The sequence below is a fragment of the Pseudopipra pipra genome, chromosome 8, assembly GCF_036250125.1.
Source record: "Pseudopipra pipra isolate bDixPip1 chromosome 8, bDixPip1.hap1, whole genome shotgun sequence".
Classification (NCBI taxonomy): Eukaryota; Metazoa; Chordata; class Aves; order Passeriformes; family Pipridae; genus Pseudopipra; species Pseudopipra pipra.
The window spans coordinates 23,120,640-23,636,267 of NC_087556.1; the positions used below are offsets into that span (position 1 = coordinate 23,120,640).

General features: G+C 48.1%; 14 protein-coding genes and 1 long non-coding RNA gene across 28 annotated transcripts; 9 read left to right on the top strand and 6 right to left on the bottom strand.

Moving 5' to 3' along the window:
* Positions 1 to 4,449: 4,449 nt before the first annotated feature.
* LCOR (ligand dependent nuclear receptor corepressor) lies at positions 4,450 to 65,298 on the bottom strand. 2 transcript variants are annotated; one of them, XM_064663076.1, is made up of 7 exons: positions 65,167 to 65,298; positions 34,068 to 34,133; positions 33,573 to 33,652; positions 24,428 to 24,560; positions 19,720 to 20,007; positions 16,800 to 16,893; positions 4,450 to 13,989 (listed from the first exon to the last, which is right to left on the bottom strand). In XM_064663076.1, exons 5-7 carry the CDS (start codon positions 19,955 to 19,957, stop codon positions 13,020 to 13,022), a joined length of 1,302 nt encoding a protein of 433 aa, XP_064519146.1. In that variant the 5' UTR covers positions 19,958 to 20,007; positions 24,428 to 24,560; positions 33,573 to 33,652; positions 34,068 to 34,133; positions 65,167 to 65,298; the 3' UTR covers positions 4,450 to 13,019. The 2 variants fall into 2 exon arrangements, with proteins under 2 accessions (XP_064519146.1, XP_064519147.1); XM_064663077.1 differs by having other exon boundaries at positions 65,163 to 65,295.
* Positions 65,299 to 82,317: 17,019 nt separating this feature from the next.
* PPRC1 (PPARG related coactivator 1) lies at positions 82,318 to 95,569 on the bottom strand. The gene is made up of 14 exons (XM_064663100.1): positions 95,412 to 95,569; positions 91,608 to 91,748; positions 91,311 to 91,466; positions 90,762 to 90,878; positions 87,642 to 90,384; positions 87,173 to 87,226; positions 86,723 to 86,783; positions 86,283 to 86,368; positions 85,319 to 86,117; positions 83,816 to 83,989; positions 83,580 to 83,643; positions 83,254 to 83,375; positions 82,946 to 83,097; positions 82,318 to 82,664 (listed from the first exon to the last, which is right to left on the bottom strand). Exons 1-14 carry the CDS (start codon positions 95,550 to 95,552, stop codon positions 82,561 to 82,563), a joined length of 4,914 nt encoding a protein of 1,637 aa, XP_064519170.1. The 5' UTR covers positions 95,553 to 95,569; the 3' UTR covers positions 82,318 to 82,560.
* Positions 95,570 to 98,933: 3,364 nt separating this feature from the next.
* LDB1 (LIM domain binding 1) lies at positions 98,934 to 124,829 on the top strand. 2 transcript variants are annotated; one of them, XM_064663110.1, is made up of 11 exons: positions 98,934 to 99,161; positions 118,456 to 118,558; positions 119,156 to 119,200; positions 119,423 to 119,498; positions 119,825 to 119,927; positions 120,125 to 120,297; positions 120,536 to 120,658; positions 120,833 to 120,916; positions 121,166 to 121,289; positions 121,708 to 121,856; positions 122,216 to 124,829. In XM_064663110.1, exons 1-11 carry the CDS (start codon positions 99,137 to 99,139, stop codon positions 122,444 to 122,446), a joined length of 1,236 nt encoding a protein of 411 aa, XP_064519180.1. In that variant the 5' UTR covers positions 98,934 to 99,136; the 3' UTR covers positions 122,447 to 124,829. The 2 variants fall into 2 exon arrangements, with proteins under 2 accessions (XP_064519180.1, XP_064519181.1); XM_064663111.1 differs by having other exon boundaries at positions 121,708 to 121,850.
* Positions 124,830 to 127,045: 2,216 nt separating this feature from the next.
* Positions 127,046 to 137,964, top strand: LOC135418143 (prominin-1-A-like). Of its 3 annotated transcripts, none has more exons than XM_064663104.1 (25): positions 127,046 to 127,874; positions 128,055 to 128,265; positions 129,311 to 129,366; positions 129,598 to 129,803; positions 130,248 to 130,368; positions 130,527 to 130,590; positions 130,987 to 131,076; positions 131,334 to 131,524; positions 131,613 to 131,687; positions 131,987 to 132,050; positions 132,304 to 132,463; positions 132,735 to 132,887; positions 133,371 to 133,494; positions 133,652 to 133,743; positions 133,969 to 134,053; positions 134,159 to 134,302; positions 134,533 to 134,604; positions 134,808 to 134,897; positions 135,023 to 135,076; positions 135,427 to 135,507; positions 135,814 to 135,882; positions 135,971 to 136,060; positions 136,302 to 136,414; positions 137,355 to 137,372; positions 137,769 to 137,964. In XM_064663104.1, exons 2-25 carry the CDS (start codon positions 128,136 to 128,138, stop codon positions 137,818 to 137,820), a joined length of 2,394 nt encoding a protein of 797 aa, XP_064519174.1. In that variant the 5' UTR covers positions 127,046 to 127,874; positions 128,055 to 128,135; the 3' UTR covers positions 137,821 to 137,964. The 3 variants fall into 3 exon arrangements, with proteins under 3 accessions (XP_064519174.1, XP_064519176.1, XP_064519175.1); XM_064663106.1 differs by having other exon boundaries at positions 128,059 to 128,265; XM_064663105.1 differs by having other exon boundaries at positions 128,115 to 128,265.
* A 2,220-nt stretch (positions 137,965 to 140,184) lies between these two features.
* Positions 140,185 to 144,306, bottom strand: HPS6 (HPS6 biogenesis of lysosomal organelles complex 2 subunit 3). Of its 2 annotated transcripts, none has more exons than XM_064663102.1 (2): positions 144,084 to 144,306; positions 140,185 to 143,807 (listed from the first exon to the last, which is right to left on the bottom strand). In XM_064663102.1, exon 2 carries the CDS (start codon positions 143,790 to 143,792, stop codon positions 141,336 to 141,338), a length of 2,457 nt encoding a protein of 818 aa, XP_064519172.1. In that variant the 5' UTR covers positions 143,793 to 143,807; positions 144,084 to 144,306; the 3' UTR covers positions 140,185 to 141,335. The 2 variants fall into 2 exon arrangements, with proteins under 2 accessions (XP_064519172.1, XP_064519171.1); XM_064663101.1 differs by having other exon boundaries at positions 144,061 to 144,306.
* An 8-nt stretch (positions 144,307 to 144,314) lies between these two features.
* Positions 144,315 to 271,546, top strand: ARMH3 (armadillo like helical domain containing 3). 3 transcript variants are annotated; one of them, XM_064663107.1, is made up of 26 exons: positions 144,315 to 144,441; positions 151,365 to 151,476; positions 151,945 to 152,001; positions 152,119 to 152,265; positions 154,094 to 154,201; positions 155,299 to 155,391; positions 156,273 to 156,347; positions 156,996 to 157,082; positions 161,778 to 161,834; positions 162,858 to 162,901; positions 164,429 to 164,489; positions 165,439 to 165,485; positions 166,141 to 166,216; positions 168,765 to 168,858; positions 172,604 to 172,705; positions 177,212 to 177,270; positions 178,623 to 178,688; positions 179,779 to 179,848; positions 181,353 to 181,413; positions 184,252 to 184,340; positions 198,910 to 198,992; positions 199,514 to 199,640; positions 202,292 to 202,367; positions 237,553 to 237,631; positions 263,159 to 263,275; positions 269,204 to 271,546. In XM_064663107.1, exons 2-26 carry the CDS (start codon positions 151,375 to 151,377, stop codon positions 269,294 to 269,296), a joined length of 2,070 nt encoding a protein of 689 aa, XP_064519177.1. In that variant the 5' UTR covers positions 144,315 to 144,441; positions 151,365 to 151,374; the 3' UTR covers positions 269,297 to 271,546. The 3 variants fall into 3 exon arrangements, with proteins under 3 accessions (XP_064519177.1, XP_064519179.1, XP_064519178.1); XM_064663109.1 differs by lacking the exon at positions 144,315 to 144,441 and adding an exon at positions 144,807 to 145,104; XM_064663108.1 differs by lacking the exon at positions 144,315 to 144,441 and adding an exon at positions 145,635 to 147,341.
* Positions 271,547 to 279,677: 8,131 nt separating this feature from the next.
* KCNIP2 (potassium voltage-gated channel interacting protein 2) lies at positions 279,678 to 325,228 on the top strand. Of its 3 annotated transcripts, XM_064663113.1 has the most exons (9): positions 279,679 to 279,819; positions 319,353 to 319,452; positions 320,579 to 320,699; positions 321,114 to 321,183; positions 321,278 to 321,348; positions 321,874 to 321,981; positions 322,369 to 322,473; positions 322,706 to 322,768; positions 323,099 to 325,228. In XM_064663113.1, exons 1-9 carry the CDS (start codon positions 279,747 to 279,749, stop codon positions 323,144 to 323,146), a joined length of 759 nt encoding a protein of 252 aa, XP_064519183.1. In that variant the 5' UTR covers positions 279,679 to 279,746; the 3' UTR covers positions 323,147 to 325,228. The 3 variants fall into 3 exon arrangements, with proteins under 3 accessions (XP_064519184.1, XP_064519183.1, XP_064519185.1); XM_064663114.1 differs by lacking the exon at positions 319,353 to 319,452 and having other exon boundaries at positions 279,678 to 279,819; positions 320,575 to 320,699; XM_064663115.1 differs by lacking the exons at positions 279,679 to 279,819; positions 319,353 to 319,452 and adding an exon at positions 312,859 to 313,631 and having other exon boundaries at positions 320,565 to 320,699.
* A 2,465-nt stretch (positions 325,229 to 327,693) lies between these two features.
* On the top strand, positions 327,694 to 350,517 carry OGA (O-GlcNAcase). The gene is made up of 16 exons (XM_064663112.1): positions 327,694 to 328,222; positions 331,859 to 331,910; positions 332,233 to 332,330; positions 333,532 to 333,662; positions 334,342 to 334,513; positions 335,497 to 335,595; positions 335,746 to 336,030; positions 336,586 to 336,744; positions 338,006 to 338,616; positions 339,007 to 339,181; positions 342,714 to 342,799; positions 343,668 to 343,772; positions 345,366 to 345,451; positions 346,373 to 346,565; positions 347,321 to 347,480; positions 348,240 to 350,517. Exons 1-16 carry the CDS (start codon positions 328,036 to 328,038, stop codon positions 348,374 to 348,376), a joined length of 2,736 nt encoding a protein of 911 aa, XP_064519182.1. The 5' UTR covers positions 327,694 to 328,035; the 3' UTR covers positions 348,377 to 350,517.
* Positions 350,518 to 352,170: 1,653 nt separating this feature from the next.
* NPM3 (nucleophosmin/nucleoplasmin 3) lies at positions 352,171 to 356,536 on the top strand. The gene is given in 7 exon segments (XM_064663116.1): positions 352,171 to 352,260; positions 352,262 to 352,403; positions 354,067 to 354,152; positions 354,823 to 354,942; positions 355,181 to 355,274; positions 355,695 to 355,817; positions 355,934 to 356,536. Coding segments are annotated over 6 exon segments (609 nt in total). The 5' UTR covers positions 352,171 to 352,185; the 3' UTR covers positions 355,787 to 355,817; positions 355,934 to 356,536.
* A 10,611-nt stretch (positions 356,537 to 367,147) lies between these two features.
* On the top strand, positions 367,148 to 378,152 carry FGF8 (fibroblast growth factor 8). Its single transcript, XM_064663118.1, has 6 exons — positions 367,148 to 367,780; positions 368,445 to 368,586; positions 368,671 to 368,707; positions 370,760 to 370,940; positions 375,204 to 375,310; positions 376,358 to 378,152. The coding sequence occupies exons 2-6, from the start codon at positions 368,555 to 368,557 to the stop codon at positions 376,643 to 376,645; spliced, it is 645 nt and encodes a 214-aa protein (XP_064519188.1). The 5' UTR covers positions 367,148 to 367,780; positions 368,445 to 368,554; the 3' UTR covers positions 376,646 to 378,152.
* Positions 378,153 to 393,029: 14,877 nt separating this feature from the next.
* Positions 393,030 to 403,324, bottom strand: LOC135418154 (uncharacterized). Its single transcript, XR_010432325.1, has 2 exons — positions 403,236 to 403,324; positions 393,030 to 402,353 (listed from the first exon to the last, which is right to left on the bottom strand). It is a non-coding gene; the product is annotated as an uncharacterized LOC135418154 (long non-coding RNA).
* FBXW4 (F-box and WD repeat domain containing 4) lies at positions 403,020 to 463,510 on the top strand. Of its 2 annotated transcripts, XM_064663122.1 has the most exons (9): positions 403,020 to 403,369; positions 414,467 to 414,562; positions 416,763 to 416,948; positions 418,127 to 418,259; positions 420,431 to 420,525; positions 448,909 to 448,974; positions 462,061 to 462,201; positions 462,358 to 462,499; positions 462,747 to 463,510. In XM_064663122.1, exons 1-9 carry the CDS (start codon positions 403,119 to 403,121, stop codon positions 462,861 to 462,863), a joined length of 1,227 nt encoding a protein of 408 aa, XP_064519192.1. In that variant the 5' UTR covers positions 403,020 to 403,118; the 3' UTR covers positions 462,864 to 463,510. The 2 variants fall into 2 exon arrangements, with proteins under 2 accessions (XP_064519192.1, XP_064519193.1); XM_064663123.1 differs by lacking the exon at positions 448,909 to 448,974.
* Positions 463,511 to 465,145: 1,635 nt separating this feature from the next.
* On the bottom strand, positions 465,146 to 472,508 carry DPCD (deleted in primary ciliary dyskinesia homolog (mouse)). Of its 2 annotated transcripts, none has more exons than XM_064663125.1 (6): positions 472,379 to 472,508; positions 471,999 to 472,079; positions 471,215 to 471,339; positions 470,284 to 470,417; positions 466,435 to 466,537; positions 465,146 to 465,348 (listed from the first exon to the last, which is right to left on the bottom strand). In XM_064663125.1, the coding sequence occupies exons 1-6, from the start codon at positions 472,440 to 472,442 to the stop codon at positions 465,244 to 465,246; spliced, it is 612 nt and encodes a 203-aa protein (XP_064519195.1). In that variant the 5' UTR covers positions 472,443 to 472,508; the 3' UTR covers positions 465,146 to 465,243. The 2 variants fall into 2 exon arrangements, with proteins under 2 accessions (XP_064519195.1, XP_064519194.1); XM_064663124.1 differs by having other exon boundaries at positions 472,322 to 472,457.
* POLL (DNA polymerase lambda) lies at positions 472,495 to 483,772 on the top strand. 3 transcript variants are annotated; one of them, XM_064663120.1, is made up of 9 exons: positions 472,495 to 472,515; positions 473,934 to 474,077; positions 474,333 to 474,630; positions 475,239 to 475,398; positions 477,419 to 477,742; positions 478,252 to 478,425; positions 479,334 to 479,462; positions 481,440 to 481,608; positions 481,974 to 483,772. In XM_064663120.1, exons 2-9 carry the CDS (start codon positions 473,963 to 473,965, stop codon positions 482,336 to 482,338), a joined length of 1,734 nt encoding a protein of 577 aa, XP_064519190.1. In that variant the 5' UTR covers positions 472,495 to 472,515; positions 473,934 to 473,962; the 3' UTR covers positions 482,339 to 483,772. The 3 variants fall into 3 exon arrangements, with proteins under 3 accessions (XP_064519190.1, XP_064519189.1, XP_064519191.1); XM_064663119.1 differs by lacking the exon at positions 472,495 to 472,515 and adding an exon at positions 472,533 to 473,011; XM_064663121.1 differs by lacking the exon at positions 472,495 to 472,515 and adding an exon at positions 472,533 to 473,011 and having other exon boundaries at positions 474,336 to 474,630.
* A 16,586-nt stretch (positions 483,773 to 500,358) lies between these two features.
* On the bottom strand, positions 500,359 to 508,622 carry LOC135418155 (solute carrier family 2, facilitated glucose transporter member 9-like). Its single transcript, XM_064663127.1, has 12 exons — positions 507,940 to 508,622; positions 506,839 to 506,937; positions 506,215 to 506,375; positions 506,004 to 506,128; positions 505,615 to 505,760; positions 505,402 to 505,534; positions 504,859 to 505,046; positions 504,622 to 504,732; positions 503,368 to 503,469; positions 502,761 to 502,836; positions 501,132 to 501,259; positions 500,359 to 500,900 (listed from the first exon to the last, which is right to left on the bottom strand). Exons 1-12 carry the CDS (start codon positions 508,075 to 508,077, stop codon positions 500,664 to 500,666), a joined length of 1,644 nt encoding a protein of 547 aa, XP_064519197.1. The 5' UTR covers positions 508,078 to 508,622; the 3' UTR covers positions 500,359 to 500,663.
* Between the last annotated feature and the right edge of the window lie 7,006 nt (positions 508,623 to 515,628).

Below are 515,628 nucleotides of genomic sequence, written 5' to 3' on the forward strand. Positions count from 1 at the left end.
GGCAGATGCCACCACAGTTTGACCAGAACTTCACTATTAGCAAACACACTTCAGGTACCGAGTAAGCTTGTTTAGCTTTCACACCTTGAGCTGATGTTCAATAGCTACTAATCAGAAGGAAACATGTATTTCTGTACAAAGAGAGTAAATTTGCTATGACAGCTTCTTATGCAAACCCAGAATCCTATGGGGTCTTTTTTTACAGTCTCCTTTCCGAAGTCAAATCGTTTGTTTTAAACCACTGCTAACACCTCACACACAGCTATTTGCCTTAAAGGCCTGAAAGGAATCTGAGGGAGATGCCATGTGTGACTACAGCACATCTGAAAACATAAAAAACTATACCACCACCTTCACCTGAAAGGGGAATGTGGCAGAAACTAGTGGATCCTCTAAGCAAACACCTCAGGCTTAGATTACAGCACAGATATTGGCTGTGTGTATGAAAACCCCTTCACATGTGCAGGGAAGCTGTTCAGCTTCTCCTAGTGTCAGGTTTTCCCTGCAGACCCAGAGCAACTATTGACAATTAATGTCAGGGCCTTCCTCTAAAGCTCAGGGAGAAGAAAGCACAGTCAAAGGCTTGGCTTTAAGAAAGAAAACCATAAAAGCCCCTTTCAAAGTTAGGAATGTCATTCCAAAACGAGTTAAGCAAGCCCTGTGTTTTATTAGCTGGGCAGGAGGATCTGGGACACAGGACAATGGGATCTTGCTGCACATCAGAAAAAAAAAAATCCCAAACCTTAGCAGGTGTAACAAAACCATGTATTTAGCACTGTAATTTTTACAGGCAGTTTGCTGATAATCCTGTACAGAAAAACCACTCCTGTCAGCACACGGCTGGCTGATCTGCACCTGGAGCAGGAGCCTGGCAAAGGTAGGCAAGCGAGCTGTGACTGAGCCAGCCCCGCTAACCACAGCCAGGGAGACAGGGCAGGAGCCATGTGCAGCAGGACCCACCGCGGGCTCTGGCACAGGCGACAGCTGAAGCCTCTGCCCCATCCCTCATGGTGTTACTGTGGGTGCTGGGTAGGTTACAGCCCAGGACTCCGGTCAGCTCCTTAGGGAGATGCAGCTGTATTTTCATTCTGGCAATCTTTGCATTTTCAGGCATCAGTGCTTATATTACTGTGCTCTGAAGTATAGTTTAAGCGTTTCTAATTTTAGCCGAGTTTTTAAACAATTCCTGGAAATCTGAGCTGTAGCCATCTCAGACAAAAATCTGCCTTTTAGTCAAGTGTGTAGGGAACAGACCTCCTGCAGAGCTGTGAGACACCTGCAGAGGAGGGGGCGGCACAAGACTTTCAGAAGTTTTATTTCAAATGCGACCTGTAAATTTTGATACGTTCAAAGTGACCTGTAAAAACAAGATGTAACAGTTTTGTTCTCTCTCTTCATGATACCAAAAGAGAGCTTTTAAAGGTTGTGTTGTTTGAGGTTTTCAGGGAGGTGGGCAAGAAGGAACTTAATTAATTCATAAGTGTGAAGTAATTCAGACTTCTTCTGAATTTCCTACTAGGCAACTGAGAACATCCTGGATTTTAAGTTACAGAATCTGCATTAAATGCACCAGATCGGGGAAACAACACTCTCACAAATGATGTTATTTGGGGTCCTTCCAGCATTGTAACATTTATTAAAGTGTCTCAAGAATAACTACATTTAAAAGATCAACTTTCATTTTAATCTCTTTGCCATCTTCATTGTATCAAAGTCCATAATTCTAGATTTGCCCTGACACTTAAAGCTCGGTTTTTTGAAATTGCTTTTGGTTCTGTACCCCCGTTTCTCTGTACATGAATCACATTCCTAAACAGGTCCAAGAACCTGCTATTCACTTCCACTTAAAACCAGCATTCAGCCAGTACCCTTGGCTGGGCATCTGCCAGAGCAGGGTTTGCAGATTAAGAAAATAGCGATTTGCTGAAGTATTTTCCCAAATCAGGACTTAAATCCTCCCCCTCCCCCAGACCCACTTTTGTCATGCTGCTAGGAAATTAGAGAGCTCAGCTGGATCAGGCAGGAAAGCCACTGGTGATCCACCTTACTGCACTGCTGCAGTTTGACTCTGGGGAGACACAAGGTCTTGGCTTTGGTTGTACAGGAAGATGAAAGTGTGATGCTCAGGAACTTCCTTAACTAAACCAGCCTCACTCACAAAACTTAAGATGATTTTCAGCTTTCAGATTCTTCATGCTGAGCTCAGGGAGTTGCCTACTTTCAGATCTAGTTTTAATCCCAACATCTGAAGCTTCCTCCTCTTCCCTCTCCCAGCAGCTCATGCTTCCATAAGGGACCAATGAGCAGAGCCTCTCATTTCACATCTGCTGGAGTATCTGCATTGTAGCAAGTGACCCAGGCGTATGAGGGGTTACAGTCAACTGCTACTCCATAAAGAATCTGCTACTTCAGGTGACCAGATATGCTCCTGCAGGTTCGAAAGAAGCAGCTGCCTCTTCCAATAACATACTGAGTAGCTCCAAACCCTTCCTGAGTCCAAACAAGCTGAAGTAAATTAACAGGCAAGTTTTAAATCTGCCTAACAGGGTTAATTGTGTTTCTTTTCTACTTTTAAAACACAGCAGGTTGGATGCTTCTTACTGGGTCTGGGTGCAACATCTTGTGTACTCTCATCATGGTACAGGAAAAAGCTTTAAAAGAAGAAAATTCAGGCATTGGAATGGGCTGCCCAGGGAGGTGATAGATTCACTGTCCCTGGAGGTTTTTAAGATGAGACTGGATGTGGCACTTAGTGCCATGGTCTAGTAACCAGGGCGGTGTTGGATCAAGGGTTGGACTTGATGATCTCAGAGGTCTTTTCCAACCCGGTTGATTCTATGAAATCAAGACTGTATTCCTTTAAGTCTGAACAATTTCAGCTTAACAGTGTGAGACCATCAGCAAGTCCTTCAGGAAAAGCAGAAAAACTTGGTATTTGTGATAATCGCAGGACTAAAGTGTTGATTAAAAATGTTCTGGGACAAGCCTGCAGAGTGTAATGCATCCTAAAGTATGGCAGATGGGAATATGATGCATCACTTTCAAAGGCTATTTTCATAGATTTGACAGATGTATTCAGATATAGAGAAAAAAATACGATAAATGATAGTTTACTGCACAAGGCTTTCAAGCTATTTACTCATGAAGATTCACTATTCCTGAATAAGTGTAAGATGGAATTTCTAGTTAAACCAAGTTTTTTATTTAAAAGAGATTTGCCTGGTAAAGCTAAACCAATGACAACACCCAATTAGCATTTTGCTTTTTGTTTTCAATACCAGTATTAGTATACAAGGAATACAATAGTTAGTTTGTAGTGTAACAGTTATTTAAGGACCTTTAAAAAAAGGCACTGAAAATTGCAAACCCTAAATTAGCTACTTTTCAATAGCAAAAGCAAAGAAAGCCAATTTCTCATGAGAAAAGAAACCTGAGCTAGACATTGTAAAGCGTTATAAATTTTCCTAAAGCCGGGAAATCCCTATGCATCACTTTCAAAATCAAACTAGGACTGAACACAAAGGGCAGCAGATATGCCTAAACTCACATGGGTTCCATTATACACCACTTACTGTAACCTACTTTTTAGTATTCAGCATTTCGGTATCAATAATGCATAACATCAAAAGTAGTGCAACCCAAAGTACAGTCACAAGAAAGTAAACACAGGTCTGAGAGAAGGGCCAGCTGCAGCACGGTGTCACCGCTGGGCTGGCCTGGTGCCCCTGCGCAGGTGGACAGCAGGATGGAGTTGCTGGAGCTCTCCCTGTGCTAACTGGGAGCTGGGTGCCTGCCCCCTCTGTGGAGGGAGAGCAAAGAAAATAAAGCTGCAGAGAAAATATAAGCAACAGCAGTGCTTTAGCGAGCAGCTAAGCAACCTCCCCGAGCCTGGTTGTGTCTGCTCCAGCGTCTACAACCCAGCTGCCCAAACCAGAGCACTGCTCGCTGCCAACCCCACAGCCGAACCGACCCGCACGGGGCAGCACCCAGGGCTCCAGCCATGCTTTCATTACCACCCTGCCTACCTTGGCTCATTACTAAGCGCTCAGTGAACAAGCCTACATCACCTTTTATTTTCCCTCCTGAGAGACTGTTCCTTCTTCACTGAATAAATTATTTACCATTAAAGAAATTAAGGTGGCCAGCAGGGAAGCACAAATTAGAGTACAGGAGTTCATGAGACTGGGCTGCCATGAGACAAGAGTTTCAGTTTTCACATGTATTCCCTACCCAGCTGCTAAAGCAGCTTTATCGCCAATCTTATCTAGGACAAGAACCCAATGGAGGAGAGAGATTCCAAAGCTCGATCCTTCAGCCAGAAATTGCTTTACCTTCTATTTTCACTTCCTCCCCTGCTTCTCCCCAGTTGTGATAGTCTGCATTTCATACCCTTGGGTGATTAGTGCGAGCATTTACGAAGCACGCTAGAAACAACAGAATTGGAACCCCTTAAAGTTTTTCACAACAAAATTTATTAGAAGAATAGTGGTTTTGAAAAGTCTAGCATCCAGTGAAAACTACCATACACAACGTTACAGCTGGGAATGTGTTTCCAAAATGACATGGTCAAATAATACAATGGAGCCATTAAATCTTACACATGCACAACAAGAGAATTAGCGCTTTGACATACAATGCAAAAAATAAATTGGACCACATGAAATAAAAATTTAAAAGTACTTATCACATACATTAAGACACAGCTTATTTAGTCCAGTCAAAAAATCAGAACTGCATTAAAAAAATTAATGTAGTGCAATCAAACCAAAAACCTTAATTTGTGATCATAAGTGCTCTACTACATAAAACATTGATCATAGCAAGGAACAAAAAATTCAAATCACACAGTACAAAAAAAATCTGTAAATAAATATAAACTACAGTACAAGAGAAATATTAAATTATACAATTCCGTCAAACTGTAAACAGTATATTGAAATGAGGTCCATAAGAGTAAAGGGGGGGTTCCTGTTTTTTTTTCCCATGACACTTGAACTTCTAGAGGTCAGAGAGAAATGCCATTTTCCATACTCTTCAAAGACTATGGGTTACATAAATAGAAAGAGAAGACTTTTTAGCTGTAAAGTGTCAAATAATAAAGCAGAGGTGTTGCTGACTTGCGACTGCCAACAGATCACTGTGAGGGCAGACCAGCAGATTTAGTTCCAGTGTGGCCTCCAGGCGAGCGCAGCCCCGAGGCCTGGCACTACAGGTGTGAATCAGCGCTCAGTGATAGACAGGAGGCACCTGCTGAGGTCTGGCCCTACCGAGGAGGTGGAAGCGGTTACAGACACCGTGACTGACCTGGACCTCTGCTGATTATATGACAGGTTTACACGCTTGTCATACAAACACCAACTTTGGCAGAACAATTACTAATAAACTCAAAGCACTCCCGGCCCATTGGTTTCCATCACAGTGGCCAGTGCACAGAATTCTCTAAGGACATTGCATAACTAGAGTGTAGAGGTCAGACAGCCAAGGACCCGTGCTTGAGGTTAGAAGTAGTTATGGTGAGAGAGAAGCAAGAGCCACGTTAAGAAGCTGCCTCTGCTGTTCACAGAAGCAGCTGGGAATGTATTTCACTTTTAGCTGCGCTGGCTAGTAGTGGCATTTTAAAATATATAAGTTTAAGATAACATATATACTATATATGTATATAATATAATACATATTATATAATATACATAGGAATTTCTTACAATACATACCAGGAACCCCCACCGCGATCTGCTCAGTAGTAATAACTGAATATACAGAATGCCACTATAAGTGTCTGAGGCACTGTGTGCTGGAGAGTAAATATGCAGCTTTAAAATCTGTTTGGCTGAGTTATACCTGGATACCTGAACTGAGTTTTAAGTTGACATTCATCAAGGATGTGCTATCAGCACGTCAAAAGAAAAGCAAAACAAAATACAAGTCACTGCTAGGTTTAAGAAGAGAGTACAAGTACCTGAATTGAGTGAGGATAGTGTGTAAACTGTCCCTGAGGGTTTTTAAACAGTGTGTGTACAAGTTGGATTCCTAAGAACATTAGTTCAAACTTACATTGCGGACTGATAAAATACCAATGTCTGACAATTTAACAAGTGGAGGTTAAAAAGAGTTATGAGCAAACACTCAAAACATTTTATACATTTTAAAGCAGCAGTAAGCTGCTGTAAGCATACATCCCATCAGTACAAGCAACACATGGGACTCAGATAAAGGTTTCTATTTGCAAAAAGCCCATCATATATCGATAAGTAAAGAATATTCACCTGCTAAATTAGAATGCACCTAGTTACAGACTAGCAATTCAAGATTAATTTTTTTAATCAAATACTTTGCTATACTTTGCTATTACATACTAAAATTCCTTAAGCTCACTAATGCTGGTATTCTAATCTATTTTTTTAAATGTTCCCCCTTCATTTAAGAAATAAACCATTCCACAACTTAAACATTAAGATCCATTTTCAGTCCTCAGATGTAAAAAGCGTGTCAATGAGTTTATATTAAAAATTTACATGGTAAAAAGGCTTGAATTTCAGCCAGAGATTCTAAATACTACTCATTCCCTGAAGGCATAAGGGAGCAAGAATCCCTACCCATTTTCTTGTGATATAGTTTTCAAACTGAACATTAAACAATGGTCCAAAAGATTTTTCAGTTTGGGAAACTTCCCTTTCCCTACCCATCATCCCAGATTCCAAATGTCAAGCCCTGAAATGGCCTATTGAAATGATTAGTTAAAAATACCAGGCATGTATATATACATCCCCTGCCTGAACTCCAGAACATTTTGTTGTACTAGTCTTTAAAAGACAGATTAATATCCTAAGAGACCTTGTGATCTGACCTGAAAAGCCATTAATGATCCTAGATTGTACGTTTCAAATATCTCATAACCTGAAGACCAGATTTAATTAAGACTCTGGCATTGTAACAGAAAAAGTGCTGCAGTTATTTATCCCTTTTCTGGTACTTTAGAATAGGTCAGACAAGTGCTTTTTTATAGTGAGAGTAAAGTTTACATGCTTTCAGCGCAGGCATAAAAAAAATTACCTGCAAAAGTATTTATTTGAGAAATGTAGCACCAAGTAGCTGATAAACTGTATTAGTATCTGTAGTGGTGTCCTCATTATTTCCGTGTAGGAAAAAAATATTAAGTTAAACTGTACTAGGTGATGACTATAGAAATTTTTTCTGACAACTTTTTCTGCTCCAGTCAGAATGAAGGCTTTGTCCTAATCCCTGCTCCATAAGGTAGAGTTATCATCTTGAGTCCTTCTAAATTATACTTACCAATTCAGCAGAGACAAGAGGGGCAGGGATGTTTGTTTTCAAGAAGGTAAATGAAATGCCCTGGACAGACTGAAAAAAATCCTCCTTCCTAGTACGTCACCCAGGAAAATTGATTTTGTGACTGGGCTAAGAGATTTTTGTGAGGATTAAATAAAGCTCTCTGAATTTGAAGGGGTTTATGACAATACCTGAATATAAGCATAATTCAGTAGGACATGAGGTCCAAAACTGCTGCTGTAATACTGGTATAGAGACTTGGCCCCAGTCAAAGTAAGAACAGGAGAGAAGGAGAGGGATGGACAGTGGAATGCTGTAACTACCTAACAGTTTTTTCTGAGTATACTTGAAGTGGATCTACAGATCATTTTGAGTTTGTAATATCTCTCTGCCTAGTGATCATCACAGTGCATTGTGTTTATACACTGGATAATTTGAAATGAGTTACTGTAGTCGCTATTTTATTTGATGCATCCATTAGAACTGCATATAAGTAGCAGTGCAGCTTTTCAGGTTTCTGAAGGTTCCGATTACTGAGTTTTCAATATAATTCAAGATAAAGTAGAAACCTTTATAGTACTAAAACTAGTCTCAAAACTATTTTTCTTTTAGTACAGCTTTTAAAACCAATATTAGTCAACATTATCTACTGGTGCCTAGAAAAAAGCAACATTGACCTAGACTGAAATTATATTTAGTTTCTGAAACATTTGTGGGGAATACCTCGATGTTTCTGATCCTCATGAAAATGAGGGAAACAACACTTTCCATTCTACTTCTAACATTTGGCAGAGAATTTAAGCTATTTAAAATATTGTGACAAAGCTTTCAGTACAGGTTAATAATTTTGCCTTCATAAGAGTTTGGACTGCAACAAATGTACGCATTCTTACACTTAGGAGTTCAAATTTTGTCTTCACTGAAGAAAGAGGCCTTTACATTACAGATGCAGCCACACTGTTTTTGAGAAAAAGGGACCAGCAGAGTGCTCCCTTCACTCCTTGGACACTGTGTTCTTCTCCTAAGACTCAAGGACATTACTTGAAAGTAAACTGGAAAGAAACACATGGCAATTCTAGTTTTGCCTGTATAACAATCGTTGCAGATAATAAAAAAGCAATTCAATCAGAACTAAAAAGTTGTTCAACAAAGCTTACTCAACCCTAAAGCCCCTGAATCCCTTTGCCAGCTCCCGTGAATTTTCAGGGGAAGGCAATGTACTCCCAGATACTCATGAAAGAAATATTTATATGAAAATGTCGGCCTGCCACAAGACAAAGCACAGACTATTCCTTGTCTGCTCTTACCCAGTCTAAACACACATGCAGTTACCTCCCGTGTTTAGGAATATCCCCGAGCACTGGAAAGTTCTACAAAAAAGGTGGTATAGGAGTTGTGTGAGAACACAGAAGCTGAATGTGTTCTCTTACTAGAGGCACTATCCTACCGGTACCCCTGCATTGTTAAAAATTGTTTTTTCTCCAACAGCCATGAAAATTCAGAGTTCGACTTCAGATCTAGCAATAGGGTTGGTAATGCAAGCAGCAAGTTACGAGTTCTGCAACAAGAAGAAAGTAAAGGCATACCTGTATTGCTTATGCAGCAACTTCTCCTGTGCAACAGGGATAAAATGAGAAATTCTAAAGGAAACTGTCTTGAACCTTTAGAAAAAAAAATCAGGGAATGACTGGAAAATAAATTATCTTCAGACAGAAATAAAAACAAGTCCAGAAACGTGTCCCTACAATACCTAACTGCAGACGTTCAACTCTATAGCTGTACTCAAGCGTTACGGCCACAATAAATGCCTACAACACTGTGGAATGAGGATCCAGCTGGCTGAAAGTGAGGTAATAGTTTGTAATAGGTCAGAGTTCTAAAAAAGCACTTTTACATCTTACAAGTCCAAAGAAAAAAAAAAAAAAGGACACATTTCATACATGTTGGGCTTTCTCACCAGAACTGTACGATAATTAACTCCACACCAGGACCCCTACCACACTAAGCCTTACTCATCTTCAATTATATGCTGCAGCAAAGATTTACCAAGCGACACCTAAACTTCAGTACAATATGAAACTTCGATTCTTAAAACTTTATACACACAAAATATAAAATTACTTTTCTAGGATGGGGTAGGGGAGAGGGATTCTCCTTCATGGTACTTGGACTGAAAAACTAGTTTTCAGAGACTGCCACAAATATAATTCACAGTTTCTTGCTGTCAGGCTTTTTCAGCTACATCAACGTAGTACACAACAATACTGTTAAGTCCAATAACTACATCGGATGGACATTCTCGGGAATAAGAGAAAACTAGTGACAAAAAATACCCGAAAGGTCTCCTCCTAACAACGTCTCGATTTTTACAGGGTTGCAGTTTGTCTATGTTACACGTTAATGCGAGCTCAGAAGAGCAGCAGGCGAAAGATTTTAAACCTTTCTCCTGTCCAAGTGATCCAAGTAACATAAGCATCCACTTACCAGAAATAAGATGAGAAACAAGGCTTTTGTTACAAAGACCGCAGTGAACCACACCTTCCCACACCAAAATATGGTCAACCAGGGATTCTGGCCATGCAAACTGCTGGTCAGCAGAAAATTAAGCATGCTAATGGACAAACATTAATTCCAATCATATATTTAAAATGATCCCAAATACCACTAGTTAGCTACACTGAAAGCGCCTGCAAAAAATATGTAGTGAAAAATGAAACAAAATCTCAGTGATCACTGCAGCACTTAGAGTGATACTAGTCTTATGTGATGAATCACCTCAGAGAAAATACATTAGATGGGACTTTGAAACAAAAAGGTAACATTAAAAGGTGCACCTGAATATTACAGACTAAATTTACAAAACCTACAATAAGGTAAAATATATATCTTTTGAATATTCAGCAGCTTTTTTTTAAATTTGTTTTTATTTTTTGAGAGGCTCATGAAATTTTAAAAAGGGACCACTAACTAATCTCAACCATGCTTCACAAAACAATAATGGCTATTTCATATTGCAGTTACCAACGTAATGCAATTAGTGCTTAAAAATAATCTACACTTTTTCTTTTTTTTCCTTTTTAAACAGAGACCTTTGGAGGAAATATGGTTGTTCAAAAGCTTCTCGAAAAAGAAAGATTACCTGAATATTAAGTTATCACAGATCAAGTGTTGTGTTTGAAAGCTTTGCAGTCATGAGTATTACAATCTTCAGGTCTCAGGACATTTAAACTGAGAGTTACGCGTTTGGTTTGTTGTTGGTTTTTTTTTTTAAATCCACTTTCTAACCAAAGCAAATAAAGAGTACTCAACTTCTCACTATCTATTTACAATTCTTAGCCTACAGTCTGTAATGACAAGACAAATTCTCTTTTAAAACTGCAGCATTAAAGGGTAGGCACACCATTCTTCTGCTGCACGATTGTCACCCACTTAAACATACACATACAAAATATTTAGGTTAGTAAAATGAGCACTCCACGTACACTACAGTGACAAGTTTTATAAAACTCAACTCATGTTGCTTAAATAAAGACAACTGCAAAAGGTTAAACCTCTCTCAACAGTAAAACTGTGTTAACTTTTTTTTTTAAAAAAACTTGCAACAAACTTTCTACCATAACCTCCAACAGCAGATGAAACCACACCTTAAACTGCACCTTTATTGCAATCACCAGCTAAACTGGAACGTATTGCAGAGTTTATATACTGCTACTGAGCTTAAACTGCTTTAAATGCCAAGATGACAACTAGAGAGCTACAAGGAACCAGGATTTTGAGGACTAAAATATATTAAGTAAACAAAAACAAAGTATACTTGGGGCCAAATGCCCAGTCCGTTTGAAGAATGAGCAGTGCATATTTTAAACAACAGCAATGGTGTGCCTAACCTTTGAAAATATGAAGTTGCTGGGGAGGGGGAGAGGCTAATAGAATCAACTGTTTCAGAAGTCATTCAGCATCCCTAGGGCTACCTAGGCCACCCTCCCATGAACTTTGAGAAACCGTTTTCAGTCACTGACATCACTTAATGCTCTCACATAAAAACTCCAATGCTTCTTTTGGTTGTGCAAATCGGGGGAAAAAAATGGTAATTCTATCTACCTTTTGCACAGATTAAGACCAAATTGCTTCTACCTGAAGAACCAGAATTCCGATTTGGTCATGTTGTGGTAAGTCCAGTAAGCTCCACTTAGTTACTGACCACTCCCGCAGAAAGTATCAAAGATAAAAGTTCTGTACAAAACTTATCCTGGATCTCCAGATAATCAGAATGATATCACCATATCGAAAAAAAAAAAAACAAACCAAGAGATTTGTGGTTTACGGAGTGCTTTTACGGTGTTTAGATGCTCATTCTAGCATGTGCTAAACCACTATCAAAATAGATTAAATAAAAAAAACAACAAAAAAAGCAGGACTTCAATTAATTCCTGCTACTGGCAACTGTAATATTTAAAAAGGAAACACCCATTCATTGAGTGTTCGACCCTGACAGTATTACAGATAGATATGATGCAGAGCCTGAATTAGATCAGGCTACCAGTGTTTTACTTCTTCCCTGAACATTAACAAGCTCCTTCACTAATGTGGATATTTGGGCAGACTACTGAGGTTGTAACGTTTGAGATCACCATTTTGTGGGCTTTTTCTTTGTTTCTTTTTTTTTTTTTCCTTTTTTTGCAACATCACAGTAGTTTATTACACAAATCCCCCTTCCCTAGATTAGAGCCATTTAAACTACCGGTTGGAACCACAGAGTTTAGTAAACTCAGAATCAAGTCTGTAAAAAGCATGAAGGTCACAAAGAACCATAGTTCTGGTATAATGAGGCATACCCTAATACATCATTTAGTGTACCCTGACTGCTCCTGACTGTGAGAAGCTTGTCTTCCGTGAGATAAGGCTACATCCTCAAGCGGGTGAGTCTAAATATCACCCTTCAAAAATACCAAATAAAATTACAGTGAAGGTAGTGTTATAAATAATTAACTGACATATTCTGAAGGTAGTGTATGTAAGTTTTCCCTCCCCTCCCCTCCCCTCCGGGTGAGCACTAAGCAGACAGTGAATGGTAAGTACGGTTAATTTAGAAAGAAAACAGTGGAGAGCCTAATTAGACCCAATTGATTATCCATCTAATAAACAAATCTGAGTTCAAGAGAGGTACCATTCCTAAATAATTTGATTTAGCTTAAATCTTTCAATCAATTGGATCAAAAAAATAAGGGAGAAGAAAAATTTCTGAAACATTTTTGAAGAATGACAGTCTGATTCTCATTTGGAAAATGCCTGGTTTTAGGAGAGTATCAGTTTAACAAAGTGGACTTATTTCTATAAAGGCAGACATGAAAAATCCAACATCAGAAGTTCAGGCAGGCTCTACAGGCAAGAAGTCCACTTCCACAGATCTGCATTCTTTGTGAGGTAACTCAACTCTCTATTACAGAGAAACATGCAAAAGGCAAAAAAAAAAAAAAAAAAAAAGAACAAAGAAAAAAAGAACAAAAAGGGGAGTGGGCAGGTGAAGGAGGGAAACTGCACCATACCAGGCTAGAAAAATTTACAAATGTGACATTCAGAGCACATCTTTCACCTGTGTTCACACAAGTCTATGCTAAACTGCAAAGGAAAGAGCATTGCAGTAAACAGGAGACTCAGGTGCGCTCAGTGATGGTTGAACTATGCAGTAGTGCTCACCCAGTTTGCAAAGTAATTGGCACTCTACAACATCCCTACTCATCTTTCAATTCATTCGCACTTTGTGCTGCTTCTCCCTGGGGATCTAATTCAATCTTTACTGAAACATCCTGCCCCTCCGACCTCATTAATTTCATTTTTTTCTTTGGAGGGTTTTTCAAAGTGCCCAGCCTCTCTTTAACTTTGTACTCCAGTGTACTGTGGGGGATCCCATAAATACTCTGAGCTTTGGAAACACTCATTTTCCCGCTCATAACTACAGAGATTGCTTCCTCCAGTATTTCGCTGTTGTACTGTCTGTATCTCCCTCTTTTCTTCCTAGGTTGCTTGGAGCCAGGATCTCCCTCTTGATCTGAGGTGGGATATGGCTGTCCAGAGGTAGACTGCTCAGCATCTGAGCCCCAGGAATCTGGTCCAGCATCCAGCAAACTTCTCCTATTTTGTTTTGGAAGGATAGCCCTTAACTTTTTGCTAAGCGCGCTCTCCGTTTGTGAACCCATTACCAAAGAGCTATAGCTGTACTGGTCACCAGTGCGGGACTCCCATGAAAGGTCCATGCCTCGAACTTGTGGTATCTTTAAATCCACAGGAGAAGAATGGCTCACGTCCTTTTTCCCATCCTGTTTAGTTTGAAGTGCCATTTTTTGAAAGGCAGAGTTTTCTGTAAGAAAAGGAAGGTCACTGATGTTGCTGAGTGCACCATTTCCCCTGAATTTCATGCGGCTGAAATTGAATTCGTAGTGTGGTTTTGCCCAAGAAGCCTCCCTGGATAATATTAAGTGCTGTCCATGATTCTGTAGTCCAGATGGCCCATGGCTGGCAGCCGTAGAAAACTGGTTTCTGCTCAGCAGTTCTTCACTAATCTGGAGTGATCGAGCCAGCGGTACTTTAAGAGATGTGGAGTGGCCATAACCTTCCCTGGTTCCATCCTGCAAGCTTCTTGGAGGTACCCCATCACCACTCTGTAGTCCCTCTGGATGGTGCTGGCTGGGTCTCCCAGGTCGCCTAATTGGATGGAAGGAAACTGATGTGAGCAGGACTTGCACAGGTAGGGAGGGATGGGTGAGGGGGCCACTCCTTTATTAGAAGGCCTTGCTTGGGTAACATCACTTTTTGTGTTATTTATTTTTCTCTAAAATTTTTTTTATTATTTTAATTTTTTTTTTTTTTTTTTTTTAAGTCTCAGCATCAGTCAGTTTTAAAAGTTGTTCACAAAAAAAGAGAAGCTTTTTGGGCAAAGAAAAATGAAACCTGTTGGCTGGTCTCTGGTTGGGTTCACAAATTCTCGGAGTAGAAAAGACTTCGCGCAAGCGTCTGAAAATCGCACCTTAATTACAAAGTAGTAATCAATCGCCATAGATCTACACACAACTGTGTTACTGGTGTGACGTTACCACTAAACAAGCACAGTAATAAAAGAGTAAGCCAAAGTGCAACATATTCAACATGCAAATATAACTGCCACCTGCAGTATCTACACATAGGTGGAAACCCTGGATGGTGTTTGCTTACATCATATTGAAGAATTGCTGCTCAGGATAAAAGAAAAAGCTTAGGAGGCCTCAAAGGTATTGCCTGACTTTCATTAAGCACCAAATGTGAAAGCTGAGATACTGTGGATCACAAAGAAAAACGTTGCATTACATTAGACTTATCAAATTGCTCTCTTAACAACTAACGGCACATACACATCCCTGATTCTCATTTGATATAAAGAAAGATCTAACTTCCAACTGTCATACAGATCAAGGGTTAACAACACCCCAAAAAAAAAAAGTATTTTTACCATTTTCCTTTCATCACAAGAGTTTTTTCTATGAAACAAAGTACTACTGCTGAAGAGAATCACATCTTCTGTAATGCTTTGCTTGCTTAGCCCCCTGTAATAACTAAGGCTCAAAATCCACCTCCAAATTTCTCCATGTTCAACACACAGATTAACAAAGAATCTATTTTAATGCTCTGGGACACTATATTGGTGTAAAGCCGTCCGGCTAAGTCAGCGTTATTTAAGGATAGCATACGTACTACTGAAAAGCTACATTATTATTTTTAACATCACACTGGGATTAAAAAAAGTCTTTAGAGAAAATACATCCACTGAAAGGACCTGGCACGTAACATACACAGTGCTTGATACATATGCTGCTCGCTTCTCTCCAGGATGCAACAAGCCATAGGTGAAGTGCATAACAAGAGTCCACAAGGATTCAGAACAAAATCCGGAGAAATGAGTGAAAGTTTGCAATTCCAGAGAACCCTCTCAAGCAATGTGCATTCTTTGCCCCTTCTACAGCATGTATCAGCATCACAGCATGCACCAGTGATTCTACACCTAAATAATGGTCATACTGGCAGTTAATAGAGGGTTACACCTGACTTCATTGATGCTAAACAAACTGCAGCCAACCTCATGTACCACACACCTGCACAAGTAACCACAGGTGCCAGTATGCCACAACCTCTCTGGACCCATAGAACTGAGCAGGACAGTGCCAGATGCTGGCCCTGCTATCCCTGTGTGTTGGACTTTGGCCCTCACTTGATCCACAAACAAGGGAACAAACAGTACAGAGCCCCAGTGGCTTCTGCTGCCTTCCTAGGAAAATAAAGCTGGAAATAACCTGTCCAGAATTGAAAGTGAAGAGCTAGTGGAGAAGGCTTAGGCTAAAGACTTGTGAAAAAGTATCAAACACGGTTTGAAGTATTTTATTAATAGAAATATTAAATGGAAAAGTAATCTTGAAGGGAGAAATCTGAGACAGTAATATTTTTCCAAAGAGAAATGCAAAAATTCAGTCAGCTGTTATCAGTACATGGGATTGGTGGTGGTAGTGGGTAGTTAGATTTTCAAGTTTTTCAAAGGCTATATTATAAAGCTAAATCCAGCAATTAAATAGCACTTTAAACCATACACTGTTTCTGTACTTCGCTAAAAAATTACTTGTTCACAGGAGCTTCAAGATAAAATTCTCCCATCAAGACCCAAAATCCCTCATACTCCCAGTCAGCCTCTCCAGTACAATTAACTCAATCCTAACTAAGAATAAAGGGTTTCTAAATGTATGCAAATGGTGACCATTAGAAATATGAAACCTAAAGATTTTTTTTAATTTAACAGTTTCACACCTTGAACTGATTAGGCAAGAGTACGTGATTATTTAAAAAAAAAACAAAACAAAAACTTGTTCAGTGCTAGAGTACAATTGCAAATCCAAAGAGCCATATTTAAAGTCTTCTGAATTACCAGACTCCCTGCCCCAGACCCTTTCCTCTTTTTTAAGTTGTTGGTTTATGCTAGGAAATATTAACAAAAATCATGCAGTGATTTAAATCTAATTCAGCATGGTTCATCACCCAAATCATTGTTACCCTTAAATAAACTTTCTTGTTAGCTAACTTTCCCCTAAGTGAAATGAAGTCTAAATATATTGCAAAGACTCTAAGACTCTTCATGCATTTAACTGATCTTATATCTCCATGGAAATCACTTATCACTAAACCCAAGAAATAGGTAATAGAAAGGTCTGTGGCTAAGCACCAAATTGGCCAAAATAACAGATATTAGTGTTCTTAACTGCAAGTTAAACCTGTCTCAATTTGCAACAACTCTTATTTGGCAGGTGGGGTGAAGGTATTTGCCAAAGGTACAAGTCGAAAAACACATTACTCCAAAGGGTTAACACCTAAAGTAAGTTAAAATTAACAGGAGGTAAGCACACATTTTTAGTTAAAAAAAAACAAAACAAAAACCAAAAAACAAACAAAAAACCCACAACAGTTTTAAGAGGTCATAGTAAGTTGCTTTCTCTTACCCATTTCCCGAAGTACTGGAGCACCCTGGAGAGTGACTCAGAGAGGTGCTGCCAGCACAAGGACTCTTCTTAGTGGATAAATCAAGCACACCGTCTGTAGAGACAAAAGAATGACTTCAGTGTTTGAAGAAGCAGGATCAGCCATGCTGATCTTGTCTTTAGCTGAAAAGACAAAACAAGTCTTTTGAGCTAAAGTCATATTTAGCACACAGCATTTTTTGTTTTATTATATTTTTAAACAAAATAAGGGTCGGATTTGTTTGCAACTTGGTTTACATGTGACTTCAACATAGCCTTCAGAAATCACAACAAAAATTAACAAAATTAAAAGTGCATCTGTTACAAGAGACATAGCTTAAAAAATTACCTACAAATGACAGTTCAGGATACAACAGAGCCAATTGCATAACTAACTCTCAGTGGTCCAAAAATGAGACAATCTTCAAATTCCTGAGATATTTTACCCCTTGAAGGAGAGCTGTAAGCCATTATTTGAATTCTTTTTTTTCAATCCAAATCTCTTGTAGGAAAATTAACTGGGAATTTTGTATTGGAAACTCACTTTCAAGTGAACACACAGGTGTGAGATTCCTCCTCACCTGGCAGCCAGCTTCATCTTTTTTTCCCTGTGTCTCCAACAGATCCTTACTGGCAAAGCTGCTGTCTCTCCCCCTCTATTGCGTCATTTTATTCCCTCTCTTCCTTATACCAAATTCTCTTTCCTGCTAGACTCCTTCCTCCATTCTCTAATGGCACTTCCTCACATTCACCCATGTTCCTCTGCAAACCCTTACATAAACTCTGCATTTCTAGGCACCAGAAAAGGGAGTGCTTTTTGCCAGAAAAGCCTTTCTCCTACTGCACTGAAGCAGCTTGAAATTCTGGTCATTTTAATAAGGGCAACATTTTCATAAAAGCAGCCCAGCCATCTGAAGTTCCTGGAAACTTTGAAACAAGGAATTTGTGAGGCAAAAAGAAATGAAACCTGTTGGCAAGGTAAAGTCGAGACGTTTCAGAGCTCATTGCTCATTCCATCTAATCAAGTAAATACCACCCAACACAAGAACAATGTAAGACGGCTTTCAGATTGCTCAAAGTTCTCATCTGACATATGGAGAAAAAAACATGATAAACAGTGAACTAGAATTAACTTACGGAAAGCTGTTCCACCCACTGCATTTGGGAACACACCATAACCCAAACTTAAGCAAGCAGAAAATTCAATCTTCTTTTTGAACAACACTTATGCAGGCACAAGATACAGAGACTGGATCAAGTAGCACCTCCTTTTCAAGTGGCTACACTGAACAGCACAGGCTGCTGCCACAGGCACTTGCATCCACGCTTCCTCCATCAGAGGGGTCAGAATCACCTACAAGTCTTTGAGGCCAAGCAGGACCAGCCTCATACCCCACAGAGAAGTTTACAACTAGCTGGGTTCCTCTCAACCCACTAGAACAAAATGTAACACAAAGCATCACTAGCAGGCTTTCATGACAGCCTCTGAAATCTCTTATTAACAAGTTTGGCAAAATCTCTTTCCAATTACATTAAATGTAAATTGGAAACAAAAATTACATCAGAAAACAGATTACTGTATAAGTCAATATGCACATGTTCTAATTCCATAACAAGTGTTACAAGCATTATAAATTATCTTACAGCTTTTTCCATCGCATGGTAGCTAAAGAACAGTTCATGTACACGCTTTCTTCATCATACCATCCTCTAATTAAAAAGGAACAAAAGTAAAATTGATTCTCTCCCTCTCTTTCAGCACAAAGTTTCACAATGAGAACAGTTTAACATTTATGAACATATATGCAAAACACACTCATGAAATGCATTTATAATGAAGTTAGCTAGAAACAAATGCCTATCAGCTAACTGTACAGCTCCTCACTTCAAGAGACACAACATTTGACCCTCCACTGCAGTTTGTAACTGAAATGTCACGACAGCTTTCAGTAAGTGCTTTAAGTGCAATGTCCAGATGCCCAAGCTGCATATTGTTGGACACATAAAGTTAGCCCCCAAGTTCAAAGAATAAAGGGATAGAAAAAGGCTTTTTTTTTTTTCTTAAGGCACCATTTCCACTTCCAGATGGACAACCTACTGTGATAGAAGGACTTCAGGTGCTAACACATCTCTAAAGAAGGGTAAAGGGGCTAATATTAATCCTATCAGTAGGATACACTTAAGATAACCTCTGTTCAACAGTTTCAGAAAAAAAAGTTCACATACTACATCACTCACAGAATTTGCTAGCAAAAAAAAAAAAAATTCTGATGGAAAGCAAGGTTTTTGAATTAAAATAAGCTCTGAAACACTGTTACAAGTTATTCAATCTGTGCTCTGCAGAACAAGTCTATTTTTAAGGTAGGAAAGAGACATTTCTTCCAAGCACACAAACCTGGAAGTTTAGTGCAGTTCATGGGTATCATTTTTACAGCCTTCACAAAGCAATTTCTCACAGACTTTTAAGATACTCTTCTCACACCATGACCAGAAAGAAAATAAATCAGCCCTTCAGTTAGAGTATGTACTGATCTTCAGAGAAGAGACAACATTATAGTTTTCATGACCACATGAACTTGTCTTATCAGCAAGCATACAGTCTATTTTGGCAGACTGTTTTTTAGAGCTTCCAGTAGGAACAGCACATTTATCCTGAGTTTGGAGCATGTCCATCCCCTTTGCCCTTCTTCAGAAGAATCACTCATGTCTATGGGCCTACATTCTTTCAAAAAGTTTCTTCTCTTGCGCCACATCTACGCAGGCATTATTTTACTGCAAAAACGTCTACTGCTTTTCCACTTTACATTTTATGCAAAAGCACAGCCTTCTAATTGTCTGGATTTGCAACAAGAATGCCATTAATGGATTGCTGTAGGATGCAAGACACTGGTAAGAGTCCTACCTTGTTCACTAGGTTCTGACTGAGACTTTCTGACAGTAAGGTCCAGAGGTGAGTCTTGGTCAGCCATGAGCAGTTTGCTGAGCACAGGGTTCTGAGCAGTTGCAGCCGTGGGAGAGGAGGCGACCAGAGATGCTTTCAGCAGGCTTTGGTTCTTTGTGCTATTGGGCTGGCTGGAGTCCTGAGTAGAGCTATTTTTTGAGGTATATTCAGCAGCAAACTGTCGGATCATTCGCTGCATGATCTCACGGGCCACTAGGGGAATATTGGGGTCAGAGACCCTAGGACTGTCTGCAAATATTAGAGATTTCTTTTAAAGGAAGCACTTTAAGTAAAACAGCTTTTATATTAAGTCAGTTTATTTACCCCCAAAAAAAAAAAATAAAAAATCTAGGGGAAAAAAAATAAAAGCCAAAGAGAGTTTCTGTAGAAAACGTACTTAAGTCTTAGAATACCTGAACAAGAACCATTGCTAATTCTGGTATAGCCTTTCAAAAAGAAAGGTTTCAAAAAGTTTCCTGAAAGAAATATGCAATCTCATCTTTTGTTTTCACATACAGATATATTCAACCAGACCTTTAAGAGGTATAGAAATGGAAAGGAGAGCTAGACTCATGAACAAAAGTACCAAGTAATGAAGCCCATTCCAAAAATATTGAACAGGTTATTCAGTGCAAGAACTGAGCAACTTACCTGCAGTTACAGAAGGAGAAAATGTTGCAGCAGTCCCCTACAAGTCTACCGAGAATTAAAGCCCTACAGTTCTGATCATTCAAAATAATTCGCACGAAGATCAAATGTTCAAGTGTCTTCCATCTCATTCTATCTATTCCTTTTGACATTTCTACCATGGTAATCAATACACCATCAGGGGCTACCCAAGGAACTTGCAAATACACAAAAACTCAAGATGTGTCACATGAAAAGTAATTAGATTTCTAGAAGAGTTGCTAAATCTATTAGTAAGTAATGTGAAATGGAACAGGTAGACATTCCGATTTATTTATATGAAATAGTGTATAAATACAGAGGTATTTGGGAGTGTGGGCAACTAAAATTTATTGACAAAAATTAGTATTTTAGACTAGTATTAATCCCTGATGTGAAGGCAAGCGTCTAACTCCTAAATCACAGAAGCTAAGCCCTACCACTTCACTTCAAACATCGATTGTGTTCTCCGGCCAAATCTTTAAAAGCAGCTCTTAGAAGGGAACAATAGAGAAGTGTTTACTTCCTCTTTAAAAAGAAATTGCCCAGGTTGAAAGGCAATCTATTGAAATTGAACTATTAGATGCATTAGCAAAATCTTCTGTGGGACATTACAGTGCTAGATTTGCCTTTTGCCACCATTTTTTACAAAAGTGCATCAATCCAACAAACCAGGTTTAATGTATGTGTAAGAGATGACTGACATGAAGGTTGGAGCAGGGTTGCCCACAAAACAGAGAGCAGCAGTAAGCAGCCACGGTGTTTCTTGATGAAAAACCATATTGAGCTTTAAACATTCATCAAGCCCAAATTCCTTCCTGTTAAGCACAACTTTCTACACCTAAGACCTTATACAGTCACTATGTATACTCTCATAGCAGCATAGTAACTGTAAACTTTCAGGACATTTATGTAAATATGTAACCATTTTCTTGTAAAATCTACAGGATGTTTTATTTTTGCTAAATATGAGATACTACTATTTTAAGACGACACCAAGAAATGAGCCAAACTTAAATTTTGGTACATTTTTAGTCTCACTTCCTTCCCAAATGGCCCACAAGGACACTAGCCTGGAAAAGGGTGGAGGCTTTGTTCTGCTATGGTGACATTTCTACCACTTTCTAGCCTCTTCACTATAAACTGCTGAAGGACATAAAAAGGTTCTAGGGAGGCCCAGAGGGACACAAATTGATGGCATGATCACACTAATTTGTGTGACACCATTTGACATGTGCTTGTAGCATATACAAGTGGGGCTGGCAGGAATGCAGAGCTCCATGGCACCTGTGTTTTCTGAATGAACAATCAGGCCTTTACTGTGCACCATGTTTATATATTCAATTCAGTAATGCTTGCAGTTGAACATATTTACACACCCAGAAATAAAATATTACATATGTCTACAGCCATGCATCTTCGTAATCTGTACCTTCAAAGAATCAGCCCAGAATGACTACTTTCTAGTGCTGCTCAAGATAAACTCACTAGTTCAGGACACAAAACTGCATTTTCAAGCAGAAGAACAGTTACCGAGTTACATTAAAGACTTCTTGCTTAATAGAAAGCCTGAATGCTAAGGATTAAAGCTGTTAAAAAAAAATGAGTGGAAAATATGAGCTGGTGCCCCTGCAGCACCTCTTGAAATCAACCAGATGTTTATCTTGACTCCTGTCTAGGTTTTTGTTTTTGTTTTTTTTTTAAAACAAAACAAAACTAAAACTAACTAAAACATGGAAATTCTCAGAGAAGAAAAAATACAGCAAATATTTATCAGCTATAGTCTAAAGCAGTACCTCTGAGCTTTAAAGCCTTAGTAGCTTTTGTGTATTTTTATACTGAAATCTTAAAAGGGCAGTATCGAGCAAAAAAAGGTATGATTTCATTAAACCAGAAAAAGGTCCTATCCTGCTACAAAGTAAAGGTAACAGACAACTAAGTTCTACCACCCTGCTTTCATTAGAAAACATGAACATTTGAAGGAAGCACTACTGAGTCAGAGCGGCATGGACACGAATTTCAGAGAAAGGATGTAAGATTAATGGACGTTAAACCTGTTCAAAAAGTTCGCTGATCTTGCTAATTACTTATTTATGTTCAGTACATGAATGTGTGGCCTCGATATACAACAGGCACCTGTTCACAGAACATCTGCATTTTCCCTGATCTGCCTGGGCTACAAAACCCATGTCTCAAATGTTACTGGCAGTGAGGATGGAAAGAAGAAAAGAACTAATCGCTGGCACAAAGCCAGGAGAGCTCAGCATCTCTGAACAATGCAGGAACATCAGAGTTCTGCCATTCTTTGTGTCCTCTTTGGTATGACAGTGCCTGGGGATCTTATGGCAGTGGCATGAGTTAGATTTCAAGCAATCTAAATACAGACAAGCTTGACAACAATGCATTGAGGATTCAGAACTGACTTCCTGCCAGGCTTCTACCCCTTCCTTATTACTCTTGCACCAAGCATAGTTTTTTGCCAGAGGAAGGAAAACAAGAGTATATTAAAAAAAATTCTCAAACATTCCTTAGACATCTGACATGTTTTATTATCTTCATTCCATGTATCCGGCCATGGACAGAGTATTATACCCCTCATTAGCACACTGCAATATCTGCCACTAGTTTCCCAACAAATTAGAAAAGCATACACTTTCCTAGAAGACACACACACACACACATCATAAGTAAAAATTTAAGCTCAGTGTTAAAGGAATTAAGTCTTTCATAAACAATCTCGAAGTGATGGAAGTGCCCTTCCTTTTCCTCACCAGAAGTAGTAATATGGAAAAAACCTGTATTTTCTCTAGATTTTAGTTTTCTTAAATTCCTTCTGGAGTTAAAGAGAGATGGGATAAATTTAAAAGCAAAAGGAAACATTTACCTTAAAAGAAAAAAACCCCCAAACTTGAAAAGGAAGCCTTGGAATAAAGGCATTATCTGAACTATCAGTAGTAATGCAGTAACTATCCTTCCCTACCATCCTGCATGTATTGCAAAAAGTATAGAAGCATCATAATTTATAGCTTGTATTTATTCATTTGAGTCATAAAAGAAAGGCTAAGATACTGTTATCTACTTAAAACACCTTTAAATATTTTGGTCACTGGGAGGAAGGGCTGAGGACTGGCTACAGCAATTTCTAATTTGTTAAACTGAAGCCTTGCATTGTCCCCCAGCAGATAGGTTGGAATCACTGATTTGGCAGATTTTCTCACACATGGGTTAGACTGATAAGTATGATGTACTTTCATTCAAGATGCATTTGGAAGCAACCTCTGGATTCCCATTTCTCAGATTTGTAGAAAAGAGTGAAATGAGTTTTTGCCTTCCAAAGAGCACAGTTTAAGTGACAACTCTCCAGAATATATTTTGGGGATTTTCTAGCATTGAGCTGCTGTTATTGTTTTCAGCATATTCTACAGCACAGATTTTCCAATTCTTTTGCTGATCACATTTTGAATTCTTCATATATCCCCCTTAGCACTATTCCAACAATTTTTATACTGTACATTGATGGTGATAGGGTGGGTAATCACTACTCATAGTGAGAAGACTGATGACCTTTAAGAAAAACTGCATTAGTACACATTCCATTAATATAAAATAAATATTTTTTTAAAAAAAACATTACCCACCTACTACCACCACTGCCACTTGACCTTCTAAACAGCCCACTCACCTAAAACATTGGTTCAGGGGAACAGTTCTGCTGGGTAAGAACTGAGTCATCTCTCCAAAAGTGAAAACACCAGTGTTCTCATGGAGAGATCTGATTTAGGGTTAAATATGTTATACTCTCATCCTCAGTCCCAAGCCCACACTGTTGTATTGCTACATTACTTGAGAGTCAATTTTTACTCTTAATAAATACATTTAAAGAAGACAACTGAAAAATACCGAACATAACAGTGACAACTTGAACATCAGATCTTTGACAACTGCATTGCATGCAAAAAGACCACAAGAGACACTATTCCCTCCTCCCCCCATTAAAACTAACCTTTTCTGTAAAAGACTGCATTGAGGAACTCTTCCGCTTGCCTTTCAAAACGAATGATTTTTGCTTGCTCTTGTCTAAGCAGAGCTTCTTGTCCAGCTTCCGAGGCTGGCTCATCCAGACTGACTAAGTGTTCCTGCAAAGATATTTAATATTTGTAAGATCTTCCTGACTCCAAAATTAATAAAGTTCCTTAGGCGTTAAATATTTTACTAAATTCAAAACTTTTTTAGGTACTCAGCACAGAGTTGAATCTATTGAAACCACGACTTGTTTTTTGACTGCTTCAGAACATTGTACTTTGTCCTGTTTTCTTGTTGTAAATGCAGCAGAAGCCTGTAAGTTTTGATAACATTACGGGAAATAAGAGCCCAGTATAAAGAAGACGACTTAGATGTTTTACAACATTTGGCTGCAAATCTCATACCTAGCACTTGTTCTTTGGCTGTTACTTTTAGATCCAAGAAATAACTATTGAAGGCAAAACACAGGTAGTTCTCCTTACTCTACACAGCATTCATGCAACTGAGCAAAAAATGACCAAGCATTATCAACAAAAAGGTCCTTTTGTGAAGAGGCTCAGTAGTAGCCTCTTTTAAGTGAAATAAACTCAAGTTAGCTGTTACAACACCTACGATTAATTAAAATCCATTCTCTCTCTTACAATTAGAAACAATTATCTCCAATATTTTCAAACTAGGATAATTAAATGCGTGAGATGCCAGGATAAATCACTCATTTTAAATATGCTCAAGAAACTACAAGGAAAAGTTACAAAAATACAACATCTAAACACCTGGATTCCTCCCCCAAATACACACCCCTTTTCTCATTTCATTCAGTTTAATGCCTTGCTCCTACTCAGGAGAACAATCCCTTTTTTGTCCCTCTCCCTCCACTTTCATTTTAAGCTATATTAAAGTTACCTGTATTTACCTACTGCAGGAATGCATACACAACCACTCTTTGGGTTTAGGGAGTGTTTTGTTTTGTTAACCTTTACAAAGTATCAGTTACCATAATATCTAAGCTGCATCTGGTTTTTTGGCCTCTACTGTGTAAGTTTATTTCAGATTCATATCCTTGTGGGACTAGAAGGGAAGGAAAGAACTGGCAATTCATTTATAAATCACAATAAATGAAAAAATAAGTAATTCTTAAGTTTGTGCTGTCTCAACTTCAAGAGGTTTCATGAAGCAAGGTTGGATAGCCAGCCCATAGTAAATTAACAAACACAGCAGTCACGTGAACTACGCGCAAAGGGTAATAATATGAAACGATGTGGACTCTGGCCTGAACAACATGGGCTCTCACATCATATTTGTAATTCAACAGCTTCCAAAAGCTCTCTATCAAAAGTAAAGGGAGATACTATTCAGACAGGGTACAGAGACAAAGCAGCATTTTGTGCCAAATAAAAAGTTGAGGAGCATGTGATGAGGGAGGCGACAGGTGAGGGAAACCACATTTGATGTTATGAAGGTAAGAGCCTGTGGAAGAAAAGACCTCACAAAGTGGCTGATGCTTTGTTCCATACCAGAGAGATTCAAACTTGCTTGCTCCCATAGAAGAGAGACACTTCTTTTAAGATCGTATGAAAGAATTAAAGACTAATTTGAACTGATGGATTGGCCAGAAGTGTTCACCTCTGTGCCAGGCATCCCAGTGCTCCCACAGTTCACTGGCATTTTATGAACACCCTGAAAATGCAGCTGTACTTTTACAATACTAAAATATGTGAAATATCTGTACAGGATTTCACAATAAAAATATTTGTGGATAATAAGACAAATATTTTTTGAGAGTTACGATTCAGGTGAGACTTCACAGAACATACTTGTACGCTCTTTTTGAAACTGTGTTGCTGCATCTGGCAAAGCTTATTGCAGGATTTGTCCTATTTACCGACAGACAGTCCAAGATGAGCTATATTATCTTTTAAGCATTATCAGGATAACTGTAAACTCAGCTTATCAATTTGTATAAAAAGCAGATGTGTGTGCAAATTAACTAATAACAGAAGTAATCTAGGCATATAGAAGTGTTGTAGCAATCACTGAAATATCTAAGCCTTTACAGAAGTTTTGCTTTAAAAGGAAACTCTGCAAACTGATGCACAGAGATTCAGCTAGATAAGATCCATTAGAGTTAATTGGCATCCTCTAGCTAAAGTCCCATGAGCCATTGCAAAAAAACTTTCTTTTAATTCAAAGGACAAACAGAGAATTCAGAATTGAAGGAAACATTATGCCTTCAACCCGATCTGACACCCTGCCCTTTAACAGACTACAGCTCTGGAAGAAGCCTAAAATAAAAATAAGCCTCGGCCAACAAAATGCATTTCAAATCTTCCTAGTATGTTTTGCAACTAAGACATACACAGTAAATCCTGGCCTAGTAACTTGGTGGAAACAGAGTCCAGTGGCACCACAGCTCACCACAAACAAGTGTACTTTATATTACTCATATAAAGGCAATGTAAGAAGAGTACAATTTAATCTAACAAGGCTAACTAAAGCTGTACATTTTCTTCACAGAGAAGGAATGAAGAAAAAGGGATCAACCAAAAAAAAATTGTAAGTGGTTTACACTGGTGAACAGCTGAATAAAGGAACACTTCATCTGCATTCAGGAGAGGAGGGGAACAGCAAGAAAATGGCAGTGTTTAGTTACTACCCCTCAAACCACAGAGCATCTCCTTGCATATACTGGTTTTATAAGTGTCCATGCTAAAGAAACACAGTAATATAAAAGAGTCAGATTTAACCTTGCACATAGAAAAAAAATAATCTTTGGCATCTTCTGGCACCTGCAATACAGCACTGACTACATGAGACAAAATATACTGCAAATGTTTCTGCCGATTGGATTTTTTATTATTTTCTTATCCATTGTATCACAATTATTCCAGTAATCTTTGCAGTTTGTTCACCCTGGAAGGAAAATTCAAGTTTTCACACTAAGCATTTGATCGTGATTGCTATTCAAAGTCAAATTCCAAGAGTGGGGCTTTTTTTGTGTGATTTAGGGGTGTGTGGTTGGTTGGTTTGTGGTTGTGGTTTTTTTCTTTTTACATTTTCCAGCATTTCTTCCCAATAACCATTATTTGGAACAACATCTCAGGCTTACCCTCTCACTCTACAGTCTTGAATCACACCAAAGTTTTCAGCAGCAACAGTAGGAAGAAAAACCTATTAATATTCAGATAGCATTGTCATTTGGGTTTTTTTTCCAGGATATTTGTAACCAATCAGTTACTTTTACATATTATTTATAACACAGGATTCATTCTATTCTCTCTGTGCTTCCCTTCAGGTGGGAAGAATCCCACCAGCTAACGTGCAGTATCACTATACTGAACAATATACCCTCAGAGAAAGACACCTGGAGTGGTTTGCACATGCTCCCTAAGGGCTGAAGCTCTTTTTGTATGTTAAGGTAAACAGCATAACTATGTAATTAAGTCAAAGATCCTTTGAAATACAGAGCTCAGGTTTTCAAAGCACAAGGTCAGTGCGTGACCTTGAGAGACCACCTAATCCTGGGCAGCCCAGCCCTGTCAGCACTAGTGCTCCATGTTCACTGAGACCCTCCTTGTAGGAAATGTTGATACAGCAATTCCAAAAGCTGAACTGCTGACACAAGAGAAAGGTATGATACACACTGTTGTTGTGCAGATATGGATACAGCATTTCATGTTTAAGCCGCAGGACACACACAGATGAAGCGGGAAGAGTCCAGAAGCTAGAACAGTACGAGATAATTCCTATTCATCTTTGCAGAGAAAAAGGAGGGAGGCTTCCCACAGACAACCCATGGACCCTTGGGATACAATCCAGACTCCCACCATACTCTTACCCCCCGCCCCCAGAAGGCAAGATCAGGAAGAGTGAGTAAGAAAGGAATGTTTCAGCATCCCTAGGCTGTCTTCTCCAACACCTAACTTTTCTTGAGACTGTACAGCCTTTTTAATTCTTAACCTGTGAAAAAGAAAATGATTGACTATTTTCTGTAGACAAGCTTTAAGGGCACCAGAGACTCTTCTTTCCTTCTATCTGCAAGACCAAGTCATTCTTGCTGCTTTCATTTCAGTCCTACTTGGTTTGCTTACATCTCTCAAAAAGCTACAGTCAGGTGAGGCTTCACCAGCATTTAGGTTTTTTCTCTCTATTGAGAAAAATGCCTCTCTTGATATAGTCCCCAAAATAGTTTACCATTTTACCATCCTAGCACTTTTCAGACATGTGTAACTTGTGACTTGATAACACAAGTCTGTCTATCCTGTTTCTCAAATTTATCAAGATCATTTTCAATTCTGAGCATGTCCTTTAAAGCATCTACAACTGCTCCCAGCTCAGCATTAATAAAAATTCAGGTGGTTTAATTAGTTTTAAGACCTCCCTCGCTTACTTAACATACATATTTTTATATGAAGATGACTGATGTCAGATTTATCAAATTCAAAACAAATTTATCTTGACTACTGAATATCATTTATTATCTATATTAGAGGGAGAAAAAATAAATCAGTGAAAACACAACATGCTTACATTAACATTTATGCACCAATAAAACTGAAACCCCACATTACTACTAAACACAGCTGGAGATTATCACAAACAGCCTCTTCAGGTTTTAGCCTCCATATCAAATTATTTTAAAACCACATAGTACAAAATTGACAGTCTAAATGCTTGAGTTTTTTAAGTGATGAAATCCATTAAAAATGTTTTAGAGCATGTTCCAGCACACTGAGGATCTCCATACACAGTTTAAACACATTCTAAAGCCATCAAAAGTTCTAAGAGTTCTGAAACTTGAACTAATTTTCAGATATTTCCTTTGCCATCTTATTCTACAAGTTAATGCTTTAGATGATAATGGTAACTTCAGAATTATTCAGACACTTACCACAGTTCACATCTTATTGTTTATGCTCCTCTATAGTGAAAGGCCACCAGATTCAGAAACTTTTATTATGACTAATCATAATCAAATAATGACATATTACCTTTTAGATGTCTGTGTAAAGCAATGACTTATGAGCTTTTAAAAATATCCAAATCATATCAGAGTAACTTTGAATTTTAAAACAACTCCTTCACATGCTGCACCCTACCACACTTCTTCACAAATGAAAGAATTGTGAGAGGTCCTTACACTGAAGCCTGAGTATTTTACAGCACTTTGCAGACCAGATTCAGTCTTCTGTCAACAACAGCATAAGACTCCAGAATATGCTCCTAGAAATCATCTTCTCTCTTGCTATTTTTGTAGCTTAAATATATCCATAAAATAGTTAATGTGCTTAGGAGTATTATCCTTCTTGTTCTGCTCTCACCAACTAATGAGATTAGTTGTGTGTTCATGTGTGTGTGTTCCTTTTTTCTCTTAATACATACAAATTGCTTTATGTCGCTTTAGACAACAGTGTTTTATTTTCCACATACTCAACTGAATCCTCTTTAAGGATTCATTTTCCAATATTCCCTTTCTTCTGGCCTTTCTTAAACTAGGCTTGAGCTCCAACAGTAGAGACTACCTGATTTGATAGAAACATTCTACATGGAGCTACAGATTTCTTCTGTAATGATAGCTCTGTCAGATGTAACAAGCCACAAAGAAAATTAGGAATCACAATTAAAAAGAGGTAAGTCAAGTACACTTAAAGTGCAATCCAACTGAATTGATGAGTCTTTTCTGTACCACAACCTTTTAGAAGGAAAAGTGATAAAGACCACAAGTAATTGAGAATTACCACATTTGCAGATCATCCAAATGCAAATTCACCAAATTTGGTCCCATAGGACCTGATCCTCCTCTAACTACGTGTAGGCAGCTAGAGATGCTAATTGCCTTTTTTGACTTTCTTGTCCATCAATGTACCCATGCCTTACTGCACACAGGCACCCAGGCAGCAGCTCCTTAGGTTACCAGTTATTCTCTGATCATACCACACAGAAACAATTGTTGTATTCTGCATTCTGTGATGAAAGAAAAAAAATCCAGTTTCGAAAAGCTCTATGTTATTGCACATAATGCTTTGAATTTGAGCAAAAATATGACAGGGAAAATGTTAGCTCCCTACTTTGTCTGTAGTTTATTACCCCTTACACATGAAGACACTTAAGTCTATTTCTCTATCAAAACCTGTCTTGTATTTTGACTGCCAAAAAACGCATGCATTTGCTCAGTATTTGCAAGTAGAACTACTGCTACAAATAAATTAATCTTTTTAGAATACTTCAGCAGATGGTTCTCCATCCTTTGAAGAAGTTGTGTAATTGAATCTGACTGCTTGTAAAAGCAAGAACCAACATCACTGAAAGAGTGGGAGAGCAAATGTAGTTTTTTACCCCTTAAGCAGCTCTGCCAATAAACTAATACTGGCCTTCAATTCTCATCCTGCAGTCCAGAACTCAATTTTTCTTAAGCACAACTACTGGTCTCCTACGTTACAGGTAATTCTTAAGGGCAAATGAAATCCAGAAAAAAAACCTGAAGATTTTAATTGGTTTTGAACTTGTTGGACCAGGTACCTACATGTCAGTCAAAGGTGAAAGTCAAGGACATTGATTAATTATTCAACCAATCCTAGATGGGTATTGCTAAAGATGTACTCATTGGAAAAAAAGGCCAGCCACAACCACATGGTTTGTGGCTATCTTGCTCCCAGCTACAACATCAGTTACATACCTTTTAATTCTGTAACTCAGCAGTATATAAGCACAAACCCAAATCATCGCACCCTGCCTGGTTCTTTTCCTAAAAATTTAAGAGGATGCAGATGAACAATAAAAAAAAAGCAGAATAGAGGGTAAGGCAGAGAAAGCACAACTGCTATCACTTTATGTACAGGAACAGACAGTTTTAGCAGTTACAGAAGAATGAGCCTCCAACTCCCTAAAAAGAAGAGTTACAGATATTAGTACAGATGCTCAATGGAAGACATTTCAAATAAATTAGCACCATTTCTAATTTAGTTCATTAGCTGAAGGATGCCCATTATTTGGCTAAATACCAAATTAAGTTACAAACTTTTTTCTAAAAATTCTATGACATTTCAATTCAAATTAAGATGTTGTCAAACTCACACTATTTGAAGGCTCTCATGAAAGAATCCTATTTAGATCTGTATTGCAAGCTAATGACATCAGTGCCAGCAGTGCAGCAATCTGCTGCACCCACAGGAGAAAGGAAGCACTCCCACCCTGCCATCTCTCTCAGTTGACACACAAGAACTCCCTATATCTAAAAGGAGCCATATTTCTCCCTCAAAAACCAAACCAAAAAAAGATAAACCAAAAAGCCCAAAACCCCAAACCCAACAGAACTGAGAGAGGCTGGAGAGCAGTAAACAAACAAACAAACAAATAAACAAAAAAAAAAAAAAGGAAAAGAAAAAAACCCCTACATACTCTAAAGTCTTATCTCACAGTTCTCTCCAGCCTGGTCAGGACAAATCTCCTTCCTCTTCCCCTAGCAATGCTGCACACCCCTTCTGCATTCTGTATCAGTCTGTACACAATCCTAAAATCTCCTTCAACCCCTGATGACAAAACATCGTGGAGCACATCAGGTGTGACCACATCTGCATCTTTTCTTTCACCCATTTAAAAGCCACCACACAGTACAATAGGGAATCGTGTGAGGATCCTTACCATTAATGATAACTATCACTTGCATAAGGAATACATTGCCAGTTTCCCAGTAATACTCAGTTACGGGCTACCAGAAAGAAAAACCCAGCAAAGTAGAGGAAAATATAAACAGTGGTATCTCAGCTTCTGACTAAAGGTTGCATAGAAGCTTGAAAAGGACAAGGCACTGTACCTGATCAGCACACTGTACAGTAGACAGTCATGCTCTTCATTTTTGTCTTCACCTAACAATCACTGATTTTCAAAAGCTTTATTTTAGTTATTGTGGACTTATGAGGATGACTGAGATATAAACCATCTTTTTGAAGATCTACCCATACACTGTCAGATTCTCCCAGACTATGATCAGTCTCTGACCGTGCCACAAAATTATTTTCTGCGTTAATGCAATGGCTTAACAAGAACTGTGCTAAACACTGAATTTTGTCCTTTTATGAGACGAGGTAAGACAAAAGACAGAACTCCTTACACCACAAGCATACACACATCTTACCTGCTGTCAGCTTCAATGAAGGAATTATGCTTTGTATCTATTCTAAATGCAAGCATTCCTAAACCTCCTCCCATGCCTTAACAGAAACTGTAATACGGAAACAGGAATAAACTGGCAATATGGCAAGTATCACTGTCAACAAGGTACTTCCTTTATGGACAAGCCATGCAGCTACACATATTAGAGGAAAGAGTGCTTTTGTTTCATTCCTAAGTTGACAGAGATCCACTCTGGTGTTGTTTAACATTGTGCAGGAAAAAGTAATAGTTACGAGTTCCAGTAAATTAAGTTTTGCCAAGGCAGATGATCCTTCCTTCCTATGCTATGGAACAATCATTATTTCAACACATGGGCTGAGCAACGACCACGTATAGCATGATAGCTTTTGTTTCATATACACCTATAATCTCCTTAATAAAACAAACTGCAAGTTTATTAAGTTGGCAAAGCTGACTTGTCCATGTTTAGGCTCTGACTTGGTTATGAACAAGCACAGTACAGAATCTACCATACATGAGAGCCCTTTAATAAAAGGATATGGCCCACAGGGAAGGGGATTCCCAGACACAGAACAAGACTCTAGGTTGTTAAAATGAACCACATTTCCATATTGAAGATAAGCCCATCACCTGACTGTAGTAAACATGCACAAGTCACAGTTTGGCTCCCCGAGGAAGGGTTTCATGATTCCCAACAAGATCTCTGACAAAGAACTCAACCCCCCTCCCCAACAAATAAAAAACACTGAACAGAAAGGGCCAATACATAGGGGGGGAAAAAACATACCACCTGCATCACATACTACAAAGAAAAAGTTGCACAAAAGAGGCAGGTCTGTTCATTAACTTGCGTATTTTAATTCAGAAAACCTTCTTCCAAAGGAGGGGAAAGGGGCAGGAGGTTGCAGATTTTCCATATTCAGTTAACAGAGCAGCAAACTCCCTCCCTTTGTCCCTCCCCTACAACTACTAGCTTCACACATCTGCATTGTTACCTTCACTTTTTCTCTTCTCAGGCAGCAGAAAAGACAATTTTCATCAAAAGACCAATCAGAAACACCTTCAGGCTCACAGTCTGTAAATCAGAAGAATAGCAAATTACTTCATATTCATAAACCACGACACAACTGGAGCCAAAAGAGAAATGCTGAATTAAATACCTGTTTCACAACATTCTTGCCTGCATTCTGAGGATGCAGGCTTCATATCGGCCATTTTTCTAAGTCCCCAGATTACCAAACTGTATACATTTTATCATTGCACAACAAATCTGTTTTTCCCAGCACTGCCAAATACACTCCCAGCTACATAAAGATGAACGCACACTCATTAGTAATTTTAGCCAATATGAAACTAACTGTGAGCACTGCCTGGGGGAGGGGGAAAAAAAGCACAAATCACCACGGTAACACACATTTTCTAGAGGCAGAGCTGGGGCTGCTTCTGTCATTAGAAATGCAGAACAAGATACAAACATAGAGATTGAATACCTTTAAACAAACTGAGATCTTTTAATAATCCAGGTCCAAACAGGCCTTCTAGAATACTTTCAAACCCTAAAAGCAAATAAAAGAATTGTTAGCTTTCTAGATTAAGTACGTCACTACGATATTCACAATAGCAGTTCTATATTTATCTGTTCCAAGAACAGAGCTCAACGTGCTTTCTCTAAGTATTACAAGATACATGGGTCAATTGTGATGACTGAACTACTGACAAACCATAGCACAGAGTCCACCGACTCCTGTACTTCTGTAAATAGCTAGGTTAAAAACGAAGAACATTATGACATTGAAATAAACCATTTTGAAAAGAACACAAAAAACTATATGTTCTACAACATGACCAGTTAATCTCTACACAAAAATACTCTCATTTTAAGTCTCCAAACTGAAATAAGGTATGTTTTCCCAGTTAAAAAAAATACATTCTTCCATCTCAGTGGCATTCAGTTACTTTTCTGAATTTCAGCAAACATTAAAATCAGTGTTTCCTGAGGAGTCACAAGTTTGAGGAGAGAAAATTAAAAGGAAAGGGATTCAGCATTGCCATGTCACTAAGGAACGAAATTCCAATCACAGATCTGCATCTAAGACACGCACAGTCCAATTTACTTCAATGCCATGATTTATGCCTCACATAAAACACATGTAACCAATTCGAGTTTATTCCAAAAGAGGGAAAACCTTCACCAAAATTACTGCCATTATTGGGAAATGTTAAATCAATATTACACTAAACCCCTGCTGGCAGTAAAAAAAGCTACAGAGCTATTAACTACCCAATGCTGTGAGAACACAGGTTAGCAGAGTGAATATGAAAAGTACAAAGACTACTTCAAGGGGGACAGACAAATTTCACCTGCTTATAAAAATGTATTCACAATGTGACCAGTACAACTTACTATATTCCCCCCCCCTTAATAATTTTGCTTTGTAGGTTTAATAGAGGTTTGGGGGCTCCTAGCTTCTCCTACTTGTCTGGGTCTTTGAGGGGCAGAAGAAGCAGCAGGAAAAAAAACCTAAGAAACAAAAATATGATTTTAAATTTAGAGAAATTTGCATGGGTGAATTGGGGACAAACTATCTGAAATAGCTATTTTTAAGAAATCAGTCAAAATCTAGACGATCACGTACTACAAAGGAAATCAGTTATTACACTGTAGAAGAGCAGTAATTCTAAAATAATTCTGACTTCATCCAGATCTAATATCAAAGTTATGTTTTGCACAGCAGTCTTGAAAAATAAAGGACAAATAGCGTTGCACCCCTCTGGGTGTCAGCGAGTGTCAGTGCACCAACACCACCAGCTGTCAGATGCAGGGTCCTACAGAACCTGCAGTCTGCAACATGACTTAGATGGCCAAAGCATTGCTGGGGTACAAGACCATCCATGATCTAACACCTGTCAGAGCCTGACACTAAAAATCTAATCTCAGAGAGGACCGAGTGGAGAACAACAAAAAAAAAAAAAAAAAGGGGGGGGGAAAAAAGAAATGGATTTTAAAAAAAAAGAAAAAAAAGAGTGAGGGTGAAATAGCAGTTAAGAGTAAAGAGAAATAGGGAGAGATCAGAAAACAAGGTGGAAGAAGAAAAACTGGAAAAACATCCCATCCAACAGCACCTTGTCAGGCAGAGAAGTAGCACTGCCTCCAAAAAAAGCCAATTCAGGCTTCAGGAAGTGGCAGGAACAGTGGGAAAGGGCCGACCAACCTGACCTAGAAGAAAAATAGGAGAATCAGGGTATTGACCCATAGGTTTATAATGCTGACTCTTTTATGGGTAGTGACCCCTCAGAATTTGACTCTGAAATGAAACCTTAAGGAAAACAGCTAATCAACCTCATTCTTAATCTTTTTGTTTAAAAACTTACATTTATATATATATATAAATAAATCAAAAGATCTCAGAAATTTACTCAAACTCATCAATCTTAAAATAGTAACTGCCAGTGACTCATTGCCCCACAGTTTGCCATGCATGCAATTGCACACTGAAGTCCCTGCCAAGTTTTACAGCTTGGATATTGTATGATGGTAGTTTGCTAGCCCACTGTTCTGAGTGATGCTAATGCCACTCGGGTTTTATTAATATTAAATATTGGATTTAGCAGTTGCATAGCAACAGCAGAACATCTTATGTGCAATGTTTGACATTAAAAAAGGCAAATAAGGGAAGTATGAATGTATTCAAAAATTATACTAAAGACTGGTAAAACTGCCATGAAGCTGAGCCCTATTCCCCCCAAATGCAAAGAGAAATGCAGCAAAGGCAGTATAAGCCCTGTGATGTCGTGTTCAGTCATTCAGGGCTCCAAAAGAGCAACTGTGTACAGTTAATCATGCAGAATACATTGAAAACAAAATCTTGAAAAAGGAGCTGCCTACTTTTTATAGTATTTTTTCTCTCCATTGTCACTGCTCTTAGAAGCTTGAAAAGAACATTTCTTTTCCCACCGATTGTCCTTTTCCATTTGGCAGATGATATTTTCCTGCATTTCAAATGGAACAGAAATTAACATGGCTGCCTCTGCTAAATTCCAGTTTCTATATTTTCATCATCTGTATTTCAGTGTCTGAGAGTTCACAGCAGCTGAACAGCAGGGCCAGTGGAAAAGTTGCAGGAATAACAGAAGAGAGAAAAAGAATGAAGATCCCAGTATTTTAGAAATCAGTATTATTTATATGTCAGATTAGATTTTCAATATTGGTAGTATTTAGATTTCTCAGATATGTTCTTCACAGTTAAAGCAGCCACAAATTTAAGTCTTACAAATACTACCGGTGATCTTTACAATGAAAAACATCTTTTGGATGTTAGTGTAAGAATTTAGAAAAAAAAAAGGTTTAATGTTTTAAAACATACAACATTTATGAAGTGTAAAACAACTCTATGTCCCAGAAGTCTCTCTAGGAAGTGAAGAATTAGAAAAAAATAAATAAATCCCAGAACAAACAAAGAAAACCCTTAGTACTGAAGCAAGGGTGGAATAACTTTTTAAATGCAGAGGTTGTTACATACTTACTCCTATTTCACAATTGTTAGCTCTGCAAGTACAGCATTTCCTAAACCAACCTGTGACAAAAATCAGAATATGTATGTACCATTTTTATGCTAAGAGTAGCAAGCAAAGAAATTAAGACTAAAGAGAAGAGTTGACTATGCAGTTTTCAGCATGGTCAAATTTCACTACTTTTGTCTCTGCATCTAAGCGGTTTTATTTTCATCTTTTCTTGGCATTTTTACCCATCTGTAATCAAATATTTTGTCCTAAATTTAAACTGTACTGGTAGTTTGATGGCTAATGGTTTAAGATAAGAATTTAACACAACAGTTTAAGACAACAATTTAACACAACAGTTTAACTTAAGCTTTGCAAAAAAAAAAAAAAAATCCAGTTAGATCCTGAAGTCATCTTTTCCCTTAAAACTGAGAGCACTTGTAATGATTAAGTAGCTACCAGGCTCCTTGAGATAACAGTATTAGAGAAGTCAATAGTCCAGGAGAGGACTTTCCTGGCTGATCTCTAGCAATGTGGATTAGCCAAAGACACATTCTCCACTATAAAAAACAAGAATGCGAGATCTTCAGAAGAAGACAGGGATGCATTTCTGGAGTGCCATTGACACAGAGCCCAGCATGTCAAACCCTGCTTTTTTTCACCTCAAGACAGCACAGTTCAAACATATCTTTGAATAATCACTGCACAATTCAGTCCTACATATGTACCTGGTCAAAGCAGTAAAGCTTGCCTTTAAGTTTGTGACACAAATAATTTTGAGGGTAGTAAAAAAAGACAGGCAACAATTGGTCTGAATATATTATTACATAAATTGTTAATAAATAAAAAAAAAAATCAACATATCAAGGGTGCTGAAGGGAGAAAATAAAAACCAACATAATTAATTTTCAACTCCTCACCCCTTTTCTGTGCATATTAATTTAATCTGTGAATATCAATTTGTAAACTAAACCTCAGTCGACTAAATCAGTATCAGCCAGGGCAGCAGTTAAGTGAAGTAGGTCAGAGAATCAGAATATCCTGAGTTGAAAGGGACCCACATGGACCATCAACTCCAACTGCATTGGACCAATTGCAACAGAAAATAAGACAAGTGATTCATCAGCATTTATTTATAATTTATAATAAAAAGTCACCTTAATACATTGCGATTTGCACGTTAAAAGGACAACTTCAAAAAGTTGGAAATTGAGTCAAGTACCTTAAGGCATTAGTTGTCCAAATATTTTGTTTAAATTTCTTAACTATTTAAGAACTTATTAGGAACCATCAAAACCACAGGGAAAAAAATCTGACCTATTGAATGGAAAAAAAAAAATTAAAAAAAAAAACCAAAAAACCACAAAAAAACCACAACAAAACACCACCAAAAAAGCAAAACCCAAACCTGCAATGTGACTAAGGATAAAAGCACAAAGAAGAGACAAGAGGTTGGAAGATGCACAGGAAGATTCAGAGCAGAGGAGATAAACCAAATTTCAGAAATGTTACAAAGGTCAGAGAAGAGATGCACACAGCTTTAAAGTAAGCAAAGATAAGATCAAAAACAAGACACATGTAGATTGGGTTTTTTAGGTAATACAAATAAGAATATGGTAGTATATTAAGAAACATACAACAGAATGGCATACAATCATTCAACAAAATTTATCAAAGTAGTGTTAGTAACATTAACTTCTTAATATTCTATGGAGGTGTGTTGGTTTTTTTTCTGGGACTTATTCAAAGAGTAATTCCAGCAGTGTTTAATTCCAGAAAGTCCTGAAATATTGAGAAAGTCCCAATGGGCTTGAAAAAGAAAAAAATCATCCATTTGAAATGTCAAAACGTTAAACAAATAAGTACCAGAATCTCAACTCGGTAAAGGTTTTCAAAACCAAGAATGGTTCAGAGGACTACTCAGGAACTAACAGAAAAAATGGTTTTGATCAACATGGGCTTACAAAAATTCCTATTAGACGTGCAGGAAACTAAAATTTTTATTAATAATAAATATCATATAATATTTTACATTTTTTGGCTGGCACAACATATTTTGACTAAAACCAGACAGAAAAACACACCCCAAAAAACTAAAACAAACAAAACCAAAAAACCTCCAAAACAAAACTCAGTCAAATAAATATAAAACAGATTCAAAATCAATTAAGTGACAGCTCTTGAAATGTTTGTGTCAGTGGGAAACTACTGCTAGGGAGGTCCATCAGGTATTGGCTCTTGGCCCTGTGCCATTTACCATTTTAGTCCTAGCTGGTGACTTGGAAGAAAGCAGTCACTAAATTTGCAGGAGCTACGAAGACAGGAAGAGCAGTAAGTAACAAAAGGCCCAGGTCACAGAGGCTGCTTACCAAAGCAAATGCAATTAAACACTACTTCAAAAGGGGGGTGGGGGGGGAATGGAGAAAGCCACAAATCACACATCTAGGAACAGGAAAAACAGCTTCTCAAAGACATGGCCAGATCCAGCAGCTGATCAAATTCAGCCAGACATAAGACACTCTTTAATTTTACAAGGGTCCAACTAAAGACATAAGACATGCACTCCAGGACCAGATCAATGCTCTCCCTATCCTAGGATTCTGAAGGTGTTATTTAGGGAAGCACAGGCTGGCTGCTAAGATCTATTCCCCCTTCCCTCTCCCCCAGCACTTAGATTCATCATGTTAGGAGCCTCATTAACTAGTATGAAGCAAGAGCCACCATCATCACATCAGGTTTTTATTGGATTTCTCATGCCTAGATTTTCTGGTCAAGATTGGTTATATTTATCCACAGCTATGGGATTTGAAGCAGGAATTAATTCAGAAAAATCCTACAGTCTATATGTGACATGGGAATTCTGTCCCTTTCAGGACAAAAATCTATTAAACTTGAATGTTTCAGTCACAGGCATCTTAATAGAAAAGCAAGACCAAACAACAAGGGAGGGGAAAAAAAGTCACAGGACGGTTATTAATATACACTAAATCTCAGGACATGCATATAATTATAAGTTGTGAACATTCTTTTATTCATGCAACAAAACAGAAGATACTCCCATCCACCTATGACGAGAGATCTCATTATCTGAATGATGTCCAGTTAAGTACTCCAACTACAAGTTAAACCAACTTTGCTTTAGCTTCTGGGGGAACTAAGAAAAGGTTGTGCATCTCAAGCAATTTTTCAAATTTCACGCTTCCCCATTCTTGTTACTGAAACTGCACTGTTCAGGGATCTAATGCAGACATCCCTGCTCCAGAGGATTCTAGGGACCTTAAATATCAATAACCTGACACTGTAGTAGCAATAAAGAAACATGCAGAAGAAAAGAACTATGGATGTTAAGACAGGCACTGTTTAAAAGAACACGTATATCCAAGTTCTGTATAGCAACACACAGCTCTTCTGTACCTTTTTGCAACAAAACACCTTCTCTTCCAAAGACAAAACACAGAGCATTGCCTGCTGGGGTCCCTAAACAGGCCCTTGGAGCTCAAGAGAAAAAGAATTCTTCGGCCTTAGAGTAGTGCTTTATTCACTGTAGAACAGCATCTCCAGTAGAGAAGTTCCATTTGAACCAATCAAGAAGCCAACAAGGTACATGTTGTGTCAAACAGCCATTTCACTGCTACAGTAACTTACCACAGCAGTAAGCTCAGAAATCAAAAAAGCAGCAAAAAACTACAAGTACTGTTGATATAAGTGCTTCTGACTGACTATCCATTCTGCAGGACTTCATTAAAATTCCACTACTAGTCTGTAATTTAAAAAAAAAGGCGCAGCAGACCATCCTCACTCCTCTCCAAGCATCCCTCTTAACCAAGCTATTCCTTTTCCTCTGAGAACCAAGTCTAAGAACATTTTCTCTGATGCAATCCCAAACTCACAGCAATACATTTAAAATTTAATGAGCTAAGCATGACAGAAAAAGAGCTACACATCTGAATTACAGCACTCCAATGAACTTGCCTTCACAGCAGCAAAGTGCCCTGCCAAATACCCTAAAAGAGGGTAGATCTCTCCCCTCTACAAGGAAGAACAGAGAGGCAAAGCAATAAAGTTACCAGGCTGTGTCACAGTGCAAGAAATGGAAACAGGCCTCCCCATCCAATGTTAGCACTCTAATTGGCAGATTATCTCACTGATTACAACTGAAAATTCAACCCCAAAACACCAGAAGTGACAAGCTATAAAGCTTGTTGCCAGAGTGCAGAGTATAGCAAGGCAAAAGGCAAAATCCGGATCTTCTCCTGCTTCCCTCCCACAAGGAATATTTTTGTGTGTATGATCTGATATCAAGAAGAGAATAACATGAAGGCATGCAACCTTCTTATCTGGAATCAAAAGTCTTGGAAGCAGAATTCAAGAAAAGCCAAGGACCCTGTAATGGCTGTAAACATCACCTCAAGATACAGCAATTGCTCTGGCAGGCTAAGCTGTATTCATGTGGATTTGCAGGGGTGGAAAGATCCTCTAATTTGCAGATACTGCATCGCTGATCTGGCTAGTTGTTCAAGTTAGGGGTTGTGGGCTTGTTTTACATTTTAACTCAAGATTGGGAGGTTTATTGTATGACTGCCTCATTTTCTTCACAGCCAGTCACCATCAATGCAGGACTTGACTGGAATCTTCTCATGTAAATACTTGCATTTTATTACTTTAGAAAATAAACCAGAAAACACAGACATCATAAAATGGCAAAGAATGACAACAGAAGAGCTTGATTAACTACCAACTTTGCATGCATCCTTAAAAAGATAGTTTAAGAGTAGAATAAGATCTAAATTAAAAAAAAAAAAAAACCAAAACAAAATCAACTAAACTAAAATCCAAACAAACAAATTTTAACACTAAAAATTGAAGCAGGAGTTGCTTTTCAGTATTTCAATTCAAAGATGGTGCTCTTATTTGCTCAACCTCCAGGTATGGAGTTCCAGCAGGCAACCAGGTACAACTTTCACTGAGAAGCAATTGTAACAACTAGCTAGAAAATTTACAAACAGATTAAGAGAGTCAAACAGCTCAAGAATGGGAGTGCACAATAGCACAAAACAGCATGGACCAGAAGTTTTATACAGAGACCCAAATGTTTCTCAAACTTGAGGCAATTTTTTCCAGCTCCAACAGTGTTGCATTGCTTATTGCATCAAAATAAAAATCCTGAAACTTTTTTCCCATTGGAGACAATCTGTTAATGCTTCACTCCCAAGCAAAGGTGAGATGACATTCATCAACTGCTGGTTACCCCACACTCCTGAGACACAAGCTTAAGAACAGCCTTGCAGTAGATGGCATTGACCTGCGTGGAAAATGCCTCCCACAAAAGAGACAGGATGTCCAGCAGCATCAATTCACTGCTGCACTTTATTTCATGGCCACAGTAATGCTTATATCAGCCTGAGTCAGGTGTGCTGTCAGGAACAATTTGCCACAAGCAGATATAGCAGAGGCCCAAGCCAGTTTAAACCATGGAGGAACCCTCCCTTTCCCACAGAAGTTGTATATGTGGAAGCACAGGACACCAGTAACTTCCACCCCAGCCTCAAGAGATATGCATTGGCATGGGGCAAAAGTGTTAGAGGTGTGAGTTAAACTGGCTGAGGTACGAGCTACAGTTCATACTCCACAGCTGTCCTATTTGAAGAGGGTTGCCTTACCCCAGCAGCTGAGTCTTGCCCCACATTATTCCCTGTCTGCAACACAATCACCTAATGAAAACAGAATAGCTGAAACAATTTGCAAATAAAAATCAGCCCAGAAAGGGTAGGTACGAGCTGCCAAATCCACTTAAGCAAGGACTACTATCAGAAAAAGCATCTACCAAACCACAGTGTAATCTAGAAAACTCTTGGAGTGTGACTCAGTTTCACCTTCTTTATCACAGGAGGTCACATATATCATGATTCATTACTGAACTCAATACATTATTCTTTTCTTTTTGGCTCTCAAGTTCTAGATACCCCTTTCACCATCTCTACAGAGATTTTCAGATCTATGCAGCAGTCTGCAAATGGGAATGAAAATGTGATTCTACTTAGGAAACTAGTTATATCACCCATCATTGAAAATCTGATGATCTTCAACTAATAGACCTGTTAAAATAATTGAACATTTCTTAGTTGAGAAGTGAATATACTGAGCTTACCTGTAAGATAAAAACTGCCACAAGCACTTTTACTCTGCTATTTGTGATTGCAAGTCTGCCTGGTGTAAAACAAACCTCCATCATAAGTCATGACATAACTGCCCCCATGAAAGGGGGCACCTTGACTCCAGCTAGCTCACAGCATCCTGAAAAATCTTATGATATGCAAAGATACACCACTATAAGTCAAGCGATTATTTCACTACACCACTGGTGAGTTTACCTAAATTCTGATTACAAAGCTAACAGAAGCAAAGAAGGATCATGGAAAGAAAGCTGAATCATGATTACAGTGACTATGAAGCACACCTCCTGATGTTTTGAGAGGGCTTCCCAGAAACTAGAAAAGTATCTTTAGCGTTTTCAGATGGACAGGTCAGTTCTGCCTCAAAAGAAAGGATGGTCTAGGTGAAATCAGTGGGCGATACAGGCAGCTACACAAAAATTAAAGGGTAAATGAAAGCAGAGCAGGGGGCAAAAGTTATCCACCTCAAACAAAAACCCTGAAAACAAATCAGCACACAAAGAGGAGCATCTTAACACTGAAAAACACACAGCACAGAATTCATACTAGCTACAGTGTATATTAGAGTGACTAATTGCGATCCCTGAAGTCACATTTAAAAGTATACCTCAAGCAAGGCATTCCATGAGTCTACAACACAAGGTGCAAACCTAAAGGAAGCAGAGCTAAAGTTAACAGCCCTCTCCAGCTTTATGGCAGTTTGAACAGCAACAGTATCCAGAACAAAATGGTACAAAGTAAGCGCAGGACAACTCCTGCACATAGGGAAGATAAAGCTGTGTTACTATTGTTACTCTTGTGCCAACAGAACTAAATACTAGCAGAAATATTCTTACCTAACCTTCAGTCACACCTCGGGTTATGCCTATGTACTGAAGAAGCTGCAAGGTCTGGTATTCCTCTGGAAACAGAAAAGCATAAGCACACCTGCTGACAACTTTGTAACAAGATATTACAGCAGCAAAACAATTCGGTGCTGAAATTAACTATGGGAACTGAAATTGCCAGATGTTATAGAGTATTACTCAGTGTAGACTAGGAGCAGTGAACCTTCTTTAAAGAAGAAAAAAACCACACTCAGAAGCAAGAAGCTTGCAGCAAACAGCTGTAAGAAAGCCTCACCTTTGGGGATTAGTGGAAATTTTCCCAAAGAGCAAGTGACTGATAAATCTCTCTCACTTCTGAGATGTACGTAATGTCTGCCATCGTTTCATGTAGCAACTCTTGGAATCTTACTAACCTGTTAGCTTCAGCTACACACCACCAATTCTGTAAGCTATGCCTGCAGGTGTGCTTCTCAGGAGAAGCACTCCAGTTTCTTTAAGGCATTTTGTGTTAAACTACAATCAGTGTTACACCGAGCTTTTCTTTCCCCTCCTTGACAGCAACACGGGACAGGAGGAAGGCTGCTTAATATCAGCATTTCTATTCACACTTGTCACTGGCAATATAAACAACTGTACAATAGCATACAGAAGACAAAGAAAAAATAATCATTTTTGCTTGCCTTACTTCTAGACTGGAACTACTTCCTGGCCTAGTTCAGTTACATCAGCAGGAACAAGTGGCAAGACCAGTGACAGCTTAGACGACAACACTGTGGAAATCAAGACCTGTCTGACTTCTTCATTTGCTCACTCAGATTGCCCTTCCTGTATTCAGATTTGAGACAGGCACCTGAAGTAATTACTGCATCAGAACTGAAGACCATAGCCAGGAAAAATCCCTTGGGATTGGCTGACACAAAAGTAACATGATAAACAGATTTTATGATGGCCATTCAGGATTTCAAAGCTATGCCCAAGTATCTTTCCTGGGTAGCTACAGTGAATTTGGTGCCTACAGGTATATTCAACAACTTATACTGCACTTAACTGAGTTATATACACAGTAATTTCAGCTTCTACCATCATCTTTACGTCTTCCTTAAGTCAAGCAGTTCTGTGCAGCTTTTTGACACTCCCCAGCCTTCATCATCTCATTTATTCCAGACCTTCTAGAATTCCTGAAGCATAGCATATTATTGGCTTTCCTTAGTCAAATGTTTAATCCACTGTACTTTGGTTAAGGCCACCCTATTCCCCCACTACTTTCGTTTTTAGTCTACTTGAAGTTCTTTGCTTGAAAGCATCATTTGTGGTCTGAACTTGAGAGAAGACAGCAGTCCTACACTTTCTGAACACTAAAGTTCTCAATGTCATTGTGTTACAGCAGAATCTCAGGACATGCTCACAGTTAAACAAATTACAGGTTTCTAGTCAAGAACATCAAATTGTTACAAAGATAAAACATCCAGAGGTTAGACTTCTAGAACAGCCAGCCTTGGTCTAATTTTACAACTGGTATCTCAATAAAAAGGTCTTAGTAGACAAGAACAAACCTCGGGTTTGTTCAAAGAATGAAGTCCCTATCTAGGAAGATCAGCAGATCTAAAACCAATTCTTTAGTACCAAGTGAAGAAATACTGGTAGAACACTAGGCCTTCTAAGAAACTGCCAATCACAGATCCTGTGTTCCAAATCAGTTATATTTTCCAGGTAACCTACACACAAATCCTCTCAAGCTTGCACATTCCACACTACGTTGTATTGCTTAATTCATTGGAGACTGAAATATCTCTAACAACCTCTATATGAAGAAACAACAGAAACACTTCACAGTTTTGAGTGCTGCTTTGCTAGAAGCTTCAGCTTTTAAGGTGAGGGTCACTGTCCACTTACATCCAAAGCAGCTCTTTTTGTAACTTTGGAATACTTCTCTCAGAGCAAAATCTCAGAACTTAATTTCCTAATCCATGGCTAGGAGCTGCCAGCAGTGCAGCCATATTAACAGTGAAGGAATTTGATACAAACTGTGCTTCTGCAGGCTACACCCTAATCATCTGATCCTATGGGATTAAAAGACTACAGAAGCACTAACAGATATTCAAAAGTTACAAAATAGGTTGATGTCTACAACACTTCATAAACATCTTCCCCTACATTCTGTAGGGAAAAAATGACCTTTTCATATGAAAGTTTCTCTAAAAGAAAAAGAGCATCATGCACATGTAGGGAACAAAGTGTGGCATAAAGAGTGAACAATAATTTGCTGAAGACCATGTGTGCAAAAAGCATTCAAGCAAGTGCCTTGTTCCTCACCACTGTCAGTTTTAGACCTTAAATACTCTGAAGGTTATTTCAGATATAGCCAAATTTTTTTTAATTATTTTTCACTCCAGAAATATTTCCAGGTTCAAGGAATATTAGACTTCTAGAACATATTGTGCTTCAGTAGATTTGATAAACAATAATACTCAATGAGTCTCAAATTCCCTCCAAAAGCTTGTAAGCTACCATAATAAACTTATTTTTCTATCAAACCAGAGGAATAATATCAAAGGGGTGAGTGAAGGAAATCAGCCACTGAAACAAAATGCAGTGGGATACTAGGACAAGTGTCACAAAACACTGCACTTCCCTAGCACTAGTTCTTCTTTTGTCAAAGTAGCCAAGCTAAAGAACTGCAATTTTACCTAAATATATTGCCCATGTACAGAGCTGAACAGTACAAATTAAAATCCAAGCAGAGAAACTGTACCTAATTACTTAAAATGTTAGCCACGAAGGTAGGCAGCAGTTTTAACAAAAGAAATTCAAACCACATGAAGAGAAGGCTCCTTTCATTTACGAGGGGGAGAGAACACACTGGAAAAGTAAGGCTGCAGAGGAACCTGCAAAATCCACAGCTACACAAGGAACATTGCATTCAGCATCCTAGCTACTTCAGTACTTTAAGTACTTGCTTATACTGGTGTTGAATAAGTAATTCAGTTAAATATAGTGGTAGTTGAATACACTCCAAGAGGTGGCTGAGTCGGAAAACCAACATTTTTTAAAATAGCGTATTAGCTTAATGCTGACTTCTTTATCTTTGAACTGCTAATTACTGCCATACAATTACTTACATAACAGAAAACATGCAATACTTCATTTTGCAATACCTACAACACAGTCACAAAACATATTTTTAAGGAAGCTGCATTATCAAATCTGCAAAAATAGTTTAGCATAGGGTTTACTCTTCCTGACAACTGGCTCCTTACAAGTCCCAGAATAATATGACCTGTGATGCAGGGAATCAAAAAAAAACTTCAGTGTGCAATTTTGTTTTTTGTTAATACTTTTTTGATGCAAGTATTTCTATAGGTATTTGACTATTTCAAGTATTTAAAAATCTCTCTTCATGCATTCAGAAGTCTGAAGTGGTCTTTCATAAATATCTTGAACACAGTCTAAAGATTTTATATGTTCGTGGATTAACCTACAGTTAATCTTATTACACAAAGAGCCAACATTTTCAAGAATGAGTGTTAAAGCTGTAACAGCAAATAAGCTCATTTTAAAAGCAACCCTGAAATTCTTTTTACTCCTGCACCCATTTTAAAGTCACCAATAAGCACTAGTCAGACTGCAGAAAAACTGCTTCTACCAGCAGGCTTCTGAATATGCATAATGCCAATAAAGCTAATTACATTTTAAAAAAATAATAATCTATGTGCAATTAAGATACTGGCAACATTTTAATGCAAAAGAAAATGTTTAAATATACTAACATCCTAGTCTTGGGATATCCAGTCAAGCTACGCAAAGAGATGTGTTTGTCCCTTGCATACTCCCAAATGTGGAAGTAGGATCAGAAACTGGATCTGGAAGAAAGGGTAAACAGCACGTTAGTTAAATTCACAGAGGATACTATGTTCGGAGATGTTGCAAACATTAGTGAAGACAAATACATAAATGACCTAGAGAGAAAATAAAATTCATTTGGAAACAAAAAAGTCTCATGAAAAATAACTCCAAACACTCAATGTAGAGGAATGACAAGCATAGGGGAAGAAAATATAAAATGAACGAAACCTAGAAGCAGCAACAGTGGAAAGTCAGCTAAATATTTGCATTGAAAGACAGTTTGGAGTTGCAGAGGCATCAAACAAAGCAGGGAAATTAAAGTTCTTTCTACAGTCCTTGAGCCAATAACAATAGCCACCTCTTTGCACAATTGCCAAGGACTGAAAAATTCCCCTTCACTCCCAGCAAGTGGAAAGCTCCTCTCAATGGCAAATCAAGTTCTGCAGGAGGTAGGGTTTAATTTTTTTTAAGCTAAGTTAACATACGGTTAGCATAAGCCTACGCAGCAGGCTCTTCCAGTACTTCTGCTGCTCGTGGCTTTGTGCAGAACAGGAGGAAGCTAACAAAATGAATCCATTTTTACAGGTGCAACTCAACCTCATATTGTTCAGATTTATTCCTACGGTCCTTGAGAAAAGAAACTAAAACAGCTAGTTCAGGAATAAAAATCCTTCCTTCCCCATTTACTTTTTTGCCTTAAATTTACTTTCCCAAGAATGACATCCACTCATCCATCAACCTGCACTACCCAGCTTTAATGGCGAAGATAACAGGAGGAAAGAACAGACTCTACCTTTAGAAAGGCTACAAGAGGATCCCCACCCACAGCAGACACAAATATAAATGCAAAAGTTTAAGTAACCAGCATTCATCTTCAAGGATTGTCAAGCCTTTGTTTTTCAGAAATATTTCTAGGTGCAAACTAAGAACCATTTATCATGCTTCATTCCCAAATTAACAAAATAGGCTAATTTTGCAGGATTTGTTGTTACTCTCAGTAACAAGGCTTCTGCGAGGCAACCATGTAAATGCTTTACACTCATGGCAGTCCACAGACAAAAAACACACAAATGAACAAAAACCCCCAACATTTTAACAGAAGCCATATTTCTGCCTATCATGTTGCTGAATCTTAGGAGAAGTTCCAGCACGGAGGTTCATGCTCCAGTTTATGCATCTCATCATCATATGTAAACAGGAGGCTGAAGGTTTTCCCTCCTCTTGACAACTGCTAAACTATGTGATTTCTGAAATTAACCATCCTATGAGCGTCTACAGCTGCTGCTTGTGGTGCGATGGCAAGAAAAATGAAACAGCCCTTACGAGTTTGCCTCGTCTTTCACAGTAACTGGTTAGCCCTGCTTATTTCAACAGAGATTTAAACAAGAGATTCCCAGGCATTCCTCAAGCCAAAGGCACACGGAACACAGCTTTAAAGGGTACTGTAGTACCATTTTAAGGTAGTTCAGACTATAAAGACAGTACAGAACCAAGAACCACATCACCTCATTGAAGAACTCAATGCATCTTAGGAAGACGCAAGGCTTCGGATGTAACAAAAATTAATTTTTGCTTTTTGCATCAGGGGACACTGGCAAAGTATCTCTGTAATATTTTGCCCCTTTTGAAGGATCAGTGCTAGCCTGAGCCAAAATTCATGGAGGCAAACTCCAATCAAGCCTACAGATTCAAAGTAGAGCCTCCTGAGCAGAACTTTCAGTAGCAACAGCAGGTTTTGCAGCCCTTCCCTTCTCTGCTCCATCACTCATTCCTACCCCTACACTCCATCAGTTACACTGTACAAGTTCATGAGACTGCATAAGGGACAAGTGTTTTGTACACGCACATCTCACCTTTTTTTTTTTAAAGCAGTAACTCCTACAAGTTCACCCTGCATGAGAATGGCTGTTCAGGGTTTAAACAAAGGTTTAACTAGCCCAGAATCCCAAAAGTGTAAGTGGCCACACAAGGGGTTGCCTTAAACAATGTCATCATGAAAAGCATGGTCAGGAAATCCCAGAATACATCTGCTCAGGAACTAGATGTGTAGCTACTGCTTAAAAGTCTGTTCAAGAATGGAGCTTTCAACTGCTCTGATTTGTTAGATGTGTAACTGCCCTGGACTCCTCATAAGTGAAAAACACAGGAGATGCATGTTACAGAGAAGATGCTGGAGATTCAAGGCCTATTAGAACAGAAAGGAGACAGAGTCAACAATATCATGTGCTCCATAGGTTTTGGCAGTGTGCTGCAGAGAACAGATGAGACACACAGGAAGGAGCAAGACAGACTCCTGCTTCTGCAGGAGAGACCACCACACACATCACGCAGCTCCAGTGCAAGGCAATGGGACCTACTGCTGAATGAGCAGACAGATATTTTCTGGGAGTGGTTCTTATTCCAGTATTGTCTCCTGAATGCAAAGTTGGTCTGACACAGATATCCCTGTTCTGCTCCTTGGTCAACCATTAAGATTTACTGGCTGAGGAATCTCAGAAGATGAACTCAGCACAAGTGCTGAACTGCCCTCAGCTCTACCTGTTTTTTCCCCTGGTGACTCCTGTTCGGAAGCAAGCCCTATGACACCTTTTAACCTTGTCTTAACAGAAAAACCCTAAACCAGCAGTCATGCTGAATATGCATTGTGACTGCCTGACCACCTAGAAAGCCCAGCTCAAACCTGCTCAACTCACACATCTTGTGATCAACCTACATATCCTCTGTGGTAGAGATTGTTTCTTGGTGAAAAGGGAAGATACTGAACTAGACCAAGAATGCTTCACAAGGTCTGGTGTAATTAGGGGCTGACTACCCTCAGGAGGCTCCCGTGGCTAGAAACCCTACCGTTCCTGCCATTTGGGAGAACACTGCCTTCAAACAAGCTGTTTCAGCACTGGCCCATCTCTCCAACTGGCATCATAAACCTAAGGTGCATGGTACACTATCAGGGATTGCTGTTGTTTCCTTAAAGCCCAAATATGCAGATCACCCAGACGGGTAAACAGAATCCCTTCCTTTAGGCCAACATTCAAAAGTGTGTTGACTCTAACTCAGAAGGAGAAGAATTTAGATCACCACTATGCCAAAGGAACCAGGGCAAAGAAATACCTATGAGAACTACTACTAGGGGATATAAAGATAGATTCAGTTGTTTTGATCACTTTTTGCTGACAGTAACTTGTGATGACCCTAATGTCTCCATTACAGCATCAGTTTCTTTATAATTTTCTGTTAATTTTCTGAAAAACAAACATATTGGATATTTATCTACTCACTGGAGACATACTGCAACTTGAGACACATGCACTAGCAAGGCAGCATCAAGAGCAGAACCAGGCTTGCCTGACTCAAGTGCTTTAGAGGGGAAAAAATTCAGCAGCAGTAAAACACGTGTGCATGTAAAATGTATGACTGCAAAATATACTGTTTAAAAATGGTTAATTGCAAGAAGCGGAGTCAGAAGACTCAAAATGCCACAATTCCCTTATCCCAAGTCACTAGAAGACAGATTACTGCAAACTGAAGGTTACTGTCACAGGGAAGTTCATTTTGCAGCATGTCTTCAATGTTTTGAAGCTATGATTACTGATCACCTGGCACTTTAATCCATGATAAATCCACCTCTCCACTGAAAGAGCTGATCCCACTCATCCTCCCCACCCCCCCCAGAGGCTCACTCATCTTGCATTTGCACAGTAACACGACAAGATGGTTCAGGGATCAGTTCCCTGATCCAACCCAGCATGAATCTACATGAAGTGAGGGAAGTGTCACAAAGGGGGTGGTAGGATCACCCTTCTCTACAGCATTTTAAATCTATACTAGATTAAAAACTGCCGTGTAACCATGAACTGTGTTTTCACAAGAGAATTCACTTCTACTGCTATGCACCACTTGGACATGTATTCTATTTTCCTGTGGTGGAATCAAGATCTTTCTCAAAGAATCTTATATATTAAACATTAAACAATTATATTCTCCCATACTGCTCATTTAATTAAATGATGTATAAAATTGTGATTTCTCAGAAATTTCCACAAGAGTTACTCCCCAAACCTGCACCTACTATAAACGTAACACAAATTTGCACAATTCAGCAAGGACTGTAATGTGGACTTGCAGTTTCTTCAATATCAGGGTGAACTGCTTTAATACAGTTGCTCCAGCATAACCTCTTCTTTATTTTAAAATGGAAAAAAATCTACTGAATGTTTCCTATAGGATCTTCTACATACACTAAACATCACGTTTAGGACATATATAAACTCTAATCAATACATTTCATTATTTTTCACCAAAATAGTGATGTTGCACGGAGAACAATTTCATGCCTTTCCAGAAATCTGACCCTCTTACATTACATTACAGCAAGTTGCTTACATTACTGTGATAATACAGTTAAAAAATAGATAGCATCATGTTTAACTTTATTCTGGAAAAAGAATAACTCATGGCCCAAAAGCCAACAGTAGTTTTATTGAATATTCTTGAGGAGCATTTTCCAATTTTGATTTCCTTAAAAGAAAGATTCAGAGAACCCATCCAGGCAAATCTCTATGCTGTCCTAACCCTTAATTCTTTAACTGAAAACAATAAGCTTTTTTCCTAGTGAATTCTATTTAATTTTTTAAGCTTAAACCAACAACAAAACAACAACAAAAAGAAAAGCTCCCCCAAAACCCATCACAGAACCTGCCTGCCTTCTCCCACCAGCACCACCCCAAACACCAACCCTTAAGTTTCACGCTATAACTTCATACAGTTCTTTCTATCTGATGGGAAGATCAGGTACTTACCTGAAACTGTTTTTCCCCTAAAAAGGGAAATATTTTAGCCCATTTCCCAAAAATGCTTTAAGATGTATTTGGAAGATTATCAGAGTATAGTCTGTAGTTTCAGTACCTTAAAATTAAATAGACATGACTTCCCTTCACACAAGTCTCTTAGTTATGCTTACCTCACATTAAAAAAAAAAGCCAAAAACCACCTGCACCCCCAAAAAAACCCCAAACCAAAGTAAGCCCCAACCACCACACCATTAGAAACATCTATTTAAGGCGATATTTTTATGCAAAAGTTATTTCATTTCTCTGGTTGACCTTCCATTTTTCTTGTCTCTGAATTTCACAGAAACATCTCTAAATTAAACCGTCTATGCCATTTAGTATGGCACTCAGAGCCAACAATTTAGAAGCAGAAAAACAAAAACTTTATAGTTCTTTGTTTTAGATGCACCTTTACATTCCTTCAGTGGATATAAACACGGCAAGTAATTATACAGTTATTGAAGTTTATCATCTCCTTTTCCAAAAGCACTCTTTGTGAAGTTTGACCCCCCTTTACGTTAAATCTGGATTTTCAAAAGAGACCCAGTTTTAGAGAGATATTCATTTTCATCCACTGGTTTCAAGAGGAAAAACTCTTGGGATATTTCAAGGCTATGATGTCCTGCTATCTCATTTTTGTCTCCATCTTGCCTACCTCCCCTCAGGTTGAACTAAGAGGGAGGAGTCACCTGAGTTAAAGAATGCATTACCAAGGAAATGGAAAGCCCGCAGACAAGTATTTTACATGTCATTTTGAAAAGGAGAGTAAGCTTATGACCTTCTGTGAGGTCACCTGAAAGGAGAGATCCATTTCCCAGGACCATCTGACTCATGCTGCTTCAGACCCCAACCCTGTGCTGAGTGTGGACTGACAGCAGAGAGTGAGCTGGTTCCTGCACTAACAGCCAAAGCCCAATTGCACACTGGCTGCCATGCTGACAGAAAGCAGAAACATGTCCTCAGGAGAGCCTCACTTGTCACACGTAACCACAAGGTGCTCCAGCAGGCATCGGTGTCCTTCCACAGCCACTGGGAACAGATGGGTTGTAGCTCAGAGGCACAGGACACCACTTACAGAGATTCCTCTACATACCCACATCCAGGGCTCTCATTCTGGCCCACAGCCCCTGCTCAGACCTACCTTGGACATCTCAGTAAAGCCAAGGCTTATCAAACCTTGCCTTCAGGACCCAGCTTACAAACAGACCCCAATATAGCTGCATTGGCAAAACTATGGGGCAGCAAACCAGCATTCAGAGCATGATTTATTTATTAAAGAAATTTCTGCCACCACCAACAGAATGTCAAAACTATTCAATAAATTCAGCACTCTTAACCCTTCAAGTCTGCCAGTACAAATCAACTCAGAAACTAGCTCCGTTTGCTGCTTACAGGCAGATTCATGAACACCCTCCTAGGCAGCACCATTGCATGCTGAGAGCAAAGATCCATCTGCCTTAAAAATGAGATCAGAGGATTGCTTATCTCTTTACCCAAACTGAATATGAAAGAACTATTTTTCTTCCCTTACAGCAATGGAAAGCCCTCCAACTTTCAGACAATAGAAAGACAGACAGGAAAGAACATCAAGCAGGTTATAGGGTTGGGATGCTGAAATGCCCACAGACATGATAAGCAGAAGGTGCTGGTTCCCTGGGAAAAAGTGTTTTTGCATTGACTTTTTTTTTTAAGTAGGTTTAGTAGTTTTAGTCCTGAGGGGGAAAAAGTTTCCAAAAATAACTGCTTACTTTCTGAAGTTTGTGAGGTGTCATCACAAGCGCATTTAGCTGCTAAAGTTCATCACCATGCCAGTAAGTATAGACCAAAGCAGCTGTGATCGACTTCTTGATACATGCCTTCCTCTCAACCATCTCCCATTATATATATATCAAGCTGCGTAAGGCATTTCCTATCCTAGGGCCAGGAGCAGTCCTTGGGCTACGAGGGGTTGAGAAAATTTAAAGGCCTATCTGCTCTTCTTATTTGGAGCACAGAATTCAGTTCAAAGTACAAGCAGCAGGAAGATACAAATTCAAGATTAGTCACAGGGAAACAGATGATTTAGGAACAAGAACCAATCTGTCATAAGCAAGGAGCGCAGCCTCCATGGCCAAGTCGACTACTGTTCTACAACAACTTTAACTTACGAAGTCAAATTTTAATCTAATTTGAAACTGAGTAACTTGTGGAGCAGAGTAACCTCTGAACTCATTCAATTTTGTACTGTTAGTGTGCTCAGCCTGTGACCTCAGCTATGGTTCTAGCAAAACAGAGTGAGCTGGAAGAGTGGTCAGCATGGAGACTATTTGGGCTTTGATACCCAGAACAGCAGGGCATCCAGAGATTACCAACAGCTTGGTGCCCATCTCATACTTCAAATACCTTCTAGTCATTAAAATGAATAAATCCATGTCCTCTTGAGACCTGAAAGGCGTTTTACCTGTTGTTCCAGGGCATCTGCCAGTGCACTGCACAGAGACTACATCAGTTTACACTCAAGCCTGTGTCTTAAAAGTTCCCTTCACAACCATGTAAGGGAGGAATGCAGGGAAATCTTTAGATCTAACACAAACTAGCAGGAGTTTGGCCTTCACAGCAAGGTTCTTGGAAGGGAAAATACAGAAGCTCTGAGTATAGGGAGTGCAGCACTTTAAATAGACCTACTTAACACCACTCTAACCTTTTTCCAGAAGTCAGCTTTCAAGTTGAAGTTTTCCAGGCTCAGTATCCTCCATGATATCCATTTTTGGATAAAATATACTTTTAAATAGTGAAGTATGAGAAGAGGAAAGAAAGAAAAAAAAATCAATCCTAATCTAATAGATGACTAAATATCAGCTCATACTCCTTAACACCTACAGCCACTTTGGAAAGGAAAAACAGCCCTTGTTTACAAACCATTTAGAGCAGTAATTTTCAAACTGTGGGCTCCCGAAAAGCATAAAAGACCCCACACAATTTAAACTATTGGCAATAGCCTTGTTTTTCCACAGTTGCTTCTCGCCAACTCCAGATTGAAAAAACACTGATTTAAGAGAGCCCTGGCAAAACACAGTTCTTCTCTCCATGGTTCAGGCTTGTTCAAGAGATAAGTACAGCATCCGTGCTGAATTCAAAAGATCACATGCAAAATGGACCTCTGGATGGCCTGTCTCAACTAAGCACTGAAGCTCATTCCCAAATCACTGCACATCACTCGAGGAAAACTGCAGAGGCAAGACCAAGGGATTAGATTTTGTGAAGAGTCTACAAAAATACTCCTGTAAGATACAAGAACTGGGTTCTCATAGCATCTTACCATACAGTTCCAGATGATTACATTTTTCTTATTTTATATGAATTCACAGGATTGACAAGGAAGACAGAAAACCAAGAGAAATGTGCCAGCAGTCATTAAGCATTTAACCAGAAACACCAAAATTAGTGTTATACTTGCTACAGTTTTGTCCACCAAGTTAGAATACAGAAAACATTAATGAGAAGTATTTCGAGGGAAAAGTTACTTCTTCCCTCTCCAAGAGACTTTGACTCTTCATTTTTACAAAGCCATGGTACACAACACATTTTGAAGTATGGATACTCATCTAAACCTACACATAACTAACACTTCACACTTAGTTTTCCCCTCACACTTCTCCATCCTTCACTCAATCTTGTAATATTTTGATAGCTACTAGGCTACAGTATGCAGATAATGGATAACCACTAAAGTTACTGAAACGTTCTTCTAGTTGAATAGGAGCAGAACTTTGCCAAAGGACATTTCAAACTAGCAAGGGACACTCCTACCTAGCAGTGAGGACAATTAAATCAAGAAACAATCACTGAAACAAAAGTACAGAAGTTTTTTCTAAGAGACATTTTTTTCACTTCTCATTTTGGAAGTGAACACTATCAGATGGCTGTTTTTTCCATAAGATAAAAGTAAGACGCTTGAGAGAAATCCCAGAAGAGAGATTCTAGTATCATATAAACTGAAGTTTCACTAACGACTTCAAAACAGGAGAGAATGTTAGGGATAAAGTAGCAATGCTCCTCCTTTTCTAAAGAAAGATTGCTTTTAAGTTTTTTTAGGTCAGAAAGGGAAACTGTCTCCATGCTTTCCTATTCTCTTGCTTTTGCAGAGTGAAATGGAAGTTAAGTATCCACCTCTGCAAACATTTTGTTCATGCAAAGGATAGAACAGCATGTTTTCGGAAAAGCATCTAAAGATCATGATAAAGCATGACCTAGAAAGCAGCTCTCATCAAATATTAAGCCAGGAGATGACCAAACTTGAGACAAGGTCTGCTGTAACACTAGCTTATCTTCAACTTGTTCATGATGAGGACAAAATGACCACTAAAGAAGCCAACAGCCAAGCAGAAAGCTTGGTTGCTATGAGCATTTAAACCAAATTTTGTGCGTTCCAATGTATAAATATATTTCTTAAGAAGCCCAAGGCTGCAGGACACAAGGCACAGGCTGAGAGAACTCTTCTGGCCACACGACTCCTCAGCTGAAGTGCCCAAGCACAACACTCTGACTCATCTGTGATGCAGTTTCAAAACTGGCCCACGTGTTTGTCCGCACATTAAGAGCAGGCAGACCACTTAAGAGCATTATGCATACAAAGTGCTGTGGAGAGTTTAACAGGCAGACTAGCCTGCCTTTGCAAGGCTGGAGGCGGAGCTCAGAGGTCTTTTACACAGGTAACAGAGCAAGCAGCCTCCTGTTACATATGCATGTTAGCAAAGGGAGCCAAACAGCACATTGCTACAGTCTAAGTACAAAGGAGCACAAGGTGAGGAGCATCACCACTACGTACTGCCCTGGAAGTATTAGAGTGGGGAATTGCAGGCTGTGGGCTGAACCTTTCACATCCTTTTGTTAGCACAACCAACAAAAAAAGAAATGAAGAAATGAAGAACTCTATTGCTTGACTGACTACCTGTTCCTCTTCCTACTCAGGCACTTACTCCATTTTCAAAAGGACCACCATCCCAACCAAGGAGGTCAAAGGACCACATCAAGCACTCACCTATGCAATTCTCTCCAGTTAGACACTGAAACATTTGTACTATAAGCATACACAAAAAACATTAAAAGACAACCAGGAAAGTTCTCACAAGTAAACTCAGCTCAAGAGTTAAGATTGCCTGGTGGCCTCTGATGTCTTTCCACACTGCTGAATTCAGCTTCTGAAAGCTTCCTTTGTTAATGAATACTGAGCTCTTGTCCAGTCCTCTTTTCTCCCCCTCTTCTCCCTCCCATAAAATATCACAGTCCTCCGGGCATAAGGAGCATCCTTTGTCTTTCTGCAAGTCTTCCCTGTGCAGCCACTTTGCCACCACTTCTGGAAAATGCAACAGGAACACCATCTTTTCTCTTCTCTGTAAGAAGAGTGGAAAAAACGGATGGAGACATCATCTAATAGCAATTTTACTATGAAGGAAGTGGTGTCCTGCAGAAGTGTTGCAAAACCACAACCTCCACTTCATCTTTCATGTGCCAGCAGTATTCATGTGTAACTCAAATCTCCTACTCAGCTTTGACAGTCGAATTTTTTTGTTAACTCACCATAAAAGAACACATGATACTACACACAACATACGAGGCGAACCAAATCTGGGGTAAAAGGTAAGTGACTTAAAGATGTCCACAGAAATAATAGTAAGGCATTCTTTGACAGAAGAAGAAATAAGCTGAATCTGTCATTTCCCAAAAGAATCTGAGGCCACATGGATTTATGGGAGAGAACTGAGAAACCCCAGAGGCCTGCAGAGGTACTGGGGAGAAGTGCTGTAAAGCTGCAACTTAGTAATAGAGGAACTAGTTTGGAAAGCAAAGCCCACAGTTCATTATCATGGAGAGAGCACTACGAGGGAGACTGAAGCAATCTTCCTGCTACTGTAATGAACATGAAGCACACAGAAATAAGCACTTACTGAGCGACAGACAACTTGGATTTTTGCATGTGACAATACCAGTTGAATAGCCTCAACTCTTCATTTTCTGTCTCTCCATCCTCTGCAGATGTTGTAGCAAAAAAAAAAAAAAAAAAAAAAAAATTGTTCTCCAGTCAGGTCTAGTCATGGAACTGATTCACTAAGCTGCCACACATAGTTGTGCCAGCACAGAGGGGACCATTTAAGCCAGCTTAGACAGCACTACTGTCAAACATAACCACAGTCTGTAGCATGGTTACAAGAAACAAGATGCAAAATAGAAAACTCCCTGCCTTTTGAAGAGGCTATTCTATCCCCTTCCCTTCCCCCCACAGAGATGATCCCATCCAGTGTTTCAGATGAGCTCTCCTGCTCATCTCCATTCCTAGCTAGGATGACTCAGGTTACTAAGCATCAGCAGAAGATTAGCTACTTTTGCAGACTTCTGTCAGTTTAGTAAAAACAAGCGCTAATAACCCTCTTAACCAGAGGCAGAACTTATATTGGCTCAGCCCATCCCATCCAACCCTGTCCTCAGAAAATCCCAAAAGCTTTGTATTTCTCAGAGAGTTATAAATATCCATCCAAATAACCTTTGAGAACCAAAGCCTCATTCTCTTAAGAGTGAAAATAAATATACATAGAAGGTTGAGGAAGAGCATTGGAGAGTCCCCCCTACTGCAGCAGTGTTCTCTCTGCCCCTAATTTTCTTTAACCCTGTTAAATGCCTGTTTTTCCTCAAACCTTGCCTAAACTTACTTTTAGGAAGTACTTTCATTGTGATTTTACAATAGCCATGAAAGAACACAAGTTCCCGGACAAAACAAACAAACAACTAACCACATCAAAACACATGACAGTATTTGCCTGGATGTACCATGGCCTAAGATGGCAGAGCCTTGAGTCATGTAAGTACCATGCAGTAAGGATTTAGACAACTGAGCACAAAAATAGGGATTTTGTATCATCCATTCTTAATTAAAGTGCAGTTATTGGATTTCTGTGTATAACAGTATTTGGATTGTTATCAATATACAGCACAAACTGTCAAAAAATGTCTTAAAAACTGGGAACAGTCCTTCAAGTACTCTTTTAAAATGGTGCTGTACCACAAAGCTGTAAATCTTTACTATATATATCCCAACATAAACACTACAAAGATTTTATCTGGATGGATTTTGACTATTTCCTGCATCCATGGAATGGATTACTGTAATTAATTTTGAGAGGTTCTATTAAAAGTGGATGAATGTCATTATTCCTTAGTTAAAAATTAAGTCCAAAAACTCTGTACTTCCTGCAGGACAAAGATGTCCCGAGAAGGAAGCCTCCCACCTTGCAATGATCATTATTACCTCACACAAATTAAAATACATTTTTGCTGAAATGTGAAACAAACCAAATTATGCAGCCCAGTCCAAAATTTCATGTCGCAGGCATTGGAAGAAGAGTTCAAGATAGTATAATACAAAGTGATTATCAAGAATTTTTTTTAGTATGCTTCTGTTTGGTTGACATTGTCCCTGAAAGGGCAGAAGTTATTCTTCGTTTGTAAATAGGGAAACAAGGGCAAATCCGAAGTGATTTGTAGTGAATCCAAAGAGATATTTGGAACAGATCTAGACTTATCCCCCGCAGTTCAACTTCTACTGTTCTTCAGACACACACCATCGTTCCACGCACATTCAAAGTAAAGCTGAATATCAAGCTGTAAATTTCACTCCTTACAACTAAAGATTTTTAATTTTAAATGACAGTTGCCTCATTTTTTTTCTTGGCATAACTTTGTCATAAAAGGGTAATTCTCCCTTCCTCAAACTGGCAGAAATGTTTGTGTGTAGACCAGATCTTCTTCAACAAACCTTCAGCTACTATACTGTAAAATTGCTGTATAAATGGATTTATATTAATAAAAAAAAGCCACAAGCTGTATTTACATTGCATGCAGGTTCAGATAAGGCAAATAGTACCACTTGCACATTTTCTGGGGACAAGGCTGGGGACATATCTAAACCAGATATCAGTATAAAACAGCCCTACATTTAAACTTTAACTTGCTTCTTATTATTATTTTTCATCAGCATCATGGCTATAATAAGCTTTCATTTTGGAACAAATAAATACAATCTGACCTTTGAACCAGAACTACGTTGAACACTTGGAGACTCAAGCCTACTTCCAAAACAAGATAACACAGCTAACTGTTTGGAAGCAGCAGCTAATTCATATCACATATATGATAGGCTGGAGCTATACAGGAGCAATAATCAAAACAAGTAATAAAGATTTCAGAATTATTCAACTACTGTACACCTTCTCTTGATTAATATTAGCTTCTAACACTTCCTGATGTATCATATTTCTTTCACAGAATCCACACTTTAATCTTAAGTATCCAAGTGCACAGAAGACCATGACTATTCAACAAATTAGTACACAGAAACAGATCAGGAACTTAGGTTGCAGTATTTCATCAGCAACAGTCATTTTAAAAAAAAAGGAAATTGCTTCACTTATTTTGATAGTAAAAGAGTAAAATCAACAGCTAAGTAGCACCTCAATGAAACACTGGCAGAGACCAAGATGACTGGAAACCTTCTGACGTTACAGGTTTTGCTTTGAAGTCATCATTTTGCACCCAAAACTAGGATCGCTGCTGAAGAGCACTGAACCATTCCCTCCCTGCCCCCACACCCCCAACACAGACCATAATTTAGTCAGGGAGTTTCCAAGAGTACAGCTAATATTTAACAGAGGGCCAAGCATCACCAGCTAGTAGAAATACATGCGACCACCTCAAACTACCACTCCAGTGACCACACAGCACTGCAATGCTATTACTGCCCGTATAAAAGGTGTCAGGAGGGTTTCAGGGATCTGTGGGCTATTTCCTCCCTCAAACTCCCCATTCCTTTGCTGACCCGATCTCACCAACCATTTCAAATCTAGCAAGAATCTGAACAGCAGGTGATTGGAGGCTGGGAGAGGGAAAAAAAAAATAAAAATTAAAATCATCACATAGGTTTGTCTCAAGCTATCTGCTTTTAGCCACTCAAAAAGATGCTAACACTCAAGACTGGTACAGAGAAAAAAATATGTCAGCATCAAAGAGTTATCACCTGGCACGCTGTGTCCTTACAATCAAAGTCCTACCAGGGCATCAAGATCCCGGGTGCCACTCACTACTCCCTTACATGTGGTTCAACAGCCCAGTACATCTCCCTGCAAAGAGAGCTTCAACATCCCCTTCTCCACACTTCCCTCCACCTCCAGGCCATGGCATGCTGCTCCTTCAGTTACATCACTGATCAACAGAACTGCTCACAGACCTGTCCTCCGCCGGCCACACCACCTCCCTCTCCACAAAAAAAGGGGATAAAATGCATGACAAGGAAGTTTCAGCCAGATCAGTTCCCTGAGCTACCTCCCACAGAAAGCCGCCCTGGTACAACCAAAAAGCAACTCTGTGACAGTTCTAGCTGATCTGTATCTCTGCTGCCATTCTCATTCTTTTCCTTTCCACCAGCTATGCATTCTCACCCTCTTCCTTGCACTAGCGCTAGTATTTGCTTGACCCCACAGCCAGCCAGTTCAGGGAGCTATCCCAGCAGAAAATTACTCCACTCCCTCCAAAAGATGATGTTTTCTGCCAGGACAGCTACCCTGAATTGGCTCCTTGTGGACAGGTGGTCCTTCAGCTCCCCTGTGTTTTTGCTCCCTTGAGAGCACGAGCTTAGTTTGACAAACTGTCATGAACCCACAGTCCAAAGAAGAAGCCGATCACAGAAGCACGGAACGAGAGGTGAAAGTGAATTACTTAAGCAATTTTTATTGCCAAATGCACTAGTTCAAACCACGGGTATATTTTTTCTGAATGCCACACTGTGTGGTATTAGAGTGGCTTTTCAGGGAATGATGTTAACACAGCAAATCCCACACTCCTCATTTACTTTCAGAACGAAATATGAATGGGTATTTCTGAAGTAACAAGAAGGATTTTTCCATACTGATATTTAAACATTGGGAAGCAGAGTATTTATTACAGGAAAAAATTATTTAAGACTTCTACAAACAGCCAAGGCGAAACAGAATGTTATCTCATTTAACAAGTCTACTTCCAAACCTCAGGGAACATTGTCAAAATTCACTTAAGATGTCGGAGGTGTATTTTGGGCAAGGGGTTAAGATCACAACATAATTTCAGCTGGACATCCCGAGTTACTGCAATAAACCTTTTATAATTCTATAAAAAATATCAAAACAAAAAAAAATGTAACAATTTGCACATTTACATGACCCAACAATTTATAAAAGATTCATACTAGGAGCAGGGCAGGTCTCGAGACCTCATAAAGCTGATCAATTTGAAGCTGAAACTATTTACGACATAGTACTATCAAGATAAAAGTCACTGAGCACTGTTACACTTTGGACTTTATTTTTTTTTAAATGGTTTTGTACTTTACCTCCAAAAAATCCCAGTCAACTCTGTGCTTAACAGCATTCACAGTATCTTTTGTTAAACACACACAGAGGGACTTTCAGAGAGGGAAATCTTTCAGAGGAACAAAACATGTATCAAATTTAAGTATGAGGAAGAGATATGGAAGGGACAAAGGGAGAAAGCAACTTCACCAGGAGCTGGCAATTTAAATGGCTTTAGAGAAATAGAACAGGGTGTGTATAAATGGGGGTAGTGGTGTTTGTTTTAAGTTTTAGCACTTAGGGTTGCTAAGAACTTCAATAATGTAGCATTTTCCTTGAGTCTGTAGATGACACAAACTTCTCTAACTACCCAGGATTTTCCCAAAGAGCAGCCTAATGAATGGACACAATTCTTGCATTTCACCCTAACATAAGATCTTCAACAGCAGCTTTGAAACTGTCCTTTTGGGTTTGCTTTTTTTTTTTTTTTTCCCTGCTCCTAATTTGCTCCTCACAGCTATCTGGTTAAACTCTGAGCAGCAGGACAGCTCCACTGGAGGATTCAGGGACCTAACGCCAGAGCAGCAGGGACTGAGAGGAAGACAAGATGACATGCTGCAAGTAGGGAGTTTAGAAAGGACTAGGACAGGTGAACCCCAGCAGCCTGAGGTGAGATGAGAAAATGAGATAGGAGTAAAATAAATCTGGTTCAAGCAGAGGTGGAAGCCAATAAAATGTAGCAGAGATGGAATCAAAATAAAACACCACAAACTGGATCTAAAAACATCAATAATCCACTGGAAAGAAAACCCAGCACTTTTGTGTAGTGTGAGTTTCTCAGGAACATATTACTCTTCAATCACTTTATGCATAAAACAAGTTAATTGCTTGAATTAGTCTGAAGTTAACAAGCATCTAGCACACACTTTCACATTACAGAAATTTAAACATTTAGATGAAGCCAGAAATATACACAGCAGCAGTTAAACATCCTGGTGTAACCAAAAATGGTATTTTAAATCCCTGATAATGAACTGGGATGCTGAGCTAACTGACAATAAGAGGTTTAACTCTGCACACAAGGAACTAAAGTGAATCTGTGACTGTTTTCACAGATTACCTATGCTGAGCAGTCACTGGGAGATTATGACCATATTTGCATATTTAAAAATAAAATGAGGATTTGTGCTCAATTACAAACAGAAGGCCAAACAAAATGAGACATACCAATGTTTTAGATAGGGATTTTTAAGATTATCCTGGAAGCTCATAGTCTACTGTTGTCAAATCTATTTTCTTTGCAGACACCTACAGAATTACTGGCCTAGAGCTGGCATTTATGTGTATGTTGGGACCCGTAGAAAAGGTCTCGATTTCTTGCTAGGGAAAGAGAAAAGGGCAAAATCTGTATTTTGAATGGAAAAAGTTACTCGAGATGAAAGGGACTTCTTTTTCAAAACCCAAAATATTCGATTGCAAGGAGCCTGCACAACAAGAAGCGCGCACGGTGGGGGGGAAGGAGGAGGAGGAGGTGGGGGGGGACGAGAAAAGCAATCACACATCCTTTTAACCTCGCGGCCCCGCTCCGGATTCAGGGCGTCAATCCGGCACCGCGATCCACAACTTTCCGCTTCCCCCCGCCGCTCCTCCCGCCGGCTCCGCGGCCCCGCTCCCTCCCGCCCGGCCGGGCCGGTGGCAGGCGGGCCGGCCCGGGCTCGCCGCCGGGCAGTGACAGGCGGGGGCCACTCCGCGCCGCCGGGCGCGGCCCCGCCGTAAACAAGTTTGAAGGGGCCGCGGCCGGGCCGGGCCGTGCCGGGCGGGGAGGAGCGGGCGCGGCGCTGACAGGGGCCGCACAAAAGGGCAGGGTAGGACCCCCCTCCCGGCAACCCCCCCGGCGCAGGGCGGGGCCCGGCCCGGCGCGGCGCCTCACGGCGGCCGGCGGGGAGGGGGAGTGGGGCGGGCCCGCAGGCCGCGGCGCCGCTCGCCTCACGGCCCCCGCTCCGGCGGAGCCTCCCGCCGCCGAGGGGCCCGGCCCGGCCTCCCCGCCGCGCCGCCGTCCCTCACCTACACAGTGAATGAGCTTGTGTCGCCACGAATCGAGCTGGTGGCGGACGCCGCGTCTCTGGATGGAGCACTGCTGCCGCCCGCACGGGCTCGCCATCTTCTGGGCGGGGGCGGGGCGGGGGCGGTGGCAGCCGGCGGGGCGGGGGGAGGAGGGAGCGAGGGAGGGAGGGCCGCGCGCGCCGCGCCGCGCCACGCCCACTCGCGCGCGGCGCCCGCCCCGCCCCGCGCATGCGCTCCTTCCCCGCCATCGGCCCGCACGTGCGGCGCCGCCGCGCCCGCCCGCTGGGGGGCGCTGCAGCCCCCCCGGCCAGTCGTGAGGGAGCGGGGGCGGCCCCGCCCCGAGCGGGCACCGTGTCCCCAGGGGACACCCCAACCCCGAGGGGACATCCCACCCCTAGGCGGTCACCGTGTCCCCGGGGAACACCCCAGCCCCGAGGGGACATCCCACCCCTAGGCGGTCACCGTGTCCCCGGGGAACACCCCAACCCCGAGGGGACATCCCACCCCTGAAGGAACACCCCATTTCTGAGTGGTCACTGTGCCCTCAGCTGCCATCCCTCCCCCGAGGGGACATCCCACCCCTGATGGGACATTCCACCCCTGAGGCGTCACCATGGCCTGAACAGCCATCCCCCCCTGCCTTTGAGGCTGTCGCACCCCAGAGGGGTCAGCCCTGAAAAGGCCACATAGTTTTCCATCAGGAAGAGCTGATATCTCCTCATCTGCTCCACTGTATAGTTGTACACCCTCCAGGTCTGTTGGTGGCCGTGATGCAAAGGGAAGGCACATGGCTGCAGTGGCCGGGAGGTCCCACAGTGGCAGCTTCATGACTCAGCCACCTCCTGTACTTCAGCCTTGCACCACAAGCACAAAGCCCTCCCTCCTGGTGAGCTCAGATGTTGTAAGGTTCTGACAGAAAGCGGTCAGCACAAGGCTGAAGGGAAGGCAGGAGGAGAACATGAGCACCAGCTTCTTGCAAGCTCAGTGGATGGGCTTGGAAAGTGAAATGTCCTACTCCTAACCTTGCTGTAAGGCCAGAGATGAAGCCCATGGGTCTTGGCCTTTGTTCCCCCACTGTAACCACTGGATCCATTATCCTCACCTTGCCCAGCCACACAGAATGAGGGAGCTGGAAAGGCACAGAGCTCAAAGCTGGCTGTATGCATGTGTGGTAGCAGGATGTCCCAGACAAGGTATTTCCCGTGGAGCTGCTGCTCAGGTGCAGTTGCAGCTGCAGTAAGCCAGCTGTCCTATTCAAAGGAAACTCCAAGACCCACTTGATGCAGGCAGGTAGGAGAGCAATTAGCCTGCCCTACAAAATGAGCTCAGGACAGCTCAGTTTGGCTAGTCCAGCAAAAGGAATGCAAAACTGAGGTGTGATTGCTCTGCCAATCTATCAGGAAAGCTTCAGCAGGGAAACAGTGGACAGAGCTATCTGAAACCCAGTGGTACCATAGGGACAGATTATTAATTGACTCTTAATACTCTTATGGAGGAAATCAGAGGATGGTTTCTCACTGTAGGAGGTGGAACATCCCAGAGCAGACAGCATCCAGAGTAGCAAGAGGCAAAAGCCCATTTCAAGATGAAGCTTCCATGTGAAGAGGGCAATGTGAAGCTTGTTTTCATGAGCAGAGCAGACAGGTTTAGGGAATTCAGGTCCTAAACTGAAAACTCTTAGCAATGGAAAGAAGGAAAGCATGACCTATGGCGAATTTCTATGTCACAAAGAGTGGGAAAACCCTTTGGGCACCTCCGCTGAGGAATGATCCCCTAGCTGCAATTCATTCCAATTGTTGGCAGTGTCCTGGTCTTTGTTCCACCTCTTTTTCAGTGTGATGAGACATTGGAGACTATATGTCTTGATATCCAGAAGCGGGGAATCTTCCTTCCGTTCAAAGTCCAGGCATGTTTCTCGCTAGCACCTGAATTCATGTCTGTTAGGAACTGCACTAATCACAGAAGTACTTCTTTCCTGGGAGCTAAATAATCTAAACAAAGTGATGGCAGTGTGAATGCTTTAAACTCCAACGGAGAACTTCTGTCTGCAGTCTGCATGGCAGCAAGAACAATGAGTGGACATGCTGCTAGAGAGGCTCATGGGTGCTGACCTTGCATCTCATCAGTCCAGATGCACCAGGACTAGTGCATGCCCACTGTGATCTTCACAAGAGCCTTCTTGCAGATTATCCTTTGCAAGATTCTTCTCTTGCTCTGATGCCCACAAAATAAATTTGGGGATGGGGAGCTTGCTGGCAGCAGGGCTTTTTGCCATCAGGCTGTTACTATCTCCTTCTTTCCTCTGCTCTTGGTTTGCATCCCTGCTATGAGAGGCAATTGGGTCACATAATGTCAATCTTGAATTTATCAATCTCCATTTCAGAGCAAGTTTGGTTTCTTGCTACCATTAACTACTTTCTGGAGGCCTCTCCCAAATTTCCCTTCCCTATTGGCTGCAGACCCACTCCTAACATACCAGCAGCCCATGCTCCTCAATGCACTCACACCTAGGCAGCGCTGTAGTGGTCTTTTAAGCATCTTTAATCCTCAGCATTCCACTAACACAATTCTGTGCACAGCCTCCACGTGGCCCTCCTTTTTCTAGGATGGACAAGTTTCATAGTTTGTCCTTCTGTGGCAGTTTGGCTATTGCCCAGGCAGTATCAGCTGTCCTTCAGCACACCAGATCGGTTCTGAACATTCTTTTCCTGAGCAAGCCTGAACAGCGTTACATGTGCCTTTCCACTAAGCATGCCTGCCCTCTGGAGAAAGAACCTTGCCTGAAAGTCACCTCCTACAGCTTTGATTCATGAGCCTTGGTGACTTTAACTGTTCTGGTTGTGCCCTGCCACTCTCTCATCTGCCCTATGGCTGGAGCTGGCACTCCCACGCAGAGCCAGCAGGAAGGAAGCACGTGCTGTCTGGCACATCTCCCTCTGATTATACTGTCTCTAATCTTGACCCCCAGCACTAATTAATAGAGAGTTCCAGTTTTGTTTTTCTCTTTTTTTGCAATCCTCTGTTCCTAGATTTATATTTACATAGCAAACTCTTTGAGATAGCCCCACAGTTCTATCCTGTGCTGGTGCTGCACCTACCAAAAAGCTTCTAATTTCTGACTGGGACCCATATAAGAATTAATTCATTTTCCAAACCCTGCTGCCCACCCCTCTGGGCTAATCACAACAAATACAAACAATTTGGACTTCTTACCTTCTGCCAAAGCAGAGAGGAAGAAGATGAGGAAAGCATGAGCCAGAGGATCCAGTACATAAAGCAGCAGAAAGTTTAATTCCATGAACCTCCTGTGGGGAGGTGCAAATAGAGGGCCAAGGTCCACTTTATGAAAGGGTAGCAACATCTGGAATCACATGCTAAAACTTTTGTGTTCAGAGGAGTGGAGAAAAAGGGTATAATGAACAGTGGGACTGGCCTCAGGAGACACATCAAGAGTGACAGCTGAGTGAGCAATCACAAACCTACCAAGGCTATGGGCAGATCTGACTTGATCCCAGAGTTAGGCTAGATTGGGTCTGATACACCAGAGCTTGCACCATGCTGCCACCAACACCATCGGATAGTTTTGTTCAAGCCAAAGTGGATCCACCATTTTCCTGGCCAGCACCATCAGCAGGCCCCAGCAGCCATTCCTCTGCTCGCTCCCACAAACATCTCAGCACAAACCTTCTAGCTTTGGCTCCCCCCCTTCCCCACGAGCCATGAGACTTGCTGCAGTGGCAGTGTTGTTGTCTCCCTGTTTCACAGTGGCTCCCCTTTGATGTTAATTGTTTGCAGGCAAAGCTTAGTGGAGAGCATAGCTGTTCTCTGGTCCATCTGCTAGTTACCACCAAGCCGCCCAGACCAGTTGAGAAAACACTTTGATGTTAATGAGCTGCAGACAATTTCATTTTACACCGAGCAGGGCCTGACATCTCAGAGGTAAGACTTTCAAGGCAGATCCTACAGCAAGTCTCTCCCACATCCGTTTCACCATAAGAACAGAAAATACTCAGAAAGACATTAGAGCAGAAACCTGTCTTCTCACACGGTCTTGCATCACCAATATTATTACAGCCTCAGAGATGCCAGAGGCAGGGAAGTAGTGAGAGTTAAAAATGATCCCATAGAATCTCATGGCCTTTATGGGATTCAGTGGAAGCTTGATTTACCCCTTGCCCCATAAACTGCCTGTCTCTCTGGTTCTGCAGCAGGAATGGGAGAAGGGGATGAACTATAAATTGCTGATTTGCCAGAGACTGGTTCCTGTGTGGCTGCTTCTCCAGGCAACCCCATTCTGAACATGGTACCTCCTCCCTCAGCACGTGAAATGGACCAGTGCAGTGAAGTGAGACTTGCACAAGCAGCCTCAGACTATCCTCTGACTTAAGTGGATATGCCAGCAAAACCCTTTTCTGTTGATCTGCTCCAGGCAGCAGCATGCTGCCAAAGGGCATGCAAACCTACAGGTCAGCGAGGGACCCATCGGAGACAGGGTACAAAACAGCCCATGGACGTGTTGCAGCTTCCCCTGGCTTCAGTCAGCCTTTGTCATGGGCCCCAGACAGGGAGGTCAGGACTCCTCCCTGGGGTAACTAGTCAGGTACTAGAGGGAGAGCCCAGATTAGGCAGAGCTACTGCTGTGGAGAGGCGGTGTGGGAAGCGGGGAAAGTGGGAAAGAAGTCTGCCCAGTGGAAAATTGAGGTACCACAGCCTCAGGAAGAAAGCACCGAATCACAAGTAGGAACAAAGACAAGCGAGAAAAAGGCACAAATTCAATTTTGTAACCCTCTGCCCATCGTCAGCAAAGTGTATTTACCGTATTACACAAACTCTACCTTCTACCCATACACCGTGAGCTTTTCAATGAAGAAGTGAGTGACTTAGTCCTCTGGGGAGCCCCAGCCAAGCAGAACCAAAAGCAGACTATGTCCTGTCAAGTAGAGCAACAAATAAAACTTCACTGAAGGTTAAGGAGAAACATGCCTTCTTCTGAGGAATGTCTCAATTCCAATATATTGCCTTTGTTAAATGATTTATAGTAACGAGAGAGAGAGATACTATCGTCTCAGTTTTCTCGCCAGGACAGGATTGTTCCCTGCAGCAAACTGGATTACGAAGTTAAAATAATGCAAGCCAAGACCAAATTCTTGTGCCATGCCCATTGCAGGGAGGAGCTCATACAGATGTGTGTGAGCCTACACTGAAATAAAACCTAACAAGGTAGATTTTTTTTCTTTTTTGTAATGAAGAAAAGGAAAGCGACATCATAGAGAAGGCCGTGACTGATCACAGACCAAGGAGACAACACTGCAGTTTGGAAAGTCTACCTGAGTCAACGGGAAGAGACACAAAATTAACCTTCGACAAAATAAGCAGCACTTGCTGAGCAACAAAAGTCACTCCATCCAAGCAAAGTTTGTGGGCCATGTTTTGACACAGCGGATACAACTGTACATCCTGCAAGAGATGAGACTGACAGACAAGAGGCAGTTGAGGACAGCACGGAGTGACACACACCATGATTCACAGATAGTGGAAGGAACACATCATGATTTACACTGCTGGGCAAGAGCCTGAGAAGCACTGTGGAGTGAGTGCAGGACAGATGAAGAGGGGAGTAATTAGATCCCTTTTTCAGAGAGTTTAACTCTCACATGCAATAGCAGCTTCACTAGAGATGGACAGACTATCAGCCTGAAAGCACAGAGATATTCATTAAGTTTAGGATGGATTTCAGTCCACAAGACAATGTGTTGTCAGAAATTGTAATATTAATGTAAATAGAAAGCAGTAGACTTGTAAGGTGGACAGGAATAATCCAGGGCTTACAGGAGGGAGTTTATCCCCATTAAAGGAACAGGAAAGCTGAAGGGTTGAATAAATGTACTAGAAAAGATCATCTTTGTAATAAAAGGAAGGATGATGCAGCAAGGTGAACACTAGGTCAACTTGTAACTGTTTTGAGAGGATGAGGAAACGTTCACCTGAAACTGGGGTAGAGCTGGAACAGCCAAGCTGTCTGCAGCAAGTTCAGCTTGAGGTAGTTCTTTTGTCTTTATCGCAGGCTCAAAGTATATAATGCAATACCTTCAAAAGTCTCAGGATGGGTTTAAAAATAAAGAAAAAATCAAGAATGGAGATATTGTAGGCAGATAATAAAGCCCTTCATTTACACACAGATACCCTCCAAATCCAAATAAAAGCATCCAAAACCCTCAATATGAGAGTCAGTGATGAATACAACACTGAGTATTTTTCTACCCTGGATGTGTCCACGGGGCTTTGCAACTGCCCTTAGCAAAGCAAAACAAGTTTGTGAGATATCTTTATCTTAGGCTGTTGCTGGGGCTGCGTCTGGCACCCACGACGATCCAGAAAAAAGCAGATTTGATTCAGCTCTGTGTGCTTTACTCCAGTGCCACTGTCCCTGGCACACACGAAGCATATCTCCTCTGCGTGACACATGCACACAAGGCAGCACAATTGGTCACACATGTGTGTGATGGATGAGCCATTTTGCTGCTGAAGGAACAGGTAACTGCTGAGTTCCACTTTTCCTCCACTTGAGGGGAGAGGGTCAGGTGTGTTTTCTCTGTGCCACTGCTGACTGTCAGGAAATTCAGAGGAATTTAATCAGCTTCGGTCTGATTCTACAAAATTTGCAAGAATGGTGGTAAATCTCAATATAGTTCCAAAGCTCTTAGCAGAGTGATTAGCAGACAACAAGGTCTTCGTGGGTGTCATTAAGGAGCTTGGTCAAAACTAGGAATGCTATGGAAAGAGGAAACAACAACATGTTAACTCACCCAAGCATGCAGATAACTCATTGAAAGTTTGGTGCGTCCTCAGAGAGAAACAAGAGGAACAAGCAGTTGCACCTTACAAGCCTTCCAGCAACCTGACGTGTGCAGTGTCCACAAAATGAAGGGTGCAAAGAATTTGAAAACTCTGAGTTACTCACAAAAAAGCCCCAAACCTGATGTACTACAAGAATAAAGGCAGCTCTCAAGAATGGCTTCAGATGTTGGTGTCCCACACTCACAGCCATGCTCAAAACTCTGCTCAATGTTAAATGTGTTTGTGGTCCCTGTGAAGGTGTGAGAGAGGTGCTGGAGGCTCAGTGACAAGTGTCTAATCATGAAGGCACTTGCCAGAGAACTTTAAAGCCCTTTAGATATGAAACCACTGAATTATTTTATGCAGTGTACAATATTCTGCTTAAGCTGGCTCTGGTAATCAAGAAGTGAAAAGAGGGAAACACGCCAGTTTCTGAATGGAGATTGAGGAAATTAGGGAATGATTATCATACCCATCACCCTTGGGAGAACTCCCAGTATGGGTATAAAAAACTTACTGTCTTTATACACAGTAAGCTGACCTTAACCAGCAATGACTATAAAATGCTTCTTGCCATTATAGAAGATGGGAGGGAGCACATGCAGGTAGAAAAAATATCTGCCCTTCTCCAAGGTGACAAAAGTTTTCTTTCAGGTTACAACTGTACATTCAGCAAACTGAATAAGGAGCTGGTGAAGAAAGACATTTTCATAGAGCAAAGCCCAGAGTTAGACACATGTGAATTTTGTTTTAAAAAACAACAACAACAAAAACAGCAACAAACCCCAAGCCAATGTAAGATCTTGTCTCGTTTCAGTAGCAAGACGATTTCCAGAGAAGCAGTTCAAGATGTGAAGCCACAGAAGATGATTCAGTTTACTAGCACAGTATTTGTCCAGGTTCCAGAAAGAAAAGAAAAAAAGAAAAAAAAAAAAAAAGAGGAAAAAATAAAAGAAAAAAGGGGAGGTAAGTGCACCTGGGATGTTGTTTAAACTACTAGAGAACAGTTTTGCATTGACATGTGAGTGATACTGAACATGATTAGGACAGTGGAATGAAAAAAACAGCCGAAGGACTTTAAGAGGTTGTCAGGGGAGAAAACATAATGACAATGGGAGACATTAATTGCCCCCATATAGTCTGGGTAAATACCATGTCAAAGAATGATGCAGAGACTGTATTTTTAGCCCTCATAAATGGATTGTTCTTAGAATGACCACTCAGAGGAGCCAAGTGGAGGATGAACTCTTGATTTAGTCACAAGTAGTACACAGGAGGGAGTTTGAAATGTAATAGTGAACAGTCACCTTGTTGTTACAAACACAATGTACTCAAATATTACTGCAAGAGAGGAAAAAGCAACAAAAAAAGTACACTGCAGTGCAATGTAACTTAGAAGGGAGATGAGCATATTCTCCTTCCAAAGGGAATAATTATAAAAGTCAGGAGTGTAATTAAGAATTTTTAAGTAGCTAATGAAAGGACAAATTGCTTGCAATGACATTGAGACCCTGCATTTAAAGCTTTAAATATGCTATCACTCAAAGTATTCTAAAACCCAAAAATAATAAAAAAATGAAGTCTGGAACAGTTCAATTCTGCCAAGTTCAATAAATAAGTAATAAACCCCTACAACCCAACACATTTAATCCAGCCACATTTGGTTTTGAAGAGCAACTTTCTAAAAACATGAAGATTACTAATAAAAACATGTTTTACACAGTAGGGAGAAGCCCACAGGGACTCAGGGACCCAACAGCGAGCTTTAAGGGAAGCACAGTGCAGAAAAATGACCTTGACTAGAGGCTACTGTCATCAAACACAGCTGTGCACATCCAAACTTTTTTTGCTTGGCCCTGAGTATCCTGCACTACCTCCCAGGCAGCTGCATTTTTAAAGGAATAGGTACATGTAAAAGTTCTACTGAAGTTTGGGTCCAGCCTTGTAATTGCCTCACTCCATCATGTGGCTCCCAGCAGGCTGAAGGAAATATTGCTGAAATAATAAGGTGGTGACTGAGGGTTCCAGACCAGATTTCAGGCCCTGTTAACTTACAGACATTTTGTTAATAGATGGCTCTGAAGTGAATAGTCAAATGGGAAGCACTGAGGTCTGAGGAATTAGCCACTAGTCAAAGCACCAGGAGAGAGAGACAACAAAGACAAAACTGAGCCCAGCTTGTGGATCTGGGAGGGGTTACTGATTCACCAACCTTGCTCTCTTATGGAGATGTTTAGAGATGTTGATAGAGATGGGGATTAGGAGAACAGCTGTCCATAGCAGTGTGGTGTTGGCTGCTGTCCCCTCTTTCCCTGGTTGCTAATGGCACTCCAGAGATCCTGTCCTGCTCTGACCTATTCCTTTTATCCAGGCCATTAATAGCACTGCCTTCTCTGGAGTCTGCCTCCACCAGCATCCGGAGGAGTCTGACTTATTCATTTTCCTCCAGTGGCAGCTACAGTTCATGAGCAAATACATCCTGCAGGTCTCTTCACTCACGCGAGATTGTAGATAACACTCACTCTTGTCCACTGGTGAAAATGGACCGTAGTGGTGCCTAACTGTCCCTTAGCCAGGCTTCAAAGCCTATAAAACCACAAATTTAGCCTGAAATAGTTCCTCATGTGTTGTACCAGTTGTTTCCTCAAACATTATGATCATCTCGTATACACTTAATGTGCATTTTTGTAACAAATTAAGTGCTTTGACTATAAGCTAAGTGCAATCCTAGGTCTTGGAATTTCTGATACACAGACATTGTCCAGTCTGCACATTTTCATTGCACCACATTGTCAACGTCCCACGTGCACTTTGCAAGACTTTTGATGGGCTATAGACACAGTGCTCTTTAGCCTTATCAGGCTATTTTAATGACTCTGTCATGCACGTCCACCCCAGACTGCAAGGGTGGAGCTGGCAAAGCCCCGTTTCCTGAGCTTGTGCAGCATTGCTCTAGTGAGCAAGTGGTATTCAGGAATCCCTTTGCCCCCAGGTGCTTGAAGGAGAGCTGCTTTATTTAGGGACAAGCTCCAACTGTCTCTAGGTAACTGAGAAAGTGTATTTTCTGCTGCTCCTCTACATACTTCCTGGATCTAAAAATAAGCTATTTGAAGATGCAGTTTCTAATACTCACCAGTTCACCTGGGAACAGAGCTTGTACACAATATTGATATCGTACATGATTTCACAACCTTGTAACTCACCCATTGACTAAGCCTACCAGCCTCACTCAATTTACCTTGCTTAATGCTTTCACGTGGGCTTCTGGCTCTCCCTTGCATTAAGCTTGGGGTGTTAAATCCATTTGTCCTAGTAGTGTTATCTCCTAAGGCTCTGTCATCACCTAACCAGAATCTTTTGAGGTTAAACTAGAAATACTATGTCCTTTATCTCCCTCATCCATTCCTGGTACAAGTTCTTCTCCTTCTAAGATTTTATGACAGCCTGCGGCCACTGATTTTTTGGCCTTCTCCACAAGTTTTGCTATTTGCTGTGGTCACATCAGGCAAGCCAGAATCTTGGCATGCTGGAAAGGTGTTGAGCCAGAGGATGGTGCATTGCAGCTCTCGTGGGAATGCTTGGTGTAGGCAGAGCGTGCCGCCTGGAATGATGCCACAGAGATAAGCAAGAGCGGAAACTGACTGGGAGAACCTGGTCAGTAGGAGGAGAGCAGGAAGTTGTGAAGCACTGCTAGTAAATCAGGTCATTGTAAGGACATAAAAGGGGATGGCATGGTTAAGACATGTCCTGAGGAGGTGTGTGAAAGGGTGGTAGAAAGGGCCCTGAACAGATGTTCTCCGGGGCTGGCAGCAGACACACCTGATGTAGCCTTGAGAATAAACTGTGCTGTCTTCAAGGCTACAAGAAGAATGAAGAGTAGGAATCGTGCAGTTACAGGAATCTTTAATTTCACAGTGAATGACAGGCGGTAAACAGCACCATAATAGCAGCACTCAGGTATCATCTGACAAGACAGAAAGCAAACTTCCTTATCAATTCAGTGTAACATAAAACACAACATCATTTCAGACACAGGTTCGGTGGATGGTGAGCCTGCTCCATCAGTCAGGGATCAGACCTTCAGGGAAGAACAGACACCTAGCGCAGGCAGAGATATGAGGAGAGGTGTGGGAAGAGAGGAGACACAAGACAGCTGCAGCCAAATCCCAGAAGTGGGTTTAACTCTGTTTCAGTGAAGGTGATTAGGGGAACACAGGAAGCGATGAGATACCTAACAAAACAGGAAAAGCACAATAGAAATCATCCTTACATGAGGCTGCCAGTTTCTTAGACTAAGGCACTCAATTCAGAGTTAAGGATGATGCGCTACAAACCAAGAAAAAACAGCTGCTAAAAGTGAAGGTGAGCCCCAAGGTTGGTAAGGAGATACAGGAGATACTTCCCAGGCTGCATCAGACATGAGCATGACCAGGCTGTGGTACAGATATTAACCACGTATCCTGAGAATAAACTCAAGCTAGTATATCCATTGGTAATTTCAGAGGAGCCAAGTGCAAGCTTCCAAAATGCAGAGGCAGCACAGGGTTTAGAGTGATTGCAAGTGCTGAGAGTAGTAGTTCCTCATAGAGGAAGAAGGGGACCTTGACCTTGTCAAGGGATGAGAGAAGTAGGGTGAAATTTAATGGCAGAAAGGGCAAATTAAATACTTGGGGCCCAGCAGCAAGGACATTTGCTATAAACTGATGAAATGTAGGCTCTGAAGGAATAAAAAGATCTTACAGCGCTGAAGGATGAATATGAAGCAGCAGCATGATGCTTCTGTGAAAAAGGAATGGCATGATCCTAGGATGCATCAGACAAGTTATTTTTAGCAGAGACAGAAACATTATTGCCATTGCGCAAGGCGCTGTAAGACTTCCTCCAGAATATCCTTGCAGCTCTGCATCCAGGAAGGATAAATTTCCACTGCACAGAGAAAAACTATTTGGATACTCAGGCAAACAAGCACAAACTGATTAAGAATCTGCTAAAAGAGTTTGGCTTGTTCTGGACAGACAGAGGCTGAGAGGAGACAAATGTATTTCTGAAAAACCACTAGAAGAAAATTAAAAGTGTTAAGAAAATATGTAAGATGTACAATAATGAAAAAAAAATATATTAAGCTTAGATGGTGAATTTGAGAGTTTATACCCCTGCTAAGATTGATGTTCTGGAGCAGCCTTCCAAAAATGGTAATGAGGCAGAAGATCAATTTAACATACAGTTTGATAGAACTCCCTTCATTATTTTCTAAGTGAAGGAGGCCTGGAAATGGACAGTTCAGCCTGGGACAGAGCTGCTGTCTGGCAAAGGAGTCAGCAGTGCTAAGGTTATTTGGAACAGGTGCTGCTTCACTTCAGGCTTTCAGGTTTCTGCTGGTCACTGTGATCATGAAGAATAACCAGTTTTCTTCTTAACTTGCTTCTAAAGGTACTGAGGTTTTCCTTCTTCTGGAGCACTAAATACAAGCTCTGGGCCTGATGCATCGGTGCTCCCAGCATTACAGTCCCAGAGGTCTGCTCACACATTAGGCTTAATGCTATTGCCAGATTAGGGTCAGGATGGAATTTTCCTGGATTGACAGAAAAACTGTGGTTGCATTTTTTGTGTGGATTTGGTTGGGGCCTTTTTGTTTTCTTTTGTTTTGAGTTTTTATTTCTCCAAGTGCACATCTATTTTCTAGATCCTACATAATTTTTTTCATAAATTCTCTGCTGTCGCCAGGCTGAAGACTGATGGTCCCTTAATCTCCTTGCTTGCTTCCAGTGCCTTGTTACAGCTGCAGCTTTTTTTGCTGAGAGAAGTCTGGAAGCATTTGCAGCACCTGGTTTTGGGGTGAGTGAAGCAAGTGTCCAGTCTAGAGGCACCAGCAGGACCTTCATTGCATGTTTACTCACAGCTGGAGGACCCCGGACTACAGGGTGACCCTGGAGGACTGCCCCAGTGTGAACACAAGCACACATGGTAACAGCAACAGCAGCTGTGAGAGGGAACATAGGCATTAACACACGCTCTCAGCTGTACAAGCACAGATTTAAAGGACACACAACTGTCTGGCCTGTAGGGCTTGCTTTCAGGCAGGTGGGGATTTGGGATGAGGGGTGTGTAAGAGAGCAGAGAAGGTGTGGTGGGAGTGAGGGAGCTCCAAACCTGAAGGTGCTGTATGCCTTAGGGGGATGAGCACCTCTCCCGGCTCTGCGGGCTCCTCTGAGCCCAGCTTTTCAGCAATCCCAGCACCAAACTGCCATGGCCACTCTCAGCAGGCACCCTGAAGCTGGGTACCCCTGTGAGAGAATCCAGACTGGGGAGGCACAGACATGCCACAGCAGCAGCCTCTGCTTTGGGTCAGGAGCTCTGAGCTCTCAGGTGTGCTGAGTCAGTCTGAATCTCAAGGACTGCTGGCTCCAAGGAAGGGAATGGGTGCCAAGAACGAGGACCATTGCAGAGCCAGGTTCTTGCCTGGCACCTTTCCCCACAGGGGTCCCTGTCAGCTTTCAGGATGAGTATGCTGAACATCTTAAGGGTGAACACCATAAGTGTGGAAAAGCACACCCACCTCACGGCAATGTGGGTGATTCGCACCTGACAGCATCCAACTCCAAGGTCCCAGAATAACCTTTCCTTAGGATAAGGGACTCTGCTGTTGCTGGGGAAATGTTGAGTTCTGTGAAAAAATGGGGACAAGGGCCATGCAGCCTTCAGCCCCAGGCAGAGATGCACAAGGAGTGCTGCTGCCAGACTCTCCTGCTGCCCCACTGCCTCTTGCACATGGGGTCCAAACCAGCTTATGCACAGAACACAGGCCCCTCATCTTCCAGGTTTTACCCACTATGAAAGACCAATCTGGATGCCCTTTTAGCTGCTTTCTAGCCTGGACATCACATTCAGGACATACTAATGCAATAGGGAATGAAAAGGGAAAGGAAGAAGGAAGGTGTGAAATCGGCATCAATACGTCAGAATTTTGTTCCAGCAGAAAAGTGTAGATGGCAGGGAGGGACAACTGCAGGAGGTTGGAGTCTGCAGCAAGAACTGAAGGGGAAAGGCTGAGAGTGCCTTGAAGAGAAGCAGAGTGAAAATCCCAGCTCTTCTTAGTGACCTCTCAGAAAACACCCTCTGTGTAGTCTCCAGTCACAGGCTGCTGCAGCTCTGGGCAGAGCCTCGCATGTGGGCAACGAAGGATGCTGCTGCTTATAGAAGGAAGGTTGGCCTACACACACCATGTGCCTTGGGTGAAGTGGATTTGTTTTCAAGAGACTCCTCCCAGGAGCTGGAGTTCCTATGAAACCCCAGCTCTGCTCCTCATCTCTGGCTTGCCTCTGGCCTAGGAAACCCCCACAGGTACTGCTGCTACCAGCTGGGCAAAGGCTGTGCTTGAGCTGCACCAGTCTCTTCCAAAGGGCATTTGCAAGGTGAGTGGGACTATTCTGGGCCAGTGGTGTGGCCACCAGCAGGACTTACCTCTCAGTGTGCACAGAGGAGAGCTGAGACATGGCTGTGCCTTGGGACCTCCAGGTCCAAACTACCAAACTGGGCTGTCTGCAGTGCAGCAGGGTGCTCTGCCTGGCACCGGGAGGCACATGGAGCTGCCTGCCATCGAGCCAGGGGCCACCTGTGCAGGCAGCAACTCCAACAAGTGCCAAAGGCAAGCATGTCCCATCTCTCTTAGAACTCAGGGGGTGCTACCATGGCAGCTACGGTCTGCTGGCTGCTGGGGCAACCGAGAGATGTGCTCCAAGTGCTGCACCTTGCCATTGTCCCCAGTACTCTCCAGACAGCTCCCGCCAGCACCCATGTTTCCAGAGAGCTGGCTGTGCACCACTTCCTGCACTCCTGCCTCCTCTTTGCAACAGTGCCTTTGCTGCTGGCTGGGTAGCAGGAAAACACCTTTCTGCAACTCTCACACCCTCCACAACAGACCTTAAATCAATAACCCAGAACACACAGCCAGGTTATTGCTAACGGAAACCATTAAACTGTAACACGGAGGGATAAAGTCAGCCTCTAACACTTGAAGATTTATAGGGCACAACAGCAGGGTGTTAATTCTTTTGGCAACAAAAACGCTTTCACACCCCCTGCCTTTCCTCACTCTCAGAAGCAAAGAGAGAGGACCATGTGCAGCCCAGCCCCAGGAATGCAAGGACACAGCCTTGTTCATACCACAGCCAGTGACACACATATTTGGGGGGATGGCCTGCTCACGGGGCTGCCTGAGTGCACACACCTCAGGTCCATGGGGTAGCACATCCCGAGGGGTCAAGGGCGTGCTCTGAAAGCAGATACATCCTGTGCCCAACTCTGCCTTTGCTGTGATGCTCCTGCCTGCCTCCACAGCTACACCACAGGTTTGAGGAAAGGCTGTAAAGAAACTTTCAGACCCCCTAAAGCTGTTGTACAAACAAGCCCAGCTCTAGGGCACACAAGCCCTTCCTCGGGCTAGAATCAGCCTACAGCTTGAGGGTGTTTTTGCATTACAGGCTTCTCCCTGTAATGCTTGCTTGGATCCACATGCCTCAGCACTGCTGTGGCAGCTGTGAGACCAGGAAGATGCTGGTCAGCACCACCACTGGCCCAACTGCTCTGGGCAGGAGAGGGGCTACAGGTGTGCTGCAGCCACAGGGCTTTGCATGAACTCCCAGAAAGGGGGACACATGCTCCTCACAAGTCCACACTAGGCCCTGGCTGTCACCCCCTCCTCCCAAGCTGATGTCCCTGGGAAGAGCTGCATTATTCATTAACAGCCCCCTGCCCACCTCCCCACCATCCTGCTCATACCTTTGCCTGCAGCTGCCTCCTTGGACCCTCCCTTGTACAAAGTCCAGGGCCAAGCAGGAGAGGACAGGGTGGGAGCTCGCTCAGGGTCACCTGGAGACAGCCTCACTGCACCCCACATCCCTGGGTACTGCAGAGGCCTTCCTGGGCTGAGCTATGGAGCAGCATGAGTCACCCAGTGTGCAGGCAGGAGCACCTTCCTCCATCCAGGTAAGCAGCAAGGGCACAGATGTGCACCAACCCCTGTGCTAATCCCAGACCATAAGACTGGTGCAGCACACCCCAGGCACAACCCCAGGGGCCTCAGAGCCCTGAGCATAATCCAAGTGGTAGCATCAGCTTGGCTGAACCCCCCATCCTGCATCACACCACTGGACACCCCACCCTGGGTTTACTGCCCCCTTTCCCTTTCCTGCTCTCCCACTAGAGGAGTGGGCCTAGCCCCCTCCCACCCCAGGCACTGTGAGGAATCCTGGTGAAGGGTCCATCACCTGCCTATCCCTTCCCTCCACATACTCCCATCTCTGCAGAGCCCAGCTGGGCAGCTGCAAGCTCCCCTACCCCAGGTGTGTGAGAGGGGGCCCAAATGGGCACCACTGCACCCTGCCCAAGCCTGACCCAGTCCTGAATCCACAGTGCCATCTCAGGGCTCCCAGTTAGCACTGCCAGCTCAGCCCCACCTGCAGGGGATCCCGAGCTTATCCCAACCCAGGAGCAGCCCAAGGCATGGCTTTTCCCTCGTTGCCAGCACACGAGCAGGATGCAGGGCCTTGGTACTGCTGGCTCTGGGCAAGCTGCAGGGAAGATGCTTGACAGTAGGCCCAAGCACATGCCTTTGGGGGCTGCCTTCAATCACCCTTCTCCCTCCATGAGCTGCAGTGCACTGGGAGAGCCTGGACAGGTATCAGCTATCCATCCCTATCACTGTCCATTCCCTTCTGCCAAGCACCATCCCATTGCAGATGCCTGTAACCTCTCTGCAGTCACACCAACATCTCTCCCTCAGGAGAAACCCAGAGATGTCAGACATCCCTCTCCTGGCAAGCTGGAGCAAAGCCAAGGAGCGGGCTCGAAAGGGACAGGCAGACATGGCAGGGGGCGCACTGCCCTCGGAGAGAGCAGAGCCCTGCCCGAGCTCCGGCCAAGGGCTCCAGCCGCTGTTCCCGGCCCACGCCAGGGAGCGGCGGTGGAGGATCTTGCACTGCCCCCCCGTGGCCATGGCGGGAGGTGCAGGTGGACCCGAGACGCCCGGGAGGCACGGGGCGCCAAGGGCTCCAGCCAGCAGAGCCCAAGAGACGGTCGGAGGGTCCTCAAGAGGAGCTCACCCCGTGCCAGGCCATTGCAGGCTGTCACAGTGACAGTCGCAGGCTCGATGACCGCAGTCCTGCCCCACTCTCCACAGACACCCCACTCCTGTGCCCAGATCCCGACCTATTCTATGCCTTATGGGGCCAGACCACAGCAGAGTCCTTGGGGTCCTGAGGGGTCACAGCTGAGTCCATGCCTGGGAATGGCCCATGCAAAGGAGGAGACAAAGCGGTGCTGCTGTTTGGGTATCCACATTTATTATATGTCTGGGGCAAGCCCAGGACTACCACTCGCCTGGGCCCCTCCAATCGAAGGCCAGTGACCCATCCTCCTTAAATATTGGTTATAAAACAAATTTCTTTTTTTCCTTTTTATTTTTTTTAAAAACCCCGTATCTCTCTCTCTCTCTCTTTCCACTTTTTTTTGCCTTTTGTATTGGAGTATAAAAGCAGGGGCAGGTGCTCCACCTTGCCTGCTGCTACCTCCGCAGGCTGCGCTGTGCCTGCCGCAGCAGCGTGTCGAAGTCCAGGGAGTCAAACTTGCTCTTGACGGGAGCCGGGTCAAAATCCTCCTGGTTTGAATCTGGAAGAGACGGAGAGAGGCTGCCTTGAGCCACTGACACAATTCTGCCCATCCCCACAGCAAACTTCTTCTCATCTTGCTTCACGTGACAGCGTCTAGACCCAGAGTTGGGCCGGCCTCCATCACAGCGCTGGAGAGACAGGGAGCCCCCATTCAACTTCTCTTCAGTACAGGCCTGTATGTGGCCCTGCTGCCAAACCTGAATGACACCAAGGATGGGGACCCCCTATAACTCGGGGAAGGAGGTGCCAATCCTTCAACATGGAGGCTGCACGACTCACCCAAGTCGGCGTAGTTCCTCCTGCAGAACTGCCGGCGGCCGCCAAAGCACAGGTCAAAGGGCTGCTCATCTGGGCGCCGCAGCTTGTGCCCACTCTCGATGGCAGCAAAGGCTTCCTCGGCATAGCGATAGGTGACAAAGCCATAGTTATCCCTGACACCGGAGAAGAAGGAGGATGGAAATCAGCAGCAACACAGTTACAAACACATTTGTCTCCCCTTGGTCTGCACTGCCCCCTTGAGTAATGGGAAAAGGGCCAAGAGGAGCCATCCCTGGGAAGGGGCTGACCCACATCCCCATAGCTCTTACCCCTCAGACCGGAAGTGCAGGGTGCACTCCTCGATGTCCCCAAACACAGAGAAGCGGTGCTGCAGCTCTGACCGTGTCATCCTGCTGGGGATCTTGCCAATAAACACAACTCGACGCTCCTCCTGCGGGCAGGGATGGCCCATCCATGAGCAGGACCTCTCCCACAGAGCACCCTCCCTGCATAGCCACCCACCACACCATGCCCTGGCCAGGCAGGGCCTCCCAGCAATGCTGCCTGAATGCTGCATCACTGTGGCTTTCTGAATTGACAGAGAGTGTGGACCCCCAAATCTTTAGCCCCATTTTCCCAGCCCTCCAGCACTCACTATTGCACGTTCCTTCTGGAGGATCCTCTGCCTTTGGTAGTGGTCCTGTGCATCGCAACTGTATCTGGCAGGGCAGAAACCAAACACATGAGCTACCGGATCATGGGAGTGTCAGAAGAGAGTGATCCCAAACACAAGGGAGATACTGAAGGAATGGGTCCATTCCTGCCCAGGACACAGGAGGCTGGGAGAGGGGTTGGGAAGAACTCACAGCCCTGCAGGGTGGCCATGCTCACCTTCTCCGCCTGTTACTCCTCCTGCGGGGTGAGGGGGAGCGGGATTGGCTGTGGGATGTGGACCTGGACGAGTAGGAGGATGTTGATGATGAGGATGAGGACCTGTCACGGGACCTGCCACATGACCCACAGCTGGAGCGAGAGGAGGAGCTGCGGGAACATCTTGAGCGGTATCTGGGGGAAGGAGAGACACAGCTGAGCTCTCCCCATGGCCAGCACCACGAGGCTCCAGAGATGAAAAACACCTCCATCCTCCCCACAGTATCCAGCACCCCATTCAGACAGGACCCGTCCCCAGGATGAACTGGAAAACCAGAGGTTTCCCAGGATGTGGAAAGCACAGGATTGCAACCAGGATGGCCCAGGAGGGATTGGGACTGCTGTGCTGAGCCCTACACCATGCACAGGATGACACTGGAGCCATCACATCCGTGTCCCATGCAACAGCTAGGTGAATGGAGACTGCAAGAGCTTCCCTGGTAGGGTCAGGTACAGCTTAAGGGCAGCAGGACCAAAACCTCTCTGGGATCAAGCTGTGCTGCCTCCAGTCAGGAGCACAGTCCATCTCCAGCCATGCTGCCCAATGGTGGCCCCTGCCATAGGCAAACCCAGGCCTGGCGAGGCATGATGCCTGGTACTGCCACAAGTTCTCCTAGAGCACAGCAAGTCAGGATGGCACAGTCCACGGGGACATTTCTCAGCACTAGGCCAGCTGCATTTGCTGGAAAGCCAAACCAGATGTGTCACTTGACAGTCCCCAAGCTGCACAGCTCTGGGACATGGTACTATATACCTCTTTTCCAGCTCCAGCCTCTACGTTTACTGGTCATCAATGGAGGGGTCTTAGTTGTCTCTGGGCCCAGAGATGTCTCCAGAACTGGCTGAACACCCAGGAAAGGACAAGAGAATCCCTTTGCCAGCTCCAGTGCTTCCCAGCCCAGCTGGGACAGGCTATGCTTCACTCAGATGCACAAGGACTCCAAAACAAGTGCGTCCCACAGAGACCAAGCTGTCCCATTTCCCTACATAACCACCTCCATAAGGAGCGCAGGGAGCCCCTGAGGCAGCCAAGCCAGACGGGTTTTTCCCTGCTTGCCTCCAGCAGCTCCCTGGAGAGCTCTGCTGCAGCTCCTCTCATTTTTACACCTAGGACTACAGCAGCCTCATAGCACAAACACAAACACCTGCAGTAATACCCCAGAAAAAGCATCCAAGAGCCAAGATGCAGCCAAGAACCCATGTTCCAGGAGGAATAAGGAATCCTGGCTCAGTGGTAGCTTTGCAGGCGCACCTGCCCAGATATGGGATTCAGCCAGACACCCACAGGCAGGGTGTCACAGCAGCTCCCACAGTCTCTGTGAGCCAGGCACCCCTTCAGAAGGGCCACAATGACAAAAAGGTCACAGCCATCAAGTAGGACCATAAAGAGGTGCCTGGGCACCTGCAAAAGACCAGCCACCAGACAACTGCCCCAAGAGAAGCGACAAACAACGCGCAGTTTACCTTCGCCACCGCTTGGGGGGTGGGGAGAATGACCGTGACCGGGATCGGGAGGACGAGGATGAAGATGAAGACGAGGACTCACTAGCTCCATCCGAACTGGAGCTGAAGGAGCGGCTGGCACGGCTCCGGCCAGCCCTCCAGCTGTCAGTAGAGGGGCTGGGTGAGTCCTGGGGTCTCCGGTAGCAGCGCAGGGACCTCTTGGCAGCAGCATGGCTGGGCTGGGCACTGGGAGTCCGCACCTCCTGGTCCCGGCACGGGGATGCAGCTGGAGACAGGAGCACCGAGGTGGGGGGACTGCTGCACCTGGTGGCGGCCTTGTTGGGGATGGTAGTCCGATAATCCAGGGGGGCTGGGCAGGCCGTCCCCACCGGCTCCTGGATGGGCCTCACAGTGGTGGGGGGGGGCGGCGGGGTGGGCTCAGGTTGGTCCAGCGTCCGTTTGGTTAAGGAGGAGATGGGTTTGATAGTTATGTCCCGGTGGCGTTTGACATTCCAGCGGGAGCCACCCTTGGCAGGGGGCTGTGTGCCAGTGATACTGTTGCTCTCCGGCCGTGCCACAGCTGGGATGCAGTAGTCATGGTCTCCCGAGCACACGTGGTTGGGGGCTGGGCCAGTGGGGGCCAGCACCACACTCTTCCCCTGGATCTTGTTTGAGGGAAGTGGCTTGGCTTTCATCGGCTTGGCTGTCTTCTGGGACCCTTCCTGGGATGCGGACCCAGGCGACTTGGCCTTGGCCAGCAGCGAGACAGCAGGCAAAGGCTTCCAGAGCTGATGGGGGGGCGTTGCTGGGGGAGTGAGACCTGTGAGAGTACCAGAAGGCTTTCAAGAGCAGCCCCTTGATGCAACCTGCCCAGCTGGGCTCCCTCATGGCCAGGCCTCCCTCACTCCCCAGGCTGTCTCCCAGCCCCACAACAGCTCTGCCAAGACACCATGGGCTCCCCTGCTTTATCCCAGGTATTCATTACCTGCCACATTGGCCAGCTCAGAGGCATGCAAGCCATCCGGGGGCTTCCTGTCCTGCTGAGTCTGTCCATCTTGCTGGATCTCAGGCCTGAGAAAGGGAAAGGAGCTTTGTCAAATGCGGCAGGCAAAGCCCAACCCCAGTCCCCACACCTGGGGCACCCATTCAAGCTGCACCAATGGCCAGTCCAGAGGGACAGAGGATCCAAGAGAGCTGCAAGGACAGAATTTGCACAGCCTGGTCATGCTCATCATTGCTTCTCCCACTCAGTGCCAGCTCTGGCCCCAGTCCAGCGACGAGCTCATCCCCTCCTGGGCTGGTACACACAGCACAGTTCACACCCTGCCAGGACTTAGAGCTGTCCCATGCCCCCACCAAAGGCAAGACTCAGCACTCTGCCAGGCTCCACACTGGGGCACCAGCTGCCCACGTCTTGGTACTCACCCGGAGCTCCCTGTCGGCCTCCTGTCCTCGGGGGGCTGCACAGGAGTCTCCTCCTTCTTGGCTAAAAAGAGAGCAGGTAGGTGAGGATGGTGAGAGGCCAGGACTGGAGGACAGGGGACACACAGAACACCCCAGGCATAGACAGGGAAGAGTTTCACAGAATCCCAAACCCAGCTCCCTGCAGAGAGGAGCTGCACATCCCCTTTCATTCACAGACTCTTCACCACCCCCTTGGTCACCGTGGGGACCCCTGGCCACTTTCACAGGCCAAGAAAGAGGTGGAGGCAGAGACACTCCCAGGACAAGGCACCTGGCCAGAGTAATACGAGCCCACAGGCAGCAGCATCACAGCCCCTCCACTCCCACCCCACTACAGGGAGCATGGACAGCCCAGAAAGGCCAGCACGGCATAGAGGGAGCCCCACAAGGGACGGCACGCTGCATCCGCACCTTCAGACTTCTCAAACTGCTCCAGCAGGCTGGACAGGTCGGTGGCTTCAATCCCTGGGCCAGGGAGAAAGCACAGCAAGTCAGGTCAGCCAAAATCCTCCTGGCACTACAGGGGTGCATCCCAAACCCATCCTCCCCCAGCAGCAGCCTCCCTGGATGATGGGGCAAGTGCTTGGGAGGAGAAGCAGTGGCAGAGCCTGCAGCAGCTCTGTGCCTCCTGCAGCAAGGACAGGAACATGCAGTTCTGCAAACCCAGGAGGGTCCAGTTTGGGCACAGCCAGCCAGACCATCCGCTGGAGGCAACATCCTAGCAGAGCACTGGGAAGAGACTGCAAGTCCATGGGCATAGCTTTGCCACCCTCACCACCAGAAGTGGAAGGAATTGGTTCTGCTGCGCGGGCTGCCAGCAGCACTGCAGCCTCACTGGCTGGTGACACTCAACCCATGGCCCCACAACCTTGCCACTCACCGATCTCGCTGATGAAGGCTTGTACAATGTCCTTGCTGCTGTCACTGGGCTGTGCCGGGCTGAGGAGCGGCTGGTGCCTCCACGGCCGCACAGCGGGCGCCTTGTTGGGCAGGCTGCTCTCTCGACATGCTTTCGGTGGTGGTGCCACAGCCTGGGAGGTGGATGTTTGGCCAGGCAGCTCCTGCCCAGCAGCTGCCTTAGGCTCCAGCACAGCTTTCTCCACTGTCCCCTTGCCCGGCCCTACAGCCTTCTCTGTGGGGCAGGTGCCAGGGGACTCCTCAACAGGGCCAGCGGCAGGGGACACCTCCACAGGGCAGTGGATGGCAGCTGGGGGGGCCTTTGGGAGCTGGGTGGGGGTTACAGCCTGAAGCTCTTCTGGAGGCTGAGTAGGGGCAGCCTGGGGGGCTGGTGCTGCAGGAAGGACCCTGCTGGGCTGGGCAGTGGCAACCGAGGGGGCTGGCAGAGGCTGGGCTGAGGCAGGAGCCGGAGGGGCCTTGGGGAGAGAGCTCTCCCCTGCCAGCCGTGCCTGCCTCTTGGAGTCCGGTACCCTGCTGGTCGCTGGCCTGGCTGGGCCACCTGCAGCCCCCATCTCGCTGGCCAGGCCAAGTGGCTGGGCAGGGAAGGCCGGTGGCTCCGGGCAGCTGAGCGCAGGGGCGGTGGGAAGCTGCCCATGCAGGAGGGCTGTGCTGGGGTGGCTGCCAGCTGGGAAGGCAGTGGCAGCCTGCGCTGCTGTTCTGGGGTCCCTGTATGCCAGGGCAGGCACCGGAGGTGGCAGGGGGATTCCTGGCCAGTAGGATGGCGGTGCCCACCCCACTGGGGCATAGGGTCCACCAGGGCCAAATGGAGGTGGGGGTGGCACAGCCGGTGGGGGCCAGGCCATGGCTGGAGGTGGGAGGCCAGTCACCATGTGAAAAGCACTGGAGGAGTTGGCAACAGGAGGTGGGGGCAAACCATGGCAGCCCATGGGCTGGGGGCTGAAACAGGGCCAGGAAGGCACTGGTGGGTAAAGGGTGTAAGCACCGACAGAGGCTGGAGGCATCCCAGGAGGGGCCATCCCAGCGGCTGGGGGCACGTTTGGTGCAGCAGAAGGCATTGGTGTTGATGGGGGTGGTGGAGCCGTGGCAGGTGCCGTAGCTGAAGCCAGAGCAGTGGGAGCTTTGCTAGCAGAAGGGCCAGCAGTGGGGCTGGTGGGTTTCTCCAGGCCCTCTTGAGCACTGTCTGCATCGGTGGCAGAGCGCTTGGGTGACACCAGGCAGGGGATCTCTGCCAGCTCCGCTGGAGGCTCAGGGACGCTGGGCCACTTGCTGGCCACTTGCTTCTTGCCTTCCTGGCTGCTGCCCAGGCTGGACTGGCGGTGCAGCATGCGGATGCGGTATTCCCGCAGGCTCAGTGCCTTGGGTTTGGCTTCCTTGGGCAGGCCTTCACTCGGCTCTGCTGCTGGCAGGCTCTGGGGCGGCTCCAACTGCACACCTTGCTCCGGGAGCTGAGAGGCAGCCTCCGAGACCCCACTGCTCTGTCCAGCAGACGTCTGTGAATCTCCCTGGCCCTCAGCCTGGTCTGTTGGGCTGGGACATGCAGCTGCTGGCTGCCCCTCCATGCTTGGTGTGGTCTTCTCCAGAGGCACCATGGTCTTGTTCTTCTCTGGGGCCACACTCACCATTTCTGGTGATGGCACCTTCTGCAGCTCCTGCTGCACTTTCTTGGGCAGGAAGGTCCCTGATGTGCTCCGGGGCCTGCCCCGGGGTTGTGGTGCCCGCTCAGCATTCAGCTCCATCTGCCCCTCCTTCCGGGCTCGTTCCAGTTGCTGTGCCAGGAAGTCTGAGACCTGGACAGAAGGACATGCTGCCCGCTGACGGCTGGTGGCCAGCTGGCCCAGGGGCTGCCCAGAGCCAGCAGAGCGAAGCTGGTGGGCCACACAGTCCCTGCCAGGCCTGGCCTGCTTGCTTTGGTCCAGCTCTGCTTTCTTTTTCCGACTCTTCCTTGCTCTCTCACGGCCCCGTCCCTTCTCAGAGCACTCGCGTTTCCCACCCACTGTGGCTTCTGTGCTGTGCCAGGAGCTGCTGTTGGGACTCCAGGCTCCAGGTGCTGCTGCCTCTGGTGGGGAGGTGCCCTCTGGGGTAGTGCAAGAGGGCTCCTTCCCAGGCAGTTTTTCCTCCTTCTTCTCCTCCACCCCAGTTTCCTGGGTTGGAGCTCCTGGCAGCTCCTCTCTATCCTCTGGGATTGATGCCCTGGTACCCTCCTCTGCTCCCAGGAGCTGGAGCTCCAGATCGAGGGAGCTGGGAGCCAAGGACTGCAGGACCACAGGGATCTCCACGCTCTCTCCCTCGCCAGGCACAATTTCCAGCAAGACCGGACTGCTCAGAAGCTCCTTGGCCACAGGCTCAGTCTCAGGGTCCAGGCACACAGTGAAGGTGGGCAGGCAGTACGGGTGCATGGACTTCACCAGCTCACTCAGAGACACATCACCTGTGTTGATGATGCAGGGGTCTTCGTGTTCCTCCACTGCTGCCCCAGCCTCGTTCACACAGAAATCCACAGCCTTCATGCTGCTGTCTAGCTCCACACCCAAGGCAGCTTCCTCCTCTTCTTCCTCCCCATCACTGCGCTGTGGCAGGGGTTGCTCTCGGGCCCGGTGCCAGCCCACCTTCCTCTCCAGTCTCGGGGTGCTGCAGACTTGCTTCTTTGGCAGCACTGGGTCCTCAAGGCCGTGAGCAGCACAGTCCCAGGCCAGGTCTGCATCAGTCTGGGAAGGGGGACCACAGCAAGCATCAGCTCCTGGGCTTTCACCAGAGCTCTCCCAGGCACAGACAACTGTGGGTCTGCTGGAACTCTACAGCAAACCCCTGGGCAGACAAAAAGCTGGGATGCATTTGACCCTCCCAGTATGACACAATAGAGCTGGAAACCTGCCACCCCTATGGGAGCATCCCCAGTCCCCGGCACCCACCACCTGGGGCAGACCCTGCTCCTACTGCCACTGGTGCCTTGCAAAAGCATTGCTCCTGGGAAAAAGAATGCCTGTGCCAGGTGGGAAGGCTGGGGCTGGGGGCAGCAGCAGGGACAGTTATCCCAGCACCATCCCAACACTGCTTCTTCAGATTCCCCTGCTCAGGTGCTCACCTTTCCAATCACAGAGACACTGCTGCTGCTGCTGAGAGGCCTGAGAGCCTTGGGCTGCTCCAAGGCAGAGCTCTCACATTCCAGTAACGGACGGGACAAGGTGAGAAACTTCTGAAACTGGAGAGGAGATGGACAGATGATGAGACAATGGCAGGTTTATGCTGCTGGAAGGGACAGGCCACCCGCAGCCCCACAGTGACCACGCACTTCACCCCACAGAGCCTGGAAGCAAACTCAGCCCTGTTTCACCCTCAGCATGTGCAGCTCTGGTTGGGGATGTGCTGCTCCCCCAAAGCCTCTGGTACATCTCTGGCTCTACACCAAGACTCAAAGCGAAGGCATGGCCCCCCAGGAGTACCCTGGAGTCCTGGGGGTGTCCAGGCCTGGTTCAGCCCTTCTCTCATGTTACTAGTCAGAGGAACCATCCCAGGTTACTGGGGACAAGGGTCCTACCACCTCAGGACACCCTCATGCCAGGACCTAGCAGAGCCCTGCCTGAGCATCTTCCCACAGGTTCTGGGGTCAGGCTGGCTCTGCCCTGCAACTCACCGAGGGATTCTCCCGCTCACGAGGCGAGGTCAGCAGCTCTGCATCCATGATGGTGTCGAAGGGGGACAGGGTCTCATCATCTGTGCTGTCCAGGATCTCCGTGATGGCAGTCAGCAAGGACAGCTCGTTCTGCACATCCAGGCAGACCTTGCTCTGCTAAAGAGCAGGGGCAGTCTCAGAGGGTGATAGGGCACAGCCACAAGACCTGGCCCTGGGGGACATTGCTGCCACTGCCACCCACGTCACAGCCAGAGCCATCCCGGCCACCACATCCCGCACCCGTGTGTGAGCTCCCACCTCGCACAGAGAGAGATCCTCAATGATGGAGATCACAGAGGAGTCGAGATAGTTCTGCATTGTCCCGAGGATCTCTTCAGCCTCCAAGATGGTTTCTGCATCCAACGACGTTAAGTTCAAGTCATCCTCGAGGGAATAGCACTGTTGAGGAGCATGGGGAGCCAGGTAAACACTTTGCACAGCCCCACTACCATTGCTGATCTCCTCCACAGCACACACGGGCTCCTGACAGCCTGTGCTGCAAACCGTGGCTGAGCACCCCCAACCCCAAACATGCAGGGGAGGCAGGTGAGACACGGCTGCAGGTCAGAAGCTGGCACAGGGATTATTCCCTCTTGCTTTTGGGAGTATCCACCCCACTGCACAATGTAGTGTGCCACTTTCAGCCCGAGACCTGTCCGGTTACCAGGATGCCTCCAACCAAAAATTTCTGCCTGATTCACTCTGCAGCTGCGTGACTGGAAAAGATGAACTGATAAAACCGCAGCCTCTGCTCAACACCACACACTGCTCATGTGGGACAGGGAGGGGACAGGCAGGCTCCCGCCATCCCATGGACTGTCACACGCTCCCCCAGCTCCGGCTCTTGGCGCTTCAGATAAGCCCAAAACCATTACGAAATTCATAACAAATCGCAGGAGTCAGCAACAGGGATGTAGCCAGCTGCCACTGCTGGTGCCCTACCCCAACACCTCTGTTGCAGGCTACAAGAGGACATGCTCTGTGCTTGCAATTCAGGACCAAAACAGCTTTGTTATTCTTCTTCCTTCAAATTCCCCGCCCCACATCCTTTCTTGTCCCTCAGCCACCTCCAGGGATGTTTGGGTAATGCTAAGTAACTTCAGAAAGGTCTTTGCACTACACTTCATGGTACCATACAGTCCAGTGCTGCAGGAAGGCCAGGAAAAGGCATGAAAAGCCAGATGCCAGGTGAGGGCAGAAGCTGCAGCCCCTGGCTGAGCAGAGCTGCTGGACATACAGAGCAAAGCAGTAGCATAGGCATGTCACCAGCACCTCCCTCCCAAAGCTGGCTGGGATCAGGCAGCAAGCTGTCTTCCTCCCCTTGGAGCAGCACTGGGAGAATCCGGCCAGACCTTGGGGGATGCTCATCTGATGCAGCTCACCCACGTTTTATGCAGGTTCTGCTGCTCGCATGAGCCTGATCCCACATAGGACAAAATGTGCCCCGTCCCTGTATAGGACCTGCCTAGCAAGCAGGAAACTGCAATGGAGGGAGAGCAGGCATTTCACTAAATAGGTGATTCCTAGAATATGGCAGCACTAAAATCACATGCCCAAACCCCTGGTTCCTGGGGCTCTTCAGAGACTTGTTCCAATCAGACAGAGCAGGCACCTCTGGCTGCAGCACAGCCAGGAGCCCCGTGTGACCCCAGAACACAGGCATCCCAGGAACAGGCTGGGAATCAAAGCCCAAAAATCCACAGCAATGCCCCGCAGACACCCATCCCAGATCTTCCCAGCCTGTGACACGGCAGCCTTAAAGACCAGGAGCCTGCAGTGGTTTGGGGCTCCGCAGCCAGTTCGGCAGCCTGGGCCAGCCTGTCCCAGGACCCTCTGCCTGGAAGCGGAGTCCACCAGTGACACCAGGACACCACCCCACTGTGCAGATCAGGCTACAAAGCAGTTTTACCGCTCAGCATCTCCAGTCCCCTCCCTCAGCCAGTGCTGGCTGCCGGTCAGAGCCCGGCGCAGAACCCACCGGCAGCCCTCTAGGCGCAGCCTGGCTGTGATTCCTGGCCAATCCTTACGCAGATACTGGGAGGAGCGGGGAAGTACATCCAGGCTCTCACGCCCAGCTCTGAGTCAGCGGTGACCGGCAGGCAGAGGCACCCAGGCCACCGGAGGAGCCAGCAGGATGGAGCCCCAGCAGCCCAGGGACACGGGGGCCAGCTGACCCCTGCCTGCTGACTGCAAGGGGGTCTTGGGGATACCCCCAGGGTTGCATGGCCCTACCCATCCGGCCACAGGGCTGGCTCTCCCCAGAGGCAGCGTCTAATAAGAGGTTTCCAGCCATGACCAGCACTGGACATTTAGAGGGAGGGAAGCAAAATCCTCCCATTCAAATGGCCTCTTCCCGCAGCTCCTGCCCACAGCCTGGGAGGGGAGGGAAATCTCCCAAGCCTTCTTCCACTTCCTTGACTCAGCGCTTTGCAAGAAGGAGTCCCACAGCCATGAGTCACCAGCAAGCCAGGCTGTGTTCCCCCAGGACTCCCTTTGATCCACCTGGGGCCAGGCACCTCCTGCAGCTCTCGCTGCTTGAGCATCACTTGTGTGTCAGGGCGGGGGTATGAACCAGCCCAGCCTGCTCCTGTGCCCTTGCTCGCTCTCCTCCCTGCCAGACATCTCTGTGACCCCTAACTGAGGAGAGGCATCCCCCATGCTCCCTCTGTTTGCTTAACAGCAGGGAAGAGGGTCACAGGAACGTTCAAGGACGGGCTTCAGCTCTGGCCACACTCTGCCCAAGCAGCCAGCACTGCCAGGGAGAAGGGAGATACTCACAACTCCAGAGCAGATTTTGGACACGTGGGGCGCTGGGATTTCAGCCAACAGCTTGCAATGGACATGGCCTGAGCCCTGAGCATGGCCACCAGCTCCTGCGGCATCCACCCTGTGCAGGGGACACTGCGGCCCGCTGTTCTGGCCCCCGGGAGAGACAACCGAGGCTCCTGCTGGTGACACGTGTGCCCGGCGTGCGACGGCTACGCCCCGAGCATAGGGCGGCCATGCCCCGGGCCGGCTGCCAGCACCGCTCTCACCGGGCCCGAGCTGCCGGCAAGGGCGCGGGGGGAGCCCGGGAACTCGGGGGGCTCCGCCCGGCCGGCGCGGCACAGCCAGAGGTTGCTCCCTGGATTCCTCAGCTTCCTTCAGGAAGCATCAAGCGGGAACACACCTCCCTTCCCCACACGCCGACCACTTTGCCCGCGTCGGGGAGGGGCAAGACGGGCTCGGCATCCCGCTGTGAGGGGTCGGGATGGGGGGGGTGTCTCCCCCGCAGTCCACCGGCCACGTAGGAGCACCCTGGAGGGGGGCAGAGGCGCGGGGCTCCCTGAAATCCCAACAAATGCACAACGCAGGCACCCCCAGGTCCCGTCCAGGGATGCTGCATCCCCGTCCACACAGCAGCGCACCGGCACCCAGCGCCCAGTCCGGCGCCGCCAGGTCCCACCGAGGCCACTGACAGCGGTGGCGGCGACAGCGCCGCGCCCCAGACCTGCCCCGGCGCCAGAGCCACTTACCCCGGGATAAAGCCCCGCTGCCCGGGGATAACCCCCTGGTGCGGTTCGGGGAACCTTCCCCTTCCCGGAGCCCACCACGTCCTACACCTTCGGTTCCTCCACCGAAACCAGCAGGTATGGGTGTCCCAAACCGCCCCCTCCCCGCTCCCCGCAGCCGCAGGTGACACAGGGCGGCGCCGGGATGGGGGGACCGCGGGGGTATGGCTGGCCCGGCGTCCCCCCTCAAGGCCGAGGCGTCACCTCCCGCGGCCGGCACCGGGCCCCCCCGCCCCGTCGGGTCCCGGGGCCGCGGTGCTGCCCCCCCCTCCCCGGGATCTCCAGGTGCCGCCACCGCCCCACCCGGTGGGAGAGCCCCGGACGCCCCACTCCTCGGCCCACAGAAGGGGCGCCCCACTCCGGGTGCAGCGGAGGCGCCCCCGGCCCGCGCTGACCCCCCGCCCGCCACCAGCGCGCCGGGCCCGCTCCCGGCACACGTGGTGCTGCCGCCGCGGGAGCCGCCCCGGCCTCCACGTGTCACGGCGCGGCCCGGCGCGCGGCCGCCGCTTACCTGCAGGGGGCTGCCAGCGCGGAGAGGCGGCTCGCGCAGGGCTCCGCCGCCCGCCACACCGCGCGGAGCGGCCGCGGCGGCAGCGCCGCCGGCCCTGGCCCCGCTGGCTGCAGGCGCCGCTCCGCCCCGCCGCGCCGCCATCTTGGTGCCTCCGCTCCCAGCGCGGCCACTGCCGGGCGCGGCACGTGACCGCCGCCCGCCCCTCACTACAGCTCCCGGCGGCCTCCGCGTCGCCCCGCCCCGCGCGCGGCACGCCGGGAGCGCACCCCTTCGCCGCCGGCCGCGCGCTTAGCGGCGGACGCGGGCCTGAGGGGGCGCCGGACCGCGGTGGGGCGGGCGGCCATCTTGAGCGCGGGCAGGGCCTCGGGCTTCGCCGCCATCTCTGTGGCGGGCGGGGGAGAGGAGGGTTGGCCCCGCCACGCGGCGCGCGGTGGGCGGGGCGGCCGTCACTGGCGGGAGGCGCCCCCTGGGGGCGGGGCGGGCGCGCGTTTTCCCGCGGCGCCGCAGCACACGTGGGCACGGCCGGCGCGCGGGTCCCTGCTAATCCCGGGGGACTGCCGGGAACCAGCGACAGCGCTGTTCCCTTCCGCCGCTCGTCCCACGGCTGTGAGCCTGCCCCTTGCCGGAGGTGCCTGTGCGGCAGCACCAATGGTGCTCCGCTGTGTCCAGCCTCGCGCGGGACTGCTGGGGGTGACACGCACGCGTGCCGGGCACGGGGGAATGAAAAAGAACTATCGGGAGTGAAAGGCGGGATGGGCACCGTGAGCTGACCTGCAGCCTCCTGGCACGGCTGTGGAGCAGGACCGGATACTAAGTCACTGCCTCGGCTTGTGCTGCCGTGCAGAGGTGGCACAGAGAAAATCGCCTGGAGGACGTGAGGTATGGGAGGGAATCAAACTCGGCACGCTGGACACAGCTGCGGTCCAGCCCGGCTCCCCAGGAGGGGCAGGGGAGGACAGAGTGCACAGCGCTTGGCCTGCCTCTGTTCAGTACCCTCTGTTCAGTAAGCCCAGAGTCCCTTTGGGAATGTCATCTCCTGTGGCTTTTTCTCTGGCTTCCAGACGGCAGGATCATCTCGCGGAGCTGAGGGATGTGCTTACAGTAGCACAGGTGCAGCACGGACATGTGGCAGGAGCTCTGCGGTGCAGGGTTTGCCTGGCAGGAGCTAATTGTCTTGGCCTCTGGGGCACAGACCTGCCCAGGCCAGATTCCCTTGGGGATCCACAGGATAGAGCTCCTTTGTTCAGCCTTGTGTGCCTGGTCATTAAGCTGGCCTATGTCTGACACACAGAGCCTCATCCTGCTGCTCTACTTCCTTCCACCTGTGTCACAAGGGACTTTCACCTTGTCCCACCTCAACTCTTGCCTGGCAGAGGCTGCTCCTCCCTGCTTTCATCCAGGAGAGCTGCCTTCCTCCTCCTCCAACAAGCCCATAGCACCTTCAAGCCTCTCACTGGCACTCTTCTCTGGCCAAAATGCAGCAGCCAGGCAGCCATTGTCCTCCTCCAGGGCTGGGGTCCATGTGTGAGCTCTGGAGAACACAGGGCACAGGGGGACATGAGTGCACCCCTGGAGCACAGGGGACTGAGATAGTTATAACAGGCTCCTCAGGCCAGCGGAGGAATCATGGGAGCCTGGGCAAGCGCTCTAGGCTTACTGTGGCCCAGGAGGGGCTGCCCCTCTGGAAGACACTGCTGCTCCCTGAGCACAACACATCTAAAGCAAGGAACAAGTCACTTTGGAAATGCCTATGTCTCCACTGGCCTGAGGAGAGGCCATCCATGACCAAGCACCCAGGGACCTGCCAACAGGGATGTGGAACAACCTTCCCCTTTGGAGCCCCACAGCTTTCCTCCTCCTGCTCTGCACCTCCTCTCCCTCCCTGTCTGATCCCTGGGGCACATCCAGGGCATGCAGTGACCTGCCTAATCCCTCTGTCCCTGTGTGTGGCAGGACTCTGTGGCACAACAAGGCCAATTTCTCACAGAGCAAGCCTAGCCTAGCCTAGCCTGCCCATGGGACCATATTCCCTACACATGGGGTCCCTGGAGTGTGATCAGAGGGAGTCCCATGTGGAGGTACCTCCCTTACCTGGCACAAGCCCCAGCCCAGATGCTTTCCCAGCACAGGCCAACACCAGGCATTCCTGCTGGTTTATAAGGGAAAACAAACAACAGGCAGAAAGGAAAATGCGCATACTACATCCCTGGCTCCCCTCCCTGTGTTGTCACCACTCCCTGGCCAGGCACAGCTTGATGCTGCCTGGGGCCACCCAGGGTGCAGCACCCAGGGTGGGCAGCTTGCTTGGGGCTAATGGGCACAGCTTGCAAAAGAAAGCTCAAACCCTTGTGATGCTTGAAGGACACTCAGCAAACAGAAATGTGAGTCCCACCCAGGCAAGAGCAGATGGGCTGGTATTGGCTCTTCGGGGAGGAGGAGAGGGGGCTCAGGCTCCACTGGGCAGTTTGGTCAGCCAGGGCTGCTGCTCCCACCATGGGGTGGGGGCTGCATCTTTGCAGGCAGCAGAGGCACAGCACCTGCCCTCACTGGGGCCATGCCAGGCTCTGTCCCCACAGGCGTTGTGCAGGGTCCTGCAAGAACCACGTGGGGCTCCACGTTGGGGTGGCTGCACCCAGGGAGACCCTGTCCGGATGGCACTCTGCTCCTTCTGCCCTGGCATCTCTCCAGCCCCAGGCCTTTCTAGGGATGCCATCATGTCCCTGCCCGGCACAGAGTGTGGCACAGACCCGAGCAGCTCCAGGCCTCCTGCCTGGCAGCTCCTGCCACCCCTGCACAAGGTGCAGAAAATGCCAGCCACCATGTCCTGCACGTGCCAAGCACTGCTACGAACCCTCTTCCTTCCTGCCCCCTGGCCCTGCCTGGCCCCTTCCCTCCCACCCACAGCTGCCTCGGGGCTGTCTCCTCCCGGTGCCCCGGGCTGGGAGACTCACGAGGTAAAAAAAGCACCGGCCCCATGCAGGCTGTTCTATGCAGAACACCCGTGGTGTCCTCTCGTCCCCCGGCTGGAAATCCCCATGAGCACCCCCTCTGCGCTCACCCAAGGGCGAGGGGGGCAGGATGGCCGCCTCAGCTCCGCGCCGCTCCCCCCAGCCTTGAGGACCCTCACCCACCCATGGGGGTCTGGGGACAGCGCTCCCCGCTCCGAAGCTGCAAACCCCATGGGCAGCGCCCTCAGAGCTGAGAGGGGGCCCCTAACCCCTTTGCCCCTTCCTTCTCTCCCCCACCAGTGACCCCCTCACACACCGGTCCATCCCCCCTCCCGGCCCCTCACGGTGGCTCCTCGAGGGGGGGGGACGCAGGCGCGCGGGCAGCGGCGGCGAGCCCGCGGGGGGGGGCGCGCACGCACGCAGCACGCACGCGCTTGCGGGGGGTGGGGGGAAGCGGGGGGGAGAACGGGACGCCCCGCGCACGCGCAGAGGCGCCCCCGCCCGCCCGCCCGCCCGCCGCCGGCGCAGCCGCCCCCGCCACCGCCACCGCTCCCGCTCCGCCGCCGCGGCCCCCGCCCCGAGCGCCCCGGCCGCCCCCGCCGCTCCTGACGCCGCCGCTGCTGCTGCTCCGCCGGTTCGCGGCGCGCCCGCCCGCCCGCCGCTGGCCGCGGCGCTGCCCGCCGCCCGCCGCGCCGGAGCCCGCGGCGCGCCGCCCATGCGAGACCCCCGCGGCCCGGGCAGCGCGCAGCGACCCCCGGTCGGGCCAGGCATGTGAAGATGTCAGTGGGCTGTGCATGCCCTGGTGAGTGGCGCGGCGCGGGGGCTGTCCCCGGGGCTGGAGTCCCTGCGGCACTGGGGCTGGATGGGGGTCTGGGGCCACTTGTGGGGCGGGGGCCGCTATGGTGTCTGTGTTTGGGTCTGGCTCCACAAAGAATAGGGGCTGCGGTCCGGTTATGGGGCTGCGGTCCTCACTGCATTGATGCTGGTGTCCTGCTATGGAACTGGGGTCTCCATGGCATTGGTGCTGGGATCTGGCTGTGGGGCTGCGATCCCCGTGGCAGTGGTGCTGGGGTTCCCATGGTATTGCAGCTGGAATCTCGCTGTGGGGCTGGGATCTCCATGGCATTGGTGGTGGGATCTGGCTGTGGGGCTGGAGTTTGCATGGCACTGATTCTGGGACCTGGCAATGGGGCTGGGGTCTCTGGGGCATGGCTGCTGGGAGATGACTGTGAGTCAGGGAACACTTCCATGTGGGTGCTGAGCTTTGGCCATGGGGCTGGGGTCTCCACAGCACTGGTAGTGGGGACCAGCTATGGGAGTCAACAAAGTGTGGGCACTGGAGTCCCAGCACTATGGTGTGGCCATTGGGTCCGGCCATGGGAATGGATTCCCCATCGTATGGGCTGTTACAGTCTAGCTGTAGGCTGGAGTCCCTAGGGCATGGACACTGGGGTCTAGTTGTGAGGCTGGGACCCCATGGCATGAGTGCTGTGTATGGATGCTGAGGTCTGTTGGACCAAGAGGTCTGGGACCCAAGAGCACATGGGTGCTGGTACCAGCCCTGGGGCTGGGACCCCACAGGCAGGGTGCTGCAGGGGTGTTGGGTAGGCATGCAGATGGCACTGTGAGGGGTGACCTCGAAGCAGCCCCCTGTGGCTGGAGCTCTGTGGGGTGCCCCAGCTCCCCATGTGCACAGTATCCCTGGAGGAGCTTGGCCATGCTGCTGGTGGAAAGGGTGCTGCATGCCCTGCCACCATGGCCATTGTGGGGTGCCTGGTGAGGGACTTCTTCCCGATCCTGGCCCCTGTGGGCTGGTGAGGCTGCTGGAGTACATGGGAGGTGTGATGAGTTGGTGAGGTCTCAGCACCCAGCAGGGTGCTCCCACAGGGATGCTCGTCTGGACGCCTGGGCTCGGGGGCAGGTTTGGGGCAGCTGGCCCAGCTGCATCGCCTGCTGCTGCATGCAGGATGTCATTGTGCCAGGAACAAGGCAGGGCAGGGGTCCCAAGGGGGTGCCGGAGCCTTCTCCCGCACCAGGTCCCCTTGGCGCTGGGTGGTGGACAGGGGGAGCCAAGTCCGGGGGGCCCTGGGAAAGGGGCTCTGCCATTTCCCTAGGCATCTGGCACTTGGGGTCCCTGCGGGGGGACAGTGGGGATGCTCCTCACCCCAGCTTCTGTGACAGCATCCCTGTGGTCCCGAGAGAGCCTCCTGCCAGGTCAGGACCCCCGTGCTGGGGGGCTGCCGTGGGCAGTGGGACGCTGTGACAGCACACGGTCCCCATGCATCCCCTGGGGCCACCTCTGCTGAGGGGTTTGTGGCTGGATCCCCGGGGTGGGGAAGGGGGTGCCCCTGCGTGGCAGCCCCCCGCCCCTGTGCTGCCTGCGCCTTGCCGCCGTGTTTCCATGAAGGCAGGCGGCCCCTTCCCCCATCCTCCTCCTCCTCCATCTCCCACTGGAAGCTGCCAGAGCGCTGCTTCCTCAAGCAGAAAGTCACGTGAACCTCCCTGCGAGCCAGGCCGAGCAGCCACAGCACCCGCCCCGCAAGCACCCCGCACCGGGGGCACGACACCCCTCTTGACACCCCCAGCCTTGGCAGGGGTCCTGCCTCAGCGGGGTGAAGGCCATGCCACAGCTGACGGTGGGGCCCTGTCACGTCCCCCGGGAGCTGGCCCCGTGCCACCGGGAATGTCATCGCCATGTTGGTGGGCGCAAAGAGGGGGGGTCTTCCCTCAGTGCGGTGATGGGGGGCCATGGGGTCACCCCGCACCTGGCAGCATCACTGTGGATAGCTTCCTGTGCTGTGGTCCCCCCCACGCTGCTGCTGCTGCTGCCCACTCCCCCGCAGTGGGGAGGACACGCGGGTGCGTGCAACGTGCGTGTGCCCCCCGCCTTTCCCCCGCTCCCCCGCCAGGGCTGGGTGGCACATCCAGAGCCTGCGCCCCCTCCCCCTTCCCCTCCCCGGACTGTTTATCGGAATATAGAAAAAACAAGCTCTGCCGCTGGCCTCCCGCCAGCCAGAAACATTTAATGAACCGCTCTGCCCAGGCTGCTCTTCAGGGCTGCATTAACTTGGAGGAGTTTCCTGCTTGGGAACTGCTGCTGCGGGGGGGTTGGCTGCCCCCCTCCGAAGTTGTGCCTTCTCAGGGGGGCTGCGTATTCCTTGCCATCCCTGGGGGTGCATCCTGCCCCAGTGTACCTCCACTTGCACTCCTCTGGGGATGTTTCCTTTCTCCTTTCCTCCCTCTCCAAGAGCTTTGGGGCTGGGAGGCTGTGCAGCTGGAAACCTGACGCAGTCCTCGTGCCTGAGAATGGTGGGGAGCTGCTGGGGCCAGTGGAGGGCTAGGGGCATTTTGTCCCCCACCCCAGATGTGGAGAGGTGAACAGGGAGAGTGTGGCAGGCTCAAAGAGGAGGTGGCGGAGGCCGGGGCAGCAGCTGCTGGGTGCTGGTGCCGGTGGTGCTGTGCCCTGGGCTGCTCGGAGCAGGGCCATCAGTCTGACCGCTCTGCTCAGCCCTTCTCACAGGGGAGGGCTTGGCATCCAGACCTCAGCAGGGCCCTGACCCCTGGGGGCACCGCTCGCTCTCCCAGCATGCTCTGCACTTTCTTTCTTAATTATTTTTATTATTATCATTATTTTTCCCCCTGTAGTGATGGTGTCAGTGCAGAGAGGGAGGAGGGGAGCAGAGCGAAGCGGAGCTGTTCTCTCTCCCTGCAGGGCTGGCTCCAGCTTCATGGCAGGGAAGCAACTTTCCCAAGGTCAGCACCTTCCCTGGGATACCTTGCAAGGAGCCAGCCTGTGCACCCCTCGTCAGGAGGGAGAGCTTCCCAGCCCACATGCTTCGGGTCCCAGCATGGACGTGCCTGGCCGGGGCAGGGCCCATTGCTGTATCCCTCCCTTCTGCCAAACTGACGCCATGCGTCCCCCACCGTCACGAGGCCGAGCTGTGCCACATGCCTTCTGCGACAGATGCGCTGGGAGAGGGACAGCGGCGAGCGGGCTGAGTGCCGTGGCGGGGGGGTCAGGCAGCCCTGACCTGTGTTGGCTCTGCCTCCCCAACGCCCCTGGGACTACCTAGCACCTTGGGGTGCACCTGGGCCTGCTGGGGGCAGGAGCAGCGGGCGTTCCAAGGCTTCATTGTACACGTTTATGTGCTCTTGTCCAGGCTCTCTTCATGTTACCAGCGATGTTTGGATGGAACACGTCCTTAGCCCTGTCCCCCTCTGCAGCAAAATGCCCACACGGTAGATGCTGTCTGTGCCACGTTTCCTTCCCGCGCCTGGCACACTCCAGCAAAGTCAGGATGGGGTTGTGGCTATCTGGTGCTCAGCAAAGTGATTCCTCAGGGGTCTGGTTGCTGATGTGAGGTTGTGCCATCACAGCTTTCCTTAGGGCTGGTGCAAGCTCACCCAAGATTTGCCTGGACAAATGTGGATGGGTTAGCTCTGTACCAGTGGTCTCAGCACTGTGTGTCTGTGCAGGGCCCCGAGTTTATTCCAGAAATGTTATCTGCTCAGCCCAAACTGCTGTAAAAGCTATTCCCTGGGGAGTGAGTGCCTCAGCAGGGGATGGGACCCCCAGGGCAGGGAGGACTTGTGGCCAGGAATGCACTGACCAGGTGACTGCATGCCCCCAGGCAGGGCAGGAGCCACAGCACAGTGTCCCCTGTCCTTCTCTTGCCTATCAGCTCACTTGATTTGATGCCAGCCTCTCCTCCCCCGCTCAGCTATAGGGTTGCCCAGCCACATGCATGTTGATTGTACACGCGAGGCATGTGTCTGCATGGCGTGCCAGTAGCATGCTGGGAGCACTCTGGAGCGCGCATACCCGTGCACAACAACCATCGGTGCGTCCTGGGGCACGCGCTGCACCACCGGCACAGCCTGCGAGAGCCCCTGGCTCCGTGTGGGGTGACACTGGACCTGTGGGGCCGCCGTTGTGCATGGTGTGGGTGCACCCCTGGGTGTGGGAGCAGCGGGTATGGGGGCAGCTCCCCGGGCGGTGGGTGCAGACAGGATGGGGCTGGGTGACCGTTATCAGCCTGCCCGCAGGCTGCAGCTGTGGTTTCCTGCCGGTGCCTGGGGGAGGGTGCTGGGGAGCAGGCAGGGCTGCCAGGCCCCACCTGGAGAGGGGGTGGTGGCCACTGTCTGCCCCTCTCCTGGGGTCTCTGCTGGGCAGGGTTGAGGTAGCTGCAGCAGGGGTGATGCTGGCAGATTTTGGGACGATTCACTACAGCGTGCTCATAGGGGTGTGGGAGAATGGGCTGTGCAGCAGCATGGGGTGTCTCCCTTAAGCAGGGGTGCTGGTGAGGGAACAGGACCTCCCAAGAGCTGTCAGACTGTCCCCTTGTTGCAGCTTGCCCCCTTTCCTCCCAGGCAGGTCGCGGATCGGGGTGAACGTTAAACCCAGGGTGTAATCTCCCCTGTGGCAGGCACTGGCCCCTGCCCAGCCCTGCCCCACCCTGCCTCCAGGGTGGCCGATAACGGCCTGCCTGCACCCCTCTTCTGCTGCTTTCCTAGGGGGCCCTGTGGGGTGTAGCTCCTGTCCCCACTTTGCAGGGTCTTGCTCTGCCTCTGGCTTTGTGGAACCCACAATTAGGTCCCAGAGGTTCCCATACACTAAGGTGACAGCTCCTGTGACCAGGATGGCCCTGCGGTGAGGGGGTGGCAGGCAAGGGGTGAGTGGGGCCCGTGCTTTCTGCTGGAGCAGAAGCCTCGGCCCCCCTACTGCACACCAAGGGGCTGGTGTTGCGAACGCAGCCAGGTTTCTGCAGTGCAGCCCAGGTGCATATGGGACATAGTGCTTGCAGCCCAAGCCAGGCTGGGACACTGGCAGTGCTTGGATACTGCTTGACGAGCCTAAAGGGGTGGCATCTCCCACCACCCTTTTCTGCAGCAGCCGGTTGCTCCAACCTCTGCTCTGCTACTTGCATCCTCCTCCAGCTGGGGTCCTGTGCAGCCTGGGGGCCTCCCCTCTAGGGCAGGGCTTGCCTCTGCCTACTGTGGGCAGCTACAGGGTAGTGGGTGCCAGCTCTTGCCCACCCCAGCTCCTGTCTCCCCGTTGGTGGGAGCCCAAGGCAGCTCATGGCATTGCAGGCACGCAGCTCTGCCGGGCATGGGGCGGGTCCAGGCGCCCCGACCTGCCTGCTCCAACCGGCCCAGGATGAGCCTGGGGCAGCTGTGGGCAGGAGCAGGCAGGAGCATGGCAGCGGGAGCTCTCTCCCCACAGGGGACGGCAGTGCAGAGCTGCTGGAGGAGCCTGGCATGGGGCAACAGTGCATGGAGTCAGGAATGGGCGTGCCATTTGGGCATGGGGAGTGCCAGGCTGCCAAAAGTCCTTGCAGAGGGGCATTTCCCCACCGAGGCTGGGGAGATGTTGATGCTCCTCCCAACTCAGTGCCCCTGCCAAATCCTCTGGGCAGCCACGGCATGCCGAGGCGCCCTGCCTGCTGCCAGCACGTGCACAGCAGGAGGCTTGGACCATGGAAAAGTCTCCCCCTCAAAATCCCAGGCTGCCCCTGAGTGGAGTGGATGGGGCTGTATGTCAGTCTCGACAGGAATTGGACCTGGAGATGGGGGAGCTGCCATCCCCATCCCATGGTGGCCGTGTCCCTGCTTGGCCTAGCTCGTGGGGAGGAGGCAGCCACTAACAGGAAGGACATGCATGTTAGCAACGAAAACACAGCAGCGAGAGGAAGCAGAAGCGATGCATTATTGATGGAGCTATTTGATGCTGCTATATTCGGAGAGCTGCTCCAGAGCGTTCAGCAGCACCATGTTTGGGGTGGCAGGGGGGTGGGCTCTGCTGGTGGAGAGTTACCTGCTTCGAGTCAGCCATGTGCAGCCCTGGCCCCAGGAGATGTCCCCTACCTTCTCCCAGAGGGGCTTCCAACATGGGAGAGCACAGTGACGTGTAGGTACCAGGAGTCCTTGGAGTTGCAGTACTAGGTGTTGAGGACTGTGTTGTGATTTCCCTTGGAAGCAGCATTGCCTGCCCCTTGGAGGGGTGATGGTGTTTGCAGGACAGAGGGCAGGCGCAGGATGCTGGGGCTGTGCAGCCGTGCTGTGTGTCACCCCCTCCCCGCTGTGAGATCCCAGGCCAGGAAAGGGGCTGTAAAATGAACCATTCTTGTAACATGAGAGAATCCACCTGGAGCCTCCCGAGGAGCCTTAAAAACCCTGTGGCTCTGGCAGGCTGGCCCCAGGCTGCTGCCAGAGGGGCTGGGGCTCACTGCTGCAGGTGGCTGTGCCGGGGCCGAGCTCTTGCAGGACAGCATAGGAACACTGTGGGGCATTTTCTCTGGTGCTGGTGCCATGGGGAAACCTCTTGCTGGAAGGACCTGCCAGAGCTTACTGCACCTTCCCCTTGGAGCCTGTGGCCAGCCCAGTGGTGATGTGGCCAACCCACCACACCAGAACAAGGTGTGATGTGAGGGTGGACATCCCATATGCTTTGGACCCCATGTGCTTTGGTGTCCTGCACCCTGCTGTAATCTTTCTCTACCTCCTCTTGTTCTGGAGGGGGTGGGCAGTGATGCATACACTTGGTTGCTACTTGTCCAGGGCTCACATACTCAGGTTATTTTCCCCGTCCCCTGTGGGATGCTCAAGATGTGACCCTGTAACTTCCCCCCCTGCCCTGGCAGCCAACTTTCCGCCCAGCCCCTCGGCTTTCCTCCTGCCTCTGGGTGTCTGGAAGTGGTTCTGATTTTGAAGGGTTAATCCCAGGAGTCCCCAGGATCTGCTGCCTGCCCGACATGACTCACTGTGTGGTTTCCAACCTCCCCCAAACCTCCTCTCTGGAGAGATAGAGCTGTGCCTTCTCTAGCCAAAAAAGGGGGCCCCTCCTGCCCCAGAACTCCCCCTCGATCTGGGCATGCATAGCTTTAGGGGGGAGAGAAGCCCCTTCTTGAGAAACAGGGAAGCAAAGCGTATTTCTGCTTGAAAGGTGGTAGGATTTGGGGGGGATGGCTGTTGTGTTCCTGAAAGGGGGGGCTCTGGGGTGTGTGCCGTGCTGCACTGCTGCAGGCTGCATCTGCGTGCGTGCGGCGGCACCCAGGTCTGGCTGCTATTTGGGCAAGTCCGTGAGGTTTGGAAGTGCCAGGCCAGTCCGTCCCCCAGTACAAGCTGTGCTCTTTGCAGAGCTAGCAGATTTTTATTATTATTTTTTATGTAAGCGCGCGTCCGTATCCCTCTTCTACGCCTGCGCCTGCCAGGGCCCCGGCCAGGTGTTGGTGTGAGCATGCCCTGCCTCCTGCCCTGCTTGCCTGGGATCCCTCATGCATGCTCTGCAGGCATACCAAGCTGCAGCCACAGGGATCGGAGAGACCTGGGCATCCTGTGGCTACTGTAGTCCCTGCCAGGCTCTTCCCATCTGCCTGTCTGGGATGTATCCCTGTACTCACTCCTTCTCCTGAGCTGCTGCTGGTTCCCTGCCTGAGACCTGCACCAGGTGCTGGATCAGGGCTGGACTTTGGGGAGACAAGGCAGGCATGGGGCCCTTGCTAAGGGGAGAGGGGAAGCTGGGATCTGGAGGATGCAGTGCCCTGTTGCAAAAACCTGTGTCACCCTCTGCTCCCCCCGCACTGCGGGCGTGAGCACATCGTGAGGAAGGGGCTCCCCACACACAGTCACTGCCACACACACTTCCCAGCTGCATCCCAGGCCTTCTGCTCTCCATCCAGCATCTATTTAATTATTAACTCGGCTATAACCATAAACAGCTGGGGCTGCTGCAGCCACGTGGACCGGTCCAGCACTGTCGTCAGAGCCGAGCAGGGACACGTGAGCAGTCCCGAAGGGCTGCTGAGCCCCGGGATAAATTGCTCAGGGCATGTTTGCTGTGGATGCAACGGGACAGGCAGTGGGGGCTCTTCTCTGATCCCCCTGGCCATGAAACTGGTGCCAGGAATCTCTAGTACAGGGACAAAATGCCTGTTTTTTCACTGTTTTTCAGTATTTTGCAGTAGTGGTGTTGTGTGCTGGTGGCTGGCTGTGCCTTGTGCATCCTTGAGCGAGAACGGGGTGCAGGCAGACTGTATTTACTGACTTGTCTTGACCAGGAGGGATGTGCCATCCTGTACCTGTCGCTGGCATTGCAACCAGAGCAATTTTTTGGCCTAATGATGGCGGGGTCAGCGTGCAGCAGCCCCATCTCACCTGGTGCCACATAGATTTGGGCTGGCAGGGGGCCAGGCAGTGGAGAGGCAGCATGCTGGGGCACTTGCAGCATCCCCATGCCCAGTTCTCAGGGCACCGACAGCATGGGCACCTCCAGCTGCACATACCTTTCACAGAGCAGGGTGTCATAGAGGTTTTTGGGTTTAGGGTGAGCTTTTCTCTCTCTTTATTTGGGGTTTACAATGACTTTTGCTCTATTTAGCCACGTGCCCATGGAAAGTGGTGCTCACTGCAGGGTAGCCTGTGAGGGGAAATCACGGTGGTATGATGGGCACCAGCATGGGGATGGATCCTCACTTGGCTGAGGGGGCGTGGGGGTCAGGAGTTGGGGGATGTTGCCTGTCCATCTTCGGTGCTGGTCCCAGCCAGCAATGTGGTTGTGGGGCAGGGGGCTCCCCCCAGTCCTCAGGTGCAGGGCTCTGGGGGTAAACAAGCACAGAGGGGAGGACACCCCCAAAACTTCATGGCTGAGGTTTTGCACCCGCCACGTCTGCTCTGTCAGGGGGGCAAACATGCTTGGCAGGACCCGACCGGTTGTGCCTGCATTACCCCAAGGCTGCTGTTGGGGAGAAGATGAGGTGTGGGCCTGGCCCTGCAAGCAAGGGAGTGTGGGAAGGTGTGCGTGCCCCAGGCATGGGTGCACACCTGGCCAGGGCTGTGCCGGGAGGCATTTGGGAAGACGTGCAAGTGCATGCCAGCCCATTGGGGTGCACACCAGCCCACGTGTGCAGGGTGAGATGCACCGGCATGTGCGTGTGTGTGTGCTGAGCCTGCTCTATGGCCCGGAGCTGGGGGCTCTTGGAGCTTTGGGGGACGCAAGCTGGGCTTGAGGGTCCCAGTTCATGTTCCTGCTGCCCATCAGCTTGCCAGCTGGGGCTGGCAGCAGAAGTCTGTGGCAGTATGACTTGCCAGGGCAGGAGATGCAAGGGGCAGATGTGAGGCAGGAAGGAAATGGGAAAAATGGGATTTTTCATAATGGAGATTTTCATTAAGAAAATTTTTTACAAAAATGGAAATTTTTGTAAAAATTCCTAATTGGAAGAGCTTGGAGTTTTGTTAAGGAAAGGAGATCCGTGGAGTCTGAAGGCAATTGCAAACCGGCACATTTTATTTTTCACTCCCCCCCCCCCCCCAAATAAACCGGTTGTATTTTTTTTTCCTCTCCCGAAACTGGGGGAAAGGAGAACAAGTTTCGGAAAGAAGGAAAATCCCGATAAACTTCAGACACCCCCAAACTAAGCTAGGGAGAAGGTCTGTTTTTTTATTGAAACTTTCGCGGTGGGGAAGGAATCCTTGCCCCGGCTGGTACCGAGCTCCTCAGCGGGACGCGGCTCCCGCATCCCCTCGTTCCGGGGACCGCCAGAACCGGCGCTGGGCAGGCAGGGGGCAGCTCCCGGGGGACCCCCTTTCGGGCGTCACCCTCGGGCCCCGGGGCGGCGCGGCGCGGGGGGAGCGGGCCCCGCCGCCGCCGCAGCCATTGTGGTCCCGGCCGCGGCGCAGACAAAGGAAGCGCCCCCGCCCCGCCCCGCGCCCCGCCCGCCCCGCCCCGCGGCGGCCCCGCGCCGCCCGCCCGCCGCCGCCGCGCCGCCGCCGGACCCCCGCCCGCCGCCGCGCCGTGAGTCACCCCGCCCCCCCGCGCCCCCCTTCCCCCCCGCGGAAGTTTCCCGGTTCCCCCCCCCGGGTGGCGGCCCCGCTCGGGCGGCGGAGGTGAGGGCCGGGGTCCCGCCCGCGCCGCCCCCGCGCCTGCGAAGTTGTGCGCGGCCGCACCGCGCCGCCGCTCTCCGCCCGGCCCCCGTACGGCCCGGGGTCCCCGCGGCAGCCCCTTGCCCGCCCTCTGCTCCCCCCGCCTGGCTCTCCCTGTCCCCGGTTTCCCTCTCCCTCCCCGGCTCCCCTCTCCATCCTTACCCAGCTCTCCGGTCTCTCACCCCTCCCCAGCTGCTCTGTGCATCTTTGGCCGTCCCCAGCTCGTTCCCTCCCCACCAGCTCCCCTACCTGTGCCCCCCCTGCCTGCCTGTGTCCTCCCCACCCGGCTCCCCTCTCCATCCACCAGGTCTTGGCTTTCAGAGCAGCACCCCCAGCCCGGTGGGGTGCTGCTGGCAGCCCCCATGCCCCACCGTGCCCTGCTCCATCCCAGCCTGCAGCTCCCTTTGTTCTTCCCTCGGCTCCTTCCCCTGCCCGAGCCCCTTGACAGCTGCCCCACGTCCTCCCGCATCCCCCTGCGTGGGCTGTCACGGGGGCTGCGGGTACGGTGCCTGGCTCCACAGGCTGCTCACCCGCCGCACCTCGCTGCCTGCTGCAACTTCCATCCTTGCTCGCAGCTCAGAGGATCCCGCCAACCTCCCATGGGTGCCTCAAAGGGAATAAAAGGTCCAAGGGGTGCAAATGCCTGCGGGCCACACACCTTCTCACAGGAGCTGCCCTCCCAGGCAGTCCAGACTCAGGGGGCCATGGGCACAGGGGGCTCATCCTCCCTGGCAGACAAAGCATTGGCTCAGCCCCGGGCAGCCAGAGCTGGAGGCCAGGGGCCAGGCTAGGGGTGGGAGCAGCATCTTTGGGAATGGGGAAAACTCAGCAGCTCCAGCTTAGGAATCACCATGCATGCCAGTGCTGTGGAGGGGTGTCTTCACCAGCAGGGTGCTTCCCTGGAGCCCCCTCCGCAGAGTTGCTGTGGTAGGCTACCCTGATCTCTGGTGGCTGCCTAGGTGCTGACCTCCAGTGGTCCCTGCCAGCCTGCCTGGGATGAGTGATAAGTACCCAGGGGTGGCACTACTGGGTCTCCCTTGGCTCGGGCAGCCCCCGATCACCTCGCTGCAGCCCTGGCTGGCAGAGGCCAGGCACCGTGGCAGGAACCTGCCTCTTCCAAAGCCAGTGCTGCAGCAGGAGCCCAATCTGGAGGTGTCAGCTGGTCCTGGGGTGAGGTGTGAGCAAAAAGTTCCAAGGCAGTGGTGTCCCACTGGGAGTCACCTTCTGGGGCATGGAGCGTGCTCCCATCCCACGCTGCAAACCTTCAGCTGCTTCCTTCTCACCAGGAGAGTCTGAGCCTGCTTGAGGGTGCCCAGTGGGCCAGGTAGGTGTGGGAGCAAACACCCCTTCCCAGGGTCTTCCCAGTTTTTCTCTGCGTGCTTTCAGTAGCACCTTGTCCAAGCAGTTTTGCAGCAACTCCTCCAGTGCTGGTCAGGTATCGGCTCTTACTGCTTCTGTTTTAAGTACGAGTAAACGTCAGTGTCCTCGTTCCTTTAAAGCCTCAGGTTTTGGAGTGTTTTCGTTGTTGGGGGATTGTAGTTTTCACTGAAGTAGAACAGAACGTGGTCTTTCTGCTCCTGATTTTGTAGAAATCCCAGGTCTGTGATCTGAACAACCCTTAAAGACTGAGAAGTGCTGAGCAGAACAACATGCAGGTTTTGTTACTTCATAGAGAAAAAGTTGTGATCCAAGGGGGACAGGCTGGTGCTGGAAAGTTTGGTGATACAAAGGGTTTGGTATCTTTTGATGGGGACTTTTCCGCTCACCAGCAGCAGATCACAATCCATGTGAAATAGAAAAAAGACAGTGAAAAGCCCTGAAGTTCACTTGGAGCAAAGGTGCTCTGGGCTGGGAACCTGGAGCCTCTTTCGGCTTTTTTTCAGAGAGGAGTGATAGCTGGCATCCTCTAGCTTGCCCAGCCCTTTGACATGCAGCAACAGAGGGTGATGTGGACCAGCCCAGGCCCATGGCTCCTTCCCTGTCCCATGGCTGTCAGGGTGGCAGCAACCCTTGTGGTCTCTCTCAATGTGCCATTGGCACATTGCTGCATGCTTGTAGCTCTGCACTCGTGTGAGCTTGAGGTCTGCATAAACAATATGAACTCCAGGTCCTGTGTGGTGGCAGAGCAGAACAGCACTTCTCCTGGTCCTCTCTCTTGGAAACCTCCTGTCTTCTGAGTGACCTGGGGACAGAATGCTCCTGCTGTTGTTTGCTCCGTGTGCATGTGTGTTTGTGGGTTCTGATGCTTGCTGTGATGAGGTTTGCTGCCCCGTGGGTTGTTGTTTCGGGTGGGGTTGTAACCAGGTTGCTTGGGTGAGAGGGTTTCCCCGGGGCTGTGCTGCAGTGGTAAAGATTGTTTCTACAGCATTGTGGTGCTGGGACTGGGTTGCTCGTGCCTCAGGAGCACCAAGAAGGTGTGCTTGGCCAAACCCTGTCCTTTCGCTCCCTGGGGTTTTGGCCCCATCCTGCACTGGTTGTCCAAAGCCCTGATGCCAGTGGCAGCATGTGCTGCCAGTGCAGCGGCGCGGTGCAAGTCCAGCAACCACAGCATTTGCTCTGTCCCCAGCGCTGCCAGCAGCCGGCCAGTCCCTTTCTCAGCCGCTCCCACATTGCTCCTGAGGAGAGAGAAGTTCAGCCTCAGCAGGGGGCAGAGGCTTGCCCTGGCAGCTCGAAGAGGCAATGGAGGTGCCTTGGGAGCTGCACTGAGCAGGTTCCCACCGTACTCTCACTGTGCCTTCCCTCCCTGGGCATCTGTGAGTGATACAGACCTTGGGGCAGCCGCTGCAACCCCATCGTCGTGGTTTGCCCTCGGGCTCACGCCACCCCAGCATGGCCAGCTGGATCCTCGCGGCAGGAGTTATCCTGCTTTTTTACCCCCTCCGGAGCGGGCTCCTGGCCGGCTGCCAGGGCTGCGGGGCTCCACCTAGGAGGCAACATGGAGCAAGGCGGCTGTCGGCGGCGGGGCTGCTGTCTCCGGAGACTACTCGTCCCAGCGTGCAGCGTTCGGCGCCGATGGCAGCGGCTGAGAGAGAGGTGGAGTGTTGCATCCCGGGATCGCAAATCTCCATGTGCCACGTGGGGGCTGACAGCCTCCTGCGCTCCGAGGCAGCGGCACTTGGCAGTCTTGCCTGTCTGGGGGATCAGTATGGAGCCCCCTCTGTCAGCATAGGGCAGACCTCAGCCTCTTGCTGCCACTTCCCCACACGGTGGCTCTTGGCTCCAGCTCTCCTGGGCAGATTCTGTCCCTGTAGAGGGCTGCCCTGAGCAGCAAGCCCAGAATCCCATGTAGAGCTGTGTAGTTTTGCTCCACCGTGTGCATGGTGGGCAAGGAGCTGGGAGCAGAGATGTTCTGTGAGGCCATTGGCATGGTTACCTGTGACTCTGAATTTTTCTGTGCTGCTGCAGAGCCTAAAAAACCTTGGATGATGAAAACCCTAGTTTGTCTGGAGGCTTTTATTCATGGGATGCTAACAGGATTTTTTTCCAGCCCCATGGTTCCCACACCATGTTGTTCGTTTGTGTGCCGATGCTGTGCCGATGCACAGTGAGGGATGGGAGCCCCGTCACTGCTTGATGGCAGGGCCCCAGGGTGCAGGGGTCTGAGTGAGAGGGAAAGTGGCCGAAAATGTGAAAGGTGCGTTCCTGAGGCTGAAACTGGCAGCGTTTGATTATGGATCGTCTTTGAGACAGTGAACCGAAAGGAGTAATTAGGGACAGTGGGATATTTCCCTGAGAGTTGCAGGAAATGACTGCCTCGTGGTAAGTTGATAGTAGAGGAGCTGAAACTGGGTTATCTGTGGGATTGCATCTGGGGCTTGCAGCCTTGGACGTGATTCAATTTTCTGGCTGTTTTGCAATTGGCAGGGCGTGCTCTTCTCCCTTTTTCCCTCCTGGAGAATTCCCCGTCTACATGTCTGAATCATCTGAGGGACAAAATGGGAAAGGGGAGACTCCTGCCATCCCTAGTGTGCTGCAGGGCAGTGCGGTCCTCCGGGGCCCCGGCTGAATACCCAGCTCTGCAGGATGCCTTCCTAGGAGACCCTGGACTCCAGCAGAGCTGGGGCTGTGGGACTACTCTGAGCTTTGACCTATAAATCCACATCCTGGCCAGGTTCTTCTCAACTGGTGCTTTTCGGATAGTGCTGCCCCGCAGCCTGCATCAAGATTGCCACTTTGTAATAACTAATTGCAGGTAATTATCCCTTCTCTGGCTGTCCCCCCGAGTTTGTGAGGCAGCCTATAGAGAGGAACACTATTGAGTCCAGGTGCTTTGTGTGCTGCCGTGGGGGACTTTTGCACTAACACTGTAGGATGTGACCTGGAGCTAGGACACTGTGCACGGCCATGTGGTACGGGCGGGGAGGCAGCTTGTGGTCCAGATAAGCTCCATGGCTGACTCAGATATGTAGCTTGGGAAAAGTGAGAGGGTAATCCCTGCACACAGCAGGGCAGGTGGCGATGCAGGTTTTGCCTCTGTACGGGTCAGGGCCAGGCGATGTGCTGGCTGGGTTCAAACTCTGGATGCCACTGAGTCCATGGCACATGATCTTCTCCAAAAGTGGCATCTCCTCTTCCCTACGCAGCCCGGCCTCCTGGGAGCTTCAGCTGCATCAGTTCTGCATTTCAAAGCAAATGGGGTTGCTGCAAGTTGAGATTGTCGCTGATAATGTCTCAGGTCATGCCTCTGTGTGTGCTGCCTGGGTTCCTGTGTGTTTAATAACAACTTTGGGATTTGCAATCGGCTTTGCTCCATTCCCTCTGCTCCAGAGAAGAGGAGAAAAAAGAGATGAAGGCAGGGTTGTGGAGGCAGACCAGGGACTGCTCCATGTGCCTCTGCCTGTCCCAGTCACTCTGAATACTTCTCCGTGTTTGCCTCCCAGCCTTGCCAACTTCCTGGACACCAGGCACTGTCACCAGGTGAACCATGTGATTTGAGTTGCTGCCCTGCACCCAGCCCCAGATAGCAGCTTCCTGGATAGCACCCTCCCACCAGCCATGCCAGCGGGACTAGGCTGGGAAGATGTTTCTTGCCACTATCACAGCTCCCACACCCCAGCGAGGCAGCCCTGTGAAACAATGCCGCTATTTACACTTTAAAGCCTCGTTAGGCAGCCAGGAAGCAGGCACAGAGCATGCTGGGAAGCACTGGCTGCCTTTAGCGAAGGCTGGCCTCTCTTCTTCCCGGACTGCTGGGAGGAGCAGGATGCTTCCTGGCTGAGCTGTAACCCTGTGGCCCCTTTCAAGCCCTGCTTCTTCATTTATTTTTATCATTTACGTTTTTAGCCTCTGCCTTGTTGCTGAGCTTTGCTGCTTGCACAGAGCAGCACTGGCTGCCCGGCTGGGGATGGCTCCTCTCTGGGATGGGGCGCACTGATTCCTACCAATGGCCACAGGTGTAGGAGTGAGATGTTGATGCTGCTTTGCCTTTGTCCTCAGCAGTTCTTTGCTCTTTACAGGTGAGCTGAAGTGAGGAGAGTCCAAGCAGGGGCTTTTCTTCCTGCTCTGCATGTCCCCTGCCCAGGCAGGCAGCTGGCGCTGGTATCGGCTTATCGTGTCCTACTGTCTCCTGTCTATGTTGGCTCTGCAAGGTGCCCACTGTGCTTCTGGTGCCCTGATGTTCCCCAGCTCTGGGAGCTTGGTTAGGGTTTCAGTCATTCCTGCTCCAGCAAACCCACCAGACAGTGCACTAGAAGAGCTTTCCCCGTGGGGCTGATAGCTCACAGGCAGGGAACACAGAGGAGAAGGCATGTGGAGGGTTGGGCAGTGCTGGGCTGTATGTGAGTCATGGGTAGAGCACCTGCCTTCCCTTCCCTGGGCGCCCGCCTGCCTGGAGCTGTTTACTTGCCCGAGCTTTTGTGGCAGGTTCATCCTGCCCATGGCCGTGGACCTGGCCTTATCAGAGGATGCTGAGGCGGGACATCCCTTCACGGAGTTCTCTTCTCCTGCACCTCCACGCTGAGGAGGAGCCGTGAGGCCACCCAACTGGCCACAGGCACTGTGCTGTTTGCCCAGACCTGCCTGGGCCAGTAGCTCACCAGCTGCAGCATTAGCGTGATTCTTCCCCTTGCTGAATGTTTTTGCAGTGCTGGGCTAGCACTGAGGGATAGCCACGGGAAGCATCTCCTGTTGGTTCAGAGTCCACAGGGGCATCGCATGCTCAGCCACCGGGCAGCATCCCTGTTTGCATCAAGCCTGCCCAAATCCTCTGTGCTCAAAGTAGGAGGCAGAGCAGGGTCATGAAAAAAGCCAGCTGGGGTCAAACACTGGGCTTGACTTGGGAAGGGCCACATCGTGGAGCTCTGGGTCATTTCATCCAGCTGGACAGGGCTTACAGGCAGCTGGAGCAGCATAAAGGGGAGAGGTGGTGATGGAGGGATCTCCCAGACCAGGTGGCATGACCCTTGTGTGAGTAAAAGTTGTTTTGCTGCTGCTTTAAAGTAATTATGTTATTTCATGTAAAGTGTATAGTGTGTCTACAGTAAATGTAGAATTTGGACAGCCTGTATCAAATCCTAAGGCTATTGTTAGCATTGTTTTAAACCACCGAATCCAGTGACATATTTTACACTGCATTAAAAATAACACTTGATCAAGATGCCAGTGGTGCTGAGGTCACAGACTCCATTCCTCTAGATCCTGAGATAGGTCACTCAGAGGAGCTCCAAAAGCAGGTCATGTCCATATTAACGTGCTGGGGAAGGCCCAGGATGGAAATGGATGCTTGAGTAGGAGTGGTGGCCTGGCTTATCTACTGTCCCACTCCAGGAGCAGGGAGCTAGGGAAGAGCAGGAGAAGCAGAACGAATGGAAATGTGTCTCCCTAGTCTCCCCACCCCAGGAGACCTTCCTGCACCCTGAGAAAAAAGGTGGGGACTGAGGACAGCAAGAAGCCTCAGGGACTTAATCCTCCCATCTCTCATCGGTGAATAAAAACAAAGAATTGAAGGATGAGACCTGCTGGGTCCAATTTTTTTCTCCTCCCCAAGGACAGGGCGACCAGAAACAAACAGTTCTCCAGCCACTGCTGTCCCTGCCTAATGAATTGGTTCGTTTTCAACAGAAGACACACTTTTGGGTAGTTTCCCAAGCATCAAGTAACTTTGATGTTGCGTTGTTTAACAAAAATGTGGAGGAAATGGAAATGTTCTGTTTCTAGTGCAGTTTGGGTTGAATTATCATTTCCATTAGGTACAAGGTGATGTGGATAAAGCAGAAAGTAAAAATTTTCTCACAGCACCGACCAACCAGCACTGACCTCCCTTTGAAAAATTTTCATATCTATGAAAACATTAGGTAAGAGCAAGGGGCTGACATTGTTAGCAGCTGTATGAGAAATTGTGCCGTGCCCCACTTATCTTCACTGCAGGCGGGCAGGAGCTGGAGCTGTGAGCCGTGTCTGAGCGGCTGGGCTAGCTCCAGCCCCATGGGACTGGTGCATCCTGGTGGGTGCTGGAGAGAGGCTGGATTCAGCTGCTATGGGGAAACATGGTGAAAAGGCCCCAAGAAAACAAGAATCAAGGAGTAAAACGCAGCTTTCCCCTGTTGCAAGTTGGATTTAATGCCGAGGAGGTGACTCCCTCTATTTTTGACCAGCCCTTGCTTGCTCAGCAGTGTGTGCAATCCCTGTGACTGCTGACTTGGGGTCCCAGGAGGCTTTACAAGGGTGAAGGTGATGCCCTGGTCATTCTTCTGTGTTGGCTAATGGATTGCAACAAGGTGGACATCTTGGGTTCTGGTGCTGATGGCATCGCTTTCCTTGACCTTGGTGCTTTTTGCTCCCCTCCTGTATCCATCACAATTGAACTGCTGCTCTGATCCTGTCCCTGCACTGTTCCTCACAGCCTAGCTGTGCGTCAGAGCCCAGATGGGCAGCAGTGTGCCTGGTGCCTCCAGGACACTTCCCTCCACTGCTGGGCTTGCTTTCTCCAGTACCGGCTGGCAATCCTGGCGGTTTGTGGGCGTTGGGAAGTGCCCGTCCCAGGGCTGTGTGCGGGCGGGCACCGATGGGGATCCCGCCTTGGCCCTGATGTGGCTGGCTTCGGGGCCCCTGCCTGCAGCGGGGCGGGGGGAGACGTGCCCGTGTGCAGCGGGGCCGGCTGAGCCGGTGGAGCCGGAGCTGCCTGGCAGCTCGCCCACTGCTGCGCCCCATCCAGGTCAGCCTGTCTGCCCGCCTGCCTGCCGGGAGGGAGCCGCGTGCCTCGGCAGCGCCTGGGCACAGCGTGCTGGGTCCTGCCAGCCGTGGGGTGTGCCGGGGCTCCCGCGGGCCTCGGGAGGGGTGCTGGCAGCTGCAGCTCCCAGGAACCTGCCCCTGCAGTGGGAGGGGGCTAGTGAGTGTGGGAGCCCCCTGCTGCCTCTTGGGAGCCTGGATGGGTCTGGCTGTGCCCAGCATGGCTGGATTCAACAGGCATCCCTGTCTCCCATTGGCAGGCTGGGGGAGAGGTGTCTCCAGGTTGCTTTCAGGGATGTGTGCTGCTTTGCACACGTTGTGTGCTCCATTGCAGACCCCATCACACCCCACGGCCCTCCACGGGCTCCTTGTCCTTCGCCCTGGTGTTGCAGTGGGCATGAGGCTTTGGGGTGTTTTGATCACAGCTGGGGGCTGGCGTGTGGAATCTCTGTCCGCCTGGAGCTGGGTGGCCACTGGTCTGCCTGAGCGGCAGATGGTGGTTGCCTGGGGACCTGCCATCCATGCCTCCGGGTGATTATTCACCCGTCACCATGACGATAGAAAGGTCAGCGAAAAGATCCCATGTGATTCCCGGGTCGGTTGGTGGGATTAGGAGCAGCGTGCAAGGGAGGGCTATGGGGAGGATAGGGTCCAGCTAGCCCCTCCTCTGGCTTACCAGCTGGATTGTCCCCCTTGGGCACATCCCCAGAGCCCGGCCAGCTGAGAACTGACAAACTCTGGGCACCAGTGGCGAACCCCTTGCATGGGGCCGGGCCCTTCTGGCTGCTGATCCTGAGTTCAGCCCTGACCCTGTGAGTCACATCCTGCACAGGGGAGGCCTGGAGCTGTGTGTGGAGTGAAAGTGCTTGGCTGACATTGGGGGGAGCAGTGGAGGGATGGGACTGTGGTAATGGGGTCTTGGCTGGTCCTGCATCCTTCTTCCTCCTCACAGCAGCAGCCTGGTGTCTCCTCACAGGGTGCTCCTGACTGACTGGTGTCCCCTCTCTTTACAGGCTGCTCCTCTAAGTCATTCAAGCTGTACTCGCCAAAGGAGCCCCCGAACGGCAACGCCTTTCCCCCTTTCCACCCGGGCACCATGCTGGATCGAGATGTGGGGTGAGCTGGGACCCTGGGAGGGGTCTGCAAGGTTAGGGATGCTCTGCAGTCTGCACTCCAGGATCTCTGTTATGCTTCCCAGCAGCATGCAGAAAGTGGGGTGCTGGAGTTCAGTTAGCACAGGGGCAGAGAAGGGGTCGGAGCAGGCACAGGTGGTACTGGGTTGTAAAAGAGTGATATTTGGAATGAAGGAAGCCCCTAGGTCCTGAGCTCTGGGCTCTCCAAGCCCTTTTCCAGGCCAAGCCCCTGGGGTGACTCTGGACAGGGAGCACTCCCAGCTCCTCCCACAGCAACCTCTTCTCCAATTTCTCCTGCCTGGCACCAGTCCCAGTTGCAGAGGAGTTGGGCACATCCCCAGGGAGCAGTGGGCCAGGTCCCAGGGGTGAAGCAGCCAATGATGTGAGATCAGAGCCCAGTTTTGGGGTACAGGATGCCCCATGGGGTTGTCACATGTGGGTAGCCAGAGTGCAGCCTGCACCGCGTGTGAGGTCTCACCTCCAGCGAGCCTGACCACCTGCTGCTGTAGCCAGGGAAGAGGGAGCTGTGGTGGGAGATCCCCACTAGGACTGACCTACCTGCATCTCTTTCCACCCCTAGACCTACTCCTATGTACCCACCGACGTACCTGGAGCCTGGAATCGGGTAAGCATGGGGAGCTGATGGGGAGGCAGCTGGGAGGGAAACTTGTGCCCATGGTGGGTGTGCCTGAGCAGGGCCAGCACACTGCTGACTGGGACTTGTGGGAGGATTGCTCAGACTCTTGCCAGCCCTGGAGAGGCTGTGCATACCCCCACCATGGCTCAGGACCCCTCCCCACCCTGTGGCTGCCTTCCCCTCTGATGGCTTTCTGTGCTCTCTGGGCAGGAGGCACACGCCGTACGGGAACCAGACCGACTACAGGATATTTGAGCTCAACAAGCGGCTGCAGAACTGGACAGAGGTAGAGAACTGGGGCAGCAAGGGGCAGACAGGGGTTGGAGGATGCTTCTAGGTGTGTTTTGAGGGTGGGGTCCTCTGTGCTGCCTGCCCTCATGAGCTGCCTTGGCAATAGGAGGAATCCCCTTGGCCGCAGGGTCCTGTCCCACTGTGGAGGTCCCCAAGCACCTTGTCCCATAAGGACTTATTAACCCCATCTCCAAGCACTCAGATCGGAGCACAGCCCTCCATGGGCTGAGTGCGTTGCTGCTGTGCCTGGCAGCCAATGGCTATCTGTCTGTCTGTCTATCTCTCCTCCCCATAAACTAAGTGTCTCTCCACTATCCTCAGGAATGTGACAATCTGTGGTGGGACGCCTTCACCACGGAGTTCTTTGAGGATGACGCCATGTTAACAATCACTTTCTGCTTGGAGGATGGACCAAAGAGATACAGTGAGTACCAGCTTGAGCCCTCCTTCCTCAGGGCATTGCCCTCTGGCAGGAGAGAGTTGTGTGCTCAGGGGGATGTGGGCAGGGTGTTGGAGGTTGGCGGTCTTCAGCCAGCAGGGACGAGAGGAACCTCTTCATGTATGTCCCAAGGCACATCTGGGTGAGCCAGGTTTACTGACCTTATTTTCTTTCTGCTCCAGCGATCGGCCGGACTTTGATTCCCCGTTACTTCCGCAGCATCTTTGAAGGGGGGGCCACAGAGCTCTACTACGTGCTCAAGCACCCCAAGGAGTCCTTCCACAACAACTTCGTTTCACTGGACTGTGATCAGTGCACCATGGTCACTCAGCACGGCAAGCCCATGTTCACCCAGGTACTGGCTGTGCCTACAGCTTCTGCTGCCCCTCACATCTTTCTTTTGTGTGCCCTCTTGGTGGCTGTGGTCCCACAGGGCCATGTGTTGTGGGCTCATGGGTTTGGCTTGGTGCTGAGTCTCCTGGGAGGCAGAGGCAAGCCACTGGGAGGGTGTCCAGTATGCAGCAATGGGCGCCCAGGGGATCTGGGCTGGGGGAGACTGGAGCAGCCTGTGCCTGACCCTGTGCCCTGCCCAGGTGTGTGTGGAGGGGCGGCTCTACCTGGAGTTCATGTTTGATGACATGATGAGGATAAAGACGTGGCATTTCAGCATCCGCCAGCATCGAGAGCTCATCCCCCGCAGCATCCTTGCCATGCATGTGAGTACAGCTCCAGGAGCTCCCCCAGGCACGAGTGACGCAGGGCTGCTGAGCTACTCAGGGTGCTGTGCAGGTTGGAGGGACCTCAACCCAGTCCCTCCACTGCAGATCAGGGCACATGAGGGCCCTTCCCAGTCTGGGTGCAGCTGAGCCATCTGTCTCTCTTGCTCCTAGGCACAGGATCCCCAGATGCTGGACCAGTTATCCAAGAACATCACACGCTGTGGGCTCTCAAACTCCACACTCAACTACCTCCGAGTAAGCATGCCAGAAGAGGAGGGGTTGCAGCTCTTGGCTGCCCCAGGCTATGGGGAGACAGCGAGGCAGACTTTGAAAAAGGGGTCTTGCAGGGGGGCTGCAGAGAATTGTGGGGCAGTGGGTCTGCCGGATCCCACAAGCTCACAGCGTGGCTTGGGTTGGTGCAGTGCAGATGGCTGCCTAACAGAGGGGTTTTTGCTGGGGCTTAGAGCATTGCGATCTAACCCCATGTCTGTCTGCTCCCTGCAGCTCTGTGTAATCCTAGAACCAATGCAGGAGCTCATGTCACGGCACAAGACCTACAGCCTCAGTCCCCGGGACTGCCTCAAGACTTGCCTCTTCCAGAAGTGGCAGCGGATGGTCGCTCCGCCTGGTGAGTCTCACACTGCCTGCTGTGCTGCCTTTGGGTCTCTGGGGCTTCCTTCTCAGGCCCTGCCCTTGGCACAGACTTCTCCCAGCCCCAGAGCTGTTCTTGGCCTCATTTTGTGAGGCTGGGGGTGGTAAGCCAGGCAGCTGGCTTCCTTCTTAGTTAGCCTACCTTCCCACTGGGGCAGAGCAGGGCTGCGGACAGCCAGTGCTTCCTGCCTGGGGGCTGCCAGCTGTTTGTGGAAAGCAAAACAGGGATGGTAATTTTCCTGTTACCTCTCCTGTCCCCTGCACCAGGGGGACAGCAGAGCTGTGGAGGCGAGTAGGGTGGTGATGCTGCCTGGGAGGGTAATGTGGTCCTTGCAGAGGTGGGGTTTGCAGAAAAGGGTTTAGTACTGACCATGTATGTCTCCATCCTCCACCAGCGGAGCCAGCACGGCAGCAGCCCAGCAAGCGCCGGAAAAGGAAGATGTCAGGGGGCAGCACCATGAGCTCCGGCGGGGGAAACACCAACAACAGCAACAGCAAAAAGAAGAGCCCAGCCAGCACCTTTGCCCTGTCCAGTCAGGTACCTGTAAGCATCCCGTTTCCATTCTCTCTTCCCCCCTGGGGATGGAGGGGAGGGTTCTCTGCCCCAGCCCCTGGGAGTTGCTAAGGGGAGACCCCCAGGGACTGCCTGTCCAAGCACCCCCGGCTCTTTCCATGTGATGGGAAGAAGAAGCAATGGGTGTCCCAGCAGCCTTCCTTAGCTCCTTTGTGCTCCTGCAAGGGAGTGAGGATGTGTTGTTCCACACAGTGCCCGAGCTTGGGACCTGTGGTGGAGACGAGGAAGTGGCCCTGCAGCTGGGGAAAGGGGCTGCAGTGTTGAGGGTGAGATTGGCGGCCCAGGCTCCCCCCACCTCGATTATGTTTCGGGACCGTCTCCCCTTTCAGGATGTGATGGTGGTAGGCGAGCCCACGCTGATGGGGGGGGAGTTTGGGGACGAGGACGAGCGGCTCATCACCCGGCTGGAGAACACACAGTTTGACGCCGCCAACGGCATCGACGACGAGGACAGCTTCAACAACTCACCGGCGCTGGGGGCCAACAGCCCCTGGAACAGCAAACCGCCCTCCAGCCAGGAGAGCAAGTCAGAGAACCCCACGTCACAGGCGTCGCAGTAACGGCTCCCCCACCGCCCCGTGGACTCAGTCCCAACCAATCTACCTGTACATTTGCAACGGAGAGTGACTGGGAAGTGGCAAGGTCCCGGGGGCACACCGGCGCCGCGCGGATGATGGGGTGCATGGCCTGGGACATGCCAGGCAGGCAGCCCCCAGCCCTCTCCCCCTGCCACCTCCCCGCACCCCCATGCCTGCCTCTGCAATGGACCCCAGGGCAGGGGTGGGATTCCGGGGCCATAGCTTCGTTATTCCCCCTTCTCTCTTCCTCCCTGCTTCTTGCCCAGAGAGCTTCTCATCCCCGCCCCGATGTGCCCAACCCCTCCCTGCTGAGTGGGGGGAATTAGGAGGGAGGTGTTGGCAGCAGCTGGCGTTACCAGATGCCACGTGTTGGGGTTTGGCACAGCCCCGAGACCCTCCTCCTCCCTGGGTCCTATGGCTGGTGTTTCCTGAGCAGCCACCTGCAGCAGGGTTGCATATCCCCAGTCCAAACTGGGGCTGGGTGGGGGAGACAGTGATGGAAATCTGTCCTCATACCTCAGGTTCTGCCACAGAGCCTCCTCCGGCTGGGGTCAGATCCTGCAGCGCTGGGGTGGTGTTGAGGATAGGGCCCCATCATATTTCCCCGCTCTCCTGCACCCTCCCCTTCCCCTCGCTCCCCGGAGCGAAAGCGCAGTGTGGCCATGGGGGGACTCTGTATATAGCAAATGTGTGGTGGGGGGCCTAGGGGGACACAGAGGACCTGCAGCTCTGCTGGAGCAGCCAGTGCCCTTGCTCCCTGCCTGCAGCCCCTGTGTTTCCCTCCACCCTGCGTGAGTCTGCCTGGGGCCCCTTTGCAAACTCTGGCTCCTGGTACCTCCTACTTTTGTCTTTTTTTAAGAAAAAAATAATATTATTAAAATTGTAAGTTTAAAAAAAAAGAAAAAAAATGGGAAAAGCCCCCCTCAGCCCCCTTGCCGGTTCCCCCCTCCCTGTCCTGAGCCCTCTCACCCTGTCCTGACTTTTGTACAGGCTTCTTCTCTTGGAAGTCTCATTTTATATCCAGTTCAGAGAGCTTCAAACCAAGGAGAGACTTTGCAGACTTCCTTTCTAATCCCTCCAGGGGTCGGGGGGATCAGCCCCCCGCCTCCCTCCTCAATGTAAATCTTGTGTGCTGTTGTTCCCACTCCCCCCCTCGGGTTCGTGTACCTCGTGCTTGTACATTTCCGCGCTGTAGACAGTGTGTACGATACTGTTCTTTCAATGTGTTATCACTAGAGCAGGTGCCTCCATTGATGTTAGGGGAAACGATGAGAAAAATAATAATTTTGGGGGTTTTTTTTGGTTTAAAAAAAAAAAAAAAAGAAAAAAATAAACCCTTCCAAGGCTTCTTCCAAGGAGAAGATGGGAGGTGCCGGGGGAGGGTGTTTGTGCTAACCAGTTCACCCCAGCAGCCTTGGAGGGAGGTTTTGGGGTGAGATGGGAGTCTGGGCTGCCCGTGGGGGCCCCCTGGCATGTCCCAAGGTGGGGTTGCAGCAAGTGCTGCCATGGGGGTGGCCAGGGTGGGGGGACTGCCCTAGTGGGGGGGGGTATGTGTGTGTGAGAGCGTGTGTGCGAGAGGTTTGTGTGTCTGTCTGCATGTGTAAGGAAGCCCAGGGCAGGCATAGCAGCCCTGAAGTTTGGGGGATAGGGTGGTGCACCTCATTGTCTCGACTGGCCCCCCCAGCTCCCTGCCAGGGATCCCACAGTCCATGTCCCACTGCCCCATGGGGCGGGGGGTTGGCAGGTGTCGCTGAGGGGCTGTCCCTGCCCGGGTGCTCTGGCTGCAGCAGGGGTGCTGCGGGACCCTGTACCTTGCCTGCTCACAGCTGAGAGTGCAGGGGGTTGCTGAGACAGGATGGGGGCCAACCTGTGTGCCCCCTCCTTCTGCTGTCCCTGGGGCTGGGCAGGGAGATGAGAGTCCTTTGAGTCAGCCCTGGTCAAGCTGAAAATATCTGGAGAGATGCCTGTGTCGGCTCCTGGGCCCTTCCATGGGCAGAGGGCTTGGCCGGTCAGACCCACGGCTGCAGGCACAGGGGTCCCCACAGCCCCTTTGCAGGTGGGGGTAGGATCCCAGGGTGGGAGCCTGGTGTGGCAGGAAGGGAGCGGGGCTCTGAATGAGTTGCAATTAAGGTACAATTCTCCGCGCCATGCCACAGGGCTGCCGTGGAGGGTGTGGAGCCCTCGCTGCCCCAGGCACACTGTAATGCCTTTTTGTTTCTTTTTTTTGTTTGTTTGTTTTTTTGGTTGGTTGGTTTTTGGGGGTTTTTTTTTGCTTTTGTTTTTTTGGTTTTTTTTTCTTCCTCCCCTCCATAGTTTGTGCCATTTATGAGTCATGTATGGTACCAATAAAATGACTTTTCGGTTTGAGGCTGTCCCGAGCACTTATTTCTGAGCATGGGACCTGGCCAATGTGGGCAAGACAGAGAGGGGTCTCCTCATGTCCCTGGTGCCCTGGCAGAGGGTGAATGCACAGGGCTTGCTGTGCTCCTGGGATGATGCTGGCTCGCCTCAGGCTGCTGGTTCCCAGCCAGAGCATGGCCAGCTCCTTGCCACACCATGGAAAGTAGAAATCTCAGCAAGCACAAGGTACAGGGCAACTGGGAAATGGCCCTGTCCCCAAGCCAGAGCAAACAGGCAGCTCAGGGCCTGTCTGGACACCAAGGTGATGGGCATATTCCCTGGGGAGCAATGGGGGCAGTGCAGTCCTGCTGTGGGAACAGGGCAGCAGCAGCTGAGCAGCATAGAGGTGTCCTGGAGGGACAAAAGGGGGACAAAGGAGGGACAAGGGCCCCCCAGAGTGCCAGCCTGTATGGGGACTACCCCAGTCTCCTTCCAGAAGCTGGGGTGCCCTATGCCAGCACTATGGGCAAGATGCAGGCCACCGGTTCCCCCAGACCAGGGCAGATAGCTGTCCCCAGAGATGGCATCTTGCTGTCCCCACTGGGGGAGATGTCTGGGGGTAGCTGGGTCCAGCCCCCAGCCATGTGGACACTAGGCTTAAACTGTGGGTGCCTCATCCAACGCACACACCCCACTGTGGCCAAAAGTGTAGGGCAAGGAGCCTGTGGCTGTGATTAGTGGTGGGATGAGGGCAGATCTGGCAGTAATGGGGAGGGAAAAAAGGGATGTGGGGGAAAACGGGCTCTTAAAACAGGGCTGATGCAGTGGAGGGTGAGGGCAGGATGGGCCCATGTCTTCAGAGCAGGGGCAGGGCTTGGATTTACACCTGCAGTGAGGGATACTACCTTGCCATCCTTACCCCTGAGGGACTGAGGTCAGTGGGGCTGCAGGATACAGGTGCTATGGTGGGAGCTTGTGGCCGGGCAGGTGTGTACAGAGTGGCCCCAATGAGCCCATGGTGCAGTGGCACCCAGAGCTGAGATGTCAACACCCTTGCTCCTGATGTGCATTGAGCTCTGGCAGCCTCAGTGGGATGCCCTGGGCTGGAAGGGAGCAATGCTCTACAGAAGCAGATCCTGCCATCTGTGAAGGATCCTGCAGATCTAACCTGGTTGGATCCTGCACGTGCACCTGGGAACTGGTGGAGGGCCCCAAGGCAACACTTGAAGTCTGAGTTGGAAAGCCCAAGTCTACTATGAAGCCTCCAAACCTCCCTCCCCACATCAGACCCTGTGAGAAACTTGCTAGCTCCTGCTTTTTATCTTCTTTGGCAGGATGCATCTGTGTCCTCTGCTGCCCTGCCCCTGTGCCAGTACTGAGCCAGAGGGTTCCGAATGGCACCCCAGCACCTGGTATGGGCCAGACCAGGAAGAAACCCTGAAGCAAGACTGCCCTCCTCCCCATGACACACCAGGAAGAAACCCTGAAGCAAGACTGCCCTCCTCCCCATGACACTTTTGCCTCAGGTCACAAAGTGCAGTGATGCCTGCTCGTGCCAAGGAAAGTTAAGCAGTAACTAGGAGATGACAGCGAGCAAGCCATGGGTGCTTGAGGGGACAGGAAGCCCACTATGTAAAGGACGTTTGGGCACAGTTCACCCTGACTCCTCACTGGTGCCTGTCCAAAAGCTCATGGTGCCCCATGCAGGGACACGGAGCAGGGGCCAAAGACCATGCTGGGGGCTCCAGCTGCTCGGGGGCGGGAGGTGAGGGGTACAAGCACAGCTGAGGGCTGGCATAGGAAAAAGCTGGGCAGCAGGAAGAGCAGTTCTGGTCAAGGGGGTTGTGGCAGGATGGGCTGCCAGAGGGGCCAGCACTGGGTCTGACAGTGTGGGGCGAGCGCTGGGTCTCTTGGGCAAGGAGGGAGCATCACCTGGGCACGGGCATAGGGCCTGGCGGTGGCGGGCTCTCCCAGATGGGACAGGGACAGGGGTCTCCAGGGCAGATGCAGGATGTCAGGGTGGAATGGGGCCAGGAGCGGGGTTCAGGAGGGGTGCCAAGGTGCGGCGCGACGGGGCGGGGCGAGGCGGGGCGGGGGGCCCCTCCCCGGCAGAGGTGGGGGCCGAGGCGGCCGCACGCCCCGGACAGACCCCGGGGGGTCGGGGCGGAAGGGGCGGCTCTGTCCAGCCCTGATCGCCCGTGCCGGGGCCGCCCGCGCTGCGGGCTCGGTGCGGAACTGTGCCGAGCTGTACCGAGCCGGGGACCTCCGCCCGCCGCCGCCCCCCGCCGGGACGCGACCTCCGGGGCACCTGCCCCGCGCCCGCCTGGTGCGTCCGCGGCACAACCGGGAGCGACCCCCGGCCCCTCCCCGCTCCTGCCCCCATTTGCGGCTCCCGGAGTCCCGGCGGCGGAGCGGGGGTTGAGAACCACGGGGCGGGAGCAGGGGTAGAGTCACCCGTGGCCCCCGCGGCGTGGGAAAGCTCTGCGGGGAGCATGGATGGAGCCAGGCAGGCTCCCAGCCTCGGAGGAAGAACCCCGTTAGGGGGCCTCTGAGACTTGTCCCCCGCTTAGGGGGACCGGGGCGCGTTTGGAAAACGCCAGGTTTGCCGCAGTGCCCCGCTTCGGAAGATTTTTAGATGCAAAACCTGATTCTGTGGCTAGTGCTGGTTTGTGCCGAAACTGTGGCCGGCTCAATGCACCCCATCCCGAAGGGATGCAGGTGGTGTGGGCATGGTATGGGATGGATCACCCCGGGCCACCTAGCTCATGGGTTGGGGCAGGAGGAAACCAGCAAGAGCACGGGAGCTCTGCGCAGGGTGAGGAGGTGGGCTCTCTCCGGTGCCTGGGTCGGGACGCGTCGGTGGTGACCCGCTACGGAGAGGCGCCCGAGGTGGCTGGGTGCCAAGAGGTATAGTGGGCAGGGTGGGGCGATCCCGGTATCGCCGCCTTTCCCGGCAAACACCTTGTCAGCAATCACCGCTGAAACTTAAACAAACCACAAACCTGGGCGCTGGCACTGTGTGGCTGGACCCTGCAGCAGCTGTGGACGCACAGTGGTGCCAGAGGACAGGGTGAGTGCTCCTCTTCATCCCCCACAGCCCCTCTGGTCCCTCGTGGGCACCTCCTGCCTGGCTTCCCACCCCCCTGTTCCCAGGACTCCCCATCACTACTTGGTGCTCTCCCACAGCTTATTCCTTCCGGGCAGGAGCTGGCAGGTGCCTGATTTTTCTCTCTGTATTTCCTGGTTGGAGGCAGGGCAGGCTGGGTGGTCCTCTGCTCCGACGACACCGACAGCTCCTCTCTGTGCCCAGGTGTCCACCGGAGCTGCTGCAATGGAGCTGGGGAACATCCCACAGCCTACTTACGGCCCTGGCCTTGAGGCACCAGGGAGCAACACACCGGGGCTGCTGGCAATGGCACACGGCTTCCTGAGGCTGGTGCAGCCCAATCCCCTGCCCGTAGGTGGGTACACGACAGTGGAGGGGCTGACAAGGGGGTGGGGGGGCTGCTTTGAGCTTCCCGGTCCCAGCTGATCCTGAGCCTTCCTGCACTGGTGACTGTCCATCCAGCATTTTAACACCGGGGTACTGGGTACGGAGGGGTATGGCTGGGGGAATCAGAGTGGGGTCCCCAAGGATTGCTATCTGCATCCTACCCATATCCCATCACAACTGTCACGGGGGCTTTCTCAGCTGGACCTCAAGACAGGCATTGGTGGTAGTCTCACCTTGCAGACTCCTGCCCTATCCTCACCCCACTCTGCCTGCAGAGTCCTTGTCTGACTTGCAGTTCTCTGTGCTTGCTGACCACCAAGAGCAGCGTGTCCCAGTGCCAGTGCCCGCACAGCAGCTCTGCGGGCACTCCCTGCTCACTGCCCAGCTTGCCAGAGCTTGCTCTTGCTCCTCCACATCTGAGGGGACAGGGATGTGTTGCTGGCACAGCTCTGCCCTGAACTTGCCACTATCAACTTGCAGGCAAAGGTGCGGCTAGCAAACTCCTCAATGGCCTTGTGGCCTTGTTCATGTCACACAGATACCGGGGTGCAATAAATGGCAGCCTGTGTCATCATGGCTTGTAATGAGTCCGTGGGCCATGGGCAGGGCAAGCCCTGGGGATGAAAGAGACAGCACGTCAGGGGGACTTTGCCCCTGCAGCCATCCCACGCAGGCAGTGCCCTCAGGCATTTCCCTGGGGCTGGGTTGCAGGAGAACAGCCCCAGGGCAGTGCCTCTGATGCCCAGTGGGCTGAGGACCCCCTTGTTCTGTGGAACCCTGAGAGTATGGGGGCTGGCAGCACTTTTCCCAGATGCAAAAATGCTGTGCAGCATGTGGGCTGGGGAGGGCAACTGGAAAGGAGAAACATGCCAGGCACTTACAGCTGGTCTGAGCCACAGGTGATGCCTGGGACTGGGAGTCCATCTCTGAAATGAGCAGAGTGTGGGGCCTGCCTGGAGAGCCCCCCAGGGCCTAGCACCTGCTCACAGCCCTCTCTGCTTCTTATTCCCCAGAAATGATTGATTTTGGGCAGTCCCAGATCGAATTCAACCAGGAGGATATCAAGGAGGTGAGCAGGCAGCCAGGGCAGAGATCTGGCAGCCCCAGACCACCATGGACTGGGGGATGCTAGCAGATGCTGCTCTGAGGCTGAGCCCTGGATGCCATACAGCAGCAAGGGGAGATATGCAGCCCCCTGAGGGGACCCATTCTGCCCTGTGTGGGTTTGGACAGGACCCTCAGAGCTGAGGAGTCTTCAGGGGCACCACTGTTATGCTGCCTCTCATTCTTCTTATCCCAGCTGCTGCTGTACGAGCTGGGTTTTCTGGTCTGTGTGGCCATTGGAGTCCTCTTCATCATATTCGTGCCGCTGGTGGGATGCTGCTTCTGCTGCTGCCGCTGCTGCGGGAACTGCGGGGGCCGCATGTACCAGAAGCAGAAGCCAGGGATGGGCTGCCGGCGCTGGGCGCTCTGGGTCTCCGTCCTGCTGGTCACCGCTCTCCTCCTGTGAGTACTCTGGCCGGGACGCTCCGGATGGGATCCAGGGGTGGGTGGAAACGCCGGCGCTAGGCGGCCGTGCCAGGAAACTGCCATTGTTCACATGAGTAGATCCCGGCACGGTGGGACAAAGGAGAGGAAGCGGCGGCGGTGGGAAGCTGGCCCCGGGGGGCTGCTCATTGGCAGGGCACAAACCTTTCCAGACAGCTTCGCCACGGGGAACTGGAGGTGCACTGGGTACTGGGCTCCCCCGTGCCTCAGTTTCCTGCGTCCCTCTTCTCTGGTCCCTTAGCTCTGTGCAGGGCACTTGCTGGGATGCACTGGAAGGGGGGGTTCACTGGCGTGCTCCAGACCCTGCAGGCTGGGCTCGGTGTGGGTGGATTTGGAAGGTACTGGGAGGAGAGCATCAGGATTAAGTTTCCTGTGCACTGACCCTGCCACCCTTCCCTTTAGGGCTGGTGGTGTCTGTGCCTTCATCAGCAACGCCCGCTTCTCCCAGGCCGTGAACAGCACCTTCCCTAATGTGAACAACACTCTGGACAACATCCGCACCTACCTGGCCTCCATTCCCCAGGCATGCCTGGTCCTCCCGCCACGGCTGGGGTGCCTGATGGGGGGCAAGGGGCCAGGTGTAGGGAGCAGCCTAAATAGCCCCCTGGGGAAGGGCAACAATAGGGCTGGAGTGAGGGAAGGGTTCCCACCCACACTGACACCAAATCTCTATCCCTACAGCAAGTTGATTTTATCATTGACAGCAGCGACGTGCCGCTGGGCCATGTCAACAGTAGCCTCCAGGGTGAGTGTGTGTGGTGGGCGGGGCTGGAGGTGCCCCTGTGGTGAGCTGATCCAGGGCTGGGGATGCTTGGGCAGTGGGGGTATTGTGTGGGTTTGCCTTGCTGCCCTATGGATGGTTGCTGACCCTGAGGGTCACTGGGCTGGTTCTTATGGGGGTGTCCAAAGGGATTAAATCTGGGGGCTCCTTCAGGCTTCAGCTCTGCTCGAGCAGCTGCTTTTCCCTGTTCGGGCTCCTCTCTGGGAAGGGTGATGCAGGTGGTGGCAGGGTGGGGGTGCCCCCTCTGACCCCCACCTGAGGGGTGGGTGAGGGCTGGGATGCTGGGAGGCATCAGTGTTTTCACCAGCTTTCCTGCAAGCGGAGGTTCTGTGAGTGACACCACCTCTCCCATCTCTGCAGACACTGGGCCCAACCTGGGCAGCATGATCACCTCACGCATCAGGAACAGCACGGACGGGGCTCTGGGATCTCTCCAGAGCCTCTTACAAGGTAATGGCCCCACCCCTGGGAGACTGACAGGGGACTCAGGGACGCTGGGGTGAGAGCTGGGGTAGGTGCATGTTTGGGTAAGGCTCCCAGGGAGCGGGATCCATCTGGCCTCCCAGTCGCACCCTGGGACAAGTGCTGGGATTTTGGGGGTGCCCCTATGTTGCATTTTTTTATGGGTCCCTGAGGTTCAGCTTGGTGAGAATAAGTCCCTGCCACACTGGCAGGATAAGGCCCTGAGCCCCCTGCTGTCTCCCCAGGGATGGAGAAGCTGGAGGCCACCTTCTACAACATCACCACCAGTCGCTCAGACCTTGAGGAGCTGCAGAGCAAGTTCGGGCAGCGGCTGGACAGCCTGCGGGACAGCCTCAACCAGACCCTGCAGCGCTGTGGCTCCCCCTGCAACAGCGTGTCTCTCAATGGCCTCGCCTTCACCGCCAACTTCAGCACGGTAAGGAGGGGCGAGGTGCGGGGTGAGGGGCCCCGCAGCCCCTTCTCCAGCCCCCTGTGGCCCTCTCACCCCAGGCTCTTCCCTGCAGATCCCCAGCGTGCAGCAGCAGCTGGAGGCACTGCGTGATGTCTCTCGCTCCAGCATAGTGACTGATTTAGAGAAGGTAAGAGGTGTCCCTTAGAGACAGGCTATGGACTGGGTGCTCGCAGCACTGCTGGGGCTGTGCTGACAGGGGTGGCTTGGGAAAAGCCCTGTGGGGAGTTCATTGCTGTGACATGGAGGGAAGGGCTAGCTAGAGGTCTGTTCACTGTCTCCACCACCCCTGTGCACTGGTGGGGTGGAGTGGGTGCTCTGGGGGTCCCGGCTATCCTGTGCACTGGGATCCGAGGCCAAGAGGATGTGCTGCTCAGCCCTGGGTTGAGGGCAAGTGTGTGAACTGTATGCTGTGCTCCCTTGCTGCAGGTTAACGGAACACTGGACATGATCTCTGAGAAGGTGCAAGAGCAGGCCCAGGATGTGGTGGCAAGTAAGCAGGGCTTTGTGTGCAGTGTGCCAACTTCTTCTCTCCCAAGACTCCCTCCTCCCTTTTCAACCCACCCCTGCCTGGTGGACTTTACCTGCTGCCAACCTACTGCTTGCAACCCTGGCTTTCCCCAGGTGCCATTGTGCCAATGCCATCTTTGGCCGTGATTGTCCCTATCCCATCCTCTCCTGGTCTCCGCTGCCCTGCAGGACCTGGGCAGCAGCTTGCAGTGCCAACCTGTCCCTGTCCCCTGCAGAAACACAGGACCAGCTGGGCTTCATCAGGCAGGAGATCAGAAGCTTGCAGGAACAGCTGCCATTCCCGGATGTGGAGGAGAAAGTCGGGGCCTTTGTGGGCAACACCACGTTGGTGCTGGAGGAGTACAGGGGGCCAATCATCGCCTGGGATGGGCTCAGGTAGGTGAGGGGCTGCTGCATCCCCAGCTCTGTTGTCCAGAGAGGCTCAGGTTCCTGATCCTGATCAGGACCTCCTGGAGGTGGGAGCTCACTGGGTGGTGGAGCTGAGGGTGCAGGGTAGTCAGAGCTGTACCTTGCAGCTGCCTGTGCCCCTTCACTGCTAGAGTGCCTGGGGCCTTTTTCATCCCCAGGAAAGCAGCCAGTGGACTGTTGGGTGCCGTTCAGGGTCCCCGATCCTTCTGTCTGACTCCTGCTCTTTGTCTTGCCCCAGGTTGATTGTATGTGCCCTCCTGTGCTGCACAGTGCTGCTGGTGGTCCTCTGCAACGTTTTTGGGCTGCTACTGGGGCCCCTGGGGCTGAAGGAAGGTGTGCTGCCCACAAAGCGCAGCGGCCTCTCCAATGCTGGCGGGAACTTCTTCATGGCGTGAGGCTCCCTTTGTTGCTGAGGATGTGTGGGAGCGGTGGGTTGGGTGGGCAGGGCTGGTCGGGGAATGCTCAAGCTCCTAAATCATCATGTTACTGCAGTCCCATTATATTAATGGCCCACCCCATGGCAACTCCCCATGCAGCAGTAAATGTGAAGGTAAAACATGGTGCTGGTGAGAGGTGTTCGAGGGGAGCCCGTTTGCCCTGTGCTGGTGGGGGCTGGCAGTGTGTGTGTGGTCCTGCGGCTCTGCAGGGGAGTGCTGGCTTGCAAAGCTGTGGGAAGCTATTCTGGAATCCAAGCTCCAGGTCGTACTCTGGGGGCTGAAGGTGGAATGGAGACGTGCATGGAGGAATGATGGCGTTCCTGGAATTGTGGAGGGCAAGGGTTGTGCAGCCCCTGGGCTTTGTGAGCTGGGGGCAATGCCAGCATCAGCACTGGGGCACAGGGCCACAGGTGCTGACAGCATTTCTGTCCCGGCAGAGGGGTCGGCTTCAGCTTCATCTTCTCCTGGCTGCTGATGCTGGTGGTGATGATCATCTTCGTGGTGGGGGGGAATGTCTACATGTTATTCTGCGAGTCCTGGCGCAACCAGCAGCTCTTCCAGGTGAGCTCCCTGTGGGGAGACACTCCTGCCCAGAGCCACTGCTGCTTTTCCGAGGGCTGCTGTTGGAGCTGTGGCAGCACTGGCCATTTGAGATATCCTTCTGAGGTGTTCTGCCCTGCACTGTGTCTAGTTTTTCCATCTCTTCTCTTGCTCTTAGCTCCTGGACACTCCCGGCCTGATCCCTGGCTTCAACCTCTCAGAGCTGCTGGGCCAGGAGGGTGACACGACAAACTTCTCAGAGATGTACAGGTGGGTCCCAGCCCTGGCACTGTGTCTTTGGGGAAGGGTACAGCTGCTCAATGCCCTCAGATGCTCTCCAGGAGGGGGGCAGCTTGCCCTACCTGCTGTGCCTGTGGGCAGGCACTGATGCCAGGGAAGGACCAAGGTGCGACCTACCTGCACAGGTGAGGACATACTCGTGGGAGGGTGTAGCCTTTGCCTGCCCTGTTTTCAGCCCACGCTCCCATCCTGCAGGCAATGCCAGCAAGATGCTTCTCTGTGGAAAACTCTGCACTTGGACCAGCGTGTGTCCCTGGATGAGCTCTTGAATATCAACCAGGTGAGCCTGGGGGTGCCAGGTCTGGAAGGCAGGGATGGGGGCACAGAGCTGAGGGGACAGTGAGGGGCCAGCACATGCTCCATATGGCCCCCTTTGCTCTGGCAGTACACAGGAGAGATCTCCATGGCTTTCGAGGAGATGAACATCACCCTGAGCCTCATCTCCCTGCTCAACCAGACACAGGAAGACATGCTGCTGCATGCCAGTCAGGCTGGGCAGCCCCCCGACTTCACCCTCACCCTGGAGCAGGTGGGCTGAAGGCAGCCTGGTGTTGGGATGGGGGGGTTTGGATGTGGGTTGAGGATGTCCACTGTCACCTACCCTTTCCTGCTGTGGTAATCCTACTGCAGGCTCTCATCCATGTCACCCCATTTGGCAACCAAGCTCATCCTCCACCCAGAAGGCCTTGACTCCACTCTGCCCCACAAGGATGGCATACAGGAGCCCCATTCTCATGGCTTTGTCTCTGCCTTTTCCAGCTGGATCAGAACATAACCCAGGGAAGCCTCCTGGATCTGGCCACAGAGTTGGAGCAGCTGGCAGAAAAAACGGTGAGAGACCATGGCACTCCAGGGCCATGGCCACCCTGTCCTCAAAGCCACTGGCTGCGGGGCTCCTCTGTCCCTGCCTGGGTGTTGAGAGGAGGCGATGCCCTTCACCCTTGTCCAGCTCTTTTCCCCAGCCAGGCCCATCAGCTGGCTATGGTGGGGCCTGGACCTTGTGCCTGGGGCACTGCTGACTGTAGCTTCTCCAGGACATGGATGTGAAAACGGACCTGGAAGATGAGGCTCGTAAACTGAGGGAGATGGACAAGGAGATGCAGGCGAACTTCTCTGGACCACTGGTGAGCGATGCTGAGGGAGGTCCTGGGGGTGCTGGCTTGGGCTTCCCTAGAGCTTGGAGCCTGCTGGCATGGTCTTGTCTGAGTTGTGAGGTCCACACCTCTGACCTCCCTCTCTTGGTCCCCAGCAAAGCCTGAAGAAGAACATCTACTCAGTGCAGAGCGGGGCTGCCCAGCTTGAGGTAAGCTGCACAAGGGGACTTCCTGAGTGCACCCCAGTCCAGGGCACCCTGCAAAGTGCCCTTGAGGTCCTGCAGCAGAGATGGTGGGGGTAACCTGCAGTCTAGGGGGCTGGTGGCTGCTGTGGGACTCCCCAGGCATGCGCTGCAGGGGCTGCTCATGGGGCAAAGGGAGGGGGCCCATGTCATGGACCCTGCCAGGCACGGGCTCCCTTCACCTGAAGTACTCGGGCACTACCAGTGTGTGACTGCTGGGAACACTACAGCTCAGAGAGGCTGTGCCCCAAGGAGTGCTGCTGTGCAGGGTAGGGACCCCACTTTCATCACACTGCTGAGAGAACCTTTCGCCCCAGGGACAGACAAGAACTGCGCTGGACAAAGCCAACAAAACCGAGAAGTTCCTGGAGAGGGAGACTCCTAACATCATCAAGAATGTGAGCTTGCCTTGTCCTGCTCCTGGGCCACACTGTGGGGATGTGATTGCACCCCCATATCAAGACTTCCCTCTGCACAGGGATGCCAAGCAATGTCTGGCTGCTTGTCCTGCCCTGTTGTCTTCCCTGGGGGTTTCCTGCACCCCTGGGTGCCCCTGCCCCTTATGGCACCCCCAGCAAGGGGCTGGGGTGGGGTGAAGCATGCAGTTGAGGTGGTCTGAGAGCCCTCATCCTGACACGGAGGGGACATGGGGCATGGAGAGGGCTGGTGGTGCAGCATCTCCACTCTGTGCTTCCCCCCACCAGGAGACGTGGGCCTACCTGGAGCAGCTGTTGCATTTCTTTGAGACCTACATCTCATGGGCCAAGAGCAGGGTGAGTTGAGCCTTCCTTGGTGGGGTGGAGGGAAGGGGAGGATGAGCTGCAGGGTGCTGACATGTCCTGTCCCCACCCATGTGTCCAGCTGACAGAAGATGTGGCACGCTGCAAACCCGTAGCTCAGACCCTGGATAATGTGGAGGTCATTGGCTGCGACTACATCATGGACTCTGTGGTGAGTGGGGCAGCAGTGTGTGGAGTGAAACATGTGTGTGCGGTGGCTGTGAGGTCCCCTTGTTTTCATCATGCACAGGATGAGAGATGCATAGGAAGCAGGGCTCAGCTTCTCCCCAGCGGATTGCTGTGGCTAAGAGCAAGCTGTGAGAAGGAGTGGGTGGTCATCGGGGAGCTCTGAGAGCAAAAGATATTCTCACAGCTGCTGTCTAGCCCTAATGGCTCTCCTCCCAACCCCCCAGAATGCCTTCTGGTTCAGCCTGGGCTGGTGCACATTGTTCCTGCTGCCCAGCATCATCCTGTCTGTCAGACTTGCCAAGTTTTACCGCCGCATGGACATTGCTGATGTGTACAGGTGAGGAGCAGCCCCACCCCTATGGCCACCCTGGGTCTGGGGTCCCCTCGTGCACTGCCAGCTGTCCCTTCATGTGCCTCATGGTAGCCTGTGGGGCTGATCCTAAAGTAACATGGGCTGACTTGGGACTCTCAGCCTCTGAGGGTGGAGATGTTCTGGAGAAGAGCCTGGCCCTGCCAGCTCTGAACCAGTTCTTTGGGCAGATGAAAGTGCATCCAGCTCCCCTCGGAGGAAGGAGCTGGTAGGGCTACAGCCCCAGCCTGGCTCGAGGGTCCATCACCTGCCTGGCTCTGTTTTGCACTGTTTTTGTGCTGGGGCCCCCAAACAGGAGCTCAGCTTCATGCTGTGCAGAATGCAATGTGCTGCATGGATGGTGTCCTTGCCACGAGGGTGCAGTGCTTGCTCACACACCTGTGGCCACCGGTGTCCCAGGGCTGCCCCCCAGCCCTCTGGGACCCTCTGATCAGCAGCTCCACTGCCACTCCACTGCTGACCCTGAAGGTAGTGAGCAGTTTCCAGTTGGCTTTCCAACTCCTGAGGGCTACATCTTGGCCCTGCAGTGCAGCCAGTGTGCTTGGGGCTCCCCAGCCCTGGTCCTGTACTGAGCTGGCTGGAGACACAGGCTCAGCTGCCTGGGAAACTTGGGGGAACTGAAATTCTGGCATAGTGGAACTGTGTGCTGCTGAACTGGTGAGTGTGGGCCCCACTCTGCCTGCCCAGGGAAGGAGTAGGGAGGCTCTGGGGGCAGCAACATTCAGGGGGGCTGTAGGAGCCCATGCTCTGTGTTCAGGTCAGGCATCCAGGATGGAGGGGACCAGAGCACCCTGAACTCTCCATGTTCTTCTGTGACCTGGGGGAGACCTTGTCCCACCAGGAGATGCTGGGTTGTCCCAAGAGTCTTGCTCCACTGACACTGTCCTCTCTTTTTTCTCCCCTCCAGGAATGAAGAATTTGAGATGTAAGCTATTTGCATTGCCAGGTCCCTGTGTGGGATGGGGGGCAGATCCTGTGGTATGAAGGGGGACAGGGCACAAAGAGAGGTGGGTGAGGTGGGGAACAGGGTGAGTGAGTGCAGGCCAAGGAGGGTGCTGGTACCAGGGGAAGGCTTTGAGGGTGGGACCTTTGCAGTGCACACAGTTCTGGGGTTCCCCCATCATCTTCCCACACTCCTAAGTTTGGAGGTGCTGCTGCTCCCAGTCTCCCAGGCTGGTGGGTTTGGGGAGGCTGTCCCCATAGCCTTTCCTGTGGGACTGGGTGATAGGAGTGGGATGATATTTGGCCATCCTAGTGCATCCTGGGCTGTCCCTTGCTCCCTTTGTGGCTGGGGGTGATGTAAGTGACCTTGGTTTTGCAGGCCACCTGCGTTCAACTACTACATAATCCCCAGGCCATCCACAAGGCATTAGCCCCCGTCGCCCACAGATGGAGGAAGAAATGGAAAGGCCCCCCTGACCTGAAAAATGTGACTATTTATTTTTACAGGGAGCCTGCTTCTTTTCAAGGCTGTGATTTTTGGTGTCAAACAATAAATGGGATGTTTGTGTGCACTGCAGGATGTGGCTGCACTCCTCAGGTCTGGCTGTGAAGGACACAGGGGTAGGGACAGGGAGGGTTCCCCACTGCTGGCACAAGCTGGGGCTGTGCCGGGGACCAGAGGCCTCTTTCTGGGGTTCCCAAGCACGCTCTGCCCACAGCCAGCCCATGGGTTGATACAGAACCACTGCTCAGCATCACCAGGGCTGGATGACATTCCCCTCACCGGGCAGCCCTTTTCACTTGTGGCTGGCTGGGTGTCAGGTCCTTTCCTGGGAAAAGCCACACCAAGAGCCTCCTGTCCATGAGGTGCCACCCCAAGCTGTCCCCAAGACATGAAGCACTTCCCTCTGGCAACCCTGGTATGTGTCATCTGTGCGTTTCCAGTTTATGGGGTACCTGCAGCCCACATGTCCTTCTGTTAGGTATGGTGGCATGGGGACTTCCCATGTCCACTCCTGCACGTCCCGAGCTGCATGCACAGATAAGCCAAGGGTGACTTGGTCTGCAGCCTTGGGGTGAGTGCAGGTGTTGCTTTGTGCTGCTCCTTCATGCAAGCACAGGGACCATCCCAAAAGCCATGTGAGGCACAGGGAATATGCATGAGCAGCTTGACTCATTTCCTTTGTTGTAAAGTCTAAGTCTCTCTGGAGCAGAGTGAGAGGGCCAGGCTGGCCAGCTCACCCTCTGCTACATGCATCTGCTTTATTGCTTTTTCTATTTGCCTTCAGATCTCCTAATCGCTGGTTTTTCCTTTGGGTGTTATCTGAAGCTGCACCGGCCTTACCTCCTGCTATCTCCCCTCAGCACCCATCTGACCGCAGAGAGAGCCCTGTGCTTGCCTATTACTCAGCTGAATCTTGTTCTTTGGAGTGGTTTGGTCACTGCTCCCCATAGGGATGTCTACTCTTTCTGGTCCTTGGGGATTTCCAGCATTTCTTGGAAAGCATTCAGCTCAGTTTTGTCTCTTGCTCTCCCCTACCCTGAACCCTCAGGCTCCCAAGTTCTGACTGCTTCCTGCCTGTCTAGGGCCTGCATGTGAAGGTCTCTTTCCCCAAGCCTCAGGGTGTCCCTACCACACAGCGTTCCCCGCTTCCTCTTCCCTTGCTGTGCCTTGGGGACATCAGCCCACACAGGATGGCTGCTGGCTTCAGTTTCCTCTTGCTGGCTTTACAGGCATTGCTCCTTCCCTGATCTGCCTTTTCTTCTCTGCAGAACTAGTGCCGGAAGGCAGGGAGCTTGACCCTCATTCGCTGTGCTACTGTGACCACCTGCATCCAAACCCAGCCTTGGCAATGAAGATCTCCCCCCCAGTTACTGCACAGCCTTTGCCAAGGTGTGGGCCTTGCTCTCAGCAGCTCTCCATTCAGTGCTGCCTCAGGGCAGCATCCTTGTCCTTGGAGCAATGGCTCTGAAAGGGCTCTGGGTCCGTCCATCACCCTCCTTCTGAGCAGCCCTGGGAGGTGGGTGAGAGCAGTGTCAGGCAGAGCCAGCAGCTGCTTGGAGAGGAGGCAGGGACAGCCCACAGTGGCTGCTGCCAGCTCTCCTTTCAGGCCCGGCTCCCTTGCTCATGTGAGCAGCAGCTGCCAGAATCAGGTGGCTTCCTTGTGTGGGAAGGAAACCGGCAGCATCCCACAGCCACAGCACCCCCTTCCCAACAAGGAAGGTCTCATCAATAGCCAGCCAGCCTCTAGGCAACCGTTGCAGCAGTTCCTCTTCCTCTTTGCCAGACCTTTTTCCACCACAGGGACTTTCTGCAGCCAAGCCCTTGTCTGGGGGAGGCCCTGCCGCATCTTTACAGTGGTTTCACAAAACAGGATCTCTCCAACAGCAGCTCTGACACTGAGTGCCTGGCAGCAGGCTCCTGCTGGGCCAGACAAGTACTTCCCACTGCTAGTTTTCCAAAAAATGTACAAGTTGCAGCTCTTGAGGAAAAAATCCCCCATCCTCAACTCTGTCTTGGGCCCAGCCACAGCTGTGCACTGCATGGATGGGCCTTCTCTGCAGCATACACACTTCTGCCTGCCTGTGCAGACTCCTGCCTCCATGGCTTCATAGTGGTAAGTAGCTGAGGGAATGGGCTGTCTGGGCACACTCTCTGAACGCGGCTGTACCAACAGTGAGCCATGCTGGGCAGTACCAGTGAGCTGAGGTTGTCCACTTTTCACCAGAAGCAAAACACAACTGCCTTCCTCCCGAGGGCGTGCACCCTCACAACATCCACCACCACCTCAGCATTGCTTTAGAAACCTTTATTTTTAAAAGGAGTCTGTCTTCCAAACTTCAGACCACTCTCAAGAGGACTAATGGGAGGTGAATCTCCCCCAGCCCAACAAGGCAAGAGACAGCTCCTTTACACCACAGCCCAGAACACAGGGGCAAAGCCATAGCTAGAGTCTCCCTCCTGGTGGAGGGGGCCAGGCAGAGGGTATCAGAGTGAGGCTGGAACCTGGATCTTCCTGCACAACTGCTCTCAAGTTACACCGACTTTGCAAACAGAGGCACAATATGAGCCAGACAACCCTGACAAAGCCCCTTTGTGTGCAAAGGGCAAAGGTAGAGGAGATGGGAACAGAGGGCCTGGGTGTCCTGCAGCATAATCTAAGCTTCCATAAAGGAAAGGGAGAGGCAGGGCCAGCCCCAAGCTCACACAGGCTGCTGCCAGCTTCTCAGCTCAGAAGAGAGTTTGGGTACTGTCTGGGATAGAGAGATAAGGGAATTAGGCTGCTCTCTTCAGCTAAGTAGCTGCAATCAGTCACAGCTACAGGATTGATCCCAGAGGAACTGTGGTGAGACAGTGTGCAGAGTGCTGCAGCTGCCAGCACGTGTGCTGGGACCTCCAGTGCCACACTGGCATTTAGCATCTGACTGAGCCCAAAGAAGCAGGACTTGGTGACTCCACTGCAAGAAACATGCCCCGTTTCTCACAGGCACAACTTAGAGGCACCACCCAACTCACTGAGCAGAGAATGGGGAGGGAAGACTGTGTGTGTCCCTGCCCATCACTCCACCACCAGTCCTACAGGATCAGGGAAGTAGAAGTGGATATATAAAGGAGCCAAGCAAACTGAAAACAAAGTGCTTTGGGCAGGGAGCAGTTCTGTAGTCCTGTAGTGCAACCAGCATTTTCATCTGCAAATGCACCTGGCATTTGCTCCTCCACTGGGCACACACAATTGCACTTGATAGGAATAGCCAGAAAGCCTGCCCTGGCTCAGAGGAGATCCCCCAACCCCAGCCACCCAACAGGCTCTTCGAGATGCTGCTACAGGGAGGCTTCAGAAAGGAGCAGGCTTCCATACTGCCACACAGGGTAGGATTTCCTGGGGTGCATGTGGTTTTCCCTTCCTCGTGCACCCAAGGCTTGGGATACGTTGTCCTTCCCCCATCACACACTGTCATCCTGTACCAGTGCTGAGGGTGAGGAAGTCCTTGCTATCGGTGGCTGAGGGACATCATTGGCTGCTGCTTTCGAGGGGACTTTGTGCTCTCGGGGTGGGGTAGGAGGGGGGAAGGTGGGACTCTGCAAGGCATCCGAGTACATCTCGTGGACACTGGGACGCTGCGCAACCCTTTGCAACAGTGGCTTAAGCAAGCCCACGGTCAGCTGGTTCCCCTCGCTGGAGAAAGGCACTGGGTCCTCCTGGGAGTGAGGGAGGTGCTGCAGGACCACGGTGAGGATGTCTGAGGCAGTGAGCTCAGCAGGGCACAGTGGCCACAGCCTGTCCAGATATGGGTCCAGCTCCCGGTGCTGGGCAAACTCAGCCAGCAGTGTGGTGAATATCTCCTTGTTAAGCAAGGGGCTGAGTTTGGAGAACTTCTCTGCCACCTCCACCACCCGCTGCCACCGCTTCAGACGGATAAGAAGGTGCAGAGCTTGCAGCACAGCCTTAGGCCTCTTGCTGCAGAGCAGCAGTTCCAGCTCCATCTCATTGTCTCCCTCGCTGTGTTTGTTCTTCCGGGCCAGTACTCCCAGTGCTCTCTTGTACAGTGGCACCCGGCCCTCTGGGCCCTCCTTGCTGCTGTATGCCCAAGACATGCTAACGTACTGCTGGGTCAGCTCCACAAAACTGGGCAACCACTTGGGTTTGAACCTCAGGAAGGAAGTGCAGATGAGCTCAAAGAGTGGGACCATCCCATTCTGCCCCATGTCGTCCAGCTGTGGCCCTCCCAGAACCTTCTTCCACACCTCTGGGGTGGCCCTGGCTACCAAGAGGCCGTCCCCATTCTGCTGCAGCTGCAGGCAGCTCCTTGTGGCCTTCCAGGCAGCCTTGGGGAAAGAGGCAAAGACAGAATTGAGGTAGGCCAAATTGTCCTTGTCCATGTCAGAGTGCAGAATGCGGCTGACCTCCTGCTCCACCAGTTCCTTGCAGTAGCTTTCCACCTCACTCTCTGGGGCACACACCACACAGGTCTTGAGGAGCTCCAGGCTCATGTAGCTCTGCAGCTCCAGGCTCATTGTGCTCAACAGCTTGGCATAAGTGTCTTGTAGGCCTTGGGCTGGCTTCTGTTTCTGGTGGAGGCTGTGCTGCAGGATGGCAGCCAGGGCCACAGGAGCCTGGAATGCACCACCTTTCTTCAACTTCTCCACTGTCAGCTTGGAGCTGCTGAGGCTTCTCCTCTGGTAGTATCTGCAGGCCTCCTCAAACACCATCTCCACCAGGCATGGTTCAGGTCTGCTGCTATCTTCAGGTTTGGAGAAACAAAAGCTATAGATGCCAGCTTGAGTGAGGAGCTGGACACCATCCTCCTCTCCTGAGGACTCCAGGAAATGCACCTCTTTCATGCTCAGTACTTCTTTTTCTATGAGCCTTCCACTGTTCTGGTCGACAAGGTAGAGGACTCCAGCCAGCACACAGGCCAGGATGCTGCCAAAGGTCTTTAGCCGGACAGGACTCCCCTGGGCCAGGGAGCCCACCTCCAGGTCAAAGACATGCCTCTGTGTCCCATCTGGCTCCACCATGTTCACGGCACCCTTCGTGCTCACCAGCAGCAGACCCCCACTGTTAGACACAGCAGATGTGTGAATGTCCAGGGGTGTAAAACCTGAGAGAAGGCCCACAGAACCCAGCAGGAGTTTTCTGAAGTCTGACTCGCTGCTGGAGTGCAGCACCTTGCTGTGGATGAAGCCTGCAGAGGGGGCTGTGATGGTGAGCTTTGCTGTCTCAGGATGCCAGATGAGGAGGAATTTGGAAGTGGTGGCAAAGCTGGCAGCAGCAGGCACCAGGAAGATGTGCTGAGGGGAGGCCAGGACCTGGTACTCAGGGCTGTTGTGCAGGACCATCCTCACGGTGCCCAGCCTCACACCTTGCTCCCCCACCTCCAGAGCACGGGCACAGACACAGAATCTGAAGGCACACTTGCTCATGTCCGAGTGGGCACCCAGGGGCGGCCTCTCCTCACACCACACCAGGCTGGCTCCCTGGCTGCACACGGAGACAATTCGTGCCCGGGCACCCTGGCAGAGCTCCAGTGTCTGCAGCAGCTGCCAGCCCACGGCCACCACAAAGTGCCAGACCTCGGTCCGGCCGTGTTCCCACACCATGGCCAGTACCCAGGAGTCCAGTACCACAGGGCTCTGCAGGAAGAGCAGTCCCACAAGGGCTGGCTGGGGCGGCTGCCAGTTCCTCTCCAGGTCGGTTCCAGCGATGCTGTGGCGCTGGAAGGCCACCACCCGGGGCGCGGGGGGCGGCCCGCTCTTCTGCAGGACCAGGAGGTGCTGCCCGTCGGGGCTGGGCTGGACATGGCAAGGCTCTTCTCCGCGGCACAGCAGCTCCCGCAGCCAGTGGCCTCGGCTGAAGTCGCTCAAGTCGGAGACCTGCCGCAGCGTCCCGGCGCGCTTCATCCTGGGGCGCCCGCCCTGTCACCGAGAGCGTACACCAGGGCGAGCCGGGGCACGGAGCCCCTGCTGCCGCCCGGTCCCCGCACGGAGCCCACCCGCAGCTCCACTCCCCAGGATCCCTGCAGGCCCCCAAGGACCCCTCGGGCACCTTCCCCCCGCGGCGAGCCGGTTCCGCGGGCGCCAACCCCCCGGGGACCGGCCGCGCCCCCAGCTCCCCGGACACCCACCGATCCCCCGGGCACCCGGGGGACCCCCTCCCGCCGGGACCCACCTGCCGCGGCGGCGGCTGCTTACCGGGGCCGGGGTGCCCCTGGCCGGGGCCGGGCTGGCGGCAGCTCCGCTCAGCGCTGCGCAGTCACGGGGCCGCGGGTTTCCGGGCGGGGCCGCGCCGCCCCGGGCCGCCCCTCGCCTACTTCCGCCGCCGGTACGGGGAGGGCGGCGGGGTCACGTTCTGGGGTTGTCCCGTGGGCTGAGGGGCCATTTGTTGCCGCGGGGCGGGCGCGCCAGTCCCCGCGGGGCGAGCGAGAGCCCCGGCCGGCCCGGGGAGGAGCCTCCCCCCGCCACCCCCGCCCACGGGAGCCGCGGCCGCGCGGCGGGACCGGCGGGCGCACGCGCGGCGCGTGCGCGGTGTGCGGGGAGCGGCTGCCCGCAGGTGAGTGCGGGAGCGGCGGGGGGGACGCGGGACTCCCCCACCCGCGGGGCCGGGCGCGCCCCCGCCCCGCCGCCCCTCCGGCACCGGGGGCTCCGCTGCGCCGGGGGCTCCGCGGGGCGGGCGCGCTCCCCGCCGCCAGGGGCCTCGCCGGGCACCGGCAGGCGGTGGCAGGGCCGCTGCTCTGCCGGCCCCGGGCGGCTCCGGGAGCGGCCGCGCGCAGCCCGTACAGCGGGAGGTGCCGCTCCGCTCCTGCCGGTGCCGCCGCGGTGCCCCGGTGCGTGCCTCGGGTGCCGGCCCCGAGGAGGCCGCGGGGCCTGCGGCAGCGCAGCCCTGGAGCTGCCTGCGTGCCGCGCTGTCCCCCGGCTGCGGGGGACTTTGGGCTCAGGATAACTCTTTCTAGGAAAACAATAAGCGTTCGCTGATCATTCCAGTTATCCGGTTTGCCTCACGGTCCTACAAGCACTTGCATGGGCAGAGCAAAAGGAAGTGGTAAACAGTGGCAAAGCAGTGGGAGCTTGCAATGTTTACTCTGCTGAAGGCAGAGGTACTTGCTACATGAGCAAGCTGCGGTCAAACCCTGTTGCATATATCACTGTAGGAAAGTTTGCTCTTTAGCAGAGACCGTAATCTGAATATATGATGAGAGCCAATTAGGGTGAGCAGGTGGGTGGAATATGCAAAGCAATGAGGTAATTTGGATCATTGCAACGATGCGCGGTGATTGCAGTTCACCAGCTGTTTGAGCTCTATCAGGAAGTGTGACAAAAATGTTTAAGAGGAATTTCGAGTGGGGAAAAGGGCATCAGTTTGGTTTTCCAGTAATAATAGCTGCTCCTCTGTGTCATTTGGGGTACTTTTTGCTGTGTGCAAAGGGAGGCTGTGGGTAGGGTAGTATATACAGCGTAAAAATGTTTAACAGTTATTGGCAGGCATGCACAAAAGCAGCAGCGAGGCTTTAATGAGCTACTAGGCTAAGCATTCATCTGCTCACCCCCCCTGCTAACACACCAGGCAGCCATCCCTCAGGAGGGGAAGGGTCAGCCTCTGCTGCTCAGAGTTGCTGAGTTGCTATATTCTGGCTTCCTTGTGTGTTTTTGTTGTTGTTGTTGTTTGGTTGGCTTTTTTGATTTTTTTTTTTTTTTTTTTTTTTAGAACTGAGACCTTATTATGTTTGTGTTTTAACTTCTGAGTACTTGTGCTGCTAATGGTCCATATCTCAAAGATGTTACCCACTCTTCAGCTCTAGCGTTCTTATCTTGGCATGACTTTACTGTGCAGCTTCTTAGAACATAGCAGCTACCTCAGAAGTTGGAGGCAAGGTCATGTAGCTGCACTGTGTTCAGCATGGGCCTTGGATCCACACCGCTGGCTGAATCCATGGAAAAGGGGCAGGGGAAGGTTACAGAGAGTGTTTTTCTTCAAAAGGAAGGCATCTAAAAAGGCCTGCAAGCAATGTGAGCATTTAGGTGGGAGTGTAAAGGCAGTGCGGAATATTTCAGGCTAAACTATGTGGGATGGATTCTAAAGGGCTCAAAAAGTGAAAACCCAAAGAGACTTTCTGACATGGGAAAGCTGGGTGTTGTAGCCAGGTATATAGAGAGAAAGAGTGGTGAAATGAGAAAATGAATTAGAAAAAATGGTGTGAATATATGCTGGTGGAAGCACGCGACACTTATCTGGATGGACTTGACAGGAAGAAGTGTAACTAGTTGGTGGTGTGAAGTTGATGGATTGGGTGTTATTTTAACTGGACAGATAGAAATGAGATGCAATTATGGATGAAATGTTATTCTTTTACATTACTGCTAAAGCAGATGTAATGGTAGGTAGTCTGTATCTGCATTAGGAAGCTGCTTTTCCTGTTTTTCAAGGGGGCAAAAATAGGTCAGTCGTGGTATAACTTTAGTGTGTCCTATGTAGAAGCACATACATCGCTCTGCTCTAAGTGGGATGGAAGGACTTTCCAGTAAAAATGTATGTGACTGTGCTGGAGGTTGTTGCTTGGCACTGCAGAAAAAGAAGTAGGATCTATGTGGGCTTTTGTCATCAGCACACCCTCAGAATATATTTCTCATTACATACTGCCTGAAGGCACCTGGGAATTTTGCCACATGGATCCAAGGCTTGTATCCTGTGAATGTTATTGTTTCCCTTGTTGGTGGGTTGAGCACCTTTCAGTTGTAAAGGAGAGCACAGTCAAAGCAGTTTTCATTGCAGTGAACAATATACAAATGAAGTTGTAAAGAATGGATGCAATACAAAAGCAGTGTGGATGTACTAGCACAAACTGTAACCGCCAACGCAAGAGTTGAAGAATTGGTGGAGAATAAGCTGCAGAACGGCTTATAGCAGAAATTTGGCCATGATGGTTGCTAAAGCCTTGACGAAATCTAATCCAATGTGTTCTTCTCTCTGTTTTCACTTGTGGTCTTCCAGGCTGCTGCTGGGTGATCCTGAGGGTTTTAATACAGGAGCTTGAACTGGGTCCAGGCACTCTCTGTGAATCAGGATTCATGAACTTTTGTGCTGGGTACAGGTCGTCTATTGCTTCCAGGGATGAACGAGTGCTGGAACCTGTGTTTTAACTGCCTATTGCTCATGTCTGGTATTTGCGCTGCAGATTCATCACGTGGATTAAGTGCAAGCTTTTCCTGGTACTTCAGTGAAGAATTTATTGAGTATATGGCTTATAACACATTGCTTTGAGAGCCGTATGTTAACTTTGAGACAGGGGTTTATCCCAGCCTCTTGCATGATTGAGATATTTTTGAACAACAACTTTATACTTGAGTGACGTACCTGCAGAACATCTTGAAAGGCAAAGCATCGTCACACTGAGTCCCAAGAGCATACACTCAGGGAGGGAGGAGGCAATTAATAGCCTTGAAATATTTGAAAAAGTGAGTCCAATCTTAGTAGCTCTGGCAAGTCAAGAGATATTGGATTCTAAAAGGACACGTATCTCAGTTCTTATTCAGAGTCTTTATAAATATTGATTGAGGTTTGGGGCTTTGACAGTGACAAACTAATACAGATCACATCATTTGCACAGCCTTTTTCAGATAGGATTTGCCAAGTAAGTCAGTGTGTGAAAATACCATTTTCTGTCATCTGTATTCTTTTTGCCTAGCCAAGAAGTGTTACAATATATTTTTTGAGGAGTCACACTGAAAAAAAAACTTATTCACATTTTATTGTATGTGGGTGTTGCGTATGTGCATCTCTAATCTTGAAAACTTATAGGTTTGTTAGCCGAGGCAATTAAATGCAAAGTGCTGTGCTTGATGGACTGCATGCAAGACTACACAAGTTACAAGTTTTGGATCCTGATGTCATTATGGTGTAGATGTGCGTTAGTGTTATCCTTTCTACGGCATTTTTTGCTATTAGAAGGTGGTCTATAGAATACTAATAAGTCTGTACAGGAGCTGAATGAAAAAAACTGTGGAGCATCCACAGCCTTCAATGTGCATAAGTCTGAGTAAATCTCAGACTCAAAATGTCAGCATCATTTTTCCTGTGGCTACTCTAATGAAAAGCTAACACAGTTGTGTTCATTGGAATGTCATATGTTTGGTTGGAATCTCCGTTACGAGTTCTGGAATGAAACAGAAAGGAGGTGGATGGTTGGATGTGCTCATCCCTTCCTGACTTCATCAGCTGATCTCAGGGTTGATGAGAGATAAAGCAAGAGTCTGCCTGAACTTCTGTCTGCCATGGCTTTTATCTTCCTGCCTTTTGAGCTGCCAAGACTTGTGCTTTGTTGAGTTTTCTTTTAGTTCAGATGAAGCATCTTGTATCTTCTGCTGCACAGCAAAGTACTTGTTGTTCTAAAAATCCCCATGTGTGTGCTTTTCTTGGCCCTGAGGGGTAGTTCTCCTATGTAGTCAGTGAATACAGCAGGATTCACTTAGCAGCATGTGTTAATGGGAATGACCTATTGACAGAATAAATTATGTTTGAACCTAAAATGTGGAAAACGCACTGATGCTTTTTAAATGTGATGTTTAAAGGAAAATTGTTAACTGTGTTCAGTGTCATAACGTTTTCATAAGCATCACAGCATCCGGATAATTTGACACCTCTACAACATATTTATAAATGTTTTGTGCATTTCGCTGTTGGTTTCTGCAGCTGCCTGGAAGGTCTCCATTAGCAAAATGCAGTTTTCTGTTTGTCTTTATGACATCTAGAAAATGTGATTGCATAAAGTGAAAAGAAAAAGCCATTTGTATGGCCTGATCATCATAGGTCATGAAACAAGCACAGCCTAATAAAGCATTGGCATGGAAGGCAACTTCTACTTTTCTCTCCTTGCTCCTTCATATACTCATTTGTAGAATAGCAAATTAAAAGCAAGAACATTATTTAATCCTTGCCTCTAGAATTGTCTTTATGTGTGCTCTGTGCAGCTTTGGTTGAGAGAATGTGAATCCCAAGTCCTGTGCTGACAGACTAGAATTTTCACATGATCATGCGATCCCTCTGATGCTCACCCAGCATCAAGCCTTTGTGTCCTGAGGGACTTAGATTTTTCTGTCTTTCTGGAAATGTAGGAGAAGGGTTAAAACACAGCTCTGAAAGTCCAGGGACTAAGCAGAGCATATTGATCCCCTCCCATTCACGTACACATTTCATGTGAGAACGCTGACCTAGAAGCACTGAGAGTTAGTTTATTAGTTTTGACATTGGGATTCGTTAGCTGTAATTCAATTAGAAGCACACTGATGGATGTGTTTGTATGCTGGGGCTGGCAGCTGCTCTAGGTTCAGAAACTTAGAATTCTAGTAGGAAAATTGTTTTGTGCAGTCTTGGGTAGGATTCGTATTGCTAGGCTAAAAGTGACATCGTACTTGATTTGGTTTTTAATAGGTTTCTCTCTGTTTCCAATTATGTTTCTAATTAGAATAATGTCTTATTTCCCATGACAGTTTAAAAATAATGCAAAGTCTGTAAAAGAGAAGCTATCAAGATGATTGAAAAATGTTTTCCTTTTCGTTTGTTGGTTGGAAACCTTTTTCCGTCTTAGTTGGATACACAGGCCTACCAGGCTACAGGAGTAATTTTGGTTGTTTACAGGATGTTATGGTGCAGTAGTTGCTTTCTTCTGTCAATGTGTCTCGGGGCTGTTTCCATTCTCACCCCAGCACACACACCAGCCCATAACCAGCCAGCTGTGCATATTCCCTTTCTAGTGGGAAGACAGAACACCTCTCCACCTTTCTGTGTAAATGTTGACTTTTCAGGTATGAGGTCTGCTGTTCTGTCTTACCCTTTCCCATCCAGGCAAAGCTCCTTCCCTTCACACCTGAGGTAGTGTCTTTTGCAGCAGCATTGTTTCTCCTAAAAATGTTTTTCTGCCACTTAGAGCCAAGATTTATGCCTCAAAGGATGGAATTTTGAATAACTGAGTCGGGGAGCCTGAGAGACCAAGTTGAGAACATACTTGTAGCTTAAGTCAAATAAAAGCTGTCTGCAGTGGAAAGAACATGAATGAGGTCTGGAACTTGGTCTTTGAGGGAAAGACAGATCTAAATCCACTGCAGTTGTGGAAGGGGTTCAGGCAGTCTGGGATTGAGGCTACATCCCAAGCTGTCTCCATGGCTGCCAGCTCTGGGGTCTTAGATTCGACAGCAGTGAACTTACCTCGCTATGCGTAATTTATCATGGCTGAGTGCAACTGCCACAAGACCCTGCCCATGTTTTTCAGGAGCATGACTGAAGTCAAGCCTCCGTGTGTGGTATGCTGCTGCCATGTGTGTAATTACCTTTGGAGGGATGGGAGAAAGGTTGGGAGCTCAGGGATATGAGAAGGGATGGCATTCCCTTTCTGCTAAGTACCTCTGACATCCTGCAGTGATAGAGGAGGTTAGGACTGTGCCAGAGGTGTGGTGCTTGCAAGGAAAATCTGTGATTGCAGATAAATATATATTTGCAAGGTCAGAGTGGTGCTGTGCTTCGTAACATCAGACACAAGGTTGAGAATACATGGCAAGTCGTGTTCTGACTCTCAGCCCCTGGAGAGGGTTGTCTGTCATAGAAGGCTCAGGACCACAGCTATGGATGTTACTTTGTGTAATGGCTCATTTTGTAATAATGGTACTTCCTTTTTTCTTTTTTTTTAATAGTAAAATCTGTAAGACACCAATTAATGACAGTAAAACCTCCTTCTGTTTTTAGAAAACCCTTTACTGTCAAATAAATAATGAAATTCATCTGGTTTAAAAAAAAAATAAATCCCTGCAAAGCTTCTCCCCAGTGTTCTTCCATTCTCTTCTGAAACCTGAACCACATGGGATGCTTTAGAGGCTGGGGTTCCTCTCTGGCTTGATTTGCAGAGCAGCTGCCACAGATAAGAGATGCCAAGATGCAGAGGTAGGGATGAATAAGGGTGGCAGGAGTGCTTTAGAGAGGCTTTCCTAGTGTTGGATGCCACCTCAGAGTGCAAAAGCCGAATTTGAAGTGCTTTGGTAGGAAGCAAATTAAACAGGTAAGAGAAGACTTTTTCAAAGTTTCAGGAGCTTTTAGTCACCAGATGCCCTTGAGGCTTGAACAGCATCAAAAAGGACTGGGTATCCATTTGATATCAAGTATCACAATTCCTCCAAAGATATTAAAAAATATGTAATTTTTTAGATGTAAACTGCATTGGTCTGGATCGTGAATCAGTTTCTAGCAGAGAAGAATTAAGAAAATTTATCCATAAGGAGCTTATTCTGTTTCTGCCTGTGTCTGGACTTTTGCATATGTCTTTGAAATGGGATATAGGACTAGGTGGGTCCTTTGATCTGATTTCTTATCTGGTATAGTTATAAAGCCCCTACTTGCAGCTTGTCAAAAAGTCTCATGGTTAAGGCAGGCCAGATATGCCTTGAAGAAAAGTTCAAGTTTTCTGAGCCCTTTTTGTCTGTTCTTACCTTCAGGGTATACAGCATGGCCCAAACAGAGAAGAAAGGTGGACTGCTCCGGAAATCTTCAGCCTCCAAGAAGCCATTGAAAGAGAAAGTTGTGTTGATGTATGATGAGATTTTTACGGTAAGGAGTTGAGCATCTCTTCTTTGAAAATGCTGTGTTAAGTTTTCTTGGTTTAGTTTGTGCTGAGGGTTCTTTATGTGAGATTTGTTTCCCAAGGTAAGGCCTGCACAGTGTAGGCACACGCTTCAGGCTCTTCTGCTGTCATGCAGAGCTCTGTATTATGCTCTCTTAATGTCACTTTGTCCTGTTGTTTACCAGAACCATTTGTGATCTGTGGGAAGCCATGGCTTTTCCAGTATTTCTCAAAAAACATCTCAGTAAATAAACAGAGGCATCCCAATTGAGAGCTACTTCCATTGGTCCTTCTGTTTCTGGGAATCCCTGTAGCCAGAATTCTGCACTGTGAGACTACTTGTTCATCCAGTAGGGTGATGTTGACTCTGAGCTACCCATGATAATGATTTTCTTTAAATTCTGTCTGAATGATTTTTTCTTATTTGCCTTCATGGCTGTTCCTTTTCCTTTCAGACAGAGGACCCCAGTAAATGCAACCCTCGGTTTTGGGAGGAGCTATTTCTCATGAAGGTAACCAAATTTGAACATCCTCTGATTTACTGCTGCTGTTCTGCCAGTGGCAAGGACTTGTGTTTCTAAGGTGTCAGTGAGGGTGTAACACGCATGAACTGCTTCTTAACCTGACAGGTCAACCTGGAGTATCTGGAAGGCAAGCTGGAGGCTTTGGATGGGGAAGAGTTAATGAAGATAAAAGATAACATCAACTGCTTGTTTCAGCACTGCATCCAGGCCCTGGGTGAGGAGCACCCAATCAGAGTGGTCAATGCATTACAGGTACTGCTGGGAGACAGGCAATGCTGTCTTTTCCTTCTGATGAGGCAATGTATTTGCTGCTCATTTCTTTGCTTCTGAGAAGTGATGTCTACAGAACAGTTGCTACTTACTGCCTGTGGAGGTTACAAACATTCATAGTCTCTTTACTCTTTGCAGAGCAATAGCTTGTTTCAGAATTCAGGAGGATCTGGTGATAGAGGATGAAGCTTATGGCAGTGAAGAGACAAGGGGGCTTGTGCACACTGCAGACTGTCAGTTTGACATCTCAAGAGTGTTTACTCTGTGTAGCTTTGTTATTCTACTTTCACCTGTTCTCACTCATTTCAGCTGCATTTTTGAATTTCCGTATGGGTCAAAAAATAAATAAACCTCTGGAGAAGTTAGTGTGAAATTTATACAGGAAACTGTCCCAGCTGGACACTTCCTAATTGGAAACTGTGAACAATTGTCACCCAGAATTAACAGCCATTTTCCTGCAGGTTTTTCCTTACCAAAGTTCTGCTGTCCCATGTCTCATATGGGAGACTCCCCTCCTCAGTCTTGATGTTTGATGTTATTAGTTCACAAGCTGATTCTTACAGTCTGATGAATGCATTTGCTTCTCTCAGCTATAGGAGTACAGGATATGAATGTCAGGTTTGAAGAAGTTATCTGTAGTAGACATTGGACTGACAGTGAGCTGGGAAAAGTTGGTTTAAAACAGAATATTTACACCTCTGACATACAATCTTGCACTGTTTTATTATTATTTTCAGAATTAGTTTGAAAGGATGCTGTTAAATATTGTAGTTATAGCTACACAGACAGCTTAGCCCAGCCTTGAATTCCCCAACTTTTATCCAGACTCTTGGAAAAAGTTAGGGCAGGGCTAAGTCTAGAATACTGCTGTGTGTGTGTAAACTGGAGTGAGGCAACATGTCCTGAGCTTGAGTTAGGAGACTTATCCTTTAATCAGACTTTGATGTGGAAAGTGATCCTGAAGCCAAAACTTATTTAAGCAATCATTTCTTGAGAATGATTTTGGTGACCAAGGGCTTGTTTAGCCCAATATCCTGTCTCTCACAGTAACAAAAAAAAAGGATGTCTACCTTATCCTTTTTCTTCTGTATAGTTCCAGACGTGTGCTAATTCCTTCAGGTCTGCTTGTCTCCGGCTTTACATCTTCTGAAACTAATTACTTCTCACAGGTGAATTTAAGCTGGGATCTATTGGCTATATTGCTGCTCATTCCCCTCTTTGCAGGCCTGAGAGGTGCCTGATGACAAAAGTCACCACAGACATTTCCCTCTCTTGGGGCAAATTAGTCATGTCCATAAATTTTCCAGGGGGTCTGTTGGAAGCATGGTGTGCTGATACCTTTGTGTTGCCAGTGATCTCCAAGAACTTGGTATGATGCAGTAATCCAGTGCCTGCAACAAGAAACGTGAAGGAGGGAGTTAGGAAAGCTTAAGCTGCCTAATAGCCTTGGAGACATTTCTTTTGGTGTGTTTGTTTGCTTTTTTGTTGCTGTTGACAAAGAGACAGTTTACTGGTCAGGCTTGGTTATAGCACTGTGGTAACCAAACAGAAATTTATACTCAAAGAGAAAAACTATGATCAAATGCATTCTTCTCCAATTTTTTTGAGTCTTCAGCATCCAAGATCTTCCTTAGAAGCAATAGAGGTGAAGGAGAGGTCAGACAAAATGTATGGCTTCCAGGCTGCTGGTATTAATTTCAATATCTGGGCTTTGCCAGTGCTAGGAGAGCATCATGCTGCAGGTGTAGCTACTGAGTTGGAGCTGTTGCCTTACATCTTACATCTTACCTTCTGTTTTTTCCCTTTGCAGACTTTGTGTGCATTAATTCGGGGTGTCCATCAGAAGAACAAATCCACTTCTGGCTTTGACATCATCAACATGCTTGTGGGTTTTGATAAGGCAGAGCTATGTATGAAGGTGAGGCCCTGGCAATGTAGAGGAACAGTTTGCACAGCAGCTGTGTTGCAGGGGCAGTGATTTGTAGACACATGTGCCTACCAAGGTGCAGCTTTGGGGGGAGATATTCCAGCCACTTACTAAAACCAGCTGTCCTGAAGTTCTTTACCTGCTGGTGGCACAAAGACACTTGGGCTCCCTCGGTTTGTTAGTAATATGATAGAATAAATACACTGTGCAGTCACACAGAAATTAAGAAATATTAAAACCAGAAAAGGCTGCCACAGGCCATTAGTACCTAGTATTGAACCTCATACCTTGCACTTAGTTTTTATCTGAGTCATATCCTGTGTTCTCACATTCCATCAGCACGTGTACTGCTTTAAAATTATTTGGTGCTCTTCACTGTAAAGATGTTGAGTTTGGGAACTGACGAAGTAATCAGTGATGAAGCTGAATCCTTTTTGTCTCTTTCATCTCTCTACAACAGTGGCAATTTTTCTGCTCTATACAAATTGCAGTACATTGCGGAAAATATTAAGTAATAATTTACCTATCAGAAATACATTTTTCCATTAAGAAAACTGTATTACCTGTAACTTAGTATTTGGAAAACAGTGTTGATGAATATCTGTAAAACAGTTATATAGGATCTATTTTTAATCATAACTTATATATGTACTGTTAACTGGAGGTGTGCTGCTTACAAAAAAAGTCTTTATTCCTATAAGTAAAATGGAATATAGAAAAAATAAAGCAGTGATATTACTGTCTTGCAAACAAAAAGGAAAATCATATTTTGTAGATCTCAGAATTACGTTGTGAATAAAGTAATTTGTTCTGTGTATACAAAAATCTCATGTATCTAGAGAAAACTCTTGGAAAATGATCATGATGTTATGCCTGTCATTAAAATGTAGTTAACACAAAACAGTGTTGAGAAACAATAGTGTGAATATGGCCTGTGTAGCAGTAATAATGGCTCAATTACTGATTGTGGAATAACATGGCTTTATATTGGTGCTCTTGTGTTTGAATCTTTCAAAAAGTTGTTTATAAAAAAATATTTCAGATAATTTAAAATACTGCTTTTAAATAATGCGACTGTTGTTCTTCAGAATCTGATGGAGAGCTTGGACTCACTCCTTTGTGCTGAAGGTTCTGAAAGTCTCAAAAGCTTGTGTCTGAAGCTACTTCTCTGCTTGGTGACTGTAAGTAAATACCGGCTGTATAATAACTTCAGGGATTATATGAGCCACATCTTGAGGGATGGAACTGTCTCAAAACTTGAGCAGAAGGCTGCAGTGTGAAGCTTAAGAAGGGCAAAGAAATTGTGAATGAGAACAAGGGTCAGTCCAGAATATGCATCATGGCTCTAACCACAATGCCAATGCGGACTAGAATCCTGTAAGAGAGGTGCCTGGGGCAAAAGGGGAGAGGCAGGAGGAAGTGTCAGTTGGATTCACAGGTGTGGGTTTTTTTTAGGGAAAAAGATATTTAAGAAGTCTCAGATAAATGGAAAGAATGGGAGAGGGCTTGAGGAAAGACAGAAAGTGTGGAGTAGACAAGAATGGTGAGAATGTGAAGAATGAGGAAGTTGTAGTAAATGGCCACTCATCAGCTCTTGGACATGGTCAAATGTGAACTATTTTGACTGTGATAAGAGATAATTGAGTGTGGAGGAGGTCTTCACTGCCCTCTTCATGAGGGGGAGAGTTCTCAGTGGAACATATGTGACCTGTTTTTCATTTTCTGCCTCCTGTGTAGAATGTGCAAGAGCTGATGGCTGTTGTCATGCAGCTGTGTAAGATACCAATGTGTGGAGGAAAGGGGGAGCTCTTAGAACGTGGGGAGCTCTTAGAACGTGGGTCGTGCTTCTTGCCAGAGGGAGGGGTGGGAGGCAGGACATATTTCTTTTATTTCTTGTCTAGCTCTACTGGTGGTCACACCTTGACTTGCTGACTAAGTGTGAGATTCTGGATAAATGTGTCCATCTGGGAGTAGAACTCTTGTGCTCCCAGTGTGTGCCAGAGGCAGCTGCAGCATCAGTGGAGGCTTCGTGTGGGATTTTAAACCTTTTGTTTGTTCTCAGGTGACGGATAACATTAGTCAGAACACCATCCTGGAGTATGTGATGATTAACAGCATATTTGAAGCTATTTTACAGGTAAGGGTTCTTCCTTCACTGCAGGAGCTCTTCTTCCATAGTGAGAGCTTTCAGTGATGTATTTGCTTTTCAGCTTTAAGCAACACAGCTCACTGGCACTGTTGTTACTTCCATTCATAAGTCAGTCATATATATTTCTTTTAATGCTGTCTCCTCTGTACTCTAGTCTGCTGTTTTTAGTCACTACTGAGTATTTATTTTCACTTGAGACATTTCTGCACAGATAGAAACCGAACAGATTTCTGGGCTAATTTAGCAGAGAATTTCTGTATCAGAGAAACTTTCTTTCAAAAGGCAGTGGGGATATATCAAGGTTTTTTCTGCTCTTTGATAAAATATAGTTTTTAGAAGTGGAACTGAGCTTGCACAAGTAATGTTGGTGATTCAGTGAGATACTATTCAGTGCTGTTGAGAAATATATTTGCCCTTTATGTCCTGAAAGCCTATGTTCATTCTTTCTGTGATAAATAAGCTTCTCTGTGTGCATAACTTCCTGGAGATGCTGACAATCCCTTGACCTTAAGTACCCTTTTCCAGATAGGACATAATTTGCTCTTACACATACATTTCATGGGTATGCACTTTCTGAGAGTCACTGCAAGCTCCCTGAAGCAGGCCTGAACAGACCAGTGTGATTGTTTATTCCAGATCCTGTCCAGCCCACTGAGTCGCAGGGAACATGGCTATGATGCTGTTGTCCTTCTGGCCTTGCTGGTCAACTACAGAAAGTATGAGGTAGGTGCCTTCTGGATAACAGAAACATTACTTCTCTCAACTTTATTAATTTAGGCTGGATTATTATTAAGGCAGCACACAGTACAGTTTTAGCACTGCACGCTGTAACATTTATCAGGACATCAGCACGGAGCTGCAGAAGCTTTGCAAGGCAGTCCTGTTATGCTGTATTTGTCTCTGAGGTACATCTATAATCAAATGTGTATGATATTCCTACAGCTCATTATGCACCAGCATGAAAGAAACTACCTAGGGAATTTGCATTTCCTTCGTAGAAACATTCTGAGGAAAGTTCTTTTGGAAGAGTTACTGTTGTGCCAAACCAGCGTGTTTGCCTCTGTGTGTGTGAGTGTGCAGTTATACATATTCTCCAAAGTTAAACGGGCTGTCAGTCATCTTGGGCTTCAGACTGAATTTGTGATTCAGAACCTGACTAGCAGACTGAAAGAGCACAGATTCCCAGAAGAGATGGTGAAGCTGTGACCAAAGAATGAACTGAAATATCACAGCTAGTATTTCCAAGAGAAGTCTCTCTCTGTCTCTTTGACAGATTCCTCTTTGAGGAACTTTATTCATCTTCCTTTTTCTAAACCAGTTGTACTGCTTTGTGGTGTATTCCCATTTTTTCCTGCTATTCATCACCTTGAAAAAGAAACATTTTGACTGTTGGAAAAACACCTGCTGTTGGCTTTTCTTTGCATGAGGCATGGTGCTTTAATGGTCAGTTGTTTTTTGTTTTCCCAAGCAGGAATACCTTAATATACAAATGGGAAAGTTCTGGAATGCCCCTTCTTGAACTGAATTACTAGGAGGGACAGGCTTCAAAACCTACCTGTTTTTATAATGGATCTTGTTTTGAATTATGAATAGATCTAGAGAATATGCAAAGACAGGAGCTATACTTGGTGTCAAAGTAATGCCTGCCAATTTCTCATTCCTGTCAATGTTGTCAGAATTGTGAATTACAGGTTCTGTTCAGCGCATGGAACAGGAGCATGGAGTTTGATTTCATTTTATGGCTATGAGGGAAAACTGTTGGCATTAACATGACTAAGGGTTCTGATGGGGGCAGACTGGAAAGACCAGAGGTCTCCTTGCAAAGTTCAGACCAAAAGGTGGAGAGCTGTGTAGTCCCATCCCTGAGGTATGGATCCCTGTGGAATACAGCTTATGTCCTTTGTAAGGTAGAATGCAGTGAGTACATGAGACTTGTCCTCTGCTCTTTGCCGTAGCTTTCTGTGGAGTATTGAGTTGGAGTTGAGTGCTTTGGAGAACACTGTCCTAGATGTCTTGAAATTTGGCACTCAAAGGAAATTGTGATCCTTAAAAAGTACAATTCAGCTGAAGCAGATGTGTGGCAAGGGAAACTTCAGCTTGAGCAGTTTATCTGGCAAGGTTGAAAGCAACTCCCAGAAAGGTTTTATGTGACAATTGCCCAACACTGCCCTTTGTAGCAGTGCTACAAGCAAAGCCTGTAGTAATGCAGTCAGACTCTTTCTCCTTAAGTACAGTAGCTGCTTTCATTTGCTGTTCTTTGGCCTTTAGAATCATTCTGGTGGTTGCCTGGTTGTCAATGTATTGTAGCACACTTTTATGCCTCAAATGCTTTGAAATTTTCTTTTTAGCTAACTGTGCTGCAGCTGATAGGTTCTCTTTTTGTCTGAACTCCATTGGTTGCTAATTAGCCAACTGATTTCGTGTGTGTTTTTAGTGTGAATACCAGTGTGTTTTGCATCAGAATGTTCTTTCATGTTTTTGGGATGTGAGTTTTGTAGTCTTCTCTCGAATTGTCTGGCAGCATGGAGTGTATCCAACAGCTCTTTGTGTCTGGTTATGTGCACTTGCCTCTCCTTGGTATAGACAACTGCGGGTGCTGAAGAGACACAACACTGGAGAGTTGGAAAGTTCATGGGTTTTTTTGTTTTTATTAAAAAAAAAGATCATGCATAACTGAAATTATTTTAAACAAATCTCTTTAACAAAAAGAGTAATTACTCAAGCTTCAGTTCCCTGCAGAATGACCTGCTGAATCATCTCTAATGAGTGTTCAGCGAAAGCTCTTGTGAGGAGTGATTGGGTGGACTCTGGCCTTCGTTTCTGTTACAGATGTGAAGATAAGTTAAGCACCCAAGTAGGGATTATACATAATTAGCTTGGGTTTTTTCGGCTTTCTTTACCTACCTAAAAAATTACTTCTCATAGATTTGTGTTAAAGGTCTCAGAGATGTGTTTGGGGGCATGGAGGAGATATCTCTCTCTCTGCCAGACTTGTGTACTTTCCCATACAATGCTCACTTTGTATGGCGTGTCTCACCTGAGGATTACTTTAAAAATGACCTGGTAATGATCCCTCTGCAGCTTTATTTCTTTGAGATTGTTGGCATCTAGTGATGGGTAGTTCAAGTATTCCCAGATTCCAGGAGTTTGTGTCTGTGTGTCATGACTGACAAGAAGATCTCTATGCTATTTTTTGTTTGTTACCTGATGGCAGTCCTGTGCTGTCTGAAGAGCTCAGAATCATATTTTTGAGTTCTTTCTGTCTGCAGGTAGAGGCAGAAACTGACAATTTGAAGCTTTCAAAATGCGTATTAACTGCTTTCCAAGGCTGTTGCATGTCTGTGCATGTTGTGGAGTGGCAGGTGTAATTTTGACTTTTCACATTTCTGCTATGATTCCTGGTGAGAGGGGAACTGAACTCTGAAACAGCAGGATTAGAACAGGAAAGCAGGCAGGGAGTATGGGGCGGGTTTGATTGTGGTGCTTGTACAACTTGCAGGTTGCTGACACTCATCATAGATGTGCAGACCAGTGCTCATGGACAGTACCTGGAGCTGTGGGCTCTCAAGGAGGAGCACGAGCAAACTGCATGTCCTGTGGGCAGCATGGGAAAGGTTCCCATCACACTGGTACAGACTTGCATACCAGTGCAGTAGAGACTGCCTTGTCCCACACACCCCATACGGTGTGTGAAATACACTGAAATCTGCCTGCTGCTTGAGGAGTTAGGAAAGCCTAGAAGGAGGCATGGAACGTGTCAGGGGAATGGAATACTTCAGAGAGGAATTGTTAAAAAGACTTCTGCAGGTGTGGAAGTGACAACTGAAAAGACAGAGGGCAGAGATCCGTAGCAAGCTGGGCCAGCTTCATGACCCTCTCAACCGTGCACTGCTGGCATCTTGCTGTCAAGAGGTGGGAGACATGGAGCATGCATCTTGGAAAATCAAGGACAGTGGGAGTGTGAAAAATTGTTCACAGGCTGGAGATGACAAGGAACAACCCACTCTCCCTCCCTCTCTGTTGATGGGACTGAGTGTATGAGTAGGTGTCAGGTCAGCCTGATGGTTTTGGTCAGTGTAGTATCTCCCAGTTCGCTTATTCCCACATCTGGGAATTTGGGTAACCCTGCAGCCTCTAATCCAGGGTAGCCAGGGGCCATTGCCTGGAAAAGCCCCATCACTTTTATTGGTCATGAGTCACAGGCTGGCCTCTTCTGTGCATGAGCTGTTGTGTGGGAAGTTTCTCCCTGTTGAATGACTGAAATCAGCAAAACTAAGGTATATTTACAAGGATGGATTTTAATCCATATTTAATTATGACTTTGTGATGTTTGCTTCTGCTCCACAGACATTGACTAAATTTAATTTCTGAAAGGGAGCATGGTTGTACAGAGAGGACCCCATATTGTTACTCCATAGGAGCCTTTACTCCAGCCTCAAGGAAATGTCTTTGCATGGTTCATGCACGGCTGGGTTCTGTGTGAGTTTTGTGTCTTTTTCTGAGACACTGGCAGGGCTGGATGCTGCTGGAGGCAGCTCAGAGGTTGGCTGAGCTTTGAACTGTTCTGATCGATTTCTTTTCTGATCCAAAGAGAAAGACTGATCCTCCCAAAGCACCAGAAAGCTGAGAGTGGTGTTTTCTGATCAGCCTTATTTTTACTTGCTGTCAAGCAACTGATGCGTGTTTTGTGTTTTATTCTTCCCATCACTTTGGGCTTATTACACAGACTGAGACTTTTCTTCCGTGTCTTGGTTTGAAATCAACTTTTTCTAGTTTTGCACTGACACATATAAACCAGGAAAAACAAATGTGCGTTGCTAATCTAAAATGCTTCCTAAATTATTAGCATTTATCTTTATAGATGGAGTCTGCATGCTTTGTTCAGCTAAGTTCAAGGAATTTATATTCTCCAGAGACTTCCAGCTCTCAGTGGTGTAAACAGTGTTGATCTCTAACCCAGCAGCAGATGAGTGTCTAACATTGCCTTCCTGGGTCCTCCTTCCTTTAAGCAATCTTTGCAAGGTGTTGCAGAAGGGAGATAGCAGAACGCTGATGTTCCATCGCAGCTTCACTGCCTGTTCCTGCTGCATAACAGTGTGTGTGTCACAGATAACAAGCTTGCAGGACAGCTGCTCCACTTTCAAGACTGACAGATGAGCTTGCAGAGGAGCAGAAACTCCCGTTCTCAATAAAATCGGGAGACTGCCTGGCTGAGCCAGTAGGAGAAGGTGTCCCAGGCACAGCAGCCTTAGCATGTGCCACGACTCCTGTTTCTTTGTGCGTGTTCTACTTTACGGGACAGGAGACAGATTCTTCCCAGGTGGTTGGGTAAACTTGAAAAGATAATAGTGGTTTTTTTCCTGAAGGCTGAACTTACAAGCAATTTTCTTTCTTCCTTCCCCCCCTCACGCTGAGCAGTCAGTGAATCCCTACATTGTGAAGCTCTCCATCGTGGATGATGAGGCCACGCTCAATGTGAGTACTTGCCTTGATTCCTCTGTGCTGCTGGGGATGCTCTTTCATGTGTGCTGTTAGTGGAATGAATGCAAGCACAGTGTATTGTAGAAATCAGATCTAGGAACAGTGCTGCTCTGAGAAACACCAGCACAGGAGTTGTTCAGCCCTAACTGTACTCTTGCAGTGGGTTAGGGCGCTCATGATTTGGACAGTTTGATCACCAGTAAATGGTGGGGGTGGTTAAAAAGCTAGGTAGCAAGAAACATGCTTAAAGTTGATCTGCTATACATTTATGAACTATCTATACACTGTTTGCTGTCACATGCCAAAGGCACACGATGGCGTATGCCAGAGATCTCATTTCCAGTGCTATGTCACGTGATTTTACCAGTCCACAAGTCAATTCTTGTAGCTCAGTGGAAGCTTGTATTTGAGTCAAAAGTCCTGCAACATATTTTGGGTTGTAGCCACAGTCTTAAGTTTTGTAGCCTGGCCTGGATAAAAAGTGACAGCACACTGAGCTATGGAGGTCTGGACTTGGAAGCTGTTCTTTAGGCATGAAGTAAAAAGCAAGTTCCGTGCTAACTAAAGGGTGATTCTGAGTTAATTAAATTGGCTTGACAGAAAGGATGTTCCGTAGTTGTGGAATGGTGGAGGCTGTTTGCAATAAGTTAAAGGTTACTAGTGTTTATGGCTCTTGTTTTGAATTTTTGGATGTCTTTCCTCTGACACCATCTTCCTTCTGAAGCACTTGGTGTTTTAATGAAGCTTCTTGAGTGAGTAAGCTGTCTGGAGATCCAAGGAGAGTAAATGGTCTCTGTTGAACTTAGTAATTAAATATATAACTTTAAATTTTGGTGTCTTGATTTTTGGTTTGTAATTTTGTTGTATCATAGCATGTCTTAATAGTTCAGACATCTACAAGGGAAATTCTTCATAGCATGCTAGGTTATCTGGGGGGGCAGCATTGCTACGTGTGTTCAGTGTGTGATTTCCTCCCTTTAGATTTGTAATGTGAAGTTTTTTTAACACTTTTTTCAGGGAATGGGACTTGTAATTGCCCAGGCTTTATCGGAATATAACAGGTAAAACCTAATTGTGTCTTATTTTTCAGTACAGGATAGTTGCTGTACATTTTCACAAACATTTTTTTGTGTGTTGAAGCACTTGTTTATCACTTAATAGGCTTGATGCACCCAGAGAGGCAGGGAATAGTCCTATGCTTTAGGATACTTTGGCTCAGTTGTTGCTGTCATTGCAAGAGTGAATCCATCTCTACCAGCTGGGCTGATGTGCTTCAGGAGAGATCTTGCTCCAGGGGAAGATATCTGTTGTATGTTTTTATTGTCATGGATTTTACCTCTCTATGAACCTTGTGTAAAATCTTAGTTCCAAAGGAAAAGATCAATGATTTGCTGAGAACTTCTCTGTTAGAAAATGGATTTAACTGAAACGCTATCTAAAACAAACAAACAAACAAACAAATGTATCCAGGCCTGTCCACATGCCAGATCAGAGGTGATTAGGGCATGCATGTGCTTCCAAATGGTGGAAAGCAGTAACTGCTGCTGAAGAAAGAGCCAGAAAGTCAGCAGCAGGGTGGCATGTTCTCAGCTTCATATGCAACAGCTCAAAATGTGTACATTTTCCCAAGAGGAAAGTGCTTCAGAAGAATTTAGAACTTACAGCAATTTTACCGGAGGAACACATGACATTTTTTTGTGCAGTAGGATTCTCAAAGTGTCCAGAAAAATGTTTTAATTCCTTTGGAAGTCTGCTGTTGCAGTTATGCAGGTGACTTGCAAGATCAGCAAATCATGTACGTAACAGAGTAAATTATCAGAGTAAAGCAGAAAAAGCTCACCCACCCAACTTCCTTCATTGTGACAAAAGCTGTCTCAGACCATGGCCTGTTTTGCTGAGCTCAGTGCTTTCTTTCCCCCTTTTCCAAATATTTAGAATTGCTTACTTTGCATATTACGTCGTGTATGATGAGATTCCTGTATGACAGACACCATAAATGGCCATGTGAGCTTTTCTAGTGCGTTTGAATGCCAAATGTAGCAACGTAGCTTAAATCTGAGGTACCCAACCTATACCTTGACTTCAGTTCCAGTCTCTTCACTTGCTCCAGGAATGTGGGATCAGGCAAGACCAGGCCATGAACTATAATGGTCTGCGTGGTTTCTGCTGGCCCTAGGGTGGCCAACTCTGATTTGGTCTGTAGCAGATAATTGAAATGAAACTGTTCTGTGGTTACTGACTCTGTTGCTTCATGTGGTTTATTACTGTTTTTCCAGTGCAGGACAAAATTTCCTAAGTCACTTGAGTCCTTTCCTTCAGTGTTAGCCCAGGCTGCCCATGTCCTCTGTAACAGCACAAGCATTGTTCAACTCTCACGTCTTTCAGCAACCCCACCTCAACTCTACACAATTTACAAATATTTTAATACCCTTTGCATCTTTTGTGAGTTCTTGAAAAAGGCTTGTGAATGTTGAAGCTTCTTCCATCCTGTATACTTATCAGATAAGACTATCTTACAGTGATTTAGGTAAAATAACCCTAGTTCCATGTATAACCCTGAAACTTCATCCTTATTTCTTTTTGTTCAGGCAATACAAAGATAAGGAAGAGGAGCATCAGACTGGTTTCTTCTCAGCCCTAACTAATATGGTAAGCAAGGAAGCAGTGTTTTTTCTACTCTTAAAATAGGTGTCTTCATGCAAGTTCAGCAGGAGGGCATTTCTGTAAACTGTGAGTTTGGGATGTGGGTTCTGCAGGCATGGGTTGAATGTATCCAAACCAAATACAACTGAAATGGCTGTATTCTGAGCACTGTGTTGTTATCTGGCTGGGAAAGCTCTTTCGAAGGACAAGATCTCTATTCTGGTGTTGATAATTGAAATTGTTTTCCTGCATCATTGTCATTCTAGTTGACTTTATTTTAAAAATCACTTGAAAAAACCTTTTAATCAGTTTGTTAAACTTCTTAATCACTTTTAAACGGCTACTTGTTTTTTAAAAAAAGTTGCTGCTCTGCTGATGTGGCCTAGAACAGAGTGGCACAGTCTGGGCTGTCACTAGCTTTAGAGGTTCTGTTTCTTTACTGTCTTGTTTCTCAAGTATGGGTGTACTGAGTGACCATGGGGTAAGCTTGGATTCCGCAGTGGGCACTGTCTGCATTTTTGGAGGGGTACCCTTCAAAGACAATTGTGAATTTCTTCCTTGTGAAGAGTATCCACTGTTACCCTTGTTCAGTTTGGCCTTGCTTTCATCTGACATTTAATTATAGTCTGAGATCTAACTGACAGGAAAATTTCCTTTAAGTAAGGATAATTCACTGTTAACAACTGTCTGTCAGGAGTGACTTGGGTGAAACTGCTACCACTCTGGGGCAAGCAGATAGGAAACAATCTCTGTTGTCCTCTTACAGAATGGCAGACTAATCCAGGCCGGGATCCAAGGTCCAGTCCTTTTTTTTTTCCTTTTTTTGTGATTTGACAGGTGAAGAATTGGTCAGTGACAGGACTGCAAAATCAAATCTGTTTGTATCCATGTATTCTCTCTTGTTGTCTAATAGCTTTCCCGAATTCCTGCTGTGCAATGCTCTCTCTTTCCATAGGTGGGCAGCATGTTCATAGCAGATGCTGATGAGAAGATCTCGGTCCAGTAAGTGCACAAATGTTAGTTACACAATGAGCTGGTCAGCGTGATCCACTCTGTCATGGAGCTGTTCTAATGTCCCACAGCAAACAACAGGGGCAGGTTCTCTTGTCACTAAAATAGTACCACACCACTGCAAACTGGATTCTCCCTTCAGTGGGCAGGGTGCAGCAGGAGGACCCACAGCTGAATTGCTTGTAATGAAGTCTATAAAAAAAAAAGCAGTGGTTTTTATGGGGCATTTATAACATATAATAGGCATGTTGGAGGTGGCACATGGAAAGTGATAATTCACGTACTCTTGCCCCCACCAAAATATTTTCTAAATCAAGGGGGCAGGTGATAAATATGAGGGGTTTTGGTGTCTGCAGGACCCTCTGCCCTTAAAACAAAGGACTTTTAAGGGAAAGCACTGTTTGAGCAACGAGGGACACCTTCAGCAGGAAGGGAACAAAGTCTGTAGTTGAGCTCTAAAAATAGCTATTGTTATGCATTGCTGAATACTACTAATAATCGGAATACAATACAACTGGATTGCAGAGGCAGAGTTTTCTGTAGTTAAAAAAAAATTTTCCTTTTTCAGATAGGCCTTGCTTCTGAACAACTTGGCTTCTGGTAATTTGATCACTAACTGTGCCTTTTGTCTGTATCCTTCCCACAGAACGAATGAAGCAATCCTTCTGGCCCTCTATGAAGCTGTTCACTTAAACCGGAATTTCATCACAGTTCTGGCACAGGTGAGTTTCAGTGGAATGTTTCCCCATTTCTTTGTAGTGCATGTGTTTGAAATTAGAGAGTCAGAAATGGAATCGGTGAAAAGATGTACGCCCCTGGATACTTGTCACAGGATCAGCATGAAAGATCAGACTCAGGCCAGGGCCTGAGAAGCATTTTAGGAAATGCTTCCTTCCTTGACAGAAAATCAGTAGAGTTTTGAGGTCACAGTTCATGCTGGAATTATTTGTTTTTCCCACTAAATGGGAAGGGCTGCATGGAGTCCCTTCTGTACTCTATTGAGTAGACTTAGGGGGAAGATGGAATGAGTGAACTAGTAGGGATAAAGTAGGGATAAGGTAACTGCAGCTCTTAGAGGAAATCACACTTTTGTTAAGTTAGTATTGAGAGAAAGAGACTGATTCAGCTCCAAGCTTGGATGAATTGTCCTGTATGGGTGTACACAGACTGTGTGATGTTGTCTGTTTTGCCCAACCCGTTTTGCTTGGGAAGCTGTTGCTGGAGCATAGCACTTGTCCTTGTGCTGTTTATGGTGGAGAAACAGCTGTGGCAGCCTTCTGAGCAGCAGTGGGCTGCTCCATACCTCTGATCACAAAGCTCTGGATGCTTTCCTAAACACTGTGTGAGTTTGCAAAGGTGGTTGTTGCTGGAAAGCAGAAAATGAGCCTGTCTGATCTGGTGATCGGGCTGTGGCTGGCTGCAAAAGTAGCGTGATGTGTTTAGGTAAACCTTCAGGTTTAGGCTTTTAATTTTGGTTTCTAGGTATTGGTATTAATCTGCGAGAAAAACATCAGCAAAACAGTTAGCACCTTTCCCCAGTTATTTCAGGTCCTCAGAGAGCAGCCATACATCACAGGCTAGACACTTGGCATGATGGAGGAGACCTTTGAGGACTCCTGACAGTAGTGGTGATGGAAGAGGTCTGATAAGCAGATCTGCAGCCTCTGAAGAAAGCTGCTGTTTCATGGACGGTTAATTTGCTGAGGTTCCCTGCCTGTCTTTTCCCAGGTTATTCATTCCTACCACTTGTGAGAGATTTCTGCTCTTTCAGTTCTGTGTAGTACCAACTCAGGCCTTTCTGTGGTCAAGATATTCCTGAGGGAAGAGAGACCTTTGATAGGGAAAAGAGTAGAAGCTCTACGAAGCTCTACATAGAGTAAAAGCTCTTAAAAATAAAAGGATAGACTAGTTATTTGTGAAAGTAATAGCTGAAGCAGCCACTGATCAGTGGGTTTAATTGATGTGGAGGCCTGATGATCTTGGGTGGATTGTCTGTAATCCTTCATTTAAGAGAGGGCAAGGCAGGTCATGTCATGTTGGAAAAAACTCATAAAAGCTGATGAATGCTCTTGCCTAAGTTGGTGCCCATTGCTTGGCACTGCATGAATGGCTCCCTGCTGCTGTGTGACACATGGGAAGAGCAGGGATTCAGTTGTGTGGATGTACGGAGCAATAAGGTTTCCATGTGCTCACCAGCCGTGGGTGCTCGGGTTTGCTGCTGGGTGGCACTCTTGTCTCTCAACTACCAGGTACTGTTCGGGATAAAGAAGGAAAACTCCCAAAATCTGTGGAAGCAAACCTGGCTTATGTAAGACTTACAGTGAAAAATTGTGTTTTAAAGTTTAAGTTAAGACCTATAGTGATGTAAAATTGTCTTTGAGTTGTAGTATGTGTGTCCGTGCTTCCCATAAATTACATGCATTTATAGTTGCTCATAAATGAGATATTCAGAGGCAGCGTGGAGGACATCCACTTGTGAAAAATCCTATGGAACGAATGTCAAATCAGCAGTTCTATATCTTTCTTTTATTTTGAAATTGTGATGATATATTAAAGCAGATGATACATTTATGTAAAACTTGCCCTATGAAATGGACACTTTGCTTGGCAGCCAAACTCAAAAATAGCAGATTGCCTATGCTCTCACCAGTGTGTGGATAGATCCGGAAGCTTGCAAAGAGTAAAGTCAAAGCAGCTGGGCAGGCAACTATTAGCAAAGATGAAATGGGGAGAGTAACTGACTGATGGAAGCTGAGAGCATTGATAATGATGGTGTTATTTATGTTATCCACTCCTGTCCTGCAGTGCCTGGGCTTTATAGTGAGACAGGAAAGTAATATATTGCCATCATCTTTGAATATGAACAGGTGAGGGGGGCAGGAGTGAGGAGAATTTGCTTTTAGAAAGAGAAATGACAGGATCTTGGAGGAAGACTTCAAATGCACATCCTTGGGTTGTTTTGGAGGAAATCAGAAGCTATAAGCAGTGTAGGCTTCTGGAAATCTTTTCCCATTCTACATGGGAGTATTTTCTGTCTGCTGGGGGGAGCCACCACTTTCTGATGTATTTTCGTGTTTTGGGGAATAAAGAAATTGATGTACTGTTTAACTGTTAGATGTCCAAGGTCAGGAAGCATGGCCTGGCATTTTGGAAGAGACACTGAAGTTTGTTGAGACTTCATTAGTCATGTCTGTGTGAGACTATGGAACAGTACAAGTGTTTCCAATGACTGGGGAAGCTACTGACTTATGCATGTGTGTTTCCTGTTAGAGCCATCCTGAAATGGGCCTGATGACAACACCAACAAGCCCAATTCCAATGACACCCGTCACTCCGCTTGGAACCACCCCGCCTTCTTCAGATGGTAAGAAATGTAATGATCTCCTGGGGAAAAATTATTGAAAACTGTAAAATAACTAGCAAAGTATTTTCTCAAGATGGCAACTAATGAGATCTGTCTGGAGCAGATGTAACGTGATGGTCTCCTCCTGAAGCGACTTGCCTTACTGAAAATGGGCAAGATTTTTGACTCAAATTTATTTCTGTTTCATTGTATATTGGCCAATGAAATTATGCTGATATTCCTTCTGAAAACAGTACTCTTCCAATATCTGCATGAAGATACAGCCAGCCCATTAGTTATTCTATGTGGGCTTTTACTTATGAATATTTCTAGTGTCAGGTCCTTTGCTTGGGATTATTTGTCATTGGAACAGATTTACAGAGAATTGCAGTGGATTCCTGCTTGTCATTAATGCAGTTATCCTCAGCTTTGAATTAATTGGGATTTGAATTCTGTTTGGGTGTGGAAGTATTCCTCCCTCTTACAGCCTTTTCTCTGATGGGCATTGTAAAAGACTGCTTACCCCAAGATCTTTCTTTGAAATGAGAGTTACAAGTCCACATAAATATGTATTGCAATCTCCTAAAATAAAACCCTTGCAATTTAAGGTACGGATAGATAGAGCCTAGTTTAAGAGAAGAAATTAAATGGCTGTTGTCATGTACTTTAATGGCACACTCTAGAGCTGAAGAAAGTGTTTAATGAAGGAACAGAGTCAATTTGAATAGAGCACAGCTTGGAAATATTTCTGGGGAAAAGCAGCCTGGGTTACTCAGTTACATCAGCTATTCAGGTCATTTGATACCCTAGTTAAGGATGATCCTCCTCGGGATGAATTCTGTCTGGTTACCATGGATAACAGAAGCTTCAGATAAAGAGTCCCCTATGTCTCAGGTCTCTGTGTGCATGTAACATGAAATGTGGAGGGACGGGCATTTTGTGGGCTTGTGTTCAACGTGTTCATTGCAAATGTATCCGCCCACACACCGTATTACACAACTGACAGAATTTGTGCTTACCTACATCTATGGCTTGCTTGCACTCCTTTTTTTTTTTTCTTTTTTTTTCATTTACCAAAAGACAAACCAAAATCAAAACAAAAACTCCATCCTGCTTTAAGCAGAGGCAGTGATCTTGTAAAGTTCAAGGCTTCTTGTGGCTTGCAAGGCTACTAAATTTAAGAAGAGGATCTGATCTTCATGTGCAGCAACTACATCGGGAGGCATTCTGTATTTCTATTTACTGTCACCTTGCTGATCCCTGCTCTCAGTAATAATTTTTTTTACGACTCTCAGCTTGGTTTAGTTTGGCGATGCTTCAGTATTGCTGTTATTTTAAAAATATGTCAGAATTTTCCTCATTTTCTAAGGTCTTGCAACGCAGATGTAAAATTTGCCCATGGCTGAAAGTTAGCAAGAGGCTTTTTGGCTTTGGAATGAAAAGACTGCTTTCTTTTTCCTGCGTTAAAAAAATGTGTAGCTGAACTGTTTTCAAGTTACAATAACATGTAGAAATCCCTCTATGGGTTTCAGGCACTTTTCTTTTATGCTGACTGGGATTAAAAATGGGTTCATATTCTGGTTTGAAATTTCTTTCGCTGTTAACCTGTAGTGTGAATTAAGACCTTATAAAGTTTCAAAATGTGTGTTTAAAAAAACCCACCAAGGTCTGTAGCATGAACCAGGATAAGCAGGGATGTGTTCTTCAGAGTGATTTCTTCTTTTTTTTTTTTTTTTTTTCCCAAAAATGAGACTTGCTAGAAACTGTTGATCCATAATATGTAAATCAAGTGTGGCTGTCACCATAGTTATCTAAATGTCAGTTTGCTTACTGTTGTTAAATATTCATTCACTATGTTCATTGTAACAGCTCAAGAAGGACCCACTGGGGATATAAATACATTTTTCAGACTTTTAGCTGAATCTTTGAGCTATTCATAATATTGGGAATGAAAAAGCTTCCAGTCTTATTACATAGACTTTGCCAACAGACCTGGCATGTTTGCAATGTGTCAGGAGCCCCAGGGCATCAAGCCTGAATGGACTAAGCCAGCTCACACTTGGGGATGTGCAACTTTTAGAAGTTCAAAGCCCCATTATGATTTTTTTTATGTGGTTCAAACAGTGAAGTTACATTGATCTATTTGACCTGTTGTTTCCAAGGGCTACAATTTTGTATTCAAGGTGATTGTATAATCCTAAGTTCCATGAGAACCTCTGCTGTGTTCTGGGCCTCTCTGTGCTCAGTTTAAAGAATACTGTATTTTACTGCTGGTTCGTCTCCTTCATCCTTCTGTGCCTGTCATTGCCCCAGTTCCAGGGGGGTAAATAAGCCTCACTTGCCTCATTACAGGGTTATGAGATACAAGCCTTGAATTGTGAAAGGCATTGCATGTTAAAGCTGACTTTTCTCTGAACCAGAACACAGTTGTGTACAGGATCAAAGTATTTCCCTTCAGTGTTCCCAACCTAGACATCCAACAATCATTTATAAGTAATTCCTCACTTCTTGCAAGGTTCAGTCTCATCATAAATACCTTTTTCTTTCCTCAAGAGTGAGAAAAGCCTTGGGTGTTCCTGAGGATAGATGGAAAAGAGATAATATAGTTCTTAAGATGTGTCCTAGTGGTCTGTAGATCTGTTTCCAGTGCAAAAGGAGCCCTATCTCAGGCTATCTCTATAGCTTGAGAAGAGAGAGAGCCTTCTGACAATTGTAATTCAAGCCACCTGTGACCTCCTGCATGTGAAAACCTGTGAGTTTGAGCTCCTAAGCAGCCAGAACAGCCATGTTATTGTCATGTACGTAGAGCTGGAAAAGATCCCCTAGACTATTAGTGCCCTGTGCTCGCAGGCATATCCATCCCTTAAATTTATTGAACTCTGACTTAATTTGTTTCCCAGTAATTTCTGTTGGGGGCAGTTTCAGTTTTGGTTAGAAATCTTCAACTTTGCAACCTGCATTTCTTGTCAATTCATACCCATTTCTCTTGCTGTTAACCTCCCTTTGAAACACAGCTCTTTTTCGTACATTGGGTAGTTTCTTCTCAGACTAATAATTTCTCCAATTGCTTCTCCTTTACCAGATCTTTGATGTACGTTAAATTTAAGTATTGCTTCCCACTTATCTGCTTCACTCTTAATTTTTCATACAGAACTGTATTAAGTACTTTACTGAAGTCTTCCTAGACTACCTCCATCAGTTCGGGGTTTCTTTTGTCTGAGCTAATTTACCTTAAATGGTATCAGACTGGCAGGATCTGCAGGTAAATGCATGCTGCATTTTTACCACTTACCTTTTTGCTCCTCCCTTTCAATATTTCTCATAAAGCTTTCTGAATGGGAAGGCTGAGAATGGCCCTTTAGGACAGCTCGGGCACAGTCATCAGGAAAAATGTGGCTCAGTCACGTGATAGGGGTTTGACAGCTCGTGAACTCTGTGCTTCAGATGGTGTGCATGGGGAGTGAGCAGGAGGCACATTGTGCAATTAGCTGAGGAATTGAGATGGCTTCTTGTGAAGTCTAAGGCAGATGATGTCCACTGTTAAGATGTCAAAAGTACAGCTGGTGTCCCAGAGAAATGCCAATGAACTGCTGCGGGTATGGAAAGTACATTTCTGCTCCCTGCTGGGTTGTGATGTATCTAGCACAAACTGTGACTGCTTTTGCTTCTTGATTTTTATAAAGCTGATCTTTCTGCATCCCTTTTCTACGGCTTTGGTCAATAATTGTTACATTATATCTTGTGTGTCCTATCTGCTTTGTTCCAGTTATAAGCTCTGCAGAGCTACCTTTGGATGCTGATGTGCAAACCAGCAACCTGCTGATAACCTTCTTGAAGTACAGCTCGATTGTGATGCAGGACACAAAAGGTAAATGAATTCTGTGGATGCAGCAAACAGTGCTTCTTGATGTGAGGAGGTCACAAGAACATGTCTAGTGACTCCAGAAATAGAAGTGAACTGGAGTCCCTTTAAAGGAATTCCACCTTTTGGGAAAATTAAGAGATTTCTTATTGCGAGATAAGAGTTATGAGACTAGGAGAGACCTAATGCTGGCAGGAAAGATGTCAAGTATGGAAAGAATCTAATAATAGATTATAGTACCTAATAACCAAGCCTGTCCAAATGCAGGAGGTGTGAGCATATGATTCCCAACTGTCAGAGAGGGGAAGTCTCAGGCACCAGAGAACTGTACTTTAAAGAACACTTAGAAACTGACACAGGAGGTAAAGCTCAGCATTGGGAGGAAATATTTCCTTTGTCCTTTAATATTTAGTGGTTAAACATGTAGCTATGTAATTGTAAAGAGAACAGCAGTAACTTACACTGCACTGGCAGTAATTTGCTTGAGAAGTATCTTTCCATCTTTCCATCTTTGTTTCTCCTGTAGTACTGTGGTGGTTAATTTCAGCTTGCTGGAGTTGAAGTATTGGCTCATCTCCTGCTCAGGGTACCCAAGGGTGCTGTTTTGCCCAGTGGTTCTATGGGCAGGACCATAGTGTGAACATAACAAGTGATCTTTGCACCGTGTTTCAGCCCATTACTGACTTTTGCTGTTAAGTTAGATGTAACAACTGAATGAAAATAGGATGACAGCTGCAGAGCTATGATACATCAATTATTGAACTTCGTGATTGCTTGGCATTGAATAAGAGAACAGGCAGGAGAGTTTCCTTTTACCTACTAGCTTACAGTGAAGTTACACTTGGCTGCCTTGTTCTGTAAGCAAGCTAGTTGGGGAAAAAGTGAATAAATTAAATTAGGACTGAAAGGGACTTTATGAAAATGTCTAGTACACCCTTGTCCTGATTTCGGCTGGGACACAGTTCATTTTCTTCTTAGTATCTGATACAGTGCTGTTATTTTGGATTCAGTATGTGAATGATATTGATACCACACTGATATTTTGACCCTGACTAAGAAGTGCTTACCCTAAATCAAGAAATTTTCAGTTCTCATGCTCTGCCAGTGAGGAAGTGCACAAAAAGCAAGGAGGGAGCATGGCTGGGATAGCTCACCTGAACTGTCCAAGGGGATATTCCACACCATAGAATGTCACACCTAATGGATAAACTGGGGGAGTTACCCAAAAGGGGCCATTTGCTGTTCAGGGATGGGCTGGGTATTGGTCAACAGGTGGTGAGCAATTGTATCGTGAATTGTATTGTGCATCACTTGTTTCTCTTGGGTTCTGTTACCTTCTCTCACTCTGCTGATGATTATTATGGTTATTATTATGACAATGTTTTAATTATTAAATTGTTCTTACCTCAACCCGCATGTTTACCTTTTCTTTCTGATTCTCCTTCACACTGGGGGAAGAGGAGAAGCATTGGAAGTGAGTAAGCAGGTGCATGGTATTTAGTTGCTGTCTGGGTTTAAACCTTGACAACTCCTCAAAATCAAGGCAGAATCAGATTTACCTGAATCTTTTCTCAGAGGTGTTGCTGACAGGTTGGATGAAGACGCTGTGATAGTGGAGCACCATTTCCAGACTGTCCATTCCAGTGTTTAACCATCCTTATTATGAGAAAGCTTCATGTGCTTCCTAAATTCTTTGCTATGATTTGAATTACTGTCTATCTTCTCCAAGATAGATATTGAGAATGGATTGTTTCTTTTTTCTTTGTGTCAGCCTTTATGTATTTGAAGTCTGCTTTCATGTTTCCTCTAGCTTTTGTCTTTTGAACTAAACCACATCAGTCTTTACTCAGTCATTTCCAATAGGTTGTACACATGAGGAGGGCTTACCAGCTGTCTAATCATTCTCATTTGCTTTTCTCAGGGTCTGTCTTGCTGATCCAGATCTCTGATGCAACAATTTTGTGTTTTTCAATTTAACTTCTGCACTTATTAGTCACCGTAACATGAAAAGTCTGCGCAGGGATTCGGGAACTGCCAAACTGGATTAGTTTCAGATGGAGTGAAATCTGATAGAGGGGATTCCTTACTAAACAAACCAGTAAGAGATGAGTTTATTATGTTATGAGACAGGAGTTGATGTTTCTCTCTTTGCTTTGGTTCTAGCTTGTGTAACGTTTGAAATTGGTCTGGCTGATAGACCTAATCTCCCTCCCACCACGGCAGTGTGTGGCAATGGGCTCCACTGATCGATCGTTTAAAGTGTGCCCTCCAAACCTGAACTTATTAGTTCTAGTGGGTATGTTCCTGTCCTTATATTTTGATTCTAGATGGAGCCCTGCCTAATTTTTTTTTGTATAAGATCAAGCATGGAGCAGACTGCGCAGGGAAGTGCTCGAGTCACAATCCCTGAAGGTATTTAGAGGACACGTAGGCACTTTGGGACATGGTTTACTGGTAGATTGGCAGTGCTGGGTTGACAATTGGACTCCATGATCTAAAAGGTCTTCTCTAACCTAAGCGATTCTATGATTCAATGTGACACCAATATAGCAAAAAAGATGAATAATTCCAATTTACTTCAGGTGTCTTGAGACAGCTGGGAACACTTAGAGGGGAGACTGGTTTGTTCCACATCCAGGACTAGACAGTTGTTTTGGTCCTGTCCTGGAGAGCATAATTTAATAGATTGTTTTTCCTAGATCCTCTTGTTTTCCTCTTTTGTGTCAGTCAGAGGCAGCCGCCTTGGGAGAAACAAAACCTCTGTGTCATTTTTTCCCATTGGTGAAGCAGGGTTTATAGTGGTACACCTCCCCTTAGAAAGTGGCTTGCTTTGTTCCTTTAGTGAAGGATGCTGTGAAATACAAAGTGTCTGTGCAAGTAACTGCTTGCATAGTTGCCCCATTGCTGCTGAAAATGGCGTGATGTTCACAGAGCGTCGGCGGAAGGCAGAGTACTTGGTGTGAAACGAGCCTTTACAGCATAATCCCCAGAGAGAGAAGTGGTAGCAGCACTTACAGAAATATACAGGGAGGCCTTACAATATGAATATAATAAGACTCTTGTGTATCAGTATTATTTGAGGCCATTTCTCCTGCTTTGCTGGAGTACAAGACTTTATAACATTTTAGCTGAGGTAAGAAAATAGGAGAGACATTTAACTTTTCCATTCCAAAATTCCTCTTCATCTTACTTAGTGCAGCAAGATGAAATCAGCATACTTCAGGGCATATCTTGTTATAAATATCTGTCCCTCAGCAGCATAGTAAAGAAAACGAGGCATCAAACTAGACAGAGCAGCTAGTTAAGCCCATTCTATCTATTTTTATAGATTACCATATACACACCAGCTAGCAAAGTGTTTGTAGAAGTCATCTGCAAAGATGCAAGGAGTTTGGCTGTCTCCTGGTTTATATGAAAGTGGGTCTCATGTTTCCATCTTCTCCAAGTTTAAGGCAGATGCCTGGGATGTTTAGTAGTCTTATGCTTTAGAAAAGCTGTTGGAGGTCTCAGGAATGTGCAATTTTAAGCTTCCTCAGGATTTGGTTATAGGTATGTTGTTGTTGTTGGGTTTTGTTTGTTTGTTTTTGTGGGTTTGGGGGTGTGTAGTGTGAGCGGTTTGTTTTTTAGAACAAAGATTTTTAAATGAGCTTGATTGGACAGTGCCTTCAGCAACCTGGTCTTACCTGACCCTGTTTTTATAAAAGATTGAACCAGAGGCTTGTTCCATCCTGTGGTCCTCTATGACTATATGTATCTTGAGGGTTTTTTATATTCAAGGTTAAAATTGAGAGAGGAGAGTTTTAAATAATCCAAGTAAAAATTGCATTCTTCTGCCTTAGTCCCTCTCTATTAGTGAGTCTTTCAGCCCTCCAATTGTCATTCAGGGCCAAAGCTGCTTGAAAGTGTAGGATGAATAAGAAGTTGTTGGAACATGATCAGTGTGAAACTCTTTTGGCTTAAAATGCTAAGTCTTTGCAGACTTCCTTCTTTCATAGTTTTGCACAGAGCAAAGTAGGTCGTGTCTCTCAGTATTGGGGTTAAAACTTGGAACTTTGAGCATAATGTCAGGAGTCATTCTGCTACACCGTGCTGTGCGTCTGACAAAGCTTTGCCGCTTGTTTCATAACCTACAGCAAAGGTGATGTTTTTCTTTCCATCCTGTCAAAGAGAGGGAACAATGTGTCTCTGCTGTGACAGAAAGACAGGGACTAACCCCAGTATTTAGAGTATCTGTGGAAGTAAAACTGAATGAGATTGGAAGCCCAGCGGATAGTTACAGTGCTGTTGGAGGTTCAAATCTGAAACTTTTGCTCTTGCTGCAGACTGTGGGGTGGGATTTAGTGGACAGGCTGGAGGGTGAATGCCTAAGGGGAATAGACTATTAAGTGTCACAGAGGAAGTAGGAGTATGAATTATCTCCAAGCTGGGCTTTTCTTTTGCTGCAACAGCTCTCTCTCTTCAGCCTTGCTAGGCTTGTGTGGCTCACAGAGGACTTGTTTTTCTTCTTTGCAGATGAGCACCGGCTGCACAGTGGCAAGCTGTGCCTGATCATCCTGACATGCATAGCAGAGGTAAGTTTCTTGTGTGAAGCTGCTCAGCAGATGGTGTGTTACAGGGCTCTATCTACCTGCCTCTGGTGGAGCAGGAGTTTAATATCCACAATGGAACTGAGTGGTTAGGACCTCAGGCACTTAATGTTTTGCTAATAAACCTGGTTAAAGTTGAATCAACTGTTAAAGTTGAATCGAAACTTGAACATTGGCTAACCCAAATAAGATTATCCAACTCCCAAGAATGAAGAGAAAAAAGAGTGAACCTAAGCCTTTTCTCTCTTAGTTGTCAAGTGACCTTGTGATGTGGCTTTTAGATGAGTAATGTGCTAATGGCTTTCAGCACTGTGCTGTTCATGGTAAACACAGGCTATGCCATATCCCTTCTGCTGAAGAAGGGTAGAAGTCTGAAAGAAAGTCACATGGCTGTAGGTCCCTACAAGGAAAACAAGTAGCAAATGTGATAGTAGGGTGAGAAAGCAGCATCACAGAGCTAGGTCAGCAGTCCTGGCAGAATGTGGTCCTGTCTCATGGGAAGTATATACTCATGGTCTGACTGATGTCCTGAATGGGGATTGTGTTTGCATGGCATTTGCATTTTGCTTGCTTGCAAATAAAGACCTTTCCTTCTTAACAAAGAATGAAAAGGTGTAATGTTGATAGCAGGGCAAGGATTCTGAAGTCATGTTTCTTCAGGGTACAGCCTGAAAGCTAATCATCTAGATTTTAAATTTTTCTAATTAAATGGGTTTGGCACTTTTTCTTCAGGTGGATGCATAGATAACACAAGATAAGAAATTCTGTTTCTCCATAACAAGGGCATGTTTTGGTTCTGGTATTAAGGCAGGTTATATTTATTACCCATCCTGGCCATGCATTATCTGGAGAAGTCTCTTTAATTTAGAGATGGTCTTGGAATGAGCTTTGCCTGAGGGGTGGAACATCTGCTAGTACTGCAGTAACTTCTGGCATGATGGGTCCATTAAAATGCCAATTTAAACCTTCATCCACATAGTCACAGAAACTGGTGTGCTGGAGAACCACCTTCATATATTATACATCTGGAGCACTTGTTGAACTCTTGACATAGTGATGTGTGCAGTCCAGAGTTTGAATGAGCAGAAGAGGAGAATGGAAAATAAATTGCTAACCAAACAAGCAGTAGTTCAGGCTTTAGTTAAAGTGGAATTGGGATCAGGAGGGGTTTACTTTTGTGTGACTGGAAACATAGGTGGGGGCAAGAAGTTACAGATGTCTTTTTAACTTTATAGTTATATGTTGGGAGTATTACACTGAAACACGTGTGATTTGAGAGGCAACTGTAAGATGCTGGGCTGTTCACATTTCCTCCCTCTTCTTGCCCTTTTCAATAGGATCAGTATGCTAATGCTTTTCTTCATGATGACAACATGAATTTTCGTGTAAACCTACATAGAATGGTGAGTCTTTTCTTCTAGATTGTTTTCTCTTTGGGATGCAAACTGAGAGGATTTGAGACCCTGTATGTTGAAAACTGTGTCACAGACATCTAACCTAGATTGCTAAGGCATGTAGAAATACTGTGAGAAATGCAGTAGTTGGGGAATGATTTTGAAATTGCTCTCAGAATGTCTCTTCAAAGAACAAAGAGCTGGTTGCCCTGTCAGTGAATTCAGAGGCCTGTGTAGCTGGGGAGGAGCTGCGTATTATGAGATCTCTGAGGAAATCAGTGGCAGAGGGAATGTTCTGCCTTAATCTTCAGCAAGCATGAGCCCTCATGTGATATATAATAGCCAGCTGGAATTACACTGAGTGCTCTCATTTGGCTTATGCTTCATCCTGAAGGTGATTTCTTTTCACCTTCAGGGAGGAAAGTATTTTTTCCAGAGCTTTTTCCTAGAGATATCTGTGGGGGGAGTGTCATTACCTGGCTCATGAAGCTCTGTAGTTACAAGTAGCTTGAATGGTTATGCTAACTTGATGCATTCTGTCTTTGTTATACTGGCAAATTCCACCTTATCTGACAGTGAAACAGCACTTAAAATTGTCACTAATCCAGGACAGAAACAAACATCTTACTTTATAGTGAGCATACTTCAAGGATGCCAGTCCTTACCACTTAACAACAAATTTGCCATCTAGTTAGCCTTTCTGGTCTATTACAATAAACACCAAAGCCACTGAATAATGCACACACTGTTAAGAATGCCAATCAGACTTCTGGGTCAGGAACAAATCAGTATGTTAACCAAGGGGGAGGAATTGCTGTGTGATTTGTTTTTGTCTTGTGGTGTTCACAAACCACCCCCCCCCCCCAGTATAACAGTGCCCTCCAGTTACACAGCTAGAGAAACAAAACCCCAGTATGGAAAAGCAGGCACAATTTTGCTCCAGCCACAGCCTTTAGGGTTAATATAGGTAAGACAGCAGTTGGAGAAAAGGACAAAGGGAAACCTGTGCTGATGATACTACTTGCTCGAAAAATACAGTAATACACAGACTGTCACTTCAGGCTTCTGCTGATTTCTTTTCATCTTTGTGTGTTTGAAGCCGATGAGACATCGTAAGAAAGCAGCAGACAAGAACCTGCCCTGCCGCCCGCTGGTGTGTGCGGTGCTCGGTGAGTATTGTCACAGTACCTGTGTGCTTGTGGTTCCCAAGGCACCTCTTGTTGTGCAGTAGAAATATGAGGTTTGTGGCTTAAGTGGAGGGGTGGTTGGACTTAAAAGGAGGACAGTTACATACTGAAGATGTTTCCAACAATGGAATGTCCATCTCCATACCATACATGGCTGCTTCACAGACAATTTAAATCCAAGATTGCAGCTCTGTAGCAAGAAATCCTATATATATTTACAGTAAGCTTTGCAGAAGCCAGTTGGTCCCTTTGATATGAGCTAGTAACAACAGGGAGGACAGCTGATTAATAAATTCAGTTTTAGGTGAGTGTGGTAACAATTAGCCCTAAGTACTTTGTAGGTGATATGAGGATGGCAAACCTATGGAAAGGACATATTTGTGAATGTGTTTGCTGGGTATTTAGCCTTTTCTGGGTAAAAAACCAATAGGAATGTCAGTAGCTAGGATTGGTTTTGCCTGTGGATATGGAGGCATCGCTAAAAGCTTTTCATACAACACATGATTAAATTGTGGCTCTCATTACTGTGGGGGCCAAAAGAATAAATGCGTTCAGAAATGGATGAAGCCTGGATCCCTGAATGACTCTTAAGCAGGATGGTATGGAAGCAGTCTTAGACTTCCAGCATTTTCAAACGTGGGCTTGTTGAAGCCAAGACACAACAGCTGCATGAAGAGCATTTCTAGACTTATCAGATCTTCTGCACTCTTTCTCTAGACTGTTTTTAGTCACTATTGAGTCATACTGCTGGGCTATAAGTGCCCTGGGAGGTTACAGCTCACAATTGTTACCACTGGCATGGGATAAGCATTTTTTGCTGAAGTTGTGTTGAGCAAACACACATTTGATTATCATTTATTAGCTGAACCATCATAATTTATCTCTTTCAATTGTATTTCTATATTCTTTGCCTCTTATCCTCACACTGGGAGCCCTTAAATGGGCAGCCCATTCTCCTTTTTTCTTTTTTTACCCCCCCTGAATTAATCTTAAGCAGAAGCCTAGTCTATGTTGAGATCAAACTAGCTTTACTTCAGAATTTGTTTTAGGGAAGAATAGGTGTTATCTACAATGTCTCTTTAAGTAAACTTCTAGGTTGTCCATTGCAAGAACAATTTTCTAAAATTTGCTTCTTAATGGAGTTTTCCATTAGTGACAAGGCTTGAAATACAAGAGCAATTCTAAACATCAGAATTCATTGTATAGTCTTTATTTGACTCTTAGTGGGGGAAAGTATATGGGGAAGCAGTGCCTCAAAGCAAAAGGATACAGTATGTACCATCAGTTTGCAGTAGTTTCTTTTCTAATTCTAGAGGATGTCCAATGCTCTTTAAAACAAACAAACAAAAAAGTGAAATTCCTCTCATATAAGCAGGACTGTTGTCTGGTAGAGGTAGGAAGGTGGGGCAGTTTGATTTCCTCATAGTCTACAAGATGTTACCAGTAGCCAGCTCAATACTTACTTAATCATTTTCTTTTTTGTCAGATTTGATGGTGGAATTCATTGTAACACACATGATGAAAGAATTTCCTATGGATCTCTACGTGTAAGTATTGTGGGGTAACTCACTGTGATTTCATTTGAAGTTTGAATTCGGGTGGAATTCTGCTCACAGAGCGATCTTCCTGCTGAAATAACGCTGTGGCTGGTGGGGAGCAGGATGGCGTTTCATGAACTCTTCCAGTAACTTTTTCTAAAATCCTCTGTGTGCCAGAAAATTGAAAGTGAAATGATTTTCTACCTTTCAGTCTGTTTTCCTAATCTACTTGATCTAACACAAAGAGCTTTTCAGTCTAAAAGAAGTTTCATAACACAAAGTCATTGCAAGAATCCCCACTTCCCAGAAGATGAATCTTGGTCTAGAAACAGAAAAGACAGTTTTAAGAACCCAAGGATGACTGATGTGAGGCCTGGAAGGCAATGTGGAGAGGACGAGAGGTTTAAGCCTGAAATAGCTTGCAAGGGGTAAAACTGAGCAATGGGCAAAAGGAGACAAGAGGACAGAGCTACTCATGAGCATTCCATGTGTCCCACGGGGGCCCCTCAAATGCTTTTGCGCTGCTTTAACCCGGAGGGCAGAAATAGGATTTAGGCAGATTGTTGGCTTTGCTCTGACTGTTTGTACAGTGCTGAATTTCCCCAAGGCGTGAACAGCACTATATTCTGTAGAAAAGATAAAGACACATAAGATGTTTTCCCTTAAGGTAACTTTTCACCATGTTCTGATTTTGCCCACATAACCCTGCAATTACAGTGCCTTTTCAAAGGTTGTATAGTTCAGTTGAGTTTGTTGTTTTTAATGACAGTTTCAGAATTAGTTGTAGATGGGTATAATGCACTGGAGTTTCACAAGAAAGACGTGAACTGCTTGGGCTCAGAAGTAATGTCACATCCAGAAACTCCATGAGACTAAAAACAATGAGTAGTAGCAACCACCAGTGGACATCTGTATCCATTCATTTTGGCATGTTTGTGCAGTCCTTTCACTATGCTCCTGTCTGAAACCATCCCATAGCAGACACAGTTATTGCAGACAAAGTGGGTGTTCTGAATGCACAAGTAGTGTCATACTTCTCTGCAGTACATTTAAAAGGTGACAACATAAAGCTGCTCAAGGGCGGGCATATTAATATTTAAAAAAGAAATCCAGATTGCTTAGAGTAAGGGTGCTTTTTGTCCATTGTATGTATTATGAATCCTCAGCATAAAACTAAAAACCAGAAATACCCCACCGGGATGGATGTCTTCATAACTAAAGCAGTTTCACAACTAAAGCAGTGTAGTTTGGGAGTCTAGGCAGGGGTACTAGGACTATTATGCCCCTTCTAATCCCTTTCTGTCTGTGCCTTGATTTCACAGTAGCTGTATGCTACTGTATACAATCACAAGGTTTCAGTGATGAGATGTGTATGCAGATTATTTTGCATTAACAGCTATTGTTATTATAAAGAAATGTTTTAGCCATTAGCAGATTCTCTCTGGTCAGCGTCTTAAATAGAGTTTGGCTTTTTTTTTTTTTTTGTAGAGGCCAATTTTAGACTTACAGCCAAGCAAATATGTAGGTGAAAAGGTGCTGGGCATTGTCTGGTACCAGTAACATCAGAAATAGGAGGTCTCTTCCCAGAGTGATTACTGTTCCTGATCTGAAGACAGCTGTCTATCCTAGCTGGTTTGCTTCCTTTTCTTGGTTGAATTTATGAGAATGCTATTTGAAATACAGCACTTACTGTGATGCTCAGCGATTATAGATGGGGTTACTTTTGTTCATTCAAAGTTAGTTTTAGTTCTTACCTCATTGTGGTATTTTTGGGATCATCTAAAGGTCTGAAAAGAATAAGATACACCTTCTGCATATTTTTTTCTACAGCCTTATTTTTAAAGCCTGCTGTTGAACTCTTCACACCATTTTGAATAAATTCCTTGCAAATTTCTAGGATTTGATTTCTCTATGTTTATCTGATGTGTAGTGTCTTTCATCAGTGTCTTTTCAGAAAGATGTTTACATTAATGAGATGTTTTTGACAAATAAGAATTTGGGGAAAAAGGAATTTTTCTTTTTAGAAGCCTTCCTTCTATTTTTTCTAAATGTTAATAACTAAAAATAACCTGACCTAAGAAATTGAAATTTGTATAAATTTTTTGTCTTGTCCGTAATGATAGCTAGTGAATTTACTCATTATACTGTATATTTGGTTCTGATATTATTTGTGAAGAATGTTTGTGCACCTGAAAGTTTGTATGAGTGCTAGATGCTATAGAGACCTACAGGATTATTTGGAGACTTGACAAGTACACTGGCTGTGTTGGGGGATTCCAGAGCTTGTATGTGTAGTGCTTGATCATTCCAAAGCTCCACCTAAATTACTTTTTAAGGAGACTGGAAAAATGAATACAAATATCTATCTTTTTTTAAAAAATGTAATTAAACCACACACCTCAGTCAAACTAAAAATCCTGTAGTTTTTTTTACACTCTTACTTCCTTTAGCCTCATCATTTGGGCCAAAGAAACTGAGAAACTCCACTGTGTCCAGATTTCACAATAACATGCAGTATCTCATACATATGGAGCCTACAAGTAACTCATTTTGTAGAGCTTATGAGACTCTCAGGTAAGGGTAGCAAAGAGTGGAAAGTGTTAATTAAACAATGAATATGCATTTGTGTTCAGTCCAATCCTGTTGAGCTTAAACTGACAGACAGGCCCCTTTCTTTCATTTTGTCTGATTCTTTTTTCATTCCCTTTAGGAGCTCAAAGCCACAAGTCCCATCCTCCTCTGATAGTCTTTGAGTTTCTCTGCTGCTGATTTCGGAGACATTTCCAGGTTCGATGTAGAATTCCTGGAAAATGCAATGTCATTAATCCTTTGCCCTCTCTTTTCCAGACGGTGCATTCAGATTGTGCACAAGCTGCTGTGCTACCAGAAGAAATGCAGAGTGAGACTTCATTACACCTGGAGGGAGCTCTGGTCAGGTACTTTGCATCTGCAGTGACAGTCAAATAGGAAAAGCCCAGAGCAGTGGCTGTTTGGTGGCTGTGACTGCTTGTTCCATTGCTACAGGGTTAAACAGCAAGCAGCAGTTCTGTTAAAGCATCTTTATTTTGCTTCTCAGTTGCTACATGCAAATTGCCTCTTTTGGAAAGCCAGTTCATTATCATAATGGTAGCTAATTTACTTTCTTGTCTGGCCATGATCACCATGGTATCCAAATGTCTTTGTTTTTCTGTTTCATTACCTGAGTCCCTGTTCACCTGATTAGAGAAAGGGAGTAATGTTTTATGGAGTAGTGTTTCTCTCAGGTATTTGTGAGTAGAAGGAAAACAGGCTCTTGGGTAAAGGGAGATGGACCTTACTTTTCCTTTTTACTGTCAGAGCTGCATACACACAGAGTAGTGCGTGCAGCCCCTTCTGAAGAGAGCAGCTTAGAAATGTCACTGTGAGGGAAGAGAGGCTTTTAACTCTGACCTTTGAGTTGATGGTAGGTAAGTCTGTTTCATGCCACTTGTATCCAGAGATAGATAAATATTACAGGGTTTGACATAATCTACTGGACATAGCTTTGTAGGACTCTGACATGATGCAGTTATTGCGTGGGAGGTCTGAGGAAGGGAGTAGCAGAATGGATGATGAGACCTAACAGACGTTTTTGGTGGTTAGGGTGTGTGCTTCTGTTCTTATCTAGCAAGCAGTGAAGTAGCTCAGCTAGGAAAGTACAGTTAATCCCCTTGCTGTTGTGGCTTAAACAAGAGCTTTATGAAAATTCAGGGGAACATGGCCCTAATTGTGTATTCCTGGAGCTGTGCTTGAGACCTAGGATCCGTGACTTGCCTGGTGTAATGCAACTCCCATCAGAAATTTGGGAGAGGAGGCTTTTGAAAAAGGCAGTGATGAGTGGTTTGTGAAGCTGTTCTAAGTTAACACTGAGTACTTGCCTTCAGTAGCCTTCCCCAGCTAGGTTGTAGGTACAGAGAAATGAACGGACAATCTGAGTCACTTTCAGTTATTAAATTTTCACTTTGTGTGACATGTGGCCCATTCAGACTGTCTAAATTATTCCTGCAGAAGGTGAAACGAGTGCCACTAATTAAGGGATTACTGATTTCTTTTCAGTTGTTTTCATCAGAGCAGAGCCCCTAGAGGCATGGCTGCAGTGTAGTGCCAGTAAGGAGAAGTGTGTGTACAATGTGGATGTCTTTTGTGAATAGAAACTGCATCTGATAGCATGTGTGATATCCTCTCTAGTTACCAGTTAACCAGAGCCATTTCTGTTTGGCCAGGCTGGGCTGGATTTTTCCTACACACTGGCAGTATGGAAGTTTCAAATATAACACCTTTTTGCTTGAAGGTATTGTTCCACAGTTCAGCACACTTTTAGGCATCTTTCAATCCTTAGTTTTACCTATTTATGGGGGGAAAAAATAAAAATCCTTGCTGCATGCTGAGATTCAGTATCTTGGGATATTCTTGTTAGCTGTCTCTAATTAAATGGTGTTTGTATAGTGCTTTGGAAACGTAAAGGGCCTCAGAAGTGTTGAGTACTGCACACGCTTTGAAAGCAAAGCAGTAATGTAAAAACCACTCAGGTTGATCAGGTTTCTGTGAAGGACCTGGAATGTCTGCACACCTGATGTAACTGAAGAGCTTCGTGTGTACTATGGATTTCTGTGTGTTTTAGGGAGATCCTCTCATGTGGGAGTAAACTACCATAAGAATATTTAAAAAAAAAATTTTATAGGGAGTTGAGGTGAACAGAAAGATTCTTTGGTAGCTGCCAGGTGATTTATACAGGCTGGAAGGCCCTGGACAGAATGGTACATACACCTGTAAAAGGGCACATCCTGGCTGCTCCAGATGTGCTTCTAGAGTGCTGTATGTTGCAGAGTAAACACTAATTGCCAGCCCTATCTTGAGATCTATTTCATAATTAACTCTTATCCTTGTCAGGGTTGCTCTTTGATTACCCAGAATGCTGCTGCCTTTGATGTGAAAGAATGGCTATTTCTATGGTCTTGATCTAAGTTACAGAAAATTTCAAACCAGAGCACAGGGACTTGCAAATTAATTTCTATCCTTCATATGACCATTGGGTTTTTATTTTGGATTGAGGAATTAGTTATAACTGGATGAACAACTAAAAGAGAACAGCTGTTCGCTCTAAGGTCTAAGATCTCATGTTGCCCCATCAGGTGTGCTTTACAGAAGGTCTTCAAGCCTACACTTGTCTTCTAGAATGACAAGGTGTGTGATGAGTGAAGCAATGCCCCTGTGGTGCAGTTTGGATAATAGCAATGGAGGCCCCTTGAACAGGACTGAGTGGAACAAAGAAGCTGGAGGGAATTGGTGTAAGGAAGTATTGAAAGAAAGGCAGGGAGTTCTACCTGGCACGTAAAAGAAGGAGAGTTTTTTCAAGCAGAAAATTGAGTGGGAGAAGAAGACAAAGAGACTAGTGTGGGGTAGGTAGTCAGTATAAGGTGCGGAGGAACTGAGATAAAGGTTGTAGGTGGAAGCAGTAGCAATGTATGGAGCCTTCTGTTCACTTGCCAATTCTAATGTTAGCTAGTCTCTAATTAAGGAAAGCCACTCGTGTGTCATCTGATTGATTGATGCTCTTCCTTTGTGAGTGCTTTGTCTTCAGTATGGAAGGCCAGCAGCACTTCGAGAAAGTTTCTGTATTTACTTTTCTGATATTAAGTTGCAGTGATGGCAGAGAAAAGCAGTAGAGCCAGGTGTTTGGCATCTCTCAGGACACATATAAGGCTTTTTATGTAGTCTGTAATACTTTATACTTTTTTGGATATGCCACTATGTGGCATATTGTTTACATATGATCTTATTTCTGTTGAACTTCCTTTTGCAGCATCTGAGCTTAAGAGGAACAATATTGTTAGTCTTTGGATGTGATCCAGCCTTAGCTCCTTTATTAGAATAATTTTTTCATATTAAGTCAAGGGGCCAGGACTATGGCACTTAAAGCAGTGTAAGTCTCTAGCCGTGCAGACCAGATGACCAAGAATGTTTAGCTGACAGAGAAAGATGCAGGAATTTGAGAGCTGGAAGCAGGACTGACAGAAAGGAAAATCTGTGGGTGGCAGAAGTTGTGTGTATAAGCTGACTTTAGCTATAAGTAGTGTGAAAATAAATACCAGATCACTAGTGGAGCTAAATTCCAGAATATCTAAAAAGGAATGCTGGAGAGTAAAAAGCAGTTGTACTTTGATTAGCCTATGAAACTGATTGGCAAGTGCATTTACTGATAGGTAACCAGACATTTAGATTCAGACATGTCTGTTGATTTGGATTCTTCTTTATTAGCCCTTTTCAGCAGACTATTCACTTCAGTTCCACCATCTGTGATTAGTGTGCAGCTGTATGAGCACTGTAGAAAACATTCGGGTTTTTCATCTGTGACAGTGCACCATTGCTGGTGACTAGCCTGGAAATTTGACCAAGGTCAGAAACTTTAAGGATGTATGTTTGTGTTGACCCATTCCCTTGCAGACATTTTGGCCAATTGGAAATCTCCTGGACAGTTATGCCAGGTACCTTATACTTTTTAAAATCTGATTTACTGCATGTCAGTGTAAGGTACTTTATATAGCTGATAAGGAAACTTGACTTGGTAACAGCCAGTTCCCTGCTCTCAGAAATAGCCCGTTATGCCCAATGTTTTTGGGCTAGTTTGTACAGCACTTGAGTGATGGATGGTGCTATATATATGTTGTTGTTGTTGTCAAGCATGTATAAGCTATGCCAAAAGAGTTTTCATGAGTCATTTAAGCTTTTTATATAAAAAGACCTCATTTCTACAACTCCTCCCACCTCAAAATTAGCAATGCTTGAGCAATTCACTCTGAGCTTAGGGGGTGCAGGTAACTTCTTTGCAGTTGCTATGGTTCACTTAAAGCAAAACCCATGTTTAAAGAAACAGAAAAGCAATTCTAATATAGACTTATAATAGCAAGACTAGAGCATAAAAAAAAAATCTTAAACATAATGATGAATAATAGTGAAATTGCATTCAATTGCCCTAATAAATAGCTAAGTAGGATTAAAAGTGGGCTTGCCATTAGTAAGTATTGAAGATGAATATCCAAATCATTTTAACATGTTATAGTTCCTTATCTTCTAGCTTAGTTAATTTGATGGATGCAGAATGCACTATTAGTAAAGGTGCTTCAAATATGTAGCACTATCAAGAAGCTAATTTTTCTTCTTTTTCAGTTTAGAATTATCAAAGTAGAGTTTTGCAATGCTACTATACAAAATTACTTTTTCCTTTTTGTAAACTCTTCAGATCTTTCTGTCAGGTTCTGTGTTTATAACATGAGGGTAATATTGCTTTCAAAATGTTTTTGGGTGAATACTAAAGAGGTAAAAGGTTCCTCTGTGAAACATTTTAAAATAGGCAATTTTTTGTGGGGAGTAGAACCTCACCCTCACACAACTTGAAGTATATATAACTCTCTTGCCCTTATGCAGTGCATATTTAAAGTGGTATTGCTTAGTCACTTTTCAGTCACAGAAATAATAAAGCAATATTGATTATTGATAGTAATTGTTATCTCTGCCATTTCTGGTTCTAAACGGTTGATCAGGTCTGCTTCATTTATGTTGCTGAACTGGAAATCAGGTGATGTGTCTCACGTTCATCTCTAATACCGCCGTCACTGTCACGTTCTGCAGCAGCTACCTGGCAAGGGAAGCTTGTCTTGCAGCTCTTGTGGAGGCAGGATTCATATACTGATGTACCAGACAGTCTAGTTCACTAGTAAAGTGCCTGATCACTAGATGCCATGAGAGTTTGCAAGATCATAGAGCTTGATCATTAGCAAATGACTTAAAAGATTTTAGGGAAAAGACTTAAAAATATAAAATTTGACCTTCTTACAAACTTGCAGAATGTCTTTCATGGCTTTAAATAATGCTGCCAAGGTTCAGGATTCAACAGTGCTGTCTTGTGCATGCTTGTGAAGTCTTTGAGGTTCAGAGGAAGCAGTCATGACTCAGCTGATGGTATAGATAAGGCTGCTGTGTTAATTTCCGTGCAATGAGGAATTCTCTAATGTTCTAACAAAGAAAGAAATGTCCTTAAGCTTTGAAGGATGTTGAAGCATAAGAGAATGGTCTCTTCAGCACAGCATCTTCAAAGGTAACTAATAAAGATCATGTGTAGGAATAGCGTAGAAGAAATAGGGTGCTTGTGTGTTAAGTGTAAAATGCTTTCATAAAATGAAGTCTAGGGTGAGTACAAAGGACATCTGTTTGTTAAATGGTTCTACTTGAAGAATAGAACTCTCTCTACTTTGGAAAGAGAAAGAAGTAAATATATGAGACTTGACCTTTCAAATACCTTCCAGCAGAAATGCATTCTGACTTCACTGCACTGCTTGTAAACTGTAAAGAGACCTATGGAACAAATGCTAGAGTTTGAATGTCTTTGTAGGTCAACACATTCTACCTAATTCAGGCTTTACCTGGTGCTCACCCTCTCATTTCTCCATGCCTTTTGAAGTGAGAGGCTGGCCCAACTTTTCAGAGTGCACATCAGAATCTCCATGTGACTGAGAGCTCCCAGCCATGTGCCATATGCCATGCTGGAGATTTGGGATCTCATGAGCCCTTTGAGTACAAGGTGATGCTGGCTTTTTAGAGTGCCACCTGACTGAGGGATGGGGCTGGAAGTGGGAAGGATGGGCTCTCTCTGCTTTTCCCAGTGGTAATGGCAGCACCAGGAACTGAGGAAGGAAGAAGCAAGAATAGTGTTCAGGCTGGTTAAAGATGCAAGGGGAATGGGAGTTCTGAGTTAATGGAAAGGGGAGGTCTTTAGAGGTGGAAAGGATCTTGACCTGGGAGGATGGAGAGTCTAAGGTGAAAGGGAGGTTATAGTGGCTTAGGAGGAATAGTCCCTCCCTCAATACAGGAGGGACTGGGTAGAGTGAGATCTGGGATTAGAGCATTAGGGAGGCTGGCAGGTGTTACTGGGTAGAAGCTCAGTGTTAGAAATCATTGCATGATACAAAGAGGGAGTTGTTCATCACTTTTAACTTTCAGGGATGGAACTAATATCCTTTTTCTATTCTCTTATTTGAATGACTTGCTAGGACCATTCCTTGGTTTAGGAAACTGAGGAATGAGAGCTAGCATCTAGCTTAGTTGTGTATCCTAGGTATCTATAATCTATGGTATGCTCGAAAGAGGAAAGAATCTTTTCTTCTCAGAATGATGTTTTGACAGTTTCAGATGTGCTTATGGCTTCTTTTTGTGTCAAGAAGGACTAGACACAACTTCACAGGTCTCATTAGCACCCTGAGGGCAGAGATGCTTACCTCTAGGATTGCAAAAAACAGCGAGCTCTTTTAGTATTCTGATGAACTGGATCATTAAGTTGAAGTTTTTGAATTAGTGTTTGTTTTTTAAGTGCCTCAGTAGATCAGTATAAAAATTGTGATTAAGTAGCATTTTATGCAATGTCCTTGCCTATGGCAACTTACCTCCCCTTTACTTGTAGATGAGTGACCAGCAAGCTTTATATCCTCTTCCTTGTCTTTGGAACTGAAAGAAAATAGATAATGTTGACCAGCTATTTAATAGGAAGCCCAACAGGTTTACAAACGCTTGCGCTTGTTGACTTTAGTGAAGTTTCTGAGGATGTGGATTAATTCTGAAAACCTGTTGGAAAGAATATAGTTTCTCACATAAACTAAAGACTGTAACTGTTATGTGCCATGGAATATGTAGTGGGAATTAGCAGTCCTTAGAGGGTCCTTTTTTCTTTACTCGTAGGAGTGCTGATGCTTGGAACATGTGGTACTGTGTTAGCACAAGGTTGGTGCAACTGTTATTCCTGTTACCTATTTCAATGAATTTAGGAAAGGAATGACACTGAAAGGTAGTTTTATAAAATAATTTTTGTTTGTAGTTGTGGTATGTGTTGTGGGTTGATATTCATCGATTTATTTAATTTGTGCTCCTGGCAGCACTCCCATGTTGCCCCAGAAAACCCCAGTCCCATCTTACAAAGCCCACTTGCAGGCAGAAGCATATGTGAAGGTCAGAAGGAAGACTGCAAACATCTGCTTGTAGTCTTCTGCTGCCATTCTCACCCGATGGGCCAATTTCATGTTAACCTTTCCACATTACCTTCTTCAGCCAAAGCTAGAATATTTCTGTGGTAAGAGCACACAGCCCTTTGGTGAAATGTCCCAGTATAAATCTCTTAAAGAAGATTGTGTAAGAAATGCAAAACCTCAGTGAATGTCTCGTAAAAGAGGATGTTCTAAATTCCCTGTATGTGTCATTTTTGGGAAGCATCTGTTTTTACTTAAATCTTAGTGTTCTGTTACTTAATTCTAGTTACCTTTAGTAATGTTAACATATTTTAATACTGATGATAAAGAGCTTTGCCCTGGTAGCTGGTGGACAGAAAAAGAATAATACAAGAATTTGTGGCTGTTATTGGTCACCTGGCAAGAGTGAGGATGGGAATTCATCCACAGAGGCTTGCTCAGATGAGCACAAAGGGAATTTAGTCGTTTGTGTGGACAGAAGTCTAGCAAGCTTTGGTCATCCTGCCTCAGCCTGGCAGGTCTCATCCAGATATATTGCTCTGTCCTGCAAATTACTTTTAAAATAAAGTTAGCAAACGCTGGAGAATTTGATTGTGAATCCCTAACAGTTTGCAGATCGTAGGAGATAGTGTGAAAATTTCTCCTGGGAAACGATCCCATTGATGATAAAGTGTTACAGTCAGCTGTTCGCAGCCCTTTCTTTGTATGCATGGAGGGGTTGCAGCATTCAGAATGCAGTGATTTATCCCTGCCCTCTTTTTGTGTTCAAACAGAAGCACTCCTGGCTTCCTTACCTTGCTATCTTTCCATGTTCTCACACAATGTTTCTGCTTTTTCTTCCGATTGTCCTCCTTTTTTGTTTTAAAACCCTGTGCAAAAATGTGCAACCTTAACTCCCAAGACTACTGTTTAACTAACAGTGTGAACCTACACTGTCAGGCAAAACAGAACTGAGCTCAATACTTCCCCTTTTCTCTAAAGAGGAATGAAGTTTGTGGGTGTTATTTTTTATTTTTAATAAAAAAGGCATATTGTTATCTGAGCTTTAGCTAAAGTTGGAAAATTTGCATTCTTTCTTATTGCTAGCTGGATTGCCATCAAGCAGCATTGCTCTGGCATCAGCAATCAGCATTTCCATTAAGCTTGCAATTTTCACACTGTTGGCTCCATTTAGGTGGGAACAGTGAGTACCAGGGATGGGGGCTATAGAAAGAAAGTAAAGGGTTGGAAGTGAAGTGGCCTGCTCGACTGATCCTGGGAGTGGTGGGTTATGCCAGCATGTGCTCCAGCCCTCTGGCAAGCTGTTGATTCTCATTTATAAAACAGGCTGCTTCCATGCTTGTACCCTGAGAGTCATGGGGAGAAGAGGGAACAGCTGCAGAGTGCTGGTGCTGTTGATGGGGAGCCTGCCAGTAGCCAGCTGCTTTCTGCCACAGAGCTGTGGTGGCCTGGAGGAGGAACCTGGGGCAGTGGCTGTGGCAGCAAGCAGGGGGGCAGCACGGCTGTGGTTAGAGGAGTGTCCAGCCAGGTAATTGTTACAGGGGGGTGCTGGGTGCTCCCTCCTGATCAGAGCAGAGGGAAGGAGCTGAAGCATGTTGACTGGTGATGTTGGCAGAGCTTTCATTGCTTCCTCTGCTCCCCTGAGTGGGGACTGCAGCATTGGTGCAACAGTCTTGTTTTCTAGTGCTTTGGCTGATTGACAGGAAGCTGCAAGTGCTGTCAGTGAGTAATTGGTTCAGTTGTCCAAGAATGCTGGGATAGTTTGTGCCTCAGGGAGTTCTGGTGCATTAGTTTGTAACAGCAATGTAACTATTTCTTGGACACGCTTCCTATTCCTACAGCTCTATCTGGAAATTACCTCTGTTGGTTCTTTCCTGTCAAACCCAATCTGTAGATACTCATCTCCTGCTGAATTTGTTTTGATCACTGTTCTGCTGAGTGCCTGCCAGTGCTGAATGTGGCCAGATCTGCACCTTTTAACACTCTGGTCATCTCACAATGTTGTATTTGAGCCTTTTGCTGCCCTAATTCTGAATTGCCTTTCAGTTACAGCATTTACTACAGGTGATTAGTCTGTGCTGGGGTTTCTTCTCACAGCTGCACATTGGGCTATATGGTTATCCTAGCTTAGCCCTTGTGACTTCCAGTGTGGAACAAGAGAGTGGACTGGTCTGTTTTGAGAATTTGTTATTTCCATATTCTGTGCTGTAGTCTCTCTCATGTAAGGAAGTCATGCTGTATTTTGGAATCTGGAAGAGCATTATGAGAAAGAATTGTTTGGCCTATTACTTCTCAACAGGCTTTTGATGTTGACCAGTTAGAGACAGAGCACTGTGCATAGGTGGGCCTTTCATCTGGCCAGGTACAACCAGGGCTCTTCTTGTTGGTCTATTGATGTTTCCAGTGCTGTTGCAGGCAAAGTAGTCCGGTTTTCTCTTTTATGTTGGAGGAATTGAAGTACAGAAAGACCAGTGCTGCTTCCTGAAGAATTGAATCCACTTTCTTCTCAGTTCCAGTCTAGTGCACTAAGCCTTAGCAGATCTGGCTTGCCATGTGCTACAATGAGTGGAATGGACCTTGCCTTCAGAGTATGTACGTGTGGACAGGCTGGCTATGGGAGGTCCAGGGTGGTTACTGTGCTGCTGGGGCACTCATAGGCAGATGATTTCTTTGTGGCATGGAAGTGTTGCCCAGATGTCATTATCAGCTGCCTTTTAGTGACATGTGGGTGGAGAGCCTCCTAAAGGTGTTGAGACACGTAGAGGAGGACACTGAATATACTATTGGTACAATGGTAATTTCCAGAGAGAATGGGAAAATCACTGTTCTTCCCAGTGTACCTTGCAAGTTGAAGGGTAGAAAACTGGAGGATTTTAGTAGAAACACAGGATCCTGCTAATGGATGTTATACTGCAGCTGAGGAACCCTCGCATCTTTCTTTCTCCCTTGCTCCTTTGTTGAGAGCCATTATATGCACCATTAGAAGATTTTTGACCTGTAAGCGCAGCAGATGCGGTGACAGAGGCCTCCATGCTGTGCTGAACCCATCCAGGCTCTCATTGATGTGTGTCTCAGGGCTGTTCTCTTCTGCTCTGTTGTGTAATAACACATCAGAACCTTCTGATGCTCCTGGCAGAATCTGTGCTACATTCTGACTTGCCCAAGGGATGGTACTACTATTTTTTTTTATTCTTAATCTACCTCCACAGTCCTGTTGCATTACACATGATCCAAAGAGTGAATACTGAGACACTAAATTAAACGAAAACTTTGCATGAATCCCAGTTTGGCTGGGGCTGAATATACTTCTGTTTGAAACAAGGTTTACAGGGCGAGAACCTAAATCTGCTATAGGAATAGGAATAGGGGAAGGAGTAAGTGAAGGGCATCTGTCCTTAACTGGAATTACCTCCTTTCTGGTAGAAGAGGAGATTCTGGCTACCCACAGTCTTCTCACAGAGGATTGGCTTGAAGAAGGGCAGCAAATAACTGAGTGGAAGTACTGCTGCTCCTTGGCAGACAGACTGGCCACAAGAGCTGATAAGGGAAAGTGTCTGTCTTCAAAAGCAGCTGTGCAGTGGAGGAGCTAAGAGCCTCTTTCTCTGCAGTCACTTCAATTTAAAAAGCAAGGAGAGTATCTGTAAAAGCTGGTGATGTTGCTTTTCATCCTTTGGCTATAATAATCCTCTGGAGAGAAAATTGCCTAAAAACCAACCTGTATGCTTTACACCACTTTCACAGACAGCCAGTCACATGACTCTGTGTCCACTCACCATGCTTTTCTACTTGGTTTTGAGGCTATAAATGTAGGTGTTCAAAGCTGTGTTCTCTTCTTATTGATTTAAGAAGCATAGTCAGTGTGCTCAAAATGAGGAGCTTGCATGAAAATACTGGTGGCTGCTTGTTTAGTTTAGATACAGCCTCCTGCTTTTGTTGCCAAAGAAGTTCTAGTGACAGTGTTGTATTGTGAAATTATGGATGTTTCGAGGCTCACCATAGTGGGTGTATTGGGTCCTGCCAAAGACAGGTATCTATAAGGGGAAAAAAAAAGACTCTAGAGGCTATTGCAAAAATGGTGCTGTTTTCCAGTTCATGTTGAAATAGATGTCATGCCCAAACTATCCATCACTGTTAATCTTGGATTTGGGATAAGGTGGCTGAGCCCAAGCAAGGGTCACAGTGCTGTCAGCTGCTGTGCAGCTGAGAGACTGAACGGCTCCTCTGTTGTGGAAAAAAAAAAGGGATAATTTCCTGGCTGGTGTGAGAGGGTAGCCTGCAGATGGGCTATAAGAGGCAAACAGTTGATTGCAGCAGAGAAAAAGTGACACATCTGGTTTGGCTTCAGGTTGCTCAGGAATAGTAGCATCAGTGCCCTGTTGGAGCTCAAGGGCAGAGGGGTTTTCAGCCAGTTGGACATTTTCTCTAATGGTTCATTTTATGTGTGTAATTGTTGCTGAAACGCACTGGGCACATGAAGCTGGATCTAAAAGTTGTTGATCCTGAAAACTCCAGGGCATAGCTGTCCTCATTTTCAGTATAGAGTCTGCCTTAGAAGCAAACTACAGAGACACAGGAAAGAGATTTAAGGGTTCATGTTCCACAGTGATCCTGTTCCTTAGAGCCACTTCAGCACAGGCTGCTGCAGAATGTGCTGGTGTGGAAACAGATTGGTTGCTCTTTTAGTATTGATATAGTGCATATCCTAATTAGGAACACTGCAACTTTTTTAGGAATGTGTGGTTTCCAAACAGTTGGATAAATTTATCTGTATAGTGCACACAGTGTCTGTAAACCTGGTGGGTTAGTTCTCACCAGGCTCTGAGTGCAGCACTGAGTTTCCTCTTCATGTGAAGGCACAGCCCTCTCCTTCCTAGTTCTTAGGGAAGGACCAGCACAGATCAGCTGTGAGTAGTGGGCTGTGATGCAGTGCAGTTCAGGTATAAAGATTTATTTCAAGCTGTGGTAATCACTTGTCTTCTTTCTAACTGGAGCAGGAAAATGAAACATAAGAGAATTCTTCACAACAGAAGAATTCTTCTCCTTTTATTGTTGTCGCCAATATAGAGCGGTGCAAGTACTTCAGAAATACTGCAATAGGCAGTTGTAGGGTGCTTTTCCTTGTCATTTGGTGAGTGCTTATCCTCTAGACAAATACACTTGTTCTTTTAAAAATAGTGTCTCCCTATCGGGGGCATCTTTCATGTTGACTGTGTTTGGATGTTCAGCGGCTTCTCGTCACGCTGTGCAATCACCTGCTACAAAGGCCGTTCAGCAGGGCTCTGTTGGGAGAGCAAGAGGCAAAGAAACGAACAAAAGACTTCACACCACTTGTTATAGGAAATCCAGAGCTCTGCTACTCTGCTTCCAGAAGCCCAAGGTGCTGTTTGTTAAACAGCCCCACCTGGTCACAAGCTGTGGCCGTGTGGACTTGCGGGGCCGGGAGAGAGGTAAAGTTATGCTTGTAACTGTGAAATGGGGAGACAGTCGATGAGCTGCTGTGACAGAGATGCAGGGCAGCTGTCTGCAGTCCAAGGCACTGACTGCAGGAGACTCTACTTTTTTGCTGTGGAGGCTTGGTTACCTTGGCAACCTGTTTTTAGCTGGATCTCTGCTCCGGTGGAGAGCCCATCTGTACCTGCTACTTCTTTGTTTTGAAATAGCTATTTTACAGAAAAATAACTGACAGGAGTTATTTCTAGAGCTAGTGTATTGTGGAATCTGGTTTCTGCTTTTGGTCTCAGGAGTTTGTCTGATGATGGGGTGATAATGGTGTGGGGAGTTCTGTGGCTGGATTGAATAGGTGTTAATATATCTGCTTCGTGGTGGGCCGCTGTTGTGGAAGGGAGAGATGTTATTGCTGATGGTTAAATCATAGAAGAGCTCTGAAAGATAAATCACTTGCATATCTGGAGTTTGCAGAGAACTTTGTTCATTCTGGTTTGCAGTTCAGCATCAGCCACCCGCTGGTAGATTAAACTGAGGTGATTCTGTCTGTGATGAGTAAATAGCCACCCTGGACCTGTAGGCTTCTGTTTTGGGGCATGTATAAGCTTTTGATACTCATGGTAAACTTCTAATATTGGAAAACAGAGGTTGCAGGACTGCATTCAGAATCTTACAATTTTGTTTGATTCAAGATCTGACCACTCCCTTCACATCTGTCTTTATACTGTAGGTTTTTTGGTTTTTCCTTTTGTGAATACTTTCTAATCCTAAAGGGGGCGGGTATCTAAAATTTGCCCTTATCTCATTCCTGTTCCTTGTGTGTGTTCTCCTTCTCTTACGCAGCCTGTACCTTTGGGCTGAAAGGAATGGTCTGTTCTGCATTTGCTGTAGAGTTCTCCCAAACCAGAAATGATTTTCTCACAAGTTACTAGGTAGTGTGTGACACTTATGTAGTGGTGGGGGAAAAACAGATTAACAAATTCTACTCATGCCTGTAAGAAATTGGAGTAATACCTGGTGTTGTTCTGCTAGATGCAGTTACCAATTAGTAGATAATAAAGAACTTCTTAAAAAAAGCGTGTATAGCACTCTATCTTGACTTTGCAGGACATCTAAAGTCAGATATTTCAAGTCTTGAAATCTGTTGACTTCAGAGCAGAGAGTACAGTAAGAACCTGTTCTAGGCAGGCATCAACTTTCAGTCCTGAGCAGCTATAATGCTGAAGAAGAGAAAATAGTTTTCTCTTCTAAAAATTTGAGCTAGAAAAAAGAAGATAAAGAACTTTGCATTTTATTCAAGCACATGGAATGCGATTGTTTATTGTGAAGTCGGCTTGATTAAAGCATTTTTAGTGAACCTTTTTGTTAATTATCACTCTTACTAACTGCTTTTGGGTGGTTACAGCAGGAGGTTTTGTTGTTTCATTATTTAAGATGAGTGTGAACCAGATCTGTAGTCTCTACCGCACAGCCCCAGATAACTGACACAGTAAAGTACTACATTCTTCCTTTACCGGTGCAGCAGCATTGACACAGAGCTACAGAAAAGCTGTGCTGTGGGGTTTTTGTTACTTTTTTTAAAAACTCTTATGTATCAACAAGAGTGACAGTTTGGGGCTGACTATGCATACATCATGGTGGCGATATATGAAACAGAAACGAGACAGTCAGATTCTCCAACCTGAAAACTCACTCCAGGATCTAGCAGACGGAAAAAGCTCCATGAACTAAGCTAACAAGAGACTTTGCTTGAGCCTGAGTGGATTTGATTGGGAAGTCAGTGAAATAGAATAAAGGTGGAGTGGTAAAATAGCTGTCACTTACCTGTCCAGCAGAGTATTTTAGCCACAAAAACCACTGCCAACCCCTACAAGTAAATTGATAATTTCCAATAAATTATGAGGATAATTTCTGCAGCTGGCATTTAGGCTAGTTTACACCCGATAATGTACATGCATCTGTATTTAAGTGACTTGTTGAAAATGGCTTTGTTTTTTATATTATTTTAAAACTACTTATTTTCTCCTAGCCTTGATCAACTTGTTAAAGTTCCTCATGTCTAATGAGACTGTGTTGCTGGCCAAGCACAACATCTTCACCCTTGCTCTTATGGTGAGTACACAAAAATCCTCTTATTTTTACAACTTAATAGTGAATGAATTTTAAGAAAGAATTATAATGCTGAAAGGATTCCAGAAAGGATTTCTGGCCTATTAAGGAGATATGAGAAGATGACCACAAAGCAGAGGGATATTATTGTGTTTGGTTTTGCTAGGTGTTTTGAAAGGGCAGTGCTTGGACTCACTGTAGGGTCTGCTCACTGAAATAAAGAAATCTATGTGAGGAAGGGCCTAATTTAATTTTCCAGATTTGACAATACTGTTTCTTCTTTTGTGTCCCTCTTATGCAAAATAGAAACATGTTTTTCTAGCCCCAGATAAAATAGTATTTAAGTGTCTTGTCTGTCTCTTCTGTACTACAAAGAAAATAATAGATAAAGCAATGAAGTAGTGTAATACTGTCTGCTGCAATTGTGAGCTATTTCTTTGAAGGTTTGGGACATAGTTTGTATTGTTTCTGTTGCAGAATAGATTTGGGCTAAATATTCTTGTAACTTCTTTTCACTTGTCTAGGTTGTGAACCTATTCAACATGTTCATCACTTACGGAGACACCTTCCTCCCCACTCCCAGCAGCTATGATGAGCTGTATTATGAAATCATTCGGATGCATCAGAATTTTGACAACCTTTATTCCATGGGTGAGTACCTCCTGACTTGTCAGGACTGCTGCTGACTGGAAGTGAGGGTGGTGGAGGAGGGACATTTGTGTCTGGTGTTTTCAGTCCACCTGCTTCTGATGTGTGCCTTACTGACTGGACATGTTTTGTGTAGTAGGACATGTTTAGTAAATTAAGAATTGAGGAACTGAGAGAAGGATAAACTAGTTAAAGGGATAAGGTATTTTTTTAAGTCAGAAAAAAATAGAAGCAGACTCCTTGCCTCTGTATCAGTCACTTACTGTGGTTGGAGATATAAATTTGTTGTCAAAACAGAGTATGTGGTATGTCATGCATTTTCATGTAGTTTGCCTCTACTATATTCAACAATTTCCAGTCATGCTGCCAAACCAGCCAATACAGAGAAACACTCAATGCAAATAAGAATTTGGAAAAGAATTGGAGAAACTTATAGCAAAAAGCTTGCAGTGCTAAGCAAATCACATCTACTGCACTCATTGCCAAAACAACCAAGAAAACAGCCCTCACAAACCTGCTTGCAGTGACAAGTGAATCAGTGGACTGAAGAATGTGCCCACTGGCAAAACAGGGAGAAACTGCCATCCTTCAAGGAGAGGCAGACATGCTGGAATGCTACCAAGTGACACCCAGCAGGGAAAAGACAAACAAAGAAGAGCAAGGGATGCATGGAGCTTAACCAGGCAGCATATACACAGGAGCCTGTGGCCCAGGGGAGCTGCAGCAGCACTGGTGTAGTGTCTGCATACTTGAAGCTATGAAGAAAAGGAATATAGCTGTGTTCTTTGTTTGCTTTATTCTAGAAAGACCTTTTTTCCATTCACCTCCTGCTTCCTTCTCAGTGCAATCACCCAATGAAAAACAGGAGTCAATTATAAGCAAAAAAAGGGGAGTTAAAGGACAGACAATTGGCCATAACACTCTTCTGACATGGGGGAGAACCATGCTCACCCATATAAAAGTAGCTGAATACCCCCTGTAACTGCAAGCAGAAATGAACTGTTCTTTTATATAAATTTCCTACAGTTTTCAGCCATTACATAAGAGATCACTTGGCCATTGTTATGCCCTCTGAGCGCATAAGATTTTTTGCTAACCCATTTCTTACTCTCAAGAATTGTAGCTATTAAGATTTTTTCAAACCCATCCCCTGTGGAAGCTGAAGGCAAGTGGATAGGAGAATAACATACTCATATAGTTCCTCAGTTGGGTTGCAGAAGGCACACCTAACTTGTCGAAACAGTTTGTCACATGAATGTTTTCATCCTGCTACGTAGAGCAAACCCTTTTGAATTACTGTTGGAGATACCTGAATGGAAACCCTCTCTGAATACATTACTTCAGATATTCAAAAACAGTACCTACTGTTTGACAACATCATGTTATTTGGAGCTGACATCTTTTTTCTGCAGATGACGTGTAATGGTAGACTAGGAAGTGAGAAGGTAGCACTGTCTCCAGCTGGTGAAAGCCACTAGGTGTCCTACAGCTTCCTTTTGCTTGTCGGCCTGTCTCTGAGACTACAGTGACCCTTCTGTCCCTTGACCTTGGGGCATTTGTTAGCACAGATGAGAAAGCTACTCTGTCCTTTAGTTTTCTGTTAATGTGGTTGAAACTTTCTATTTTGGGAGTGGAGGTAGAATCTAATTGACTTGGGTTTTTTTTCTTGTTTTGAAACTGAACTTTATGCAGATCTGCAGGACTGGAAGCTTCTGTACTGCAATTATAGGCATGAGTATGCAGCCACTGTGCTTATGGATTCACTTGTAGCATCCATGTTTCTAGATGATCCTAAATTCCGATGATGAGCTGTTCCTTCACTTCTGAGTTGATGGTGAACCATTCTTGTGGAATCTAATTTCCAGAAAACTCTGTATGTACAAATTCATAGAAAATTCCCTTTTATTCAGGCAATATGGAAATTAATCCGAACATCTGTTACAAGATCTGTTATTGTTTTGATGCATACCAAGAGATGTGCAGGTAACTACCACCGTAGAAACACTGCGTATTTTGACCTAAATAAATATTTTTTGTACTCTGGCAGAAAAGAATTGGATTCCCAGAAGTTCTTCCTGTTGCAGAATGTTTTCAGATCTGCTCTTAAGTCTGTCAGAGGCCATCTGTGCAACAGAACACCACCCTTGTTCCTACAGGGAGTGTTTTGTCCTAGGCTGGTGTTTAATTCCGCTTTGCAGTTCTGGATAAATTGAAATGTAAAGAATCCATCATTGCTGGAGAGAGTTCAATCTTCAGGATGTAGTCTAGCTCCAATGGAATCTTGCATAAATGGAAGCTGGAGGACAACAGAATGTGGAATAATAGTTATTCAGACATGGGTCACTGCCCTGTTTCTGGGGGAAATGAACTGTATATGTGGTGATGAAAGCAGGACCTGGGTTCTTCTGTCCCCTCTGCTTCCTATCTCGGAGTCATTATTTTGTTCTGTTCACCTCTTCTGTGTTCCTTATGTTTCTTAGATGGGCTTTGAAGGGAATATCTGCCCTGGATCACAGGTCATCTTGAAGAAGACCTTTGTTTTGATGTGATTCCTGGACTTCCATCTCGCCAAAGCAGATTTATTTTTTTTTCCTGTTTTAAATTAGAAAATTGCCAGTCCTGTGCCAGCACTGTTAACTGTCTTCTCCTTTCAGTTCTAAGGCTGTCTACCAATGCTGGTCAGTGGAAAGAGCCTGCAAGCAAGGTGACCCATGCATTAGTCAATATTAGGTAAGGAGTACAAGTTAGTAACCATTTTGAAGATTGTGTCCTGTGCAACTACATTTTTATCATGATTCTTTCACATTTGTTTTAATAAGTTTGGGGTTGAATTTATTCTCTTTGTTGGGCTAAATTGTTCCTCTAAACAGGGTCTACTGGGATAAAGAGAGTATCACCAGGGTTTGATTGTCCTCTCTAATTCTCGGCTCTTCTGTTGACTGAGTGCTTTCAATGCATGGCACAAACTGTAATGAATTAATCCTCACAGCATTTTTGTGAGAAATTTTACAGTAGGGAACAATGCTGTGCTGAAAGAGCAGTTGTGGACCTAATGGATTTCTGTAGCGTGATTCTATTGCAATTCCGTGAAGCTGCGGAGGGGACTATAAACCAGCTCTAACAAGCAGATTCGAGGCCTGTTAACATTGCAGGATTTTGTGTGTTTAAAAGTGATTATTTAAGGACATTTCAGTGTTCTCTTAAGCCTCTTTGTCCTGTTCAAGGGCAGAAGTTATGCTTTACTTGTAAGGCTAAAGAGTGTAAATCTAGATGTGTACTCTTTCACAATGGCAGTAATTTATTTTCCTGGCACCTGAAGCAGCTAGTACTGACCAAGCTGAGTATTGGGCAAGAGGATCATGGATCTGATTGATTGGAAAATGAAAGAATGTTGAGAGAGAGTATTTACTGCTTAACTCTGGCTTGTAAACAAATCATAAAAGATGTAAGTATTTATACTGAAAAAATATCTGTCCATCACTTCCCTGATCATCCCAGACACTTGGTGTCTGCAACACCAAGCCACTCAGTACTGTTGCATTGCTAGTGCTTGTCATTTCCCTCGGTACAAAAGACATTGTGTAGGACATCTTACACGTTTGTAAATCACCTTAAAGGTTCCCTTAGTAAGCCTGTAAGCTTGGTAACATCACGTATGATTCCAGATTTATTTTAGTCCTATCCTTGTTTTTGTTTGTTTGTTTGGTTTTTTTAAACAGATGTAAATGAACTCTTGTGGGTAGATAATGCACTTGAAGTGAAGCAGCAGAACAGGTAGCTGTTGGCAAATTAATGGCACTTAATGTGACACAAAATGTCTGCCCTGGGAATTCTCTGTATACCCAGGGAGAGAAGTCTAAACTGGGAAGAGATTAAAAAAACAAGTGATTACAGAGGGTTTGTGCTCACCCCTGGTTTGTGAAACTAAGATTTTGTGTGGGCTTATTTCCTTTTGGCTTAACAACTGCTTTTATGAAGATCAGCTTGCAACGGAGATAAGAATCAACCAAAAAATTGTCACTGTGATACCCCTCCCTGGACAGCCTGTGTCAGACATGTCCAGATTACAGTTTTGTCTGGAACCAGTGAAGTCTCTAACGTTTCCCTGATGGACTTTTGGTAGATTTCCCTTGCTCCACCCAACTGCTCATCTGTACTGAAATTTCGTGAATGACTGCTTTTCATTCACTGAAATTTGAAAGGTCTAAATTAGAGATGATTCAAGGCCTAGGGAAGGATTAGAATTCAGAGAAGTCGGTCTGTTTGATTTATCCCATTTCCTTGCTCTCAAAAAAAAGAAAAGGAGGGGGTGGGGGAGAATTTTGTCTTCTGATTTGTTTTCTTCTGATGGTAAAAATACTGCATTTGATGGGTTCTTTAACTAAATAGATTTCAGAGCAACCAGAAAAATCCAAAGGTACCATGCTTTTGTGAAGGTGATTGACAGTGTGATGTTTCAAAGGGACTAGAACCTGGTTTAGCTCCTTGTTATCTGGATTTTCTGTTTGTTCATGCCCCTTTGTTTCCCCTTAGAGTGGTCTTAGCACACTGTGTCTTATTTGGATGCCTTTACCATGAAGAGAATGAATTTAGAGAAATCCACTTCACATTGGATTTTTCCCTCACCTTGCTCTGTTGTTCTGGAAAGTTTTTATGAGCAATGAACACCTTCTTCTTGCTGTAACTCTACAGTGCAAAGTCATGCTTTGGTTTATATCTCCATCTCATTATACAAGCTATTTAAAAAGAAATAAACCTTGTCATTTCCTTATCCTAAGGCTTTTAGTAGGTTTTATAAATGTAAAAGCATCTGCCTATGCATGCATGTGGTGGGCTTTAACAAGTGCCTTAAATCCTAGTGTACAATTTTATGTGTGTTTCTGCCAGGAGAGGAGTGGTGAGTGGCTGCAATGCATTTGTGTTACAGGAGTAACTCTTGAGGAGACACATAAAACAGTCCTGCTTGCACCCACAGCGCTGAGCTGGTGAGCTGGGCTGATTAATTGCTGTAATAGAGAGTCAGGATGAGTAATACTTAGAGAATCTTTGACATGTTCTTGTTTAAACTCAGCCACAGAGAGAGATCTCTCTTTGTGTATCCTATTATGGTATGAGCACTACTTTTGACTTGGACCTTATTCTTCACTAGGCAGTCTGATTGAGTTTTGTTGTTGCTGATTATTTGATTTTTCTTGTCCTTATGTTCTTTGATTTCTCCAGTGAAAAGAGCAGTCACGAATATTCTTTTTTAGTATTGAGAGATGGGGAGGCTATTCCTGCCTTCTCTTTTTTATAGATAATTCATAATTTCTGTCCAACCTAAAGAAAATGAAATTTGAAGAAGACAGAATAATAATAACCTTATCTATCTGAAAATCTTACGTACCACACTGGAATGAGTGATTTCAATTGCTGTCCTATCTCATAATAGTCATTATAACTTCGGTCTGTGGATTTGTCTCTGGAGTTTTCATAGATAATTGAAATGTGATAGACTGCAAGATGTAGCTGCAGCACTGGTGGGGTTGAAATAGGAAGGTGCAGCAGTTGATGGTTTGAAAACTCACCTTCTCACCTATGAGGAAATAAACACATTTTGAGACAAGTTATTTTTTATTAAGCTAATGAGCCTCTTCAAGATAACATTGTGCAGGTTTGCATTTAATGAGAATTTTATTAACGCAAGGTTCAAAGGGGCATCTCGTGGTTGTCTATTCAGTGAGAAGGGTAGCAGCTGAATCCCTGTGTTCTCTTAATAGACTTTCTCCTGATCAGGATTTTTCCAAGGTGAATAAATAGATTAACTCAGTGATTACTTAACTGAATTTCTTCATTGTCTGAAATTCAATCCCATCATAATTTTTAAAGTAATTTTATTTTTCTCACTGAAACATTTTTAATAAGCAGAGAGTAAGTTTGTAGTATGGAACTAGATAGGGTTATTTTTTTTTCTAAGGTGTTTTATGTGCTGTTTTAGCATATGCTGCAATCCTTGCTTGAGTGTTTCATTCACTCTTCCATCTTGCAGCTACTTTTATTCCACTTGAGACACCGTGTGATGCTCTTTCTTTGAACAGGAGGTACTGCTTCTCCCAGGGCTGCTTTTGGGGTTGTAAAGGAGAGACTGGGAATTTGGGAGGAGCACTTAAAACATCACATGGATATGTATAAAATGGTTATGCTTGCTGCCAGTCTAGGCAGGAGCATTCTGAAGGAGCCCTTGCAATTTTACCTAGGTGAAAGAAAGCCAAATCAGGCTGTGGTTGTTTCTTGTAGGACAACAGACATCCTGGCCCTGAAGTTATGGCTCATGATAAATTACCAGCACTCCACAGAACTGCCTTTATTGAAAACCTTGACAGTGAAGGAGGCTCCATTGCAGATATTTGTTAGGAAGTGAGCAGCTGCAGGCAGTCCATGTAGTACCTTCAGCATTGTTCCACCAAACTGCAAGGAATTTAGCATCTATTTATGGGGAGAGAAGAACCAAATGCTGCTAACTTAGTCATGTTGCAATGGATGGCTCTAGCATTTATGCAGGATGTGTGAATGGGGACCTGCTGGTAGAGAAGGGCTTCAGTATGGAGTGATGACCTGTGGGTTACAGTGAGCTGAAACTGTATAAGATAAGTATTTATATATATATATATATAAATATATATATTTATATATTTATATAAATATATATTTATATATTTATATAAATATAAATATTTATATATTTATATATTTATATAAATATAAATATTTATATATTTATATTTATATACTCACACACACACTTTCTTCCTTCCCTCTCTGTATGGGTGTAATGGACACACACATTTCTTGCCAATATGAGTAAGAGAGTGAAAAAGGGAGGGCAAGCTTAAAGCCTGTTTATGAAAAGAAATGGTCAAGAAAATATATGTGCATATATATAAAATATGGATATCTATGTGTACATTATAGATATATGCACATATATGAATGTGTATATCCATATATGTATATATGGATATCTTTGTATATATAAAAACATATACTGACATACTCACATGTATGCACTTACAAATATATATGTATTTATATGTAGAACACATACAAAAACATGCTGCCTTTGGCAATGCGCTAATCTGAAGCCGTAATCTCCAAGTTGAAAATACCAAGCACCTGCTTGTTTACATATTCTCCAAGATGAACCACAAGTATGGGCTAAGGATGCTCAGGTGTTGCTCCTTCCAGCAGCACGATTGCACTGGGTGTGTACCGTGATCCCCCGGGACTTGGGGGACCGTGTGGAAGTGCTGGTTTGGGCCAGCCAGTGCTGAGCAGCAGAGGGTGCTCAGGCATGCAGGTTAGCCCAGAGTGATCTGGAGTTCATTCCCTGGGATTCTTAAACCCACTTGTGAGGGCTGCCACTGGTGGAATAACAACTCCATTGAATTGTTCACTGAGGTGTGCTTAATGATAATGACCTCTGACATGCTGTCACTGCTAATCAGCCTGATTGAGCTCAGATCACAGAATAGCACAAGATAGTCAACAATTACTTTTCTTAATAAGAAGAAAGCAACAAAACCCAAAGAAAAAGGCAGAAATGTATTTTATTGGTACTTTTAAAGTCTAAAATAAATTTGGTAAGCTAAGGATCAAATTGTTGCTAAAATGCTGTAAGAAAACTTCTGAGCTTTATGTATCCAAGCTATTTGAAGAATTAGTTCATTGCAGTTTTTGAATGGTAGGCTGAAAAAATGATAATGCTGAAAAACTGAAAGTGGATTCTAGATGAGGATTCTGGATTTGTTCTTTTTTAGTGATCTGTAATCAATCCTCATTGCACAAGCAGAACTAATAGACTCTTCTTGTCATTTCATGTGTTTCTTATTGCATGCTTTTCTGGTTGCACAGGGATTCTGGCACAGCAGAACAGTTCTGAAATGCCACAGTGGTTATAACAGAGCTGGGTTACTCAGAGTTCACCTGCTAACTCTGGTTGTTTTTCAGTTGACCTTGCAGTATTCTGGTAAGGAAAGTTCCTTTGCTAGGAGCAACAGATCTTGATGTGAACAGATTCTGGCATTAGCTGGCACCTAAACAGAGGAAGCAGGTGGACTGAAAGGGAAAAACCTAATGACCAGCAACATATTAACAGAAGAATCAAAAAGAATGAAAGAAGCACTCCTATCTCCGGTTGCAATGTTTTGTTTTTTCGTGGCAGTCTACCCGCGTTTCCATTATTTTTATTAGTATTTAGTCTAGTCCTGTAACTTCAGCATTTCATTTCTTGTACATTATCTGATTTCTTCTTGAGACAGTGTTGTTTTCAGTTATTGCTCTTTATTTACAAGCTGATTCATCTCGGTGTGTTTCTCTTACAGAGCCATAGCCGATTTCATTCTGCTATAATTTTCTTTCATTCTTTCTCATTCATGCAGTGGCTTAATTAAATGTTGTCTCTACCACTGGCCTAAATCCAAATAGCAGATCTGTTGGTTGAGTGGCATTGTATGGACTAGTTCCATGAACATAGCAGCATGGTTCAGCAAGTCAGGCACGTCCCTGGTCACCTTCCTTCTTTCTGCCATTTACTTTCATTTCAGTCATTACTGCCTGGGAAGGGACTCTGACAATGTCAAGCCTGTTTTCTTTTTAGTGAACTTTTTTTTTCCCAGTAGGTTTTTGGAAGGATTGATTTTTTTTTTTTTTTTTTTTTTTTGTGGTGACTTAAGATTTCTAGAGCTGATGCTGATTTTGAGCAAAGCTGTTTGTATGGCAAAGAAATGCCTCTATCTGAGATGCCATTGCCACAGCTTGCTTTCTTCAGTACACTTGAATGTCATTCTGCAGGGATCACTTTTGCTCTAAAATTTCATCCTCAAAGTAAGCAAGGCTTTTTTGGATTGGGGTAAGGACAATCTTGAAGTGATTTATTCCTGGGATGGCAGCCTCACTTAACTGACTTTCTTTGCTTCTTTTCAATGTCTACAATTTTATCAGCTACTTTGATTTCCTTTCCTTGAGTCACAAAGGCAACAGGCTGACCTCTAAGAGGGAACTGGCAGCAGGATCTCCCTGTGTATTTCAGGTGCTCTGTAAGGTTTGCTATGGAGGTGAGGTGTCTGTATAAGAGAGGATTGTTTGCTGGGCCAAAAGGAAACTTTTCTGCAGCACAGCCACTGCTTGGCAGTCTCTTCTGGAGTTCAGCAAGTATCTTAGTTCATGTGATTCCTGTAAGGTGAACATCGCACTGCAGTTTGCCCACTTGTGAAATTTTATCTTTCTGGATGTTTTGTTGGAAACATTTCTTCCTTGAGATCTGAAAGTTTTGGAAAGTTAGCTGGGATCTGTAGGCTACTTAATAAAGTTTGCTGAGAAATATTACTTCCATTACTGAGGTATGGCAACCCAGATTTCGTATGCTCTGTGTCAAATGCAACTGCCTTGTGAATAGGGAATTTGTGTCTGTGGGTCTTGTTTACTGGATTCATGGGTGCAGATTGTGGGCTTACAACATGGACTTAGTTAAACTGTAAGCAGTTTTTTTCTGAAAGCTGTGTATTCAGCTTTGGAAATGTAATGTTGGCACATCATTTCAGCTTTTGTGCTAGTGAATTTGGGGTCTGGAGCTTTGTGAGAAGAGACAGTAGAAAGGTGAGAGACTTGTTGGTGCAGTTGTGTTTGATTTATGTGAGTGACTGTGCACCGCCTGGTCTGAAGGAGTGTGGCACCGGGCAAGAAATTCTGTCTTGTTTTGCTTGCCAAATACTTTTCTCTGTAGAAACATAAAAATACTGGAGAATATATGTCTGCATGGGGAGTAGTTCTGGTTTGTTTCAGAAGGGGATAAAAAATTTATTGGTTAGAAGTTATTTTTCTATCTCATTTGCAGATATTTTGGTCTTGAGTCCTGTTGCTGGAAACAGGCAAGTTGTGGGTGAGCTCAGTAATACATTAAAGCATGTACTGCAAAGCTAGAATGCAGACTTGTAAACATCTTGGGTTTTTTGTTACAGCTCAAAATCCAGAGAGGTCTGCTGTTTCTGGATTTCAATGATTGTATTGTTTCGTCCTATTTACAAGAACAATCTTAATTATTCTGGTACTGTGGCTGGCATGAGTTCAGTTCCTAATTGATAGATTTCAACCTTACAGTCAGTGTCTTTGTTGGTAGCTCTAATGCAGCCAGGAAGCAACCAGATTCTCTTGGCCCCAAGAACTGGCTCTACTGGAACATGACTGAAGCACAGTTTGAAACAGCTGTTTGTAGCTTGTCAAAACTTTGCCCATGCTGGTTTTATTCTTTGGGTAAATATAAGGGACGCTGATCTCCACTGGTCTCAAATATAGCTTTCAAGATTTGCTTTAATGGAGAAAGAACATTAAGCAACTTTCTTCATAACCCAAACAATGTAAAAATCATTGTGAGCTTAAATAGCACCTTTTTCCCTTGAAAAATGATGTAATATAGAGCTGTTTTGCTCTTTCTGTTTAAAAGAAATCTGTTGCTCACAGCAGCAGCCAGAATTATTATTCCCTCAGAAAATCTGGGCTGTGGGATGTGTACTTGGAAAAAAAAGCTTTTCAAAAGTCAGTAAAATGTATATCTTATTATCTTATAATAGTGGGGGGCCTGAAATTTGGTTTTGCTCTAGAAATGTAAATGCCCTGTTCTCCTAATTCTTCCTTTAGGACTAAATTGACAAAGTACCCACTCATTAAGTACATCTGCTCATTAAGGTAATGAAGTACCTACCTTATTTTGAATTGAAAGCAAGGATAATACATTGTTAGCATGACTGCAGAACTGCAGTCTGAAGATTGCAGCAGAATCTGTAGCTCAGTTCCTAGGGAACTGTGAGAGGAAGACACTTGTTTGTAAGACTTTGTTCATTAAAAAAAACATGCATCCTAGCTTTTAAATTTAAGATGATTTTTCTTAGTGGCTCTACCCACCAAAGGCAGAGAAGGTTGTCTCACCCTACCAGCACAGCTACTGCAGCTGCCAGTAAATACCAGTTGGTATAGCCAAAGCTAAGGTGAAAGTAAAATGCTGCTTGGAGCTAGGGGGTGGGGGGAAGAGAGCTTAAGTGAGTGTGAATTTTTTTTTTCTTTCCCCCTTCCAAAATGCCAAAGTATTTTGGACTCTAATATCTCTGAGTCCAGACAGAGGCCATAAGATACATCAGTTTCAGGTGGCCTGAATTAGATTGACTGTTTCAGAATCCCAGAATGCAACCTTTTGTTGTTACCCTATTTAGTCTTTAAATTTTTTCTCTGACCCTTGTAGCTAGGTGAAAATTCGGAAAATGATGGCATAATACTCCAGAAGTAGCAATTTCTCCCTTACCTTTGAGGTCAGATTTCTGTTGCCTGTCCCAAGGGATGCTAGCTGTGAAGATTTGGCAGTTGCAGATGCCCATGTGCTTGCCTGCTTCTCAGCAATCAAAGCCAACCATGTTAAGGTAACAGTGATCTCATGAAGAATTCAAATCTGATGGGTACCAGGTTCTGATATCTCATGCTGGAAAGGGTTTAGTTAAAGGATGTTCCTCTGGCAAAACTGCCCCAGTGTGCTTCCTCAGCTTGTGCTGTGATCACTTGGAGCAGGTATAAACTGAGTGTGGCTGAGCAGGAGGGTTCACCATATTCCTGCTGTCTCCTCTGTGGGGAGCAGCCTGCATGTAAAGGAGGAGGCTGGGGACTTGACCCAGGATAAAACTCTCTAGGCAGGAAAAAAAAAAGAACAAATCAATGTGTTTTTAGTGTTGATCAGTTCTCAAGCCTTTGTTGCATACAGATATGTGACTGGTTGTGTCAGCCCGTAGAGGATGTGAGCACAAACAGCTCAGTCTTAGGGACAACAGGACAGTCTCTCTTAGCAGCACTGACTTGTTAAACCAGTTTTAAACTAAAATGCTGCAAAGTGTTTTCCTGGTTATGTCCAGCATCATCAGTGGTCACTAGTGTGACTCTTTGCAGGGGTCTAAGCACATGTTCTCTTTCCTGTGCTGATATATAGTGTAGGGTGGTTTATGGAAACTGTTCTTGCTGTTAGTATCAATATAACCATTGCCTAAAGCTTTGCCTTAGGTATTGGGCTTGAGACAATAAATACTACTATGAGCCCAAAAAATGAGAACTTGAGTGTTACTCAGCTGGGAGTCTGAAGTAGGAGACCTCTGACACATCAAAGGCATCTCACTGCAGTGGAGTCCTGTTTGATAGGATATAAAAGCATGGTCTCAAACGTGTCTTATTTTGAGGATGACCAAAACTGGAATGACCTTAAAAGCTCCCTGGCAATCTTTTTGCCTGACTTTTCTAGAAGACTTTGAAAGCCTAAAGCTTTTTCATGTTGCTGCTTTAGTGATTAATTAGGTCATCACTTTTTGTGTTAATTACAGTGACATTTTTCTTCTCATTAGTTGGATTATGGAAGGTTTTTGAGTGTGTGTGGGATGGGAAGTAATGCAACCTCTGTGGCCGAGGGAAGGATGATTTCAAACTTTATAACACTGAATTTCAAAGATGGCTTTGGGTACTGTAAAAAAGTTGCTTTTACCCAATATAGAAAATGTGGCTGGTAAGTGCTTTGAGGGCAGGATAAATGCCTTTTATTCTAAACAAACTTGGGATGTTTCCCACATTTTGGATGAGGAATTTTAAACTGGATCCTTCTTCCAGAAGGTTGTATGTTGTGTTAATTAATGTAAAGCTCTTGCTGCTGACAGCAGGGTATGAATATGATGTACTTTATATAATGTCCTTCATGGGGTATTTGAAAGGACTTTACAGGGAGATTGTTAAGCAGGGCAGTGTACGTGAACAAAGGCTGACTGCTTCTACTTATACTTTTTTCTAATCATTTAATGTCCTTCTTACAATTTTGCAATTCTGTTTGTTTGCTTTGGAATCTGAGTTAACTTTTTATGGACATTTGAGATGAGCTTGTCTGACACAGACGTCCCTTGTAAACTTAGAAAGCAATAGGTCTGCACTATGCTCTTGATTCTTTATTGAATTAGTCCATGTGTGATATCTTGAGCCATGCTGAAGGACCAGACTGCAATTTTCACTGAGTGGCATGTATTTTTCTTCCTTGTTTGGCGACTTTCACTCTAAGCATAAACTAATGTCAGAAATGAAGAGTCACAAAACAAGACTGTCCAGGATCTGAAGTTTGGCTGGGAAATAAAGTAAGTCAGATTGCAGTGAGGGAGGTTCTTCTCAACATAAGTGATCCCATACTGTAACAAATAGCTCAGTGCAATCTCCATCCTTGGAGTTATTCCTGGCTTGCCTGAAGACAGCTGTGAGTGAAACGGCCCAATGCTGAGTGCAGAGCTGGACCATGTAACCTCCCAAAGTCCTTTCCAACCTAACCCGTTTGATTTTAGGGAGCAGTCTCTTCACTACATGGTCAGATAGTAAAACAAGCAAGAAAGCTTGTTTTCCTGGAGTGTGTTGTGCTAAATGTTAACTCTGGGCCCATCTGCTAGAGATGCAGAGTAGAGCACTTATTTAAATGAGAAGAGCTTGTAGTGGTTGGCATCTAGTTTCTTTCCCTGGAAGATCAGTAAAGGATAAAATCTGAGGAACTCACAGTACATGTTGTTGCAGATGCCCAGTGTTGTCTGCTGTCTGTGATCTTACCATTAAATTGGATCCTGCCAGTGAGATCCAACTACGCAACTCAGTCATTTGTGAGGAGAAACTATTCTGAGTATGATTAATGCTGTGGTTGATGACAGGGATAGAAAGCACTGCTTTGAATAATGCCTATAATGGCATATTCCCCTGTGTGTGTGTTTAAAGGAAGAGTCTATGGTTATATGAGATTGAGGGCATTTAAGAGGCAGTTAATGACAAGTGAAAATGATAGCTAGGGTAGATTAATTGTTAAATGAATTGTGCCTGCACTTGCTGTCGTTTTAATGTGGTATCGGTCTAAGTATGATGTTATGTAGCAGGAAGGCATCAGGAAACAATACTGAGCACTTCAGGTCAGAGGAGTTTAAAGGCTTAGCCTTTAAACTAGAGTTCTTCTTTAGTGTAGCGATCTTTTTGCAGTGTGGGGTTTTTTTCTTCCCTTTTGAGAATACAAAAATCTTTATTTTGATTAATTTTATAAGGTTTTTTCCCCATGCTGCTTTGACAGTGCAGTAAAGGAGTATTTTCTCATAATCAGTTTAATATGAGCTTTGTTTTAACTGTTTCTGGAATTAGATGATACTAACTGAACTTGGTCTGAGCATAGCTTGGGGATTTTTATTTCATTTTTTTTTATTGTACTCTATCTCCAGTACTACTTATTTAACTTTGATTTGGCATGGGGCTACTTTATATTCATGCCTTCAGTCTGAGTGGAGCATAAGGGAAATTATCAGGCTGGAAGAGGACTGAAAGCAGCCAGGCATAGGTCTCATCCTGTCATTACTGTGAAGAAATCTGTCTTTTGAATTGATTTGGAGTGACAGTGGGGCAGGAAGGCACTGGCAGAAGCTGTATGTCTCTTGCAAGCTTTTGTTCTCACATGGCCAATAGCCTCATTTGAGTGAATTTTGTGTGCTTTCTGGATGAAATGTTGCCACATATTTTTCGGTAAAGTTTAGTGGTCCCTGTTAAGACGTAGCTTTACTGAATGGTTCTTAGGGCCCTTTTTTTTGTCTGCTAATATGTTTTTAATTTTTAAAGCATTTTCTGTGTTCCAAGTGGAATCAGTTTGGGCCCAAGGACACTTGGAGGACGTGAGCTTTGATTGCTTTCAGCCTACTAATCTTCATGATCCGAACTGTGCATTCAGGCAGAACTAAAATAATGCCATCTACAAAGCAAGATAGGAAAATAGTCAACAGAAAGTCTTTCCTAGGAGGAGAGGAGGCCTTCAAATTCATCTTGTAGAAGGATAAACTTGGATGGGGACAGGTTCAGACAAGCACCAAGAATCATGATTTCCTTCCCAAGGACACATGGCTCATGCGTTGCCCCATCCAGCAAAGTGAAAACCAGTGGATACTGCTAATGTGGTGGGAAACAGAAGTGATGTAGAGCAGCTTCTGAAGCTGAAGGGTAGTTTGTAATGGGAACAAATGGACAGGGAGTATCATAAATAAATAAAAGTTGGAAGTGAAAGGTTTTCTAACATTCAAAGCACTGAGAGTCTGGGGCAGTCTTGTAATCAGTTAAAATGATGCAATCTAAGCAGGGAAGGATTATTTTGTAGCTGAGAATATCAGAGGATGGGGAGAGCCAGAATGCCAGATGTGTCCCAGGAGGAGCCCAGGTGAAGGATGCCTACTGATGTTCTCAATGAGCAAGGAACGTGTGGGGTGTTTTTTGTGGGTTTGATTGTTTGGTTTGGGTGTTTTTGTTGGTTTTTTTTGTTTCCTCCTGCCTGCATCAGTAATGTTATCAGTTCCAGAGTGTTACAGACATGGGTCAGATCATGCTGGTCTGTGGCTTAGGACATAATTCAAATAGTGTGTAGTGTTTTCTACAATATAAGGCTTGTAGAAACTTGTAGCTGCTTTTTGTAAGTTATTTGCTTCCTGCATCAGTGATTGAGAACGTGTTAGTGCTAATAGGGTAGCCGGTTCAAAAAGACTGATGCCACTCCCTCCTGTCAGTCAGGAATCACTTTTCCACTAAAGGAAGACAGTAAATGTGTTCGGTAAAATTCAGAGGCTGGCTAACAAATTGCACTTTAGAATACATTACAGATGATGAATGTGATCTCCTTAAAGGGAAATCTGTTCGTTTGACTTAGTGCTCTTACGATTAATTGCTTGCCAGATTAAATTGCTCCATAAAACGCATGCTACTTTATTCGATCTCGTCGTGATGAGATTAGCTAGGCCATGCTGATTCTTTGTATGTTAATTACAGTGGTGTTTTCTTCTTCAATTTAATTATTAAATTGTTTAGCACAGCGTGCTTTCTCTAGCCTCAGGAAAGATGTCTGTATTTTTCTCTTGACCACTGTTTTATAATCATACTGTCCTTTTTCCGGAAGTATTCTGGGTTTCCTTTAGAGAAGTGTCACACACTGTAAAGGATGCATTCTGAGATTTTTCTGTGGGGTTTTTTTTGTTGTGCTGCTGAAACACAGAAGTGGTGCTAACCTTGCACAGGTTCATCATGTGACAGTCTAGGGTGAGGAGTGAGGAACATCTGAACTGAAGCTGTGGAGGCATATTTCCAGAATTGCCACCCAAACAGGAATTTGTCTGGGCACTGAAGTTTAGCTTTCTGCTTCTACTGAGAAGTGTAAAGGTCACTGAGTGATCAGGATGTTTGCTTTTTGTCTTACCTGGGAAATCATTGCCGGAGCAGTTCAGTATTCTCTATGCTGCTGATGTTTTGGGGCAAATTTGGAGGTGATGTCTCAGGGTTTTTTGATTCTTCTAAAATTTTTATAGATTGTATAGAAGAATAATATGTGCTTTCCTTGCTCTTGAAGGAGTTCTCTGTACTCAGTGACCATACCCAAGACACTTTTTTTTCTGAAAACCTGCAAAATGGAAACATAAGAAGCTGAACAGCATGGGATTGTGATAACAGCCTACAATTACTGAAGGAGGCCATCGGTAAAAAAATTAGGGAAAATTTAAGAAAAAACGATTTTAAGTTCTCAGTACAACACTTGCCCCAGCCTTTAGGATATTGGTTCATGCTCCCTTCATCAGTCAGGGTCCTGATTGCATGTGGAACTACCTGCCACACACACAGACACACAGAAAATAACCCCTATCCTTTTGCAATGCTAAGCCTGGGATTTGCACATAACCTCATGTTCCCACAGCAACGTACAGTGGCTCTGTTGAAAAGCTGTTGGTTTTCTTTATTTGTTTTATTTTGTTTACTGTTTATTTTGCTATACCACTCTAGATAAAATATTTAATATGCATTAACTAAACTGTTAGCTGTGGTGTTTAAAATCATTCAGATCTCTGGGTCTAAAATGGAGCTTCTCTCTTACCTGGCTATAATAACTTTTTTTTCAAATTTACTTCTCAATTTAACCCCTCTCCCTCAGAAAATAGTGTATCTTTTATTAGAATTGATTCCCAAAGGCAAGGCAAATTTTTGTATTGATTAGCCTAGTCTTTCATGTGTATCCAGAGCTTAGAAAATTCAAAAGAGTGTAGCAGAACTACGGAAATTTCAAAAGGGGCAGCAAGAATGACTGAAGGTATGGAACCAGATGTGTTGTGAGGAACATTTATATACATGACAAGTCCTCAGGCTGGAAGAGATGGCAGAGAATATGTAAAAGACTTAGTAAAAAATATCAAATGTCAGAGAATATGAAGAGGAACTATAAGAAGAGGGTGTATCAGAAGATCAGATAAGCTCAAACCAAAGAGATACTGCTTCATGCAATACTTTTTTAAGCTGTGGAATACCTAAAAGGTTATGTGAATTTAAAGCAAGGATTATACAAATTAATCGAAGAGAATTTCATCAGGGGTTACTGAATCATGCAGAAGTCACCTCTGCTTCTTGTATTATCTTGAACTGCATGTGGCTGGAATTAAGAGTTGTTTCTGGGGCAGTATCATTTTATTCTTGTCTACTTTTAAGCTGTAACCGGAGCTCCCATTTCTGGACAGTTTTGAAGTAGAGACATAGAGCTGGCCTTTGCTACCTGACTCAGTATGGCAGTTTTTAATGTTTACATAAATTTTATCTGTCAGCAGTTTCTCAGGAATAACTTATGTGCTACAAAGCCTTTACCCAAGGGTAAGGCAACATGCCAAGCATTCCCATCCCACTGCTTTTAGGGTGGAAGGATTGCAGTTTACTTACCCATCTAGGTTATACATGTGATTTGTTCAATCTGTCACTGCTTTCAAGTTGAGAAGGCTGAATTCCCATGTTGAGTGTTTGTAAGGGTTCATTGTTATATGAAGGAGTCTCAACTTCATTTTGACCCACACCCTCGTTGTATACAGAAGAGAGGGCCTCCAAGCCTTTCTGTGGCTTTCTGCTGCTGCTTGTGTGTGCACAGGAAATACTGCCTGTGGTAATTTAGAAGAGGGATGTCTGAGGAAGAATATGATGAGCTGGTCTCCTATCTAGCAACCTTTTGCTCTTTTCTAGGAGTAGTAGAGAAGTGTGTGATTTTCTGGAGCACTGGTGAAGAGAAGAGTAGAATGATTAACCATGGAAGATTTTTCTCCCCATGTGATTTTACTTGAGAATTTCAGTCATTATCTTCACTGTTCCTTTTTTCTCCAGAAGGACCTCATGGAGAGCTGTCAGGATCATGTACTCATAAATCTCATGAAAGTAAAACCCGTGCCAGCTGAGCAAGGCATGATTTTAATTAAGACTTAACAGGATTTTTTCAACCCCAACAAAAATATAAAACTCTTCATAAGTTCAGTAGCCTGTTGTTTTTCAGCTGAAGGTTGAGTTGCTGGGACCTTTTGAGACTTCTTTGATTTAAAAAAAAGAAAATTAAAGGCCCTAACGTTTTTAAATTCGGTTAAGGGGCCAAATCCCTTTACTGAGCATTTGTAGAGCAAGGAATTGAACAGGAACATAAATCAGTTTTTTTCTGTTGCAGGTTACTGTTATAAAGGAAGTTTGTGTTGGATAATTTATCATTCATTCCTTTTTCCTTCTGGCTACTGCAGATCCCAGTGCACTGCTCTATAAATAGATGGTTAAAAGGTTCTTTTGCCAAAATCTCTGAAGACAACTCTCAATTTCACTAAATCCAAAGAAAAAAACTCTTATGAATTTTCAGTGTACAAGTAGATGCATTAGGAAAACAGAAGGATCAGGGTGATCCGATCGCTGCGCTAAGTGCGTCAAATAACAATCTGTTCTTTGTGATGAGCATTTGTCAATGAAGACCAACCAAGGTGAATTAAAAGAACATTATCTGAAAAACAGGCACTTGTGAAGCCATATATATATTACTGTCATCTGCTGTCCCATGTTGGCCCAGCTGGCCATATCTGTATGGAGGTGGAGAGGGTTTTTCCCTCTCTGAGGAACTAAGGCTTTGTAGCTCCAGCTACAAAGTTCTCCTGCCCAGTGCTGATCTCTCAGGCCAGTTCTGCACCTCCACCTGTGCTGCCTACAAGCACCAACACAGTGGAAGCTGAGAAGGGTCTCCTTTGGAGCACACTGCTGACATGACTGAGTGCCAAACTGAATTTACCTCCTATCTGTTTCTTCCCCAGCCCATGGTACCTCTGACAGGGAAAGCCATCTGTGTTACAGCCTTTTTATCTTAGCTTGGGGAGGGAGATGAAACGGAGCCATCATGATGCTTGCAGACTGATGTTACGAAGCACTTCAAGCACTGCCTACTGCATGCAAACCTAACCCTGCCTGTTCAGGCTCTGAATGAGGCAGGTACAGTTCTGGAAAGGATGGGTGCTGAAGGTGTCTCTAATTCCTGACTTCCTAAGCAAACCTTTCTTCTGTGTTACCAGTTGCTCAGTTGAAAGAGTTTGCTCACTGTGGAACGATGCTGCCATAGAACCCTACTAAGGCCCCATCTGCTAAGAGCTTGTATTGATTTGTGTCTTCATTTATAAAAGCCTTCAATTCACCTTGTGTAAATGCCGTAAATAATGCAGATGTACTAGATGAAATGTGCTGTAGGAACATCCCAGAAACGATTTTGGTCTGGGTTGAACTGAGATAATCTAATCATGCTTAGGAGGTTCTCAACAGCTGTGAAGCAAAAACTGTATTGTCTTATTCTAGCTTAATGTATTAGTAAATACACAGGGGCAGGAAGATGGGTATTTGGAAGTGGAAATCAACTTTTATAAAAACAAGAGTTTTCAATGTTAAAATGTTACAAAACTTCATCTGAAAGTGTTTGTAGATCATATATATACACATACAGTGGAAGTATGGTAGAGTCCAGTCCTGCGCCTGTGATTTATCTGCATAATCCTCACATTTGTATGCCTCTTTGTCACAAGGATTGCAGTGCTTCATAGGCTATATGTATATATAACAAATAAATCATTTTGCTCACTCATAGCAAACAGCCATTTTGTGCTAGCAACATTGCAGAATGCATTTTAGTACGCAGAGGACACTGATGAATAATTTGTCCTTTTGAAATTCCATGGGCTTTAGGGCACCAAAATGTATTTCAGGTTGGACTAGGTCCAGATCTGTATGAGAACTCCTTGGCAATCTTGTAGAAAGTGTATGCGAGTTTGAGAGGTGACCTCATTTTAGAAATTTAATTGGATTTTTGTTCTGTGCAGTTCTGTGTAAAGAAAGCAAAAAGGTGGAGGGATGTGGTATTTGTTAGATTGTTCTGTTGGAAATATTCATCATATCAAGGCTGATTTTTCTTCAAAATGGTCTGTGGTAATGGCAGCTTGAGTTCTTCTCTGCATTGGAGAGATCAACTTATGGACAGGAGTTCCTGTGGAGGAAAGAGAATGTATTTGTATGCTAATAAATTCATTCTAATCAATGTTTCCCTGGCAGTTACCACAGTTGCAAGATGAAGAATGCCTCTATGTGCTGTTAGCATTGTTAATTGAGAGGAAACGTGGATGCAGCCTATTGTCAGAGCTGACACTTGTCTTCCTGTCACTTTTCTGCACTTGATGGCCCCAAAACTGCTGATGTGATCGAATAGCACGTTGCAGACAACGGAGATAAGACAAGATCAGGACTCACTAATTCGGCTTCAAATTGTTTGGCATCAAGCACTTTGTCTTGGCTAAAGCAGACAAACCATACAAATAGTTGTCCGTTGGCTGAGAGTTTTTAGGAATTTGGGTTTGAATGTCAGCATTCATCACCAAAGGAACACCACGTGCCTAAAGGAACTTGGAGAGCTCTTCAATGTCAGCACAGGGCAAGGCTTCAGAAGTCATTGAGATTGCTGCTGGTCAGACTTGGCTTGACATTGGCTCTCCAAGTATTGTTTGCTGACATGTGTACGTTGTACCTCATCTGCACAACAGAAAACTTGTGACAGAGAAGTATTTAAGAACCTTTGTACATCTGTGTTATAGCAGAGATTACTGAAGCTCTAGGGACAGGTGAAGCTTGGTGTTGCTTTTGGATTTAGTGGTGGGCATCAATAACAATGCTGGAGATTCTAAGAGTAAGTGATGTAACAAATCCCTTGTCATAGAGCATCCCCAGAAGGATGTTGAGGGTGCCTTTCTCAGGCATGATGAGCATGAAAATAGGGCTACATGATAAGTTTTTCAGTGATTGGAAAGGACATAAAGAATTTCTGATGGATGCTGCAAGTTACTGGAAGACTGGCAGAAGGTTAAATCCTGAAATACATGAGGCAGTGTGATCTGAGTTGCTTTTTTACCTCTCAGGCAGTGCATTTGATGAAAAAGCGAGTGCCAGTTTGCAAGAAAGGGCTGTATCTTGAAAAACAGTGACTCAAAAAGCATAGACTGGCAACTTTAGGTCTTTTGTGAAATGTTCAGCTAAAAAGGTTTATTTAACCCTTGAAATATTAGCAGGAGACGGAAAGTGATAGTATATATTTTGCAACTTTTTCTGATGTCTGTTTCAAAAACTATATTAAGAAGTTGGAGAAAGGACAGAGAAGTCTCAGTTATGAGAGACCAGTAAGAAGACTTTCAAGATTTTAACCTGTTTAAAACAAAACCCAAAGTATGCTCTTTAGAGTGTTCAAACATCTTTGAGAAGATGAAATACCAAAGCAGAAAACAAATGTAAGGCTAGACACTGAAACCAAATTGAAACTACAAATTAGTACCCATTTTTTAATAGGTAGTTAACCACTGTATTAAATGACTGAATGAATGGGTTTTCTTCTCCTGTTCCTATCTAAACAGAATACCTTGGTGAGATGTGCTTTAGCAAGGTACTGATGTGAGACTACATAGTGCAAGGGTAATATTGAAAAATGCAACAGCCTGTGATATGCTGAAGTTCAGATAAGCTGATCTACTGGCTTTTAGTGTCATGAATCAGGCAGACTGGATCAAAGATCTCACTTAGCAAATTCACTCTGGATTCCTGTGCTTTGGGCTTTTATTTTTGCATTGAGAGAATTCTCCTGTGCATCAGCCTTAGGTATACTGAAATTTATCCATGGAGCAATTAAACAGAAAGACTGACCTGAGAATTATTTTGAGGCATTGTTGCTCTTAAGACCTCAAGACAGGGGTTAGATTTAAGAAGATGTCAGTGGACCACAGGCTTTTTGTTCTTCTGCAGTTTGCAAGACACCGTGACTGCTGTGCTCAGTGAGTGTGAGTCAGGATGGAGGACTTGTGTTGCAAGGAAGTGTGGAGAAATTATTCACTAGCTTAACCTCTGGGTAAAAATATCATATCTGTAATTTATATTTTCAGCTATACGTTTTTCAGGTTTTTTATGGGAGCAGGGATTTTGCCCATTGTGTTTCAGAATAGCAAGAGTTTTGTACTCAGTCGTAAAAACAAAAGACAGCTAGAGTGCTTCAGAGATTACAGAGCCTGTTTCTTATTTTAAAAGTAAGATTTTACTGAATGAGTTTTACTCAATCTTCCATGTTTAGTTGCAGAATTAATGGACAGAACCAGTAAATCATGCTGGAAATTGGAAGGGTTAAGTTTGCTGATTATTCAGCAAAGTCTTTTTCTTTTTCTTTTTTTTTTTTTTTAAAGTGCATACATCTAGAGTAAGCTTTAGTGTAGTGTTGGTGTTCTTAGATGATCTGATCTTGAGGACGCTGGCGTCTTTAGGTCAGGATGTCAAGATAGCCTTTGACACAGGAGGACCCACTTATCAGCTTCAGGATCTGCAGCCTGGCACTCAGGCCTCCATCTCCATGCATCCAGACACTCTGATCTGAACACGACTGGCACTTCTTATAGCAATGCTTTATGTGTAAAGATAGGGCAGGAACTGAATCTTAATGATGCCCAACCATCAGGGGAAAGTCAGCTGTGCCAAACTGTGCTGCAGTGAATTGTGGTGAATCCCAACTCCTGTTAGAGCTGGAAGTGAACTCGATCTTTAGCAGCTGTCTGACTGTAATTTTTCTGGAATGGTTGAAAACACTTAAAAGTGATGATTTGATTGATAATATGTTAAAAACCATTTAAGAAAACAGGAAAGGCAGTCAATACTTGATGCAGATCTATTGCTGTGTCATGAAGAGCTGGTCTGAGGGAGAATCTTAAAAAGCCCCGGACAGCCTGTTTTGGAGCTTTCATTAGCTGCCCCAGCGTGTAACTGCAGAGAATCTGCAAGGTCTACTGGTCTGTCTTTTCATGCCATCTCCTAATTCTGCTTGCTGAATAATGGCAGAGGTGTTTTGGGGCACTAAGTCATTATGGTTTGTTGACACTCAGGTTTGCCATTGCAGGTCAGGAGGTTGAGCACTCTGCTTACTCTTGCTCTCCTGTGCCACCTGCATTGAAGCAGGTTCTTTGTTTCTCTGCTGTCTCTCCCTGTTCATCACTATGCAGAATGAAACATGAATATTAATTTTTCAGGCTTTCTGAGAATTGTGGGAAGTAGAGGTCGGGGAAAGTATACTGGCTCCTATTAACACAGAATAGTGAACGTGCTGAGCAATGAACAGGCATCCCAGCCCAGGATAATACTCCCCAAACTTGATCCTGCTGCCAGCACCTCTGTCCTCCTGCCAGGGGCCTTGAAGTGACTTGTACAGAGCAGTTGTACGTCTCCTCCAAATGTGGGATGTTGTATCTGAAGTATTGGAGATGCATAGATCTTGAGATGAGCTTCCTGCTCCATGGCAAGAGGAGCCCTGCCAGAAACAGGAGGCAAACCATTAGTCCTGATGGGTCTGTTGTGTGTATATGTGTACTGTGCGAGGAAATACTCTGTGCTGGACCCAGTGAGTTTATTTTAGAGATAGCTTGGAAAGAACTTGGATGTAATCATTTTCCAGTGGAAGGCTGAAATCAAAACATTTTTCAATATTTGCCAGTTCTTATTTTGAAATATCATTACCTCATTTTCTTTGGTAGCTGGATGCTTTCAACATGTAAGTTTGTAATGATTTTTATCACAAACCTTGTATCTCAAAGTTGAACGGAAATCTTGCATTTTCTCCAGACAAAGTTTTCGATCAACTCAAATTAAGAACAAATACGGGGGGGGAAAGACTTCTAAATTTTGGTCAATTTCTTGTTGTCACTGTGTGACTTGTCTGTGAATCCAAATACACTTCTGCCCTTTAGATAGTGTTCAGGTTTTTGTTTCATTTGTTTGGGTTTTTATCTTTTTTCACTTTTCACATTTTATTTTTTTTCCAGAAAGAGGTTTATGCAGTTTTAGCTTTCTCAAATAAGTATGCTGCCAAGCCTTGGCTCTTGCAAACTAGTTAGTGCTGGTGCTCATTAGCATCAAATGCCACAGTCTGAATAATTTTTGTTGTGTTGCTTAGCTAGCACGTGTTGGCTATTGTATTAGATTTGAGTGGCAAGTGTTTGGTAGTAGAGGTCTACAGGGGTGCCGTCTGTGAGAAGCTGCCAGAAGCTTCTCCTGTGTCCAACGGAGCCAATGCCAGCCAGCTCCAAGACAGATCTGCTGCTGGCCAAGGCTGAGCCCATCAGTGACAGTGGCAGCACCTCTGAGATAACTTATTTAAGAAGGGAAAAAGTTGCTGCACAACACCAGCAGCAGCTGGAGAGAGAAGAGAGAATGTGTGAGAGGAACAACTCTGCAGACACCCGAGCCAGAGGGGAAGGAGGTGCTCCAGGAGCCAGAGCAGAGATTCCCCTGCAGCCCATGAAGAGGCAGGCTGTGCTCCTTTAGCCTATGGAAGTCCACAGTGGAGCAGAGATCCACCTGCAGCCCATGGAGGACCCAACACCAGAGCAGGTGGAACCCCAAGGAAGGCTGTGACCCCATGGGAAACCTGCTGTGAAGCAGATTCCTGGCAGTACATATGGCCCCATGGAGAGAGTAGCCCATGCTGGAGAAGGTTTGCTGGCAGGAATCATGACCCTGTGAAAGGGACCCAAAGTGGAGCAGTCTGTTCCTGAAGGACTGAACCCTGTGGAAGGGAGCCATAGTGGTGCAGTTTGTGAAGAACTGCAGCCCATAGGAAGGACTCATGTTGGAGAAGTTTGTGGAGAACTGTCTCTCATGGAATGGACCCCATGCTGGAGCAGGGGAAGAGTATGAGGAGTCTCAGTACCATTCTCTAATTTGATTAGTAATGAATTAAACTAATTCCCCCAAGTTGAACCTGTTTTGCCAATGTTGGTAACTGTTGAGTGATCTCTCCCTGTCCTTATCTCAACCCACAAGCCTTTGATTATGTTTTCTCTTCCCTGTCCAGCTGAGAAGGGGGATGATAGAGCAGTTTTGGTGGGCACCTGGCAATCAGCCAGGGATAACCCACCCAAGCAGTTAAAGCAGCAATTAATCCCTTTGATACTGAATGGGTTCTTTAATCATCTGACCTATTACTTAGTATAATAATCAAAGTTCTGTAATGACTTGCATGATTTAATTCCTTTAGGAGTCTTGCAACAGATGAGAAAATTTTGCCATGCAAGCTAACTTACACAGTGCTGGAGAGCTGCTGGCAAAGAATGCTTTCTAAATGCACTCAGGAAAACGATGTCTTAAGCAAGAGCACTGTGGGTGAAGGGAAAGTGAACAGTGAGCAGCCTGATTGCTTTCTGTTGCACTAACACGTTTTTTGCTGCAAGTTTGAGTAGTGTTTTTGGAGCAAGATTTTTACACTGTTTTACCAGGCAGTAAATACTGTATCAGTCAGACTAGAGCGGTGTTGGATCTGGGTTAAGTTGTCAGAAAGTTCTAAGTGTGTGCCTATCAATAGTAAGTAATTATGCATATGCTCAGAAGGAATGCTAGTCAAGGGAAAAGAAGCCACGCAATTTTTTTTTTTTACTCTTTAGATGTGGTGGAATCTGCACTATCACAGAAACATGCAGTAACCACTGACGGTTTAAAACTTTGTAATAGTGACCTGTATATATGGTGAATACCTTTTTTATAAGATATGCCTGTTCCTCTATGTTTAAGTTGGGCAGCTTTCCCTTTGTAGCTTATGGCAGCACACTTACCTCAAATGTTTCTAGTGCTGAGCTGATATTGCTCATGCCAATTCACAAGCAACACCAGGAAAAAGATCCTGACCCCTTGTGTGTGGACGGAAGAGTGGTGAGGTGGTGCAGGAGTAGAAATCAACCTGCTACAGTGAGTGGACCAGGAAAGTATTGCCTTCAGTCTTTGAATGGAAGAGCTAGAAAGAACTGAGGAAAAATCAAATAGCTGAATACATGTGCAATTTTTGCCAATGCAAAATGACAAGTCAAGATTTCAACAGCCTTTTAATGCTTAGATTGTTTTGGTGTTCAATAGAGCAATTCTGAATGAAATAGTGCTTAGAGAAATGAATGCAACCAAGTGTGGTGACTGCCTTTTTGATATTAAATTATTTTGCAAATAACTACAACACATTTGTCTCTTTTCCTCAAGTTTGCTTTTTTCCTGTATTTTTATTTGATTATGGGTAACATTTATTAATGTGACTACAGTTGTGGCTGCTTAATTGGGAAGTTGTGTGGTCTTCCCCATCTGCTGAGTGTCTACAAACCTTGTCAACAACAACTGAATATGGTTACTTTGTGTTTCAAAAAGAAAAGGAAGGGAGGGGAAAAAACCACAGTCTTGTGTTGCACAACTCAGAGGTTGGCCCAAGGTCTGAAATGTTGAATTATAACTGTTGGTGTAAGAATTGTGCAGCTTAAGCTTTGCAAAGAAACTAGCTTGAGCTGTCTAAAGCTACTGCCCTGTTTAGAACTGGTGTATGTCTCTGATGTGTAGTTGTGTATTAGCTATTAAAAGGAAAAAGCAGAGGCAAACTTTTAGCTCTCTTTCCACAGAGAAAAGTGTGGGCTTCTTCTTTACTGCTTGCAGATCCTCTGCTGCCTGTGTTGTATTACATGTAACTGATTAAAAAACATGGCTTTTTTTGCATTATGTTTTAAGAGCCTTGAAAAACACTTCAAAAGCTTCTAAAGCATGAAAGACATATCAGTAGCAGAACACTGTAGGAGTTGGGCTTTTTGTTTGACTTGATAGGTAGGAAAATATCAGCAGTTGACTTTGAAATGTTTGGTGCAGTGCTGTTTCTAATACTGGAGAACTATACTTCACTTTTGAAATAGAAAATACACTTTACTGGCCTTGCTTTCACTGACATCCATACAAAGAACAGAGCAGAAAAAAGTGTATGTCTAAATTACAAAACCAAACCTTTGAGGGAGAGGTGAGTGTGGGCTTGTATGTCAGGGATGATGGGTGGGTGAGAGGCGAATGTGGGTATTTGAAAAGAAAATAAATTTCTCCTCTTCCATGGCATGAGAAAGTCTGTTCCCAGAGATTTGCGCTTCAGCAGCCGGTTCAGCTGAACGGGTTTTGTCAACATCTGCCTGAAATTTGGGGCAGGATAAGGATGTGCAAAATAAAAGCAAAACTCAAAAAACCCCAACACCATGGAAGGGATTCTGGAAGCCCTCAGTGAGGCAGATGATTGAAAAAAGTTACCACTTGTCAGTTGGGCTGCGATGAGTTGACCCCAATCCTCCTTCTGTCTGGTGAACTGCGAGTGTACGGGCACGGGCCAGCTTATGTATGGCATTTTACTCTGCAGTCACAATGCATTTACTCTGTGCTTGTTGTGGGTAACTCAGCTGATAACTTGATCAACTTCAGTAAATCACTTCCTTCTCATCATCGCCCCTTAGGTCATAAGAGCAGAGATCTCAATAGAGTAGATGTTTGTGAGATGTGCAGATATCGGGAGGGAGGGAGCTTGGCTTTCAGGGAGACAGGTCAGATTAAGGGAGTTAAATGGGGAAGATGGGTACACATGAAATACAGCAAAGGAGATGAGATGAAGCTCTCCACTGGTCCATAAACCAGGCACCCTGTCTCAGGAAAACAGAATCTTAATCAACTACAGATCCTCCTGCATTTCAGATGTGAAATAAATATAATGAAAAAGAACCATTCATTCAGCTGCAATGCTGTTTGGCTCTACCTCTCCTTGGCATTGAAAACCAACTTCACCTTGTCCCAAGTGATGTGTGATGACATCTGAACTGAGGATGTGGTATTCACTCAGGGTATGTGGGGGTAATCATCAGAGTCCATGCTTCAGTCTTGGTCCTGGGTTTTGGAAGGAGCTGACTTCCATCAGGCATTTTTCAACAAATGTGATTCTCATTTGCACCTGTCTGACAAGAAAATATTGTGAGGTTTGCAGCATCTTGTATTTTCAGAGGATTGGACTGTAAGTAATGGGCTTTGGTCAGTATGGTAGCTGGTAGTGTCTGAAAGGTTGATATTGTGAACTCTTTCAGATTTATGTGGCTGTGCAATTGAGCCATAGCTGAATTTGGTGTAAGTTAATTAAATATCATTGTGGGACTCGTCTTAATTTCCTTTGCAAAGTAAGTTTAACTGCAGCTGATTCTTGCTTAGACAGTTTTCCTTCCCCCCTCTCTCTGTGACATTTAATATCCAGCTACTTCATGACTAGATTGCATTATTCTAATCCTTTACTCACTCAGTACAGACAAATGCTGATGCTTCAGTGCCTTCCTTTCCCTCTGGGACTTCTGTTTGTGGTACAGGGTTTACTGTGGGTTGGTAGAATAAGGTTGTGTTACATGACCTAAAGAGAGAGGTTTCTATCTTGCTGCCACAGTCTACAAACAGGGTGTTCAGAGCCTCATGCAACACCTGCCAACTCACACCTGACAAAATGAGGTAGTAAGAGTCATTTCCAGTGCACTCTAGATAATATGGGGTTGATGGCAAGTTTTCACTAAGTTAATTAGACTAACAGCCTACTCATTGCCTTTCTCAGAGAGATTTAAAAGGTCCCAGGGGGATGGTTTATAAACTTTTCAAGTTTCACTCTTAGCTTGATATGTTTGGAAGCTGGTGTGCACAGTCCGTACGGTGTTCTGCACTAGATGTGGCATCCAGTAACCTCGGCTTTCTGCTTTCCTTAAACATCCTGTGATTAAATACTAATGAAGATACTAAAAGTAATTTAAAATACTTCTGGTTTTGATCCTCTTTGAAGTTTTGCAATGTGTCTTGTGTTTCAGGAAGCTTGGATAGCAGCCTGTAATGTGAATTATTAGTGAAGGGTAGATGCTGACCCACTTATAGCACTTGCAGAGAATAAATATTTCAAAAATTCTTTATTTCAGGGAGGGTGGTCATACAAACCTATATGGTAGACCACTGTCAAATGCACTTTCCCCCCTTTTTTTTCCCTTCTTAGTTTTTTTTTTTCCCCTCACCTTCTGGATTAGTTGTTTCTTCATACATTGCTGTTTGTTTTAGAGAGCAGGTTGCCTTGTACATGGAAGTTAAAAGCAGTTGTAGTGAAGGGCTGTAGTTGGTGTTAGACAGTGTTCTATAACCCATTTCACTGCTCTAAATCACCTGGCTACTAGAGAATATTGTGTGTTTGCATCACAGGGTGCTTAGATACTAAAAGAACTGTAGCCTATCTGGCCCCTGTGTTTTCTGCTTGCTCGATACATCTGAAGAACTTTGGACAAAGGAATGTATATGAGGTAAGAAGACTGGGAAATATGTGCTGCAGAAAAGGTTGGTAAGGCTCTGAAAAAGATACTTTCATATTAATATTATTTGTTATGGCTCTGTGCAGATATTGAGCTAGGACCACAACCCTAGGGCAGTACTTACTAAAAGTATATATTAAGGAACTTTCCAAGAAAGGCTTCTCATTCTAAAAGTTGTCTGAATCAAAACTGGTAATGTGGCTGTGGAAGAAGCGTAGACATTGTGCCTAAAATCCCATATGCTGGTATATCGTGATCAGCACTCACATCTTGAACATGCTAGACTGGGTTGCAGGTTTTGACACCTGACAGCCCAAGCCCAGAGGGCAGACTTCCTATCTGTGGTGTTTCTGTATTCTGTCACACAGCACCAGCTCTGTTTGTAGTTAGAGGTGAGCAGGTGTAGTTAACCTCTGCTCTCTGGAATCGAGGTGTAATGGAGGGCTGGCTTTTTAATGTTTTTACTTTGGTAAAAGTAAACTCTTGCCATGCTCTCACCAGTACTAACTGGCTGTTTCAGAGCAATGAAATGTGCCATAAAATGTCATTTGATGTCTCATAAATTACATGTTTGAGATGAGAAATGTATTTGTTATGAAGTGATAGGTTTGTTGTACAACAGTCAATTACAGATTGGCAGAAAGCTGAAACATAGATCAGGCTGGTGCCCTGTGCTTCAATAGGTATTTTCACTCCCAATGCCTAGGCAATATTTTCTACTTTGTCATTCATATCAGTTAAATTATCAGTGCCACTGGGACTTAAGAATTTTGATACCTACTTATTGAGAAAAGGGAGCAGAAATAGATCTAGTTTAGTTTCCAGTGATGCACTGGCTGCATGAAAATAGGTGAGTGGACAAATAGCCTGAGTTGTAGCCTCCAGTGAAGTGGTTGTACAGCTGTCTCAAAAGAGTTAACTGCTCACCCAGGAGGATTTCCCTAGTTAAGAAGCCAAATAGAAGTTGTATAAGTGTGAGGATGGAGGTATTTGGTTTGCTTGACTTAAATGTGTGGACATAATCTGTACGAAAAGAAAATCAGCGTATCCTGCAAGCTGTCATGATACCAGATTAGTATCCAGCAAATAGCAAGGTGGCAAGATGCACTGCAAAGCTTCGTGGTGGTTCAGAAAGCTCATCCTCCGCCTCTGCCCTTGCAGAGTGGGGCTTGGTAAGACCACACCGAGAATTGCGAGAAGCTCAGTTGCTGTCTGCGCACTCTTTTGTCCCCTCCTTATTAAATAAATAGACCATGTATCTCCCTCTGCCGTGGAGCCTGTCATCCCGATCAATAGGTTTCAGTATGGCAGAATTGAACAGGTGTAGCGGGTGAATTTCTTCTGTGAAATTGCTGCAGTGCTGACTCGGATATTTTCTGTGAGCTGTAAAGCAAGTGCTTTTGACTAAAATATCCTTTTGTCTTGGATTCTTCCCTGCAGTTTATTATTGTGTCTGGAAGATGCCTCCCGCTGTGAGTTGTGGACTTTCAGCTTAATGTCAGTACTCATTAAATCGTAGGAGCAGAAGAAATTTAACAGACTGGAGTTAAACCACAATAGAAGAAAGAATTTAGTGCACCATTTCAGGGAGTTTGCTTGCTTTTAATTGATGCACAGAGCTTAGGTATGGTAGGTATATATACTTTGTAGCAAAGCTACCTGGACGTGTGTTAAAATAACCTAAACTCTCTCACCTCCTGCCAGGCGGGGCTGTACATATGGAGTAACTCAATCTAATTGTTGCAGGCATGGAACAGATGGGATTTTATTGTCTGGAGTGCTGGGAGTGCCTATGAGAGCCATGTCAGCAGGTTCCTTGCCCCAAGCAGCACTTGCTGAGACACAGCATGCTGCAGGAAGGCTGGCTTGTGGCAGGAAGTTTTACACAGGCCTCCAGCAACCATGATTGTGATGGCTCGTACAAGGGAAGAGGACAGGGGATTTGTGTTCATTTGAGTCTCTGTGTTATGTATAATTTACTTGCTACCTTGTGCTTGAGCATTTTCCAACATACTACATAGTAAAACACTATGATCTCTTATCACCTTGTTGAGTTAAAACACTTTGTGGAGGTGATTGATCTTATTTTGATTTCATAGAGGGAGAAGCTAAGGTGTGTGACAGGAAGAGCGAACTGCTGTAGCAAATCAGGGAGAAATTGGTCACTTATTGATTCCCATTCCTGAACAGTAACCACTTTATCTCAGGTCTCCTTTTTGTAGTAAAGCAGCTTTATGGAGTGTGATGAAAGACAACTATGCCCTTTCCTGCTTGTCTGTTCTTAGCCTTCATCATGGTACTACAAGTTTAGTGTGTGCTGAAGTATTTGTCCATCTCAGATAGTGTCAGTTTTTATTGAAGAGGGAAAGTGAACTTGGCTGCCTTTGCCGTGCATTTGGCTTTGTTCAGTGAAAGCTGAGATGCATTCACTGATGCCCTGTGCACTGTGCTGGCATGAGCAGATGACAGCATGAATGTCTGTAGTAAGTATAAAGTCACCCTTGATTTCCTGTGAAGGGGTAAATACCAGCCAGGTTTTGCTGCTTCTCTGTTCCACTGTAACAGGATGTAGGAAGAAGTGAACTTGTGGTGCTGCTTGTATTGTACAAGAAATGTTTGAGTGTCCATAAGAATGTTTTATGCCAGGCACTGCGTACTGGACCTGTGAAGTAGGTGCAAAGGCCAGGTTCATGCAGAGAATGATGGCTCAGCATTACCATCTCTACAACAAACTTTGCAGCTTTTCTGTTCTTTCCTTAGCCTACTTTCAGCATCTCCACAGTGCTTCATTTCACTGCTCAGGACAAGAGGACAGTGTTGTCTTATGGGACTCTGGAAATGTAGCTGCTGTCAGGCAAGAGTGGGTATTAGACAGCTCATCTGCAATAACTTGATGGGGAGAGTCTGGAGGTCAGAGAAAACGTGCTGAAGAAGTGCTGCCTGCCTAAGCATAGTGATTTTGCTTTCCCTGCACATTGGACCCAGACCAGCTTATTGTGAGGTTAAGGAGGGCAAGGTGCATTCCTTGCCACAGTAGATACACCTGGGCTGAAAGATGCTAGGAATTAAGGGATGGGTATCTTCATGTTGCTGGTGCATTTCTCACATCTGATATTACAATTATTGGCAAATTAAATTGAGGAATTACTTAAATCTTTCCGTTCATGACATATTGATTTTCACAGGAGCCCTTCCCTGTCAGCAGACTCTGAGTCTTCAAAATTTCTTTTACTTGGGGCCTCTCTGCAGGGTAGCACTTGTTTCTGTTTATCAAGGAGGAACTCTAGGCAGTTCTTAAAGACTATAAAAACAAGTTTTTAAATGTTACTGTCTGCAGAGCTACTACAGCCACTGCAGAAGCAAGCCCTGTTGCAGGGAACACAGTGAGGAGAGCAGAATACAACTGACGTGGAGGTATTCCTTCTCTCACCTTAGCTCTAGGTGAGAGCCACAGTGGGATTGTACCCATTTGGGGAATAAAAAACACTAACAGGGCCCACATGGATATTCTTCTGCTTCTCACCTTCCAGTGTATGTGCATTTGAGGGACAAAGGGCTAGTAACAGTCACTTCAGGATTGGCCAGTTGTTGCGGCCTCAAGAACAGCCAAAGTAGAAACTTTCCACCAGTCACAGCTTTGCAGTTTGTAGAGGACAGACTGCCCTGGGATCGATTTGCTGTTTCTCTGATCTTCTCTGTTCTGCAGTTTTTCACCTCTGTTTTTCTTGATCCTGTCTGCCCTTCTGTCTCCTTTTTCCTTTCTCTCTACTTCTTCCTTCAGTGTTCTTTATCAGTGTTTTTTTCTATCCATGGTTTATCTCTAACTGAAGTCTTTCGTGATGCTTAGTAAGTAGCAGCACTGTTATGTTCTCTGTTGTTGATGCACTTTTCTGTGGTTTCCCTGTTCTCTTACATTTGAGATCCTTAGCCCCTGGGACAGAAGCTTTGCACCCTTCTGGATTGATACAATACCTGTTACAGTGGGACCCACTTTTACTGTCTGATAACATGATTAATAGAGCTTGTACAAATAAATGATTCATTGGCACTTTTAGGTTCTTAAATCAGGGTGACACACTTTTTTCCTGCAATCATTCCCTTCTTCACAAAGAATTAAATAAATGTAATAAATATGCAATAAATGCAAACTTACATAAAGGTTGTTCATCCTGAGGAATATGCAGGTTCATTTATATGTGTGTCTACATGGCTTCTGGCATCATGGTGTCTAGGTAGAAATTAGCTCAGTTGGTTAGAGCTTGGTGGTAGTAACACCAAGATTGTGGGTTTAATCCCTGCATGGGCCATTCACTTAAGAGTTTGACTCGATGATCCTGGTAGATCCCTTCCCACTCAGAATATTCTGTGATAATACTCATAAGAATAGGTAGCTTGCTTTCTGAAGAGCTGAGTGAAGAAGTAATGTGAGATGTGTGTTTTTCAGAGACCACTGGTATGGCTGGTGTGTATTTACTGGGAGATCAACATCTCTCACTGGGAGACTGAGGAATAAAGAATGTGGAGATGGCCTGTGATCTGCCTTAGAGGACGAAGCATTAACCTCAAAAAGAGAGATTTAAGGAGCCAATTTTTTAGTTCCTGAACCTTCTGCCTATTCAGCAGAATCCTTTCTTTGTCCAGTGACAGTCTCCTCTTGCCAGTTCACTGCTGAACTGTGGGTCTGTCAGAGAAGGCAGTGTTGCTGAAGTGACATGTCTCCAGACATCTCTCAGTCCCTGGAGAATTGTGTCCCAAAAGTGCTCTGAAATTTATATGACAAATGGCAGCCAGCCCCACCAAGGGACTTGGTAGTGTGGAAATGTCTAAACGCACACTATGGAAGGCTGAGGAAGGTGAGGAACTGCAGCGTTTAGTCTTTCAGTTGACACTTCACCATTTCCTTGCTTTACAAATGCATTGAAGATGCTCATGCTTCATGAATACCAAACACAAGGGTTTTATTGCCCCCCCATGATCGATATGAAGATCTCAGTAGAGAACAGTACATCACAAATCTTTTCTAAGCACTTTAACTGTTCTCTTCCCCCTCCCCAAAGATACTGGCCTATGAGGCAATCACAGTGTAAAGAGAAACCATTGCCAAGGCTCAGCTGTTACGTGCGGGTGTGTGAACAAATGGTAGCAAAAATGCTGGCCTGTTGTCCGTAGGGGGGAGACTGTGCTTAAAAGTGCTGGTCTCCTGTTGTCTCCAGGATCAAGTGCCAGTGAAGTGTCACCTTTGGTAAGGGAAATTCTGGCTGTTACTCAGCTGAGTAGCCCAGGAGGCCAGTTGCCTAAAAGTATGCCTCAGGGACAAGATAGATTTTGAGAGATGGAAGAATAGCAGAGGCATATCAGAGCAGATGATGCATAAAGGCACCGCTATCGCACAGCGGGTTGGACTGAGTAGCAGTGGAATTTTTCGTAGCAGATGTGTGAGGAAGAGCTGTACCATGTGCAAAGCCTGGCCTTGGTGGGTATGCTGGACAGTAAGAACCTGGCTACACAGAGCCAGGGTTGAATCCAACCTCTTCATGCTCCTCTGCCCCAGGCTGCCTGAGAGTTCAGGAAAACAGCTCTGCAGAAGATCAGGTTGGGAAGGAATTCTTTGTAGTTAAAACAAATTAAACAGCAAACTTCTTCCTCTAGTAACTGAGGAGCTCTCCGTTCACCTTTAGTGAAATGAGGAAGGAGACTTGAATTCTTTCCCTTCCTTAATGTCTGTTGATTCTTACTGCAGTGGCAGCTGGTTGGTGGTTTTGCTTTCTCTGGGTGAATCCCAGCTGTGATTGCAGGTGCCGCTCCACTAGCTCAGATCCAAGCAGGGACTTGTGAGCAGGCAGCCCATGTTGAAATGCTTCACAGCAGTGGGTACAAATGAATGCTAAATCTGTTCCCTGGTAAATGTTGGAACCATGTGAGTGCACTGAACCCCTCTGAGCTGCCAAACCTTCTGTCAAGCCAGAACTTAAGTTGTTGTAAGTCTGTGCTCCCTTTTCTTTCAATAACTTGTAGTATGTCCTGCAGGATTATAAGTATGACTCCAGCCAGGCATGAAACATGCGACTTGAAAGCCACAGTGTTGGAGAGGCTGGGTAATGGAGAGTGTGATCGTGACTCACAGGAGCTGCTTCTCTGATTGGATTGCAATGGGAAGAGTCTGGGCCTGTCTCTATCTGCCTGCTTGCCCTTCTCAGAGGGAAGAGTGTTATGGGAAGCCTGATAGGTGCCCTGCTGAATTTGTTTTATGGATGTAACTGTCAAGGTTGGTGTGACTGCAGAAGCCTCTCTGTGCTAAGTGTGTACTGATGCTACAGGAGAAGCTGCTGGAGTGACCCTGTGCAAGGACTGCACCTGGTGTGTTGGAAAGGTGTGTGGCTGGGAATGTTTAGTTAATCTAGGGTGGCCAACAGGTCGAGGAAGGTGATTCTGCCCCTCTTCTCTGCTCTCATGAGGCCCCACCTGGAATATTGTGTCCAGCCTGGGGTCCTCAGCACAAGAAAGACATGGACTTACTGGAGCAAGTGCAGGGGAAGCCATGAAAGTGATCAGAGGGATGAACACTTCTCCTCTGAAGACAGATTGGGAGAGTTGGAGTCATTTAGCTGAACAGTAGGCTCTGGGGAGACCTTAGTGTAGCCTTTCAATACTTAAAGGGGACTTATAAGAAAGCTGAGGGAAAACTTTTTAGCAGAGTTTGTTGTGACAGGACAAGGGATGATGGTTTTTAACTAACAGGGTTGATTTAGATTATATATATGAGGAAGAAATTTTAAACAATGAGGGTGGTGAGGCATTGCAATAGATTGCCTAGAGAGGTAGTGGATGCACCATCTCTGGAGACATTGAAGGTCGGGTTGGACAGGGCCCTGATCAGTCTGATCTTATTGAAGATGTCTCTGCTTGTTGCAGGGGGGTTGGACTAGGTGGCCTTTAAAGGTCCCTTTACAACTTAAACCATGCTATAATATGTCTACGATCTGCAAATTCTGTTTTGGGGGATGGGAGTTTAGTTGGTTTTTTTTTCTTTTTTTTTTTGCTCCCACTCCCTGCCCCTTCCACACTGTTTTTCTTTATCTGTATACTTAAAGAAGTAAGGATGCTTCCAGGCAGGTTTTCTATCCATGGGCTCTGATTGACACCTCTGAATACCACTTATTCCTAGACTGGTGCACAAGCTCTTAGCTGTGATGAGGTCTGGAGACAGCAGCTGAAAGCCCTTCTGCAGGGGGAGGTATGGGGAGGAGGGAATCCATTAGAGTATAAAAGAGAGAGCTGGAGTGAATTTTCATGCTGATGAATATGAGTGGAAGCCCTGACTGCTGCCGCAGTGTAATCTGTCTGAGCAAGTGTTCTCCAGGCACAGTCAGCACACATCTGTGCCGAGCACTGACATGGCCTGTTCCCATGATGAGCATTTACCTCAGCAGTGGGTCTCATGAGTAATATCCCAACTAGAGCAGTTGCAAACTCTATCCCAGGGAGTCTTTTCTGTCTTGCCATTTGTCTGCTCAGCTGCACCTGACGAGCAGAGGGGAGGCTGAGGATATAACCACCAAACTGCAGCTGGATTTTTTTCCCCAATTGTTATTTTACTTTCAGTTTTAGATTTCTTACGTCTGCCTCTAGATCTGCCTAGAAGGGAAGGGGAGTGTGTTGGTGCAGGTACTGAGAGAAATGAGGCAGAGAAGCAGAAGTGACCAGCATTTGCTGCCATGTTTGGGATACTGACATAAGTTATCTCTAACAATCTAAACTGGGGCTGAGCACTAAAGTCATTACAGTAAGAAGTCAAAGTGTAGTGGCTTTAGTGATGGATGACTCCAAGTAAGAGCCAGCTACAGCATTTTAAACGTAGTGGAAATCCAAAGCAATAAACCATCGGCTTCATCATATCAGGCAACAAAGTTCCACAGAGCAAAATGTCAAGCAATACTGATTTTGGAAGGGATGAGGAGCTGCAGTTCCTGAGCAGGATGGGGCAGTGATAGCCATGTTTCCCATGTTCCAGTGAAGAGACAGCACAATTTGCATCCTGTTCCCAGCAAGGCAGCAATTCCCTCTTTCAGAGCAGCAAGGACAGCCCAGCATCTGCCGGTACAGATGCATCCATGTGTAGGGCAGTGCCTGTGCTTGTGATTTCCAGCCAGCCTGTGTCTGAATCTGCACTGGCCTTGGCAGGGAGTGTGCCTTTAGCAGAGCAAGCAACACTGTGTAGTGAGGGAGGAACCACTTCTCGCAGGACCGTGGTTCCACGTGCACCTACTCAGACTGGCAGGGAATTTCTGCTGCATCCCTAAGCTGTTCCTGAGGCCTCTGAAAATTTCCCTCCTTTGTTTCAGAGCCATCATCAATCACTTCAACCCGAAGATCGAGTCTTATGCTGCAGTGAATCACATATCACAGCTCACCGAGGATCAGGTAAGCCAGGCGTGTGATGACCTTTGGTCATGTTGACCTCTGGAAGGAATATGGGTTTTTAGGACTACCTTGTGCTCGCTGGGATTGATGATGTGGCAGCAGTATGAGGGGTGGAAGTGGAACTCTCATGTTCCTTGTTCAGATGTGGGCGAAAGAAAAGCAAGGCTTGCTTTAGCCAGTTTTACCATCAGATGCAGAGATTTTGGTCCTGCAAATGCAGAAGGATGGGTATGAACAAGGAAAATATGCAGCATTTACAGCAAGTGTGGTTGGAGACTGAGGATGCTGGCATTTAGAGTGGGACAGGAAATTTTTAGCAGCAAATTTAGAAATTTAGTCATTGGGGAACTGTTGGGCATAGCTTGATTTTTTTTTTTTTTTTTTTTTTTTTTTTTTTTTTTTGGTGATATCAGGGAGTTCTGGCAACAGTCGGTGGAAATTTTCTAGGGTAATTGTGTTCAGTTGGTTTAGATTTTGAAAAGAGAAGGCTTTTCCTGAAAAGGGTGGTAGGGTTAGGTTTCCCTTCCTTAATTTGGCCTGGTTTGGTCTCTTAGTGTCCTGCTTGTATTGCATTAATGTATAAATGTGGCTTTTTGAAAATAGGTACTGTGTATGGTCTCAGGAAGGGAAGAGCTGGCCTATTTCCTAAAATAAAATATTGGGATTATGCATTAATCATTCTTGGAGAGGTAAATGACTCTGCAGGAGCAGGTGGTGGACAAAATGCAGAGCTGCCACGTGAGCTGGGGGAATCATTCCAGACGCAGCTGCGTCAACACCTCTGGACTTTCTGGAGAAGAAATTGTGTATGCAGTCTAGGACAGGCTTCATTGGAGTCACCTTGGATTGCTCCTTCTATTGGATCCCATACTTGTGCTTGTTAAAAGATCTTGACTGTAACCTGCTCTGCAATTAATTTCTCTTTCTGTCTGTGATATTTTTACTATTTCTTGATTACTCCCACTAACCTTTTCATTTATTAACCTACTTGATCTGTAGTATGCAACACCCCAAAAACTTGGGCTGAATACTGTCCTGGTGCAGTGGGGGAAAAAAGGTGGACCTTACTGCTTTGTATTCTCTTCCTTGTATAGCTGTATAGAAGAACACTGGTTTTAATTTACTCGATTTTCCTTATTGTTCTGCCTCTGAGAGTCACTGTATCCACAGCTATGCTTTGTGATGGTTCATGTTATCAATCCTCATTCATTGATGATACACTGATTGCATCAACCCAGGCCCCTTAAAAAAGAAAAGCCTTTGATAGCCCAGTTTAAAACTGGAGGCTTGGATAGAGGGGAATTTTGCATAGTCTTTGAGTTATTCTGAGAAAGGAAATGAGCTTTTCACTGTCAGCTCTGTGTAGTATTCATCCCCCAGCAGTTCAGGGAGGTCAGGTTAAATCCTTTCTTCCTTGTGTGTTATTCTTTAAATAAAATCTCTAGCAGCAGGCAGATAATGAAATCAGTGCTGATGTGTAGAGCATTTTGAGGAAGATGATTAGGAAGTTGAAAGACAGACAGATTTTTCTTTTTTCTTTTCTCCCTCCATGCTTTCTCTCAACATAGGGAGAACATCAAACAAAGTAAAGCAATAATAGGCCCTGGTGAACTGCAGAGAAATAAGGGAGATGTCACTGTGGTGAGGGACTGTGTGGTCTCAGTGAGAGTGTTTAATCAGTGCTCTGCAATTCACTGCACAAGGAAGAGAGGGATGGAGACTTCTTGCCTCCACTTTTAATTATGCCAGTGAGCTCAGATCTGTGTGCTGGACTGTGGTTTCCCCTCTGTCAGTAGCCATCCCACCTGCTATGTTAACGGTAGATGGCCCAGATCAAGCCCAGGGTCTGGATTTTGTGGAGTAACAGAGTTTGTTGTTTTCGTTGTGTTGGCTGTTCAGTGCATGTGGAGGGGGATTTGTGGGGATCAAGCTTGTCTTTTGGCTGCTGCAATCTCTTTACTTTTTTGTTTTTTCTTCCCGCTGTATCTTTTGCTTTTACTCGCGTATTCACTTAATTCACCATCTCTCTGCTGTCCATAAATATTTTCTGCACAGAATCCACCATCCTTTATAGCCCTGTTTTTTGAAGTGTACCACATTGAAATATTTAATGCTGACATTTAGCTTGTGTGTCCACACATAGATACTACATTTGTAACTGGTTATTCTTTCCTTTGAGTTATTCCAGTAGTTTCAGGAGACTGGTATTTCTTTATTGGAAACATTCATTGTTACAGTTTTCAAGATCAAACTTTTTTTTTAATGAGGATTTCCTTCTTAGATACTAGTCTTTGGCCAGATTCTCATATGGCTGCTTATACTCCTCTGAGGTGTCTGAGAATATCCTGTTAATTGGGAAGGTGTGGCTTTGACATAGCTCTCTCTGGAGGGGAATTTCCAACTGCTCTGATTTGTGTCCGATTCACTTGAACCCAAGTTCTGACACCCTGTTCATGTGAGTTAGATTATCTTTTTATTTATTTATTTTTGTATTTTTAATATCCTTAAAAAAAGCTGAGTAATTAGCTGAAAGAGATTTTGCTCTGTCTTTTTCTTTTCCTAATCCTACTGAAGCCTTTATTACCTTGTTAATCACTAATGTCCATTTATTACCATTCTAAGTCTGTCATTTCAGTCCTTTCTCCTTTTTTTTATTTACAGGCATTAATTTTAACAATATTACGTGCTGAGGGGATTTGTAGGTCCTTGAAAATGATGGACATGGGATTGTTTTAAGCATAGACTGTTAATACCACAGTACCTCCTCAGCACTAAAGATCTCCAGGAACCATAGTTTGAATATACAGATCTCTGTTCTAGACAGGTATATTTGTAAGACTTCATGGTACTGCTTTGCTGGCTGTTGTGGGGTTTATCCAATATTCAGATCAGAAATACTGGGAAGGGATGTTTTTTGTTTCATATTCTCTTGAACGAAGAGTAGGAGATTCCCAGAGGCAAGCAAATGCCAGGGATTTGATGATGAGCCACTTCAGTCTATCAACACCATGGCATCCTTGTCAGTGCAGTTCTGCAAAGCATCTACTTGTCAAGGCAAACTCAGAATCCTTCCTAGTCATTAGCAGTTTTACAGACCTTGCTGTAGTTCCTCACCATGAAACAGGGAATTATCTTAGCCAGTTATTGGCACTTTCCCTCACTTGCTCTTTGTTAAACCTGACTTTAGTGTTAATTTGCGGTTTTGTGGTATTCTCCCTCTCAACACATTTAGCTCCTGCCTGCTCATCTTTTAAGGGATCAAAGGATGCTGCATAGTTGAAAAGGTAGGCTTGGCCATTACATTTGCCAGTGTAGTTTTGGCTCTTCCATGAAAGTGATTATTACCATGTCTTCAAAGAGATTTTGGTCTCTTCTTGTGTCAAATGGCAAAATAGCCTTTTATGAAATGAATTCATGGGCTTATCTGTACTTTCTAGATGACTGGACTGCCTTCTACTTAATGCATTGGAGGCAGTAGACTTTCTCTGTGCCATATCTGATCTGAGAAGCTCCCAACGTGTTTTCTAGCAGAAACAGTTGCAGAGAACAGGGTCAAAGCAGGGAGGAAACAGCAACATGAGAGGGCAAGTGCAGACAAACAGAAAGGATAAAAACACAGCATGAATGATCTGGATGGGGTCTCACATCTGCCTTTTCTGGATGTGAAAGAGCAGCTGTTTGTAAGAAGGCAGCTCTCTGCCTGATGGCAATGTAGTACAATTTTCAAGAGAGGGTAAAGTAAGAGGAACCCAATAGTTTTGGTGAAATCTGCTCTGAGTAGGAATGTCTTGTGGTGCCTTGCATGCCAAGCAAGTGTTTTACCAGTTAGAAAATTGCTCACTAAGGTCTCATTTTCTTGTTGGCACTTTTTCTCTCAATGATTTCCTCTCTAAGGGTCTTAAAATTGAAATGGCAGACATGTGGGACTGATGATGCTTGCTAGTCAATAACATTTATGTGCTTTTTCTAATAGAAGCCCCTCTTTCTTCCCAGCTACAGTGGGGACATTATGCCACCTCCAAAACAGAGGTGAAGTTCACTGTGAGAGACAGCTGTGAACACCTGTTTTCTGTCTGATAACTGCAGATGGAAAATGCTGGGAGCCAGAACAGATTGTGATGGAAAAAACAGGACAACTGAATCACTTTTGAACTTGTGACAAATGAATGTAATACTTAGGTTGTTTCACACTGTGACACCTTTATAACTCAGGTAGAATCATAGAATTGTTTTAGGTCAGAAAAGACCTTTAAAATCATCAAGTCCAATCATTAACCCAGCATTGCCAGTAGCTGCAATCCAGTTTGGCCAGGCAATTTCACAAAGCCATTTCCCTTTCATTGGTCATACCTCAACTGTTGAATGGTCTCCATGCTGCCCCAGTCCTCATGGCCTTCTGTTACCTGGTGGGGCTTCAAGGGACTAACCTGAAGTGCAGCTCAGGGACTGTCCACAAGTGACTTGCACAGAAAGACACAAAAGGATGTAGTTGGTTTCGATGTCCTCAAGTGTTTTAATTCTGAGCCATTGATGTCACAGTTTATTCAACTTGTTCTAGTTTCCATAACTAGCAGCAAAACCCCTAGCAGATACCAAATGATGAGCCACCAAATGATTAGCACTGCTGGCAGTGGTGTTAAGAGTTAAAAGCCTCTTGGCATGTGCACGTTTGATATTTCTAAAATGCTGAGTACCATCAGTGCTAGGTACTACTACAGTAAATCCCCCTAATCTCTTACATTAGTATAATGTGTTGTGAGGGCTCCAGAAATACTTTAAAATGGTTTTGGCTACCTCACTTCTGAAATGCAGTGAGCTTTGGGGTAGAAAGTCTCAAGCCTGCTAGTGCCCTGTTGCACACAGTAGTGGGAATGTGAAACTCAAGCAAAGGGATCACCAAGGCAAGGCCTTAATTTAAACTCAGCACATCTTTGCAAATGAGGCAGGGATGTTGGCTTTCATGGTCTCATTACAGACACCTACTCATGACTAATGGCTTGAAACAGATTTTATTGCTTAAATAGAAAGAGCTGAGCTGCACCAGGTGAAACTGGAAAGGATCTATATAAAAAGTCTTCTGGAGTTGGCAAATTGCTGGTTTGCTTAGCTTATGGGGGTTTTCTCTGGTTTAGATATCTTCCTCTTTTTTTTTTTTTCTTTTTGTTTTATCAGAGAAATATCCCTGCAATTTACTAAATGCCTCAGACTGCGTTATGCAGTGTGCCAGACTGAATGGGTCTGAGCAGGCTTCAAGGTCTGATCAGCTTTGCAGCAAGGAGATTAGAAGCTGGAGGTGAGCTTTGGAGCAGTGACTTTGTGCTGTGTAGTGCCTTTTATTAACATGCAGAATACAATAAACTGTGCGTCACTGGAGGAGGGGGAACGACTGTGGCAGGCCCTTAGAGGGACAAAAGAAGGACTTTGATTTTAAAAACAGCTACTGCTGGAGAGATACAACCCTATTCCTGTTTCAATCCCAGAAACTCCAATAAGAAATGGGAGAAACCCTTCAGTTCCCTTCCTTCAGGCTTGACACAAAGGTTCCCCAGCATCCTGCCCATTACCCCGGGTTGCATTTAGCTGCTCTGTGCCACTTGGAGGCAAAGTTACCCTGAAACACCTCAGTTGCTCCCAGAGCAGAGGAGTCTTTCCACCCTTTGTGCAATGCAAATGCTGAGGCATGTCTTGCTTCCACCCCTTCTGTGAGCTGTCCTCTCGGGCAGATTAGGGACTGCCTCGAAGTACAAACTGGTTACAAAATAAGTCCATTAAACTTCAACTTTGGTTCCTACGGCTGTTTTCACATCCTTGCCTGGCTGTTGCCAGTATCACAGGGACTGATGAAGGCCTGAAGACTGCTGTAGTGCAGGTGACCACTGAATGCTGGGGACTTGTTTTGGAAGAGCTGCCTTCTAGAGCTGCTACTGCCTGCTGGCTGCAACTGGGTAAAGTCTCCTGGAGCAAGATAAGTTTCTATGCTGGGGCTGCAGAAGCAACACTCGGGGTGTGAGTTATGACCCTAGCCTGATTCACAGCTGGGAGTGTGCTGAGCAAGAGCCATAGGTTTAACTTTGTAATAAGTTCCCAGTCCATACTGTGGAAACGAGCTGATGTTTCTCTGGTTCCTAGTGTTTGTCCTCCTTCCCAGTGAGTGTGTTTCAGAAAACACTTCTGAGATGCCTCGCAGGTTTGCTTTTTATGTGGTACTTGACTAATCCTAGAAAAGAGGCTGTGGGTAGCTAGAGGAAGGGGCTAAAGGCTGGGATCTGAACTGGCTGTCACTGTGCTGCCTTGAGCAAACCTTGAGCCCTGTGTCCTCCTGAGTGAGAGGGCAGCCAGTGAGGAGCCCTTGGGGAGCCAGGCAGCATTTGAAGTGCTGTGTGATCTGCTGGAGAAGGCTCCTGTGGAAGTGCAAAGCAGTGTTACAGATTCCCATCACTGCTAAGCACTTGTATAGGGCAGGGAAAGCTCCACAGAGGATTGCAACAGGATGATCAAAACAGTCTGCATTTATAAAGATTAAATTGCAACTTTGCACATCTGCAATTAAAGCAGGAGCTGTCAACGGCTGGCTTGTGTGAACACACAAATCAATTTGCATTTTGTAAAACTTCAGATTGAGAAGGTTTTTTAATCCCTTGTGAAACAGGAACAGACGCTGGCTGTTGCCATAATGCATATAGATACCGTGCAAACTTCTTTGGTCATTCTCTGTAAAGCTGGATTTATAGCACTACACTTCGTTGCTCTAGGCTTGAACTCCACCCTAAGCTTCCTTACACTCAGGCATCTCTCTGCTCGGGAGTCCTAAAGGCAGACAGGCTGCAGCCTGCTGTGTCAGCTACAGACAGTGATGTGGCTGTGAGAAACCACTCCTGGAGTTACATTCTCCTATAACAAAAAGGGGACAGGCTTTGCAGTGACTGTCAGCCCTGCTCACTCTGGGGCTTCTTTAGGCTAAAACTTCTGCCTTCAGAGACTGCTACTCTTCCTTCTCTCTAGTAGTATCCTGCTGTAACAGATGATATTTTTCTGCCTTCCTTCTCTGGATCCTCTAACTGGAGCTGCAGCTGTTTCCCAAAAGTGACGAATTGGGTCATCGCTCTGATTTCTAAGTGGGAAACAAATGGAGCTTTGTGGTCTCCATCCCTCCCAGAGCAGGGGAGTAAATGCTGCTGAGCCAAAAGGTGCCGCACCTGAGCAGAGCTCCGCTCAGCTGGAAGATTAGTTTTTCTGGCTCTCTGACATTTGGCATTTGTGTGTTAAGACATTAAGTTCAAATTTATTGTCCACAGTAGGGACCTCAAAGGCAAACCTTTTAACAGTGGAGAAGGCAGCATCCCTGATGTTGTATCTTCTTGATCTTCTTTCTGTCTTCATGGGAGATCTGAGGCAGGCAGTGGGATTGCTCAGAGAGCTGTCACTCAAGGACAGCAAGCTTGGGGGATTGATGCCCAGAGAGATGGAACTGGGGAAGGTGGTTCTGCATCAGCCAAGTGCCAGAGGCTGTAAATCAATTCCACTGCCTCAGTCAGAGGGTGCCTGGATTCCCCCATGGCTCAGTTAAGGCACAAATAAGCTCCTGGGGAGCTAAGTATTGCTAGCAGCACACGCTGTTTGAGCAGCAGCATCTGCCTCATATCTGGCAGAAGTGTAGGCCTGCAGAAAGATATTAGTTCATAGCCCTGTGTTTGCTTTCACCTGAATACCTGTTTGGAGGAGTTCCTATTTCACTTTTTCCAATTCATGGATTTATGTTTTCCACTAATAAGTGCTTCACAGCAGGAATTTCTGACAGGGAAAGTGTTTTCTGGCCTCCCAGACAAGAAAAAGGTAAATTGTCCTGGAGCATTGTCTGACAGTACCTAGGGTTTCTGGAAAAAGCTGATGGGACCCAGAAACCATCACTTGCATCAGCGTTAAATAGTGTGTCACAGTCGTAACAGTGTTAAACTTAGAAGCTTTTGTTTTCCATGAAAACAGATGTTCGTTAGGATAACCTCTGGCAGTAAGAGGATGTATATGGAAAATCTGCTGGTATATCCTGAACATTTGGAGTACGGGGTGATTTCTTGCAGACTGTCACCTAATAACATTGTTTCCAGTGACCCCTGCCATATGCTTTAGCCTCCTAGTTGGAAACTTTGCCAATAAGTGTCACTGTGTGCAGAACCCTGCTAATGAAATATTGCGCCGAAGGCTTATTTGTGTACAAACCCCATCGTGGATTCCCAAGTGTATTTCCCTCAGCAGCTGTAATTCAGCAGATTGCATTTGGTTTTGAGTTGGATGTAAAAACACACACAGAATGCAATTAAAATCTTACTGTAAGGCTTCCTGACTTCCCAGAAAATACTGGTTTGGGGTCCTATGTAAAAGCTGTATAGAGGTGGAGAAGTTCTTAGGAGTGCTTCTCCCACTTGCAATGACATGACAAAGCTCCTGTCCCTTAATGGACTGATGACATTCTGATGTCACTCTGAGACAGTGACAGCTGCTTGCAGTGAAGTGTAATGATGGGGAGAGACAAGGCATCATTCTGGCAACAAGATGCTAACATCAGGCATCTGACTAGCTAACTCTTCTTGGGGTGCTTTGGCTTTAGGGAGGTCTCTGATATCTTTTGCAGAGCAAACTGAGCTGCCCTGGAGCTCCATGAGTGTGTTTAACACAATGGAAAACTGGAAATAACAGTATTATGGTGATACTGTGAAAATTTGTTTCTCTGGGCATTGCTATCAACTCCCCCCTGGTTATATTTCTTCAGCACATTGTGAATCAAACCATTGCTCTTCCTGCAAGTAAGACACCAATCTTTTCATTTAAGTATTGCATTGTCCTTTGCAGCCTTCTAGTTCAGTGATAATTAATGTTCCAAACCCAGGATGAATCAATCCATATGTGAATCCGGAGGTCAAACAGAGCCTGCCCTGAGACGTCTCTCATTCTGTCAGCAGTTCTCTTTCCAAATGTATAAAAGAAGAGTTTGCTTAGCTGGCTAATGACTGCATCTTCCTTTCCAGTACTCTTCTGCACTAGAAATACGTATACCCCTCTCCAAACCTAGATACTAGCCTTTGCTCAGCTGTGTCATATTGGTGATTTGCTGGAGTCGGGCATCTGTCCATCCATCTTGCAGGAAACATTAGCTGTTCCTGTCACCCCAAGGTTTATAAGTGATTTTGTACAACAGGATGTAATACAGAACAAGGATCTAGATGGAGCTTCACGTGACTGTATCTGCAGTTATTTTCGTCCCTTTCATTTCTTCAAAAAGGTAGCTGTGAGCTACAGTATAGACTTTTTAAGGCTGTGTTTTGTTGGCAATAAGTGCTCTCTTTGTTGAACATCTTGAAACACTAGAACAGGAACAATCTTCCAGCTGATGAAAACAGAAATGTGGATTTGTGAGGATAGGCATGCTGGAACCTAGACTTTCTGATTATCTCCTTTGTTTTTTTGCATCCAGTCTGTTTGCTGGGAATTTTCTACCCTGTCGTTAATGCTCCTGAAAGCCAGTGACTTGATGGATGCGTTTCACTACAGAGTCTTAATTCTCACCTCAGCTATAAAGATTTGATTTTCTATTTTAAGTGATGGACCTATTTAATTACAGTACCACCTACAAGTCGCTTTATAGGCATAGAAAGGAAAGTTAGATCTGTTGCTGGGCTAAACTCCTCAGAAGAATAAAAGGAAAGCTGCTGTAATGCCTCATCTCAGCCTCTTTGCAGACACCTGAGCATGACACACTTTTTGCAGGGGAGAATATTAACATGATCTGAACTTAATTTCTCTGGCTGATGACAGTTTCCCACATCATCCAGTTTTTGCTGAGCTTTCCACCCTCACTAGTGCCCAGAGGGATAATATTCCAGGACTGCTTGAGTTCTAAAGTGCTTCTGTTGCTTTTTAGTATGTTGATGCTTCTGAACTAGGACAAAGTGGTACTCGGGCTGGGCAATTAATGTCGTACCAAACGTTTTAGCATAAAGAAGTTGGTCACTGACCGCTCCTGTCCCAGTCACTCATCAGGAAGTCAGTTGTTAACTTGTGATCTTGTCAGCTGCATTATTAGCTTAAGGCATAGCCTGGTCCCTCATCCTCACCCAGCAACCCTTCAGTTGAGTGAAGCATAATTTGAAGATGGAGGTAACTGTTCTGTTGTTAGACATGGACTGAAGCTGCCATGCTTTTCATACATGAGATCATAACTCAATGTAACCTCAGCTTATGTACATCAGGGAGAGCTTTTTCTGAGATGAGCTTGGAAAAGGTTAGGTTAGGATGCTTGAAGAAAAATGGACAATTGGTTTGATCCTGATCTTTGTTTTAGAAAAGAATGATGCAAAAATCTCAGAAGTCAGATCTGGAGAGTAGGAGGTTTTTATTTTGATAGAATTCGTCTCTAAAAAGGGGGTGAAAAAATCCCCTACTGGCGCTCTCCCAAACCCCCTTACTTTCCAGTGCTCAATAGGGATGTGGTTTAAAAGGTGAATCCAGACTCTGGACTGTTAAACCTATTTCTGGTCATCTTACATAGTTGTACCTGGGTGCTCTCAGACCACTGCAGCATCTTCTGCCCTGCTGCTTGTTACTAAGTCAAGAACAGATGCTCAAGAAATATCTACAGAATATTTAAGACAGCTCTCCTCTGTCACGTGCTCTTGGAAGAGGCGATCAGATGGTTCTGATGCTGGGGTGCCCCTCCCTGGCAGAGGCTTTAATGCCTGCTAGGGTAGGGTCAAGTGGCATCTCAGATCACAGGCCTCTCTTGTTCTGTATGGCTCCTGCTGTGTGTTCCCTTCTCTCTGGATACTGAATTGTTGATCTGGCACAGTATTTGACTTGAGTTTTTTCCCTGCCCTTGTTTTTTTCTGGGGGTGGCTGTGTGCCATCATGCTGCTGACAGCGCACACATTCGAGAGGATTCCTTTACATGTGCCTCTTCTGGCATTTTACAATTCTGTCTCTTTCAACATGTGATAACAGAATATAAAGTAGGTCACTTTATTTCTTTTCTGCTTTTCTTAGTTCTGGAGTACTTGTGATATTTGAATTCTTTCTGGTATCAGTTTTGGAGACTCGTGACTGGGAGAGTTCAGTAGACTTCTAAAATCTTGGTAGTCATCTTGGGATTGGGCCTTAACAGGACACTAGGGACATCTTTCTTTGTAGCCTTTTTGTGCCTTGGGTAGCCTGTTAATTAGTGCCCTTGACATGTTTTAGAGAGGTGAGAAGGAAAAAAGATGAACCTTTCCTAATGCACAACCATTGCTTGCTGCTGTGATGCATCCTATGGCTGCTGCCCGCCCTTCCCTACTGTCCTTTCTGAGTTGATTATAGCTGGCAGTTGTTGTCTAGAAGCAGTAAACCAAGTGAACAGCTCTACTTATTGCAATTTGTGAAAATACACCAAATAAAAGCTCTAGGCACAGTCACAAGTCAGTCCTTAAAAAGGCATATGGAAGAAATTTAGTCTTTTCTGACTCAGGCCAGTTCAGGCTACAACAAACCTTTGAAGTACCTGAATTTTTCAATCTGCAGACTTGTTTCTGGATTTTATTCATACAGTCCAAAGTGGTAGAAGTGTTGGGGTTAAATTGTAGCACCATTTCACTGAAACTCCCTTATGTAAATGATTCTCAGAACTGTAAGATCAGAGTCTCTACAGAGTAAGCAGAAGTGTATCCCATTCTTCCCATGCTTCCACCCAAGCTGGCTTCTAGTGCTGTTGAATTCCTGAGGGGGCTGCTGAGCTGATATGCCTGGTTAGTTAGGAAAAGCCAAGTAGAAATTGAACTTGTGTGTATTAGTACAAGGTGCAGTTTCTTAAGAAATTAGCTAAGCAAGCATGAAATCCTCTTTAAAGATACTCAAAAATTCAGATGTGAGAGTAATACCAAGAGGGCAATGCAGCAGCATTTTGGGAAGAGTTTAAGGTTCCCATTTAAACAAAAATAGTTGTGCAAATAAAACTACCAGCCGATGCAGTACAAATTAGTTGTTTTAAAGTCTGGAGAAAAAGCTGCTGAGTTATTAATCCCTGAACTGAAGCCCTTAAGTCCTTTTAGTGAGTGATTTCTGCTTGTCATCTAATCCCTTTGAATCATAGAAAACAGACCTGGAGTTGTTCTCTGTGGTGCGGGAATAGGAAATTTAACCAGTGAGCTAAATAAATAAATTGATTAACTGGCACCCATAAGGAGCTGTGTATGCACTGTATCTAATTGTTTTCTTTATATTGTTGTCCTCAAACTTCTTGGAAGACACGGGTTTGTGGGTTGCACATGCAAAAATATGCTAAAACCCCCACCTCACCAAGGCTTTGAACCTTCAGCTTCAAAGATCATTTGTGGATCACCTCATATTGCTTTGGACAGTCTCTAATGGGGATGTTGCTCGGCCAAGCTGAATTTATGCAGTGAAAATTCAAGCTGAAATTGAACACATCTCAGAATCACGGAGTAAATCAAATCTCATTTCCTTGCTTGCAGACAGCGTGGGCTGTGTGGACTTTCTCCCTCCTCCTCGTCCTTTTCAGTAATTTTTATTCTACTGGGTCAGAACTACCTTTTTCTCATGAGAAATACTGAGTGACTTCACTGAGCTTATTCAAAAACCCATCAGAGCTAATAGTTTTGAAAACGTTTGATGTCCAAGAGGCACTTGGGAGCACTAAATCCTCACAGAGGGATTTTTAGGTTGTGGAACAATGGTGTCCTCCAAGCACTGCAGAAATTACCGTGGAGATGATATTTTCATTACAGATCCTGCAGGTACTGATCCAGGAATACGGCAAAAGAGAAATATAATGTGGAAGCCTTGATGATCAGCTTCATATCCCCAAGAGAGCGGCATCATCTTTGCCTGAGTCTTTAATATATCCCATCTCTATAGCCAGCAGGTTCTGTTTAGAGCTGTGACAGCAAAGGGTGCATGTTTGTAATTCAGAGGGCAGGCATTGTGGGCAAGTAGTTCTCCAGCTTGCTGTTCTGAGTGCTGATCAGCTCAACTTGAGGATTCAACAGCTAATGGTGCTTTGGAAGGGAAGCATAAGTTTTGTTCTTCTGTTCTCCTTATCTTTTGGAGACAACAGGGGCCAGCACAAGTCACCTTTTCCTTGATTGTCAGTGATGGGCATACAGCCAACACTGTAATCTTATCTGGCCTGTTAGCAATAAACCTCCCCTTTGTGTCACGTCCTTCCTGCCCATCCAGCATCTGAACCTCAGTGGACAGAAGTGTCACTGTCACAGATGCCTCTTCTCAGTCTCTCTCAGCCATATATTCTTAAGGAACTTCTCTCCTCTGGTGTTCTGTGGTTGTTGCTGGGAGCATCTGAATCATGAGAACACTGGTGCTGAAGAGGTGGTAGGTCTAATATTTTAAGGATGTAAGTGGAAGAAATATTGCAGGGATAAACGCTACATTCCAAGGCACACAAGCCCTTTTTGTTCTCCGAATTTGTTTTGATTGTAAGATACCATTTAACCATGCCAGGAATCCTTCTTTAGGGGCATAACTATTATCTTGGGCCCTGATAGTTTCTGTTATGTGTAAGAAGAAATTACTGAAAACAACTGAATGTCAGCAACCTTTGGTGTCTCTGTATTTATTTCAGAGAACGCACATGGACATCTTTCCCTGAGAAGGGCTGTAATAAGCAGCAGACAATTTGATTTCTCAGAAACATCTGAGCTGTTTTCTGTGTGTGGTCCATACCCAAGTCTCTGCTCCCACTCAGCTACAACTTGTTGGCTGTCTGCTGACCAGCTATCATGCACATCTCTATTTCAGTCAAAAAGTGTCTCAGCCCACAGTGTTTAGCATCTCGTCAGGCCTGCCCTTGTTAGTGATTATCTTGGATAGTAGCCTCTGTGTTTCCATCTGTCCTGATAGCCATTTAAATGTTCCTTTTAAATTAACTTAACAGTCAAGTTTAAGCAGTTCTGATTTTGCAGGGAGAAAATGTTTTCTATGCTGGCCATGAACGCTTCCAAGCATAAATGGTCTCGTCCTGTTTCAGTTCTGGTCATTGCCCAGATGAAGTTCCAAAAGAATGACACATCCCAACAGCACAAAAGGGGATAATTCAACAAATTAAAATGTTAACAAGCTTCACTCCTTCAGTATGTTGTATCAGAAATGATTTGGTTCCTTTATTTCTGCCCTCATTACAGACTTTGTCCTTTCCTTTTCTTCCAGCTGTGCCATGAAGATTACTGTAGGATCCAAAAGTGTGTCTGGGGTTTGTGAGGAGTCACTTAGTTTGGGGAGATTTGATTTGATCTCATTGTCTTGCAAGGAATTTCATCACTGTCATAATTCTTACCAACTTCATTCTCAGTATCTCAGTCATCTCTGCTCCTTCTTTACCTTCTCGGTCCCTCCTGATGTCAATACTGCCTGGTCATCAGCACCCTCAGTGCTTGTGTATAGAACAAAGAGACTTCACAGTTGCACAGTAGAGTGTCTTATTCTGCTGTAAGTACCTTTGAAGGAGGAACTCCAGACTTTGGATTGCAGTTTAGGTAACCTGCACTTAGATTGACTTAAACCACACTTGGCACTGCAGCCTTAGAGCAGATATTTTGCAGCTGAAGTTAGCTTTTCACTACAGGATTTTCTGTTTGTAAGATCATCCAGCAGCTTATAGCTGTCGTTTCCCACTCCAGATTTGCAAAAGCCTTAAGAGCTAGAACTTTTATATGGGTTGAGTCACATAAACTTATAAGCACTGCCCACCTTTCCTTATTAGCTACCTACCTTAGCATACTGCTACTACAGTCTTTCTAGCTATTTGTAGCTACAGCTATTTGTAGCTAACCAAGTGACTATAGATCTTCTATTTCTTTTGGGCTCTATCTTTAGAAAGCATTTTTGCAGATTGAATTTATAAGTCTCTTAGAATCATTAAGCTGTAGAAAAGTCTGCTAGATATTGCCATACAGGAAAGAACTCTCAGAGTCATTGTGATAAGCCTGGAAATGTTGTCTCAAGGCTCAACAGTGGTCATAAAAGCAAATAGAGAATTAGAAATTATTAGAGAGAACACAAAAATAAAGGAGGAGTACTGTGTTGTCTCTGTGTAAGTTCTCTGATAATCCATGTATTAAATCTTGTATATTGATTCCAATGCCCTTATTTCATAGAAGATACTGTAGAACTGCAAAATTGTGCAATAATCAAACAGCTATTTGCTCATTGTGTTTCTTGGCTATCCAGACTTCTTGCTTGTATTCAAAAGTTCTTGTTTTTCCTATCTTAGAACAGACTGGAGTTCATTTTCCACATGTGGTCAGTTAGTCAGATGGTCTCTGCATTTCCTCTTTCTTAGTTTCATTGCATTTCCTCAGGTCACTGAATTACTGCTTTTTATCACTTCCACTAATTGCTGAAATGTAAGTAGGAGTTATGGAACTGATCTTTCTAACCTTTGCCCCTCCAAACACGTACCTTCCTTCCTCAGTCCTAGCTGGTTGTTTCTCTAGCATGTCCTATATTGTTTTGACTTACTTTAAATACACAGCATCCACTTGGTTTGTAGCCAGTTTTTTGGAATCTTGGTATTTAGTTCTGCTGCTTCCTTTAATTAAATTTATTCATGCTGTGCAAACCAAGTTTAAAAAGACTTCTGATCATTAAAAAAAAAAAAAAGTCATGAGGTAGGTTGGCATCTACTTTTTCTCAGCAAGCATCAGACCCAGGGTTGTACATTCATAGAGGCCATTTGCTTGCTAGTTGCTGTAAAAGATCAAAAAATAAAATCAAAATGCATGGCGAGCTCTCTAGCTTTTTGGAGTGTCTGTGTTCTCCTTTCATTTTTCTTCATCTTCAAGTCAGAGTCCTGGTGAGTTCTGGTTTGGTTTTATTTCTGAGTCAGTCTGTAATCATTATGTCTTGTAGAAGTTCATGGTTGCTGTGTGGGGGGCACAAGCTCTTGGATCCTGTACTGATTTCTATGAACCTGACCAGGTGATGTAGTTCCAGAAGCTTCCTGTGACTGCAGGTGTTTGATTAGACCATAACCAGAATAAACCTCCCCATTGTTTTTCCCATGGGCACAATTAGGTTTTGGTTTCTTCGAACTGGAACAGTGCACTTCTGTCCAGGTTTGATTGAATAGAAAGGATTTTGTTGCATATCCTGTCTTAATCTGTTCTTTAGACAGCCTTATTCCTGAGCCAACTGTCTTCTGGGAAAATTTGAATTTCTTTACTAGGAATGAGTTTCCTCTGGTGTACATCAGGTATCCTGTTGTCACTTCATCCAGGCAATCTAAACTGAAAGCGGTGTATTTGAGTTCCAACATTTGTCAGGATGCTTTCTGACTACTGGCCCTGGAAGAATTTTATTTCAAACCTTTTCTTAAAATCTTCAGCTCCTTTTTTTAAGGTTCTTGTAGCTGTCTTTGATTTCTGTAATAGTTTTGTATGTCCTGGTTTCTCAGTTCATCTGGAGCAGCAGTTCATGACTTGAAACTCTTTTATCTTGTTTGTGGACATCAAGGTTACTGGTCTTGCTTTGGTCGGTTAAATGGTGCTAAAGAGCTGCTCCTGCTTATTTTTTTTCCTTTGTGTTCAGGAGGACAAGGTCTGCTGTAAATAGAGAACTGCACCAAAGGTTGCACACAAATCACAGCATTCATTTGCTGAATGCTGGTTTAGCCACTTAGGCTGAACGGGTGATATGAGTGATAACAGTGAGCATAAGGATGCTCTCGTCCTCTTGTCTGACACTTTGGTGACAGTGGTTGATTTACTGCTCTGCTAGAATGCAGCTGGTAGATAAAAAGCCTCTCCTGGAACAGCCCATCACATTTCAGCACTTAAGTTAATTGTAAGCACAATGGGGAAATAAAAAAATTAACAGTCCAGTCCGTAGCTATCTGCAGTGCATTTCAAGCCTTGGCAGAATTGCAAGTGCTCTTATGTACCTAGCGGTGAGAAATGTTTTCATAAATGCCACCAGCTGGAGATAAGGGTTCACAATTCCAAAATGGGCTGTAACTCCAAAATAGCATATCTATCTATCTCGGGGTTTTATGCTCCTGCCATCATCCAGGCCTTCCTTTTGCTGCCTGCCTTCCTCACAGAATTTCTAAAATCAGGCAAGCTTAGTGGGCCTCATTTAGTTTCTGGCATATATCCCCTTCCAGATCTAAATATCTGCTCTGGAGGCTGTTTATTTTATGAATTGGTAATTTTTATCATTCGTTTCAAGATCTTTGACTTCTTTTTCCCTGCCTGGGTTTTGAAAGTGCCAGTGTTGTGCAGTACATGGATGTTTGTTCCCTTGGCAGAAACCCAGTGAACCTGTTTTCCTACTTGAATGATGCAGAATTGCCCCCTGTATTTCCTCTGGAGAGCCTGTCCCTGCAGTCTGGGAAAGGGTGCCCAGGGTCCCACAGTGAGTGCCAGGTTCTTTGTGCCGAGTGGGATACGTAGATCAGTATAAACCCACTGACCGTCTTGGAAACTGGAAAAGTGAATTGGTCTTGAGAAAAACAGTGTGGGGCTACATGCATTTTTGCTCCTTGTGCTCCAAAACCCGAATGGGTTGAGTAAAGTGTATTTAATGTGTGTGGGAGCTGTCATGTGTCTGTAGATGTGACTTCTTGTAATTACTATGTAGCAAAAGTGTTCATGGCATAGGCGCTCGGTGAGGTGGGCAGGCTTTCACCTGCCTGAATGCTGGAGCTCAGAGGGTGTCATTGCACAAGACTCCTTAGCCCTAGTGATGGCTACAGAGTTGTCCAGGGTTATCAACCACATTCATCTCTTCTGTTTGTCTATATCTCTTACAAATTAAGTCCCCTGAAAGCTGTGCACAGAGACCATAAGTCTCTCTTAGTTTTTGCCTTTGTCCTTATTTGCAGCTTTTCTATTTCTTAAAGTAACTTTTGATTCTTGCAAATGCCTGTCCAATGAGAGCTTGGCATAGGCACTGTTTTTATGCATTTACAGCTTCTCAGTGGAGCTGGATAACACTTTTGGCTTTGGGATGTTCTGTAAGCTGTGTGAGTTCTAGATTGGTTGGATCAATGAGTCTTTTCCCAACATTAGAGTCGAACACCTGAGGCTTCTAATGGATTATGGGTTTAAAACATTTCTGGAGCAGATAACTCTTGTCTCAAAACAGGATGCCATCTCTGCTAGCAGAGTTCAGAGAACAACAGTCATTTTCTGAGTGAGCTCATAAATTATTTATTTTTAGAAGAGGCACCTGTGGGCAGAGTAGAAAGACTGTAACCAAACCCTCCCACTCCATGGATAGAAACTGTCGCCTTTGTAGGCTTGTTCCTTTAAAGATCACAGATCCCTGTGAGATCATTGAACAAACATCTGAGCTACTGTATATCATCTGAGCCTGACAGAATGGCTCTATGCTGAGCTGAGGAAAAGGGGGTGTGAAATGTCCCTCCTTGATGTTGCTAAGTAAAATAATAATAATGATAATCTTTCATGTACGATCAAAACCTTTTGCCTTGCGTAGAGAACTGGAAAGGCCTGGATTTCAATACCACTCAAGTGCAAATATATAAAAGCGGTCCTCAGGAAGGATTTGGGACATGGAGAGTTAGACTTACCTCATGTTTGGCTAGGCACAGAGTAATTCACTGAGCACAGCAGGACTGCCAGGAGTGACTGGCAGGGACAAAGGACGAACTAATGGGCAAAGACTGTTCACTCCCAGTCCTGGCTAAGGCACAGTGAGTTGAACAGAGGGAGATTGGCAAACACAAACTAGCAACTGTCAGAGTAAACCTGATGGGAACTCTGTGCAAGGAGGCCCTGCACCAATCTTAGCAGTGGAAAGCAAGATGGGGCACCTCCTCTCCCTATCTCCTGGCTAACTTGTCTTTGCTATATGCTGCTCAGCCTTGTCCATGTGTCCAACTCCAGGCACTGAACAAGACTCCCATGAGTCCCATCAGCTTTTGGTTCTCCACAGTCAGGACTGGAGCATGTACTCATGGTCCAATTCCGCCCTGGGGCTCGTGGGCAGCTGTGCCCACCTCTGCAGGCCATTCTGCCCCCCAGTGACCTGCAGACCTCCTGTGCCTTGCTGCCCAGCAGTGCTGGTACATCCTGCATCAGTGGTGTCCTGTTTCATACCTCAGAGGAGAAATCTGCCCTTGCTTACTTTCGTTTGATCCTTTGGGCTGGCTGAACTTTTTACTATTGGGAAAAAACCTTCCTGCCAGGATTTTTTCCTGTACTCAGGGCAGACGAGATGATGCTTCCTACTCTGGAAGTGACAGATGTGTGAGACGGTGGGGGCTGTCTGAGCAGCCAAATGCTCTCATCCAACACCAAGAGAGAGCCATAGGTCCTTCACTACATGTAGTGCAAGCTGCTGGATGCAGGAGATCTGGGGCACCAGAAGAGGAATGGCAATGTGCTGCATGTCTTGAAAGACACATATGTGGCCTGACTACATTTGCATCTCCAGCCCAGATCTTTGTCTTTCCCACCAGACCCACTACACATCCTCTGGATCCATAGATATGTGCAGTACATGAAGCATGTCTTGGGAATCTGAGTTGTTAAACTATCCTAGGGACATCCTCCTCCTTTTCCTCTTAGCATTCATGAACATGGAATTAATAGTCATGGCTTGATCACCATGGGGTGAGGAATGGTGTTAAAGCATCAGCACTGCATTAGCTCCGGAACAGCTGCAAAGGTAAGGTAGTGCTGGGTCAGACAAAAGCTCTGTGCTGCTGCTGGTCCTGGGTTGGGTCCTTTCCTGGAAGCCAGTATGAATGGCAGCTGCTTCCAGCACATGTGCGTAGCACTGGCAGCCTTAGTGTCTCTGAACTTGGCTCCTGCAGACTGTGAAGAGGAAAGGGAGAAGGAGACACATGCAGCTGGGGTTTGGGCAGAGTCTTTTGGAAAGTGTGGCAGCTGTGTGTGTGTGTTTTTATTTAACTTCTAATTATTTAGTTATGTTCTTTGTCTGTGGTGCTTCTGGGGATTAATTTCAGCAAAGACTCCAGCCTGCATCAGCAACTTTAAAGTTGCTCTGTGAGAAGTGTGATGGCACTTGGAAAAAAAAAGTCATTTTCCATATTAATTAGAAGATAGTACTGGAAAATTGATGTCAATTACCTGACACATTATTATGGAGAGGCAATAGCCTCTTCGTAGTCCAGATGTCAGCAGCCTTTTCATTACGATGAGAAATGTTGCTCTTCAGTTGAATTCATGAAGAGAAATGCTCAGGGACTAGGAGTTGTGGAGATTAGTGAGGGAGAAAAAGGGGAACATTTGTACTAAACCTGGAATAAACAAGCCAATTTGAGGACTGCAGTGTAAAATGTACATTGGGCATTCTACTGGAATGGGAAAACCATAATGTCCTACAGCCTCCATGGTCTGAACTGAGGGGACAGACTGCTGAGTTTGCTTGTGGTGTTTTGGGCTTTGCCTGGGTTTGGGAGGTGGAACTGCCAGAATTCCCTCTGTGTGTGATACACAGGCAGTGACAGGCACTCCAACACCTCTGCAGGGAGGATTGTTTGTCTGTCCCTGGCTGCCCTCTGCCCCTGTGCCATGTCTGTGCAGTAGCGCTGATGAGAGGTCAGCATTACGTGCCCCATAGACTGGCTGCTCCATCCTCTGGCATGGGACAGCTGGGATGGAGCACCTAACTTTTCTGTCCTGTGAGGGCTTGCTAGGCTTGATCTGGAGAGCCTCCCCCCATCCTAGCCATGTGAGTGGCACGGAGCTGGTGTGTGGGGCAAGTGCATTTTAACCTGGGGGTTGTTGGGATGTTTTTTTGCCTTTTACTTGACTTGAGATCATTCAATCAGTGCTGTTCCAACTGCTCTGTCATGGTAGCTAATTACTGTCTTAAGGGCATGGAGAGGCTTTAGCGAGGTACTGGTGATGCTGACTGATTGCATTCTTGTCCTTTCCTGTGCTGATTTAAAAGACAGTGTAGAGACCTTGATTTCTTCTTGCTTCTGTTTTTCCTTTTATTTTTCTGTCGTTACCTGTGCATGCTTCCCAGAATCTACCCAGCACCAGGTCCTTTGCTGGGTGCTGTGAATTGCTGGTGCTCTCTAATTTTATGTTCCAGTAAAGCAGAGAGACTGCAGTTGCAGATGATGAAAGATTCTGCAGGTTAAAAAGTTAAGTAATGAAGCAAATGGTGTCTTTCAGACAGATGGGCCCTAGTGTTGCATGTTGCCTGTTAGATTTCATTGCCAGTTCAGCTTCTTCTCTGGCTTTGCTGCTAACAGTGACCGTGTGCTGGGTAGGATAGGGATAGGAAACTGCCCCATGTTTCCCCAGGACAGGCTCTTCCAGAAGGTCTGGTCTCTCCTGGGAGAGTGTAGTATGTTGGCTCTTGTTGAGGATCGGTCGGAGGGAACAGCTCTGGTGCAGTAAGGAAGGAGCCTGTGTGTAGTGAGTGTTACAGCAAAATTGTGGTCTGTTTCGAATGCTGGAAATTGCAGGGCAGGGGCAATTGGTTCTGGGAGAACTGGTTTAAGAGCTTGTGTCCTCAAGAGCCCACTGACCCAAACAATGGAGGTTGTCCGTCCAGTTTGCAAGGTAGCGATAAGCTGGTGGATGGAGCAAAGTAAAGAGGCAAAAACTCTGCAAAATAATGTTGTTTCTCTAGGTGCAGTGGCATGGCAGGACAGGGCATGGCATGGGTGGGATGCTGTGGAGAGCTGAGCCCCACATCAGCCCTTCTGTCAGAAGCCAGCCCTCCTACTGTGTTGCTCAGGGGATGCCTCTGCTCACAAGTTGTTGATGTTACTGGGGAAGGAGAGTTTGGGGGCATGGGCAGTTGTAGCTGCAGGAGGAAGCTGAAATCTGAGTGCCACAGAAAACACTTGCTCAGAGAGCAGCTCCTGAAAGGTTGGTTTGGGGACACAAATGCAGGGACCTGAATAGCTAATGTTTCCCTGGAATTTCTGGAAAGCAGTCAGTGAGTGAGCGATGGGGCAGGGGGTTAATTTGATGGCAAATTATCTTTAAATTACAGTGGTGCAGCTCCATTGACTTCAGGTTGGTTGCAGTGGAGTAAATGAGCGAATGTAGCCTCTGGGTCTGATACAGGTAACTGCAGGAAGGGAATTTAGCAGCCTTCACTCTTCTTGTATTGACTGTCTGAGTTGCTCACTTCGTCATATTGCTTTTTTAAGACTCCAATCCCCCTAAGGTAACCAACAAAAAGAGGTTTAGATTGTGACTCCATTAGGGTTTTTTTCCACTGTAAAGATCCAGTAAAACATTTTAAAGAAAAATAGATTGCCCTGCGTATTCACCCTTGCAATCTGAGGAGTCACATCAAGCTCCTTTGAAATAATGTACAGTCCAAATTCCTCTATCCTTGCCTGACACTAGAACTGGTGTTTTTCCAGATGCCTGTGAGATTGTAAGAATCTGAATGACTATTTAAAATCTGTTTGAGAGAGTCCAACTAAAAGTCCCTTCTTTTAAGTCATTCATACTTCACTATCTTGGAATTCATGTTTTCTGGTTTAGAGACTTCTAGGAAGAACAGGTTGGACATGACCTTGAAGGAGAAATGCTTTAATCTCAAAATTAAATTCCTCTAGTTCTTTTTGTTTGATGGAAAGGTGCAGATAAAGATCTCGTGTGTTTAACGAAAAGCGCTGTTCTTCCTGCGTAGTTTTCCTGAGCAAAAGTCAAAGCAGCACGTAAGGAGAGCAAAGGATGCTAACACACAGTCTTCTGTTACACAGAGAATTTTAGTTCCTTGTCATCTGTGTTGAAAGCTTTTAAACCTTCATGTTAGATGCTCTTAGTATCTTCTGCTGCTCTTTAACCTGTCCTCTGTCTAGCAGCTGCATCTTAAAGAGCAGATGAAATTGTCTCAAGGATGGCAGATCCTAATCTCAGTAACAGTTTCTATCCATTACAAGGTATGAAGTGAAATTATCTGTGAGTGGGTTTATCTCAGATCCCACGTAGCATTTTTTCTCAGCAGCAGCAAGAAAGGGAAATTATCAGGCAGCGGGGAGAAGCTGTTTATTTTTAACTTACTCTTTCTTTTTAAGTTCTATCTCATTATTAAGGAGTTAAGGAGTGGAAGCCAATGAAATACGTAGCTAAAGGAATAAGCTGATCTCAAGTTCACTGCAGAGACTACGATAAGTAGTGGGTAACACAGTAGAGACTTCGGGGCCTCTTGTTCCTTTCCTGTCTTCCTCTTAAGGTATCAAACTGAGTTCTTAGCTGCCTTTCAAAGGGGATGCAGGAGGGCTGATTTAAAGGATACTGGTTACAGAGCTCACTGCTGCCCTCAGAGTTTATTTCTCTTTACCATGGGTTGAGGATACCTCTGAATATCTGAAGAGATTTCTGCTCAGAGCTAGCAAGGAGGAATCCTGATTCTTTTGTGGAGAAGCATGTCCATCCATTGTCTGGGCACACCTGTATGGCATTGTGTATGGCTCTGCATAAGGGAACACAAGGAGAGTGAAGAGGAGCTCAGGAGTTCCTGGGAAGTGGGGTAGCCCTGAGTAAAATGCCTTCAGCCTTAGTTACTGCTGGAGAAGCCTGTTTGGTTCCTCACCTTTCAAACAAGGTTTTTCCCCTGCAGCTTATTAATCTTAGTCAATTTGGCTTCCTCCAATTGACAGGAGCAAGATGCTGGATTCTTTATTGCTCAGAAGAAGGTGCATTATACTACCGTGCTCTATCCCTAGTGGATAGTTATTCCTGTACCCTGGTGGCTTTCTTTCATCACTGCTTTTGGCTCTGTGATACTTCTTGCAGCTTTGGCACACAGGGACAAGAAGGGCAGGCTGAATTTGGAGGTGGCTGTCATTGCAGAGGGTTCTTTCTCTCTGCCAGTGAAGCTGACAAACAGCATTAGGAAACGAGTCCTGGAGAGGAGGCTGTGTGCTTTCACAACAGCAGGACACTGTCAGGCTGTTCTTAAGTAACATTGCAGAATTAGAATCAGAATTAAAATCAATTAGGTTGGAAAAGACCTCTGAGACTGAGTCCAAATGCTTATTCCTACCCCACTTTGTCTGTGCAGTGCTGGAGGACAGCTGAGCTGCAAAGTGACTGCTGTATGACCATCTCACCTGGGAAACACTTTTGGGACCCGTTCTTTGCCCCTAATCCTTGATTAGGTGATGCCCTGTGGCTTCTATCACCTCAGGCTCTAGCATGAATGTCTCTGTGGACCACTGCCACATGCAGAGTTTGGAGGAAACAAGCTTTTGAAGGAACCCTAAGCAAGCCCAAGTTTCCTGGCATAAGGGGTGTAAGGACGTGATTCAGTCCTGTAAAGGGGCAGGAGCTGCCAGCTGCCTAAAGGGACAGTTAAGGGTAGTGTTTACATTGTTGAGAGGACAGAAGAAGAAGTACAAGGGCTCTTCATTGTTCTAGTCACTGTTGTCTTAAATCCTCTGCAATGCTTTTCTTAGGATCTATTCTGAGTTGTGATGCCTTGGAGCAGAGTCCTTTTCCTTTGCACCTTATCATATGTGTCCTGCTGGCTGAACCTTGTCATAAGTGGGGGCTACTGTAGTGCAAACCTCAGATGCTGATATTCTGTTTAGCTCTCAGAGCAAATAGTAACAGCCTAGAAAGAAGTTCATGTCTTTAAGAAAATTGTTTCAAGCATGTTTGCCCAGGAGTGCTGAGCTCTATGGTTCCTTCTAGGAACATTATTGTTACTAACCATCTCACAAATGCTTTGAGGAATATGTTAGTCCATGCAATGCTTTGAAGCTAAAAATCATCGTGGGAGTCCCTCTTGGTGTTCCCTAGCTAGGAAAATGAATAGTTCAATAGGATAGAGATGTGTAGCTATGAATTTGCAAGTATAGCCTAGTGCTGGGAGCAGAGTAGGGCAGTAATAAAAACTATAGTGCTTTTGTTGCAGTGAAGGCAGATAGTAAAGTATCTCCTGGGCAGGAAGACCTGGATTTGTGTCTTCATCTCTTTCTTAAACCAGAGTCTGTACCAGGGATGGTCTTCTCTTAGTGCCTATCAGAAGCTTGTTCCCAACAGGAGAGAAGTGCAGTGTTCTGTATGGAAGCTGACCTGAGCAGCTGTAGAAGCTGGTAGTTTAGCAGGTGGTGAATGGTGATTCCCAAACCAGGAGGGAGTTGTGCTGGCAAAACTAGCCCTGGAAGGACCATGGGGTCAGGCGAACCCGTGTGTGTATAGTGCCTACTGTCTTGTATTTGTGTGTTAACGGGGTAATTAGCTGCATAATTTACTGAGATCATGTTTACTTCTGGTGACAGAAAACTGCTGCTGTCATACATATAGGCTCCATGCACTATTCTCATGAATGAAGAAATTCCATAAATTTGAGGACTCTTCCTTACTGGCATTAGGAAACATTCAGTGCTCATCTCTGTGTTGTCAGTTACGAGCCAAATATTGGCTGTTAAAGCCATCTATGGTGCAAAAACAACATAGGTGCCAGAGCTGTGATCTGTGTCAGCCTTGCTCCTCCTGTGGTGAGGTATCTGTGGATGTTGACTCTTCTGTTGTATTTGGCTGTCTTTGGCAGGTTTTGGAAGTGGTGCGGTCCAACTATGACACACTGACCCTGAAACTGCAGGATGGACTGGACCAGTATGAGCGCTACTCAGAGCAGCATAAAGAGGCTGCCTTCTTCAAAGAGCTGGTAAGCTGACTTGACTCTGCAGAATCAACAACCTTCTTTCAGACCCTTTGCTTATGGCCTGGGCAGTGGCATTTGGGGTATAGCTGAGGAGCCTTGTCACTTCATTGGGCTGCCTCAACAGACAGGGCAGGAGTAGGATCTGGACAGACACTGCATGTCTCGACAGATCTGAGAGCTTCCTGGAGCTCCCTGTGTGGCTGAAGAGGAACCTCCAGGCTGCTTAGGCCAGCACTGGTTGGTCAGTGTCTGTCCCTTTTGCCATGGCAATCCTCTGTGTTTTGTAGTGGTAAATTTGCATGGGGAGAAGCTGAGTGCTCCCACTTTGGGTTTATCACACAGAGCAACTTCGCTTTTTTGCTGTTGTTAAGGGGAGCACAAAGTATGGGACTGGGCAGAGTATGTGATGCTGGTGAAACATGTTCCTACTCGTTGCTTTCCTCCACCACTCACAAAATAGGGTTCCCAAGCAAAGATAGTGAAGGCATTCCCTAAAAATATCTCTTTCTGCAAGAGGAGAACACTGATGGTAGGAAATCCCACAAAAGTAATAGAGCAAATACAAAACTGAGTCCAAATAATTTGGGTTTGTAGTTATATTCTTCAGCAAGCTGGCTTGCTTCCCCTGCTCCGGAGAGCCCTGATGCAACTTTTCTTGTCCAAGAGCCACATCAGCAGGGAGGCAAAGTTTTTGTAATGTCTGGTATCTGAGGGGAGCCTGTTTTTCCTCACTCTGGAATCATTACAGCTTCAGCGAAGGGAGAGATCTCTAACTGTGGCAGCTTTCTCCACCAGTTTGAGAACTGATTCTCTCTCCCAGTTCTGTCCTTCCTGATTCATGAGTAATTGATGCCTGCCCACTCCATCACGAGTCTGCATTAGTTTGGGAATGTTGTGCATCCCTCTGTCTACTCTGCTCCAGAGCAAGCACCTGAATTGGTTTTGTTTCCTTGTATGGAATGCTTTTGAGGCCATTCCAGACATTGGGTAGTATATGGGCAAAACCACTTGCAATCACTTCCATGCCGTTCTTCTGTGTTCTTTTGTGCCTGTTTTTGTCTCTCTGGCTTGCTGTTTAATACCTTTTCTGGAACACATGCAAAGAAATTTGGCCATAGCCTTATTGTGACACAGGCTTCCTCTATTACTGTACTGTGGAAATAAGGCACATTCCTGTTTCTGTTGTCATCTGTTCTGTCCCAAGGGCTCTCATCCTCAGCCAGCATCTCCTTCCCCAGCCTCTTGGCCACATGACTGCTCTGCTTCCTGCATGCCCCACTTTCCACTTGGCCTGGCAGAAGCTCAGGCTGATCATGCCAATTGATTAAAATGACATTCTCAGTCCTATGATCATCACAGCCACAAAACACTTCAGCTAAAATTATTTTCTTCCTAGACTGATTTTTTTTCTCAAAATCCCAATTTTGTATCATTTAAGAATAGGTTTAGCGTAACCAGCCTGTCAACTCCCTTCTGAAATTGCCCGTCCAGGTACCCCTGGGACCATCTCCTCAAGAGCATATTAAAGCCTGAATAATTACTGTATAAATGTGCTGATTTGACCCAGTTGTGAATCTGTTTAATCCACATCTCTAGATGCCCTGAGAATTGGGACCCTATTAAACGTTCTTTACTCACAGCTACAGAAAATCCCCTGCATTCCATTAAGCCATTCCCTCAACACAGCGGGAAATCAACCTGATATGTTATGATTTGTCTTCAGCAAACCCAGCTGGCCTCCTGGCCTTCTTGCTCTGTTTTTCTCTAGGTGCACAGTAACTGATTGCTTTATTAATTGTTCAAATAACTCATCAGAAAGGTCCTAATTTGCCATGTCCTCCCCATGGCCTCTTCAAACCAGGTACTTTGCTTCCTTTTTGTGAAGCTTTGGAGTCTTTACCTTGGCTTCTGTAGCTGGTCTGATGTTGGATAATGCCCTGCTATGCAATGCTTTGTGTCTAACTACTGAGGTTTGAGAGATTTCATGGAGGGGGCAGAGGGAAGTTGCTGCAGTTCTCTTTGAGGACTGTGCTAAATAAGCAGGGCTGATAGTGAACTAAAGATTTCCATTATGGTTTCCAAGGTCATGCTTGTCCCATCAGGTCTTCCTGAACAGAATCTGTTTGCAAATAATTCTTTCCAGATTCTACCTGGTTTTCTTATCACTATCTATGTGATTGCATTAAAGCAAACCCTTCTTGGGTGGGGAATGACATGCAGGAGTCATTTTTCTTTTCAGCCACCTTTTCATCTCTCTGTGCTCCCATTAAGTGAGTGAGCAGAAGCTTCCCCATGCCATTCTCTGGGCTCCTTTATGCTTAGAAATCTTGTTCTCACTCCTTTGACCTGCTTTGCTAATGCACTGCTTCGCTTCTCTGGCTTTGCCTCAGTGCTGCTCTCTCTTGCTAATCCCAAAGAAAAATCTGCTTTCTTCTCCCATTCCCTTTACAAAGAAGCTTTCAAAGGCTGCGATACTGCAGCCACATTGTGGTGGAAGGTGATGTGCAGATTGTTTTATCAACTGGGTTTTATGGCCTGTTGTGCTGCCTTTGAGGGGCTAAAGGAAGGAAGTTAGGAAGTTTTCTAACACTTTTTATATCTTTTCCTTTGAAGCCTCAGGGATGTCATTTGAGGTCTGTGATGCTTTGATAGAATGAATGGTTTGGATGTGAGCCTTTGGACCCTTGCATTGCAGCTGAAGAAATGTGTGGAAAGAGATTCAGCATCTTTCCCTGTCTTTGCAGTTCCCTGTCTTTGCAGTTGGATAGATTTCAGTAGAGTCTCATTGTCACTTCAGTATAGTCTGATTAGGGATTGATTTCTGCTGAGGAAATTACATTAATTTGACTTTTAATTAGATGTAGCAGTCAGTGTAAACCTTCCTCCCATTGTACAAATATCTTAAGAGCTGCTCGTTGATTAGAAACAGGTTTAATTGATGAGACTTGCTGCGAAGTAGGAGTGTCTGTGCAGCTTTGCACACATCCAGCTATAATGACACAAAACTAGAACTGAATCCTGTTTTCCTCACATGGTTAATGCCATCGCTTCATCCATTCCTTCATTCCCTCATCGTCTTCCAGATGATGTCAGCATTTCATGCATTTCCCATTTCTTCAAAGGTTGTGGGCTAATAGGGAGAAAACAATTTTAAAAGCTCTTCTGGCCCTAGTGCTCCATACAGAAGCAAGAGAGGACATGTAATCTGCTTTTACTTCCCTGCAGAATGAATGTTAAAGCTCTGACCTTACTTTCTGTGGTTTTGGGGCACTTGTGTAAGTTACCCTGGAGAGATCTGGTAGCTTCCAGTCTGGCAGCCAGGCTTGAACTGCCTGCTGCACCAGTGGGCTAGGAGTAGTCCTGGAGTGTAGCCTCGTGAATGAAACAGCTCAGCTAGACTACAGGAAGCTTCTAAAGTTTATCCTTGTTACAGGCTGATATCTCCCTGTGTCACTGTCTGGTCTTCCAACCCCAAAAGGGAAATGAACTCTGGCTCCCTGTGCTGAGTCCTGGTGGTGGAGATAACTTGATTTAACTCTGATCTGAGCTATTCTTACCATTTAAGTGGGTTGGCTCAGGGCTGCCTGATTTCTCACAGCAGAAGAAATGCTGGACAGAGACCGAAACATCGGTCTTGTGTGTTGTTATCATGGCCACTTTTCTTCCCAACTTGTGTAAAAGCAGATCTAAGTCCAGCTAGAATGCTCTTGACCAAAGTCTATGTCTAAAACTCCTCTTGAAACCCAAACCTGTCTTTAAGTGAAAACAGCTTCACAGTAGCCACAGGTGAGCTATTCCACTCCTTCACAAACTATAGGTTTGGAAGTATTTCCTCTTTTCCTGTGTAAATCTTCTTTGTCTTAAATTAGGCTAAGTATTTCTTGCCCCATCCCCGGGGAGCCAGATAAATATTACTCACTGTTCTCTTTCTGACCTCATTTTACATATTGGAGAGTGTTTGCTCTATTCCTCCTTCTCTTTGCAAACTAATCAGGCTAATTAATTTCTTGTGCTCCACTCCATAGCTACAATTTCTGCTAAGCCCTGTGTTCTCATCGTGCCACTCCAGCCTCCCTTCCTGGGCTTGCAGAGACACATCCTTCTTGGAGAACTTGATGTGTATACAAGCTGGGAATCTTCTGCTGCTGGTACCTGCCCCTGGCAGCAGTTCCTGAGGCCAGGGTCACATTCTTGCTTGTTCTTTATGTTGCTGGGACCCATAGAAATGCTTCTGGTCAGAATAAGGCTTACACTACATGTAGCACCTACCCTTTTTCTGCAGGCAGTCATGATCCCCAGGGCAGAGGACTCTGTGAATCTGGTTAGCCATGTTCTTTCCCTCTGGTGAGAACTGACTGAATCCCTGAGGTGGGAGCACTTGGTAGGACTGGGACCAAATCCTGTCGGTGAGACTCCTGTCTCCTGGCAGCAAGACAGCCCAGTGCAAAACAGTGTTCTGGAGACCACTTGCAATGGTTAACATAGGCTGTAACCTGTGGTAATCTTGAAAGACATGATTCCAAACTGTTTCAGGATGGAGTAAATCAAAAGGCACCTAGAAAAGAGAGATGAGAAGGGGGTGCTCCAAGGAACACATGGGGTCTGTGCCAAGCATCCTGATGAAGGAGAATTTGTGGCTTCTGCAGATGACATGAAACTTAAATACTCTGTCTTTAAGCATAGACATCTTTGCTAGCATGCTCAGGTTGTTAGGATCTATGCAATGGGGCTCACTGGCATTCATTTTATAGCTTTCCCTGTTAACCTTTCATGTTTTGATTTCCTTCCCTGTCTTACACATTTGCCTTTTGGGGAGCTTTCTGCCCTTCCCTTCTTTTTTTCTCACCAGGGCAGCAAGTGGGACCCTCAGCAGTATATATATATTTGTGTGTGTGTGTGTGTATATATATGTATATTTATGTGGTTTTCTGTCCCCAGTGTTGGATTCCTCATTCTGCTTCTCTATAATTCTTCCCCCAGTGCTTTTAAAAAGCACAAAACACTAACCAGGTCAGCAACAACCTTATTATCACAGGCTCCGAGTCTCTGGGAACTGTAATCCCGTTGTTTGGATGAGCTTGTGTCAGTTTTGTTTTCTGTCACTGCTGCACAGTCGCTGACACAGATGATGTTTGACTTTGTTTTCTCGTTGCCAAGTGCAGCTGAGACTGAGCCCAGTCTGGGGCCTGTGTGCTCGGCCAACGAGTCTGCAGGCACGAAGGGGGAAGGGAAGTGGCTGTGTAACAGGGCTGCCCAGCTCTTCTTTGTGCTCTGTGGGTGACCAGAAGTCTGGGTGTTATTGAGGGATAAAGGTGTCTCTTCTTCAGAGACAGTCATTGAGCCAGCTGCAAGTGTAAGGTACTCACTCAGAGTACACACAGCTGGCTCTGAACCCAGGGTTTTCTGCCAGCTTGGGTGATAATCTGTGTATTCAGCTTAGTGGCATGGCCTCTGAACTTTCCTTGAGTCTGTATCTTTGGCTCTGGGTTCTGGAGCAGGAAAGAGGCCATGGCACTGCATTAATCCAGGAAAATGCTGGCTGGCACTCCAGTGGGCACTATTACCAATATAATCTTCCAGATGCAACGTGGAAATGCTTACTTTCCTCATCTCTGCCCCAGACAAGGAAACACATCATAGCTCAAACATCCAAACAGAGCATCCTCTCCCACCTCTGTCTCACTGGGAATTTACTCTTCTTTCTGGGATGTCACTGTAGACATTCCTATTATTCCAGGAAACTGCTGAATCTCAGTGTTTTCTTGCTAACCTGGAGTCTCAGCGAGAGCTTACTGCAGCAAGTTCTGTGGAGCTGTAACTGTGCAGAACAGTTTCATGCTGAGCATGGAGGTCACTGGTATCAAAACTGCCAGGCTCATGAGGAGCCAGGAGGAGTCCCTTGGCTAAAACATCTTGTTTTGTTTCTGTCAGGTTCGGTCCATCAGCATCAACGTGAGGAAGAACCTTGCTTTCAACACGCTGAGCCAGGAACTGCTGCTGAAGGAATTCTCTACAATCTCCTGAGGCGGGGACGCTGCTGCTGCGCCGGGCAGAGATGGGCCTGTGTGGGCAGGGACACTACAGCTCTGCAGCCGGTCACCCCCTGCCTTCCGCCTGCAGAAGGGATTGTGTTTTTTTTAGGAGAAAGCCTTGCTGCTGTGTGTTTGATCCCAATGGAATGTGTTTCAACAGAACTTGGGCTGAGGAGTGGTGATTGGCGTGTTGAGGAGGAAGCAATTTTTTAAGGTGACATGGGAGTGGGGAGCCGTTCCTGTGACATAGCAATGGGAGATTCCCTCCACAGGCTCAGGGAAGATGCACTGGAAGAGCTGGGAAGAGCTCACAACCAAAATAATAAAACCAGCCTAGCTGTGTGAAACTGTTCTGGGTTGAGATCGCTCACCTGCTCTATGGGGAAAGCTCTCTGATCCCAGGTGTGGGCTGTTCTTTTCCATCAGCCTGTATGGAATCAACTGTAATGATATAATCAACTGCCCTCCTGTAATGTAAGTCAAATCCGCTGCCATCCCATTGGCAATGGCTTTGGAGTATAAAAATTTCCCCAAGGAGCAGGCCCTTCACTTCAACCAAGCCATCGGATTACTGGAACAGGAGAAAGTTTGCCTCCAAGGCTGTTGGCTTACACGGTCCAGGCTGAGCCAATATGCAAGAACATGGGTCATCAAACAGAGCACTTTGTTACTGGAACTAGCTCTGCTTGGGGTCACTGTTGCTTCCAGTAGTCCCAGCTCATCTGCTGTTTCCAAGGTTGAGGGACATTTTTAGATACTTGGTTTTCATGGGGCAGAGGACAGGCTGACTCCTTCTCCCCACTCACCTTGTTGCCCATCAGAGACCGCACTGCGACAATCCTCCTCTCCCTCACAGGAACGTCTGCCTTGCACATGTTTGCAGGTACCTGGTGACCTTCATGAACGAAGAAGTCCCCATTTTTTCCCTTGTGTGTAGCACACAGTTAAAATGCAGCTGGAGAAGTAGTAACTTCGCTTTCTCACTTGCCCTCCTGTCTTCACCAAGTGACTTACAGCCACAGTCTGCTGATGACTTCCTAAGGAAGAGCGCTGGGATGATCCTGTGGGGCACACCAGACCTTTCTGCTCCAGAGCCGGTGTTTCAGAGGTGCTTAGGCCTGGCAGAGCCTGTTTAGAGTGCTGTGTCAGGCTTCTAGCTCAGGAATACACAGCACATACACCCGTTCCTTGCTTGTGTGTTTTCTGCTCCCGGCAGTGCTGTTAGGATCTGGCCTGACTTGGTGGACTGAAGCAGAGAAGTTATTTATGTCCCAGATCCACTTTTTTTTTTTCTCCCTCTAGAAAACAGTTTTTTTTTAAAAAGTGCCTAGTCCTGCTCTTAGCCTTGTAGGTTAGTGTGAGTAATATGGATGTCATGCTCATTTACTACCATTTTTAGGCAAGGCTTATTCACACTAATGTGCGTTAATTGTGTTAATGTTTCATCTTTACCTGCTATGAGCATGGGTAACTGAAAGCTGTGTCCTTGGCCACCCACTGGGCATGACACCCTATGAAGTCCCTATATTTTCCTCGGGAGCACTGACTTCTCTCAGCAGAAGATACTATGCCTCAGCAGGGAATTGTCTGGCTTTTAACAGCTAAGCCAGACACTTATTTGCTTTCTGCCATGTGAGTGTGTGGAAATGTGTACATGTCAGAGGGACATTGCTTGGGAGAGCAAGCAGGCTCCATAAAATCACTGCTTGGGAACAGGCCAGGACATGTAGAGGAGGCAGCTTCTCCAGTGAAAAATGAGTAACAGTTGTTTGCAGCACATGATGCTTATCTGTCTGCGTGTGGGGGATCTCACCTCTGAGGGTGGGAGTTCCTTCTCAAGGGGACTGGAGGTGCAGCCCCAGCATCGCGACTGTCGGAGCATTGAGTCATCTAGCTGTCTACATGCCTCCTGTTCTCTGATCCCAGTTAGGCTGAGCCTAGTCAGATGCTTGAGAGAGTTTGGGATGAGTCTGCTTTTGCCTCGGCAACCTCTGGAATTTTTAGCTTCTCAGTCTGGGCTCAGCTATTAAGTCTTGTCTCCCTCAGGACGCTTCCTTGTTGGGATGATTATAGAAGCTCAGGCTGTGACTGAGATCTGCTCCTGAGCTCAGCCCTCATCCAAGTCTCTAAGCTGGGGAAGACTGTGACACACATCCTCTTGCCATGCTGTCACCAAACCAAGCACTGTAAATGGATGTACATACAAACCTAGAGCTCAATAAATAGCAGAGCCCTGACTGTCCAGAGTGTGCAATGTTTGTCCTTCCCAGGGGGGAGAGTGGGGTGGTTGTGGGGGTGGCCCTGTCACCATTTGGTGGCACACTGGCTGCAGCAGGGCTGTCACCTGCCTTTGGGCTCTTCCTGCCCGTGCAGGGGGAGGTTGTGGTGCTGCACAGCTGTGCTGCATCCTTGGTCCTGGCTGCAGGTACCAGCCAGTAGTCAGCATCCCTGTTCCTCTTACGTGTGCCTGGGGCTGTCAGTAAGGAAAACATGAGCCAGGCTGAGAGCCTGTGAGCGAGGGACGCAGGGACCTGTCTGTGCACAGTGTGGTGCTCTCTGCTGCTGGTGTCAGCAAACTCCTGCTCACAGATTCTGCTGCACATTTGCCTGCTTTGTTAAACACCCTGCTGCTACTTGTGTTTTGAGGCCAGCTTGAGCTGAGCAGAGAGTCATTTAACTCTAATGTTCAGCATCAGGATGTGGCTGATGGCCTCAAACTTTCCTGTATCTGATCTGAGCAGGTGAGTGTATTTTGTTACATTTAACTCATAACTCAATCTGTTATTGGAAGATCTGTGTGTGAGGCTTGAGAAGTGTTGGGAGATATCAGATTGCAGCCTTTAAATTAGGCAGCTGCTGCAGGGAGACAAATATTCTACAAAATAATGACCAAATTCTGGAAGAGAAGAATTGAATTTGAGCTAAATTTTGGAGGGAGTTACTAAAAATTGGTTTGTAAGTGCCACTGTGATTTTTGGTCTCTTCTTTCTTTGCTCTTACAGGTCCCACTTTTCATGCAGACTTGAGAGAGGCAGCTCCTCAGGAGCTGAGTCTTCCCTGAATGGGCTGTCGGCTTCATGTGATGTTTTGTCTGCTCCTTGGGAGTGCCAGGAGCAGGTAGTACCAAACCCATGATCGTGTACAGCAGCCAGAGGGTAGGGTGCAACTTCACCCACCTACTCTGTTTGGTTTGCAAACCTCTTTGTCTTCCTTTGCATGGCACAGGGACCATACCTCTGCAGGACTGAGCTGCCCTCCGTGTGTCCTGGTGCCTGTTGGGGTGCTTTTCTCTCCCTGTTTGAAGAATTGGACACTCCCTGCTCTGGGGTCCTGCCAGACTGTTGCATGGTCGGTATCAGGAGGAGAATTCCTGGAGAGAGCTATTGCCTAGACAGCACTTGCACAGGGGATCAGCCCCAGTGTGCTCCACTTGCTCCCCCACACTTCCCTCCCAGAGTGGAGCTGCTGTCTTTCCCAGTTCAGTACAGGGCAGGCAGGGGGAGTTGCTGTTATCCCTGCCAAGTTACAAGTGCCATCATGTGTGTTGGGACTGGTGTGTGGCCAGCAGTCTGTGGTAAGATTTACAGCTGGCTCTTGGCACTGGAAAGCAGCTCTCCATCTTGGTGTCAGCACCAATGCCAGTGCAGGGTTGTACTGGATGGGAGTGTGTCCCCATGGAGGTGATGGGTTTTTTTGGGAGATGAGCTATTGCAGTAACCTGAAAGGAAAGAAGTAAAGCCCAGCTTTGGGAGGGGTAGAAATCCGAAGGGACCAGGATAAGATGTGTTTTTCCCCTAGTGGGAACTTACTAATGCCTTTGCTGATGCTTTCAGGAGGAGGGCAGACAGAGAAGTAAGTGATGAATGGAAGTCTAGACCAGGAGTCTGGAGAAGGGCTGTTGCAAGGTCTGTGGGACCAGCAGGGCCCTGGGGCTGCTGAGAGTCCTTCTGCTGGTCAGAGACCTGGTTCTCCCCCATCAGAGTACAGTGTGGTTGAGCTCAGTGCAACACTGATCAAGCAGAGGGGTGATCCCAAATATATCTGACAGGCAGCACCCTCGGGGGAGCATCACTGAATGCTCCTGTTGTCTTTCTAAAGCTTCTTTAGACCACCCTGCCAGGTGCTCAGGGATGCAGACCTCAGATATGATCCAGAGTGGCTGTCACCTCTCTGGGTTTTGACTGACTGCAAAGGTAAATGCTCAGGACAGGGCTCCACCAGACTCTGCCCTGCAGCTGCTCACACATCACTCAGGACCAGCTTGTGCCCAGATGAGCCCCTGCCTCTCCTGGACAGAAGAGGGTTCCCCTGCAGCCCCCATCACCTCAGCACACCCCAGAGGGCCAGGACAAGTACAAGGTCCTGCTGCTGTGGCTCCACACTGCGCTGCCCTTTCCCAGCTCGGTAGCTGCTGGAGCACAGGCTGGGCCATGCTCTGCAGCTTCTGCTCTCCGTGCTGTCCCTCCAGGGCTAATTGAATCATGTGGCTGGAAATTGAATCCAATTGAATAGATTAAATGAGTCGGGCTTGCTGCTCACTGCAGGGCAGCTCAGAGGCTTGCCAGGCTGCTGCCAGAGGCTGGGAGCTCCCAGGAGTCCCGTGGGGGCAGGAAGGGGCTGGGGAGGTGGACACCCGCTGTGCTGGGCTGCTTCTACAGCTCTGCTGTGGGAGATGAACCCTCAGTCATTTCTCAGTGATGTGCAGCCTGGCTGTGTCCCAAGGCCCACAGGTCACTGCTACAGGCATACAGAGGTTAGGTTGGCTCGTTTCCCCTCTGAAGCAACTAATGACTAATTAGCTGGAGCTCCCCTGCTCCAGAGTTCAACCTGGGCCCTCCTGGCAGTGTCCAGGGGCAAGTATGCTTTTATGACCTGTGGCTGTTCAGCAGCTCCGATCTGGTTGTTCTCCCAGCCCTACAGCAAATGATGCTCCAGCAGAATCCATCTGTGGCACCCTGGCCCCATGCCCTGCTTTTGACCCCTCTGCTGCGACCATTGCCAGGCTGGTGGGATGGGATAGGATGGAATGGAATGGGATGGGCAGCAGAGTGCTGAGACCACAGTCACAGCAGGGACATCCCCTCACATGGAGGTGAGCTTGGGCACAGGGCCCTGGCAGAGCAGGACGTGTGTCTGTAGTGTGGGCTCACGACAGAGATGCACACCTGTTTTCATAGCAGACCTGAGATGCTGAAAGAGCCCCTGGTGTGGCATCCAGCACAGCACAAGTGAAGGTTGGAAATAGTATCTGGTTCCTCTTTAAATTAAAGCTGAGCCCACAGGCACTGAGCACACAAACATGACATGTTTTGTAATGCTGAGAGGGCTCATGAGACTAGAGGTACATCCTGAGCCGAGGAATGCTCCAATTCAGTCTCAGCTCCCTAAACCAAGGTTTTTCTTCGCACAGATTTTGCATCTGTTATGTAGAAGTGGCAAAGAAACATTCTGGGTGGGCACGGAGTCCCACACTGCCCACCCAGCAGTGGGGCTGTGCTGGGGAATCCCTCCTTGCTGGAGGCATTGGCAGAGGCAGGTGACTGGCTTTCGAGGATACAGAGTGCGATGCAAAGTTTTTTTCTCCCTCCTGCACAGCCAGATTTCTCACACCTGCTGGTTTGCATTTGACAGAGGAGGTTCCCTTCCTCCTGCAGCATTCCTGCTTGCAAGGCTCTCCCAGCAGCTTGCAGCATAATCTGTTCCTCCTCTGGCCTCACAAGATTTCCAGCACCTGAAATTCCCCATAGGTTTGAATCTCACAGTGGGTCCCATCTGCTCTTGTATCTCTGCAGGGTGGGTTAATGGAGATGGGAGAAGCTTTGCCCTGTGTATGTCCTGGGTGATGTCTCCCTCAGGCATCACCTCCCCAGGACCTGCTGCTCTGCCGTAGCTGTTCCCCCAGTCCCCAGGACACCAGAGACCCCAGACTTGTCTCTCTGCAGAGGCCAAGGGGCTTGTCTTGGTCTCGTGCCACCCAGATCCATTTCCTTTGCAGATGTAGTAAATACTGTGGTTTATTCCTGAGTGAGGCTGTTTGTCCTGCCTGGAGCCCTCCTCAGACACTTGCGTGGCCATGAATATCCCTGCTCCAGACTGGGGGGGCTGCGTGGGCCCTGGCAGGGGAGTAGCCCCTGGTGTCAAGTTGCTCATCTCCATCTAAGGTGGCTGTTTGCTAGCATGTTTGCAAGGGGTGGAACTGGTTTAAGGGGCTCCTGTTTCTGCCCTCTGCCCCTAGAACCAGTGCCTGGGTGCTGAGCCCCATGTCCCAGCCCAGAAGCTGCCTGGGAGCTCTCTCTGCTGGGGAAGCAGAGCTGTCCCTTGTCTCCGAGTGTAAATCTGAGCCCAGAGGCACCAGGTGACCGCAGCCAAAATAGGATTAATGGCATCTGCTGGGAGCACATCCCGAGGACTGCTATTGATGACCGTGGCTTTAAAATACTGTTAACAGTGGATAAAGCACCATGATTTAAAGCACTCAGCAATTACATCTCTGTTTGAAATTTCCTAAAGATAGGATCAGACTCCCGAGTCCTGCTCTCTGCTTTTCCGATAGAACTAATAAGAATGGAGATATGCAATTAGAGAACGCGCGGGCTGGTAGGGCAGATCAATGCCTTGTGGTTACCTAATGAAGTGTTAAATTACGTCTTTCCTTCTCCCTGTCCCTCTATAACACCCGCAGCAGGCTATTTGCAAAGAGCAGAGGGCCTGGGGGAGAGGTCCCTACATTCCTGTACCCCAGCCCGGTGGGGTGCGGACCCCAGCACTCCTGCTTCCTCTCCAGGGTCCTGCTTCTGTGGATGGGAGTAGTTTGGGACTGCCCTGGGTTTTGTGTTGAGCCTGGAGTTTTCAGCAGGGCTCTGCGGGGTGTGTGGGGGCATGTGTCCCCAAAGCCAGGGAATCCCAACAGGAAGCTGGAGGCATGGATGAGCTGAAGGGATCAGCCCCGTAATTGCAGGTGAGTGTCCTTGAGAGGAGCAGGGGTGGTTGTGGGTGTGCTCAGCTCAGTCCAGCCTGGGTCTGGACGAGGCTGGTGGCAGGCTGGCACTGCTCTGCCTGCAGCCAGGCTCTGCATCCCGTGCCCCAGACAACACTGGAGCATCCCCAAACCTGTCCCCTTCCCCAGTTACTCGTGACAAGGCTGCACTGGCCACACACTTAGCTGAGGACAAGCAAGGCCCCCGGACAGAATTGCCCTGCCCCTCTCTCCCTGACTCAGAGCCATTCCTGGCTGCAGCTCTGCTGCCCAGCGAGCAGCATTAATCCCATGCAGATGTCCCTTACCAAAGCACTGCTGCGAACAGGGTGACAGATAGGCCACTTAGGAAACATGGCTCATGCCCCAGCTGATGCAAATGGGTGAATTCCATCATGATGAGGGTGCATGGGCAGTCCTGGTGACACCCTGCCTCTGAGAGACAGATAGCCTGGGGTGCACCTCAGGGGGCAGCACCATTTGTACCCCTACCTTGCCTCCCTCCTTGCATTTCCCACCTGTCTCCCTGTTCTCCATCCCCACTGCACCCCACTGCTGGCCGTGCCAAGCTCTGGGGATGGTTTACATGGCCCTGTTTCTCTCATGTCTCTCTGCTGCTGTCCCAGAGATGAGTTTGAGGCCAGGGTGTTTCCACAGGACCCCTGTCTGTCCCATCCACCTGCCAGCCCTCCACACTTCCCTGCCCTGGGCGTCAGAATGTGGGTTTCATGGTTAGCTGTGCCCGTGGAGCCTGTGCCGTGTCTTGGCTGTCTAGGGCATGGCCCTCCCTCCTGGTTACCCCTTGTAACTGGGATCTGGGCTCTCAGGAGACAGCAGAGCTCTTCCCATCCTCTGAAAACAGTTAATCCAGTGTCATCTGCAGCAGTGCAGACCACCAGCCCTGCCTTCAGATGGCTCCTGCCCGCCCTGGACCTGCTGATTGCTTTTGTGGTGGATGAGGCCAGCAGCAGCAGGACTGTGCAAGGCACACTTTGATTAAAGCCTTGGATGCTACTTAGGTGATTTTCCTCAGCCTGGCCCAGCCTTTTTGTATCTGCTGCATGTCACAGTGAGATGTGCTGCAAAAGATGCTCAGCACTCTGGGGTGACTTTGTTGCCGTGCCCATCCCTGGCCAGACATGTTTACCAAGGTGTCTCTTCACCCAGTGCACCCACAGCAGGACCCTTGTCTGGGTCTGGACGGGAGGGTAGAGACCAAACCCATTCCTGCAGCAGAAAGGGCTTCTCCTACCCTGGCATCCTGCAGACCCCCAGCTTCCAGTGCCCAGAGGAACATTTAGGGGAGGATATTGTGTGTTTCCCAAGAAGAGAAAGGCTCAAAGGCTATGAATCCTGGCAGAATGCCCAGCTCTTGTGTTTGCTAAGGAAAGGAGCCGTAACCAGTGAGCAAGTGAGTTGTGTTCCCCTTTTTCTACACTGTGGGAAGTCTGTGTCAGCCTGGCCCTGGGGCTGCCCCATGCTACCCTGTGGTACCCACCAAACCGCCCATCTTTCCCCCTCTCCCCAGCCTGGCAAAGCATCTTTTGCTTGCCTGCAGGAACAGGAGCACTTAGCTGGGATAAAAATAGCTATGTTTGCCTCCCAATGGACCAGGGATGGCAGAAGGTGAAAACTTCCCTGTGCAGCTCTGCTGGGCTTGCCACGTCCACAGCAGGATGGACCTGCAGAAAGCAGAAGACAGGGTGGATGAGCTTGGGCATGGATCACACAGCCCACTCCCCCTTTGCCCCCCACGCTACTTCCCTGGGACACTTCTGGTCCCCAAGAGCCACCATGATATGGCTGAGGACGTGGTGGAGAGGCTGAAGGAAGGAGGTTGAGGAGACCAAGGAGCAGCAGGATGGACAAGCCCAGAAGCACAGGTGAATCGAGGGCTGGCCAGGCTCCAGCTTTGCTTGTCAGGCTAAGCAGAGCAGGCACCGCTAGAGCTATCCCAGGAGTTTTTCTTCAGCCAGTCAGTGCATGCAGGCTCTGTGCAATGGCCGGGCCACAGGGAGGGCTGGGGGAATGTGTTTAGTTCTCCAAGCATTTCTCCACTGCGTTTTCCTCGCTAAATGGCTCTTATTTTTAGATCCAGGCAGTTGCTAAGCATCGCTGCCTTGCTAAGGCGGCTTCTTTCATGGCTTGACACCAAAGCACGCTGACAACACGCTGCCTCGTGAGCATGGCCCTCCCTCCTTGCTGCTCCGGATTCCCTTCTGCCCTGCAGCTCCTGTGGGCTGGGCTGGGCGCAGGGATCGGGACGGGATGCTTTGCCTCCTCCCGCAGCTCCTATTCCCCCCGTCTCTCTGCATGGATCAAAGAATGAAGGGAGGAAGTGCTGGGAAGCGCTGGGAGCTGGGAAGCCCCTGAAATGTGCCCAGGACCAATGTCATGGTGCAGTCAGTGCTCAGGCAGTGGCATAACAAAAGCCCCTGGCTTTGTCCATGGCAGGGACTCTCCAGCACAGTCTGCATCCCCCGGGATGGCATCCTGCACAGATGGCAACAAATAACCAGGGGCAGCAGCGGGACATCAAGTTCCCAGTGCCAGATGTACCGGTGGGCTGTGAGCTCCTCTCTTGGCAGCACCGTGCCTCTGGAAGCCTCTTCAAGCGTGTTGCTGCTTCACCCTTTCCCTGGGGCTGCAGGAGATGGGGGTAAAATCCTGCTAAAGACTCCAACCTGCATGGAAAGCCGTGCTCGGCGTGGGGGGCGGCAGTGGGACCGGCTTCTGCACTTGGCTGCAGGGAGGGGGACCTGGCCGCCCTCCTCAAGCCTCTTCTGCATCTCTTGACCCCTTCCCATTCCCTCCGTCTCGGACTGATTTTACATTCATCTTCTCCCCCGAGGCGGGGATGCAGCAGCTGGGTGGGACTGGGATCTCCCCTTCCTGTGGGTCCCAGGGCGCAGCCGTGGTACATGGACACCGACACACAGGGCTCAGGGGTCCCTTAATCCCCTGCAGTGGGCTGTGGGGGTCTGCGCCCCTCCTGCCCCACGCCTTCTTCATCTCTATCTCCTTTTCTGTCCCTGCGCGGTCCCTGACTCCCGGGGCTCTCCCGAACCGCCGGAGCCCGCACCTCGGTGCAGCCCGGAGCAGCTCTCTCCCTGCCTCCTCACGGGAGCGCTCCCGCTCTCCGCCCCCCCTCCGTGCCTCAGTTTCCCCGAGGCGGCAGTGCCGGGCTGACGGCTCCCGGGAGGAGGCGGGGAAGGACGGGAGGGAGGGGGCGGCCGTGCCCAGCCCCGGCGGCGGCGGGGACCGGGGCGGCTGCGCGCTCCTGCTGCCGTGCCGAGCCGTGCCGAGCCGCGCCGAGCTCCCCGGCACCGCCGGCCCCTTGCCGCGGCCGCGCTGAGCGGCGCGGGCGGCGGGGCGGGGGGAGGCGGCGGCCGCGGGCAGCCCCTGCCCGCCGGCGCAGCCCGTGCGCCCCGTCGCCGTTCCCCCCGCCGCTCGGCGGGGCGGGAAGATGCGGAGCAAGGGCAGGAAGGAGAGCCTGTCCGACTCTCGCGACCTGGACGGCTCCTACGACCAGCTGACGGGTGAGTGCCGCCGCCGGGGAAGGTGCAGCAGCCACTGGGACCACGGCGCGGGGCGGCCCCGGGCACCTGCTTCCAGCCCCGCTGAGCCCCGGTCCCTGCCCGCTCCGCTTCGCCTCACGCCTTGCTCGGGGAGAAGGGGAATGGCCGCGACCCCGCGCTGGAGCAGGGTGACAGTCCCGGGCCTCGCAGGGGGATGCTCCGGGGGCGGTAGGGTTCGTCCCAGCCGGTCAGCGGTTGTCCCGAGGCAAGGAAAAGGCCCCGGCCGGGGGCTGGGGTGCCTGGATCGCTTTTAGCTACCCCCAAGCTTACGCTCCCTCAGTATCACTGTTACTCCCAAGCCCCTCGGGACACCAGTGTCTGGCGTTTGGCTCTCTCCGCCATGTCTTGGGCCACCCTCCCTGAGGTGGCACAGCAGCACCCCGGCAGTAGGTTCCCCAAGATTGGAGAGACTCACTCTGCTCAGAAAACCCCAGCAGCACCACAGAACCTGGTGTCCTCACCCATCACCTGGTGTTCCCTAGAGTATCTCCAGAGATATTCCAGCCCTAGATGGGGTTGGCTGCAGGATGGGGAGGACAAAGATGACCTGTCTGTGATGCTATTGCATTCCCCTCTATCCTCTGTCCCAGAGAGTTGCTGGGCATCCCACATCCCACCACATCTGTCCACCCATCACACTTTATCCCCCACTGTCCGATAGTGAAGCAGCTGGGCTGGAGCTGGCAACATCCCTCCTTCCCCATGTGCTCTCCACGGATCAGGCCAAATCCTGTCCCCAGTCAGGGCCCCTGTTGCAGCAGCTGTGCAGTGGGGCAGCAGTTCCCACCTGCCTCCCAGGACCCATCATGGAGCTGAACCTGTCCATAACCAGTGGGGTTGGGTGCCCCCATTCCGCAGGCACTGTGATGTGTGCACAGACAGCTCCTCTGACTCCTGGTGATGCTTTTCCTACCACAGTCTGGAGTGAATTTCAGGCTTTGCTCTGGAATTTCGAATAGGTGGAGCAGCCCCAGACATGGAAAACACTGCTTACTGTCTGCCCAAACGTGCTTCAAAGAGGATATTTTTGAGCTGTGTAGGAAATTGGAACCCACACACAACTTTTGGTTTCTCCAGTAACTTTAAATGTCCATATGGATTTAAATTAAATCAAAGTTAAAAATAAATTCCAGTCTCAGAGAGACTGAGACCTTTTATGCCTGGACTTACCTCTGAACCAGTTGTGCAGCAGGAGCCTGGGTGGAGGGGAGCTGTGCCACCGCAGAAGCCCCTGTCCACAGGAATGGGGCTGCAGGGAAGTCTCTGGGGAACAAGGCTGGAAATATTTGCCCCATTTCCCGGAACGGGAAACAGGCCCCAACAGGGCATGTCACTCATTTGCCATTGCTGTCAGGTCATGACCTGCCAGGGCAGAGCCTACAGTAACACCAGGGAGGAGAGGGAGCTGGTCCCAGTGGCACTGATTTCCTCTGCATTGGCTGAACGTGCTGTAGCCATTCTTCCCAGTGGAGAGAAAGTTATCTTTCTCACAGAAAGTGTGGAAGGGATACAGGCAGGAGAGGGAGGGTTTACTAGCTTGAGCCCCTGCCTTCTATCTGGCCTAGGCTCTCCTGATACCCTGCGGATGCAGTGAGGAGTCTGGACCACCATGGGGCCATAGTGAAACCCTGACTTGAAACTGGCAGTGCCGGTGTGGGCTTAGTCTCTCCCTGCAGATGGGAGTGTCCCTGCTGGCACCTGCTGTTTGGTAGCACAGCTCTGCTTGGGGACAAGTATGAGCAGTTTGGTGTGTTCCTGCAGCTTTGGAGACCCCCATCCATCAGGGTGTGTCTGGGTCTAGAGAACATCTTCCATACAAGAACTGTTAACCGAGAGATGATTTGGTGTCAGGTGATGTGACAGCCCCACAGCAGTTCCAGCAATTGCTGCTGTGCATAGGGACAGCAGTCAGTCCTGCTCCCTCCCATCACTGCCCAAAAACAGGAGTGAAGGCAATGTGATTCCCATCTGTGCATGCCCAGTGCATAGTAGGGTTTGCAACACTTGTTTCGAAAAGAAGGAGAGGGGCTAATGGGAAGCAGGACCCCCAGCCACACTCAGGAGAGAAACCCTCCACACTGTACCCAACAGCACACTCATTTTTAAATTTAAAAAACTGTTGAAAATGAGGGTGCAGTGACAGCCCCCCCTCCCTGCGGCATCTCCAGCAGTGTCCAGCTGCCCCGGCTGTGTGGGCACGTGGATGTGTGTGTGAGAGGCCCGAGTGAATGAGAACTGCCTGTGTGTGAGCAGCAGGGAGAACAGCACTGCTTCCTGTGCCAGGGGAACACGAGCTGCCTGCGCTGGGGTGAGCTAGAAAGGGCCTTGCCTGTGCTGGCCCAGGTGTGGCGGTGTGGGGCAAAGGCAGGCAGCAGCCATGCCTGGCTGCTGAGTCTGTGACTGGGCTCCCACCTGGGTATTAAGGAGAGAAATGTTTAGGTTACGCCACTAGGAAATTAAACTGGTCCATTTCTGGGATATTTAGATGACGCTAGTGAGAAATAAAAGCCACCCATAAATTACATTATTCCTTTAGCCTCTAATGACATAAGTGATTAGTGTGCAAGCAGAGCCCAGAGCCAGTGTCTCAGGACTGCTCTGGCCATGGCCCTCCGTGCAGAAGAAATGGGAGTCCAGTGCCGCTTTGTCCCAAGAAGCATGGGTACCACATCCCTGGCCCCAAATGCTGGCAATGTGAGAGGTGAGTGGGCTTGGAGAAGGGTTTTGCTCCTGCCTGACACTGCAGGGATGTGCGGACAGCAAGGCTGCCCCAGCCTTAGATGGGGAGCAGGGGTGGATGCCCTGGGACCCCATCATACCCCACAAGACAAGCTCATCCCAGTTGTGCTGTGTCCTGTGAGTGGGACAGCATATGTCAGCATGGGGTCAATACCTGGGCTCTTTGGGTGGGGGCAAACCCCCTAACTGCCTTTCAGAAAATAAGGGATTCACCTCCAGGGCTGTTGGGTTCCCAGAAAAGGGTTAGCAGGATCTCTTTTCACCCCTGCTTTCTCACCCCTGCTTTCTCCCTTCTGTTGTCATGATGTGGGGACTTGAACAACCACTTTGCTCCACCTCAAAGGCAGCCGCAGCATTTGCAAGGTTGAGCAATTGCTATAGTGATCATCTGCAGAGCTTTGGGATCCTCCTGTTTCTGGAAGCACGGCTGATGGATGGGGACTCCCCACCTCTTAGCACTTTTAGCAACCCGCTCTGGGAGATGAAAGCCTTAGGTACCAGTGTAGTGGCAGCACAGCATCTGACTGAGCTCTCCTTCCTACCTGGAGGGAGAGTGTTTCAGAGGCATTTCTCCCCATGGCAGTAAGAAAGGAGAGATGGGGCCGAGCTGTCTCCCATAGACACATCAAAGGGAGGATGGGCCAGTCGGGTTGTTGGAAGCACAGTGGGAGTAGAGTTCTGGTCCCTGCCACAGGATCAAGCCGGGGAGCCGCGCCCTGGCAACGCATCTGCCGCAGGCAGGTCCCAGGTGATGGGCAGATCTAGGGCTGTGCCAGGGACTTGTTCTGCTGCCGGCAAACCCAGCAGCTCCATCGTGGCTGCTCACAGCCTGTGATCAGCTGGGTGGGGGGAACATCTCCACCAGCTTGCCATAGCGTAGGACTTCCATCTGTGAGGGGGATAATTTATTTCCCAGGGTGTGGAGGAGGTGTCAGTGCTAGCCTGTCCCAAATAATAGTGTGTGTAGGGGGAAACACTGGGATCTGCAACTGGAGGATGGAGTGACAAGGCCATTGGGTGGGAGCAAGGGCATAAGGCAGGCAGGGGCTGGCCAGGAGCCCATCTTCAAGTGTGCATGGCAGGTTGTGCGATGTGCCTGTGTGCTGGGGTGGATCCCAGGGAGAGGGACTGGAATGAGGACTGTGCCCAAGACCACTTCACCCATGCCCAGAATAAAGCTCCTTCTCTTGCCCAGTTGCTTCCTGGAGAAGCACAGGAACACCGCTGGCTGCACAGCCCTGCCCTCATGGGTCTATCAGAGACAGCTGCCTGCATCCCTCTGCTCAGTGTCAGGCATCGGTTGTCCTCTCCTCCTAGAAGCAGCCCCCAGGAGGGGTGGCACACACTGGTGTCCTTCCCCTGGGGTTCCAGCCCATGGGAACCGAGAGTGTTGCCCATGCCCCTGCTCCCCTGTTAATCTGCCTCCTCTGCACTGCCGCTGTTGCCCCACATGACCCCCTTTCCACTTGCCACTTCTGCTCCTGCAGCCTGATGGTGAGGCTGGGCTGGAAGCTGGGCTGACCCTCAAGCCAGGTCCCCAAGCTCCCAGGAAGTCCTCTGTCAGAGTGGGGTACTGTGGGGTTAGGATCTTCCACTCGTGTGCCAGGGCAGAGGGCTCCCATGGATCCTCTTCATGCCAAAGCGCCTTGCCCTCATTGACTGCTGCACCTTCCTGGGGTGATGGGACTGTTGCCTAACTCTTCCTCATCTCTGTCTGCTGTCTTCCATCTTCTGGCATCTGTACCCTCTTTCTCTTCCCTCTTTGCTGTCCTGGCTTGTCTGCAGCTCTTTGATGCTGATGAATCCCCTCTGACAGGGTGTTGTGGCCCTCCCTGACCAGAGGCTGAGATCCTGGGGGTCCCTGATGGAGGGGATGCTACTCCAAACCTGTGCCAGGGAAAAGCCTCACATGGGGCAAGGAGCGTGTGGGTCATACTGCTGGGTACCACTGCCCATGGACAGGTTGGATTTTGCAGTTGGAAAGGCTGGAGCTGAGGTTTTGGCAGCCACTGCTGCATCCCTGCAAGCAAAGGCAGGTTGGAGTCCACAGGGAATTGGTGGCACGGGATTAATTGACAAGAAGTTTGTGGGTTTGGGTGGGGCAGTTATACAACTGATTTCTGCAGATGCTGAAGCATAATTCACAGGCTGTTGCAATTTTGTCCAAGGGGTACAGCTCCTGCTGCACAGGGCTGGCCATGCATGGGCTCTTTCATCACAGGCAGAGTTTTTCCCCACTGTTGGCTGTGTTGCGGCTGGAGGTGCCCGGACTCGGTGGTGCTGCTCTTGTACTGTGTGCTGTGCTGGAACCAGTTGCCCCTAGAGCTTTGGGAGCCCAGACAGGAGGAGGTTTGGTCTCTGGAGCAAACTCTGTTTCCCTCTGGACTGTATTGGGTTTATATGTCCCAGCTGGAGCTGAGCTGCACTCCTCACCATCAGGGCAGCAGTGGGTCACCCAAGTCCTGAAGGACAGGAGAGACCCCATTAGTGGAGCTGCCCCCACCTCGCTTTCTGGCTCTACTCATTAGTGATGTTTTCATTAGGAGAAGTGGTTTGGTTTTGTTTAAGCCAAATTGCTGTGCTTGGGAGATGATAAATCCATCTGCTGGCAAATCACTCTCCTGCCGCCGGAATGGATCCCAGCCCTAGGCTTTAATCATGCCGCAGATGAATGAGCCTCTAGTGAAACAAATCTCCCTGCTGTCCCTTGCCAGGGGGGCTGAACTGGGTGGGCTGATGCCATGGTGAGGAGCTCTGGCTTGGGGTAGAGAATCAAAAGCCTTCACTAAGATTGCAGAGCCCTGAGGGTGGTTATTGCTGAGCAAGTGAAATTCTGGGGCTGTTGCAAGTGGCTTCCCTGGGAGCAAAGGGGGAGAGGAGCCCCTTTCCATGGGGCAGGGGCTGTGGGTGAGTGCAGGGGTCCTGTTCAACCCACCATCCATGCCAGAATGTCGGGGCTGGGTGGGTACCATGCCATAGTGGTGAGTGGTAGGATACGGAGGATGAATGTCCCCTCTCCCAGCGATACCCCAGTGAGTGCTTTGCAAATGGTATGTGGCAGTTGGGCTGTGCTGGGTGGGAGGCTCTTATTGGGGTCCCCAAGCTGCTATGGCTCCGGCTGCTTCTGGCTTTTAAGTAAATTTGTCTTCCGCTTCAAATGAAAACGGGTGGTGCAGTCCCCGGGGGAGCAGTGAGAGTAATTAGCTTGTTTGGAGAGGGAACCCTGCGGGAGGGGAGCTGGGGGCAGGATATTGCTGCCTTCAACAGGAGCTGATGGGGATGTGGGATGCAGGAGGCTGTCACCTTCAGTGCTTCTGAATCTGGGCTTTCTTGAATGTTTCCCCTTTGGTCCAGACAGGGCAAGTCACCTACAGAAACTTATGGGCAGGGGTGCTGTTGGCATGCATGTATGTGTCCACACCTCACATGCCTCTCCTGCCCCTAAGGCTCAACTCCTTCTGGTTCTAGGTGATTCCAACCCCATTTTGGCAGGAGGCACTCTGCTTTTGAACCAGCTGGGTTGGGGTCCCCTCCTGTTCAGGCAGCTGGCACCCCTCCCAACCCTGGGCCAGTGTTGGCATTGCTGCTGGGGACTCTGGGTGCGGCAAGAGGGTCAGTGTCCCATCCGTGCTGCTCCTGCTTACTCCACCTGGGGACGTGGGGGCCTGGGGATGCTGAGGTCTGCAGGACATACAAGCAGGTGCCCCAGCTCCAAGCACTGGTGCTCATCTGATTCCTGCACCAGCTCCATCTGCAGTGAGTGTTTTGGAGGCTGTGCCCTGCTCAAGGCAAGGATACTGCATACCCCTACATGTAGACAAACCTGATCCATGCTCCTCTTAGAGACCCCTGGGCTGTACCTGGGACAAGCAGGTGGCTTTGTCTTGTGACATCTGTGGAGAGGTCTGTCAAGGACCACACTGCAGTAGCAGCGGTGCCTGTAGGTAGACAGGGGATACTCAGAGCCCTGAGGGATGGTGCCAGGATGGCAGTGGAGATGGATGACTTCACCTCTGGCCCCTCTCCACAGAGCAGATCGGGGACAGTGATGGAGAGACTAACTCAGCAGGTGGAGTGGTGGTACAAATCTGCTGCCACAGCTCTGATGCAAAGGCTTAGGGACTGACTGGGTAAGATAGGACCATCCCTGGGCTGTCATGCTGTGCCTGTGAGACATGTCCTGTCCCATGGCAGTGACATTCCTGCAGGGAAGGGGCTAGACCGTCTGAAGCAGAGGAAGTTTTCTTGGCAAGATACTACTGTGAGAGACTGACAGGACCCTGTCACTGAGCCTCTGTGGGGCAGAAAGTGGGACCTTGCTCCTGGCTTCAGGCATTGACCTGAGCAGCAGAGCTGGGATGCTCCAGCTCCCTTACCTGCCCTCTTCCCATCACCAACAACGCATTTGGACACCAAAAAAAGTGCTTTTTAGGGATGGAGCCTTGGTGATGGTCTGGCCAGGATTTGAGTCACAGGGAAGAGGGGGTTCTGTTTTTTTTTTTCCCTTGGCCCAGCTGGGGAAGCTGTGGGATGCAGGGAGGCACTGGAAAACTTGCACAGCCATGGGTCGGGAGCCAGGGAAGAGCCATCCAGCTGCTTTCATCGGTTTCTGCAGCCCATCCAGCTGTGTTGGGGTGAAATGAGAGCTGGCCTGCTCACTAACGAGATTAGACAGACAAGCCATTGCTCCTGGCCCCTTTGGTTAATCGCTTCTTCCTAGATTGAATTTTTTTAAATTGCATTGCTTACAGAAAGCCCCTGAATGGGTTTAAAGGCAATAATCCACCCAGCCCTCCATCACTGCAAGGGTCCCCCTGGGGGTACTTGGCAGTGGGTTGTTGAAGTCCCCAGTGTGTCTCCGCGTGTCTCTGGTGTCCCCAGGAGGTGGCTGACAGGGTTGGCCCTTGACAGTTCTTGATTTATTCCAAGAGGGAATACGCATTAATTTTTAATGGTGTGATTTAGCAAAGCCTCTAGAGGTGGTGGAGAAGAGAGCAGGTCAGATGCCAGGCTCTGTGCTGCAGTACATGTGGCAGATTCCCTTTGTCCCCCACTGCTGTCCTGAGGGCCATGGTGGGCAGCTGCCCACCAGCCCATCCTGCTGCACTCCTAGGGGCATGTTGGAGTTGGAGTGTTGAGTGGTGGGGCACAGCACCCCCAGCTCTGGTTGTACCTGCGTGGGGTCTTGTGTGACCCCAGAGCAGGGAGGGACAGCAGCTGGTGGGAGGTTTTGGGGTCGCAGAACAGGTTGGCAAATGGGTGTGGGGCTTGGGCAGCACAGTGAGGGTTGCTATAATATGCTGTGGTTATGACTGATGCCAGCATCCCTTGGAGACATCTCAACCCTCTCCTGGGTGGTGGAATCTGCCCTTAAGTACCTCTTTCTTTCCCCCTTATTCTGCTTCTAGAAGCCACATCTTCCGAGCCCAGCTCCAGTCCTGTGCTGCCCATGCTGACCCAAACAAATTTCCTCTGGAGCCCGCCCTCCCTGCTCGCCTCCCCTCCATCGTACGAAGTGAGTCACTCCCAGGCACCGGGAATCATTCATGTCATTTCCCCCTTTGCCGCAAAGTCATTAATGCGAGTGGAATAATTTGTTGCATAACGGAGAGGATCAGTGGGAGCGCTGCTCCGCAAGTGATTCCTGGCCCTGGCCACCACCACCCGGGGAGAGGGCAGCTTGATGGGACCATTCCAGGTCTTGCTGGTCCCACAGCTGCATCATACTCCCAGCAATGGTGTCGGCTGCCTGAGACATTTTTCCAAAAACCATCAAGTCCTGCCTGGACCCCAGCTGAGCAGGATGGACCTGTTTGTTGGGGCCTTAGTGTCTGCTCACCCTTGCAGAGATCCTCTGAAAGGGGCATGTTCTGACTGCCCCACCGTGACATGGGCAAGAAGTGTCCCCTGCATTGATCAGGGTGTGTGTGTTGAGGCACCCTTTGTCCTGGCCATGTCCCTGCCTCCCACCCATTCCAGCTCCTATGAGCTCCCCAAGCCATGGAGTCACAAATGCTTCCCACCAGCAGCCAAATACCTCCCAGCTTCTTGCTTCAGAGCTGGCGACCCAGAGGTGCCCCAGCAGGGCTGCAGGCAGCTCCGGAACTGTTCCCAGTGAGTTCCCAGCCAGCTGTTGCTGGTGAAAACCCAAGCATGGCTGGGGGTCTCTCCCAGGGACCTTGCAGCCTCCCAAGCAGGGGACTGGCTGAAGGGGATACTTGTCACCTCAGCTAAGGACTGTGGGTGCTGAGATCCCATGCTTGAGTGATACTTGCTGCGGTTATGGCAGATCCAGTCTCTCCCCTGCATGTCAAGGGGGAGAAGGGCAGGGAATAGTGCTTGAGGAGATAAGAGTCATTGTGGAGGCTGCCCCACTGCCCAGGGTTAATTTCCTTCTATCCCACACTCGGCCAGGCATTAATTTCAAGATGCTGTAATGGGAGAGGGAGAGCGTAAGAGGATTGGGCTGAGGGCAAGAGGATTTAAGGAAGGGAAGGGAAGTGGTTGGGAGCTACACAGGGGATAATGGCATCCGATGGTGCAGGATGGGCAGGAGGTGGCTGTGCACTCCTCAAGCCCAAGCTGCACTGATGTGTCCCAACTGCAACTGTGATGTTACCCAGTGGTACCCTCCAACCCCTGGAAAGGAACATGGGGGTGAAGCTTTCCCCCTCCTCAGGGAGAGCACCGCTGCTGGGTGGCTGGGCAAGGAGGGGGCTGTAAACTGCTTGCCTGCAGCATGGCCGTGCCCCATGTTCCACCCCTGCCCCTTGCTGTGTGTGGGACATGAGGTAGTAGTTTTAAACTCCAGCCCGGGGTAACCCAGCAGAAGGGCATCCTGTCCAGCTCAGAGAGGGGCAGGCAGAGCCTCTCTGGGGTGCCACGTCCCAACAGCGACTTTGTCCCTTCTTCTCAGCTGGGCAGCGCGTCCCCTCGGTGCAGAGGGCTGCCCTGAGGCAGTAACTGGAGAAGGGAGATGGTGTTTAATATTTCAAAGTGACTCACTGAAAACCTGCTGTTCCCTGGGGCTGGTCCAGGCCCAGCATCCCTGGAAAGAGGCCAGGGTCACACCCCAGCCCAGTGTGAACTGCAAAGGGAGGTTCTTTTGGGACCACATCCATCAGAGCAAAGGAGCCTTTTCCCTCCTCTGTTGCTCGCAGACTCAAGGGTCCCACCTCTGCCCTGGACTACATTTCCAGGACAGGACCACGAGTCCCCAGGGGATGCTGTGTCTCCCCTGTGCGGTGCACCACCCTGTGCCTCCCTCAGCACTGTTTGTTTTCTCAGCCTGCCCTGCTGTAATTACAACCTGCTGCCACTCTCCAGATAATAGGTCTTTCCTTTTATCACTGCTTAATTAAATAACTGTGGGGAAGTGAGGGGCTAGTAACCCCTTGTTTGCCAGCATGAACAACCCAGTGGTGCTGGGGAGGCCTATTGGGGATGGCACAGGATTTGGACGGGGATGGCTGTGCCCTGTTCTGGGAAACATAGCTGAACCTGGGGTACCTCCATGCCCTTGAGAGGGATGAGGTGCTGACTTTTTTGTTCATGTGTACAGCATGTCTGGCACAAATGTTTCCAGGCCAATCCTTAGAAAGTGCCCTGAATGTGACCACTGTCACCCTGTCTGTAATTCTCCCCTCAGCTTGGAACCTTGCCTGCTGCCAGGCTAGGGACAGTGTGTGGGCAGGGTGTCTGCTGCCAGGCCAGTCACCTCTGCCCACAATTAATTGGTGCTAATGAGTATCCCTGGCAGCTGCTGCTGGGTCAGTGAGCTCTGATTGAGTATCTGCCAGGCTCTCTCCCTGTGGGAGCAGATGCATGGGTCCCACTTCTTGCTCAGCAGAGCATCCTCACTTGTGCAGTTGGTCATCAATACGTACATGGCTCCCTCTGTTCTGTCTGCCTTTGTACCTTTGCCAGGAAGCTGGTCCCAGTTTGGGCACTGCCAGTGGTGCAGCTCCAGAAGCTGCCCCCGTGTCTTGCTCCTCTGGGTGCCCATTTCTCCCCATCGCAGCCACCCCACAAGGTGCTGTAGCAGTGGGAACGGTGTCTGTTATGGCATCCTCAGAAACAGAATGTGACCCTCTTTAAAAACACATGGGCAGGGGTGATAGGAGTGCTCCCCTGGGCACCGCCTGGCCCACTGTGATGGAGTGGGGAAAGGTCTTTGCGTTGGTGATGAGATGTACAACATGTGTGATGGGGGTAGTCTGGGAAATGCCCCTCACTAAGTGTGGACAGCCCTTGGTGTCAGGGGCCTGGCTTGAAAATGATCAGTTGGGGTATGGAGAGGTTTTGGGAGTATTCTGGGTCTTTGTGGCAAGATGTTGTGGGAAGAGGAGCTGTGTAGGGGTTGTGTACAGGCAGGGGAGTATGGGGTTACCTGCAGGCTCAGGGTACCTCTCCTCCTAGTGTGTTGCCTTCCTTGCTGCCTGTCCTCCCATCTGCCCTGGATTTGCAGTTCCAGAGTCAATTTGCACAGATCAAAGCCTGGGGCCATCTCTCATCTTGGCTTACCTGGGTCCTGCCTGCCCCAAGCCCCGAAAGCAGGGGAGGTTTGGAGGTAATCCTTGCAGATGGGATGCTGCTGACTAATTATAGCAGAACCTCTCGCTTCGTGGGAACCACGGTGAATTGTCCCTCGAGCCCTGGCAGCAATGGTACAAATCTTCTGCTAATTAGACTTGAAAGTCCTCCCATGAGCTCAAGCACAGGATGGATATTTGATTATTAACATATTTATTTCTGAGCCTCTCAGCAGATCTTGCACTGGGAGGCTGTATTCCCCCCCACCCCATCACTTCTAGGCACATTTATTCATATCAAGAGTGCTGGGGGGCTCCAGAGGGAGGGGGGCTTCTTCTGCTCTGTGTGCTCATTTTTGGGGTTGTCTCATCAAGGTGTGTGGAACATAACTTGCTGATGCTGGCAAGGTCTTGGGCAGGAGCAAAGCTCCCAGGCTCTGTGCTTCCCACTAGCTTCTCTCTCAGATGGGGTGCTCCTGACCCTCATGACCAGGTGGGAAACCAGGGATGTTTTTTCCCACCTGCTCCTGGGCACAGTGGCTCCAGGAGCTGGATAGGCAGATGAGGGGGTGGCATGGAGCTGGTGCTGAGCAGCCCATCACAAAGCCGCCTGCCATGGCACCCCCAGGGGGAGCATCCCTCCCTCCCTCCAGGAAAACTGCGACGGAAACACTGTCTCTGAAACAACTGAAAATAGCTTTCCTGTCCCCAAAATGTCAGTTTTTAAAAGGCAGTCTCTGGGGGCCCCCCTGGGCTGGCAGTGGGCTGAGCAGGTGCCCTGGAGATGCCAAATGGGTGGCCCTGCTGCCCCGTGGGGCAGAGAGTGCAAGAGTCTGGAGGGCTGAGCCATCTCTCAGTATAGAGATGGGGAGAGGGAGAGTGCTGGTGTCGGGGGCCATCAGCCCAGCCATAGGGCTGTGCAGTGTCTTGGCTTGAGGCTGGAGAAAAGTGCAGGTGAGCTGTGGGCTGTTGGAAGGAAAGTACTTGTGTGTCTCCCCTGCCCATAGACACCCAGGTCTACCCAGCCACGTATCCAGAGGTTCCAGACCAGTGCTGGGGTGCTGTTGGCATGGGGACAGGTGAGAAGCAATGGGTCAGGACCTCAGCCCCATCTCCAGCACCGCTTTGCTCTCTCTACCTGCCTTGTTGCTGTCTCTCTGAGAGAGGGCACGTGCCTTGTTGCAGCTCTGGAGTTATTAATAGCAGCGAACACTCTCAGTGCCTTCAAGACAAGTCCATTTTGGGGGAGATTCCTGCCATTTGAAATATGCTTCCCCTCCCTGGGATCCCTCTGGCATCTTATCTCCCTCTCCCAGCTGTGCAGCCAGCGTGTGCCAGAGGCCCTGGATAAGCGGTGGTGCTAATAGCCCGTGTCACTCAGCCCAGCAGCATCTGCCTGGGTGATGGAGGGTGTCCTGCTGCCTGGCCCACAAGCAGCCCCAGGCTGCCTGCACACGTGGAAACCGAGGTCGTGTCCCAGCCTGTCCCCACTGCACTTCCTCCTGACTGTAACCATCACCCCACCAAGCTGGATCTGTTGGCGGCCAAGCAAGCGCTGATTGCAAGGAAATGAGCCTGATGCCATCTCCCATTTATTGGAGCCCAACCTGTGTGTGACTGCATGGAACGCGTTAATTTGTCACCATCACCGTGGCTTGTTGTGTGGTGATGAGGGTGGAGAGTCTGGAGGGATGCTGAGGGCTGTGTCCTCCCCTGGAGCAGATTTGGGAGCAGGGCTGGCATCACTTGTGGCCAGGCTGAGATTTTTCCCAGCTTCACAGTTCAGGAGACCCTGCTGAGGCTTAGAGTGGGAGTGGGGGTAGGGCTGGGGATGGAAACCCCTGCTGGTCCTCGTCAGATGCCACGTGCATGGAGCAAGGTGGGCATCTGAGGGGCAAAATGATGCCAGTTCAGGATAAGGAGATTCTGTGGCTGTGCTGTGCCCCAGTGTGAGCCATGCACCCCCATCCAGTGATGTGCCTACTTGTGAAGGCCATGCTCTTTGGAGGTCCTGGGGGCTGTGCTGCCTCATTGCCTGATGTAACCTGGGTACCCCCAACATTGCTGTGCTTTGCAAGCCCAGCAAGCTCTGAAATGGCCCCAGATGGTCCAGGCAGGCTGTGGTGTCCTTGCTTACTGCTGCAGCCTTGATGTGTCAGCCCTATAACCAGGGCTGGGTTCAGGTTCTGGCTCTTTTCCCTTCCCTTTGCCTCTGTTTCCCTGCAGCTGTTGGTGCAGTTCTTTGCCCTCCCATTGCAAGATATGGAGAGTCTTGGGGTGCACCCCAGGAGCCTGGGCAGGGGGTGATGAAACCTGTTCCCCCAGTTTTGTCACCTTCTTCCCGCTGCTTGTACCCTGTTCATGGGGGCAATGAATTATTCATGGCCTGGCAGGCAGGGGTGTGTCTGTGACTGCCTGCATGATGCCAGTGGAGCCTGCATGCCACCGAGCACAGAGAGCTTTTCTGCGTAAATCCCTAAAATATTTAGCAGAACGGACAAAAAAAAATTCAGCTTGGGAGCAGTCAGTGCCTCAGTGTAACCTGGATGGTGATGGGCTGTCATGGAGGCACTGGGGGGGATGGACACACCAGGGTGGTACCTTTGGGGCTCTGACCCTGATCTTGGCCTGTCACACACCACCCAAGTTGCTCGTGGAGTTTATGTCTCTTTGTCTGTCCAACCACGGATCCGTTAGGTCTTTCTACTTGTCTCTGTTATCAGATGGTGGGGGTGCCCCCGTCCTTTCCCTGCATTGTGGGGGTGCTTTGGCATGTCTTGGTCCCTGGTGTCAGAGAGCCAGGCTCCTGCCCCACCACCCGCTGTGTGCCAGCTGCTGACAGGTTGGTGCTGCGGGACCGGTGCATGGTGTTGGGCTGGGCTCTTTCCCTGGCAGTGCCTTCCTGAGCAGACAGATCACGTCACATGCATTTTTTAACAGGATCCACCGGCTGAGAACGAGCTGAGCTGTCGTCGCACGTTTGTGATCAAAGCCAGACATGCCCTGGCAGCCCGGGGAAGGATGGCCTTGTGTGCCACTCCTCTCCATTACAGGCTGATTTACAGGGCAGAGCAGGTTGGGGATCCAGCCATGTCACAGGTTGCAGGTGTGTTGCCCTGCATCCCTAAAGGCACCAGGATGGCCAGTGCCCTCCTTCCTGCTGTGGAGCAATGATTCCTGACCCAAACATCTAAGGATGGGGGCAGCCATGATGCAAAGCTGGTGCTGCCGTCAGGCTTCATGCACAGTCCTACATCCTGAAATTGCACCTTCTGCTGGGAGTCAGGGGGAGCTGGGTTTGCTGGCAGCAAAGACTGGGGTAGGAAAGGGTTTGTGCTTGTCCTGGATGTGTTTCAGGCTAAGTTCACAAGGGAGCAAGCAGAGGTAAGGGATGTAGAGAGCTGCGGCCAGCTCCGAATGGGAAAGCACGTGGAGCCAGCTGGCTCTGACATGGCAGGGCTGCCCCGCAAGGCAGGCTGGGCCGCTGGCAGCTTTCCCTTGGCCTTTGCAAGCTCATCCTTTCAAGGATGCTCTCTGTCCCTTGGCAAGGTACGAGCTGTGTGCTGCCCCATGTTCTGTACATCACAGGGCCAAGCCCCGGGGTGTGTGGCCAAGGGCAGTATGAGCTCACCTTAGAGCACTCAGCCCCTCCCAGACTGTCTGTCCTCTCTGAGCCTTCCTCCCACCTCCTTCCTGGGTTTGCTTCTGCCCCTCTTGCCTCCCTGGGCGTGGGGTGGCGGGTGCCAGCAGTGGGTGCCTGCAGCGTGGCCATGCAGCACGGCTGTGCTGTGTGTTTCCCTCTGCAAGCACCAGCAAAGCCCGCGGGCTGTGCTTCGCTCTGACAGCACATCCCATGTCAGACCCGCTGCAAATCCTGCCTGCTAATAGCTATGCAAATTACCTCATTAGTTGCCTTATTTATTTTCTCTGGCATCACGTTTTCAGCACTTCCCCCAGTCCCGGAGGCTGTGGTTTCCCCGGGCTGGGAGGAGGCAGGAGCAGAGCAGCAGCACACAGGGCTGGCTTGGCTGAGCTCTCTTCTGCTGGTGGCAGTGGTGTTGGGATCCCACAGAGCCACCTACCCCGATGCCGTGGGTCTGGAATCCCTTCTGCTGGGATGTCCACCTCCTTCTCCTCCTTCATCATATCCTGGCTCTGGGATGAGTCTTGCTGAGCTCTCCCTCTGGCCAGGAACTGCTCTGTCCCCGCCAAGCAGCTGTGGGTCTGGCATTGCTGGGATGCATATGACCTCCATCCCCAAAAAAGGTGAGTGCTGGATTTAGGTAGAGAGAGAACAGAACATTTGCCCAGTCTCTGTGGGCCTGAATGGTGTCTTGAGGCTTGGCACAGGGCTGCAGAGTGTCCTGCACTCCTTCCACCCTGACTGCCCTTCCTTGGTAATGGAAATTTGCCTCCTTCTCATTCTGATTGCCCTTCCTCATTACTGGAAATGTGCCTCCCACCCTGACTGCTCTTCCTCCTTCAGAGAAAGGTTGGCAGATGATGTCACAGGTATCTGCCAGCCATGGGATGACTCCAGAGAGCCCATAGATGTCCTGGCCAAGGTGGCCCTGGGCTGGAGCACTGATCTGGTACTGTCCCTGGGGTGTGTAGCCCAAGCTGAAACACTTTGAAGCCCAGGCACCATCCAGGGCTGGCAAGAATGGCCCCTGGGCACCAGCTCATGGTGCCCCTTGGTGATGTTCATGTCCCAGGGCATCCCTATCCATGCTGTATGTCCTGCAAGGACCACTATCTCCTGGTTGCATTTTCTAGGGATGCTCATGTGCCCACAACACCCGTGACAGTGAAACAGGCTTTTCATGGACACCAGGGGACCCACATACTAGTGTGATGACTCATATGAAGACCTTGATTTAGCCACCCCATGGGCTTGTCTGTGCCATGCTGAGCTGCCTGCAAGCATTCTGTCTGCTTCCCCTGTTCTGTTTGTCTTTTATTTCCCCCCTTCTCTCGGCGGCTGTGCTAATGAATATTTCATGGCCAGGAACCAGAGCGAATTCCCCCGGCAGCTCCCCGCACTCCTGCGACAGGTACCAATCCAGATGTCGGTGTCTTAGGAAGCATGGGTCTGCTAAGAAGCCATCTCGGGAGGAGAGGGCTTGAGTAGGGAAGGACGCAATGGCTCTGGGTGTCCCCATCCCCGGCGGTGCTGTCACTGCCCTTTCAACCTGCAAGGAACTGCCAGCGGACCGTGGTGGCCACGTGTCCGTGCAGGGATGGCCTTCACGGCTCCCTTGCCCCCTCTCACACGCGTGCAGGGCCACGCTCCGACACAACAGCACGTGTCCCCTCCTGTCCCCCGTGTGCCATCAGCCGCCACAGCCGTCTGAACGAGCCGTGTCCCCGGCTCACCTCCCGCCGCCCTGCCGCTCTGCTGCGCTGTGCCGGGGCTCCTCTCAGCGTCAGGCGGCGGCAGTGACACCGCGGCGGCACCGAGAATGGGGCACGGGGCGGGGGCACAGAGCGGGGGGCACGAAGCGGGGGCGTGGAGCGTGGGCAGGCACCCGTGACACCGCAGGCGCACCCCGTGGCTTGTATGTCCTGCCCCGGGCTTCTGTGTTTCCAAGCTCGAGGTGTCCCGGTACAGTCCTCAGGCAGGCATGGGGACTGGGGCAGGGAAGCGGGAGACAATGTTGGTCTCCAGTCTCCCTGAATTTACCCTTTATCCCCTACAGCGGGGAGCTGGACTGGTTCCCAATCCAGGCTCGGCACTGGAAGATTCAAGGCAGTGTCTCCCCTGGTCAGAGCCAAAGCACGTGGGGGAGCAGAGGTGTACACAAAGCCTGCAGCCATAGTCTTCCTCCTTCCTATTGCTGCAGCTCCAGCAATGACATGTCCTCTCTGGGAGCCCAGCAGATGCTCTGGGGACAGGGGCTGGCTCTAAATGTCTTTTTGGGAATTATGTCCTTTGCCCTGTGAGGCACTCTGGGGAATGGAGTTCCCCTGGGGCTGGGGCAGGGGTTGAGGAACAACTGGCCTCCTGATGGGAGGAGCAGGTCTGGGAGAACCACAGGCTGGGTTATGAGGCAAGAGCAGGCAGGATGCACCCTGCAGTGACACCCTTGGTGGCTGTGTCCCAGGTGATGTCTTCAGCAAGAAAGAGTCTGTAAAGGTGGGTTGCCTGCCCTGCCTTGAGTCTTGCTTTTGATTTGCGCTAAATGCCTGCTCATCTTGTCAGGGAGGAGCAGGGTCAGTGACCAAGTGGCTTTGCTGCCTTTCTGCAAGGGCAAGACACACAGTCCCTGGTGCCAGCCTGGAGAGTGTGTGCTCAAAGAGAGCCCTGGGATGGGAGCAAGCTGGCTCATGTCTGCAATGCACCATCCTTGCAAACTACCTGCTGTGGGTTGCTGGGTGCAGAGGGAGAGGACAGTCCCCTGGCTCAGCTCATGTGGTTCCCATGAACTTCTGTCTCAGTGTCAGTGCATAAGGGCCTTTCTGGAGAGCCAAGGGCCAGCCCAGAGGGGTGATGGTCCTTTGGAAATCACTTTACACTTCTGGACTGGTTGTAGCACCCGGAGATGCTGGTGGGCAGCCAAGCCTGGAGGTGGGATGGGTGACATTGGTGCTGGGCTCTTCTCTGCTGCCATGTCCCTGCAGGCTGGTGTGGGGTGGTCTATATCTGCTGCCCTGGGGGGGGACAAGAGGTCCCCTGTCCCACATGGCCATCACGACCAGGGTGTGCAGGATGGCACTTGCATCTCTCACTTGCCCAGGACATGCTGAGATGGAGCAACTTTCTCTGTCAAATGGAAACTGGCTTCCAAGGAGCCAGATGGTGGTTTTTGGGATTGATCTGCAAACTTTGTTTGCTGTTACGTCCTGTGGGCTCTGGCACCCTCCTGTGGCTGTTCTGCCACCTCTCCTGTATCCCGTGGGCTTTTGGGATGCTGCAGCTGCCTTGGTTTGAGTTGTGCTGGCTGGTCCCCACGGTGGTCCTGGGAGCTGCCCCTCTCCCTCAGAGTGGGGGGAACTGTGCATTGTCAGGATCTGGCCTTGTATCACACAGCTCAGGGGATTTGATTGTTGCAAGAAACTGTCCCCGTGTATTTGTGTTGTGGGGTTAAGCCAGGAACAGGGCTCCTGGACACTGTAGATAAGAACGAGGGACCTAAACCCCAGATCTGTCCCCAGAATGTGGCAGAAGGGGACTGGGCCCTGCTGGCAGCCCAAATTTCTGAGCTTTCAGGTGGGGGAGGGTGGTTCATGGAGGTAGATTCAGTCAGGGCTTTGCATTCACAGACTCTCCCTACAGCTGTGTCTGTCTGCTGAGCTGCCCACTCTGCCTTGGCTGCCTCCTTCCCCTTGTGAGGTCGATGTCCCTTGCAGCACTTCCCCAGCCCAGGGCTTTGTGGATGTAGTATTGTAGGGTTGCCAGTCCCTGCTGTGCTGTGTGTTGTGCCTTTTTAGGATCTCCCCAAACTTGGCTCAGCTATGCAGTGACCAGTGCAGCATCCCCTGGTCCAGGTCCCCTCACCCTGGGACAGTGTCCTGCCATGGTGTAGAGACACTCTGTTGGGGGGCTGCCTGTCTTTTGCAGGAGCATGACCTGAATAAGAGACAGGGAGAGCTTGGTTTGAAGGGGATGGCCTTTCTTCTGGGGAGCAGGAGGTGAGGTTACCCTATACCAACCCTGGTATAGGATTGGTGGGAGGTGGTGGTGCTTCTGCACTTTTCCTTGGGGTTCCTTCTTGAGGTATTAGTAGGGACTGGGCTGTTCCTTGCTGGATCATGGCTCCACCTCCTTTTCCATCCCTGAGGGAGAAGAAGCTGTAATTTCCATCAGGTCCCTTTTTGTTCACTTCCTTCCTATTAATAAGAGATGAAGCTTATGAGATAATAGAACCTGGATGGATTCAGAACTGATAGATATTGCTCGTGTGGGGTGTGAATGCAGTGTAGAGATGGAACTACAGCTGGGAAAAAGGAACTTGGGGAAGAGATGTTGTCTTGAGTCTGCACAGAGCATCTCAGGCTGGCTCTGGGAGCAGGGAAATCCCATTGCCACCACATGTCAGACTCCTTTCTGGCTCTGACATACTGTGCAAGGTAGCAACTCACTGCCAGCCTGAACTTTGGAGTGAGCAGCTCTTAGCCTGGATGGTCTTGGAGTTTGACTTTTTTCCTCCCATTCTTGCACCCATCCTTGTCTCCTCCCCTGTGTGGAGACAGCAGAAGTGGATGCCTGGAGATGCAGGACACTTGCAGTGCTGGGGGACTGATGCCCAGGGATGCAGGATGCTTGCAGTGCTGGATTGCTGTGGCAACAGGGATGCAGGACACTTGCAGCACAGGATGGTTGATATGTGGGGATGCAGGATACTTGCAAAACCAGCTGGCTGGAGAAGATAGTTGATGTCAGAGGATACAGGATGCTCACAGCACTTAGTGGGAACGGATGGCTGATGCTCAAGGATGCAGGATCCTCTCGGTGCCGGCTCCCCTCCGGAAGGAGCATCCCTTGGAGAGAGGCGGCTCTGGGATGCAGCAGGGCCTCATTGGTCAGCGGGACCTGTGGAGTCTGCCGGTTGCCATATCAACCTGCCTCTGGTTCCCAGCCAGCCGGGGCGTGAAGTGCCGGGTCGGTCTGGTGCCAAGGGGCGGACCGGGAGCCAGGGGCAACCCGAGGCTCTGCCAACCAGGGAAGCGTCCATCTGCCTCTGCCGGAGAGCTATCTGGCACTGCCGGGCTCCCCGGCTCCCCGCATCACCCTGACTCTGCTCCCCACCTCTCCCCGCAACTTCGCGGCACGGAGGGGGCCGGCGGCGGGCACGGCACGGGGGAACTCGCCCGAGCACCTCGCTCCCTCTCGGCGGTCAGCTTTCGTGAGCCTGAGCCCCAGGAGGGGCATGGCCGCCAGCCCCTCTGTCCCGCCGTCCCCCTGAACCAGAGCATCCCCGCGCAAAAGTTGCCGCTGCCCGCCGCCGGGTTTCGGGGCCGGCGGCTGCCGCGCTGCCGGGCGCTGTCGCTGCCCGCCCCGCCGGGCTGCACCGGCCGCCCATGCCCGCGGGCTCGCTCCGGGCAGGAAGGCTCTGTCCTCCCCCGGGCATCGCCCGCTGCTCGGAGGAGCAGGGGGGCTGTTTGGAGGCCGGGAAGGGGTGCGGCTGGGTCCCTCCCCAGCGCTGGGAGCTGGAGCCATGAGCCACTGCCAGCAGCGCTGCAAGAGGCAGCTGGGCCGGGTGATCCGCTTCTTCTATCAGTTTGTCACCGGCACTCTCTCCCAAGGTAGGTGCCGCCCTGGAGGACACGGGGTCTCTGTTCTGAGGGAGTGGTCTCTGTCTGATGAGTTCTGCGAGGTTATGTGGGGAGGGGGGAAATCCTGTTCAGGTGCTGAACGCTTCAGCTCCTGGCAGAGGGGTTGCACTGAGCTCCGTGTGGAGCAAAGCTGAAGATCGTTCCAGGAGGCAATGAGAGCCCCTAAAGGCCCCCTGTGGACTTGGGGTAATGAGAATGTTTTATTTGGGGAGGGGACTGGTGCAGAGTGGAGCGTGAAAGAACTGCTGTGCACATAAATGGCAGCTGGTCGGACTCTTCCCTGCCGTATCAAGGAATATGACTCCTCTGGGGCCACAGCTGTGCCCTCCATCCATCTGGCCAGGAAAGCCCTGGGTGTGCCCCACAAGCCAAGGCAGGGACACACCCTGATGCCTGCATCTGTTTGTGTCCTGGGATGCTTGGTCCTGGGGACAGAGCTGCATGCTGTGTGCTCCTGGTTTGCTGTCACAGCCGTGGCAGGACCCTCATCCCCATGCCAGCCCCTGCACAGACCAGCCAGTTGGCCAGGACCCTCTCTTCTGAGTGTGAGCCCAGAACCACCTCCTAAACCCAAAGAGCACATATTGGGCAGGTCATTGTGTGCCTGTGTGTGCTGGGACTCCCGTTGTGCCACTCCCGCCCCTGTCCCTGTGCCCCTGTGCAGGGGGCAAACTGCCACCCCCATGGCCTTGCCCTGCTGAGGACCACTGGGCTGCCCCTCTGAGCAACAACAGTGCTGGGGGGGATGCACTTCCTCCCATGAGTGCGGGGAGGGCCTTATTGGCAGTGTCATGCCTTGGAGCAGGGCTGGGACTTGCACTGCCTTTGCCAGGACCCAGCCTGCCTGAAAACCCCTTGCAAGTTCTGGCCCCTCCTTGCCCAGGGAAACCCCTGTGTCTCCCCAGCCTTTGCCCATCCCTAGGGCCAGGGAAAGGTGGGGATAGCATGGAGATGCACTTGGCACAGCACTGGGGGTTGGGACATGGGAGCAGTATCCACCCTGTGAGCCATGCCCAGCTGGCATGCTACCTTCCTGCCCACAGGGACCTGAGCCCTGGGATGGAGGGTCCCCCTGCATCAGGGGACAGTCCCCCAGGCCCAGCAGTGTGCCAGGCTCTGGAGGCTGGGTGTGCCGCAGGCAGTGCCAGGTCCATCCCCGCTTGTTGGCTTCACCGGGCACCAGCCAACTAGTCCGGAGTGAAGGGGGAAGAGGATGAGTCAGCTGAGTCTGGCCCTGGGCATGAGGGGCTGAGCTGCAGGTGATGAAGCAAAGTGGGGATGGGACTTCTGTGTGTTTCCACTCCCACCACCTGCAAGGACATCCTGCAGATCTTTATCCCAGTGTCCTGGGCTTTGCACCTGGGCACTATGGCACTGGGGCTGTAGTGGGTGTCCCCCACAACTGTGTCTCTGGACTGGGCATGCGTGGTACTGAGCAGCACCCAGGGCTGTCCCTACAGCCCTGCTGGGTGTGCACGGGGCTGGGATGGGCACAGAGGGCATGGCTGGCCATGGGGCACTGACTAGCACTGTGAACCCTCTTCTCAATGTCCTCTCAAATTCTCGGACAAGCCAAGGTTGGGTGAAACCCAAAGCCAGGCAGCTCTGTGTCCCTCTAACTCAGGGTTGGGAGTGGGATATGGGGCTTGCAGAACCTTCTCCACTCCACAGCATCCACTCTTCCCCAGCCGCTGCTCTGGTCCATGGGTGACCAGGATGCTGCCCCCTGTCCAACTGCTATCTTACCCTATGGTCCCCTTTTGGGGGGCAATGAGCCCCTCTGTTCTCCCTGCATAGGTGAGGGAGGTCCCACGGAGCTCACTATGGAAGGCACTGGGTGCCCGACCAGACATGCCCCAGGGTGGGGGCCCCTGGCTGGGTGCCCTAGGGAGCTAACCAAGGACGGGTCACCAGAGAGGAGAAAGAGAAATGACTCAATCAATTAACCAGATTAAAACTGTGACTTCACCTCCCAAAAATAGCATTTCACCAATATTTTAATGTGCTTATTAATAATCTGCTCGTGCTCTGATTAGCAGCAAGGTAATAAGGGATCAGCTTTAACCTAAATTTAACTCTCCCTAATGGATGATGGCCCCGAGAACAAAAAAAAGGAGAAACTCCTATCCATCAGGCTGGCCCCCCAGTGGGTCAGCATCACTCAAGGTACCTGAGCAGCTGCTGCCCAGCTGTGCCTGGGGACCATCACCTCACTCTGGTCCAGCAAGTCCTATGACACATTTTGTGGAGGTAGTGCCCTAACACCCTGCAGCACTGGGTGAAGAGCACTTTGGGGGTAATCACAGGCATGGCTCTCAAGCAGGGCAGAGCCTGGCCATGGTCAAGGTGCATGGTCCCCTCCTGAAGAGACAGGTCCCTTGACGATGGATGATTCCTCTGTTCTGTCCCCCATCTGCTCCCATTCTGCAGCAAGGCACAGTTCCCTATTCCCCGCTGCTGGTGGTGCTGGGAGGATGGAGGTGGGGACCAGCCACCTGGTTACCTGATGGCTCTGGGTGTTGCCCCACGTGTTCTTGTGACACGCTGTGTGTGCGGAGCTGCTTTCTAGGCAAGAAACCTCGCTCCCAGGCACTTCTGTCTACACACAGAGGGTGGCTGGTAGGGTGGTTAAATTTAGCTGGGTGGCAGGGCTGCAGTGCCAGCAATGCCAGACAGCCAGGATGGGGGTGGCTGGAGGGGGGATGCTTCATGGCTGTTATTATCACAGCCCAAAGTGGGACGGGAGGCACTTGGTGCCAGCCTGTGCTGCCTGTCCTGGCATAGCTGTGCCTGGGGCAGTGTTACAGGGCCTGCTGCCCTCCCCAGGGCTGAACCATGGGCATATGCCAGAACCACTTTGCCAGCCTGTCCACTTTCACCTGTGGATGCTCAGAGCAGTTGGTCTTGGGGGAGAGAGAAGGGAGGGAGTGGCAGATCTGGATGCTTGGATTCTGCTCTCTGAAACAGGCACAGCTGGAGCATTTCTGTACTCCTGATCCCACACCTGAGTGGCCACATCCCTTGGCTGTAGCTGTAGAGTGGGTATGGAACATCTTGTATGCAAAGAGATTTTGGGGTGAAACACTTGGGTCTGTCTTTCTCAGCCATTTATCTGTATCCCATGGGGCAGCTGATGGGGCCAAGCGCAGTCCGGGGACCAGAGGTGTCTCAGGCATGGGTACAGCTAATCCCACATGGGTTTGGATCTGTGAGTGTGCCCAGGCCCATGGTGGCACTGTCCAAGTGCACCCAGCATCACAGAGTGGGAAACAGGCTAGTTGGCTCTGACTCCAGGCTGAGAAAAGCAGATGATGATCCCAGACATCCCTGGGGAGGTGCTGTGCTGGTACACAGGGGACAAGATACCAAAGCCTCTCTGCCAGACCCAGCTCTCTGGGATGACAGAACTGCAGACACCTTCCTTCAAGGCCCCATGTCTGGAGCAAGGGCGGACACAAGCATCTCAGCAGAGATGCTGATGTTCACTGATCCTAGGCTGCAGCATCATTCCCTCGGGAGCCCCGTTTCCAGGACTCCCAGCTCCTCCTGTGGGGTGGCAACAAGGGGTTGAGCCCTGAGGATCCCAAGGTCAGCAGGGAACCTGAAGCAGCTCTTGAGCTGTGGTGACGCCTTGCTGGGCCCATGGCACTGACTTGCACCCACATGGGTAATGAGCCCCGTCTGTTCTCTGCCCCCTGCTTCCTTCTCCTGGCTGACGGTGCCACTCTCCCCCCGGGCCAGGAGGGTTATTTTTAACTGTTTGCCATGTGCTGCCTGAGCACAATTAAGGTAATTGGTTTGGGAGCCTGGCTCTCACACAACGCTCCCAATTACCTGCCTGCCTGCCCGTGCAGCCCCCCGCCTCCCTGCCCGCCGTGGCCGGTTCCTCTGGCAGGGGGACTGTCGGGACAGGGCTGCCCCAGATAGCACAGCGGGGCTGAGTGGGGGGCACAAGTGGGCACAGGGGATGGAGCCATGGAGAAGACATCCCTGCACAACGACAGCCTGCTCTATGCCTCCCTGATTGCCATCCTCCTCCTCATCTCCTATTGGTTCACCACTCGCTGCTTCAAAATCATCAGCGGCATTGAAGGTACGGGGTTGGGGACTTTGGGGGACAGGGTGACGCTGGCCCATCCCATCTGCTTCCACAAACCAAGTAGTGAGGCAAGCCAGATGCTTGGTGTGGGAAAGGTGGATTGGGGACCCTCTTTTTGCCTCTCTGGGGCACCTCCATCTCCTCCTCAGTCTCTTAATTTGTTCCTCCTGGACCTGGTCCTGCTCCACTGGTGGCAGCCACCAGGCTGAGCCATGGCAGTATCCAGGGCTGTTTCAGGGTCCACCATGCTGCCGGTGTCCAGGTACTGCTACCCCTCACTGCAAGATGGGGACACAGATGGACTCCCTGGAGCCTCCTGCTCTTGTGGGGTGCCCAGTGCTGATGCCGGGGCCTCAACCTGCATTTTGGGGCTCTGTGTCCCTTTGGGGATGACCTACATCTTTGGTCCTTAGCTGGTATGTTTGGGAGCTCTGGGATGTGGCAGGGGTCCCAGTTGTCCTGGTGAAGGGTCTCTCCAAGCCCTGCTGCAGTAGGATGTGAATGCCAGAGATTTTGCAAGGTGAGACCCCAGGGCTAGGAGCAGGGCAGGAGGGGTGGCACTGGCATCACGTGTCTGAGGACGTGCAGAGCCTCTCCTGCCTGGGGTGTGCATTGCTCCATCCATCCGTGTGACCTCTCTCTGCAAAACTCAGCCATGGCCTTAAGGCTCTTCCTATGGCATGGCCAAATGCTGGCTGGCTGCAGGGACGAGGAAACATCCCTGGGAGTGATGCCTCTTGGTGGGATGGGGGGAAAATCCCTGTCCCATTTCTGGTGGGGTGTGTATACTTTCAAACATCCCTTTGCAGGCAGATGAGGGTCTGGCTCCATAAGTCCCACATGTTGTCCCATGTGTCTACTCCATGCTGGGGGCAGCTCCAGACAGAGTAGCATCCCTGGGAACCCAGCCCATCTGGATCTGCCCTCAGTGGGAGGGAATGTGTTCTGGGCAAGAAACCCTGGGGAGTTTGGGGGTGTTGGGAGCTGGGCTCTGGCGTGGTATGTGGCACTGGAACGTGGGACCAGCACCAGGTGCCTGTGCCAGTCCTGGTGGGATCTTGCAGTCATGCTGGCAGCAAAGAGTGGAGGGTTTTTATCAATGGCTCCACCATGGAAATGTGGAATCCTGACGTGGTGAGTTGGAGATTTATCACTGCTCTGCTGTGGAGGATGGCTGGCATGGGACAGGCACAAGGGCAGGAGGGGAAGCTGTTACCTGTTACCAATGATGGTCCATTCAGGGGCTCAGCAGGTTTGCTTTACAGAGGAACTGCCCCAAACCCTCTTTGCTGGGACAAGCCCTGTCTCAGGCTGGAAGGGCTCCTCTCACTCTGTGTCTGGCCTAAACTAGGTTGCAAAAATAGACCCACAGTGTGCGGGACAGGCATTGGCACTGGGAGCAGCTGGAGGTTTGAGGAGATAATGGGTTGTAACTGGGTTTTAGCAAGAAAAATGGCTTTAAAAATGCAGTTGGCATCAGTGGGAAACTTCCTCTGAGAGTGCAACAGGTCTGTGCCACCCTGGCCTGGAAGGACTGACTCGGGGCAAAACTGGGAGGCAGCCACGTGAAATTCAGGCTCAGTGCCTGGAAACTTGCCTCTTTCCAAGAAAAGGAAATGTCAGATCTGAAAAATTCCAGCCTGAGGGATGTTTCCCCAGGGAAAACTTTCAGCTTTCTCCTCAAGATGCTTCTGATGCATCACTGGCATCTTCTGCTGGCATTAGAGCCTTGGGAGCACATCCCACGTGGGCAGGAGATGCTGAGCCTCATGGCACGGAGCCACTAGATAGCCTGGCTGTGCCGTGACCTGGGACTGAGGCACCAGCCCTCTCTGTCCCATGCCAAGGGACAAGTCTGCAGCCTTCTGGGCTGGAAATGGGGGTTCTTGGGGGATTGGTGTGGGACAGCCCTGCTGGGAGCTCTTGTCAGTAACAGCCAACACCTCTGCCATCCCCTTCTCCCCGCCGGTGTCCCAGGGTGACGTTTCTTCCCCTGGTGACATATTTCCCACCCAGCACAAGGACAACAGGGAGAAAAGGGGATTTCTGCCGCAGTCCTGTTTGCAGGGCCCTTTGTGGAGGCAGTAGGGCCTTAGAGCTGGGCAGGGCATGTGCCCCATAGCCTGGGCAAGGCCACCCCACCTCTGCCTGGGGCAGCCAGCCTTGTACCTGGGGGAACTGTGCAGGGTGGGGAGCAGTGGTAGCATGGGGGCAGCCCTGCTCCCTGCCTGCCACACTGGTGCTGGAGTTAAAACTGATCTTGTTTTGTGTGCCATGTGGGAATTGTCCACCTGGAGATGGGTAGCGCCAGTGGTGTCCCTGGGGGAAGCTGTGCACCCCAAGGGTTCTGAGCCCTGGTGATAGGCAGGGACCAGCGGACACCTGGCTCCCCAGTGGTCCCTGTGGCTTGTAATTGAGCAGCCAGGTAAGAGCTGGAATTGTGATTAAAAAAAAAGCAGAGGAACTAAATTTAGCCCTCTTGGCTATGTGTGAATGTGTGCTCGAGGCACACTGATGTCTGGGTTCACCCTCTGTTTCTAGCTGCTCTGTGACCTTGGCTGAGTCCCTTAGTCCCACTGCATCCCCAGCCCTTGAATCTTCTCCTCTTCTGCTCATTGCTGCACTGCCTGTGGGTCTGGCAGTGTCTTGGGCATCCTGCATCACAGCCTCTGCTCCCACTCGTTCTCACAGCCCTGCTTCCCATCTCCCCTTGGTGCTCCCAGCAAAACAGCTGGACCCATCTGCCTGCTTGGAAATGGGGCAGAGGGAGTTGTTGCCCCACATCCTCCCATGATGCTCAGCCGTGTTGGTCCCCATGGGGCACACGTGTCTGGGGCACAGAGGACAAATCTGAGTCATTCCCATCCTGGATGTTTAGCCAGTGCCCATTGTCCTGCCCCTCCCCATGTCCCCCCCTGGGAACCAAGTGCCTTTTAATATCTGTGGCCCGTTTCCTTAGCAACTGCATTAAGCAAATCGATGGAGGTGGTGTCATTGGAGTGGGAGGGCATGCCTCCTTCCCCCCTCAACCCCCCTATCCTTGCCACCCCCCCGCACGCCTCCCTCCACTTGGCCTCTCTCCACCCTTACTCGCAGGCACAACCCTGCTTTGCCTGGGCTCTCGGCCGTGGCTCCTTGAGCCGCCCGCCACAGCCTCACGCTGACCCCCTGCTTGCCCACAGCCGATGGCAGGTGCCCCAGAGTAGAGGGGTGACAGCCGATCCCCTACCAGGGACAGGGGCAGGTGTCCCTGGGGATGTGTGGCCTGGCGGCTGTGGTGCTGGGGTGACAGGGCTCCAGGACGGTAGCGGGGAGGGGTGGGGGAGTGAGGGGCCATGAGACACCCCCATCATGAACCTGGAAGGCCTTGAGATGATCGCAGTGCTGGTGGTCTTGGTCCTCTTCGTCAAGGTGCTGGAGCAATTTGGCCTCTTCGAGCCTGTGTCCTTGGAAGGTAATGGGTGTGGGTGGTGCTGGTGCCTTCAGGAACATGAGGGGCAGGCAGTGGGTGTCCAGAGTTGCCTCTAAGGATGCTCCAAGAGTGCTGCATCCATGAGAGAGTGAGAGTCCTCCGACGTGGTGTTCGTCTGCTGCTTGTAGAGGCATAGGATGCAAGGATTGGGGTGTCCTGCCTGTCCCAGTGGCTGAAGATGTGGGGAGGGGACAATGCTGGCAGGGTGTCTGCTGTATGGTGGTGACTTTGATGTGTGCTGGGGTGTTGTGGGCTGGGACTGTGTGTAAGGGTGCATGTGGGCACCAGGGTTTTTTCCAGCACCTCTAGAGGACCCAGATGTTATCAGAGACCATGGTCACCTCACTCTGCGCATGAGGTGTCAGACTTAGCACAAGCTTGCAGAGCAGCCAGGCTCAGGAAGGATGGGTATCTGCTGGGCTCCCTGCTCCTGGCTCTCCCCAGGGACCCCTGTGGCCCTTGGGCAGGATGGAGGGACACAGAGGGGGCTGTCCAGCTGGGGATGGGCAGTACAAGGTGCTGAGCAGTGTGCACAGGACGCACTTGTTGGAATCTGGATCCGCTCGGGGGATTCTATGCATGGTGGGAGGGAGGTCAGGACTGTTTGGCTAGGTGCTCCCTGGGTTCCCAGGGTGATGTTTGTGTGAAGGGTCCCCCCAACCCTGCCCAGCCTCTGCCCATGCCAGCACACACCCACCTGAAGGATGCTGCAGCCTGCCCAGCCCCTGGCATCAGGGCATGCACTGGGTGAGGGCGTGACAGACAGTTTCCCTGGTCCACTGGTACCCTGTAATGCTCTGCTCTGGTTCTCCAGTGCTAACTCTCACACGGGCTGGGCGTAGTGAATGATGGCTTCCCTCCACAAACAGTGCCAGGGCAATCGCTGGCAGCACTCTTGGGCTGTACTTGTGGGTTGGCTGTGCCTGGGGGTGGGGAGTGAAGGAGCAAATGGGGGGTCTTCTGATCTTGCAAACCTGCTTGCAGGACAGGAAAGCATGGTGGGTGAAAGTTTTCGTTACTGCTTAACTGCTTGCTATGTCCCTGAGCTCCAGCAGCAGTACTCCTAGGTGGATCATACCAGGAAGGAAACTGTGGCAGGAGCTGACCTGGCAAGCATCCCCCCTCCCCAGTTCTTCTGGTGATTTGGGGGCTGCCTTCCCCAGACCCTGGTTTCCCCCTTCCCAGTGCTTTTGTTTCCCCGTGTAGCTGCTCGAAGCTTTGGACTAAAGTTGGCATTGACTGCAGCTGTTCTGCATCTCTCAGGTGTGATGGAAAGCATGGAGACAGTGAGCCTCCCATCTTCTGCAGCAACTCTGCTGAGGGCTCAGGACAAGGCAGGGGCCACTCCTTGGCTGGTGTGGCTCCTCTGTTCCCTGGGGTGCACTTCTCATCCACCTGCAAGTGACTTTTCGCTGGCCTGGGACAGGGCAGGAGAATGGAGATGGGGTGCCCTGTGTCCAGCCTTGTCCCCATCAGCTGTCACCCCTCCAGGGGGGCAGTGGTATGCCTGTCCCCAATCACCTACATTCCCATGGTGGGGAGCTGCAGCTCCCTCTGGCCTGGCTCGAGATGCACCCCAGCTGTGGCAGTGAGAATGGGACCCAGGTGCCCTGGATTGCCAGCAGCTGCTCCCATTGCCTAAAGGTGTCCAGAGGAGAGGGAAGCATATTGCTCGAGGGGCAAAAATTGGCTGAGGTTGAGCTGAGCCCTGGGCACTCTACGAGGAGTTCTCTGTGTGAATGGCAGTGTTTTGGCACGCAGGTGAGATCCTGTTGCATGGGTCACTTCCCCCCGTCGACTTGAGAGGCAGGAGGTAGGAGATTTTGCTCTCTGTGGAAGGTCCTAGGCAGTGTTTGGGGCTGAGAAATGCTGTGTCCACTTTAGGGATTGTTTACAAGCCGTGGCTCGGTCGACAGTGACAGCCCAGAGACCACAAAGAGCCTGAAACCAAACACTAATGGTCAGGTCTGCTAATGGACACAGGGCTCCACCACCTGCTCCGGAGCCATTGATGCTGCCTGCTGCGCTTCCCCTGCTCTGGCTGGTCCTCTGCCTGCGGTTGTCTCTCTGCCCAGGTTGTGCTGGTTTTGTCCCGTGGACAGATTGTGCTGGGAGGCATCCTGCCACCACAGTGATGGGCTGGGAATGGAGCACCTCCAGACGGGACTGGAAAAATACCCAAGCCCTGGAGATGGGTTAAGTGGGAGCATCTTGCAGACAGACTCTGTCTGCCCTTGAGGGAACTTCAGGGTTAGTGGGTTCCCAAACTCAGCTGGATGAGGCCCTGAGCAGACTGTCCTCCATTTGGAGCTGGCTCTTTGAGCAAGGGCTTGGATAGAAGCACTGACTGTCTGCACCCCCTTGCCCTGTCTGCTTGGCACTCTGTCCTCTTGGACCCTGCACAGCCTTGGTGGCACAGGCACAGCCATTTCTGGCAGCAGCAATGGAGCATCTCCCCTGAGTGCACTGTGCTCCAGGATCTCCAGGGCTATCGATGCTGGAACTGATGTTGTTTACCAGCTGGATAATCAATGATGGACTGTGTCACTCCATCTCTGTCCTGTGCCACTGTGCCTGTCCCCAGCCCCAAGCATTTCCTGGCAGAGCCATGCAGGGGGGTCCCAGCCCCCTGCCAAGAGCCTGCTTTGGCCAAGCACTTGGGATGGGGCAGAGAGAGGAGGGGGAGAGAAACACTATCAGTTTGGGCTTCTGAAGTGCAGCATCAATAATTCAGAGCAGAGCAATTGGTCCTGGCTGAGAGGGGGGATGGCGGGAGGGAAAAGGCGGGAGAGTCACCCAGCCTCAGATTAATATTAGATGAAGCTGCAGATTGCTGTTGGCCGGATAATTGGTGCCTGCCCAGGGCTGTTCCTGCCTCAGCTGGTCAGGGTCTGTGCAGGGGGAGGCAGGATTGGGAGTGTCTTGGAGAGCCCCCAACACGGGGTGTGCTGGCCTCTGCCTTCCTTTGGTGGGGTGCTGCTGCTGTCCCAGAGCTGAGGATCCGGAGAGGGAAGCAGGACTGGGGATGGTGCCAAACTCCTCTAGGGTCTGGGGAGAAACTGGAGGGGGTGGCAGCCTGCCTGGGTGCCACCAGCACCCCAAAAGATACCAGGCAGGAGGGTGGTGGCAGTGAGCAGTATGGACACCTCCTGATGGCTGGCTCAGGGTGAGGGTTCCTCCAGAGAGGGGAGAAAGTGAGCATCCCTGAGGTGCTGGTGAGAGCAAAGCCCCGTGCCAAGCCCTGCTTTCCTCCTGCTTTCCTCCTGCTTTCCAGGAACCCTGAATAGGAGTGTTGCATCTTGGCTGAAGGAGGGACTGGCCTTTAGGGATGTGATGCTGGGGTCTCTGGGCTCAGGGCATCATCCAGCCTGGTCGGTTTGTCAGACCCCAGAGGTCAAGGCAGGCTGGCTGCAGAGCCATAGATCTTTGAAATCTAGCCTGGGACAGCTGCAGGTGCTCTGGGTGGAAGTTCTGGGTTCCCGAGGGTGCACCAGAGATTTCTCCATGTGCAGTGGATTTAACCCTTGCTTTTCCTTTTCCAAGGGCTAACAGGTTTTTCACCTGGGCTGGGCAGGGTCTGGTGGCTGCATAAGGATAGAGCTGGCTCATGGTGAGGACTTGCAAAGGAGGGGAAGCAGCAGGGATGTATGGTGCCTGTGATCAGGCCCTGAGCTTGGATCCCAGCATAGCCTTACACTCTAAGTCAGGCTGTAGCTGGGCTGCATCCTGCCGGCACTGGGATCCTGGAGAAGAAAATCTCCCCTCTGTGGAGCCTCTTCCACATGCTCCACACCGAGGGACATCATACCTGGTCATCCCTGTGAACACAGGATGGGATGCACTGTCTCACCCTACCTAGAGGGGGGGTGAGAAGGGGACTTGGTCCTAGGTCTCCTTGGCTGTGATTGCCAGGGCAGGGCAGCTCTCCCAGCCCTGAGCTCCCCAAGGTCCCCAAGTACCCACGGTGCACCCTGTACCTCTGCTGCTGCATGGTGACACGTCCTGCTCAGCCCAGCCAGACCTAATTAGCTTGTTGAATCTCTTCTCCCTCCGGCCTTGTGTTAATCACTTTTCACATTGCTTCCCTCTGAATTCCCTCTGGGCTGGCTTGCTCTTGCTGTTGCTGATGTGCCTGGAGAGGGAAGCAAGGGGACCCAGCTGGACATAGAGCAGGGCCCCCACTCTGCTGTGTCCTGCCTCAGAGACGGGCTCTGAGCCAGCGGGCAGAGGGGTAAGGAGATCACTCAGCCACAGGGAGGTGAGAAAATCACAGGCTGGAGAAAAAGCAATAAATCTAGAGAGCAAAGGAGTCTATTGGGACAACCCTTCTCTGAAGCCCTGCTTGTTGGTGAAGGGTGAAACCTCGAAGTCTAATGAGAGAGGCTGGGGCTCTCTAGCACAGGGTTGTATTGAGTGTTGTGGGAGCTCAGTGGGGTCTCCTTCACCTCTTATCTGTGAAGGGCAAGACTAGACCCCCAAACGGGGCACAGGTGGGAATAGAGGTGCACTGGACTGGGATGTAGGAAGTTGTGGTCCCTGGAGTGCAGGTAGCAGGAGGTCTGATGTGCCATCCATGCTTGCCTGCAGCATCGCCTCCCAGGGATGCAGGATAATGTCTCATTCCCCATGGATGCCTGCCCTGGGGCTTGTATTGCTAGGGCAGGCTGTGGACAGATCAGAAGCAGCTTTTTGGGAGAGATGCATAGACATCCAGCTAAAAAGGACTTTCTAATTACCCTTGTTGCCAGGCTGGGGTCTCTGTCCTGCTGCCCACAAGGCAGGGTTTTGGGTGGGCTGCAGGGAGCCCCCATCCTGGCTGTCTGCCTGACCTGCTTCCCTCCCTCCAGGCAGCACCCTGTGGAGCACGTTTCCACAAGCAAGATATGCAGGGCTGGCAGCCCCCAGCTGTGGCTGTGACTGACCTACTGGTGCCCAGATGTGGGTGTTCTCCCCAGGACGTGATAAGGGAAGAGATGAGGGTGGCAGGTGTCCATGGAGGTTATCAGCAGACAAGGCTGAGCTCCACAGCACAGAACTCGTGTCATGCTGTGGGTCCATGAAAGGGGCACTGTTGGGGTGAAGGTTTGGTGGTTTGCAATGGGGCAGAGGGGTTGTCGTAGGCAGGGCTGGTCCCTGGGCTGGGTGGCAGCACTATCCCAGGAGTGAGTGATGAGCTTGAGGGTCCCTGGAACACTTCAGTGCCACCAGAAGCTGCTGTTAGGGTGGGAGTCAGGTGCACCTGAGCCTCCTACACATAGCCATTTGTGCCAGTTCTGCACCTCTTTGTGGGTTCCTGTGCTGTGGGGTGCCTGTGCCATGCTGTGTAGTGCAGGGATTCTCAGGGTGAGAGCTGACTTCTCAGTCTCTTGGGCGGTTCCATGGGCTCTCTCCTCCCCTGCGGCCTGGGTGCCCCAAGGGACTTCAGAGGGTGCCAGGGCAAAAGGAGGGAGGGCCAAGGCAGGTCTCTCCTCCCCTGCCCTCCCCTCTCTTCCCTTGCTGGGTCTGTTGCTGCCAGACCAGCTGCCTGCTGGGGCTTTGCGCTGGGGTGATGTTGACTGCTGAGGCTCCCTGGGACCTGCAGGGGCTACAAACGGTGGGCATCATCCTGCTGCTCTGCTCCAGCCTCAAGCTACTCCATGCCCTGGGCATCACTGACCTGACCAGGGAAGATGGGATGGGGACAGGGATGGGGTTCTGATGAGATGGGGATATTGTGATGGAGGTGCTCCTCCTGTCCCAAGGGCTGCAGGGTGCTTGGGGGAGGTTTGGAAGGATTAGTGTGGTTTGGGACATTTGGGGGCCATTAGGGTGTCTAAGGTGTCTGGCAGCATTAGTGTTAGGATGTTGGGTGAGAATATTTGGGGACACTGGAATGTGTGGTGTTCGGTGCAGGATTCTAGAAAGTTAGGATGTCTGGGGAAAGATAGGGTGGGGGAATTCTGGGTCTGGAGGCACTGTGATGGAGTGATGTGTGGGCTGCTGGGGGATGGGGACTATTTGGACTATTGGAGTCTGGGGGCAATGGGTTGCAGAGGGCTGGTCTCTGTCAGATGATGGGAAAAAGGGCTGCAGGTAACTGGGGAGATGAATGGGAGCTGGGAGAAAGGAGCAATGGATGTGAGGTGCAGCACCACGTAGGGCAAAGCTTTCCCACTGCTACAGGAATTAGTGGCTGTGGGGGGAACATGGTAAAAGAAGCTAGAGCCCCTGTGCCCTCCCTGTGGGGCTGTGCTAGGACTGCAGAGGGAAGAGGCTGCTGTGGGTGTTGAGCTTCCTGGATTGCCAGGTGGGTGTTGAGGACAGGGCTGGATGTGGCCAAAGAAGAGGACCCAAAATATGTTAGAGCAATGGATACAAGACCTGTTGGTTGTGCCAGGTGAGGGTGGGAGTGCAGGGAGCTACACGGTGCTGCTGCCTTGTTTCCTTTGGCTGCCTTCCTCAACTGTGCCACGGACAATCCAGGCTCAGACAAGGGCTGCAAACAGACTTTGTGTGAGTGTGATTTGGGGTTTCTTTGCCTCCATCCCCTCTGCCTCCTTGCTGGTGCTGGGGATGCTGTGAGGTGAATGGACTACAGATCCTATCCCCTTGGGTAGTCAGATCTTGGAATGGGAGCTGTGATAGAAGGACGCGTGGATAGGAGTGATCAGAGGCTGAGCAGAGGGACAGGAGAAGAGGAAGGCACTTTGCCCGTGAGGTGCTTTCAACCCCCTTGTCATGGAGGATGTCCCTGAGCTGCCTGGGATCTGGCTGGGCTGTGGCTGGGCATGTCCAGGTTTTGTCCCTGTGCCTTACTGGGGAAGGTATGGATGGCATCTGTGTAATAGGTATGCAGAGCACCAGTTCTCTTATGAAATATGGTGTTTGCAGCCAAGAGGAGTTACTGCTCTGCTAGGGCATTTTTTTGGGTAGCTCCTCTGGCACTCTGGATGTGCCACTGATTCCTGCTCCTAGAGAGGTTCCTGTGATGGGATGGGGGCAGGATGTGTCCCTGTGTGGGGGTTTTGCAGCAGGGTGATGTTCCAGTCCTGCAGCCTTACCTGCTCCATTTGGAGAATGCCTGTGCTCCACAGTCCCTTGGCACCTCTATCCTGACCCATTCCCTGCTCACAAAATTTTATACATGGTGTGGCCTGAAGAAATTATTATTCTGCCAACATCTCCTTTGGGTACATCCAGGCTGTCTGGGAGCACTGTCATGGGCTGGGGGTGGGAATGGGGACAGCACTGCTGTGAGCCCTGCTCTGCTCTGCAGCCCCTTCTGGCCCACGGCCCTATCTTCTCCTTTTGGGATCTGCTCAGCACAAGGGTCATTCAGCTGCTCCTCCCTCTGGCACTGGGGAATATCTGCCCCTGAGCCTCTGCTGTCCCACGAACCATAGGTTTAACTTGGCAGCTTTACTCCTCCCAGCTCTGGGTGTCCAGACTGAGGCTACCCCTGTCCCACCCCCAGACAAGGACTCTCTGTCTGGCCCCTGCCAGCTCTGATGTCATTCCGCTGATGTCAGCCACAGTGGCTGCTGCAAGGCACCTCAGTTACACTTGGCTCTGTCATTGCTGACTGATGAGGGTCATTTACAGAGCTGCTGCTGGTGGGACCCATCCTGACATCCCCTAGGGTGGCTGGGGGAACTCGCTCTCTCTTTCTTCTGCCAGCCTTCATTGCAGACCCCAGAAAGCTGTGGTTGGTGGCACTGCCTGAGGCTGGGCACTGCCAGGGGTGGGCAGAGCTGGGGGCTGAGGTATCCTGCTTGGAGCTGAGCCTTGCACAGGGATGATCATCAGCCACAGATTTTAGGGGCAGCTATGTTCAACATTGCTGCCCAGATGGACCCAGTGCCATGGCCTGGCAGGGGGAGCCTGGGGACTTGCCTCTGGCCTCCAAGGAAAAGGCGATGCTCTGGAAGGGGATAGAGGCTCTTTTACAGAAAAGAATGTATTCCGGGAACTGTTGACCTCTTCCCTGTGCTGCCAGGCTGTCTGAAAAGGGTCCTCTCGCCCAGCAGCCTTGTGCCGCCCCAGCACTGCTCCTGGGGCAGAGTGCTGTGACAGATCAGCCTTGGGGTACCAGCTCCTCCTGATCTGCTGACTTGACCCGGTGTTGCCCCTTGGAGCCAAGCAGGGTTTGTGAGAGCTACATGACTGGTGGGCTGCTGGTGCTCTGCTCCTCTCCTGGAATGGTGCATGCCTGGGAGCTGAGCTGGGGACACTGCAGGGGGTCTTGGTGCTGTGGGATGCACATTTTCCACCCATCATGACAATGCATTTATTAACAGGTTACTGAGAGTGATGGGGGAGTTTTGGCACTGCCTGTTGGTTTGTTATTGTAGGGCCTTTTCTAGCAGGAGGATGCTGTGGAAGGGATCTGCTGTTAGTCTTCTCAGCCAGCCGTCCCTCAGAGGGCACTGGTGGCTGTGGCTCTGGGAGGACAGGGACATCATTATGCATCAGGCTGACCCTGGCTTCTGCTTTTCATCTGGAGAGACTATGGAGCAGCCCAAGCTTGAGTTCTCTCTGGGAAAGGGGTGTCAGCCATGTACAGCACTGTGTAACCCCCCAGTATGGTGGCATTGGCTGGATCCAGCCCCCAAGGACACATCAGCTGTTGGTGGCTCAGTACAAAGTGGTCCATGGCTGTCCTGCTGGTGATCACTGCTGGGACCAGGGATCCACTCTTATAGATTACTTCAGAGCCAGTGTGCAGCAGCCTCTGGGATTCATTTCAACAGCATGTGGAGGTGGGAATGGGAAATTCCTTCCCCTTGTTGTGCTGCCCAAGGATGGAGGCTCAGTTTGTGTGTGCATATTTTGAAGTTGCCAGGCTGTGGCGTGATGCATGGGAAGTGACAAGCCACTTAACCTGGCAGACCTCCCACCGCAGATAAAACACTGCCAGCCCTTTCCATTGGCATGTTCCGTGCCAGCCGCTGGATGGCCCTTGCAGAAGGGTGGAGAGCAGAGTGGTATCTGGAAAAGGAGCTGTTCCTGACATGGACAGGACTTGGTGCTGCAGATGTCCCTTGTGCCCAGTGGCAGCTCATGGTTGTGCTCCACTCCTGGTCTTTGGGCAGAGCTGTTTCCCAGCAAGGGGGAACCGCCAGATTTGCTTGTGGTTTGGATGCTGAGGACAGAAAGGGGATGGTGTGTCCTACCCAGCAGAGCCCTTGGATACACCAAAGCCAGGACAGCAAAGCCCCAGCCTGGGTCACCCCTCTCCTATTTTTAAGCTGCATGTGCTGAACATGTTCCCTCCCCTGTCCTGGGGACCCAGGAATTGGGCCCCCTTTGGTTTCCTCCTTAAGCAAATGCCTATGTTCTTTATTTTTTTTTCTTTTTCCTTCTTTATAACAAACTAAAGTGTAACTTGCACCTGACCTGACCTACTGCACGTGCCTATACCTGCTGCCCCTGTGAGTCCAACCACAGTTTACTCTCTGTTGCATCTCTCTTGCTGTGTGGTTTCCCTTCTGCCCTGCTCCCTCCCCAGTCCATGACCCTGGCATTGGGTGTCGCTCTGCCCATCCTGTCCCTTCTCCTTCTCCTCCTGAGCAAAGAGGACATTCCTGCCTACCAGGTCTGTTCCCACAGCTCCACTCTGTTGGAGGGACCTGGCAGCAAAGCATCCTTGGAAAGCTGAAAGGTGCAATTTCCCTTTTCCTCTGCAAAATAAGGCCCTGGAAACATATCTGGGACAAAATCATGGTTTATGTATAGCTGATGCCCACTTCTAGGAAGGAAAAATCCTCTTTCCTCTCCTGCCTGCAAACCCTGGGACAGACAGGAGCCAGGTTGTGCTTTTATGCCAGTGCCACAATCCTGGTCCTCACTCTTGCCTGTCATCCCCTGACAAATGCCAGGGGGTGCATTTGTTCATTCCTATGTGTTTGCACATCCCTGGCACCCTGCTGTGGATGCCACTTCCCTGGGGAGAGTTTTCCCTGTCTGAGTGGCTTTGTGTGATGTCCTGCTAGGACAAAGACCTCCTGGAGCTGTTCTCCATCCCCCAGAATGATGGATCTCCCTATCCCAGCCTGCTGCATTGGTGTAATCTCAAAGGGTCCCAGGTCCTGCCTGTGGGCACTCAGAAGCCTACCTGCCTAGCTGCAGCTGCTGGATGCAGACCCACATCCCTATCCTCGTGCTGGGTACCATGCAACACCGTTTCTCTGTCATCTGGGGCTTGTCCTAGCCCCCCAAGGCTAAGAAAGCTGCTAGAGAAGCCCCATCTGCTGGCCCCCTAGAGAAACAACTCCAAAACCAGGGTTTGGGATGCGCAGGCATTGTGACCTGCTGCTTGCAGATGTCCAGGATGCTTGGACCAAACGCAGTTTCACCAGAGCCCCAAAGGGACTTTGCACCTTTCGTATCATTTGTGCCCCATGCTGCTGTCTGCCTCCCTTTGGGGGCTGGAGCCCAGCATGGCCTTCATCCCCTCCTCTTCCTCCCTTCCCCACCTGCAGCATTAGTCCTGTGCTGAGTTTGCTGGCTTGAGGCACTGCGGGAAGGGAGGGAGCGGGTCTGCAGCCATGAGGGAATACCAAGTGGGAAAGATAGGGCTTAGCAAAGTCATTGGGGTCCAAATGGGGGAATAGGGTGTGGCAGGTGGGTCAGTGCAGTGAGGGGACCTACTATTTATGCAGGGCCACTTGAATGTGATGGCCATGGGCCAGGCTGGTGTGGGGAGCCCCTCACCCTGCCCCATAGCCTGGCCAAGGCAAAGCCCTGAGCCTTGTTCCCCTTCTGGCTGTCTCAAGCAGGTCCCTGGACTCGAGTCCCAGTGTTGTCCTGGGGTGGGGGTGCATGCTGCAGTCTGGACTGCATGGCGGGGTTCAGTGCATGCTTTGCCTTCAGCCTTCAGGTGCCAACAGGATCAAACCCAGCCTGAGCTCGGGGAGGATGCAATGCCCTGGTTCAGCCAAAGGCTATTTCTTGGCCTTCATCCTACCCTGTCTCCCTGCACAGCCCTATGGGGAGGGTCCCCAGGGAGCAGATATTTGTCCTCAAGGCTAAAGGGCAGAGTCCAGCTCTGCCATCTCCTGGGTTTCTGGGTGCCTGAGTGTCTCCAGTGCTCCCTGACATGCTCCGATGTGGGGGTGCAGAGGTGCTGAGTGTGGGTAGCTCAGCAGGGTTGCCCCTTTGCCACCCCCATCCTTCCCAAGGAGGGAAATTTGCGTGCCGGGTTTGTCCTGGGATGAAGCAGGAAGGCTGAGCAGAGCCTCGGCTGGGCTTTGCCTTCCTGCTCCTCCAGCCTCACGCTGCATGTGCTGCCTCTGGCCCCACTCACCCCGCGCCGGGTGCCCAACCCTGCTGCCCGCCGGGACCGGGGCCGATGCTCTGTTAACTCTTCTTCTGCTTGGTGACTCCTTCTTTCTTCCAGGCAATCCGCCAGTCCAAACTAAAAAAGCGCTGAAGCAGCGATTCCTCAAACTGCTGCCCTGCTGCCGGCCCAAATCCATCCCCTCGCTCAGCGAAAGCAAGTGCTTCTTCTTGCCTTTGTGTGTGTGTGTGTGTCCCCGGCGGTGCTGCTGCCTGCTCTCCGCCCTGGCCCTGCCTGCGGGAAGGGGACGCCTCCGCCTCTCCCCTGCTCTGGGTTTGGGACTATCAGGATCAATCCTGCCTTGGAGGGGTCCGATCCCGTGGGCTCTGCACCAGCCTCTGTCCTCACCTGCCGACAGGCTGGTTTTCTTCCTCTCCAGCTCCCCGGAGCAGCTCCCAGCGGCAAGACCGGCTTGGGAGCCGGCTCAGGGCAGCCGGACTCTCCTGGCGCTGGTTTAAGGGGTGGGGGGTTGTTGCTCAAAGTTCAATGTCGGTTTGGAGATGGAGGTGTAATGGGGGGATGAAAAAGGCTGAGCAGGAGTGAGCACAGAGCCACTTAACCCCCTGCACTGGGTGTGCTTGGCTCCTCGGTGAGTCCAAGCCCCTGCTCAGGGTCTCTTTCTGCCCACCGGTGCAAGCCAATCGCCCCTGGGAAAAGGTGAGTATGGAGGGGCAGGGGCTGAACCATCCCACGGAGAGGGGGTACTTGCTATGGGACCACAGCTCCTCTTGGCTGAAGTGGGGTCTGGGGGTGCTGGCTGCTGCAGGCAGGGGTTGTGCAGCTTGACAGATGGGTGAGGAGAAGCCATTGATGAAGGTGGGGGCACAGTGGGCAGGATGGAATCTTGAAAGGCTGGGGCATTTGGGGCTGGGAGTTCTGGAGGGGCAACTCTCCTGCTGGACATGAACCCTGGTGCAGCACAGACCTGCAGGACATCAAGGGCCTCAGCTCCACAGGGCAGACACTTGTGCTGGTGGGAGGAGAAGGGCAGGCAGGGAGGGTTTCAGCACTGGAGGGGTTTCACACCCCCTTTCTGCTCAGCCTGGGCTGTACTGGAGGCTGGGGAGGCTGTTGCCCAGTGTCCATCCCTGGTCTGCCCCTAGGGTCTCTGAGTGTCCCCTGCTGGCATAGACATAACTCTGGCTGAGCAGAGCACCCCAAAAATATGTCACCCTGGGCAGGTGTGAGACCATGGGATGTGCTGTCCTGCCCCCTGGCATGATAGGGTAGAGTAGGACAGTGCTGGCCTCAGCTGCCCTCTCTTCCCCTGGGTTCCTTGCAGACAGTGTTGAGGATGAGTTTGAGCTCTCCACCGTCTGCCACCGCCCCGAGGGGCTGGATCAGCTTCAGGAGCAGACCAAGTTCACCCGAAAAGAGCTGCAGGTCCTGTACCGAGGCTTCAAAAATGTGAGTACCCCTTGACCAGCTTTGATAGCCCCACCTCTGCTGCCATGTCCACCTCAGTGTTGTTTTGCACCTGGCAGTGCCCAGTGTTTGTGAAGGCTGTTGGGACCTTGAGGTTGATGTTTATATAAGGCTACAGCCTAATCCTGCCTCCAGTGAGCTCAGTGGGGAGACCTGATCCTGTGCTCCATTTCCTTGGATGCAGAAAGCCCCCTTCCCGGGTGCCTGGAATGCAGAGCCTCTCCAGTGAGGGGTGCAGCCCACAAAATCAGAGAGATGCTCCAAGCAGCCTTACCAGCCACCCCACCAGGTGTGCAGGGCAGGGAGCAAGGCAAAGCAAGGGAGTCACAGGGATTTAGGGTGGTGCTCACCCCTCTCCTGCAATGTGGAAGTGACGCTGTGGCTTGGCCCTGGCAGGAGTGCCCGAGCGGCATTGTCAACGAAGAAAACTTCAAGCAGATCTATTCACAGTTCTTCCCTCAGGGAGGTGAGTGCCCATCCCCATCCCCAAGCCCTGCATGGGTGCCTCTGTGAGGCAGGGGGTCACACAACAGTCCCTCATACTGCCCTTCTCCCTGCAGACTCCAGCACATACGCCAGCTTCCTCTTCAATGCCTTTGACACCGACCACGATGGGTCTGTCAGCTTTGAGGTGAGCTGTGGCCAAGGAGGGGGTGATGGGATGGCAGTGGGGCAGGAAGAGTGCATCTCTTCAGGTACTGCGGGCTGGGATCAGCAGCATTGCTGTTGCAGATAGATGAAGAGCTTTGCAGGAGCTGGTGGAGTTTATTAAATTCCCAGAGGCAGTAGAAAAACAGTGAAAAGCAACAAAAAATGGCTTTCTGTATTTTCTGGCTAGTGTCTTGTATGATATCTAGACTGGCAGAAACAACCATGGCTGGGTCTTGTTCAGGCTTTGGCTGAACAGCAGGTCCTGATGCACAGTGTCCTCTTGGGTGCTGTGACTCAAGGGACCAGCGTGGGACATATACGGGGTCAAGCAATTGTTTCTCCCCAGGCTCTATTCGATACCAATATTTCCCTTCTCAGCCCAGCCCGAGGCCACATCTGGGCTGAGTTCCCCTCTGCTGGAGGGACAAGCAGGGCAGTACCCTTTGTGTCTGTGAGGCCCTTTGTGGCTGTAACTCCCATTTGCTTGCCTTATCTATCCTTGCAGGACTTTGTGTCTGGGCTGTCCACCATCCTGCGAGGCACCATTGACGATCGCCTGAACTGGGCCTTCAACCTCTATGACCTGAACAAAGATGGCTGCATCACCAAAGAGGTGGGATGGGGGGTCCAGACAGGTCCCCAGGACCGGCACAGGTTTGCACCTGCCAGGGACAAGGGCAGGACTCGGGAGTGTTGGCTGAGCCCTGGAGGAGAGCTCAGAGGGTCAATATTTAACTGATCTTAGCTCTGCAAACATGTCCCTCCTGGCTCCTTGGCACTGGTGTGTCTCTGGGATAGAGGGTAGATGAGGGGTGTGCTGCTTTGGGGCTCTATCACACATGCAGGCACACACATGGCCCACACTGTGCACAGAACCAGCAGAAACACATCTGAGCACCCCACAGGTCTTTTGGAAGCATCATGAAAAAGATGTGGGTTGGGGACTGGGTGGAGACAGAGCCCTGTGTTGACCCTGCAACCCTGCTTCCCTTCCCATCAGGAAATGCTGGACATCATGAAGTCCATCTACGACATGATGGGCAAATATACCTACCCGGCCATGCGGGAGGAAGCGCCCCGGGAGCACGTGGAGAACTTCTTCCAGGTGAGCTGAGCATATCCTGGGGAAGCAGAGCTCCAGCACTGAGCCAGTGACTGCAGTGGGTGCAGCAGAAAACACCCCACACTGGGGATGAAGCAGAGCTCTGCTGGTCCTGCTGGGTGCTTGGGGATGGCTGCCACAGAGGTGTGCTGTGTCCACCCTGGGCAGGGGGTACTGGGCTCTCCCTGGGCTGGGGCTGTCCCTGCTATTACCCCTGTGATGTGCTTGTCTGCAGAAAATGGACCGGAACAAGGATGGTGTGGTGACAATTGAGGAGTTCCTGGAATCCTGCCAGAAGGTAAAGCCACCAGCAGCTCTTCTCTGGGCTGGGTCACCACCCTGTCTGTTGGAGACCTTTGTCCCCCACACTTCCCTCCTGGCAGAGAGGGGATGACGCCAGGGCTCCCAGGGCAAGTCTGGAGCTCTGCTTTGGGAAGTGTACCCATGCTGTCATCCCTGTAGAGATGACAAGAGCCATGCATCCCAGCAGGGCTTGAAAACTGCCTGTAATCCCTGGGGCTCTTGACTCATGTGCCAGAGCTGCCATAAGGGTAAAGCCAAGTTTGGGGGAGCTGCTCAGATTCCTGTTCTGTGCCCAACTTGCCCACTTCCCACCTGCTCCCGACAGGACGAGAACATCATGCGGTCCATGCAGCTCTTCGACAGTGTGATTTAGCTCCCGGACCTGCCTCCAGCTCAGCGCTCCTGACACTGGGCCCAGAACCTGCTTCTCTCTCTTGACTTTTCCTTCAAGCCTCCCCTCCACTGGCTGCACAGACACCCCTGCAGGAAGGGACCTCCCTTTCCGGAGATGCAGTCAGCACTGAGATCTTCCCTTTCCCCTGAGCTGGCTCTGCTTTCCTCGGGGGATCCCAAGCAGGTGCTCCCAGACATCGGAGCATGGGCATGGCTGGCACAGGATGAGCATTTCACCTGGATGGACCTCCCTGCACCCATTCCTGGTGCAGAAGCTGCAGCCTTGGGCTGCAATAGAGGGTTTTCCCCATGCACACCACCCGTGCAGCTCCCCTAATCCTGATCCTCCCCAGCCCCAGGAGCCCCCAGTCCTGGCTCCAGCCCAAACCCTCCAGTGATGCTGTCTAGAAACCACTAAAGTCTTGCAAAGGGCCCCAGTGCCTTGGCTTCCTCCCCTGCCCTGGCTGTGTCCTGCCATGGGGAGCATGTCCAGCGTGCCAGCCACCCTCCCTGTCCAGACACTGGGCCAGTGGGTGGGCAGAGGGACCATGCCTGGAGAAGGCAGCCGCATGGGCACCTGGGGCTCATTGCTGCATGAACTGTGGGGAGCATCCCCTGATCCCAAGGGTCCTGGTTAGACCTAGGAGGCTCATCCTGACAAGGGGAGAGGGGAGACTAAAGGAACCCCGAGGTGACTTCTTGTGGCACAGGTCCCCCAGAATGAAGGATGCGAGGCTGGAAGGGCTGCAACCTCAGCCCCTGTCCCTTGAGTTCAGGGTGCTGGCACACAGGGACCTCAGGGAACCACTTTGAGGCTCCAATCAAGAGATACCCTTTCCAACCTTTCCTGAGGACATGGAAGCCAGGGTATGAGGACACATAAAAGAAGGAGATGTGCTGGGCTCTGGTGGCTGTCCTGGCCCTTAGAGCTCCCAGCTATGCTCTTGGCATCGTTTGCTGCTCCCAGGCCCAGGCTCATCCCAGCCCACCTGCTGCCCAGGGGCTGGGGAATGAGCAATGGGACAGAGAGGTGTTCTCACAGGCATAGCCCTGTGCTGGGGATGTGGTTGAGCTGGCAACTCCTGGGAGAGATAGCTGAGGCTGGGGACAGCCAGAAGTCATTGCCATGCTGCTGGCAGGCTGGAGGGTCACCTTGGGGCAGGGGGGCTCATCCCCATCTCCCAGCATGGCCAGGTGAGAGCCTGCATGGGGACCCTGGTGCTCCCCACATCCTTGTCACCATCAGCTCCTTGGAGCTGAGTGTGTGCAGGCAAGGCTGTCCTGCCCACATACCACTTCGAGTTGTAGCTGAGTGATGCCCATGTGCTAATGATCCCATGCCAATGCCAGAGGCCCTCCACAGGCATTGGGAATGTACCCAGCCTTGGCAGTCCCTGACTGTGGCTCTAGCATCTGCATCCTTAGCAGCCAAGGGTGATTTGGGCTGGCCTAAACTGCAGTGTCTGGGATCAACTGGGAAGGAGTGCAAGGCCAGCACGCACGTCAGGCTGGGCCCCAGACCCAGGCTGAGCCCCTGGTGTTGGAGACATTAGAAATCCCCCCTGGGGCTCTGAGCCAAAGCTACGGGGCCACTCCCCAGCGGGACCATCCTTATCCCATCCCTTGTAGATATGATGTGTTTTTTAGGTTCATTCAACACATTATTCACCTCGCAGAAATGACGTGTTTTTTTAGGTTCATTCAACACACCCTTCATCTTGCAGACCTGTTCCCAGGTTTGTTGTGGGGCTGAGCTCCCACTTGCATTCTCTCAAGGGTGGGAGGGCAGGTATCCCAAACCTTACCCCTTGCGTCCCTTTCTCCCTGTTCTCCCTCCTCCCAGGCTCTCTGGGGTGCCCACAATCCCCCTCCCACACGGAGCAGATGCCGCCTTCTCCCTCACGCTGTAGGTCGCATGGAGTGACCCCCTGCCCTGGGGCATGGTGACCCACAACCCGCTTGGCATCTCCAGTCTGTATATTTTGTATTATAACAATTATATGGGTAAAAAAACCCCAAACAAACAAACCAACCAATAAAATCTAACCACAGTCGCTATGCACACCACCGTTATGGTTTTGCATCTGTCAGCTGTCTGGGGTGGGGGTGAAGGGGAAATGCGGGACTGAGTCTCTGCAGAGGGTGGCAGCCTTTTTGGGGTGCTGTGGCTGCAGGGTGCTCTGCAGAGGTTGCACAGGGGACAAGGTGTGAGCTGAGCCTGGCCATGCCATTGATGGTCCTGTAAATACAGACTTTCCCCTGCTAAGAGGCCATAGACATTTAGGCTAAAAAGCTCTTACACCAAGTATGTCAGGTCCCAGGAGTGAGGCTGTAAGGTATGTGAGATGCTGTTGGGTGAACCCGAGCTTGGGACCAGGTGGCCCTTGTTAGGATGTGGCATTTAAGGCTGAGCTAACAGGAAGATGGTCACCTACCACCTTGAAGAGGTAGGTACGGACTGGGGAGGGCTTTACCTTAGGGACATGAACTCATGGGCAATCACTGGTTGTTGGAAAAGTGCAGCCTTGAGAACTGGGAAAAAATGAAGCAAAGCAAAGAAAAAACAAACATGGAAGAAAGAAACCAGCAGAACAAGGTCTGGACCTGATGTGGGACAGCAAAACGCTCCAGCTTTATACAGTCTGTGGTCCAGGAACTGGAAACTCAATGCAAAGAGCTGTCTGGAGACCAAAACATCTTAGAAGGATGAGCTCTGGCTATGGGGGGAATTACCACTGTGGCACTGGGAAAGTGACAAGTCCACTCTTTCTAAAGCCTCTCGCTCTCCAGGGATCTTTCTGAGCTGCTGCCCATCACACAGGTCTGTGTATGGCATTATGAATGGGCCTGGGCGCATCTTCCCCTCTAACCCACTTTTCCCAGTATATCCTATCCCCTGAGCTCTGTTTGGCTGGTTGCTATTTTGGGCAATGATATCCAAGGGTGTGCCCTCTCATGGCACAGGGATGCTGTGAGCCACTGATGGGATCCCTTGGGTCCCTCTCCCCAGGGTGAAGGGCAGAAAAGGGGCTGAGGTGACCAGGGCTGAGCCATGGCTTGGAAGTCCCTTGTCAGGAGGAGGTGGCATTTAAGGGTAACAGCAAAATCGGTGGGTTTATGATAAGAACAGAGATAAGAGCTGATGAGTCCTTGGAAAAGGGCAGCCTTGTGTTGTTTCCAGCCATCTTCTTCCCAGCTTTCAGAGGAAAAAATTAATAGCATCTATGTGGGAAAACAGCTGAGCAACTGAATGAGGCAGCCGATGCAGCCTGGCACAGTGATTCACTCCAGCATCCTGAATACTGCCTAGAAACACAGGCATTTTGTAAAAGGATGAAATCCCAACACTGGGAGAACTGTTACTGCAAGATTAGTTTGGCATGACCAAAGCTATGAGCACAATGCCAGCTTCAGGGTCCAGTCACTGCCCAACTCTCTATAGGGTGGTATGAGAGTCCTGTTTATTTTCCACCCAAATTCTGTGTATTTCTCCTCTCTAATCCCTCTGTAAAGTCTTGTGTATCAATACAATTCAGCTAGTTACTATTTAGGGCAGCAGTACAGTTTATATTTTTGCTCTTTGAAAGGTTTAGCTTGAATCTGGTGGTAACCAGAGATTCTCCTTCACAAGGGGCTCTGCTGCAGCTTCTGGAGCAGGTACAGATGGAGCTGGAAATGCAGGCGTTTTGGGTTTCTTGTCACGCCAGAATGTCATCAGCGGGGATAAGCTCAAACGTGGTTGAAATGTGATGTGTCTGCCGTGATGTGTGCGGGCTTTCTCCAGCCCCTCCTCCCCAGCCAGGTCGTTCAGCAGCTCTTTGCTCACTGGTTCCTTGTTGGCTGGTACCTGCTGCAGCTCCCAGTGCTGGCAGGGCTGGAAGGATGACCTCGCTGGCCTCTCTCCACAGCCACATGGGAGGTCATCTACTCAGCCCTGACTCGTGCTCCCAATGCAGCTGGAAGTTCTCTCAGGAGAAATGCCATCTGACGTTAGACCCCTCCTCTGATTTACTGAGATCCACCTCAGCTTTGTATCCCATCTTTCAGCATCCTCGTAAGCCTCTTCCAGGCATGGAAACACCTCCGACCGTAACATCGGCCGTGCTGTGGGAGGAGGGAAGGAGCGGCCGCAGGGGGTCTCCCATCCGCGCCACAGCCCCGGCGGATCCTGCTTAGCTTGCGGGGCACCGCCGCAAGTAGGTCACGTCTCACGGGAACCCGCGCACCCTTCGGCCCTGCGCACGCGCAGACCCGCCCGCGCGCCGCCAGGCGCATGCGCAAAACCGAAGTAAACACTCCACTCCCCATCCTCCCTCCCCCACTCGGCGCCGCTTCCCTACACAAACCGCAATGCGCATGCGCGTCATCCTCGCCACCACCTCCCTCTTCGGTCCCCGCGGCCCCTCGCGCGTGCGCTGCGGGTGCGCGCGGCCTCCCCGCGCAGGCGCCCTTGGGACTCCGCGGCCTCGCCCCTCCCGCCGCCGGCCCCGCCGAGCACGCGCGGTGCGCGCCCTCCCGCGCCTGCGCAGAGTACGTGCGACGCCCGCCCCGTTCCCTGAGGAGCCTCCTGCGCTCCAGCCTGTTGTTCCCGCTCCGCCGTCGCCGTCCCGGCCGCCCGCGCCCTTTCCCTCCCTTCCCGCCGAGCCGGGCGCTCTCCCGGGCCCTCGCGGCGGCCCCTCGGAGCGCGGCGGCTGCGGGCGAAGCGGCGCGGACCGGTTGGGGCCGGTTCCCCGCGCAGGCGCAGCGCCCCGTAAACAGGAAGCGGCGGCCCCGGAGCGGCGCAGACAAAGGGGCTGCGGAGCGGTACGGACGGGACCCGGTCGGCTCGGCCCGGCCCGGCGAGCGGCGGCGCTGGCGGCGGGCGGCAGGATGGTGCAGAAGGAGGGGCAGGCGGCGCTGGAGGAGCCGCAGGGCAGCCCCAACCCGGCCGGGGTGCCCGGCGCCTCCTTAGAGCCTCCGGGCACCGCCGCGGGGCCCGTCCCGGGGGGCGAGGAAACCGACACGGAGACGGAGACAGCGCTGGGCTCCCGCCGCTTCCTCTGTGGCGTCGTGGAAGGTGGGAGCTCTGGGAGGGGGTGTCCCCTGGGGCACGGGGGCTGTGGGAGGACGGGGGGGGGGGGTTCGGTATCCGCGGGAGACCGGGGATGGGCTGGTCCCAGCTGGCGCTGCCGTCCCCGTCTCCTCCCCCGCCCGGAGGAGCCCGCTCGGCGGGGAGGTGCCGCGCCGTTCTTGGCCGGGACTCCGCCAGAGCGGGGAGGAGCCGCAGCTCCCGGGCGGGGTTTCTGCCCCCGGGGCTTGGACTGGAGCGGGGAGCGCCCTTCGACGGCAGCTATGCGGCGGGGCGAGCGCAGGCCCGGCTCCCAAGCGCGCCCATGATTCCTCAGAGAGGCTGAGGCAGTGCTGTGTCTCGCCTGCTGGTACGTGAGTAAAGGAGGTAGGATCGAGAGAGAGAGAGCAGAGCTACCGCGCGATTATCCCGGCTGTACGTGCTCTTTCTGCGCGCCAGAAGCTCAGATTCGATTTCCTGAGTAGGGAATATGTGATTCCACATGCATGTGCTCTGTAATTAATATTAAATGCCCCTTGTTCTCCAAAGTGTTCTAGCTTATCATTTTAATTCGGCTGTGGGACAGTCCTCTGTCTTTTGACATAGTTGGCATCATTGAAAGGTTTAAACTGTTGCTGAAGCTGCAGAATAAAGTAACTTTTTTTGCATTTCTCACTAGTGACAGAATTTGTCTGCATTTCTGGCAGGTCGGTTAAGGTAGGTGGTTGAAAGCCAGCAAGAAAAATGGTTTATTCCCGGCATAATAGTTCGTTTGAAATCGTTCTGATTCCTGTGATCTGTTACTATTTTTGTACCTATAATGACTTTCCAGTAGAAGAACAAAGTGATTAACAGATGAAATGGAGGGGGAAACAGGCAGTTTATCAAACTCAGTATCTGCATTGTTTTACAGAATGTCTTTTGTTTATATCTTAAAAAGAAAAGACTGTTTGGCTTCTGCAAATGTCTCTGTGTGAGCTGCATCAGGCCCAGTTAAGTCTTTATTTTTTAGCATTTACTAGGGCTTAGATACAGTCAGCATGGAGAAAGATCTCTCTGCTTTGCTAATAGCTTAAAATTCTGTGAAGATAGAGGCTAAATTGAAAGCTTTGGAGACAGATATCAGTGAAGAGAAACACAGGTTGTAACAGCGTGTTTTCTCATATTCCTGCTGATACATGTGGACCATGGATCACCTGTTCATCCAGGTTTATATTGGAACTACTGAGTATACTGTAATCATTTTTCTGGTGGTGCTAGTTATATGGTTGGTCACCTCTGCATATATTTTGTTGCAGGTGTTCTTGAGCTTACTATGCATAAAACAAAGCGAGAAAATGGCCTCTGCCCAATGAAGCCATCAAACAGTGGTTAGGAGTTACCAGTCTAACGATAATAAGTGTACAGGAAAAAAAGGCATAGGGGAGTGTTTTAAAAAAAAAAAGGCAGGCAAACAAAAAACCACCACCGACAGAAAAACAAACCTGTGGTGAATGAGGTTAATGGCAGTGAGTGAAAACATCTGTCTCGTTAGTGACTCAGGGAATTATAAGGTTAAGAGTAAAACAGCAATTAACTTCAGAAGTATAGCTAAATACTGAAAACATAGGGCAGTGGTTAACACAGACTAGAGGGATGGTGAGATTAAAGCAGTGAGGTGGAGAATTTGGATCTTTTGTAGAAAAGGCAGAGGAGAATTGGCCAAATACTGATTGTACACTCTGAGAATGTGAAGAGTTTATGACAGATATCAAATTCACTGTTTTGCAGAGTAATAAGAGCTAAGATTACTGAGTGCAAAGCTTTCATGCTCTGCCTCTAGGATGTCCTGGCTTTTAGTGATGGAGAATGTGGTAACTGGGACGAGGTATTTGGCATGATCTGTTGACTTTGTATCAACCTGACACACAGTCCTGATGGAGTAATACAAAACCAGGTCGATTTTCTGTTGGACAGAAAGATCCAAGAGTCATCACCAGCTGGTGACAGTAGTAACCTAAGAAATGTGGAGACAGATGGAAAAGTATCACTTCAGATTAGCCTGTTCTCTTCAGCCTTGTTTAATTAGTTTTTGTTAGCTGAATTTCCTTTTGTTATAGTAGGCTCGGCTCTGCTTCAGGCTTGTGGGTCTGAAAGAGAAGTATATGTAAAGCGAAACTGTTCTGAATGAGTTATGAGACGTAGGTGGTATTCATTGGGTCCCATATGTTTTTGTTCCTTTTGTGGGTTCTTGAGCTTCTTCAGGGCAGCATCAGTCAAAATGAGTAAGATGTGGTGAGAATGAGAAATTCATTCTGGGTTAAATAAACCTGGAGGTTTTCAGACCTCACAACCACTCTCTTGTTGTTGCCCTGTTTAACTCCTCTGTTTGCCACTGGGCAGTTGTGAGGAGCAGTAGTTGCTTAGCTTTGCCACGTTGTGGTGCCAGGCAGTCTGAGATTGCTCTTTGACAGACTAATTCTTAAACTTGAGCCTGCTTTAAGCTGCTTAAAAGAGCATTGCACACTTAACATGTAATTGAGATACCTGTTAATATGTAGAAAATGCTTCGGTTGCATCAGTTTGGAGTTTTGAAAGGTGATAGGAGCGTGGTTTTGGCCTCAGTGAGACCAAATATTTACAGATTTAGAGCATTGAGTAGCTCTGGAAATGAAGATACTGTCTGCCTTTTGAACTGGTGTTCTGTGGGAACTTGTGAGCTTTGTGTATTAGGAACATCATTCACCATGGAGTGGCCATGCTGTTTGAAAATAAGAGCTTATTAAATTTCATGTTATTTTAGTCTCTGGTCTTTGCAAGGGCTGCCAAGCTGAAGCTTTGTTTTCAAGTGCCCACTTGTGGTTGAACTGTTTGCACATGGGTCTAAGTGAATTGGCTTAAGAGTGCATTGAGGGTGCTTTTTTAATTGTTTCTAGAATGGGAGGATTAGATTTAAAACCAGTAGCAATTACAATTTCTATGGAATTCCAAGACTTTCAGTACAATCTGTTCTAAAATCACTTGTGTAGAGGCTTTTATATATGATTATTCACAGACATAGTATTAGCTTGTAAAATGTGGGAACTTTAAAGTAAGATACCAATTAATTTTGATAAGGAGCCTATAAACTGAATAAAAGGAATGAAATCCTAAGCATTTTGTTGAGTCACTTGCACATATTTTTTTTTTTAATTACTCAGCATCTCCCCCACTATGTGTTTATATACTCTGTGTATATAAATTCTAATCTGTGCCACCAGTTAAGCATTTTCGAGATACTAAATATTTTCAAATGTCTTCAGTATTCACCTTACAATTAAATCTATTCTGTAGGTGTCTGGAGTGATAGTTTAATTAGGTTATGATTGTTCGGTCTGTTGCTATAATAATGCTGACTTGACTTGTCAAGGGCATATGCTCAGGAACACAGGTTGTATTCTGAAAACTGATTGCTTCAGTGGCCAAAACTATGAGACCTTAGATCATAAGAAATGAAACAAGTTATAATTGCATTTTAAATTTAGATCAGTTGAGGTTATTACACTTCCCTAATGCTAACTAATTTTTTTTCCTTTCTGCCTTGGGAAGCTTTTTGATGAATGTAGCAGAAGAGTTTCATGGAGCAGGCATAATCTAACTGGATAATTTTAATCTTGTTTCCCATAGGATTTTATGGAAGACCTTGGGTGATGGAGCAGAGGAAAGAACTTTTTAGAAGGCAAGTCATGCTTCCCCTTACTGCAGCACATTCCATCGCAATGAAATCATAATCTTCCACTTAAGCCTGGAAAGAATTATTGTTCTAACCTAGAGAAACTTTTTGCCTAATATCTGTATTCTTAGGGACTCATGTTCACCTTTTTATCTTGCACGAACCGAATTTGTCCACTATAATTTGTGCTTAAAGTTATTGTGACTTAACAGTATAACACAATGTTCAATGAAGAAAAAAAATAGATCAAGTAAAAGAATAAGATGAAGTGAAACTTAGAATTCCTGAATTTGTAGGCTATTTGAAGGCTTTTTTCCTATGTTTGTAGACTTCAGAAGTGGGGACTGAATACATACCTGTATGCTCCAAAGGATGACTACAAGCACAGGATGTTTTGGCGAGAAATGTACTCTGTGGAGGAAGCAGGTAATTGCCTTTATTTCTCCTCTGTGTTTTCTATAAAGAGACTTTAGAATTAATTGGTTATTGCTATGTATACTTATGTGTGTATAATCACAGTAGCCATTCCCAAAAGTGACTGGAGACCTCTTTCTTAATAGTCTGCAGGTGTATTTTTTGCAGCTTTGGAACAAGCATGGATTTACTTTTAACTATAACTGCAGATGATGTCTGAAATTGCTTTAAGGCTTTGTCTTAGAAGATTTACTTTTTTTTTTCAAGGGAAATTATTCCTCTGGCTCTTGAACATCTGCACCATATTTGAAGTAGAAATTTATTTGCTTCAGAAAAGAGAAAAAAGATTGAGCAAATAGCATGTCCCTTTGTGTGATTCATTAAGCCCTTGTCTCAATGAAGAAAGTACCTATTAAAAAAACAACTCTTGACTAGTTAGTTGGAACATAAGACCTGTTCATGCTCATGTGAGGCTTTTTATCCACCTCTGGCATTTTTGGGATCTTTGGTGTTTTATTAGACTGAGGGGATTGTAGTTTTCCTTGGGTGGGGGGAGAAATTATACTCTTGAAATTAAATAATCCTTCTTGGAGGCCACTTTGAATCAGTGCAGAAATATAATCTAAAGGTTACTGCAAGGTAATTGCCAATAGCAGCAAAGATTGTTAAATATTCTAAAAATAATTCTTATTATTCATTGTATGGAAGATGAAATTTCAAGTTTGCTTCTTAAAGCAACTACTTGTGCACAGTGGTGTTAAACCCCATGTTTTCCATGTGCCCTAAGTTTCAGTGATATGAGTGGTACATGAACCCCTGTCACACAGGGTGATACTTCTGCAGTGAATTGTCTGTTAGTATGTGTGGGGAAAGTGAGTAATAATTCTAGAACTGTTGGTGTGCATACTGTGGAAACAGACTATATCTGTATTTGTCTCACTGTACTGAGATAAAGAGAATTTAAAAAATATTTATAAAACTTTAACATGGAAAATAAGAATACAAGGAGAGTTGTTGCATTCCTTTTGGCATAATTTCTGAGAACTCTTGCAAATAATTGGTGCTCCTTGCTGTGTTAATTTCAAGAAATTCCAGCAATTTTTTAAAAATTCTGATAGAAGAGGCTTCTGAACTTCGTAATTTACTTAAAATGATGCCCAAGAATTTTTTTTAATTGTTGAGTCTCTCTACAATATTTCAATTTGATTTCCAGAGCAGCTAATGACTCTGATATCAGCTGCACGAGAACACGAAATAGAGTTCATCTATGCAATTTCACCTGGACTTGACATCACTTTCTCCAATCCTAAAGAGGTATCCACACTGAAACGTAAGCTGGACCAGGTAAGTGTGACACAAACAGCGCAGTTGCAGCACTGCTTGGTTTGGAAGCTCCAATACCTTGCTTACTCTTGCAGCTTTTCAGCACGTTCTTGAACCTTTTCAGCACCAGTGTTACTTTTGGTGCCTCTGAACAATTCCGATGGGTGTGTTTGGGTTGCATTGCAGAAGTGGCCAGGGATCACCTAGATTTTTAAAAAAGTCTCATCTTGTATGGGATTCTGAAGGCTATTTTTGTCTTCAGAGTATTTTGGAATCTTGAAGCCAGGATGCACTGCTAAAGCAAGAACTCTTGCCTGCAACAAACGCCTTTGCAGGCAGACCTGACATGCACATCTTCTTTGTTCTATTAATTGACTCCTCTCCTTTGTCCAAGAGCTATTACAGAATTAGCTTTTTTCCCAGCTGTCTGTTCTGCGAGATCAGCTTTGGGTTGTTAAAACTGGAACAGATTGCAGGTCTTTAGAGGTCTAATCTTTGAGAGAAGCAGAGCTACGGGGCAGAGATAGGCATTCATTGTGAATAGAAACCAAAGTCTGTCTTGCCTCCACTACCTTCTCTCCTCCATTCCTATAGCTTTCCCTTTAAGATTAAGATTAGATTTAAAAATTTTAGTTTGATTTAAAAAGAAAATGAAAATAATTTAACAAATTAAACCTTTTGCTCTTGTCTCTTGTATTAGGTTTCCCAGTTTGGCTGCAGATCTTTTGCACTGCTGTTTGATGATATCGATCATAACATGTGTGCAGCAGACAAAGAAGTTTTCAGTTCTTTTGCTCATGCTCAAGTCTCGATCACAAATGAAATTTATCAATATCTAGGAGAACCAGACACATTCCTTTTCTGTCCTACAGGTAAAATGAGAGGAATCATTTGGTTCAGCCTCAGTCTTATTGGTTGGAAAGCTGGCTTAGCATTTAATAACTGCCTTAAGGAGTATTTTGGGGTTGATTGAAGAAATTGACTTACAAAGAAAGGTTTGGTTATTCAAATATATGCAAAGTTTTTGCCAAATCTACACAGCTATGAAAGGCTTAATGCCAAGCAAAGAAGGCAGCTTGATAGAATGGTTAAGGGAAGTTTTTTGGTTTTTTTTTTACTTAAACCAAAATCTTTTTGCCTCTTGAATTGGCTGGCTGTTAGTTTCTTAGAATTTTCTTAAAGTAGAAGTACAGTCTGTGCTCACTGCTGTCACTGGCTCCTATTTTTAATAAGATTACCCACTTCAGTAGTCACTGACTTGTTTATTTATTAAAAAAAAAAAGATTACTTGCACTTGGGTCCAGTCATTGCTTTTTGAATTGCAAACTTCCTCTAATACCTTTGAGGTACTGGGGAGAAAATGACTATGTTCAGAAGTGTGGATGGTTGCAAGGAAGATTCAATTCAGTAGCAATGTTGTTATTGTTAATTAGTTTATCCCCTTACACTGTAGTAGTTTGGTCCTGTTGCAGACCTTCAGTTTAACTTTAAAGAGATATGTGTTCCAGTGTTAATATTTTTAGATATTTGCATTTCATAATCAGTCTCGGGGTTTTCCAGTTCTCTTGCATATTGTCTGCTGTAACCTGGCCTTCTGTTTATGGACTTTATTAGTTTTTTTCTAATTTTGACATTGGAGCAATTTTAAATAAATTCTGTACCTTTTGTTTCTGGTCTTTATGTGAAGTATCATTCATAATGTCCTTTTTATTTATACTTTAGACTTTCAGGCCTTACCTGATTAATTTTATGGATGTTTCTCATTGCTTCCCTCAATGTGTTTGTGGGACAGTTGGGTATGTTGTCACACATGTGCATCCTTCTAACAACAGTGACATTCTCTTTTCCTGTGCAGAGTACTGTGGAACTTTCTGTTATCCAAATGTTGCCCAATCACCGTATTTACGGACTGTAGGAGAAAAGCTGCTCCCTGGCATCGAGGTGTTATGGACAGGTAAAAAGTTTGGTGGCTTGTTTCTTTTAATTCACTGTTGTTGTTAAAAAATTTTCTCATAAGTATTTAATAAAATAAACTTTCCAGCTACTTGGGGATTGAATCTTCGAGTAGATGCAAAGCCCGCTGATTATCCTGTTTCCCTCTTAGGTCCAAAAGTTGTATCCAAAGACATTCCAGTAGAGTCCATAGAAGAAGTTTCTAAGATCATCAGGAGAGCACCAGTTATCTGGGATAACATTCATGCTAATGATTATGATCAAAAGAGGCTTTTTCTTGGGCCTTACAAGGGTCGGTCAACTGAGCTCATCCCTCGACTAAAGGGAGTTCTGACCAATCCAAACTGTGAATTTGAAGCCAATTATGTTGCCATTCACACACTTGCAACCTGGTACAAGTCTAACATGAATGGAGTGAGAAAAGATGTGGTGATGAGTAAGTATGCATAAATGTTTGCTGGATCTGTGCTTAACCGTATGAATCATACTGGCTTTTGGTGTTTTTAATGATTCTATCCTTTCTTCACCAACTTTTTCTTCTTATGATCACTTAGCCTTTTCTGTCCCATAAGTAAATGTCAGTTGCCTGAAAGGTAATGAGCATTGAGCTTGCTTTATTGACTCCTGGCACATATCTGTAGCACATATTATCAGAGAATTTCTTAGCCTTGAGAGGTATGTATGGTTGTATAATTAACACTCTCAGCAAGGAGTTTTAATACCCAAATTTGACGTGTGTCCATGGATATGATGTCATTGGAATAGAAGCAGTTCAGATCAAAAGAAACCTTGAATGCCAGAGTGTCTGGTTTCTGCACACTGTTTCTGTGTCAACGTTGACAGTCACCATAATTTTCCATTTTGGCTAATACTTTTGCTTCTTTGCGAAGGAGGCCTGTCATAGTTATTGAATGCCTTGTCTAACACAGCTTTTTTATTTTTATTATTTTAAATTAAACTTGTTTGATAACTTTTTAAAATTTGTCTCTAGCTGATACTGAAGACAGTACCGTTTCAATCCAGATTAAGTTGGAAAACGAGGGGAGCGATGAAGATATTGAAACGGATGTTCTGTACAGCCCACAAATGGCCCTGAAATTGGCCTTAACAGAATGGTTGCAGGAATTTGGGGTACCTCAGCAATACAGCAGTGAGTATGATTTGGTATCATTCTGGAGTCGATAAAAAAATGGGGTTAGATGTTCAGTACTTGCATTTAAATTAAAAATATTTTATGGATCCAGGCAATTCACATACTTTTCAGCTGGAAATATTTTCTACCTCAGTAATTTGGAAAACCTTAATAAAAAAGTAAGAATGCTTGATGTTCAGTGCCTGTAGCGCTCTGACTGATCAACAGAAGCATCATTGATGCATGATCCCTTGGCACTTCTGATGAAAGACAGGAAAGAGTCTGGATCTTGCTAGTCCTGCTTGTTACTACACTTCCATGGAATCTGAGAGAATAGGAAGTATAGTGGGTTTTTTGGAGTTGGTGTTAAATTATTATCAACACTAGTTCTGGTCCTGAAGAGTTCATGTTTTTCCAGTTGTTTTAAGATAGTTCTATTTTTCTGCGTTTCTGTCTGCAGAAACCAGCTGGGTTCCTTCCAGCATTGTACACCTTTCTTGTAGCAATGGGAGCTTGGGACCTGAGGTAAAATCTGTTTTTCTCAAATGTGGGTTTCAGCTGGTCAGAGTGGAATGGAAGAGCCTGTCTCCCAACTCTGCCCTAGGGCATTTATCCTTTTCAACTGCTGTAGAGTTTTGTGTCTTTCTAAAACTCAGTTGCAGCAGAAACATTGGCTGAGGAGTAGTAATTAAGATATCATCTTCCTCCATTTTCACAGAACAGTTTTAAGTTGGAAGGGACCTCTTGAAATCTAATCATGAGATATATCTTGAGTCTTAACAACCTTGCTCAAGCAGGGTGAGTTAGAACAGGTTGTTCAAGACTGTGTCCAGTCAGGTTTTGAATTCAGTTTTTCCTACGTTAAAAACATTTTTAAAACATTTAAGCAAAGTTCTTTTATTTTGAAGTGTTCTTTATATCCAAAGGCAACTTTAACAAGTCAGTTGATGCAGAGGAAAAAGTAGTGACTTTAAGAGCTTTTTATTCTGGTGGTGTAGTCAGAAATGCTGCTGGTAGTGCATAAATAAAATATTAATTAATTTTCCTAACTTCCCCCCCATCCTATCTTTGCTTACCAGTTATGTGCAAGGGAAACTTGCAAAAACCAAAACTAGTAGTTAGAATTACAGTGACAGAAGTGAACAGGCAAAATACCAACGGGAAGCTGCGCTGACTGGATGCTGCAGTAATAAAATCACCTGTGATTTGTAGAAGTTGCCGATTTGAATGTTAATTGACAGATATTGAGAACTCTAAACTTATTTCTTCTTATTCTCAGGTAGGCAAGTGGCCCACAGTGGTGCTAAAACCTCTGTAGGGGATGTAGGGCCACTGGTGGCACCGTCCTCTTTAAATGCAGCAACGGTGGTTACCACGGTGTACCAAGAACCCATCATGAGTCAGGGCGCAGCGCTGAGCAGCGAGTCACCGGCCTTGGTCAAGGAGGAGGAGAAGAAGCAATCTGATGAGGAACCAATGGACATGGTGGTGGAAAAACAAGATGACTCAGACAAGAATGCTAACCAGATACTGACAGATATTGCCGAAGCCAAGATGGCAGAGGAGCTGAAGCCAATGGATACGGATAAGGAGAGTATAGTTGAGTCAAAGTCTCCAGAGATGTCTATGCAGGAAGACTCTGGTAGTGACATTGCACCTATGCAGACTGATGAGCAAATTAACAAAGAACATTTTGTGCCTGGGCCGAATGAAAAGCCTCTTTACACAGTAGAACCAGTGACTTTAGAGGACTTGCAGCTTCTTGCTGACTTGTTTTACCTTCCTTATGAACATGGGCCCAAAGGCGCACAGATGCTGAGGGAATTCCAGTGGCTCAGAGCAAATAGCAGTGTTGTCAGTGTTAATTGCAAAGGAAAGGATGCTGAAAAAGTAAGTGTGAATCCTGTTTCTGTCCTTCTAAATGAAAATCTTGAGCAATTTTATTTGTTGTCTGTAATAGAGACTGATGTTCTAATTCCTAGGACCTGAAGGGTAGTGTATAACCAACCACAGGTCACAGTAATTTTCATTCCTCCAGTGGAATCTGCTGTTTTAAGCCTGTAGTGCCATGTTGCTGTGAAGGCAGTCTGGTGTCTGCATTTGACCAATGTTCCCTGTACTGGCCTCATTTTAACAGCCATAGAGGATTTCTGTGAGTCACGTGTGGTGTCGTAGTCAACGCTAGTAAAATGAAGTAATGAATTATATAGTCTTCCTCCATATTTAGAGTACCACCCCTCCCTAGAAGCCTGTGTTTGATCCTGTGGATCTTTTTCATAGATAGAAGAATGGCGTAACCGAGCAGCCAAGTTTGAAGAGATGTGCAGCTTGGTGATGGGGATGTTCACTCGCCTCTCCAATTGTGCCAACAGGACAATCCTTTATGACATGTACTCCTACGTCTGGGATATCAAGAGTATTATGTCAATGGTGAAATCTTTTGTGCAGTGGTTAGGTAGGTGCATTGGGAGCCATTATAATCCCAGACAGCATATTTTTTATGTGTGTTTTTAATTAGCCCACGGGGAAAACTGAAGTATTAGGCAAATGTGCTTTCTTGGATGGGGGTCTGGTTTGACCCTGTTTTAAAGGTTTTCCTGTCTTGCTATTTGAAGCAATGCTTCCAGTGAGTTTGCTTTGCTATTATAAGTGAAGTCTGCTGGATGGTTAAGATTGGAGACCTTGATTTTCTTCTTGGGCTAATGAAACTTGAATCTCATCTGACACGTAAGTGTTGACTTTAACTTACTCTTGACTGAATGCACACTGGACTATGCCATTAACTCCTTGGATACCCCGCTGTATGATTGGAAATGACACTACGAAATGTGACCACATCAGCCATCTGCTGTTTGCTCTGTCTTGATAACATTATTGCTGTCTTCAACAGACCTTTGTGGGCTTGGCCATGAGGAAGCTGATCCTCCCAGCCCTGTGCGCATGCGAGCTTTAGCATAAGGCTATTCTGGTGCAAAATAAGTTCTTTTAAACACTTTCCAAATTACTGAATTTTTTTTTTAATTTTTTTTTTTTTTAGTAATGGGTGGAAATTGTGGAGCTCTCTAGACAGATTTAGTCTGAGACTTAAAATGATCTTGAAACAGGTTTTCCTTTTCTTTTTTTTTTTTTTTTTTTTTTATGTGTGGCTCTTTCTTGTTTGTTTGTTTTGGTTTTTTTCCTGAAAGATTTTTGGGGGATTCTAAGTTGGCAGATAGCACCAGCATGGCCTGGGTAATTCTAGTGACCTCATTTCACTTTCAGGTTTCAATACAACTGTAAGGAATATGCTGTGGAGTTTCTTGACATACACAGCAGACAGCAAAGCTGATGGTCTTAAGTCACACTTTCTGTAACTGTCACAAACCTCACAGTGGTTGACCATTACACAACCTTGGTCTAGTCCTAGTGTTTGGATTGTCTTTAAATTATATTCTTAAACACTGGCAGGTGTAAGCAGGGACAGAGAAGACCTGTTAAATCATCAAGTCAGTCCAAGCCCAACAACTTACTGTGTTTTGTGCTTATTAAATATCTGATCCCAATATGTATAGCTGAAAAAGAAGAAGTTAAGAAGAGAGCTTTTAAGACTACCTTCTGCAAAGTACAGAGAAGAAGACTAGCATGGGTGGAGAACTCAGCAGCATTGTAGTATGTTAACATTTCTCTAAAAACCTCATGCTGTTTAAAAACTTTAGTTTGTGAATTTTAAGTGTAACACAACTCCCCCAACTTTACTATTCTTGCTGTATGTTGACCTTTAGCTAGACAGAATGCTCTCTTCTTGATAGCTTAATCAGCTTAAAACTCCAGGCCAAAGCTCTATAAAGAGAACAGTGATTCTTGTAATCTCTGAATGTTTAGGACCCAAGTTAAGACTGCATTTCAGAAGTATCAGACTACCTAGTGATTTCATCTGAAGTTGTCTTCAGTTTTCAATGTCCATGTAAAGTTGGGTTCAAGTCTCTAAATGGATCAAATATTTGGAATAGTTCGCAGTAGAAACCAACTCTAATACAAGCTCTGTTAACTTTGGCACTGTTCTGTTCCAGTACTCACACTATTATTAGATAGTTGAAAAATTCAGGATTTTTCACATGTACAGATTAATACTCTTATGCTAGCAGTGCTTCTGTGAGAGGGGCCATTTTTGTCTTCAGCTTATGTTTTTATCACTAATGTAAATACATACAGAGCAAAGGTCTGTGATAAAATAGGTCATTATATAAAGTCAAGTACACTACAAATAGAAACAAGTTAGTTTTCACAACGGTGTGCTCAATGGTCCACTGGATGTTGTTCACTTTCTTCACCACTCCTCTCAAGTCCAGCTAGCATTCAGTCCCTTAAATTAGTGTGGCTGTACAGTACTATGGATTACTAATGACTTCTATTGTCTTCTTCCCCATTGTGTACAGATGGGAGAATCCTCAGCACAAGTTTCTACTGCTATTGGATGGACAGCGCCAGATGTTCACAGCGCGTCGTCATTAATTAATTAAAATGGAAAGGTTTTGTCTGTGAGGCAGCTCAGATAGATTAGATGTGCAACAGGCATGAACTGAAGTCACATTTGCGCAGCGACTAAGGCATTAACTATGTTTTTCATTTATACAGCTCTTCATTCACGCAGCTCTTTACTGTAATAATTGGAAGTGCTAGTTAAGTTGTAGTCTCAAAGGAGAGACAAATACTGTCTTCCAAGTTATTGACTAAATCTCCTTGTGAAGGATATTTTCTTACGTGAGAATTCTAAAATGTGGGAGGAAACCAAATTTGAATTCTGGTGCTTGGATTGTTTCTGAAATTTACCATACTTAGGGTAGTTTTTATTTAACCTATTTTCCTAAACTCTCATAAATGTCAAACTTGGCACACTTTGGGACTCTCTGACTAGCACAACATACTTGTGTGTACTGATCTGAGACTGTTACTTGAACAGGAGGTAGATTGCTGTCCACAAAAGGAAAAGAGTGTTTGCGCTGCTCATCTTGTCAGAAAACTAGGCAGGTAATTGAGGTCTCCAGATACCACTTGCTTTTCTTCTGTCTCCAGAGTTGTCATTTGTGTTAGCTGGTGAAGGCTGCAGTGCTGTGCTGGCGGAACAATGTTAAAATTCAAACAGCCAATGGAAAATCCTTTTCTAAAGCAAGCGCAAACTAAAGCTGAGCACTGCAGTGGGCCTCCTGTGGCTGGTTGAGCAGCAAGGCCCCTGGTGCGTCCGATACGCTTGTGGAGGTAAAAAAATCAAGATACTAAAAAGCAAAGCTAGTAGTGGCCAACAGAGTGTACTAGTTAAATTGTGAGTTTATTCCAGTTAACACTACTTAGCTTTTTAACATGCCAGCAGCACTGCGACAATACGGCCTGGATTATATAAATATGCATAGTCTCTTGCAAGAGTGCAGTTTCATACAACTGTCCTGGCTGCCTGAACTGTTCCAGACTGTTTGCATATATTGCCAGTCCTAGTTTTCTGACAAGATTAGAAACAATAAGTACTAAAATGTGACTTCAGAAAGATCCGTTTTTTTTTTTCAAGGGGCTGTGATAATGGCTTTTGTTTGATCTAAAATTTATGGTAGTAGCTATTGAGCCACATAGCTTCCAAGATGTCATCTTTTCATAGATTAAATAAATGCACAAACATGCAAAAAAAAAAAAAAAGTTACAAAACGTCTGGGAAGTTTACACAGTTGTGCATGGCACCATTCTTGTGCCTCCTGGTCTAGAATGAAGCGTATAACTGAATCGCCTCACCTGTTCTTAGAGCTGGCTGTTATAGGTAACCAAAAATTTGAAATACTGTAGCCAGTGCGCAAGCACAAAATCTTTGTAAGTCATACATTATTACAGCCCTCCCCCAAGCCCCGGTTTCTAGCTCAGTTAGAGAGCTTTTTTCACAAGTGTATGTTAGCTTTTTGGACATGTAAGACACCCAGGAAATCCCCCTTCTCGTAACATTCTCCGCTTGGATCTGATCTCAACAGGGTGTCGTAGTCAATCTTCAGCACAGTTCTTAAGTGGAGACCAAGAACCCTGGGCCTTTAGAGGTGGTCTAGCAGGAGAGTTCCAGGTATCAATATGACTTCACAACTGAATGACATTTTCTTTGTTTTATGAGAAACCTTTTGTTGCACATCAGAGGTCTGGAAGGATTGGTCTGCCGAAGGCTTTCTGGTCCAAAGCCCATTAGCCTTACAGCTTGGTTTAAAATAATTTTCCTCCCCTTTCTACAGTAATTTCTCAAGGAGATGCTGCCTGTCCCACGCGCATGCGAAGCGCAGCGGCTTTAGTTGTACATTTCACATTGTTTCTTTGCAGGTCGCACAGCATTTTTATCTGCGCCCGCAATTGCACAATGCGCGCATGCTTGTCTGCCGATGGGAATTCCATGAGCAAAAAGGGATAGTCATCCAAATTTTGGTTCCTCTGTAAATAATGCCGTAACGCGCTTTGTTGCGAGGAATTCAATTGGCAAATATTCTCGAATCGCTGTTTATACCATGTTCAGATTTGTTCATGGATTTTTCTGGCGCTATATTTTTCCCCCCTCACAGGTGCTCTGCGCGCAGCAAATTGAATCAGCGCATTGCTTTTGGGATAAAGCGTCTCCTCTGGCCAGTTAACCCTCTTCAGACCAAACCTTTCCTCCTGACATTCTATGTTCTTATACAGAGACAGTGTAGATATGATTGGTAAAAAGTATTTTAAAGCAGTTAAGATTAACAGACTCTTAATGTGCTGTTTCAATTGCATATTTTAGAACACCAATTGGATATTTTCTATTCAAATAAGGTCTTTGCATTTGTAAAGCATACCAACCCCACCTTCTTCTGGGGTGCCTGCAAGTAGCAATTGTTAATTTGGGAGTCTGCAGTGCACACCCAAGAGTGATGGGTTTTGTTGTTCATACAATCATATTAAGTATTTTGTTTTCACAGCGCTTGCTGCCTATTGATGGAGCAAATGACCTCTTTTTTCAACCACCTCCATTAACACCCACTTCCAAAGTGTACACCATACGACCCTACTTTCCTAAAGATGAGGTAACTGCTTTTGATGCTTGTCATTGCTGTTGGTAGTGATGCACTTCCTTTTGTGGCAACAGAGGTTACTACTGAGTCCCTTCTTCCCCTAATGAAGCAGATGTCCTGATGTGTTGCGTGAGGCACAAATGCAAGCTCGCAGGAAAACCAAGTGACTTGCCTGTGGCTCAGCAACGTGCTGTGCAACAGTCAGTGTACACTCACATCCTGATTCCCAGCCTCTCACCTCCCCACCTTTTTAAATCTGTGCCTTCCCTGCTTATGAGGGGCAAGTGAAATTTTTTCACGGCTTGTAGAGGAATTCTTGCAGCAGGGAGACATGCAGTGGATTAAACTTAGAGGATGGGTATGTATACCTGTTCACTCAGTAAATATTGTGGCACTTGCTGGTACTCACAGAGCTGTATAGGCAGAATGTTGATACTGTTAACTCAAAATTGAGCTGCAAAATGTGATCATGGTTCAGCTGTTCTTACAATTTTAAGTACAGTTGTAAACTTTTTGGTCTGATTTTGAAAGAATTGTTGTCAAATCTTCTTTAGAGTGTTTGATACTTTAAAATCAGGAATTTTTTTATTACTTGTTATTGATTAACGCTTTTTTCCTTTTCTTGTTCTTTTTTTTCTGAACAAATCTGTAGTGTAGTTTCATTTCCATTGGCTTAACAAAGAGAATACTTGAAACTGATGTATCAACCAATAGTTAGCTAACACTCTTTATGGATGCAATTTATACAATGTCAGGATTAATGCAGCTTGAACTCTTGCATTTGTAGTACATTGAGATGAAACATGAGTATTTAGGTTATTTGCAGTAGTTCAAATGAGTCCTGACTTTGAAGCCAGTCAGGCAGGGCTGGCACATGAAGACTCTTTTACCTGCCACTTTTAGGGTAGCTCTGTCCTGTGCTGTTCTCAGGAGCAGTGAAGCAGCCTTTTCCATACCTTAGTGCAGGATGTACCTAAACTGATTTGTTCCTTTGTAGACAATGGAATTGATATTTCTAAGCCACCTTAGCAATTGGAGATGCAGCTAAGCATGCAGTCATAAACAATATTTCTTCTGAGGAGTTACTTTTTATGAAAGGGCAGAGAAGTGTCAAATGAAAAGCCTTTTTGTTAAAAAAAAAAAAGGAGGATGTGTAAAGTTTCTTATTTAAAGTGTGACTGATACAAGTTTACTCTGAGATTCTGCTGAAAGTCTTTTAACATGCAGGGTGTGTCTGTCCTTCCCCGGGGTTATATTGCTGTGCTGGGACATTGGAGGTTTTGTAAAGGGACTCTGTATCAAGGGTGTTGATCTTTACCCTCTGGATTAATCTTGTGCTGTTACAACTGCAGGAGGTTGACCTCCAGCCTTTCCTTCCCAGCCATTCAACTTAACCACAATGTTTTGAAGGCAACTTTTGAGTTATTTTCGGGGAGGAGGTGGGGGGGAAGATAGATCCTTTCTCATAGATGGATACTTTTGATCTGTGTTGACTTAAAGGTCTCTCAGTACTAGGTTACAATGTGGCTGTTAATGACAAAGCTCTGAAACGGAGTTGTTAGTTTTTGAATGTGATTGATGAGTTGAAATCTTCTCTCCTCTTAGGCGTCTGTATATAAGATCTGCAGAGAAATGTATGCTGATGGAGCTGATCAACCCTTCCATAGTTTACCAGATTTAATTGGAGACAAGTACGTATTAGGAACAAATGACCTACAGAGGTGGTTCTGAGGGATAAAGTTCTGACACTATTTAATTTGAATTTTTAAAAGTGTGAGTGGGAAGAATGCAAAGAACATTTGATATATATAAAACAAATAAAATTTACCCTCAGGACATTGGGGTTTGGATTTCTTAAAGATACCATTGACAGTTACGTCTCAGTTCATGCACTGGTCACCTGTTGTGAGGTGCTAGAAAATAGACTTAGCTGAAGCCTCTGTATTATGAAACCTGTGCATCATAGTACCTTATTTCAGATATTGTGAAAGTATATCATGGGAATGTCCATAGTCTGTAGTTACCATCTGGTATTTTTTCCAATCTTTTGTAGTTCTGAAGATAATTGAGGGGTTTTTGATGACCAGTCTCCCAGCTGAGTACCTCCAGTTTTTCTGAAGTACATGTACAATCTTTTAAAAAGGATAGGCAGTGACAGATGAATTAAAAAAAAAAAAGGGCATTAAATCTGAGCTGTAAAATGAGCTACTTTGAGGATTTTTTTTTTGTGTGTTGAGTGTTTAATTTAGACAGAATTTTATAGAGAGTCTGCTCTGAGTGACAGGAAGGCAGTTAAGAAAGGATGTGTAACTGGTATAAAAAAATACTCAAAGGAGAATGTGGAAGAACAAGGAAGTAATGGCAGCAGAGCAACTGAGGGCAAAAGGATAAGAGCGGTGTATATGGAATTAAATTGTGGGATCCTGAGGTGCAGATGTTGCTTGTAGCTGAGTTTTGACAGTCAATTAATGCTTTGTAGGAAGTAATTCCATAAGTGGAGGACTCTGTCACTTCTTTGGTTGACCCTAGAGTCTTCTCCAGCGTACCTGAAGGGCATACTTTATCAAAGTGACCTTCTTTTGACTGAATTTGGACGCTTTTTTTTCCTGCAGGTTAGTAGGAGGTCTGCTCACCCTCAGCCTGGATTACTGCTTCGTCTTAGAAGATGAGGATGGCATATGTGGCTATGCTTTGGGGACAGTTGACGTGACTCCCTTCATTAAAAAATGTAAAATGTCTTGGATCCCTTTCATGCAAGAAAAATATACGAAACCAAATAGTGACAAGGAGCTGTCTGAGGCAGAGGTTGGTATAACCCATGAAATCAGAACTGTTTGCTGAAGTCTTTCCTTTCTAAAGTGGGTCTTTTTGTCTTGCATTTTGAGCTCACAATGAAGTTCAGTTTTTGTACCTTTCTGAAGACTTTGACCATGGTATCTGATGTATTAGAAGATAACAGTAAAATTGTTCATTGCCAGTCAGATACAGCTGTGTTTTCTAATACACCCATGAGGTGTACTTCAGTAGTAATCAATGCAGTAAATATAAGGCAACTTAATCTAGAGAAAATTACATTTTGAAAATAAAGGATTGCTTCTGATCTGTTCCACTACTAAATGCAGTATTAGTTTCTCCATGCTACAGGTAGGGCACTGGTAGTCACATCAGTTTAAGTTTGGAAAACAAATTCAAGAGCGCTTGCTTTTGGTGTGAAAATCTGTGACTGCCTGTGGAAAAATAAATGAAACAAAAAGGAATGTCTGTGCACAAACTGTTGGTTATGGGTTGGCTGGTATTTTTTTCACTTGAAGTGTGGGTCACTGAGAAGGAGCTTTGCATGCCTCCTTTGACACTCTGAGAAGCTTTTCTAACCTGACTTTTTATCTGGAGTACAGACAGCAGTTGAGCAGGTAAAGAACTAAGTGGCCATCAGAGGTGTAGGCAGGAAAGCCTGCTGGTTTGGAGGTATGCTCCATGAGCAAAGCAGTCTCCTTGATAAAGATGAATGAAAATTAAAAGCTGAATAATGAGTAAATACCTGTTTTCCATACTCCTTTCAGAAAATAATGCTGAGCTTCCATGAAGAACAAGAGGTATTGCCAGAATCGTTCCTTGCCAACTTCCCATCATTGATAAAGATTGATATCCACAAAAAAGTGACCGATCCAAGTGTGGCCAAAAGTATGATGGCCTGCCTGCTCTCTTCTCTAAAGGCTAATGGTAAGTTTCTTGCACTCACAATTCCTTGTTTCCTAACTACATGTCAGTTCTAGGATGCAAGGCAAACTTGGGAGGGTTATGTGAACATACTGTATTTGCATGTCAGTCTGAGATGTTTGAATCCTGCCATAGCTGACACTAGATTTGGGTAAATAATTACAAAAGCATTCAGATAGCTGACTTTTGCTGCTGTCTTGGTAAAAGGTAGCTTTTCACTTCAGTCATTACCCTGCAAATTAGAAAATAGGCAGAACTGAGGGAGCAATTTGGCGATGAGAGCATGCATTTTTACATCTTGAACAGGGCACAAACGTTTATATTTTCCCTGCTGGCATTGGTAACGATGCTTTTTTTCACACGCAGCAGTGTGCACTGGTGGGTAATTACCAAACCCTTCAGTGTGGGAAGTGCTTGGCTGCCTGCCTTACTGCACACCCGGCATTCACAGTTCCTTCGCGCCGCTTGGTGCCCTCTTGTAATGCTGTATTTTGGAGCCAGTGTTGGCGTTTCAGGGTGTTTGTATGTGCAATGGAAGGTGTGCAGAGGGTTTGTTCAGACTGATGTCTGCAGTGCACAGTCCCTTTAGGGGATGGTCAGCTATGTTGCCATAGGTCTGGACTCTTAGCCACTATGCTCCATGTGGAGTTGGATCACTCATTTAAATGTTAAAACAGATGGGAGCTCTAGTAATATTTGATGTCTGTGCTTTTTACAGCAACTCTTCTCCTACAGCGTTTTGTTTCTTTCTTCCTTCTTCAGGCTCCCGTGGGGCTTTTTGTGAAGTGAGACCAGATGATAAAAGAATCCTGGAATTTTACAGCAAGCTGGGTTGTTTTGAAATTGCTAAAATGGAAGGATTTCCAAAGGATGTTGTTATCCTTGGAAGAAGCCTGTGACGTGCTTGACAGCGAACTGTTCCAGTACTGTAGACCCATAACAGCTGGGCAGGTAGTGGTGGGGATCTTCATATGGTCTAGCTGCACAAAGCCAGCAATAAGCCAGCTTGGTAGAAAGGGCTGTGCGAAAATCACCCATCACGCATTCAGACTGTAATTTGTTGGAAGGGGATAATGCTGCTGAAAACACTGTTTTAACAAAGAGAAACCTTGTCCTCTCCTGGTCCTGTGTGAAGTGCCAAGGAATCTTGCATGGGCTATAGCTCCTTGGAGGAATCCCTCTCAGTCGGTGCTGTGGTTGACTACAGTTCTCTGCATTCATGTGTCAACAGAAAAGTGGTCTCTGGCAGAAGTACCTATAAAGATGTGGGGTTTTTTCTCTGTCATAGAGCAGGATGTGCAACTGGAAGTTGCAGAAATGAGAGGGATTGCTTGTGTCAATCAGCAATTTTAAAGATAAGTAGTTACAGTTCTATTTTTTACTACCTTTGCGCTTGTTGATAAGGCAATGACCCGTTGTCACTTCTAATGACCATTGGTTCAAGCTTTGTGTTTTGTTAGGGACAAATGTGCAGTGGTCTGTGGCAGAAGTCACTTAATGACAAACTTGTAAATTTCAGTGTATATAAACTTAGCTGTATGCTGACTAACTTTTTGTTTACCAGTTTTTGTAACTTTTTCTTTTGAAAAGTGAAATGGTATAGGTCCAAGATGGCACTTTTGAATAACCTAAAACCACAATCGAGAACAAGTCTGTCCTCAGCACTGACCTTTCTTATTGTGCCTCATATCCAGGGCTAGGAACTGACCATCTTGGGAAAGGGGAGCAGATCCCAACCAACCCTTCCTTCAGATAGCAGTTTGTCGCTACTTGAGTGTATCATTCTCCTGGGACTGAAACAGCAATTCACAGGGTGCTCTGCTGAACCTGTTAATTTTGGTAATGTTCACAAGGGATTGTGGATGAAAGATGGTGAGAGGGAGAGAGCTGGCCCACAACTGGGATTTGTCCTTGAAACACTCACCATGTTTCAAAGCCTGTTCATACTAGTTTGATTAAATCAGGGTCTTCAAGTCCTGCACATTTGTATCAAATAACTTTTCTACAAGAAATGCCACAATAAGCACATTTTTACACATTATTTAAATGGTTACCTACTTTTAAATGTTCCAGAAGTTTAATGTTTTTACCCAGGGTGGACATACTTGGTTATGGGATGGAACCCGTGTAGTATGGGACCCGGTAGTCAGGTAGTTGCATCATTTATGAAAATGGTATTTCACAGAAGTCCCAGTGTCCCAGACAGGTGATTGGCCAGTGGTATGCACCTTGCAGTACCTTGCTTTCACCTGCTGCCATCAGCCGTCTATATCTTCTGTTAAAATTTTCCTGGGTTTTTTTCAGTGGTGCACAAAGGAAATTCAGTTCCTCTTAAAAGCCTCCAGCTGCATAGAAGTTGTTATGCAACCTGTAATGAATGGCATTAAGACTGCAGTGATGCTGTCTGTGACCTGTAAGGAGATGCTGCATTTGGCCTTCTGGTGCAGTCACGTGCAGGATGTCTCTTTTTTTTTTTTTTTTCCTTTGCAGAATGTGAATGATTTTTAATGCGGTAGTGAAGTATTTAAGTTGAAACAAGGTCATTTCATTTTTAGAGAGAGGTACGGGGTTGTGCTGTGGGATTTCATGTAAGTCAGAGCTGAATGCCACTAGTTTTTATACAGCTTTGAGTGCATGTTGAGTAGCTGATACCTTGATTTACCAGATGGGAGAATTTTGTTTCTTCATGGATACCAGAGTCAACTTATTTTATCTGGATGCATAACATTACAGTATAGGATGCTTGTGGCCTTATTTCTTGGCTTTTAAGGAGTTGCCACATTTTCTCTTCCTATGAATTTGTTATTATTATAGAAGTTAATTGTCTAAGCCTATGGAATGTCAGGCCAATACCATCATTCTAGAATTGTAAAGTGATATGTTGACATATCTTTCATGGTTATGAATTTTCATTAAGGTTGGAATGCCACTTTCATTAATCTGTTTTAGATCAACAGTATCTGTAGCAGAAGACCTGTAAAACTGTATTTGAAGACCATGCGAGAAATAGAATAAAAATTGAGAAGTGAATGTAAATAAATGTGTGGGGTTTGTGTGAGGTTCCAGGACCAGAAATGGTTCAGCAACATATGTTACATCATGCCGTAAGTGTTGGATGCCCGTGGAATCAGATGTCAGTCTTGTCTCTGGTTTTGGTGGCAGCAGTGTGTTGCCTGCTAGACACTTACTGTGTTGATGCCTGTCAGAAGCAGGTATTCTGTGACCCTTTGGGGGTCTCACCCTGAAGAGTTTTGGAGTGGCAGTGCCTTTCTTGTTGGCCTGTCTGTGAGTTATGCCTGTTGAACTTTACCCGTTGTGTAAAAAAAACCCAGTTCTTTCACGGGTGGTCACCAGTGCCTGGCAAAGCCAAGATGAGCTGTGTTGCAGGAGGATTCCTTCACCCTCTCAGACACTGTTTTTTTCCGTGCTGGCTCCTCAGTGTAGAGGTTGCTGAAACCCCAGTGAGCTGCCAGCACAGACAAGGTGTGAGATGAAGTAACTTGGGCGTTACACTGTGTGCAGTGGGCAAACATCATAGTTCCACAGTCTGGCCAGAGTTGTACATCCGCAAAGTTTAACTTGGGAAGCTAAACACTGAGATAGCTAAAGCAAGTCACTTCCTGCTTAGAATGGCAGTGAAGCAAAGGGATGGGCCACGGGTATGAAAAGCAGGTTTTTCCTAAAGTCACTTACTAAGAGTTCATCCACCTGCTGTACAAGTGCACTGATGGTGCAGTTCAGAAGCTGTTTAGTGTGGAGAACAGGATAACACACAAACTATGCAAGGAAGTTAGTTTTCTCCTGGCCCAGTAAATGTTCCACGTAAAAATGATAGTTTTTCTTCACCAAAGTGTAATGTGTTACATATAGGCAACTTTGTTTCCTTGAAGCCTGTTTCGTGAAGTTAGGACAGAGTTGCCTCTCTACAGTGCGTCTCGGCATGGGAGACAAGTTTGGGCTCCGATGTTGCACCAGGGAGCATAACGCACAAATGGATGCTCCTGCCTCCCATTGCTCCAGGGTGGTGGCTGCAGATGGGTCATGTAGGGTCAGGTGGCTGTGGAGAGCAGCTGCTGAGAAGCACATGGGTGTGCTTGTGTAACCATTACTGAGCAAGTGCTTGCCTCTTTCTGGGACCAGGTTCCACTTTTCAAACCTCTTCAGTCATGTTTTTCTTGAACCCAGTCCAGCTGGAGCAGAGCAAGTGGTGGGCTGGCAGAGGTCTCTGCGGTGGGAGCAGAGCCAGGTTCTGTCCCAGAACGCGGTGTGAGCTCATCATTAGCGAAGTTTGTTTCAATTTAACTGCTCCCCTCCACCCCTGCAGCACCAACCAGGCTACTTCCCTTTCTGGTTTGAAAGGCCAGTCCGGCCCTCTGCTCCCTGCCACAGCTTTTGAAATAGGATTTTGCCTTCTGTGCTCAAGGGCTCTGGTGCCACAGTCCCCAGTGTCAGATCATGCTGCTCTCGCCCCTGCTTAAAGGGATAGAGGTGAGCAGGTCCCTCTCTCTGTGCCCCTGCCTGAGTTCTTGTCACTCTCCTGTCCACCGCTACCTCTCTTTATGCCTTCAGCCTCCTGGCTCTGTGCGTGCCCTGTATCTTCTCCCGAGCGCTGGGAAGGCTCGTAATGCGGGCCGGGATCGTGCCCGGGAGAAGGGCGGTAGGTGGGCAGCCGGCATGGCGTTTCCACAGCTGGCCGTGGCATCGGTAAATGTCGAAGGCCCAGGATGGGCGGGAGATCCCCGAGCTGAAGGATGCGGGGCGATGCTGCAGGGCCTTTTGGTTTGGGCACGGGGGCGGGCACGGGGCGGGGCGGCTCGGCTCGGCTCGGCTCGGCACTGCACGGCCCGCCCCGCGCCCAGACCCGCTTCCAGCGCCGCCGCCTCATGGAGCCGCACGGTCCCGCCTGCCCCGGCAGCGTCCTCTTCGGTGAGCGGCACCGGGGGCCGGGAGGGCAGTGGGAACAGGGCGAGGGGGGAAGAGAGACACGTGGGGGGGATCGTAGATGGTAGGGGAGGTGAGACACGGCGCGGGGTAATAAACCATGGGCAGGAGTCGGGGGGGGACGGCAAGAGAGGCGTGGGTGGGTAAGAGAAGTGGGGGGCAGGAAAGACACGTTGGAACAATGAACGGGGGGGGGCAGGAGAGAGACGGGGCAGAGAGAGACTTTGGTGAGTAGTGGGGACGGTGTGGAGGCTGGAAAGACACTTGGGTGGGGAATAGAGCGGGGGAGAGGGAAACACGTGGGGGGCAGTAGGGACGGGGGGCGACCGAAGAGGGACCTGGGGGGCAGCGCAGACACACTGAGGTGGGGGGAAGAGGGCAAGAGAGACACGTGGGTCTGAAGAGACACGTGGAGGGCATTAACGTGCTGGCGGGGAGGAGAGTGGGGAAGGACACGTGTATGGCCGGGCTTGGGAGGGAACGGGCACGTGGTGGGGGTCCCGAGGTGGTTTGGGGGAGAAACCGCGTGGGGTCTTGGTGTTCTAGCGAGTGTAGAGGGTTGGGAGTAATGGGGCAAGGGGTTGTCAGGCCCGGCTCCCGCTCCTCCGGTCAATCCCCCGCTCCTCCCACGTCAGCGTTTCGTGGGCGCCTGTCGCAGGGCGGAGGAGCCTTGTCCCTCCTCTCTGGGAGGGATTTCGGCCGGGCCGTGGAATCCCCCGCACACGTGTCCCTACGCTGCTCGCAAACGTGTGTGCGGGCTGCGCCCAGCCCACGGCGCGGCCCGAGCAGCGCGGCTCAGCGCACGCCTGCGCTGGGCAGGGCAGCGGAGCAGCCCCCCGGGCTTTTTATGAACCTGGGTCCTCGCCCCAGCGAGCTGAGTATAGAAGCACGGGCAGGAAGAGGTCCTGCCCTGGGCTGCCTTTGCAAGTGCCGGCTCTGGTATGCAGAGCTCAGCTCCGTGTTTTTCCGGTCTCATATTGGTGAATCATCCTGCAAGAAGCAAATGCACCCAGAGCACTTTCCTCCCTCCCTTTGGTTGGCCGAATCCTGATCGCAAGAACTAAGGACATAATTGTGCGTCTCCCTTGTTTTTGTAACCGTCTAAGAAGTATGTAATAAAATATGTCTCAAAACTTCTCTTGAAGGACTCCAGCTCCCTGCAGCCTGGCCCAGCATCCTCCCGTTGGGTTGTGCCTCGTCACTCTGGTCTTGCACTCTATGTCTGTCTCTGCTTTCAGACTCTCACCCAAGAAAAAATTCTATTGGTGATGGCAAGAGCAGAGTCACCCTTCTGTCTGCTCCCTCCCCTGTTTTCCAAAGTGGTGCACCCTGGCTCTTCTGCTCGCTGGAGGGGAAGAGACTTGCCCTGCCAGTGTTTGAGGACCTTGGGTGCCCCTGGGCATTGATTCAGGGCAGCTTGTTGTGGGGACACCAGGTTTTGTCCCTGCATGGTGCTGAGGCAAGTGCACAGCTCTTGGGAGCACACAGCCCTGGCCTGAGGCTGAGTGAGGCTCCTGAACATGAGAAAATGAAGAGTTTTAGGGATGTCATGTGCATGCCTGGCCAGGGCTTGCCCTGGGAACCCTTTGCCTGTGGTGCCTTGTGCTGTGTAATGCCTGCTACAGCTTTTTTGATCTCCTCCTTCCAGGCTGTGAGCTGACTGCCAGTACCAAATCCTACACATTTCAGGTGGATGAGGAAGATGACTCTGACCACATTTTGGCACTGTCTGTGGTAAGAGAAATGCGAGTTAACTGTGCTTGTCCTCTTCTCTCCTCACCCATGCCCTTCCCCCCCCATTTCCAGGCTCACTCCCCTTTCTTGGCTGGGCCAGAAAAGTGAACTCCCTTGGCTGAGGTCCTGACTCTGGCTGCTCTCATGGCAGGGCTTCATGGGGGTGTCATGTTTATCCATTGTACAGAGGTGCTTGTGCAAAGCCAGGGATCGCAGGAGACTGCTCAGCAGAGAAATACTCCAGGCATGAGGTGAAGGAAGGTATTTATTCCTCGTATTTGACCTTGCTGGAGCCTCACACTAGATCCACACCAGCTGGGTCTCTGGCTTGTTGCTCTCCAAGCCCAGGTAGATGTAGGGCTTTGTTCCTGGATCTCCCTTGGGATGTTTTCTGTCCTGGGAGCACAGGACCTGCCAGCATGGATCAGATCAGCAGAAAATGCAGCCCAGGTGCTGTCCCTTGAGATAGCTGCAATAACAGCTGTCCCAGCTGGGAAAGGCACCGAACCGCTCCCTGCTTTGTGGAACAGCATCCTCATACCTTGCTTGACATCTGGGTTTGTGGCATTGCTGTGGGAGAGCTTTTTTTTCCCATTTCCATGGAGAGCCCTGGCTGTCCCCAACATATCCCCTGGGAGAGCAATAGTTTACAGTCTCCTCTCCCACCCAGGTCTGCCTCTCAGATGGTGCCAAGGACGAGTGCAATGTGGTGGAAGTTGTTGGGCGAAACCACGAGAACCAGGAGATTGCTGTGCCTGTGGCAAATCTGAAGTTGTCATGCCAGCCCTTGGTAAGAGGCTGTTTTGAAGATTCAGGGGGGATGGCTGCAGGGAACTGGACGTCGCTGGATGTTTGTGGATCCTCACCTAGGATCTGCAGCTCATGAGAGAATGCCCTGGGTAGCCTTGGCCTGGCTGCAGGTGCCCTCAGAGGGACATGTTTAACTGGGCCAGGTGTTGTGCTGGGGACTGCAGGATATTCTGCTTTTTGCCTCTGCCTCTAACTCAGCTCCACTCTGCTCTTTGCAGCTGAGTCTGGACAACTTCAAGCTGCAGCCTCCGGTGACCTTCCGCCTGGCAGCAGGCTCTGGCCCAGTACACCTCAGTGGCTGGCACAGGATCAGTAAGCACTTGAGGATGGGGAAGGGCTTGTGGGAAGTAAGGGGTATGGAGGGTTCCCACGAGTGTGAACACTGGTCAGAGAACCTGTGGGAGATGTACGGGGTGCTGCCCGGCATGTGTGCTCGGTGCCTCCTTCGTATTGGTTCCCCAGGATCTCTCTCTATGCGGGGATTCCTTCCCTGCCATAAAGCCTTGCATGGGAAAAAGGTCTGGATGTCCCACACTGTCCTTTTTTCCCATGGCTGGCTATCACCATTCCCCGCTGAGACATCCCTCCAGGTGGGGTACAGCTTACTGCCCACAAGCTGCTGTTGAAACTGCTTCAGTGCTCTTTGGGCTGCTCTGCTCTTGGGGTGTCTTGGGGGCCAGTTGTATTTGCACAGACGTAAGTTGGTGAGTAACAGTTCTTTGTGTGTCCCAGTGCACAGGGAAGATACCTCCTTTGAGGTGGATGATGACCTGTCTGACGAGGATGAGGAGGAGCTTCCTCCTATTATGCCAGCCAAGAAGTAGAGGAGGAAGCAGTAACTTGTCTCCAGGCAAGGTGAGGGGCCAGGCAGCGTCAGAGGAAGGATCCGGGTGGCTGTGATACTGAAGTGGCAAGTATGGGTAGGAGGTGCTACTGGAGGCTGGTGGTCTCAGTCTGGTTCTTCCTCTTAGGTACTCGCTGGGACTTCTCTCCCTGGACGGCTTTTACCTCGGACACCTTGCCAGGACCTCAACATTTGCTGCTTTGTTTTTATTTTTATTCTTTTGTAACTTTCTGGGGAGCAGGGGCTGCTCCCAGCGCTGGGGTGTCGCCTTTCACATAGCCCTGGGAGATTGATCCTAAAACTGGATGGATGCTGCTGGTATATTCCCTGTCCCCCATCTCTGTTCTGGGAGTTGGGAATGGAGGAAGTGATCCTTGCCCTGTGCCTTCTTACTGTCCTGGACCTCTGCTCTGTGCACCCCCTTTCCCTAGCTGTGAAACACCCAGTCCTGGCCCCTTCCCCAGCATATGGATGTAACGTCAGGTGTGGGACAGGCACTTTCACTGATTCTAGTGTGTTTGCTTTTATTTACTCACATTTTGATGGTTTTTATACACTTGGAAATATGAAACTGGGGCCTAGGCTCTGTCCTTGACTGCAGTTATGGTGAGGTGGGAGCTCACAGCCTGTCTGTGATTTGGAGGGAGGTTCTGGATCAATCTGTTTTGTAAAGAATTGTTCTTACACTCTGAATAAAGGTCTCTCAGACATCAGGTCTGGAGAGGGGTCACTGCTGGCTGGCAGATTCCTCCCATGCACGCTGCAGTGGGGCAAGTTTGAGCTCTGATCTTTGCTGCAGAGTCATATCCCTCCACACCTGGGTATGGGGAGAGGGTTTGATCCTTTCTGTGCTTCAGTCAGGTGGCACTTCTCACCCACACATGCTGGTTCTGCCCTTAAATGTTTCTCTGGGGGTTTCCCTGCAATGAATCCTTGGCCTATGTGTCGATGACTGTCCCAGCCCTTCTTGTTTGAGACACTGGCTGATGTCTCTCAGAAGCACCATGGACTTTTCTGCCATGCTGGCTCTTTTGATGCCGTGGAACAGCAAGTTTCTCAATTGCCTGGACTTATGTAAGAAATCCAGGGTGGATCCTCAGCTCAGGCTCCATTCTAGATTATGTTTCTCTCTATGACTCTAAGACTGCTGGCATCCCAACCCCTGGGAGGCACCACTGGACAAAGCCGATCCGGGGAGATGAAGCCCCTGTTTCGTGCACGGCCCCGCAGCAGTGACGGGAGAGGATGCCGACGGGGCTGGAGAGGCAGCGGCGCTCCCCCGGTACCGGGGGCCGGCGCGGCACCGCCAGGGGGCAGGCGGGCTCTGCGGCCCCGCTCCCGGCCCGCCCGGGGCACCGGGAGCCGCCAGCCCCGGCCGCTCCCGCCCCGGCTGCGCAGAGCATCCCGCTCTGCTCCTCCTCCTGCGGGAGGGCAGGGGCCGGCTGCCAGACGTCCTATCTCCGAGTGCGGTTCTTCCCGCTGTCCCGTGTGTTTGGGGCTGGTGCTCAGTGCCCGTACCCACGGGTGCTGTTAGATCTCCCGACAAATCCCGTTGCCCGAAGAAGTTCGTGGGAAGCAGGGCACTCCTGCAGCTGACCCGGATGAAGGGATGCAGGAGCATCTCCTCCCTGGGAGGTGTTTGAGAGCTGTTGGTGGGCACAGGGCACTGGTGTGCTGATGGTGCGGGTGGGGATGCCAGGGCTGGCACACCCAGCACCTCGCAGATATCCCCCGCTATGTGCACCTAGAAGGGGTCAGGGATAATCTATCTGCCAGATCCTGATCCTGCTTGTGCTTCCCCGGAATTTCAGCTTGGCTCCAGGGAGACAAGAGCCAGTAGATCTTTTCTAATCAGGTGTTTTAGGAAGGGAAGGCTAGGGGAGGCAGCTGGCTCAGAACCCAGTGGGGAGCGATGAGTGGAGGGAGTGGGCACAGCTTGGACCTAGTAGGGTGGTACAGTTTCTTCCCACGGGGTGAGACAGGCAGTGCTGTCTAATAAGAAGGAGCATTTGGCCTCTTCAATGGTAGAAGGAAATAGTTTCAGGGTACTGGTTTCCTTAGGGGTGTCTGGGCAGTCCCAGCAGGGGACAAAAGGGGCACCATGGGGGACATGGTGAAGGTGGCAGGAGGCTTGAGGAGACCAAGCTTGTCCACTTCACTGTAGGACCGGCCCAACTCAATACCTTATTATGAGTGCTGCCTGGTCCCCAATGCTGCTGCAGGGCAATGCCCAGGGACAGGGGATGCTCCAAACCAAGGGGGGGCAATGGAGGGGTTAGGGGATGTTGGCACTGCCAAGCCCCTTTCTGAGTGACTTGGGGAGGTTTGCCCTGTACTCCCCAGCAATGTCACAGCCTTGATATGCTCAGCTTGGGGAGGGGGAGATAAATGCTGAGATGACAGGAGGCTGGGAGGGGGATGCGCTCACACACAGCACTTAATGGGGAAGGATGGGATTACAGGGGTCACGCTAGGTGAGCAGCTTCCTTCGTGGAGCTGATGGTATCAAAGCAGGTGCCCCCGGCTGCAAATACCTTGGGCAAACAAACAGGGCTGTCTAAGAGCAGGTGAGCTCGGGCATGGCTGGGCTGGGGGGTACTCAGTGATGGGGGGCAGGAGGTTCTCTGTGCACAGGGAGTGAAGCGTGGTGCTCCTCGTGTGAGGGCTGCCTTGTTTGGCACAGGGTGAAGGTGCAATTGAGTTGTGTTTCTAGCTACATATGTGAGCTTCCCATGCTGGAGAACCCTTTAAGGGTGTGGAGCCCATCACTCTCCCAAGGGGAGGTGGAGGTGCCAATGCCTAGAGAGCCAAATGATGCCCCAGTCCAGGAGATGACTCTGGAGTTGCTCTGGGAATTGATTTGCTCTGAACATCTCTCCTTACTGCTGCTTCAGTGCTCTGTGGGCTGATATGGCTGGCAGTGGATCCCTCCCTGCCGTGGCAGCAGCAGGAAACACTGACCCTGGTTGAGCCATGCAGCAGAGAAGCATGGTGCGGGGCTTGCCATGCGTGAGCACCACGGCCATGCACCTACGCTGCTGCATGCTCCATACCCCTTCCAAACCAGCCTGCTGCACACAGCGAAAGGCTTGGGCTGCTCATTGCAGGGTGTGGCTCAGGTGCAGCCTCACTGGGCTGGAGAGCTTGACTGCGTCCTCCAACCCAGGGGCTTGGCCAGGCCAGCAGCTCCCAGAGGATGCTCTGGTTTCTGAGGTCACATTTGAGTTGCTTTTTCAGGGATGGAGGAGCAGGATGGGGAGCTACTCTGCTGAGCATGGGCAGGCAGTGGTTTTCCTTGTGATGTCCCAGTCGGTCCTGCCCCAGCAGAGTTCTGGCTGGGTTTCAACTCTTTGTGGCTTAGACCTTGTCCCCAGGGCGGCTGAGAGGCACAACTGTGACCGTGCTGTAGGTGGGGCTGGTCTCCTGCTCCATGAGCTCTCTCTTGCTGGTTCCCACGCTGATCTGGGGTAAAGCTGTTGTTCTCTGAGTCTTGGCTTCCTGGGCTTTGGTGGAAGTGAGGGGACACCCCAGGAGACACAGCATCCCCCTTATCCCAGGGTTCAACAGCTCTGTGAGGTGGGACAGAGAGCTGTGTGGCATGTGGCACCTCGGTGGCAGCAGGTGACAGGAAAAGCACCAGCAGAGCCACCCTTAACTGGGACAACCCTGATGGTGGGCGTGACAAGTGTCCTGTTCTCTGTAGTGTTAGCTGACTGTGCTATCTATCCCTGTTCCATCCTGCTGGGCAGTGGGCACAAGAACCTCTGCTATTGCTTCAGGGAGCCACTGGGGCAGGGCAGACAGATTGCAACCAAGAGAGACAGCAGCAGGATCTGGAAAGGCCAGGCTGCCAGTAATCCTTTTCCCATCAATATGCCTTGCAAAGGGAAATGGTGCTGATGGACTGTGTGGGAATGGCCCTGTCTGATGGAGAAGCTGAAACTCAGGTCTGGGGTCATGTGCTGGTGCTCAGCTGTGTGCTGAATCTTTTCCAGGGAGCCTCAAGTTTGTTGGGAGCCTGTATGTGTGCGTGTTCACCCACTAACTACTCTGTGGTAGGAGAAGAGGCTCCTCCAGCTCCCAGTTCCACAGCGAATGCTTGGCTGCACATCCTGGCACAGGAGTTTGCCCATGGCCAGGCTCTGCTCTGCGCATTCACAGGCTGTGATAGCTGCCCAGTGTGCCTGCTTGCAGTGTGGATTCACATCCCCAGCCCCACAGTGCTGCCCAGAATACAAGAGGGGACTGTTTCCATGAAGGTGCCGCTCCAGCAGCTATGGCTTTATGTTTTGCAGTGGGGGCGCAGCTGGAGAAGCATTGGGTAATGTTGGAGCAGGATTTGTGTGGATTTAAACCCACAGTCACATAAAGCAGGTGCTAAAAGTGAATATGGCTGGGCTGTGGTAGAGAGCCCTCTGCAAGACAGCACCTCGGGTTGAGGCTCCAGCACAGCTGTCCCACACTGTCCCCTCCTGCATCCCCAGTGCAGCCACCTCACAACAGGGCAGTGTTGGCAGCTCTGTGCTCAGCACCCGCAGCCCAGATACACAGAGGTCACAGGTGCCCTGCCCCAAAGGGCAAAACCTCTCTGAGGTGCAAATCTAATCGCTCTGGACTGGGCTGCCCCTGATGCTGGCAGAACTGTCACTACTGGCCACATACCCCTGCCAGGGCCGGTGGCATCTGGGGGAAGAGGGCCTGCCCAGAGCATCTGGGCTGGGTCTCAAGGGGATTTAGGATCTCTCAGAGGAATCCTCCCAGGGTCTTACTTCACTGCAGGGAGTGCAGGGACCTTGCAGTCTGCTGCTCCCAGCCCCATTAGTGGCAGAGCCCTAGGTCGGATGGTCAGGATTTGCCTGCTATGGTATCCTTGCTGGTGATGGCACTGCATAGGGCCTGTGGGACATCCAATACCACTTCATGCCTCCAATCCCTACTACCCCAGTGGGCTCTTAGGCAGGTGGAGACCCCTGATTTGCAGTGCATGAGGTTTTTGGGGCTGGATAGGAAGGGTTATTGCTGATGGGCAGAGCAGAGGATGAGGAGAGCAGAGGGGACAGGCATCTTGTCTGTGGCAGGTCTACCCTGCTAGACCTCCTGGTGCTCAGCTCACAGGGGAAGGCAGCATGGTCTAGCAGTGGGGCTTAGCCTTTTGGAGGTAAGATTTTGGCTCCTGGGGAAAAAGTTGAAGTAGAATATTTGGAGAGCTCTCAAACTCCATCTGAACTCCCTGTTTTTTTTCTTGTTGTTTGCTCCTTTACCTAGGCCAGGTCCCTACAGCCCTCACCCATCCCTGCACAGCTTGGAGATGGTGTCTGCACCATGATGGGAGCTTGGGTACTTTCTTCATGCCATGGCCTACCTAGGGCAAAAGTCCCCTACCACAGCTGGTGTTGGGGAGAAACCAGTCATAGGCTGTCTTCAGGCTCTGACTGTTGCTTTACCTGTGACTGTTGCTTACCTATTTCCCACCTTCCCAAAACAGAGGTCTGCAGGGTGGCACAGAGACCACACATGGCCCTGGGCATGGGATCTGGAGAGGGGCACAGTTGCTGTGCTGGTCCCCATGCCAGCATGGGGTGGGTACTGTAGGGCTGACAGAAGATGAAGGGCTGGGCTTGGATAAAGACTAGCAGGGGGTTTGGGTCGGGTCCATGGGGCTGGTGGTCTACAACAAGGTGGGGGGCTGCAGCCAAAACTGGGGAGGCGCAGGTGCCATGGGATATGTGTTCACCTTGACGCTTCTTTGGGGTTCAGTCTTGTTGGCCCCACTGCCTCCCCCATAGCCCTAGCCCTTGCAGGGTGCCCTGGGGCCTGGCTCCCCAGGGCCAGGGTCAGGATGAGCTTTGGCTCTGCCGAGCTGGGATGTCAAAGGGGCCATAACCCTGGTGTTTTGCAAACTCCTGGGGTCAGCAGTTCAGCTGCCACTAACACAGGAGCCCAGAGACACACACGGGCATTTTGGGTGGATGCTGTAAGCAAACAAATGAAGGTAGAGTTACAGCCAACGTACAGCCCCCCTGGGCCACTGCTGTTGGTTTTAGGTTTAACCCCCCCGTGGGCTGGGCGCAGAAGTCCTCTTCCTAAGAGAATCCAAATGAAAGCAGAACTGCCTGGCCTGGCTGGCTGGGAAGCGAGGCAGGAAAGGAACAGCATTTTGCATCTCTGTCTCAGCTACTTGTGGCCCTGAAGGAGTCTCTGAGCCTGTCCCACAGAGAGGACAGTGTGATCCCCAGCACTGAGTGATGGCTTCCACCTTCCTGGGTGGCCAGTGGAGCCCCTTCCCACCCAGCCTGGCTTTGACCCCCCGCTTCCCAGGCCTGCCTGATGGTGCGTGGCTGGAGACCCCAAGTAGGGTAGTGCTGCTTGGGCTGGGGCTGCAATGCTGGGGAAGTTGTGCCAGCCAGGAATCTCTTGAGACCAGGTCCTGGAGGTGCTGGTTGGTCTGTGCAATGGGGTCAGGAATGGAGTGGAGCTGCCTAAATGCCATGAGCACACACATCGTCATACACGTGTCCATGTGTGTCACCCCTTCCCCACGCACATGCATCATGGCCACTCCTGGTCAGGCTGCTTGTTTGCTGACCCCTGTTTGATGCAGAGCAGAATTGCACGAAAATGCTCAAGCTTGGATTTAAATCATATGGGGCTGGATATGCCACCTTCTCCCTGAGCTGATTCCACATTAACTGTCCTTGCTGGGAGCCTTTGGTCCTTTTTCTGGCTTGCCTAGCTCAAGCTGAGCTGTGGGGCTCTGTATGGACCCCTTCCTGAGCTAGGTAGCTGCAGAGCCATCCCAGTTCTCTCTCCTTGTAGATGGATGTGGCCTGGGTGTGTATCTCCCCTTCAGTGCCCTCCCACAAGTGCCCTCACTCAGCTCTGCCTGGCTCACCTCTGAGCCCCCCCCATACCCCGGGTGGGAATGCCAGACATGAGAATAGCACTGGTCTCATCAGAGCCAAATGTAGCCATGCAGGGGATGCTTAACACCATTGTAAAATCCATCTGTGCATCCATGGACTGTCCTGAATAAGCTTCTGCTCTGCCTGGGGACCAGGAGTGAAGCTGCCACGTGCTGACCCACCCAAAGCTGCCCCTGCCATGCTGGCAGCCCTGCTGCTGTGAGTGGTGAGCTCTCCTCCTTATCAACTAGCCTGGATGGAAAGCAGAGCCTAGCTTTGTCTCCTCTGACCTGCAGGAGCATTGCTGCCACAGGAGGATGATGAAGCCAATATTGACACCAGCACTTCCAGAAGCCCAGGCTGAAATTATGGAAACAAAGGTCGCATTTCTAGGAAGCTGTTGGGCAAGAGGGACTGGAAGTGACAAAAGGAAGAGGAGTCAGCCCAGTTCCCTGAAACAAAGCTGTGAGAGCAGACTGCTGAAGAGTGACCTGACAGGGCCATGTCACCAAGCTTGGTCCTACACAGGAGCAGGCGCAGCTCCAGGGGACTGTGACCAGAACACAGGGGTAGTCTCCCAGCCTGGTGTTCCCACCGCCCACGAAACATGCCTCAGCCCTGCTGCTAGTAATTGAATAGAGAGAATTAATTGTGAGTGGACTGTGTCTCCCCTTCCCACTCCTCGTTTGCCCTGGGGCTGTCTTGGTGCTGTGGGTAGTGAAGACAAGGTCATTCCCATGTAACACATCCCAGTGGGGTTTGGCCAAGTTCCTTCCCTTTGAGGGGTGAGGGCAGGTTAATGGTGAGCAGTGGGATTGCCCCAGGCTGCTCTGTGCTGCTCAGCCATGGAGGAGCTGCTGTTGCCTCTGAAACGCCCCATTAAAGCTGTGGTGAAGGATCAGCAGGCAGGGCTGGGGGCACTGGGCCGCAGGGCTGGGAAGGGTGAGGGTGGAACGGGCTAGCATCCCTCTGGCTTTGCTGGGAAGCCTCCATGTGTTTATTTTGGGGTGGAAAAAGCTGGTTTATGGCTAAGCATCCTCCAGGAATGGCTGTAAAGCATTACAGGATCCTGTGCATTTTGGCTCTCCTTCCTATGGTGTTGGAACAGAGGGAGGTGCTCGGGTGCAGGGCAGTGATGCCAGCACTTCAAGGTCCTCACCTTGGTGTGCCCCAACCTTTGGCTAACCCTCAGCCCCATGCCAGCCACCCCACTGCCTACACTGTCTGTCCTCTTTCAAAGGCAACTTCTGTGCAGACTGTCCAAGCCCTCCGCACCTGCAGAGAGGAGCTCTTCTCGCCCTCCAGCCAGCTCAGCCTTGCAGTGTGCTGCTGCAGGTGCTGCTCTCCTACATCAGTCAGGATTAGTGCTATGTCCATGGTCTGGCAGGAGCAGGGAACTGTGCTTGTTGGCCCTTCTCTGGGACTGACAGCAATGTCCCAGTTCCTTCTCCAACAGATAGTTTTGCCTGAAACTGTCTGCTGATAATTCCCCCCAAAAGAGGTGTTCAAGGCAAAACTCATGTGGGTGTTTTGCTGGCTTCCACTCATCCCAAATTCTCCCAGCCTCCTCTTATGATGTGAACTCCCGGTTTGCTAGGAGCCCTTGTCTCCACTCAGCCCAGTTTGGATTGGTTGCCCCTAAAGCTGTGATTAGTGTTTCTTTTCTTGGCTCTGCCTTTCTGAAATAAGGGATGCTGTGGGGAGGTTTCAGACTGAAGCTCACGGAAGAGCTGATAACAGTTACACCTTGCTGGCTTTGATATCCTGTGGGGAACAGGATCTCATGCTGCCATCTCTCACTCTGCACCAGGAGAAGGGTGTCTGGACCACTTCTGACCTGGACTGGGCCATATGAAGATGGCGAAGAAGCAGGCTGGAAGCTGGAGCTGGAACACAGTTGTATCCCACAGATGTACAAAGGGACATCCTGGGAGAGAGCAGGGATGGTGCTGGAGTGGCCCTGGGTAAGGGGGCTCAGTGCTGAGCGTCACTAGGGGAATGGGAAGAACCTCCCACAACACCCCCTGCGCTCTCTTCAGTTTCTGCTGTACAGTGGCACAGACTACTCCCAGAGTCTCACAGTCACTCACTTGCTGTCCCTTCCATCCCAAGTCCTCTCCTGGTCTGCAGTCTAGGCTACTCCAGGAGCTGCCTTCACACTTCCCAACTGCCAGGAGGCTCTGTGTGGGATGCGAAGGGGAGAGAGAGGTGGGAAAAGTTTGAGAGCAAGCCTGGACCTCAGTTGGGCTGGGACAGACATCTCCATCTCCTGGTTCCTCTCTCTGCTCCTTCTTGGTGTTGTAGCCCTACAGCTGCACCTTGGTACCCTCAGATTTATGGGAAAAGGGTTGGGAGGGGTGCAGCTAACGTCTCTGTTGTCTGATGCTTCATCTGCAGCATTTGACATCCCTGAATAACATAAAGTACATGAGCTTTCTCTGAAGGAAATCACCCCCTGTGCCCGACCAGCCTAAACATGGTCCCAGTTCTGCAGATCAGGGCAGTGGAGCAGTGGGGCAGCAGGATGGGATCTGATGGGACCATGCTAGTAGCCATGCTAGTTGCCTCCCACAGGGGCCACAGCCCACTGGCTGCTTGAGCACTTGGGGGCACAGCAGGTCCCCAAGTCTTTCTTGGAGACAAAGAAGGGCTTTCTTCCACCAGCTCCACAGCAGTTTGACCTGAGGCACAGCTGGTCTCAGGAGCATAGGGCGTAGTTTCTCTTCTCCACAGGAGAGCCAGAAAAGCCATTTAGCCTCAGTGCCTGGGAATGGAGGGGACCCTCACCCTGTGGACCAGGGGTCTTATCTCAGATGGCCTGTGAAGGAGCTGACAGGCAGACTGATTTCCCTTGTGCTGCCTGGCACAGGAGAGCCTATCTAAAAAGGTTTGTTTTCTCTTAAAAAACAAAAGCAGAGGTGTGTGTCACTCTTGATGCAAACATGGGTGGGCTGTGAAGCACCAAGGAAGAAGGCAAATGCCTCTATGAAGGCATCCAACTTCCCTGCAAGGAGCAGATTGTGGTCACGAGCTGAGACAGCAGGAGAAGTAGGATGAGCCCAGCAGCTGTGACGCTGCCTGTCCCTGGCTGCTGTCACCAACCTGCTTGTCTTTTCTGTTCCCAAAGGTAGGGTAGGATGGGGGCTGTGGAGGCTTTGGCTGTGGACCCGAGGATGGCTGGCAGGAGTGTCGTCAGTCATCCGCTGTCAGACGAAGTGTGGCCACCCCTGGGTGATCCCACACCGGCTTGATTTTACAGCCATGACTGGCACTTGAGCCTGTTTGCTGAGGGCAGGGGGCATGCGGGACTGTCAGCTCATGGCTGCCTCTGACCCCGTACAGGACACCATAAATCTCCCGATTTAAGGCAGCCTGGGCTGTTCTGGACACGGTGCTATTGAGTAGAGTGTGGTGTGCAGGATAACGTATGGCTTGAACCTGTGTCCACCAAGGGTAAAGCAGAGGTGGCCACTGGTGAGGAAGAATGTCATCTGCAAAACAGACAGTTCCTAAATCCCTTGAATTTTTTGTATAGTAAAAAATTAGGATTGTCTGAATTTAGAGATTTAGAGCATCAGGAGTATCTAGTGCTTCCTGCTCTGGTTTTGCCTGGTTTTCCTTAGGCAGCCTGGACAGGTGGATGTGTACCACTGTGCTGTGGTACATCAACTATTCACTCAGCTCAACATGGAGGGTTTTTTTTTCTGACTGTGTGCTGGACTGACAATCTGTGTGCACTGCCCTTGAAAACCACCTCCTGCTTCAGCCTGCCCATTCCTGTGGTGCCCCTAAATGTTTCCAGTTAAACACAGACTTTGCCTAAGACTTTTTTCTACACATAGGAGACCCCCCAGAAACATCCTTGTGACCTTTTGCATTAAAAAAAAAAGTAAGGAAAATGAACAAGGGGCTGATTTTGATTTTGTGGGAATTTTGGCCAGCACAAGGCAGTTGCTCGCCCTGTTCTCTGCTGGGTCTGATGATACTGAGGTAGGGGCTGTTTTTCTCCTTGAGCCCTGTGGGGTCAGCCCAGGGATGGGGCACTGCCCAGGCTCCCCTGCTTGCCTCCTGCACCCCTCAGCAGTGGGGATAGTGGACAAGATCAGGTGAGATCCCTGGGAGATCCCTTCCCAAAGGTGACAGTAGGCAGTGTTTTGGGGTAACACACTAAGTGTGTGGTGGGGAGAGCTGGCGGTGCACTTCTGTCTAGGGTTTCTGGGTGCCTGAGCAAGGGGTAAAGTGCACAAGTTGGGTGCACATGAGAGAGAGAAATGTTCCATGGCTGCAGCTGGTGCGTGTGTGTGTGTGTGTGTGAGGTGGAGGGGTGTATTTTGGGGGTAGGGGTAAGCAAAGAGGACCGTGTGTGTTTCTGTGCTGGGGGGTGCGCGGTGTGTGAGGGGTGTGAGAAGGAGGGGTCCTCATGGCAAAGGCTGCACGCGTGTGCGAGCTGTGGGTGCGTGAAAGGGACTATGGAGAATGTGTGTGTGTGGGGGGGTGTGTGTGCATGTATGTGCGTGTGCAGGAGGGCTGCACAGGCGTGTGCAGGACTGTGTGCGTGTGCAGGACTGTGTGCGTGTGCAGGACTGTGTGCGTGTGCAGGCGGGCCATGCACGGTGTGTGTGCTTGTGCGGCGGGGCAGCCGCCGCGCTGTCACTCAGGGGCGGCTGACAGGAGCTGCCTCTCCAACGGCGGCAGATAGCGCTGATTGCTGATTCGAGGAAGCAAAATAGCAATTGTAATTATGGGCTCTGATAAGATAAAGGAGGGCGCGGGGAGCGCGGGGACCGGCAGCGGGGCACGGCCGGCAAATTAGCAGCTGTCACTCAGCGCCGAGCAGGCGGCGCCGGCCCCGGCCCCGGCCAGGTACCGGCCCCGGGGGCCGCCCGCCGCAGCCCCGCCGCAGCCCCCGCCCCGGTGCTCAACAGGTGGCGGGGCCGGGAGGGCAGGGGCTCGCCGGAACAATGCAGCCCTCGGCGGCCCTGCCCGGGCTGCGGGGCTGAGCCCCGTCCCGCCGCCGCCTGGCCCCATGGCCCCGCACCGCCGGCCCTGAGGGCGCCCGCCCGCCCCACAAGGTAAGCGCCCGGCGGGGATGCTCGGGAAGAAACAGAGGGTGTCCCGCTCCTCTCTTCCCACCCCGGCTGCGGTGTTTGCTCAGCCTCACTCCTTCTCGAAACTCCGGCCCCCTCCATCCCCCTCCCCCGGTAATCCTTTTAATGTCTGGCACGTCCCGGGAGGGCTCGCTCGCCCGCTCCCAATCCACAATGCGCTCGCGGAGCGGCGAACCCCCAGCGGGGGCAACCGCGTCCCTGACCCACCCTCTCAGTCCTTAAACTCCGTTTTACGGATGGGGAAACTGAGGCACGGAGTGGGGAGGGAGTCCCGCCGGCGACTGACCGCGGAGCCCGGCCCTTAGTGGCAGCCCCGAGCCAGCCCCGGCGACACCTGGCCCGCCGCCCGCGGGTACCGCCTCGGCAGGTACCGCCGGGCCGGGGAAGGGAGCGGGGGTCCCGCCGGGCTTTCCCCGCCGCGGCTGCCGCCCCTCGGCCGTGCCCGCCCCCGTCGTCGGGGCTGCGGGCCGGCCTCGCCGGCTCCCGGGGCCGCGGAGCGGAGCGGGCGGGGGGCGCCCCGCGGCAGCGGTCGCCGGCCGAGCGCCCCGGGGGTTGGGCGTGCGGGCGGGCCGGCCGGCGGGGCCTTTCCCCTCTGTAGCCGCTTGTGCCCTCCTTTCCTCGGGGCGAGGACGTGCCGGCAGGGCGAGAGGAAACGAGGAGCTGAGGCAGCGCCGCGCCCCCGCGGGCTCTCCCCGCCGCCGCCGGGCCCCGGGCCCCCGGCTCCGCATCGGCGCCGCGATGGACCCCTGCTCCTCGCTCTTCAGCTACGTGTGAGTACCGGCAGCCCCAGCCCTACCGCTCCACGCCCGCAGCCCCCGCGGCTCACACCTCTCTCCCGCTTTTCCCCCTCCCAGGTTAATGCACTTGTTCGTCCTCTGCCTGCAAGCCCAGGTAAGTGCCCGCTGGGCTGCCCGGCTTTGTTCACCCCGCGGGGATGGGGGGTGCCCCGCCGCCGCCGAGTGGCTCGGCAGGGAGGGAGACAGGAAAGAAGAACAGTTTAGAACCCAGGAGACAAAAGTCGCCTGGCTGTAAAAAGCCGTGGTTGAGGGGGAACAGCCCCTTGCCCGGGCCGCAAAATAAGGTGCCGGGGACTCGGGCTGCGAGGCAGGGAGTACCGTGATTTCAAGGAAATGCACAGGGTTATCTTTAAGTAGCTTTAAATCCCGTTCCCCCGACCTCTAAATTACACCGTGGATTACACCATTCCTCTTCTCCGTTTTTTTCCCCTACGCTGCTTTATCCAAAAATTAAAGCAGAGTTAAAAGAGGGAAAAGAAACCCCACCAAAACCTTAGTAAAAAGCACAGGTTTTGGTTCAGCTTAAAATTGTCAGACTTTAACATCGCTGGTTTGTATTGCCAGAGACAGAAGTGACACGAATAGATTAAACATCCCAGGCAGAGCCTGTACAACACCCGCATACCAGCAGGCACACATTGCTGGGAGCGGTGCACCTCCAAACTGGGGTGAAGCCTTCCTTCCCCCTGAGATCACAGGTGTAGAAGCTTTGTTTAAAATGCCCTTTAAGCTACTTTTTTATTATTATTATTTTCCTGGAGGCTTGGGGGGGAAAAAATTGAGTTTCCAGCTGAAAAGTGAAGAGAATGAAGCACTGGGAGTGTGCAGTTGTATAAAAACATAGCTGTAATATTTTGAAGTATGAGATGGAGACCAAATAGCAGCATGGCTAATGACCTCTCCTCCACATGGTACCCTCATCAGAGCCGGGGAGAGAATCCTGCTGCATTATCCAAAACCCATCTATAGGAAACACACATGCACAGGCAGAAGCAGAGAGAAAGAGATGACATCGTCAAGGGGAGATATCTCTATAAAGCCAGCTTCAGGAGAGCAGCAGCTTTTGCTTTTATTGTGCTTTTCTGTTGTTGTTTAAGACAGGAGGAAATCTTCCCATTTGACGTGGGGGTGGTGGGGGGTAGTCCCAGCCTTCTGATGTTGAAAGGAGCTATCTCCTAACATTTGCTCAGAATACATCTTTATAAATGTCAGGGAGCAGCGAAACTTTCCAGACTTAAAAGAGGGATTTGAGACGAGGGGGGAAAAAGAATTCTGTGCCAGCTCATGATCCAGAGCTGAGGGGGGAGCAAGTTTGGCTGCTCATGAAAATCATTTAAAGCCCAGGAGCAGCAGCGTCAAGTCTGGAGGGGATGGGCTCAGCTGCGGCTCCAGGGCTAACGGGTTTGTTGTACTGGGGCTGGAGACATCCCCGCTGCTGGCACCAAACAGCTGACTGTGGATGAGGGATGTGTTTGCATGAGTAGCGTGTTAGTATCCTTAGGTTGTTGTTATATCACTGAATACCTGGGCTGGGGTATGGTTTTCTTATAATTCTTATACCTCATAACTCTACCTTCTTCGCGGATTTTGTATTTGAAGAGCTTAATAAGTGTGGTGTTTGGGAGCAAATAAAGAGCCTGGGATCCAGAGGAAAGGCAGCTGTTGAAACTGATGGGGCAGTGGCTGGCGTATGTGCCTGGGGCAGCTGGAGCAGTAGTATGCTCCTGCAGAGGTGAGAGAGGTGTGGGATGCAAGCATCAGCCCCTTGGGGTTGTGCCATCCTCCATGCCCCCCCAGCTCCCTCTAGCTCTAAGCCTTGATGCCCATCTTGGGTACTCCAGTGCCAGGGTCCCACTGAGACCGGGGGGGGGCCTCTGGGGTCACCAAGCTCTGTCGTACTCCTGAGTCACCTTAGGGCACGTCTGGAGTGGGCACAGCTCTGTGAAGGGCTCTGGTTGTTGTGTCCCAGAGCTTAACGCTCCTTTTCCTAGAGAGGCTTTGATGGCACAGGAGGCACCACCGTGGTCCCGGCTCCCTGCCTCCCTGTAAAGCTCAGCTGGAGGCCGGTGATCTCAGCTCAGCCCATTTGCCCCGCTGAGGAGTAGAGATTATAATGGTGTGTTGTATATTTTTTAATTTCCTAAAGGTAACTGTTCAGTCCCCACCTAATTTTACACAGCATGTGAGGGAGCAGAGCCTGGTGACGGATCAGCTCAGCCGGCGGCTCGTCCGTACCTACCAGCTGTACAGCCGGACCAGTGGGAAACATGTGCAGATCTTGGACAACAAGAAAATCAATGCGATGGCAGAGGATGGGGATGTGCACGGTAAGGACACACGATGTGGGGGGGGGGGGGGGGAGCTGGGGAGATGTTTGCAGCCCAGCGTGGCGATTGATGATTTCCGTCCAGTTTGTTAGCCAAAAATCATTAAAATCATTCAGCTTGTGGGGGCTTGTAAAGGGAGAACATAGGGGTCAGCGATCAGCAGCTGCGTGATTCAAGGTGAGGGCAGGTTCCCTGTGCTGAGGGAGGGGACTGGTGCTGGCAGGATGGGTTCTGCTCCTTTCCTTTTTATTCTTGGTTTGCACCTGACTCAAAGGGCTCAGTGCTCCAACATCCCGAGTGTCATCAGTCATTTCATCTCAGCTCTTAGCAGGGATGGGAATCCCTGAGACTTCCTTTTGAAACAGAAATCAGAAGTAAAGTTGAAAAAGAAGAGACAGGAAGGAGAAAGTGGGGATGGCTGCTGTGGAAGCTTTCCTTAAACTAGGACTGTCTGAAGTGGCATTTTCCCGTTGTAGCCCCATCCCTCCCTTCTCAAAACAAATCCCAAACAGGGGGTCAGGGAGGCAGTCAGCTGCGGGTGAAGATGCTGTGGCATCTCCAGAAACAAAGCAGGGACTCCACAAGTGTGAGAGCCTGCGCTCTGCCACAGCCCCTCTGCCATTGCCCTGGCACCCTCTCCCCAAATCCTCCACCTTCTCCAGGGCAGGGGGACCGATCGCTCCGCTGAGGACACTCGAAGCCCAAATACTTTGATGGTGTGTGCTAATGACACATTAGGACAGTCAAACGCAGGGGTCAGTGGGGCCAGCCAGCCCCGGCGCTCCGCGGGGCCGTCTGCGGGAGACCTGATCCTGCGCCTGGGTCAGGGAAGTGCCCGTGTTCCTGTGTGCTGTATGTAGGGATCACAAGTGTTTTTCTTTGGTATTAGCTGCAATTTCCTTTTCTTGCTTCAGGACATTAGTAGAAACAATTTTCTTCTTACCCTTCTGTTTTGTATTTTGTTCCTTTTTGGTTTTTCTTCATTTTGCTTTGGCTGAAAATTTCATGCTGGATGTTAGCAGTGCAAGCGCAGTGCAGATTCCATCTATATGATATTCCATACATCCAGCATTAATCTTCCAAATGAATTATTCCCGCCCCAGAGCAGCTCTAGCTTGAAAGGGCAGTAGTTAATTTCCCAAGGAAAAAAATCCCATCTTGTTTTAGACCTCTAATGCCTGGATTTTAAAAAACAGTTAGTGCTTATTTAAATAAAGACCAGGTTTAAATAAGGCCAGAAGGAGGGGACTTGTGGTGGCTTGAAAAACTCTATTAAAATGTAATAAAAAAAGGTTAAGCATTTGAAGAGCTAAGGAGGAAAATGAAGACTGATCTAAACCAGAAAGAGAACAAGCAGTTTTTCAGATGTAAAGTTTTAAAAGAGTTGCAAGTCTGTAAATGTTAAAATAGAGGTTCAGGATTGTTCTGTATGAATCTCTAGGGAGGCCCCCATGTCTGGAAGAACTATTAAAACGCTTCTTACTTTCACCTTTTTTAACATTTCCTGAATACTTTCTCCTCTTCGCAGTCCAGTTGGGGGATCAAGTGTGTCTCGCTGCATTTTTTCAGCATTTACGTAGCCACTTTCCCTTCAAAGTTTGAGCATGAAACATAATTTTACTGGGATAAATCTGTCACTTAAATGAAAGAATAGAGTTGAAAACGTTAAGCTTCCCCCACTACCACCTCAAAAAAAGGGGGGGGAAAAAAGACTACCCCCAAATGTTATTTAGAAATCCACTTTTGCAGCAAAGTTCCTCCTTCCCCAAGCCCTTCCTTCTGCTTTTTTTTTGTCTCATTTTTGGGGGTGGGCGTGTAAAGGGGGTTGATTTATTTTTGCAGATGACCCCTTTCCCCACGCTGACATTTTTACAGCCGACTTAACATCGAGTCCGGCGTTTTCAGTTATTTGTCTTAATTGTCAATATTTGATTGACTTTTTTTAATTCTAAGGGAAGGCAGGCAGCCAGTGCAGTCCAGCTCATCCCTCCTGGGCCATGCTTGCCACCAAGAAAACTGCTGCCAGCTGCAGCCTGGAGTTGACCCCGTGGGCAACTGGGGATGCCAGCACAGCTCCCTGCCCACTTGCTGGTTTTTGTCTGTGCCCAGGGTTTTCTGCTGGCTGGGGCCAGAGTTTGCAGTGTTCATGAGTTGCCTCCAAGGGTCTAGGGCTGCATGGCCCTGGGGCCAGGTTGTCTTCATCCTCCGTGGATGATGGGGCCAGAGCGACACACTGGCAGGGCAGCAAACCCGTCTGGTGGCTGTAAATCACAGCTGCCCTTTGGGGGAAAAAAAACAAAAACAAAAAGAAAAAAGGAAAAAGTCCAAAAGAGAACCAATATGCATCTTTAAAGCAGGGTTTTGTGCTCACTGGGGCCAAGGCCTCCCCACTCCCTCCCTCCCCTCTTCGTCCCCCCCCTCCCTCCCTCCCACCTCTTTCTATCTCTGAGAGAGAAAAATCAATTCTCCTCAAACCTTTTACTGCCTCTGAGATCAATTCCCCCCCTTTCCCCAATATAGATAAATAGGGGGTCACTGTTTCAGTGCTTTGTTTGCAGAGTGCCATGGCTCCCATGGCTGTTTTTGGGGATGCTAGGTGCTTGCCAGGCCCTGGGCGCTTGTGGTGGCACAGCCTGGAGTTCACTCCTCCAGGCTCCGAGTTCAGTCTGTGACTGCCTGGGAGTAGGGGGATATGGGTGCAGGGTAGTTTGGGGACAAGAGATGCTGCAGGGTGATGTTGACAGGAGAGAGTGCATGGAGGGGGTACCTGTGTGCATATCAAGTCTGGCCCACCTGATAGCACCAAATCAGTTGGCCCCAGCAAATTTTGGGATGATCTTTTCCTTGGTCAACTCAACTGTGGCCAGCACTGACTGTTTGCTCTTCCCCCCCCTCAGTGCCATTGACCTCAACAGTGTCCATGATGTGAGGGATGCAGGATGAAGGCATTACAGAGACAGAGAGGAAATTTACTCCTAGCCCAGATCGTGATTTAGGCTTGCTTTAGCTTGTGTGTGTACCCACATCCTCCTTCTGCCATTCAAAGCATCCTCCTGCAGAGCCTCCCACTCCAGAGTCACATCGCTGCCCTCGCTGGGGCTTGCTGGAGGCTGAGCATCCTGGGGTAGAGATGTGCAAGCTGTGGTGCACCGCAGTCCTGAGGAACTGAGCAGCCCTTGCGCAGAGATCAGAGAGGATAAATAAGGCATCAGCGGACTCAAACCTGTAATGTTTCCAAAACTTGGAAGCTTTGTGGCCTGCACTCTGATTACCTTGTCAAATAGCATTTGTGGCACTAGGAGCTGATGCTGGGCGAGAGGTGATGATGTTGAGATGGGACAGTCCCAGGTGGCTTTTCAGCACCACGGGGAATTTTTTGGTGCTTGGCACAGTGCAGACCTTTTGAGGTGCAAACAGGTAACTACTGCCTCCACTGGGGCTTGCTCTGGGGATAGCAGCTGCAGGACCGGGGAGAAGGATGTCCTGTCCCCATCCTCCCCCTTCCCTGGGGATGGATGGGCTTCGGGGCATGGGTTCCCAGGGTGAAGGCAGGGAGAGAAGGTGACAGGTCTATTTATAGGCGGCCCATCGACCCGGCAATTTGCATAGCTCCTTCGGAAGTCGATCGATGCCTCCATTAAAAAACTGAGACCAAATCAATACGCCCTCTCGACTCGTGCAAAGGTGAAAGGCATTAAAAGGATGGCCGTACCCTTCACGCCTCCCCTGCCAGCTGCAAAGTCACTGCTCCTCCTGCAGTCCTGGCCTGGCAGAGAGACATGGAGCAGTGTCCCCTGGGCTGGGGACAGCTGGCAGCACACTGTGCACTTCCAGAAGGTGCCTGCCTGGAGCCTGCCTGCAGGCCCACCCAGACCTGCCTCCATTTGCAGGGCAGCTGCCTTATTCTCTGCCAACCAGTGCATGCCCTGCTTGCTGCCCTGCCCCCGTCTGGGACACCTCTGTGGCACCTGCACCACTGAGCCCCGTGGAGCCGGGTAAAGCAGAGCTACTCCCCATCCAGCGCAGCTCAGGGTGGCAAAGGGATGTGACCAAGGTCCTGCTGGGACATGGTGGCAGGGTAAGGGGGGGGTTAAGGCTGTATCTTAACCTTGTGTTCTGATTTTAGGACTCTCTCTGGCCAGTTGCCAGAGAGTGTGTGCCCCCAGTGCCCAAGTGTCAGGGTGCATTGTTGAGGTCTCCATACCTGTGCCTGCCCTATCCCAGAGCCCCTCTGACATCCCTCCCTCTCTCTACTCTCTCCAGCCAAGCTCATCGTGGAGACAGACACCTTTGGGAGCCGTGTGCGCATCAAAGGGGCAGCCACAGGTTTCTACATCTGCATGAACAAGAAGGGGAAGCTGATTGGCAAGGTAGGATGCAAGGGCATGGGCAAGGCAGGGAACTGCTGGGAACATGGAGCTGGGGCTGCTAGGAGAGGAGCTCTGACCTGATACAGAGCTCGCCTGTGTGGGTGGGGAGGTGAGACTGGAGTCCCAAGGCTCAGTCAGCACTCCCCTTTTAGGGGCAGGGAGACAAGCCATCCTGCAGCCCGGAGGGAAGGAGGGGAGCAAGGAAGGCAGGCAGGTGTCTTGTGGGGCACATTCCTTCTATCTGCCCGAACAAATAGGCGGATTGCTGCTCTATTCTCCACGATTACATGGTACAAGTGCCAGGAATGTTAAGATGCTCCATGGGGCTGGCCCCAAGGCCAGGCCCCACTGCCTGCTGGTTTGTCATGCTCCTTCAGCACCTCAATGCCCCTTCCAGGGGGCGGGGGACCGGGTGTGCAAAATCCCACCGGGACAGTGATTTTCTGCAAGGATTTTCCGCAAGGATTTTCCATGGCAGCTCCTTGCTGGGGCTGCCCGATGTGGGTCCCTCCCTAGTCCCACTACTGCCGATAATGGGGGGAGCTCAGTCCCTGGCTGCCCCGTGCTCCCTCTGCCACCTGCATCTGTGCGCACTGTCACCAACGACCCCACATCGCTTCTCCTGCCACTCAATGCCTCTCCTGTATTAAAGACCTCAGGGGGACAGGCGAATTGAGATGGAGAGTTTGCTTATGGTCACGTTCAGCCCATGGCACAGATGGAGGCAAAAACTCCTTTATGGGTGTGGTGGAAGTTAAGGCGGAGACCAACTGCATTGGGACTTGCAGCTGGCATCACACTAAGGTCACAAGCTGCAATGAGCAGTGTTTGTCTGTGCCACAGTGCCTGCTTCCTGCAGCTTTTTAAGAAAAAGCAAATTTTAGGCAATTCTGACCTGTGGGAGAACAAGTGGGAAAAGTGAACTCTTGGTTGCCCACAAGCAGTGCAACCCTGCTGCCACACCAGCCAATCCAGTGCGGGGCAGTGGGAAGCAGCCCTCTGAGCGAGTGCCTGTTGCTTGAATCTCCCTTCCGATTCCCTTCTCAGAGCAATGGCAAAGGCAAGGACTGCGTCTTCACGGAGATTGTCCTGGAGAACAACTACACAGCGCTGCAGAATGCCAAGTATGAGGGCTGGTACATGGCCTTCACCCGCAAGGGCCGCCCACGCAAGGGCTCCAAGACCCGGCAGCACCAGCGGGAGGTGCATTTCATGAAGAGGCTTCCCAAGGGCCACCAGACTACGGAGCCCCACAGACGCTTTGAGTTCCTCAACTATCCCTTCAACCGGAGAAGTAAAAGGACTAGAAACTCCAGCTCCAAGGCAGGCCCTTGATGCGCCTGCCCCTGCCCCCCTGCCTGCATCTCTCCTGGAGGATGCTCCTCTGAGCTCGGTGGACTATATGTAGAGACTTTCCCATTTGGGTATTAAACAAAACAAAAAAAAAAAAAGGGAGGGGGAGGATAAAAAAAAATTACCTGCTCTAGTTGTTGATACTTTTGGGGGGGTGTTTGGTTTTTACAAAAAAAAAAAAAAAAAAAAAAAAAGAAAAAATGAGAGAGGCTCTATTTTTGTACTCCAGCTTTAAAAGTAATGAAACATTCAAAGACTGGTGAAGGGGGAAGAGCCCTTCACTTAGAAATGTTCTAGTCTGTTTGGGGTCGTGCTTTATTTTGTAATTATTTTTTTTTGATAGCTCTAGGGGAAAAGGAGTTTAAAAATCATGTTTAAAGCAAACAAGCGAAAAACCATGGAAATCCAAATCTGGAAGTGATGTGCTACTTAAATGAACTGAACTAATGCTTACTGGAGAAGATGGAGAGGCTGGAAAACAACTAAGGGGAGGGGATTTATTTTGGAGGTGGCTGGAGGCCTCCTGGGTGTTTTTTGCAGCCTGGGTGTTGTGTGGGCACTGCCTGTGGGAGCTGACTGTGACACCTGGAGCGAGGACCCTGGATGCTTTCTTTCCTCGGATGTGCCTATTTCTCCAGCTGAGCAAGGGGTTGCTGGAAGCCACTTGCATCCTTCTGAGAACACTGCTGGCTTCACAACTCCTCACTTACTTTTTTTTTCTCAGGAGAGGACAGGGGTGATGGATGCCCCAGAGAAAGTCCTGAACTGACTTGGTACCTCTTACCCACAGGAGCGTCTTTGGCATTTGGTTTGTTTTAAAGTACTAAGGTATGACTTGCCATAGAGCAGGCTGGTAACTGGTATTTTTTCCCATGTGGAAAATGTGAACTTCTCACCAAAAATTGACATTTTTTTTCTGTCTATATTTTTTTATCAGATAGAAATTTTCATCCATAAAATTAAAAAAAAGTTTACAAATTATTGTGGAGCCATTTTGGGCTGTTTTGTCATAACATTAAATATTTTTGTCGTAATGGTTGGTGCTTCAGTTGCCAGCTGTCTCTTCCAGGTTTGCTCTTTGATAAGAAATACTGACGTTCTTGTCCCTCTACGAAAGGGGAGGGTTTCTTTCAAAATTTCTGTGTTGACAGAAGCCCAATTGTCTATTTAGAAAAAAAAGAAAACCAACCCCAAAGGGAACATTAAATCTCTTGAGTGAACATCCCCAGCCAGCCCCACTCTGCACATGCTGCCCTGGGACTGTGACTCTCTCCAAAGGGTTAAAGCAACTATTCTTCACAGGGAGGGAAAACAAAGACACTGGATAGGAGCCAGAACCAGGGGTGACTTTTCATCCAATCTTTTTTGATTGTTTGGGTTTTTTCTGTTTCCTTTAGGATTTTTGTTCTGTTTCGGTTGTGTACAAATTGAATATGAAATGATTGAAATATTTATTTAATATGTGCATTAAAAGTTTGTATTAGTCTAACTGAGCCTGATGCTTTCCAGGGAGGGGTTGGGGCTGGAGATGCAAGTTGGAAAGGGGCGAAGGAATGTGACGGTGAGGTGCAGGATGGGGTTGAGGCTGCCAGTTGGCATAATTTCCTTCCCAAGGGAAGAACTATGGGAAGTGGGAGGCTGCCCCAAGATCTTGGACCCAGGTGAGTCTTGCAGAAATCATGGTTTTACTTGTAACAAATTTCAGGTTTAATGTACAGATGCCACCTCTTTGCCGTGTGGGATCAAGGCCCATTGCAGGCTGAAATGGGGATATAGTGCAATGGAGCCTTGACCACTGGAGTATGTGCAGAGCATGTTTTCAAGCATGACATGAAGCTTTTCAAGACAGAAAGCTGGTACTTGCTTCTCTCCAGGCTAGGAGAGCTTGGTGTCTGCAAAATGGGCTGGCGGGTCCTCTCCTTCGGTGAATACTTGACCCTGCTGCGGTGCTGGGTCTTGCTTACAGGAGCTGAACAGGGATTCAGATACAGAGTGGTCTCATATATGGAAACAAGCAAGAATATAATTGTGAAATATGTTAAAATTGCTTAAATGCAGCAATCTTGCAAGGTAAGTCTTGCCATTGCTGGTGCCAGCCTGGGGGGTGTTGCCATCCCAAGGGCTGCCTGTGACGTAGCTGCTGCTCAGGCTGAGCCCTGTCCGTGGGTGTGAGGATGATCCTTCCTCTGGCTGACACAGTGGCATGAGCTGAGGTGGCAACATACATCAGTGATTTCAAGGAGGGAAACCTACGGGGGGCTGAGTGCTTGGCCATGCTCTATGCCTGAGCATCGCCGCTGCATCACAGAGATCATGGGCTGGGGCACAGGACAGCACAGATTGTGTTTGTCCAACTGTCTCAGGAGGGACCCAAGGACTGCAGAAGCCTGAAGATGACAGAGCTGAGGCAAGCCCGTGTTGCGGTTTACAGACTAAAGGAACTAAAAGTGAATGGCTCCTGGCCTTTCCCCAGGCAGAGATTGGTGTTTGATAGTCCTTAACAGGTGCTTTTCTTTCATTGGTTTGTCTAGTTGCTTTTCCTAAAGGCTTTGTGAATCTGAGGTTCCATGTCTCCTGCCTTGTTATGTGTCCCCCAGAGATGCCAGGGAAGGGTAGGGCATGGGTACTCAGCCTCCAGTAAGGTGGCTTTCCTCCAACCCTGTCATCCTGGGATGCAGCCAAGGGCTGATGCAGGGAGCACCCAGCACCCTGGGGCTTGAGCTGATACAAACACTCCCGTGAACCTGCACAGCTCTGTACCCCACAACATCCCTAATTCCTGTGATCTACTCTGCCACACTGAAAGGCACCTAGGCTGCCTCCTGGGAGGGGAGCCCCTGCTTTTCCAGCTCACTTTGTGGTTAATTAGGCAACATTCATTAAAGGGTTTTTGGGCAGCCATGCTACCTAGGAGCACTACAGCTTGGGACTTTGTTTATTGCCTGAATTTGTCCAGTTTCAGCTTCCAGTCAGCAAAGGTTGTTTCACCATTGCTTGGAAGATTAAAGAGACCACTACTAGTTAGTTAATGAGTAAGTGAATTAATTAATGGTTCCTCATACCCTGTCTCTGCACTGATACCACTTAGTCCTTGGTACGGCTGGAGGACCTCATGCTCTTCCTGGAGACCTCGGCCCTGCAGGGTCCTAAGCACATGGTGCTCAGGGATGGTAGCTCCCACCACCCATGCAGGGAGGTGGGGACAGTCCCTGGTGGTACGTGCTGCTCCTCCCAGGTTGCAGAAACCCTGTCTGCTGGTAGAATGCATAGGGTCAATAATCAGCTCAAGAATGTGGGACTTTTCCCATCATCAGCAGATGTGTGGATCAAGCTTGGGAATCACAGCCATCAAAAGGCTTTGGAGACTGCAGGACACTGAGGTAGGACTGGATGCAAGAGAGTGCTGGGGATGGGAGGCTTTGGAGGTGGGTGTTTACTTCTGTTAACTCATGCTATTAGTGTGGGTGTTCTGGGCAAAAACCCCCGCTCTGAGCTAGCAAAGTCCTTGTGGTGGGCATGTTCCTGTTCCTAATGCTGTTCCACCAGCTGGCTGGAGGGAGATGGCAGATGAAGCAGGAGAGGAGCCTTGCTGCCCTGACTGTCAGTGAAAGGATGACTGTGCCTTCCCAAGCTCCAGGCAGAGTTGCATGCATGTCCCTGCCCATACAGGGCTTCACCATGCGATGCCATCTGGACACAGTGACAAGGTTGAAGCCGAGCAACATTTGGGGAAGTCTGCCTCATGAGATCACTGAGAAGCCCCTCTGGTTCAGCCGACCAACACAGGGTAAGAAGTAAATGTGGAGTGAATACACCAGCTCAATGTCAGGCAGGATAAAGAGCTATTTTCTGGTTAAGTCCTGCTTTGGTTGCCTAGAGAAGTTGTGGATGCTCAACCCCTCAAAGTGTTTAAGGCCAGGTTTGATGGGACTTTGAGCAACTTGACCTGATGAAAGGTGTCCCTGCCCATGGCAGAGGGGTTGGAACTAGATGATCTTTAAGGTCTCTTCCAACCCAAAACTTTATATGATTCTATAGCTGAGAAACAGTAGATGGGCAGGAATAAACTGAAGTGGCAAGAAAAGAGGTCTGTGCTGTCCAAGCAGGGGCTGCACCAGGGCTTGATCCACCAAGCGCCAAACCTTTTGGCACATCTGTCTCGGCTTCCAGCCCTTCTCTCACTTTACAACTTTTCCATGAGGCCTGCCTGGGGATGCCCACTGAGTGGGGTGGGCTGTGGGATACTGTAGCAGGGCTGGGGCTTGCCCAGGCTCCCTTGGGCATACTCTAGCTTGGAAAGGATGACTGGGGTGTTTGTTTATTGCATCAGGCTCAGCTTTCAAGCATTTCCCTGCCATCCCCTCCCCCTCCTTTAATTAATTCTGGGTAAGAAGTTCTGGCTTTATTGTGCCACCGAACTGAGGGCTCCCTGTGGGAAAAGTCACACCTTCTGAACAGCTTCTGATACCATGCAAATGAAGGACAAGTCCAGGAAACGCTTTCATCTCAGACCTGTCCAGCCCCTTGCCCATTAATTACACACATTTCATTTGTGTGAGAGCAATTCTTCTTGGGGAGGGGGCGGGGAATGGCTGTGGCTTGTGGATCATCTCAGCCCAACTCTCTAAAGACTCCTCCTTGGAAGGGGGGTTTATAGCCAGAAATGGGGATGCTCAGGGACTCAGCAGGGGATCTCATATTTCTGCTCTCACACAACCATTCCAAGTCAAACTGGCTTGTTGGTGGGCTGCATCCTGCCAGTGTGGAGGGCTCAGCACTGCCCCATGCCCTGCTCAGTACTAGCAAGCCCTGGCTGTGGAACAGAGTGCCACAGGAGCATCCTAGAGGGAGACACAAGATGGAGCAGAAATGAGCATGGTGTTGTCCCAAGGGAATGATCTTCCTGGGCCAGAAACTCATGAGATGTATTATTTTGGGGAGGGTGGCCACAAAATGAATCTCAGATAGGGAAACCTTCTTGCACACTGCAACAGACTTACATATGTTGTGGGACACCATTGTGCTGTGACAGGGCACAAAATCTTGGCCACAGGTGGACCAGAAACAATGCTCCTGTTGAGCCTCGGTCTCTCTCTCTTCCTCTCCTTTCCCCACAGCCCCTCTGACCTCAGTGTCCCCAGCATGGCTGCAGCCAAAGGCACCTCCAGGCTGGTTCCTGTTTTCCCAGGTCTGATGGGGAGTGTCAGGTCCAGATCCTGGAGAAGGCACAGAGCAAGGGAATGTGGAGTACAGTGGGTTTTCACGGCCAATTTCCTGGCCGTGATAATAACACTTAGCACTTCTGTAGCACCTGGGATGCTCCAAGCACCTACACATATGCTCCTCATTACCACTCTTGCTTCCCATTTGCAGTGTTTCTGCCACCTCCCCATGCATGCCTATAGCATTATCAGTTCTCCTCTAGAAATGAGACCATCCCCCAACTGCTGTGGCTTTGCAGCAGAAGACCTTTGATGGCTTAGGTTGCTGTTTGCCTTCTTCCTAGACAAGAATACGCTGTGACCTCTGGTGTTGACAGGCCAGGGGCCTGGGAAGACATGGCAGCTGCTTGGGTCACCAGAGGAGCTCTTGGGAGATGTTGGAGGGATATTTGGAACTTGGTTAATGGGAACCTGCAGCCTTTCCGGGTCAAAGTCAGCATGAAATTTGTGCCAGGCTCCAGCAAAGCTTCTTGTCCACTTGCTGGCCCTGTGCCACGTCAGCGGGAGGATGAGAAAGGGCTCGTGTGTGGATTGGTTGAAGATTACAGCTGTTACTCCAGATTGCTTGACTAATGGCCCAGGATGCTCTGCAATGAAATGCACTTCAGATTTGCTCTACTGGGAGCAGAGTGGATGTTCTTGAGCTTCATGTGATTTACAGCACCTCTCCTATGTTCACAGTAACTGTGTCACCACGATGTCTTTCCAGGCTGTGTGGTGTCCAAGATATAATCTGTGGCTACAAAGTCCTAGATCAGAGGCTGGGAGAGGCTTGGCTGTGCTGGGAAGAACCACTCCAGCCGTGCTGAGGTATTACCACTTTGCTAAGCTTATGCTGTTCGTTGTCGTGGAGTGGAAATGGGATGGTGACAGCTGGTAGAGCCTCCTCAGTTTGCTGAGTGCCCCATCTGTGTCCCTGCTACTGTTCAAGCCCTCTGTTCAGCCATGGACAGCCCCTTTTGTCTATGATCATGGCACTGCAAAGGGTCCTTGCTTCCTGGGCTGGCCTCTCCTGCCAATATGGCCAATAGTGTTTTCTAATTTTTTTTCCTCTTGAAAATTTGTAGCAGGAGGAGAAGGAAAAATTCAGCCTCACTCTTGTTGTGATTATTTTACCAGTTATTTCTGCTGTAGTAGAACATCTTGATGGCTGGATTCTCCTCTTTTATGAGCTGCTCCCAGAGTAAGCAGCAGCTTTCATCCCAAAGACATGATGTTTTGTATGGTTGGCTGAGGCACGTGCCATCAGCTGGCAAGACAGACCTAACCACAGGTCTAGTTTCTACTCCAGGAAAAGAGAGTCCTGGGAAGAGATTTGAAGGAGGGCTAGAAGGTGTCCCCGTGGAAGTTCATAGCAAACATTAGAAAAACTCCCATCACAACATTCAAAAAAACCCCAAAAGAGGCTGCTAGAGTAGCTGAAGTGCAGGATGATGAGACCCAGGCTGTGCATCAATAGGAGAATTTTGACTGTTGAGATGTGAAGCAGGACCTTGAGTGCTGGCTGTGCCTGCTCAGGTGCTGGGATGTGGCTGTGCTCCCCATGCCCCGTGAGAAGCAGATGCCCAGCTGGGAGCCAACCCTTTGGTAATGGCCTGCGAATTTCCCTGGGCTCTGTTAATTGCCGCCTGGTTGCTAGTTACAACTTCAAGTCAATTGCTGGGGGTGTTGGGCCCTGCAAAACAACCCCTTGAAATCAGTTGTTAGCCAAATTAACAACCAGTTTGGCTTCGGTTCAGGCTGTTAACCATCAAACAACTAACTGCTGCTAATGATTGATTTCTTAGCAGTTGGGGCTGCAGTGAAGGAGCCAACCTGTGTCACAAAATGCCATTAAAGCCAAGACTTTGTGAATGCATCTGGCTCAGACAAACATTTGAGTTGCCCCACACCAGTAGAACAGGCAAGGGGATGACCAGAATTTCTATCCATTTTGATTAAAATAGAGGCCGTTGTGTTGTGTTAGGATGAACTGGCAGCCAGCAGGACAGTGCTGCCAATGCACCACACTCCAGGAATGTAGCCACCACTGATTGTAGGGCAACCACTGATACTCATGGAGCATCATGGCATTCAAGTCCTCCCTGGATGGGAACTGCTCATTGTCCAGCTCTCTTCTGTAGTTACTGTTCCAGCCAGAAAACCTGCACAAATTAGTTTACCTAGTTTGGATGTTCAGGTGTTTCTACAAATGACCCAGCGGCCCATTTCCTTCTGCACAACAAGCTGGGAGCTCGTCTAGGGACAGGACTTTCTATCAGTGTATGGAAGCTTAGGGATATCTCCACAGCAGCCTGGGATTCTGTCCTTGATGGAAGGTAATGTAGACTCCTCTGCAGGTGTGAGAATCTCTATGAAAACTATAAAATATTCTTTGATTGCAGGGTTCAGGCAGAGTTTTGTTTAAGACAACTGATCAGGTCTTCATCCATTTCCCTCTGCTGCTTCAGGTCTTGGTTCTCTGCTGTGCACTGGTAGGCTGGTTCAAACACATCAAGAGCTTTTTCCCCCAGGATATTTTCCCCCTGATCAAAGTGTCTGATTCAAGCTGCAGCGTGTAAGGGGAGGAGAGAAAAATAGCCACCTGTTAGGGAAAGACTTTGAAAATGCAGAGGACGCGCTGCAGAGATTGACCTTCTGAAATGTAAACTCCGATGGTGCTGAGTAGCAGAGTGGTGCGGGGTGAGGAGTGAGAACCTTGATGAACAACACTATTTGACTCGTGCTTTTGAGGGTACTGCCAGGGCCTCAGCACTGAATCCTGAGCTTTGTTTCTGAAACTGGGTCCTGGTATCTTTCAACAGGACATGTGCTCTTGAAACCCATGTAGGTGTTTCAAAGATCTTCCCTTGGGCTTCCTCCAAGTGCAGATCTGGTTCCCCCAGTGCCATGCTTTTGCTGTCCTTTCACAGAAAGCATGGTCATCCCAGATTCCCAGCAGTATAAATCCCATTATGGTGCATGTTTTCTGTAATCAGCTGTATTAGATATTCCTTGTGCAAACAGGACAAAATTGCTTATTTCATCAAATACCTACTAAAGGAAGCTCTGCTCTCTCCCACATTGGGATTACCTTGCCACCCATATTGAGGAGGCTGGGTTGCAGCTGGGAATCCCCCCCCACTTTAGGCAGTCCATGTGCAGTGAGTTCCTGCATCCCTAGGATCAGTCAGGGTTTTCCCCTCCAGTCCATACAAGGAGAAACTAGTTCTCACAAAAGGAAAAGTTTAGGGTGAGCAGACAACCCAGTTTTCTCACTCATTGGGTCTGTGAGCAAATGTTTTATTTTCAGCTTGTGTATTTAACTGGGCTGAATACAGCAATTCCAGTCTGTGCATCTTCTGGGTGTTCACTTTGCCTGCTCAGATTTTTGTATAACAGAGAAGGTCAGTTATAAACAGAAACGACTGGTTTTGTTGGGGACTCTTTTTAGACATCAAAAATGCTCCATCATCACCAGACTGGCTTAGCTTTCAGCAGCCAACACAAACAGAGCCAAACCCTCAGCAGAGAATTTAGCAAGAGAAGCGGCACAGACTCTCCAGAGCTTTTTTGCCAAAGTATTGCATCCTCGTTCCTCCTTGTACTTCGTGCTGAAGTAGTTGATGCTGTTCTGGGCTCTGCACTGACTCAGGGTGAGCCCAGAGGAGCTCCCAGCTGGAGCTGAAAGCAAGTGGCATAGCCTCATTTTAGAGAAGGTGTGGGGGAAATCAGTGCACAGAAAGATTAAGACCTGAAAGAAACTCTGGCAAAGCCACAAATTAGCTGAATCAATCTGCAAGAGGCCAAGAAAAGGTATGGCAGTTGTCCAACTGGAGAAGCAAGGCATATATGCAATAACCTGAGCTATAAATGAGGTACAAAACCACAAACTTGATTTTTTTCTAAACCTCATGTCCGATTCCCCAGCTTTGACTGAAGATTGGACTCTATCCCATATGCTGACTGGAAGGAGCCTGCATTTGTATGTCAGCAGATTTCAAGGTCATGAAGATTACTCTGAATGTCCATCCCAGTCTTCTGCCATACTTGGATAAGGGGATCCTGCTCAGTGCCTTCTGAGTGAAAGTTGTAGTCCTTGTTTAAAGAAAAGGAAGGAAGGATATCCTGCAGGGACCACATATTTCAATATTCATTGGTATTTTTGGCTTAAAATTGCCTAGCTTCAACTCATAGCACTTGATCTTGCACTCTTCCAGCTTATAGTGTCATCCCACCTGACCAAGCTTCTGCAGGCACAGCAAGTGGATTTTTCAGGTCTCTCCAAGCTCTTGTAGGAATTTTTTAAGCTGATTCCCATCTGTCAACATCTCCTGTGAAGTGCAGCCAAGTGTTTTGGCCTCAGCATCTGGCAGTACAGTCTGGTATTGGCTTGCTTGCATCCAGGACCTTGGGAGCAGAAATGATGCGGTGACCACCCACTGGGGTGATGTCTCTCTGCTCAGGGCTGGTGTTTTCCAAGAGGTTCTTGCAGAGACTTGCAGGGCAATTGAAACCAACCACGGAACTGTAACTCTTGTTTGTCTGGGACCACTATAACTCCAGTTCTGTTTTGAAGAAGATAGACATGAATGGTCCTCACAGGAGGTGCAACTAGGGCAGTTACAGTCTCCTGTCACTTCTTTCCAGCTGCAATTGCCACAGCACATCTCTAAGGCAAAGACAGCATTTATTTTGTAATGAAATCTGAAATGCTGGATCCTGTGCTTCCCCAGGATGACTTCATCTCTTGTCATTTAAGTATTGAAGTCTGAGCTATTTTTGCTCTCAGTTGTGCTGCTCTCAGTTGTGATGGGTAAAGCGACAGACGTTTCTCCAACTTCATTAGAATCACTCTGGATAATTTCAGATGTGAGCAGAAGGTGGTTTGACCTAATTATCCTCCATGTCCATATCTGCAGTTCTTGCACACTAAACCGGCACAGCGACAGCAGTGAGCATGGAAGTTTTCATATACCCAAGGTTTTGGCAGAATCTGTATTTCAGGAGCTGGTTGCTGACTCCAGATGCTGTCCCACAGCACTTGTCAAGGAGTGACCAAGATGGAGGGGGCACAATAGGGCAGGGAGAAGAAGTGCTGTGGAAATTGCAAATTCCCAAGGCTATGGCTGTGGCTTGTGGCAGTATGTGCAGCACCTGCTGCACTGACCCAAATCCCACCACTATCACAAGCCAGTTAATTATAAGAAAATCTCTTTCTTACTAATTGCGGCTGGCTGGTAAAGGGGCATCCCTGGCCCCTAAAGGACTGGTGGGATTGAGAGGGGAAGGCAGTGGTTGCTGACATGTGATGAACCCTTGCAGCCTCCATTGTGGAGCCTGGAGAAGTGTCCGCACTTCACTCCCTCTCAGAGTGATCACTTCGAGGAGCTGCGAGTTTCACCACCTCCCCCTGCAGACCTGTGGGTTCGCAGTGCACTTGACACTGGCGCAGGGGGATGGCTCGAGCCTGACAACTGTGCCCACTGCAGCAGCCGCCTGTCCTCCACCAACGCTTCCCTCCAGCTGCCTTGCAAGGAGTTGTACCATTCCCAGCAAGAGGCCGAACTCTAGTGTGGTGCGGTGTGACATGGAAGGTGGTGTTCCCATGGGCCGTGCTGCCAGTTGGTGCAGTAGGGATGTGACAGCAGCCAGGCCACTGTGGTCCCACACACTTCAGACACCAGCCAGGGCTCCCCAAATCAAGTCTGGGGCTCCGTGGGGGGAGCCAGTTTGCCTTCAGCATCCATAAGGATTATAAACTTCCCTAAAGGGAAGAGAAAATCACAGCTGAGATTTTTGTCCTGAAGGCAATGCTCTGTGAGCTGGGATTTCAGACAAGCCCTCAGGGCTGTGACATGGGATCACATTACATGTGGTGAGGATGGGGCATTTCTTTTGTGTATTTGCTACCTATGGTGTGGAAGGCTCTCCTGGTGATGTGACCAAAGGGATGAACAGCAAAGGGGACAAAGCAGGCAGGAGCTTGAATGGGTCTTGCCTAGAAAGGCAGAAGAAGGCAGAGGAGCCCTCTGCCTGCTGGGCAGCCTGGCTGGCCAGTGGAGAGGGGAGGAGGGGCTGTGGATCCCATTCCCTGCTCCTTAAAGTACATTTTCAGGGAATGAATATCTGTGGAAAGGAAAGGGAAGCTGAAGCCAATCAGTGAAGCCCATAGGCTTTTAGTCCTCCTGTCATCCCGAGGGCATACAGAGGTGACAAATGTGCAGCCTTTGCTATTGAGTCCAAGTGAACTCCTAATGGGCTGCTTCAGAGGACCCTCACTTAGAGAAACGCCAGCAAGGCAAAACTGCAGTGACACAGGCAGCTATTTCATGGCTGGTTTGCTGGGCAGCACTCACTGCTCACTGCTCCTTCGCTGTCTGCTCCACCCCAGAGCCAGGTGCACCCCGTGGCACAGTGAGCTGGGCTAACATCCCCATATTCTGTCCTAATGAATGGTCCAGAGGAGTTCCACTGACTTCTTGGGGGAGATGTTGGACACTGAGATCAGACTCTGCTCCGTTGTCTAGACAGCATCACAGGTACTGTACACTGAAAGGATTGGGACTTATGGGTCTGGCCTTCCCCGTTGCTGTCCACGTGGGAAAGCTCTGAGTTTGCCACCTTGCTGTGTTTTATGCATGGGATGCATACATACTGACATTGCTGTTGTCTGGAGCAGATTTGGAGCTGCTATTTGAATTGGCCGTATGGCAAGTGGCCACAATACAAAAAGCCACAAGCAGCCCAAAAAGTAGTCAGCCAGAAAAAAGTTAGGTTGGGTGCCAGTGGGACATGAAGAGCTTGGGATGGGGAAGAGAGTTGTCAACATAGTACAGTCCTCATCCCCAGAAATCTTTCTGTGTTGCTGCTTGCTCTGATTTAAACATACAGCTCGTCCCTATGGAGGTAGGAACTCTGAAGCTATTTGCTTGTGTATTGTTTCAGGGACATACATTCAGGGGAAGCAAGTCTTTCCCCACCAAAGCAGTGAATCCATAGCTCTGCTAGCAGCCTACACAGAAAAGGCTCAGCCCTAGACAAGACCTGAGGCAGCAGGTGAACATCAGGATGCTGCAGGACAGTGACATGGACTTAGCTGCAAGCTGGGTGCACCATCACTGGTGAGAGCTGTCATGGAAGGCAACAGATTTCTGGAGTTATTGGCCTGTATTGAGCTGCTAGGAAATGATTGACCTTCCTTGAAACTAGAGCATGCAGAGCAGCCTGCTTACCCTCAGCAGTGATCTCTGGGCAGGAAGCAGAGATGTGAGCGATGAAGGCAGCAGTTTTGCTGAGGAAATGCATTTAATTCGATCTACACTGCAGTTCTTGTTGGAAAAAAGGTTGATGCAGTAACATTCTGCACAGTAAGTAGGGGTGGATTAAAGGTCATAGAGATAATGTAGTGTGCTGAATTCACAGGCAGCAGATGGGAAGAGTCCTAGACCCACTGGGAAAGTCTCCCTGAAGTGTCTTCTCTGCAGCTTTGTCTTTTCTGCTCAAGAACTGTTTGCTTCTCCTTTGTGGCAAGTTTCACTATTGCCTGGACCTTTTTCCTGAAATCTAACCCACATGCCCCTTTTTTTGACTTGTCCTAGCAGCCCCAGTTAATGCAGTTCTTTGCCATGCTAACTGTTTTTGCTGGGGGATGTTACACTTCTGTACACTGGGAATAGTTTGGCTAGCAGGGCTGCACCTGAATCTTTCCCCCATGCTTTAAATCATAGGGTGGCTGCTTAGCATGGTGTGGTTGGAGCAGGGAAGTGCCTTCTGCTTGGGTTGCAGAGATGGCTGCGCAGACACAGCCCCCCAAGACGAAGCTTTCTGTGTGCACAGCTGGGTCCTGCTGCAGAGCAAACTCCTGGGAGAGGGCAGGAGTGAGTTTTCCCATTGCTGCAACTTTCGTGGTCATCTGAAGTGGATTCAAAGTCTGCTGTGGCAGAGAGCAGGTTTGTGACATAAGTGTTTTAAAGGACTGTTCACAGGGGGGTAAAATTCAGCATTGTGCTGCAGGAAGACCTGTGTCTCAGTGGACAGTGGAGAGGGCCACACACTTCAGCTTTTGACATGGAACAAGTGGCCAACCACCTGAGCTCTTCCTGCTCCCTGTGTAAAACAGAGATGGTGCCAAATCACTCCACAGGTCACTGGATGTTTAATACAAGTTTCCTAGAGGTTTTGGAGCATGCAGTGAAGGACGTTGCAATGCAAAGCATTGCTATTTATTCCACCGTTATCACCCAGTGGAGAAAAATGCCAGGTTCAATGTGACATCTACTGAAACGTCATGGGGAAAATAAAGCCAACAGCCCAGCAGTGAAGCCACCCTTCACCAGACAGACAGACAGACCCCACCCCGTATTTTGTGCTCTGTCCCAGCAGAGGGAGCCCGAGTTTATTAACAAATCCCGATCCCGGAGATAGCTGCTATCAAGGTGGTACCAAAGCCTGGGCAGGATGCTGGTTGCTGGAGGAAGGCAGCAGGAGGAGGGGATCTAGCAGTGATGTTGAAAGCAGGACTGTGTTTCCAACCAGGGAAACAAGCAAATGGTTAGCCAGGAGGCCCTGCAAGGAGCTCTGCTCCTGGAACACTACAACCATGTCAAGAGATGGATGGCCTGCAACAGCCAGCAGACATCTCATTGCATGGGGAAAATATTTTACACCAATAGATGCAGCAGATCCATAGTAAGATGGATGAACTGAGTTTAATTTATTTCAGAGACTTCTCCAACCCAGTCAGTGACCTGTGTACCTGCACTTGTAATGGGATGGCCAGTTTTAATCCTGTCATCTGGACAGTTCTCACAACAGTGTTCAAAGTCATCGATCACTGCAGTGCCAAATGCATAGCTGCTTGGCACCTCATGCCTGAGTCTGATCCCATTCTGGCTGCATGGCAATGCTCTATAACCACTGCAAGCACAGGACAGAGAGCCTGAGCCTCTTAATACGAGCTTTTGCACTGGTTTCCCTTGGTTTTGGAGGCTCTGTATTAGCGCATAGAGGGTTTAGTTGAAGAAAGCAGGAGCAGTTTTAGTGAAGTGCTTTCTTGGAGCTTCTGGGAATGCCTTAAGTTTTCTCTGCTGATAATGTGAGATGAAATGTCTCCTAGGGAGTCAGATGATTCCTGGCTGTGTGTTCTTTTTTACAGTCAGCAGCTGCACTGATGCCATGGATGCACACATGGTGCAAGATTATCTGGGAGAGGGAAGGTTTTGTGATTGAGGTGCAGGGGAGTCACAGATAATTTTAGGCAAATCCAAACCCCATTAATATCAATGTAAAACCCCTCATTAGCCTGAACAAGAATAGATATACTTGTTTTAGAAACTGAGTAACAAACTGGGATGCTGGGATGTTTTAGGACGCAGGGATGGGAAGGCAAATGACTCCAGCTGCACTTTGCAGAAAGCAGCAGACAGATATTTTCCAAGGCAACTTTTGAAAGGAAGGTTAAATTTCTCCAAGATAAGGAGTGCTCCAGCTCACTGGAATGCATCACGACCCCCGCTCCCCAGCTCATCCTATGATAACAGCTGTTGTGTTGGAAACCTAATGCTGATGAAAGAGTTAAAGGCTGGTTGATGGGCAATATCGGTGACACACCTCTGAATTGAGCATACTCCTGGAGTGAGACTGCGGACTGGTGTTACTCAATGAATAGAGGCCACTCCAAGGGAGTTTTTCCTTGAATAGAATGGGGTCAGGGAGCCGCTTTGGGGAACAATGGTTGCCACCGGCTAGCTGAATTTCTTACAATCACACACCATACCCCCTGATCAAATAGCTCCTTTGTCAGTCTGATATAAAAACATGTCATACAATGATGATCTGGAAGAATGACAAGAGCTGGCCTTTCAAAGAGATCAGAAGGGCTTGTTTTGCACAAAAAGAGCCCCCATCAGAGTCAAGACAGAAAAAAATGGAGAATAAAAGGGGGTGAATGGAAACAAACAGCAATAACAACAACAACAGAAAAGAGGGCAAGTTGGAAACTTAGGTCTGGCTTGTTTCACAGCATCCCATGGCTGCAGCAGTGCAGCACGGTCGAGTTGAATCTCTTTCAGTATGGACGTGGATGTCAGATTGCGCTGCCATTGGGTTCCCATTGTCATTCTGCACTGGGACAGAAGAAATTGCTGGATGGGAAAAGGTCACTTGGCCCAACGAATCATTTCCCCCCCCGCCCCAAAAATGTCTCAACACCATCTCTCTCCTTTCTCACTGTAGTTCGCTCCTCTGCCTTTCTAATACAACGTTCGTCTGCTGTCTTTATGCTCCTGTACAAAGTTCAGATTCCTCAGAAGGCTATTCTTGTCCATCTGTTCGTGTGAACGGGAAAATGTCTTTATTCTCCCTTACTGCCCTGTTAACTTTAATATTTTTTGTTTCTTGAAGCGTGTACCCTGTTTTTAACTCTCTTTGCAGGATTTTCAGGGACATAATTGAGATTCTGGATGGAAAGAAAGAGCTTTTCCCCAAAGAATGTTTTAAGATGTGCAGGGAAGTGGATCCCTCTTGGCTACTTCCAGAGGAGCTGCATTCCAATAGTATCTATCACAGGAGTCCCAAGAGATGGCATTTAACACACAATCATTATAATTATTTGCAAACCAGAAAAGTTCAGCAGTCCTGGAAGTGGCAACTAGAGCTACCAGGCAGCTTAAGCACCAAAAGTGTTTGAAAAAGCTTATATTCAGATTTTAATCCTGTATTATATAAAAAAAGAAGTCAGAACAGTCAGAAGAAATCATAGCATGTAAAAGACTGAGCTCTTGGGAAACTGTTCCTGAAAATACACTCACAAGAACAACACACCAAAGCTTTCCCCTGTGTTAAAGTTATTTTTTTTTTCTTCACTTTTTTTCTCTTTTTATCACAGCATTTTCCCTAAGGAGAAACAATCCCCCAAAAAACATTCTAAAGTTTCCAGGAGACCACTATGTTTGTATGATTAAGGACACTAACCAGAAGGTACCTTGCAGTAAAGGTAACTCTGCACTTTTTTTTTATGCTCCAAGGCAAATATCTATTATCATTTAGGATTTCCTCACTGTACAATATGTTACTTGCCCTTTCTGCAATTTTGTATAGAATCTGTTATACTGCATGTTGCTCAGCATATGTTAATTTTTAAGAAAAATACTAGGTAAACTGTATTTACACAATATACTGTTTATTAAATACAGAGAATATTTACAAACACACAGACAATACAGATATGTGTAAACCAAATGAAATTGATGCCGAACTGAAAGACTGAGCTCTTCAAGTCCTTTACCTGAAAGTTTGTATTGCATAAAATTAGGGTTATAATTAATCACCTCTCCTTCTGAAAAACAGATCTGAAAAGCTGTGCAGCTGGCTGAAAATAATTAGGCCACATTCTGAGTGCTGGAAAAATTAGGATACTTAGGAGATACTGGTTACAAATCTTAGGTAGGTTAAGTTGCAGGACTGATACTACCAGCGTATTTGAGGTGGTAGAGGAAATGCAGCCCATGCTGTGTTCTGCTGTTTGGGAACTAATGGGGAATTGTAGTATTAAAGTTTGTACCACAGCAAAGCACCGTGTAAAAGGTAGGTGAGTCACAGCACATGTACTATTAGGAGTCAGAAACCAGACACTGCAAAAGGCAGTTAGGTGCCTATATAAAGTGATGTTTTCAGCAGTGTCGAGCACCCAACAGTTCTGCACGATTTTCAGATACTCAGCAGGCAGTGACAGACAGACAGACAAACGATTTTGAGTTTGTCAATCTTGAAGGCAGATTTTAGTGCAATAGCTTGTGTTTATGGTTGTTCCAGCCTCCAGCTGGAAACTGCAGGGAGCACGGAAGGTGACAATTCAGTTCTCAAAGGGGATGAACTGCCCTGGAACCAGCTGATGACCTGAACTGGACTGAACGCCTGGTAAGTGGTGAGTGGGTTTCTGCAAAGCTGGTTTTAATTTAGCTCCCATTAAAGCATATCAAGACCTCATCATTTTGTGGTCAACTGGGGTCTACATGAGAAAAAGCTCTTGGCATGCCATTACCTGCTGGCTGGACCTTGCAAGTCCAATTTGCCTGGGAGAGTGTTATGATTGTCCTAAAGGACTGGGGCTCAAGTCCAATGGGTGTTGCTGATAACCTGCAATTTCACACCACCTTTATTTTTCTTACTTTAACTCTTTTCAAATTGTGATGTTTGGCTTTCTTTGGACATCTCTGGTTTGTGGTTAGTCTTGGTTGCTGGGTTTTCTTTATTATGAAAGTTCTGGATAGGTGGATAATTTTTGTTTTTTCTCTGGGTGATACCCTGTTTCAATATAAAGCAGCATAATTCTGTTAAAACAGTAAAACTGTTGTTTACAGCAGCCTCACATCTGGTCCTGAGACCCTGGACAACTCAGGGAAAGAAAAAATTATGTTAAGGGAACACTAACTGTGGAATTAACTATCCCAAAGACTGCAAGGCATAAGAGCCAGCTTGCACACACATCTTAATTCTGTCCCTTTGTCAACAGGTTGTACAATCAAAATTTAAGTGACACTTCTGCCTTCTTTGGGCTGCTGGCTCTGCTGTGCTGAATCTCACCTGTTCAAGTTTCCAGTGAACCTTCTTGCATTCTCCTCTAGTTCTTGCCCTGCAGTTATAACCTCAGTATTGGGAGCAAGCCTGGAAAATTTCAGAATGAAAACTGAAACCTTCCAAAAGGTAGGAGCAAATAAAAAACAGAGGATTTTAATATAGCAACAGCTGGACTTCAGCTTTAATAATGTATATTTTTTTAGAGCACATAGCAATTCAGATCAGACAGAGGTATTTCTGTGTGCTCCTGATAAATCAGGCCTTTTGCCAATAACACAATGAGAGGCTGGTACACTCTATTAAAATATTAATTACCAAGCCCCTTTCTTTTGATGGGTCTACTAAAGATACTTCAAATGGATATGTGAGAATTGATCAAAGATTCTGCAGGTTGTTGCCACTGCTCACTGGGCATTTCAAACCAAAGGAGAACCTGACTCCCATGAAAAAGATACTGTGTTTTTACAAGCAATAAAAAAAACACTGGTCACTTCATTGCTATGGGGATGGATATAACTAAACCGGGCTTTCTTAAGGCAAGAGAGCACGATCTAAGAGAAACAAAAAGAGACATGGGAGAGGGAGGGAAAGAGCGAGTGAGAGAGAGCTGAATTGATTTCAGTCTGTTCAGGTCTAGCTGGAAAACACAATGCACTGAAACGGTCCCTTATTCGGCAAGCTTCTTTTCCTAGGTTTTTCCCATGGTTTGAAGTGGAGAGGGAGGGATGGTATTAGAAAAAGTGTGTGTGTGTGAGAGAGAGAGAGAAGGCTGTAGGAAAGGCAGAGAGATGAGAGACGTAATTTGGAAGGGTGTAAAATAGTCCATTCCTTCTGGGGAGTGGAAAACTTTGATGTCCACATCTCTGGTTTTAAAGTGGTAGTGTCAGGTTCAGGCTGAAAGGCCCTGGTATTTGAATCTTTGTTTGTGCTTGTGCTCGGGACTTTGCCTGTGCACACACCTGCACATCCAAACACCTGCTAGGGCACCTACACAGCAAACGGGCCTCACACTTCAGAGCGGCAAGAGAAAATAAGGGAGGAGATGGCTTCACTGGTTCCGTGTACAGAGGTTCATGCTGGAAAAATCTGTATGTGTGTGCATGGAAAGAAATGTAAGCAATAGGGAAAAAGTGCTGTGGGCTTTACCCGCTTTAAAAAGCTATTTTCTTCCTGGCATTACTAATGCAGTTATCAGGCTCAGAGTGCGTTACAAGGCTCACAACGTCTAAACAGACAAAGCAGCACAGTTACAGGTGAGAATAATCTATCAGAAGCATTGTGATTTGTATGTCATTACATACTAGTAAATTCAGTTTCTAGAGTTCCAACTGACGTCTGTAAGTCAGAACACTTTTCTCTTCTGCAAGGGCATGGGTGTCTTGCCCAGCCTGGCTGTTTTTTTTCTTGAGATGTATTTCAATTTAATGCTACTAATAATTCAGATATACTAACAATGATAAATGCACTGCAGACTGCAGGAAAAAAGAAAGGATAGGAAAAAATTTAGCACTCGCAGAACTCAAGTGAATTCTGGTAAGAGTTGACCCAGTGTGCAAGTGTCTCTTTCTCCTCTCCTCCCTTCCAAGAGCAGGAAGCTTTGTGTTCATGGTGGAGCTGAGAGAGCTTGTGCTCTGCTGGGTAGCAAGCTAATCTCACTGGAATTTGCACCCAAAAATTGAAGCAGGCACTAATAGGCTGCAAAAGCAGAAAAGGCATTTGAGAATTCTGCAGAGTTTCAGATCAAGCCAATGACAGATGTAAATGTTACTGTGATGGTCTGAGGCTGTGAGGTCTCAGTTTCTAGCCAGAATAGAAGCATATGTGCATGAGGTGGCTTGTGGGTCCTGATGGGAGACAGACAATGGATCAATCTATGTTCAATTGACAGACCCCCTTTACTGGAGGGGGAGATTTTGACTTGAATCCCTGGAATGTCGGCATTTTTCTTCCCAATACTCATTTTCAGTTTAAATAGATAGAGTGAAAAGCCTATTTTCATGGCAGGTGGGCTAGAGAAGGGAGGTTTTAATGACTCTTTATTCTTGGATTTATAATCTGACACGCTGTACGCACATGTGTTTGTCACAAAACTGTGTGAGGTGCCCACCACCCATCCACGCATTGTCCAGCAGATGTTAAAGCCATCAAGTGTGTTTGCTTCCAGTTCCAAAGGAAAACATTCTCTATTTTGGGATCTGGGATTTCTTTTTTTAACTGATCTAAACAAACAAATAAAAATAGTCTTGTAGAGGGAGGGCTTACATGATCATAAGAAACTGTGTAAATGAGGATCTAAGGCCTGTTCCTTGACCCATAAACTGGGTTAGTAATCAGTTGTCCCTGCAGTTTGTTATTGTCGTCACAAAACCTGAGGTTAGGCTGAGGACTATTTTAAAATTACATGCATTAGCAATACGAGATATCTAAACATACACTTACTGCAGTGACAAAGCATTATCTGCTCCTTATAATAATATCTGAGAGGCTCAGTCACAGCAGAGGTCATGTCATGTGAGGTGCTGTAGCAGTGTAGGAAGGACATCTGCACATCCTTTCTCCAAGGGGGTTACAGCTGAAGGCCCCAAACCTATGATGAATCTGCTAGGTGAGACCTTGCACTAGTGTGGTGCTCCACTGGAGGATTAGGACCTACAGTGTGTGGACAGGAGGATACCTTCCTTTATTTTTTTTATACATATGTGTGCTTCATTTATAGGAAGACAGAGGGTAGAACTTGCCTTATGGGTTGGCATAAGCTGAACTGAATAGAAATAAAGGCTGTTTTCTAGCATCAGTCAGATTCCTGTTGCTGCATTATCAATCTCTTAACTTCAAATTGATGAATTCTGTGTTTCAGTGATGACAAAAAGAATTAACCAGTAAGAAATTAAAAACAGCTTCCTGGTTCAGAAATCCTACTATGCAAGAAAGGACTAATAGTGAAATGTTTCCTCTCTGTAGAGAAAGAGAGAAGGAAGCCTAGGACCCTAATAATTCTGCAAATCTGTAGTTGTTGCAAGTAATTAGGCTTTGTCTTGGCTGCCTGGTCAAGGCAGACCCAAAACTGCTTGTAGGATTAGGTTTGCTCATTTTCCTTGAACAAATTATTACCTTGTAAGTGATACAACAACGGAGAATCCTCCAAGAGCAAGGGACCCCTCTGTACCCAAGGGCACGGGATGGGTCAGGGCACTGTCAGACAGGTGAGGAGCTGCATGAAGTAGCCATGTGGATGGAAGGAAGACGCAGGATGAAAGAGTAGTATAATCACTACTACACCAAGGATACTTATATTGCTTTATAAACACACCAGAAAGTTTTGGAACTGCTTGTGAAATTAATGGAAACTGAGCTGAGTATCCCTAGAAATAACTTTCTAAGTCTCAGTCTTACTCCCAAAGAAGCCAGTGGGTATTTGAACCTTTATTTCCTCAGTACGAAAGGAAAAAGCCCCTAAAATATCTTCATAGGTAGCCCCTATAAAAGAACAAGATTCAAAAGCATTCCTTCAGGAGATCAAGGACGGTCCAGCCTTTGAAGCCTGGAGGATTGGGAAATTTAAAGATCTTTGTGGCAATCATATTGTGCCATTAGAAATCTACCATTTGGAATTGTAAAGCGTTTAAAAGGAATGATTCCAAATTCCACAGCTGTCTGGTGAGTGACAACTTGATGTGGCCTGGGGGGGAGGAAGAAGGTCATTGTTGGGAAAACAGTTAAAATGAACATTTTCTGAACAGATGCTTTAGATAATACTTTGATAAATGAGGTTTAAAGCAAAATATTCCGTGTGACTTCCAGGGAAGAACAGATTAGTAAAACAAACAAACAAAACTCAAAATGTGAAAACAAGAAATAGGTATATGGCTTGTACTTAGCAAATAATAGAAGATTGTTCAAAACAAAATGCAAAATAAAGAGAGTCTAAACCAGCAACATGAGACAATTCTGCTGGCTATGGGAGGTGATACGCTTTTTTAATTGCACTGCAGTTCTGCCAAGCAAGAAAGCTTCTGGAAGGCTTGGCTGTTCATTTTGATACACTGAAATATTTGAGAATCCCTTTTTATTGCCTTTTTTTCCAAACCATTCAAGCAGCTCAGCTGCTGATCAAAATACAAAAGCATTGCATGTGCCTAGCAAGTGGATAATGAAAGCGATCTCCTCAGTTTAGTATCTTTGTCAGAAGAGTGTAGTGAGAAAAGTAAACAAACAGCATCACCGATGACAAAGTGATTTATGGAATTGCTTGGTTTTCTGATTTTCAGCACAATCACGACTAAAGGTCCCAATCCTGTGGCTGCTGAGAACCTCGTATGGATGGCTAGTAGCTGGCTGCCCCTAGTACTCATTAAAGCTCCTTGTGGATGGGGTTTGGAATAGGATCTGTTGAGAATATTTTTAAGGGAAGATTTTTTATCTCCCTTTAACAGAACCAATACCAAACAGCTTCTAATCCTGGTTTCTTCTGGCAGACCTTTCATAGGTAAAACCAAATCAATATGTGTAATTTGGGAGAAAATTTAAAAGGAGAAAATTTACCCCCAAATTCAGCATAACCTTTTAATTTCATCCTCTTTAATCCTTTGGTAATTTTTGTGCTTCTCCTGCAGAAAAGCAATTTTACTAATCACCTTTGTGCCAATCCCTGCATTCCTGACAATAGCGTGAACAGCTTCCATCAAAGTCTTTGATGTGGGAAAGACACACACACACATATAATCTGAAAACAATTCAGCCCCTTGGTTCTCAATGGTGAGCACTCTGCTTTAATAGAGTGCAAGTTCCGTGGAGGTTTCTAATCCTTTCTGCCAAACAGAAGAGACACAGTCAGGTAGCACACCTTATTCAGAAGTTAAAATAACATGTTACTTGCTCTCACAGAAAATCAAAACAACTCAAGATCAAAACCAGATTCCGCCAACCCTAACGGGATAGACTTTCTACTCAGATAACTCTTGATCTAAGTGTGTAACAAGTAACCTGCTTTAATCCCTCAAAGCGATGGTGTTACAGATAAGTACTGTAGTAGCAGAGGAGGTGTCTTAAGTTTCAGAAATACACAAAAGCATTGGTTGGAAGGAAAAACAAAACAAAGAGCTGTCCACATGAATGTGTCTTTAGCTGGAAAGGTGTATTTGAGGGCACTGCAAATAATAAAACCCCTTGAAGACAGAAAAAAAATAAAATTGACAGGCAGGTATTCAAATGGTGTTTCTTCCAAGCTGAGTTTCATTGACTTGTGCTGTTAAAGCTTTACAGATATAAGCCCTCTGATTTTTAGTTTACAAACTCTGCAAGTCATGATGTTGGAATGGTCTGCTACTTGAGCACAGAATCCTATACCTTTTCTAGAGGTTCAGAGTGGTCATGAGCCACAAAAGGACTGGGATCTTTGACTGCAGGATTTGGAAAGGATGCATTATTATGATTACACTGCACTACAAAAACAGTTTTAGTAATGGTTCAGAACCTTCCTTGGTTCTTGCTCCTGCAGACTATATAAGCACTAACTTTTGCATTGTTGGGAAGATCAGTGCCTTTGGGTTCTTAGCCCATGATGCAGAGCTTTGACAGCTCCACAGCAGGCACAGTAGCTGAAACCACGCCTGAGAACAAATGTTGCAGGTCCATTTCTCTTAAAACAAAACCCCAAGGAATGTATGATATCTATGTTTTGGGCAAAGAATAACTATTGTTACTATGTTGTAAGGCAATTATCCATACTAGAAAACAATGCTACATTTAAGAGAAACGTATCATAATTTCATTCTTCATATTGTATGTATGTGTATCCTCTTTGGAGCATAGTTGACCCTCTGCACTATTACTGTGTGCAAACACGTTTCATTTTAGCCAAATATTTCATAGGTGTTTATACCCTGGGTCACAAACTGGAGAGCACCAAGGCCCCCCTTCTTCAGATACCCTTGTCCATACTTGGTCCTGGTATCCCAGAGGGTCACACTGCATGTGTTACTTTGCACCCAGGCTCCTTCTGGTCTGCACCAAGTAGTTTTCCTTTGTAAAGGGGCACGGCCACAGACTGTGTACACAGGAGTTTGGATGCCACACAGTGCAGGGAGACTGCACTACGCAGAAGCTGCCTCTGTAGAGTAACAGAGCCTAATACCAGAAGGGACCCCTTGGACTGTCTCAGTCTGATATCCTGAGTTAGGACTCACCAGGTCAGTTCCTGGTTAAGTTCTAGTAGTTGCGCTCTAGCCAGTCTCTAAGGAAAAAGAACCTCAAACCAAAACCAAAACCAACTAGCATTGTTTTATAAAAATCCAGTGATGGTGAAGCTACCATAAATCTTGGTAAGCTGTTTCAATAGTTAATTTTATTCCCTACAAAAGGATGCTTTACTTACGACTTTGTTTCCCATCACCTTCTGTCAAGAGATCTTCTCTCTTTGTCTGTTAAACACAAGATCCGTATATTGCCAGATTTTTCTTCCTGTTTCAGTGCTCATAAGGTATGATCACCTCACACCTTAACCTTCTCTTTAGAAAGCTAAATAGACTGAGCACTTTGGGTCTTACTATAAAACGTCTGACAGTCCTGTAATCATTTTTACATTCAATCTTCTTTGAAATCCATCTAGTTTTTAAACATCCTTCTTGAAATGTTGTCTGGACAAATTATTTCCAAAGCAGTCACGACAGAGTCAAAATCAGAGGTAAAAGCACCACCAGCTCTTGTTTTTTTTTCCCAGGACAGCACTAGCTCTTTGGTCACAGCACTGCAGAAGGAGCTCACGTTCAGCTGATTATTCATCTTAATGAAGTCTTTACGGAATTGCAGCTTTGCAGGATAGAGTTACATCCTTTCAGTGTGACCTACATTCTTTGTTCCTAGATGTGAGACTTTACATTTGGCTCGATTGAAATACATATGATGTGATTATGCCTAAACTTAGCATAGGGTTATGCAGCCATAAGCCACCCTTTGCCTCTTGCCCCATGCTTTGTGCCTCCTAGAAAGTTTTGCTATGAATGATTTCAGATTTTTTTCAAGTTGCTAATAAAAATATTAAATAGTGGAGGGTGGAGAAGCTGTCTCTGTGTGATGCTACTGGAAAAAGACCAACTTGATAATAAGTATATCTTTACAATAACAATTTAAGATGGAGAAGCCACTCAGCTTTTAATACATTTAATGCTTCAGACATTGCTGAAGTCTATTACAAAAAGAACTGTTTCATATAAACAAAGTCAATATAAAACTGTATTCACACAAAGTTCCATAATCTTATGTTAAGCTAAATCTGTTGTATTACCCCCCCTTTCAGTTGGCTACTCAAGTCCTCTATCAGATGTGCTGTTATTTCACCTGAGTGAAAATTTCTCAAACTCAGCTTAAGAAATTTTTAATTACTTTGGACATCACTTCTTATAAATGCTGATAAAAAATTTGCTGCCTTTTGGAACTTCCCTGACTTCCAGGGTGTATTAAAACTCAGTGGAAATGGACCAGTTTTGAAACTCTTAAATATGAGGCTTCGAGTTGGTGATTCAGTTGTACGAATATTTGAGTGCTTGAGATTACACAGACAAGATGACCTTCTGGAACATGATGCAAGTACTGTCTCAAGGTCTGTATGCTATGGTAACCTCATTATATGCTGAAATTTATTATCTTACTCCACCCTGCAAAAGGAGATGTAGACTGTGGTGGCTAAGTGACACCTGTTCAAAGCATTCTAGGCAGATGATGAACTTCTTATAATTTATCTATTTTTTAATTTTGAGGGAGAAATTTCCTCAGCATTTCAGGCTTCTGTGGAATGGAAAGTACTATAAGAAAGAATAACACAACACTAGACTCATATTTTCCTGCTCCACTGTCTGCAGAGGACTATGCCATTTTGGACCAGAATCCTTCTGCGTTGTCAGTACTCCAGGCTCCTGTGGATGGCAACAATGACTCAGTTATTATGAACTGTTCTTTCGTGGTGGTGTGCTGGTGTATGTGTACACCCACGTGTGAACTGCGAGCACTTTTCTGCCTTCACTCTGTGGAGCCCTGGAAGGAGGAATGGACTGCACGGAAGGGTGCTGGCGAAATCCATTGTAGCAGGGCCTGCTGTTACATGGGGAAGACCCTTATGTTACCTGTCCCAGGAATGTGAGAGTGTTGAAAACTGCTGTGCAGCACCAGATGACCTCTGCTGTCACTTTGTGAGTGACATGGGCTCCTGACCCTGGTCAAGAATAATTAATGAGCATTAACCACCTTGCTGTTCACCTTCCTTTGTAGGAGTGCAGTGCCTAGCTAGGGTTGCTCCAGGTGGAGCAGATGTTCTGGTTACCTGGGATCACTGTCCCCACCATTAATTGCTCACGTTATTAATGAATACTCGGATCAGGTGACACTGCTAATCTGAGATCGGAAGACAGATCCGTGAGCCGGTCGTGGGGGGGAGGGGGGGGGCAGCTGCACAGGGGGAGTCCCAGTGGCTCCCATTAATGAATTAATCCGCTAACGAGGGTGGGCTCGGCGGCCCGTGCCCCCTCCGGTCCCGGCAGCCGCCTCCTCCCCCGGAGGGGGCAGTGACAGGCAGCGGCTCCTGCCCCATGTGACTGGGGAGCGGCTGCCCCGTCCATGGCTTGGCCTCCCCCGGGCAGCAGCAGCTCCGGCTCCCGGGGAGGAGGGGCGGGAGCTGCTGCTCCATGGGGAGGAAGGGCAGCCCCCGGTCCCCCCAGGCGGAGGGGGGATCCCGGGCCGCCTCCCCCCCATCCCCGCTCTGGGCCTTACCCGAGGAGCTGCTGCTCCTCATCTGCTCCTACCTGGACGCGCAGGCCTTGGGCCGCCTGGCCCAGGTCTGCCGCCGCCTGCGCTTCCTCAGCGGCCGCGATCTCCTCTGGAGGCGCATAGCCCGCGGCTGCCTCAACTCCGGCTTCACCCAGCTCGGCACCGACCTGTAAGCGCGGCCTTCCCGGCGGAAGGGCGGGGGGCGGCGGCCGGGAAAGGCCGGGGATGCTGCGGCCCAGCCGGTTGCCAGGGGCGGGCTGCGCTCCCGGCGTGGCCGCCGCGGGGCCGCGGGGGGCGGGGGACGCGAGGCCATTCCCGAACGCGGCTGCGCCGCCCTGTCCCCGCGCCAGGGGAGGCGGCGAGGGCACAGGAAGGGCCTCCCCGGGAGGGAGCGGCCGCTGTGGCACCCTCGGGGTGGCGGGGCCGGGCTCGGCCCTGGCGCTGCCCAGCAGGGCTGGGGGTGGTGCCTCTTGTCCCCGCGAGGGAGCGGGCGAGGATGGCGGGGGCTTCCCGGGATGCCTCAGCGCCAGGCCCAGCGGGAGTGCTGCAGCGTGAGGCCCTCTCCAGACCTGGAGAACTGTGTACAACTCAGGGTTCCTCAATACAAGAAAGACAGGAATTGCTGGAGAGGGTCCAGCGGAGACCACGAAGATGATGAGGGGTCTGGAGCATCTCTCGTGTGAGGAGAGACTGCGGGAGCTGGCCTGTTCAGTTCAGAGAAGATTGAGAGGGCATCTCTTTAATGCATATAAATATCTCAAAGGGTACCAAGGGGATGGTGCCAGGCTGTTTCGGTGGTGCCCAGCAACAGGACAGGAAGCAATGGCCATAAATTAAACTACAAGAAGTTTCCCCTCAACATGAGGAAGAACTTAAATACACTGAGGGTGGCAGAGCAATGGGACAGGCTGCCCGGGGAGGGTGTGGAGTCTCCCTCTCTGGAGGCATTCCAAACCCACCTGGACACATTCCTGTGTCACCTGCTTTAGGTGACCCTGCCTTGGTAGGAGTGTTGAACTAGATGATCTTCAGAGGTCCCTTCCAACCCTAACAATTCTGTGGCTCTGTGATCAGCTTTGTCCCCAGACCGCTCCAAACAAAACACAGAGGCTCAGGGGCATCAGCCTAGGGGAGGTGGGAACACAAGGAGATGGAGGGAGCCGTTGTGTGCAGCTGGGGTGGCTCCTGTGTGCCCATGTGCCTTCACCACTTCTGAGCAGCAGCCCCTGCCATGGTCTCAAAGACACCTCAGAGAAGAAGCTGCAAGGTAGCAAGGCCTGGGATGGTGTCCTGAGAAAAGGCTTCAGAGTGGGCATGGACCCCCAGAAACATGTATCTTAGGCTCTCCTCACAGAGCAAGTTGCTGGTATAAGTGGTGATATCTGTCACAGAGAAAGTGACTCTTGGACCTTCATGGCTTCTGGGTTTTAAAGTTTTGTGAGTAGGGATTATTGTGGTTTTTTTCCCGGTGTCTATTTTTATTTTTCCTCCAGTTCAACAGCACAACATAGGTTAGGAAGAGGTGTGAGCCCTTTTGGCTTTGCTGTGTATGACACCAGCGTCTTTCTAGATGAAGTGCATTTGGGGCTTAGGCCTTGGACGGTAAGGACCTAGAGTTTGCCTTTTCTCTCTCAAATCTGTTTATGTACCAAATGCCACTCAGAGACAGCCCCACAGTGTGGGCTTTCCTTGCTACTTAAAGGATGCCAAGAGGAAGTTTAGAGTGTTAGGGTCTATAAATCCCTTGCTATGGTTTTCCTGTAGCTGCTGGCATGGATTTTGTTTGTCATCCAGTGACTCGGTAGTGTTATCACTTTGTTGACATGACTCAAAAGAAGGGATGTCAGGTTTTGAACCCTGTTTTGCTGTCTCATATTACTATTCATCAATAGCACAGACTTCAGAGAAACAATTATAGCTCCTGCTGGCAGGAGCAGAACTTTAGTGGTGGTGAAAATTCTCGTGTTGGGTTTTCAGGCCAGCACTTCAACCTACTCAATCTTCACAGCTTGAAAGTTAAGCGGAGTTCCCTTGGAAGTCAGCAGGAATAAGCACTGCATAATGGCTGTGTATTGGACTCTTGTCTACTGTGATATATGATTTTGTCTCCCAAGGAAATGAAGTTCTGTATTTTTCATTAAGAATAAGGTGATACTGTGCTCCTTCAGTTGCAGGAGGGATCAGGTGTACGGCAGACCAGGTGCGGTGTGTGTAAGGACCACCACTTCCCCCTGCAGAGGAATGCGGGTCTATAAACAGCTACAGAAGAGGTTTGCTAGGTCAGAGGGTTTCAGAGAAGGGAAGGCTGCTTGGGTATCATGAACTCCCAGGGATTTCAGTGCTGTTAGATTTGCTATGTACAGGGTTTTTTTAGTAATTCTAGGATATGCTTTTGTACTGAGTTCTATTTTCAAGTTTTCCTTAACTCTAGTACTGAGAGCTGCTTTTAGCACTGATCAGCATTGCTGTGGTCCTGGGAAGTTCAATCATGGATAACACACTGAAGTGACATTACAAGTGGTTATGGAGGAACCTTGAGGTATATCCGGAGGATGAATCCTTTAATTACTTCATGGAAGGCTTAGGCATTCTCCAGTTCTTTGAAACGGTGTGCCAGATCTTACAGAGAATGCCCCAAAGCAAACACTTGTTTTCCCTGTGTGGAGATCCAGCATCTGTGGGCAGCTGCATGAGTTTTGCCCCAGTAGGGTAGACAGTTCTGGCAATATAGCAGTACGAGGGGATCTGGATATCTGAACATCTGCAGAAGAACCAGTGTGAGTGCATGTGTTGAGTTGTCCAGCTGTAAAATTTGTAGTTAGCTGAAGAAGAGTTTGATAGTCTCTGTGGCAGCTTGAGGGTTTTAACTAGCCATGTCTCTTCCATAGCACTTGCTCCTCATGCATGTCTCCAAGATCAGGAACAATCTCTGAGATTGGTGCTCTTGCAATTGAGGGAGTAAGATTTGCAGAGAGATACTGTATTTTATTTAACACACCAGTACAAATTAGGGCGGGAGTTGAGGTAAGATTCTGGGCACATGGCCTTTCTTGATAGTAATTCTAAGTAGGAACCTGGTAGATTGCTCATTGAAGGTTAAATTTGAGCTGAGTAGGTATTTAAGCTAAAATATCACTGTGTAAATAGAATGGTGACGAAGATGATGGATAGCTGGACCTTCTTGATAACTGTGCTTTCTTAGTGATATGGAGTAACACTTGAGTTTGTCAAGCTTGGTTTTGACTCAGGAGCTGAAGGTTCTGTTGCATGTTCTGGCTAATATTGCATGAGGTGAACACTGGTTTTTATTTTTAAGAGGTTTTTGTGCAATACTGTGAGCAATTGAGAAAGCAAAGGCTGGAACTGTTTAGGGTTAATGTACTTAATAAAATAACGTGCATGGTTCTAACATTAGATTTTAAACTGATGGTCCCTTGGAGGCTGGCATAAGTTAAAAACTAGTCTAGGGAGTATTTACAGTTTAAAACAAAAACCCATCTCAGAATAGTTTGATCATTTCTTCTGTTAAGTGGCTTTTGATAAGCCATCTGTTAATGCTTTGTAAATAGCAATAAATTTGAGCCTAGAGTGAGATAGCTGTGAAACTTATCCCCTGCCCCCACTTACCCATTTTTAAAAGGGTGATTAAGTTGAAAATGACACTGTTTCTTTAAAATGTTGTTTCTGTTTGGTATATCTTCTGATAATTGTAACAAGAAGATCAGAAGGAAAGGGCTTTATCTTGTATGTGAAAAAACTGGTTTTGCAGTCCGCTCGCTTATAGAACTTCTTTATGGCAAAATAGGGAAGAGAGAAGATTGATAAGAAACTGGATGCAAACCTCTAGCTATTAGCAGCAGGAAAAAGAAAAATAGTAGTATATGTGAAACAATTTGATTTTATTTAACTTTTATATTATTAAACTATTTGTCATCCTGGCTACATACCTTTAAAAATTGCCAACTATGGCTATCTCTGGACACATGCTTAGGCTTAAACAATGTTAAATTGAGTTGTAATGATGCCAAAGGAAGATAAGCATTTAATCCCAGATACTAACTGTTATTGTCAAAGGCATATTCACAACATTGACCATCTCTCATATTTGCCGTTTCTGGTACATTCAGCTGATTGGGAGACACAGATGTAAGCCAAATTAAGTATTTAAGGTATTGATTCAATTGTGCACTTGCAGGAGAAGAAAGAAGTTTGCTTTGAGAGATGTATCTGTACACTTCATTCCTTTGGTGGGCTGAGGGGTATCGCTAGGTTTGCATCAGCAGGAGTCACTGTATGTTAGGAACAACAGGAGCTGATTTGCAAGGGTTCTTAAAGCACATTCTTGGTGTTAAAAATGTGCTCTTTCTTCTTTAAATCAGCAGTAAATAAATGTTCAAGAGAATATTGTGTCACTGTTACCGAAGCACAGAGTGGTTCTAGATGGATGTGCTTCTTGGCACCTATCCTATGCATCTCTCTATATCAGGCTGCCACTTTTTCTGTATAGTGGTGTTAATTTTATATATAGACCTGTACTGCTAAAAGACCTTGTTATGAGGATGGTAAAAAGATAGCCCCTATGCTGAAGATTTTTACTTCACTCTGTCATAGGAGCAGCTGAAGCAAAAGTTGAGCTCCATCTTCAAGATATAAGGTGAAAGGTGCAGTTTTTGTTTCAAAAACGCATGGCAGCATATCACAGTAAAGTTAAGACTTTACAACACTTTCTGGAGCTAAACTGTAGCTGAGCAGTAGCACAAAGCCTTTGGGTTTTTGGTGAGTATAGTGATATTACAGTTGTGTCCTGTAGCCTGTGTCTGTTTTGCCAGCTGTTGTACAGGCCCAGCAAGAGCAGTCTCTGCCCTGATGAGCTTGCTGCCTAAATAGCCAGGGTAAACAAGGGTTGGGAGGTGAAGCAGAGGCAGAGAGATGTCAACCAAGCTGCCCTCTGTGCAGCAGGTCAGTGTCAGAGCCAGGAATAGCAGAGGGTGCTTTAAGCCTTTATCCAGTGCCTGCCTGCTGGACCACCTTGGACTGGAGAAATTGGAGAGGCAAAGAGCTCATTGCAAGGTGGTTCTTTATTTAAAGCATGGAAGAAAGGAATAAAGTTGCAGCTGGGCTAAACTTATTTCCTCTTTGTTACAAAGGAATTTTAGAGGGCAAGTTAAAAGTTGCAACCTAAATAGCTTGACAATTTGCTCTTTGTAATGTATTAATAGATGTTGTCAAAATATAGAAATGTTCCACTGTATATTTTCTCTCCCCCATCCCCTGTTCTGCCTTGCCTTCTAGGATCATGGTATATTCTCCAGTTCAGAAAAACAGATCCATTAATGGACGAATTTATCATCTCTGAGTATTTAAGAGCTTGTGTAAGCATTTCTGTGAGTTAATAAGAGCTGTGTTTTTTCCAGATCTTGGAAAAATGTATACACCTACAGGAGCAGGAAATGGCCAATCTGTGCAAGTCAAATCCAAATGCAAACTGCAGCAATCATAGAAGACCTCTGCCTTCACCACTGGAAGGGGAGGGAGTGGGAATGCTTGTAAAGTTGCTTCAGTTTCCTTCATCTTTTTTGTTTTACCAAAATTTCATTACATTAAGACAGAAATGAAGTAGGCAATGAACTGGTGTAGATGATGCAGAAGGGAGTACTCTGGGGAGGATATTGCAGTAATGGCAAAAGCCTGGAAGAGGGCATGCAGCTATTGCTTTGTGCTGGAAAAGTCAGCGGCTTTTATAAACTGTGCTTACTTTTGTTCTTACTGTAAACTCTTAATGCCAAGCAGGACACATCTTCCCAGACAGCTCCACAGCATTGGAACTTCTTTTTGTTCTGGGAAGGTGAAGTTTGTAAGAGTTCTTTGAGGCCTGCTTACCTTTCCCTTAAAATATTCACAATTTCAAAGTGGAAGAATTTTATGTAGTTCAGAATAGTTATGTAGTTAAAATATGTGTGCTGTGCTTGTCACTATTATCTCTGTTGAACTGGCTATAGGTTATTTCATTCTATCCAAATACTACCCTGACAGTCTACTCTTTCAGATCAGAATACACATGACAGCTATTGAGCAGCCGCAGGTTTTCTCAGATCTTTCCAGGGCCATGCATTTTTTGAAGCAGCCCAAATTTCATCTCCAAAAAGCCAACATAGGTCCCTGAGAGTGTCCAAACCCTGCCTGGAGTTTCTAGCCATGCTCCCATTGCAATCACTTGTAAGGGAGAGGGCATCTGATGGCGGAGTGGTCAGGCTCAATCCTGGTGATGGTGGTTTTTTTGGAAGCCTGTGTGAAGGTGTGTGTCCTTACTGTGTGTACAGAAATTTGTCTGCACCCCTAGGTATTGTTAGAGTCTCTTTTTCATGAGATGACTTGTTCGTGAGAGCTTTTGGTGGAGCAGTTGACCTGCACAGCCTGGTACTGTCTGAGATGGCACAGACACAGCAGAGAAGGGAAGGAACAGCAAGAGAACAGTCAGTAGAGCTTTCTTCTGTCTTGGAGTTATTTGAGCCTGTGTCACGTAGGGAGGGGGGGAGCACAGAAGACAGGCTGAACATGGCAGTAAGCTAAATAAGGGTCATGTGCTAAAGGAATTCAGTTGGAATTTTTGTCCTGGAAGAGACATTTTGAAAGCCAGCCGGCCTGTTGAGGACAGCAACAGGAGCTTCTGACATAAATAGCTTTTCCCTCTCGGCTGTCTGTTGGTGGCCTGTGACTTGTGGCTGCACTGAGACCCTGCCACTCAACAGGTGTGTCCCAATTACACAAATAAGCACAGTTGGTCCTTGTGTTAGCCACCCTTGCCACAGGGCCAAGGTTGAAAGTGAGGCTTAGCCACTGTGACCTGTTTGTTCTCTGTATGACCCTTCCAGTCAGGCCTGAGGCAGGCTGGTGACAGCCTTTATGTAGACAACAGATTTTGTCCATGGAAGAGATTCAGTCTCAGCAGGTCTCTGCAGATTTGCATTTCCAGATGAGCTCTTTGGTAGTTAAAATGTAGCAAAACGTGAAGGATTTTGCTGGGTTAGGATGCCCCATGCAGCTGGGAAAATACACGGTGTGACATGTCGGTGTTACCTTCTGTAACACAGTATATGTTGTTGCAGGCACCACTGTTTTGGCATATGCTGAAATTGTAGATGGCCGGTAGAAATCTCCCTGGGATGCAGTGAAGTGCAGAAGCTCTCGCTATTGCAGAAATACCATTTCTGATGGCAAAGGATTTCGTGTGAGGAGGGGATAAATGAAGGCAAAATCTGTTGGATATGAAGCTTTAGGAGGCAAAGTGCTTGGACTCTGGCTGAGTGATTCTTTCATTGCTTTCTTTTGAGGCCCAGGCCAACAACTGCCACGGTGGCTGAAGTCACCTGGGTCAGTGGTGCTGTGTGGGGACAGTCCCAGTCTCTCACTTCAGCAGCTGGGAAATGGACTCCAGAAGGAATATTACATTTCTTTTGGCAACTCTGCCAAGAAAGAGAGGAAATTCATAATTTGAGCAAAATACATTTAGCTTTTTTTTTGTATGGTGGGGTGAGGTAGGAAGGGGGAAATGAAAAATCCTTTGTAATGGGTTGCTTGGGATGATTTTTCTCCTGGAACTCCCTCTCAGGTTGTGAGAAATATTCTTTCTTAACGTAAGGGAGTCTTTGTAAGGGGAACTTCCGTCAGGAGTGCGTGCAACTGGAAACACACGTTAGGTCAGGTCAAATATTGCACTGTATGATTTGGGATCCCAACAGAGTGATTTTTGGATTAATTAGGTAATAACAAAGGTAGCCTTGTGTGTTCTTTGCCATGTAACTTTATCAGCTGTTGATACTGTGATGCCCTAGCAAAGGTGTAAGATGATGCACACTAGTGTGTTTTAAGAACATTTTTCTTGAATTTCATTGAGTTTTCACATTCAGTGTTCACTGGTTCCTCCATCCTATGTTTCTAGGATGTTGGACTGTACTTCAGTTGCTTTCTGATGCAGGACTGTGTAGGTCCTGCTAAAAATAGCAGTCCTTCCTCAGTGAGTCAGCCTTCAGCAGTCTTGAAGTTCACTGTTGGGTGGCTTCTCTGGGAACATGAATGCCAAGATCTTGATTTCACAGAGCGCTTATGCGTGTACTGAATTTTAGGAACGTGGCTTAGTATTTTGCTGGATTGCAAACTAAGAAAGGTCAAAGTATTCACTGGCCAGTGGATAGTGGTCCCTCCCCAGCATTTTACGTAGTATTTGGCTTCGTAAGGTGGTTTAGTCTCCTGAATCTTTGGGTGTTCAGCACAGTTGCTGAAGTGAGAGGCACGGTTAAGTCAACCACTGTGTTTAGATGTGTGATGTCTGTTGATTACCTATCATGGAACAATTCTTAAAAGTTTTTATGTGTAGGAAGTGTGGTGATTATGATTGATGCAAAATAGTTTCTTGTAGGGGAGAAAAGGAAATTTCCAATCAAATTATTAAGTTTATATGGTGATGCCTTTTTTAACTTTCTAAGATTTGAGAACTGTTCTCATGCAATGCAGTGATTCTCATCACATTTTTTTTGTATCCTGGGAATTGCTGTGGGGGGTGCTGTTGAGGAATCAAATAAAATATAAAATTATTAACAAATATAAAATTGTATCTCAGTACTTGATTCCATCACCGGGCTTCATTTAACTTCTCTTCTGGTATAGGGGGTTGTATGTCTCTGACCAGCACTTGAAAATCATTGCAGTTCAGTCTCTGCTGCCTTGGCATTGCCAAAGGGGAGGGATGTATCAGTCCAATTTTTACATCAACTTTCTCCATGTGTCCCTTTTCTCCTCTATTTTGATTGAATAAAATGCCTGGAAAACAAAAGATGGATACTTTAAAGACATGTTTAAATTAACTGGATCCAGAGCTGCGATATGGAGGAGGCAGGCTGGATGAATAAAATATCTACTAACAGTAAAACAAACAAAAAACCAAACCAAACCCTCCCAAAACCCCACCAGACCTCCCCCCAAATAGTCCTCCCCACACAACCCTCAGCCCTTCCAGACTGAGGAGATTGATTTCTGTGGAAGAATGAGGTGTCTGTTGCAGGAGTAAGCGTGGTAGTGAACTGGTACTCTGAGCCAAGCCAACGTGTGACTCTTCTGAAATTCCACTTTCAGCAGCAGGAGGACCAAGGACTGCCTCCCAGCCAGAAAAGTGACCAGCAGTGTAAGATGGAGGCTGCTTTTTTGACCTTGGATTCACCTTTTTCAGAGCCTTGGAAATTCCATCTAGTCTTAGTAGGGTTTGTGCACTGAGCTCAGGATGTCTGGTTGGGCTAGCACGTGTTGGAAGGGGGTTGTGGCGTGAGTGCATTTTCCATCACTGTGTAAGCTGGTGACTTAAAATCTGTACGTGGGGAGAACTTAACTGAGGGTTGAGTGTGGGGAGGAGAAGTGTTTTGGAGTAATGAATGGAATTGGATGTAGGCGGAGAGCCTGAACTCTGTCTGGGAGAGTAATAAGCAATGAGGAGAGTGGACCTGACCTGACTTTTCAGTGCTGCACATTCCTCATCTCAGACACTATCTGGCCCCATGAGCTCCTGCAAGTGCTCCCTTTAAAAAAGGAATTCCTCTTCTTGCAGCCTAGGCTGACTCTCTATTTGGTTTTTTGTTTGTTTGTTTGTTTTTCAATGGCTATGAGAAATAAAGAGCTTGTAGCTTTTTAAATTCAGTTTTAATTGGTGTGGCTCTACTGATCATAAAGTTAAAGTTGCATGGCTTTCTAGGGGACGAAAAGCTTTTCTGTGTGTGGTTTCTGTTTTTGTTTAAAATGGGTCACATGCCCAGGAATGCAGTCAAATTATAATGGTGACTAAGTGCCGGAAAGCATAGAAAAGAGGAGGGAAGGGTGAGCAGAGAAAAAGAAGCCTGAGGCTATGGAAGGAAGGCTGGGAAAATAAGAGTCTGGCCAGACCCCAGGGCCAGGTTAGAGATTCCTACACCCATTAACAACCACAGGAGATGTTTATTTACAGGGAACTAATCTTCGTTTTAAAAATGACAGAGTACCCAAAAATGCCACTTTTGGGAAGTGGACTGAGGGGACTACAGGGAGGGGAGGAGGGAACTGGTTCTGATCGGGCACCAATGCCCATCTCTTAAGGATCTTCCCTTCATCCTATGCATCTGGGAACACTGACTGTTGAGAAATGCATGAAAGGGGGATAAACTCTTACAGTCTAGGGAGTGGTTCACAACTCCTAGTTAAGAAGGATAACTTCAAGAGTTTCTTCTTGTTTGTAGTTTTCTGATTTTTTTCTACCTAAGCAGCTCCACCAAGGATATGGAATAATTAAATTTTGATATGAGAAAAATGGGAGCTAAAGCTGCCTATTTCCCCATCTTTCATCAACCGTGGAACATTGAAGCAAACCAGGTATTGAACTGGGTATGTTCATGTAGACTCTAAAGAGACCTTCGTCCCAGGTCTCTGTGGTACCTACTTTTTGTCACTTCTTGAACTGTGTTATTTTTGGTTTGTTTCAGCTCATCCCAATAACTTTGATTTGTATCCCAGCAACGGCTTATGAGCTGTAGTCTCTCTTTTAGTAGTTTTGTCTGACTGTAAGTAGAGAATTTTCCAGTGATGTGCTGGAATTCTCTATCCTTTGGTGAGCAGCTGCAAAAGATAGCTTGTCTTGGTGTGTGTCTGCATTGGGTGGTTTATACAGACAAATGTATTTTATCTTTAGTCTGAAGACATCTTGATTTCTGATTATTGTATCTGGTTATGTGATTGTCAGACAGGTTAGACTCTGGAGCAGTTTCTTTGCTAGTCCTTCTGAATAGACACACTCCTCTGGCTTCCAGTTTCAGTGTTCTGACTAGTGTTTCGTCCATCTGTTCTTGTGTGGTGTTGTCCTTAATTGGCTCTTTTTAGTCTCTATTAAAAGAGGGATGTGCTGGTTCTTCTGGTAGTCCTTTCTGTGTCATCTTGTTTGGATTACATTTTGTCTGAACCTGTGTTGCATTCAGTATAGCTGATCAAGTCTTGATCAGACTTAAGGCTTGTACACTAGTGATCATCAGATGTGACTTTCTGTGCTAATAATCCCCCACTCTGCTCAGTGTTCCTTTCTTCTCAGCTCTCATGAATGCACTTGCTGTGGTGTGGCTCTGGCACCATCAGCATTTGCCAGTTCATCATTTGTGGAACCAGAGTGAGAGCTTACCTGTGACCAGCTTGAGTGCATTTGTTGTCCAGATAGCATCACTCCTGTTTGCTAATCTCATCTCTCTTCCTCTGTCTGCAGAGCTGCTGGCATTCCAGTGAAGGAGAGGGTGAAAGTATCTCAGAACTGGAGGCACGGACGCTGCCGGAGGGAGACGGTCCTGAAATGGAAATGCAAGCAAGTGGCTTCTTTCTCCTCATCTTTGTTCTGTGACCGCTGCTGTGGGGCCTTGGGTTTGTGCCCATGCCCTGAAATGAGATGTTTCCTGCTCCTTGTGATACATAGGGTTGCTGGCCTATTTTAGCTGTTGCTGGCCAGCTAGATGTGGGGTAACTAGAGTTGCTGCCTTGACCTAAGGATTCATGCTGAGTAATTTGAAATTGTCTTTGATCTGATCTGTACAGTTTTACTTGGATTTAGCAATCTTTACTACAGACTTTGAACTGTTGTGTTCATATCTACTGCTGTATTCCATGAGCAGTTTCCTGTCCTGCTCTCACAATGAGCATACCTTGATCCCAGATGTGGACTTAGGTATCCCCTCAAAATACTTGTTTTTTTTTCCTGTGGTTTTTCCTGGCCATGATTTGGATGTACAAATCTAAAATGCTAATTGACATTCTTTGGCCTTATGCCTCTTCATTCTGATACCTTAGGCTTCTCTCCTTCACTTAAAAAAAAAAAGTATATTTGACATTAATGAGAGGGGATCATTCTTAAATTCTTGTTTGCAAAGGTATACTCGGCTTTCAAAGCAAAGCATAAGATAGGTCTCTTGTCTGAACAGCGCATGTAAATTTTCAGCCTTCTCATCATCAGACTGAAGGAAAAATGAGAAAGACTATGGTTTGTTAGCTGCTGAAGAACAGGGACCTTCTACTGAGCTTTCATGCCTTTTTGTGCTGTGTAGATTGAAGTGATGGATAATGTGCCACTTCTTTTCTAAAGTCCTGGGAACAGCTGTAATGAGCAGAGTGGATTTTGGTGCAGGTTGTATACCTGCCTTTGAAGTGCTTGCAACCATCTGTGAAGACAGGCTCTGTGGATGTTAGAGATCATTACTAAACCAGCTTCCCAAGTGAAAAGGCAAGGGCTGATTTAATGAGGCCACCATCCAAATGGCATCCTCTAATTTTCATTTATCCTGCTTCAGATTTGTTACTTCTCCTTATGAAAAAGCCATAGAAAAAGGTAAAAAGCTAAACTGCAGCAAAAGGAGAGCCACAGAAACTGGCTGTAGTCTAGGTAAGCTGGATATTCACTTGCTTTTAGAGGATGTGTAGGAGTGGAGGAAGGAAGAGGAAATCAAAGACCGCCTAAAACCAAAGCTGCTGCTCTAAAGATGCCTCTTTTTTCCATGCATATGATCAAGTACCAGATGGACACTATAAACTCAACTACTTTGTCCGTGTGACTAAAAGCCTGTTATTGGAGATGAACACAGGCAAGCAGGAACCTTCTGTCTAATGAGCAATCTTGTCCTCTTGCTTGTCTCTGGTTGTTCATTGTGATGTTGTGAGGTACGGCTGCATGTAGTGGCTCTGATGACGCAGAAAAGCATGACCTCTGAGGATGAATGATCTAAAAAAAGAGGGAGACAGGTTTTCATGAGGAGCCCTCCTGCTTTCAAAACAGTTTGTTCCTGAATAGTTTGAAAGCTGGTTTTGCTCAATGTTTCTGTGGGTGTTGGTGCACTCAGCAGTGGCTGCAGAGTACAGACAATTCCATGCATCCATGCCCCATAGGACATGAGCCTCAGGTCTCTTTGTATCTGGCCTTGCTATATCCAGAAATCTTATTTTCTGGTTCTCTGACGGCTACACAAAAACAAGATCTTGAGCAAAGGTCTGACTGCCTAAGTGTGCATTGTAACCTGTTTTCTTCTGTATTTTGGTTTTGTTTCAAGAATAAATAATCCTTTTGGCTCAGCAGTGGAAGAGGTGTGCATGTAGAAAAATACCTCCAACAGCCTCGTATTGAAGGCTCTGTCGGAAGTGCTTAGCACAGCTCACCAATGCCTGAGAGTCTAGTTTCTTAAAAAGTACAGGGCTCATGTGCAAGCTCAGGGACCCTTAACTATTTCCTGTCTAACCTCACTAGACTTTCGGCCACCTTCTCCTTCAGAGATTCCATGCTTCCTTTTCCTCAGCTCTTGGTTAGAAAAATGCCTGCAATGTAACCTGCTTCCTATGTTGCTGGAGAAGGTCTGCTTTTGTATGTGACCTGCAACTCCAACTTCAGTTTTCTTGAGTGGGCATTTGTTTTTCTTCGTATATTTACATATGCAGTCTTTTATTTTTATTTTGCATGTGAGATTGTTTTGTTTTGTTTTCTTCTCCCCGCTCCTGCATGCCCTCAACCTGCTCTCTGTTTACAGTTTGATGCCGTGGATGGAGCTGGATGGCGAGTATCTCTACCTGTCTCAAGCAGAGAACATCCAGGCCTACCCCATCTGTCCAGAGGGTACAGGTTTGCAGCGCCACCCTCAAGCCATCTTCTCTGGCCACCAGGAGGACGTATGTCGCTTCGTTCTTGTCAACTCCCACATTGTCAGCGGAGGGGGGTAAGTTGCATGAGTGAAGGAGCCCAAGGATCGTGGCACTGAAGTTGGAAAGATTTTGTGTAACTCCAGCCCAGAGCAGAGGGGCCAGTCTTGTTACACAGTGTCCTCATGCTTGGCTGTGGTCAACTGCTGCTGCTTCCTCTCTTATAATTTGATTCTGTCCTGGAAAAGCTTCTACTACAGCAGTGAAGGAGCTGAGTCTCATGCTGTTGACCTTATAAAGTGTCCTTTTCTCTTTTGAACTTGTGTAAACATCCACAAGATGTTGAATCGGGATTGACTGATTGCACACCTGACTGATGTGCAAGTTTCATTTCTTTCCCTGTTAGAGTCGGGGTAGCTAGACTGTTCTAATAATCAGTACTGCTGGTTAGCTGGGACTGCAGTGGTGCAGAAAGCTTTCTAGGGACAAGTATATATTTATTAGATCCACTGATATAATTGTGGAGAGGGGGAAAACTGCCAAGCGTTCCAGCATACACACACTTCTCCAATTAATTTTGCATCTGACTGGCCTTCTTCAGCTACAGCAAATGACAGACGTGTTGCTTATAAAGTTATAGCCATTAAAATACACAGCGGTTAAGCACGGAACTGGGAGAGACAAGCATGGCTGTCTGCCCTGGATATGGTGAGACTCTCCCTCATGAACTGTAGCCCAAAATTCAGGTGAAAATGAAGGCATGCATTTAAAATTCCAGTAACGGTATTGTTTGAAAAAAGTTTAAATATCTGCGTAGTCAATTCAAAGTACAGCACCCTACACGGCTGCTCTGAAATGAATGAAAAGCCGAGACTTGGACGTGGGTGAGAATGTCCTCTAACTTGTTCCCTTACTCCAGCCATTCAGCATACAGATAGTATTCTGGCAAGCTCAAAGTAGTAGGAGGAGGAATGGTTACTCTGCTAGTTTCTGCAGCTTAACACAAAGTGGAAGGTGGAAAGATCGCCAGGAAAATTTTCACGTGCGTCAGATCAGGCTTTGACTGGCCAGATGTGGGATCACAAGAGAACAGGTGATGTGTGAAGGGTGGAGGGTTAATAATGCTACATGAATTTCAGCTTCTACGAGAGACCAGTCCTGGTCTTTTTGTGACACTCTTAAGCGCTAGTGAAAGGTGCGTGTCCAGGGGAGATGCAGCTAATACAAACTCCCTGTTTGGTGATTTGTTTTTCAGGGATGGAAGTATTGTCCTTCACAAGATCCATGGCTCCTACAGTGTCAAGTTCTCTGCGCATGAACAGGAGGTGAACTGTGTGGATTTCCAAGGTGGCCTCATTGTCAGTGGCTCCCGGGACCGAACAGCGAAGGTGAGCAGTGATGTTTCAGCAGCTGCAGGTGCTGCTGCAGAGGTGACTTCAGAGGTCTTGTGCCATGAATATTTAAGTGTCAGCAGAACTGTTGTGAGCCTGTACTCCTTGCAGGAGGAGCACTGGTTATCTTAGTATAGGCTCATGTCTCTGAAAAGATGCTTGCTGTGCCAGGCTTTTAAGGAAGAAATTTGGCAGAGGTTTACAACATCAGCTGCTGGCTTAAACTAGGACATGCAGAAGGCAGAAGCTGATATTTTGCTTCTTTCACTGTATATCTGTCTACACTGTAGTGGAGATCTGTGCCATTTAATGTGAAATTTGCTCTATGTATCTCAAACCCATCCTTGCTTTGTGGTACAGTGTGGTTTAACTTGCTCTCTGATACATATTCAGTCTCTGTAAAGGATGGCATGATGTCTTTTCCTATGTTCCTAAATGATCATTTATTTGTGGTGGGGTTTTTTTTGTCTGGGTTGTTGGTTTTTTTTTTAATGGTTCTTGGTTTGCTGTATGTTGAAAACTTTGGCTTTTGCTCAGGGTAGGCTGATGAATACTCTTGGTCCCTAGTTCCTCTCATAGAGCATTGACAGAGGTTAGAAGAAAAACAGCTATTCCTGTTTTGCAAGAGGGGAAGTTGGAGCAAAGGAAGACTTAAATGTCTCTTTCAAGGTTTTGTAGGAAGCATGTGGAAATGGGTAACTACCTGACAGGCTGCTAAGCAGCATGACCCTATTTATTTTTGTTGTCCTTCTGTACAGATGTACTCCTGGATAAAATCACTCCCAAGTAAAGCAGTGTTCAGATGCAAAAGGCACTACTGGGAATGCCGTTTGCCTCCTGGGAGCAAGGCCTTGATGCTGCTTTGTCTCACACTTTAACAGGGCTGCTCCTCTCCGGTCTTTGGAGCCTCTTTTCTGGGAAATTCCTTTTTGCTGCTTCTCTGACAGCTGGAGGACAGACATCCCCGACCTTGAGAACAAATTCCTGAAGGCCAGAGGGGAATTTAAGGCTGTTTTCCTTGGAGCTAGTGTGAGATCTTGCCCACCCAGTGCTCCCCACAGCATATGTTCTGGAGATGTTCACCTCTTATTTTTTATCATCTCTTTTGTAGGCTGTCTTGTTTGCACGAATGAGACTCTTGGAGGGTGGAAGGGAATCCCTACCAGCCTTTTAAAGGGGCTCTAAGTGTCTAAGCTATTGAGGGCTCTGCCGAGTGTTGATTAGGACTAAGCCCTGAAGAGCTGCTAATGTACATTCCTGTGTGATAGGCAGCAGATAGTGTGCTCTGAGCAATATTTTTAACCTGTAGGAGATAGGGATGCCTTAAAGGAGTTAAGCTTTTCTGCTGCTTTTGCTGACACTAGGTGCTAAATTCCCCGCTGACAAGAATAGCCTGCAATCCTGGGCATTATCAACAAACAAACAAATAGGGCACTCCCTGCTTTGAAGTCTTGAAGTGAAACATTGGGGGTTGGTTACAGAGAAGGGGGGGCTTGCCTCCCATGGGCCAAGAATGATGGCAAGGTGGAGAAAATGAGGGCCACAGGCAGAGGCTCCAGCAAGAATTTTGGGGCCTTTATTAGGATCCAGAAACAAAGGGGTGAACTGGTGGAAGGGGATGTGCATGTTTGCACTGATGGGGGAGGGAAGAGATTTTCTCACATTGTCAGTGAGCAAGGGGGACCTATTTGAAAACAGCCTGGGGTACACTTAAACTTGGTCTGAAGGGGGTGGATTTATAAAAGAAAACTATTTTACAGGCTGGTGAACAATTAATTTTACAGATAATATTAATGAAGATTTTTCAGGGGTGCTACAAAGTCTTTCCACACTATTCAAGAGAACATATTTGAACAAATCCCACTTCTTGTTTATTTAACTACAGCAGGTGATAACTTTGTGTTGAGTGGTGCCCCTAGAGAGCAAGTGGTGATGGGGGTGCTCTCTCCCTAACCAGTCGGGTGGAACGTCATACTCATAAGTTGAGATGTTTCTGCCAGTGATTGAAGGCTCTGCTCCTCAAAAATAAGTAATGGGAATTCAGGGAGAGGAACTTGGGGAAGGTAAGCATGGCAATTTCGGCAGCTCTTCCAGCACAACATTAGCAGCGTGCATCCTACCTTCTGCAGTTTTGGATGATGTGGCATAACATGCATCTCTCTCTTTAGGTTTGGTCCCTGTCCGCGGGCAGAGTTGGTCAGTGTCTACATACAGTGCAGACAGAGGATCGAGTGTGGTCCATTGCTATCAGCCCATTATTAAGGTAACTGAGATCTCTTTATTCCCAATTTCCAACAGAGAGAAGTAAAGGAGTTGGATAGGCTGTGCGTCCACAAATCTTTCAGAGACACCAATGTGACAGTTCAGGGACTTGGTTTGGGTGAAGTACTTCTGCCTGCAGCAGGTGCTCAGGGAAGAGCATATGGTCTTTTTTTCTTATAACAGTGGAGTGATCCACTCATAAAGAGGCCGTGAAGATTGCCCTGTGTTCCTCTTAGCACCTCAGGTGGGACCTGTTCATTCTTTCTTTCTGAAAGAGCTCTGACTTGCTAATTGCAAGCAGTGACTTGGATCCTCTTGAGTTTTTCTGTGCTGAAAAGATGCCAACTTGTTTTCTCATTCTCTGGCAGAAGAGATGCTGAGCGAAAAGGTCCCTGTTTAAGAGCTGTATGCATTGATTAAAGCTCAGTTTTCTTTGAACATGCTGAACTGGGAAAGATGAAGTGGAGTTCGGGGATGAGGTTTTCCAGCCTCTATTGTCTGTGCTTCTAGAGCAGGTGTAATTCTACAACTACAACTTCAGCATGGGAGGCAAGGACAGTACATACAGCAGTATCTTCCAGGATGTTTTTCAAAGTGCTCCTGTTCTTGAGGAAGTGAGAATCTGAGAAACTTAAACTCTCAGTTTTAAAATCTCACACTGACCAGCAACGATGTATCTCTTTGGTTCCCTGGTTTAGCTGGTCTTCTGCATGCAAGAGAGATTCTTCCTCGGTGTAGCTTGAGGAAGAGGGGAAGAAAAGCCGTTGTTGCTGCCCATGTGATATCTGCAACTACTGAATTTTAGGCTTGTGCAAAACCAAAATACTTCCCACAACCGCTGTTCTTATTAGATTTCCAAGCTTGTTTTGCAGGCAGCAGAAACATAGTGGTACAGAGCTGATGGCATTATCAGGGAAATGACACTCCAGCCTTGCTATGATTTTGCTCTTCCCTTGTTCCTTTGCTCCGAGTGTTTGAGACAGATAGTGTTTTTGAAGAAGTGCCATGTGCATTCGTGGACTTGCAAGATGCGAGATAGAAGCCCTCTTCTGTCTTCTGTGCTGCAAGGGCCCCTTTTCTAGCAGACAGGCTGTGGCTCAGGCCACTGGGCTGGTTAGAGCCCAGTGACATGCTGCTTCCTACTCCTAAGTGATGACCTGCTGCCGTGGCCTCTTGTCAGGACAGTGTTCCTCTCCCTGGTGTGCATGCTTGTGCACACTCTCTGTCACAATATTTACCCTCAGTCTCCCCACCCCTACCCCCCTTCCTCCCTGCAGGGTGATAAATTGGAGGTGGTGGAACAGCTACCCCATGAACAAGTGAGCTTAAATTGTGCACTCTCATTTTTTTATGAGACTGTGCACTGTACCAGCCTCTCCCACTAGGCCATCCTACTGCACCCCCGCTTACCCCTCCATATTTTAGGGAGGGAGGTGTGGAGAATTAGAGCCAATTAGCCACGTCATTAATTCTTCAATTTGACGGCTGATATAGCAAGGTCCGAAACACGCTGCTGACCTCGTATAATGGGAACCCTGCTCCTTAACATATTGACGATGGGAGAAGTTAATTAAAATTCCACAGAGAGAAGGTGTCGGCTAACCTATAAACCTGTCGCTTCTCAGAACAAATCACAGCCATCCTAGAAGAGAGAGAGGATCAGAGCAGGAGGGCATGTGGTGGGGGAGGGCCAGGGCAAGGGGCAGGGGAGATGAATTTTTCACTAATAGGTTTTATTACTTGCTGTCTAATGAGTGTGAATATCAAAAAGATAATATCTGGTTTCTAGCAAGGTCTGCTTTGGGGAGCTCTGTAGTTTCTGTTTTATTTGCAAGAGCCCATATTTCACCCATATGCATTCCCTATGCACTGGAGTCTGAAGCTTTTCTTCCCTTACAGCCCGCATCCTTCTTGCCAGAGTTTGGATGCATTTGTTCCTCAGTGAGGCTGAACGTGGCCTATAACCTCCATTTCCTCCTAAACATTTGACATGCTCTCCTGATTCTCCCTTCACGCTTGTCCTGATGTAAACTGAGATCTCCTCCATCAGGACAGGTAGTTCTGCTGGTGTAGAACTGCTGTAGAATCAGTCTCCAACCACCGAAGTATTTTGGCCCTTTGCTGCTGAGAACCCACCAGCTCTCTCTACTATGGACACACAGAGACCAGAAACAGCTCAAAGTGGTTGTGTGCAGTGGGGTAGGAGCAGGGAAGGCTCCTCCAACTCTACCCATTCGAAATGGCTTTGGAGAGGCTGCAGTTGCCTGACCTGGAAGTTTGCTGGGACTAGGACTCTCTAGAGTAGTCAGGGTTGTATTCTTACTGAACCCCAGCTGTTAATGGGCAGGACTGAAACTTTTCTTGCTTTCCAGTGATATCTTCCTCTGTGTGAAGCTTCCTTACAAAGTATCCTATGTGCTCCTGACCCACAGCTGGGTTTTCTGCTGTGTCTGCTATAGTCCTGCACTGCTGGACTGCTGCTCTAATGGACAGTGTTTGTACACCCAAATGTGTCAGAGACTTGTGCTCTTAAAGTACAGCTTCTCTGGCTTCAGGAATCTTTCTTAGGTGTTCTGCTTTGATTTGTCCACAGTTTCTCTGTGTCACTGCAAAGATCATCCTGCAGTTGTGCTGAGCTGGGGAGGAGGCTTCCTGCTCTTTGTGTAGTGGTGCTGGACTGGATGTTTTTAGGGTCTGCAAACAGAATGATTCCCATAAAGGAGATTAAGTAGAGTAAAAGATAGTAAAAGTGTATCAAGAGTATTGGATCTTCTGTTCATTCTGTGAGGGGGAGAACTGTGCTTAGTCCTCTGTATAATCTTTTCAGCCATGGAAGTCCCTGGACATCCATGTGTGGTGTTGGAGCTTCGTTGCTTTAGGGACCCCTAACAGTGCCCGACAGGGTAGTGGGGATGGGGAGGGCGTTCTGTTCCTTCTGGGTTTTCAGTAAGTTTTCTCCAAAGCTATGCTGGTTGGTGTGCTTGGGAGAGCAGATCCTACACTGCATGTGACACAGGGACTAGAGAAGAGTCTGAGAGTATCCTTAAATTAGGACACTTAAAATAAGTATGCCTCAGCTTGCTTCAACAACTGGTTTAATTGGTCTCCAGAGCTGCCCTTCTCCATGGATTTGTAAAATGTTATACTAACAGAGAGGCTGCATACCCTAAGCCATGTCTCTTAGTTGCTTGTAATCCCCTTCCCCCAAGTTCATTTGCCTTTTGAACTCTGCATCATGCAGATGTTAAACTTTCATTTACTGGTGCTTACTGCAGTGACTTATGTGTGCTCAGGGACCAGGGCAAGCCTGAGTGCAGTGGACCAATTCGAATGTGCAAAGTGAAGCAATCCCAGGGGTTTCTGGTAGAGTAGTGGCACCTTCATGCTTTGTGGTTCCCCGAAGTGGCAGTAGCCAGGAAAGAGTAAGGGACCACTGTACGCCGTAAACTGGAGGGGAAAGAAAAAAGTGGACCTTGATGTTAAATTGATTATTAATCTTGGATTCAGAAATTTTTTGGTGTTGGATTAAAAAAAGTATCCAGATCTAAGCTGGCTTCTCCAACTGGGTCTGGCCACTGGCATTTGCTATTTTAATTTTAAAATATTTATTGTGAGAGCAGGTCTTCCCATGTTGTCCTTGAAGTGTGTCAGATTTTAAACCAAGAAAAGAGAAGATGGAGGCACAAAAATGGTTACCAAGTGTAGATAGAGAGCTAGGAAACCATTGGTACCATTTGGGGCAACATCAGGCAACCATCAAGTGCCCTGTTGTGGCAGAGACATGCCTTGGGTGTGTAAGCCGAAGAGACAGTCTCTCCTTTTCTAACTATGCCATTAGTCTGCTGCACTACATGACCTCTCCTCGCAGATGTTGCCTTGGCAAAGTGCAGGTTTACTCCAGAGAGGAGGAAAGTTTTAGTAAAGACTAGCTATCTTCACTGAATGTTTAATTTAAAGGCAAATAAGTAGTTCTGTGAGCAGTTGAATTAAAAAAGCCAAGCTGATTCTCTCTTCTATTTATGCAGTGTTGACGTTGAGACCCAACTCCTCTATTTGAACATGCTATTTTGAATCTCTGTTAATTGCCTCTCCCATGGATTATTATGGGGAAATAATATCTGAGGAGATTTCTGCCTCTGTGGACAACCTCAGGCAAATTTTAAAACGTACCCCAAACTTGTTGGGTAAAAGAAGGAAGAGGAAGGTTACTGGCAGGAAACTTGACTGAATGGGGCAATTGACATTAGAGACAATTAAAATTATTAATTTTGAGGGCTTCTTTTTAATGGTTATCTAGAAACTTTTTGTGGAATTGTAACAATCTGATTTGAAGTTTGCATTAGAGCAAACCAACCCATTTGAATCAGAGCAACTTAGCAGTGGTTTTAACTGTGCAATTGAAGCCCTAACATGCTGCAGTTAAAATGTTTGATAATGTTCCCCCCACTCTCATTTTATCAGCACATTTCCCCTATCACATATCAAGATGAGCTGCTGGCTGTAGTGGTACTCTGTTTTGACCTAGCTTTATGCAGTTAACCTCTCAGAGTCTGCTAGGACTTAGGACAAGTAACAGGATTTTATTCTGGTTTGTGCACTGCCAGCAAAATAGCCAGCAGCAATAGCTCTGCCGTCCTTGGGGATCTTTGTAGAGCCTGGTTGGTTTGAATAATTGAGAGGGGACTTTGACCTGCAGCTGTTTCTTAAGCAGGGCAGGAAGAACCTGCTCAACTGTGAGATCCCAGGGTGAACGTGCAGAGTTAGTGGTGGCATTAACTACCATCGCTTACTGACCTCAGAGAGTGATCTGGATGTGGGTTTCTAGATATATGCAATAGTCATAACTGACTTGCTGCTCTTTCACCCTAAAGCTGAAGAGCAGGAAATGAGTATCAGTTTCTCCCCTCTGGAGCTAAAATGACACCTGTGTCTTATCCCTTTGCCCTGACTGTTCCCTTGATGTTGGGAGGAAGAAGACTTTGTTTTACCATCTGTAATTGTGTGATAATGACTCTATTTGGTCTTCTTCACATGGATGAACACATGTACACGCATGTCTCTTGTCGCTTTTGCCTGGAAACAAACACATAGCACACACTTCTATAGCTCGAGAAACTGCAGCTTACCTTTCTTCGCTTCAATTTCTTTCCTTTGCCCTCTAAAGCTCACATGATTGATGACTTCCTCCCTTTTTGTCACTTTTGGCCAATACTCTAATGTATATATTTTCTGTGACTGTGTGAATTGGCTCACTAGTGGTTGTGGGCAGGTGAGCGGGTTTTGGGAGGCAGTAGCTGAGTTAGAACCCAGACATCTGTTTCTAATCGTGTGTAGCTGTGTTATATATTGAATTTTTTTTTTCTCCCCCTGCAGTTTTTTATCATCCTTCCCCTTGCTTGAGGGGAAAGTCTGTCTCAGAAAGCTTGGAGGAAGCATCTTTCTTGTGCTGCTTGGTTTGCACAGGAGAATCTGTTTAATCGATGTGACAGGAGAAACTTAGTTGAGGGGGCTGGCAGCCTTATGGTTTGAGGTTTCCATTTCCAGTTTGCGATCGTTTTCTCTTTGCTTTTTAAATTTGCAGGGGGAGAAGGTAACTTCACCAGACCTTGGCTGCTGTTTACCTTTGCTCGGTTGTGCAGTGTGCCTTTGTTTTTCCACCTTTGATCAGTGTCCTGCCAACAGATAATTTAGCAATTGCATCCTTGGGTGGAAGTGTGGAGTTAATGTTAAAATTAGGGTTTTTTTCCTTTCCTAACTTCTGTGGCTGATGAAGCAGAGAAGAGGAGAGGGGAGGTGAAGGGGGCCATAAATTCTAGACCTAGTGATTCTGTTCCTTGTAGAGAAATGAAAGCCTCTGATGTCTCTTCAGCACTTTCATTAACATTTAAATTAAGGGTTTGTTTTTCAGGCGGCTTCAGTCGAAGCCCTTTCATAGTCTGACACATGGAGGCTGTTCTCTCTCTCTTTTTCTCTCTCTTTTTCCAGCTTGCATATCAGTGTACAATAGTAATCACTGCTGTATTTTTTTTTCTGGTCTCTCAGGAAGGCAGCGACCTGAGAAGCTGTACCAGAGGTTCAAAGAGAAAGAGAAACGGAGTGCAAAGGTAGATGAGCAGGAGGATGCTAGGTTTCACTCCTGCAATTAGAGTGGTGTCTGTTCCCTCCCCTGCTTTTCAAAGGACTGTTTTTGGGGGCGGGAAGGGACACAGAGGGATGGACCTTTCTTGCACGGTGAGAGCCCCAGGTGCAGATGCCTCTAACCAGGTTCAGCTCACTCCTCCCAGAGGAGGCCAGAGGTGTCACTCAGAGGATGCAAGCTCGTGCCCTGAGGTGGGGAGTGAAGCCGTAGTGTCCTAAGATAGCAGCCTAGCCCCTCTAAAGGAGTGTTGATTCACTCTGAGGACAGCAGGAGACTGGTCCTCAGCCTACCATTGGCATTTGAAAGGAGGGTGATAGTGCAGGATATTGCCCTGAAGTAAAGGCAATATCTGTCTTTTGTGCTGCAGGGCTTAATTCACATCTGCTTTGAACATTGCAGCTTACTGCAACTGGAGGAGAGGGCTGGTGAGAAGTGTTTGTTTGGATCTTGGCTTTCAACAACCTAAACCAGGCCATGCCTTGCTGTAGCTAAGCAATTTCTGGTGTAAGAGCTAGTTGGTTCAACATCAAGAAGAAAAAGCTCTTTTCTGCCTGCTTCAACAATTGCATAAGCCAAGGAACAAGGAGACAGTTTTAGGAATGGCAATGACTTGCAGTGGAGTGGAGAATCCGTATAGTAGGATTTGTGTAAGGACACGAGTCTTTGTTCCAAAGCTCTTTTGGAATCTTCCACTTTTTATCTCCTACCCAGTTGGTAACCACTGATAGGATGTTCTGCAGGCTCTCTGACAAGAGTTGAGGGGCTCCAAGTAGCACTGAACTGGTGCCTTCTAGCTAAAAGACAGGAAAATAAGCCAACACATGAGCAGTGTTTAGCGTAATGAAACCTGCAGCTTGGTTGCTGTGACTGTCACACTTTTTATGACTTCACTCTGCTACCACGCCAAATTTGTTTTTCTTTCACTAGGACCTTGACCCAGGTGGGCTTTGAAGGATGCCAACATGATGAGAGCACCAAGCTGGCAGTAGGATCAGGAAGGGTATTCTCTACATGGTGGTAGATACGGTGCATATAGACAGGTGCCAGAAATTTTTGTTTCTCAAGACTAATCTTAAGTGTGCCAGTGGTGGCCATGATTTATACCATGTAGCTTTTCTGAGAATGTAATTCAAAGTCATGCACTTGCAGAAGCGTCCTATATATGCTGAAAAACATTTGCAGTTTGGATTTTTTTCCCTTTTGTGTGAACTATCACAGACTGTAGTCTGTAATTTCTTGTGTCACTATTGTCAGGTTGAAGCATTGTGTTTGACTGTTCAAAGTTTGTGGTGATGGCTCAGACACTGAGTGATGCAGAACAACCTTTCAGGGGCAATTGATCTTGCCCATATTCCAAGTGCTCTGGAGCTATCTGGTGGGATGTGCTTCTTTGATCCCATCTGACTCCAACAGTTTTGTGCCCATCTGATCTTTCTGTCACAGCAGGTGGGTCCTAACTCCTCTCTGTGCCTAGTCTTAAGAACTGCCACCATCAATGTCATCTTAGTATCTTCATCCTGTATCATGCAAGGGGGATTCAGAATGTCTGTTCTGCACTGCTGGCATCCATCCACTCTTCCAGGTGCTTCAGCTTTTGGAGATTCATAGGTTCACACCCACTGATTTTTTTTCTTCTTCAGGGCCCGGTGTTGGATGGTGCTGAGCATGTTTCATGAAGCCCACAGCCTGTGTAAATCAAATGGGAAAGAGGATGGTTAGTACTTGTCACACAATGTCCTCGATTGTGACTTCTGGCCACCTCCAGTGTTGTTCAATCTGCAACTGAGGAATGCTTTTAATTTAAGCTCTCCTGAGGCTGGATGCCAGTGTGGAGCTCAGCTTGGCTGCCCCAATGGTACTTGGGGCAAGTGTGCTGCAGCACTAACTGGAGTAACTCCTACTAATTCTCTTTGGAAAGTGCACTGTATTTATGGGTGGAGAGGGCGGGTGGATGCTTGCCCTCCCACCTTCCCCCATGTTGTCTCAAAAGTCCCTGGTGCATCTTTGATTAGGTATAGGTCAAAAGAATTTCCACATCGTGACCTTAATAACCAGGGTTGATTGGCAGGCGGTCTGTGGAGAGGGAGCAGCCTGTCCCTTTCATCTCCCTTGGTGCCGTGCTGGGACAATGGGCCAGCATATTTTCCTTGTTGTTCCTCATTTGAAAAGGGTCTGGTATCTCTACTAGGTACCTGTGACATGGGGGTCTTGATTGGGGTCTCATAAAGGGCCCTGTCACTGTGTCCAAAGGCCAGGAATACAAAGGCGGTCAGTGGGTGGGGGTCTCAGCTGACCACTGAAGAAGGGAGGGGAGGGTCCTGGAAGCAGTGGAGGGAGAAGCAACCCCTGATGGGAGACCTTAAAGGGGGGTAAGGGGGAGGAGGCGGCCCATTTTTGTCCCGAACTCATCAAGCACATCTGCAGAATTGTCCCAGCCGCTGCCTCCCAGTTTCAAAAGAAAATGATCGTTTGATAAACCGTCCTGATTCACCACTTTCTCACAAGGGAGGGAGACCCACCTTTGACCTCTATGATTTCACATTGGGCCCAGCTCTCCCCCCATCCAATTGCTGGAGAAACTTTGAAATGCATCCCTTGCACTCCCTTTCCTTCTCCCTCTTTCCCTTTACTCTCTCTTCTCCCCCCTCTTTTTTTTTTTTAGTCCCCCTCCTCCTCTTCCCACCACCCCCACCTTCCCCGCTCTCCCGCTTTGTAAAAAAGCAGGCGTACTGCTTTGGAGTTTAGGTGAGTAATTAGTAAAATCTTTTCTGCAGCACAATAAAACCGCAGCCCTTGGCCCGCATATTCCCACAATTTACATACTTGCGGGCATTCGAGAAAACAAGTGGCATTCCCAGTGCAACGCTGCCTATGAAAATCATTTGGAAGGCACGGAGGGGAGGGTGCTGAGACCCACTCGCTCCTGCGAGCTATAGGAATGTGCATGAATATATTAAAATGTTTTCACACAATGCTTGTATTTTCCAACGGGAAGAGGCATCTTCTGGATGAAAGGCGGCTGGCCCAGACACAGGCCCCTTCCAAACGCTCTTTCCCACTCAGGGTTTGTTTGCATGGACCAGATAGAGAGGGGGCCTGGAGGGGGAGGAAGGGGCAAGGGTGCTATCTATGAAGAGTAAATCTTTGTGTGCCTCCTTCCCGCTCCGCGTTTGTGGTCCCAGAAAGTCAAATTATGAGGGAATTGTGGCTGTGGAGGGGGACAGGAAGGGAGATCATCAGGACTTTCTGCAAAAGCTTTTGGAGGCCTTGAAAACGTAGAGAGGAAATAGCTTGTAATGGAGCATACAGTGCTCTGACCAATGGGATTCAGTGGCTGCAGCAGGAAATGACTGAGAGGGAGCTGGTATCTTGGGCAGTATTAGCAAAGTGCCTATTAATAACAGAAAACACTCTTGTAGTACTTTTCCAGCTTCATCTTATTGTCAAGAACAGCCTGCTCAATGCTCAGTCTGGGCAGTCTGTCCAGCTATTCTTCCCCTTTTTCCAAGAGGGTTTTCCAGAATTATTCCAGGCTGTGCCACAGGTGGAACCCAGCAGTTTTCATTCCTTTTCAGTCAGAGTCCGCTTAGCTGCCTTGCCTCCAAAGAGGTTCTTCGGGCTCTTTCAACTTATATGTGTTGACAACAGGTGTGTGGCGAAACTTCTATCTAGAGAATGTAGATCAGTGATTTCCTTTCTAACGGACAAGAATTGAAGGAGAAATTTGAAGTGAAGGGAGGGAGAGGCTGAACACAAATAATGAATGGCTTGGCTTGGGAGTAGGGTTTGTATGTAGAGAAAACCATGAGTTCAGCTCCAGGGATACTGTTTTATTTGAGAATACTGGGGCAGGCTGCAAAGAGGCCTGGTTTGGAAGTAGGCTGGTGGCTGCATTTTTGTTATTTTTTTTAATAATTGGCCTTTGGTGAGAATGTCCTTTGAAATTTCTGTGAGAAATGGTGTGGTACCAGCATGGTGATCTGGATGCCCTTGTCCTATGTAGTATACACATAGCCTTTGTAGAAAGCTCTTTGGGCAGGCATCCTGTCCAGATGCATTCAGCCCTGAGGAGTTACAAGTCTGCCCACAGCCATGGCAGCACAAATCTATGGATGCCAAGAAGAGCTATTCCAAGGCCCACACTACCCATCTCAAGTGTCTGCTCTGCTGAAGGAACTTATCAAAACACAGGCTCCCAGAACAAGATATAAACCATGTAGAGAGTAGTGGGAAAGCTTTACTGAGACTTCTCTTCAGCTGAGCCAACTTTTCATGTCCTTTCTGACCAGATTCTTTCTGTGACAGGTGAGAGAAAAATGTATTCCCCAGCCCTGCAAGGAGCTAAACAATCTAATATCTCAACACCTTTTGCAAAAGGGTATTCTTTCATGGCAGCTGTTCCAAAAATGATCTGCAGAAGTGGCAAAGCTCTGTAATGCTGTTGCTGCCAGCTGGCCTGCACTGGTCATACTGATGTTGGTCATGGTGCAAAGGTCTCTAACCTTTCGTTGGAAACAACCAACAACCCAACTTGTAAGAGGGCTTACTGCTTATTCTTAATTATTGTCTTCCCAATTCCCTGCTCCTCCCCTTCATCTTTCTGCATTTCTTAAAGAGGCAGTGGAGGGAAAAAAGCTTTGGTTTTTGTTTGGGAAGGAGGTTAGCAAGGGCGACACGGCCTCTGCAACCTCTCATAGGGGTGTCTTGTCAGGGCGCCGCATGGAGGGCACAAACAGATCATAACCTTTAAATGAAAATGTGATGGAGGGGAGAGATGAAAGCAGTGAAACAAATTAGATACATCTAGAGGGGGTGCTCAACTGGAGAAAATTAGCATTTCTTCCTAATTGGAGTGCAGGGCATTCCATTACAGGGTTTCATTACAAGGAGGGAAGCACTGGGCCTCTTTGGGGGATTCCCCCCTGCCCTTGGTTCTTCTAGGAATAAAAATGTATTTGGAAAAGAACTGAGAAAGGACTGAATTTATGAGAGTGAAGGTTTCAGACTGCTGCAGGAAGAAGAATTATAGTAAAGCACCAGTTCTTTATTTATTAAGACAAGGAAGTGATGATTATGTGCACATGAAGGCAGGTGTTAGTCCTAGTTTCCATGAAGGAAACTAAAAAGTGTACAGGAGACTGCAGGTAATGGTAATTTTCTGATGCAAGTACTTGCTGAGTCAAATTTGTAGGCTATCCAAAATGCATTAGTTTGTTTGGAGCATTAGGATATGTTTTATGACTAAGATCAATGGAATCAATTCAAGTCTGCTTTATGCTGCATATCAAGTCCATGCTGTGCAAAGCACTTATTTAAGGCATGTTTGTCTAATTCTACCTCTAACTAGAGCTGTTGTATCCAACAGGAATTTGCATATATCCCTGGGAAGGCAATGGCCAACTTCCAGCACAGAATGTTTGGTGGCTGCACTGAGTCTTGTGCACAGCTTGATGGTCCAAATAACTTGTACCAACTCAAGAAATAGACATGTGTGGATGTGGCTTTATACATGCATCTGTATGTATAAATGGGTGCAAAGAATAACTTAGAAGGAAACCAAGGGGCAAGGTTTAGCATTGCATCTCTGGATTAGGAGCAGGGGAGAGAGTTTCTTTTTTCCAAGCAGGGATTAAATTATTTATCATTCAGTGCTCTCAGGAAAGGCTGGGAGGGAGGAATGGAAGAGGGAGAAGAAGAAGAGGAAGAGAAAAGCAGACTTTCTTCAGGTGTGTGGTATGCAATGTATGTTGCTCTGCCAATCTACAGTTACAAACTTTTCTGTTCCAGCTCAGGAGAGGGGATGTATAAGTGTAGGAATACGGGTTGTAGGAAAGTTCTGAAGAAAGGGTTCTGCACAGAAGGTGGCTCCTTGCAGAGTGGGAGGATGTTTACAGTAGCACTGCCTTAATCCTGGACAGGCTCTGTCATCAGTGTGCTCGGGATGAGGCTGAAGATGATACGAATTTACAGAAGTCATAAATGTAAATCTCTGACTTAACACTTGCTGCTTAATTTTGGCATTTTGACACAGAGCAAAACACTGCCTACATAAATATCTTCAGGCCTAGAGAAAATATTATTAAAAATGAAAGCATGTCTCAGAGATGGGCTTCTCCCATATTAGGTTTGGCACACATCAGGGTGATGATGTCTCCCATCCCAGCCTTCTGTGGTCACTTCGATTCTCACAAAAGATGAGAAGTGGTAGACTGTTCAAAATGAGCAAATGCATCAGTCTGGTTCTAGATCAGTAAAGCAAGCTACTTTTGAAATGTTGGAGAAGGTAGAAAGAAGATGGGAGCAGGACCAGAGAGGCTGGAGTTTGGAGAGGAGCAAATGAGTAAGAGGAGATAGTCAGGCTTGAAGGGAGACGAGTTCCTCTGAAGAATGGGAATTTCTCCGCAATATGTGCAGTTGTGCATCTGGCTTGTGTGCTAATATGCTTCAAAATGGAGCATGCCAGAGTGCCTCTTGCCTGTAGCTAAGCTTCAGTTTCCCTGGGTTGCTGGCATTCTGCATCTCTGTTGTGAGTGGAATTGGACACTGGAAACATAGATGGAATTGTGCAGCTCTGACTCTCTCCTTGGCTCCGTTGCCTCTGGTTTCTTTTCAGAGCAGTGTGAGACTGCTCCAGACTGGAAAACAGTATGGAAAGTCTGTTCTTTCTGTGTAGTGTAATGTGTTCATTGGTTCATTATTTAGAATTTGTCAGGTCTTCTCTACCTTCCCTCCTACCTGCATAAAGCACAACTGCTGCAACCACTTTCTTGCTCTAAAGAGGTGTTGTGGGTTTGTGATGCTCCATTCACTATCCCTCATGCAGGCATATGGGATGTACTCTTACTGTTTTGTAAGCCTCCTGACACTTCACAGATGCAGGGCTAATTTGGGACCAGGTACTAAAGACAGCTTTTAACATGCATTGTCCTGTCTAATGGGTAAATCCTTGTTCTCTGTCCTCTGAGATTGAGGTACATATTCCTTTAAGTCTTGACTGTCCATCAAAGAGGACTTGAATTAGCCCCTGCTATGGTTGGTAGACACAGACAGCTAATGACAAGAAAGACCCCATTTCCTTTGAGAAGAGAGACCTGTATCAAGGTGATGGATAGTCCCAGAGATTTATTAGTGTGGGGGCTGGTTAGAGGCTTGCAAGCTGTAACCCAACAGCTTTGGGGTTTTTTCAGGATTAAAAAAGAAGTCTGGTGGTCATCTGTGTGTGTACCTCTACCCCACAACTAAAAGAAGTGAACTCTCCAGAAGAAGCAATTGAAGACTAAGCTGGGCCAAGCAGCAACTGCTACTATTGTTGTACTTGGTCTCTTCCTCCTGGTACAGCTGTCTTGAGCTTTTCACCTGTGCTTTGTTCAGTGACCTGCTTCAGCTGTTCCAGCTGATTTAATAAGGGATGGAGATGGAGCAGGACTGTCTGATGGAAGATGTTTTCTCTTGCATCCTATTTTCTGTCTTGGCCTAGAGCCTGTTTTCCTTTTCCATATACTTCCTCTGGATTTTCTCCTCTTTGACAGTGGAGAAGCAAGGGAGCCTGCTGCAGATATTAGAAAAGCAATAATGTTTCTCTAGCATCTGTGTTCTGATGGTCTCAAGGCAATCTGGGAACATGGACAGTGTGCAGACCACTTCAGATAAGTTTGGAGCCTGGCAAAGCAAAGGCTTCATGTTCCTGGTATGTGGTGGAAAATACGAGGTACTTTAGTAATACTGAGTGCAGGTGAACAGTACTGTTGCCACTGTGCAATGTCTCAGTCGTCTGCTTCCCAAATTATGGTTTGTGAGACCCTAATGGTCCTCAGACCTGTGTTGGCTCTCCAGCTCTCACAGCAGAGACAGTGATATGGCTCCCTGCCAGTCTAGGAGTGATCAATCTGGTTGAAGTCTCAAAGCTTGGAGCAACCAGTTAAGTCTAACCTGCCTCAGAAGGAGCAATGAACAACAGGGTTTGAAGACAAGATACAGCACAGGCACACTCCTCTGTGCCAAAGAAATGGCTGCATTACTAGTTTGTATCTGTGTTTTTGTGGCCTTTCCCCATGTTTGGTCCCAAGTCAAACACTCTGCAGAAATTAATGACGTGCTGATATTTGGTTGCCTCTGTTAGACAGTCCTGATAAAACCAGTCTAAAAAAAATATGGAGAGTAAGATGATGGTGGGTAAGCCTGAATATGGAAGTGTTATTCACCAAATCCTACAACAGTAGAATTAGAGACATTTGAATTTACTAGGAGATTGCTTAAAAATCAGTGATAGTATTTCTTCACACAGTGTGTAGTGAACTTACTGCTCCAGAAGGTTATGAAGGTAGATGATGCCACTAGTTTTGAAAGTGATTTGCCAAATTCATAGATAGCAGATTCATAACGGAGAACTAGGTGGGGATACACTCTTCAAAATCCTTAATACATCAGTTATGGATGCTGGGGTGGTACAAAGAGAATGACCACAAAAGGTTGCCAAGCTTACATGTTCTTTCTGAACAGCATCTGGTTCAGATGTTGGAGACAAAATGGTGAGCTGGATGGGCCATGGCTTGACGAAGGCAGACATTTCTCTTGTTCTTCTGGCCACAGTGGGTCAGTCCAGCATCCACCTATCCCAGGGTTTGGTGTTCAGCAGTGGTCAGTAGTAGATGTCTGTGGAGAAGGTAAGAAACAAGATGAGCAAAAAGATCCTTTTATGCCTGTTCTTTCCCAGCTTCCAGTGATGGGGAGGTTAGGGTTTCCCTGGCTAGAGTTTGCATCTGGACCAGTATTTCCTTCATATTTGCAGAGGCTAGCTCTGTGAGCAGCTCATCTCTTCTTTCTGAACCTGTTAGTGTTCTGGGTTTCGTAGCCTCATTTCCAATCCAGTGTTGTATCCTGAGGAAGAAACACTTTGTTCTATTTTTAAACCTTTTGCCTGATTGTCTTGCAGGGTTATACAGTGAATGATTCCTCCCTCTGGATACCCTCTGCTATGTTTAAAGTTTTAATATTTTTCTCAAGTCACCCCAACTCCAGTATCAATGGCCTTGTGTGAAGCTCTAGCAACCCATGAGCGTTGCAGGTACTTGCTGGCCAGTTGTTATTTAGAGTGGACTTTAGTGTAGGCGTCTCTGAGCTGTGGTAAACTCATCAGTTCCTCCCAGTGCAGCCTCTGACTGGAGTCCACAGAGATGCAGCCTAACGTGAATTGATGGCCATGTAATTGGATCTTCTGTATTGACATGGTAAAGATCAATGACATCTTCAACCAGGACACTTGTAACTTGCTGCAGAATCAAATAGTGATGCTTGAGTAATGTGCTCATTTCAGTGTAGGACATGTCAGTGAGCCTGGTTCTGGCATTTCTGTGTACGGGTGTTTGGCTTGCCAAGTGAAAATTGTTCTTTTAATAACTGTGTTTTTGGATGTGACTTCCTAAATTCTCAGAGCACATGGGAATAGGGCAGGCTGTGGAAAGGAAAAGAGGAAACTGTGGTTTCACGCTCCTGCCCACAGAACTGCCTATGCATCTAAAGCTTCCAGACTTCTGTTCCTTGAAGCGTTGGAGGAGTGACTGCCAGCAGGTTGTCCTGCTCCACTTCGACAGCAGCTTACTGAAGGGCAGGAGGCAGTGTGGTACTTCTTATCCCTTTTTCAGATATTTCTTTTTGCCAAAGGACAATGTTTATTAGGGAATCCTCTGTTCCATTGCAGAGTTGAGGTGTGTGCCTGAAGAGGCCTTTACCCAGTCCTTTCCGGTACAACCCTTTCCCTCCTCCACAATTTTATGTGTAAATTTTTTCCCAGTATACTGACATCAAGTATGATAATAAATTATTACTCACCTTCTTGTCTTTCCTGTCCTTTCCCTGTCTCTACACCATCTATTTTGCCTGATCTCCTTCCTATCTTCATCTGACTAATCTCAGTTATCAGTGAAATTCAATAGTTCTTGGCCTGCCTTGCAGCCCAGCCTGATTACAGATACTGAAGGTGATAGCTTGTGCTGTGAAGCTGTCTCTTATTGTATATTGATGGTCAGGATGGTTCAGACTCTGGCTTCTGCAAAACTTTCCCAGCAAGTTTTTGGGTGGTTCAGGATCTGTGTGAGAGGTGGCCACTAAACCTTCTTGTGCCTCAGACATGTGCTGTCTGTTTGATGAAACCTTGTGTGCCTTTCTCTGCACACAGGGCTGGGGCTTTGTGGCCCGACTCGCAGCTTTGATTTCTCACTCTGGTGCTTGCTCACAACCAAGCATGCCCTGAACCTGCAGATGGAGAGTAGGGGCTTTATTCAGGATCTTGGTTGCTTGGGGGGAAACAGTTGACATGCTCCAAACACTTAATATGAAAACCCTAAAGCAAATCATATTGCGTGGAGTGAAGAGCTGGGGAAGTGGAAGCTGCCCAGAGCTTTAAGGGCAAATGAATTAAAGTTGTTGCAAGCGTGTCTGTGTCAGGACTGGAATGATCGGAGCAGGAAAGCTCTAGGAGTCATTTCATGGCTGAGTTAAACGCAGATGAGGCTTTGCTCGCCTCCTCCGCAGAGCACCTGTGTCTCCATGCCTCAGCATCCTCGGCCTCTCTGTGTGTAGCATGTGCTACATATATACACTTTCCCCCTTTCACCTTTCCTGGTCTTTGACTTCTTAAAACCCTCTGAGCACTATTTCCCTCTCCCCTGATGAAGACCTCATTTAGACCTAATTTGTAAATTGTTTGAATGTCAGAAGGCAGAGCAGGAAGATCAAGCACTCTGTTTTTGTGTGATTGGGCTTCTTTTTGCTATAAACATGAACAACTACAGCTCCTGCCTCTGCATGGTGAAAGAACTGCTGCCCTTTGTGGTAAGATAACGAAAGTATGTGTTTCTTGAGAAATCCTCTTCCTCACCATCCTGATCCCTTCTTTTAAAATTCTCCCAAATATGGAAGTTTGAATTTGGTATACATGTGTGTATGTGTATGGCAAAAGGAATAAGACAAAAATAATTCATGGCTTGTGGCACCAGGAAAAGAGATTCCTTCCCACCTCTACTCTTAAACTGAAACATTCTTAGGTTTTAGTTGTTCTGGCAAACCTGAAAGGATTCTCCCCTCCCCCTGACCTCACTGGCATGCACGGATTGCTGCTTATTGAAAAGTCATTTTCTGTCATATGTTCTAATGGAAAAGTTTATATAAAATGCCATTCTATATATATATATATGCATTTTTAAAACAATACTTTTTAACTGAAAACTCTGCCCGTCACATCTGAAAATATATTGGGATTGGTCTTGGCAGTCCTGAAGCTTAAAAAATGTAAAGGAGATATTTTATAAATGGGAGAGGTTTTCTTCTTTTGCATCATGATTCTTTAAGCATTTTCTACACGTGAGCATATATTTAGACTTTTGTCCAAGGCAGTGACAGCTGGACTATTTACTTAAATCAATTCTACCTGTCCTCTTGTAGGCTGTGGGATTGTAAGAAGAAAAAATCCTGGACAATGTAAGGTTTATGATAAGGTATGAGCACAGGCGACATGACATATCTTTTCCCACTAGTGCAAGGAATGTTTACTATATTTCTCTGTGCAGGCTTGAAACTGGCCTGATCAACATGGGTCTGTGTATATTTATTCTTAGTGTCTGCTTCTCAGATACTGGCATGGATTTCACAGCAAACATATTTTGTCCAGAAGTATCAAAGTTTGCTTTTAAGGAAAAGTCTTGAGATGAGCCAAAGGTACACGGTATTTGGCTGAACTCATCTCTGTGACAAGTACTTAAGGCAGCTTGAGTGAGGCTGCAGAAAAATGGTCCTTTCTGTGAGAGTTTTTAGTAAAATGTGACAGATATATATATATATATGGCCTGAAAAGAAACCAGAGTCATGGGATGGAATCAGGCAACTTGCTTCTCCAGTTTACAACCTGCTGCAGCATTGTGTCACAGTTGTATTTTAGGCAGATCAGAAATTACAAGTCTGTGCCCTGAGGGTTGTGCTGCCTGCCTGTCCCCTTGCTACAGCTGGAGTCCCTGAGGATCTCCTTTCCTTGCTGCTGGCATTGTTGGGACTGCATCATCTCCTAGGGCTTGATCAGCACTATGGTGTACCTGGTCCTTTGATAAAACTAGTGGCATTTTTTCACTTGCCTGCTTACCATTTGGTCTCCATTGCAGAATCAGGACCAAGCTTTTAGATTATGACAATTCTTGCTTTCCAGTAAGATGTTGCAATTATAAGGGACACAAGATGAGTTTTTTCAAACTATGATTTAACATCAAAAAAAGAAAGCAAAACCCAGACCCCATTGCACTGAAGCTGTGAGCATCAATTCAGCTGAGCAGCTCTAACTTGTCTGCAAGACCTGACCAGCCAGGACAAGCATTTCTATCCTGAAGGCAATGGTGATAAATTTAAAGAAGGCATAGATGCTAACAAGTCCTGAGATCAGCAGAGGCAGTGTGCCACAGAATGACAGTTTGTGGCTTGTGGAACAACTGACACCAGTCTGATTTGACACAGGAGCAATACACTGGTAGCCAAGTTTTTTGGTCAACCCACATGCAGCAGGTTTCCTGTTAGTTTTGCAGAACCAAAGTCTTGTAGCAGAAAGGGAGGCAGAACAAGTAAGGTCCCGCTATGAAAAACAGTTTTGGTTTGCTAATGAGAGATGGCTCAGCAAAAAGAGAACCTGGAGCCTTTATTGCTGTCCTCCTAGTTCTGCTTATTGCCTGACTTTTGCAGGAGTTGAATTATTTTTCCCTGATTTTTCTCAGCAATAAGAGTTCTCACTGGCACAGTTCTTGCTATCCTGTCTGGGACATGCACTGTCCAGCTTATTCTCCCCAAGTCTGTTGTGTTTCTTAATCTCAGTGCAAAGGTACTAGACTAGAAATCCTGTCCTGGGAACATAGGCTACACCAGGCCTTCAAGAATCTGTCATGCATTGCACCCCTTCACGTGTTCCTATTGTGCATCACTGGATCTCTTTTCTCCTTTACCCCATTTTTGGCATCCTGCACTGCCTTGTTCCACAGGCTGGGGAAAGATGCTTGTCATGAGCTGACTTCCTCAGTGTGTGTCCACTGCTGATCGTCTCCCAGCTCTGCCAGGCAGACTGTCCCGCTCCAACCCCCTCCTCTTGCTTGCCCCAGATCAGAGCCCCCAAGAGGCCTTTGTCCGCCTGTTGAGAGCAGCCCCCATTCCACCATTCCCACATGGTGCACCCTCCCCAGCAGCCCTCTCTCCATTCAGCAGTTTGGGCTGAAAGAACCTTGGCTAATTACGCTGGGCTGAAAATTACCACTTTGCTGCGTTCTCCTGCTGCTGGGCCCATTTGTGTGGGGCCTGTAGTTAGAGGGAACAAAGTCCCCCCTGTGGAGCCAGGCAGGCCCCAAGTGTGAAGCTACAGGTACAAGCAAGAGGGGAATGAAGGGAATAATTACCAGCTTCTCCAGGTGAAAGCCCAGTTAAAACTTCAATAAGCCAATTAGGGGCCAGGGTGTGTATGCGGGGAGAGTCTCCCCCACCTATAACTGATTCCCACCAGGCAATTAACAGAAATCATTTCACGGAGGGGAGGATAAGAAATGGCTCTTAGAAATTGTCTTGAGTTGGGGGGGCCCTGAAACAGCACGAGTGCTGCAGTGGTCCTCGTGTACTCCAACCTCCCGGCTCACTGTGTGGCCTGAGAGTGTTGGTGGGGCTAGGGGGAGAGGAGGAGGGAGAGAAAATGGCAAAGAAAAAGGAATCGCTGGAGCTTTACACCTGGGCAGGCTCTGAGAAAGCGAGGGCTGGAGTTCAGAGTTTCTTGTAAGGCTGTGTGTGGGCCCAGAGCACTGATCTTGAGGGGGCTGCTGGATTTGGAGAAGTGGGTGAAGATCAGGCTCAGGGTGTCTCTGCCGTCAGGGCAAGGGGGAAGGCTAATGGCGTGGAGCCCAGTAGGGAGGGGATAGATGCTGGGTGTGAAGGTTAGAAGTGGCCCTCAAAGATCTGCCTAAGATATGTCATAGTCTGTAGGTGGCCTGCCTTATCCAAGGAGCAAATAGTGTCCAGTGTCTAATACTTTGCATGTATCTGATCCAGGGACCATGTTTTTCTGCTGCTCAGCCAGCAGCTTCACCTGTTTCTTCCTTTCAGTTTGTACCAAAAAACCAGGAAATTTACTCAAGACAGATATTTTATGGAGTCACCTTGCAATTCCTTTGTACTGTATTGCAGATGGCACATGCAGCAGTTGGAGGTGGAGTGTGCTGTCTGGTGGGTACCTTGGGGAGCTTTGCCCATAGGTATTTGAAAAGCTGCTCTGGGGAGTAGAGCAAGAGTAGAGCATAGGATGAAGTTGCTGCAGATGGCTGAGATCGCCATAGTGGTGTTGGAAGGGAGAATGCATTGCGTCAGTAAAGAAGTCCAGACACCAGCTGTGGTTATTTCACCTGCATGTGAAAAAGAAACAAAAAACTCAAATAAACCTTAAACTCCTCAAAACACAAATGTAACCTCAGTAGCCACTTTGCCTTTCTAATGTTATAGCTTCAAACCATGACAGAGCATTAATAATGTCCTTTGAGGTTTTGTTCTGGTTACTGATAAGCTGAAATAACCCTACTATAGTGGTGTTTAACCACCTAGTCTTGAACTGACCTGGAAGTCCCTAGATTTTTTTTTTCTTTTTTTTTTACCTCTGCATGGGCTTTCTGCTGCACTTGATTTTTGGTACAAGTTGTTCAGATCAGTGCCTGAGTTATGTTCTGGATTAAATTTCTTTTATGGTTAAGGAGTCTCTTTTTTTCCTATAATAATGGTAATAACTTGTGCATCATTCGGGGTTTAAATTTGGTCTGGAGAGCGCTAAAGAGTTCTCATACAAAACTTCTGTCTTAAATAACTACTCCATGCCTGGCAAGCCCAGAGGTTGGGGAGCAAGGAAGGATGAAGATTCTTGGACATACTATGTAAATATGTATTTTACACTGTTAAACATAGATTATCAAGCCTTTCCCTTTCATAAAGAGCAGGGCTGATATCAACTCAGTAGAAATACTTGTGTAGCCACAAAGGCAATTCTGTTCGATGTTCTGAAAAATGACAGCAGCACTGTGAAAAGCACTGTTTGAATATTCATCTCGTACAGGAACACTCAGGACCCTCAATCAACTTTTATAGAGCTAATCAGAATGTTATCCTGTCCTGGACAATTGCTTCTTCCTAAAAGCACGTGTCATGTGGAGTATTGGGAAAAGCAGTGATACTTAGATGTGAACAACCCTAAGAACATCAGGATTGTTCTGTGGGTAGACTCACTAGTTTCTAATAAAGGATATTTTCCTGTTCAATGCAGCAGTGTGGAAGAGGTCTATGTGCACTTGTTTGTCTTGTCTGGAATCTTTGTCTTGATGTCATTGAGCTCAGTTTTTCTCCCGAATTGGGGATTATGTTCTATAGCTGCTTGGCTGGTTTCACAAAACTTATCTGCTACAGGGCTGGTGAAGGGACAGTGAGCAAAGTTACAGGTGACTTGGTCAAACAGTATGGAGTGAAACTTCAAAGCAGTGAAGGCAAGATGGAGGTGTCTGGGTTTTGTACCTGCTAAGCAGCTTGCTAGAGTAGGGATGATCTATCTGCCGGGCTGGGAATTTGGCCCCTGGATATATTAAAGGCTTGTTCTGTTCTCCAGCCTGTGTGTCTCTGAAGTCTGGAGGAAGACATGAAGTTAGAGGCCAAGGAGGAGGGTTGGAGAGGTGAAGCTGACATTCCCTCTACCCTGAGGCATGCAGTGAATGACCTGGGAGGCAATGATATGAGCATTTATTCTATCTAAGGAGCTGGAGTTTTGTCCCAAATGTGACTTCACTGTTTCAACCCAGCATCTCCACAGTGCCCTTCAGTATAAAATGCAAATGCCTTTTTTCTGGGGACCACTTTCTAGTCGTCCACTTGAGGCTCGAGGTGGCATGTGAATGAGTTATTAGTCTGTCTGTTCATACCTGTGTCACTGGTGCTCCTTGCAAGAGCACAGTATTTCCTCTTGGAGCCATAGTGATTGTAAATTTTGCAGGGTTCATGCTGTCTTTACCCATTTTGCTTTCTCTCTGACAAGTCATGGTGGGGTGTTGCAGAGCTCTTCTGTAGCTTTTGTAGTTCTCTTCTGCAGCATTTATGATGCGTGTCAGGAGCATAGTTCAACCCTGAGTTGACTGATGTCTTGAGGGATGCTGTGGCATGCACTCGGGGCTCAAGGAAGTAGCAGCAAACCTGCCAGCACTTTCCAGTCTGTTTGTGGAACAAGCTTGGCCATTTGCCTCCAGCTGCTGAGTCTTTTTGGCACTGCTGAACAAAGATAGGCTGTGCTGCAGTGGGGATCTTTGGCTTGCTCAGGTGAGCTTTAGGTACAACTGCCTTACCTGCTGATTTTTGTTCAATTTGTGGTTACAGAGTGTTAACACATAACTTGGATGTCCTGACTTACTTCTGAGATACTGAAGGTGCTTGGTTCAGTTCTGTGGTTGTCCTCCAAGAAGCACAAAGTAGGGCTAAAGGGTTTGGTCTGGGGCAGTGAAGGGGCAACACCAGTCTTGCATGACCACCCAAACCTGGATTTGTCCAGCGTTGCCTGAATCAAAGGCAGGTGAGACTTCTTGGGTGCTTGTGGTGCCTGCTTTCTCATGAAGAAGAAAATGCTAAACTGATGCTGTGCTGGTTTTTTTCCCCCTGCAAATTAAATGGCCCTGGGGATGGAGCACTTGCTTCCCCACTCTCTGTCTCTCTCCCTTTGTGTGTATCTGGTCTGTTGTAGAAGCCTCATGCTGGAGGTGGCAAAACTCATTGCGCTGGGTTTCCGACCCCCTCCTCTCCCCTTCACAATGTTGTTACTGTTGCATCTGCTCTTCAGCAGGGGCTCCATCAAGTTTGTGTGACCTTAGCACTGTATTCATGCTGGAGGAGTTACCTTCCGTAATGATGTCAACTGATGAGGTTGGCAGGATGGTGGCGGCCGCGATAAGACATGACATGTTCTAATGATTCGCCTTAGCAAGCTGCGTGTGTGTGTTGGGGGGGCACAGAGGGGCTTAGAGAGGGGAGGTGGGGGCCCCACAGGTGCCGACAAAGACTTTGACCTTTGCTGCTATAATATCAGTGTTTCACAGGCAGGGCGGTTCGGTAACCCACTTTCAGCCCATCAAAAATTGATTTAATTGCAATTTTTTCCCCCAATTAGGAGCACTGGAGCTTAACTAATTGGAGTAATAGAGAGTAATAAGGCTCTGATAAAAAGCCTTCCTCTGCCTCCTTTGTATCTTGTGTCATCGCCTGTCAGAGGTCAGAGAGCTTGCATATTCTATTAGGCAGAGTTGCCTTCATTTGTACAAATTAGTTTACCCAACAGTAATTAAAATGCCAGTGCGGGTCGGGGAGAGCTGAATACAATTGATGGGCACGTTGGTGAAGGATTTGACAGCTCCGGTGGCCTCCCTTGCCAAAGCGTGTCAGTGCTGAATCAAAGGCTACACAAACCCACAGACCCGTGTGTTTAACCCGCGGCACCGTCGGCACCAACTGCTCTCTCTCTTCTCCTATCTCCGTTTTGGAGTTGCTCTCTCTTCTCCTTCTTTTCTCATCTCACTTGAGACTTTTTAAAATAGATGTTTCCCATCTTTGAGCTGTCCCTTCTGTTGATCGCTTTCATAACACTGCTACCAGCCCCCCCAGCCTGTTTCCCTTCGGTTCTCCCCCTTCTCTCCCCCCACCTTCCACATTCCCAGCTGCAGGGCTCTGTCAAGTAATAACTTCTTTGTTTCCCAGTCCAGTGAGTCTCCATATATAATAGTTTCCAAAATGGAACAACGATGTCCAATTCCAGGGGGCGGGGGAGCGCGCCAGGAGGAAGGAACGGACTCTTGCACGTGTCAAGCAGATTCTGGATTTGAAATCCCCGAAGAGCAGAATGGGACTTGAGAAGCAATCTGTTTACAGTACAGGAGAAGGGCACAAGCCTGGGGAATGGGGGAAGTTTAGAGAGAAGAGGTGGGAAAGGACCTGTTTCACCCAGGTTCCTTCAATGACTTTACACTGCAGAATTCCCAGCTCAGGCAGGGCCTGCTCTGGAGCCTGGGTTGACAGTGGGGGAAGTATGTGTTGTACAATGGAATTTGTATATCTGGAGCTGAGACTGTTTCCAAGCCTCATGACAAACAGCATCTTTCCAAAAGGACTGATGGGCATCTACCTCTGTGCCTCTGGTTCATTCACATCTGGCAATGTTCTGTCCAGGATGGGGTAAAGAGGGATGCTACACGGGTGAAACTCTAGTTGGCACCTTGGGAGTGGGCATGGAATTATTGCAGCTGGACTGTAGCCAGAGCACTACTGATGTTGCCAGAAATGCCATGGGATCTTCAACAACCACAAGTCAGTCAGATGGAGAGTTCTTGTGTTTCTTCCAACAGCACTGCCAGGATGTATGTTCTCTCTCATCCCCTGGCCCAGCTTCTGCTGTGGAGGAATGATCTCTAATGAAATATCTCTTCTGTAGCACAGAGAAATTCTGGCTTTTGGAGAAGCAGGTTCTTGGTCGTTTTTTTTTTTTCTCTTGTGTTTTCCTCTCCTCAGTAGGGAGTTTCAAATAAGAAAGAGAACACTGAAGTATCAGATGAGTTAGAAAATTCCTTGCTTTAGACAGCAAAAACATGTTGTGTATGAAGTACGTGTGTCTCATGCTCTGCAAAATCCTTGCCTTTCTGGTATAGCAGAAATGGAAATGTTATGTTGGTTTGGTTTTAGCTGCTAGGGTATCTCTGTGAAGACAGCATGTCCTGTTATGGAAGTCCTGCAATGGTGCTTATTTTCCCATTAGAAAGGCGTTTTAGAGGGAGGTTGTAGTCATGGTACCCAGCAGCTTTCACAGGACAGAGGAAAGCTTAGGAGAAGGGGCTTTGCATCTCCAAGGCCATCTGAAGCTTGAGCACAGCAGTTTTATGTTGGACGTAGGTGCATCTGATCAGTGTCAGTGTATATTAATAGTATTGTATATACTTCAGATGGATAGGTCATGCTTGCATTAATATATATAGGGTATCCTGTGCTCCCCTCTTCCCAATCTAGTCTCTCCTCAGTCTCTCTGACTCCAGAAAGCATTGCAGGCAATATAAAGGGCACTCTCTATGCTAGTAACTCAGCTTGAGTTGTTTCTCTTGGGCAGCCTGCAGCAACAGTTGTGAAGAAGCTGCACTTCTCTGAGTCAGAGGTTTTCTTGTGTGTGCTCTGTGCTTTCTAAGATGTAAGAGCCTTGTTCGAGATGCACTGAAAGAAGCAAGCCACTGATAGAAAGCTTCAGCTCTGCTGACTGAAATTTCAGAAGTTTTGTAGCCAACCTTTACATGCTTACTTCTAATCTGCATGTTGTTTTAGACCTACCAAGGCTGACTTGTGTTGCCCTTTTGCTTGGAGTAAAACTGTCGCCTCTGCCAGGTTCCCAATTATGAGAGGCCTGGGGCTTAAAGGTATATGTCTGCAGATCAGACTGAGGGTGAGGGGCCCTGTATCATCTCCTGGAATCCAGACTTTAAGATTAGTTCACTCTCAGGCTTCGAGAATTTCTCATTGGCACCACTTCTTGTGCATGTTGTCTTGTGAATGCTGTGTTTTAATGCTGGCAGTGAAGGTGGCCTGCTCTTCTGGGAGAAGTCTTATCTGTGCTTGCTAATGGGCTCAGGCTGTTAAAGATAAGGCCTGCAAACCTGATCCTGCTGAAGTAGGAGACAAAATTCCTGTTGACTGAATGGAGTCAGCTTTACCCAGAAGAGACTTCTTTGTGGCCCTGAGGCCTGTATTCCATGGTGGAGAGAAATCTCTTTATCTAATGCTTTTTTTTTCCTCTTTTTTTTCCCTTTTTTTCTTTTTGAGGGGTGGGGGGTAAGGACCGAGGAGGGAAAGCTGAAGTCCAGAACTGACAGCATGAGCGGGGATTAGACCTTGCTGTTCCTCCCACCTTTTTCTCCCTGTTGGTGTGCCTCCATGCTAATTTAGGCCTGTGGCAACCATCAAAGCCTTGTGCATACCTTCTGCACAAAGGGGCCTGTCTCCCACATGAGGGTGTTCACTTCTGGTACAGAGTCAGTTTGTCCCCCAGAAAAAAAATCTTAAGCACCCAATTGCCTGCTTGACTGACTCCCTGACTGCTATTATGTTTCTAACCACAGTAATTTGCTTTAGTAGTTATTAATGGATTATGTTTGGGGAGGGGGGACAGAACTCAACACCTATCTTTGTAGCTGAGGGACTCCCTGACCAAAGAGCTGCTTTCCAGACATGGGGTTTGACTGACGAGCTGTCAAAGTGGGTGTCTTTTGCTTGTTTTCCTCTGAGATAGGAGACATTGGCAAAAAGGGAAGTGTTCCTTCTTGTCCTGCACTATAGTGGAGAGAAGGCAGGCATTGAGGAGAAACCCTGTTTCCAAAGATGAAATGCTGCACACTTTCTTAATTTATCCTAGTGGCTACTGCACAACAACTGGAATTGGCTTTTCCTTGGATTTAGACTTTGGTCAGGGATTTCTGTGGGGAAGAGTAATGTGTGCACCCTGCAGCACCTCTAGGGAGTGCTCAGTGCTACAGGTGCATTGGCTGATTGCATGTGCACTGCCAATGAACCTGGGATTTTGTACGTAAGACAGCGTGGTTAGAGACACTTTGAAATAGCTCTGGTGCTGCAGGACTTTCCTAGCCCTAAAGGGCAGCTCAGGGTCACAGGACTTGTGGACACCTCCAGGTGTGAGTTTGGGTAGGAAGTATAGAGCCAGCACAAAAGTGTGCCTTGGTAGCTGAAGCTCTTCCTAGGTTCCTGTAACTCTTTGAAATGATTTGATGTTACCTGCTTGCCTCTTTTGCAGAGTGTTTTGGCAGTGCTGCTTTGGCCTTATGATTTGGAGGAACTAATTGCTCAGCTAAATCACGGAGATAGGAGTAGAAGGGGTTCTGACTTTTGGTCTTGCTTCCTTCTCTGGCTTTGATAGAGTTGAGCCCATGTTTACCCTTTGGCTGCTGAGTGCCTTGTTACACCAGCAGTAGTGCTTCTCACAGAACTCAAAGATGCTGCAAGAATCCATTCCTGGTGCAGTAGAGGTTTGGAGACACCTTGATTTCCAAAGGAATGCTGTAGAGGATCAAAGAAATGTTTCAAAACTGCTGTAACTGCTATTTTTACAGACATGACACTGTTTTCTTATTTTGCTTTCATCTTTCAGCTGCCACCCTGTGTCATAGAGCAAAAGATGTTTAGGCAAAGCATAGAGATGGCTTTCATTTAAAGCAAGTTCCATTTCCTGCATTTGTGCTATCCTTGTTTTATTGACTTAAACATAGTTTTGGCAGTTTATTCTTGGGAGCTGCAATAAATGTGGCCTTGTGAGAGGTCATTTATAGCTTACCTAGAAATCCTTGTAAGAGCTGCTTTCTCTTATTTGGACTGAGGATAGGAAGTTGGCACAGAACAAGCAGTGTGGTTTGGAGAACCATAGCACCCACATTCCTGATGCTTGATTTTAAGGATTTGTTCCTGTCTTGTGAACTAGTTTGAAGCCAGTGGCTGTTAAGTGACCTCTGGAGCCAGCGTACGCAACAGGGACATAGCATCGCCTAGAGGACTTTGGAATGGACACTGCTGGAGAGTGTGAACTGAGCCAAAAATTGCTGCAGGAGAGCTGTGACGCCTCTAACAGAGGGTGCTTGAGCACTGGGGACAGCAACCTGATCCAGCTTTGAAATTGGCCCTGCTTTGAGCAGGCTGGACCAAAGACCTCTATTGTGTGATTCTTTAGACCTGTAATGCTGCAGCCAATTCATGATTGTGCTCAAAAGTTGTCAACAAACAGAAGAAAGGTGTGAAGTAGGAAGTAACTGGGAATTTTCCATGGGATCTTTCTGCAGCTTACAGCACTGATAGCGTATGAAACATGCTGAGTACTGTACTGACTTGTTTGAAGATGTCATTGCAATTTATGGCTGTTACTGTCAGGTTTTCCTACAAATGCGTCTTTGTGTCCTGCCAATTCTCTGCAGTTGTGACCTGCTGCATCTGGGAAGCTCAGCTCCTAAGAGCTCTGGAGCACCTCTGCTGCTGCCTGTCCCTTGTGAAATGTTGTGGGACGTGCTGAGATAGTCTTGAACTAGAATTCGAAGTCTGTCTTGTAACCTGTTTTCTGTCTTGCTCATGCACTGTTTCTTCAGAACATGAGGATTAGTAAGTGGTTTTTGTTTGCTTGTTTTCTTTAAACAGCTCATTTGTGACGGGGACAGCCTGCTGTGGACACACCTCACCTCTGAGAATCTGGGACCTTGAGAGGTGAGTGAGCTTCCAGGTTACAGGAAGGGACTTGAGGAGAAAAGTGAATAACAATGAGAAATGCGACATTGGAAATGCTGCAAAATCATTCCTTTAGTTCATGTAGGCAAGGGATGTTTAAACTTGAGATTTGTGACAGAGTGGGGGACAGAACAAACTGGTATGGAAAGGTGTATATGGTTCTGGTTCAGTAGGGAGCAACTTGACTTTTCTTCCCAGCTTTTCCAGTTGATGGCACAGCCATCATGATTTCTTCCCATTACCCCTGTACAGTCAGAATATACCCATTACACCTTCCTTTTCATCTGTCTCTGATGCCTCAGCCTGAGCCAGAGGTGTGAGGAAGGTGATACCTATTCTCCCATCACCCCCTACTCTGTCGTGCTCAGAACCAGAGGCAAACACAGGCTCTACAGTCATCTTGTCTTGGCTGGCAATTCTGGTAGCTCAGAGAGGTGAGGTGTGGGCAGGTTATCTGTGGAAGTGACTTAGGCATGTTGTCTTCTCTCTGTCGTAATAAACACTGAGGAGGTTAATTGCTGTGGCCTCGGATTTGGGGCCTTTGAGTAGTTCCTTTTTGGGGAAGTGCTGACCTTAACAACTGGGGAAATGTTGATCTCAAATCTTGACGTGAGACTCAACTGCTGACAAATTTGAAACTCTCAGCCTGGGGGTCTTTGTGTGGTGATGGACAGGTAGCAAATATTTGGCAGGATTATTGGAAAGGCAGCTCAGCTTTCCAGGACTGGTATGCTCTGGGTAGGAGTGGCACAGCACAGATTATCCAAAGGAGTGCCGTGAGGATTGAGGTGAGCAATGGCAGAAAGGGCCTGAGGGGTGTGAGCAGAGCTGTATTTGGGGAGAGGAGGTGGAGGAGGATTGGTGCAGGTCTCAGGACAAGTCTGAGACCAAATGCCTTCTAATCTATAGTTTAAATAGATTAGGTTATCTAAGTCAGCTGTATCAAATACAAATTTAAACCAGTTGTTTTTTCTCTGAAGTAACAAAATTACTTTGCAAACATGCATCCTACAAAGGATAGTGTGGAGCGGGGAAGAGAGCGCCCAGTGCACTGAGCTAATGGTGCATGATTCTTAGTGACCCAGTCCAATAGTGCTTTGGAGTATCCAGAAAGATGGAGGCTGTGCTGTGATACCCCTGCCCATCAAGTCTTCTGGCTGATCTTGAATAGAGGCATCTGCCAGCAGTGAGGAGATGGGCAACCCTCTCCCTCCTGCCCCAGCTGTTCTGACAGCCATTCCCAGGGAAGCCTGAAGAGATAATAAAGCTGTGTAGAAAATAGGATTAAGGTAATGAACAAGCACAACGGAGTTTGATCTTTCAATAACGTAAAAGCCTGAGTGACAGGCAAATAAAAAAGCCAAGGCAACCTAGGCCACTGGGCCTCTGTTGCAATGGCTGGAGTGTCAAACTTATTTTTCCCTCTTCACCTGTCACAGCTGGAATGCACCATGCCACTGGGTCTTTTCCTCTCCAGGGACCTCTGTGAGCTGGTGGACTCATCAGCATGTGCAGGGCAGGAGACTGAATAGGGAGCATGGCTGGGAAACTATCACGTGAAGCTTGATGTGATCATTCATAGCGAGGGAGTACAGAGCTATCCTTCTGAGTCTTGCCTCTCCATAAACTGTTCTTCTTCCCAGCAGAACTTTTGATCCATTTTCAAAGGCTCCGGTGGCTGCCAGAAGCAATCTCACAGGAAATGCTATCTCTTCCTTTGAGGCTTTTGCATGTTATCTACCTGGTCAGACTCCAGAAGTGAGAGTGTGGCATGAAAACTTGAAATCTTAGAGGAACTCAGGACTTAAAAACTCATTCTGTGCCCAATGTGTCCTAATAACATCTGGCAGACAGAGCCAAGCTCTCTGAGTTTGCTGCTTACCCCTTCCTTGTGGTCACAAAGGCCCAGAGGTTGACCCATAGAGGCTGAACATGGCAAGGACATGATCTCTAAGTGCAGAATGTGGGTAACTTCTGTCAAAAAAATTATGCAAGGTAGAATGATGCTTAAGACGTGTTCTTTAAAATCCTTAGCACCACTGAGATGTTTAGTACTGTCTGCAATCAGTTAGTTCAGTTAGCTGGGTTTTCTCTGCATCAGGGGGTGTGTAAGTAACAGTGCAGCAGTTTCAATGCCATTCTCTTCTCTTGAGATAGGTGGTCTCTTTTCCCCAACAGCTGAGAGCTGGAACATACTACAAAAGGATTTAAAGCTTAAATAACCTTTTGTGTACTGATCATCTTAGTTCCATGCCAGATAAGTCCTTGGCTGGTGTTTGTACCTGTTGGTCATGGTATGTTTCGTTTTTATGACCTTCGCTGTTCCCTGACCCTGGGGCAGCCATTCTCATCCCTCCAATAGGAAGGGGATAATATCTTCACCTGTAAATATGTCCTGTGCTTTGAAAAGGGCTTGGTTGGGTTTGACATCGAGGAAATTTTTAGTGGGGAAAGGAAATGCCTCTTGCTGCATCCCACCCCCACAACTGTCTTTCATTTCTGACTCTGCTGAGATGATGGCGTTGGATCAAAGCCACAACAGGCAGCAACAAGCAATTGTCAAGGGGAGTCTAAAGCAGGGGGATGACTGCGTAATGCCAAGACACTGTCTCTGATGGCTGGAATTCCAGATGCTGCTACACCTGGCCCTTTCTCCTGTAATGAAGGAGGATTTAGGTTTTTTTCTTATGCTTTTGAAGCTGGCTAGCTGCACCTCTGGAGGACATCTCTCATCCCACAGATGCTGCATTGTGCCATCTGATTGCTTCTAGATGTGGGGAAGTTGCTGTGCACTTATTCCCACTCAGGATCAAGGTGTGTGTGTGGAAGGCAGCTGTGAGTAACTTCATTGATTAGAGGCCTGCACGGAAAAGGAGAGTGATGAGCAGTGGATACTAACCTGTGTCCTTTCATGAAGTGTCAGGCCTTGCTGACTCCTTGGCCTCTTGCAAGTCCCATTGCCTCTCTGTCAGTGAGGGACATGATGGCAGCTGCCCCTCTTACAGGTCAGGTACCTTTCTTTGCTCCCCTTTGCCTTTCTCTATTCTGACTTTCCTATCTCATTTGCCAGTGTGAGTGTGTGGCTCAGCAGAATAGCCACTTAATGGCATGCAAGAGAAAAGGAAACTTTATTCAGATCCTCCTCTTCTTTCTCTTTCTATCACCTTTGGGAGTTTAAACTCCTTGGAAGAGGAGGGTGATGCACCACTGGGGACAGCTCCAAGGCCAGCATTTGTTGTTTGCCTGTGGAGAACTGTTGCTTCCCCCCTTACTGGGGTGGTCTGCATGTCATTAGGTGACAAATGCCCCTGCCTCAAGGATCCTTCTCCATAAGGTAGGATACTCCAGAGGTCTCTTTGCAGCATCTCTTGGAGCTATTCTGTCAAGCCTGATATTTGAGGTGGACCAGTGATCTGTCTGGCATGGTAGTCCTCATGCTGTGAACATTTTGAATGCACAAATCCTACAGTGTTCTTTCCTGTGACATGACATGACAGATGCAGGGCATGAGAGCTGTTGTGAAAACTGAACCAAAGTTAGCTGTGCCCTGCAAGCCACCCAGATCCTCTACCTTTTAAATATCCAGTCTTTGTCCAACTCCTCCCCCCTTTTGAAAGCATTTTTGGCAGAGTGGTTTTTTGCTTTTTTTTTTTTTTTAAGAACCCTCTAATTTCTTGTTCGGTTTTCTCCCTCTCCTGAGCCCTTTGAAAGTGGCTTTATGCCGTCACTGACACCAAACTGACACTTTGCGTTTCCCCACTTCTTATCCCTTTATGGCAACAGATGTTGAAATTTTGTATCCCTTTTATCTGTCCCTCTTTGCCCTCTTCCTGTAATTAGGTTTCCCTTGTTAGCAGTACAAAGTGGCCCGGTTTGCTGCCTGGCCTTTTGAGCCATTGTGTCTGAGCACATTTTTTTCCTCCTCTTTCGGAAGAGTTCCTTCCCCCTTAAGTAATAGGCAGGGTGTGGGCCAAAGCTGTGTCTTTTTCTTGTTTCTTTGTTCTCCATTTATCTCTGCCACCTTTTTCAAAGAGATGGTGGAAAAAAAATAGAGAGTGCATGGAAGGGGAAGATACAGAGTTGCATTTCTTGACTGTCAGGCCCCTTGCTTTTCAGGTGTTCAAAGCAGGTGCTTTGATGTCTACAAGTTTTGGGAAGGTGGGAGGTAGAGGATTCATGAGAGTGGCTTGGGAGTAGATGAGAAGGCAGATTCAGGTGTATGGCTGGTGCCCTCAGCAGAGGGCTGGGGAAGAGTCTCAGGGTAGCCAGGCAGCTGCTGAGCATGTTAGTAATCTGTTTTGCCTGTAGTGCTATTGCATTGTCCTCTTTCTTTCCAAGAGCCAGCATGAGCATTACCATCATAAGCAGCTGGCTGAAGTTTGCTAACATGCTGCTGCTTGATCTCTAGTATATGCTTCCATGGGCCCCTTGATGAGTCACATCTGTCTATGGCATGGGGGGGGACAACAGGAATTGGTTGCTATCTTTCAAATTCCAGCATATGTTGATCTGCATCCATTTTGGGGGCTCTTCAGAGCCTATTGAGTTAACGTGAACAATTTTCCACAAATAGGGAGAGCTTGAAGACTTGGGCTCCCTGTACTGTTCTTAAACAGCAAGTGTAACTTGACAGTGGCAGTATATAGCACTGAACACCCTGGTCAGCTGATCACTACTGATGCTTTCATGTTAAAATCCAGTCCTTCTTGACTTTCCATCCTGTCATGCTGAGATTTTTTGATTATGTGGAAGTAGACAAGTAAAATGAGAATCTGCAGGTGTAGTTCTTGATTATAAACCTTGCTAAATGTTTTCCATAAAAGCTTTTATTGTAGAAGCTTGACTGAAGATATACAAGCAGACTTCTTAGCATTATGTTCTAAAATAAATTCTGTAGAAGAGCTTTCTCTCCACAGCCTTGAACTCCAAGGTTTATACAGGTTTGACACCCTCTACATAACAAAAGGAGCAAATGGGTTCAGAACTGGAGTTGCTAGATTGAAAGGAAAGGTAACTGACTCCAAGAAGTGTGGGGAGTCTGTTTCACCCAGGCATTTAAAATGGATTTGTCCAGTCACAGAGAAGTGGTCGCATATGTCTGGTAACAGGAGAGACAACCAATAGCAAATATTATCCTGGTTCTGATAACAGTTTCACAGGATTTGGGGAGCAGAAGATTAATAATAGCATGCTGTAGATGTGGAATACTCTCTCCTGCCCTGCGTTTCTATAGATTCACATGCCAGGCATCTTTTTTTGCCAAGGAAACTCTTCCAGGTTTTGTGGGAAAGAGGCTCCCTACTCCTTTCAGGCTTGGGTTTCTTTCTCAGCATCTCTGTCTTGGCTGAACACAGTTTTAAATCACAACAACCAGTCCAAACCTTGTCCAACAGTGAGCTAAATGGCTTTCTGGGATGTGCTTACATCGAGTGCAAATGTGTGCCTTCTACTGCTTCCACTCACTGCAGTAGGGTGATCCACAGGTAGTGCCCTTCCTCAAGTGGCTGCTCATTCTCTTTTCCTTGAGGCTCTCTTCCTTTTTTCTTGTTGTGCTGTTTCCTCAGCCTATCCACAGATTTCTTTGGTTACTCTTTTTAAAGCATCATATAAGTGATATTCCCACTTATATATCTTTCTTCCTGAATTTCAAAGGAAAAAGGGTTGGTGAAGTGACAGACTGGGGTCTGTCATAAGGGAATTTTTGTCTTCAGGCAAACCCTTTCTCGGCCTGTTCGTATTAAATCAGGAACAACAACTGTCTTTGGATTTCCAATCTGGTCCATGGGAACCATTCCCTCTGCAGTGAGGTAGGTAGAATGGAGAGTCTGGATGTAGATCTGTGGAAAGGGAAAAGCAGGTCCTTCTTCAAGCTGGCAATCCCACTTGCGACTTGAGCAGCAAGACTAATGCAGACAAGTCTCCTGTCTTTGGGAATAAATTAATCATTTGATAAGGCAGAAGGAATTTTCTACCCCAATTCAGCAGCTTTGAAATGTAGGTTTTGATTCACTTGCTCTCTGAGACCTTGGATGTCATTGGAGGCAGGATACCAGGCCTATAGCCTGAGCCACTTCTGGAGAAAGCTTGCTGCTGCAGGGAGCCTCTTAAGTAGTGGTCTCTTGGATGACTGTCCCTTGTAGAAGATGCTGTGTTCAGAGCTCAGTCTTGCCTGTGCAATATATTCCCATGGTATGCATATGTTCTCAAAACCTGTTGGGGCCTTGTGGTTCTTTACTGATTTCTGTTTGGGGTTTGTTTTTTGACACTGTGTTTCTGAACTCTCTCACATAAGCTGGGCATCTTCTGTCTTCCTTTTGTTAAGAGAGCTCTGGTGCTTCTTAGCATAAATGTAAGGCCATTGTAAGAGGAAGAACATACAGATGTTTACCTTATCTCCCCATGGCAGTCTTGGCCCTGTTTCACTACAGGGAAGCACAAGGCCAGCTCCTGCCCTTTGGATGTGTGCAGTCCAGGGCATGCTGTGGCCTTTGCACTCTTGTTGAGGCGTATTTATGACAACTTTACAAGGCCCTGAACAATCAGAGAGCGTGGGTGGGGGCTGGACACTCCAAGCGCATCAATCAGTTTCATCCCTCTGAGCCAAAGCAAAAGTAATCTTTATTTTTCCCTGGGTTGAGAGAGAATCAACAGAGGCAAGAGAGAAGAATGGGAAGGAGTGAATGAGGAACCCCCTCTGCCACTGGCTAGTGGTAGCTCATTTAAAGAGGTGGCTTTGTTTTGATTTAGACTCTCCATTTTTTTTTGTCTCCCCACCAAAGGAGACCTGCAGAGCTCTGTCCAGAAAGGGAGCAATACAGCCGCCTGTTCCCACACAAGTGGGGCAAAAGGCTTTGAGAATTCCCTGCTTCTTTTGCTCGCCTCCCTCTTTTTCTCTTCCTCCAAGAAATCACAGTTTGAGAGAACTCCCCCCTATTCCTCCTGTTGGAAAGAAAGACAGAGAAGACATTCTTGAAATTCTTTGCAGAGAAAAGGGGTTAAATGTCTGAATTTGGGGGTCACCATGTTATACAAATTGCAATCTAATCGTTTTTACAAGAACACACGTGTGCTAAGAAAAGGAGCCATGGACAAGAAAGAAAAGGGGATAGACAACCTTTTTTGTCCTATCTTCTTTTTTTTTCCACCCAAGGTTTTGGACTATTGTCATGTCCTGTCTCTCTCCCCTCCTCACCCCCGAGAGGGAGAACATTGGTTTTATAGTTAAATTGGTTCGTAAAGCAGAAGGGCTTGGTGCCATTTCTGTTTGTTTTCCCAAATAAAAGCCCCAGCAGGGTCTCTTTTGCACCGTTGTGGCTTTATTTGAAGAAACTGGCTTTTTCCCATAGCCCAGCGTGTCAGTTTATCCTCTGAACTTAACCTTACGGGAACCCGAACAACAAAAACTCACAGGGTCCCAGAGCTGGAAAGGTAAAGAAATTGTATCTTTTTATTGGACCATTTAAAACGTGTGTGGGCCAATTCAGAGAAAGCAGAAGAAAAGAAGGCAAAACTCCCTCTTCTGTCTCTCCCCCAACACAGTCTCAGACCGTCGTTGGTGTCATTACCCCCTACTGCCTCGAGTTCCTCCAGTTGCACTGAAGAATTAGAGAGAGGCATTTCTCCTGAAAATCACTTTTAACAGCATCTCTGAGCCATTTTTGAGGTGCTCCCTCAAAATTCCCCAAGCCAATCCCACACCTCCCTGCAGGAATTAGTAGCCTGGTCTAAATGCAGGCTATTCTATGAAGAATAACTGTGCCAAGGATCTATGCTTCTTCCTCTGTACATTACAGATGTTGTTTGATCATGCCTTTCCCTTCTTAGCATAAGTTGCTGTGCGTCCCTTCACTGCCTCAGCTGCTGTTGCAAAGCACCTGGAAGAGACGAGAGCTCAGCTCTTCCCTTTGGTTTTGGTGCACTCTCCAAATTGGTTGACAGAAATTGTGCAAATGCCGTTCCCCAGATAATTATTTTTAAATGGATTTGATTTGTTTTCTTTTCTCTGGTGGATACTCAAATCAAATATCCCAGTGTTTATAACTTTTTACACTTCTTTTTAAAAGTATATGATTTCCACCTTTCTTGTTGCAAGTAGTTATTGGGGCTAAAATATTGGTTTAGAGCTCCATTTGGTTTCTGAATAGTCATCTGCTTATATGCAATGGATTATCCTCTTTGGTGGATGATCACGGTTCGCAGGTGAGGTTTCCAGAGCAAATGACTATGTTCTCAATTTTGCACATCTGTTTTCAGCAGATGTTCTGAATTCAGCAGTTTCCTATAATTTGTGTATTTGTATAATATCAATTCTAGTGAATCAGGGTCACCAGAAAGGGAGGGTAGGGAGAAAAGTGTTTATTGTTTCATCCCAGCTTTTGGAGTGTTGTTCTTGTGTGTTGGGGACATCTGGACAAGACCTGCAGCAAATGGTCAGGGTACAGGGAGGCAGGTGTAGACTTCTTTTGGACTTCTAACCATCAGGAAAATCCTGAGCTTTTACAGTCACACAAATGATCGCGGTGGCTCAGGAGGCTGTATATGACTTTTAACTTTGTGACAGCAACATTCCAGGGATTATCTGGAAACTAACCATCTGAGCTCTGCCATGACTGATCCTATTTTGTCTCCGTATTAGTGGACTGAGAAGGAATAGAACTTGAAGCTGTTTTTGAAAAGAAGAACAAGAACTTAAAGAAACCAGCCTGCTTCTTCCCTTCATTAGTAGTTCACTTTGCTTCCAGGCAAGAAGGCTCCTGTCTTCTGGAGGTATCAGAATAGCAATGCTAATGGCTAGATTTCCAGCGTGGAAAGAAAAGAATGAAATGTGGAAATCCTGAAAAAATAGCTTTTTTTAAAAGTAATTTCTTAAAGTCTTGTTTTCTGAAGAACATGGAAATTGATGGAGATGGATCAAAGAATTCTCTATAGTGTCTGAACAAAATGGCTTTCATTTTTTGACTTCTCAGTTTGATACATTTCCCGGGCACACAGACTTTGTTTTAACATTTTATTCTATCAGCGAGAAGTCCAGAGCCTGTCCCTAGCTTTCCTGTGCTAGGGACAAAATGGGCTGCTGGATTTCCTCTGGCTCTGATCCTTGTGAGCTGGTACCAGAGTATTGCCAATATTATTTTGGTGTGTATAGATGCTTAACAGGAAGTAGGAAGAATTAGGAATATCTGTGAGACTCCTCAGTGCTGGAGGCCTACCTGCAGGCACTGCGTTGGCCCAGGTAGTTTGTGGTTAAAGTGCTGAGACTGAGAGCTCTGGCTCTAGACTGGTCTCTCTGGGAAACCTACACTGTCACATTTGTGATTCTGCCTCACAGAGCTCCACTGGTGCAGAGGTGTTTCTGTTGGTGTCACCTAGCACTGGGACTGAACCTGGGCACTATCTGGCTGAGGTTGTTCAGTACAGAAAACAAACAAAGCTCCTACCATATGCACAGGCAACTACCTGGCTTGCCTGGAAAAGGCCTGGGAGTGAAACAGCCTCTACTTGATACTGCTGGAGGGCCATGGCATGGTGCGGAGGTGGTGTGAACCTTCCATGCTCGATCTTCACTGATGTTTCCTGACTAACCTTCATGGCCCCTAACAAGGAGGGGGCCTCTGAAGGGCTGAGGATCAGCCACCTGGGTTTTGAAAGGTGTTTGGGAGAAAAAGGGACCACAAAGGAAAGGAGAAGGCTGTTTCCTGCTGTGTTTGGCCAGTGCTGTTGATCTCTGTGAGCTGATAAATGAAGTTCAAGATAGTGGTGACATCTCTTTCTGTCCCTCATGGAGAAGGTGTCTTCTGTCCATTTAAGCTGTTAGAAACCACTGGCGATGTGCTGCTGCTTTTCAGTTGCCCATTCATGGGTTATCTCGATCCTTTATGGGTTATTAAGGATTAGGTGTGGATTTTGCTCCCTAGGAAGTGAAAACTTTTGGGGTCTGGGGTTTGAGGGCAGGAAGTATTTGGGATAACAAAGACTGCATAATTTGTGGGCACTAACTTGTGATCCCAAGGCTGGAAGAGCTGTGGTGGCAGGGAGTTCGCTTCTCAGCATGGGATTAGCATGTCTGTGTATGCTGCTGGCTCGTAGAGCTAGTCTGGCATGGTGGTAGCTGGTCCAGAGACACCTTAGTCTGCTGAAAATCATGTTGAAAATACTAATCGTGTTCTGCTTCTTTATCACCTTAAGTATGTCCCTGCTAGAACACTTGGGTGTTTTGGTTTGTGTGCCCAGTGTACAGCACAGCAGAATTTTTCCCTGGTGTCAGATGGTAAGTGCTTCACTGTAGCAAATAATACCTTGTTTCTGTGAACTGCTGAGGGCTGCTGCATCCACGGGCTCCACCTCGCAGCTGAGAGCTGCTTTGGCTGACTTGTTCTTGGGGCAGGAGAAGTGCACAAATCAACAGACCAGCAATGTAATGTTTAATTTGCTGCAGTAACATGAAAGTATCTGTGCTCCTTCCCTGCCTACAGAGAAAAGTTAATAGTTTTTTTCCCCTCCCTTTTTTTCCACCTTTTCTTTGATTTTTGTTGCCTAGGATGGAAAGGGAAGTGGAGGGAGGAAAACCGGTGTGACTCTGCTGGGATGCTTAGAGTACCAGTGCAGTGAGGTGTGGAGGCATGGAGGAACACTTGGAGTGAGGCACCTGGGTGGTGTTTAGTGCTGCACAGGAAGCTATGAAAGCAGGAATGCTCAGAACACCAGTCCAGGGGCTACCCTGCAAAACCCAAAAAAAAAGACAGCAGAATGCCAAAGTGGGGAGGGAGGGGTCCAAGCTGCTGGTGCTGCCTAGGGTTTGCTGGGGTAGCTCATCTCTGTGAGTGACTCTTTGCTCCTGCGTGAGCAACTGGCAGAGGACTCTGCCAGTTGAGCTGTCTGGTCCCTTATGCAACTCACAGGTAGTCCAAGGATTCTTGTCTAGGAGAACAGCTGACTCCTCCTCATACCTCTGCTGCATTGTCTTGCAACTCTGGGCCACACATATAACTTGTAGGAAGAAGAGGTTTTGCAGAAGACTTGAGAAGGGCTGTGTGCGTGTCCATCTGTCCTGCTGGCTTTGCAGAACTGCAGATGGAGGGGATTTGTGTGCTTGGAGGGGCAGGGGAGTGCCAGAGCTCAGAGATACGTATCCATGTCTCACTCCATGGTGGATCTGAGGACCTATCTGTGCCAACCAAGCTCCACAGCTCTTGCTCCCGGTGTTGGCACCACAAGTGCTTCAACCTCTCAACCCACAAACAGGTGCAGAGTTGCTGCTGGGTTAGTTTGCAAGTAACATTCCAAGGGTTAATGTATTGTGAGAAGGTTGCAAAGGGCTGAAGCCTGGAATCCCCTCGATCCCTTGCCTGGAGAAACACAAAGTCCAATAAGCCAGCACCCCTGGATTCGTGTTGGGGGGAATTAATTCATGCACTTGATGTTAAAGCTTGTCCGAGAGGTTTGCAGGGGGGGCCATTGCTAGGGCTGGTTGGCCTCTCTAAATGGTTGCTAGGGCCCTGGCATCAAGGGCCAATGTAGCTGCCCACAGCCACGGTCACGGAGGGAATTACACAGCCACAAAGAAATTGTTATTCTACATAATCTGCTCTTTGGAGAGTGACTGTGGGGAAACAGGCTGGCCCCAGCATGCCGCCAGCTCTGTGATCATAGAAGCGTGCTGGCTGCAAAGATCGGCCAGGGCTCGCCTTCTGATCTGGGGACACCAGGGCTCGAGGCGCTAATCTGCTTTATCAGCGATTTCTCTCTCCTGACACAAAGGTGTTTACTTGTTTTAACATCTCCCAGGACTCTATTTCTCCTTTTGTGTGGTCTTTATCCCCCGACGAGGGCTTTAGCCCAGATTACAGACAGAATTAAGGCATTTGGCGATGTGCCTCAGAACTGTGTGATGCTGGATCAAGGAGCAGAAAGTAACAAAATAATGGAGGGAGATGCTGGGAGTGACCCCACTGCGGGATCTGTGCTGTCGGCTTTCAGGATTGCTTCATTGTCCTGAGAACCAAGAGCCTGTTGGAGAGGGGTGGCCGTGCGGCAGAGTTTGAAAAGCAGGTGCTTCAAGGTTTATTGTGTCCAGCATTTTTGATGTAGATGGTGTGAGGAGGAGGAGGAGGAAGAAAAGGAGGTCTTGCAATAGGTGGCTATTTCAAGCAGCTGGGTAGATTGTCCCCTCCATTCCCAAGAGTCTGTCATGGCTGGGTGTTGCTGCCTGCTGGGGCAGGTGCAGTGATACTGGGAATGGGCTGTGTCATGTGCCTGATGCAATTTCATATGGTCCTGGGAAGGGGCTCAAGCTTTTTCTTGCACGTGGTGAGCTGCTGGTTCTGCACATGAACAAGCAGCAGAGTGATACCTCCACAAAGCACCCAGCACAGAGCTTCATGGAGGTCTTGCTTTTGCTCTTTCACTGCAAGCAAGGAATTTAAAAGGAGGAAAGGGTCAAAAAACCCCAAACATCTAGCCTTTGGAAGGTCATCTCCAGAGCCACTTTTGGGTAGTTGCTCTTCACCTGTCGCATTCAGCCCCAGATATTATGTTTGCAGAATGCAATGTAACTAGAGGGGATTGAGGAGAGCAGCCACGGCAGACTGGGTTGGGAGAGTCTGATTTGTCTGTGGATCTGAGCTGTGTGTCAAAGATACAGGGAAATACCCCAGTGAGCAGTATTTTGAAGGATAGAGTATGGGACAGGATTGACCAGGTAAGTGGCTCTTGCAGATTATCTGTAGTTTGACTAAGTTGAGAACTGTCTTCTCTAGAAACAGAGCCCCATAATTCAGAATACCGGTCACTTCTCCCAAGGAAAATGATCTCATTCTGCTGGGGGTCAGTTCCTTGCCTTTTTCTCTTAGAGCTGTGACTCCAGCTGGTCACCCTTCATGACAGTTAGTGGCCCAAATGGTAGCAGAAGCTGGTGGTAGGAGAGGAAAACTGTGCAGGCTTTTGTATTCTGTTGAATCACAGAAATGAGATCTAGAAGACTTCTGTGGTACCATTTGTGCTCTGGCTAGCTGAATTGGAAGAGCTCTTTGCTCTGAATGACTCTTTCCCGGTTGTGTTTCATTGCAGTGGTCAGCTGTTGACCTGTTTAGGGACCGACTTCCACCGTGGAGCTGGAGTCCTTGATGTCTTCTACGAAACACCCTCCCTTCTCCTTTCTTGTGGGTATGACACCTACATCCGCTACTGGGACATACGGACCAGCACCAGGTGAGCCAGCCTGCTGCCACCTGAGGCCCTCGTGAGGCTCCTGGACTTCCCTTGTGTAGTGTCTGGGAACTCGACTGTTGCCAAATTAGCTCTTTCGGGCAAATTGGGTGGAGGAGTAGAGACTCAGTGCCACTCTGGTTTGTGTTGCCTTTGCAGGAAGTGCGTCCAGGAGTGGGAAGAGCCCCATGACAGTGCCCTGTACTGCATAAGGAGTGATAAGAACCATATGATTGCCAGTGGCTCTTCTTACTACGGCGTGGTGCGCCTCTGGGACAAGCGACAGACTCAGTGCCTGCAGGTGAGTGCTGGCTGGAGGCTGGGCAGCAGCAGAGCTGTTCTCTGGCAGCCCAATGCCCATGTGTCTTTGCAAAAAGAGAGAGGGGCTGCTGGGCCATCCTTGGGGTGAGCCCACTGTGGGGAACCTAACCTATATATGCAGGGAAAACCTGCTTCTCTCAGGCATCTCAGCCTTGGATCTGTAACACCTGCTAGGGTCTTTAGGCTGACCTCTTCTCTGAAAGGTTGATTCTCCTGTTTTCTTGCAGAGCTTTCACCTGTCTTCACCCACCAGCAGCCCAGTATACTGCCTCCGTTTCAGTACCACCCACCTATATGCTGCCCTGGCATCAGCACTGCACGTCCTGGACTTCACGGCCCCCTGAGGGGCACCACAGCTGCTTCTGGTCACCCCAATGCAGCAGAGCTGACACTCAGCTCAGGGAATTGCAGGGCAGGAGAGGTGAGAATGGCCCACAAGGCTTCTGAAGGGACTTTTTTGCCGGACAGAAAGCTATAATGAAGACTGCACAAAAGGGTCAAACTTTCTCAACCTCACCTGCCTGTTAGTGGAAATAAATGGCCAACTGTCCTCTACCCTTTTTATTTTGTGCAAGTTAGGGTTTGTTTTATTAACTGTGTTACTTTTTTTCTTTTTTTGCCCTCTTACTTTTCCTGTGGATACAGTCTTTGGAGGGCAAGTTGAGCCAGAATGCCCTATCAGCTGTGTGCGCTGGTCAGGCTGAGATCAGCCAAGCTCTGAGCCATTTGAAGCAAGTCTAGGCTATGTGTGGGGTGGACTGATTTGGTGGAAGGGAAAGGTCCCTGGACTGGGGCCCACCTTTCTCGTGCACTTTCTCTCCTGACAGCTGCTTGTGTTGTCCTTCACAGCCAAGAGTAACAACTGAGCTAAAAGGCAGAGCCAGCCCTGCTTTCAGTGTGTGCCTCCCCAAGCTGGCTGTAAGGTCAGGCTGTGCACTCGGCAGGGCTGAAATGGTCATGTTTTGCTAAATAAAACTGAAGGGAAACAAAAGAGATGTATATTTTGTTTCAAGTTCCAAAAGGGCTGCAACATTACCTGCTGACTGCAGGGGCCTGGCTGTGTAGGGGAGATTGGGTTAAGGTAGGTTAGAAGCTGTCTGATAGAGCTCTCTCCCTGGCTAGACCCTGTGACACTGCTACATTGAAGGTATTCCTGGGATTTTGGATTACCTGTCACTTTTCAAACAAGAATTCAAAAAGTAGGATCTGTGACTCATTTGCTGCCTGCATAATGAAGCAGCAAAACAGACTAGTGCAAACACCTGGATGTGATTTACTGGGATCCTGTAAACACATTCAAGTGGGCTCTGCTCCTTTTTGTGTCATCCTTTTGAACCCAACTTGGGTCTCTGAACAACCATAGCTTTCAGTGTGCTCTGTGCTGTCTGCATGGGTGTGAATGAATGTGCTGTGGGTGAATACAGTGGTGTCTGGGATCTGGCCCTCCTTGGGGAAGGAGGTGCATGAACCCTACTTGGCTCTGAGTTTGGGTGTCCTGGCTAGGTAAAGGAGAGGTTTGTATCACAAACTGGGAGCATTTCTATGGTGAGGCACTCAGCGTGGTGCTTTGTTAGAACTCAATAGGTTGATTTCCACTGTCAAGAGGCTGATCTTCCCTTGTGATGCACAAGAATTGGAGGAGGATGTTTGCTGGAGCCCTGTGCTCTAAGGAGTTTTTGTGGTTTGAAAGCAACCCCACTCAGGGGAGCTATGCTAGGAGCCCATGAGCAGCTCACTTGAAGGTAGGGTTTGTTTGGATAGGAACTGTTCAAGTATGGACTGGGATGGAACAACATTCAGAAATCTAAGCACAGGGGTGGCTGTTGGAGGGGAGTTGGAAAGGAGCAGCATTGTTTGGCTTGTTCCTGTGCAGTGAGGTTTGCAATGGCCACGTTTGTGCCTTCACAGAAGGGTGGGCTACTGCTGCTCCTGAGCTGGTCAGTGGCCCAGCCACTGCTTCCCCCTCTGCCATGCAAATGAAGGCAGCTGCCTTTCGGTTCCTGCACAGCCATGTCACTTTGTGCACGGTGAGGGAGCAGCTGTTTCATAGGCTGTGCCCACTCAGGTCTAAGCACTGGTGCTGTTTGCAGAGATACCAGGGTCACCAGAGCATCCTTCTCACTGCACGGAGGACCTGCACAACCGCACAGGAGGGAATTGCTTCCAAGCATATCCCAGGCAGGTAAAGGGTATGAGGAGGGTTTTCTTGTTTTCCAAACATTACTGCCTTTGATGGTGATGGTGATGGTGATGGTGGCAGACAGAGGGAATTCCCAAGGGGAACTAGCCAGGTGTCATGTTGCTCATGGAGGATGGGGACAGGGCTGCTGGCTGTGGATGCGGTGTGCTTCCTTTGTGTGCTGCAGCTTTCCACAACTCATAGAAGGATCATCCCCATCCCTAGAAGTGTTCAAAGCCAAGTTGGATGAGGCTTTGAGCAACCTCAACTAGTGGAAGGTGTCCCTGCCCATGGCAGCAGGGTTGGGACGAGATGATCTTTAAGGCCTCTTCCAACCCAAACCATTCTATGATTCTATAAAATGTCTGCATAAATCAGCAGACCAGGCAGCAGATCAACTGCCCTGCCATCTCCCCGGGCCTACAAAGATTCCTCCAAATGGCACAATTAACCACAGAACTAATTTTTATTAGATAAGGCAAAATAAATACCGTGAAGCTGTGCCAGAGAGCTGCCCCTCACCTCAACCTCTGAGCAGCCACTGCTTACTGGGTCTTACAGTCTCCATCCCCACTGTTAGCTGCCTTTATCTTCTTCAGCTCCTTCTGCAGCTGTTCTTCTGCGGCCAGGATCTCCTTCGGCTTCTGGTACTGTAGGACAGAGAGACATTCCCTAAGCACTCCTGGTCAGTCTCTTCTCCAAGCAGACCAACTGGGGCTGGGTGCTACCAGCCCAGCAGGGCCCTCCTGCCAAGGGAGGCCCTGCTGATATCAGCTGCCTCTGAAGCCCATTTGGAGAGGTGGTGCCATCAAGCTAAGGACATTTTCCAAGATCTAGAGCATCTTTTACAGTGCAAATAGAACTTTCCAATTGGCCCCCACCAACCCCTCTGGAATATCCTGGCAAGCAAATCCTTGCTGTGCTCACTAACTGTATGTTCACGAGTGTTATTTATTTATATATATATATATATAAAATTCTTTTTTTTTTTAAATGCAGAGAGAAGTAAGAGTTACAGTTCCTCTGTTCACCCCTCAGAGGCCCCTCGCCCAGCTGCAGTTTAGTAGTGGATGCAGGTGCTTTTTGGCCCGTAGCAAACAGAAGCTCAGGAGCACTCAAGGTGCTCCCCTTGGCCCATCTCCTCTGCATGTGCACCCCAGCTCTGCTGCGAGGTTTCCTGCAGAGGGCATGCCCTCTGGGTAGCTGACTTCTGCATTGAAGAAGACAAGCACCTGCTGCTCAAAAGCATCTGTCTGCTCCTTGCAATAAGGAGCGTGTCTCTTGCTACCACCATGTGTGTGGGAGTATTCCCTCTCTGACACAAAGCAGCAGGTGATTTTTTTTTTTTTTTTAAGATTGAGAGACCTCTAAGTGCATCAGGTCCTTGGACTCTTATGTTTAGAGCCAAGAGAAACTTATTGTCACTGAGAGTAGAGGCTTGCTCAGGCCTGACAGAGAGGATATGTGGAAAATAGGGCATGACAGACACTCTTCCACCTGCAAGTCACCTTTAGAAGTAGGCAGGGCCCCTCCTGCAGTCTGGGCTCTCCTGGCTAGTGTCAGCATGCCCAGTGTAATCTGAAACTCTCACTGACTGTGTGACAGAGAAGGGGGCTCATCAGTGACCCTCAGCAGATCTTCCTGCTCTGCCTCATTTCCCCACGTGTAAGAATTTTAACTTCTTTGTGGCCATAAAGAGAACAGCAAAGTGCTGTTCTGTGTTGCTAAAACCTCACCGTGATGATCAGGGTGTTGTTGGCATGGGCAAAGCTCAGGGCAGCTGCGTCCAAGGGGAGGTGGTATCGGTCCAGATCAGGAATAGAGAACTTTTTATAGTACCTACAAATGAGAGAGGAGACAGAATTAAGGAAGGTGGGGTTTCTATTTCTCTGCTAGCAGTGCTGAGACACAGACTGCTGTTTTACAAGGTGTAGATGAGCTCCATAGATCTCTCAGGGTTGGCAGGAGGCCCCTGTACCATGTTGTTTGCCTGCCGGTGCCCCCAGGCTGGCAGGAGCACTAGAAACAAACCTCCAAACTGGAAATCGGAGCTGGCAAAGTCCTGAAGTGTTTTGGTGTGTGAGAGCAGGCTTGGTCCCTCCAGCTTGCCCTTAAGTACTAACAGACATGGTTAGGCATAGACTACTCAGCCCTACCAAGAGGTGTCCCTTATCTTTGTCCCTGCTCGTGGCCTCTCATTCCCTCCAGCAGATCCATTTAGCTTTTGTCAAAACAGCTGTCAAAGCTCTTGTGTCATATGACTTACTTTTCTGAGTGATGCACCATTTTGTGTTGCAATCCTTCCTAAACCCATCTTTTTGACTTCTTGCTGTGCTTTCTAGATAAACTTCTTGCTTTGGTGGCACGGTGGTGCTCAGGCATAGCCCTGGGAGCAGATCTCCAGGTGTAGCTGCCCACAGTCACTCAAGCCTCTGCCCTGCAGTGTCTCCATGCAGCCCACATGGTGGCTGTGATGCTCACCTGCACTTACAGCTCTCCTAGTTGTTCTTTTCCTGGTTTCTATCCCAGTCTTCCAATAACCTCTCACATCCAAGCAGAGGACGGGGAGGTTTTTGCCAGCTGCCTGTCCAGCCTGTGTCTCTCCGCCAACCAAACCTTGGGCTTTGCTCAGTATGAAAGAAAGGTGATATGTCTCAGAACTGGAGAGGTTAAAAGCTCTCTAGGCAGCAAAGAGATTTCCTAAGACTTTGGGGCCAGAACTCTGTAGACTTGTGTCTGTGTTTGCCTGAGATCTTTCTTGCTTGCCATGGCTCGCCCTGCATCTACTGCTTCTCTACCGCTAGCTGGTGGTCCTGTGCTCACCCAGAGGCATGGTTGGATTCTTAATCTCTTCCAACACTCTTGTGGGCAGTCCTCTCCAAGGAAGTGGCCTGTGGCCGGTACTGAGGTGCCTGGAGCAGAATGGGAAGAGGCAGTGGCTGCTGTCATGCCATGAGAGGTGGTCCTCCATTCAGCTGGCTGTGTGTGAGGCTTGGCCTCTTTAGCTACCTCTGCCCAAATTGCAGTTTATTTTCCAAGTCACGGTGAAAACAGCTACAAAGAGCAAATGGCTCTCCCGGTGCAGTGGGAGGAATGTACACGGCTTGTTACCGCAGGGCTCAAACCGTTCTGTGTTGTCACTGCTGTCGGTATTTGGAAAAGGTGGCAGACATGGATAATAAGGGAGATGTCAAAGGTTAAACAGCAGAGATTAGATGAACACAAAGACATGTTAAGGAAGTGTTAACTTCTTACCGATTAGACAAAAAAAAAGCAGTACACAGAAAAAACCCACTGTTTCAAAGGGCCTTGGAAGTCATCAATGAAACAGCAGCATTCTGCTGCCCCAGGACTAAGGAGAAGGGGAGAAGAATGGCTTTGGCTGGCCTCAAACTAAAATCTGTGACAAGATCAAAGGAAACCAGATCTGCCTTGCCACCCCCTCCTCCTCCTAACGTTACCACTGCCTCTCGCTACAATAATTGAATCAGGTTTGGCGTTTGGGGAGGTGGCTTTCTGGGTTTGTTTTTAGAGTTTAGTTTAATGGATTTATTTTACAGCAAGAGGTTTTAAGCAAATCCCACTTGAGCAGCCCTTGCCGTGGCCAGAGGGAATGGGAGTGACTAGTGGAAGTGAAGAGCTCCTGTCTGGGCTGGGGAGGTAGCTGATGGGTGGTTATCCCTGCTGATGCAGGCTGATTCTCTGCCCTCGCCTCTCACCCCATGGCCAAGGGCAGTATTACACTCTGAGCATGAGTCCTGGCCTGAGATCCAAAGTACGTATGTGAAATCACCTCTATTATTTTCCTACTGGAAACCTACTTTTTGTCAGCCTGTAGGGAAAACTGCTACTGGTATGCTGAGAATTTAGAGCTGAGCTATTCAGTAGTGACTTGGCAGCCCATCCTGTTACTTGTGCCTCTGGCTGGCAGTCAGCACAGCTCTGCTGCTCAGAAGCAGCGTGGCTGACTTCCAAGTGCTGGAGAGGCTCCGAGGCTTCCTTTCTCTCCCGTAGTGATGTGCGTTCTCTCTGTGGACTCCATGCCTTTGTTGCTATCTTGGAATTAGTTGCTGAGTGTTGCCTTGCCCTGGCTGAGACCCAGGAGAAATGATCTAAGATATCCTGGAGCCTGTACTAAGTGTTCCAGTGCTGGAGTCTGTCCCTGCTCTCTACTGACAGCAACGTCATTCTTGTCCCCAATGAGGTGACTTTCAGCTTTAATTCCAAAAGTCCTTAACAGTCATAAGCAGACCATGAGTTGCTGTTAAGTCCCTCGACTCTTTCTGACACTAGTCTATGAGACTGTAACTCTCTGCTGCCTGTGGGGGAGTCAGCTGATTTCCTGACAGCGGTACAAAAAAAGTTTGAAGTCAAGTAGGGCGTGGGTGAAGCCTCAGTGCTACATTATAACCCTACAGCACCTAAGCAGGCGAGGAAATTCCCACATACACACTACTATCAGTAGGACTGGGGGTAGATAAGCCTCGTTGTGATGGTATGTGGTTGGATTTAGGATCACATACTCCGTTCCTGTTCTAGCTCCACGTGTATCCACATGTGGCTGATGGAATCTCATTCATCTTTTGCTACAAAGCCCTCCCTACTAAAGTGCCACTCTTCTGTGAATTCTTCTGCGTGCATTTAGGCCAACATCTTTCTGCATTACAGCTGGAACTGCTTGCTGTTTTCATGGGGTAGGCTCTCCCTTCCCAGCCTCCTGCTTTTGAGCCTCCAGGTGTGCTGACGTGAAGTGCTCGAGCAGCCGCTCACCGGGAGACTCGCGTTGTGCCGCGACGTGAAGCAGCCGAGGGGCCGCAGTTCTGTGCCGACAGCACCACCTACAGCCACTTCCAACATCCTCCCTTGTGCTCCCGCGGCTCGCTCGGTGCCCTCCTTCCCAATACTACCGCTCATCCTGGGTTATCTGAGCATCTACATGCTTTGGGGCACAGTGCATGTGTCATTCCATGTACTGACACACTAAAAGATGATGCTTAAAAGCATTTTCCTTTTCTTTTCCCTCCAATCTCAAATCTCTTTTGGTAGAACACCATAGTGCTTCCTTTCCAGATTCAGTCTGTCTTTTTTTCTTGCTACTTACAGATCATGTCATTGGCATTGTGACTACAGGACAGGTTTACGCAGGGAGATCTGTCTGTCTGAGTGCCCCCGACTTTGCTGGATCTGCTGCATTCTGAGATGCAGTGACTAGATCAAAGTGTCGTGTCAGAGGGAGATGATGGAATGCTCTACCTTCCAAAGGTCTGCAAGGCTCTTACTTTATTTTTCTAAGGCAGCAACATCTGACAGGGAAAGGACAGAGCAAACACCACACTACTGGAACCAAGAGACGAATTTGCAAAGGCCAGTGCAGAGCTTGAGGAGCTCTACTGTAAATGTGTCTGGTGCAGTTGGGAGTGGAAATTGGGCAGCAGGAGACATCACTGCGAGGTGGGGCCCTTCAGCCCTTGCACACAAGGGACAGAAGGCAAGAGGGGATAACTCCTCTGTACAATCACTAGTTTGCTCTCTGTGCCAGCCCACCCCGAGGGACTGCCAGTACTGGCAGTTCTGTCCTTACTGACTTCTTGTTGGTGGTCCGGATGACACAGCAGCGCTGCTCCTCCTCCACGGAGACGCTGTAGACTTCCTTGGGGTAGGGCAGGTTACGGATCCGCCACTGGAAGCTGCTCAGGGTATCCTTCCTCATGAAGACAGGCTACAGCAAACACATACCTTTAGCAAGGCCCCTCCAGCTGCCTTCTCTCCTCCCTGCCCCTTTCTTCCTGTACTACCTTGTGAGACTCCACATGGGAGTAGCTCTTCTTTCACACTGGAACATTAGGGAGTAACTCAAGAAGCTGCCTGAGCACCACTTTCCTTTGCCTTACCTTTGCCCAGGGCACTGCCTGCTCTGCTTGCAGGAGGCTGAAACTTCAGCAAGGGAGTCTTGCTGAGGGTTACAGTGAAACTGGGCCTCTTCTTCACAGGCAACCAAATACTGTGCTCTGCCTGTTCTAGGGACCTGCTGGATTCAGTCCTGGCTCTGCCCCAGTTTACTGTGCAGATCTGTGCTTGTGTTTTAGGTCTGTAGAAAAGATGGTGAGAGACAAAAATGTCTTCCCTCTAAGCCAGAGGGGTGTGAAGATGAAACAGGCTGTACTCTGCTATGCATGCCTGTGTTGGCCTTTCATTTCTGTCGCCTCTGTTTTCCATCCCTTGACTTGTCCCAGCACTGGCTCCCCTGTCAGCCTGCTTTTTCAGAAGCCAGGACAGTAGTTGCCCAACACAGCAATACAGTTACTTTACTTAGGGAAATGACAAATCTCTTGAAGACCCCCAAAAAACCTAGGCTGTACCTTCTTTCTACCCAGCCCTGCAGCTTTGGGATGATGCGCAGCTGAGTGCTGGGCACGTTAAGGCTGTCTCTTGGGCTGTGAGTGATCTACCAACTACTGCTGTAAGCACAAGACTAGGTAATTTTAGATGCAGTGGTGCCTGCAGATCCTTACATACATTTGAGCTGCTCTCCGTTATGAGCTCTGACTCCAGTGCTCCCAGGAGTGGCGAGGTCGGCTCTCCCACTTCTACCTGCCACTTGCCAGAGCCCCCAAGAGTGTTCTTCTCTCGCCATTTTCTACCTGTGGAAGAGACAAGAAGGGTTTTCATTATCCTGCTCTATAACAACTCCAGCAAATGACTGCCAAAGCTGCCCCGCAGCTGAGATGAGATGAACACGTGTATCTTAATTCCAGTAATTTCCACTCTGGTGTGAGTGGATCTGCTAACCAGCTTATTCCTAAAGTTGGAAATTCTGTACCGAATGCCTCTCTTTTTTGCTACTGGGTGCTGAAACCATGGCAGGGTTGCAACAGGTGCCATGCTGCAGGTGATGTGGTTTTGGACAAGAGCCATAATTGACACCGTGCTTTTTTGTGGTTGCAGAAGCCACCAAAAAGCATATTTCAGCCCTGTATGTGGTACAGACTCAGTGCCAGGAAACCACAACGGCAATACCATTTAGTCCATCCAAGTTTGTTGTGAGAAATGAGGTGTTTGGGGAAGATCCTGGGCTAAAGCAAGATTGGCTGTGCCATGGAAGTCAGAGAGCCCTGGCTGCAAACGGAACTGTACGTATGTGCCTATAAAATCCCGCTACAGCCATGCCTATCTCCCAAGATATGTACAGGTAATTTGTTCCTGCCCAGGCGGTCTCTCTCCATACCCCAGCTCTGAGCGTGCAGACCCACGGCCCTGCGGTTCTGTCCCGACCCACGGGACAGCTGAGAGCAACACTTACTCATCAACTGGCCGGTCTTGATGTCGTACTCTTCAGCCATCTCCTTCCCATCCTCGAACAGGTAGTGGATCTTTCGCTTCCCTAGAGGCAAAGCAGGTGGTGAGAGCAAACAGGGATACACCTACCCCTGGGTGTGACGCTCTGTCCCGCTGTCTGGGGCACTATCCCATTGTCCGGGACCCCATCCCACTGCCAGGAGATACAGAGGGGCACTGCCAAGTGTCCCTGCATTGACGGCCTTGTGTCCTTCCCTGGGGCCCTGCCCGGGCTGCGGGGCTGTGCCCAGCAGCGCTCCCCTCTTCGCCCGCTCGCCGTAGAGTCACCCCAAACCCCACGGCGGCGGCCGGCGGGGGCTGTCCCGTCCCTCGCCCCGCCGTTACCGTCCTGCACCAGCGCGGTCTTGCGGGCCGCCCGCAGCCGCTCCAGCCAGCCCGGCACCGCCATGGCGGCCGCGGCGTCACCGCGGCAACGCCGAAACTTCCGCCCGCCGCCGGAAGCGCTTCCCGGCCGGGCCGGGGTGAGCGGAGCCCTGCCCGGGCACAGCCCCGACCCCGCCGGGCACAGCCCCGACCCCGCCGGGCACAGCCCCGACCCGGCCCAGGCACGGCTCCCCTCCTGCGGTGCGTCCCGTCGGGAGGGTACGGTCGGATCGCCGCCCCATACGCCCCCGCCTTCCCTCGTCCCCCCGCGGCCCGGCTAACAGGTTTGGGGGGTCGTTCTTGCTGCCCCCGGCGTTGCGGGTGTTGCCAGCCCCGGGTCGGTGTCCTTGGCTTTCGCGGCCTGAGGAGGCTGGGCAAGGCAAGCTTGGCACCCCGCGCGCGGGCTGTGGCTATGGCGAGTTAAAATCCGGCCTGGAGAAACACACTGCCCAGTTCTTGAAATGGACTTGGGCACCCACAGGCTTGGCAGGGCTTCGGCGTGGGTTTTTTCCCTTTGTCTAACATAAAGGATTACTGTTTCCAGAGGGTTCCTTTTGGTCAAAACGACCAGAAAACAGAAACATTTCAGCGAAGGTGAGTTTTAGGAATGCAAGCAGGGTTTCTGTTCCCCCGGAGCTGAACTCTTACTCGCTAGAGCAAGGACTTGAGTTGAGCTCTGGGTTGATCTTCAGAGGGTTGTGTTTAATGCTCAGATGAGACGGTAGGAAGAAGACACAGCCAGGTGGGATCATTTTCAGCTCTCCAGGCATAATAGGATAGGTTTGTGCTGGCCTGCGTGTGAGAAACCTCTTAAGTGGAACACAGAGTGCTCCACAGAGAGGAAACCAAGTTGGCGTTGACTTGATGGAAGGGGCTGTTGGGATATACAGTGATTCAGGGGCTCGTTTGGGCTACAGAAAACTGAGCTTCCTGCTATCCTGGTACTTAAAGCTCTGAAGTTTACTTTTGCAGGGTTCGTGATGGTAAAACTGCAGCTGTACCCATATTAAACTTGGCTAGTTAATCTTTACTAATTTGCTGTTTTCAGCTGAAGCTGAGTTGGGAGTTTTCTTCTTATGGCTCTGTGAAACACCTGGTGTCAATCAACTGTTTTATTTCTTTTTGTTAGTGACTGGATTTCAGCCCTGGCAGGAGAGGTGTTTCCCTCTTGGGAATGTGCTTAAGAAGTATCTAGGAAATGCAGTTGCTTCTTTTGGCTGGGCAGGAAGGAGCTCCAAAATGTTAAAGTAGTTGAATGCTTTCCGTTATAAGAACTCAGCCTTAGGGATTTTTAAGGTATTCAAGCAGGGCCGACTTAAGTGACTTTTTGATTTTTGTGACCTTGTTGGCTGCAATTCTTGTTTCTGGGTGCCTCCCTCAGGGTGAGTGTTTTTGGAAGGCAACAACAAAAAAAGAACTTCAGACCAACAAAATCAGAAAAATGAGTGAATCTCTAAGTTGTTGTGATTGGGTAACACTGTTCTAAGCAACCTTGCTCTTTCTTATTTGTCTTCAGCAATTGCTGCTAACCTTCTCACCAGGCCTATGGAGCCACGAGGGATTGTAAAAGCCTTTCCCAAGAGGAAGAAGGTGAGGGATGACTCAGGGAAAAGTGTCCCTCCAAAGATCCCAAAAGACGAAGGAACAGAGGTACCTGAGGGTAAGTCCTGTGTCCCTATGATGTGGAATATAATACTCCTACCCAGCTTGTTAACTGGAAGTGCTGTTCCCCAGAGTCATTTTCCAGCCCTTAGTGTGTTTTCTGTAGAGATCATGGTCAGCTTGCTTTGGTGTGTCCAGCTGGAGCCCCCCAAAGACTGCCTGCCAGTGCCATCAAATCCTGTGTGAGATGTAGCCCTATTGGCTTGGGGCACATTGTCTTGTCACTGAGCCCCTGCCCCTGTGCTTCCCTCAGCAGAGTGGCTGAAACCCGTCACTGCCTATGTGCTGCAAGCTGGCCTTGGCCAGGCCAGGGCAGAGATCTTCCACAAGCAGATTGTCCACAATGGGGGTGTCGTACAGAGCCAGCTCTCCCTGGAGGTGACACATGTCATTGTGGCTGAAGACATGGACTGTGACCGGGCCTTTCGGCTCCTGAAACTAACCAAGCTGCCCCCGGGGCTGCAGCTGGTGAAGGCATCCTGGCTAAGTGCTTGCATCAGAGACCAGAAGCTGCTGAGTACTACTGGCTATGGTGTCTTCATCCCTCACAGGTATGCAAATGCCACACTATCATTCCTCCCTACAGTTCTTCTACCCTAAACTGAACTAAATTTTGACCTCTGCTCAAAATCTTGGACTGTAGCTCCTTGCAGCTCTTGTGGGTGTGACTCAAAGTTCTGTGGGGTAGCAAAACATGGAATAGAGCCCAGAAGTGCTAACAGGAGTCCTGTTGCTTCCTACATGTGCTAAAGGCATCTCTTCATAATCCATCAGTGATAAAAAGATTTCTTTTTAAAATGCTGAGGATTAAATTATGTTTCTTACTTATTGCAGATGAAAGGTAGAGAGAGAATTGACAACTACACACAAGAGGAAATAAGGAACGGAGCAACAGGCACAGGTTATGATCAAAATGTTTTGGTAAAGTTTTGTAGAGAGAGTCCAAGGGTGAGGTAGATAGGAGTGGAAGTTTCAGATCAGTAAAGTAGACTGTAACTGGGGAGTTGAGCTAAAACCAGAGTAATTAATCTGTGATCTGAGAGAGTACAATTCATATGGGCTGTTTGCTCCATCCCAAAACATGCAGAAGGATTTCTCAGTCAAAATTCTGGGGACTGAGAAGTCCTCCTCCTGTACTGAGGCATCTGATCCATGGTAGGTACCTGGAGGAGGCAAAACTCCAGAAAGAACAGCAGCAGATCAGTGAAGAAATCCAGCCCCCGGCAGAGGAGGGAACAGTGAAAAGAGATACTGAATCACAGGTGGTGGATTCCTCACAGCAGGGCCTGAGCACCCTTGGACAGCAGCAACTGGCTGAGGTAAGGCTTTCCTGCACAGGCTCATCTCCTTCTGAGCAGATCCTGCATGCTGCTTTTGCTGGCTAAGAGCATCCCTGCAGGGATACAATGTGAGATTTTCTCAGCAAAGGGAAGGCATTTGGATGTTTCAGTGAGTTGATGCTGGCAGACTTGAGCTGTGGACATAGTTTCTGCTTCTCTTTGTCCTTTTTATGTATTAAGAATAGAAACACCACCTCTTAAATTGCTGTTATCATCAGAATATTTCCAACTGAAGCAGTCCTGGTGCTCTGATCAGTTCAAGGCTCACTTTGGTGATTATATTTCCTCTGCATCCTTTTGAGGAATATTCCCTTTCAGGAAGCTGTCTCTGATATTTCATCCCACGTTCCTGCCTGAGCCATACTGACCCATTCTCCGCTCCTTGGCAAACACCCTGTTCAGGCACATGTGCAGTGGATTGAGTTGCTACCAGAATGATTATGGTGGTGTCCTTAAAATATCTGCATTGGGTTATTAGTGGCCTCTGCTGTGCTGCAGACAAACCATGTGCATCCCAGTCTCACCCACTAGCTCTAGCAAGTCAGGTGCTCTAGGATCCCGGAACATCTTAGAAGCTAATGGGATTAGTTGTTTTTGCATGTGTGGTTGTAAAAGGTCCATCAGCTTTGTTAGCCAAGTGTAGAGAGTCAGGGCTGTAAGTGCTGTTTCACCTGTGTGACACTGATGGCCAAGAGGATGGCAATTGCATCCAGCTCCAGCTGCAGAGTTCTTTGCACTGTGGTTGGATAATGTGCTCCTTAAATGCTTTTGAGAGGCTTGCTAATCTATCTGAGCACTCTGAGGCTTTTCTGCCATTAGACAGAACAGCATCTTAAGGCAGTTGTGTTTCAAGGCAAATAAAACTGCTTTGGTCTGTCAAATCCTCAGTCTGACCCAGTTTTCAGGGTTATAAAACAAGATTACAAAGGGGAAACATCCCGCCTCTTCTTCCTAAATACAATTCCTGCAAGATATAGAGCTGAAGTGTCTCCAGACCTCCTGCCTCCTTAGGCAGCAGAACCAGAGGTTGTAAGATCTGGCTCTGACTTAGTTAGGCTGATGCTCTGCAAAAACTCATAACTGGACTTATTGTGCTGCATGTAATTGCTAGACTGATCCCAAACAGCCCTATGTCTGCACAGCACAGAACCTCTTGGACCTTCATGGACTCCTGTGTTTATACATCAGGAGAGAAGGGGGACCCCTGTGAGCAAAGCAGTCTACAAAGCCTCTGTGCAGCTGCCCTCTTCTATCCCTTTTGTTCATTACCTGAAGTCAAGGCTCATTGTTTCTTAAGTCTACACAGAGGCATCCTAATGCTGAGGGTATCAGCAAATGCATACATTGGTTCTTTCTTCTGTCACTGAGGAATGTGGAGTCCTTTGTGTCATTCCTTCCTCCCCCTTTTCTCTTGCAGATAGCCATGGGGAAAATGCGGGGGTTTTAATTTGCTACTCTGTTAAGATTTTGTGTCTCTAAACTGAAAACAGAGTTCAGTGCCTGTCTCCTGTCTTCTGCATCATGGGGTGGAAGGTGCAGGGTCTGAATGTGAGAGATGTGCTTATGCAGCCACCAGACCAGCAAAAGGTTTCCCGGTGGGAGTAGAGAGTCAGGATCTCTGTCAGCCAGGGATTTGGCATTACCACACCTTGCTGCTGGCAGCAGTTGCTCACTTAGTCAATGTCATATCTCAGTTAGGTGTCAGGGGCTTGGCTGTAGGAGGTGTGTGTGTGCTTGGATCACAGGGGGACAGCAGTCTAGTCTCCTGTGCTATGTGAGATGTGCATGTAGCTTCAAGGGGTGCACGTGTAGCTTGAGATGTGAAGAGCTGTGGTGTGTGTATAACCAGCCACTTCTAATGGTGGCAGTTGGAGCACTGCGTGCCCGGGAGGTTGGTTATTGCTCTGACTTTCTAGTCTCAGAAGTAGCCTGTGCCAAGGGGACATATGTGAGGCATGCACTTATTCTCACATGGCTGCTTTTCTATCTCTCCCTAAAGAAATACTCTGATGATGAAGACAGTGAAGGAGAAGATGCTAGTGTCACCCAGGGAGATCTGGAAGCCTTGATTTCTGGCCGCTACCCTGTGAAATCGTCAGAGGAGACCAGTGACAGCTCTTCCACAGTGGCCCAGCCTCCCAGCAAGTGGGTTTGTGCCCAGTCTTCCAACAGCAAGAAGGAGAATCACAACCAATGTATCACAGAGAAGCTGGAAGTGCTGGCAAAGGCTTACTCTGTTCAGGGGGACAAGTGGAGAGCTCTGGGCTACACCAAAGCCATCAATGCGCTCAAGAGCTACCACAAACCAGTCACCTCCTACCAGGTAAAACACCTTCCCAGGGTGGTGGAGCAGGGAGATAGACCTTGGATGGAAGTTGTGTAGCAAGTGCAAGTTTGGATTCATTGATCACCTGCAGTGTTTTCAGAACAGCAGAAAAGTGGAATCTGAGCCTTTTAGGGCTGGATCTGAGCACTCATGATAAATGCCTTCCTTGGGCACAATGCAGGGACGTTCTCACCTTTGTCTTCATCAGCAGCAACTGGCCATCATTTGAGATAATATATAAAACTAACTGGATCTGAGTCTTATGCACTGTGACAGTCCACCTGTTCAGTATGTTAGTTTTTCTGTCCTATTCTTCATGCTTCTCCTTTTTCCCTTGAATTGACAAGCCTCTGTAAGCCTGGGCTAGAGAGAAGACTGTTAGGCAGAACTAATCCTGCCACTTACCAATTACTGATGAAATGACTAACCAGGCTATGGGTGGGTAGCAGCTCCCCAGCTTGTGTGTGATCTTTGGTTTTCCAGTGGCAGCTCTAGTTTCTTTCTAGGAAGCCTGTAAAATCCCTGGGATTGGGAAGCGGATGGCAGAGAAGATCCTGGAGATCTTGGAGAGTGGGCACCTGCGCAAGCTGGATCACATCAGTGAGAGTGTGCCTGTGCTGGAGTTGTTTTCCAACATCTGGGGAGCAGGGGTCAAGACAGCTCAGATGTGGTACCAGCAGGTAAGTTCAGTGCCTTACATGAGGGGCTCTCAGACTATGGTCTGAAGGCTGCTGCTGAAGCAGAATTACTTTCACAAATATTTTTTAATTGCCAGTATCCATGGATGAGATTTTAATTTTCTTCTTTTGGGGGAAACTACAAGGCTGGGTCCCCTTGTGTGTGTGTTTGGGGAGAATGGAATGCGCCCAGCTAAGACTTGAATTTGGGTGGGAGTAGAGGACAAGGATGTGGGGGAGAGGAGTGGGGGACATGCTGCCTTTTCTGTAGTGTCACTTGTTGGAGCTCATCTCACACTGTTTATGGCTCCTGATCTAGTTGCTGGACTGTTGGCCTGGCTGGCTCCTGTAGCTATCACCAGTCATCCGCCTTGTCTGGAAGTTGTAAAAATGAGGTTGAAGTAATTGTGCCAACATGAACAACCCAGTCCACTGGGTGGGTTCCTTCTTTAAAAACAGTTTGTCTCCCGAGCACAGAGCTAATGAAGCCTTGCTTCCTGTAGTGTTTGGTTTGTGACTGGGTTCTTTGCTGTCTTAAAAATATGGTTGTGTTCATGCTGTAGGATTTCCTTCATTGGGGTGTTATGGGTGTTGTTCCTTTACCTGCATTGCTTGTTTTCCTTCAGGCTGTAGGAATACCTTGCCTTAAGAGCAGTAGCCTTCTGTCAGGTTTAGTTAAGATTCAGAGTCATTGTGGGGTGGAGATTAGAGATGTCTGTAGTAGTAGTGGGATTGCCTGAATCCCTTATTTTAGGAGCCAGGCCCTAATCGTTCTCTACATGGGATCTCAGAAGCTGTGACTGGCCTGGACTTGAGATAGCTTAAATACAGTCTCTCCAAATCTTGGTGGAAAGTGTTTGGAGAGCAAAGTCTTGGTAGATGTTTGAATATCATCACATGGACTGCACTAGGGTTTCCGGACACTGGATGATATCCGCACCAAGGCGACCCTCACCAGCCAACAAGCTGTGGGACTGAAGCACTACACGGATTTCCTGGAGCGCATGCCTCGGGAGGAAGCTGCACAAATAGAGCAGACCGTGAGTAGCTTAGCCCCAGGCCCTCAGAGTGGAGTAGCTGCTGTGAAAGGTACACTTGAAAATGTCCCTCAGTGTTATAGCTGAGCTCTTTAGCTTCTCCTCTGAGTGGGGTCAGTGCTTGGGGGATCCTTTATGGGCATGGGCACACAAGGCACCTACTTTGCCCCATCAGAAAGTTCAGTATGAGTGCCTGGCAAGGAGGAGGATACTTCACAGGTGTTAGTTCTACACACTGCTTTGAAAAAGGCTGCATGTGGCATGGTGGGATGAGCAAGTTCTCAACTCCTCGTTCCTGTCTCTTCTCACATCTGAGATGTCTGCTTTCAGCTGAGGTTTCCCTGGTGCTGCTTCTCCGAAGGAATCTGTGAGCACCCTGTGATCTGATTGTCAGAGGGAGGATAGAGGGTGGATATCCTTGCTGGAAGCAAAGGGGGAATCCAGGTTGCAAATGGGTGCTGCTTGCTCTACGATGCTGTGGCACTCCAGGATTATGGGCTGCTAAGTCAGTGTACCCTAATGTGAGCAGAGAGCCTGGGGGACACACTGTCATTGCTACCCCTGTGCTCTCGGATCACCATGGAGGCAGCAGCCAGCGTGACCCTGTCACTCGGCCACAGGGCCTGGCCACGAAGAATAAACCCCTGCCAGGCTCCTGCTGGGGTGTCAGTCCCGTGTGCCGGATTAGCCATTTTGGTGGTGAGTGGTCCCTTTCCCAGGCAGGCTGGGCTGAGGAGCTGGCTCTTGGGGGTGGGTCTATTGTTATCTTGATGGGATTACTGTGCTCCCCTCCATACACTCACACACACCTCTGATCCAGGCCCAGGAGAGAGAATGAGGGATTAGTCACTGTCTGTGCTGCCTGTCACAGTGAGATCTGAGGAGCTTTTAGGCTCTTGGGTGGGGCTGGGAATTTTCTAGAAATCTTCATTTAAAGCTAGAAGGGGGGCAAGGACACCAGAGGAGGGCTTGCTCCGCATGAGAAAGGCTTGTGGCTTCTTGGAGCACCTTTGGGGCAAAGGTTAATGGGTTTATCTCTTGCTAATGAAGGATGATCCCCAAGAGTGACAAGGGGCTGTGGACATGGACACTGCCTTGCTGAACCCCAGCCACTGTGATGGCCTCATCACTGGGAATTGCTGAGCCCCTCATTATTTGCTGCCAGCAGGGTGATTGGCATGATCAGACCAAGAATACTTTAGTCCTGTCCAGGGACTTGGGAGCCTTTCTTAGGCTTTTAATGAATGAAGCCATCAGAATTAGCACTGTCTGCAGAAAACAGGAGCTGGGGCCCAGCCTGGAGACTGGACTGCATTAGGGAAGGTTTTGATTATATGTGTCTGATTGCTGGCAGCAGCATGTTGGCATCCATTTGGTCTAAAATGCTGGGACAGTGGTGCTTTTTCTGGGTCTGGAAGCCCAGCTCTCCTGCAGAGGCAGAGCTCTTTGCAGGAGTGAACTCCAAGGGTTACTCCAGATTTTCTGCTGTTGGGTCCTACTTGAGAGACTCCATAAGACCATCTGTGCTTCTGAAACAGGACCTGTGAGTGTCTCCTGTTGAACTGATTTCTCTTTGTGGGCAGAACTGGCGAGCTTTGTGCTCCTGGCCTGCCAGGCAGCTGAAAAACCTCTCCTGCTGTCTTAGAAACGGAAGGCTCTGAAAGCTTGTGCTGTACTTTGCCCCTTCAGCAGGGCTGCATCTTCCTGCTTGTCCTAACCTAGCTCCAGCCCAGTGCCCCCAAGGGCTGATCATTGTAGGATGTGGTGGTGCAGGACTGGATGAAGGCCACCCCGGCTCTCCTGTCTCCTGACAGCAGGCCAGCCTTCTTGTGGGGGCAGCCTGCCAAGTGTCTGCTCTATATGGAGACCCTGGAGATGCAGGACAGGCCTCAAAGCAAGCACAAGATCCTTTGCTGTCTTGATGGAAAGAGCATAAAGAGACTGGTCTCTGACTCCTCATCCCTCTTTCTCTTCTTGGAGGTCAGACAAGCTGCCCTGGCCCTGAAGCCAGGGCTTGTGTGTGTGGCCTGTGGCTCCTACCGTCGGGGGAAGCCCACCTGTGGAGATGTGGATGTGCTGGTCACTCACCCAGATGGGCAGTCTCACCGTGGAGTGTTCAACAAGCTCCTTGACAGCCTCCACAGGAGTGGTAAGAAGGCTGGGAGCGGGCACATTGTGGTTGGATCTGTTCTTAGCATGGCCAAGCTGAGGAGGCAATGAGGTGAATGACATTCATTGAAGGACAGGTGATTGCTTTTTCTGGGGACAGGACATCTTGTTAGTCCTTAAAAGTACTGCCCCTCGTCCTGGCCCCACTGCAGTGTTAAAGAGGAAGTGTTGCTGCAGCTCAGCATGGCTTCTCCTGTCTGGGTGAGGCTGTTGGGGCTGACTGTGGATTATCCTTTGGGTTCCACAGCATGTTATGAGACAGCTGCTCTCTGGACAGTGGGGAGTGGGGCATAGAGGTGTCAGTCACTACCATTCAGCTCCTCTTTGCCTGTTCTCTCTCCCCAGGCTTCCTGACAGATGACCTGGTGAGTCAGGAGGACAATGGTGAGCAGAAGAAGTACCTGGGGGTGTGCCGGCTCCCTGGGCCAGCCCAGCGGCACCGCCGGCTCGACATCATCGTGGTGCCGTACAGCGAGTTCGCCTGCGCCCTGCTGTACTTCACCGGCTCCGCTCACTTCAACCGCTCCATGCGGGCCCTGGCCAAGACCAAAGGCATGAGCCTGTCAGAGCACGCCCTCAGCTCCGCCGTGGTGCGAGGCCGTGGAGGGGTCAAGGTGTCAGCTGGTCACACTCTGCCCACTCCCACCGAGAGAGATGTCTTTGTTCAGCTGGGGCTGCCGTACCGGGAGCCCTCGGAACGGGACTGGTGATGCCCGGTTGTGACCCAGCACCCTGGGCCTGCTGCTGTGCTGCTGTTTCAAAGGGTGCTGGTTTCCCCATGAGGAACATGTTCCAGCAAATTGGGACTCCTTTCAAGTGAGAGACCCTGCTGCTGACAGGGCTGTGTGCTGGAACCACACTGGAAGCACATCAAGGCAGCCTCTGGCTACCAAAAGGGCTCCCTGCCCATCAGCTACCCTGGTCCTGCTTTTCCCAGCTTCAGAAGGCTGGACTGCAGAGCCTTGTGATCCAGCCCCTGGTAGTGCTTGGGAATAGAAGAAGTGGTATGCATCTTGTGTGTCTGAGCACAGACACCAAAATTTTTGTCCTGAGCTATGAATGAAGGCAGCAGAGGTCTAGCTTGGCTGTGGAATAGGCCTTCCCACTTCTCACTACTGCTGGCAGCTGCTACTGAGGGAATCATGAAGAGTTCCCCTATGCTGCTGTTTTGTCGTCCTGTCTGAGCTGACATGTGTCCTCTGGTGGGTCTCACTGCACAGGGCCAGACTGCTCTGCCACCAGCAGCAGACTGCCACTGAGGTGCTGTACCTGCTTGCTCTCAGCTTGTCATGTGCTGGGGATCCTCCAGATCCACAGAGAGCCCTGGTCTGGCCCTCTCCCTTCATCTCAGTGCAGGAGAGGAGCAGACCTCACAGCTTGGGGGACTGTGCTCAGGAAGGATGTGAATGTAATGGCACTGAATGTAACCCAGCAGGGCTGTGTCTGTGTGTAGGAGGCATGGAGGCAGAGAAAAACACAAGGAGATAGTTAAGTTCTAATTTGGGCAAATTAGAACTTAATTAGCTTTCCCCTTTTTTGTGTAGAAGCCATGGAGTCATCTGGTCTTTGATCAGGGAAAGTGTGTGTGTGTTTGTGTATGCATGTGCATGTGGCTGGCCCCGCCAGTTCCATGGGAGTGAATTTTATTTCTCAGGAAACCTCGTTTTATATTCTGGAGATGAATTTCCCAGAGATGTTCAGAGCTGTGTCTCCATTATGGGTATTGCAGTGGTTCCTCCTGGCAGAGGTGCTGCCCTGCGGTATTGGCTGCCAGAGGTACCATGGTGGGCATTTCTGTGCCAGGACCCGGGGGCTCCCACTCCCTTGTCTTGTGGGAGACCCAGCCACCCCACTCTGTACTTTGCCTTGTCTTTGTCACACGCAGTGACAAGCTGTGTATTCGCTGCTGAGGCAGGCACAAGGACACTAAACCTGATGGTTTGCACAGTTCCTCTGCACTGTCAGCCGTGGCTGCTGAGCACCAGCAGTGGGGCTGGGGCTTTGCTGGGGGAGCCCCGAGCCCAGGAGTGGCATTTGTCAGCTCAGCCTTTCTGCTGGACACCTGAGGGAAATTAATGTCTTTTGGCAAGTCTTGGTGCATTTAAATTTGAAGTGTAATAAATCCCTTCTCTCTTTTCCCTTGCCATCTGTCTTACTGCTCTCTGCACTGCACTGCAACTGTTGGGTCCTTCCCCCGGGGCTGACCAGGAGCTCCTCCTGTGCTGGCCCATTTCCTTGGTTTCAGTGGAGGCAGGGAGAAGGCAATGGAGACCTTTAGGCCATTGGGTCAGCACTTCTGGCTCTCCAAGCAGGGAGTTGCTGTCCACCATCCTTCCATGGCAGAGCAGGACCTGGCTCTGTCCTGGCATCCAGCTGGCCACGTCACTGAGCTCTGAGCCTTGGGCTGAGCTCTTCCTTCAGATGTGGAATCAGGAAGGGATTGCTGTCAGCTTTTCCATATTCATCAAACAGTAGGGCATGTGGGAGTTGGCTGCTGCTCTGTCTCCTGTGCCTGGAACACAGCTCAGTCTCCTGAGCATGGAAGTGCTTTAGTTGTCCAAGGGGAGTGTGAGCAACCTGGATGCCAAGGGAGCACATGGAAATGAGCAGCAGTAACAATTGGCTCAAAAGACAGATGGAGAAGCTGGAGAGGGACAGGGCCTGCTGAAGCAGAGCCAGTGAGGACTGGGCTGAATTATGCAGGAGCAAAGGAGAGTCAGCCTCAGACCAGGGGCCTGTGAGGTCCAGAGGGAGCACTTTCTCCCCAGGAGGGCTGTGTGGCCCAGGGACCACCCCATAGGGGAAAGGGTCCTCATCCTTAGGATCAGCCAAGTTAGGCTGGGCAGGGCCACAGCTGGCCTTGTCCAGGGCTGGGAGTACTCCTGCTCCACAGGGAGGTTGAATGGAGGCTCCCTTTCCCACCAGTGCTGCTGGGAGCATCCTGGAGGCTCTTATGACTGACAGGCCAAGGGCCTGTTACTGCCTGGTGTGGGGCAGGGAGCAGAGTATAGGGCTGCTCACCTTTGTCCCTTGATGAGCACAGGTTTGCCTTCAGCTCTGGATGCCAGGGTGAGCTGTTCTGGAGGTCTGGGACTGCCTCTCTCAGTGGGGCCACATCCTGAGGACATTAGTAGTGGCATGGAAGATGTGGCACTGCTGGCCCCCAACTCCTTCCCCTTGGTCACCCCCCTTTTGCAGGGCCACAGTTCACACCAAGCTGCCAAAGGGGTACTGCAGCAGGGCGCCAAAGACCCTGCTGTTCATCCTGCTTTTACTTGTGGGGAGGCCAGACACAGGGATGTGCAGGGCCAGGGCTTCTCAGGAGGAGGACTTTGTGCTCAACCCCTTGGCAAAGGGCAGTGAAGGTGGCCCAAACACATGCATGTCATGTAGATGCTGCCGGGGCAGAAATCCTGCCAGCCCCCTGCTCTGCGAGGAAATGAGCCTGATGTCTGTCTGTTCCCTCCCACCCCACAAATCCCTGCCCTGGAGCTTCGGAGGGTGCAGAGGGCCCTCCTGTGGCTAGCTGCAGCCAGCTGGGCCAAGGATGGATAGGTACTGAGTGTAGCGGTGGGGAATGAAAGGGGTAGGAGGTGAAGGAGCGCAATCAGGAGCTTTTCCAGAGCGGCTGTGGGTGACATTTCTGGATGCTGAACGCTCCTGCTTCTCCCTCATCCTGGTGCAGGCCCAGGGAAGAAACGTGAGAGGCTGAACTGTGCTGCCCACTGTGAGCCAGCCCTGCCCTGGGCAGAGGGGGCAGAGCTGCCCTACACATACTCCTCCTTATGCCCCTAATCCCTGCCCTTGCAGCAGGGCAGGATGGCCACTCCCAGCACACCTCCTGCCTCTTCTAAACCAACACATGCCACGCTTGGGAAGAAGATACAAGGGATGGGGCTCCTGGGGTGCCTGGGAGGAGGTGGGTGCTGAGTTCCCAGGATGGGTGCAGGCAGGGTGAGCAAACACAGTTTTGGGCATCTCTAATGAGGTGTCAGCCTCTTTCTGCTTCCCAGGTAGGGGCTTCAGCTAATCCCCCTCCCTAGCACACCCCCTTCCCGCTCTCCCTGGCTGTGAGTCTGATCATCCTGAAAATTAAAAATAAACCAAAATGCAGCAGCACTTAGAGACTGAGTGGAAAGCCAGGGAGCTGGGACAGGCACTCAGCTTCTCCTGCAGAGCCCCTTGCTCCCATCCTGGCATCCCTGCACCCCCGAGGTGAGCCCAGATCAGGGGCTCAGGCAATTTCTGTCCTCTTACCAAACATCTCTCTGTCTCCCGGGGTAAAAGGAAGAAAAAGCCTGGGCCAAGAAAAAGCTCTGAGCATTAGGCAGCTCTTCCCACACTGCTTCCTACCCTGTGGGAAGGACACCCCTACTTAGCCATCATGCTTGTCCTGGTGCAGGGGTGGGAGCGGGCTGGGGGAAAGGGGGTGCAGAGGGGGTAGTTTGGCCTCTAACACTGGCACTTTGTATTCATGAGTAAATATTTGCTAATGGCAGCACGGCCAGGCGATTGTAGGGGAGCTGCTGCTCCCCCCGCCGGAGCAGGCAGGGAAATGAATATGAATTTATCATGATTAGGTGAACCCAGCAGGGAGAGCGGGAGAGAGAGGGCTAGGCAGGGAGGGGGCGGGCGAAGATGGATCTGTGCAATAAAATTAAATAAGGACACCAAATAGAGTCACTTCTCACGTGCTCGCCCGCCCTCCCGCGTGCAGGGCCTCTCCTGCCTCCCGCGCTCCTCTGGCTTTGCTGATTTCTCTCTTTCCTCGAATTTATGAGGCCAATTATGAAGATGAGGTTGGAAGTTCTCGGAAGTTCACTAAATGCAAAGTGTGGTCCCTGCTGTTCCCATCAAATTAATTAACCAAGCGCTATTGATGGTCGGGGTGACGTCGGCGCAGCGTGGAGTGTGAGGGAAGGGCTGCTGGGGTGCAGCTGTGGGGGCCTGGTTGGGGGCAGAGCAGCCTGCAGGGCCTCCTCAGGGCCAGTGGATGCAGAGAGAGAGCCCTGTCTGGGCATCCAGGGTGCAGCAGGAGCAAGGAATGCAGCAGGGGATGCATCAGGTCTCAGTGTCATGCTCTGTATCAGTCCCTGTTTCCAGCACTGTTTCCTCTGGCTTGAGTAAGATCCAGCCGGGTGATGGCAGAGCTGCCCTGATGGGAATGTGGCATTGATGCATGGAAGGATGCTGTGCCATGTCCTGTGGTGGATGCCACAGCAGTGTCTTGTGTGTCCTGCAGACACAGGCTGCAGGAGCAAAGCCAGGAGCTAGTGCACTCTTGAGATCTTACCCCAGCTGGTGAAGGGATGCTGGCTGCAGTCCCGTGGGAGTGATCTGCACAGGGGCTTCATAACTGGGAGACAAGGGACTTTCCCTGTAGCTTAGCAGTGATTGTACAGCCAGGACTGGCCTACTGCCACCTTCCCCTGCTCCCTGAGTCCCAGCAGCCCTCTCTGCCTCAGTTTTCCTGCCTGTGCTATAGGAAACGACCTGACTGGTAGAATCTCATGAGCAGAGTTCCTGATTTGGCGCAGCCACTTGGCCATCACTAACCTATGTGTGAAGCAGCCCAACTCTGCAGAGCTCTAGGACCCAGTGGTTGGTTTTGCCATGGGGGCAGCAACCATGTGCCTAAATCACACCAGCTCTTATGTGCCTGGAGTGACTGTGTTGTGTCACTCCCTCCCAGGGAACATCTTATGCGGGGGGCTGTCTCCAACATAACCCCCATGTCTGCTCTGTCCCGTGGTGCTGTGATGACTACTCCATGCTCACTCACTGCAGGTGTGAGCAGCTGGGATGGTGCTGCAGAGCTGCTGCAGCATGAGCCCCTGGGCTGCTCAGGTTCATGTCAGACACTGGGCAGGCAGCCCTTCCTTCACCTGCCTCAGCAGGAAGTTCACTCTGAGCAGTTTGTAGGTGCTCAGGTAAGTCTCTCAACACTAGCTGTGCTACAGTGAGTGGTTGACATTGTAAAAGGATCCCATAATGAGGCCCTGGCTTAAACCCAGGACATGTCCACGTGCCACACTGTTGCTCTGTGCCTCAGTTTCCCTCCTTCTTTCATTTCCTGAGGCTGTTTGTTCTTTGGGCAGGGTCTGGTCTTCACTGGGTGCAAACAGCATCCCTGTTACTAAGGAACCTTGGTAGCATTTAGTGGCTGCGAGATGAGACGCAGCCAAATAAAGGCTCAGTCCTCACCCCCAAACCAGCCTTGTTTCACAGTGAATATATGTGCCATAAGGCTCCCTGTTTGCGCCACCCTGGCACAGGGACCTTCCCCCGTAGTGCCATGGGGTCCTGACTTAAATACTTTTGCTGTTGCTGGCCAAGTGAAGGAGCTTATTTGAGGGGTGAAAGATGCAGGCTATGTGCTCAGACCAGGGATCTCACAGAGGCAAAAGACACAGAGGACCAGGTCTGAGCATCCCTGCATGTTCCCAGCTCCTGGCACAGCTCTGGCTGCGTGCCTCCACCATTCCAGCTCCTGCTTCTCTTCACTGGCTTCACTCCTGTCCCGGTGATCAATGGGCTCTGGTTGGGCTGGAAAACAGCACAAACAGAGGCATTTACAAACCCGCTGTCTCTCCAACAGGGCCATAACTCAGGCTCCCCGTCACCGTGGGGAATGGGAGGCAGGAGCTCCTGCCTCGGTGGCAGCAGCAGTGCCGACATTTCTCCTCTCGTGGTAAATGCGTTACTTGGGGATAATTTACCTGCTTATGTCAAGTTTTAAAAAGAAATAGACTGGCTGCTCTGTAGCTCCTGACACTTGCAGCTTGCGTGCATGGACTCATGTGTCTACCCAGAGAAAAAAATCACCTGAGCTGAAAGGAGCGGTTTGCAAACGCCTACACTTTGGGTCTGCAGCCCCTGCGTGGAATCTCTGGTGTCTAGTACTGAGGCTGAGCTCTCACCATGGTCTGTCCCTCCTTGGGGTCTCGAGGGTCTGCAGCCACCCACTGGTTCTGGCAAGGCTGCCCACCTGCAGCAGGGGCTGCTTGGGGCTGGGTGCCTCACCACCACCACAGTGTGCCGGGAGTACCCCCTGCCCGCACCCCTTCTCCTGGGCATCGGATCGTGGAGATGTGTGGGGGATGCACTGTCGTCCTTGAGTGAAGACCTTGCTGGGGACCCAGGGCGACTGAGGAGCTGCTCCTGGCCGGTTCGGGCAGCCGCCAACCTCGCCGGCAGCAGAGGGAGCTGGAGGACCGGGGATGGCAGCACGGGCAGGCAGCAGGAGGTTGGGCTGGGCAGCTCAACCAGCCCCATGGCGGTAGAGAGACCCCACTTCACCCAGATCCTCCCCCAGCAGGGCAGCGGGAGGTGCCCGCAGCCGCTGTCCTCTCAGAGTGGACTGTCCTCTCAGCCCCGCAGTGTCACCCCTCAGACGTGTCTCTCCTGTGGGCACCCAGCCCTGTTGAGGGCACCTCCTGAGTTGACACTCTGTCTCCTCTCTGGGCTTTTAGGGGTTCAGCCCCCTTGTTTCTTTCTGAGGAGCCACGTGTCTGGACCCCACCTGTGACCAGCGGCAAAGTCCCTTGTGCCCTCCCCACGACCGAAGGCACAGTGCTTCTCATCACGCTGAGGACCTATCAGAGGCACAGCAGAGTCCCTGGGGAGCCTGACTGGATGTGATGAGGGTGGATAAGGCCTACATTACTGGGAAGCATCCCAGAGCCAAGGTGGGGGGTCCTGCAGCACGTGGTGGGCATCTGTCACTGCCATCCCCCAGCCTCCTTGGCATAGGGAACTGATTTATGTCTGGGCCAGCTACTGGCTGACCTCTTGTGTGGGCTCAGGCATTATAACTAATGGGAGGTCAGCGAAGCTACAGCAAAAGTGAAGTGGCTGGTATGGGTCAGGGAGGGGGAGTGCAGGACAGGGGCTGCTGGGGATCCCAGTTTCAAAGGCACCACTACCCAGAGCAAAGGACAGCAGGGATGGAGCAGACGTAGCTCTCCTAGCCTCTCCCCTTCTACCCTGTACCCTGTTGAGATCTCTTTCTGACCCTTCTCTCCTCCTTTAACCACAGGGTGTCCTGAGTCAGCAGTATCAAGCATGGACTGATGGCTTCATAAGCATCGACAGCAGAGCCAGTATCAGAACCAGGTATCTGAGCCCAGCCCCTGCCTAGGACTCGCTGGCATGAGAAACCAGGAGGACCTGACACAGGTAGAGCAGAGTGCGATGCCACAGTCGGTGGCCTGAAACATCCCTCCTTCATCTGTTGCTCTCACCTCCTGCTTGATCCATGATCCCTGGGGTGCAGAAATCTGTGGGGATTACACTCCTCCTACCTCCCTGTGACACAGGTTTACCCCCAGGTCCCAGACCCCCAGTGCACATGGGCCCTGTGTCACTCAGTCCCATCACAGCATACTCTCCGTGTGTTTCAGCAATAAGCCCTGTTTGTTTTCCCAGCTGGACTGGATAACCAGCCCAGCATGCAGCCAGACTATGGGAGCTGAGCTTTAGGGACAGTTATATCAGCTGCCACCCCAGTCCCTGCCTGCAGCAACTGCTGAAGTGGGACCCTCAGCACAGCTGTAAACCTGGATACTCATGTACCCATCGAGCATCTGCCCCCCATCCTGGGATGACACCAGCCTGATCTGCCAGCCTAGGTGGTCTGAGTGGGAGGGGAGCCCTCAGGGGTGCTATAAAAAACATCTACCCCCACTCCTGGCCACACACTGAGCTCCCCTCTGTCCGGCAGTAAGAGAGAACATTTTTAAAAATGGCAAGAGCACAAGAAGAACAAGGTTGCTAATTCCTGAAGCTCTTGGGAGAGTTTGCACAGTGAGATTCCCTCACTGCCTTGTGCTTAGACAGGACCCATATGTCCCCCAAGGGTGGCACTACCATGGCTAATGTCATTGGTGTGCCCTGGACTGGGATTTCCTTGTCCCAGCAGGAGTCCAGCTGTGTCCAGCTGTTAGGGGGAAACTGGGAACAAAGCTGCCCATGGCCCCATGGCTTGGAGGGCTCCCACCCCTTGGCTGCCCTGCAGGAACTCCCTGATTGCCCAGTCTCCTGATTTGGCTTTTTTTTCCAGGAGGACCACTCTCTGCAGAGTGATCCCAGCAGCAGAGCAGGGTTCTGAAGCTGAGAGGAAGACCTTGGGCTGAAAACTGCATCTCCACAGATCTTTGCACAAACTTCTCTCTTAAGATTGTCTCTGAGACAGGGCTGGGGCCGGGTTTTTGGCAAATCTATGTATTGTTGTGACTGGAGTTAAATGCCAGTGGTCTTGCCTTGATTTCAGGTTTATGCTGCTGTGCGACAGAGCTTTGCTGACAGTCTACCTTTGCTCTTGGATAGGGAAGGGGGAGAAGGTAGCAAACCATATCTGAGTGAGGCACAAGGGCTTTCCCAGGGATACTATTCATATTTGGTGTATAGTATTGCCAAGGGCTCAGGTGTGCAGGCTGCCAACCCCTGGCCAGACTCTGAGAGCCTCTCCTGGCACTGCCTGGCCATCCCACAGATGCAATGGGTCTGTCACAGTCCTACCAGGCTCCTGTTGCTGTTTGTAGGCTGAGGGGTGTGCTGAAGTCCAGACTGACACTTGTGCTTTCCAACTGGCTACACACATTTCTGCTCCTGTTTCTCAGCCAAGGAGTGTTAACTTTGCAAGGCTGTGGTGAGAGCTCCCATCCACCCCAGCAACGCCTTCTCAACAAGTTTGTCAAGTCTTTCACATGACTCCATTGCAGGTCATTTGGCAACATTATGGCATTGATTTCTTCTCTTTTTTAGGATCCTTCTTAGGGCTAATCTGGGTTTGGGCAGCAGCAGCTTGTGGCCAGTGCTCAAGCGTCACCCTGGAGCACTGGCCACTGGCAGGTCTTGGTGCAGCATCCAAAGCTTAGTCCAGCTGGGAAGACAAGTCCTCTGGTTGAACCTGGAACTCAATGCATTCCCAGCTGGCTCTCAGCAAAGGTGATTTGTTTGAAATAATTTCTGTGGCCTCTGCACTTATTTTGGCTGCTCACTTCAGGAGAGCAGGTTAAATCTATGCCGCTAGACAGCACCAGAGGCTGAGCTTCATCCAGAAGAAGCTCTTGGAAGACTTTGCTCAGCTCTCACTTTGAACAAGTCTAAAATTATATCTGAGATACAAAAACTGATGAGTAACAGATAGGTGAGTCTGGCTTCAGATTAGCAGCTTTTACTACACAGCTGGGATGCTCCCACTGAAAGTGATTGCCATTTGGGATCAGTTTTGCTCCAGAAATATTTCAAGCTTGTCAAACCTCTTTTGAAGGCCTGGCCAGGTGGAAGGAGCATGGAGAGCTGTAAATAAGTGGGAGCTTTAAAAAAACTCCCTGAAATGACCAATAAATCCCCCAGGACATGACAGGAATCATTTATGGATCCCTCCTGAAGAAACCAGCTCTCCACTGAAAAGAAAAAGTACTTTCAAAAGCATGTTCAAGGCAGCAGACTGTGGTGCCCAGACAGGGAGCAGCTCATATCCGAGCCTCCTTCATCACCCAGGGACAGTGACATCCCCTGGCAGCTCCCTGTGCCACTCACTCCCCATATCTTGCTGTGTCCTGCCTGAAATTATTGAGATGCATGCCACAAAGCCAAATAAATGAAGATCTTGAGCCTACAGACTGCTTGGCATGAGGTAAATAACACGAACTGGATCCAGCTGGAACCCGCAGCAGGAGACGACTGCTCTGTGCTGTCCTGTGGGGTGCAGTGTGTGGGGCTGCTTACCCCTGGCAGCACCCCTGTCACGTCTGGCAAGGACTGGGGGCTGCCCAGGCTTTTTCTGCATATAGAGAAGATGGAAAAAACCCACCAGTGTGGCCTCTTGGCTCATCTGCAAGGTGACAGCAGGGACACATTTGTCCATGCAGAGGGTCCCTGGTGGCAGTGCCACTGCTCCTCTCTCAGCAGCTGGACTGAAGGCGTGGTTGGGTGTATCCACAGCTCCCTGAGACATCCTGCAAGTTTGACCACATCTGTGAGTGCTCTTCAGGTCTCTGGGGAGAGGATGGGAACCAAGTAGTTTCTTGCACATCTCCTCCTGCACTCCAGTGAAAACACCCAAGGGGGGCCGGGATGTGGGTGGGCAGAGGTGGAGAGGGAGACTGGACTTCCTTCCTTCCCAGAGTGCTGGGAGAGGGCAAGGGGTGTGCAGGCAGCTCTGTGGGTGTGGGGACACCTGGGTGCACTGGGTGAGTGGCAGTGGGGAGGTGCAGGGTCAGTCGGGTGAAGTGCCTGCATGCACAATCTGGACACCCCCCGTGGCAGGAGGCTCACAGTTCCTTTCCCCCTGCCCTTGCTGGCAGCTCTGGCCATGTCCTTGCCACCAAGGGCACAACCATCAGTGGGTACAGGCAGCCATAACTCCTGGAGGGGGGCTGGCACCGTGTACTCCCCTTTGCCGTGCACCCCCCCCCCACCCCAGATGCTTTCTCCTGTTCCTGTCCCAAAGCATGTCTCTGCTTCCCACGAGCATCCCACGGACCCCTCATGCACTGCTCAGTCCCCCGAATGGCCACCCCCTCTCTGTCCTCACCGGACCCAGTGGTCGGTATTGGTGTCCCCATTCCACAGCAGCTGAGCCTCTTCCCAGGGTGACTCTGTCCCGGCCCCTCTCTGCCACGCAGCGCTCCCCCCCCCGCCCCGCCACTTTGCACACTGCAGCAGATGGTGGAGGTGACATTTGTCTCAGAGTGACGCATTTGATGGTGGCTGTGTCCCCCCTCCTCCCTTCGCCCTGGATGGAGGAACCTTGAGCCCACCTGGCAGAGGCAAGACGGGCAGGCACAAGCCGGGGTGTCCCCCCAGCCCCCCCACCTCCACCGCACACCTCACAGACATCTGCACTTCTTGTCCATCTGTGTCCCCACCAAACACCCCTCCCAAGGGTCTGGGGCAGCTGGGGGGCATCGTCCCTGAGGGTGAGCGCCCATCACCACAGGGTGTTTGTGGGGGGGATTAGGTGGGGGCCGGGCACCAGGGACTCCTGTTCATTCTCCGTTTTCTGCCTTAATTAGAACCCGGAGAGACCAGGCGAAATCGCATTAGCGTGGGGCCCCGGTGCGCTGAGCCATCCATCTTTTTTTATTACAGCGTAATGGGGCTGCTCGCGAGGCGCCGTGCGATTTGTCACAGGCCTCGTTCCCTGATAACGGGCATTTGTCATCACTTTCTTCCCGTGTTAATGTCATCATCGGCGAGCTGACAGGCAGACCCGTTGAGGGAGCACTGGCGACAGACCACATCCGTCAACCTAATATTTCCATGGCTGTGGGGATCAGCCGGGCTGCGAACACACATTAAAGTGCTTATGGGGGGGGGGGGGGGGGGGGAAGTGGTTGTCATTAATTAAAATGTTAGTGTGAGCGTGTGCACGGGTGGCACTGCGTGGGGACGGGGGGGGCCTGTGGCGCGGGAGGACGCGGGGCGGTGCGGGTGCAACGCGGTGGCCTTTTAACAGAGCGCGCATCAGCTCCTGAAACCCATTTAAAAGATATTTGGGACTGGGGAATCAGTGGTGAGCATGGTGGAAAGGTCATTGTTAATAAGGGAGAGCGCACGGGAGCACATGGGGAGGGCGCAAGCATGGCCGATGGAGGATGGAGGAAATTATCACCCCCCTGGAGCGGAGGAGTGTTTGTCCCATGGGGTGTAGTTGAGCCACTTCTGTCGTGAAGTGAGTGGCCTCAGCCCTGCGTGGCAGCAGGATGGGTGAGAGAAGGTGACCCTGCAGCGGGGTTGCTCCATGGCTGGCCAAGGGCAGGAGTGGGGTGTGGTTTGGGATGTGGGGCTGCACACCCCACAAACAGGGCTTTGGGACAGCGCTCTGCAGCTGCAAGCTGGACTCGAGGCAGGAGAAGTCTGGAGGGTTAAACCTGCGACCTTCCCCATAAGCAACTAGCAAGGAGACCCGCCCCAGGCCCTGAGGCCGGTTCAGGGGCAAGAGGGCTCAGGTTCTCACCCCAGAATGTGTGGCTGTTGCCATGGAAACAGGTGATGGTGAGGGGAGGAGTGTGGGTCAGCAGAGGGTGTGTGGCACCTTGGGTTTTCATGGCAGTGGGAGTCTGTTTTCTGTGCTTTTCTGGAGTTCCTGTGGTCCTACAGAACAGGCAGGTTTGTTGGGCTGCCTTTTTTTGTTTGTTTGGTTTTTTAATTAGCTTTACAGGGTGTTTGGGAGAGTTTAGGGGTGAGTGTCTTAGCTAGATCTACCCACTGACCCCTCAGCTCCCACAATGTACTGGTACAACCCCAACTTGCACAGCAAAATATGACTCCAGGAGCTCTGGGACCAAATGGGGACAATGATGCTTCTTCCTCTGCTCAAAAGCCAATCCTCAGGACCTCTGGGAGAAGCCACTGATGTTCCCAACCTGTGGCTGGACATGGTGCCAGAAGATCAGGCAATTGTAGGGTGCAGATGGGGGGCTCAAGGTTTGAAAATGTGGCTGCGCACAGAGCCTTCAGCCCCATGTCCCCCATCTCAGGGATGGGCAGGGGCAGGCTGTGAAGAAGGACACGTATCAGATGGTCCAGGAAAGCTCACAGAGCTTTCTTTCATTGCATTTCTTATTTTTGTTTTCTGTCCTTCCTTATTCCAGTCACAGGTTCTGTGCATGGGAGAGTCAGGTTTGGGGTGAGGTGAAGGGCTTTTTTTCTAGAGACCTGGGTCCTTTATGTGTGTGCCCATGAACACACACACACACACACACACACACACTCTCCCCAAATAATTTCTGTTAGTGCAGCCCAGTGTTTTGCTCTCCAGCAAGCACTGAGGGTGGGTAGATCTGGGAGAGGGGTAGTTATCTCCAGGTTCTGATGGGGAAACTGAAGCATGGAGCAGGGACTTGCAGTCCTCATCCATGCTGTGGTTACAGGTTATCCCATCACCGACAGCATCTGACAAGCCTGCAGATGTCAGGGAAAAGGTGCTTGGGAGATTTTCTCAGGACTACCCAGCAGTGGCCAGGCTCCCAGCCCTGTGACGTCCTTGGATGGGTCCCCAACCCCCCAGTATCAAACCCTGCCACCAAACCTCTGTCCACTCCAGCTCTCCACCGTAAATCACTGCCCTCCATTGGCCAAGGACCTTTTAAAAAGGATTTATTAGGGGGGATTTAAGCACAGGCAGTGATACGGTTTCATAAATCGAAAGGCAATAGTGCTCATCGTTGCCAGTTCATTGGGGGGGGTGGCATCCCTGCTCCCCCCATTCCCACGCCGTGCTAACAGCCTCCTCCCCGGCACCGCTGCCTCCACCGCTCCCCTTCGCCTCCCCGTCTGTGGAGACCGCGAGTGTGGAAAATCCCCAGACAGGGAGTGTAAATGCTTGTTCTTTGTAAATGAAGAACATAATTAACATTAAATTAAGGTAATACAAATGAAGACAACACAGAGCCTGACAGGATGAGTGTTTGGGGAGGCAGTAGAGAGAAGTGATTCATATTTTTAATTTACTGTACAAATAGACTAGCAGGGCTGGGGGGAAAAGGGCCATCCAAGTGGAGTGGGGATTTTTTTTTTTTCCCACTGTTGTTTTGCTGTGCTTTAAGCACACAATGACTATTAAAGTCAACTGCCCATATAATAGGACATCTCCTACATGACTGCTCTCCAAAAGGCAGCTTGCTGTAGCAATAAATTCTAGGAGTGCCATCTGCTGGTGTGCACCCTTTGCCGGGCACCCTTGCCTCGGCCACCCACACCCAGACCAGCCCTGGCACCCCTCAACCTCTGCAGAGACCTGCTCCAGCAGAGCCCTGGCCACGGACCTGCAGGCACTCATGCAGAGGTGGTTTTTTTGGTAGAGTAACGAACACTTTCTTCCCACCCCAAACGTGCCCTCAAATTGTTCAAATTGTCCATCTTTTTTTTTTTTAAGAGGTTGAGGGGGTGGGGTTGATGCCGAGGAAATATTTTAGGCTTTTAAAAGAAACAAATCTCTGTTCTCCACCCCTCCAAGGTGCTGGGTTTCAGATGAGTGCCTCTTATCCAGAACACAATTTAAAAAAATCACTCATTTTATATTTTTACCTGCAAAGAGACTGTTGACCACAGCCCGTGTGAACTGCAGACTGGGCTGGAGCTGGCTCTGCACTTTAGGAGATAAGAGTTGTGGTCTCAGCCCAGTGAGGCCACACTGGAGGATGATTTTCAGCCAGGAGGGAAACAGGTTTACCATAGAACAAATGTGTCCATGAGACTGGGACACCTGGAGCAGGCACATATACACTACTGTTATGTCCTTGTTCCCTTCTCTGGGGATTCCTGCCACCACTGGGCAAAGCAAAAACAAAAGAAGGTGCCGAGAGGACCCATCCTGTCTGAAATCACCCTTCCCAGGCAGAGGATTCCCTGTGACAGTGCTGAAAGACTCATCCACTATGCCAAAACTGGAGGGTGTTTCACTGTCTGGGGGGTTCCTAATTTTGGGAGTGCAACCTTTTCTCTCCAGGTGACTTGTCTCCTGGCAGTTATTATCATGAGCAGTGTACATGGGTCCAGGGCAGCCACATTCACTGTGTCCTATTCCTTTGTCACCTTTTCCTCTCCCCTATTAAGTTCACATCCCAGGGTGCCTGAGGGCAGCTTCAAGCCATTGTCTGAAGCTTTGCCAACCCCAAAGGGCAGCCAAGGCCTCTTTAATTCCTGCCCCTGGGCACTGGGGAGGGCAGACAGGCAGGACAAACCCTGTATCCAAAGGGAAGTAGTTTTCCCCTGCTTTTGCCCCTTTTGATTCTATCGAAGCTGTGTTTGCACACAAGGCTGTGACCGGTGGGATGTGGAGCCACCAAGTATGGGCACTGGGAGATCAGCGGGAGGTCCCATCCTGCAGTCTCAGACCCTCCATGAGCACTGATGTCAAGCTTTGGCGGGAGCTTGGCTGCCCATCAGCCTGGGCTGCTCCCCATGATGAGCTGTGTCAGATGTGCCATGTCCTTGCTACTGCAGCCCCACAGTCAGTCCCACTACTCCGGAGAAGAAACTGGAGAGGCCTGGTGATGGACTCCCACACCATGCTGGCTCCTCTGCCAGCTCTACCCTGCTTTGAATGGCCCTGAGTAGCTGAGGTCTGCAGATGTGTTTGTAAATCACAGAATCACAGAATGGTTTGGGTTGGAAGGGACCTTAAAGATCATCTTATTCCAACCTCCTCTGCCGTGGGCAGGGATACCTTCCACTGGACCAAGTTACTCAGTGCCCCATCCAACTTGGCTTGGAACACTTCCAGGGGTGGGGCATCGACAGGTTCTCCTGGCAACCTGTTCCTGTGCCTCCCAACCCTCACAGTAAAGAATTTCTTTCTAATATCTAATCTAAACCTACCCTCTGTCAGTTTAAAGCCATTCTCCCTTGTGCTGTCACTACATGCCCTTGTAACAAGTCCCTCCAGAGCTCTCTTTCAATCTCTTAATCTACTGGAAGGTGCTCTAAGGTCTCCCAAGAGCCTTTCCCATTCCAGTTTGTCTGGGGTGAGCCTCAGCTCTCCATGTTGGAGGTATGTGAATACCTCAATGCTTAAACTCACCCACCCTCTAGCACTGGGCACATCAGGAGAAGGCACTTACACATTTGGAGAAAGCCACCTTCCTCTTCATTTCTGCAAACCTTAAGAGGATCAGGAGCATTTCCAGGCATCCAATTAATTTCTCAGGCTCTTCTTTGAACCTTCTCCAGTCTTTCGAGGTCTGCTTGGACACTGCTAGAGAATACAGCCTTACCCTCACCAAGTAGAACCAGTGCTTTTGGAGGCCTGAATCCAGAGAGCTGCTTTGGACATGGGGAAGCAGCTTTGGACGTGGAGAAGCATCTCAAAGCTCATCCAGCCATACCTTTCATGAGATGCCTGCAGCAGAGAGGCTGGGAATGCCTCCCTGGGCAAGGCAAAGAGAGGGTAAGCCCAAATACAGTTTTTGCAGGAGTACCAGAGCAGTGGTGAGGGGCAGCTTGGACTGACAGCCCCAAAACAGAGATTCTGCCCCAATAGCTTCAACAAAATAGATTATGAGTTGCTAGTGTTCCATGAGCACAGAGTTTCCTCACCCTCAGGTCCTGATGGAAAGAGGATGGACGTGTCCTTTGGCACAATATCCACAAAAGGGTCCCCAGGAGCAAATGCATCCAAAGGGCACCATAGAATTCAGCCAGTGACCTCCAGTCCTTGGGAAGAGGGGACTGTTGGTGGTGTCTGAAGCTCTGGCAAAAATGGGCCTTGACCCCACATTTCGCAGGTCTGCCCCTTCTCACCAGCCAGAACAGAGCAGTCCTTGGCTATAAGGCAACACCCCAGCTCCTTGGCTGTTCCAGGACCCCAGAATGGGGGGGCTGGTCCCAGGGGGGCCATTGCCTCCTACACGGAGGGCAGGGGTCATCTTCCAAGCTGCCCCACATGCTGGGTGGGAGAGATAGATAAATACCAGAATAAATAAATACAAGTGGCAAAGAGGCCTGAAATGATGCTGTCGTTTGCTGGGAATGAGAGACACAAGTGTAATTTAGGTTTTGATATTATCAAAGTCTCGCTGCTCTAAAACAGCAGGGCACTCAGTGCCTCATTAATAAAGGATAAACTTGGAGTCTATTTACAATGCACTTTTTGGGGTTATTTACACTCCATTATACATATGTAATGCTGCACATATTTACCGCTCTGTTCTGCTGCCGAGAGCAGCGGAGTCGGGAGGGAGGCAGAGTGGGAAGTGGTTGATGCTGTGGAGCCATGACCCCTGCTTTGACTGATGTCCTTTAAATGGCTCAAGATGCAGGAGAGTCCCAAGCTAGTGGCTTAGGATGGAGGTGATGGGACCAGGCACTGGGGACTCGGTATGGCCCAGTCCCCATGGGTCCAGCACCCACCCACCCCCAGAGGGGCCCTGAGGCTTTGCCAAGGGATGCAGGAAGGGTGGGCTCCTCACCAAGTGACCACAAGCACCAAACACGCAAGCTGTGGGCCAATCACGGGGTGGGAAACTGGGGAAAAAGAGGGCTAAATTATTTGCAACAAAATAAATGATGTTTGCATTAGCACAAGAAGGGTTTGGCCACACAGCCCTCCCCACTGCCTGGGGTTTACCTCTTACCAGAACAAAATACTGTAGTTCTCCTGCAAACCATAGCTCCTGGAGGGTCTGCTGGCCTGGGAGCTCCCAGCCCCACGGTGTTTGTGAGAGCTGCTGTGGGGGTCCTCGGTCACACAACTGCCATGTTCACAGCAGTCCTGGGACACAGGGCAGCCCCTCCCTCTGCAACACAGGCCTCAGGATTCAAGGCAGAGACGTGAGAGACGTCATGCTTGGAGAGCACCTTGGGGTCACAGCAATTAATGGGGTGCAGAAAAGGAATGTGGGTGTATCCTGGATCCTTTTGTCCTCAAGGGCAAACCATGCAGGGGTCCCGTGGGAGCACTCTTTGGGGCCAGCACACGAGGCCAGGCACCAAGGGGCTTCCAGCAGGCTGTGGAGGGGCACAGTGGCTGGACAGTCTCCCCCAGCTCAGAGCTACTCTACGTCCCTTCTGCAATAGCCTCTGGCTTTGCATGACCAACCCAGGTAAGATGCAAGAGCCTAGGAGACATCCTGATCACCCTCCCTTTGACCTTTCCAGCCTCCCTGGGGAGGAGGAGAAATCCCTCAACCCATTCTGCTCTTCCTTGGCACTGGGAAAGCACCCATTCCAGCACACTACATCTTGCTGCTATTCCAGGCTGAACTTGCCAGACAATGGCTCTGGTGGCAATGGTCTTTATTAAACAGCTCATGTGGGCAGCTCTTGGCAAGGCTCCATACCCAGGAGTGATGAGAGTCACAGGAGGTGCCCTTGTCTCTGTGGGGGCATCTCTTCCAGCATGAGGGTCATGCACAGCGGGCAGTGCCACCCTGGTGCATCATCCTGGCTACAGGCTGCAGGACAGTGACATGTTGACATGTCCTGGGAGACCCAGAGCTGACCAGGTCAGAGCAAATTGGCCCCCACTTTATTCTCCAGCCCCGAGCCTCCTCCACCATCCCAATCCCCTCCAGCCCAGCCAGATCAGGGCAGGCTGGATCCTGAGCCCTCCAGGGAGCTGTTCTCCAAGGTCCCATAGCCATCGAGCCTCATCATTCTGAGATGGGCTGGGATGGAGAGGACGGAGCGGCGGGTGGCAAAGATGTGACTGATCTCCATGAAGGTTTTGTTCTTGGTCTCAGGGATGATGAAGTAGATGTACAGGGCCACCAGCAGGCAGACACCACAGAAAACCAGGTAGCAAAAGGCACCGGCTGACATCTGGGGACAATAAGAGCAGGATGGGGCAGAGAGTCAGGCACCCACAAACTGGGCATGGCACAAGACAGCGTCCCCTCTCATCACCCCTTCCTAGGCTGGCTCCAGCCAGCACTGAGCTGAGCCTGGAGCATGAGCATCTCTCAGGCTAAGCCCGACTTGGCACCCCATTGTGGGAGAGCAGCAGGGCTGTGTCCATCCCCTCCTTCTTCCATGGCCCCTCTGGACTGATACCTGCAGGAAGGGGAAGATGAAGCCAATGGTGAAGTTGCAGAGCCAGTTGAGGGACCCCCCCACAATGTAGGCAGCTGGGCGGTGCGACTGCGTGAAGAGCTCGGCTGTCATCAGGAAGGAGACACCAGCTGCAGAGGGAAGGGACAGATCAAGGATATGGGGGACAGGTGCCTCGAGCACCCCTGGGGTCAACAGGTCCTGTCCATCTCAGTCCTGTGGCCAAAGGGCTGGAGGCCTGCAAGACTCACAGTTTAAACTGCTGGTGCTGGGACAGCTGGAGGAGATGGGGAGTGTTGTGGACCAGTGTCCTGCCTTTGGCCTCCCTTTGGGATATGTCTCAGTGGTAGGTGACGATCCCCCTGACATACCACACTTGCACATTGCTGGGTGCTGAGGCCAGTTTCACAAGCTGCATGACTGAAAGTTTCAGGCTGAGTCAAAATAAGGGTGGAATATTTCACCTGGATCCTCATTTTCCAATAATTTTTCTAAATGCTGACACATTAAATCTCCTAGAGATCACAGGCATGGAGAAAAATCTTCCTGGTACCCTCCATAATGCCCTTTCCAGCCTCCCTTGATCAAAACAGTTCAGAAAATTTCCTTCTATCAATTAGCTTCTATCCCACTGTGGCTGATTTAGGCAGGAAAGAAGCAACTACATTTCTGAGCATCAGAATTTCCCACAGGACACAGAAATGTTATTTTCCAACTGCTTTTCCCATGTGTGTGGAAATGATTTTCCAAGCCAACTTGTTACTGGACTAAAAACTGGACATGGGTTGTGACTACTTCTCCTGGAAGGGCTCAGCCTCTCCTGCTATGTGTCACTGAGCCAGCAGCCATGGTCCCAGGACTGTCCCTGTGCTGGAAGGCAGAATCCAAGGTCCAGAAGACATCCCAAGACGCATGGGAATCTGGCAAGGGACTGTATTTGATATGTATTTGATGTGACTGGAGCCCCATTGCCTGGCACAGGGTTGCCTGGGACCTCTTTATAAAGGATGCTCCAAGGGAAAAGATAAACCAAAAAACAAGTGCTAAGAAGTAAGGGAGGAGTGGAGCCCCTGATGGACTCTTACTCACAGCTCGCCCAGAACACAGATATATATATTTTTTTGTTTGTTTTAAAACTCCTATTCATCATTGTTTGTGAACAATGAGCCATTAAAATCCTAATTAAAGATGTAATTACAGTGAATGAAGTCTAGGTTGAGGATGAATTACAGATCTGTTAGCAGCTCTGCTAATACATCAACTGGGTAAACCAGTCCAGGTTTCACTCCTGGCTGTTTGAGCCTGCACTTGGTTAGGGACAGGGTGATGTTCATCAGCCACACTGTGATGGGAGGCACCTCCAGAGGTGTCTGAGGAAGGCTACCAGGGCTTTCATTCTGCTTGGCCCTGGAGCAGGGACAAGGAGGAGGAGGTAGAGTGTGCTCTGGGGATGTATGGGGCTGGAGGGGTTTGTGGAGGGTTTCACCTGTGGGGTGCAGCACGATAAACCAGGGCCTGGCCACAGGGACGGGGCCAAGGCTCAGGTTCTGTCACCTGCCTGCAAATCCTGGTGGTCCCCTGGGACACCCATTCCCACTCCACCGCCCCCCGTTCCCCCAGTCCCAGCCCCACCTGGTCCCATGCAGAAGCCAGCGATGATGCCGACCACGCAGGCGATGCTGACGTAGTGCATCCAGGGCAGGGCAGCCTGTGAGGGGACACTGGGCTGAAGCTGCTTGGCTCGGTGGTGGCCCTTGGAGACAGTGGCCACGCAGGACACATCAGTGAGATGCAGGCAAGCAATGGGTGGTTTGGGGCAAAGCTAGTGAGGTTCAGCCTTGGCTGAGATCTGCAGCTCGTGATGTTGATGTCCCCAGAGTCATGGGAACATCCCCTGGGAGCAGACAGCAGAAGGAGGACCCTGCAAACCTCTCCACCTCCCCCAGCATTTCACAGCTGCCTGTCTGGTAACAACAATTTCTGCAGAAAAGCTACCAGAAGCAGCAGGACTTTTCTCATTTGAATTTGTGTTTTCTTTTTTTGTTCTTTGCACTAAAATTTCCTTCTCTTTAACTTTGAAGGGAACATGTTACTTGGAAGAGCCAGTACACCTCTCATTTCCATGCATGCTCCCTCCCCCGATGTGACACCCAGCCTTACATCACCCAGCCCCCATCAATGCCCCAGCCCCAGCCCAGGGAGTGGCAGTGGCCCTGGGGGTGGCAGTGGCCAGACCAACCTGCAGCAGCAGGGAGACAGTGATGCCAGCTGAGCAGATGCCCATGGCACAGAAGCCAGTGATGATGAGAGGCCGCCGGCCCACCTTCTCGATGGTGAAGCACTGCCAGGGGAGAGCAGAGGGGTGGTGGGGAGCTCCAAGGTGGACGGGAGCACCCCTGAACCCCAGATCCGGCTGAAGGTGGGAGGATGCTCCTGGGCAGCCCCAGCTCAGAGCTCCAGGGCTGAGGCTGGGGCATGTAAAGTAAAGTGCAAGGGGTGAGCACACATGGGGCAGGAGAGGGGTCCCACAGAGTCCCATTAAGCTGCAGGGTCGGGGCTGACTAGGGTGACCCTATGGCTGCATTCCCACCAGTGCCAGGTGGAGGTGCTGGGCTGGGCACGGGGTGTTTGTGGGGCAGTGGGCAGAGGCAGGGTGCGGGCATGCAGTGCAGCAGCTGGAGCAGGCAGGGTATTGACAGCAGAACAAATGCCTGTAATTTTATAACCAATCTTGGCGTGTCCATCGGGGGCCATTTGAGGGGCTGCTCCTGAGCAATCTGGCTCTATGCTGGGTGGCTGCCGGGGGGCTGGGGCAGCCCCACAGCCAGGGGAGGGGAGAAGGGGCCACCCTTCAGAGAGGCAGGGGGCCCGCTCTGCAGTGGGTTGAGTTATGGGGAGAGGGGAGAGCCCCCCACTCATTCCTGGTTTTCTGGGAAGAGCCATTGCCATCCATCTCTCTAATTGTCAGGGTGTGGATTTAGTGCTAGGTGGCTTGGGATGGCCCTGGGTGACACTTGCAGATGGGACAAGGGACATAAATCTGCCTGGCCCAGTGCTAACTCTCCAGCTAAATGAGGGCTGGCTGGGGGGGCAGAGCTGCTAGTCTGGGACCAGACCAGTGCTTGGCTGGGGGGGCAGACTGGGACATGTGGCTCTGCTAACAGAGTGACAATGAAAGTGGGAGCCAGAAGGAACCTCTAGCCCTCTCCATCATCTCCAACCTGCTCCTTGCCTGGCATCTCTCCCCAATCTCCCTGCTACCCCAAAGTTCTCCCACCCCTTCTAGACGTGACCCCCAAATTGAGTCTGTCTCATCCCATCTTCCATCCCCATTTCCCTGCCAAACTCTCTGTCCCACCAGAAAAGGGACATCTGTGCTGTGGCACAGATGACATTTGGGGATGCATTCAGCCCCCCTGTTTGATGGTGCTGGGAGCTGGCAACAAGGCTTAGGCATGGAGGGGCCGTGTCCATCTGTCCATCCATCACTCACCCCAATCAGCCCAGCGATGATTTCAATGGCACCAGTGCCCACGGTGGTGTAGGGGATCTGGGACACAGGGATCCCGACGTTCTCGAAGATGACATTGGTGTAAAACCAAATCTGCCAAGGAGGGGACATAGCATGAGCAGGGGTTGGAGTCATAGGGCACTTGATGAAATGAGCTGCCAGGTCTCAGCTCAGCCTCTGCAGAGCCAGGTCCTGGAGCAAGGACCCTGCAGAGCTTACGGCATCAATCCCTGAGAGCTGCATGCCGGCGTTCACCACCACCACCGAGAGGGTCTGCCAGTGGACGGAGCGGTCCCGCAGCAGCTGCCACACAGAGACCATCTCCATGGAGGAGAGTGACCGCTGCTCCTCCTTCATCTCCTTGATCACATCCTGTACATCAGGGGTCCCCAGGAACTGGTGCAGTGCTGTGAGGAGAGTAGGAGTCACGGACACACATCTCCCCATCCCAGGGTAGATGCTCGTCGGTATGGCACAGGGCAGGGGCTTGGCTCTGCTCTGAATCAGCCTCCCCAGGAGACCTCCCTGACCCATGGGGCTCAGCATCCATAGGAACTTGGGAAAAGCCTCATCCACAGTGATGGGCACTATGGAAATGCTGTGGCACAACTGCATGGGACGGAAGGACTGAACCATAAGGATTGTGGTGGGCTGTGAGGTCTGGGTGTGGAAGGGTGCCACGAGGATGCACCTTGGTCTTGGGAGACCTTGGAGAAGCGCCCGGCATCTCCTGGAGCCAGTCTCCCCAAGATATTCCCTCACCCTTGGTGGCTCCACAGACATCATTTCTCTCTATCAGCAGGTATCGTGGGCTCTCGGGGAAGCAGTGCAGCAGCAGGAGCTGGAGGGAGGCAGGAACAACCACCACTGACAGCAAAAGGGGCCAGAATCTGTCCTGAGAGGAGTTGAAATAGGACAAGTCATGGGAAGGGCAGAGCAGGGTCCAGCACATGTGGGCTGGCATATTATGCTCACCTCACCCAGCAGCTCTGGGAGGCTCAGGACCTGTGCAGCAAAAACCCCCAGGCAGATGAAGATACTGGGCATGAGGCCCAGGAAACCCCGCAGGTTCTTGGGGGCAATTTCTCCCAGGTAGAGGGGCACCACGCTGAGACAGATACCTGGCAGGGACAGGAACAACTGGGATGGGAGAGGCAGTGGGGAGAAAGGTGCCTGGCTAGAGACTCGGTGCATCTCCCCCCACGCCCAGCGTCAGCCACAGTAGGGACCCCACGGCCAGGGAGGTGTCCTGTCCGTACCAGAGACCCATCCACAGAGCCTGGGGGGAATATGAAGTTTTCTCCAGCCCCTGTGAAGGGGCTGTAAGGGGACTGAGCTGTGAGAAAGGGTTTGTGCACTCGTACCTGAGTGGAGCCCTGTGATGGAGCGACCGATGATCACCATCTCGGGGGACCCCAGCTCCCGGCTGAAGCCCATGAAGCCGCCGGCCAGGAGGACGAGGAGAGCACTGCGGCTCAGAGCGCCATTCCTAGCAGGCACAAGCAGAAGGGCAGCTCCTCCAGTCCCACCCCATCCCTCAATCACTCTGTCCCATCGTATGACACCCTTCCTTACCTGCCATATCGCTCCACCAGCATCCCAACCAGCAGGGAGCCCACCAGCCCTCCCAGGGCAAAGATGGAGACAGTCAGGGAGTAGAGGAGGGTCAAGGGGCCAGGGGTCAGCTCATGTCCGTACCGCTGGGACCACGTGGCATTGTAGAAAGCCTTTATGTGCTGCAGGGCAGAGACACACATGGGCACCGAATGTACTGGGAGAAAGGGGGAGACAAGCTCTATAGGAACGATGCCATGACTTTAATAGCATTGCAGGAGATGCTAGGCAAGAAATGACAGAGGATGACTATGATGTGCTGGTTGGGTTGCTGAGCCTGTGTCAGCATCAGAGAGGCTTAATGGCAGTTTATAGATGCCAGACAGAGCTTGAGCTAGAGCAAGGAGGTTGTGGCCAGCTTTCCCCAGCCTCTGACTTCCCAGGGCGACCAGTTTGGAGTACATGAACACAGCCTCCCGTGTCCCTCCCATCCCGTTCCTCTCCCTGGGCTGCTTTCCATGGGTGACTGCCCAAGGAAAATGTCAGCATTTTGATGTGGGGATGCTGGGTAGCAATCCCTCCACCCTCCTAGGGAGGGATACAGAGCCCTTACCCCTGCTCCCAGAGAGGCTGCCTGTCCCTTACCACTGCTGGTGAGTTCACCACGGCAAGGTTGTAGCCATAGAGCATGGAGGAGCCAAAAGACACCAGAAGGGTGACCGACAGCAGGGGGAAAGTGAGATGCTGGGAGAGAAGAGGAAGGATGAGCATGGCACTGGTCAAAGAGACAGGGGCCAAGATCATGTGTCATGAACTGTATTGGGTCACTGTCCCTTTTCTAGTAGGGATGACCCTGGCCCAGAGCAAAGACCCCAATGTGACAGAGCCCTGAGCTGAGCACCACTTCTGGCTGGTGCTCAGCACCCAGCCCAGACAATCCAGCTTCCCCATGGTTGGTCTTGTGGCTGTGGTGTGAGGCTTTTTTTACCCTGGTGGGGGCCCAGCCTGAGTAACCTGGGCAACCCTGTCCCCAGCTGGGAGTGGGTAGCAGATGGAAAGGGGCAGGAAGGGAAGGGAGGGACACCCATCCCCTTCCCTCGATGGGGCACCCAAATGGTGCTGCTGAGAGTGGTCCAGCACCATTGAAAGGTGCAGGTCCCCAGGGAAGGTCTCAGCCCTCCCTCTCCAAACACCACATGCACCCACCTCCTAAACCCTCACCCCCACCAACACCTCTGTCTCCTGCCCCGGTTGCTGGGGCTCCTCACTGCAGAGAGCCCACGGCCGCGGGGGAAGAGAGCCCGTGCCCTGACCCAGCGCACCCCAGGATCTGGGTGCCCAGGAGCGTTCAGAGCACTTCCAGCTGCAGGAGCACCCCTGGGTGCTGCACCCGGCTATCTCCCCCTGAGCAACGAGCGTCTCCCATCCCCGCAGCGGCAGGACTGGGACGGGGTGGATGCGAAGTGATTCTGCATCCCACGGGAGCAGCCACGCTCGCCAGCACCCAGAGCCCGGCCCTCCTCGCAACACCCCCCGCACGGTAGCCGGATCCGTAGCACCTAGCAGCTCCCGGCTCACGCACAGCAAATCCCCCCTAATCCCATCAGGAATCCCGAGCTGGGAAAAAAGGGAGGGTGGTGTCCGGCCATGGGAGCGTCAGGCCAGGGTACTGGGGGAACGGGGCACCGTAAGGGAGGAGGGGAACAGGGATGGCGCAGCCCCCCCCGGCCCGCAGGGACAGCTCACCCCAGTGATGTCCCCGCCGGGCCGCGGGGTCCCTTTCCCGACCGTCGGGGAGAGGCTGCAGGCGGAGCGCGGGGAGGGAGGAGAAGGAGAGGGGGAGGAAGGCAACCCCGGTCCGGCGGCCTGGCTGGTCTCTCCCATTTTTAGATGGAGGAAGGAGGGGGTGAGGGAAGGGAAGGCAGGGCAGGGCAGGCAGCCCGGGTGCCCCGGGGCTCATTGGAGGCGCCTGAGCGGCCGGAGGAGGAGTCCGGGGGCCTCCTCCCTCGCCGAGGGCAGGGGCAGCACCTCCGGGCTGCCCAGCCCGCTGAGGGGTCACGGCCAAGCCTGGGGACAGTGGGACGACCGATGTGATGCTCTGCCACCGTCGAGAGCTCCCGCATGCCCCCTCCAAACGGGGGTGGCCTCGGGGACCGTAAGCAGGGCAACATCACTGCACCACCCCCGAGGCTGGGCACGAAGCGGCGGCCCCACATCACCCAAGACCCCGATCACCTCCGGCCCCTCTGCCACCGTGGGGCTGATGTGCCCCAGTCCCTGCGGTTCGGGAGGAGCCTGGTAGCCACACGGCCATGGCTCGGGGCAGGTGCATTCGCTGGACATGGAGGGGCACAGCCCCCAGCCCCAGAGAGGAGAGACTCGGCTCATAGCAGCTCAGAGGAATCCAATTTTGCTGCGGCCAGGAGCTGCTTCCCCTGCTGCTAATGAAGTGCCTTTAATTAGCAGCCTAATAGCAAGCTCTTAATTTGCCGAACAGACAGTTGAAGGGATGGGAACCCCATTAAGCCACGGCTGAAAACAGCTCCAAGGGCTTAAAAGGGACAGGTCCCGACAGGCTGGCCCCACTCAGGAAGGTCCTGCTGGGCTGGGAAAGCAGAGCAGAGCTGGGAGAGCCAAGCACCCAAGCCCATGGGCCGTGCCCAGCCCCAAACGGGCTGTCTGGGGTGAGGGAGAGCCCGGGCACGACTCCTCCCACACAGGAGGTTCCAGCTCCTGTCTCCTCCCTCTGTGTGAGCCTTTACCTTTCCCTGAAAGCACCGGGCCCTCCCCCTCAGCCACCAGCCCTTCCCAGCTTCCAAGTGTTCAGCTTTTCCCAGGGCAGGCACCCATTCAAGAGCTCCTGTGTCTTGCCCAGATTCAGTTTCTCCAGGTCTTGACTGGGGCATCACCTTTACCTTTGTGCAGTAGTGCTGGGCTGCAGAAACCTCGGTGACAGGGTCACAGTAAGGGAGACCTGTAGGGAGCCACAATTCTGGGGATTGTCCTGGTTTATTCCCAGAGCAGTAGGAGGAAGATCCATTTATTGGACATGCCCAGGGGTGAGATGACCCAGCAGGAGGACATGCAGCCTATGGGTTCCAGCCATGCCCAAAGCACTTGCAGTGCTGCAGGGCAGCCCTAAACACCCCCAGGATTCACCCCAAGCCCTGTGCTAAGACAAGGCAAAGCAGCAAGCATAGGACAGGATTTTAAGCCAGGCCATGCTGTGTCCTGCAGCCATGATCTCACTCCAGTCATCCAGGTACATGGCTCATGTCTGGGACCAGCACCTGGAGGATTAAATGTGCCCAGTCCAGTGGTCTCTGCCAAAGCTAGAGGAGGAAACAGCAGCAGCCATCTCTCCCCCATTCTGGTACTCTCCTAGCAAGTACCACCTAAAAATCTTCCTGGAGCTTCCCATTTCCTCTCCACTGAAGCCCATACCCATCAACAAGCCCTGTGCTCATCCCTGCAGCAACAGCCCTCCCTCCCACCACGCAGCTTGGTGGTGCTGGGGCATCCTAAAGCAGGGACATCCTCAGGACACAGCTCCAAGCCCGGGCGTGGCCACTGCCTTGATTTAGGGAGTAAATCTGGGTTACTGCCACCAGTTCTCAGCAGTTGCTGGGATGCTAGGAGCAGAGGTTTAGCAGCAGATGTAGAGGTAAGAAAGACGTGCTGGGGCAGGAAGGGGGAGGAGGAAAGCCTGGAGTGACAACTGAGGGTCACCAGGGAGCTGGGTTAATTGGAGACACTCCTGTGACCTGACCCGGTGATGGTGGCACACGACAAGTGCTGGTGAGAAACACCCGCTGCTCTGTGCCGCAAGGGAGCTCATCTCCACATTTTACAGGCATTCCTCCCCTGGCTCCATGCAGGGAGTCCCTGGCTAAAAAACCCCCCATGGCTGGAAAAGCAGCTGTGAGCCCATAAACCATCCTAATCCCCTCCCACTGTCACTCCCAGAGCTCCTGTCCCACTCTTGCCTCACTGCTGCCTTGGCCTCCAGAGGCTGTCCCCACCTCCTCTCCTCGAGGCATTGGACGCATAGTGTCTGGGCATGCAAAGAAACCCAGGAAAACTGGAAGAGGCAGAACAGCAGGAGCCGGTCCCAGCATGCATCCTGCACAGAGTGATGTCCAGGAGGATGGAGATGCTGTTGGGAGCCCTGAAGGCTTCTCCATAGTCCAGCTGTTCATGGTGTGGGCAGAGGCAGGATTCATCCTGCTCCAAGGAGTTTGTGTGGTACGGAATGACAGAGTTACTCCTGCTGCAATGTCAGAGAATCTGGTGCCTTCTGCCTCCTTTCCCAGCTCCCCAAGGACAAGTACTGACAGCCATGAGCCAGCCATGCAGGACTCTACACCAAAGACATAAACCACAAAAAAAATGGTATGGCGATTTATGAAGGACTTGGGAATGCAGAGGAAGACACACTGGGAGAGTCTGTCCCCTTTCCCAAGATGAAATAGAAATCCCTCAGAGAGGACATGGTCTTCAGTGCTGCCTCTTGGTGTTTGCCCACCACTATCGAGTTCAAACTAGGTAAATTCCACAAGGAATCAAAAAGCAGCTCATATGAAGGCAAAAAGCTGCATTTCTTAGCAGCCACTGACCCCCTTCCCCACACCAGAGGGGAGGGACCTTGGTAGCACAGGCCCAGCAGGCAAAGCTGCTCATGGACATCTCCACAGCTCTGAAGGTCAGAGCAGTTTGCCAGCACTGCCCATTCAGAGCTGACACTGCAGAAACGGAGATGGTCTGGCAGCCTCCCTGCCTCACTGCCCCTTCAAAAAGCCTTCCCTGATCTGCCTTTGTAAATGCCAGAAGGATGCTTTGGGCATGGGACAGGGAGTTTTGAACACATCAGCTGCGTGACATTAGCCAGGAGCTTGAGTTTCTTCAAACCACAGTGGGCTCTGGAAGGAAGTCAGTCGTGTCCCCAGTGAAAGCACTACTCAGGCTGCTATTTCTGCCTTGTTGCACTGGAAAGCCCACCTGACCATTCTCCATCTGTAGGAAGGCTATTTACCTGTACAGATGAGACCTTTTCAAGCCCAGGTTCTCCTGGTCATATTCCTTATCCAACTTCAGTGGTCCCTGGCTATCAGCCCCACAGCTCAGCAACCTCCCTGCTGGTTTGGAGATTTCGATCTTCTCCTGCCAGCCAGATGCATGTCAGCAAAGCATTTTGGAGAGAAAGCTCAAGCTGGGAAGGTAACATGGATCAGAAGCAAAGAGTATACCTTGAGAATATAATGAATGTGTGCCTGAGTTCCCTTAGGGTAAAGCAAAGTGGCTGGTACTCACATGCACTCCTGGAAGCTTGCTAGAAGGGCAAAACATCCCTGTCCATCAGATGTCTTCAGCCATCAAGGAAGGATCAACTGGCAAAGGGGACAGGCTGAGACCTCCAAGGGCTGCAGCCCGTAATGTCAGATTTGCATAGGATAGTGCAAGTAGCATCTTATTTTTCCTCTCATCTTCTCTCCCATCAGCCCCTCCTGGAACAGAGTCCTGAGAAGTCTGTATATTGGCTGTGGAGTAACCTGAGCACCTGGAAAAGCAGAGCTATACAGAGCAGCAGGCTCTCAAGCCAAGGAGCGGCATCTTATTCCCACAAAACATTGAATCATATCCACACTCTCCTGGGCGCTGACAGGTGTGCCATTGCACAGGGGGGTCCACCACACAAAGCCTTTGAACAAAAGGGGCCAGGACACTGCTGGAACCCGGTGCAGCCCTTGCCCCTGCAGGGCTGTCGGGACAGGACAGCTGGACAGAAATCTATGGCAGCACTAGAGCTCAGGGTTTTTGTTTCCCTGGCTATGCTGCCTCCTCTGCTGAGAGTTTGACATCCTAGCCCTCTTTGAACAACCAACTGCTGAACTCATCCCAAATATTATTGTAAGAATTATGTTCATTCTAGCCTAGCTAATCTAAACTGGCCAATTCCTCATTTCAAGAAAGTATCTTACTATACTCTTGAAAGCATGTATATAACAATAAAAAAACACCAAACAAGAGAAGATTTCATTTTAAAGCTGTAGGTGGATCAAATGCTGTTAATTTGAAGCTATGGTAAACATTACTTTCCTCTTTCATTTGAAGTGGAAATAAGGCAGACATTTTTAAACAGAAAGGGTAATTAACCACTGAATCTATTTAGGATAATCTGTGTGGTGCTCATTCTTCTCCAGTGGAAATTTACAATTGAGATTGCTTTTCCTTCTCAAAGACTCTCTTTAGTACTTGCGTTTTTGGATGCGAATCCAGAATTCCTGTGAGAAGTTTTCCACCTCGTGCCCTGCAGCACAGCACTGTCCCAGTACTAGAAATCTGGAATAAAGACTCCGATCCTCCTCTTTAAACATCAATGAGAAAAAGGGGAAGGACTATACAAGGAACAGACATAACCCACAAGGAGAACCTGTTTCTCATAGGGCTGGGCAGTGTTGTTTGGGTACACACAGACACCTGGGACTGTGAGTACAGAAGGTAAGGGGTCTCATTGGTGTGTGCTGGCAGTCACAGGTTGTTTAAATCAAGCTGCATTCTGTGTTACAGACCAATCCGAAGCCTGTCACTGCAACTCCTCTTCCAAATCTATTACTGGATGTGAGGAAAGAGCAGAGAGGGAACAGAAAAGGTTAAAGTGGTGTAAATATGCATATATATATATATATATATATATGTATATATGTACACACATGCATAAAAACCGCAACCCTTGCCAAACAAAGAATGGGGCTGCTGGGAAACCCTGTCACAAGAAGAGACTGTGATTGGAAGTGACAGGAATCCTGCTCCCAGCGCTTCAGAAAAGCAGGAGCCTTCACAATCTCCAGTCCCCTGCTGGCTCCCAAGAATGGAGCCAGCAGGGAGAGAGATGTCGGGAGTGCAGGGGTTTGTTTGTTTTCTGACCACCCCTGGAGTCAGGAACTTAAAACCACGGTGGCCTTTGTTTTAAAAGGGGCTGTTAAGTAAAACAGAAAGATCCAAGGCTGCTATCCAAGCAGCATTTTTAAGAGAAAGGTATTATGAGGGCAAGGGTGTTTGCGTTGGGATTCCAGCGAGCTGTAAGCATGACAGCATCCCCAGCCACGGAACTGTGTGGCAGTGCTGCGATATGTCAATTACTCACTCATTATTGAACAGCAGGATTCTGATTAGCTTATGAAACAAATTTCTGCTTCTCCTACCAGGATCTTGCAACAGTACCCAGAAAAACACAAAGTCTTTATAGCTTTCCCCCCCACACTTTTTAATGGACAGGATGGTTCCAGCTCTTCTCTATCAGTCACATCCACTCTCTGGTTTACAGGGTGGACTCATTTGTCCCAGCCAGAGGCCATTAGCTATGAATGGAGAGTTTGTTAATTAAAAAGTATGCTGTGGTTTTAGGAATAAGTGTTTTTTTTCCTGACTGCCAGAGCAGTCTTTTATGCTGCACTCATCCATGAGCAGCAGCTCTGAGGTGGGACTGGTTACTGCAGACTCCGTGTGTCCTGTGAAGCTGCATCTACCCCAGCCTCGGGGCAAAGCTGTCCACCCTTTGGCCCCAGCACTTCCAGGGGTTCACACTGCAAATGTGTATAGTGCACACGTAGCAGAAGTGTGACTCACACACACGGGGCTTGAGAAAGATACAGGATTGATATTTCGATGGTGTCCTTCCCCCCCAAAGGAAAACAGGAGAGATTCACAGCTTAATCTTTGTAGTTGTATTTAAGTTATTTTCTGAACAGTTAAAAAAAAAAAAACAAACCACACTGTTACCATGATCCTAGCTCAAGTGAACATTAGTACATTAACTACACATCACCGTAACATAATCACAAAATTCAAAGCACTCATTACTTAAGAATCCAGATAACAAATATAGCAGAGTAACAAACAGAAAACTCTGGAGAAACCATGTTCTTTCTCACCTCTCCCACTTCCACACCCACCTCAGCCTGAGCAGGCAGGAATGATGCAGCACAGGCTGGCCCAGCAGGCAGGCAACTCTCCTAAACACAGTGATGTAAGATGATGGGGAGAAAGGGGACAATACACTTTGCTGAGGTCACATTATTTTTCTGCCATGCTAAAACTGTGGCTAGGCTGAGCCCTGCAATGTCTCACGTGGTATAGACAAAGTAGCTGAAAGCAAAGTTCTACACTTGAAAGTAGCTCCATAGTTTCAAATTGAATTGCCCAAAAATTCCCACAGCTAGCTCCTTGTAAAAGCCACTGCAAGCAGCCCGGGACAGGCTGCCCTGCCTCCTGCATGTGGAGTTTTGCTCAGATGTAAACCAGTGCTTAAGTGCCAGCAGGTTAAAACACTTTGCCCGTGAAGGCAACAAATTCACTGTGCAGGTATGAGCAGAGCTGCTCTGTGACAAAGACTGGTATTTCATGCTGATTTTCTGGCCACAGCTGCACTTGGCTCCTGCTTGAGCAGAAATCAGGATATCTTCTAGGGTGATAGGCTATTAAAAAAAGGAACTTATTCAGGAGCTGGCTATAATGTCTAAAGGGCTTGTTGCACATCCATGTACATCAGTATCCCTCTGATTTTGAAAGTATCAGTTTAATATCACTAAGGATTAACCAGTGTTGCCAACTCCCACAGGATATCTGCTGGACAAGAAATGTGGAAGCCCAACGGTCTTTGGGAACAAGCACTAAGTAATGGGAAAAGTTTCTGGCAGTGTGCCAAGGCTCTACCTGAGAGAGATGCTTTGGGGATTTGCCAGTAGTTTGGCTATACCTCATTAAAAAAAAAAAAAAAGGGGTAAGGGGGCAAAGGAGGGGAAGCCAAATGCTCAGCCTCAGCAGGCAGCTGTACCTCTCAACTCACTGCTGGGGTGTGGAGAACGAACACACCCAAGGGACCTGCTGCTTCTGTGAGTCTCTGAATTAAAAGTGAGGGCAGAAAGACTGTGACTCCCTCATGCCAATCGATCCAGTAGGGATTTGCCAGCAGGACAGAAGGATTTCATATGGAGACCACCTCTGAGGACATCTGGGTCACTTGCTGTTTCCCCCCTCCTTCTGGGAAGCTGATGCTTATCGCTTTGGGGGGAACAGTAGGGCAAAGCTCAGCATGTCAGATGCATCATGCATGCCACTTGGAGACCCTGGCAAAGCTCATTCTTCTCTTGGCAAGTGCAGGTTAGTCCATTCCTTTCTCCTCATGCCTCCAATGCATCCTAAAAGGGGCATCAACCGACAAGTTCAACAATAGGAGGTCTTGATCACCTCCTGATGACTTCTGATGTTCTCACAGAAAACCTCTATTCTTCCAAGTCTTTCAACTGCACAAGCCAAAAGATCTATTTTCAGCACTGTCCCCACTTTTGTAGAGATCCATCTACCCCCACGTTCCCCCTAGTTTTCCACCACTTTTCATCTCCTTTTTCTCCCACAACTAAGAGCAAGCCTGCAGTA

Excerpts from the sequence above, each read along its gene's own strand:
- LCOR (XM_064663077.1), bottom strand. The coding sequence starts at position 65,259 with ATGGCGAGCCCGTGCGGGCGGCAGCAGTGCTCCATCCAGAGACGCGGC. Across the intron at positions 34,134-65,162 it reads CAAGCTCATTCACTGTGTAG|GGTTTGAAAGTATTCTAGAA; the intron begins GTGAGGGACGGC and ends ATTTGCTTTTAG. Across the intron at positions 13,990-16,799 it reads TCCAGTACTTCGGGAAATGG|GCGACCTGGGAGACCCAGCC; the intron begins GTAAGAGAAAGC and ends CCATCCAATTAG.
- PPRC1 (XM_064663100.1), bottom strand. The coding sequence starts at position 95,552 with ATGGCGGCGCGGCGGGGCGGAGCGGCGCCTGCAGCCAGCGGGGCCAGG. Across the intron at positions 91,749-95,411 it reads GCGCTGGCAGCCCCCTGCAG|TGCTATTCCCTCGAGGATGA; the intron begins GTAAGCGGCGGC and ends GCTCCTCAACAG. Across the intron at positions 87,227-87,641 it reads AGCCTTCATCAGCGAGATCG|GGATTGAAGCCACCGACCTG; the intron begins GTGAGTGGCAAG and ends TCCCTGGCCCAG.
- LDB1 (XM_064663110.1), top strand. The coding sequence starts at position 99,137 with ATGTCAGTGGGCTGTGCATGCCCTG. Across the intron at positions 119,928-120,124 it reads GGATGGACCAAAGAGATACA|CGATCGGCCGGACTTTGATT; the intron begins GTGAGTACCAGC and ends TTTCTGCTCCAG. Across the intron at positions 121,857-122,215 it reads CCCTGTCCAGTCAGGTACCT|GATGTGATGGTGGTAGGCGA; the intron begins GTAAGCATCCCG and ends CTCCCCTTTCAG.
- LOC135418143 (XM_064663104.1), top strand. The coding sequence starts at position 128,136 with ATGGAGCTGGGGAACATCCCACAGCCTACTTACGGCCCTGGCCTTGAG. Across the intron at positions 130,591-130,986 it reads TGTCAACAGTAGCCTCCAGG|ACACTGGGCCCAACCTGGGC; the intron begins GTGAGTGTGTGT and ends CCATCTCTGCAG. Across the intron at positions 132,888-133,370 it reads GGCGGGAACTTCTTCATGGC|AGGGGTCGGCTTCAGCTTCA; the intron begins GTGAGGCTCCCT and ends CTGTCCCGGCAG.
- HPS6 (XM_064663102.1), bottom strand. The coding sequence starts at position 143,792 with ATGAAGCGCGCCGGGACGCTGCGGCAGGTCTCCGACTTGAGCGACTTC.
- ARMH3 (XM_064663107.1), top strand. The coding sequence starts at position 151,375 with ATGGCCCAAACAGAGAAGAAAGGTGGACTGCTCCGGAAATCTTCAGCC. Across the intron at positions 152,266-154,093 it reads GAGTGGTCAATGCATTACAG|ACTTTGTGTGCATTAATTCG; the intron begins GTACTGCTGGGA and ends TTCCCTTTGCAG. Across the intron at positions 181,414-184,251 it reads TTTCCTATGGATCTCTACGT|ACGGTGCATTCAGATTGTGC; the intron begins GTAAGTATTGTG and ends TCTCTTTTCCAG.
- KCNIP2 (XM_064663113.1), top strand. The coding sequence starts at position 279,747 with ATGCGGAGCAAGGGCAGGAAGGAGAGCCTGTCCGACTCTCGCGACCTG. Across the intron at positions 321,982-322,368 it reads ATGGCTGCATCACCAAAGAG|GAAATGCTGGACATCATGAA; the intron begins GTGGGATGGGGG and ends CCTTCCCATCAG. Across the intron at positions 322,769-323,098 it reads TCCTGGAATCCTGCCAGAAG|GACGAGAACATCATGCGGTC; the intron begins GTAAAGCCACCA and ends TGCTCCCGACAG.
- OGA (XM_064663112.1), top strand. The coding sequence starts at position 328,036 with ATGGTGCAGAAGGAGGGGCAGGCGGCGCTGGAGGAGCCGCAGGGCAGC. Across the intron at positions 335,596-335,745 it reads CATCGAGGTGTTATGGACAG|GTCCAAAAGTTGTATCCAAA; the intron begins GTAAAAAGTTTG and ends TTTCCCTCTTAG. Across the intron at positions 339,182-342,713 it reads ATCTTTTGTGCAGTGGTTAG|GGTGTCGTAGTCAATCTTCA; the intron begins GTAGGTGCATTG and ends TGATCTCAACAG.
- FGF8 (XM_064663118.1), top strand. The coding sequence starts at position 368,555 with ATGGACCCCTGCTCCTCGCTCTTCAGCTACGT. Across the intron at positions 368,708-370,759 it reads TCCTCTGCCTGCAAGCCCAG|GTAACTGTTCAGTCCCCACC; the intron begins GTAAGTGCCCGC and ends AATTTCCTAAAG. Across the intron at positions 375,311-376,357 it reads AGGGGAAGCTGATTGGCAAG|AGCAATGGCAAAGGCAAGGA; the intron begins GTAGGATGCAAG and ends TTCCCTTCTCAG.
- FBXW4 (XM_064663122.1), top strand. The coding sequence starts at position 403,119 with ATGGGGAGGAAGGGCAGCCCCCGGTCCCCCCAGGCGGAGGGGGGATCC. Across the intron at positions 420,526-448,908 it reads GCTATCAGCCCATTATTAAG|CTCATTTGTGACGGGGACAG; the intron begins GTAACTGAGATC and ends TTCTTTAAACAG. Across the intron at positions 462,202-462,357 it reads GACATACGGACCAGCACCAG|GAAGTGCGTCCAGGAGTGGG; the intron begins GTGAGCCAGCCT and ends TTGCCTTTGCAG.
- DPCD (XM_064663124.1), bottom strand. The coding sequence starts at position 472,442 with ATGGCGGTGCCGGGCTGGCTGGAGCGGCTGCGGGCGGCCCGCAAGACC. Across the intron at positions 466,538-470,283 it reads ATCCGGACCACCAACAAGAA|GTACTATAAAAAGTTCTCTA; the intron begins GTCAGTAAGGAC and ends TCTCATTTGTAG. Across the intron at positions 465,349-466,434 it reads ACAACACCCTGATCATCACG|TACCAGAAGCCGAAGGAGAT; the intron begins GTGAGGTTTTAG and ends TCTGTCCTACAG.
- POLL (XM_064663120.1), top strand. The coding sequence starts at position 473,963 with ATGGAGCCACGAGGGATTGTAAAAGCCTTTCCCAAGAGGAAGAAGGTG. Across the intron at positions 477,743-478,251 it reads AACCAGTCACCTCCTACCAG|GAAGCCTGTAAAATCCCTGG; the intron begins GTAAAACACCTT and ends GTTTCTTTCTAG. Across the intron at positions 478,426-479,333 it reads CTCAGATGTGGTACCAGCAG|GGTTTCCGGACACTGGATGA; the intron begins GTAAGTTCAGTG and ends GGACTGCACTAG.
- LOC135418155 (XM_064663127.1), bottom strand. The coding sequence starts at position 508,077 with ATGGGAGAGACCAGCCAGGCCGCCGGACCGGGGTTGCCTTCCTCCCCC. Across the intron at positions 506,129-506,214 it reads CTGGTGGAGCGATATGGCAG|GAATGGCGCTCTGAGCCGCA; the intron begins GTAAGGAAGGGT and ends TGTGCCTGCTAG. Across the intron at positions 504,733-504,858 it reads AGCTCTCAGGGATTGATGCC|ATTTGGTTTTACACCAATGT; the intron begins GTAAGCTCTGCA and ends CCTCCTTGGCAG.